This window comes from Trachemys scripta, chromosome 7, assembly GCF_013100865.1.
Source record: "Trachemys scripta elegans isolate TJP31775 chromosome 7, CAS_Tse_1.0, whole genome shotgun sequence".
In the NCBI taxonomy this organism is placed as follows: Eukaryota; Metazoa; Chordata; order Testudines; family Emydidae; genus Trachemys; species Trachemys scripta.
Genome location: NC_048304.1, coordinates 73,447,322 through 74,024,037, shown reverse-complemented (window position 1 = coordinate 74,024,037; position 576,716 = coordinate 73,447,322). Strand labels below are relative to the sequence as shown.

Sequence of the window (576,716 nt, the reverse complement as noted above, 5' to 3'; positions counted from 1 at the left end):
CATAAAATTCAATACACCAGGGACTGCAAGTCCTTATGCAGCTTCCCCTATGGTTTAAATTCTCATTAATAAAGTAGTAGATGCCATAATACTGCAAACCAATGAGGCAGATTCATCAGTTAAGGGAGTCCAAATAATACGTCAAATTTAGTTCCAAGTCCCTTTCATCAGGACCAGTTCTATTCATAAACAGAAGATGTTAACAAAGCCAACGTTCAAATTAATTAAAACACTCGGTAACAAAAACCTTTCCCATTTGTTGCAGTCGGATGTGGGGGGGGAATGCATCATTCCTCAGTAGGTAGGCCTTTCCTGGCTACTATGCAGAGACCCACACTAAGGCTGCTCTAGCCATATGTCTCTACGGTCTCTGCTTAAGAGTCAGGAAGCCTTATATTTTGCTTCTTGTAGGTCACATGCTTGCTCTTAGTTATGTGCCTTGCAACTACAAGTTTCCATTTGTAACGAGCCGGAGGGCCATAACGGGAGCACTAGAATGTGTTCATACACACTCAAAGCCTAATACCCTGTTACAAACACTTTCTACTCATTTACCATTGGGCACGTTACTATCCGGATACTGGTACGGAACCTGGGTTTACTGCAATCTTCAGTGGGGACTCTCCAGAAGGGTAGATCAGTCCCAGATTGTAGAATGTATGGTGCCTCCACCTGGAGAAATGGATCTAGCTCTAAATGGGCAGCCTATCATCCACTATCAAAGTAAACTAGATACAAAATGATTCCACATAAGAATTTTACCTCAGGCAGGTGAATATATATTTTTATTAACATCCTGCAAACAAGCTTACAATATGAATCAGCCATATTTGGCAGCTACTAGTTTCTTACATTGCAGGAGCCAGTTATGTTACCAGCATATAATAATGTAATGTACAGAAGCTCCCACATTTTAAAATGCTGACCATCATATGAAAGTCACAAAATAAATAGGGCGTGGGGGGTGGGGGGGAGAACCTTTAAATCTGTCCTTGACTACTTCAAAGCCAGACAAGCATTTAATATAGTTTATTCCGTTTATATATATTTTATTTTCCCAAGTTTTCTTTCCTTTTAATAATGCAAATTAAATTTAATATAGCACCAGGAAATAAATCATCCAGGCTTGGTAAGAAATTGCCCCTACAGTGGTATAAACTGAAATCTCCCATATTATTCTGAATTTGTATACAGTACTTTACTGTTTCCCAACAAAAGAGACTGAAGCCCACTTCAATTTCAGTGCAGCATATTTCTTTTAAGCTTCAGTAATGGGTAAAGAAAATATTCACATTATAACTGGTGAATAACATTCTCCCCCCACCCCTGCCCCAGACACACACCCTTTGTTGAAGAAGACCACACTTAGAGGAAATGTCAGCTTTTCTGTACCTGCTTTTTTGTACTAGGAATTGCTGGATGCTATGAAAAAGCGGAGAAACCACTCAAGTCTCTGGTAAAACATAACAGGCATCTATTGTAAACAAAAAAAATTTGGGGCCATTTAAATGTTATAAATCTAGGCTAAAGAAAGAATTCTCTGCCTTAAATCTGTATGGGAAAGGGTTCTGACCCAAACAGAGGGAGTGCTGTGCAACTGAGCCACTGTCAGTGTGATCTCTTGAACCTGAAGAGTGAGAGCAGGAAGAAGAGTCTTGCTCTACTCAGGTCCCATTCTGTCGCCACAGGACAAAGGCCACAGGTGGTCAGGGATAGAGGTAGTCTAGGAAAGGCAGGAGAGTTTGGGAAGTGAAGTTGGACTGCTTCAGGGCCTGAGATAGGAACTGGAGTTCCTCTCTCCCATTAACACTGACTGACTGCTAAGAGACTACCCTTGGATAGGCAGATATCAAACTCCCCCACTGAACACTAACAATATAAGTGTGAGACTCGAGACAGATTCTGAAGTCTTGTGTACAAACTGTCACCAGAATAACAACATCCATTTTAATTCACACTTTCAGTTATGCTGGTGCAATATTTGGGCATTATTTGTTGTTATTAATACTGTACCTTAAACTGATTTATTTTAAATTGTTTTTTCCTAATTTAAATAAAAACATGACACTTGTAATCTCAAATAAGAGTGTCCATACTTTCTACCAAAACTAAAAACGTGTGAATTAAAACTGATATTATTTTGGTGACAGTTTGTACATAAATCAGCACCTAGTCTCTGACAAGAATAATCTTAACTTCCTAATGACAAACCAGCATACAAATGTTCCAGTTCCCATCTTCTAATGAGTTTCATTTTGCAATCTCTGTTCCCCATGTCCAGAATCTTCCCGTCCTTGAACACCACAGCATCTCTCATCCCCAACACTTAAACCATTATTAAAGGTTATATTTTCACTAACCACAAGCAAATCTCCTCTTCAGCACCATCTGTTATCAGTGAGAAGTTTCACTTCATAAGAACAAAGCGTCCTACTGACCATCATTCACCCACCCTCCCCCTTTGTAATATTAGGAGTGTCAGATGATCTATGCCACACTTAAGTCTTTCACATTGTGTTGGATAGGGAAATGTCTCTGGAATTGCCTTAAGACTCAGCTCCATGGATGCAGGTGATTTTTGCCACATTTTCAACTTTTTCCCATATTCAATTAAAAAAAATCCTTTCTTTCAACTATACAGTAACTAGAAGCAACAAATGTCATATACTTGTGTATAGCTAAGGGAAAGGATGATAGAAAAAGGGAAGACAAAACATTTCCCAAAGCAGGGGAAAATCCCTATAAAGAATTCTCAAAAGATTAGATACTATGGTAATGGGAGCCATACCATATTTGTATCAATCTCCCAAATAACTAGGGAGGGGGAGAGAGATTACTGCACAACATTAAAATGCAGATAAAGGAACTAATCCAAACTCAACAATGATAACATTTTGCAAGTACTAAGAATCATCATAAACATTATTTCTATAAGATTTCCATTAGCTAAGGCCTTGGCTACACTTACCCGGTAGTTCGACGGCTGGAAATCGAACTTCTGGGTTCGACTTATCGCGTCTAGTCTGGACGTGATAAGTCGAACCCGGAAGTGCTCGCCGTCGACTGCGGTACTCCAGCTCGCCGAGAGGAGTACCGCGGAGTCGACGGGGGAGCCTGCCTGCCGCGTGTGGACCAAGGTAAGTTCGAACTAATTCGAACTAAGGTACTTCGAACTTCAGCTACGTTATTCACGTAGCTGAAGTTGCGTACCTTAGTTCGAATTAGGGGGGTAGTGTAGACCAAGCCTTAATCTTAGCTAAAGGAGATATATCATACTGATGATTTAAGAATAGTGTTTTGTTTTTTTGTTTTTTTTTCCCCAGCACAAATTGTCTTGTGTCCATAGACAAGTTTTTATTTTATTTTAATCTGGCATTTTATCCTGCTCTAATTAATCCACTTTGGAAGCAACAATTCTATTACAGAATGAGTGATATTCATATGAGGTTTATATGTACATATCTCTATGTCAGATTAGCCATACAGCTCCAAGTAGTCTTCCCAGTACTATCCAATTCTGCATTGCTGCACCTGAACCAGCCTGTCTGTTTACCTGTGTGCCCTCTACTGCTCCAGGCTCACTTTGAGCATCTGTCATCTCCCTCTTTAAATGCTGGAACCCAGTCAGGTGCACCACCTTGCATTTCCAGCTCGTGGCAAGCTCACTCCCACAGAGTCCATTGTAGCAGCCAGGCCCCATGATTCCATGTGGTCGCATCCAGAGGTCCTGAACTTCCTTCTCCTCTAGGGAGAGGAACCTGACCAGTTCTACTGTGAAGCTGTATGATCAGCTAGCTGAGCAAATGCAGGTAAATGGGTACTCTCAGCAGCCCAGTACCACACCAAAGCAAAGGGGCTCTGGCAGCATTACAAGAAAACTGAGCCCAAAAACAAGGCCTCCAGTAATGTTCCTAGTACCTTACTATGAGGAGCTGGACTGGAGTTTTGCCAAGAAGGCCACCACCAAACCCCAGTATAGAGGGGATAGTTTGACCACAGGACTGGCAGACCCCAGCCAGGAGAAGATCCTCCCAAACAACCAGGATCTCTTCACCAAGCATAGTCCTGAGCCAGAAACCCAAGCAAAGATGCCACCCGAGATTGGCCTCTGAAACCCAGGCAAACAGCCAACCTGACAGTGCTGTAAAGTATTAAAATACAACTGTATAAGAACATTTCAACAACTTTGTCCAGGATATTGTTTGGGTGCCATGTTGGGTGGATATGTGCAGTGAGCCTCTCTCCAGCTGCTTAGTTTTTATTGCCTCCTTCATACCACCCAAACACCCACATTTCAGCATGCTCAAGGCAGCATCCACACAAACATCAAACTCAAAATGGTTAATTCCCCGAAATATCAAATCCCATAATCAGGACCAAATATTCCTCCCTAGCCATTCCCATGCTGCTTGATGCTCCCTCCTAGTGGACTATGCCTTTCTCGCACACCCATCCTGCTTTGCCCCATTCCTTCCTATGCTGCTTGATGCTCCCTATCCATCCTGGTGGACTGCTCAAGATGGTGGCACTGTGGCTTTACAGTAGGCTTTACACCTGAAAGCTCAGTTTTCAGCTGTTCTAATGTTTTTGGTTTTTTAGCCTGTCCTGATACCACCCTCAGTAAAAGTAAACTTTAAGTTTTGCCCTTGGGAACTATATCTCTGCCTTCTGACTTGGTTCTCTCTCTCTTCTTGCAGCATGCTAATTCGTGACATTTTTCAGTTTCACATGAGAATGGATCTCTCTCAAGAGTGCATTGTTTTCTGAGCCTCTCAGCCCCATGTTGCTAAAAGCCAGTAGCACAAGTTCATTATCAGTGAGAGGTGCAGTGTAAGGCGGTTCAAGCCTGGGATATAAAATTTGGAGTAATACGCTGATAAATTTCCTCCCTAAAGCTTCCTGGGCCAAGAAAGAAGTGAGCATAATGATTAAAGAACAAACCCAGAGGGAAGATGTCCCTCAGGATCCCTAAAACTGTGAATGTGATGATCCTTTCTAGAGGAATAGGCTTAGATAAAAACCCAAACCAGCTTTGTTCAATAAATTACTAGTTGTTTTTCCTGTGTCTAGCATTTTTTTCTTCTGTAAAATATTTCCTTTTTTTTTTTCCAGCCCATACTTTATAGGTGCTGGAAATTAGAAAAACTTGTCTTAATTTTCCATACCTGTAATTTCTATTTATAAGGATTATTAATGGGAGAGGGATTAGATACCCTCAAACAATTCTGCCATCAAAACCCTCTCATCACAAGGCAGTCCTCTTGAGAGTCCTTTCAGGCCTTAATCTCTCTCTCTCGGCTTCTTTCACCATGCCTGTGCTTTTATTATATTCTGTCAGTAGGCCACAGCTTGTAGTATTATAGTAGTAAATTCTATATGCTGCTTCCCCACTTACTGCTGGAGAATGGGACTGTACTAGTAGCAACCAGTCCTGCCTGCCTACCTCTACCTTCCTGTAGGCTCCCTGCTCTCTCCCAGAATGTCCTTCTTGTCTGTTTTTATAATCCCAACTGCTGGGGGTTGCCTCTCCTTCCATTAGCCTCTCCACTGTAGCTCTACTCAGATAATTGATACCCTTTTATCACCTGTCTTCCAGGTAGGTCCCAATGAGTATACATGGGTGAGTATGAGAGTGACAGTGTGCTGAGTTAACTCCTGACTCAGCATGCCCTGTTTACACCCATTTTATCTCTATGAAATGCTCAAGCTTGTCTTTCCAACCCCTGGCTATAAATTACTGTTACACAAATATATACAGGGGTTGAGGAGACAAGCTTGAGCATTTCATAGAGATAAAATGGTAGCAATGACAGTAATTAGGTGTTGGCCTCTAGAAGAGATCACCAATTGCCTTGATTATTATTGTTAGGTCCTGCAGGAGCCAGCCCTGAAATTCTAACTCTCTTTGAAGATATTTGCCTGGGATTTGGGGGAAAAGATAGTGATAAACTTAAGAAGCTCAATCTATTTGGTTTAACAAAGAGATGGTTACAGAATGACTTGTTCACAGTTTATAAGTACCTGCACAGGGATCAAAAATTGGAAAAGGGGCTAATCTAGTAGGCAATGGTAAAACAAGATCCAATGGCTGAAAGTTGAAGCCACGCTGGAAATATAAAGTGCAAATTTTTAACAGTAACGATAACCACTGGACCAACTTTCCAAAGGTTGTAGTGGATTCTCCATTACTGGCCATTTTTAAATCCAGTTTGGACGTTTTTCTAGAAGAGTTGCTCTAGTTCAAACAGGAATTAATTCAGGGAAGTTCTGTGACTTATGTTTATACAATAGATCAGACTAGATTTTTGCAGCAATTCTTTCTGGCCTTGTAATCTATGAATCTACTACCAGTCAGCTCCCAAACAAGGAGACAAGAGCAGGCTTAGGTTTGAATATATCCGTACTTTCATGTTCTCTTATCCTAATAAACTACGAGAATTCAATGAATAATCTGTTTCAGAGGTCAGTATAGGAAGAAAAGCATCCCCTTCTGACTGACATTAGAGGATCTTCTTACTGTGACTCCTTGTGGTAATGCGTTAGATGGCAGGAATTTACTCAACCTCCAGTTTAGGATGGCATGGGATTATGTTTGGATTTGCATGTCCTTAGTGCAGAATGTTCTCCTTGCTCACAACTATTTCCTAGCAGTGCTGGTGTTTAACATCAAGCTTTGAGCATGCTTGTGGACATACCATGTGCTCTGTATGATAGACCCAAGAGGCTTTTCCCACCTTTAGTCTCTGGACCTTTAAGAAGATTTTGTGAAATATCAAACTGCATGTACAGTTTAAGTGCTAAATGTGAAATCTTCTGTGCATTGTAAAATAGAATAATACAAATCTGTGAAGATCAAACAAAATAAGAGTTTGCAGTCTTTTGGGGAATTCTCATTAGTCACAGAAAAGTTGCTATAATAGCTGGCTTCTGGGTCTGAGAGTGTTTGTTCATTTACAACTGTACATTGTAGGAGCACTGCATTTGCACCACTGGCTGTAAACCAGAATGAATTCTTAGGGATAGTTTTTTAAGTGGCTTGTAACTAGGTGCCTCAGTTTTTTGGTACCCAACTTTACACAGAGATACTGAGGCACCCATTGACTTCAACTGAAGATGTGGGTGCGTAGCACCTCTGAAAACCAGGTGCTGGAAGTCTAAAGTTGGGGACCAAAAATTAAGGCCACTCTTAAGTAATGTCTGTGTGTGTCACTTTTTTTCTCTTTTAAACTGTGTATATTGTAATAATTTCATCAAGCTTCTGAATTAGACAAATTATCCAGTCTGGAAAAGCATGGTACAACAACACTACTTCTAATAAAGCAAGTAGACGCATGATTTCTAACACTTCTGATTTATGTTTGGCAGCAGCATGATCAAATGCTAGAGTCAATGTAATCCTTAGACAGCTTGTAGGGTCTCTTGTAGAGACCATAGATGTGGATGCTTCCTTGGTATAGAAGGCCAATTGGAGCAAAGTGGAAATAAAACATTTAGTGCTTTGATTGCAGGGAATGGAGTTACGATGAAATGAAATAAAAAATGGAATTTGTGTAGTGGGGGAAGGAAAGAACAACAGACAAGTTGTCTGCAAGCAGATTAACATGAGATTTGGCATCACTCAAACCTAAAACAAATGAGGGAACTGACAGGATTTGGGCAAAGAAAATTAGAAAATGGAGTCAAAATATTAGGATTTGTGACTGTGTTTGAAGATTTGGTTTATAGGTCTTATCAATTTGATTCTGTACAGAAAGATGAATGTTGTACAATTCCTCTCCCCAATCACTTAGATGTACTGATTTCTACACTGTAATATACAGAACAGTAGTACATAAAACCACATGGTGTAAAAATCAGGCACCATTCAGGGTCCAATATTCACGGGCTTTCTGCAGGATGGAAGCAGCTGAATTATTGAGTTATTCACCAGAAAATGTGATGGTTTTCAGGGAGACAACTGGGAGAGCAGCACAGAGTGGAAAGCAGGTGTCTGTGGGTCTTTCCTCTTGCTTTAGCATTTTCCACGGCAAACAAAAAGCTAGATGGACTTCCCCTGCAGTCAGCACTCACTGAATGTCTAGGTCCTGTATGATGAAAATCTTTAGCTCATTTTCCCCTAACCCTCTGTTTTCCTTTCATGTCACCCCGCCACCTGCACCCACACTTGTTTTCTCCCTATGAGAGTCTCTTTTCACTCAACAAAGGACAAAATGTGTTAGAGATATATGTTGTAATTCCCTTGGGGGACTTGGTGACTCCGAGCCTAGGAGAGCTCTCCTTCAGGTTGGGATGCTGTGACGTTCTCCCCTGGTGTTATCTGGACCGGTGATCTGCTAGGTCACTCCAATCCTTGACTCTGAGAGCCGGCCTTACCCTCTGCTGTGAGAAGCCCAACTCCTGGGCTGTTCACGCACAGCCTCTGGCATGTAAGTTGCTCCAAGCTACTTGCAAGCGAATGACACTAGCCAGTATCTCTGGTCCCAGACACAACCCTAGGAAACTCCGTCTTGTAGTGTCCAGTTATGCCCACTGGATGCTGCATGCTTATGTGAGTTCATCAGTTTAACAAAGAAATTGATATGTATCAGGCTTGTTATCCCAAGGGGAGACTCTGTCACGCTTCAAACCAAACACACTGCTTCAGGTAGAATAAACAGATTTATTAACTATAAAGATAGATTTTAAGTGATTATAAGTCAAAACATAAGTCAGATTTGGTCAAAAGAAATAAAAGCAAAACACATTCTAAGCTGATCTTAACATTTTCAATGCCCTTACAAACTTAGATGCTTCTCACCACAGGCTGGCTGGTTGCTCTTCAGCCAGGCTCTCCCCTTTGATCAGCGCTTCAGTCACTTGGTGTGGTGTCTGTAGATGGAAGAGAGAGAGAGAGCATGGCAAATGTCTCTCCCTTTTATCATGTCCTTTCTTCTCTCTTGGCTTTGCCCCCCCCCCTTCAGAGTCAGGTGAGCATTACCTCATTGCAGTTCTAAACTGACCAAAGGAAGGCAGGTGACTCCCTCGAGAGTCTAACAGATTCTTTTGTTGCTGCCTAGGCCAGCGTCTTTTGTTCCTGTGAGGCTGGGCTGGGTTTGTCCCATATGTGCCCTGATGAGGTGTGAACGGCCTCTCTGCTCTTGGAGAGTTTTTGCCTGGGCTTACTTTAAGCCATGAGGATACATTTTCAGTCTCATAAGTACATATGTGAAATTATAACCTATAACATTACTATAACAGTTATTATAATATCACTATAACAACCATGCTCAGTGCACCATGAGCCTTCTGGAGACACCCAACGTGACAAACTTTGCATTGGATACCACACAATCATTTTATAAAAATGAACATGGGGGTGTAGGGTGTTCCCCTAAGGTACAGACTGTCACAGATGCTGAATAGCATCTTCCATATGTAAGCAGAGTCAGGATGAGCTCTGCCCTGACATCTGGTGGTGAATTGTGGCGAGTTGTGCAAAAGAACTTCAGGGGCTGATCTTGTTTGCATAGGCACACCCACCCCACCTAGCATGAGCCCACAGCAGCTCAAATGGTCACTTTGGCTGTGTGGGATCCCCAGATTCTCTGTTATTGGGGCAGGAAGAATAGTGTTATTATCTTGATTATGTGAATCAAGGCCAGTGGAACTGTTTTATGACAGAGGGACTCACCATCAACTAAGTAGCACTCGCTAGACAGGGGACATGGGTTCCAAAACCCACTGAATTGAGAGAGGCTGGGGACAGGTATTTGTACCTGTGTTGTGGGCCCCTGTTTGGGGGCCCAAAACAGCAATTGCACTGCCTTCTCTTTCCACTGTTGAATATCAGAGCTAATTTTGATTTCATTAGGAGTCTAGTTACAGACTGTTGAGCTGAATTCACTTTGGGCCAATGGTGAACCAGCACTGGGGCACAATTTGCGGGACAGCTGGTGGGGTGGGGCGGAACGGCTGGTAGAGCAGAGCAGTTCGTGGGATGGCTGGAGCGGCTCGCGGTAAAGGCTGCAGCAGAACCCCACAGGGAGGTCAGACCACGTAAGGTGCTCCTTAACACCCTGTGCCCCCGCCCATCTCCACCCAGGTCAGGTGGTGGTGGTAAAACTCTGCAGATAAACTTTTGAACTCTGGGGCTGCACTGACCGGGGACAGAGACTTTTGGGTTGTTGGACTTTTGGGACTTTGGGTGATTCTTGGGTTGCTAGACTCAAGAGATTTTTGTGATGTTGGACTTTGGGTGATTTTTGGGTTCTTGGACTCAAGAACCAAAGGGAAAGGACATGGCCCAATTTGCTGGGGTGGGTCTTTGTTCATGGTTTGGTCTACGAACCCTACTTGTGGTGTTTTCCCAATTTAATGCTGATGTTGTTTACCTTGTGTTATTAAAAATTTTCTGCTACACCGAGATTCTGTGCTTGCGAGAGGGGAAGTATTGCCTCTTTGAGGTTCTCAGGGGTGTATGTAAGTTTTTCTCAGGTCACTGGGTGGGGGCTCAAGCTGGTTTTGCGTTACGTTGTTGGGAGGGGACCCTATGTACTGAACCCGGCCCTTGCTGCTATCAACTCGGCCTGCCAGAAGGGTTACACTTATATGGCCATCAGAAAAAGGTGAATGTGTCGGACTGGTGATATGAGTGCGTGCATTGGGATAGAGAGGTGAGTTGCACAGTGCAGAAAGAGCAGTTGCTGAAACATGCACCTTTGTGCCCTGATTCAGATTAGGTACTGTTGGTAGTAACTCAAGAAAAGCTATGTGAGAACTGGAATCTCAGAGTGGGCCCCTGGGAATGCAATATTCAATGTTACCTTAAAATATCTTCTCATGAAGGCTTTCAGAAACATCCCATGCCATCGATTTTCATTACTAATTGCACTGAAGCTAACAGCTCCCATTAGGGTCACTCAGCAACACTGAGTGGCTGAAAGGCCTAAGGACTATGACACTGATATTTGGCTAGCCAGTATGTACTAAGACAAACCTCCACTACATGGGCCTGATTCTCATTTACACTAAGGCCCCTTTCCATCATTCTGGTAGTGTAAAAGGGGTCTTAAAGTGGAAATACAGTCCAATTACACACTTTTGACACTGCCACCGTGCTGTAAGGGGGCTCTAGTATAAATGAGAATTAAGCCCCACATGTTCTTCCTGCCAAAAACTTCACAGGATAACACACAATTTCTGAAATGTGTGGTTATTTGTCACTTTCTCCATAAACAATTTTAAAACTGAGAGGTAGAAAAGGAAGTAGACGTCAGGGTGACTTTAATTAGTTTTAGCATGTATTTTTCCTGTTTGTTTTTAAACGCAGACTGACCGCTAATCGTAACCTATAGCTATACACAAACAATTTTGCATCTGAGTTAGTTTGATTCCTTACATTTCTGGCATAATTGTATGTTTGCGTGTTCTTTAATTGCAGAGGATGAAAATTAATTCACCAACACAGTGAAGAAATTTACGACAACTATTATTCAAGTCAGCTAGTAAAATCAACCTTCCCCCTACCTTCTCTTTTTCTATTCATATTAGGATAATGTGTTGCTATTATAATGCAGATTTAAATCTGTCAGAAGCAAGACGATAACATTGTTTTTAAGTGGACACCAATTTTATAATGTAATGAAACAGAAGCCTTAATTTGAATGGGGCAAGGGCCTAACTGGGCATGTGCAGACCCTGCAGGCTTTTATATTTAAATGGAAGCTGCTGGTGCCGCTTTTTGCTGAGCTGGAGAGGGAAAAGAAGCAATCTGAGGCTCTACTGAGAAACCTGCATTTTACATAGTTTCAGAATAGAAAAACTGACAACCTGCTCAGTACTTAAAACCAGGGAAACTGGGGTTAGTGTTTAAAATTCAGCGCAGAGCTTTTTTGTGACATCTGTTGCTTTTGGAAATTGCTTTTATTTCATCTGATGAATATTCAATCCATTCGAAGGGGCATCTCTTGTCCCTCTCAGAACCCCAACTGCACCAGTACTTTGGAGTCCCTCAAGGGAGTCTGGAATGACACAGAAGCTAATGCCTACAAACTGGTGGACCTGCCTCCTGTAGCCCCAACAGTAAGTGTGGCACTAAATTGTTTTTCTGTGGCTAAAAGCTATAGCAAATAGTTCTGCTGACAAAAGTTGCCATTAAGGGACATGCACATCTAAGGTGTGTGTTGTCTGCTCACATTTAAAGGTAGCAATGCCCTAACAAACAACATGAAAGGAAACTTAGGAAATGCCATTTTTTAAGATTCTTGTAACAATTTTAGAAGCCGTTATTGTCAGCAGGGTTTCATGAGCAGAAGATGAAGTGGAGTATTTAATGTTAAAGTATGTAAAGTATATTGTAAAAATATCAAACATAGTCCCGTCCTGAATGTGAAATGATTGGCTTAGCAGTTTAAATACAACCACCTCTTCTGTAATAACTGTGGGAGGGAAACTCAGGACAGTTCTATAGTAGGCTGTTGGTACCTGAATTACAAGAGCTGCTATTTTCGGTCGCCTATAATGAAATCTGGTTGGAGTTTTTCCATGTACTTCCATGATAAATTTTATCAAAGCCTTTTTTTTTACATTTGTTAAATTCTAAATAGCAGGAAACTGCTTTTTAAAAAAGTTTGAGGGTGAGGAGGATCTGTTGCACTGAGATTTCATTGACGTTTATTCATTTGAGGAAATTAATAAAATGACAATTTCCTCGGGTGTTCTAAAAATTCTACAACAACCAAAAACAAAATAAAAAAAGTAAAAAGCCCTTCATTAGTGCAGCATTCTGGTAGACATGGGTTCAAGCTGCAAAATTCAGTTACCGATTTTGTGAGTGCTCGTACCTGGTTTGGCCCAGTATAAAACAGAAGCTATTTGCAGAATTTGTATTCAGGTTACAAACACCCAAGGGAAGGAGGGCAGGGTACTGAATTAGGTGTTTTGGTTTAGTCCAATCTTTAATAGAGCAGAAAATATCATCTTATTGATGTACTTGTATAGGAAGAACAAACTTTGATTACTACTTTTTTCTGTAACAAAACTGATGTGCACAATGTTTTAGAGGCCAGTAAATAGGTAACTTCCCTGTGCCAAGGAGCTTACAAGCTAAATTAGATGGATAATGTGAAAGAGGATAGGAGACCACAACAGGGAGGGTGAAGAGAAATGAGAGAATAGAAGGGGAAAAGGAAAACATGCTAGAGCAAGGTCATGATTTCCCAAAAAACTTCAGACTTCCTCTGCTGAAAGACCTTTAGAAATCAAACCACTTTGCTTAGATTAAGTTCCTTTATCGTTAAACTTTCAAACAGTTTTTAACTTATACACAGTTCTGTTTAACAGAATGCTAGAGGGACTGCATATGGTTGTCAGGATTTAGACGGGAATCTGAGATGCAACACTAGTTGCTCAACAGGACAAAAATCAAACAGCAGAGAGCCCCACTGCCCACTAGATATTAGGGCTTAGAAGTTGGCATCACCCTGCTGAAACTATAATTGCAGTAGGATTACTTACTTTGCTTCTGCTCCTAACCACAAAGAAAATGCCTCTGAAAGCAAGCTCTGAAAACAGATCAAGGAGATGTGAGGAATAACACATTTTATCAGACATATGGGGCCTATTGCGATGGCAGAACCTATAGCCGACTTTCAGAATTTCTGCTTTGTTTATTTTTCTGGGATGTATAATTTGCTCCAGTATAAAATCATAACACATAATAAATCTGGATGACTAAACCACCCTAAACCACACAGGGAATTCCCCTATCTCCGTTAGTATCAGCACCCAAATTTGGAGCAAGAAGAAGTGTCAGCTATGTGACTGAAACTTATTTCCAAAATCTGAGCTGTTCTTGGAGCCAGGCTATACTCTGTTAAAAATGGGCACTTCTCTGAACTAGTGAGTTCAGTTTGAAGCTAAATTATATCAGGAGGGCAGTGAGATCTTAGTTCTTGTTTCCTTTTCTTGTTTTATCTTGTTATACGTACTAAATTGAATGCCAAATTTCTGTAGTACCTCTGAGAGGAGTTCTTGCAGAATGCCCTGATTCTGCTCTGTTTACTTCACAAAGCCTTTCCAAATGCTCTGTATAATTCTAAACACTGTGAACCAAACCAGGTCACTTCCATAGAAAACCATGCTGTCATTTAAAAAAAAGATATACTTCTCAAATAAAGCCATGTGCACATAACAAGGCTTAACAAGTGTTATTGCAGAGAGGGATACTGAAATACATTCAAGTCCCAGGACAATGTCCTGAAGATTCAGTTTCACTGTAAGTGAAAATTAGATCTTGCAACATATCACTACTATTACGAAAGTGTGAAAAGTAGAATATCATTTCTTTACACATAGAAAATAAATTTATGAACAAACCCACTTGCATGTTTATGTCTGTTACTGCAGACTTCATTCCCAACTTTATTGGGACTTTTTAATAACTAAAGTCTCCAGGATAAGACTTGTTAAATTTATGAGATTTTGTTTGTTTGTTTGTTTTATTGAGCTGGAAAAATAGAACTCTCTCTTCTGAAAATAGTTTGTAATTTATTCACTACACTTTTCCTTCTGTGTCACAGAGAAGGAAATGCCAGAGGAAAGAGTCAGACTTTAGGAGGGTATGTGTCCTTTCATTCATGCAATGAAATTAATTTATTCAAAGGTGAACTGAATTTTTAAAAGCTAACTTTAAAATAATGGCTTCAGAGACCATCTTGTTAGCAAAATACATGTAAATGCAGTGCAGACTAGTGGTTAGAGCAGGGAACAGGCATCTAGGACTAATACTGTTTCTGCCAAAGACACTCACTGTGACGTGGGGAAACTCACTTAGGGCACAGTTGTGCCTGGTCTTCTGCAGGTGAGGCTTCTTCCATCCTCTTCTCGCACACCTTGTGCCCACGTACAGGAATAGAAAGGATCCCATTGAAGAGTGCAAGTCCTCTCCCTTCCTAGTATCCTCCATGGGTGGTAGCTACCCTGGCTGGCTGAGGTTTGCCCCTCTCCTTCCCCTGCACGAGCCAGCGGAGCTGGCCAGGCATGGAGGGGTGTGCACATTGCCCCCTTTCCAGAGTAGCCGACCAGCTATTGCATTCATTCCTCAAGAGTTCCTAGAGGAATTCTGTCTTAATTATAACCATTTAGGGCCACTGATATTTAATACAGAACAATAAAGTTCTATATCTTGGTGACCTCCAGCGTCAGGTCTAGAGGAGTGAGGATTTGGACAAACTTGTCTGGCTATCAAGCATTTCCTTTTCTCCCAACCCCCAAAAGTATCCCAAGCCTCAGAAAAGCTTACTGCATATTAACTAAAAATATATTTACTTCTGTTTTAGATGTTGTGTTAGAGGAAACTGGCAAGTATCTATTAAGTGCACCCCTCAGAAAAAAAATGCTGTTCTCCCTGTTTCTACTCCTTGTCTTCTGCAGAGTACCATCCAAACACCAGCCTTCACTGCAATTACAAATATATTCACTCTATGTTTTAGGTAGAATGGGTTTGATCCTGTATTCTTTTCACACTCCAAACTTCCATGGAATTCACTAGGAGTTAAGTGTCCAAGGAATATGTGATATGCATTGACATCAGGAAACCCAGACTTGTTCCTTTTTTCTAGTGCTTCCACAATGACACACTTAAAACTGCTGGAAAGAAAGGTATGCTAACATGATGAAACTGTGGAATTCCCTGCCACAAGACTCTATTGAGGCACAGAGCATAATGGGATTTAGAAAAGGATTACACATTTATACGGATAATAAAAATATCTTCCTTTAGGATTATCATGTACAAGAGATAAAACACCCTTCCAGCTTCAGGATATAAACCAAATGTTAACTGCCTAGGATGACAAGAAAATTTCTTCCATAACTTACACCTTTCTCTGAAACTTCTGGTAATGGCCACTGCCAGAGGTAGGACAGTAGTCTTTGGCCTGATACGGTACAGCATTTTCTATATTCCATAGCAAGCAAAAGGTACCTAACAGCCTGCAAACCAAATGTGGTATGACTGCCAGAGCTGAAAATCTTGAACAAATTGCTGTCTTATTGTCCAGGTTTTCATATACTCTTGAGTATTACTGTAAAACTAACCTTCACGTTCACACATATCTTTGAAATGCAGTCTACACCTAGATGATTTGATTCCAGAGCATTGGTATAGCCCCTGTAATGGAGTGGGCTCCCTGCAATCTATTTCCTCGATGATTTTCACTATGTCTATGTTTGTGTTACTGAGAGATGTGTAACATTTAATTGTCTAATACAATAGGAAGGAAGCCTGATTTTCCCAGTGAATTGTTTACCAGTGAATTTAGTACCATGCTAACTCATCCTCAGCACAATGAGCCTGTGTGTATACTGGCACCCAGTGGTACAAAGCCTCAGATGCAAGTGTCTTTATTCCCTTCGTTCTTTGCTGGCTCAAGGAAAGCTGAGGGACATTCTTCACCTGGAGGAAGCCCTTAACCTGTCAGCTCATGGGTTTAGTTCTCCATAAAACACTTGATATTCTGAGCCATGTTATATGAAACAAAAACAACACTGTTTGTTTTAAAGGGTATAATATGTGGCATGCTTTGTTGTTTTTCTTGCCTCCACTATAACCAGGATAGTGAAGGAGTGCTCTGTAGAAGAATACATAAGGAAACAGTGCTATATAGAACTCAATCTAAATGCCCTCACAGAGTTATGCAGAGTGAACTTCCTATTGCAGTCAAAGGGTAAGGTAGCTGTAACCTTGCTTTGATAAGGACCACAACAATAGAAACTGCATTCTTTTTTAAGTACTAATACCTTCAGATGACAATGGGGAACAGAGACTAAACAAGGCCCATGTGTTGTGGAAACAGAATAGAGAAAAGCAATATGAATTGTCTTATTTCTTGATTGTCCCGCTGACCTGATTTCCTTAAGCAGTTTCTCTCCCTCTTCCTTCTCCCCCCCGCCACCCCGCGGCTTCTTTTGACCTATAATTCTATTTAGAAAATCTAGAGCCAGACTCTACTTAGTGATGCTAACATTTAGTTCCCCTACTGATGTCAATGAGAGCTATGTATGTTAACCCAGTGCAGAATTTTGACCTGATCCAATGCCTTTTAAGTCAATTAAAGTCTTTCCACTCTCTTTTGATAAGAGAAAAAAATTTTCAGGAAAAATTACGAAATGAAAAATGTTTTAAAAGTAGGCATTATCCTCCTAAAGAATGGCAAAAATTAGAGTATGGGATCTGAGCCCCAAACATTGGGAAAATTCAGATTGTAATGTAAATCCAAATTTTGTGACTTTGGCCCATCTTAAATTCGTCTCTACCAAAAAAAATTCTTTTGCCATTTAATACATATACTTGTTATTAAGCCTTGACATTTACTTTTGGTCCTGAGTGATTTCCTTCCTAGATGATTTGTTTCAAAACTTGTATTTTCCTTTAAATATTCTTCCTCTCTAATTGGACTTTACTTATTCATTGTATATGATTGTTTTTTTATTTAATCCTGGCTCGTAGTTATTCATTATTTTAATTCAAATCAAAGGCATTATTGAAATTTGTTCTTTTTAACCATGTCAGGTTCCTTCAGTTGTTGCACTTCTATTATTGTGACCAAGGTTTGTGTAAAAAGACAAATACAGGCACACACCACAGAAAAATAGAGAACTGGTTTTTATACAGAAAACCTTTAATCAGGTCTGTGTATTATAACAATTAAAAATGTTCCAATCTCAGTTTTACTGTGTTAGAAAAGCAGATTTATTTTCTCCTGTAAAATAATTTGAACGCAGACCCCTATTATTGATACAGTATTTTGTGTTACTGTACTGTCTGAGGGCCAAGTTATGCAATCCCCACTCGGGCAAAATGCCCCTTTATATTTCTATGTTATGTGGCTGAGTCATACTTGTTGTAGAAACCTAAACTGTGAATTTCTCAACTCTTATTCAATTAAACTGTCAATCTTAATGTAATATTAATATTTTTCCCTACATATAATCTGCCACAACCATGCCCTTCCCATCTTCCTTCTCAGACAACTTGCCATAGGTTTAAATCCCATTAATGTAGAAACACAAAGGAATGTGCCTTACTGACTAGTCTAGCTGCAGACAGGTCCTCTGTAAATGAACAGTGATAATCACATTTGAAATTCCACAGGCCAGGTTTGGCTGTCACTTATACCAGTTTAAATTCAAAGTATCCCCATTAACGCTAGCTGACCCAGCCAACCTCACAGGGCTAATTGAGAATAGAAGGTAGCCCCTATTTGAGAATTTGCATAACTTTCAAAATAATTGGGATGCCACTGACACTAAAGGGTACCACTGTAGCAATGAGTGCCAGGTTGTAGAAGGAAACTAGGGGGAGAGACTGTGATAAAGTCAGGAGGGGCTGGCCTCAGCCCAGCTCCAGGTTGACAGCTGACCAGGGCCAGCTCCAGGCACCAGCCCACCAAGCTTGTGCTTGGGGCGGCACCTGGAGGGGGGCGGTGCGGTGCTCTGGCTCCAGCCTCCGGGGAGAGCGGAGCCGCGGCGGGCTCGCTGCCCTCCTCCCGGCGCTCTGGCTGGTCGGGGAGAGCGGCCTGCGGCCGGGCTCGGTGCCCTCCCCTGCCACGCTGGGGGCGGGGGGGCGGGCAGCGGGAGGCTTTTTTGCCTAGGGCGGCAAAAAAGCCAGAGCCGGCCCTGCAGCTGACCTCTTTTTAACCAGCCTGGCCAGTTTTTCTCCTGAGTTGCTGTACTTGAGTTTTTTCAAATTACTTGTAAGTTTCAAGTGAACCCCTCCTCCCAGCACATTGCAACTGGCAATCATAGCTGCATGCACATGGAGGGATGCCAGCAGCTGCTTCCACTACAGCCCATAGGTCACATAGCATATGTCTACACTGCAATGTAAGATCAGGGTTAAGGGGACTCAGGGCTGGAGCATCTATTCTGTTTGTAAACCCTAGGTTAAGAATTGTCTAGCCCAGTCTTGAACCCAGGACTCTGGCATTCACACTACAGCACATATACCTGAGTCAAATCAATCATATCCCAGATGCCCTAGTGTCCCGAAATGTGGCCACTCTAGCCCTTTGACTGGGGTGCACCGTAGGAAAACTTTACAGTCCTCCCTGCACATTACGGGAGGTTTGACCAGCCTGCCAGCACACCCTGCTGAGGAGTCATTGTGGTCTGCACGCTTTCAGTTAATAGAGCCAACAACCAGGAGTAGGCATCTTTTGAAGAACTTCTGTTGCTTGTGCGTTCATCCTGTGCCAGGAAACAACATTAAACCATTGCCAGGCAGGCGAGCTGCCGTTACCACACAAAAATACCAGTAACAAGAAAACCTTAAAGAAAAAAGTGCATGGACAAGTGCAAACAATGAAGCCATGTACAATACAGAAACCCCCCTACTGTTGACTGTCCCCTGCATTCTCCTTTCCCCATTTGCCATGCACTTGGCAGGAGAGTGGGGGACTCAACTGCATGGGCCACCCAAGCTGTTTCTGGACTGCATCACAGTACCACTGAGGGGCCCGGGCCATGATGTGGGTAATGCAGCAGGAGCTGATGCTCTTGTGGCCAGTAGTGTTATGAGTTACTCAAGCAATCCTTTCTGCTGAGCTCTGTCCTCCTCCCTTAGCCACTGTTCCTGTTCCAGGAACTGTGAAGCAAGTGCCCGCTCCTGTGCTGAAATCCTGTCCTCAAACTGTGCAGCCAACATGCCTTTCCTCTGGCTGTAACTCCCTTTGTCTTTGGGACTGGACCTTTGGTATGTTGGCCCTGTCCAGAACTTCAACCATAAGTTAATCATTGAAACGCTTCCTCTTGGAACGGTCGTGAAGGTACCCTGGGACAAGCTTGCACTGAACTGTGGATGAGCTGTGGAGATGCTACATCCAAGAGGTTGAGGGGCCTGGAACAGGCCAAGACACAGAGGGTTATAGCCTTAAATAGCCCAGAGAAGGAGCACAGACCAAGTCCTTGTGAAACTTCAAGGACATAAAATGTTACTTTTCAAGACTGAACTTTAATAGATTCTGAGATGGATGCTTCAGACCACAGAAGCTCCCTGGACACGGCCTGATTAGTCACAGCAAAATAAGTGCAGAGACAATGGTAAGTTTAAAAATTCAAAGCTGTTTTTTTTTCCCCTAAAAATTGCAGAACTACTTGGGGTTGGGCAGGGGGAAGGAGTAGGTAGCCGTGTCACAAAAGCTTTTTTCTATCATTTTAGGCCTTCCACATTTTGGAGAACTTAACAGTTCTTGTGGTGCCCAGTTGGCAAAGGGAGATGTTATTCCAAGCTGCTGGTGGGAAATCTGCAATGTATGCAACCAAAGTATTCAAACGTAAAGTGACTGAACAGCACATCTATGGGAGGAGTGGGTCAGTCAGCTACTAAGGAGGCCTTGGAAAATAAGTCTTTCCCTGAAATGTGACTAACTATCTGGAGTTCCTGCTTCAGGACAAGTTTGCAGATATCCACACAAAAGGTTGGGTCAGAGGGAATCAACAGGATGCTGCATTAGCATCCACATGGCCTAGCCTGTTATGACTGCATGAAAACATGCAAAACTCCATTCCCAGTAAAAATTCACTTTCATGGTGTGTTTACTGTTTGCATTTCCTGGTCACCATTTTACACTCCTCGGAGTGGCAGGGGGGAAGCCAAGGCACTGATATACAATCCGCCACTAGAGAGAGATGCTGCTGGGGCATCTAATAACTTTGGCCTTGGGTCCTTTGGGGGGCATCAAACAGTTCCTCTGAGTACAGCCCCACGATGTGCTGCTGCTGCTTCTGTATCAAAGCCACCTCTGGATCCAGTTTCAACAACAGAGTCATTTTGCTGGCCTCACTCTGCACCTGTTGCTGGCTCTCATCGGTCCCCATGCTGGATTCTGGGGCCAGCAGAGTACCATCCCACATGGGTAGGTTAGCATGCACCAGCATTGGCTCTATGCAGTACCCAGTCAAACTCCTAAAATGGGCATGCTGTCAGCAAGTTGCCTGAGGTGCAGGTCTTGTCTCTGGTTTTCCTTTACGCAGTCTTCAGCTGCTTAATCTGCTTTTTGCACTGGTCACCATTCCAGAAAATTTTCAATGCTGCCAGCTTCTTTGCTATTTGCTGGTATGCATGATCATTCTTGGTGCTCTTACTAAAGTTCACTGTTTTGCTGGCCTCGTACCAGAGATTTACCAAAATCTGGCTGTGCTCCCACAAACAGGAAGCAATGTGCTTTCCAAAAGACTTCTGTTCCATCTCCACTGCAAACACAGATGGCTCTGAGGTGTTTGCAGCTTGGCAGTCACAAAGGTTAAATGCCGACTCACCAAACTGCTGCACTACACCAAGGGGGGCTGTTTCCATTTCCCTAGAGTCGATGTCCTCTCTATCCCAAGAATCGCCAAAAGAAATTTGCACACGGGACTATGGGATACTTTTGGGGGACACCCAGAGCATGAGTTCAGTGGGACTGCATCTACACTGAAGAGCAATAGGGCTGAAACTCTGGGTCCCAGTTTGATGCAGGCTTGGACCCTCAGCCCCCACAGGATCCTGTGACCCTAGATCCAAGTGCAAGAGATTTGCCTGTAGACAGAAGTATTAGGTCAAGTCTGAGTCTGGGCTTACATTGCAGTGTAGGGTATGTCTACACTGCAGTGTACGCCCAGGGTTCGAAATGAGGCTCAAGTCTAACTCCCCCTTCTAACTATCCCAAATTGCCCTAACCCAGGGCTCAAACCCAGAGTCCCAAGACTTCGCAAGGGTCGAAAGTCGAGTCTGTGTCAAGCTGGGACCCAGGATTCTAGCCCTCTTGCTCTGCAATGTAGACACGGCCCAATGGGATTCATGCTGTGAATACTCCAAAAGTATCCCACAATCCCCTGGGCCTATGTTTTTGTCCTCTGGACAGTCATGTTTGGTGAACAGTCAAGTTTTCCCCCACTTCACCAGGCACAAACTTAAAGTTGCCTGGTTGTGGGTAGGCACTAGGAAGTCTGGGGTATGGGGTGGTTGGACACAGGTATGCATAATGCAGTGTAGTCGGGGTGGTGGGGGGAGAGAGGACAGGCAAGTGTGGGAGTGTGTCCCATGGAGGGGAAGAAGAGAGGGTCAGGTGGGTGCCTGGGAGGGATGTGGGGGAGTTGAAGTTTTCTGCCTCAGAGGTGGCAACCCCATGTCCTAGCTGCCTCATCCACTGGCTGGCCTCCTTTATTAGGATGTCTGCTATCAGTTAGTTCTAGCACAGATAAGGGATGTTAGGATTAGCTGGCAGCTAGTGTTGGCTGGAAGTAGGCCTCTTCCTACCATTCCCTACCCCACCTCCCACTTGCCACGAGATGCATGTTGTGTGTTCTGCATTTCTGGGAAGACTGCTATCCCTGCCCTCACCACACCACACAAAGCTCTAGACAACCCCACTTTCCATCCCTTCTCCCGCATTCTTGGTAGGAGATACTCCAACTGAGCTGAAACCCTCTTCCATATCCCTCTTAGCAACATTAAACATGACAATTTAGAGACATGTTTTCCAGCTGCTTCTACTAGTCTGGGCTGCTCATGTACTGCACAGGAAATGAACACCCCTCTCCTCTCAATTTGTTGGCAATCCTGCAGATGACTGCTGGCCAAGGGAGCTCAAACCTTTCTTCCCTTCTCCTCAGGGATTTGCTTGGATCATCTGTATTTACAGATGGGTCAGCCTACACAGCACCCGCTTCTGTCTCACAGCACCTTCTGGCCCCAGATGGACCATTGATAAGTAAACAATGGTCCCATAAAATAGAAGGGTCTTCCACCCTTCCTGGGCTTAGTTCTTTTATGCTTTCTTACAGAGCACTGATTCTCAAGGTTCCCCACCCCCATCAGTCTGGCTCTTCACAAGGTAGATCCTTATTTCCAGACTATTTCCTGGCCACCTGCCTGGGGTTTAACCTTGCCACATGCCTCTCTCATGCAGTCGTATCCCTACAAGACTAGTCACAGGAGAGAATCCCCCTCCTGCAACACTGTTCCCCCGTGGGGTTCTCCTCGCCTTTTATGACTCCTTCCCACTTGGATCTGATAATTGACCCAAGCCATCTGATCCCCAGCAGATCAAGATCAGCATGAAAAGGTTTAGTAAAGTCATGAGGCGGTCACTGATTGGTCACAGGAGAGGCTGTGATCTGGCTGCTAGGCATCCTGTGCTAGGCTCAGAAGTGGGTGGCTGCATGTCAGCAAGGATCTCAACTGGGCTTTATTCAGGACCAGTGTGATTCTTGCAGTTCAGTAATCGTGGCATGTGATGGCATCAGCTAACTAGGAAGATAGTCTCTGGGTTAGGCTAAAAGGGGTAAAAAACAAGGGTGATGTCATGCTAGGAGTCTACTACAGGCCACCTAACCAGGTGGAAGAGGTGGATGAGGCTTTTTTTAAACAAATAACAAAATCATCCAAAGCCCAAGATTTGGTGGTGATGGGGGACTTCAATATCCAAATATATGTTGGGGAAATAACACAGCGGGGCACAGACTATCCAACAAATTCTTGGACTGCATTGCAGACAACTTTTTATTTCAGAAGGTTGAAAAAGCTACTGGAGGGAAGCTGTTCTAGACTTAATTTTAACAAATAGGGAGGAACTCATTGAGAATTTGAAAGTAGAAGACAGCTTGGGTGAAAGTGATCATGAAATCATAGAGTTTGCAATTCTAAGGAAGGGTAGAAGGGAGTACAGCAAAATAGAGACAATGGATTTCAGGAAGGCGGATTTTGGTAAACTCAGAGAGCTGATAGGTAAGGTCCCATGGAAATCAAGACTGAGGAGAAAAACAGCTGAGGAGAGTTGGCAGTTTTTCAAAGGGACACTATTAAGGGCCCAAAAGCAAGCTATTCCGCTGGTTAGGAAAGATAGAAAATGTGGCAAAAGACCACCTTGGCTTAACCACGAGATCTTGCATGATCTAAAAAATAAAAAGGAGTCATATAAAAAATGGAAACTAGGACAGATTACAAAGGATGAATATAGGCAAACAACACAGGAATGCAGGGGCAAGATTAGAAAGGCAAAGGCACAAAATGAGCTCAAACTAGCTACAGGAATAAAGGGAAACAAGAAGACTTTTTATCAATACATTAGAAGCAAGAAGAAGACCAAAGACAGGGTAGGCCCACTGCTCCGTGAAAAGGGAGAAACATTAACAGGAAACTTGGAAATGGCAGAGATGCTTAATGACTTCTTTGTTTTGGTCTTCACCGAGAAGTCTGAAGGAATGCCTCACATAGTGAATGCTAATGGGAAGGGGGTAGGTTTAGCAGATAAAATAAAAAAAAAAACAAGTTAAAAATCACTTAGAAAAGTTAGATGCCTGCAAGTCACCAGGGCCTGATGAAATGCATCCTAGAATACTCAAGGAGCTAATAGAGGAGGTATCTGAGCCTCTAGCTATTATCTTTGGAAAATCATGGGAGACGGGAGAGATTCCAGAAGACTGGAAAAGGGCAAATATAGTGCCCATCTATAAAAAGGGAAATAAAAACAACCCAGGAAACTATAGACCAGTTAGTTTAACTTCTGTGCCAGGGAAAATAATGAAGCAAGTAATTAAGGAAATCATCTGCAAACACTTGGAAGGTGGTAAGGTGATAGGGAATAGCCAGCATGTAAAGAACAAATCGTGTCAAACCAATCTGATAGCTTTCTTTGATAGGATAACGAGTCTTGTTTATAAGGGAGAAGCTGTGGATGTGGTATAACTAGACTTTAGTAAGGCATTTGATACGGTCTCGCATGATAGTCTTATCGATAAACTAGGCAAATACAATTTAGATGGGGCTACTATAAGATGGGTGCATAACTGGCTGGATAACCGTACTCAGAGAGTAGTTATTAATGGTTCCCAATCCTGCTGGAAAGGCATAACAAGTGGGGTTCCGCAGGGGTCTGTTTTGGGATCGGCTCTGTTCAATGTTATCTTCATTAACGACTTAAATAATGGCATAGAAAGTACACTTATTAAGTTTGCAGATGATACCAAACTGGGAGGGATTGCAACTGCTTTGGAGGACAGGGTCATAATTCAAAATGATCTGGACAAATTGGAGAAATGGTCTGAGGTAAATAGGATGAAGTTTAACAAAGACAAATGCAAAGTGCTCCACTTAGGAAGGAAAAATCAGTTTCACACATACAGAATGGGAAGAGACTGTCTAGGAAAGAGTAAGGCAGAAAGGGATCTAGGGGTTATAGTGGACCACACGCTAAATATGAGTCAACAGTGTGATGCTGTTGCAAAAAAAGCAAACATGATTCTGGGATGTATTAACAGGTGTGTTGTGAGCAAGACATGAGAAGTCATTCTTCTGCTCTACTCTGCTCTGGTTAGGTCTCAGCTGGAATATTGTGTCCAGTTCTGGGCACCGCATTTCAAGAAAGATGTGGAGAAATTGGAGAGGGTCCAGAGAAGAGCAACAAGAACGATTAAAGGTCTTGAGAACATGACCTATGAAGGAAGGCTGAAAAAATTGGGTTTGTTCAGTTTGGAAAAGAGAAGACTGAGAGGGGACATGATAGCAGTTTTCAGGTATCTAAAAGGGTGTCATAAGGAGGAGGGAGAAAACTTGTTCACCTTAGCCTCTAAGGATAGAACAAGAAGCAATGGGCTTAAACTGCAGCAAGGGAGATTTAGGTTGGACATTAGGAAAAAGTTCCTAACTTTCAGGGTGGTTAAACATTGGAATAAATTGCCTAAGGAGGTTGTGGAATCTCCATCTCTGGAGATATTTAAGAGTAGGTTAGATAAATGTCTATCCATGATGGTCTAGACAGTATTTGGTCCTGCCATGAGGGCAGGGGACTGGACTCGATGACCTCTCGAGGTCCCTTCCAGTCCTAGAATCTATGACTCTATAAACTCCATTGAATTATAAGCTGTGATGACAGCACCCTCACCACCCCAAAGTTATTGTTCTGCATCTCAGAGTGGGAAAAGCTTGGTTGTAGACAAGAGAACTGAGCTGTTAATCCAGGTGAAACAGGACTGCTCTTTGCTTTTTCCAGAGATCATATTAGTGTGGTCTGAGCTACTACCAATGCACATGCAGATCAGTGGAATAGGTGCAGAAAGATATTACCTGACTGAGTTTTAGCTCCTTCATCTGGGGGAGCAGGGGTCTGATTCTGAATCACGAGGGCATTACTTATGATTGCTATGGGCTCTTTTGACCAGGTGATGTGCACCTCTTGGACTCGGAAGCCAATATTTTCAATCTGGATATACCATAATGGCCTGAGAACTGGTGGCAAGGCTAGAGGCATCTGTGGTGGCTTGTCCTGGCATCAAGAGTTAAATTCCTTTTGGGGAGGATTAGAATTATTGCAGGGGAATGGATCTCTTGACCTCATGTATGCTGAGATGCAAAATACCCTTTCCTATTATTTAGACATTGACTTGTTTATGTCTGAAAGAGGTTAGGGCCCCATGTAACACAATTTGGGATTTTCCTGCACATTAGCTAGCCTAGGACTGTATCTTGCCTATGTCTCTGAATTGTGCTGATCCATTAGGACCATAGAAAGTTACATGCTCAGGGTATGCATGTCAAAAATGGGCAGGGTGGTGACAGTTTGGGCATCTGTCCCCTTCCATCTTCCACTGCTATCAGGTCACCACGCCTCTTAGCTGTTATCTTATTGTCCAAGTCAGAAAGCTGGGGCCATGATAAAAATGGAACTGGTACCTAATACAAATGTTTAAAAAAATGTTTTTTTCAATCCTCAATTTAATCTGTAAGGAACAGTGTTGTTCAACACTACAAGGTAATTAGGTCTTGAGGGTATTAGTAATTCAGCACTGGTTATTCAATGGGAGAAACCAGATTTCTATTGTATTAAAGGCTTGAATAAACAAGTGTTTATCAACTGGACTTACCATTTTCACTAAAGCAGTGTAATATTTATTTATTTATTTTTATTCGAAAACTATCCAATGATTTAAGGAAATAATAGAAATCAAACTTTACCACAGGCATTGAAATTCTCATAGGATGAAAATTACAAAGAACTCACTTGCTGTTATTTACAGCATTCCTTGAGGTCAAATGCAATAGAGTCCCAGTGTATTTCTGTCAACTAGTATGTATTTTGTTTTGGTTTTGTTTGCTCCTTTAGATTTTCCAATCTTTGAAACACTAAACTGGTAGTAAAAACAAAAAACGGCCCTTGACTCAAGCATTGCTGATACAACCATGCCTGGCATGTTTACTTGCAAGAGAGGAATAAAAATAAATGTAATTCGAAAGGGATTAGTTTACTCCAAAGTGTTCGTTTTTATCCAGCTTTTAACCTCCTTTATCCATCTCATCTCCCAGAGGAATAGCAGCTGCTAGCTCAGTCAGTGAAGTAACACTGTGCATTTATGAATTCCTGCTTACTCTGTAGGAAATGACAGTGCAAGATGTTCCTCATGCCTTCCCTACACTGGATGTTCCAGACCATGCCCACTACACAATTGGAACTGTCATTCTGGTGGTGGGGATCACCGGAACGCTGGGTAACTTCCTGGTCATCTATGCGTTCTGCAGGTACGTATACATCTTGTTTGTTCTGTGTGTCTTAAATATTTCTGTGGATAGACTTTAATACTGGTGGGATTGTGTTAAGGAAATGTGGTACAGGAACACTATCATTATGATTGTACTAATGCAAACTAATGAGCTGTGCATCAAAGTAACCCAGATCCATGACCTTTTATTTCTTATCTTGCGTATGAAATAGGCCTTAATGAAAGGTGTGGTATAATTGGCTGCTGGTGGTTTTGATAGTGCAAGTATCCCAAAACAATTTCCCTGTGATAATTATGCAATATCCTGGATAAGCCTTATTGAATTAAGCTGAATACATTTTTAAAATGCAATTGTTTATGCGTTATTGTGAGATTGTATGTAACTTCTCTAGGTGGAGGGCTTATGCTAATGTAATTCTTCTGGATATCAGCCCTTTGAAGGCCTGTTACCTATTCACAATTTCTTCAAAGGTTCAAACTGGATTCTAGAGACCAGTGGACAAAGAAAGGATGTTGGGATAAATAACCTGGTGGTAAACTGACTCAGGGTTTTTTGTTCAGATCCAGCAAATGGACAGAGGGCCCCAATCCGTAGGGAAGGGTTGGAAGGGTTGGAAGGACTTTGGCCTATTAAAGCCCCATACGACTGTGAGTGATGAAGTAGAAACCACATGAAAACCTTTGGGTGGGACTTTCAAGGACTGCTCCTGCCAGAGGCCCTGTTGAAGGGGTGATCTCTGGTAAACTTTTAGCATTCATGTAGGTTCTTTTATTATTTTCTCTGTAATGCTTTTATCTGAAGAACAAACTGTGCTTGCTCAGAAAGAGCTCTGTGATAACTTATAACAGTGGGCAATTACACCATTAATAGTCTATGAAGACAAAGCATAAGGTTTGCTTAGACAGCCTGTCTTCTGATGGGAATAACACTTCAGCCTGGAAATACCCTGGTCAGATGGGACAGAGACGCAGATCTCCACCCAAGTGAGGTGATGGCTGGGGGGCCTTAAGCCTAGGGGTGCCCTTGATGGACCATAGAAAGGGAATACAGGTGCAGTTGCCCTGAACTACGACCCCCCCACCCCATCCAACATTTTCTGTTATGTTTCATAGACTATAAGGTCAGAAGGGGCCATTTTGTGATCCTCTAGTATGTGTCCTCTGAGGACAAAACTCGGGACCTTCAGATTATAAGACTGATACGCTGCTGACTGAGCTAGTCTGAACAAGAGCATTTATAGCAGATATTGACCCTTCTGTGGTGTTTGGGACTTAGCCTGCCCACCCAGGAAGATGCTACCATACAGCCTAAACAGGGTGGGGGAAGAATACAGCAGCAGCTGGGAGAAGACTAGAACAGTACTGTGGTGTGTCCCACTCCGGAAGCGGCAGATCAGCAGGAAATCTGGCAGCAACAGCTGGGTCTGTGGTAGGGAACAGGGGAGGGGGCTGGCTGTCGTGTCTCTCCCTGGAGCTATCTAAAAATGTTGAGGCGGGTGGGGAGACTACAGTAGAATTGCAGAGCTGGGGGTGCACTGATACTACACATGCCCACCATTGATGCTGTATCAGTAGTTGCATAGCAATAACAAACCACCAACTGCCTAAAGGAGTTAGTTTGGAAACAGTTAATGAGTATTTTGCTGCCCCTAAAACGGCAATTGCAATAGTGCTTTAAAATTGGTGATTGTGGACTGGTGCAGGGAACATCTGCCAGTTTCTCTAGGAAAACAGAACCTCTTGAGAGAGCCTTGTAATGCATAAAGATTGTCAGGGGCTGGAGGGGAGTGACTGAAATGATGTGTGCCCCTGGGACAGCTCTGAGTTACACTGGGGGCAAAAAAGATTATTTACCCTACACACTGATCCTCCTGGAATGCATCTTCTATGCTACAGCTCTCAGGAGGTGCAACATATTATTTGGTCAATTGTGCCTGAGACTGAAAACACAGGAAAGCAGCTGTAGAGACATTAGATAAAGTGTCACAATTTCAGGAAGAATAAAAAATCAGAATCAGAAAGTACTGATATTAAGAACTCTCAATAGCAAATAAGTTTGTACAAAAACACTAGAGGACGCTCTATTATGTTGGCGCGAATAATTTATGGAGGTGGGGGATGTAATAAGTCTGGCAATAGGTCCCTTCAAATTCAGTGCCTGGTGCAGTGAACTGCCTGTCATGGAGAGGAGTTGAGATAAAATAAAATGCTGCATGTGGTATAAAGTCAGCCTCCTTAATCCCCATATTTGGAAGTTGCTGTTAATCTCATCACCAGTGGAAAATGTCCCCTTAGCTCTGCATGACCCAGATCCAGAAAATCCATAGAGTACATCAACTTTAATTTCCTGTTAATCATGGACACAGGGTGCAGTGGGTCAGAGTATTCAGAGAACAATGTCTTCTATTCCTGTTTCTGAGCTGGGTATCAAAACCAAGGAATATCCTCTACTAAGGCACAAAGAAGTGTAAGGAGTGTGCTATTAAAATTTATGGCGGCTCATTTAGCTTCTCTCTTCTGGAAAATCAGAAGCCAGTTTGATGTAGCTTGACATATTCTACACGTTGATATTTGTGAAGCTGCCAATGCTCACAGCAAAGAGTAACAGAGAGCCAAGGTGGGGGAGATAATATATTTTATTGGACCAACTTCTGTTGGTGAGAGAGACAAGCTTTTGAGCTACACACAGCTCTTCTTTGGGTCATGAAGAAGAACTCTATGTAAGCTCAACAGGTTGTCTCTCTAGCCAGCAGAAGTTGGTCCAATAAAAGGTACTGTCTGACCCACCCTGTCTCTCTAATATCCTGGGACCATCATGCCTACAATAACAGTGCATACAGCAAAGAGTAATAGCATAATTACCCACAGATCAGTGCTTAGCAATGTTCCTTCTAATCTCTTCTCTGTAGGAGTAGGAGCCTTCGAACTCCAGCCAACATGTTCATCATCAATCTAGCTATTAGCGACTTCCTAATGTCCATCACACAGGCTCCAATTTTCTTCACTACCAGTCTCCACAAGCACTGGATTTTTGGCAAGAAAGGTTTGTACATATATCTTCTGAAAGATAATTTAGTTTGTTGCCATGGTAATGACTTCAAGTTAATAATTGACAGTATAGGTATCAAAGCTATGCAATACTATAGTTATTAAAGCCGAAAGCACATATAACCTGCCTGGTTTCAAGTTTTGTTGAGCAGTCAGGACTCAGTCCAAGTTTGTCAAAAGGTTTAGAACAAGCTTGGGTCTGCACTTGGAGTTATTTATATGTTAGTGGTATAGATATGATACAGGCTGAAATTTGACAGTTTTCAATTAGTTTGATTTCGAATTTTGGACAGGTGTATGATGAGGAGTTGATACAGATGCATAAATCAGAATTTGATTTTATCTTTGTCCTTTAAAAAACCCAGAGGAAATTACACTAAAAACTACATTAAAAGAAGGGTATTTAGGTTGTAAAGTCAAGCATTAAAAAGTTAAGAAATGCCAGATTTATGATTGCCTGGGTGGCCTTAAGTCAGCCCCTTTGTGCATGTGCATGTTTTTATTACATGATCACATACTTCTTTTTTTTTTCCTCTAGAACATTTGTCTCATTCAGTGCAAATTTGGACCACAAGAGGTGAAATCAAGTTTGCATGGGCAACCTTAAATCTGGTATTTCCTAACTTCTGAGTGCTTGACTTTGCAACCTAAATAACTTTCTTCTAAGGTAGTTTCTGTTTGTTATAAATATATTTACAGCACTAAGTCTATACCATTACTGCCAGAATTGTGAGATAGAAAAAGGTCTTCTCTAATGTTTGATAAACGAACATACTCTCTCACTGCTCACATTCACTTACAATCATCTCACACCTGAATTTAAAAAAGAGAGGTATAAGGCCCAGGAACATCTGCCCCCAGCATACCACACTGCCACTGGCACTAATTAACTTGAATGTGGAATTTTTATCTTGATATTTCTGCTGCTAGAAAGCCTGACAATAAACATATGTTTTTACAATATAAATATAAACCAAATATTCTCAGTGTTCTCAGTGAACATGCTTTGTATTTCACTCATTGGGTCTAAACTACCAAACATCCCTTGTCAAACATTAGTTACTGTTGTTTGTGACAGAAGTGCCCAAAATGTGCAAGGTGAGAGAGAGGCATACAGGAAAACACAGTCCCTGCCTCAAAGAGCTTACATTCTATAAAGACAAAGCCAAACAAAAGGTGGGTGAAGGGGATACAACATCAAGGAAAGAGTTCTGGATAGAAAATGGGATATGGTTTGGTTTATTTAAATATACATATGAACTATCCACCCCTGCTCCTCTCCCCCCCCCCCATTGCTTGTTTTTTAATGTGTGTCAATTACCTTTTTATTTTAAACTGTCTACTTTCATTGTCTAATCCTTACCTATTAAACCTTGTCAAACTATCCTTTCCAATGACCCATCCGTGATTCTCCACAGGCTCAAAGCTATGTGCTGCTTCACTGAGCTCTCTCTTCACCCTACCTACCCACACCAGAGATTCAGATTTAAGGTGAAATCCTGGCTCCTTATAAGTCAATGGCTAATCTCCCAATGAGTTCAGTGGAGCCAGGATTTCACCCTCCGTGTATGAGACAAACATACAGATCAGACAGCCAGTCTGATGGGGCCCATCTGTTATAAGGCCTAAGCAAATCTGTGGAATAAAGACACTTCGGGTGGGATTTACAAAGGTATTTAAGTGCCTAACTCCCATTGAAATCAATGATACCTAAATACGTTGGTGAATCCCACCATTTGACTCTTTCCATGCAGGAGCTACTCTTTCTCTTGCTGCAATTATATCTTGCACGTATGTGGTGGGGGAGGTAAACAAGAGGTATAGTATTGAAATGTTGGTTATTGCTGACTTGTTTATTAAATTAAGTAGATAATAACAAATGCTTGTTTCTGCAGTTCTTCATGTTACAAAACTGAAAAGACTATACCCCGATGTATAAACAAACTGTCTAACCTCTAGAGCTGGCTGAATAATTAAAAAGCAGACTTTTGAATATATTAATGACTATGTGCTCTATGGATGTTGTTGTACTATTTGTATAATTGCAGCTATTAATGGAAAAGTTGGTGAATCTCAAACACTTCATGAATTTGCATGTTTTAATTCCCATTCATCATTAATTATTCTCCTATTTTAAAGATTTATCTTTCTGTCCAACAGCAGGAGACAAACTGTGACCAATCATGTTCCACAAATAGCAAATAATTGAAGTAAACAACTGACAACCAATCCATTGTCTGAATTATTTATTGAAACTATGCTGACTTCATCTTGGGATATGAGTTGCTCCATGGTATCTGAGTGACTATAAAAACACTTTTAACTAAAATAGATCTTTCCATGGGAGTTGGAATAAAATGAAAGCTAAATGAGCTGCCATGGGATCTCTGAAATGCTCCCACTAGAAACTTCAGAAGTTGAAAAGTGAATGTTCTATTAAGTCACTGTCTTGAGTAATAAAGGCAAGTAAATCTTTCACGTTTACATCCATGAATAATATAATTAGCAAGGCCAGCCCACAGCTTGGAAAGTATATTGCTGATGGAAAAGTGAACTTCCCGTTGCCTTAAGAGTTCTGAAAGTAATTAGGTAATGTGTTACTAGCCTAGGCCACGGGATAAATGGTCTCCCAGGAATACTGGTATAACCAGCATGGATGGTTAAATCTGTTGGTTAACCCTATTGTACTCTCCATTGAAAGGTTGTGAGCTGTATGCCTTCTGCGGAGCCCTTTTTGGCATTACATCCATGATCACGTTGATGGCAATCGCACTGGACAGATATTTTGTGATCACACGACCGCTGGCCTCCATTGTGGTGATGTCCAAGAAGAAGGCTTTGATAATCCTGCTTGGAGTCTGGCTGTACTCTTTGGCTTGGAGCCTCCCACCCTTCTTTGGATGGAGTAAGTGAGATAGAATACAAGTCTATTGTCTGATACCAGGAGAAAATGGCGGGATTAAAGAATGGTCTGTTAGACACAAGGATGAATAAACAGAATTTACATATTAGGATGAAGTTTGAAGAAATCAGTGTGAAGGAGATTGCTTATAGCTAATGAGTCTTAAGCAGTTTAATCAGCAGAAAAGATTGCAGTGCACATATCACATTTAATTACACTGACACTTTTGCAGGGAATCTCATTAGCGTGCTGTATAAAAAACATATAAAATAAGGGCAAAAATAATGCAAAACAGGCTTCTAAAATAGTGCATAACCTTCTGCAATTAAGCAGAGTTGAACAATAAAAAGTAAAGGGGACAGATGAGCACAGTTTTTAAGTTTTCAAAATGATTTTCATTGCTCATAAAAAGTGCCATATTGACAACCTGAGGAACCTGAATTCCTCTATTTATACCTTAAAGCAGTACAGTATGTGCAGTAAGACTGCAATTTTCCACACCCCTATGATGTGCCTCAACCCTATTGGGAGGGACCAATTCTAGAGGTAAGAGGGTTGTTTACTCTCTATCCCCATTTAGCCCTTGACATCTTAACGAAGGATGATAGTTAGTAGTAATTAGGTAGCAGATTTGCTTGCACACGTTAATTTTGTGTGTGTAAATTGGTATCTGTTCATATTTCACATCTTGACAAATTGAAAATTTGGCCCTTACTGTTGTCTGAGATAGCAGTAGTGGTTCTGTTTCTCTGGTAGAAACTAGACTAATACCATTAACTTGTTTCACTCAGGCCACCAACTTACAGTCAGCATTAACCTACAGTAGGATGAACTTGAACCTACCAGTTAATCGCCTAAGCTCCAACATTACCCACCCCTGGAGCAGGCCTGCTCCCCATTGGAGGGGCGAGGTAGGGTTAAATTGAGTAGCACGTTCTCACTTGCCTACCAAGCTGTTGCAACGGGGTCAGATATTATTGTGTTATTTTTGTTGTTAATTTCTTTCTTCCCTCAAATGTGTAGCATGCATAGCTGGTAAATTCCAGCTTTTTAACATTATGGCTCCTAGCTTAATGAGAGAATTTCAAGAGAGCAATATGACAAATACTCTTAGATGAAAGAACCTTAATGTGATGAGGCAGAATAATTTATTGAAGGGTATTATAACTGCTGTCTTATAATTAGATTCTAATAGTATCCATCATACTGAATCTCATACAATAATTAGACATATCTGAGCATAGAACCTGGTGTAATATTTTCTAGACCTGGTTCCAGAGAAGCTAGCAATGAAAATGCTGGAAATTAAATTAATGATTAAAAATAGTTTGGTGTTGAGTTGCTTTATTCTTTAACTGTCTGACACAGTTTCTCTAAGGAGAATATTTCTTATTTCAGGTAGGAGTGTGTGTGTGTTTTACATTTATTTCATGGCAAAATTAATTGGAATTGCACTGTAAACTTCTGTTGTCTGCAGAATTTAAAAGAGCAGAGGTTAGAGTAGTCAGTTTCGTTTCACTCCCGAGCAAGAGAGGTGATAATTTAAGAGAAAAATTGAGACATTTTAAAGATATTTGAAACATGGGTGTGACCCAAAGCCCGATGAAGTTAATGGAAAGAGGCCCATTGACTAAAGTAGGCTTTGGATCAGGTCTGAAGGCTGGAATGAAAAAGAATCATTATTTTATTAGTCTAAAGAGTGATTCATTAGATCTATTAAATTGTAAGAGCCTATAAGGCAGTGGAATCAGTAATGGCAAGAAGTGCTTTAAAACAAGAAACAGATACCCTTATTAACCATCTTCTCTCTACCAACAGAGCCAGGTTTGATCCTTTTCAAATCCCAGAGATATGCTGAATTCTTTCTCCACTTGCTCCTCCACCAGAATGTCCAATAAAAATCTTTTCATGGCTTCTGTCTTTTTTTTTTTTTTTTTTCGTTCTCTCTTCCTAGGTGCTTATGTTCCTGAGGGTTTGTTGACTTCCTGTTCCTGGGACTATGTTACCTTTACCCCATCAGTCCGTGCCTATACAATGCTCCTCTTCTGCTTTGTCTTCTTCATTCCTCTGATTGCCATCATATACAGTTATGTCTTTATCTTCAAGGCTATCAAGAATACCAATGAGTGAGTTGTCAATAATCTAGGTTTTCATTCCTTGCTTAGGGGTGAGACTTTGTTTTTATGGGATGTGTGTGTGTGTGTGTGTGTGTGTGTGTGTGTGTATATATATATATATATATATATTATAGACACACACACACACACACACACGTGTATATATATAACATGCAACTCTATTTTAACAAGTTTTTTCCTTTAATGGAAATGGGTAAGAGACAAAACAGAAGAGGAACAGACAGTGAATTTTCAACATGGCAAAAATTTTAAATGTATATGGATGGGAGGTGGTCTCCAAGGTTTGCTACTTAGCCCACATTGTTTAATACATTTACTAATGATTTGGGAAAGGGTATGAATAGAAAGGTGGGAAATCTAGCAGATGATAGAAACTTCAGAGAGGCCTAATAAAGCTAAATGACTGTTCAGCACACAGGCAAATGATATTCAGTGCCAGTTTCTTTGGTTTGCTTCAGCCACTTATGCCATGTATACATGGCACAGAGTGGCTTTGAAACAGACAGATTATCCAGGTGGGAATTTCCCTTGCACATGGGAAGCAAAGCTATTTTAGTCACTGGTCTGCACCGATCTGGCCATTCCTGTGTCAACAGAAGGACTGTGAAAGGATTCCCCTGCAAAATGTCAACTGTCTACAAGTGATCAGGTGGAAGTTGACTATGAACTCTGTGTTAAAGAAGGTGTAGTGATGCAAGGTGCAATGTGTTAAACCAGTGATTCTCAACTGGAGGTCCACAGGGGAATTTCAGGGGATCTGCCAAGCAGGGCTGCTCAGAGCCCTGAGCCCTGGTGCCCAAATCTTGGAGTCCTGCGCCCCAGCACTCTGGGGGGGCAGAAGCCCTGAGCCCAGACACCCCAAAGGGCTGAATCTCTGAGCTCCGGCGCCCTTAGCCCCAGCAGAAGCTGCCCAAAGCCCTGAGCACCAGCAGAAGTAGCTCCTTGGGGCTAAAGCACCAAGCCCTGGTGTCCCCCAGGGCTGAAGCAGTGGGGCTGAAGCCCTGAGACCCAGCGCCCTGTGGGGCTGAAGCCCCAGCACAAGCCACCCCACAAGGCTGAAGCCCCAAGTCACCACCCACCCCAAGGGGCAGAAGCCCCAAGCCCCCTGCCCTTTGAGCCCAAACCCTTGAGCCCTCCATCCCGTGGAGCTCCCAAGCCCCTCCCCAGCAGCCTTGAGCCCCCTTCCCCATCTGAAGCCAGAGTTACCCCCCCCCAAGCTGTGGAGTTTTTATAGCATGTTGGGAGGGCCTCCCAAAGCAAAAGGTTGAGAACCCTTGTGTTAAACAAAGTGCAACAATTTGCATCAGGCATATGTGAAATAAGAACTACTGGAGTAGCAAACCAGGGCCTGATTCTGCCATATTAACTCATGGTGAGCAGTATCTTACTACATGTTCAACCCCATTGATTTCAACGTATCTGCTCATGTAACAGTGTGGGTAAAGATGCCAAAATCTGGCCCTAAGAAGTAAAGAAATAATTTTCTCCTTCCACAGTTAGAGGTATCATGCAGATTAATCTGGGTACCTGAATAATCCGAAACCTTATTTTGGAAACATATTCCTCACATAGGCCTCCATCCTGCTCCTGCTGAAGTCAAGGTGTTTTGCCCCTGATTACTGTGAGCGGGAGAGGGCCTCTACTGTGGAAAAGCAATTACACATAATCTACATACACAATAGTATATTATCTTGGGGGGGGAGGGGAGAGAGTTGGAGAGGGTTGGCATCTGGTTAAAGAGCAGTCCTTTGTTCTATTTTATTAAGTTGTTTGCTCAGTTTCTCACATACATTTTGTATTGTAATTATGGCTTATTTCCCTTAGGGCTGTTCAGAACGTTGGTTCTGATGCTAATAAAGTATCCCAGAGACAGTATCAGAGGATGAAGAATGAATGGAAAATGGCCAAAATTGCCTTGATTGTCATCTTACTTTACGTCATTTCCTGGTCACCATATTCTGTTGTAGCTCTGGTGGCTTTTGCTGGGTAATTATGAATATATTAGCAAGAAAAAAATCAGTGAGCCCAGAAGGTGTGAAATTCTAAAAGAAGCAAATTATGAAAGGCCAAGTAGTTGTCAACTCTAATGTTCAACAATGGGAATGGGAAACCTTCACATATTCAGGAGTAATCGTTTGTTACAGATTTGATAAACGGAGCACATGCTGGTTGTAATTTTTCTCAGTTTGATTTTTCAGCACAAAAAAGCTAATTATTGGCAATACATGAAATCATACTAATTAATTCTAAAATGAAAGTTTCACAATGCTAAAATATTTGAACATGACCATATGGCTATTCCAGGTTTCAGATACATAGCTTGTTTTGATTTATTTTCTCTGGGCCTGATTATCCACTCACTTAACTAGTCTGATGCTGGCATAAATCCATTGGCTGCAGTGGAATTACCACTCATTTACAACAGTGTAAGTGAGCTCGAAATCAGGACCTATATCTGGCATTACTGGCTTTAGTTCTTTTAGTGCTGCACTGAAAAGTAACAATGGATGACCTAACCTTAAATATATTTTAAACAATCCTAGGGTATGTTGCATTTCTTCCACCTATTTAACTGTCAGCATTTTATACTATCTCTTCCAATAAAGCCATAATGTCCATTAAAAAAGAGTACCATTAATATGGACTGGTTAAGAGCAAGGGATTAGAAGTCAGGACTCCTGGGTTCTATTCAGGCTCTGCCCCTGATTTAATGTGTGACACTGAACAAGTCACTTAACCATCCTGTCCTCCATCTACCTCCATCTAAATAGATTGAATAACTTAAAGCACTTTGACGTCCTCAGGTCAAAGACCCTATACAAGTGCAAAATAAAATTAATACTTGCTCTAACCCACCACTGCCTTACTTATAATTTTCCAGTCATCTGATGAGAAATGTGCACCTGAAACTTAACAACCAATACAGGATAAAACTGACTGATAGAGTTTATGAGAACCAAGGCAGGAGTTATTGCAGACTAGGAAGCAGAAAACTGCCTTTGTCCTCTCCTTCAACCTTTTCAGTTTGAGGCTGTGCCTTTTTGTTCCCATTGGGGGCCACTGTGGCTTCTCAGGGATTAATAGACCAAGTCCCAGGGCCTTAGGTTGACTTTACCTTGACAGCATTGTCACATACAGCATAGATTAAGAGACAGACCTAGAAACTGTGGGTACAGTCTTGAAGTCACTGAAGATGGCTGGTCTGATAGACCAACAAAATGTGCAATAGCAAAGAATGAAACCTAATATCTACAGTACATGCTGTGAGAGGGGAAGATTTAGCTGACATGATACATGCTCTGTAGGACTGTTGCACTCCAGCCACCATGACACAGGTGCTGTTTTTCCTATCTCTGGCCAGCAATGACAGAAAGTTTGTGTCACTGTTTACCTCACTGACTGCACTATTGACTAATCTTACCAAAGCATCCATCGCCTGAAAGGTTTCTACGACCTTAAAATGGGAGACAGCATTCCAGGACATCCTGTGTCACCAGCAAGTACTACGTTCTCCAAGGAATTCATCCTCCAGATCAATGCTCTAGGGGTAGGGGTAGGGGCCACACTGTCTCAAGAACTGCAGGACAAAAAACACTCTTTGCTCTGGAAATTATCACCGGAAGTGAGTCTTAGGTTAGTGCTGGTAGGAATGCCTGCAGTCAACTGCCCCATGAAGACACTCCAATATTATCTGCTGGGGACCCATTTCCATTTGGTCACAGAACACACACTTCTCCGTTGGCTGAATGTGATGGAAAACTCCATTCCAAGGATGATGAGCTGCCACCTGACTCTGCAGCCCTGTTCCTTCTTGGTGCAGCAAAGCATTGGGGCACACCATAAAGCCACAGGCAACTTTCCCTGGGAGAGAGGGAAATGATTCTACACAGTGTGCTGCTATTCCCACTGCTGAAGGAAAGACCCACTGAGGGCCTGGTTGATGCAAACTGACCCTGGAATATTACTGCTGTTTAAGTGTAGGTTCCACTACTGACTTTATTTTTATCAAGACAACCTGAACAGGGCCTGACCTGGTCTGTTAAAGGGGTGGTACCAGCTAGCAGCACTTCCACCATCTCATCTAAACATACATGTCACGTGATGAAGACCCTGCAAACGCTCAATAAAACATAAAACTACCCTCCACTATATGAGGATTCTTTGACTTTGGTTCACAGCTTTGGGTAGGTAAAGTCGAAGTGTGGGTGGGAAGCTGATTTATCAGGCACTCTCGTGTTAGCTGCTTTTCATGCAACACCTTCTTCCCTTATTCAGCATACCTGTTAAATGCCTTACAGCTCTTTTCTGACCAACTTACACCACCATTTGGGTCACTAATGAATTTAGCCCATACACTCCAAAGGAACAGCACTTGCTTATTCCAGGCTGAACTTGTCCCTTGGTCTTTACCCTAGTGTAAACAATTTGGGATTAGCTTGTAGCTTGCTTAAGCCACAACCATGAGTAGTATATGGTACACAGCAGCACTTGTAAAGAGGAGCACCAAAGAGATTGTGCCTCTCTGAAGCACAGTCTGGCACAGATTCTTGAATAAAATGACTATGAAATCTGTCCCATACACTAGGTTGAAAAAGAATGTTCCTTGACGGTATGTCGGTCCTGCTCCTTGCCCCTCTTATTTCATCCTACTCTCCTGGGGGAGGAGGAAGGAGGGAGAGCAGCAGCAGTAAAAAGCAGTCCCTGCTCTCTGTAACTAATTTTTGTTTTTTTACTGTGTGCTGACTGTGCAGTAAAAAATAACAACTTTGCATTTCTTTAGGTATTCCCATCTCCTGACACCCTTTATGAACACCGTACCAGCTGTGATTGCCAAAGCTTCTGCCATCCACAACCCCATCATTTATGCCATAACTCATCCCAAATACAGGTAAGGTTGCTCTCTTCAAACACAAATAACATAGCAAAGAAAACCAAATCTATCTCTGATAAAACGTTCACTGATTCATTGAATTCCCTTTATATGCTAGTGCCTGAGCTCTGCTTCATCTGCTTGTTTTACCTTTATGCTGTTTTTTTCTACCTCTGCAAGAGTGCATGAAGCCAAAAAAGAAAACAGAAAAAGCAGTTTTGAATGCCCTATAAATGTCAGTGGAGTTTGTACTCAGAACAAATTACCGTGCAGATGGGAGCTAGAGACATTTATGGAAGGGTGATAGCTGTACTCATTGATCATCTGATAAAGGTTAGGGACCTTCTCTGGCTAAAAAACAAGTTTTATGGTATTTTGCTTTGAAATAGTTCCTTGGGAGATGTACCCATTTGTCAATGTTGCAAATAGCAGTTTGTCAAGTTACCCAAACCAATGAGAGTTGGAGTTTGGTAAATGGCTCCATTTCTTTCATGTGTTGTGGGCTTCCTGTTCCTCCTTCATGCTTCCATTGTTCAGGCATCGAATAATTGTTTTTTAGTTGTAACATCCAGGTCAACCCCAGGTCAAGTTCAGACGAGGAACATGTGATATGAACAAGCACGGCTAAGCCATGCAATATTACTTCTCCCCTTTCAAAAGCATTCTGGGAACTATGGAGTGGGGAAAAGAGCAGTGTAGTAAAAATGATCCCTCCTACCCCATCTAGAAAGAACAGTTTGCTTTAGCGTTTATACCACCACACCGATACTACGTGAGCAGATGCCCAGGAGGAAGTTAAAATAGCTGCTTAAGGAGAGATTAAAATAATTTTCTATGTGGTAATTCTGCATAGTTCACTTTAAAGGGCCAGAAGCTTTATTTTTATCCCAGTTAATCTTTAAGCAGATAAAACATTTTAATAGCTGGTTTCAGTGAAAAAATTACATTTTAATATTCTTCTCCTTGCCCAGCAATGTCAGTAGTAAATTCTGACTCAACAGAATGCTGTAAAGCACTCATGTGTCATTTCTTTAAAATTATCTTGTAGATCAGTTGCACACAAAGCAATATCTGAAATCTGGGAAACTTTAACTACTGTGCCCAGTAACTTTTCAGTCTATGCAGCATGTGTCTGTCTGAATAAATTTAATGTTTATGGTGAGTGGCTTTTTGTGCTGGCAGCTTTATTTAGGCAGAGGGAATTGACTGGTTCTATTTTTTTTATCCACTAGAATGGCCATTGCAAAGTATGTGCCGTGCCTTCGACCCCTGCTAAGAGTTTCTCGTAAAGACTCCAAGTCTTGCAGCAGGTATCTCTCAACCAGACGATCCACTATTACCAGCCAGTCTGAGATAAGTGAACTGCAGAAAGGAAAGAGATGGCAATCCTCTCTCTCAGACAGTGAATCAGTAAGGAAAACCCTTTAGATATGTTTATTTTTAAAAAGCAAGTAAATAATTTTCATATGTCATCCTTCAAAGTGGTAGGTAGATTAGATGAAAAGATGCGTTATGGTGTTAGGTACAGAGGCTCTCTGGTGGGGAGGCGGGTAATTGTTTGGGGATAAAGCAGAATTTTTAAAAGGAAGATAAAGTTTAAAAGCAGGATGCAAATAATGTAGATATTCTTACAGGTTTGTGACTCTCATGGGAGATTGGAAAGATTCACTAATAGGAAGACAAAAAGTGAATGGGACTTAGTGTGTGGTGCTTCACTTACCACAGATCTGGAACTTAGACACTTAAAAGAGAAACTGCAGTTCCCAAGTAGTGCTTGGAGGGAGACAAGGTTGTAAAGAAAGAGCCAATGTGCTTTCTGAACGTGAAATGGGCTGCATTTAGAAACAGATTATTTGGCAGATTTAGACAGATCAACAAAATCCATCACAGAATAATTTTTCCAGAAGACCTCAAACGCTTGCTGCTGCCAAACTAAGTATTGCTAAATGTTGTTTCTGCATGGTAGCCAGAAGCAGGTCAGATTTCTGGAATCCACATCTCTTTCTAGGTTATTAATGGCACATTAGTGTTCTATTTTCAACCATTTTTATATGATTCCTAAAATGGAAAAATGCCATTATGTTCTATGTGAGTGTTCATGTTTTCAAGCTAATATCCTTTCAGTTGATGTAGTTAAGCTTTGAATTCTGACAGTTACTTTTAACTATGATTTTTTTCCAACTTTTTTTTAATGTTGTACTTCTGACTTATCAAGCCAATCAAAATTAAACCCATCAGACTAAAAGACATTGTTCAACTTGAATGTTTTGAAATCCGCTGTTTCTGACAAAACACCCTTTAAATGATGTAACTTGAATTTTTAAAAAAGAAATACTCCTTCAAAACTATTAGTACGCTTTCCCACTCCCCTTCTCTACTACCCTGCTGATATAAGGGTTTTTCAGCAAGGGAGAAATCTAAGGCCTGCATTCTGCAATCAGATTTGCCCAGTCAGACACTTGCAGTCATGTAGATTGAAGCCTGGCTATGCAGGGAAAATAGTGAAACTGACAAACTGCTGTCAAATTCTCAAAGTATATAAATTTTAAAGCACAGTAACCTTAGGTCTGCTTTGGAACTAGTAGATAAAAAATTTTCAAACAGAAATATTATCTCCCCCCCAGGCTGGGTCCTTTAAATTGTTAAATTGAACACATCATACCCCGATTTCATTAGGAATTCTGACTCATCACTAATTTAGTAGGAAATTGAAGCTTGTCACACATACCTTTCTCTAAATACTGACATTGAAGGGGAAAGCAGGGTATGACTTTAAGACAGAATTTGGCTAAATATTGTTTGACAACTTTTTCCTTAATTAATATGTTTGATCATCACATGCAAAGCCATGAAACCAGGAGTTTCCTTTCCCCAGACATGTAGAATGCAAAAAGGCAGAGCAAAAACGTATTTTGTGCCCAGGTTGGTCAATCAAGTTATAATTGGCTCTAATTTAGCACACCCGCAAGCGGTTAAATTCTCTATCTACAACTTACTTGCACTCAAAAGGGCACAATTTTTTTTCATGCCTTTGAAAAATCTCAAGGAAAATAATTTCCAAACAGATCTTTGCAGTAGAAAGTGGCCAACTACAGCAGTACAAGTAGGGACTGGCTTTACAAAACAAAACTAACTCATTTTATAGCCAACTGATCCAATGCAGGTGGTAATCATGAAATCCATTATATATGTAAAATGTGAAGTATAGAATGTGTGATGTTTCACCATTAGGGTAAAAACAGAACAAAACTGGTGACAGAACCAAAAAGACATTGAAGCAAATTCAGCCCCGTCGGAAGCAGATGCAAATTCTGTTAAAGTCAACAGAATCATTTCAGGGCTGACCTTCCTCTAGATGGTCTGTATCCTTTTGATAAAAACGTATATCAAGGTTTTTATACAATTTTGAACAATGGTCCCATGAAAAGGTCTCTTATGTGTCTACTCTTTTTTATTCTAACATGTACCCATTTAAAAGGACATTGTCAAGGTATTTTTAAAACATATCTTCTCACAATTGCTTAAACAAACTTCCTAGAGCTTGGGAGTGAATCTATGTCCTAACTAGTGTTACCCTTTATTAATATTTGGTTTGTTGTTGTAGGGCTACTCGCTGCTTCTGAATGCTTGCTATATACACTTTTCTTTCTTTGTTTTCTTAAAATACACTCTCTCTTGCACTCTCTCACTCTCCCAATATAAGGAACAATTAGAGCGGGTAGAAAACAAGAATTTCTGTCTTGTAGAAAATTCTGATATTATGACATTTTAAAAAAAAATCAAATCTTTTCATGGAATGAAAAACTCCAAAACATTTTCCAGTTGTGAAATGTCAAAACATTTTGATTGACATTAATCTCTGCTTCCACCCGAGCTGCTGTGATGCCTCATGGGAGTTGTAATTCTGGGTCCCTCATGCCCTCATTCTTCCCAGAGGGTGCTGCTTCCTGGCTGGACTACATTTCTCCACATCCACACCATGGAAGTTTCAAAAAAACTGACAAGAAAACTTGATCAAAATTTTTCAACCAGCCCTAGAAAAATATGTAGACCAAGTTTTAAGCTTTCCAACCTTTACAGTGTTGCTTGCACTAGTCTAAAACTTTTTGGGTGTATGATGTTGTGTATAATCAGCTGTTTTCTTTGAAATGTCTTTCTTATGGTCTTTTCCCCTTATGAAACATGTCCATGTAAAATGTAACTTCATGTTATTGGCCAGAGTAACTGGACCCAAAAGCAACCTAAAGTGCTTGTTTCCGATGTATTCATTGCAGGGCTGGACTGATACAGAAGTTGATGTTGTTAGTGTGATCTCCAGACCAGTCAGTAAACAGCTTTCCTATGAAATAGGCAAATACGCTGTTGAAACCAGTGACACAAAAGCCAAATCTAAACTGAAAAGCCATGATTCTGGGATTTTTGAAAAGGTAATAGATGCTGTGCACCATACAAGCCTTCAAACAGCCAATGAGTTAACAAATCTGCATATTTTTTCATAATTAGAATAGAGACATAGAAAGGTAGGGCTGGAAGGAACCTCAAGAAATGATCAAGTCCAGCCCCCTGCACTGAGGCAGGACCAGGTAAACCTAGACCATCCCTCACAAGTATTTGTCTAACCTGTTCTTAAACGTCCAGTGATGGAGATGCCACAACTTCCCTTGGAAGCATAAGTACCGACTCCGTGGGGTGCTCCGGGGGTGCTCCCAGCGCCTTCCATCTGCCACGATCAGCTGTTCAGAGGTGTATAGGAGGTGCTGGGGGAGAGGGGAAGGAGCAGGGGCAGGAAGAGGGGGGAAGGAGCAGAATGGGGCAGGAAGAGGCAGTGCAGAATGGGCTTAGTAAGAGGTGGGGTGTGGGTGGGAACTTGGGGGAAGGTGTAGAGTGGGGGTGGGGCCTGCTGCCGAGTGGGGGTCCAGCACCCCCGGGGAAATCACAAAGTCAACACCTCTGCTTGGAAGCCTATTCCAGATCTTAATTACTCTTATAGTTAGTTTTTCTTAATATCTAACCTAATTCTCCCTTGCTGCAGATTAAGCCCATTACTTCCTGTCCTACCTTTAGTGGACATGAAAAACAATTGATCCCCATCCTCTTTATCACAGACCTTAACATATTTGAAGATTGTTATTTGGTCTCCCCTCACTCTTTTCTCAAGATTAAACATGCCCAGATTTTTTAACCTTTCTTCATGGGGAAGGTTTCTAGACCTTTTATCATTTTTGTTGCTCTTCTCTGGACTCTCCAGTTTGGCTAAATTGTTCCTGCAGTGCGACGCCCAGAACTGGACACAATACTCCAGCTGATGCCTCACCAGTGCCGAGTAGGGCAGGACAATTACTTCCTGTGTCTTGCATATGACACTCCTGTAATATACCCCAGAACGATGATAGCCTTTTTTGCAACTGTATCACATTGTTGACTCATATTCAATTTGTGATTCACTATAACCCCAGTCCTTTTCAGCACTACTGCCACCTAGAACAGTGGTTCTCAAAGCCGGTCTGCCGCTTGTTCAGGGAAAGCCCCTGGCGGGCCAGGCCGGTTTGCTTACCTGCCGTGTCTGCAGGTTCTGCCGATTGCGGCTCCCACTGGCCGCAGTTCGCCGCTCCAGGCCAATGGGGGCTGTGGGAAGCGGCGCAGGCCGAGGGATGTGCTAGCCGCCCTTCCCGCAACCCCCATTGGCCTGGCGCAGCAAAAAGTGGCTTTGAGAACCACTGTTCTAGGTGGCAGTAGAAAGTTATTCCTCAGTTTATAGTTGTGCATTCGATTTTTTCATTCCTAAGTATAGTACTTTGCACTTATCTTTATTGAATATCATCTTGATTTCAATAATGAAGGTTCCTACATAGTGGGGGGAAATAACCCTAAGGGTTAACTTTATGTGGTTAAGACACTTTACAGCTTGAAGTGATATGAATGTGATGAGTAATGACCATGAGGCTGTAAAAGGTCCTCAGCTTTCTATTTTCAGCACTGGTTCATTTTCCAGTTGTCTTTGTTACATTTGCAAGGGGCAGAGGAGGCAGGATGTTTTGTTCTTTGCTTCTGATAGTCTTGTATTTCTGTTTTTAAACTGTCATTTGTTGCTTATTCATCATGTGTTCTGCAGTGTCTAAATTACTTATCAACACACTTTTTTATGCTCCATAGTCATATATTGTAACTAATTAACTGAGATGGACGCTAGAATATAAAATAACACTGTCCTTTGTAGTTCACTATATTTCAATCCTTCAGTTTCCTCTTCTCCCTGACCCCCCTGCTGCTTGTATTTCACATGCCACTTGGTGTTGAATATTGTGACATGCCTGTGTCATGTATGGGCTTTTTGTTCTTGTTTATCTTTTAGACTTCTGAAGATGCCGATGACATTTCCATGGTGGAGCTGAATGTCAGAGAGTGCATTTCCTCTCCTGTTGTAAGTATTATTTTAGTATTTGTCAGGGGTTGAATTGAGGAAAGAAAGCAGTGATTCTTTTCTAATCTCTGAACACAGACTAAGCTCTGCCCCCCACTGTTGACTGTGCAAGATATGATCATAAGTAAGGCAGTGAGTTTGTCACAGAGGTCACAGATTCTGTGACTTCTGCAGTGGCCGGTACGCCTGGCCCGGGGACAGCTCAGGCAGCCCCTGCACCAGTCGCACCGACTGCTGCTGGAGCAGTCTTGGGCCACTGGTCCCCCTTCCCCCAGCAGGAGTTTGGGTGTCGGAGGGGGCAAGGGGTTGGGGCACAGGACGGGGTGAGGCAGGACCTGGGTGGTGCTTACCTCAGGGGGCTCCCTGGAAGCAGCAACATCCCCCCTCGCTCAGCTCCTAGGAGGAGGCATGACCAGGCAGCTTCGCACGCTGCCTCTGCCTGCAGGCACCGCCTCCACAGCTCCCACTGGCTGCAGCTCCCCCGGCCAGTGGGAGCTGTGAAGCTGGCGCTCTGAGCGGAGGCAGCGTGCAGAGCTGCCTAGGAGCTGAGCAAGGGGGATGTCCCCGCAGAGCCAGGTAGGGAGCCTGCCAGCCCTGCCTCCCACAGCACCAGCAAGATCCCGGGCCGTGCGCTGCTTCCCACCCCCCACAGCACCAGTGGGGTTCCCATCTGGGCTGTGTGCTGCTGCCCTCCTCCCCAGCATCCACGAGATGCCCTCCCCCCACCACCCCGATTTAGTCAGGGATAAGAAGTCATGGACCTCACTGGACTCCTCACTAGTGCTTAGAAGCCCTGATCAGGATTGGATCCCCTTTGTGTTAGGTTCTGTATGAACACATATTGTAGCAAGATGAGGTTCCTGCTCCAAAGAACTTAGTCTAAAATACTAAACAACTAAGCTAATTGTAAAATAGTTTATTAATTAAATGTTAAACAGGATCGCTGTTGGACTATCAATTGAAGATAAAGTATACTGTATAAGCCTTAATTATATCTTGAAACAAGTAAGATGAATGAGGAAGAAAAGAGTTCTCCTGATGAACTTAAGTGGAAATCATGACTCTAAAACTTGACTGTGCCCTTACTGCTGTCCAAACCATAAAGTGTCAGCAAGAGTGCAAAGGAAAATGGAAGGAGAATCCTGAACTCATAAAAATCCTAGAAAATGTTATAGAAAATATAGCCTTTTTTGCCTCTTAGATTATTTAAGCAAAACCTGAAAAAAAAATCATATCCTACAACAGTTAATGCTGTATTTGGGGTCATAACTGTAGCATACTATGACAGGTTTTGCAAGGGTAGTTTTGAAACGTCAGGTGCTTATCTTTTTTCCTATCCAAGATGGATCACGCTGGAGAATATTTACTTTTGTGCATTTAAGATAAGGGCATAGTAGTCCTGTTGTGTCTTTTGCTTTAATAACAGACACTTCTTTTCCAACCCCCATTAAGAAAGAAAAAATATTTCCTGACTCTTGTTTTGTAGAGGATTTGCTTTCTCCTACAAAGAAGTCAATATTCCAAGTCACTGAATATTGCTGTAGAAAAGAGAGCTGTTAAACTTTTGTTACTCTTTGTTTGTGTAGGCCCTGCCATCTAGAACCTATAGCCTTGAGGAAATCCAAGTAAGTGGTTTTGGGGGGGTTTTGTGTGTGTGATTTTTTTTATATGCTTTTATAACCTGGGAGAGCACCAACCTTTTGAGCAGTCCCATACTAATGCATTCTCATCTGATGACAATGCTGTGGCATAGTGATAATTTTTTAACAGTCCCATGAGTGGATTAACTCTAATCCATCTGCCCTAAATCCACCTAGGAGGGGGGAAAGGAGGGTAGAAATATTGGCAGAAATCAGGATTTGAGTGTACATCTGTGTTATCTTTAGACTGCATTGTGAATGCTAACACATGTGCCTGAAATAAGTCTTTTCATAGTTAGTAGTAAGTTTTAACATTCTCTCTACAGCTTGATGAAGATGATATTCTAACACAGTCCTTTTCTTGGTCCTTCACTAGTATCATCCAGTATTTTCCATTGCTGAATTAATTCTATTCACCTTTCCATTTTTTCCTCTCTTACTTCATTGTTTACTTCACTATTTGGTGTCTCGTTTCAAGGCTTCCATGCGGGTGGTTCACTTTGGTCTAGCTTTTATCATCTCTTACCCTGATAATGCCTCAATTGCCATCTGATTTGATTAGATTTTTGTAGGGAAGTAACCATCTATTTTCTGGAATTCATGTGTACTTCTAGCTTTACCGGACCCTTATGCTGGCTTCTTTGCGCTATTGTTCACGGAGGCATGTGCTATTATTAACCTGAACCTTCATCAGAGTACTGGAGAATGTGCCTGAAGTATCAAAGTGTTAAGGAATGTAAGCTCTGTGCTTTGATATATTAGTTTGTTTAGTAAGATATTTCTCAGAAGTGACTCCTGGGATACATCAAAAAAGTTTCTAGGTCAAATTCTTTCCCAGTCATATAAGATTTGTTTTGGTTTAACAGTGGCAATTGTCAGAGTGCTTGTCCAAATGTTTGTCACTTTCCTTTTTAGTGGACAGTTGCAATCTGTTCATCTTGCAGACATCTGTGTTTTACATTTCTCTTAAATCCTTGCATGCTTAAGACAGGTGAGGGCCTGAATGGCACTGGACTACGAAAAGGAGACTCTCGCTCTAGACTGTCTGCAGCACAGATACCCAGGATTATAATAACATACAGCAACGTCCAGGGAATAGAACAGCCTTCTGAATACAGCTCTGGCCTCAGGTTCCCTGAGAACAGTAGCCACAACCAGGATAAGGACTACAGTAGCCAACCAGACAGACGGTACCAGGGTGTTGCCTTAGCCAGTATCTCAGGAGAAACCACAGATCAACTGAGCGCATAAGACCTTCCAAAACTGCTCTGGTCCACGGAAAGTTACCATTCCTATAGTGACACAACACAAGATAACCCAAGGGTAAAAAGAAGCCGAACCAGCATCTGAGCTCTCTCCAGTAGTTGGTTTCTTGTTCTAGCTCTTGTGTTAGAACAAGTATATTATTTCTCCACAATCTAGATTATGAAATTACTCTTTTCACTTGGATTTCACTCTGTTCAGGAATTAGCAACTATTGCGTGAACACCACCTTCAGTTACAGTATATGCAGCCTTCATGATAAGAGTTAATTCCGTGGGGCTAAGATTCAGATAATGATCTTTGCTCAGTGCCAGATCTCAGCCGCAGTGACTGTACCAGAAAGGAACACTTTTAGAAGGTAAATTATGGAGTTGAGAGAATTTGGAGAAACTTACAGTACCTGGTGGAGAAGGTTTCTTATTTTTGTTAAAGTTCTCTAAGTAGACCATGTTTAAGTGCAATATCAGTGCTCCACTCCCTTCTTGGTTCCATGATTTTTTTTTCTCAAGCTCTTGTACGGTTTTGTTAAAAAGCAATGTATTTAAACAGCAGTTTGAGGTCTCAGATCATTCTCCTTATCTCAAGAAAGGGAAATCATTTTCAAGTGTGGCCCACACTCCCCTTCCTTCCTGTCTTCCTTCTGTGTCAGTTATTAAGGGACCAGTCCAAAACTGGCTGAGCTCACTTGCCTCAGAACAATATGAAAGATTCTGGAAGCTAATGAGCTTCAGTCACCATGTTTCAAGGGTGAGGCAGCTGTAATTAAATGTCTTATTGGTAAAGAGCTGCTGCTGGCTCAGAAAGGTACTCTATTAAGAAACTCTTTCAAAATTAACTTAGAGCTCAGTGCACTCTGGTTCTGATTTTTCTATTATGAGGGGAAAGAAGGGTTTGACACCCAACCCCAGGCACCCACAAAACATGGAACCCCATTACCTCAGCATTTAACCATGCTTCTGGACAGCAACAGTCAGGGCCTCCTCCAAACTGTAGCTATTCCTGCTACTCAACACGTGTTTGTCTCTCAGCACACAGGAGGAAAATAGCTGTCTGTAGTAATAATAATTCCCCTGTGGATCTTTCTAGGGTGTCACGTAAAGGGGCAGAATCCAGATGAAATCTATGGAGTCAATATTTTGAGAAGACTTAGGACTGGTCTACACTACAGAGTTACATTGACATAACTCTGTTATGTTACTTACCTAACTCTGTAAGCATCAACACTAAAATGTAGCTCTCACCGATGTAAATCACCCACTACACTGAATTAATAACTCCAAAAGGCATAGCACTTAAGTCAATATAGGTAGGGCGACATAGGGTCAATGTAGACACTGCATTACTTGCATTGCCTGTTGGCTGTCAGCCCCACGGTGGGGTGGTGGTGGTGGCTCCAGCTGTTAGCCCTCTGCAGGGCTCACAGTTTGGGCTATCAACCCCCAGCAGCAGGGCTCCAGCTGTGAATGCCCCACAAAGCCAAGAGGGTGAAAGCGCACCACCAACGGGAGGGTGGAAATAGTGTGGACATGAAAAACCTCAGTAATTACTGCAGTGGCTGTACATCAACCTAACTAAGGTCGACTTCATTTTGTAGTGTAGACTTGCCATTAGATAGGTAGGGGGAAGCATTCTTCAGAGATGGTACTTATATTTTGAGCACCACTAAGTCTGGATCTGTGAGGGCTGATTCCCCTCTGAGCACATTGGTGGCAAAAACAAAGTGGGTCTTATTTACTTTAATGCCTATTTTCACCAATCTGGTATCTTAAAGGGCCTTAAAGTGAGTGTGAGTGGTGTAAAGAGGCTTAAGGTAAATGATGTAAATATAATGTAAATCAGCTTCTAGGAATGTTGATTTGAAACAAACCTTTTGAGATTTGCCCATCTCTAATTATAACCTGTGTTGGTAACATGACCATAACTTCTGCAGCAGCCAAGTGTGACATCACAGATAGGACTGTGAATTCAGGCAGGGAACAAACTGCAGGAGGAAATAAACTATTCAGAAACCAAGATGTTTTCATGTAAATGAAATCAAGGAAATTAGAGATGGAAAAGATCTATCATATCTCCTTCACCATTAACCTGCCCGGGCAGGATATTGTCCCCAGATAGAGAACATAACAGATATTAAATCTTGTCCCCAGATAGAACAGATACTGTTAGTTATAAAGAACAGGGAAAGAGGGTGAAAAAAGGATATTGTATCCTAACAAAAGGTGTATGTTGGAAAATTCCCATCAACTATAAACAGTTCTTTAAGACCTATTGTTCACGCTATAAAAATTATTTTAAACACAGGTCTGATTCATCCCTTCCTTCCCACTTGTGTAGCTATTTACTTTTATACAAAATAGGTGTCAAATGCTACCAAATGATTATGCTCTACTCACACTGGTGGGAGTTTTGCACCCACTTCTTATAGGTGTAAATGAGGTGCAAAGCAATGGTGAAATCACGCACAGAGTCTATTAAGAAAACGTTCAAAGCTCATATACATTCTATTGTGTATTAATAATTGGCATGAGAATGCACTATGTGCCGCTAAATCTATCCTCATCACTTGTTATGGTTTTATTCCTCTGTAACATACTTGGAGATAATACTCGGCACTGTACTGCGTTGCCTGCTGCTCTGGTCAAACTTTGCTTATAGAATATATAAAAGAATACATCCATGACTCGGAAAACCTTCTGAATCTGCAGCATGTTGTTCTCCGTTTCCTTCTGCTCAGCATGTACTAGAGATTATTCTGCATCTATAAAAAAAAACTACAGCTGTTAGCACTTGTCTGCTTACAAAGGCATTGAAATGTGTGTATTAATTAGTGAAGAGTGAAGCATTAGTGAAGCATTTCAAGTCTCTCCTGTAAAGTCCTGTGTCCATGAAATCCAGTCCAGCTCCCGCCCCACCCCCTCTCCCAAAACTATGGAAATCATTCATGGCAAAGACTAGTAAATTCACTTAATCTATCTTTCCCCTGTCAAAAATGCTGTAACCCCCACCAGCATTTGGAATAAATAAATAATTAGTTCACATTTCATCTAACTTTAGTGGCTTTATTTGTGTCCCTTATCCCTGGCCTAGCAGCCATTCTTTTTGCTTTACTGTCTCTTTATACTTTCTTAAAGTGGACAACCAAATGGATTAAAATGATTCAGGGTTGAGATTATTTGTGCTTCAGTGAAAGTTGGCTGCCCAGTGTGATTTGCGTTGGAAAGTGGACCTGTTTTACAAGTGTGCATGTGTGTGTTTCAGAGATTGGGATATAAAACAGAACTATAATGAAGCAGAGGCACTTCCCTTTGGACTTTTGTGCTGTAACAGGCATTCTGAGGCCAGTCTATTGTCAAGGGAATCTGTGGGTTGTGCTATGAGTTAGAGTTAATTCTTGCATGAGCTTTGCACCTCCAAAGAGTTGAGTTCAAATTCTGGCTTAGGTCACAAGTGAAAATGTGTGTGATGGTCTCTTCTATTTATGCACATCACAAAATCACTATGCAATCTGTTACAATTCATCATGATTGGCAGTTCCCACTAAGGAGAACCTGAGGACTGGAAAAGCAGGAGGCTGTTGCAGGTCAGGATTGAAGTGCATTTGCACAGCTGCAAAAGATGCAGACAACCAGCACTGTACTCAGTTGTAGCCCAGATTCTTAGTCCCTTGCTCTCATAGACTGCAAACTCACTTTCCTCAAGAAAAATACCTAGCTAGTATTATTATGGAAATATTATGTTTTGCAACCACTACTGTAATGAGAGCTGCAGCAACTGCTATAATTAACAAATTATTACATTATTTTGGTGGCTGGCCACAAATATCTCAGTGGTGGTCTTTTAACCAGCGCAAGGGTTCAATGTAATAGGGATCCTAGTACTAGCAGCCTTCTGTTAGAAATAGGCGTAAATAAAAGAAACTTTAAAATAAGAAATGTATTAATTCCCTTAATTTTTCTATTATTATTTCTATATGAAGCTCTTAGTCGAGGGCTTTATGTCAGCATATCTATATTCTTGTAAATACCGTGGATTAAATATATCACTGGTAATTCCATTCAAGTCAATGAAGTTTCTCTAGAAGTGAATTTGGCCCTGTGATTCCACTGTGCTGTGTTAGAAGTACAGTCAGGCCTTGTTTACACTAGGAAAATCTTTCTTCAGTGGTTCAGATCCAGTAGTTCTGCCAATGGGAAGGGTTCTAGTACAGACACAGTGCAGAATTTCTTAGCGCTATGTCCTTTAAGAAGGAGGTGGCTAACACTCATAACTGCACCTGCACAGAAAGGCTTTTATGTCTTCCAAGGTCTGGTCTACACTGGGAGGGGGAGATCGATCCAAGATACGCAACTTCAGCTACACGAATAGCGTAGCTGAAGTCGAAGTATCTTGGATCGAATTACCTGGGGTCCAGACGGCGCCAGATCGACGGCCGCGGCTCCCCCGTCAACTGCGCTACCGCCGCTCACTCTGGTGGAGTTATGGAGTCGACGGTGAGCGCGTTTGGGGATTGATATATCGCGTCTCAACGAGACATGATATATCGATCCCGGATAAATCGATTGCTATCCGCTGATACGGCGGGTAGTGAAGACGTACCCCAAATGTAGATGCTCCCTGACTGTGTATATACAGGTGAGGCTCCCGTGATACATCTCTACCCTGATATAACGTGACTGATATAACACGAATTCGGATATAATGCGGTAAAGCAGTGCTCCGGGGGGGCGGGGCTGCGCACTCTGGTGGATCAGAGCAAGTTCGATATAATGCAGTTTCACCTATAACGAGGTAAGATTTTTTTGGCTCCCGAGGATAGCGTTATATCGGGGTAGAGGTGTACTTGCTATCTGTGCTGGCATTATTGTTGAGTGGCAGATCCTCACCCACTTATTGGCTATAATTTTGGCACCAGAATTGTGGGTTTTTTTTCTGCCCTTGCACAGCCAGTGCATCAGTGATTGAGACTGAGAGGAGAGAAATTCAGCCCCCAGATGTGGCAAACTTTGTTTCAGTTTTTAAAGCATACAGCACATAGACATTAAATGTTGAACATTTCTGTGCTCACTCTTGGGAGAAGCACAAAGATGGCAGCTGTGAACAGTCCCTAATTAAGAAGGTTGGGATGCGGGGAATGTCTTCTTATGCCCTCCTCTTGCTTGGACACCTGGGCTGTGGCTGGCCACAAGCTAGCTCATCTTTGATCAGACAAACACAGAAACTTACAACAGAAAGGGAAGGGATAAGGTCCAAGGTAATCACTGAATAAAAAGATGCAAAATGAATGCTATCTATGAAGCATATTTGGGCCTGATCCAAAATCTGTCTGAGTTGATGGAAAGACTCCTGTTGACTTCGCTTGGTTATGGATTAGGCCCTAAATGTGTTTGTAAAACCTAAGCAAACAGAGTGGTCTTAGGCTCAGCTTTAATTTTGACAATCTCCTTGCTTTGGTGCAGATCTCGCACAAAATTAACATTGTAAGTAAAAGCTGATATTGTGTCTTATTACCATTGTTTGTTATGGATTGGGATGTGATCTTTTGTTTTGTTACAGTTTATCATAAGGAAAAAACTTGACCACAGAGGAGTTCATGTTGTGAAACAAACCCACGCAGCAGAACACAGGAACTTCACAATTACAAAGGAAATTCCTGTTACTTTACAAAACCAGCTTCCACTGGATAAATTTAAGCCAGGCTCTTCTTTGTACCTACATTCTAGAATTGTCCGGTAGTTGTGGGAATTGTTTCATAATGATGAGGTTCTTTTCATGCAAATTTTATTATGTGAATTTGCCTTTTCTTACATGTACTTTGTGGGCTAATGATCAATATTGTCATGATTTCAGTAAATAACTATATATATGTATATATAATTGCTTAATAAAATGTGTAAACTTGATGCATAGTTATGTAAAAAATCATTAGGAACCCGTGCTGAAAAATTGTATGCATTTAGTATATAGTTCTGGCTGTGGATTCTGTGCGTGCAAAATTAAAGCTGCCTAGTTCTGAGAGAGAGAGAACAGAATATATGTAAACTGTGAATTTTTGTTTGGTAACTGAGGCTGCATCATTGTGTAGCACAAAAACCATCATGCATAACTGCATAAGGGACACTTCATTACAGCAATGATTAGTCATGTGACAGTTCCAAACATTTTGTTCCAATCACTGTATATTTTCAGTGTTTAGAATGAAGAACTGACAATCCAAACCATACATGCAGGAATGTGCCTTAAAAGGTGAAACATGAATTGCCTATGCATCTAATGTGGCAGCAATTGCTGTGAAACAAAGTTAAGATCAGTACTGCGAATGCTTGCAGACTATAAGCCTGGGAGCAGAACAATGGATTTCAATGTGGCTTCTTATGTGCACAAAGCTAACTACATGCATGAATATTTGCAAGATTGGTCCCTACAACTAAACTAGGTTGAGGGGTTATACAGGACTAGGATTCCTGTTCTCTTAGCTCAAGAACAGCAATACAGTGTGGTTTAATTTTTTTAATTTTGTGAAATTTTATTCTTAGCCTAATATTTCTGATGACAAACTGGAGCATAGGGTTATTTACCTCCTAAATTATAAATCCTTCAAAATAGAGGCTCATATTGAAAGCATAAGCACTCTTGCTGCAGCCTGAACTGTAAAAAGGAAAGGCTACCATATTTGTTTTCAATGGCATTCACTTCAATGAAAGCCTGTAACAAACATCTACTGCAAGAAGGAAAGATAATCTTGTAGTAAACATACAGGAGTGGGTGTCAGGATGTCTGGGTTCTATTTGTAGCTGTGCCACACACTTCGTATATAACCATCAGCAAGTCACTTTACCTTGATGCTCTCAGTTTTTCCATCTGTAAAATGGGGATAAACCTACTTCACAAGGATGGTGTGACACTACATTCACTGATCCTTTGATGGAAATGCAAACTTATCTCATTGTTTAGTTATCAATATTTCACATACACACTGCAAAAACCAGTGTATATGAATAAGGGATGTGTAATAATTTTTTCCACAGACTGGGAAATTCACATAATATTGCCAATATTTAATTAAGTTGTCAACTCAAGATGCACTGTATGCATGTGTTGTGTGTACTAGAAAACATTTTAATGCTAAAATGTGGTTTAACATTATGTATCAATTCTGTATATTGTTTGAAGTGGCCTGTGCATAATGTATTTATTGGACAAACTGTATATTAAAAATATCAGACCAAGTTCCACTCCATTATACATAGATAAAAGAGAGCAAAAATTGACTGGGGAAGGAGCCAGAAACAGAGCTTAAAGTGAGTAGAAAATAACCTGAAAGTCATTACAACAGACCAGTGGGGTAAATGTTAGAGAGCAGGCAAATGTGTACTTGATGGCCCACTTAACTATTATTGGCCTTTACACAGTGAAGTTCCTAGATAAACATTGTGGTTGCTCAGACCCAGGCCCTCTATCTATTTAAACAATGACTTTCTGTGATATTACACTATACTGATTGTGAATTTAACTGCAGGTACATGTGAGGGCCATGTCCGTTCTGTATTCATTTCTTTAACACTCAGTGAGCCATAACAATTTGATTTTTTTTTGTCCGAAACACACTGAAAGCAAGGAATATGAGAAGGCGGAGGAGAGAGAATGGAGTAGCAAGGATGGTAAAGCAAGAGAAAGGACAGAAGGACTGATATAAAGCAACAGCTTTTAGGAAGGTGATCACAGTAATTGGGGAGGCTAATGGAAAGCTCAACCTGCTGATTTTTTAATCATTCTATAAGACATATTATAGAAATAAGACAGTTATTGCTTTTGGGATGATGAGGCCAATCCCAAAAACCAGCACTGTCTACTGATGCAAGGACTATAAATGAGAAAAAGAAGAGGAAACACTCAGATTGTTCACTCGTGAAATCATTAGCTTTTGAAGGGCAGCCATAGTATCCAGGGCCTAAGGGAAAGGTGCTACGCTGACTACTATTGCGCACACAAATGTCAAGAAAAGGAGGAAACCTCATAATCCTAATGAGAAAGTGGTTACAAGCCAGAGACTCAGAAGAAAGTCAAGTTTAAATAGACTCTGCTGTGGAAGGGAATCCAGTGACGTACTAGGGACCTGCCTAGGTTTGGGTTTCACTCACAGGACCAAATACTCTTCTCATGTACATGCATGTAAATTGTAACTCCACTGAATTCAGTGGATTTCAACAGGGGTCACGGAAATCAGAATTTAGTCTCTAGATTGACAGGTGTTGGGTGTGCTGTGAAGTCTCAGGCCTTGATAGCAAGAAAAGAAAGGGAAGGACTTGACTCCTTTGGCTGGCTAATGAACACCATGGCTAGGTACCATAAGCATTCCCATCCACAGTGAAAAATGATGGCTTCAGGGCCAAGACTGAAGGGGGATGAATTTTTTTTTTTAAATGCTGCTTTACCACCTGTAGCTGTTGGAACATCACCTCTCCTTCACGAGGCTGTCCCAGTGGAAATGAAGCACATGCACTTTTTTTAATGGAGGTGTCAAGCTATCGCCATATCTGTGAATGGGATCATCTGAAATATAGGTATGGCAGGTAGTTAAATTAGGATAAAACAGTCTGAGAAAAAATCATTGTAGCTGTGCTGCTTAGTTAGTTAGCAGCTGAGCATAAATAGAAGGCAGTCGTTTCTAGTAGTTAGGATGCAGGCCATTAAAGAGTTCTTGATTCTATAAGTGAATCTGTCCACAACTCAGTGTGTGACTTTGAGGAAGTTAAATAGGACTCAGTCCAGCTCCCACTGCAAGCAAGGGGAGTTGGACTGGGCCCTTTAACCTGTGTGCTGCTGTTTCCCATGCTGTTAAATGGACATAACACTAAAGACATTTGCCTTGAACGCTACAGACCTGCTTCCCAGAAGCAGGCTATAGAAGTGCCGAAGTATTAGTATCAAGTATCAGAGGGATAGCCGTGTTAGTCTGAATCTGTAAAAAGCAACAGAGGGTCCTGTGGCACCTTTGAGACTAACAGAAGTATTGGGAGCATAAGCTTTCGTGGGTAAGAACCTCACTTCTTCAGATGCAAGATGTCTTGCATCTGAAGAAGTGAGGTTCTTACCCACGAAAGTTTATGCTCCCAATACTTCTGTTAGTCTCAAAGGTNGATTTCAAACCTGGCTTCCATTTATTTACATGCCAAAAAAGGCATCCAAGTGTGACCAAATGTAGGGGAAATTGCTTGTATTCCTCAAACTGAAAAGCAGTTAAAACAAAAAATTATTTTTAAATGGCTGTAGGTCACTTTTCTTTTTTAAGACAAATCAAGGGGTCTTGATGTAGGTGTAATATACACAAAATATAGGCCAGTTCAGTGGGAAAATATTACCGGTACTTAAAAACAATGAGATGCATCCCCCACCATCTGAAGGGCTATTCTTTATGTATCACACTCTATGTAAGTAATATGGGTTTCATACTAATACTTCAACAGAGGGTCCTGTGGCACCTTTGAGACTAACAGAAGTATTGGGAGCATAAACTTTCGTGGGTAAGAACCTCACTTCTTCAGATGCAAGACATCTTGCATCTGAAGAAGTGAGGTTCTTACCCACGAAAGCTTATGCTCCCAATACTTCTGTTAGTCTCAAAGGTGCCACAGGACCCTCTGTTGAAGTATTAGTATGAAACCCATATTACTTACATAGAGTGTGATACATAAAGAATAGCCCTTCAGATGGTGGGGGATGCATCTCATTGTTTTTAAGTACCGGTAATATTTTCCCACTGAACTGGCCTATATTTTGTGTATATTACACCTACATCAAGACCCCTTGATTTGTCTTAAAAAAGAAAAGTGACCTACAGCCATTTAAAAATAATTTTTTGTTTTAACTGCTTTTCAGTTTGAGGAATACAAGCAATTTCCCCTACATTTGGTCACACTTGGATGCCTTTTTTGGCATGTAAATAAATGGAAGCCAGGTTTGAAATCATCCTTAAAGTGCTTTTATAAAATATTAACTCTTTGCTGTTGTCTGCTGCTGAAGTGTTTGGGCTACAGGAGTATATAGCAGCATTTTTAGAGTCTATAGATATATCCCTTCAAGAGAGCTAATGTTCCTGGAATCACTAGATAAAAACCAAATCTTCCCGTGAGCTGAGAAAGAAGCAGCACCATGTGCTTAAGTTGCTGCCTGTGACACAATGAAGTGCAATGTGATATTCATTGTGTAGATTTCCCCTTCCAAACCCACTCCCCAGAAAAAGCGAGTTACTGGTCTTTTAGGTCTTGGATTATTATGTACAGTCAGATGACAAATAAGTTTTATGAAGTTTTAATTACAAAAATCTTTCCTTAGAGCACTGTAGGGCCCATTCATTTCTATTGGAGGAATTAAAAAACATGGAAAAAGTGATCTCATGTATTGAAGACACTCACATTACAAACTCCATTTCAATAAACTACACCCATTTTAATTCTACTTGCACTTACACCTGTCACTTTGAAGGGTGACTGCAAAGAGATAAAGGAAAGGGGAACATTACAATTTGAGACACTAACACTGCACCATGGCACAATGACTGCAAACCAGAAGGGAGTTCTGAAGAAGCGTATGAAAACAAATAGCAATATGTACAGAAATCTGTCTTTTCCCTTTCCTGTTATAGACTGTTATCAGCAAAGGATCTCAGAGTTACCACTTTTCTTCTTGATTTCTCCCAGACCATAACAGTTTCCACATGTGTAGAAAGCCAGGGCATGTCATTTACACAGAGGCACTTACTGAAGCCAGGACATGAGTTAGAATATGCCACGTGGCATCGTTCCCTTAGCGTGGCCAGTCCACCCCCTGGAGGGGAAAGCATCCCTCCAAAGCTGAAGCTGCTTTATTTCTGCTAGGTGATGGCACAGAAGGAAGTTGTTATATCAGGTCTTACTGTGAGCTACCTCAATTCATCCCACTAAAGAAAAATAATAAGCAGTCTTCCTGAAGAGGCGGCAAAGCCAGTAACATCCCTGCATCTTTGGAGGCCATAGCTTCACCTGCACTCAGCTGGAAAGTTTTCTCCTGCACTCCCTCCCCCAAGTTGTAGCTGAACTCTCCTCCACCCTTTTTCTCTCCCACGTGTTTGGTATCACCAATATTTGGAGCACCTTTTCCCCCTCCTCACATGGGTTTGATCCTGGATTCCAGCTTAGCAGCTAGTTCCACTAAAGTAACTCCTCACTGTACCAAATACACAGGGCCATTGTTCCTTGAGAAAGTCAATGATAATACTACTACTGACAAAGAAGTTAAAGTCAGTACAGCGGACAATAAAGTAAAAACCACTAACAAAGGAATGTCACTCCAAAAAACAATAGTATAACAAGGTTGGGGTGGGGTTGTCTTTATTGGCAACAGGAAAATAGGATTGGAGGAAGGAAGGGGTTAAGGTTAATTTACAATTAATAAATATTTAGAAATAAACTGAATTCCCTACCTCATCACGTTCACAAACTCCTCCAAACTTCAGCTCCCTCCTTAGCATCTTCCCAAAGTAGATGATACAGCTGAATTTGCATTCCTGGGATGGAGGGTTGCAACAGTATGGCCAGTTTAAACAAAAGTCACCTTACTTTTTCTTCTCTCTTTGATGGGACAGAGTCCTCTCCTAAACCCAAGCAGGCTCACTGGTTTCCATGATCTCAAATGTTCCTAGCTCTCCATAGTCAATGCCAGGTCAGCTCGGGATGCAGCGCTGGAGTTGCTGATCCATGCAGTTAGAGACTCAGAGCCATGCAAATGCCCACTTTTGGGGAATTTAGCAGGGACTCCATGAGCTGTGCTGTGTCTCTCAGCTTCCAAATAAGGGCTCTTTTTCTTAGGACGCTAGTCACTGCAGTGATGGAGCTGCCTAATCCATACAGCTGAAGTCACAGAATAGTGCAAAACCTCCCTTTTGGGGGAGAGGGGCATCAGCAGGAACTCCCTGAGCTACACTCTGCCTCTCCTAGGGTTTTTTTTTTTCCTTCAAATTTACTTCTCTTTCAGCCAAGCTTAGCTGTCCCCTCTCCTGTTAACATGCTGGGGCTGTGCAGCCCTGACTTCTCATTAGTGTAGCCAACTGCCTGTCCACTTCAAGCTCCCTAATTGGCCCCAGTGGAGGTTTCTGGTTCCTTCTGTCCCCACCCCTGACTCCAAGCCTGCTGCAGGCTGGGGTAGGGGGTGTCAGAGGCCTCTTTTAGCTATCTTGGTTGTAATCTTTGGGCTAGGACCCCCTGGAGGCTGAGCCCAGAGCTGGGAATCCCCAAGTGAGGGTTACATCCCCTTTTTGGAGCCCTCAGGAGTTCCTGTGTGTGTGAGGCGGAGACTAACCTAGCCTGCTAGAAGCAGACAGAGAAGAGGAGAGAGGGGAAAAACCAAACAGGCTGCTGGCAAACTGTGGGAGACAGCGCCGCTGGCTCTGTGGCAGAAGGTATGTCTCTGCCTTTAAGTTTCTCCCTGAGCTCCAAGGAGGTGAGACCCACACCCCGTTCTTTAGCTTTTGGCATCCACACCTTTAATTTAACAAGAAACTAAGTGGGGAGGGATTTATCTAAAAGTCACCCACTTCTCCGTTTCTCTGCACGTGTCTCCTCAAAGCCTGGCAACACAGGTCATGCTAGTCAGCAGTGGCCGCAGCGCACCAGCGGCAGGGGGGACATGGACTTTGAGAGAACATGTGAGCATTAGAAGTAAAGCTGCCTTTTGATTGGGAGGTTGTGTTCACTAGGGGCTTCATCTTGCAGCATTCAAGTCCATGGTAGATTTTCCATTGACTTGAATGGAAGCAGGACTAAGCCCTTTGTGAGCTATGTTGTTTCCCATCTCCCACTGCCATTTGCTCCTCCATTAATATAGGTTGAAGATTCTGCCCAGGACTCTTATGAGAACCCGTAATCTTACTGAACCTGTCTAATGGATGGCTGTAGAATAGAGGCTCCCAAATTGGGGGAGGAAGGAGGGCACGAGGACCTGACGGGGATGCACTGAAGGGCCGGTGTTAACAGGGGGCTCTGTCCAGCAGAGGACGTGGCCGGTTCTCTGTGCAGGCTCCCTACCTGTCTTGCTCCCCTACTGGCACAGTTACCAACTGGCAGTTACCCTCCTCTGCTGGGGAGGCTGGCAGGGACTCTGCAAGCAGGGAGCAGACTGTGCGTTGTGAGTATTGATGCCCCTGTCAAACAGAGCCCCCTCCTGACTCCAGTCCCTGGCCATTCTGCATGGACCCGAGGCACAGAGCCCCATCTGCTTCCTCTGCCAGACAGAGTCTACATGGGGGAAGTGTATGGGGCTATACTGGGTCAGGGTAGGAGGGGTTTGTGTCTGATAGGGGGCCAGTACTTACGGGTGTAGCCTTATGCTCCCCACCCTTCCCCACGACCCTTCACCACGGCACTGCTCACTTCTCCTACACAAGGAGTGAGACAGGCAAGGAACCAGGTCTTCGCAGTCAAGACCACCCAACCGCTGCAGACTGCAGAAGGTTTCCTCAAGTGCTGCATAGTGAGTACCCACCCGCATGGTTATCAGGCACTCCTCCTGCTACCAGCCACTGTGGGTACTGGGCACCCTCTGCCCTTAGAAAGAGTGAAGCACTCAATTTCTGAAAAGGGGCTCACCAAAAAAGTTTCAGAAGTTGTTCTGTAGAGTATTCAGTGACATTACTTTTAGGGCTGAGTGTGCTGCCACTATGGCACTTCTAAGTCCTTCTAGCCTGAGGATTTTGAGCCCAGGTTTCCTGAGTGGTCATGAAGAGCCCAAAGTCACTTGGCTGGCCCTGCAAAAGCTTGTATTATTGAAGCCTCCAATAAACTTGTGAAATAGATTCATGTAACTTTCTTTTAGCTACTGTGATAGAACTGGGGCAGTTGAGAGACTTTTCCTTACATGGTGTTCCTTTCACTCTGTCCTTCATTCCGCCCGCTGCACAAAAACATTGCGAAGTGCAAATTACACGGGCAATTTGTTAATTCCTGTTTGCTCTTATGTGATTTATACATTTCTCATCCGAGCATCAAGATATTGCTGATCTTCTTTCCTCTGCTGCACAGAAGGAAAAACAATCTTTCTGCACACCTTTTGAATTGAAAAAGTTTACTACTTGGAAGAACAAAGCTAACTGAAGTGTTAAAGCTGTCAGTATCTTAGGTATCAAGGGCTGAAGAAAATTGTATGGTTCCTGTATTTGATGGGCTAGAGGTTTTAGTCACTTAGGTTTGTCTCACCTGATCCATAGGATTTTTTTTACCCTTTCATATAGTGATGGGGCTGAGCTGGGATTTTGCTTTTGTTCCATGGCATAGAAAGGATAAGTGATATGCCCAGAGTTACACAGCATGTTAGCATCTCAGCCAGGATTAACATGCTGACTCAAAAGAGGCACGTTGGCATAATGGATTAGTCACTCAACCCCTGAGCTCAGTTTCCCCGAGAGTTGTCTGATTTAAATAAAAAACAATTTAAATAACTGATTTTAATCTTGATTTAAAGCAGCAAGCATGAAATCTTGATTTAAATAATTTATTTTAATCTTGTTTTACATTTGTACTTTTTAGTTATTTACCTAACGAAAAGTTTATTCCTGTTGGTTGGTAACCATTAAAACATATTGATTTGCAACTTAAGTATAGCTTTTACACTATATTTTAAACATCTTTTTGCTAACTAGGAAGATATTATATATTTATGTATTTATTTAAGCAGTTATGTAGCTTAAATATTCACATTCTTAGTTTTTAGATTTTGTATTATGTTAGAAAATGGTTAATGATACATTTCTTATTTGTTAGATGATTAATTTTTTATTTATGATTTGTGTCAAGCAATATATGGATGAAAACTGGAATTCAATTAAAAAAGCACTAAAACATCACTTAAAATTTTTCATTTGTCAAATAAAACTACCTTAAAACATAAGAAAAAAAATTGATCAAACACATTTTTGCATTTAAAACTAACTGCAAAGCAAAGGAACTATTTTATGTAGTCGCTGAATTGAAGTGATTGTTTCTCATCACTATTTCCTTCAGGGTTTTAGAACTGGTAGATCTTATCCTCTCAGACCTAATTTTTATTCATAGAATTAAAAAGGAAAAGAAGCTTTCCTTCTTTTCCAACTCCCAATTAGTTTCTTAACTTTAAATGAACTAGTCATTGAACTGAACTAGTTGAATAAACAGAAATGAAGAAAATATTCTTTCTGCACTGGCAGAAAAGACTACTGCTATCAAAACTGCTTTAGCACTTAAACAATCTTTGGTTCCAGGTGCTAAGCCAGTGATTGACACTAGTTCAGTGGTTTAACTTTCTTTAAAAGTTTGGTAGCAAACGTACTGCTTAATTATTTTATTTTATTTTATTTTATTTTATTTTGGTATTTAATTTAAATGATTTTATCAGATTATAAATATTTAGGCCTCAACTCAGGTTTTCATTATTTCAAATTTAATTGGTTTATTTTTAATAAGAAAAATGTCTAATTTCAATTTAAATAAAAAAAACAATTTAAATAAATCTGATTTAAATTTTTTTTAAATAATTAATTTTTATCCACCATGTAAAATGTAAAATGGGGCTAATGATAGATATGTAGTAGATGGGAGTTATGTGAGACATAATTGGATAATGTTTGGAAAGTACTGTACAAACATGTGGGAGCAGATTTTAGGACATTAGGTTTCTGGGCTGCACTCATTCTTTACCACATACTTGTATGTTTAGATCAGCTCAGTTGAATAGGTAGTTAAATATCATGTATGTGTGCTTCACAGTACACACTTTTGCTTGAAAGTGAATGCTGTTTCTTACTGTATGTTGCCATGGCACGCTTTCAAAGTTCAATAGATTTCATATTTCAAAACCGTTTTCCCCCCAAAACTTCTGTGAGCATATATAGCTCAAGGACTATGCATGTGTGACATTTTAAGTTTGAAGTTTCTGCTGTTTTTTGACTTGGAAAGAATTAATAATTTAGTTTTTATATTGGTGAAAATTGGTTGCTCGGCATTTTCTTATTATTTTGCTCTTTCTCATAACTGAACACTCTAGTTGAAGCAGTTTACCATGAAATGCAATGGATTTTATGTCACTGAACGTTTAAAATCAAGACTGGGTGTCTTTCTATAGATATACTATAGTTTATGGACAAGTTATTGGGCTAAATGCAGGAATTACTGAGTGAAATTCTATGGCTTGTATTATGCAGGAGGTCAGACTAGCTGATCACAATGGTCCCTTCTAGCCTTTAAATGAATGAAAAATGGAAGATTTTGGCCAAATTATAATAGAAATCAGCAGCAGCCAGAGACATATCATGGAAAATTTCAGTACCAAAGATAAAGGTTTTAGAAAGTTATGAAGCCATGAAAATGGTTAACAATAGAAACTGTTCTGCAACATTAACTAAAGTGGACACAATCAGCCAGTCCTATAATACACTCACATTTCCATTAGCCCTTCTTTGACAAATCAGTGTCATGTCACCTTTATTTCAAACCTCTGTGAACTATTTCAGTTTGATTTGTCATATTGTCCAAAAAATCAGTTTGCAGTTTGTTCATTAGTGCTCATGCTAGATTGTGACAGTCTGCCTTTACACAGTACTGTGACCTTTTAATCTAGCCATAAGCATCCAGGAACTGTTCCAAAAGGATTTATTACAACACATCTCCTCTATCTATAAATTGTTCAGGCAGCTCTATCTCAAACTGTTGGATTGCCCTAGGGTTTAATTCAGTGCCACATTCTGAGGCTTAAATTCCCATAGCTAGAGCTGAGGAGCCTATATGAACTATAAAGATTTGAACCACAGCACTTAAAAATTGTTGCTAGTACTGTATAGTCATATGCCAAAGCTATAGCTGGAAATAATAAAAGAATACAAAGGGGGTAGGGAAGATTGGCTCACAGTGCTTACAAATTAATCCCTGGAGTATAATATAACTCCACTGAAGCGATGGTGAGATTAACCCTTTGTCTAGAACTGGGTGAAGTTTTTAGACTGAAATTTTTTCAACAAAAATGCAGATTTGGTGACTGAAATTAATGTGTGTCAATTTTTACTGAATTGTTTTGGTCGAAAAAAACTTTTTAAAATGAAAAAATGTTTGGTTTAGACAATTTTTAAAAACTAGACGGTCTGATTTTTCAATTAAAAAACTTTTTGTTTCAAAATTTCCTTAATTTTATTAAAACATTAAAAAATTAAAAAACCTCAGAATTTAAATGCAACGTTTTGTTTGCCCTGAAACTATTTTTTTTTCTTTTTTTTTACTTTCACTGAAAACTTTGAAAAATATCATTTTTGGTTTGACCCAAAGTGATTTTTTTCAGAATTACCAGCAAACCAAAAAAGCTGTCATCCACCCAGCTCTATTTCTGTCTATTGCACTGTAGTTAGTTAGTTTGTAGGTTAATTTCTCTCCTTTGCCACAGCACAGTAGGTATAATTAAAAACAGAATGAAAGAATCCCTCCAAGTAATGAGGAGAGTGAGAGAATTAGGTTGAATCATCATTAAGTGGCTCAGTCTTATTCTGAGAGCACCTTACTCACTGAACACCTCTGCTAGAGTCTTCTAATTGATGCTGGGTGCCAAATGTTACCTTGTATATATTCTCTGTCCAATTCCGGTTGATGAGGCACATCACGACCACAGCTGTATTAGATCTAAATTGCCAGGCATAGATTTTGGTCTTACCATGAAAATCTGTCCCCTCCCCTGTTTAATAGTAAAGTTAATCAAAATATAACAGACTTGCAGTTATTGGCCCAGCTGGTGGCATTAAGAGCGGGAGGGACAGGATGCTATCCTACACATATACCATAAGAGATAGCACATGGCAGTGGCCGTTTTCCAGGGTTTGCTAGTATTATTTTTAAATCATTATCTCCATCCCTGACTATCGCATACCAAAAGTGTTACTTTGAAGCCACTGTGAGAAAGGCAGTTTAGCCTGGTTCATGTGTCATACCTACAACGAGATCCAAAATTCTTGGAAAAGTCTAGGTAATTCTTCCCATCCCTGGAAAATGTTTGCTGCAGATTATCGTAGTGAGTGCACTGGTGAAAGAGCAAAATATTTCTCAACTCTGGATTCTTAAAGTAAGGGCCTGTCTATACGGAGATTTAGTGTGTGGCAAATCTACAGCACACTAACTTGCTGTGCACTAAGTGGTGTCATGGATCCTGCTGCCACACAGTTAAAGTTCCATTGTGTGCTTTGATATACTGCTGCTTAAACTAGTGCACCGTAGATTCACACTTGACTTGCCACATGCCGCACTCTGTATAGATGAGCCTTCAATATGCTGAGTGTTATGGTCCTGTAAGGTATTATATAGAGGTCACATCCAGATTGTAATGCATGTTTTAGCAAGCCTTGGGTAATATTTTTAATAATCACATGATTTTAGTGTTCATGAAAAGTGCTCATGTCTGAGGTCCTTTCTCCACAGACGAGGTACAGCATTGGCAGCAATAAAGCAATATTGTCAACATTACGATGTGCTTGGTCCCTCCAGCTCAGGGTCGACCTCTTGGAACTAGAGGATAGTTTATATTTCAGGCCCATGGAGTCATTCACCTCCCTGCTGAGTCTGCCTACAAGAGGGGGAGGGGCAATTAGTGCCAATTGTTGTATGGTTTGTGTGATAAGTGCTCCTGTCTACCGGGAGCCAGGCTGAGTCCAAATCATTGCACAGAGGCCACCAAACTATCCCTTGTTAAAACTACAGATGTCTGTCTATCAATATTTGTGCATATATATGTTTGGTTTCTTTCCTGCACTGAGATGGCATTTGTGAGACAGCAGGACACCAGAGAATTTTCTTATGGCTTTTGGGGTGTAATCTAGTGTCTGAGGGAAGTTGTTAAAGCCAGAAATTTCTTCCTTTCTAGAGCATGTTTCCTATCTGGAATGATCCACAGGGTAGGGTGCTAATCTCAGACATGGGTGCTTAGGTTCAATTCCTTCCTTCACCACAGACTTCCTGTGTGTCCTTGAAAAAGTCACTTAGTCTCTCTGTGCCCCAGTTCCCTGTCTATAAAATGGGAATAATAGTATTTGCCTACCTCGTATGAGGATAGATACATTAAAGATTTGCGGCTCTTGGATACTGTGATAATAGGGTCCATATAAATACCTAAAATAGATAGAAAGTTCTAATTCCAGCTCTGATACTGACTCCCTCTGTGATCTTGGGCAGATCACTTCACCTCTGTCCAAGTTCCCTCATCTATAAACAGGCATACTATTGTTTACCTCGCAGAGGTATTGTAAGGCTTAATTAGTTATGAGAATGCTAAGTATTATTTATATTATTGTGGTTACTGATTTTTGAATAAGGTAAAAAGGTAGATGTTTCTTTCCCCTATCCTGACACACATGAATCAGTCTTTATCTTAATAAAGATAAATGTACAGATTAATAAGCCATGAACTGTGATGTGAGAATTGGAAGGTCTCTAGAGAGAGCTGAAATGGAAGGGATGGACAATGCCTGTCACTGCACAGATGGCAGACATACACCACTGATTATTTACTGCCTCTGTTTATTGGGGAAGCTGGATATCTAATTTAAACTTCAGTGAATTCCTGTTTTCTGTTTACATCTGCAATTGTAGTATCAGAATTTATTTTCTAGACAACACATTGACATTTAGAGACTGGCCTGAACCCAGGGGGAGTTTGGGTTGTAAACTGCACTTCAGTGCTTGGGTTCATTTCTACTAAGAATCCATCTTGACTTTCACTTAAATAATGGTGTCTTGATGTCATACTATGTCTTGGGATGTTATGTGAATGGTGCATCTCTGTGAATTGACAGAGATTTCCAATGAAGATTACAGTATTTGACCTCCTCCTCTTTCATTTGTAAGGAAAACTCTAAGAAGTCAGTAGGTAATAATGTTTTACTTGATTTCTGTATAACAGCTAAGTTGTCATATGGGCAATATTACAAATGCACCTTTTAGAAAAGTTTCAGAGTAACAGCCGTGTTAGTTTGTATCCGCAAAAAGAAGAACAGGAGTACTTGTGGCACCTTAGAGACTAACAAATTTATTTAAATAAATAAATAGAGACCTTAGTCTCTAAGGTGCCACAAGTACTCCTGTTCTTCCTTTTAGAAAAGTGTATGGTGAGCAAAGATTGTTGCTAAAACTGATGCAATCCTATGGTAAAAGGGTATAAAGTAATTAATATAGATGTGCTGGAGTTCTTCATCTCATTTACAGAAAATCTGAATATCCTCTGAGTTTCATTTTGACTTGTTTTGCAAAATAAAATCATTTGTAAAACTCTAAAATATTAGATTCCTTCTTTTATGGGTAAGTTTGGCATTATTCATTAACTATGCCATATCACCATTTGAGTCAGCCTGTGTATTGGACACATCTGTGGTCCTGTTTTTAAAGAAATTCCTTGCATTCTTTAATCAATAGGGAAGTGAAGATTGTGAGTTGGTTTGAGTCAGTTTATTCATCATTCACAAAAGGAAGAGCAGACCATTGAACCTTATACTTTTTGCACTTAGCACTGGGTAGAAGATACTGGGAATCAATGTTGTTATTAAAGTGCTAAGTACTGTACATGATCACATGGTAAAAGCCAAGCTTTTCTGTCCTTTCTAAAAACTGAATGCAATGCTTATTATGAAATGTGACCAACTGATAGCATTGGAGACTGAAACACTTCCTTTATTAGAACTGGTATAGTATGTGCAAATGGCAGTGCAAGTTTCACTTGTGCTTCTCTGCCACTGTACCTGATACCCGATCATCGCTGAGAGTGAGTCTAGATCACTATCAGTGCTACCCATTCAGTCCTTGTTCTCTTAGGGTGCCAGCTGATGGACCAAGTCATTTCACATACTTTAGAATTTTTCAACTTGTCTTTAGTTGAATCAGTGAGCAAGAACCAAAATTCTCCTATGCCATTAAACTAATCCCATGAGCCATCCAAAACATATACACGTGAGCATTTTTTACAGTGTCAGAGATGAGTTATGGGTAAAGAACATTCAGATGGGTAAGACAGTCCAACCAGGTCTGAAACATGTCTACCTCAAAACTGGCTACCAGGGCAAATTTGCAGCCACCTGTCAGAGCCACCAATGACCTCTGCCACAGAATGCATGTTGCTAAAAGTCTGTTGTAGAATTTTACATTAGGGATCCTACATATAATCTTTAATGCACTCATCACCTGTATTCATAATTAAAAAGCAAAATTTAATCTGATAGGGCCATGTTTTCCTATTTATGCTATTTTACGTGGACAGTTCTTGCTATATTTCCAGGAGAGACACTTGTCGTCACTCTGCAGCTTTTGTTATTGATGAAGGAATTGTGTGACATGATGGGGGGAAATAGAACTCTAGGGATGGCAAGGCATGTATTCACCCTGATCTTTACTAGCATAGGATTCCATTGCAAAGGGTATACCAGTGAGAATGCCTGGCCTTTGACAGTTTCATCCTCAGCTTCATCAGCCATTACATTCCCCATGATTACAACTGTTTTGGTGGATCACACAGAGCAAGAGAGAGCTCCATCCACTGACGACTTTAAAGATTGGCACCAGTATACCATTGAAGCTGAAGCCAGTGCAGAGCCCCAGGGTTATGTATAACTTATATGGTTGTCAGGATCAGACCCAAATAAAGGGTCAGATTCTGCCCTCATTATTCCTATGCAATCCTATTGAAGGAAATGTAATTGGAATGGCATGGGTGCAAATGAGGACCTAATCTTGCCCAGATTATTTTCACTTCTTCTCTTGTCCAGTGTTGGGAAGTTTGGTGGCACACAAAGGAAATGGGTTAATATTAACCAAACCTTCTTGAACCCCAAATATAGGTTCATTTGAGAGATTTGCAAAAATTTGGATATATTCTTATTTTATTTGGACTTTTCTTGTCCCTCAAAAAAAAAGAGAAGCAAATCTAAACTAAAGCAGTGGAATTTTCAAAAGCACTCAAAAACGGTTTCCCTCTGCTCCCATTAAAGTTAAAATTTTCTGTTGACTTCAGTGGGGATAGAATCAGGCCAATGCTGAGCTCTTCTGAAAATCTCACTTAACATTTTCCTAATCATTCAAATGGTGATGCCAAAATTGTTATAACTTTCCTCTTACAAAGGTCTCTGAGAATGACACACTCAAAAATCTTAGTGGAAATTGAAGGATGATGTCAATAAGATTAACAATGAAAATTAAAGTTTATTTCATAATTGGATTGTGTACATAGGGTACACGTTTGCTTATAGCTGGCATGCATTTTCCTCAGCCAAAACTATCGGAGTGTCAGTCCTGCTTTATTTCTGCATGTAGCAGAGAATGCCTTCTGCCTGTAACTCCCCTTCTCCCCTGAATCTCAAACTCACAGAGGTTTCATAGAATTGATACATTTCATTTCATCAGCTGGAAACAACCACTGTCGCAGGTATATATCTATTTGGCAATTCTTACTCATGTGAGTAGTTACATTTAAGCCAGTGTGGCTACTCACATGAATAACAGTTGCAGTTTGGGTCTAAGGGTAACATGATCAGCACCTGCTGACTACCCAAGTCAACTGTCCCTACTTATTTTTGGGTGAAATATTTGTTTTGTTCCCAAAAAAGTTCTCCCAATGAAATGGAGTGAAAATATGTGTTCCAGTTCCCTCACCCCAAACTTTAGATTCTGAATGTTGGCCAGTATGTGGCCAAAAGGTAAAAACTAACCAAGTTTAAAGCAAACAGACTCTAAAAACATTTTAAAAGAAATGTGGCACTGTAGCTTTAAGAGATCCACCTTAAGCAAGCTCCCCCCCCCCCGCCCCTTTGGCCTGAGTGGACTACGTCACTGGGGATGCAGGGATCAGATAAATCTGCAGCTGGAGCAACAGGAGAGCCACAAGAGTACCAGAGGACATCTACAGAGCTACTCCCAGGTAGAAGTGACCAGCACGTCTCTATCTAAGCATTGCCAACTGTCTAGCTACACTAATTCTATTCCTAATAACCAAGGGCTTTTCCCTACTACTTTGCACTTACTGCATGTTGTTTCTATCTCTTGCTGATAGTTTTCTTCCTTTTCCTCTCAGAATGGAGCATGCTAATTTTATTTACTGAGGCTGCTGTCATGTTGTTTGCATTTCATGCGTATGCCTGTTGGGGTATTTAATCAGTCTGATGTGCTATCTGGGATTTACTTCAGACCATTTGTTCACTAATCACATAGGATCAGCTGTTAGGTTTGTCCCTCCCTCCTTCCCCCCCTCCAAAGCACACAGGTCACCCAGTATTCAGCAGAGGCTGTTAGCAGCCAGCACATCATTCCTCTCTCCCTCCCTCACTCCCTCCCCCCAACAAACCAAAAACTACTTTTAAGCCTCATTCTACATTTATCATTTAATTTTTCTAATTAGTTGTATGCAAGGGGATGTGTTTGTGATACACTTGGAATAATCCATTTGTATTTGCCAAACTATCTTATTTTTAAAATTTGGAGCCAAAAATTGCTTCTGAACTAGTCTCAAAAAAATGTTTTTAAACCTATATTCTACAGCTAACTAGCAAAATATAGTCTATGGTTTGTTAATATGACCCATCTTGAGATTTTATTCATGAAAGCAATAAACTGATGCACATAAATTTTAATTGTATTAACAAAAATCTGCAATTTTTTTCTCACTTTTTTTGGGGTGCCAATGTTAGTTTAAAAGTCAATTTGTTTTAAAGCATCTCCAGCAGCAGCATACTTTCTATACATCCCTCTGTGAAGACCTGGTGTAACTTCTATATTGCATGATATTCATAGGTTAAATGATATAGCTATAGGTATGTGAATTAAAGCTGGATGTACATACTGCGAACCTATGATCCAAACTGATAGCACTATTTCAAACCTTTTTCTAATGCTAAAGGATGGAAGAAAATAAATATACATGCTGATTATGCTTACGTAATTTCTCTGATACACATCTGCTCTTTTCATGTTATTTGAGGCATTAGATCTAACAAAGCTTGTAGCTCCAATTAATCAAGGATTTATGCTCGCATCAAGTAGAAATGCATTACAATGTCATAACACTAACATGGCTGAATTTAACAATCCCAAACTGCTGACCATTTAAGCAACTGTGGCTGGACTTTATTATGAGGAAAACCTTACAGTTTCTAACTGCTTTCCTTCTTCTGCAAAAAAAAAAAAAAACCTCTGGAATTGGAACAGCATAGAAAAACATAAGGTGAAAACTCCAGTTCTGCCCAGAGATTGGGTATGGTACACCCTAGCCAATGGAAGGACATTGCCATATGCACAAGTAGCATATATAATTTGTAAATTAGCTGTGTGTAAAGTGGGTTACCATGTATTTTTATAAAATATCCGTAGACATTAACAGTTTTCTTTATTGGTAGACATTACCAAAAAACAAACAGGCTTTGTTGTTGGGCATGTAAAAGCTGGTGGGCAAGTTGTTTGCATGTTGGTCTGAATTGATCATTTTGGGATCTGACCATCAAAATAAAATTCATTCAGTTTATCTGCCTCTGAAGGTGAAATAGCTTACAGGCCTCGTATCACCAAATCATAGTGGAATACATTATGAAAGATTGCAAATGAATGTACGGATTATACTCTTCCTAGATATAAGACCAATCTTGTTATGGCTCAGGTGCCCTTGACTCCATTTATTTTGAAAACCATGGGAGTAGACGGTGCTCAAACTCAGGATTTGGTCCCATATTCTCATTTTATTAGAGTGTTTAGAGTAAATCCTAGTAAAACATTTTACAAAAGAGACAATACTTTCTTAGGCCTGGTCTACACTGGGGGTTTGGGAGGGGGATTGATCTAAGTTATGCAACTTCAGCTACATGAATAACGTAGCTGAAGTCAACATACGTAGATCTACTTACAGCAGTGTCTTCACTGCGGTAAGTCGACGGCTGACGCTCCCCCGTCGATTCTGCCTGCATCTCTCGCTCCGGTGGGGTACCGGAGTCGATGGGAGAGTGCTTAGTGGTCAATCTATTGCGTCTACACTAGACTAGATGCGATAAATCGACCCTCCCCGCTGGATCGATCACTGCCCGTCGATCCAGCGGATAATGTAGACAAGCCCTTAGTACTGTAGCATTTGGTAGAGTACTCTTATGTGAAGATTTTACTGCTTCCTGGTTTTGGACAGAAGGCCAGGTAGTTAGCTCTTCATGTAGCATTTCCATTTCCAGAGTCTCCCAAAAGGAGGAAGCATCCAGAGGCATAGAAATTAAAACTAAGAGCCATCCGAGGTATGTTTGAATATGAAGTAAGCTTTGTGTCCTGGGTCTACTAGTAGATTGCAGATCACATCACAGCTGGCTCAAATTGGTAAGCTTGATGGAATTCTCAATACAGAAGTCGAGTGACTTAATTACCCACTCTCACCCATAGTAGTGGGTCATCTGGGTGAGGAACAAGGCATATTGGTGGGGCCATAGGGGTAGACTCACATGACTGCTGCCCATGTGGTACACATTCTCTAGATAAGTAAGGGACCCCAGGACTGTCAGTCTGACACTTCTCATGAAGTGTTTATTTATTTTTAAAACTCCTAGATCTCCAAGGAGGTTCAGAATTTTCTCATTATTCTTTTGACTAAGTTTGAGTCAGTTATTTTATCTGGACCGTTTTCACTTCCCTTAATATTGAGGCCCCAGTTATAAACACGTTAATCTTACACATTTGATTATCTAGCATTATATCGGCAAACCTCAGCTTTATAGAGGTTCAGGGGACTTTAAGGGTGTCTAAACTCCATAGGCCTAATGCTAAGCTCCATTGAGGTTCCTGAGCTCCACTTAGGAGCTTGGCAAGTACTATAGCCTGAAATATCACTCCTACAGGATCTGATCTGCACTAACTGCGGCCGTGGGAAACTTAACTAACCTTTCATTAAACCAAAGATTTGGAATATCTGGGATTACTGTAACAGAACATCATACTTAAAACAGGACTATTAGTATACTGGATTGATTCCCCCAAAAGATGTATGGGTGAGCACAACTAACCTAATCACTTGCTTTAATGATTGGATGTATTAAATATTATTGTCCTCATTTGACAAATAATACTGAGACAAAGAGATATTGAAGGCTTAATTTGAAGACATTCAGTTTACCAAGGGGATTGTTATCAAACTAGAAACAGTAGCTTCTCTGAAGCCCAATTGATACATTATCTTAAGCAGACCACATGAAAGCTCAAGGAGGCCATGATCTTTCAAACTGCTCCATGTACACTATCTTCTGCATATGCACAGAGCTCATTGCAGGATCAGAGCCTAAGTCAAGTGTCAACCAACCTACCTCTGATGTAAATCTCTTGGAGAGTCTTAATCTTATAGATCAGTGGTTTTCAAACTTTTTTCTGGCGACCCACTTGAAGAAAATTGTTGATGCCCGCAACCCAACGGAACTGGGGCTTGGGGTGTGGGAGGGACTCTGGGCTGGGTTGGGGATTGGGGTGCAGGAAGAGGTCAGGGCTCTAGGCTGGGAGTGCAGGCTCTGGGGTGGAGCCAGGGATGAGAGGTTTGGGGTGCAGGATGGGGCTCGGGGTTTGGGGGGGACTCAGGGCTGGGGCAGGGGATTGGGAGGCAGAGTTGGGCCGTGGGCTTACCTTGGGTGGCTCCTGGTCAGTGATGTGGCAGGGCTGCTAAGGCAGGCTTCCTGCCTGTCCTGGCACCGCAGACAGTGCTGCATCCTGGAAGTGGCCAGCAGCAGGTCCGGCTCCTAGTTGGAGGCAAACACGCTGCTCTCGCCCACAGTCACTGCCCCCCCCAGCTCCTATTTGCCAGGAACTGGCCAATGGGAGTGCAGAGCCGGTGCTCAGGGAGGGAGCAGTGCACGGAGCCCTGTGCCCCCCCGCCTAGGAGCCGGACCTGCTGCTGGCTGCTTCCATGGCGCAGCGCGGTGTCGGAAAAGGGGCCTGCCTTAGCCAGGCAGCGTTGCTGACGGGACTTTTAATGGCTTGGTTGGCGGTGCTGACTAGAGCCATTGTGACCCAGTGCCTTACATTCCGTGACTCAGTACTGGGTCGCGACCCGCAGTTTGAAAACCACTGTTATAGATGTTACAATTTTGTTATCAGAGTAATGTTCAGGGAACTAATTCACTACTGCATATAAAATATACAGGATGAGCAATGTGACCAAGTTAATGTAGTCATAGAAACCTTATCATTTGGAATTTCTGTGACTTGATTAGTGCTTATTTCCTCAATCTTAACTCTGCATTGATGCTAGGTTTTTGTCTTTCCATTCAGTTGATAATAATGTACTTCCAAGCATTCAGTCATAACTTTCCTCAAGCTCCTTCTTTATAGTACAACAATGTAGTATCCTGGCATTTACGAATTGTTTCCACTACTCTAATGAATCTGCCATTAGTTGTCAAACCATCACCTGGTTCTATTGTGAGCCATTACTTCGAGGTAGGCATTCTCCCCCTTGCACGCGAGATACATTAGTGTCCATGTTAGAGTATCATTGTTACCTTTACAGCTGCATCTCCTCTGTGACATGAATTTACAGCTGTTTCTATCAATCAACGGCTGGGCAGCACTGGTGGGATTTGCTGAACTCTAGATAGTCCTTCATTTTGATATTGGAAGAGAACATTTCATTCTGTTCCCTGATATTTTTTTTTAAATGTTGTTAGTTAAGTCTGTGACCTTCTCGTCTGCTTAAACGTAGTTACTATCTACATACGTCTCTTGTTTTAAGGGAAGTCTAAGATGAAGAATGTGGGGGAGGAGGTCACTATTAAAGATCGTAAATGCCACCTTCTTAGGCAAAATAAAAGACTTTGAGAGAGATGCTCTTATAGCGATATAAAGGAATATTAAGAAACTAAAACAGGCTGTAATTAAAAGTCATCAGAAGTTTTTGACAAGAACAAGGATGTTATGTAGAATAGTTTATTACATCATCAGGTTTTCTAAAGTGCTTTACTCCACTAAATTCTGAGTTAATGTGATGGGGTATAAAAAATCCACACTAGGATTGAAGGGGTTAAAGGACAGTACTGGGCCCAGCTAGCACCGCCCCTCCAACCCTGCAGAGCATGCTCCAATTGGAGACAGGGTTGAAAAGGGAGCAACCAAGCTCTGAAGGCTGCAGAGGAGTACAGACCTATCCTGAAGGCTGTTGCCAAAAGGGGCTAGAGATGCCCCCCTGAAGTGCCAGGACTGTGCAATGAGCCTGGTTGAGTTGATGGTTTGGTTACCTTTTCATTTGTCTTTTGCCGTATCTGGGACCAGAAGTGGAGGGAAGTAGTGGTAGGAAGTGACTCAGGGAGGGTAACTCAGAGGTTGACCTCCCTCGCCCCCTGGAGGTCAAATGTTGCTGACCTTCTTAGGACCTTGGGTAAGAGCCTGGTGGAGTGGTGGGCCTGGGCTCCCGTATCATTGCGCCATTGAGTGGATGCTAACCACTAGGCCTCACAGCCCACTGAGGACCCTATTACAGTTACATACTAGTGGTAATTACTTGCTGCTGGGATTATACACAATGCAGCAACCTAGTTGTCTCTCTTTGCCCCAGATTCTCCCTATGGGCTTATGGGCCTGATTTTTTTCCCCCTCCTTCCCCCCTGCCCCACTGATGTGTTGAGCACCTGCATTTCCCAATGACTCCAGCAGTCACTGGGTGTTTGAAAATCAGACACCATATGATCAGCACGGAGGGCGGTGGAATTTATTTCATTTGGAGTGACACTCAGGACTGCATATAACTGGCTGTCACACCACCAGTCCTCTGCTCCAGATGCAAGAATATGCACAAAACAAGCACCATCTGTACTGCAGGACTTCACAGCAAACCTGGCGATAGGACTATAGCATGAAGAGCTCTGGCTGCTATAGCAGCTCACTATGTGGCACAAGGCTTAAATGGAGGAGTGGCAAGGAGAAGGGAACAAGAAAGAGGGGTAGGTGAGGCAGAGTTAGTGGGGAGGGAAAGGGACACAGTAAAGGGGGAGCAGGGAAATTAGCATTCTATAATCCCTTTTCTCCAATGCTGCTATTGGTACAGTGATTGTGTGGGCAAACATGGAAACCTAGTTCACGCTGCCTTGGGCATTAAATCCTGTTGTATTGAAAGGGAATGTTGTCCAGGATAGAAGAGGTGTTCCTTATATTCTCCCTGAAAATGCCAAGCTATCTCGAACTTTAACGTGGATATGGAGAACCAGCAAAGAAATAGGCACAAGTGACCTCAGTTTAACAGTGTCTGAATAAGTGGCGTCTTTGAGAAATAAGACAGTAAACTGAACAGAGCTAGCCATTCAGGGATTTTACGCAGATATTTTCCTATTTACTGCTTTTTAAGACATTTTTGTAAACATCATTTGCTTTCCTTTATCTGATTAAATAGTACACACTTTATAGCTGTCCTCAGAGTTCTGTTTCATAAACTGTAACACTGATTTAATTATTTTAATTCCTTTTCCACAGCAGTATCTATTGTAGTGAGTCAGTGACTCTCAGTGGTCAATGCACTTACCAGAATGGCCGAGTGGTTAAGGTGTTGGACTTAAAATCCAATGGACGTGTGTCTGTGTGGGTTCAAACACCACTTCTGGTAGCAATGATCTTTTGATATTGATAAGGAGTAATGGTTTCAAGTTGCAGTGGGGGAGGTTGAGGTTGGACATTGGGGGGGGAGAGGACTTTTTCACTAGGAGGGTGGTGAAGCACTGGAATGGGTTGCTTAGGGAGGTGGTGGAATCTCCTTCCTTAGAGGCTTTTAAGATCAGGCTTGACAAAGCCCTGGCTGGGATGATTTAGTTGGGGATTGGTCCCGCTTTGAGCAGCGGGTTGGACTAGATGACCTCCTGAGGTCCCTTCCAACCCTAATATTCTATGATTCTATGAGAGGATCTCTCTCATATAGTGATCCACAGAAGGAAAATGTTGAAGAACCGTAGTAGTGAGCCATTAAGTTACTGTGTACCTGGCCTAGTGCTACATTGACATTGCTTAGACCTTGTTCACACAAGTAGATTTGTAACATCTAGAGATGGAAGAGACCTAGTATGTTATCTGCTTCATACCTCTCCACGTTACATGAAACACACAGCAACTGATCTTTCTTTGAAGCTCTTCCGCTACATGCTTTGAAACTTGTCACAAATTCATAGGAGGGGAAGGAGGAGAAGACCGTAAAGTCTCACTCTTTTTGTCACTATTCTAATAAATTAGAGGTTTAAAATATTTGACCATTTTTTCCATTATTTGACAATATTTGGTCAACTGACCAGTCAGTTATTTTTGTACCAGGTCTATATATGGTACAAAAATAATATAAAGCCTGGAGCGGAAAACAGGGTTGGATTACTCCATAATTGCCCTATTCTGTACACCTACCTGAAACTCTGGTACAGACCACTGTTGGAGACCAGATACTGGCCAAGATGGACCTTGGTCTGACCCATTATGCAGCTCTTATGATCATATATTACACACAGCAATATATTTTGGGCCCTTTGCAGCATGTTTTGGAGGTATCTACCTTGCATTTGGGTTGGAGTAAATTCTATTATTGTAGTATTATCTTATCAGTGGTAACTCAGGGCAGCATTTGGACCTTTGGTAGGATATATAGAAGTATGATTTAAGCCAACTCCTTACGAGTACATGATTAACCCCTGTTATACAAATTGCTCTTTTGGCAAACTGCCAAAATAAGCCTGAACATGAATACTTTTCTTTATTTCCTTCTGGCTTTAAATCTTTACCCAAGAAATACTAAATAGGACAGTGGTGGTGGTTTGCTTTTTCTAACCTCTCTACTGCATTTAGGATTTATGTTGTAGCAATAATGCCACTTACAGACTGACCTCCCATCAACACTTTTAATTGATTTCCACTTATTATGTGCCTTTGGTTGTCTCTTATTTATCTGAGGACAGCTACGTTCTTGTATTTCACCAACACACAAATAGGGATTACTTCATTCATCAATCTGGGATGACAAGAAGGAACTATGTAGCTTCTTAGGAGGTGCAGCAAATGAACATATTGTGCTCATTTGAAATTAAAGGGGAATATAGATAAGCAGAACGCAATTACTCAAGTTGGAATGCAGACAGAATTTTGGAAATAACAACCTTACTCCTGTAGAAAGTGCTATGGGATCTCTCTTCTTCAATGACCTGGACTAATTAAGTTCTCAATTTTTATGTTTCACTTGAAAGACAGCACCTGTAGCTGCATGGGTTCTGTAGTTTCTCAGCGGGAAGACTGCCCTCATCTAACATCATGGTCCCCTATACAGTATTACACTGAATTGTCAACACTAAGTAATTAGCCCAAGTGAGAGAGTAGGTGTTTAAACTTATGACCTTCCATTCATAACTGATGGTGTTAACAAATGAATTATTTTAGCACGAACAAGTGAGGCCTGCAGTGAGGTGGTGCTTAAATACGCTGGTTTCACATTTTACAGAGACTTTGGGCATGTCTACACTGCACAGTAAGCCCGAGTCTGTGGGACTTGGCTTGGAGACAGTGTCTCCAAGCCTGTGCTGAAGTGTCTGCACTGCATTGTAAACCTGAATTTACAGTTGCTGGACTCAGGTCTCACAGCTGTGCTAATGTGTCCATACTGGATTACGCAAACCTGACTCTGGTCTGCTGCTTGACCTGCATTCCCACTGCAAAATGACAGTGCTTGGACCCAAGTCACAGTGGGATCTACTTCCCCCAGCAGGTCCTAGGACTTGTTCTGGCCGACCCAAGTTAGACTGATTTGTGTGTGAATGGAAGTGGAGTGTGAGCTCAAACCTGAGTCAGAACTTGGGTTTCATGTGCAGTGCAGACATACCCTTGGAGTCTAGCCATAGAAATGAATAGGCAGGAACAAACTGTGAGTCTCTTATAAATCTCATCTTCCCCTTGATGCCATGTCCTTTTTGGTGCTGTGTTGATTTTAATTACATGGGCATTGTGGGTTGGTTGTTCTGGGCAAGTAGAAGAGGTTATCTTCTCCATATGCCCAAGAGGCAATTCCACTAGATAGGATATTTGTTTAAAATCCTAAACATTCTGCCATACAACATGTCCTGTTGTCCATACCAATTTGTGATGCTTGTTTGCAATGTTATTGTGCTGTTAGAAGCCATAGGTAGGAAGAAGTTTGCTAAAGTAGATAGCTTGATGTAAGGAAACGTTTAACTAGTTGTTAGAACTTGGCACAGGGACTCAAATTCTGTGTTCTATTCCCAGCTCTGCCAATAACCCACTCTGTTACCATGGGTAACTCACTTAACTTTCCTAGATGTCAATGTCCCTCAGGTCTGGTCTATACTACCCGCCTGAATCGGCGGGTAGAAATCGACCTCTCGGGGATCGATTTATCGCGTCCCGTTGGGACGCGACAATCGATCCCCAAATCGGCACTCTAACTCCACCAGCGGAGGTGGTAGTAAGCGCTGCCGACAAAAAGCCTCAGAAGTCGATTTTGCCGCCGTCCTCACAACGGGGTAAGTCGGCTGCGATACGCAAATTCAGCTACGTGAATAGCGTAGCTGAATTTGACGTATCTTAAATCGACTTCCCCCTGTAGTGTAGATGTACCCTCAGTGAAAAATAAGGGTAAGAGTTACCTACTCCGTATGGTGGTTGAAAGATTTAATTTAATAATGTTTGCATACTGGCTTAATATTTTCTGACTTGCTAGAGCGCAAAAGATTTTTTTTTCTTTAAAACATTCAATTTACTAAGAAATGGAGACAAATTATCAAACCTTCCAAAAATAAACTAGAAAACTGTGCTGTGTCCAAGTGTATTGTCTTTAGCTACTCTTTTCTTAATTGATAATTCTTATGTCACCTGACAGTAACATGATCAAAATGCTTTAGCTGTAGAGATCTTTTCTAAATCCAAGGTGATTTTATGAAAAACAGTAAAAAGCCACTTCTGTTGCATGATAACAGAATAAACTATATTTTTCTGTAGAAGAAGTAAAGGCTGTAGAAACAAGGGGCAAACATCTTTTCATGAATTGGTGGGTGTATGGGGCAGATATTTTTCCAGTGCTGCAGCAAATTTTCCAGCTTACCAGGTCAATGCAGAGAAAGGAGCAAATGGTTCCCAATTCATATACTTTGGGATATAAGAAAAGGGTCAGTATTTTAAAAAAAACAAAAAACAAACAAACAAAAAACCTTGATTGTAGTGCATGAAATCTCAAAATGAAGTAAATATGAATTTATGTTCTGTGGAGCAACAGTTATAAGTGGCTTTGGAAAGCAAAAGTCTTGCAGTTGTTAGCAGGTTATTAATGTTTGGGCTTCTAGTGAATCCTAAATTAGGTGCTGGGGTTGCTGTTGGTAGTGGTTTTTGTTTTTATTTAATTTATATATAATATAAAATAAAGTAGTTCTGAACATGAAGAGGGACTTGGGGAGCCTAGAAAGATCTGCTAACCTCCCAGGGGGCTATATTAGATCTCTGAGTCATGGAGTCCTTGCATAGTAAGTGTTTGGTTACAAGCCTTTTATGGGCCCCAGCTCAGCTGGGATATCAGTATCTGTATTATAGCTCCTATCTATTCTTAGGTGGCACTTCAGCAGGACTGAGCAGGCAAGGCAACAAAGAAGCAATTATTGTGTTCTCAATATTTGTAAATGTCTTTTTTGTTTATTTTTAAAAACATTTTCTTTTATTTCCCTCCCCATACCCCTTTTCTGTAGAACCTTTTTGGTGACCTGCGTAAAAGAGTTACAAAATGTCTTACAACGTGACTCTAAATGGACCTGGACCATGGGGTTTCCGACTGCAAGGGGGAAAGGACTTCAACATGCCCTTGACCATATCCAGAGTAAGTGCTAATACCCAAAAAGCCTTCTTGCATTTGCTTAGGTTGGAAAGTAGCAGCAAGGAGTTGCTAAATGCACACTCTAACCTGGACAAAATTAAGAGATTGGTCAGTCTACTTAAATAGAGGCAAAAGGGACTGAAAAAACAGAGCATTTTAGTGGAACTAAAAAGAATAGAATGTTTTCTTTTAGCGCATTTAAACTTGCTGATTCAAGGCATAGCTGATAATGCCAAGAAGCGATATCTTAGATGGATTGTATAAGAAAGATGAAGCTGCATCTTTACTCAATAAGAGCAAAAACCTCCTTTTAAATTAATGTTTCTGTCATGCTATAAAACAATTTTATTTTCCATAATATTGCTTCTTTGTTGTGACCAAGGGGCCTTATCTACTTTGTTTGTAATGAGGTTTGGTGATGGAGGGAAGGAAAAGGAAGTGTTCATAATAAATCAAATGAAGTTTCCAGAAAACGAGCATGTAGCTGCCTATAAATGTGTATAGTATGGGTTTTGTCGGACTTTTTTGTTTTGACATCTTCCCCGCCCCCCCCCCCCCACACACACACACGGCTTTTCATCTGTAGTCCATCAAGCTTTAGGACCTGTGACTATTTTTTTTTTTTTTTTTTTTTCTTACTTGGCGCAGAATAGTGTAGCCACATTGGCTAATAAGACGAACATCAAAGATGATTTCAATAACCCCTGTTTTTGAGAAGAACATGGTGGTAGGTTTGGGGCTTTTGTTGCTTTTTTTTTTTTTTTAATCATCTTAGATTTAGAGAAAACTTACTGAGGTTTGTAATGGGCTTAAAATTACACAGAGTGAAGCAGAAGCTCAATGGTGCTGAAAATATTGTCTTAAATTATACAGGGGCCTTCCACTTGCTGATGAAAAGCAGTGAATGATGTAATAATTAATTACTCAGTGCAGTTATTGAGTATAAATCAGTCCATTGGTTGCACTTCTGCCTCCTTTATTTCCTCTAAGAGTAATTTTTAAAGGCAATCCAGGGGCATGCTCTACTTATTACCTGACCTATTTTACTAGTTTCCTAAAAGGAGAGGTGTTACAAAACCTCTCAACACTGAATGCTTTTGAATGTGTAGATGGGAAAGATTTTTCTTTCTAATCAGCAACTAAGCGGTTATTTTCCAGTTCTAATTCAGCAGCTGGAAATTTTGCTCCCGATTTGATTTTTGTGAAGTCAGTCTTAAGTATTATTTCAGACTGTTTTAGATATAGAAGCAGAAATGTATAGTCCAGAAAATTAGCTGCAGCAGGAGTTCCAGTTTTTGTGGTGGACACAAGAGAGGTTAGTTATTTAACAAAATGTTAAAAGAATAACAAACTGATCTGCTCAGATAAACAGGTAGATGGCAAATAAAAGAACTGTTTGGGGTGCCACATACTATCAACACTCATTTGGAAAGCTAAACTTTATCTGATCCTCCAGCATTTGAAGCTTTTAATACAAAATTTATTATGTTGACTTTTGGAAACAAAACTGATTATCTTTGCGCCAGTCATGAGTCAAAGTCTTCAGCAAGCTTTTGAAATCCTGGGAAACTATCTATTTTAACCTTTATGCTATAAAGTTCTGTCTTATTTGCTCTCCCTTGTATATATGCATAGTGTGTGACACTCTGTTCAAGGCTGAGTCTGCATTAATTTCAGGTTGCTAAATTTATATGCTCCTACTCTGATAGGAGGAACCCTTTCTTTATCCTCTCTGCAAAGGTATCATTGTTCAGTACTGTTATTAAAGAAGGCTGCCCTGTTGTCAGCAATACAAAAATATTGTCACAAAAATAAAAATTTACTTTTTCAGTTTTAAACTAATTTTAGTACCCTAGCTACTGCTAGTCTCCCCTTATCCCACACAAGGTAAGGATATAATAGACTGTTTATGCTAGATTTGCTAATATCGTGTAGATGTACTTGTGACATTTTACTGCACTTTATTGTGAGGTCCTAGTTATTATTTGTAGTGCCTAGAGGCTACCAATCAAGGATCAAGGGCCCCATTTTGCTGATTGTGTATACACAGAAATGAAAAGACAGTTGTTGCCCTAAAGAACTTAAAATCTCAGGCCCTGATCACTGAGAGAGTCCCATTGACTTCAGGGGGACTGCTGAATGCATATAATTGAAGCATGAGTGTAAATCTTTGCAGGATCAAAGCCCAAAAAAGTGCTTCAGCTTCTCTGAGCACCCTCAACTGCCAGTGATCTCAACACCTTTGAGCCCTTCATCAGGCTGACTTTTGCTTGCACTGATAATGTCAAATCTGATGTGAGGCTGTTTGAAATCTTGCCCAGTGAAACATTTATTCTTGGGAATATTACTCTGGAATTGTGTTTTGTATCCAATATAAAATAACAGCAGATCATGGTATGTTTCTGTACATGAAAATGTACACAGCCCTTTTTCCCCCCTCTTGTCCCCCCCAGAGAGGGGGATGGGTGGGAATAGGAATGTTTGGAAGCTGCGTTATTTTTAAATTGGAACATTGTATCCCATAGCTTTTGGTGATAATAGCTTAATAAACCCTGTTTTTATATAAATATCCCAAAACAGATCAAGAGACCCCCATTGTCAGCAATTAATTTGCAGTCATAAGTGAGGCAAGCTGTGAACTCAGTCAGATTGCACACACAAAAATGTTATCGCAGGAATAATACTTTACTTTAAAATTATGAGCCAAGTTCTGTTCTCAGGGAACACAGTGCTCCATGAATCTCCAAGTGCTGTCAATGGAGATTACACATGCTTATCTGATACCAGAATTTGACCCATAGTAGCATGTGATAGGACCGGAACCTCCAACTCTTCCCAAAGCAGCATATGCAAGTAGGTAGAGCCCTGGATTGAGACTCAGGAGTCCTGAGTTGTATTCCCAGCTCTGCTGCTGGATGACCTTGGGCAAGTTACTTTACTTGTTCTTTGTGCCACCATCTCCCTTCTGTAAAATGGGAGAAACAAAAACCTCTGTTAAAACCCTTGGAGATCTCACTGACAAAAAATAGTATATAAGAGCTTTTATTATGATTTCCCTTCCTAAGACTGGCATTTACATTTTAAACAGTGGGCAATGAAGGAGATTTGCCAAAAATAAATGGTCTGATGGCTGGTTTGTTTTTTAATGCTCTCTGAGGCACTATCATTTGTTTCCCTTCTGGGAGGTCCAGGTGATCAAATCCCTGCCAAGTCTTCAACAGCTTGAGACACAGGAGTTCCAGTCAATCAGCTGAATGACAGGTGAAGACATGTCTTTGTGTTCCCGTGAAATGGAGCATTGTGCCTAATACCCTGTTCTTTATCTAAAAATAAGTGTCTGTGTGGTGTTAGTACTGGGGTAGGAGGGGAAAGCCAGCATGGAAGATTTAAGGTAACCCTGCAGCTTCATGCTCCTTGAACTATGGAATTAGCAAATAAAAGAAGTCTTTGTAGTTTCATGGGTTTTTTTCATCCCCCACCTCACAGCTCCTCACACCCTGTAGGGGTAACCTTGCCATGCAGCAGGATAGGCAAATGTCTAGGGTAGCGTTTTGCTCTATTCTACATTTCAGTAGATCTGAGTACCTGTCACTCCTGTTTAAATGAATGGGAATTACAGGTGCTCAGCTCCACTGAAAGCTGTTGCCAATGGCCTGATTGTGTGAGCGACTCTGGTCCTTTCTAAATTGATGAGCCCAGCAAAAATCCTAGTGCTGATGTGATCCATTTTCTTCTAAAGCTTGTGTGTGCTCTTTATTGACTGGTGGTGAGGAGGAGCAAGATGCTCTGAGACAACAATTGCATTGACACACTTAATGCTCTATTCTTCCCTGTGTAAGAAAGGGGGCTGTGTAAATTAAACATTTTGCTGCTGGTCTGCCATGTTACCTAATAGGCTATCATCATTCCAGTACTTAGATACCATGGTTGATTAATGTTATATTAAAAATAGGTAGATTCTCTTCATGTTCCAGTGAAATGTAGAATGCCAGCAACAGTCCAGAGAGAAACAAGAGGCACCTGAATTGGCTTATATTGAAACCACAGTTTAAATTTGAGTGGAGAGATGCCCCAAGTGATATATAGTGTCGTTACATATGGTTGATCAATGTACAGTATGGTATTTCTAATTCATCCACCACTGTATTGGCTGGGCACTATTTATATAATATATGAATTTACTGTTGCCTTCAGCGCCAACTCAGAAGCCAGAACTTTGGGGCTGGTAAAAATGGCAAAAAACGTCTGTGGTTTTTGGTTTTGGTTTTTTAAATGAAGAGAATAGAAGGTGTGACAGGATTGTGAGCATTATGGGTGAACAGTGGGAGGAAGGAAACTGAAGAAATGGAACCTCCTCACCAATTCATATACTTATGCTGCTAATAAGAAAAACAGTCTGGGACTGCTTAAGTAAACCATTTTATATGGCATTGGAAGAACATGAACGTTTTTTTTATTATTATTATTTATTTATTTTGACTACCATCCTTCCCTCCTTACTACCTCTTCCACCCTTACCACCACACACACAGAGGTATACACCATCCTTCATGAGGAGATATTAATGTGACAGCACTTCCCCTTTGAGGGACTATAATGTATATGAGAATTCCCCTGGTGCTTTTGTTTAATTTGCTGTACCTGGAGACTCCTCACCTTGCATAGTGTACTAGTGATAATGATGGGAGCCCCCCTTAGTTTTCTTCACTACTGAAGGCAGTGGAGCCTTGGGTCATCTTTTGAAGCATCATCCCTTCCCCACCATCAGAGTGATTTGTCATTTAATCATCCAGACAGCTGAGTGCTACTGCATGTGAACTGCCTTCAAAAGGGCAAAATGTACCTGAGTAAATTGATAACACAGAAACTCTGTAGAGGAGCACAGAACTCACTGGAGGCATTAAAGGGGAAATGATAGCATAAATGATGAATTTGCCATGGTGCCTTAGCATAAAAACAAACCATCTTTTGGACAGCAGATATCTGACTTTCTGTTTAGTACACTGACTTCATTCTCTATCTCTGCCTGGTCTAGTGCAGAGATATAGCCTTTGAAAGGGTAAGGGTACCATGGCCTTTTTTGGTATGGAATATGTTAATCCCATTCCAGCAATTCCTGTACTGTTTCCATGACACACCAAGGCCTATCAATCTGTTCTTTTCTCCCTCTTCAAAGATGAAGCAATCAAAAAATTTCCTCTACTCCTGCTCTTACTTACTCTAGCTAGACCCAAGAAGCTTTTCTTAAATAGTAATAAATAATATTTACAAAGTTTAAGAGCATTAAGTTTTGTATGCTAGGCTCTTCCCATCTCCCTCACAGATCATTCTAGCTACCACTCACTGCATAGATATCAGGATGACTTTTTATTGGCAGGTGTACCTGATTTTCCTGTTTAACTTGGGCAGTAGGCAGGCAGGTTTGCGGAAGTGTGTTTGAGTTGTAGCTGTGCATGTAACCCAAGGTTATGAAGTTATACTGACTAATGACCAAATTCATTTAAAATTATATAATCCTATATGAAGCAGCACATCATATGTAAGTGTGCTGTGTATTCATCCCATATGTGTAGCTGATATTAGTATAACAAACTAATAGAATGCATTTATCATACACCTTTGACCATCTCTGACCACCTCCCCAGGTCTCTACTCATTGATCCATCTCTGCCAAGATTATTTCTAACCTTCTAAGGTGCTGTCATATTTAAAAATCAAACTTTCAGAGGAAAGATTCCTTGCTTCTCCCCCAAATGTGGAATCCTCTGCAATACCTAAACCTACAGCCCAGGAGAGATAATAGCTAGCGCTAGACCACAGAGAAGCTAAAGGTCTGATATCTAGCTATCTACCAATGTTGGAAATGGGACCTTTATACTGCTGGTAAGCAGAGATTTCTCTTTTTTCCCCAATTAGACACAAACAGCCCTTGCTTTAGTTTCTGGAAGGTCCAAGCTATTGGACTTTAATGCTATTTTCATAGCTAGAAAAGCTATTTTAGGTTCTTTTCTATAGAGTTTTAAATTGGTTTCTCTCTCTCCTAGCCCTCCACAGTTGAACTCTCAGTTAACAGCTAGTGGAGGAATAAGGGATATCAAACAGTCCCAGTGCAATTTTTTAAGAACACTCAAAGCATGACTAGTTACATAACAACTGTATGTGTTTCTGATTCATGCTATTGATGGCATGTAATGTGGCGTTTACAGGGTTTATCAGCACCCCTTTGGGATGACCTGCTAAACTCACAGGTGACTTAGTGGGTAACAAAGCCATCCCAAACCACTAAAAACCTTTATGCCACACAATCATGTATTTCTACTCTGTTTATGTATCATTATTGTGGACAGCTGGAAACAAAGGTACCATCTAGGACAGGGTGGGCAAACTACAGCCTACAGGCTGGATCCCGCCCATCAGGGTTTTGGATCCGGCCTGCAGGATTGCCACCTCAATGGTACCATGGGCCCTGCGCCGTTGCTGGAAGCGGCCAGCACCACGTCCCTGGGGGAGGGCGGCAGAAGGCTCCGTGCGCTGCCTTTGCCTCCAGGCAGTGTCCTTCGCAGCTCCCATTGGCTGGGAACGGGGAACCGCAGCCAATAGGAGCTTTGGAGGAGGTACCCACAGGGGAGGGCAGCACGCAGAGCCCTCTGCCTCCCCTCCCTCAGGGGCCACAGGGACATGGTCCCAGCCGCTTCTGGAAGCGGCGCAGGGCCGGGGCCAGGGCAGGCAGGGAGCCTGTCTTAGCCCTGTTGCGTGCCACTGCCACCCCAGAGCCGCTCCAGGTAAGCGGCACCAGGCCGGAGCCCAGACCCCCAAACCCCGCCTGCACCCCAACCCCCTGCCCCTGAGCCCCTTCCTGCACACTGCACCCCCTCCCACACCCCACACTCCCTCCCGCACCCCAACCCCCTGCCTGAGCCCTACATTCATGACCCTGCATGCAATTTTCCCACCCAGATGTGGTACTTGGGTCAAAATGTTTGCCCACCTCGATCTAGGATCTCTCAGTACACAAGGACTCATAACTAGCATCTTTTTCCACCTTAGCCTTCTCTAATAATTATTCATACAATGTTGTATGGTCCTCCTCTTAGATCATTAGATTCCCTACACTCCTCCCTCCTTTTGTCTTTTTAATTGTAAGTGATTTTTCAACTGCATAATGAACCTAGTATTTGACTAACTGATTCTCCTTCCCCACCCCGTTGCCATAAGCTAGCAGTATGTAAAGCTGTAGCACTGTGAATATACAATAGATATCTTGCATGCATCCTTTGTTTGGCTCATAGTTTTGTTTTGTTTTTTAATTGAACACCCAATTTCTTGGGTCTGGCCACGTTGTTAATTTCAGGAGACATATTTAGGATTGTTAAAATATAGGCCAAAGCAAATGGCGCTCTTACCAGTGCCTGTTACAGTACCTGAGGCCCTGGGCTAAATGGTGGCTGTATATAACAAAAACCTCCATAGCATTGCCCATGTTGGCACAATTATACCAGTTATGTGCCAGCAATCTTTCCTTTGTGTTTCAGCTGCATAATGCAGCTATTCTATTTGTGTATTGAACAAGTGGGGCTGTTTCTTCATTGATCCCTATTCTTGCCTTCTATTGGATCATCAATCTGTATGTGACATCTGATATCACAAGAAAAACATTGAAATCACAGATCCAACATTATGACTAGAACTGAGCAGAAAATGGTTTTCCTGTCCAGTGAGAATTTTTCCAAAAACTTTCATTACTAGACGAAAAGCCAAAATTGGAAAACATTTCACAAACCAGCAAAACAAAAATATAATTCAGTTCGGATCCATCAAAATATTTTGTTTTTGCTATTTTCAAAACATTTCATTTCAATTTGTCTTTTTAAAAAACTTGTTTAAATCTAAATTTATTAACTAATCAACAGTTATTTTTACTCGAACTGAAACTTTCTGGTTGTGGGTTTTTCCCCCTCTCCCCCCAAAAAATTGCTGTGTCGGGAGATTAATTGAAACTGACCCTGTTTCACAAACTGTTTCAGCTTCTGATAGGCATTTTGGGGCAGAAAAATGGTTCATTGAAAAATTTCCAGCCAGCTGTAATTATGATCTCAATGTAGGAGATTGTAAGCAGATAAAATAGAGAGGAATAAACACTGGATTAAATCATTATACTCAAATGGAATTTTGTACAGGGATGTTGTACAGCTTCTCACCACAAATACAAACTTATTCTCATGCATTTTCCTATACCAGGCTAGTAATGTCCCCAAGGCTCAGTGTTCAGTTGCAGCCTTTGATTCCCATCAGGGCCAGCTCCAGCTTTTCTGCCACCCCAAGCGTCAAAAAAAAACAAACCAAAAAAAACCCAAGCGGCGGCACTTCGGCAGCAGCTCAATTGCGCCGCTTCTTCTGCAGCAGTTCGGCGGCGGGTCCTCCCTCTCTTCCTCTTCGGTGGCAATTCGGCGGCAGCTCAAAGAGGAAGAGAGGGAATGAGGGACCTGCCGCCGAATTTCCGTCGAAGACCCGAACATGCCGCCCCGATACTGGACGGAGTGCGGCCCCTTTGAATTGGCCGTCCCAAGCACCTGCTTGCTAAGTTGGTGCTTGGAGCCGGCCCTGACTCCCATTAAAAGATGTGGAAAGACGATGAGGAAATTGTGTGGGGGAAAATCTAGCCTAACATGCTGAAAATTGACTCCTGCAAGTCTTGAGGCACTGAAAAGCTTAATTTGTGACAAAATATTTGAGATGCCATCTTTTATATGAATTAAAGGAATATTGCTAACTGAAAATGGATGACTTGTACATAAGGAGAGGACAGCATGTGAAAAGACAATTTCTCCTTTTTGGATTATAATTAAAGTCTGCAAATTAAAAAAGTTACCCTAGGAATTAAGAATTAGATCTAGTACAATCTTTTAAATTCTTCAGTTAGAATTTAATGTGGAAAACCTTGGTAATCTTCAATAAAAAACATTTAGTAAGAAACTGAATTAATGCCTATATACGGATGGTAATACTAGATTGAATGGCATACCATGAACAATCACTACTGTATTTGTACAGACGCTCCCTGACTTATGCAAGCGTTCTGTGCTGGAACGCCTTGCGTAACTTGAATTTTGCATAAGTTGGTAACGTATACCCAACCATTACGCGCCAAAAAAAAAAAAAAGCAACCAAAAACCATTTCTAGCTTACAGAACTTTTTCTGAAAGTGCAGATTTGCATAAGTCGGGTTTGCGTAACCCAGGGGGTGTCTGTATTTAAATACATTGTGTTGACTTGAGCTTTACGTCATTCAAACACAGTGATATATTCTTCAAAATGTGTCAAAACATGGCTAGCAGATGATAAAACAAAAAAAATTTTACTCTTCATTGTCACTGTCACAACGTAATGGTCCAAATCAAATGAGAACTTCTTGCAAAACAATAATAGCAAGGTCATATATCCTCTAAGCATGTCCCCAAACTCAGTCCACTGCTAGAGACAGGTATTCTTTGGGAACAGTGTTCAAACATTATCCAGTTTTAAGGCCGTAGAAGAGATCTTCTTAGCCTTGTCATAGATTCTGAGTCTTGTGGAAAAAGGCAAAACCACTTCTGTGTTCTGTTGGGAGGTTTTTTCAGCAGCATAAATAGTCAGGTCTTCATCTGTGTTAGTTTCTATATCTGAAAAAAAAATCTCCATCCTTGTCTCTGGAATTGAGTACCATGGAAATAAGTATCCACCAGTATATTAACTAACAGCTCTAAATGGCATCTTGAATTGTTTAATATAAAATTATTCCTGTTTACAGTGATGGGGTAGTAGGCAGTCATTTTTTCCAGGGCAGCAATGAGATCTTCTTCTCATTGCCCTTCTTCTCCCTTCAGGAAAACCTGACAGGCCAAATGTGCTGCTGTCATAACTGTGCAAATCCATTGGCAAGGATGGAGTTACCTTCTGCACCTCCCACGCACATAGCCAGGGTTGGTGGCATCTACATCAGAGGATGCCTGTACTTGAATACTGTGAATAAATAGGTTTTGTTCTTTGTTCAAAATCATTCCAAACATATTGATTTGTAGCAATGGCAGCTGATGGATTAGGAAGAGTTCTGCCTTTCATGATACTGGAACTCCGTCATCCTGTCTGCCTTCCTCAGAGTCCAAATGTCAGTTGCTGAGCTATTTTGGCTCCCTCGCTGCTGCTGTTGGTTGGTCATCCTTGCTGTTAATACTGACCTAAACATCTTTTCTTAAAAGATCATCAGCTCAAAGCTATAAATTAATTATGAGCTACCTATAGCGCATTAATGTACAGCCAGTGTTAGTCAGAATTACTATGCAGCATGAAGACACATAATAACTAAGGCACTATATAACTGGTACCTGGACCAGGCCATAAGTACACCCCTCTAAAGTCTCTGAGGACTGACATTCTATATTTAAAGCATCCTGTAACATAGGAAGCTATTTTGAACTGGAGCTAATGCTCCATTTACTTCACACCTCTGGAATGCTTGCTTGGGACAGGGCATCCAGAACTCCCAAAATACATCTTGTAACCCCAGATTCTTGCACATCATGCCAAATCCAGAATGCTTTGGTGTTAGGGTGCATTTGGGCTGCCTTCCCTTCATCCTGGGAGGTCAGTTGGAGCTGTCCTCTAACTGAGAATGTCAGCATTCCCTTCTAGCCTAGTCACAGCTGGTTCCAGAATGATAGAGAGCAGGTGGTTCTGCAGGGGGTGATTTTTTTTTTTTTTTTTTTTTTTTTTTTTTTTAAAGACAGCTAAACCGAGGGAGGATCTTTAATCAGAGCTGGATGAACTTGGTTGGACTAAGAAATAAGCTTAACATGCTTCTTGTTGAACTTCAGTTAGAAGTTGTAAGAGGCAAATACCTTTCTGCTCCCTTGTCCAGTTGCCTTTGCTACAAAAGCCTTTCTGAGTGGTGATTGTTTAGTCAGTGTTTGACTGTAGTGGCCTTCTCTGGAAGTATTAATCTGATTTCTCCAGATCCCTTCTAGCGTAAAGAATTATTTGGGATAAAATCTCTTACCTAACTAAATGTGCTGTTCACAGGGGAGATGAAGGTAGAATATGAGCATGTTTATCCTTTGTGTATTCTGATGACAATGTAGGTCTGGTGTGGCTTCCATAAATTTCACTGTATGTATTCCTTTATCTTTTGTACTGGTGTGATTTAGAAAGTGAGGACTTTATATCAGACTGAAAATAGTGGCATCAAGAAGATATGCTTTCCTAAACATTAAAAAAAGAACAGGAGTACTTGTGCCTTATGCTCAGATAAACTTGTTAGTCTCTAAGGTGCCACAAGTACTCATCATTCTTTTTGGAAAATATAGAAGATACTCTGGGACTGAAGTTCAAATTAGTCCAACCTGGGAAAACCCGCCGGCTTTCTCATGAGCGATCCTTGGCTGTTGTCTTAAGCTGTTCTTTTTGTGGATACAGACTAACATGGCTGCTACTCTGAAAACTAAACATTAAAGAAACAATGTGAATGGTGATCGGTTTTCATTGATTGATTGTTCTAAAGTTAACATTTAATTTTTGCGTACCACTTACATTTTAATTCTGTATGCCTTGTCAGTGTATTGTATTTATGGCCATAGTTAAAGCTGTGTATTGGTAGCTCAGGGTTAGAGTGAAGACATGTAGGTGGTGGGAAGGAAGTCTTAGTTGAGGTTGAGAAGGGGAACTAACGAATGGAGTGAAGAGGGGCATTCCAATGCGTCAGGTGCTTATTTCCTGATGTTTACTTTGTATCTGGTGACATGCACAATCCAACATCCTTAACTCAAATGTAACAGCTTATGTTTGTAAGTCTTGTTTTTCTGGGTGGGAATTTCTCATTTTTTAATTGTGTGTATTGATTATTGACAGCTAGCTACATGGATAGATCTCAACGTTACTGTGTTTATGCTTTTTTTTTTTTTTTTTTTTTTTAAATTAGTGGAGCTCTGGTGTCTCCTATTGGCCTCCTTTCCCACCCCAGCACCCAGCTTCCTCCTCCTGGCCCCATGCATAGCTTTACCCCTCCCTTTCCTACACCCCTCAGCCTTCCACCTATAGAAACCTATTTCTCCATGCTGCCCTCTCTGCCTGCTTCTCCTAGCCCTGATGCTCACCCACATCCCTATTCCCCACCATGTGCGGACAAGGAACCCTCTCCCTCCTCCCCCCCCCCACTGGCACAGTTCTGTTAATTTAGATGGAATGTATGAGCCCCAAGAGTTAAAGGGGTTAATATAATCCAGTCACTGTCCAGTGTTAAACAGTGTTAAAGAAGGTTCAGGGTTTGGTATATAGTGACCTTACCCTGCTTAGTGTACACTATAAAATTCGTGCCAAAAGTTAGAAAATTATTGATTCTAACACACCACACACACAAATCGAAACAACGTAAAGAGCATTGAAATGACAGTTAATTATCCAAAACAAACTTAATCAAAACCTATCAAAGTCCCTTTTTTGGAGTCAATGAATATTGATTAAATTCTCTTCAGCCAAACAGTCTTTCTTGGTGGGTAAGAAAGGGTTTAGTTCTGTAGTTCAGTTCTGTGTTGGGAATGATAGTCACTTTCCTGCTTAAGATAAAACAGACACAGAAGGGAGGGAAAAAAGAGGATTGTAAAGATGAGGGAAATGCAGCTTTTATTAATATTCTCAGGATACAGGGAGGCTCTTCAGTCAAGGACAGATGCTTTGGTCTGGCAGGTCGGCTGTGACAGTTGTTGCTCTAGACCACATCTCACTTCCCAGGTCAGGGAAATCATCTGGTTGGTCTGGTCAGGTTCCTCTCCTTCACTGCTCCTCAGGCTGGGCAGAGCTGGGTGGGCCATCTCATCTCGCTGTACTGGTGCTGTGCAGTACTGTTGATTTCAGGATCAGGTGAAAAGTTTTGAGAGTGAGGACATGAGGAAGACCAGAGGGTGGGGCGTGGTGAGCCACTACACAAACAATGAGTTAGTGAGTGTGTGTGTGTGTGTGTGTATACAATACAATATATATATAAATTGTATTAGAAATATATTAAAAGGGTGATTTTCATATTCACATGTTAATCAATCCAGGCCTGATCCAACCCTCAATGAAGAGACTCCCACTGATTTAAATGAACATTGGATTGGGCCTTAGATGATCATGAATAAATCAAGTGTGTCAAATATATTTTCCTTTATATAGCTTGCACAAAGAAGCATTCCATGTTATGGGAACCACAGTAAAATATAAAAATATCAAGCAAAAGTTAAGCATGCTTTTGAGAACCTTTAAATTTGGTACTGTTCTTACTCTTTCTGATCTGGTTCTCACCCCTGTTTTCATAGCTGAAATGGGAAGGCATTGGGAATCAGTAGTACACTTTCTTGTTCAGTGCATGGGACTACTTTGTGATGACCTCATCAAATTGTGGAAGAACATTATGTTAGGATTTGTTATAATGTTTGTATAGTTTTGGGGAAGCAGTAGTTGTTTGTGCTTGAGTATTCATAGGGCAGAGCAAAAAGTGATCATTGTTCCCACAGTACTGAATACATATTTCCAATTTGATTGACAGACTGAGATGGTGGGATATCTTCCCTCTGCATATCAAGGGGCTGGCAGTGAATGAAACCAAAACTAGAACTGAGATGCTTTATTTAGCCACTGAACAGGTGCAATGCAGGCAACTGCAGTGTGAGCTTTCATCCCCTCCACTCTCAATTCCCTACAGTTAGTGTGTCCTAAAGGCTTACCCTCAAAAGGGGCAGGACACTCCCTTGTACAGTATTACATTTTTATATATGTAACACGCGCGCACACACACACACACACACACAGATCTACAGACATAGATATAGATATAGTGAGGGAAGGCCATATCAGAGTCTCAGGCTATTTTATGAGATTTGTGGGTGTCTTCTCTCTCCACTGACCTGAATGTTTGGTTAAAATACTTAATCTTAGTTTTTAGTAACTTTGCTATATTTGTCTGCTTAATAAAACCCTTACACGTTTGGGCAAATGAGGAATCTGAGGCAGAGAAAACCATTAAAGAAATCATTTAATAAAAAACCCAACATGTTGTGTCTGTCTCTTATTAAACGGACAGTCCAATTCACTTTAATCTGAGGTAATTTAGGCAAGAGGAATTTCAAGAAATAAATTACTTTTGCCAAAATAAGGCCTGATCCAGCTCTCATTGTCCTCAGCAGGAAGTTGAATTGTGGGCCCCAAAATAGGCATTTTTTAACTTAAACATCTACGTCCATGTTTAGGTACCCAAATTTGGAGATTTTGGCCCTAGGTCTAAAACTTGTCGCATGAGAAAGTTATATTAGTGGGCTATAAACCTCCATGCATTAGGATAGAAACCAACTTATAAATTAAGGGGTAGGAAGAAACTTTCTTTGTGGCCAGCCTATTCTAAATCATCTACTCTGTTTGTGAGAGGCGGGGCGGTTCTCTGTTTTTTACCTTTCTCTGAAGCATCTGGTTCTGGCTATTATCAGAAACAGGATACCGGAGTTGATGGACCATGGGTCTGACCAAGGTTGTCTTACCTTTAAATGAGCCAAGAATGATAAAGTTCCTTTCAGCACAATATTTTCCATGTAAACCACTCTGTTTTTTTTGTTTTTTGTTTTGTTATTTTTATGTTAATCGGGGACTGGACTAGAAAGGGCTGATTTTGTAGGAATGCATCTGGGCACTTTTAGACAAAAGGCATAACAGCAGGATATGTATTCTCTTGTGAAATTTTTATTGTACCCTTATCTTGACACACTTGCATACTAAAATGAAATTCAATAGAAGTTAATTTTTTCATGCTTTCATTACTCATTTGTATCTTTCTGACAGCCTGTGGCTTTGAGGGGTTAGAGTGACCACCTTGAAAATGTGAAAGTTGAAATGTATTTATTTAATAAACTGCAACATTGAACCCTCCAAAGCCTCCAGATTTATTATTGTAGAGGAAAGTGAGGAAATAAGAGCTCAAATAAAAGCACATCTATTTGGAAAGACCGCAAACCATGAGAATAAATGGATGATGCAGAGGGTAATGTTGACTTTTGGTATATTTTTGTTTTGGTTTTAGTTTCACATTTTTGGTTGGCACCCAAGAAATGTCTCCCGTCCCCCCCCAAAATGAAATGTAAATCATACAGTAATGCATGCATTTTATCTTGTGATTTAAATGGGTCATAGAAACTTCTCCAGCTTTGCTCTTGTATGTCTAGATGAGTCATAGATCCCCTTGATTTAAAATATACATCCTTCTCTCATTTCTGGCCGCATTGCACATTACTCTTTATTGCTACTTTCTTTTCCTTCAGTACAAGAATAAGCAAAATATTTGGCCTGCTCCAGTGGGAAAGTTTTAGTTAGATAACACTTCATCTATACTGTCAACTGATGGGCTAGTGGATAGGGTGCTTGGCTGGGAGTCTGGAGACCTGGGTGCTGATCTCAGCTCTACTACTGACCTAATCTGATCTTGAGCAAGTTGTTTCATCTCTGTGTCTCTTTCCTCATCTGCTGTTTCTTTCTTGACTGTACGTTCTTCTGGGCAGGTATAGTCTCTCCCTGCATGCTTACAATGCCTAGCACAATGGGGTCTGAATCTCAGATGGGACTTTTAGACACTATTATAATGCAAATAATAAATAACTACTAATTTGACTCTCTTGACTGTTTCATTTGCTTTGTGAGAATTCTTCTGGTACCTTGCATGGCTTTAAGAACAAGAGTACTTGTGGCACCTTAGAGACTAACACATTTATTAGAGCATAAGCTTTCGTGGGCTACAGCCCACTTCTTCGGATGCATGGCTTTATATTCTAACTGGCTTACATCATGACCTTTCTCAATTTGAGACGTTTAAAAAGTGTTCCAGTGCCCCTCTGTTTATGGAGAGCTGTGTTTTTTAAATGGACTTAAAATTGCCTGTATGAGTATTAACCTCCATTTAGCCTTCTATAATCTCTGACTTATTGAAAATTATTCTCTCTTCCTTTCCCCCCCCAATGTCTTCAAACCCCTATGTTCACCCTTTTACAACAAATTTAATTACAGACTGTGACAAAGTCGAAGCAGACGGCTGTAAGAGAGTAGTGGAAGGCAGGTATATCAGCCCTAGAATGAACAGAAAAGAGTTGAACTCAGGTCAACTAGGGACCCCTGAGTCCAATTAATGGCTGCCTTTGACCTTTAACCATCCCCACTCTCCTTCCAGTGAGCAAGAGGGAGGAGAAAAGTGAGACAACCTGCAGCAGGGAGAAAAGACGTCTCCTGGGTGGAAGGCTGCTCTCCTCTCTGTAGAGGAAGCAACCAAACTAACTGCCTGTTTAAGGAAGGACTGGCTCTCAGAAACCAGCATAACAAGGCAACAGCCCAGAAAGGTGGCAGGGAAAGGTATTCCCTTTTTGTATTATGAATTTTTCTTTGGTTTGGCTGAAGAGCACTCCTTGGGCCTACCCTTGGGCCCACCTTGTAAAATACTGAAAAATAAAACCTGAGTGAGGAATAAAAATTCTCCAGATGGGGGGATGGTTTGCTCCAGCTCCCCACCACGGGGGGGGGGAGGTGAAGGAGGTGCCCTGCTGCAAGATTGAATAATCTCTTCCACAAGAAGAGTTCTTCTTCCCTTGGGCTAAAGTACATGTTGCCAAATGTATCAAAGGAGTCCATCATAGATTCATAGGACTGGAAGGGACCTCGAAAGGTCTTCTAGTCCAGTCCCCTGCACTAATGGCAGGACTACATATTATCTAGACCATCCCTGACAGGTGTTTGTCAAACCTGCTCTTAAAAATGTCCAATGATGGAGATTCCACAACCTCCCTAGGCAATTTTTTCCAGTGCTTAACTACCCTGACAGTTAAGAAATTTTTCCTAATGTCCAACCTAAACGGCCCTTGCTGCAATTTAAACCCATTGCTTCTTGTCCTATCCTCAGAGGTTAAGGAGAACAAATTTTCTCCCTCCTCCTTGTAGCAACCTTTTATGTACTTGAAAACTGTTATCATGTCCACTCTTAGTCTTCTCTTTTCCAGACTAAACAAACTCATTTTTTTTCAATCTTCCCTCATAGGTCATGTTTTCTAGACGTTTAATCATTTTTGTTGCTCTTTTCTGGACTTTCTCCATAGTTAAGATTACATTGGAGCTTTCACTGAACCATTCTGCCAACTTCGTTCCATTTTCACAAGCTTTTTGAAATTTCTGAATTCTATCAAGTATTGATATACCTAGGGAGCACGATTAAGACTAGGCAAACACTAACATTTAAAGTGGAATAGGCATTCAGAGAGGAGGTGGTGTTAGCAAGCCAGTTGACTGCTGCTGGAGACTTGATTTCGGATCCTAGCTTAGATTGTAAATGGAAATGACCTTGCTAATTCTTACCCCATATCCTAATGTTCATAAAACCATCAACATTTGGCACAGTCAAAGCATACATTTTCTATTAGGACTGGAATATTTTATGGAGGCTTAGGCTGGGATTGAGGTATATTAATAAACATGTGGGAACTCAGGTCTGAAATAGCAGAGTACTGCAAGTCAGGAGTATGTGGCAGTAATAGAACCATATGGAGGCAGTTTAAATTCTGCTTCATTCTAGCTACTGGTAAACATCCCTTTTTAACACCAAAATCACCTGCTATTTTATTTTAAAGAAGAAGTAGAAAAAGTGAAGGAAAATAGCCTTCTTTTCCTGTTTACTGCTCACTCACAACATCTGCAATGGCAGAGAATGAAGTTGATTTTTAAGCACTGCACCAAATGTCATTTTAAATAGTTACTTTTATGAGTAATAGGGAAAGAACACTTCCATATTTTACTCAGGTAAATTGTATATCAGTTGAGACGGAGATCAAATTAATCTCTTGTCTAAGGGGTTGAAAACAATTGGTTTCAATGAAACTGAATCTGTTTATGGTCCCCTAAGGGCCTGTCCAAAGCACACTGAAGTCAGATGAGTTAAGAACACAATACAAGTGAACACTCCTGTGACGGGTTGAATCACAGAAACCCCCTTGGGAACTATCACCTGATCTGCAAAGACTACCTCTGCTCCTGTTTTCCCTGCCAGCTCAGGACTCCAGCACCATGTCTTGCTGAGCCAGACAATCCTGTCTGCTCCAACACAGACCCAGGGTCTGAATCACTTGTCCCAGAGCTGCAAGTTTACCTGAAAACAGCTCACAGAAGTGTGCTTGTCTTTAGCACTCAGATGCCCAACTCCCAATGGGGTCTAAACCCAAATAAATCCGTTCTACCCTGCATAAAGCTTATGCAGAGTAAACTCATAAATTGTTCGCCCTCTATAACACTGATAGAGAGAGATGCACAGTTGTTTGCTCCCCCAGGTATTAATACATACTCTGAGTAAATTACTAATAAAAAGTGATTTTATTAAATACAGACAGTAGGATTTAAGTGGTTCCAAGTAGTAACAGACAGAACAAAGTAAGTCACCAAGTAAAATGAAATAAAATGCGCAAATCTATGTCTAATCAAACTAATCTCACCCTCAGAGATGCTTCAGTAAGTTTTTTCTCTGGACACCTTCCAGGCCTGGGCACAATTCTTTTCCCTGGTACACCTCTTGTTCCAGCTCAGGTGATAGCTAGGTGATTCTTCATGATGGCTTCTCTCCCACTTTGTTCTGTTCCACCCCTTTATATATCTTTTGCATAAGGCGGGAACCCTTTGTCCCTCTGGGTTTCCACCCCCCCCCCACTGGAAAAGCACCAGGTTAAAGATGGATTCCAGTTCAGGTGACATGATCACATGTCACTGCAAGACTTCATTGCCCACTTGCCAGCACGCACACATACAGGAAGACTAACGGGTAAACATAGCCATCTGCAGACAATGGTCCTTGTTAATGGGAGTCATCAAGATTCCAAACCATCATTAATGGCCCACACTTTACATAATTACAATAGGCCCTCAGAGTTATATTTTATATTTCTAGTTTTAGATACAAGAGTGATACATTTCTACAACTAGGATGATCACACTCAGTAGATTATAAGCTTTGTAATGATACCTTACAAGAGACCTGTTGCATGAAGCATATCCCAGTTGCATTATATTCACTTGTTATCATATTTTTATAAAACCATATAGACCGCACAACATCTCAACTCCCATTGGCTTTATAGGGTTTTGGATTGGGCCCTAAAACTTCCTGACCAGGGCCGGCTCCAGCTTTTTTGCTGCCCCAGGTGGCGAAGCGGGGGAAAAAAAAAAGATAAAGCTGATCGGCGGCAGCTCAATCGCACCATTTCATTCTTCTGCAGCAGTTCGGCAGCAGGTCCTTTGCCCCCTCTCTTCCTCTTCAGTGGCATTTCGGCGTCAGCTCAAAAAAGAGGAAGAGAGGGACTGAGGGACCTGCTGCCGAAGACCCAGACATGCCGCCTCTTTCCGTTGGCCACCCCAAGCACCTGCTTCCTTCACTGATGCCTGGAGCTGGCCCTCTTCCTGACATGCCATGTCAGAAATGTCACAGCCCTTGCACAGAACTTGATATACTCTCTTCTTTTTCTTTTATCAAGGTACAAAAATATTGACTCCAGTAAGTTAGAGGATGCTGCTATTGTTGGCAGGTCTTCGATGGGCACTCCTGGAACTTCATTGCAGGAGCTATGACTTCTGTTTTATTTAACATCTCACTGGCTCTTGATGACAGACAAGATCTGTTTTTAGCATTGCACTGAAGGTCAGGCAAAAGTTTCCCAAATAGAGAGTGGTTGAAGATATAGGGCCAAATTAATTCCTGATACAACTCTACTGGCTCTGTAGAGTTAGCCAAAGAATAAAATTAGTCCATGGAGTTTCATGAAGAGGGAGACATCTTTACTGTTCAGTCACAGAGGGTATTTATCCATCAATGTGGAATAAACACATAGCACACCTCTGGATGTTGAAAAAATAGGCTCAGTTATTCTTTATTTATAGCTCTGTATTTATTTTAGAAAATTTATTTTTACCACAATCTGTTATGTCAATATTTTACTCTCATTCCCACCTGAAGCTCATACTGGGTGAGTTTTTGGCTAACAGGTGACACCGTTTTTCTTAACATATAAAAGTACTCATGGTGAACATAAGTAATAAACAGCTGTTGCTGTGCTGATTCAGGATTTCTTCAGACTCCTTCAGATATGATTCAGTCACACCCATGACTCTCGTCTTCCAGATCATTCAGGACATATGTCCTTTTTAAGCCTGTGCAGAACACCACCAACAGTGGACTTGCTCCATATCCTACATTTTAATGGCAGTGCATAAATTTGCCTTGACATATGGTGCCTCCCAGGATACAGTGTTCAAATACCCTTCAGTAGCACTAAGACACCCCTGTACTTGAGGGCCTTGCAGCGGATCTGTGACAAACCCCACTTTGGAAAAATGTGTAGCTTTCCCCAAAACGAATCAAGAGGCAAAACTTGTCATAATTCATAAGGGAAATTTGGCTGCCATTTGTTGCTTGGCGTGACTTGGACTGATGCCCTTTGAGGGAGAGGGAAGGGTGCATGTGTATGTATTTTTTTTTAACCAGGCAAGTTGCAAATAATCCAATATTTTTTTAAAAAGTGCTTAAGAGAATTAGGCTCCCAAATCCCATGTCACTGTAGTGCCCTGAGGGCCCTTTGAAAATCCCAGCCTATATTTTTAAATTTTGAGTACAAACCATTGTACCATCACAGTTTAGGTTATACTATATGCTTATAGCAAGAAAGTAATCCCAAAATAATGGGAAGATACATGAATACCACCTTGTTTTATCAAGTATTCTTTGTGCTTCAGATTGCTCCTCAAAATATACCTTGCTAACATCAAGTCACTCCAGATTATGTATAGTATGACCTCTACCATCTCATTATTGATATCTTCATACTGTAGACTCTCAAATGCTTTGCCCATAATTCACACCAAACTACATAGGCACTGCATCATATGGTGTGCTATAAGACATTATGCTTGGATCTGAGATCCTGCAGTGCCTTAGTAAATAAGGACTGAAGCTTTTTTCCTCAAACGGAGTTGCTTTTGTATATTACATAAAGCTGAAAAAGGAAACAAAATTTGGTTTTCAGGAAAAAAAATATAAATGTGATTGTTTCTAATACAGTCTCATTTATCTTGGAAGCTTCTGTAATCTTCCTTGCTCTGTTGTAATCTGCTGTTGAATGCGCCCTCCTAATCTGCAATGCAAGTGAAACAGAATCTCTCTTGAATTTCATTGCACACATTTACTATTTTTATGGCTATCAATTACTGCTTAGTTTCAAGCTGATAATACCTGCTTGTTTAAGGGGTTTCTGAACAGAAGTTTAGGGAAGTCTCTTCCCCTGATTCTACGACCGTTCTCCTGACTTGCTGTTAGCAGCACACTTGCTAGCTAATTCATCTGTGTCATTCTGAAAACAAGCTTCTGAATATATTCCTAACTCTTTACTGCCCAGAGTTTGCCACTGTCCTTTTCTACTCCCCATCCCTCCAAGTTCATCATTCTACATTGTTGGCCACTATTTTGTTTTTTGTTTTGTTTACAGCAATCCCTTCCTCTTATTTACCTTTCGTACTGTACAGCAATTGGTACTGGAGGGCAAGGACCGTAGAAAGCCTCTCTGCAGTTCAATTAAGCTACTGTGGGGGATTTACACTTGACATTTGTAATGTCTGTGTAACTGGTTTAATAAAAAACATACTGGACTGCTTATGGCCAAACTGGTTGTCCTTATGCTTGATCCGCTGAATCAGTGCATTATCTCGGACAGTCTAAATCTAGGAAATAAAATGTGAGAATAAAGTTAAATGAATATTCAACTTGAAATTTTTAGCATGAAGAGCTAAATTGAGTTTTGCCCTTAGTATTTCATTTCTTGACATCAGGTTTTGAAGGTGATTAAATCAAAAGAGAAATAAGAGGTAGACTGGTCCAGCCTAGGTGCTCTAATACAGGGCCCCCCAGAGGATTCAGGAGGGCCTGGGGTCTTCAGCGGTGGTGGTCCTTCACTCACTCCGGGATCCGCCACCGAACTGCCACCGAAGACCTAGAGTGGAAGGAGTCCCCTGCCGCCGAAGACCTGGCGCAGAGAAGCTCCGGGTCTTTGGCAGGGGGTCCTTCACTCGCTCCGGGTGTGTTCGGCGGCACTGAAGGACCTGCCGCCGAAGACCCGCCGAAAACTCTCGTGGGGGGGCCCCTGCAGGGCCCAGAGCCCCGGGGCAAATTGCCCCACTTGCCCCCCTCCCCTGGGCAGCCCTGCTCTAACCACAGGAATAAACACAGTATAAGTAACCAGATAGTGTGGCTGATGCAATGAGAACCAGGTCTATATGCTGTGCCGTGTGCTTGTAGCATAGCATATAACCCAGCCAGTTCTTCCAAGAGAAATTAGTTTTTCTGGGGCCTCAGCCTTAGTGTGTTTCTTCATGTTTCAAAACAATGGCAAAATATGGCAGAGCTGCCAGTTGTTAATTTGGGATTAGAATACCTGTGGTGTTGCTATACAGGACTCAGGTGTATGGGAACACTCTGCCATAGCTGCCCACCCTCCTTGGCTTTAGTCAGAGATGAGAGTCCCTCATTTCCACATGTACTAACATTCACCAGACAAGGTCCAACATTTCAAAAGAGGAAACTGGAGCCTTTATAATCCAGGATAACACTAAAATGTAAATCCAAGGCACACTTTCCAAATATTATTTGAGAAGGAACCATTGATATATTGGTGGAGACTGGAGATACAGAAACTGATTCTCCACAGCCTTGCAGCTTGTGCAGTTATTTATATGTGGAATTTTTGCTACAGTAAAGTTTTAATCCTGAAGCTCTGGGCTAGCCTTACCATGAGGCGAACTGAGGTGGCCGCCTCAGGTGTCAGACTGTGGAGGGGCGCCACTAGGACCCAAAGTGTAGAAAATTGTGTCTGTTGCTGGTGCATTTGTATTCTCTCAGCTGTAGATGCCAAGAGATGGTGGAGTGCTGTGCTGGAGGAAGGAGGGCACAAGAGACATAACAGGCAGGCAGGAGAAAAGGTGAGAGGGAATAACAGAAAGCTGCAGGGGGAGAGAGGAGGTGGAGCCTCTTATGTATTTCTCTAGCACCCCCAGGAGCCTGGACTGATTAACACCAGCTTCTCAGGGAGCTTCTTGTTTCCTAATGCTTCCCTGAACCCATTTGAGGAGAACAGTCAATCAACGGAAGTAGTAGGAGCCAGTTAGGCCCTTAAGACGCTGATATCTTCCCTCATTCAGGCCCTGTTACCAGCCTGCTTATTTGTCCCCTTCAATTGGGTGTTGAGAGCCACTATAGCTGGCACAGAACAGCAGTCATGAGTGAAAGAAGAAAATGCCCCTCTGGAGCAGCATTCAGAAAAAGAAAGAAAGCAAAGGAAGCTTTTCTATCTAAGCAGGAAGGAGCTCTCCTGAGATATGTAGATACAAATGTTCACAATAAGCCTTCCGGCCTCAGTGGCAGTGGTGAACTGGAGCTGGTTCACACCGGTTCGCAGGAACCAGTTGTTAAATTTAGAAGCCCTTTTAGAACCGGACAACCAGTTCTAAAAGGGCATTTAAATTTAACAAGCGCTCCCTGCCGTGGCCCCAGCTCGCCTCAGTTCTGCCTCCTCCCATGAATGCTCCGCCCTGCTTCTCCTCCCTCCTGCTTCCCACGAATCAGCTGTTCGCGCGGGAAGCCTGGGAGGGCTGAGAAGCAAGCAGGCTTCCGCTCAGGCCCAGGACGATGGAGCTAAGGTAGGGGGAGGAGGGGAGCGAGGAGGGCCATGGGCTCCGGCCATGGCCCTGCCCGGCCCCGCGTCCCCGCCTGCCCCGCTCTGGGCGTGGCCCTCCCTGGCTCCGGCCAGCCGCCCACCCCGGCTCCGGCCGTGTCCCTGCCCGGCCCCTGGCTGCCTGGCTCCTGCTGTGGCGCGACACGGCCCGGCTCCGGCAGTGCGGGTCCGGGCGCAGCAGTGGCCCGGCCCCGCGGCTCTGGCTGTGGCCCTCCTAAGCCGCCTGGCTCCTGCCGCGGCCCTCCCTGGCTCCGGCCAGAGCTCGGGGATGCGGGGCCGGGGCAGGAGTCGTGTGACTCCTGCCCAGGCTCCGGCCGCCCAACTCCTGCCCCAGCCCTGCGTCCCCGGGCTTCAGCTGCAGTCCCAAATCCCCAGCTGCCCGTCTCCGGCCGCGTCCCCGGCTCCAGCCACACGTCTCCGGCTGCAGCCCCCTCCAGCCGCCCGGCTCCTGCCGCGGCCCTCCCTGGCTCCGGCTGGTTGCCCGGCTCCCGCCGCGTCCCCGGGCCCCGCAGGGGTGTTGGAGAGCGGGCAGAGGAGTTCGGGGGGTGATGGGGAGGTGGATAGGGGTTGGGGCGGTCAGAGGTCAGGGAACAGGGGGATTTAATGGGGCAAGGGTCCTGGGAGCGGGGCAGTCAGGAAGGAGTGGGGGTTGGATGGGGCGGTGGGAGGCAGTCAGGGGCAGGGATTCCAGGGGCAGTCAGGGGACAGAGAGAAGAGATGGTTGGATGGGGCAGGGGTCCTGGAGGGCTATCAGGAATGAGAGGAGGGGTTGGATGGAGCAGCGGGGGGCAGTTAGGGGACAGGGAAGGGGGTCCCTGGGATGGGGGGGGGTGTCAAGGAACGCAGGGGTTTGGATGGGGCAGGAGTCCCGGGGGGTGGGCCATGACCCCCTCGTGGGGTGAGGAGGGAACCGGTTGTTACGATTTTGGCAGCTCATCACTGCTCAGTGGGGATGTGAGTGATGAGGAGATGCCTGATCTTCCAGTTAGTCAGAGTGCAGGTGACCTGGCAGCTACTGCAGCATCCATATCTCCATCTCAAATGGATGTAACCATGCACATTCCTGAAGAAAAGCGTAGATCAGAGAAGAGTGTGGTGGAAGTGCAAGAAACAGCTGCTGCTGAGTTTAGTTCCTTAAGTCTAAATGATCCAGGACTGTGGGCCCACTTGAGCAGTAGCCTGAGGGACTTCCTTGTACTGCATAGGCCACAGCAAGTGAAAAACTTCATGTTCCCCAAAGACAATGAAAATAGACGTTTCCATCCAACACATTACTGGCGTGAAATCCCCAATGGTGACAAAGTGGAGAGGCCATGGCTTATGTACTCAAAAACCCAGAATGCTGCATACTGTTTTTATTGCAAACTCTTCCAGTCTAATGTCCAGCCACATTGGGTTCTACAGGAACAAAGGACTGGAAAAATCTGGCTAGAAATCTGGCATGCCATGACAAGGCAACAAATCACCAGAGAGTATTCCATAGGTGGAAAGAGCTTGAGATGAGACTTAGGTTAAAGGTCACCATAGATGATCATCAACAAGAAAAGATTGCATCAGAGTCTCTTTACTGGCAAATGTTCTGAAAAGGTTCATTGCCATTGTGAGAATGCTTGCTACCCAAAACCTAGTACTGCGTGGCACTTCAGATCAGCTGTATGTGCCAAACAATGGAAACTTCCTTAAAATTGTGGAGCTGATGGTTGAGTTTGATGCTGTACTCCAGAAGCATCTAAGAAGCGTCACCACCCAAGAAATGTACACACACCACTACCTTGGAAAAACAATTCAAAATGAGATCATACAGTTACTGGCAACAAAAGTCAAACAGAAGATTGTGGCAGATCTGAAGTCAGCAAGATATTAATCTGTTATTCTGGACTGCACACCTGACATCAGCCATACAGAACAAATGACTTTAATGGTACGTTTTGTAACAACAACAGAACCTAGTGAAAATGTCCCTGCAATGGCGACTGTCAGAGAGCATTTTCTAGAATTTATTGACATTGATGATACTACAAGAGCTGGTATGACAAATGTACTTCTTAAAAAGCTGGAAGATACGGAAATTGCAATAGCTGACATGAGAGGTCAGGGCTACGATAATGGTGCCAAAATGAGAGGAAAGAACAGAGGAGTGCAGACACGGATCCAAGAGTTAAACCCTCAAGCTTTTTTGTCCTGTGCAGTTCTCATTCATTGAACTTGGTGGTCAGTGATGCAGCATCAGTTTCTAGTGAGGCTGCTGAATTTTTTAATGTAATTCAAACCATCTATGTATTTTTCTCTGCATCAACTCATCGATGGCAAATTTTGAAGCAGCATCTGGGAACATCCTCTCTGACACTGAAACCACTGAGTGCCACACGATGGGAAAGTGGAGTGGAGGTGATAAAGCCTATCAAACACCAAATTGGGAAGATAGATGATGCCATAGTTGCCATTATGGAGGATAATGCTATGACAGGAACTGTTCTTGGGAGAACAGTGGCAGAGGGAAATGGAATCACCAGAAACATACATAATTCAAATTTCTATGTGGCTTAGTGTTGTGGCATGACATACTGTTTGAAATAAATGTTGTAAGGAGGAGACTCCAAGGTGTTGACCTTGATATATCTGGAGCAATGGAACAACTGGACAAAGCAAAGTCATAACTACAGTCTTACCGGTCAGATGAGGGATTTCAAAACATTCTGAAGAGTGCACAGAAGTTGGCAGAGGAACTTCACACTGAAGCTATTTTCCCACCTATTCAAGAATACAAGAGTCACCGAAGAAGAAGACATTTTGATTACGAGGCACAGGATAATCCCATAAGAGACTCCACACAACAATTCAAAGTTGAATTCTTTAACCGGGTGCTAGATTGTGCAATACAGTCAGTTGAAGAATGTTCCATGCAGCTCAAGGAACGCAGCAGCATATTTGGGATGTTGTATGATATTCCAAAACTCCTCACTATACCTGAAGAAGACCTACACCAGCAATGCAGGGCATTCGAGACAGTGTTGACACATGATGACATGCACGATATTGATGCGAGTGATTTGGGGTACAGGGGGAAGTCCCACGAGGAATTTATTTCCTGCACTGGGAGAATTTTTTTGCCTTCTCGAGTGTGTATATTACTGGGAATCTTAACTCAAAACCTACTTGATAATGTATTTGCAACCATGCTGTTTCAAATTCCCCTAAGTTCATAGTTCAGAATTATCCTGGGTTTTGTCTTCTCTGGAAGGATTTAACCATTTTTGACATTTAACTTTTAGTTCTCCATTTTGGTCTTTTGTGATGACTGATTATCAGATACCTGCTAGCATAAGCACAAGACCTAATTACATGCTGATATAGTACAAACAGCGCATTAACTTCTTATCAGCCGTTACATAATACAGGCATGGCTCTCTATCATTTCTGAATGGCAGCCAGGAAAAGCCCAGCTTGACAGCCCAGTGCCTTTTCTCTCTGGACTATCACATTGCACATTCTTATAGGGTCATGCCTGATAAAAAGGGATAAGGAGCCTCCCAAGGGACATGACCGATATCTCATTGTCTGCAAAGCTTTGACCTCTAATTTTCTCTGGTTCCTTCACTGCAAATTCACCTAAACCAACAAGTCTTTACACAGAGGCGAGTGTGAGGAGACGTAATATGGTTATAGCTTATATGACCAGCTAAGGGATCATAGTGGGTTCTGAAACTGATGCCTTAGTCTTTGAGACTGTTGTCTTTGAGATCAACAGTGTCATATTAGCACCTCAAAGTGGACATCAGAGTTAATATCCTGCTCTCCATCATATTAGAATCTTGTCTTAAAACAACTTTTTTCTCTTTGCTTAAGTCTCTTAATTTCTTCTTTCCCTTCTTTCCCTTTATTGTTGGACTATATTCATGTAACTTATACCACTGTTTTCGATTTCTTATCTTGATATGTCACTGTCTTGTATTTCACTCTCTAAAGCAGTGGGATTCCCCATTTATGTTTTTTAATTAATTATTTGTATTACAGAAGTGTCTGGAGGCCCAACATGAGATCAGGTAGCCAGTGGGTTAGGCACTGTACATAGACAATTTCTGCCTTAAATATTCAAGACAAAAAAAAATTATCCCATTTTACACGTTAAAAACTGAAACACAGAGATCACAGAGGTCACAAATGAAATCTGTGGCAGAACAGGGAAATGAATTCAGGGCTCCTCTCAGGTCCCAAATTAATGGTCTAATCTCTAGCATATCCTTCTTCTTTCCTTTTTATTAGCTCATTTCTAATGTACATTGGAAGTTTCTTTCTAGTTCTGATTTTGGATAGCTTTCAAATAACAGCATTGCTATGATATCTGACTTGCTGCTTTCTGGTACAGAGTGATGAGATCGTACATTTGTGTGGGGCAGCAGGGATTTCTGTTGAAGTTATGTTGGGTGGGATTTGACCAGATGTGTTGAGACTACCTGGAATCATGAAGGAGCTCTTTCTTGTGGAGTTCGTGTTTGGGAAGTGGAGAAGTGGCAGTACTACATATGAATTTCATTTAATCATGGGCTACAGTCTCAAGATGGACAGAGGGAAAGGATTTTTTGGAGCGACTGTAATCAGCTAAGAGGACCAGATGGGACACTTCTTTGTATTGTTAGTTAACTAATATTTAGTAAAAGTTGTGGGAGTGTCCTTAGATTTCATTATGCAGTAACATTCAAAGTCCATATGCTGCTCAAATGTGGGACACTATTGTAATTTTACAGTCCTTGGGAGAGCTGTATACTCATAAATAGGAGTCTAATGATAGGGTGTAGGCAGGTTATTCATATTACTCCATTTGTGGAGCACGTGTTTTTCTCCCAGGAATCTCCCTAGCTGCATTCTTGATTTTGGTTTCTTTCCTCCCTTTGGGACATGAAGTTGTTAAATGGGTTCATGTTGATTGGTGAGAAATACTGTTCTCATGCTGCCCCTGGGCTTACCAAATTCTCAGAATGCTGCATATCGAGGCCATTTTGCTGAAGATTATTGAACATTTTCCCTGCAAATACGATTCATCAGACTGAGCAACGTTCCCTCTGTTATGTGTGCCTGAAAAAGAGAGCAATGAAGAGAGAGAGTAGGGAGGATTCTAGCCAGTCATTCATTGGGTAACACCCTGAAATATGGGGACTTGAAAAAATGAGACCTTCACATGGCCAAACTTAACTGATGTTTTTGCAGCCCCAAAACCATCAGTTTTATCCACATGTAGACCTACCGCTGTAGAAAAATATTTCGTAAATATTCCTGTGCCAACAGATGGATAAGTGTAGGAAAAGAACACTGCAGGTATTGTTGCTAAAATATAATGGACTGGCATGTCTGCTGTTTTTGCAATATGATGAGTTAATCACATTAAGGCTTTTGCTGTGTTCTTCATGATGCTTCTGCATTACCTGCATTTTTAATAATAATTTTTAAAATTTTGTGAGTAAATTCAACTGAGGAACTGAGCACCATACAGAGCTCTGCACTGGGTCTCTTGCAAACACAGGCTGCAGTCTGTGGTGAAGTGTACCCAATGAACAGATGTTTTTATGCTGATGAGTGTGGCATATTTTTGACTGACTCCAAGATTTGCATGCGGGTCTCAGAGGCTATATTAATCCACTCCATCACTTACAGCCACTTGTAGTTTTGATTCTTTAAAAACACCTTTACTTAATGCAACCCAAGTCCCAAATATAATTTTAATTTAACAATCCAGTTTCTTGTTTGCAGGAGGTGATGGATGAAACCTATTGTCTTGCAGAAATTTCACAAGGCACTCACTGGAGGATATAGTGGTGGTGGCTAACTGATATATATATATTTTTTTGCTTATCTTTCAAAAGTGTTTTTTTTTAAACAAGTCATGTGAATTCCATTTTGCAAGCATCAGAAACCCCAAATTAAAGTAACTGTCTTGGACTCAGTCATCTGCTCTATTCATTGTTCTTCAATTAATCATTTAATGCCAGATGAGGAAAAAGAGACATTCTATGCAGAGAAAAACAAACTGCTCCTTCCTCATCCTTTCTGAAGTGCTTTGTCAGTGGAACAATGGCTTTCTAGCTGTTACCTTTGAGCCTCATTGCATGTACCAGAATGGCTGATGTTGCCAAGAAGAACAGCTTTTAAAAATATTGAGGCCAAATTCTGTCCTTGACTATATGCATTTCATTGGCTTAATAAGATATTCAGGCAAGTTCATTTAAGGATGACTCTCTTACACCCCCTTATATTTAACTTGATGAGTTGCAAAGTCTTTTGGATCCCAGAGTTATAGACAGTGCAGTACAAAGTCACAGCCTTCTAGAGCATCATTCTGAATCCAAGGAGCATAGGGAAGTGAATAAACACTGCAAGGGGAAAATGAAGTTAGAGAATTAATTAGCAGATGTAGGTTTGTGTGCACACAGAGCAATCCCAAATATATATTGCTTGACATAGATTTCTCCCTTGGAAAATTGTAGTTAATAAAGTTGTTCTTTACTGTAAAACAAATGATCAGTGCTTGGGAGATGCAGTGAAAAGCATATTGACAAATTGCATTGTAAAAGGATATTAAGGTTCTGCTGGAAGTTTCCACTGTATCTGCTGCTTCACTTGTTCTACAGCTACCTAGTATATTAAAATTATAAACTACCTAAGAAATCAGAATGTACTATTAGCTGAGAAGAAAAATGGTCTTGTGGTTAAGCCATTAGACTGAGACTTGGGAGATTAAGGTTCAGTTCTTAGCTCTGCTGTAGACTTCCTTTGTGACCTTAGCCATGCCATTTAATCACCTTGAGCATCAGTTCTGTAAAATGGGTGTAATACTTCCTTTCTTGCACCCTTTACCTCTTTGACAAGACCTCTGTAAGGCCTTCAGAACAGGGACCATTCATCTGTGTGTCTATAATGTCCAGCCCAATGGGGCCTGAATCTCGGTTGCAGCCTGCAGGTGCTATCATAATACAAATAATTAAAAGTAATAATAAGCTGAACAACACCTGTAAGGCTCTGTGCAACACTAATATGGGATAGTGGTTCCGCTGGTTTTGAGGCACATCTTTGATTATTACTTTTTAAATGTAAGGTTTTTAAATTGAAAATTGTAAAACTTCCATGGTTGCCTGAGACTATCAGGTGTAGCTAAGTTAGATCTCTTGTCCCTTTTTGGAGCACTGTTGATTCAGTTTGTATGAGACCAAAGTGCTTTTCTTACTTTGTACTTACTGTATTTTATTCTCTCCCAAACAGCACCGTGAATTGATAAATCTGCACTCTGATGTGGAAAAGAAGACTTTGGGTGCATGTATTAATGTTGTATCTGGAGCTGGCCAGAAAAAAAACCACTTCCATTCCGTGAAACATTTTGGTTTTGATTAAATGGCTTTTTTATTGGAAAAAAGTTTAGGCTAACATTTGTTGACGAGCCCTAGATGTATGTGCTCAAACCTCCAGGGTTTTCTGACTTTTTTCCCCAGATAAAAGAAACAATTAATTTTAATAAATGGTATATTTTCTGTGAGGTGTTTCCGCTGGTAGTAAAAGCCAATTGAGGTGATGTAAGCAATCTAATGGATACATGTAGGAGTGTAAGGTAATTTTCAAAAGTAATGTATGCACTTAAGAAATCTAATGGCGTGCCTAGGTCACTTTTGAAAATGGGATCTGTTCACCTCTCTTATCCTCTCCCATTGATTGCAAAAGCAGGCGGCTCAGTATGTGACAGTTCAGTGAAAACGGGGCAGGCAGACTTCTCTCCTTCCTCAGAGTCTCTTTCTGATCCACCAGTTGTGCAGAGCCTTTGCTACCTGCGTATGGAGAAATTTCCCTTTTTCTTGCTAGAATGTAAAACCTATTGTCAGAGATGACTGTGTAGCATAGCAGGGAGAGAATTGTGCTGTGACTCCTTAGACAAGCAGAGGACAAATGCTGGCTAAGTAGCATTACAGTGGCTTGAAACTTGAGCAGAGCTACAAAAATAACCTAGCTTCTCCACCATCAACAGCATCAGTACAACTCTCCTGTTTTAACTCTTGCACACAGCAATATTTCTTTCCCACCACGAGCTACAGGAATATGCAGCTAACTGAGCAAGCTGGTTAGCTGCACATGCTTTGTAGTTACAGGTGAATCTCCAAACCTTTGGAGATTGAATAAGTATCCTCTCCCACCAAAAAATATCTCTTTATCCAAAGATTACTGAGCCTGGTTGAGCCCCTTGGTTCTGAGCTAGGATGGATATATTGTGCATTCAGGCTCCTCTCTTTGGGATGGAATGCTACCAAAACAACTTCTCTTGTTATATTTTGGAATATCTGAATCTAGGCCCCGTCAAAAACCTGGTTTACTGAGGTGCCTCAAAAGTAATTGGCATGATGACAAAGGTGAACAATGCTTTTTGGAGCCTCACGAAGAGGTCGCTCCATGTGAAGATCAATTAGTGAGGTGGGAGGTTTATTTTATCTCTAGATTAGTTTAAATCTTAGTGTTAAAGTGCTTTCTAAATGTCCTGTTTCAACACCAGGTTATTTCATACTTATCAGAGGTAAGAAACATTCATATTAAAACCTAATTTCAATGGCTCCCTTTCCTTTTTCCTTGACTTTTATCTTGAAGTGACAATATTTTGAGTTGTGCTTGCAGTGTGCTCGCTCTCTCACACACTCTCTCTCTTTCTCTCTTCCCCCTCCCCTGCCCTCATGAGTTATTAGAGGTAGTTTAGTGGATGCTTTGTACATACTAAGCCATGGGGACTCTCAGATGGGAATAGCTTTTTCTTCTCTCCAAAGTTCTAAGAGAGTTTGTATGTTGTGTCCTCCCTGGTGCTTACCAGACAAGAGCCAAGGGTGAGGGATCTAGTTGAATGACAGGATGGAGGAAATCTAGGTTATCTTTCTTTGTACTGACACAGAAAGAAAAAATGTTGAGTGTGTAGCCCTATCTGTTTTGGGGGCAATTCTGTCAGAGCTCACTTGGCTTTTTCCTTTGGCACATCAGAAAGTTGCTAGGTGGGGTATAATGGGGATGCAGAGAGGTTGCATGCAAACAGAATTGCTGCATCTTCTCGGTGCCCTTTAATAATTCTTTTGAGGAAAGATCAAACCAGTATCTTAGATGCCTATATACAAATGCAAGAAGTATGGGTAATAAGCAGGAAGAACTGGAAGTGCTAATAAATAAATACAACTATGACATTGTTGGCATCACTGAAACTTGGTGGGATAATACACATGATTGGAATGTTGGTGTGGATGGATACAGCTTGCTCAGGAAGGATAGACGGGAAAAAGGGAGGCGGTGTTGCCTTATATATTAAAAATGTACACACTTGGACTGAGGTAGAGATGGACATAGGAGATGGAAGTGTTGAGAGTCTCTGGGTTAGGCTAAAAGGGGTAAAAAACAAGGGTGATGTCATGCTAGGAGTCTACTACAGGCCACCTAACCAGGTGGAAGAGGTGGATGAGGCTTTTTTTAAACAAATAACAAAATCATCCAAAGCCCAAGATTTTGGTGGTGATGGGGGACTTCAACTATCCGGATATATGTTGGGAAAATAACACAGCAGGGCACAGACTATCCAACAAATTCTTGGACTGCATTGCAGACAACTTTTTATTTCAGAAGGTTAAAAAAGCTACTAGGGGGGAAGCTGTTCTAGACTTGATATTAACAAATAGAGAGGAACTCATTGAGAATTTGAAAGTAGAAGGCAGCTTGGGTGAAAGTGATCATGAAATCATAGAGTTTGCAATTCTAAGGAAAGGTAGAAGGGAGAACAGCAAAATAGAGACAATGGATTTCAGGAAGGCAGATTTTGGTAAGCTCAGAGAGCTGATAGGTAAGGTCCCATGGGAATCAAGACTGAGGGGAAAAACAGCTGAGGAGAGTTGGCAGTTTTTCAAAGGGACACTATTAAGGGCCCAAAAGCAAGCTATTCCGCTGGTTAGGAAAGATAGAAAATGTGGCAAAAGACCACCTTGGCTTAACCACGAGATCTTGCATGATCTAAAAAATAAAAAGGAGTCATATAAAAAATGGAAACTAGGACAGATTACAAAGGATGAATATAGGCAAACAACACAGGAATGCAGGGGCAAGATTAGAAAGGCAAAGGCACAAAATGAGCTCAAACTAGCTACGGGAATAAAGGGAAACAAGAAGACTTTTTATCAATACATTAGAAGCAAGAGGAAGACCAAAGACAGGGTAGGTCCACTGCTTAGTGAAGAGGGAGAAACAGTAACAGGAAACTTGGAAATGGCAGAGATGCTTAATGACTTCTTTGTTTTGGTCTTCACCGAGAAGTCTGAAGGAATGCCTAACATAGTGAATGCTAATGGGAAGGGGGTAGGTTTAGCAGATAAAATAAAAAAAGAACAAGTTAAAAATCACTTAGAAAAGTTAGATGCCGGCAAGTCACCAGGGCCTGATGAAATGCATCCTAGAATACTCAAGGAGCTAATAGAGGAGGTATCTGAGCCTCTAGCTATTATCTTTGGAAAATCATGGGAGACGGGAGAGATTCCAGAAGACTGGAAAAGGGCAAAAATAGTGCCCATCTATAAAAAGGGAAATAAAAACAACCCAGGAAACTACAGACCAGTTAGTTTAACTTCTGTGCCAGGGAAGATAATGGAGCAAGTAATTAAGGAAATCATCTGCAAACACTTGGAAGGTGGTAAGGTGATAGGGAACAGCCAGCATGGATTTGTAAAGAACAAATCATGTCAAACCAATCTGATAGCTTTCTTTGATAGGATAACGAGTCTTGTGGATAAGGGTGAAGCTGTGGATGTGGTATACCTAGACTTTAGTAAGGCATTTGATATGGTCTCGCATGATATTCTTATCGATAAACTAGGCAAATACAATTTAGATGGGGCTACTATAAGGTGGGTGCATAACTGGCTGGATAACCGTACTCAGAGAGTTGTTATTAATGGTTCCCAATCCTGCTGGAAAGGCATAACGAGTGGGGTTCCGCAGGGGTCTGTTTTGGGACCGGCTTTGTTCAATATCTTCATTAACGACTTAGATATTGGCATAGAAAGTACGCTTATTAAGTTTGCAGATGATACCAAACTGGGAGGGATTGCAACTGCTTTGGAGGACAGGGTCATAATTCAAAATGATCTGGACAAATTGGAGAAATGGGCCGAGGTAAACAGGATGAAGTTTAACAAAGACAAATGCAAAGTGCTCCACCTAGGAAGGAAAAATCAGTTTCACACATACAGAATGGGAAGAGACTGTCTAGGAAGGAGTATGGCAGAAAGGGATCTAGGGGTTATAGTGGACCACAAGCTAAATATGAGTCAACAGTGTGATGCTGTTGCAAAAAAAGCAAACATGATTCTGGGATGTATTAACAGGTGTGTGTGAGCAAGACATGAGAAGTCATTCTTCTGCTCTACTCTGCTCTGGTTAGGTCTCAGCTGGAATATTGTGTCCAGTTCTGGGCACCGCATTTCAAGAAAGATGTGGAGAAATTGGAGAGGGTCCAGAGAAGAGCAACAAGAATAATTAAAGGTCTTGAGAACATGACCTATGAAGGAAGGCTGAAAGAATTGGGTTTGTTTAGTTTGGAAAAGAGAAGACTGAGAGGGGACATAATAGCAGTTTTCAGGTATCTAAAAGGGTGTCATAAGGAGGCGGGAGAAAACTTGTTCACTTTAGCCTCTAAGGATAGAACAAGAAGCAATGGGCTTAAACTGCAGCAAGGGAGGTCTAGGTTGGACATTAGGAAAAAGTTCCTAACTGTCAGGGTGGTTAAACACTGGAATAAATTGCCTAGGGAGGTTGTGAAATCTCCGTCTCTGGAGATATTTAAGAGTAGGTTAGATAAATGTCTATCAGGGATGGTCTAGACAGTATTTGGTCCTGCCATGCAGGCAGGGGACTGGACTCGATGACCTCTCAAGGTCCCTTCCAGTCCTAGAATCTATGAATCTATGAATATTCATGCTCCCCTGGTGCACTGGTAGCTCCAGGAGGTGCAATCCCACATGGAGGTCTCTCTGGGTCAATGTTGCTCATTGCCTTGAACATGAGAATAATGGCCAGGATACTGAGGTTCTCTCTTGGGCTTCCCAAAATGTGCTTTGGAACCTTTAGACTTGCACCTGTACAGTGAAACAATGAAATCATACTTCTGTGGCTCCTTTGGGTAATGTTGATCACTAATTTGGCTCCTGAGCCACTGAGGTCTGAGTATCACTGGTTTAATGTCTCCAGCCACAGATGCCAGCTTCCTCCTTTCCCCGGGGCTGCTCAACCCCCACTCTGCCCTGGGCCCTGGCCCCACTCCATTCCTTCCCCCACTCCTGCCCAGGCCTGCCCCCACTCCACCCCTTCCCGCCACTCCTGTCCCACCACATTCCGCCCCTTCCCCCAAGCATGCCCTATCCCTGCTTCTCCTCCTCCCCTAGCACCTCCTGCATGCTGCAGAACAGCTGATCGCAGCGGACGGGAGGTGCAGGGAGAGAGGGGGAGGAGTTGATTGGTGGGCAGGAGGCGCTGTGGGGGAGGAGGAGGAGCTGTCTAATTTTTTTCCGTAGGTGCTCCAGCCCTAGAGCATCCACGGAGTCAGCACCTATGTCTCCCTCTGCAGGGCAGCACCTCTGAAAGTACCGCTCCTGTCATACATCTCTAACCTCCCTATTACCAGTACACTACAGTACCATGTCAGCTGCTGGCAAGGTGTGGGAGTGAAAGCTACCCACTTATGGTTCAGAAATGAGACAGCAACCTGCTGCATCAGACTGACATTAAGCTGGTTATTGCAGGGAGTTCCACCACTAGTAGATGGTGGTGAAAAGAACCTGCTGAATTAAAAGAAATATAAAGAATAGCTTGAGATGAAAATGATCTTAAAAAAAAAAAAAAACATATAACACCCTACAACGTTGAATATATATAATAAAAATTCTAGTTAATTGAATAATAGGACAAGACCAATCATTTATACAGGAGCAAAATTTGTGCCTAGAACTTCTGGACATATTCAAAGTCAAAGCTATTTTGAGTTGCTGAATATCAAAAGTGGCTTCAGCCCACTGAATCAGTGAGTACCAAATTAAAACTCTACCTATTATCTGGAGTGCCCTTTTAGGACCTGAGTTCAGGCCTTATTTTTGCTGAATAGGTTAAAAAACTGAAGTTAAACTAAAAAATAGAGTCTTAGTTATTTCCTGTGAAATATATTAGAAAGGGTGGTTTAAAAAGAAAGTAATTAAAATTGTCTTAGCACAGTAACCAATAGTAAAAAGACATACAATCCTTAGTTTATTGCTTGTGCTTTTAGTGGGAAGCAAGATAATTTTTTTCTGAGTTAGGAGGTAGGGCAGGGCAAAAAAACTGCACAGAAAAGAATTCAAAAACACACAAAGCTGTGATAATCTATAGGGATTTCTTCAAAATCGATGAGTATACACAGCAACGTCCTACCTCATAAGAAGGAGGGAATTAAAAACTATCTTAAAATGAATCCAAATTAAAAAAGGAAAACTCTGAAGGAATTTGGCAGCCCTAATCCTGCAAGTATATATAAATATGCTTAACTTTATGCATGTGAGTAGTCTGATCGAATTCAAAAGAATTACTCATTGTTTGCCGGATCATTGCCTTGATTAAGGTACCAAATTTCACTTGCCTTAAAATTATTAAAATCCGTGATTGCATCAAGAGCCTATAGATGACAATGTTTAAAGAACAAAGTAATCACAACACAACAGGTGGAGAAAGGTGCATTATTCAGTTCTCCATTTTAACTTAAACAGGACTTCATCTCTGCAAGATATTCTATAGCGCATACCAGTAAAGAAAACAGCTAACCTGTTTCATACCAGAGGAGAGCACATTGAACTAATCTGTCTGCCACTATTATTTATTCTTTGAGAGGGGTAGGGAGAGGAGAGGTTACTAGTAGTTATGCCATGCTAAATTCAAAAGGCCAAATTCTCTTTTCCATTCTCCCACCCCATGAGGATACCTCAACCATGCTCTGGCTATCAATTGCATACTCCACACTGATTAACAGGAGTTCTGTGTACTGAACATGCAGAAGAGAGATCCACAGAGCACCCTGGAGAGAAGAATTTGTACTCGAATCCATACAGTGACAACTGCCCAGAGTACCACCTCTAAGAGATCACTTCAAAGCACCTCTGATACTTTTTAGCTCAACTCTGTTTAAACTTTATTATAGGAAGTAGCTATGTGAGGTCCAATAGAGTATTTTGCTGATCCCTTTAATGTTTGTTGAAGGAAGGTTTTGTTGTCTTCAAAAGCCAGACTTCTGTTTTTTTTTAAAACAAAACTGGCAATAAATTGAAAAATTTTAAACCATTTTCCAGCAAAGGCAGAGCAGTGACTGCACAAAGGAAATCCTTTGGGATTTGTTATTGGTGCATAGGGGAAAGTGATGAATTTCAGCCTGACAGTTTACTCCATAACTTTTCCTCTTTCTCTCCTTCACTGACCCCTGCTGATCCAGAGGTCTCTCTTTTAAACTACTGATTGCCACTTTGGGGATATTAAAGCTACCAGCTTCATTGTGGAGGGGAAAAGTGGTGGGAAGGAGAGGAAATGTAACTTGTTTAGGAGATAAAGCTGCTTCCTCTCCTTCATCTGTGGACCCTTGCCTAAGCTGTAGAAGGAAGAAGTGCTGGCTGCAATCTAGAGCAGAAAACTTGGAGTCACATGGGACTGCTTCTATTCCTGGCTCTTGCACTGACATGCTGTGTGACCTTAGTGTGTCACACTTTCAGCAGCTCAATTTCCCACCTATGAAATGGGGATAATGTTTACCTACCTCTGCCAAGTGTTGTGAGGCTTAGTGTATGGAAAGAATGTCTCTTCTGAAAGCCACTCTAAAAAGGCATAGTCGCACAATTTTCTTCTGTGTTGCCATGCAGAAATTAAATCAAAAGAAACGAAAATGCTCAGTTTTTCATAGAGCAGATGTATTTTATTTTCTAGCTGTCCTCAGTATCTATCCTTCCATTCATTTTCTTATAACAGAAACCATAATGGTTTCTGGCATCAAATTACTTAAATCATATTTCCAAGACCTTTGCTGCAATCCCAGTTTCATAGTATTTCTGACTATAGATAGGATCCTTTTCTTTTTTTTTAATCCCAGGAATTGTATCTATTAGATTTCTTATTCACAGGTACCTCAGCTCATCTATAATGCTAATACTTCTTTGCTTCATAAAGCTTTGTCCAACATAGTGCCAGTTAGTGCTTGGCCTCCACCTCCGCACAGGTGGAGGAGTCTGAAAAAATCCTTTCATCCCATTGGCCCAGCACAGGGCCAGGCACAGCTGTCATCCTGGAGTTAGAACTGCTTTTCTCTACAGGCTACCCCAATAACATCCTAAATCCTGTGTGTAATTTTCTGTCTTTTGGATTGGGAATTCCTTGATGATTCCTTGGGAAGGGTGTATGTATCTGACTAGCTGCTTATATGGGCATTCTCATTAATATTGTAACATTAATCTCCTGTGCAAGATGACTGGTCCCTTTGGAGCAGAGCTGGCTGGGTTTAGATTGGAGCACACGTTGCACTCCCATAGTGTAGCAGCTGTACACTGCCTCCCAGGGCTCCTGCTGGGGTGCAGTCTGTACACACTGCACCCAATGCATCCCTGTGTTTTCAAGGCACAACTGACCCATTGTTTTACTTGCTAATCCAGTATATAATTCTCGTCACTACAGAGTAGCAGCAAAATTCTCTTTAGTGCATTGAAAGCAATATCATGTTCCCTCAGCCTGCCCAATTGCTCTAAGCTGATGATCTTGGAAGTAAAAGTTTTCCTCCAGGGAACTTGTGGGAGCTGGGAACAGGTCACGTTTTTGCAAGGAAAGCTGTTCCTCCACTGATACCAACTTCCCCAGAAAAGGAGATGAGAGGCATAAGGTATTTAAAAACTGTATCTATACTTCAAACTGGGAAGCTAAAGAAACATTATTTTAAGATTAGCTTTTGCTGTGAATGAGTCACACACTGCTTCTATCTGTCCCCTGACTTGGATTTTCTATACCAGACTACAAGAGCTTGTAGTCACAACTTGAATCTCTGGCAAACAGCTCACTGCAGCCCTAAATAAAGACTCTTGCAATAGTTAGCAGCCCAAAGCTGTGCTATAATCCAGGGTCACCTAAAGGCTATGTTGCACGGTATGCACACCCCGTCCTCCTTAAGGGTGGGTCAGTGTAGTGACACCAATGCGGTTACAGTCTATTGGACTGTCCTTAGGCTGAGAGCAGGAGAGGCCGGAGTCAATATGGCAGCCCTCGAGTACAGAAACTGCACGGCCTGGCAGCCAGGGTCTATGTGGCCGCCCTTGGAGTCAGGGTGACGTGGCCTGACGGCCAGAGTCTGTGCAGCTGCCTTTGGAGTCAGGGCAGCGCGGCCTGGTGGCCAGAGTCAGGGAAATGGCCTACCACCTAGGGGTGGGTGGCAACTGCGGTGGGGGACCCAGGCCCTCCCTCTCCACCAGGTCCCAGCCCAGGGCCCTGTTGGCAACAGGAGTAGTTGTCACACAGTCAACGGGGAATCCTACCGCAACACGCTGACCTTGCTTGGTGGTAGATACCACTCCCTCCACCTCCCTGGGCCACTCCCTACCGCATTTCCTGAGGTAGCAGTCCATACAGTGTCGGGGCCTCTGGGGTCCCTGGTGGGGGTAACTCCCTGGGAGTCTGGCTCCCTGCGGTCCGCTGGAGGTAGGAGTTCACCGGTCTGGTCCTTGGGATCTCTGGTTCCTGTAGTTTGTGACTATAGCAGCTCCTGGCCTGGAGCCTCCACCAAGTGTCTTCTCCCCTCAGTGGTCAGCCTAGAACAGGGGTGGGCAAAGTACGGCCTGCGGGCCACGTCCAGCCTGTCAGACGTTTTAATCCAGCTCTCGAGCTTCCGCTGGAGAGCGGGGTCTGGGGCTTGCCTCACTCCGGCATTCCAGCCGAGGAGCAGGGTTGGGGGCTTGCCCTGCTCCGCGAATGTTGTGGCTCTGCGCAGCTCCCAGAAGCAGCGGCATGTCCCCCCTCCAGCTCCTATGTATAGTGCAGCCACGGGGCTTTGCACGCTGCCCCCGCTCCAAATGCTACACCCAGCAGCTGGGGCGGTGTCTGCGCACAGGACAGTGCAGTGCGCAGAGCCACCTGGCCACTCTTCCATGTAGGAGCTGGAGGGGGGATATGCTGCTGCTTTCGCGAGCTGCTTTAGGTAAACGCCGCCCAGAGCCTGCACTTCTCACCCCCCCCCATACCTCAACCCCCTGCTCCAGCCCTGATCCCCCTTCTGCCCTCCAAATCCCTCGGTTCCAGCCCGGAGCACCCTCCTGCACCCCAAACCCCTCATCCCCAGCCCCACCCCAGAGTCCTCCACCCCCATACCCCAACCCCAATTACGTGAGCATTCATGGCCCGTCATACAATTTCCATACCCAGATGTGGCCCTTGGGCCATAAAGTTTGCCCACCCCAGCCTAGAATGAGCTGGGCTGCTCCCTTTTATACTGAGGCAGCAGTTGGCGCATGCCCAGTAGGGTCTAAGGGGCAGGACTTCCACTGCCCATAATGTGGGGTTAACCCTCTCTTGTCCAGTGCGGGGTACGCCCACCCCATCACAGGCTATTGCAAAGATTTTCTGAGGTATCACTCTATGGACCTTGCCCAATAATATTTTGATTAAGGTCAAAATATTCTAGTCATAGATTGCATTAATGTGCCTATGACCTAAGCAAGATTGTATTGGTCCATTCAAAATCTACTTTTATTGACAAATGAGAGGTAGAGATCAGGCCAAACCAGAACACTGAATTTGGGTCTTATTTACCTTTTATAGAGGCGTGGACCTAGATTTGGATCCAAACTTTAAAGTTTGTTTGGGGTTAGTCTCTCATTGGTAGCCTCCAAACTTTAATAGAAATGATAAATTAACACAAATCCATTGTACTGTCCAAAAAAAATTGGAGGGCTTGTAAAGAAGATGAATATTATAATCTTGCAATGGACTCTGCATGGGTGGATCCCCTGTGTCTATGTGGAGCTCCAGTGACTTCAGTGGGGCACTGCATGGATGTAGGGGGTCTACCTGAGCAGAGTCCGTTGCAGGACAAGGGCCTAAATGAGGACATTTATACAAATGACTATACAAACAAAAATTAACTTCCTTCCTGAGGCACTCTCAATTTAAGACAGCCTGGACCAGAATACACTGGAAGAGCCATAGAATTGTGATAATTTAGAACATTTTGACTAATATAGATGGCTGTGGTGATGGTGTTATATTGACAAAGGTTGTCAAGAAAGTTTTAATTGGATGCAGTTGGACTGGCACACTGGGATAAGGGACATTGTTCTAGGCTTAGTGAGAGAGGCAGGGAAGAGGACACAGACTAATGGGAGAAGGAAATTAAGGGAAAGGTGAGATTGGCATTATTTGTGGCTTGAAGAGGCAAAATGAGATAAAATAAGAAACAAGAGCAGAGATTTTGCAGAGTCAAATTTTGCAGAGTCAAATTTTGCAGAGTTTCAAGGGTCAGGACAAGATCCTTAAACTAGATTTGGTTGGTCAGGGGGAACCAGTAGGTGGACTCAAAGCCTGGCACTTTAAGAACCAGAGTTATAATTAAGGCTGCGATTCTTTCACAGAGGTTGTGGAAGTCACGGATTCCGTGACTTTCTGTGACCTCCATGACTTCTGCAGCAGCTGGTACGGCTGACTTCAGGGCCGCTGCTGGAGCGACCCAGGACCAGCTGCTCCGGCGGTCCACAGGGCCAGCCGCAGCCGCCACTGCTTAGCAGGGCTCCAGCAGCTGGCTCCAGGGACAGCCTGAGCAGCGGCTGGTGCAGATGGTCCCATGGACCACTTGAGCAGGTGGCCCCAGGGAATGGCTGAGCAGAGGTCCTGGGGTCCGGAGCAAGCTTTACCAGCCGTTGCTTGGGCAGCCCATGTGGCTGGTCCCGGGGACCACCCAAGCAACAGTCCTGGGGGTGGCCCCAGGGAACGTCTGAGCAGCGGTCTCAGGGGCTGCCACAGGGCTAGCCGCACCGGCCGCTTCTTGGGCGGCCCTGAGCAGCTGGCTCCGGGGACTGCCGGAACAGCGGCTGGTGTGGCTGGCTCCGGGGAGCACCTGAATTGTGGTTCTGGGGGTGCCCTGGGGACTGCCCGAGAGCAGCAGTCCCGGAGTGGCTGCTGCAGTGGCCTCAGGGGCACCCAGAGGCTGTCTGGAGAGTGGTCCCCGGGAGCAGCAGGTGGGGGGAAATCAACCCCCAACACTGGAGCAGGAGGGCTCCAGAAGTAGAGATTTAGTCAGGGGTATTTTTGGTAAAAGTCAGACAGGTCACAGGTTGTGAATTTTAATTGACCTGTTCATAACTTACCAAAAATATCCCTGACTAAATCTTAGCCTTAGTTATAATTAAGCCCCATTGTAAAGAAAGGGTTCATTTGCAGCATTGGGATCTAAGTTCAGATCTGAAACACCAGTGGAGTCTGGAGAAGCTGCGAGTTTTCATTCAGGTCTCTAGTCTAGGTGAACTCATTTTAAAAAAATCAGGAAACTTTTTAAATTTTTTTTTAATCTGGAAAAATAGTACTTAAGACTTCTGGCTTTTTGTCTTCCTGTTTTTTTTTCCCCTTTGTTTTTTAATTTAATGAATTAACAGGAGACAAGAACTGAATTTTCACAACAAGAGAAGACATCAGTAGAGAGAGGCCATGCTTTCCATTTCTTTTTGCTGGATTTTTAAAAATAGGAACAGCATAGTCCCAAATGTACCTTGACACTTCAGTCCTGGCTCCACTTTATCTCCATCAGTATGCTGGAACTTTGCCCCACGGTGATTACTAAATGTTCTCAATGCTGGCCCTAGTTGCAGATTGTTGGTTCACTTGGAAGTCTATCAGGGAAGCCACTTAGCTTCTAATTATAGTGACTAGGTTTTTACTTCAAGATAAGTCTTTTACTTAAGTTAGAAACCCTGACCTTTAGGATCTCATACATTTCAGTTCCACTGAGCTGAACAGTTTTCATAGCAAAGTTGCTAGTCCAGTTGTCTTTTGTTTGTAATCGGTATTTCTTTGAGTGCTTGTTCATGTTGATTCCATTCTAGGTGTGAGCGCGCCCACATTCACGGCCATCTGAGATTTTTGCCTTAGCGGTATCTGTAGAATTGGCTGTGGCGCCCTCTTGAGTGCCACGCTTATGCGTCAGTATATCAGGCGCTGCTGGCCCTATGCCCTCTCAGTTCCTTCTAGCTAGCGGTTTTCATCTCTTCTGACTTCAAGCCTTAGGGCCTTGTAAATAGTTTGTTTATAGTAGTTAGTGTTAGTCAGTTTCTGGGGCTTAAGCCCTGCTCAGACTGCAACAGTCCTATGACTGTTAGTGACCCCCAGAGCATCTGCCTGAAGTGCTTGGGGGAGTCACAAGTGAAGGACAAGTGTCACATTTGCAAAAACTTTCGTCCCAGGACCTAGAAAGAGTGCGACATCCGTCTGAGGGCCCTCCTCATGGAGGCTGCTCTTCGCCCAGCTTCTAAGCCTTCCCAGATGGATTCTACCACTAGTACCTCTGCCTCGGTACGTAGCATGCCCCCAGCACCGTGATCCACCCAGCACTGCTCTCCATCACCAATGCCCAAAAGAAGGCCAAGAAGCATGGCTCCTCAGCACCGGGCAAGAAAGGCCAGGGGGTATTGGGCAAAGGACCCAATTTGGGCCACCCACCCACACCAAAGTCAAATGGATGTGCTTCCTCAACTGGAACCTCTAAGGATCCCCTCCCAAGGGATCTGCCACCGACTCCCAAGAGTGGTAGGGGACCCAGACTTGTGGTGGGGCTGACTCCTTCCCAGGCTCTCCTGGCGCCTAGAGAGCAGAGGCCTCTACCAGCGCTGACAGTACTATGTATGCCTCAGGAAGCGGCAAAGGCTCCCTACGAGGGTAAGCCAGCTGTCAGGACCCGCCTGAGGGCACTTGAGCACCGTCGATCCCCAGAGATGAGGCAGCGCTCTCTGACTCCGTGCTGCAGATCTCCAGCTTCACAGCCCATGTCCTCTGCAGCTCACCCAAGATCACTGGCACTGCGATCGTGGTCTCCACCCTCTTGATGCGGATTACCTAGGGGGAGGCGCCAGTCACCGTATCGCTGGCTCCATTCACCCGCCTGCTGGTCATCTTCTCAGAGCAGATCCCCATCCCCCGCACTGTGGGAATGATCTCTGTCGCGGTACCGGTCCCCCCGGCCCTGGTACCAGTCACGTTCAAAGCGCTGACAAATGCAGGCATTGACGGCCCCACTGTGGTCACTGGAAGGGGATTTCTCTGGCCTGGAGAGGAAGTTCAGCCCCTCACCGAGGCATCACGGCATGATTGGGCACCTGAGGCTGTGTCGACCTTTGCGATGCCGCTTTGGCAACATGGCCAGTGGCCAGCGCAGTGGCCCTATTGGAGTGCATTGGGCACACTTGTGATGCCGATGCCTCCTTCGCACCATTCATCAGCTGCCACCTTGGAGCAACAGTTGCCGGTACCAGGCTTGGTGTGCAACGCTCACTCGGCGGTCGGGGTATAGGAGCAGGTGCCCACCCTGAAACTCCCTTCCCCTATGGGAGATGATGCCCCGGGGCTTCCCCTGGCGGTACAGTTGTCGTCCTCATCCCCGGACAAGGCGGTGACAGGGCCCTCGAGTGCCAGCCCCCTGGACAATTTTAAGGAGTACCAGGGGAGAAAAATTTATTCAACAGTCAGCCTTCAGTTCCGGGTGGCGAACCACCAGGCTCTCTTGGGCAGATACTATTTTAACTTATGGGACTCCCTCTGTAAGTTCAAGGAGTACCTACCCTAGGACTTGGCCCAGGAGTTTGGCACCCTGGTAGAGGAGGGTACTGCAGCAGCAAGGTGCTCTCTTCAAATGGTGTGGAACACGGCCGACTCGGCAGTTAGGGTGGTCGTGTTGGTGGTGTTCCCTGTGCCGGTAAGTCTTCTATGTTACTTTCATCCCTGGATAGTACAGCAACGACTAAAGCTTGGCTTTTTCTCCTCCCACTCACCTGCACAGCCCGGCCTGGCAAAGCATCCCAGGGGCCAGAAGTGCTCATTTTGAAGGTGCGCTCAAGAGCGATGCCCCAGTCAGCTCCCCGGATCCACCTTGTTCTTTAGTCGACTATCATCATCCCTACCATTCAGCCTGGTCACAGGTCACCTCAGACTATTGGGTGCTAGAGATACCCTGCAGCTATATCTCTGGCCGGATCTGCTGTCCCAGAACCACGGCAGTCTTCTACACATGAACTTGGTGGCATTGCACTTGACAACATGGCTACTGCATGGCTGAATGCAGAAGAACGGGAATGCTTGGCCCATGTCCAACAGGTCTTGCTGGGTAGCAGAAAGCCCTCCACCAGAGTGACCTACCTGGCCAAGTGGAAGAGGTTCACATGCTGGATCTTAGACCGGCGTATTTGGGTCAAGCAGGCTTCTCTGCAGGCGATCCTGGACTATCTTCTTCACCTCAAGCTTCAAGGGTTGTTCTTGTCATTGATCAAAGTCCACTTGGCCACTATTTCGGCCTTCCACCCTCTGCTCCAGGGTAGGTCGGTCTTCGCTCATGACAACGGTCCAGTTTTTGAAAGGTCTGGAGTGTCTCTACCCACACATCAGGGATCCCGTCCCTCCCTGGGACCTGAACCTTTTGGTGTCATGGCTCATGGGTCCTCCCTTCAAGCCTCTAGCTTCCTGCTCCTTTCTCCTCCTGTCCTGGAAAGTTTCTTTCCTGGTCACAATAATGGCCACCAATAGAGTCTCTGAGATTTGGGCGCTTACTTCAGAGCTGCCTATACGGTGTTCTGCAAGGGCAAGGTCCAGCTGCAGCCACATCCAGCGTTCCTGCTCAAGGTAGTTTCACAGTTTTATACCGGTCAAGACATATACTTACTGGTCTTCTTTCCAAAGCCTCATAAATCGGAAGAGGAACACATATTGCACTCCCTGGACTTTAGGAGGTCGCTTTCCTTCTACATTGGCAGGATTAAGCCATTTTTCAAGTCAACGAAGTTATTCATTGTGGTGGCGGACAGGATGAAAAGTCGCCGAGTGTCTGCTCAGAAGATTGGATCATGGCCTGCATCCGTTACTGCTATGAGCTGGCAAAGGTGCCTCCAACAGTGAGCATGAATTCCCACTAGACTAGGGCATAGGCGTCATCGGCAGCCTTCCTGGCACAGGTATCGATCCAAGAGATCTGTCAGGCCACTACCTGGTCGTCCGTCCACACGTTTACGTCTCGTTATGATCTTACCCAGGAAGTCCAAGACGATGCTGGCTTTGGTGGAGCAGTGTCGCAAGCCACTTGGCCCTGACCTTTGAGCCTGCCTCCAGGGATACTGCTTGTGAGTCACCTAGAATGGAATCAATATGAGCAAGCACTCCAAGACGAAAAAACAGTTACTTACCTTTTGTAACAGTTGTTCTTCGAGATGTGTTGCTCATGTCCATTCCATTACCCGCACTCCTGCCCCTCTGTTGGAGATGCCGGCAGGAAGGAACTGAGAGGGCGTAGGCTGGTGGCGCCTGATATACTGATGCATGAGCGCAGCACTCAAGAGGGCACCACCGTCGACCCTACGGGTACCGGTAAGGCAAAAATCTCCAACGGCCGTGAATGTGGGCTCATGAACACCTAGAATAGAATGGATATGAGCGACACATTTAGAAGAACAACCGTTATAAAAGGTTTTTTTTTTTTTTTTTTTTTTTTTTTTGTTGGTTATGCTAGTTCTAAGTTACAGATCTAATACATTAGTTTGGATTAAATTTTTATATTTATAGGCTTAGTGGGTGTCTGAAAAATGATTCTGGAAGTGTTGTGCAATCCCTTAAAATGGACTTCCATCCATGTAAAGAACAGTGATTATATATGGATGGGACAAACTGGTTAGAAAAAGTAAAAGTGTCTCTGAACATCATGCTGTTTTACCTCTGCTGCAACAATGCCTCGTGTCTTGGGAGAATGCAACATGATTGGCAGACTCTGCTCAGAAGAGTCAAAGAGCTAGAATAACTGGGATATTGAAGGCCAAGTGAAGAGTGCATTAGCGAAGCTGTGCAGGGCCCCAAGATTGGAACACAAAAGTCTACTGCAGAGCTGTTTGGAGAAATCTTGCACAGAGCATGCCCTCACTAACCTTGGCGCAGGACATGGCTACTAATCCCTTCACTTTTGTAAACAGTTAACTTTCAAATGAAACGGATGCTGTCAAGACTGACAGGCCACAACTTTGACCCCTTCCCCAAAGATCAATCTTACCTTTAAAATATGGTTCTACTATAGCTTGTGGCCTCACAGATGACTGTGATGGTCGTCATTAGAGGTTTATACAGAGCACTATGCAAACCCAAACCCACTCAGGAATCTTTAGTATTACAAATGCATATCATGTGGATGGAGTTGATTTAATTAGTGGGTCAGACATTCTCTGCTTGTGTAAATGAGTGCAAGTCCATTGAAATAAACAGTGTTTAATCCATTTACACTAACAGAGAATTTGTTCCTTTAATTTAAGACAGTTATAGCCCTCTTGTATACCAGGGCTTATTTTAAAAGGTAAGGCCTTTATTTGGGGCTGGGGGAAAGGAAGATGTGGCCCGTCATCCCTGTTTCAGTCCTCTTTATTGAGGTGTTTAGCTCTTTATCCATACTATTTAAGTTCATGTTCCCTAGCTTTATTTAGTTCATAAGGTGGGCAGGAGGGCAGGGTGGAGAGGTTTGTGTGGAGTAGGAATTCCAAAGTTAGGCTAGCTTTTTCAGTAAGAGTCTTAATGTTCAGCAATGAATCTTTATTCTTGATAGGCACAAGCAGGTGCGCAGATCACTAGGAGTCCACTAGCTGAAGTGTAGAGGTGTCAGCAGCACAGCACAGTTAACATTTTTATGACAAGGGCATGCACGTTTTCTGTGGGAAGGGAGAGTGGTATCTTACAGATGGCTAGAGATTTTTTTTAATAGCCTTTATCAGCCAGGCTCATATCTTGGTGTCTGACTGCTTGGAAAGTACTTTCCTTTCAGTGAAGAAAGGAGTTAAAGGGATCACTCAAGCCCTGGTGTTCAATCTGGTATTTAAAAAGGAGTTCTGCTAGATTATTTGTCTCTGATTGAATTGGCTGTTGGGTCTCCTTTCCATTCTAAAAAAAAGAACAGGAGTACGTGTGGCACCTTAGAGAATAACAAATTTATTTGAGCATTAGCTTTCGTGGGCTAAAACCCACTCATCGGATGCATGCAGTGGAAAATACAGTAGGAAGACACACACACACGTGCACACACACACACACACATAGAGAACATGAAACAGTGGGTGTTACTATACGCACTGGAACGAGAGTGATAAGTTAAGGTGAGCTATTACCAGCAGGAGAGGAGAGAGAAAAAACTTTTTGTAGTGGTAATCAAAATGGCCCATTTCCAGCAGTTGACAAGAAGGTGTGAGGAACCGTAGGGGGGGAAAATAACCATGGGGAAATAGTTTTACTTTGTGTAATGACCCATCCACTCCCAGTCTTTATTCAAGCCTAATTTAATGGTGTCAAGTTTGCAAATTAATTCCAATTCAGCAGTCTGTTGTTGGAGTCTGTTTTTGAAGGTTTTTTTGTTGTAATATTGCAACTTGTAGGTCTGTAATCAAGTGACCAGGGAGATTGAAGTGTTCAACTGGTTTTTGAATGTTATAATTCTTGACATCTGATTTGTGTCCATTTATTCTTTTACATAGAGACTGTCCGGTTTGGCCAATGTACATGGCAGAGGGGCATTGCTGGCACATGATGGCACATATCACATTGGTAGATGTGCAGGTGAACGAGCCTCTGATAGTGTGGCTGATGTGATTAGGTTCTATGATGGTGTCCCCTGAATAGATATGTGGACAGAGTTGGCAACGGGCTTTGTTGCAAGGATAGGTTCCTAGTTAGTGTTTGTATTGTATGGTGTGTGGTTGCTGGTGAGTATTTGCTTCAGGTTGGAGGCTGTCTGTAAGCAGGGACTGGCCTGTCTCCCAATATCTGTGAGTGAGAATCGTCCTTCAGGATAGGTTGTAGATCCTTGATGATGCGCTGGAGAGGTTTTAGTTGGGGGCTGAAGGTGATGGGCTAGTGGCGTTCTGTTACTTTCTTTGTTGGGCCTATCATATAGTAGGTGACTTCTGGGTATTCTTCTGGCTCTGTCAATCTGTTTCTTCACTTCAGCAGGTGGGTAGTGTAGTTGTAAGAATGCTTGATAGAGATCTTGTAGGTGTTTCTCTCTGTTTGAGGGGTTGGAGCAAATAACCTGCTGGTAATAGCTCACCTTAACTGATCACTCTTCTTACAGTGTGTATGGTAACACCCATTGTTTCATGGTCTCTGGGTGTGTGTGTATATATATATATATATATATATAATCTATCTTCCTACTGTATTTTCCACTGCATGCATCCGATGAGTGGGTTTTAGCCCACGAAAGCTTATGCTCAAATAAATTTGTTAGTCTCTAAGGTGCCACAAGTACTCCTGTTCTTTTTGCGGATACAGATTAACACTGCTGCTAGTCTGAAACCTTTCTATTTTAAGTTATTCTCCCCACCTTCTATTTTATGTCTTATTGTATGTGATGACATATTTTGGGGATTGAGAGGGGAGAGGGTCTTTCAGTAACTGGATTATTTGGAAAGTGAATCTGATAACTGAAATAATTTATTCTTTAAATTTGTGTGTGTGTGTGTGTGCGCGAGTGCATGTAACACAGGTCAGTGAGATACATAGGAAAGCTGAGAATGAGAACAATTCTCTGGTGCTGTTCAATGAATGACAAATTGTAATATGAAATACACTAGATCCTGTGTTTCTTGTATGTCCCTACTTGAGAGGGAGTGGATGATGCATAAAAATTGCAGCATAAAACTTTTTTCCTAGAGATTGACTTTAACTTTTTCCCCCTATTCTATGAAAACAGAAAAGTACAAGAGAGAATGGATGTATATTAATGAAACCTTTAAATCACATGCAGAGAGCTTTAATACATCTTTGGCTATTATTTTTTCATTCAGAGTACACACAGCTAGCCTTAATGGCATTACAAGAATATCTCTGTTAAGGAGCTAAAAAATGTCCTACTCTGGTGTAAGGTTGTCAACCACAATCTTCATGCTGGAATTCTAGGTGATTTATTTTTTAAAGATATGCTGTGCCCAGATAATTGATTGCCTAGAACACAGGGAGTAAGGGACAGATTTTTAAAGTCATTTAGTTTCTAAAAATGAAGAAGTGTGCCTATTGAGATTTTCAAAAGCACCTGGTGACCTGACATTGAAATCAATGGATTCAGGCGCCTAGGTGCTTTTGAAAATCCCACTGCGTATACTGGTCTGCATCTTTCGGCACTTAATTTCCTTTAAACAGCTGTCTCTAAGACCTTGAACTTGATTCAGTATTCTATGGGAAGCCAGAGTAGAGAGCAGAGGACAGGTTTGATGTGCAGTTGGTAGCCTGTGTTGCTGAGGAATTGTGCTGCCGCATTCTGTAGTAGTTGGAGTTTCCTAAGGGCTGATGGTCTCATGCCTAGCGATATTACATTGCTGTAGTCCAGATGGAAAGTACAAAGGTGTGTGTAACTGAGGCCAGGATATTTTCTGCTATGATGAGATGGCGTCTCCTATACAACTGAAGATGGTAGAAATCCAGGGCCGGCTCTAGGCACCAGCAAAACAAGCTGGTGTTTGGAGCGGCACATTTTTAGGGGCGGCATTCTGGCACGGGCCATGCTGCCCCTAAAAATGTGCCCCGGCTGCCCTAACTCACCTCCGCTGCTGCCGCTCGCGCACCGCTGCTCGCCCTCCCTCCCAGGCTCTCAAACCCGGGAGGGAGGGGGAGATCCCGAGCGGCTGCGGCACGCAAAACAGCTGATTCGCGCGCCGCGGCCGCTCGGCATCTCCCCCTCCCTCCTGGGTTTGAGAGCCTGGGAGGGTGGGGGAGACCCTGAGTGGCCGCGGCACACGTGCTGCTTCTCCCTCTCCCTCTCTCCCTCCTAGGCTTCAGAGCCTGGGGGGAGGAGGCAGGGCTGGGGATTTGGGGAAGGGGCAGAGTTGAGGCAAGAAAAAAATGGGGGGGGGCGGCCAAAACTGTTTTCGCTTGGGGCGGCAAAAATCCTTGAGCCGGCCCTGGTAGAAATCTTTAGTTGTAGATGCTGCTATAGGAGAGCTAAGTGTCTGTGAGGAGTCCAAGAGCGTTCCTAAACTATGGATGGAATTGACCAGTTGTGGGTGTGTACCTTCAACCAAAGGGAACTGCTCCACCGTCCCAGTTCAAACCAATAAAATGGATTTTGGGAAAGTTCAATGGTAAGGGAAAGAGTGACAAAAAGTTAATATGTTCTGCACCAGGCATAGCGGTGCTCGATCCTGATTAGGGTCTGTAGGGACTCCCAACTGCAATATAAATGATAATAAATAACCATAAAATTTAAGGCAACCTCGGATGTGAAAATAAATGCACTTTCGAGCAACATGTAGAAACAAATCCAATTCTGATGGTTATTACACAATATGTGAACTTCCTGCACACTCTCTATGCAAGGGAGATGGTAGAACATGCCTTTCAGTGGTGAGAAATACTTTTGAATCTAACTGTGTATTTCTAATGGACTAGATCTTCAGCTGGTGTAAACCAGTGTAGTTCCATAAAGTTTGCTTGGGCAAAATCCAGGTTGATGTTAAAAATATTTTAATTGCTTTAGACAACTTTTTATAAATAACCTGACAGTTATCTGAACCTGTTGAATAACATCCATCTTGGGTTAAATGGGAATTTTCAATATATACAGAAAATGCTGGAAGATCTACTCTCCGTTAATTGAGGGTGATGTTTAGCCCTGTTTAGAGGGGCCAACACAAGTTATATGGACCACTTAAGTCCAAAATAGTGCTTAAGTGAAAAAGACCTTGGGTTGGACTTCTGAAGAATATGAATTTCACCCTGTGTGTCTAGCTTCCATTAGTATCATTATTTGCAGGGATCAAAGAGAGTGAGGAATTAAACCCCTCCCATAACAACTCTGGACTGGACTTGTTCTCTGAAACCATTTCACACAAAGAATAAAGTCTGTTTTTCTTTTCTTCCTCACAGATCACCCCTGGCAGCAAAGCAGCCCAGTCCCACATGAACCAGGGGGACCTTGTGGTAGCCATTGATGGAGTCAACACAGATGGCATGACCCACTTAGAGGCCCAGAACAAGATCAAATCAGCCAGCTACAACCTGAGCCTTACCCTTCAAAAGTATGTTGAGATAAGTTAATACTTGCATGAGCTGCAGAATTATTATGAGAAAGTGGCAGACCAAGGGAGTGATAAACATCAGAGTTTTGCCTGTTAGGTTTTCTTCAAGAATCTGTGAGGATTTGGACATAAGATTGAGGTAAAATTCTGCTCTGATTTACACCATGTGCAACTTTACTGAAATCAGTGGGGTTGCACAGTGTGCTAGTCTGGGTGGAATTTATCCCATTGAATAGAAAATGGGTATGCTAATGCTTCCTTAGCCCCCTAGGAAATTTTTAAAAGCGTCCTGTTCCAAAGCAATTCTGCTTATAATTGATTTTGTTCTTGCTTATTCCCTGGCTGATGTCAAACTATTTTGTTTTTTGACCTCATGAATGTCTGCTGTGGAAATGATTCCCTTATGATTTCAGATGAAGGGCAAGGTGAAAAATCCCACCAGATATTTGCATCAGATCCCTTCAGTGGTGGCTACTAGTGGCCTGATCCTTCTTTCTGTGAGGATGGAGCCTAGCTTCATCTGAGAAAGGTGTGGTCTGAGCACAGGACTGGGAGCCAGTACAATTGCAGGGAGGAGAATCTCCCTCAGAGATGGGGAAGAAGCTTCCTTCCCCTGGAGAGCTCAGAATCACTCTCCTGATTCTTTCTGGCATTGCTTCCTTGCACTGTATAAGAGAGATTTCATTTTTGAGAGCCTTGTTCTAAAATGCAGTAACCTTCTTTGACATTGTGATTAGATTTAATTAGAAAACTTTCTTAATACCTGTGTTAATATTTAAAGCTGTGTAATGATAGGAGGCAAAGTAACTGCTACTTACATTGTATGGCATTTTAGAGAGAATACTTCGTATAAATCACAGGAAGCAATTGTTGGGAAGGCTACGATGTGTAAATCTTAAATGTGTTATGTGCTGAGAACATAACATAGGCTCTGTTGTGCCGTTGCATAGCTGAGCCAGGTAGCCCTAGGAGCAGACTAACTGCTAAGGGACACAGATCCTGGGTTGAGGTTTTGAAAGCAGTGCAGGGGATTCTAATAGATGTGTGGCTAAATTCCCTGAAACTTCTGTTTTTTAAGCAGATGTTTCTGTTAATGCATAAAATAAGTAAATGAAAAGAAAAGGCACTAAGAGTTCCTAATGTATAGAATATGTTTTCGGTTTTCATGTGATGTCAGTTGCTTTTCACAAGTTACATTATATTAAATGTGGACTGGAAAAGAGAGAGTTAAGTTTAATAATGAAAATAGCCTAAGGAAGTCTGAAAAAGGTTGCAGTCCATCTGTCTTAATTAATTTCTCTTCACCCCAAATCTTAATACATCAGGTAGAGGGGCATATAGAGTTATTTCCATCACTCCATGTAATGTGGAGGGGCGTCTCTACAGTAAGCAGGAAGGGGACTCAGCCAAACTTAATAAAGAGCCAGACCAAAGGTCTGATACAAAGCCCACTGAAATTAATGGATTTCCATTAACATCAGTGGGCTTTGGGTCAGGCCTCAAGCCAATAAATTGACAAGACTAATTTTATTTCATCCACAGCCCCTTGGGCTCCCAAACTAATGCTACGCCCTCATAGAATAGATCCAGGAGGGTTTATGTATCTGTACAAGTGAATTCCCACCTGGTCTTCTCCTATACTATACATGTGCAACTGTACAACTTCTAGCACTGCCCACTAAGGGTTTCATTGTGCTGCTGTAGTCAGGGCCGGCTCTGGCTTTTTTGCCGCCAGATGCAAAAAAGCCTCCCGCCACCTCCCCACCCCCCCGGCGGGAAGCGCAGCAGCGGACGGTGGCGAGCCCGCTGGGGCTCCGCTCTCCCCGGCGGCCAGAGCACCGGGAGGAGGGCGGAGAGCCCGGCCTGGGCCCCACTGTCCCCGAGCGGCTGGAGCGCCAGGGGGAAGGCGGCAAGCCTGCTGTGGCTCCGCTCTCCCCGGCAGCCAGAGCACCGGGGGGAGGGCGGAGAGCCCGGCCGGGGCTCTGCTCTCCTCAGCAGCCAGAGCGCCGGGGGGAGGGCGGCGAGCCCAGTCGCGGCCCCGCTCTCGGGCCAGAGCACCGCGCCGCCCCCCTCCAGGTGCCGCCCCAAGCACATGCTTGGTGGGCTGGTGCCTGGAGCCGGCCCTGGCTGTAGTGGATGTGAATGGATTTCACAGAAATTTGTTTTGTGCTTTTTAGAATAGTCTGGATTATTCTTTGCCTTTTGAGGGAAGGGAGAAATCCTTCCAATAAAAAAAGTCTCTTCTACTGGATTCTCATGTTTCTTGCTGAGGGTTTAAATCTCTTGAATAGTAGTCATCTTATTGGGCCTCAAGTTTATTCAGGACAAGCAATGTTTCCTTTTCTTTTTCTTGACATTATTGTGCACATGTATTTTTCCCCCCCAACCACCTGCAGTACTTTTTACCCTACTTTTTAATAGCAGTGAAAAATACAATAAATATTAACCTTTTTAAAAAAATTATTTCACTAGTGTGGAAATGTAACAATATTTTGGTTTCTGCGAAAGGAGTAGATGGTCTCAGACTGCTTCAACGAGTATCCATATCACAAACCCACCAACACAGCTGGCATCTTTGTTGGCAGTCTTAGCAGAAAAAGGATTGAATAGACATGGAAACAATGCTAATGGCTTACAAAAACGATGTAACCAATTTGTTATAAAGGACACAAATGCATCTTAGTTTCATAAGTAGTAAAATAATTTTACAAAAACCTCAGAAAATGGTTGTGAAACATGAACATTGGCAGTATGTGTCCCAATTTAGTATTCTCCATGTATCTTGGATGTGTTGAATGAAAACTATCAATTTGTTGAACACACATAGTGTTCAAAGAGTCTTGTATTCATATATGTGAGCTTGCTCTGCTGTTATTCATGTGGCCATCTTGTTCCTTGTTTGACAGTTCAAGCAACTGTCACTGTATGTTAAAAATATTTGTAAAATCCTGAAAACTTCACATATTTTAGTATAAAATAGATTTGTTTGAAAACTCTTAATAGAACTGTGATGTTCTCAAACCACTATTACTTTATTACTACTTGTTCTGTTTAAAAAAAACAAAGTATGCATTTACTCACAGCTAAAAAAGACCCACTATCATGTGACTCAAATGACCAGTCTCTCACTGTGACTAGTCAGAGCAAACAGTTTCAGAGTACCATATAGGCTGAAATGTGTTTGCATAGATTAATGTATTCATGTTAATCAGATCAGTTTGTGAACAGGAAAGAGCTAACGTTGCAGTGAGTATTTATTAATAATAAAGTCTAGCAGCTTCTATATTCACAACATTTTACCTTTTACAGATGCCCTTGCTCTGAATGATTTTTTTCACTACATTTCCTTTTGTTCTGTTGCCTCTTGATATTGGCCATCAGCGAGAGATGGTGGCTCCTTCTGCCTTGTTAGACCCTTTTAAAAAAAAAAAAAAAAAAAGATGAACAAAGTGTGAAATCAATGCAGACTTTTTATAGTAGAGTCTGGTACCTAAGCAGATTTACAGACACTTATGGATTTGGTATCACCTGGATGTCTAACATAGTGAATGCCAGTGAAAATGAGGTATGGTCTGAGGATAAAACAGGGAAAGAATAAGTTAAATGTTACTTAGACAAATTAGATTGTCTTCAAGTTGCCAGGGCCTGATGAAATACATCCAAGAATACTCAAGGAGCCGACTGATGAGGTATCTGAGCCATTAGCGATTATCTTTGAAAAATCATGGAAGATGGGAGAGATTCCAGTGGACTGGAAAAGGGCAAATATAATGCCAATATATAAAAGGGGAATAAAAGGACAACTCGGGAAATTACAGACAAGTCAGCTTAACATCCAGAATGATAATGGAGCAAATAATTAAGCAATCAATCAACACCTAGAAGATAATAAAGTGATAAGTAACAATCAGCATGGATTTGTCACGAACAAATAGTGTCAAACCAATCCAATAGCTTTCTTTGACAGGGTAACAAACCTTGTGGATGGAGGAAAATGGTAGATGTGGTATATCTTGACTTTAGTAAGGCTTTTATATTGTCTCACATGACTTCTCAAACAAACTAGGGAAATAGATGGAGCTACTAATATAAGGTGGGTGCATAACTGGTTGGAAAACCATTCCTAGAGAGTAGTTATCAATGGTTCACAGTCAAGGTGGAAGGGCATATTGAGTGGGGTCCCCCAGGGATCATTTTTGGGTCCAGTTCTGTTCAATATGTTCATCAGTGATTTAGATAATGGTGTAGAGAGTATACTTCTAAAGTTTGTGGAGGATACCAAGCTGGAAGGGGGTTGCAAGTGCTTTGGAGGATAGGATTAAAATTCAAAATGAACTGGACAAACTGGAGAAATGGTCTGAAGTAAATAGAATGACATTCAATAAGAACAAGGGCAAAGTACTCCACTTAGGAAGGAACAATCAACTTCACACATACAAAATGGGAACTGGCTGCCCAGGAAGTAGTACTGTGGAAAGGCATCTAGGAGTCATAGTGGATCACAAGCTAAATATGAATCAACAGTGTAATGCTTACAAAAAAAGTGAACTTTATTCTGGGCTGTATTAGCAGGAGTGTTGTAAGCAAGACATAAGAGGTAATTCTTCCACTCTACTCCACACTGATTAGGCCTCAACTGGAGTATTGTATCCTTATTCTGGGTGCTACATTTCAGGAAAGAAGCGCACAAATTGGACAAACTCCAGAGAAGAGCAACAAAAATAATTAAACATGACCTATGAGGGAAGATTGAAAAAATTGGGTTTATTTAGTCTGGAGAAGAGAAGACTGAGGGAGGACATAAGAGTTTAAGTACACCTCTACCTTGTTATAACACTGTCCTCGGGAGCCAAAAAATCTTATCATGTTATTATAGGTGAAACCGCATTATATCGAACTTGCTTTGATCCATCGGAGTGTGCAGCCCCCCCCCCCCCCCCCCCCAGGAGCACTGCTTTACCGCATTATATCCAAATTCGTGTTATATGGGGTCGCGTTATATCAAGGTAGCGGTGCACATAAAAGGTTGTTGCAAGGAGGAGCTCTTGGACAGTGTAATGTTTGGTTTCTACCATCCTTCATTCCACTGATCCTGCAAACAGTATTATCCAAATTCACAAAAAGTATTGTTTGGACTCAGAGTTGCTTTCACAAGCTGTACTCCCACCAACCTAATCAAGCTGTGGCTTTTAATAGCTGGGCTAGAGAGAGAGTAGGGTATAGAAAGAGAGTGGTCAAAATGGCTTTCAGTGAAGTGTGGTGCTGATGCTCAATCACTTTTAACTGGAGGCTATTATATGACTCTACTTTCAATGCAGATGGACTGAACTTGCTTTCCTTTTCTTCAAATCTGTTTAAAGTCCCAAATGTCTTCATTCCACATTCTTTCCTGGAAGTGACTATGGTCTCTTCATGACTATACATTTTTGGGATGGGCACTTCATAAAGGAATCCACACCTTTCCAGCTACACCACATCACTGGCCAGGTACATGGCAGAAGATCTCTGTATTCCTCTGATGCATCAACAATGTCTAGGATACATGACTTGATGTGATATGCTATGGCAAATCCTATATCCTCAAAAGTGATTCTCACAGCCAAAGTAATTGCCAAGTGCCCTTCTTTAAGAGAGAAGGGAAAGAGATACTGACTTAGGGGAGAAAAGTGGGAACTATCTCTGAGCAGTGAGAGAAGGCAAAGAGAGTTTCCAACCAAACCAAGAACCAAAAGGGAAAGGAGAAACCCCCTTGCACCTAGTAGCCAGCAAAGTGAGCAGTGTTAATTGAAACGGCTGGATGTTATACCTCCACATAGCCCTCTTCTAGCCATGGCTTGTTTGGAGTGAGGCTAGCTTAGAAAATCTTAGTACTGAGGATATGAAGTGGAAAGCAGGTTTTTCCTCAAGACTTTAAAGAAAGGTGGGAATGGGGATGCATAAAAAAAAATCTGATAGGTACATTAAAGGTAAGAAATCTTGGGAAATTTATTTTTTAAAAGTATTGCTTAAATAGTTTATTTTTCTGTTGCCCTGTATTACAGTAAATGCAGGGGAATGGAGTATCTGTATATGGAATGAGAATATGGTGGGGCTAGCACCCTTTAGGGCTGTCGATGGAAAGGCCGTATCCTTAGATTGAGATTATTTAGGACAGTAGAGCATGGTAGCAACACTGCTCTATAGAGAATAATCCTTAGAAGTGAAATTCCCAAGCTATGCCAGGAAATTAATAGTTTTGTTTTGCTCTTCAAGCACTGTTGATCAAACGGAGCTAGCTTGCTCACTTCCTCTATCTACAATACCAGAGAAGAGAGGAATCTCATTTTTAAGCAATGAGATATGAAATCTAGACATTTTCACTCCCGGATAATTTTTTTTAAATGGCTCTTGGCTCCAAGAGCAGTGACATTTTCTTTTATAGATCTTGGCCCTGAAGGTTTCATGAGCATTGTTTATAACATGGCACCTCAGATGGAGTGTGCTACCGCTTACTTTTATTACCACACTTACAGGCCTGGTGGTTTTTTAGTGTGGGCAGGTGGTTGTTTTTTATTTGATTGTCTAAGAAAATTGTGCATTCTGGAAACAGTTGTGCAGGACATCAAATCAACTGCAAACATCAAGCCTCACACAAACGCACTCCCCTTCTCTTTTTAGATTGCCTGCCTATACCAAGGTGAATCTGAGTTCCTTCTGTCTAAATACACATAAGTGAAATATTTTCTTCAGGTTAGATTAATCCAAGTTGTTGAGTGTTCAGTTATCATAAATACTTTAATAAGGTACTTGTTGTGCCAACCCTGATCAAAGCTCCATTTTGCATCATTCAAGTGGATACTCATGTGCTTCCACAAATATCCCAATAATCTGTGAAGAATATTGGTATATCCAGTCTTTTTCTGGTCTGCGTTTCTCATGACCAGATACTTACTGTAAGAGGCAATTTCTTCAATGTGGCTAGAGCAATGAGATAAAGAAATTACAGGAACACAAAACTCCAATAAATCTGTGGCATACCTAATTATCATCATATTTCATAGGCATTTGTGATGTTATTGGGAAGAAGTTGGACAATTACTTTCTTGGGGAGACTTCTGTGGATTTTCATCCATAGTTTCCTAGCCCTGTGTTCCTGTATCCTAGCAGGGTTAGATGAGGTTTACTTCATGAATCTTCAAAACAGCTTAGAGTCACCATTGTTCTACATACGCCCTTTCCCCCCGGCCCTCCTATCCAGGGAGATCTGTGGGCATAAATGATATTAACAGTGTTGCAGAATTCTCATGGAGGGAATAGGGGGAAAATCACTTTGCTCAACTTTTCTCTTGATAAATGGAAAAAAATCCTAATGCTATTTGCCCTCTCTTGTCTGTGTCCCACCCGACCACTGAGGGATAGAACTTTGCAAGCTGCAATGTGACCTCTTCCAAGGCCTTGCACCACATGCAGCATGCCCATCCTGCCAGCTCGAGCGCCACCTATCCCTGGCCTTTCTGATTGGTACAGGAACACTCAGTTCCCTAATTTTCCTTCCCCCATTCCCTGCATGGAAAGTTAGGCCTCAGCTTCAATTTCTGGCTTCCCATTCTCTCTAGTCTACCATGGAGTTCACAAACACAAGTGCAAATTATGTTACCAAAGTCTGAGAGGGTTTCAGGGAGGCAGGGCATGCAGAGGTGGAAGGACTCGGTCATAGGTGGGACGAGATATGTGTGGGGACTTTCCAAAATAGAGTCCAACCATACCCCAACTTTCCTCCAGTTCAAGAGACAAAAGAAAGATTTTGCCTAGCACTTGAACTCTGCTTTCTCTTGTGATACAGAGAGTCAGGTGTGTGGGGGGGGTGGGGTGGGGGGAGAAGAGAAATAGCTTTTTACATAGTGTATAATTAACCAGTGGAACTCAGTGCTGCAGGTTATTATTGAGGCAAAGGTGTAGTAAGTTCTTAATTTTTTAAAATAAATATGATTAGCTGAATATATTTCTCACACACCTGCACTGGGCTGAACATACAGAACTGAAGTTCAGTGCAAATTCTAATAGGCAGTGGTATGGAATGCTGTAATGGGACTGTAAAGTCCCTAGAGCACTACTAAAAGGACAATGTTACTGTTTCAGTTTTGGTATCCTTGTGGTTTACTTGTGTTTAATTGTCATTAGTATAGTATTGAAAATGATTATCCTGTTCTAACAAATTAAAAAAAAAAAAAGCCCCACAATTTTACAATCAGGCATTTAAAGTACATGATTGTGCCTGACAGCTGCTTCACTGACATACAGCCACAAGCTTATTGCACTGCTATGTGCAAACTATAGATGAAAAACAAACATAGGCAAAAATCTATTTACATTCCATACAAATTGGTTTCTTTCTCAACTCCCAATAAATGCAGTGCATGAAAGTGCAGTATTATCTAAGCACTTCCTGGGGAATCTATACAAGGACTTGGGTCTTCTGACAAGGAATCAGGTCACCATCTTTGGAAAGGATTCACCAAATGCTCAGGTTTAGTTTTGGAAAGTGCAGTAACATGAGAGCACCTTATTCTACTCTCTAGTTCTCAGAATACTTTGTAAAATGTCTGTTTCCTGACTTCCACCAAGTTTTGCTGGAGTTGAGCGAAGGTGATACAACAGTTTCATTGCAGTATATATACTGACACATGCTCCATTTTCCAGTGCTGTGACTAGCTGTTAAATTGAATCTAGACAAATTCAGACTGGAAATAATGTACACATTTTTGACAGTGAGGGTCTTGACTAATTATGCTGGCATACTATATATAAGTATGCATTAAGCACAAATATTATAGCACTTCTATAGTCTAAACTTGCTTATGATTTTTATATAACCCTGCTCACTTCAGCTAAGTATCCAATAACCTCTTGCATTTACTGAAGTTTTTGCTTGAGCAAATAGGGAAGCTGTCAAGATCAAGACAGATGAATGTTTTACTGTAGCAATAGAAAGGGAGTTATTCTTACAGGCCTTTACTGGAATGTTCCAAAGGAAGAGGACAAGACATAGAACAATCCTATGTCTCAGTACAAGTTGGGAAATACCTCCATGGACCAGTACCTAGAATGCTAGTATCCAAAATAGAGTTAAGGAAGGAACAGAACAAGCTAGGGAACTGGGACAAACTGAGGAGTTGGATTTTAGTGATGTGTAAAGAGATGTGTAACTTGTAAAATCATTATATAAATAATACAAGCTTAAATGTGTAAGTGAACATATAGAAGTGGTCTTGTGCAGCATTTATCATATAGAACCTTTTTTCTGTCCTATGTTATTAGCTTTACACAGTAACCCTGACTGCCATTGATTATTTGGTCTCTTGAATATATTTCATAATGACCCAAAGTATGGCCAAGCAACTGAATATACAATTTATTCACAGAATCTGGTAAATTGCTTTTCTCTACTTGAATGAATTGTTTACAACCACAGGGCTTTTTTCCCCTTGTCTAAGCAATGGAAGTCTCCTCTGCTATCCCAGAGTTTATAGTCCCACACTGGCATCAGTGTATTGTAATGGAATATGAAGACATCTGGAATAAATGTTCATTAGTTTAGTCTTTAAGAGTCTGTGGAGAGAACATGAAAGGCCTATAAGCTCTTCAGAGCAGTGAGCTGATTCTGCTATATACTGCTGATGGAGGTTATACTAGAAAACAAATTTCTGTTAGAGATCCATACATAATTCGAGCAGGTTCACCTCTAGCTAGTCATATGGCAAGGAGCACTCAGGAACCAAGCTTTGGTCCATGTCAGGATTCCATTTTTGTGTCTACCCTGAAGTTGAAGAGCCATTTTGGGATATGAATTTGAATATATTCAATATAATAAAAATATATTCCAATATAATAAAAGTAGTGATAAAAGTTAGCACTTCTCATTTTCCTAGTGCATCATAAACATTAATCCTCATAGCTCTCTCAGAGGTGTGAAGTAAGTAGTATTCTCCCCATTTTATGGAGGGGAGAGCAGAGGCAGATTAGTTCAAGGGCATATTTCTCACGGAGAAGTATTGGCAGGCAGGCCACAGCTCTGCTGTGAGATGTCAGTTTGCTTAAGGCCACAGAGGGAGTCACTATCAAAAATGATGTTAGTACTTGAGAGCTTCTGCCCTCTACTCCCATATTCCTACCAAAAGGCTGTGCTTCTTTAGTAGAAGCAAAGAAATTAATGCTAGGGGTGGATCAACAGTTGGGGCAAAAATATGAATCCACTCAAATCTGACATTAAATCTATTGAACTGAACAATCGAGAAATTTGTTCAGCAGTCAGAATCCATCTCTTGGGAGCCCATCCATGGATTAAAAACAGAAGCCCAGAGTTCTACATGTTCATCAGTGACAGAACTCCGTCCTCATCCCTTCCTGGTTCTCACTACCCTCTGACTACCCACCACAATCACCACACTAAGGAAGCTGGATCCCTGGAATCATTGCACTGTTCTGGAATGTGGATGTGATTCCCAAACCCCAAGCCCTTGGAAATATGGAGAATGCTGCAGTAAATTCAGACATGGCAAGTACCTCATGTCACACCACAGTGCATCCTCTGCCACTGGTTGGGGAGCCTCTTCCAGTAATCCATGGCCAGCATGATGGTGGTTCATAAAAGATAGGGGAACAGAAGGATCTTTAGGTCTCTGGCAAGGATGTAGAGGCGGGGGTGGTGGTGGTATCTGAATCTTTGGACAAAGGAATCTAACTTTAATGTCAGTGGGCATGTATCCTATCAGAACATATTACCAGTTCATAAGATATTCATAAAGCGATGATGCCCATATTTCAGCTTAAATTTGGTAGAATATCACTTGTAATGATACATTGATTGTAATCTTTATGGTCTATTGTAGTTCTTAAGAGTTTTATTTAAATCCTCCTAAGTATTAAATATAATTTTGTTTATATAGAAATATGCCATAGGAGATTTGATACATAAGAAAAATTAAATACAAATATTTAAAAAAAAAGTTGCCTTCTCTAGAGCTGTCCACCACAGAGTTCTGTAGAAACTTGTATTTAAACACAAAAATGATGGCCATCAACAAGTTAATAAAATTAAGGAAACTTTGGCTGACTATTGAGGGGAAAATGAGTGAACTGTTATATGTATTAGATACCCCATGGGATGGTCTCTCAGTGGAATTACTTCACTGAAATAATTAAGAACTGGACTGATCAAAACACTGATGAAAATAGATCAATGGAAAATTCTCACATACAGTCTATGTTATCGAGCCTCTTCTGCAGGTAAAGAGAATATTTTCTTCATTTCTGTTTATTCAGCTAGTTCCGTTCACTGACTAGTTCATTCAAGTTAAGAAACTAATTCAGAGTTGAAAAAGCAGGAAAGCTTGTTTTCCTCTTTCAATCTATGAATAAACACTACATCTGAGCAAATGAGATCTGCTAGTTCTAAAATCTCAAAAAAAGACATGATGACCAGAAACAATCTGTTGAATTCATTAACTACAGATATACTTCCTTAGTTTAATAAATCTGCTGTTCCAGCTGGAGGACACTTACATGTGCAGGAGTAATGTCTTACAGACAAAGTTGCTGGCATGTGAGTTCACTCTGGGGGAACAGTCTCCAAATTGCACAGTATTGTTAAAATGCTGGAACTCTGGTAAAAAAAATTTATGCTAGTAATAAGGAGTTGTGTGGTGGCTAAAGAGGACCACTTCTAGTATGGATCTAGGGAATATTATTTTAAGTCGCTTATGTTTCATTTCACACCTATGTTTCCTGTGGTAACAAATAGTAATTCTCATATTTTGTACCATTTTAATATGGTCATTAAAATAAAAGCAAAGTTAAAATTACTAAAGAATGTTTTATAGGCAGAACAAGCTTATAATGTGAATTACACCCTGATGGGCTATACTAAATAAAGTAAGCTTGCACCACCTGGTTCATACGTTTAGCCTAATATTAATAGCAGTTCAAATAATTACACCTACTGTGGTCTTGGGAATATGTTCCCAAGTAGTTAACTCAAAAAAGAAAGCACAAAACAAAAATATGATGCAAATAAAACAAATGCTAATATAAAAAGCAAGACAAGCAGTGGAATGCAGGCTTGGCTTGACATGAGAAATTAGACATGGCTGAGGCCTCATTTCTTGGAAGACAAGATTAGAGAGGTAAATGTATCAGCAGGCTGAAAACAGAATGTCTGTACAGCTAAGATAAGGGGGAACACCCAGAGAACCTTTGACAATCGACAGGCTAACAATGGATAAGATAAGTAATGAATGTAAAGATGAGGTTAAGAGTAAGTTGTACATGGACTGTGAATGGACAGAGCAAAATGTGTCATGCAATATGTATATAAAGAAAGGTTTGCTGTATAATTTTGGATATGCAGTATGCTAACCCCTTAGTCTTGGAGCTGATCAATTCAGCATTTTGCTGTATACCAGATAAAGGAACCTCAGTGACAAGACTGGAGTTGGACTGAATTCTTGGGGAACCTAGTTTAAGAGATCTCAGGGGACCCCCAACAAGTTGCAGTAAACATGTATTAAATAGTTACCAACTTTTCTTTAGGAAAATAAATAAAAAGTACAAATGCAAGTTACAATCAAAATCAATTTAAATCATTACATTTTATTGAAATTGCTTTAATTTAAAATCAGTCCACTCTGTATACTTTATTCTTCTTAGCAGAGAAGAGACTGACAATTGACTCTAGAGCTTTGGGGAGCTGTTTGCATGTGGCACCACCAAGTTTCTTCTGAGTGTCTGCTGTTGTGCTGTTCTGAAAGCACAAAGAGCACATCCAGCCCCCAGACTCTAACAGATCAAGAATTTTCCTGCACCTTGCCAGTTTCTCACAGGCAGAAAAGACACCTTCCCCACTTGGATTTCCCCTCCCCAGTATTCAGTCCAATTATACATCCAACTGCCTCTGAATTAGGCCAAATTGAGAGGGTAACACATTTCATTGTTACGTGGCAGACTATAGCCAAGGCAGTGTTATGCGTTATCCTGGGATAGCAACATTTATCAGTTAAAATTAATGAGCACTTTTTCCATGGAAAAAAATAATGTTAACACTGATCACTGCAATGAATATTTATTTTCCTTAGTTGTCCAATTTCATTCAGTTATTACTATCGGAATGGGCTGCTATTTACATATACTGCATAGAGCATGTGCTTATTAGTTTCAGAGAAGAGCCAGGAACCATGGATAACTGCCATGGCTTTAAATGGCAATAAAATCTTCATTGCCCAGATCCCACTTAGGTATTAGAACAGGTCTCAGAGTGCACATTACTTTGATTGTTTTGTTTTTTTCTTCAAAAATGTTATCTTAGAAGTAAAATTAAATTGTGAAGAATATTCCCTGGATGGGTTAAAGTTTATCTCCAGGTGAGTTGTTCCACAGCATTACATTGCATTCACCATGAAAAGGTCATGATGGAATTGCTGGTACATCTCATTTGAGTTGATGGGCTGACATGACATACTCAATTAACATGACAGTTATAATTTCAGACAAACAGTTATTGATTACATTCTGCAGCAAGGATGTTAATGTTATCCATAATGCTATTATAGATGAGATGGCCACAATGTTTTAAATATAGAGCCTTTTATCATTGATTGGTACTCTTTAGCTTACAAAATTGACTTAAGTGCAAATTGCACATTTGGTGCTAACTAATAGGAGGAGCCTATTGCAGTCCACTTCAATGATAATGTAGCCACAAGAGGAGTGGATATTTAATAATGGTGAGAAAGTACTTGTCTGTTTTCTTCCAGTTATTCAGCAAAACCTGTGCTTTGTCATTTGACTCAGAGGAGGTTTGTCTTAAAATTCCAGAATGGTGTAAAGTAATTACAGAATGATATATTTGACTTCTGACCCAGTTAAAAAAAAAAGTAATGGAATCAGTATTAAGGATGAAATGGTGCATTATTTAGATGAAGATAGGAGCCTAGGTACTTGCCAGCGTAATCAGCCAGAATAAATGGAATTAAATGCTACTGATTTTAAAAAAAGAAGAATGGCAGAGAGTATTGATCCATGCACAGTTTGACTGTTATTTCAGTAAAACTCTATAAGATTCCTCCCACCCAGCTAGGTGAATAAGATTTAAATATAGAGGCATTGGACATCTATATTATTATAGTCAACCAGCTCTTGATCTTGTAGGACACAGCAAGTGTTAAAGATAATGAGCCAAATCTCATTGTCAGTTACACTCTTGCACCCACATTGAAGTCCATGACAGCTGAGTGTTTGGGAGAATCAGCACAAATTATTAGTATTGCACCTGTGGGAATAGGAGTTAACTAGAGCATGAGTGAAGAGTGGGATGCTGGTTTCAAGTTAGCACAGTCTATGCAAAGAGCAGCTGAGGGTGGGAACAGCAGGGAGCATTGCAAAGTAAGATGAAAGTACATTGTTTACACAATGTCTGTGTTCATGAAGACTACCTCTAGCTGCCACTCTTTCATGAGTACTAAAAATTCACCATGAAAATAGTTAATTATTCTTTTGGTAGAATAATACCAGTCTGTGTTTGGCTTTGTCAGAGGAATACACAATAGTTACCCTTGTTTGAACATTTAGAAGAATTGATGAAGAATGGAATGAATGAAGATCTCATTCTGACATGTTTTCTATTTTGGAAGCAGAGAAAGAATTCAAAGGCCCTGGATTAACTGAAGTGCAGCTATAACATATCCACATTAGTGAGCTTCTTTTGTCCCACCTACGCCAAGGATAAATGCTCTAAAAGCCTCCAGAGTACATTGAAGTGTCCACATTCAAAGTAGAAATTAGAATGAAACCAGCTAAATAAATATTCTGTGTAAAAAGCCACAGGATATTGAAGAATGTAATTTGTTGTTGAGATGCTTGGAGCACCCTAACCACTGCTTCTGCAGTTAATGAGATACAGACAGAGGTATGGGGATAAATGGATTCCATCTTTGTTAGCCAATGATTAGAAATTCCTATGGAACTGCAGCATTACAGGTTGTGAGTGCACGCAATAGACAGCTGTGTCAGTTGGATCTTACGTTTTCTTGTGCCTTGCGTTACCTTTTTGAACTAGGCTAGATGCTTTTAAGGTTTGATTGTAACTCCATGATTCTGGAGGCCAGGCCGCAGCTTACTTTAGATCAGAATGGGGGTTGCTATAATCTCTGATGGCTTTGTCACTCCAAGAGGCTATTTTCCAGCCAGGAATTGCTCACTTGTGCAGGGATTTTCAGGAGAAACTGTGTAGGACCCAGCTGTATGGGTTCTGTGCCTGCTGGGGACTTTCCTATATTAGGAAAGTGGGGAAATCTTTCTGCTTCTCATCCCTATGATTTCTTTGAAATACTTATCCTCACTCCTACTTATTACATCTGTTTCTTCAGACAGTAGGATTATTTATTTGTATTACAGTAGTGCCTGTCAGACTAGGACCCATTATTCTAGGCACTGTACAAACACTGAGCAAAAAAAAACCCCAGACGAAAAGGAATTATGATTAACTTACTCCTCCTATTAGTTGCTGTCAGTGTGGTGGTGGTGGTGGAGGAGTGGGGTGAGATTAATATTTCCTCCTCCTACATGAAACTGACCCTTCCATAGCTCACAATTTGTTCCATTATTCTTGCATACAGCAGTGCCCCAACTGAACATCTTTTCTCTATTTCCATACCCTTTATACTTTAATTGGATTCCTTATTAATATCCATTTATAATCCTAAATAATGAATGTAGAAGTAATTTCTCTAATCTTTAATAATTTGGGACCCAGTTCTGCAAGCCCCCTATATGCTGAGCTACAAAGATTTCAGTGGAGATTGTGTGTTTGGAGGGCATGCAGGATCAGGCTCGGCGACCCTAGACTGCTTATATTATTGTGGTTGTTCTCTGCTGTCCTACCTTAATTTCTAGGATAACCTTCAATAGCAGCATGACCAGAGTTCTGCACAGCATTCAAGTACATCCTAGCTAGTTCATTACCCATTGCAAGAGTAATAGTCTCTATTTTATGTTTATGTCTCCCTAAATTCTTGCAGCATTGTGCTGAAGGCAGCAGAGTTTTATTCATCTTAATGAATCTGCCAGTATTTTAAAGGAGGGATTGATGTAAATGTCATTGCCCTCTGATCAATAATGGTGCAAGAAAATGTCTATTTGTGGGAGGGTGCAAAGGGGAGAAAGATTCCCACTCCTAAAGACACATTTTTAATGAAGTTAAAATGTAATTCACTTCTAAATACCACTCTATTCAAATTAAATTAGCATAGGTAATCAGAAAAGCCATGTAAAACTTCTGTAATAAAACCGGAAGCCTAATGAAACTTTCCTAATTTGGATTCAAGTTAAAAGTTGCACTTCAGATCCGATTCATGATGTCCAATCGGAGGCCAATGCTTCAAATAAACCTGGACTGATGTATGGTTGACATATCCTTTTGGGTTAGAAACTGGATAAAATATGGTGGTTAGATGCAAAGCAAAGTAATGAGAACCAAAGCAGAAGGGGTTTGTATGATAATATAGTGAAGCCACCAGGTTTTGTAACACTGTAGGAAATAAAGGTGTATCAAGTGACAGTCTAGTTGGTGACTGAATGTTAAAGGTAGCTCATCTCAGACCTAATGTGATCTACATAATTCTTTTGGGAAAACTAGATGTAGAACTGGTGTAAGTTCATATAGCTTCAATGAAGTCAGTTAACATTTGCCAATTTACACCAGTTGAGGATCTGTCCCTAAAGTTAAAGAATCATGTTCATTTTTTTCATTTTATAATCCCTGAAAAGACAGCATCATTCCAGTAACATTTCCAACAGTTACTTTCATTTCCAACAGACAGGGAGAGAAAGTGTTTGGAAATAAAGTAGGGCACAGAAAGGAATAAGAGCAAGAAAGAACCATGGAGCTGGAAGATAGGCCTTTCTGGGGCTTCTTGACTAGGGATACCAAGTGTAGTGCATCATGTATGATACCCTTTGTCATTTGTCAGCTTTTGCATGTCTCCCCCCAGCCCTTCTGGGCTGTCATGCAGAGATTCCCCTGCAGTTTCTTCTCTTGGCCATTGGGTGTTGCTGTGGTGGAGGGATTTCAGGTAGCTAAGCTGTCTCTCATCCTCAGCTCCTGCTGCTTGCCCTGCTGATCCAAGCCAGCATACAGGAGCTAGGAGGAGGAAGAGGCAGCAGCTATAGTTGGTTGCACAAGGACCTTCCTGTCAGGAAAGATGAGGAGGCCATATAGAAGAAATAGAGATGGTGGACAAAAGAAGGGGGTGGTAAGATAGAGGCAGAAGAAACAGTGAGTAGGGTTACCATATTTCAGCAAGCAAAAAAGAGGACGGGAGGAGCCCCGCCCCTGCCCCTCCCACTTCCCGCCCCCCCAGATCCCCCAACCCTCCCCCCGTTCCTTGTCCCCTGACTGCCCCCTCCTGGGACCCCTGCCCCTAACTGCCCCCCAGGACTCCACCCCCTATCTAAGTCTCCCTGCCTCTTGTCCCCTGACTGCCCCAACCCTTATCCACACCCCCACCCCCAGACAGACCCCTGGGACTCCACACCCCATCCAACCACTCCCCACCCCCTGACAGCCCCCCCCCCCATAACTCCCAACCCATCTAAACCCCTCTGCTCCCTGTCCCCTGACTGCTCCGATCCCTCTCCCCACTCCTGCCCCCTGACAGCTCCGCCCCAGAACTCCCAACCCCCCACCCCCCTACTCCTTGTCCCCTGACTGCCCCCTCCTGGGACCCCTGCTCCTAACTGCCCTCCAGAACCCCACCCCCTACCTATGCCCCCATGTCCCTTGTCCTTCTCCACCCCCCCCAAAAAGCCCCCCCTGAACTCCCGACCCCCCCCATCTCTTGACTGCCCCCTCCAGAACCTCCCTGCCCCTTCTCCTGCCCCCCTTACCCTGCTGCTCAGAACATGGTGTTGGGCTCTGTGCGAGCCGGACACGTGGCTGCGCTCCCCAGCACAACACACAACCCGGTCCCTGCCCCTGCACAGTGCTGCGGGAGCGGGGCGCTGGGCTGCAGGGGAGGAGGGGCTGCCGGCTCAGAATGCAGGGAGGGAGGGGGGGAGGAGGAGCTCTACAGCTGCTCCGGAGTCCAGCCCGTGACTTTCCTGCAGCCCTCCCAGCCGCTCGCTCTGCTCTGCCTGGGGGGGAATCCCAGACATTTTGAGTGATTTACAAATTCCCCCCCGGACGCTATTTTTAGCACAAAAAGGAGGACATGTCCAGGTAAATCCGGACGAATGGTAACCCTAATAGTGAGGGATGCATAAGTAGCAGAAGAGAGGGAAATAGTTAAAGAGGGACACACAAGACAATGGGCTGATTGGCAAAAGGAATAGAAAGCCTAATGGGAACAAGAGCAGAATGATGGGGAGGCTGCTTCAGTATTTCCTGATCCATGTCCTCACTCAAAAATCTCCCAAGTTTACCCCAGCAGTTCCTCCCCTCTCAGGCTTTCCTAAGCTCCCTACAGCTTCCCATTCACCTTCATTCCCATAACATCTCCTCCCATCATGCGGGATGTTCTTGGCTCCCCCAGCATTCTCTTGTTTCTGAATGAAGGCAGGGAAAAGACATTCCAAAGTGAGTCCATTTTTATATAGTTGTATTTGGCTGGCCTCTTTTGCGGCCACAGTTTATGCATGAAAAAACTGTGCCCATAGATCACGTGGGTGAAAACATTAACACTTGGAAGAATAACAGCCTGATTTGTAATCCAGCCAAATACAGCATGATACAGACACATAATTTACAAATCAGGTAGTTATCCATGCAAATGCCAATATTTGCATTCACAATGAGCTGCAGATGCAAATTGTTATTCCAATGTTGAGTTTTGTATTTTTATTGTAGGCACAGATGATACCCACAAACTAGTCCTCTTGGCCCAACTCAAAATTTACTTCACTTATGTTTGAAATAATATATAATCTATTGTGAAATATTCAAAGAGCTATGGAAGGATTTGCCTTTATGACCCCTCTTAAAGTCAGCAGGGCTTTTATCACAAACTCCATGTGGTGCTTGAGAACTTTGACAATAGTGTCACTAGACTAAAACAAACTTTATGGTAAATCTTTAAAAAAGACAAAGTTTCTATTTTTGGCAAAGTAAGTATATAGCTCTTAGTTAGCTTTAAGGCTCTGCTGACAGATTATTGATTTTAAGATTTATAATCTGGACAGTAGGGATCAGCAGGCCTAAAATTTGACCTGTCCCTCTTCTCTATCTCTCATTTTTTCCCCAAATAAAGCCATTGATATGTTTGTTTCAGAGCAAAGAAGGTCAGAAGTCCAATTCTGCTCGCTCTACTGTTTTGCGACCTGCCAGTGGTTGCATTTCAGTGGTGTGGTATGAGTGATTTATAAAGTGCCTATCCTCTTAATATCTCAAGCACTAAGGAAATGTAAGTTACAATAAATTTCAGCATAAATAGGAGGTAGATTCCCCAACACACTTTATAAGATAGTGCGCTCACACAATTGAGTCAAGGAAAAAACACCTCTGTAAGAAAACCTGTTTCAATTTCAGCCTTACAAAAGGTTAATAAAGAAAAAGCAAGGGAGACATTGATTGTCAAAATTATGAAATATACAAGGACCATTTCCTTTTAAAGGTCAGCAAGGATCATGGTCCATAGTAATGGAAAAGAGCTACTAGCTATTAGATTGTCACCACTCTGCAAATACAGTATCTTTCTTCCTGTGACAGTCTATGCCCCTAGGGTCAGGGCAGCAGGCAGAGTCTATAAAGCAGCCCTTAGGCACAGAGCAGCAGGGCCTAGTGGCCAGAGTCTATGGGGGTGGGGCACCCACCAAGGGGTGTAGCAGCCCCAGTAGGGGAGTCTAGGCCCACCCAACTCCACCAGGCCCTAACCCAGGGCCCTAACAGTGGCATAACAACTTGCCACTGACTCAGCAGGGGGTCCTACCAAAACACACTGAGGTTTCCTGTGTGGGAGGTACCACTCCATCACCCTCCCTGGGTCACTTCCTACCAGTGTCTGCATTGGGGTCTCCCATGAGACATCAGGTTCTCTGTGGTCAGCTGGGCCAGTCACCTCCAGTGGCTTCTCCAGTTGCCAGGGAGGCTCTGATTCCAAGGACAGTCAGGGGCTGTGGCTGGCCCTCTGCAGGCACTTCCCAGACAAGTCCTTCCCCTGCAGGCTCCAGCCCAGAATGAGCTGGACTGCCTCCTTTTATATTGCTAGAGCATTTGGAGCATGCCCAATCCCGCCGGGGAGGCAGGACTTCCACTGTCAATAATATGGGCTTACCCCTGTCTGAGCTAGTGTGGGGTAAGCAGACCCCATCACATACCCCTTACAAAGGACACACATTAAATGGACATATTATAGACCTATCTTGCAATCTGTTCTTATGTGGTTAGCTTTTGCTAATACATTTCGTTCCCCTGGAGTCCTTTATTCATAAAAGTATGGATTTCAGCACTGTCTTGAAGAAGGTGAATATTTAATACTGTTTAGTAGCAGAGCTGCAGCAGCTGACGTCTGGTGCACTAAACTTTACCCCAGCGGTTGGTGGTTCTCAGGTAAAAGGGTGTGACTTTACATTTACACACACAGTTACAGACTTCAGACAAAAGATGAACAAAAAACTGCAAATATTTTTTAAATTACCCTCCTTCATAAGAATATAAGAATGGCCGTACTGGGTCAGACCAAAGGTCCATCCAGCCCAGCATTCCATCTACTGTCAGTGGCCAATGCCAGGTGCCCCAGAGGGAGTGAACCTAACAGGTAATGATCAAGGGATCTCTCTCCTGCCGTCCATCACCACTCTCTGACAAACAAAGGTTAGGGACACCATTCCTTACCCATTTTGGCTGATAGCTATTAATGGACTTAACCTCCATGAATTTATCCAGTTCTCTTGTAAACATTGTTATAGTCCTAGCTTTCACAACCTCCTCAGGCAAGGAGTTCCACAAGATGACTGTGCGCTGTGTGAAGAACTTCCTTTTATTTGTTTTAAACCTGCTGCCCATTAATTTCATTTGGTGACCCGAGTTCTGATATTATGGGAACAAGTAAATAAATTTTCCTTATTCACTTTCTCCACATCACTCATGATTGTATATACCTCTATCATATCTCCCCTTAGTCTCCTCTTTTCCAAGCTGAAGAGTCCTAGCCTCTTTAATCTCTCCTCATATGGGACCCGTTCCAAACCCTTAATCATTTTAGTTGCCCTTTTCTGAACCTTTTCTAGTGCCAGTATATCTTTTTTGAGATGAGGAGACCACATCTGTACGCAGTATTCGAGATGTGGGTGTACCATGGATTTATATAAAGGCAATAAGATATTCTCCGTCTTAATCTCTATCCCCTTTTTAATGAATCCTAATATCCTGTTTGCTTTTTTGACTGCCACTGCACACTGCATGGACGTCTTCAGAGAACAATCCACGATGACTCCAAGATCTTTTTCCTGACTTGTTGTAGCTAAATTAGCCCCCATCATATTGTATGTATAGTTGGGGTTATTTTTCCTAATGTGCATTACTTTACATTTATCAACATTAAATTTCATTTGCCATTTTGTTGCCCAATCACTTAGTTTTGTGAGATCTTTTTGAAGTTCTTCACAGTCTGCTTTGATCTTAACTATCTTGAGCAGTTTAGTATCATCTGGAAACTTTGCCTCCTCACTTTTTGCTCCTTTCTCCAGAACATTTATGAATAAGTTGAATAGGATTGGTCCTAGGACTGACCCTTGGGGAACACCACTAGTTACCCCTCTCCATTCTGAGAATTTACCATTTATTCCTAGCCTTTGTTCCCTGTCTTTTAACCAGTTCTCAATCCATGAAAGGACCTTCCCTTTTATCCCATGACTACTTAATTTACGTAAGAGTACATGTAGGTACCAATGACATAGGGAAGGGTAAGAGAGATGTCCTGGAGGCCAAATTTAGGCTGCTAGGGAAGAGACTGAAATCCAGGACCTTTATGGTGGCATTCTCAGAAATGTTCCCAGTTCCACGCGCAGGGCCAGGTAGGGAGGCAGAGTTTCAGAGTCTCAATATGTGGATGAGACGATGGTGTAGAGAGGAGAGGTTTACAGTCATTAGGAACTGGGGAAACTTTTGGGATGGGGGGAGCCTATACAGGAGAAATGGGCTCCACCTAAACCAAAGTGGAACCAGACTGCTGGCACTAAACATTAAAAAGGTTGTAAAGCAGTTTTTAAACTAGGAGATGGGGGAAAGCCGACTGCTGCAGAAGAGCATGTGGATCGGACAGAGACTTCTCTTAGAGGAGAGTCTATTGATAGATATTCTCTAGGTTTTAGTCAGGAGGAGAGGATGGAAGAGGATAATGTAAGGGCCAGATCAGACAAGAAACATTCACATAAAAAAGAATCTGACACATCAGAAAAGGACAGACAAATAAACAGTGACAAGTTTTTAAAGTGCTTGTACACAAATGCTAAAAGTCTAAATAATAAGATGGGTGAACTAGAGTGCCTTGTGATAAAGGAGGATATTGATATAATAGGCATCACAGAAACCTGGTGGACTGAGAGCAATCAATGGGACACAATCATTCCGGGGTACAAAATATATCGGAAGGACAGAACAGGTCGTGCAGGGAGGGAGTGGCACTATATGTGAAAGAAAATGTAGAATCAAATGAAGTAAAAATCTTAAATGAATCCACATGTTCCATAGAATCTCTATGGATAGAAATTTCATGATCTAATAAGAATATAACAGTAGGGATCTATTATAGACCTCCTGGCCAGGATAGTGATAGTGATGATGAAATGATAAGGGAAATTAGAGAGGCTATCAAAATTAAGAACTCAATAATAGTGGGGGATTTCAATTATCCCCATATTGACTGGGAACATGTCACCTTAGGACGATATGCAGAGACAAAATTTCTCGATACTTTAAATGACTGCTTCTTGGAGCAGGTGGAACGGGAACCCACAAGGGGAGAGGCAATTCTCGATTTAGTCCTGAGTGGAGTGCAGGATCTGGTCCAAGAGGTAACTATAACAGGATCGCTTGGAAGTAGTGACCATAATATAATAACTTAACATTCCTGTGGTGGGAACAACACCTCAACAGCCCAACACTGTGGCATTTAACTTCAGAAAGGGGAACTATGAAAAAATGAGAAGGTTAGTTAAACAGAAATTAAAAGGTACAGTGACTAGAGTGAAATCCCTGCAAGCTGCATGGACACTTTTCAAAGACACCATAATAGAGGCCCAACTTACATGTATACTCCAAATTAAAAAACACAGTAAAAGAACTAAAAGAGAGCCAGTGTGGCTTAACCATGTAAAAGAAGCAGTGGGAGATAAAAAGGCATCTTTTAAAATGTGGAAGTCAAATCCTAGTGAGGTAAATAGAAAGGAGCATAAACACTGCCAAATTAAGTATAAAAATGTAATAAGAAAAGCCAAAAAGGAGTTTGAAGAACAGCTAGCCAAAAACTCAAAAGGTAATAACAACATGTTTTTTAAGTATATCAGAAGCAGGAAGCCTGCTAAACAACCACTGGGGCCCCTGGATGATCGAGATACAAAAGGAGCACTTAAAGACGATAAAGTCATTGCGGAGAAACTAAATGAATTCTTTGCTTCAGTCTTCATGGCTGAGGATGTTAGGGAGATTCCCAAACCTGAGCCGGCTTTTGTAGGTGACAAATCTGAGGAATTGTCACAGATTGAGGTGTCACTAGAGGAGGTTTTGGAATTAATTGACAAACATAACAGTAACAAGTCACTGGGACCAGATGGCATTCACCCAAGAGTTCTGAAAGAACTCAAACGTAAACTTGCGGAACTACTAACTATGGTTTGTAACCTGTCCTTTAAATCGGCTTCTGTACCCAATGACTGGAAGTTAGCTAATGTAATGCCAATATTTAAAAAGGGCTCTAGAGGTGATCTCAGCAATTACAGACCGGTAAGTCTAATGTCTGTACCGGGCAAATTAGTTGAAACAATAGTTAAGAATAAAATTGTCAGGCACATAGAAAAACAAAAACTGTTGAGCAATAGTCAACATGGTTTCTGTAAAGGGAAGTCGTGTCTTACTAATCTATTAGAGTTCTTTGAAGGGGACAACAAATATGTGGACAAGGGGGATCCAGTGGACACAGTGTACTTAGATTTTCAGAAAGCCTTTGACAAGGTCCCTCACCAAAGGCTCTTACGTAAATTAAGCTATCCTGGGATAAAAGGGAAGGTCCTTTCATGGATTGAGAACTGGTTAAAAGATAGGGAACAAAGGGTAGGAATTAATGGTAAATTCTCAGAATGGAGAGGGGTAACTAGTGGTGATCCCCAAGGGTCAGTCCTAGGACCAATCCTATTCAACTTATTCATAAATGATCTGGAGAAAGGGGTAAACAGTGAGGTGGCAAAGTTTCCAGATGATACTAAACTGCTCAAGATAGTTAAGACCAAAGCAGACTGTGACGAACTTCAAAAAGATATTACAAAACTAAGTGATTGGGCAACAAAATGGCAAATGAAATTTAATGTGGATAAACGTAAAGTAATGCACATTGGAAAAAATAGCCACAACTATACATACAATATGATGGGGGCTAATTTAGCTACAACAAGTCAGGAAAAAGATCTTGGCGTCATCGTGGATAGTTCTCTGAAGATGTCCACACAGTGTGCAGAGGCGGTGAAAAAGGCAAACAGGACGTTAGGAATCATTAAAAAGGGGATAGAAATAAGACTGAGAATATCTTATTGCCTTTATATAAATCGATGGTATGCCCACATCTCGAATACTGCATACAGATGTGGTCTCCTCATCTCAAAAAAGATATACTGGCACTAGAAAAGGTTCAGAAAAGGGCAACTAAAATGATTAAGGGTTTGGAACTGGTCCCATATGAGGAGAGATTAAAGATGCTAGGTCTGTTCAGCTTGGAAAAAAGGAGACTAAGGGGGGATATGATAGAGGTATATACAATCATGAGTGATGTGGAGAAAGTGAATAAGGAAAATTTATTTACTTGTTCCCATAATATCAGAACTCGGGTCACCAAATGAAATTAATGGGCAGCAGGTTTAAAACAAATAAAAGGAAGTTCCTCTTCACACAGCGCACAGTCAACTTGTGGAACTCCTTGCCTGAGGAGGTTGTGAAAACTAGGACTATAACAGCATTTAAAAGAGAACTGGATAAATTCATGGAGGTTAAGTCCATTAATGGCTATCAGCCAAAATGGGTGAGGACTGGTGTCCCTAGCCTCTGTTTATCAGAGGGTGGAGATGGACGGCAGGAGAGAGATCCCTTGATCATTACCTGTTAGGTTCACTCCCTCTGGGGCACCTGGCATTGGCCACTGTCAGTAGACAGGATACTGGGCGGGATGGACCTTTGGTCTGACCCAGTACGGCCATTCTTATGTTCTTATGTTCTTAACTGCCAGCCACAGCACACGGTCCTTCAAACAAACAGACAGACAAACACAAGCTCAGCACACAGCAGGTAACCCCCAAACACAAACACAAACTACAGACAGCCACTTACCCCAAGGGTCCCGTATTTACTCCTCCTTCACCTGGAGAACTCCCTTGCGAAACTCCCTGTTAGCAGCCCTGTTCGCAAAAGGGCTTCCTTTACCACATATTAAGCAATAAAAGCTGGCCAGAGAAACTTTGGTGGAACCGTATTCCAGAATATGCCATTCCAGCCAGATCAAAACGTTTTGTGAAATTGAGTTGATTTTGCAGGAATTTGGTTTGGGCAGACAACCGGGATCGGGGAAGGGGGGGGGGTTCAAACAATGTCATGTTTTGAATTTTCATTTTGAAATAACTGTTAATTTAGATTTTGTAAAATTTGTATTATAATTAGAACTAGACAAAAAATGTTTGAATAAAAAGTTAATTTACCAAAAAGGCAGTTTCAGTCAATGGAAAACTATTTGTAAATTTGACACAAATTTTCAGCGTAGTTTAAGCCAAAAAGCCCCACCCTTATTCGGGTTAGATTTACAAGGGGATAAGACACCATTCACAAAATGGCAGCAAGAGCAGGTGGTGGTGTTTCACTTATAACCTTGGCCCACTTGGGAAGTGGTGGCAAGATTTGAATCCAGGTCTCCCCCCTTACAGGTAACCGCCCAAACCATTGGGCTAAAAATTATAAGGAAGGCAATCACCTCTTCCTGCTCCTTCTCTCGCTGTTTCGTGAATCTAGTCTTTAAAAATGCTCAGAAGCAAAAACTCTCATGTTGAATGAAACATTTTGTGACCCAAAATTTATGTTTTTTTTATTTTTTTCAATTCACTGAAAATTCAAAAAAAAATTCAGATTCAGTTCAGCCTAAATCATTTTTTTTTCCACAACTGCCAGCTAATTAAAAATAACTTATTCAACCAGCTTTAATTATAATACAAAACAAAGAAACAAAAATGTTTAAAATGAAACAAAATGATTTTGTCAATATTAATCTTTTCAGTTGACCTGAAACAGTTTATTTGTGGGATTTTCTTTCATGGAGAATTTCAGAATTTTTGGTTTGCGCTCTAATTTTGGCACAAAACCAGATTTCAAAATCTCACAGTCATTTTCAAAACTGGACTTCTGACCCATGCACAGCTGTAATGAACAAATAATATACCTGCAGGATCCCAAATATTTAATGGAACATAAGTATAGACTTTAAAATTACAAATGCATTTATATTTGAAAGCATCTAATGGCACTGTGGTTATTGTTCTATATCACTGCATGCAGGGCCGGTGCAAGGATATATTGCGCCCTAGGCGAAACTTCCATCTTGCGGCCCCCCTCCAGCCCAGGGAACCAGGGCCGTCCCTAGCTATTTTGGTGCCCTACGCAGCACCACCCCCACCCTCCCGCGGGGGGCTGTGTGGGGCCCCAGGCCTCTGTGGGGGGTGGCTGTGTGGGGCTGGTCCCAGGCCTCCATGGGGAACAGGAGGAGGTGGAGTGACCGGCCCCAGCTTGCTCTGCTCCCCTCCCCTGGCTCCCAGCCGCGGCGCCGGTGAGTGCAGGGGGGCAGATCCCCCCTCCCCCAAAGCCTGGGAGCCAGGGGAGCAGAGCAGGCTGGGGCCGGGTTGCTCCACTTACCATGCGGTGAGTGCAGGGTCAGAATGGTCTTTAGGGGAGCGGGGGCGGGGCCAGGTGGAGCAGGGGCTGGAAGAGTCGGGGTTGGGGCAGAGCAGAGGCGGGGGCCATAGGGCAGGGAGCCCCCCCTGCGGCAGCTCCCGCCCCCCCCTTTGCCCGGGGGGCCCCCCCGCGGCAGCTCCCCACCCCAGCTCACCTCCGCTCTGCCTTCTCCCCTGAGCATGCCGGAGCTGCTCCACTTTTCCTGCTGTTTGGCGTGGCAAGCCTGGGACGGGAGGAGAATTAGAGCGAGGGTGGCATGCTCAGGGGAGAAGGCGGAGCGGGGGGGAGCTGGGGCAGGGAGCGATTCCCCTGCACGCCCCCCCAATACTTGCTGCGGGCAACCCTCCCCGTGCCCCCCTGCCCCAGCTAACCTCCACTCTACCGCCTCCCCTGAGTGCACTTTTTGGTGCCCCCAACTAGTTCGCCTAGTGGTTGCACCAGCTCTGACTGCATGAGAGACTTATGTTTGATTATTGAGGCCAGCGTTTCATTCTGTTAGGCAGCAAGGACTAAAAGCACTGTTCACATATGGTCACTGGAGAGAATACCTTATGTCACTCTAGTTACTCCTTAGTCAGTGTAAGGATGGCACTAATAGGCTATTAGGGAAATCCCCATTCACCTGTCTTCTTAAAGAAAGAATTGTTTCTGCAATGCAGGGCCTGGAGGAAGCAAAAGTGGAAAAGTCCAAACAAAGCATAATATGCGGGGGGAGGAGGAAGTGACTCCTGGTGTCCCAAGGGAGCCATAAGACATACAGAAATTGTTTTAAATATTCTCAGTTCAGTTCCTCTCTCACTTTCCAGCTAATCCTTAAGTGCAAGATGTTCACTTTACATTAGTTGAAACAGACTCCAAACTTACCTAAAGCAAAGGAGGTGTCATTTGAGAGTAGAGATGGACAAGACCTGTTAGGTGATGGGAATAAGATTGTTCTTTCACACCAAGTATTTCTTAGTGCATTCATTTTTCCAGCAGTACCTATACTTTTCTGTTAGTTGTTTGCAATGTCATCAATGGCGGTTGCAATGGAAACCTGGGATCCTTATCTCAGGATTTAAAAATGAAAGGGAGGAGGAATTTTGTTGTAAGATGAATTATGCACAGGAGATGTGTAGGCCACCTTGTCCAACTGTGCTGCCCAGTTCCCTTTTGAGGGCCTTGTGCATAGGGTTGCCAACCCTCCATGATTGTCCTGGAGTCTCCAAGAATTAAAGATTAATCTTTAATTAAAGATTATGTTATGTGATGAAGCCTCCAGGAACACGTCCAACCAAAATTGCACCCTAGTTGTGAAGATGACATCACCCTGACTGATCTGGGAATCCTAAAAGACTTTTTTCAAAAATATAACTTCATTCACCTTCTACACTGATCTCTCAATGATCTGTCTGTGGTGCCCACTTGATCCTGATGGCAGAAGTGAAAGCAAAGGATAAATGATCCAGAGCTACTGAACTCATGTTTTCAGTGCATCTCATGGAGAGAAAAACTGCAAACATGTGACTCATTCTTTCTGTGTGCTTCTGTGATAGAACAAGTAAGGAGAAACACTGTGAATAAAATAATGTTGCCCTTGATGGGGTAGACCTTAGACTTCAACACACAAGTGTACAATGGCAATTTCTTCACTTTAAAAAACAGAACAAGTCATGAACATAATTACTAGGACTTGACTATCCAACAAGAGGGGTTTGAGGAAGAAAGTGCCTCTGAATTTAGACATTCCTTGAAGGACAATGGTCCTCTGTGAACACATGAGTTTTCATTTCCATTGAGGGACTTCACCTCTTCTATCTACCCCTCCAACTCCAACTATGCTAAATCCAGCAAGTCTTTGTGTTCTGTGATAAATGTCAGAGCTGTAGTTGTTGAGAGCAGAGTTATCTAGATACGCTTTTTTATTTTAAAGTGGTGCTGGTGCCTTTGAAATCTTGCGCAAAGTTAATTTGAAAAAAAAAGCCTCAGCTGGGCAGTATTATGAATGACAAATGCAGCATATCAATAATGTGTAGAACAGATGATATAGCATGTTAATGACATCCATTATGGTAAGGTGGCAACTAAAAGAGAATAAATAGTGAAAGTGATGGCGCAGTTTAATCAATGAATCCCTTTGCTACAATCAGGGCCGGCTCCAGGGTTTTGGCCGCCCCAAGCAGCCAAAACAAACAAACAAAAAAACAAACAAAAACAAAAAAAGCCGCGATCACGATCTGCGGCGGCAATTCGGCGGGAGGTACTTCACTCCCAGGCAGAGTGAGGGACCGTCCGCCGAATTGCCGCCGAATACCTGGACCTGCCGCCTCTCTCTGGAGCAGCCGCCCCAAGCACCTGCTTGAGAAGCTGGTGCCTGGAGCTGGCCCTGGCTACAATACAAATGTTTTCCAGAGGAGCCTCAGAGGGATGTGTATGTGGTTTATGACTGCTTGCTGTAGATCTGCAATTGACATAAAATATTTGCACTGCTCACTGGGTCTGAAACAAACATTCATAGTCCATACATGTGTACCAGATAAGATACTCAGTGGACAAGGGAGCACATAGTACTCCATGAGAAGACATAACACCGATCTATATAATGGCAGCACAGTATTATCAATATTATTTTTTATTCCATCTTTGGCACACTCCAGTATTTTCTGTTATATTTTTTGACCACCCCCTGTTCATTGAGCAGAAGATTTCATGGAGCTGTTCTATTCTACCCTATCTAGGTTCTTATACCATCCCTTTCTACATAGTATCTGAACACCTTCCAGCAATTCATTAAGTGGCATAATTAATATCTGTTGAGCGTGGTTCATTTTCTCTCCCATGCTCTCTTTAGGGGGAGAATGTGTGTATGCGTGTGCAGTGCAGAGTTTTATTTTAGTAGGGCTTTGTTTTTAAATGTACAAGATGCTCTGTGTTTATGTTAGAGGAGGCAGGTCAAAGAAGAGTGTCTTGCAGATGGAGCAGAAGGTGGTGTGGTTTGTGATGGTCCTTAATTCTTCTGTCCAAAATGAAGCCCACAGTCTCTCTCTGAGGAAGAGAGGAGGATTTGTAATATGGCATAAGAACATAAGAACAGCTATACTGGGTCGGACCAGAGGTCCATCTAGCCCAGTGTCCTGTCTTCTGACAGTGGCCAATGCCAGGTGCTTCAGAGGGAATGAACAGAACAGTAATCATCAAGTGATCCATCCCCTGTCACCCATTCCCAGCTTCTGGCAAACAGAGGCTAGGGACATCATCCCTGCCTATCTTGGCTAATAGTCATTGGTGGATCTATCCTCCATGAACTTATCTAGTTCTTTTTTTATCCTTGTTATAGTCTTGGCCTTCACAACATCCTCAAGCAAAGAGTTACATAGGTTGATTGTGCGTTGTCTGAAGAAGCACTACATTAATTTAAACTGTCAGTAACAAAAATCTGTTCAGGTACATGATGCTCAAGTCAAAATTTACAAAAGTGTCCTATGATTTTGAGATGCCTTAAGTTTAGAATAGGAGTACTTGTGGCACCTTAGAGACTAACAAATTTATTTGAGCGTAAGCTTTCGTGGGCTACATAGTGCATCCGAAGAAGTGGGCTGTAGCCCACGAAAGCTTATGCTCAAATAAATTTGTTAGTCTCTAAGGTGCCACAAGTACTCCTGTTCTTTTTGCAGATACAGACTAACACGGCTGCTACTCTGAAACCTGTCAAGTTTAGAATGTGCATCTTAAGACACAGTGGACCTGATTATCAGAAGTGCTGAGCACTTCCAGTTTAGATTGACTTCAACTAGAGTTGTTGGTGCTCTGCACCTAGACACTCAGGCTCCGTATATCTAGATCTAGGCACCCAAAAATTGAAGCTTCCCAAAATCATCTCTCATGACACTTTTGAATGTTTGGCCTGTCAGCATTGCTAAAAATTAAAAGTTTAATTCAGATTTCAAAGATCTCTCTAAAGTAGGGTTGCCAACCCTTCAGGATTGTCCTGGAGTCTCCCGGAATTAAAAATTAATCTTTTATGAAAGATTATGTCCAGGAATACATCCAACCAAAATTGGCAATTCTACCCTAAAAGCAGAAGGGAAGATCTTGCTTATTGATGGAGACAGAATGTTGGTGGTTGACAAGAGGCTAGGCTGGTTTCTACATATGGCTTTCACTCTGGATAAAGGATAATTTTTCAGTGAAATATAAAAGGTGTTTGAAAGGATCTAAAAAAAAAATAAGAGACGAGGTTGTTCTGATTATTAATCTTTTTTTGGAATGTTTTGATCCCCAGATCTAAACGCCCAGCTCCAGTTCCAACAGCCACACCTAAAGTTGACTCTCCCAGGCCTGTAATTCCCCATCAGAAGGTATGTAACATATTATCTCTTTAGTGCTTCTTGTTATTTGACTCTAACATAAATCACATAAACATAAATCGGTATCCGGTCTAATCCTCTCTGAGCACCTGGAGCATTTCTGACTTTTTTTTATTCTGTTCTCTTCTAGGCTGTAGGTAGCTAAGCCTATCAAAGCTTCTCAAAATATACAGTCATTTCCCAAAGCACTTGAGGAAAAACCCCATTAGCATATGGCTCAGCTCAGCTAAAAATTGACTAAAACTGACAACATGTTGATTGGCTAGACTAGATGACATTAAGGCATTTTACAATCTTTATTGGTAGCTGTGCCTTCTTGTCAGGTCAGTTAATAAATGTGACACCAAAAAATAGAGGTTAATTTAATGTAAAGATGAACAGTGAATGATGGGGAAAGTTGGTGGCTCAGGTTCCATGGACTAAGTCCATCTCCTAGGATATAGATGTCCAAAAGCCATCACCACTGCTAGCATTCACTGTCTAGTTAGCAACTGTGTCTGCAGTCTCTGTAGGGTGGCCAGAGACTATGAATGGCTGCAATTGTGTATCTTCCTATCCCTAGATATGAGAGGTTGTCTGAGATGGGGAGGAGACATGTTAACAGTTTTCAAGTACATAAAAGGTTGTTACAAGGAGGAGAGTGAAATTTTTTTCTCATTAATCTCTGAGGATAGGACAAGAAGCAATGGGCTTAAATTGCACGAAGGGAGGTTTAGGTTGGACATTAGGAAAAACTTCCTATCTGTCAGAGTGGTTAAGCACTGGAACAAATTGCCTAGCAAAGTTATGGAATCTCCCTCATTGGAAGTTTTTAAGAATGGGTTAGACAAACACCTGTCAGGAATGGTCTAGTTATGATTTAGTCCTGCCCTGAGTGCAGGGCACTGAACTAGATGACCTACTGAGGTCCCTTCCAGTCCTACACTTCTATGATTCTATGCAGTGCATTGGCAGCTCAGTGAGGAGGAAATTTGGACTACCAGTGTCCAAGCTGTACTCTTATTGATTGGATAAACAGGGAAGTGCAGTCCCTACTGTCAATCCTACCTACTCTGTGGGAGCTAATTTCACACACACACACCCAATGACATAAAATAAGAAACAAGACAAACCATTTAAGATCCCAAATCAATAACAGAGAGTACACGTCAGCTTCAAACATTTCTTATAAATACTGTGCATTCCAAATTCTGAGCTCAGGAGGTTTGTGTCTTCCCTGCAACAGCTGCTGACATGTTGAAACTAACATACAAGATATCATCTTGGGGCGAAATGTTTGCTTTTATTTATTAATTAATTTTGTGAAAATTTGAAAGGAACCTGCTCAGTCACTTTTGAGTCAAGTCAGAAACAATATTATGTCACTCAAGTGCCTTATGGGTATTTGGACAGGGAAAGAAGAAATATTAAAATTTATCCTGCAGGGAGTTGTTCCCCTTTATATATTTTTTCTGAAGACTACAGAGGGCACTGCGGGAAAGGAAGAGGAGTCAAAGTGTATGTCCATTTGCTTCATCCAGAGAGATGATGGAAATGTGTGCCTCTTCTCATACTAGAATATTATGGGGCTCACCAGTTGAGGCTGTTATTTTGTGGGACAGAAGGTTATTGGAGAGGAAATACGGAATATCACTATGAATTCTCATGGAAAAGAAGAACGTTCCAGTCTTTTGTTTAGAACAGTCTCCCTCTTCACCAGCCCAGTTGGGATTGTTTTGTTCTGTATTTCCCTGAAAGGAAATTGTCAGAGAATTTTTAGCCTCCAAAGCAGCCTGAGTGACCTAGTAAACTGTTCATCTCTTCATGTATTGGAACTTCTCCAGGGCTTCTATGTGACACACTGACTCCCAGGAGCATCTGAATGGATGTGACAGACCTGCACAGCTCCAGAGATTGCTCATTCATGGGCAAGCCATAGTTTCAAGAGATCACATTTTGATAACTCCATAATTAACTATACTCCATGTCTGGCAAATGTCAATTAAAATACCTCCTAAGTGGTCACTTATCTTACCAAAGTTGTTTCTATATGGTAAATATATAAGAAGGGGGAAGGGAGGAGGTTAAATACATATCAATTCTTTAAAATATTGTTGGTTTTAAAAAGTCATAAAGATATCTTTGATATAGTTGCTGGAGTGTCAGCTCAACTTGTATTTTCTGTTTTAGCCCTTCATAGTGTTATGAGAATTAAAGGTCTTAGATTGCCTAAGCACAGACATTTAGTTTCTAGGTGCATGTCACCTTAAAGCTGAACATTCTGTAGGTGAGGGAGTAGGTTGGATGTAGGATTATTTCTGGTGTTTGCTAAGGGTTTTTCAAAGAGCTGGGATGTGGGTCCTATCCCATTTCCAAGTGTGCTAAGAGGTTTCTCACAGCTGTGGGTGAGGTTGGCTAGATCTCTTGTCTGCGAGTATGGTGTGTAGTTAGTAGCAACTAGGAGTGGAAATGATGTTGTTGGGGTAGCAGTTCTGGCAGGGCTGAAGAGGGTTTTACACCTCAGAGGTGAGTCATGGTATTTGTCCAAGGTGATACTGGAAAGAAACTGGCAGTTGTAGGTCAGCTTAGGGTGCTTGTCCAGGGATTCTGGGAGACTTGGACAGTTGGGATGGGAATGACGATGCATGTCTTAGAGCAAGGCAATTGGGGCGTCAGATGTATATCCAGAGGTTGTGAGGAAGTTCAGTCTCTCTCATGTTGGGCTAGGAGGATTGCAGTAGATGCATACCAGGTCACGTGTGGTACATGTAGAGTGAAATTGTCAATGAGTTCAGTAGCTGAAATGAGTCCTCTTTAATGGTGTATTGGGAGGGCATTATAGTGGGAGCATGAATGTCTTGAATCACTAAAGCAGAGATCTCAAATATGGTATAAAAAAGATCTTACTGATGTAAACTAGTATTTCATGTATGTTGAGGTAAGGTATGTTACAGTAAATATATTGTTAAAATAAAGTTTTGTTTAAAATAAAACTTGTTACTTTTTAAAAGCCATCTTAGAATAGCCTTAGCATTGGGGGACTGGCTGCTTTAAGGGACTGTCAATGAGACACAGAGCTAGGTGTCTAGTTCCAGTTGATCTGATGGCTACTGCAGTGGCCCATATGAAATTAGTTTGATTTCATTTCAGCTCCCAGAGAGCAAGTGGCTACATTATAAAATCAACATTGCCAAGCTGTCCCCTCACCTGTAGGAGTAGTCTTTCCGGGTCAGGGATAATGCATGCAGCTAAGGACTCTTGCATGTGCAGACAAGTTCAGTGGCTGATATAAACCATACACGTTATTTCTGCTGACTCAATTGTAATTCCTGCTAATTTGCAAGCATGTATTTCTTTTCAACTGCTGTCAGCAGCTGATTATATAAGAACTCATATTAGGTGCAACTTCAGCCTATTGAAAGGCACAATCAATTTTTTTTCAGCTTGGTAGGAATGCTCCCACATCCCCAGTGGAGCCCATTGTCTCCTCATTTTCTTCAGCTAATCTGTGTTTTGAGCTGAACGTCTGTGATACATGAGATCAACTGGGCTCCGGGGCTGCTGGAGGGAATGAATGTTTGATTGGATCACAGTATACTTTTTGCTTACCAAACAACTCAAAACAAGATTAATCATTTGCGAGTTAAATGAAGCTGTTTGCACAGCTCTAGGCATGAAATATTGAAAGAATAGAAGGATATATCCAAGACTGAGAACAGTTGTGATTAGAAGTCATTCAAAATGGAGGAAAGAGAGATGGGGACTCTTCCAGAGAATTGAACTAAAGGTTCATAAATGCTCTGTGTTCATGCAACATTAGGGTTCATAGTTAAGCATCTACAAGTGAGGAAGTATGAAATTTAAGGGTCAACACACTGCCTTAACTCTGTCCTTTTGCATATAGGCATTATGATATAATGTTTATTTATATCATCATATTCTGTACTATTTATGAAATATGATGCTATAAAATTATTATGGTAATTAATATGTCTATTATGGTAGCTCTCAGAGTCCCAGTCGGAATCTGAGCCTCCTTGTGTTTATGAATAGTATAGTCTACAACACTGTGAACATGTATGTAAAATAACCAGCAATCATAGTTAGAGGAAGGATGGTCTTGTTGAATAAGGCACAGAACAGGAGATCTGTGTTCTATTCCTGACTGAGCCACAGACTGCTTGTATGACCCTGGACAACTCACTTAATTTCTCTGTGCCTCAGCTCACCTGTCTGTGAAGTGGTAATAGTAACAACTAGCTTCTTAATATGGGTGTTGCAAGGCTAAATTAAATAATTAATGTTTCTAAAAACTTGAAATCATTCTTGTAGACATTCAAAGAATTGGTATAATATTCTAATTAAAGACTGTATCCCAATTCATAGTAAGGTCAGAGTTAACATTACCTTTCATACTTCCTGACTTGAGTGCTTAACAGTGCAGTCTCAATAGTGCATTAACACAATGCCCTGCTGTGGGTCCCCATACCCAGAAGCCCCTTGAGTCCCACCTTTGTACTAGAGCAGAATTCACACCATGTAAGGAATCCATACAAGTTAATGTTCATTCAGTCAGCTCTTGTTCACCCTGGTCCATCCCTCCCCACATCCCTAACCCACACAATGCCTGTAAAGAGACTTCTTTGGGGTGAGGATGAAAGTGGAGCATGTTGACAAATTGGCATACTGTTTTGGTACCTCCCACTCTAGAAGCCAGTGATGCCCATGTTGAGGTTCCCCTCCTGTCCCACAGGTGAAGGGGAGTGTTCTGCCCTTAGAGAAGTTAGATGACTATTAGAAAGTAAAAAAAATGGTTTTACTGAGAACAAAGAACAGACTCAGCTAATGCTTCATAATAAACTCTTTTCACCCCCAAATGTTCTGTGTTCTCCTCTACATAATCATTTTTAAGCTCATCCATTGATGTGGTATCTCACCGTTACACTGGAAAATCAGAATCCAGCTGCCTGACTTCTTCATGTAGCAAGGGATCTCAGCAAGGTGACAGCATCTTTCTCTAGGGAGGAAGCCAATGCCCAGTGTTAGAGCCTCCTCTTCTGGTCAGCAGAAAGGTAGCAACAGACTTTTATAGATGAAAATGTTAGCCCATTTTTCCAGCCACAGGGATAATTTGATGGGGTGGAATGGGTGGAGGGGGGAGAAGATGGGGAACAAGGAAATGTTATTCACTGCTGACTACTTATCATTTCATTAGATATAATGGTAAGAGATGTTCATTACTAGAAGCCTGACATTCAGATTTCAGAAGTGCAATAAATTTTTCCTTCATTGGTCTGTTCTTGCCACTAGACTGAAACAAACAGAACAATAATTTAATCTAAAATATACTCTTATGAATGAACCAAATAACAGGTACTTTAATCAGTCATGAGAGGAAACAGCCAAATAAGCTGATCAGTGGAAAATGGTTCTTTTAGAAAATTATACTGATGCTGAAAGTCCATATCCCCATCCTTCCACTTTACCCCACAAATTGCCCCTTGTCTCCAAAAATTGTCACAGTCTTAACTTAAAAACCTCAAACATGGCCCCCAGGTTTCCAGTGTAAACTGTAGGACATAGTTCTGTTTTCCTATGCCAGTAATCAGCTATTACAATAAATCAATACCAACATGCAGTTAAGAAACCTAGCTAGAAAATATTTGAGGAACATAACCAAAATTCCCCCAAAAGCTAAAGGATGGCAACCCCACCAGCCTTCATTTTCTGTCCCCTTATCCACAGTATTTCCTTTCCTATAACCATCCCTTTATTTAATCTACAGTTCTGCCAAATATTATTAGGTTGCTTTTTATTGATTAAAAATGTTTCTCTCTTCTAGAGCTCACGCTAACACCACTTAATAATTTCCCCCCACAGTACCCTTCCCTATATCAGAGGTGAGGGGAAGGAGTCCTGCATTAAATTTTCATTGATTCTGAAATGTTTTTTTTTTCTAGTTAACCTACAGATCTAGCTTCATCAGATGCTGTATGTTCCTTCTGTTGTTGTTGTATGTGTTTCACCTTGATTTTTCCATCCTGCCAGGATGTACAGCTTTCAGAAGGAGAGCATCTATGTAATTGTTGACTCATTATCTGAGAAAGGATTGTGCATTTGTTCCTCTTTAAAAATATATATTTTAGGTGGAAATCCTGTTTTTTATTTGTTTAATGATACTTGGACGCCTGTAATAGGCAACTACCAAGGGTTATTTGCAGACTTTTTTTGAGTTCAGAACATATTGACCGAAGTGTGTGATTAATTATGGACAAAATATGTAAAAAGCAGTAGTTTGAAATATACCATTAAGATAATCATTTTCCATAGCCTCAATGGCCTCACACCAGAAAGCCAACAGCGGATAATTAGACCCAATGCGAGTAACTAATATTCACTGACTATGACATCGTTGACTCTGTAAATTTCAGTTTGAAGGCCAAACTCTGCTCAGGCTTACACCCTCTGCAACCTCATAGAAGCCAGTGGGGTTGCAGATTTGGGATGTCCAAATATGATCCTGCAAACCATTATAGCCCTGTATGAGGCAGAGTGCCCCCAGAGGTCACTGAGGGACTTACGTTGAGTAGCAGCTCCTTCAAAACCTTTGAAAGGTTTAGCCTTCAACTCCAGTCTGGAGCGGTGTTCTTGGCCTTTGCTGCTGCAGGGGCTACATCCCTTTTTAGATACGCTCCCCTGGGATGTGAGTCCTGGCAGCAACACTGACAGGCATTCCAATCTTGTGCTTCCAAGCATGTGGTTATTAATTATGGCTTCTAAGTGTCCACATGCACAGGGGTGGGGAAAAGGTGCCCCCTCTACAGCTCTGAATCAGGGTCAGCGTAAATTAGCTGTAAGACAGGACTCTAAGCTTCTGGGATAGATTGCAAGTTGATATCACATATACACTAAGAAATCCACAAATTCCCCATTCATCCAAATGCTTTATCTAGTGCCTCACTATACACTGGCGTTCAACAGATACAACAATGCCGGAAAATGTCTGCTGCTGTCCTGTTTCGTTCAAATTATATAAACAAACTGAAGGAAAAATAAAGCTTACAATCTAAGTATAGTAGAAGGGTTTTACAAGAGGTACATGCACTTAAGATTGGAATTTCTTTGGGGCAGAGACCCTCTTTTTGTTCTGTGTGCCTAGCACAGTTGGATTCCATGCCTAGGGCTCCTAAGTATTATGATAATATATATAGTAATTATGCTGATTGCTCATGGATACTCCATTATCAAGTGAGCTGCCATAACATAACAGAAAAAAAAGTCTCACAAAGACACCTTCCACGAGGAGAGTTTGAACTATTGAACTGAGGTACCAACCAGGCTAAAAGATGAAAGGGAATGGATTTATTGGAACTAGCTTTGGTTTAATAGCAAAACAGGGGCACAAAAAGTTGGGCATTATGAAGACAAAGACATGCTGAACACTGGTGTGGTGGATTTATGAGTTAGATTTTCCAAACACAAATTGGAAAACCATGTTCTTAAGATCTAGATGGTCTTTTATTTCAAATTAAGGAGAAAACAAAGAGACTACATACATTTAAAATGCCCATGAGAGTTAAAACAGAGCATCTTTCTCTTGCTCTGTAAGATCCTTCATCTTTAATCTTCTTGCAGCCGTTCCCTCTAGCAGACAGACAGACTTCTTAAAGAAAATACAAAAAAACAATATCCTAGTTATGATACACCACAGTGAGCCAATGATGGAAATATAGGCAGTTTAGCTGGATCTAAAGGTTCCGTCCTGCCAGATACTCTGTATGCCCTGAGAAATGCTGGCTGCCCTCAACTCCCACTGACTTATGTGGAGTTACACCTGGGGTGAATTTGTGCTGAAGGGGCACCAGGCAATGCTCTAGATCAAGAGTTCACAAACTTCCTTGCACCGTAATCCCCTTCTGACAAGAAAAATTACTACATGAACCCAGGAGGGAGGACCAAAGCCTGAGCCAAAGCCCAATCCCCACCGCCCTGGGTGGGGTGGCCAAAGCCAAAGCCCGAGTCCCACCGCCCTGGATGGGGAGGCCAAAGCCCAAGGGCTTCAGCCCCAGCAGGGAGCCTGTAACCTGACCCCCTCCACCCAGGGCTGAAGCCCTAGGGCTTCGGCCCCGGGTAGTGGGACTCAGGCTTCAGCTTCGGCCCCAAGGTGGTGGGTCTTGTGCTTTGGCTCTGGTCCCGGGCCCCTGCAAGTCTAAGCCAGCCCTGGCAACCCCAGGGTCATGACCCACTTTGTGGTCCCGACCCACAGTTTGAAAACCGCTGATCTAGATCACAGCAAGCACTAGCTCAAAACTTTTGAATGAGAGGGAGCAGGGAGAGGAGGTGAGTTGTCCTTTTCATAGTTTATGGTCTAATTCTCTTACGATTTGCTGATTATTTTTTGTGTGGAATGTGTTACTGAAAATGTCATTATTTCCTGTTTTCATTATTAACCTTATTTAATCTGTACTTTGCAGCATTGGTAGGAAACCATTTATTGACATTATATTTAACAAAACGCATACTTTTCTACTATTTTCCAGAGTGGATTTTAGAAAGTTAAGATGTGCTTCTAATGTGAGGCACCAGCAGGAGGTCTTGCATATGTCTGATATTGGGAGGACTTCTTGAGATCCTCACAAAGACAATATTCCATAGTGTCCTAGCTTGAAAAAAACATCCAAATCACAGATGTGGAATTATACACTTAAGGTGCAATTTCATGCTCTATGCCTGTTTAACTTCCATTCATTTAAATGGAAATTATGCACACGCATAAAAGAGAAACTATACCTGTTGATTAATACACCTTCTTGAGTTCTTTCAGCCTACTTGCTAACCATGTTGCATGGCCTTATTAGCATGACCTGGAGCCTATGAGAAGAATGCAGTTTAAGGGCTTCATTAATTTTAGGACTGTTCGTGAGAAATTGAATGCTGTGATTTCAGAAATGTTAGATCTTAAATTTCTAGCTAATAGCATAGATTTTTGTACTTGTATATTATTGCCTCAAATGGGACTGACCTCAAACCATTCAGATTTCCTTAATTATCATAGGAATGAATGGAAGATATAGTCTATCAAATGATATCTAATTATATCTTCAGCTAATAACAGAAGCTCTTTTGACATTAAATTTTAACTTGTATATTTCAACTAAAAAAAATGCCTGAGTGTGTAGTCCCACCCTACTGAAAGAAGATCAACTGAATGTTCTGTTTTATCAAAAGGCTGGCTACCTCAGCCACTAATCTATTTGTCTCAAGTGTATGAATATATACAGAAAGCAATAGATATAGATATATTCTTTTTGCATGTGTTCTATGATTGCTCTTTTTTTCTTTTCTTGGCCTGCATGTTTGCTACTACAGGACCCTGCTTTGGAAATCAGTGGCAACAGAACAACCTTCAGTCCTCTAACTAGCACAGCGACTGGGCCTTTGGGTAGTATTTTAGCCACCAATGGAACGTTTTCAGGCTACCTCAGCAAGCAGGAGATCAGCTGTTCAAATAGCTCTTCCTTCTTAAAGACCACTGCAGTTAGAACTTCCATGGCCTCTCTATCTGTGACACCTGACATTTCACCTGCAAAGAGTAACCTAGGTTCAAAACTAAGTCCTGTGTTCACTGATGGCAGTAGTCCTAAACACCAGCTGAGCCCTGCAAGGCAATATAACAACCCCATTGGCCTTTACTCAGCAGAGACTCTAAAGGAAATGGCTGAGATGCATAAATTAAGTCTCAAACGAAGGGCTTCAGAAGGTGGACTTCCTAGAGGGTAGGTAACATGGTGATTAATTCAATGTTTCAGTAAGTAAGTAATTAGCTGAAGAGTGAAGTATAAAATCAGTTACTATACTGTGAATTTGTCTTGTAATTATCATTAATGATGTCCTGAAAAATAGTTATTAAACCTTTCCCCACCTCAAACAGGACACATGGTGCTATTTCATAACAACTCTTGGTCTTTGGTATCCTGAATTGTATTACAGATTGGCTACTGGGTATCCTGGCATGAGGAGGAACACTGTGGTTAAGGTACCTGTGACTAAACCAGCATGTTGGTATTCTTCAGTTTAATTCTCTATACTTAATCTGGTTGACCTGAATATCAACTACAGGCCTGTATGGAAGTTGCTGTAAAAGGGATCTGAAACTACACTTTTCTAAAGAGAAATTGCCTGGAGCAGCTAAGATAACAATCTTAATCTATTGCAGTGAACTTCTGTAACACTTTCCTCAATGTAGTCACTTTCCGGTGCAAATTGAGTTTGAATTATTATTAGTTTGACCCCTTGGTTTGAATGTCATCCAGCTCAAATCTAAGCCCTATTCCACCTGCGTGGAAAGAAATACTCAATAGTTATTATCCACCTGGTAAGATATAGAGGTGATCCCACCTAGTTTTATTTCAGAATATGAAGTTGTTCAGTGCTGTACTGTATTTGTAGAGCAGATATTTTTGCCACAAGCTTGGACTACATTACAGAAATGTTGAAATAAATGACAGACATGGGAAAGAGTTACTTTCCCACCTTTCTACTTTTATTTATGATATTTTAATTTACAAACACACCTATAAGTCAGTTACCCCAGAGCTGTCTTTATCTGAAATGAAGTCATGTTTCCCAATGTGTTTTAGGAAAAACAAGGAATTTTCAGCACCCTTATCTGAATAAATCCCGTGTCCGCCTTTCTGTTTGGATAATTAAGGTCTGATTAAGGAAAAGAGTATTTCAAATAACAATGCAGAAGTATATTGACAGGTAGATAAAGGGAAAACTTCCCTGAGACACAATTTAGTCACCAAAGCTTTCCTTTAGCTCAATATAATATACAAAATGATGGGCTGAGAGCAAGAGAAAAATACAATAGGGGCCTGATTCTCCTTTGCCCAGTACCTTGCAGAGTCACTTACATGAGAGCAAAGTGGATGTAAAATGCTATTATTCTGAGTTGATAGTGTTTTACACCAGTATGCACTCAGTTTGCATTAGTGTAAATGACTACACAAGATGCAAGACAGTGAGCCTAGCGCTCACTAGCACAATCAAGCCCTAGCACTGTAAACTCAAAAGTGCTGTCTACATTTGGTTATAAAAGACTTAAATTCAAAGACATTTTTCAGCAGAAACAGACCAAAAAAAGCTTTTGTTTTTATTTACATTTTTCATGATGAAAAGTATCATTTCTCTACCTGTTTTAGCGCTCACAGCTCCTCAGTAGCACATCTTACCTCCCTTGTCTTGGCCTCCTCACATCCCTTGTTAACCTTTCTCCTTGTATTTTCCTTTAGGTAAATTTTGGGCAGATGAACTGCCTGAGTATTCCTACTATGTACTATTACAAAAAAATACACACTATAGGGTTGCATCTGCCACTCATTGACATCAGTAGGAGCCTTTCCATTGATTTCAATAGGCATTGGATCAGGCCACATAATAGAAGCATTTGTCCTTAAGGAGGCAAACAAAATAGGGACACTGAACCAGCTCCACAGTAATCCCCCTACCTCATAGCACTGCCTTTCTATATGTGCCACTTCTTCCCACATATATGCACAAGCACTCTCACAAAATAATTTAAGCTCCTCTTGGTGCACATCTGTAACCTGCTGGTAATATACTGAGACATAGCATAAGAAGGCTCAGCAGAATTCGATTTTAATTTTTTTATAATTTGGATAGATAATATGGATATTTATTTTTAAACGTAATTTTTTTTCCAATTTATATTTATTTTCACCATTGTGCAAAATTGCAGGAAATTGGGGCAGGGGTGTCAGACAATAGTTATTTAATGACCGTAGGCATTGAGATTCAAAAATGTAAAGCCTTATAATCGTTAAAACACAAATTGTCAATGTGATGTGTCAAAATATACAAAGGAAATATCCTTAAATCAAACTCTAACAGGTTCTCAAGCAGCACTTTTCTTTCTTACATTGCTAAGCTATAAATTTGGATTATTACTAATGGAAATATTTTTTTCATCAGAGTGTGTGTTTACATCAAAACTTACTGACACTTACCAATAAAAATTGTATCTTTCCAAGTTTAAGCGTAAGACTCCCAATAACAAAGCTAAAGCTTTCATCATGGTACCCACACCTGAGATTTCATTCTGAATTTGAATATGGTTTTGGGGTGCTTTTGTGTGAGTATCTGTAACATATTAATAAATTATAGCCAATTCTGCCTCCTTTTTTTACATATAAATAAATGGGGCAATATGAAAAATCATGTACAGTTAATGGACCCCAACCTGGGAAAGAAAGAACTGTTTTGATAGCTGTTAAGCACTCAGCAAAGTACAAACAGCCTGAAATTACTCCTCACAAGTGTCTCTGTAATGGTAGCATGTTGTGAAAATTCAGTGTTCCCGGGCCCCCATTTCCATTTGTATGTTATCCATGAAGTGAGAAGCCCTGTGGACTGCAATCTAAAAAGGAATACTAGCTTTCTTGAGACCTGCTAGAGGTTTAGTGCTTATGTTATCCATGATTCTCTGTGTTTCTGGGTTTGTACATTCATAAAAAGCAGTACATGTGCATAAGCAAAACAGGCTCTGCAAGGTCAGCTCTGACTCTGATTGGTACTAGTCTATAAGTGATACTCTATAAGAACCTACATAGGCAGGTAGATCCCAGGTGTATTTTATATTTAAATGTTTGGGATTTTTTTTTAACTTGTATCCTGTGAAACATCTAAACAGATCCAGTGATGTATTGAAGGGGACTCTGGGGAGCCCCTTGTTAAAATTCTGTCAGCAAGTGCAAAGGAAGATTGGATTGATTTCTCTGTCTCTTACTGAGTTCCCAGGCCCTTACTCCTCTTATGCATTTCTGGAATTAAGGGCTTATCACAGGGCAAGGGTAAACATTTTTTGCAGGAGTGCCTATTACAGTGTCAGTAGCAGATCTTAATGGAGTAAAGGTTCTGCATTGGGGAACATTAACACAGATTGAGAATGAGTCATAGATTCTCATGTATGGATTCTCATTCCAGCCTGTGTTATTCTGCACGTCTTTGGCTAGGGCAGTAAATACCTGTCCCGCATGTGTTTGTGTGTCAGGGGGGTAGGGTTACCAGCTTGTTACTCTGTGGCATCTTTGAGTGAGCAGGTTGCGTATTTCAGTACCTGCCCATATTTAGAAATAAACTAAAATGATGTGTGGGACTGAGCTGGAGAAAATTTTATCATCTCAACCCAGCATATCAAGAGAGGCTAAGCTTTACTGTAGCTTGAGGGAGCTGTGATAATCTGTTTAGGTCTGAAAAATCTTTGCTGAGATTTGAGGATATTGACCACTTCTCAGAAGACTAATGTGTGCACAGTATTTTTTCTGTCTATGAAACATAGTTTACATGTGCATGTTCTTCATACTCCACCATCAAAGAATCGGTTGCTCTCTCTTTTAAGGGGTATTTTACAAACTCCAGTTCTACCTTAAAAATATTGTTTTCTATGCACAGACATGGTTGAGAGGATTAGAATAGCCATCAGAGTTCACTTCAGAAAATGATACTATTACACCATGTTTCACTGTAAGCGGTTGCTCAGCTGTCTTGCACATACCTAAAATGGATATAGAATCACTGATCTGCTTACAGGCTACAACTTGTTCCTAATATATCTCTACTGATTCCTGTAAAAGACAGATATATTTGGCTCATTGCATGGTTTACAAAGCTGGCAGAATATTCTCGAAGCTGAGAATCTGAGGGGCAGACACTGGAAAAAAAGGCATTTTGTGACTGTACGTCCAGACAAATGCAACCGCATAGAGCCCCATGCCACAGCTTTGGCTCGTTGCACTGTTTTTTGTTAATTAAAAATAAACTTGAGTGACAGAGCTGCAGAAAAACCTTATGTAAAGAAGAAGCTACTCCAAAGAGTCACTGAGATGAAAGTAGGGGGAACCAAACCTAACTTGTGGGCCAATCCAGTCGTAATGCTGCTCAGCACTGCTCTGTGGGAGACCCAGATTCACTCCCAAGGCTGGAAATGTTTCAGAAGCAACTGGGAAGATGATGATGCCCAGATCTATCAAAAGTGTCTTATGTAGCCAATTAGAAAATAATGCTGTTGACTATCTCTGCATGGAATCTTGTCCACTTTTTCCTTGGTCACAGACATGATCTGCTATCCATGATCCAGAGGGATGGGGCAAGAAGGAAGGCAAAGATTCATGTTCTCAAAGCTTTGAGAAAGACTATGTGAAAATGAGCATCCAGATCCCATCAGTACCATTCTCTGCATCCATTGGCAGAGGTCACTGGGGAATGATATAAGGAGCTTCCGCTTACCAGAGGTCTGAGCTCCTTGCTTCTGTCATGCTCCCAGCTTCTGCCTGCCTGAGACCTAAATTCTGATTCCTTGTGTTGTGCTGCTTTCCAGTTGCTCGGCAGGCTACAACCAGTTATTGTTAATGCGGTGGAGAACGATGCTACGTAAATATTGTTTTTTCCTGCATTATGTCCTGTTACTGACCTCAAAAAGACACTATATTAATGCTACAAAATTAATGCTCTCAGGCCTTGTAACAGAGTGGCTTGCTCCTAAAAGACTGGAGGGCTTTGGGCTAGCCAACCGTGATTACCAAAAGGGCACACCTCGGTTGGCTCATGTAATTTCTTATGAAGGGCAGCAGAAAAGGGGGAGGCTCAGGAAATAAAAAAGGCTTCTGCAAGGATGACCCTGATGCCAGGGGGTTGGAGCCAAAGCAGAAATCTGTGGCTCTCGACCTGAGCGCAAGGCTTCAGCTAAGCAGGGTCTGGGAGTGGCCTGCAAAGACAGGAAAGGCCTCAGTCAAGAAGGTCTTGGAGTATGGTAAATTGGAGACTGTTGGGAACTGAGCAGGCTCTAGCAAAAAGACCTAGGACGTGAAGTTTCACTACTGCAATTTAAAGTAGGAAAAGCCTGGGAGTGACCTGACAAAAGGTTAAAAATGATGGACTGTATTTTTGGACACTGAGTTTTACTTTGAAGCTTTATTTATGTGATTAAACTTGGACCCTCAAGAAGGGATACTGAATGGACAAGAAAAGCCTGTGTTGAGTTTAAAAAGCCCTTGGAGGGAAAAATTGTTAGCAGGGCACCTCAGAGGCTTCCCTGGCCACAGGGGATTGCATGGGACACAACTGGTGTAAAATCAGGAGTGACCACTGAAATCAATTGATATACACCACTGTAAAACCAATATAAGTGAGATCAGATTCAGGTCAGTAATGTGTTAAGTAGAGGGGCTTTTTCCTTCAAATATCTGTTGATATTTTTTTTGGATATTCTTCAGCAGATCCTGCTCACTGGATTGACTATACGGGGCCAGGCTGATGGGACTGGCATTACATACATGAATATTTAGTGTCTAGGGAGGAGGATATAATCTCTCCCACTTGTGTTATTTCAAGAGGAGTATACAGCCTGCAAATAGTTCTGCTTCCTTGCCTCTGTAACCCTCAATAACAATACTTCCAGTGATGCACAGTAATAAAAATGTTGTCAAGGATCAGCCAGAATGCCTTGGTACCTTAGTAAGTCTCTGTGGATAAACTATAATCCCTACATTTCTCCTCTCTCTTAATTCATTGTGGTTTTTTAGGCATACTGTTGCTTTCTATTCCTATTTGTAGATGGTTTGATAAAGCTTTATAAACCCTTGTTAATACATATTGCCCTTGACACTCTAAAACTATTGTTCCTTTTGTTTGTTTGTTCTTTCTCTCTTCCCTAGGTCATAGCCAACACTGCTGCCAAGTTAGTATCAAATAGTGTGTACGTGTTATGCTGTATGTTTGGGGATTTGTTTTCTGGGGTAGCATGAGCCCATATGTTCTTGCTGTGTCTATTTGCAAGGTAAAAGCATTGAAAAAGACCAGATTGGCGCGGCAAGCATCATACATGGCTACTATATCCAGAAGTGGTTCTAGTCTAACAATATTTCTGAAACTCTCCTGCTTGTTTAGAATTTCATGTTGATACCCTAACTTTGCAAATGTAACTTGGATTGGAACTTGCTCAACTCTTGAAGAGCTTTTCAGATCTTTTTAATTCCCTGAAGTCATACATGCATTTCTTCTTAATTCTTCCAATAGTCTTCATACCCCCAGGATTTTGTGGGCTTTGGCTAAAGGGTTTTTATTATATAATTACCAATGTATTTTTAGCTTCAGGAGATAGATACAAATCTTGAAGTCCAATTCCAGCCAAATTCCCATTGACTTCAACGTTTAGCTCTTGGGTTTTAAATATCTAAGATGTACATTTCTTCAGCGGGAATTCTGCCTGAATAAGGAGTTAGTATGTACTTGAGGATCTGACCCATCAGCTTTTAGGCAGGGAAATTCCCCCAACTCCCCTTCAACTTTGACCTTCAATTTTGAGGAGCGAGCAGAAAGATCCTTTCTGAATTCCTGCTTGACCTCTCTGGATTGAAAGTTGCTCTTGCCCATGCAACATTCTGGAAGTCCAGAAACTGATGGGAACTCAAGATTGGGATAAATTCAGCAGCGAAGTAAATGATGAAGCAAGTTAAATATCAAGTTTAACTGATAAGAGGATGGGTGGAAATGATAGAGTAGTTCAACTTGAATTGGCGTTTAGAGGGTGAGCAACATATGTGTAATTTACACTGATTTGGCAGTGTGTGGTGCCCACATTAAGCCCTTGATGTAGCTAGAAACAAATGGATAAAACTTCCATTGAAGTCAAAAGAGCCTTTTCCCACTTACGCTTAGGACTGAATTTTTCCCTGGAGTTGTGTGGCCGATGTAGCAGAAGTCAAAGTATGGGCTATATTTTATCTTACACTCTTCTGTTACATTTCCTGCATACTTCCAGAGTTCTGCTACCAAGCTGTATAAATTTTGCTCACCTGCTGAATGCCTGTCAGCATTATCTTTTGCAGAGATCCCAGATTTGTAGCTGTTAGTCTCTTGCTCCTGCTAGAATTGGCTCCTCACCTCTGCCAAAGGTCCTGCACTGAGCATCCTGTATTGACATTAACATTTCCTCCCCACCCAACACAACATTGCAGTAGAAACTCTGCAGTTGAAAGAGACCTTTTCTAGTTCTTTCTATGGAAATACCTATTGATTTCAATTGATGTTTTGCCTTGCGAAGGACTGTTAAGAGAGCAGTGAAATTGCTTCAATTCCACATTCCAACACTGAAATCAGTAATTTTTATGCGAGCCTAAGCATCCCTGAGACCTCTTGCCCTTTTTTGGATTGATTTGGATTATATTTTCATACAAATTGCAGCTTCAGTTTAGGTAAACTGATGCCTTCACTGAGTCTTCCTTCTCCTATTAATGGAAAAGAGGGAGAGCACTGAATCAATGATCTCCAGGGTCTATGAATTCCGAACTGCTCTCCAATGGCGTGATACATTGTGGGGATAAGAGAAGTCACCTCAATAACAAAACATGGGGATTTTCAGAAGCTAATAGTAGGCATAATGTGCAGTCTCTCTTTCTTTGTGAGTCATTTTACAAGATGGTATCAATAGACTAATGTTCTCATGGTTATTAAACGTGTTAATTAAGAGACATTTAAAATGGTGAAAATGTTCAAATAAATGCATGTTTTTTATTTGTACCAAATGCATAATGAAGCTTCTTAATTCCTTCAAAATGTCTATGCATGTATTGCAGGGCTCTGTTTGCAATAAGGTATGTGTGCATCTATATGCACCTGTCCCTGCTGCATGCTACTGTCAGTGCTCTTCTCAAATATTGCTGCAGAAATGCACAACTATCTCTCTACTGTTGGCCTCAGTAAAGGCATCTCACCAAACAAAAGGCTGTTACAGGAGTTGGAATCCATTGCATGGGAGAGCAGATCACCTATGATAATCAGCGCAAGTCTCAAGTCAGTTGTCTGCTGGGAGTCTTCACAACTTGTGGGAAGAGTTTTTCACCCCCTTGATTTTCTTCTCTCTCCTTTAATGATTGAGGGGGCATCTTCTATTAACAAACACTCTAAAAGGCCAATACTGTGGCCCAATCCTTCTGACCTGCCATGAATATTGCAGATTCCTTTTCTTCATTGTTGCTCAGTAAACTGGAAGAGTTACTGCTGAGCACTGTGAAGCAATCCCTACCATTCAGGGATGAGCATATAGTGTCTGAAACACCCAAAACACTTTATTTCCTTGGTGGGTTGAGGGAGGAGGTGGGGGTGACAGATGAGAATTTTACCCTGGTGTCCCATGTGGTAGCCAAGAGCAGTTAATTAAATGACTGAAGATCCGATTTTAAAACGTTACTTGGAAAAACTTAAGCTAAACTCTAGGAGTATAACACTGTCTACAAAGATGCTGAGAGTCATGGCCTAATGATCTAAGTTTAGGATTGAAAGTGAGGAACCCTGGCGTTCAAATCCTAGCTCTGACACTGATTTCCCTCCATGATTTTGGGTGTCACCTAAACAGCCTGTGCCTCATTTTCCCTAATAAAAATCCTTACCCACATGGAGGTCACAATAGGCAACTATCTCAGGATAATGAGTGCAATTGGCCTATCGACTGTGATGTAGACAGATTTAGGACTGACCTTGCAATAAATTTATCCTGTAGTGGTTACATATTTTGGTAACCTCCACATTTCCTCACAGAGGTGCTATAAGGATTAAATTGTTAATATCTGCAAAGGGCTATGAAGATGAAAAGCATGAGTACTAAATAGCACCATGATGAATTATCCATATAGAAAAAAAATGTAATTCTGCATAAGAGAGAAGCAGATGTTTATTTCAACTCATTAAACTTTCTAGTACCTTAGAAGATCTTTCTAAAAAGATTGAAGGAATACATGGGGAGCTCTTTGGGTGTAGACATAGATGTACCTACATATGCATATATAACAGCTATATTTGCCATAATTTTTGTTTTGTGGCTGCAACTGACTCAAGTTTACAAAACTATCAGCCAACACAAAAACCGCATCCTTGTTAATGTTATCCATTACGCAGTGTGTTCCTTCTCTCCAGCAGTCTGAACAGATGCTTTTTTGGTGAGATGTCTTAGGCACATGCACGCATTCCTCTGCTGCTGCTTTTTTCTTTTTATAATTATCACCTGTTTGTCCTTATTTTCTTTTCCTTCTCCCTTTGTCTCTTCTCCAAATCTCACTCTCACATAACCCCAGCACTGAGTATGTGGAACGCTTCAACCCTAATGTCCTGAAGGACTCTGCTCTGTCTACACACAAACCCATTGAGGTGAAAGGCCCGGGTGGCAAGGCCACTATAATTCATGCCCAGTATAACACCCCGATCAGCATGTATTCCCAGGATGCTATCATGGATGCCATCGCAGGCCAGGCACAGGCCCAAGGTGGTGAACTTGCTGGGTAAGGTTTTTTCTTGTGTAAAATGGCACCTATCTGCATGATATATGAATCCTTCCTCTCATCCTTTTTCTCTCCTTGTTTGTTTGTTTGGATTTTGTGGGGGAAGGAGGAAGTATCTTCATGCACTGCACTGAAAAATACAGATCGGTGTTTTCTTTAAATATTTTGAGGTGGAATTAACATCCTTTGAAAGATAAAAGGAGGAGGAGTGTTTAGAATAGGAAAATTCCTTTTTCAGTATTCTTCCTAGATTTGGAAACTCTGATGACTTGGAGAAATCCCACATGGTTATACAGAGAGGTTTTTGTCTGTAAAACTAAATAGTTCTCACTTGGTAGCAGAAGACATTCTGAAGTGAGGGATGAGCTGTAGTCATTAAAAAAACCCCCCAAAAATCCTGCTACTAGCTATTTGCAAATATCCGTATTATTTCGGTGGCTTTTTCATGTCAGGCCAGATTCTGCCACAGTTACTCACACTAGGTAAATGAGACTACTCACAGACTAAGACACAGTTCAGTGAGAGTAATGGTGGTGGAATCAGGCCATTTTATATATGGTACTTGAAGCAAAAAAGGAAAGTTATTTTGACTCTCTCAATCTGTTCCATGGTTACCCTTGGTGAGAGATGCTTTGTCAGGTAAGGTAAGCCCCAGATTTGACCTATGAAAAAATTGTTAGAAATTACTGGGGGCGTATCTTGCCCTTAGCCTGTCCATTCATTTCCCTCTGATATGGTTGTGGGTTCCACACATGGAATAGGAACTAAATATACTGTACATTTCAGCATTGAGAAACTGGAAAGTATGCACACTTGATAGGGAAAGAAATTTTTTTAAGCCTCTAAGATGGTATTACAAAAATGGAGAGTAAAAATATTATTAGTAAGGAAATTGGCAGCACTTTTTTTAAGTTGATGTGCAAACTGTTAAATTAATCTCCGTGGTTTGAATATTGCTCCCAGCTACTTGGGTGTAAATCCAGAGTAATTCCACTGACTTCAGCAAAGTTCTCCTGATTTTACATTGGTATAAGTGACAGCAGAGCATCGGTTTTGTTTAATTTTTTTTTATATCCATCATCAAGCTCAGAGAAACAGGTTGCTGCTAAAGCATAAGGGCTAAGGTTACTCAAGTAGAATATTGCTATCAGAATGTTAATAAAGAGCAACTTTGTAGGTTTCACCTGTAGAAAAGATTTGTGGAGTTGGAAATATGGATAGTTATTGTCTTAATAATGCCTATTATAACAACCGTACTTTCAGTCTAATAACTGCATTGATTACATAGCACAACAGGCAAGAAAATGGAGAAGCATTTGTCATTGGTATAAAAAGAATGTAAGATGCATTTTTATTACTGGTTATTGTTTGATATTTTTCAGAGTGAAGCCCAATGTTATGTTATCCTGCTTTGGGATTTATATTTAACGACTGCTGTTTAATTGAAACCTCTAACTTAGGATAAACAGGAGTTTGCATATTTCACAGTTGAGAAGATATTTAAGCTAAAAATGATGTTTCCATAATACTGTATGCATCACTAAAAATTAATAATTTCTCCCAACTGCTGATTTAAACCAGAGGGGGGTGATTATGACCCCTCTCTTTTGTTGTCTTGAGCAGACAGATAGAGGTTTGTGTGTAAAGAAAGTGGTGAAGACAGATAAGATACTCTGTTGATCCAAATACATACTTTTCACTTTTGCAGTGCTGCACAGTATAACTGCTTTTCAGCAACGAGAAGGTTCATGATGGTGTGTAACAACCAGTAAAGGAAATATATAAATAGCCTCTCTAAAAAGACTGAAATTTAATCCAATATGAGGGGCCTAAAATGCATGTATGTTATACAAAAATGTTATACAACTAGATTAAATATGGTGTAATCAAGGACCCTGGGTGCTGTTTCGGAATCCTTAGTTCTGTCAATAGCACTTAATAATTCTGTTTTCGTCTAATTTATGTTTCTATCAGCCTCAGAATTCTATATTATCCTACGAGGGAAATGCAATTTTTTCCTGAAAATTGTTCTTATTTCAGACCAAACTCAAAATAAGTTAAAAGAAAATAACTTCTTAGATTTGTCCTGGAAAAAAATTGAATTCCAGATTGAGCTAGATTTTTTTAATAAACCTCTTATGCCATTGTTAGGGGAAATGTAATATAATAACATTTTCTGGTTTAAGAAATGTTGTTTGTAGCCATGACTCAAAACCGGCTGTAAATTACTAATAGTCAGTTGACAAGCTCTTGGTCTTTAATATAATGGACATGTAATTCACTCTGATATTGTGAAAAAAACTCCTAAAGCATATTCTCCATGGGCCTGATCCTGCAGTCCTCATTCATGCAGTTTCAAGTCATGCCTCAGCAAGGACTGCAAGGTACAGGGCCGGCTCCAGGCACCAGCTTAACAAGCAGGTGCTTGGAGCAGCCCATTCAAAGGGGCCACACTCCGTCTGGTATCGGGGTGGCACGTCTGGGTCTTCGGTGGAAATTCGGCAGCGGGTCCCTCATTCCCTCTCTTCCTCTTTGAGCTGCCGCCGAATTGCCGCCGAAGAGGAAGAGAGGGAGGACCCACCACCAAACTGGCACAGAAGAAGCAGCGCAGTTGAGCTGCCGCCAAAGTGCTGCCACCGGTCTTTTTTTTTTTTGGTTGCTTGGGGCGGCAGAAAAGCTGGAGCCGGCCCTGGTAAGGTACAGCCTAATATACGCTGTAATTACTTTCCTTAAGAACTTGTATTATGCTTGTCATTATGCATTTTCAGATTTATCTAAGCAAATATTTATACAACAACCATCAGAGCCCCAAAAGAAACATGCTGATTTATTGGAAGAAATATACGCCTTTTAAATGGTATACTTATAAACCCTTAATAAACCTTTTTTCATCTGTAACCTTCTCATTTCTCTCTCAAACTGGAGTAAATGAAGAGTAACCCAACTGTAGTTAACCTGACTTCACACTGGTATAAATCCATTAAGTGGGAGGCAAATCAAGGCCTGTTTTTTTTCCAAATACAGCAGGACTTTTGTGACAACTGTTAATATGGAAGAAAGGGGTTAGGGAGAGAGGATGCATAGTGCAAACCAGAACAAATTAAGGGCCTAAACCATATGCCTGTGCGGTTTACCATTAAAGTCAATGTAGATTTGTATGGTGCAGGTGCCTGCCCACGTAGGTTGCAGGATTGGGTCTTTGGTCTTGACGGATTATTTGATTTCCTTGTGGGATTCTTTAAATATTATCAAACAAATTCATCTATGGTATAACTCCACTGCCTTTATTGGAGTTAGACCTGGGATGCACGTGACCCCATATTTCTCTTGTTAGACATTCTATTCTATCTGGAATAGAAAACTTTTAATCTTTTCATGGGTATGGGAAGGAGAAATGTGTGCTGTACCTTTAACATAGTTGATATTGAGGGGATAACCAGTGAGCTTATTCAAAGTGCTAACATTTTTATGTATCTCTTTGTGCTCCCTTTTATTGATCATTTCTTTTCTTTTCTCTTTATTCAATCCTTTTCTTCACTAATTTCTGGTACTAACATTACTTTGTTGTGCACATCCCAATGCTCCATAATGATGGATCCCGCACAATGCCTTTTGTTGGGTTTTGACCATATGACTCACAGTGAATCTCCATTGGCGTAAGTAGATCCATATTTCCAATTAGCTAAACACAATGAAAGAAGTACAGTGTATGTGTGTGTTCTTTTAAAAAGGTTCACTTCTTTCATATATATGGATTTTAGAGACATTTTATTGTATATGCAAAGTCATACAATACAAATCATATCTCTTTAAAACTGCCATTTAGACGGTCTCATAGTTATAAAGTTTCACTGTTGAGCATGTGAAGTCCTGGTAACTTCATAGACGGCTCTTAAATGAGATCTGTCAAATGCAGTTCAGAATAAAGAATTTGCCATATTGGATCAGACCACTGGTCCAATATGCCTCTCCTATATGAGGCCAGTCCCTGATGCTTCACAGAAAGGAGAGACTGACCCTTCCAGAAAATCCCAGATAAGATGAAAGAATTCCACTAAGTGCAGATGGAGATGAGAATTCAATGTATTTTCTAATGGGAGGGAAAAAGTGTGTACTTATTTAAATATTCCTTAGCGTTAGAGAATTCTGACATGGGCAGTCTGAGTAATGATAAAGGGTCCAAATGATGAACACTAGAATAAAGGTAAATATAGCTGGAAAGGAAACAAAAGGAAATAAACATATCTAGATAAAAAGCCAGGAGTCAGCTCTTCTGTTGTTTTACATAAGACATAGCACCAGTGAAGTCAGTGGAGCTATGCCAGTTGACATCAGCAGAAGCTTTGTTCCAATTTTTTTTCCATTTTGTATATTAAATTTTAAATTTTAGAAATTAAATAGTTACTGACATTTATTTTTATGTATCAGGCAGTTTTAGTGAACTGTTACTTTTTGGAAATACGCCCATGAAATAATCCTCTTCTGTTACCTCAAGTAGAAAGCTAATCTGGAAGCTACACTATATGAACTAGCATTGAAGCATTTCCTTCATCTTTGGAGAGTGATTTCTGAGGGCTTGTATACACAGCACGGCAAAGTGCTCTATGGGGGTGTGATTTATAAAGCATCCTAACATGTTGTGCTCTAACTGCACTGTAGAGACCCTGTTGGCGTGCTCTAAAAGGTACATAGTTTGTGTTAACATAGTCCTCTTTCATTCCTATGTTAACACAAACTAGGTACCTTTTAAATTACGTCTGCACTACAAGCTAGACGTGATTATTCCCCTGCTTTCATGCACGTATGGTGTATGCATCGGTTAGTGTAGCCATGGTAGTAGGGGCAGCAGCAGCACAGGCACAGCTTAGCTCTGCTGAATACAAACCCACCTGAAACCAATGGGTACACCCCCCCTGAATTTCCCCAACACCCTCCCCCAGTTTTGTGAACTAGTTACATACAGTGTTGCCAATTTAGTGATTGTTTGGAAATTTGAATTGAAATTGAAACATTAATACACACTTTTAAAGCATATAAAGTGTATGATAAAATACATGTATCTGAAAAAGTATAATTGATTGAAAAGTATGAACATAGACTAGCTTCCTTATACAGATGTTGTTTTTTATGATGATGTCATAGTGCGTTCATTTTGGTGATGTTGGCCAATTTAATAATTTCAAGTTATGATTTGTAAGCAAATTCTAAATGAGCTTTCCCTGACAACTAGTGATGAGCTTGGGGGAAAGGCTGCAGGACCAGATTGTATTTACAGTCACACCTACTATATCTAGGTATCCAGCAAACAGAGCTATGTTGCCCAAGTGATAGACTTTGGCTGGGGTTGGATTAAAAATCACTTGAATGTGTGTGTGTGTGGGGGGAATGAAATGTTGCTATTCTTATTGTATGAGTAAAGGGCAGTAGAACTGTACTTAGCCTATGCAGATTGAGGGCATCAAGAGAGAGGGTGGGGACAGGTGTTTTGCTTGATGGTCTGCCTGAGTCACAAGTACTATTTGACCTGTCCCTCTCCACTGTTTAAAGACAGAGCTGATTAGGCTCCATGGATAGTCTTTTGTTTTGTTAAGTGATCACTACTGCTGAAATCATTGTTAATCAGATCTAAGTGCTTAAACCTGCTGTGGGACAGTGTTTCTGTGGAAGAGACAGCCCAGTCTGCACTAGCAGCGAGGTTCCCCCACTGAGAGCTCAGCTGAAATCACTGAGAGCTGGGTGGAACCTCAAGAGACCAACTCGCAGGGGTCACAGTGGCAGGTGGCAGCAGAAGGTGACGGCAGAGGGCCATGGCAACAGAGCAAAGGAGTGAACGGTGGCATAATGAACAACAGTGGCCAGAGCGAACAGTGAGCAGATGGAGGAATGAGCAAGGTGCCTTCTTGCCCCTCCTCCCCGAGAGGTGAACTCATGTGAAAGCACTTCTGAACTCTGAGTCTCCACTGACCAAGGACAACACCGGTGAGTATTAACAAGGCTGTTAAGAATGCTGGAGACACAACACAGTGCACGCGAACAAACATGGCTGTAGCATCAGACTTTCTATTTAAGCAAGAGATACCACACACTACAAACTAGAGGCAAATGTTAAGTGCATTGTTACTTGTTCATCCTGAAGTTGAACACTGGTTCTGAACAAGACCAGCAAATGCTCACTGTCTTTCTGCAAGAAACTCAACTGACTGGCTAGAAGCATGTGGTGCAACAGTGAAAGACTCAACAGTTGAAAAAGTGAAGAACTGTCTCACCACATTCAAAACATTTGCATATATGGCTGCTGAATGCATCTTAATAGATTAGTATTGTTATAGTTGGTATGGCAACACCCATTTTTTCATGTTCTATGTGTATATATATCTTCCTACTGTATTTTCCACTGCATATATCCGATAAAGTGGGTTTTAGCTCACGAAAGCTTATGCCCAAATACATTTGTTAGTCTCTAAGGTGCCATAAGTACTCCTCTTTCTTTTTGGAAAATATAGAAGATACTCTGGGACTGAAGTTCAAATTAGTCCAACCTGGGAAAACCCGCCGGCTTTTTCATGAGTGATCCTTGACTGTTGTCTTAAGCCGTTGTCTTAACCGTTATCACTGGCTTTGCAAAGTATCTACCAAGATGGGATGGATCTACGTAGTGAGGCTGGTGGATTACTTTTGCTACTATGTTCAGAGAAGACTATTGCCATTCTCTCTCTTGTAAGTCTACTGTTGAAACCACTTGGGTCATTAAACAATGCCATCCAGGCATCTGCTACAACAATAGTAGATCTTTGTCCAGCAAGAGAAGCTACATTTGGATCAATCAGAGAGCTATCCATTGAAAAAGTACTGGAAGAAGCAAAGACTTCAGTCCAGAAGTTGACTAATGAAGGCATTTATACTGAATTCTTAAGTGAAGAGGACAAGAAATGTTTGTTAAGACAACTGAAAAAATACACAGACTTGATTCTTAAAAATCCACAACAGCGACTTCTAGATTCTACTTAACCTCTACATAACTTTTACAGATTCCTGTCCTATAAAACACTTGACAGTTGAGTGGAGTGAGGCATTACCAGCAATGGGGCTGCCATGTACTCAGGACAGAATAGAGAATTTGAACACAGAGTGGAATATCATACGATGAATGAATGAAGATTTGACTTCAACTTCTTTTTTATCATCACTAGTGGCTCGACCCGATCTTTGTGCTATGTTTCCTGGAATGAAAGAAGTAGGTATACATCTCTTGCTACTCCAAGTCACAACAGCTACAGTTGAGCATTCTTTTTCATCATTGAATAGAATTTTGTGTTCTGAAAGAAGTTGCCTTCTGCTGATCATGTGAATGAACTAATGAGCATATCAATTGAAGGAATGGAAGTACCGGACACATGAGAAGCCACCAAAGATGAACACATTGCATTCAAGAAGTTCATTAATAAAGTTGTGCAAAATTATAACAAGAAACCAAGAAGGATGTAGATGTAGTGCTTCATAGAAGGCTTGAGTAGCTAACTTTAATTTGTGTGATGATTTTAAAAACATGAGTTAAATCTAATAAAATGGTCATGAAACATTTTTCAGGTTTTACTATGGTGCCATACAGCCCACCTTCACCCTCATGGACTCAACCTTCATCGGCCTTGACCCCCCCCTAAATTTGAAAACCCCCCCAAATTTCAATTCCTAGGGAAAACACTGAGTGGGTACATACTCTGTGTGGCTAAGCTATGCGTCCACTGCCATTACCTGCACTACCACAGCTACACTGCTGTTTATACTTGTGCTAGCTGTATGATACAGAGTGCGAGTATGTGTACACTATGTATTGTAATGTATTCTAGACATGTCATATTGTAGATGTAGCCTTAGGGTATGTCTGTGTTGCAATTAGACACCTGTGGCTGGCCCATACCAGCTGACTCGGGCTAAGGGGCTGTTTAATTGTAGTGTAGATGTTCGGCTGCAGCCCGAGCTCTGGGACCCTCCCACTGTGGTGGTCCTAGATTTCTGGCTCCAACCTGAGTCTGAACGTCTACACCGCAATTAAACAGCCCTGCGAGCCCAAGTCAGCTGGCACAGGCCAGCTGTGGGTTTTTAATTGCAGTGTAGACATACCGTTAGAGCACTCCATCAAGGTCTACTCGGGGCAGTTAGGTCCTTTACAGATTACACCCCTGTAGAGTGCTTTGCCATGCGGTGTAGACAATCCTTCAGTCTAATATTAATCTGGATCAGAGTAGTGCTTCTATCCTTTGAGTTCTCAGACTCGGCTCTTTAAATATGCTTTGCTCAGGGCTACAGCCTGTTGGCACAGCTTTCTTTTTGTGAACTTCCTAACTTCTTACTTAGTGAATGTTAGATTCTCCCCAGTAGGTTATATGCTATGCTTTAAATTTAGGCATTAAAGGAAACCTTCTACTCTTCTCTCTGATCAGATCATCTCAAAAGTAAAGGCCTGGCCAGTGATTGGATTATATTCATTTGATCATATCATTGGCTTGATCCTTCAGGGTGCTGCTTGTGCCTTCTGCGATATGCTGACTATTCTGAACTCCAGCTTACTACAGTGGAGTTGAGGCTATTCATCGCCTTGCTTGTTCAAGCCTGAAATAAGCATTTTGCTGCTAAATATGAAAATAACTGTATAAGCGGTATTCTAACAGTTAGCCAAATTCTCCTTTAGTCCTCCTTTAGATTCAGTTCTCTGCAGAGAATTTGGCCCCATGTATGTAAACGAGTAAGAAGATGCAGACTTCAGATCTCAAGAGTGTAGGTTCAGCTTGAGAAATAATATAATAGGCGATTTCTGCTATGTGAAGTCTTGAAGCACTGTGTACGCTTGTGTAGAAATGAATAATAATAAAAATATTACCTCAGTGTCTGGGGCCAAGTTCTGATATAATCATTTCAGTCAATGGTGTTAAAGCTGGGGTAAGTAAGATCAGCATCAGGCCCATGTTGTTTGATGTAAGAAAATCATTCAAACATACCGAATCAATTTATTTATACTGGAATTATTCAAACCCTCATGCCAGGACATCAAGGTAGGAGAGTGAGAATGCCCTGTCTGTGGGCCCTTTTCCCATCATTCCTGTTGTTGTATTATAACTCAGAATATACCAAGAACCAAGAGTTGGTGCCCATAAGATCTTGTACTCATGTGTTTCATGTACATTTCAGTCAAACCTCTTCTACAAGTCATTAAAGATTTTTGTCCAAATTCACTCCAGATGTAAGTGTAATTTCAGTGACTTCAGCAGAGTTGCACCCAGCTGAGACCGGCACTTGAAATTAACCCTTTGAGTGTGTGAACTGAATTAAGCAACAATAACAAACTCTAGATTTTCTTTATAATGAACAAAAATGGATGGCTATTTTACAATTCCTTATAAGTCTTTGATAATTTCTGTAATTGCTTTTGTTACTAATTGGAATCGAAATGCCATCCGTTCAATATTTATATGGATCAAATACCCTTCTTCATAGAAATTCAACTGTAGTTTTACATCAAGGCCCAAATCCTGAAGCCCTTACTTAACTTTTACTCAACCTTTTGTTACCTGAGTAAGAACTGACTTCAGGATATGGTCCACTTGTTGAGCCATAGCTTATAATGAATAGAAAGTCACAGACACTTTACTCCTTATTCAAAGAGGTTTGATTGTCTATAGATCTTATTTTGGTGCAAATTAATTTTGCTGTGAATGCATGACCCACCTAATGAGGTGAACAAAGGTATAATTTTCTATTCAATCATAGCAAAATGCCCTAAATTATTTGGGCAGATTTTTTTGTGTGCACACACACGCTAAGAAAACAAACTTTAAAATGAAGAAAGGGCATAGTAGTAACTGATAAGTCTTTTTTTTTATTTCCATTATCAAGTTTTCTGAAAGAGTCAGGTGCCCCATCTAAGCTTTTGGAAAGACCATAACCAACCACAGTGTTGCTCTGTATTATACACTACCATTCCTACTGGCTCATATATCCTAATACTTATTTGTGGTATAATTATGACTCAAAGAAAGACAGAGGCCTGTTGCATTAAAGTCATAATTGGAAATGTTCCGATATGTTTTGCTCAACTAGATAACCTAGTTTGACTTAGTGTGAGGCACTTCATTCAGTGAGGGAAGGTTAATTCACCAGAATCCATTTCCTGTCTTTATTGTCTGCCATAAAGATCTTAATATACCCTGATACATATTGCTATTCTGAAATCTCAGACCCAATCTCTACTGCTGCACAGCCACATCTGAGCTATTGGTCATTTTTATATTTATAGTTTTAATCAAAATTTTTTTTTTTTTTGGTAAATCCATCATAATACTAGAACAAAGCAATGTAAGCAGGGGATTTAGCAAAATGAACCTGGCTATTTGTCCATGACCCAAATGCTAGTACTGCCACAGTAACACATAGCTGATAGTTGAAGTCAGCAGTACCATCCATGAACTGGGTTTTATTATCCAGTATCCATCATTCTGCAGCTGTGAAATTTGCAATCAAACAGAGCATTGTTTTAAGCTCCAGCAGGATCAAAATGTAAGTCGGGATATAAAGTTAATCATCTGTTAGCCAGTAATAGGCAGCCAGTCATCCATTACAGTAAAAAAGCAAAAGATGCTGCTTACTCAGTAGAAAAATGAACATATAAAGTGTAGTTGGAAACATGAAAATGTTACCATCTAATTGGAAACCTTTATTAAATCATTTGCTGTGAGGAATACAATGTTATTTATATTTTTTATTTTCATGCTTCTCTTGGAGAGTAGTTTGAGGGGTGAGACGTGGCGATTGAATGACTATAATGTAGGCTTCATTTCTTTCCTTTCTATTCACATTACAAAATTTCTTCATTAGTCCTTATACTAAGGCTGTTTCTGATATAAGGCTTGATTCACTAGTGCCTCAGTGGAAGGTGTAATTTATACCTCCCTGCATTAGCAAGGCCTACTGCTCCACATGGAAAATTCAGTTAAAGGAGGCTGATGCTGTCCCTCCCCTATTTTCCCTCAGGGTCTCCAAGGGGATGAGGATGAGGGAAGGATGCAGCTTTAGTTTACAGCTGGAGCCACACAGGAGCTCTGCTGGTGGAGACTACAGAGGGGATGCTCAGAATCAGTGCTACCTTTGCAAGATGAACTAGTCCCCCAATGTTCCCACACCTGTCAGCACTTAGGCTAAGTCTACCCTACCCGCCTGAATCGGCGGGTAGAAATTGATCTCTGATCAATTTATCAGGGATCGAATTATCACGTCTCGTCGGGACGCAACAATCCATCCCCGAATCGACGCGCTTACTCCACCAGCGGAGGTAGGAGTAAGCGCTGTCGATGGGGAGCCGCAGAGGTCAATTTTGCCGCCGTCCTCACAGCGAGGTAAGTCGGCGCCGATACGTCGAATTCAGCTACGCTATTCGCTATTCGCGTAGCTGAATTTGCGTATCTTAAATCAAACCCCCCCCCCCCCCGTAATGAAGACCTGCCCTTAGATACCATGGTGATGGAAAGAAGGTAGACACCGAAAGTGAGGTTATAGCTTCTTTCTGTTCTTGCACTCTTCCAACTGGGCAGACGTTCCAGCTCACCTCTGGGCACTGTAGCAGGGTTTATCCTGGTTGAAGCCATTTTATGGGCATAATCTAATTTATGGTCCAACAGTGAAAAATTAGTCCATTATGTTAAGAATGTTCCCCTTTTGTGTAAGAAGTGCAAAAGAATAGGAACTGTAAGCTTAGTGTGCTGCTTCCTAGCATTCTGTCGGATCCTCAGGAAAGATGGAAGGTAGCATATCCTGGGGAGGGGGAGGGAGGAAGGAACAGCTGCAAATACCCCCTTTAGAGGTGGGTCCATAGGGGGGTCATATACATTATAGTGCTCTTTCAAACTGGCTTATATAGGGAATAGGGATCCATGGCATATTTAAATACAGTGTTTCCAAGTCCCTTGTCAGGGTGGTTATGCACTGGAATAAATTGCCTAGGGAGGTTGTGGAATCTCCATCACTGGAGATTTTTAAGAGCAGGTTAGACAAACACCTCTCAGGGATGGTCTAGATAATACTTATTCCTGCCACGAGTGCAGGGGACTGGACTAGATGACCTCTCGAGGTCCCTTCCAGTCCTATGATTCTGTAATTCTATTCTGACATGAAACACACACATCCCCATGCTATTTGCAGATACAAATCCATTGATATGGTTTATATTATGCTATGCTGAGAGCGCCAGTAATTGGCAATACTTTTTCCTGTGGCAAATTATTTTATTGTCTGCACAGTGTCATACCAGTTACTTTGGCTTTTCCCTGACTCCTCTCACATTGTCAAACCACACCCCCATTTTTGCTTTTTGTGGGTCTTCTCTAGAGAATTGTATCTTGCCAAGTAGGAAGTTTGGGCAACTGCCTAGGTTTTAGAGGAAAGTTTTATAACAGGTGGCTGCTGTGATTCCTTGCTCTTTATAGCAGGGAGCTCATTGGACAATATGGCCCTTAATTTTTAAAATAGCTTTTCTCAATTTTCATGACATCGAGCATGCCACTTTCAAAGCTCTGTAAGGCACTGATCATACAGTTACAATGTAAATCATTCACTTCAGAAATAATCTTGTATTTAGAGGAGTCCTGGAGCCAAGGTATGACATGACTGCACACATCACCATCAATGTATGTATCTGCAGCTCTATTAATATTAAATTTAACTGCACACTATGCAAAAGTTATTTTGATGAGAAAAAAAACTATTAAATTACCATGTCTACTTCCAACTTGCATCATAAATCAAATTAGAGGTTAACTCAATTGGTGCTTTAGGGTGTCATATGAACTTTTCTAGTTTGAGCTCTAGGTATGCAAAACTGAATGGTTCTTCCTATATAGTCCATGCAAGGTCATCAGAGAGATCATAAACATTAGGTATAGTTTAATAATGAAGGTTTGAAATATGAAATAACTAGAGAAGTGTCTGAGCCTCAAGTTCGAATCCAGATTTTCTAATGTTCTGAAGTGTTTGGATTCAGCGTTTTGGTACCAGCCTACCTCTGGAAAGAATTAAAAAATCTGCACTAAATTAACTTTTTATAATCAAAATATATTTTCTCCTTTTCAGTGTAACCATAAAATGATCCATTTCCACAACTGCAAGAATATACTCTAGGGTCAGTTAATTAGTTCCACAACATGAGGCACTAACTATGCACAATTATAGGGGTAACAATACTCAATTAGTCCAGTAATCTTGACTTGCTGACCATCCTTTATTGTTTTATATTGATTTATTACTACCACAATCTTGTGGCTGTGTTGGCTTAGGGGTCATGGACAGACTGGCAAACATTTTGGTTTGAATAATAATAATATGGAATGTTAAAGACAAAGTGAACTGAAATGTTCTCAATTCACATGTTTTTGATCTACTGTAATTTGTTTATTTCTTAGGCAAATGGGTATTTTCAAAAACAATATTTTTGGTTTTTGTTGTTGGTTGTTTTGGAGTAGAAACTGCAACATGAGGTGGGATGTGCTGTTTTATAATGAGCCCTTTTCTGCATTTCAGTAGCCTTCCTGTTAAAGATCCTCACATAGATAGTGCCTCTCCGGTGTATCAGGCTGTGCTTAAAACTCAGAACAAGTCTGAGGATGAGCTTGACGACTGGACTCGCCGTTCTGCCAATCTGCAGTCCAAGTCTTTCCGCATCCTTGCCCAGATGACCGGAACGGAGTACAGTAAGTCAAGCAATGAAGCCCCAAATTTGTTTTTAGATTAATTTTATTTTTCTTTCCTCTTTTATACACTAGCTGTTGAGTCTCAAAGATGACTCACTTCCTTCAGTAAACCTCCCCAATGTGGGCTAAACTCACAAAGCTCTGAATCTAGTTAATCAGCCACGAGTACTATTCTTTTATTGTGGTGAGTGCTAATAATAATCATTAACTAAACAAGATCCTGTAAATTCCACTGAAGCCAGAGTTGCTCCTGCTCACTTTATATCTCTGTATGACCTAATGGTGGAAAGCTGCCATGCTTATCCCCTTAGATTGTATTTTCTTTTATGCTTTTCTGGTAACCTGGAGTTGGATTGTGGGCCTCATCTAGTAGGTTTTTTTAATGGAAACATTTTCATTTCTGCAGTGCAAGACCCGGATGAAGAAGCCCTGAGGAGATCAAGGTAGGCAACTAGCAGCAGGCATTATGGCCTTCTCCTTACTGATAACCAATACCTAATGCTCTAAAATGGCATTAATATGAAAATACAAAACTAGATTTTTTTCTTAAATATTCTAACACATTTACTCAACAATCACTAAAATGAAAATGCTGTTGGCTTAGAAATCTGCAAGAAGTGCTTGATTGAAAAGATAACAATGTGACAGTTAGGTGTAATACAGTACAAAATCCTGGAATGAGTACTCAATCTTGCAAGCTCTTTGCACATGGAATTCCCATTGACTTCAGTGGGAGTGCTGTTTGTGCTGGGCTCATAGGATCAGACCCTATGTGACTGCATTCAATTCTGTAACTGGCTGAAAATATATGATGTTGTGGTAGTGTTGAAATTTAATGAGCAATTTATTTGGATGATCCTGTGATTGGCACTTGATTCAGCTGACATGATATAGTAATGTAGTTGTTTCCAATTATAGACATGGAATAATCATCACCTGAATATATTTTATGTGAAACAGAAAAAAAATGATTTTTTTTTTTAGATAATACACAGTATGAGGATACAGGACTGCTTTTGCTACTGGAGAAAAGTACATATCCATTTTCAAATGTTCTGCCAGTAAGGATTTTACACATTCCTAGGCTCATAAACTGTAAGGCTGTTACAAACAGTTATGATCATCTAGTCTGACTTCTGCATAACACAAGCCATAGATTTTACCCAGAGATTTCTACATCTAGTTCAGCAACTTGTGATTGAACTAGAGTGTATGGGGTCCTAGCCTGATGTATTCTATTTACATATTCCACATCCCTATCTTGCCAAAAATATTTTAAACAGCTTGTTTAGTTTGTGATCTGTCTGGTATTTTGCCCACTCAGTGTTTAAATTGTGTTATTATGAAATGGATTATATGCAAGGTTTTGGACTGTTGATCCTTCTGCACCTAGTAAGGTAGGGTTACAAATGATGAGTCGATGAGCAAAACACGTATCTTTTTACTTACAATATGAAAATACAAATCCAAGGGATATATTTTCAACTGGATGTATTTCCCATCCAGGTTCCACAACAGTTCATTGAAAGTTGCGTAGCTAGATGCCTACATATCAGTTTGAGACTGTGCCACCCTTGCACTAAATTCTGTCCTCAAATATGCCAACACAATTCCTGTTGATCTCATTATAAGTCTCGATTCAGCAAGTGTGTACTGAAGTCCTGTTAACTTCAATGGAACTTAATACAAATCCTGCCGTATCCAAACAAACACTATGTACAGGAAGGACCTTTACTAGAACTAAATTCTGTCTGCTAATGCAAGGGCTTGGTTTGTGGGCAGAATGTAGACTGTCATGAGCTTTAGCTGTGGTCCATAAATAGAAGATGCATATAGAAAGGCCTGGGTGTTGAAAAAAAACACTTGGAATTGGATAGATTTTTAAAAGACTAATTGGTTAATAACACATAAGTCTGCACCAGGGATCAGCAACCTTTGGCACGCGCCTCGCCAGGGTAAGCACCCTGGTGGGCCGGGCCGGTTTGTTTACCTGCCGCGTCCGCAGGTTCGGCCGATCGCAGCTCCCACTGTGCGCGGTTCACTGTCCCAGGCCAATGGGGGCGGCGGGAAGCAGTGGCCAGCACATCCCTCAGCCCACACTGCTTCCCACAACCCCCATTGGCCTGGAACGGTGAACCGCATGTTTTGGAAGGCATGGAAGGAGGGAGTGACATATTTACAGCATGCTCCCCTCTTCTTCTGCCCTCTTACCCAATACAGCAGAAAGCCCTCCACAGGGTCCTAGTTACAAAAGGTCAGAGGTATAAACGGGTGTGCATTATGCTAAGCTCCACCCCCAGGCTCCCAGCAGCATAAATTACTGTAGACAGAGCCTGCAGCATTGTACATTGCTACTCTTTCATGGTTTGAAATCCACAGTGGGGGTTTCTGGGGCAGCCAAAGGCGAAGGAATCCCCTGGAAGTACAAATACTGCAGGAGTCTTTGCAGTTCTTTAGCGATCCATTGGTTTGAGCTGTATATCAGACTGTCAGATGCCATCCCTGATGGAAAAGTTTCATGTACACATAAGTTAAAATGTCAGAATTCTCATGTAATGGAGAATTTTGGTCGAAAGTCATGCCTGCCAAGAATGCTCTCTTCTCTCTCGTGCTTTTCCTCTCTTCTCTGTGTATCAGCTTTGTTCGGTGTGAACAATAATAAGGGTTGAGTCAAACTTAGTGGTAGCTCCATGTCTACTTTTTCTTTTAGACATTTTCAAAGAAGGAAAACACAAGTAATTTTCCTATTTTTTTAATGCAAGTGTTCACCCCTAGACTTGGTGCCTATTGTCACAGATACTGGCATGTACTCTGAACAGAGCCCATAATGTGCAGGAATTTTCAGATGGCAAAATGCCTGTTTCTTAATATAATAATGAGTGTGTTTTATGACTCTTTTGTTCAAGTTAAACTGGCAGCCACACTGGCACATGTGGCAATGGATGAAAGGCACTTTGAGGTACTTTTGATGTAAGATTACCATTTGTTATGAAACCTTTCCTTTGCATTGGGATTGTTATGAATCTTTTGTTGAAAAATTGATAAGTAATTTGTCTGTCGCCAGTAAAACAGACATCTCTTGAATTAATACCCTTCCGTATGTGGAGATGGAGGGATATAACTTCAAAAAAATGAGGGATTTCTTAAACTTCATGATTCCTATTAAATCCAGTTGAAGCTGCACAGCTACCACCCTGCACATTGCTTTGAAAAAATACCTCTCAAAGTTGCAGCATCACAGCTAGGGGTATTCTGAATAATTTTATTTTTATAAGCATAAAGTGGCATTTGAGAAATCGTACATCAACAGAGTCCCTTAGAAGTGTTATTTGTATCATATTATGCTGTTAGAAACTGAAGGATTAGAAAAGTTAAAGTACTTGTCACCATTTACTCTGTGGGGTTTTTTTTTGGGGGGGGGGGGGGGGGGGGTGTTTGTTTGTTTGTGCTTTGTAAAGCTTGGAGAGTGAAACTAGCCTGGTCTGTTTATTTTCTTTTTCTCTAATCAGTTTCACTCTCTGGCTCTCCTGCATTAATACAGTGGTTTTGTGTTTGGATATCAGCCTTTCAGGAGAAATGAACATGTCTGCTTTGAAACAAACACATGCACAAATCATGTGAACATTTTAATTTCCAATAGGTTTTGTAAAGTTCTCTTCTCTGCTCCATCGCACCCCTTTGTTTATATTTTTAACTTAAAAAACCTGGGGCCTAAACCAGAGGACAGTATCCAGAAAAGATCCAACCCTGAAAGAAGTAGAACACCACCTGTGAGGTGCTGAGTGCCCTTCTCTCCCATTGAAGTTGATGGGAGTTGAGAATGCTTAGATATTGAAAGGAAGTGATCAGCACTACACAGATTCTGGCTCTGTGTTGTTCTGTTTTTAACTCAAATGTCTGGAGATACTTATTTAAATACCAACATTTGCAGGATTTCAGGTTCTCGTTGCTTAATCTCTAACAAAAGCAAAAAAGCTAAGAGGAAACATTGCTCAAATTTGCAGCCGATGGTCCTTATAAGAAAAGATATAGGCTGACCTAGATATTATAGGATAGGAAATGTTTGCATTGATTTTGTCTTGTACAATGTTGACTTTCACTTCCTGCTCAGCTGGAAAAAATACTGAGAGTCTGCTGGCAGGAAAACAGTAGAATTATGCTGAGAATTTCTAGCAAAAGCAGCCCTGTCAAACAAAACCAAAACCAAGGAATACAAATTTGTTATATTTCAGCTCAAAAATACAAATCTAAAAAGCTTTCCAAAATTTCTCTGGAAAAGGATCACCCAGCCTAGTTTGCCTTTATTTTGGGAGGTAATGTAAATCCAAATAAATTGCCATTGCCCTAGTTATAAAGCAGGGGAGTAGTGGCCACATTCCCTAACCCCTTTCTTTCTCCCTTCTCTCTCTCTCTCTGTCTTTTTCTTTCTCTCTCTCTTTCTCCATGCCACAGGGAAAGGTTTGAAACGGAACGTAACAGCCCACGCTTTGCCAAATTGCGCAACTGGCATCACGGCCTATCGGCGCAAATCCTTAATGTTAAAAGTTAAAAACCCATGTGTAACAAATAAATGTGCAAGATATAAAATTACACTAAATAATTAACTGCTTTCCTGAGTTAGAACCTGTGGGTATCATATATATACATACACAGTAAAGACATAAGATAGGGGGTTTTCTCTGAGTGCCTGCCTTTATTGTTTTCTGTTGCTAGCCTGATATTTCTCCACTCTCACCAAAAAAAAAGAACAAAAAAAAACCCAGACCTACAAATGATCTTCAATGTAAAGTGGAATTCTTTTTGCCTTCTGATAAAATATAATTTTAAAGTAATGATGGGGGAAAGATGTAGCCATTGTACTTTATTTAAATACAAAGAGCAACAAGAGAAATGATTGTCAGATTTTCTTGGGTGTTGAGGGGAGATATACCTTTCCAGAGAGTATGACTGCTGTAAGAAAGTCAAATTGGAGCTAGATAGTTGGGAAGAAAAACTTACTAAGCCTAGCTGAAAGGTTCTAAATACATAGTCCTTTTAATTTCTTTCAATATTTAAAAAATGTTTCAGATAAGACCGTAGATGTGATAAGTTTATTTTTCTTGAATGTGCTATATTGTTAAGAGTCACTGCTGGCAACATTGCTTATAGTTTTCCCTTTGAAAACAGAATTTGTCTTGGGGAGAAAGATAGAGGTGGAATGTGGCAGCTGTGAGACTGTGAAGAAAAGGGGATTAGGTGACACTTCGTTAGAGATGGCTTAGAAGTAAAAAGAATATATGAGACAATCCATGTACTAAGTTTTTAAAAGCATGTTGTAAGTTTCAAGCAAAGTGCTGCTCATTCTGTATTGCTCTTGTTTTGATCCCTCACTTTTTTCTGTATATAGCAGCATGCTTTATCTGAAATAAAAGGATTTCAAAAACTAAAGTAATGATGTGCCTGTTTTAAACAAATACTTTACTCTGGAAAATAAAATAAACCTTGGAAGTATATCAGAAGGAGAGGAAATGTTCTGTCCACAATAGAGAACATTGTCAATAACCTTTTCCCAATTAAACATAATTCTTACAGATCTCAAAATGATCTGAATTAGAAAGCTCGGTGTAGCCTGTATAAAAGGACAAGAATAGAACTGAACACACAAATTCTGAGTAACAAAAGAAAACAGGATATTTTTGTGGATTTTGGAGGGGGAATTATAATAATTGCACAAATTCCTTTGGTAGTCTGCATTCTCTGAGGTGTTGCTAATATTGACTTAGTACATACCTGCTGTGTTGACACGTGGGTCATTGCTGGGGGTTAGAATGAGGTAGCTTTGTTTCAACAAGTATATTGCAAGCATTGCAACAATAATTTTATTTTAAAATATATAATCTATAGTAGTTGTTTTTTAAAATGCCATAACTATTTTTAAATAATCACCATGCCAATCCAATTACAAATTAAGCCATATTATAAATATTTATTAATAATTTTAACTATGGAAATGCCAAGGGCCAGATTCTGATCTCATTCACATCGGTGTAAATCCAGAGTAACTCCACTAAAGTTAACACAATTATTCTGGATTTTCCCAGGGTGTCACTGAGAGGAGAATCTGGTTCAAATAAGTGAAAGTCTATTTCACATAGAAGATTTATATAGCATTTAAAATATCAATATATAATTTAGTGTATTCATTTATTTAAAAATGATAAATATTTCAAAGCTAAAATATTTTGCGTCTAGTTTAAGATTGAAGTAAATCACTTCTGAATTATTAATCCCAGAGTTTAAATGTTAATAGGAATTGAATGCACTTACTATCAAAACACTGTAATGTATTTGGTTTTGTTAGTACTGGCGGGTGCCACTGATAATGACAGGACTAATGCCCAGAATTTAAGTGCTTTATATCTAAACATAATTCTCAGTCTTTGTAGATGTTTGAATAATCCGAAAAATGAGACGTATAATGTATCATAACAGTAACTGAAAGAAGGGATTAGTCTCCTCCAGTTCTTAAATGCACATACGACCTGCTTAATTACCAGAGCCAGATTCAGGGGAGGCAACCAGTTAGTGAGTCAAGGGGGCATTAGAAATAGTTGTCCTTCTGTTCCCTGGAAAACATGCAGAAAACATAAACATAAACTAAATAATCTCTAAATTATCAGCATTTAATTCTTTAATTGTTTGTATAGGGCTCATGTAAAATTTTTTAGAAAAATGTAACTCTTCTAAGGTTTGAAATGTAATTCTAGAAATCAGAGATGATAAAGACCTATTACTGAACATAATCCATCCCCCATTACTCATGCAAAATTATTTCATATAACACATAGTCTAATGTTTTGTTCAGTCCCATTTTAACAGACCCAAATAATGGGTCATATTCATAAAACCATTTGGAAACCAAATAAAATTATTTCTGTATTTTTTCTTTTACCAATTTATTTTAAAAGGAAAATTCCTTACAAAAATAAAAATAAAATTCTGTACTTCAATTAATGTTTAGATTATGTCACAAACCATCAAAAGCCAGAAAAGCCAAGCTAAAGCAGTTTTATGTCATTAACAGATCTTCCGCTTTTTCCTTGTGATTGGGAATTAGGTTTCGACTGTGAAGTGGAGAAGTTAGGCCAGGAGTTGCCTTCTTACTCAGTCCCACTGCTCGAGAAAGTAATGGACAGAGAACTGATGAAAATTTGCAGGGGGCATCATAAAGCGACCAGCCTTGTGATTAAGGCGAGCTCTAGCCTGGATGGGCTCCATCACTAACTTATGCAGATTTTCTTAGTTTATAGTACCTTGCAGGTGTATCTGTCTGTCTTTAGGGTATAGTCTAAAGAGTGATTGTTTTGTTCAGTGGAGGAATGTTGGTGACAGTGCAGCAGGCTAGCTTCAAAGAATTGTTTTGTAAAGAGCCCCCATCCCAAATAAGAAGATAAAATATAGCATGTGGGCAATGATATCCCAACAGTCTTGCCCCAAAAAGCCCAATGTTTTTAAACATTTAATGAAGATACAGCCAAGGAAACTAGGAAATCAAAACCAAAAGGCCTTCCAGGTAAATCTGCTTGTCTGGTTATGGCACAGGGAAATGCTCATTTTCTGCTGTGGTCTAAGCCTGTTTGATCCCAACTAATCTGTTTCCTAAATGCCCTTGTTTTGCCCTCTACTCAAATGCTCTCTCTCTTATCCTCTTCCAGTGACTAGACTTGCAGCAGGAATACTGACTGCATGCAGTGCATGCTGGTACGGCAAGTGTGTGTTTGTAAGAAACCAGGCTTAAGAACCTGACCTCTCATGCTTCCTGCATGAATGGATGACAAGAGAGGAGATGCTCTGGGGCTACTTTCCTTACTTGCCCCTTCTCACACCCTGCCTATGTGGGAAGGATTTTAAGCTTTTGCTATATAGTGAATCAGTGAAGAGGTCACTTTCTCTAAAACATGGTTTCTCAGGCACTGTGTGTGAGACAAGTTGGAATTGTATTTGTTCAGTAAGGAGAGATGGGTATGATGGGACCATTTTAGCACTGCTGGAAATTCAAATACTTCTATATTAGAACTGCGTCTGAATTCTTCATGCAAAGATAGCAGACGTGAGACATTATAGCATACTCAAACTTGGGTTCCTACAAGAGATAGTTTAAATCTCATTCGGTCAAATTCTTCCGTGATGTAGTTCCACTGACTTTACTGAGCTTGCAGTAGGGATGAATTTGACCCATTAAATGCAATAAGTACAGTGGAGTTAAGTCAGTATATCTGTATCACTCATTGACTGGGACCTGTCACTGTAGTTTCAGCAACTACCTGGATGTCTTGCACACAATTTTGCTTGTAAACGTGACAAGCTAGAATTTGATGTGTTAACAACCAGTACTAACTCTGTGAATATATTGAATATCTGGCTGTGGTGCCGTCATTGGTCAGGCACTCAGGACCTCCCCTTCTCAATGTTCTATCACAGTTTCCAGCCCCATTCTTGAAAATGAATATACCCAAATCCCACTCTCAGTTGTAAGAACCTGTGTCCCATTTAAGCTGGTAAGAGCCTTCTGACACACCCAAATCAAGACAAGCACCTTGATCCCCTTTCCTCATTTGCTAAAATCTCCAATTGTTAGCACTCTCTGACCCTGCCCAATTGCCAAATCTTCCCATCCAGGAATATGCTATGTAGACTACTGAAATCCTTCAGTGGACCGATGTCTTATTTCACAGAGGGTCTCACAAAAACAAAGCCAGTTGTGTAACTAATTCCATCATGCAGGGTACCTAAGTAGAATCAGGAAATAATGAGAATTTCATCAGTTTTATCTTGTGCCATCCCCTCTCACATAAGAGTTTCAGTGACCTAAGAATAGTGAATAACCTTGATTGTTTCTGGTTAATGTGGAAACCTGGTTGATGTCAGAGAAGGAAACTAGACCAAAGCTGGTGGCAAAGTGGCACCACAAACTGTTACTCTGGTAGTTTTGTGGGAACAATGAATTTATGGCCACTTGTTTCCATGCCACCCCTTCTGGAAAGATGCCATGATCCAGGACAGTGTTGATGATTATTTGTAATCTGTCCAAGTAATATTCATTTAAAATGAGGAATCCATACAAGGTTAACAAAAAGAGTGAACCCATCCTCAAAACTGTCTGTAGAGGGGAGCACATGTAAGCCAACAAACCTCGTCATAGCTCTAGGTCCACCATTACTGTCTGTGGATTGAACTGCATTGGAAAAGAAAAGACTGTTCTTCACCTGTCTTTGTCTTCTACATTCTCCTGTTTACCACTGACCCTTCCTGCATGGACTGTAGTTTTAGTTTAATTTTCATTGGTCTCTCCAGTGCAAGTTTTTTGTGTGTGGGTGCATGTGTGTGTCCTTCCATTGATGTTGGTAGCTAACCAAGATCTCACTGTAGCAATACTGCATTTCTCTGTGGATTGTCTGAATCCTTGTGTTGCCCTCAGTATGGTAAGGGAGAATTAGTTCTTGAATGTACTAAGTGTTACATCAAGCATGTCTAATCCAGAGCTTTTCAAACTGTGCTCTGTGGAGAATCGGTAGTTCACAGAGCATTGGCTAGTAGTGCATGGAGAGCTGGCTGATCATATAGTACTGGGCTCCTCTTTATTACTCCCAGCTGCTAAATTGCATTAAAGACAGCTAAAAATGTACTAAATAGTTGCCTAATATTTTCCATGTAAGTAATTGCTGTAGTTGCTACAGGAATATCATGCAATTACAAATGGAAGGGAGAAAAAGTAAGAGAATTCACAAGACAATCTCTATATTAAATGTGATCTGTGTTACGAAATAATTTGAAAACCACTGTTCTAATCCACACCATTCAGTGTTTGGCTTAGAAATTGGTGAAATTGAAAATTATCTGAGGCAGAGCATGAAATTTAGGCCAATAGTGAGCAGAGAAAGTATAAAGTACGTTAGAACTTTTTATTCATGCCCATTTATTTTTAAAGAATTATCACTCATCACTAAGACGTATTGGAACTGATTCTTTTCCCTCTTACACTGGTGTAAATCAGGAGTCAATGGAGTCATGGTGGTGAGAGGGGAATTGGGTCCAATTATGCGTTCTCTAGATTTGAACATTGGCTCTCATTTATCTGCAGCTGTCACAGATGTAAAACTAAGCCCTGATGCTGCAATTGGATCCACGGTAGGAGATCTCTATGGCTCACCCAAGGCGGAAGTAGCCCCTCAAGCAGATCCAATTGCAGGATTGGGGCCTTATATTTCTATATGAGATGGGTGGATAAAGAGAAGAGCTATCGGAAGTGAATTTCTTTGCTTCTCTGAAATGCATTCTGGGCACATTTCAAACTCCTTCTCTTATTCATAATTTTGCAAGCAAAACCGCTTACTAAAGTAACCTGATAAGATATACTGATTAGTGCTCAAAACCTGACTGATACCAAATGTTTTCAAATAAAAGTTAGGACACATATACTTGCATGCAGAATTTGTATATATAAATCTTGGAAAGGAATTTAAGGCTGTATCTTACACATATTATGCAATTGCATCTCTTCCAACAATTCTAGACCTGTTACATGGCTATGTCCTAACACTACAGCATATTTATGAATGGCACCAAAAACACACACGACAGTTGCTTTAATTTATTTCAGTACTGGCTGTTGGGCAAATACAGAATTGATTGCTATGTTCTTCACCGAATGTATAGTAATTTTTTCCTCTTCTGTGTTGGCTCAGTCTGCGCTAACCAGGATGCTTTCTAAGAGAGCAATATTTCCCTAAGGTAGACTTGCAAGCAGACTTACTGGCAGGATAAACTGCAATCAGTTTTAGAATAGGTTGCTCTACTCTCTTAACTGCAGTGGCTGAGAAAGAGACACTGGCTTTCCTCTTCCCCCCATTTTCTGATCACTAAAGTCATAAACTAAACCAGCATGTTAATCACTGTAACTTTCAGCCTTTTGTCCTCTCCTGTTGACTGTTTTTTCCTTCATGTTTTGTGCTGTCTTTGTTGTCAAGATTACAGTTACAATAATACAACTTCAAGAAATATAGGGATAAACATTAGCACTTCTTTGTAGTTTTGTGCTCATGGTGTCATGGAACAATCCCTACTCAGACATAGGAACAACCACATTAGATCAGAACACAGGTCCAGTCTAGTCCAGTATCCTATCCCTGATCATGCCCAGTACCAGATACTTTGGAGGAAGGTACAAGAAATCCTCTGGTAGGCAATGATGAAATAACTTGCCCACAGGGAAAGTTTCTTCCTAACCTCCATCAAATATTCACAGACAATTCTCCTTGTATTGTTACTTCTAACAAGGAAATCTAACTTGCAGACAAATATTTTTATGATAAAATAAGAAAACAATAAAGGATAAATAAACTATATAAAGGAAAAACAGGAAATTTATTAAGGATCAGATTTTCAGCAAACATCTAGCATATTCTGTCTTTCCATTTATTGACATGGGATTTATGTATGTAATGCCCATAAGCATCCCGGTTATCAATGGGAACATAGAACCTTTAATTGCTAGAAATGTAGAACCTGGTAATTTATCATTGTACTTTTCAGTTGTTTTATCTTCAAACCAGGCACCTCATCCTGTGCTGTGGCAGGTAGGACAGAAGACTACTTACTGGTCATAGAGCAGAATACTGACAAAGGACTAGCCCTCTCATCTTCTCGCCCCTTTCGCATACTCTGTGTTTAGGGTCCAGTCTCACAAGAGGTGCTGAGTATGCTCAATCCCCACTGACTTCAAAGATGGGGGATATTTTAAGATACTGGATTGGGATTCAGAACAGCTTGATTCAGTTTCTAGCCTTGCCACAGACTTTGTGTGTGACAACAAGCAAATTACTCAGGGTCTAATTTTCAGAGGTGCTGAGCACCAACACCTCCAGTTGGAGTCTATAGGAGATGCAGGTACTCAGCACCTCTGAAAATTGGGTCCTTAATCTCGTTCCACTTCAATTCTTCCTCTGTTATACTGCAATAATACTTCCCTACTGCACAGGAATGCTGTGAGGATAAATTCAGTAATGTTTATGTAGCACTCAGATATTACACTGATAGCACCCTAAAAGTACCTGCAGAGAGAAAACATGAAGGCTCCTAGGAAGCCTTCAGCACCTTGCATAATCAGGCCTTTACTATGTATAAGGTGCCCAATCTCTGAGCTTGTGACAATGAGGGAAAGAGCCCTTCAGCTGAATTTAAAATGCTTGGATATGAAGAAATAGCCACTGAATCACATACCATATTCAATTAAATGGTGCTGAGATATTTAAAAGAACATTTTCAGATTTAAAATAATGTTTTTAAGAAGGAAAGTCTTCACTCAAGTTGCTTGTACTACTTTAGATTATTACAAATGAAAGACTTTTTAAAGAATCCTAATTCACATCTCACCATTTACTGTATTGGGCTTGTGGACCTTTTGCACTTCATTCAATTTAAACAATGTGGACTAGTCAGTTTCACTTTCACTGATAGTGTCTCACACTCCAGCACAGAGTTCCAGTTGTAAACACTCCAGGGGAAAGTTTAAATCCAAACTTTTTTTGTTTTTAAAAGAACTATTCACTGAATTTTTTTTAAAAATCTGTAATAAGCCCACTCTTGCTCCCATTGAAGCCAGTGGAAGCCAAGGGCTTGTCTACACTTACAAGACTGCAGCAGCACTGTTGTAGCACTTCAGTGAAGATGCTACCCACACCAATGGGAGGCTTCTCCTGTCAACACAGGTAATGACCTTCTCTGAGAGGCAGTAGCTATGAAGCCCTTCCATCAACATAGCGCTATCTACACCAGGAGTTAAGTCAGTATATCTGCGTCACTCAGGGGCATAGGTGACGCGCAAGGGGGGAATCTGGGGTGTGTGTGTCAAGTGCCCCCCAGATTTCTGGTTGGCCTGCTGGGGGGGAGGGAGAGGGACTCTGTCCTTCTCCTGCTGTGCCTGCCTCCCGGCATGCTCGGCCCCTGTCCCAGGCAGCTGGGCCTAGGCAGGGAGCGGAAGGGGTGGGACCAGCCACTTCTCATGCCGCCGCTCTGGGTCACTGCTCTGTGCAGCATGGTGGCTGCCTGAGAGAGAGCCCAGCTGAGGAGGTGGCGGAGAGCCACCTCCCAGCCTAAGCCCGGCTGCCAGAGACAAGGGCCGAGCGAGCCAGAGCACCCACTCCCCTGGCATGTTTCTGGCTCGCTCAACCCCTGTCTCCAGCAGCCAGGCCTGAGTCGGGGACAGCCCATCGCTGCCGCCACCTCCCCAGCCAGGCTGTCTCAGGCTGCTGGTGTGCTGCACAGAGCAGTGAGCCGGAGTGGCCAGCTTCTGCTGTGTGACAAGTAGCTCCGTGCCACTCCACACCCGGGCTCAGTTGCCAGGGAGAGCGGCTGAACATTCTGGGCGAGAGGCATAGTGGGAGAAGGATAGAGGCCCCTCACTCCCCGCAGGTAACTCTTGGGGCGGGGAAAGCACGGTGGCCCCCGGCTGGGCACAGGCCAAGGAGGGGTCACACATTTGGGGAGGCATGAGTGGTCTGTGCTAAGGGGTGTGGATTTTCCACGTCCCTGAGTGATGTAGTTATACCAACATAAGTTACTAGTGTAGACCAAGCCTCATCATACAGTTCAAAGTGCAGGAAGGCAAAATTAGAGGAACTCTAATACAGCAGCACAGGTGCGTTCTGAGTTAGGGAGCTGAGCCCAGAAAAAAGATAGCAAAGCAGGAATGAGAACTGCAGAATAGCTCTGACCTACAATTTTTTTCTTTATTCCAAAATTTATTTCTTTTATTTTCTAATTTGTCCTCTCTGTATCTGTGTGATTTTAGAGGAACAGTAAGGAATTAGTTTTGTTAATTCTGGAGAAAGTCTAGCATTCTCTTTTTAAGAGTGAGTGGAAAATGTGCTTAACTTGAGTGCTGGTTTAATAATCTCTTACATTTGGTTTCTAAGTGAAAAACACAACAGTAAAATGTACTGTATGCTGTTCAGATTCTCTAAAATCCTTATTAAAGCTCTCTAAAGTTCAGAGCCTTTTGGCATTCAACGGAAAGTAACAAGTGTGTTTTGTAAATGTGTATGGCAAACGTGTATTGCATTTTCTTATCTAATTTATTAAAATTCTTAAGCTTGATAGTTCAGTGGGTGGGTTTTAAAAGTCTTAATTCAGTTCACTTGGTCTGTCTTCATGATCATTTAATGCATTGTATTATCAAACATCTCCTAATTTCAACTATATACTGCACTGTGTAACTAAGACTAACAGTAGAATGGACAAATATATGTTCTCTGATGCACATATAAAGCTTCTACTGAAATCTGTGGGAGTTGCCACCATTTTGTTAGAGGAGACATTATACAAGGCCCTGCTATCTAAAGCTGGTTCACCTGTGTGGGGGACAACAGGAACTGAAAAAAGCCCAGGTTTGAATCTCTTCCTGATAGCCCAAAACTACTCTCCACTTCTATAATCATATTTGTGTGGTCAGCCTGTATAATCACAATACAAAAATAGTTTAAATCTCATTCGGTCAAATTCTTCCGTGATGTAGTTCTACTGACTTTACTGAGCTTGCAGTAGGGATGAATTTGACCCATTAAATGCAATAAGTACAGTGGTTTTAGAAAGCAAATTAAGTTCAACATTCCCATAGTGGAAAGGGTTAGGGTTTGGTCCGTTTCATCTTCAAAACCCTCTGTCAATACTCTATACCAATAGCTGAGTCCAAATTCCAGTTCAGCTGATTCAACTACTGGAGTTGTTCTCACTCACAGAGAGGAGAATAATCCCTGATGAAAATGTGTTGTGTGCGTTTGAGTTTGTCTTTTCCCTTTTCTCTCTGCTCTGAATCAGTTCCTTTTCCTTTGCTTTGTTCTGTGGAATTGTGTTTATTATAATTGTTCTATACCTCTCTCTCCTTTAACTATCAGAACTCCCCTGCCACCATCATTAAGCCGTGCCCTACACTTGCACAGTCAGTGAAAGAGTTAGGGTGAAGTGCTGACCCCAGTGAAGTCATTGGGAGTTTTGCTATTAGCTTCAATTCAGCCAGGATTTCGCCCACCTCTGCTGTAGCAGGAGAGGATGAATCAGGTTAACCATAACTGCAGTGGTCTAATGCTACTAGAAGCCTTATCCCAATTGCTTGTCTTTTGGTCTGGACTATGCATTTTTTTCATAACCCATTTTGCTATACTGGAAATAAACCACGCTTCAGATTTTTCACACTATGAGTTTGTTTTTTAATATTCTTGCATGACTTTGGTTCTTGGTATATTATTTTAACACTTCTTTTCTTTCCACAGACTAAATCTCTAACATATCCCCCTCCTTTTTTCAGCCTGGCTACTTGATATATTACATTCCAGTGAATTCATGACTTGGTCATCTATAGAGCTAGTGTTTGGTTTGTCATCACTCTAGACAGGTGAACTGATGCAGCTTCACATTTCCTGGGGATTCAGTTTTAAGCCAGTATCTTCCATTCTGAGCACTATGACATCCTTATTAAAGGCAGACAAACTTGTTCTGCTTGATTTCTGACATTGTGGCTTTTGAAAGTTTCCCTTGGACTCATACACTTTTGGGTTTAGGAAATATTGTGAGAAGGAGGAAAAGGAGAGACAACACAAATACAATGAGCCAGACCCACAGCTGTAAATTAGAGTAGTTCATATGACTTCAGTGGCGCTCCACTGAGTTGCACCTGTTAAAACATACATGCACAGCAGTGACTAATACTAGCCCACCTTATGGAGAGAAGGGAATGGCTCTTCTATCCCTACTATGCTACCCACCTTCCCTTTAGCAAAATAAAAAACAGAACCAACAACAACCAACACACACACACACACCACTTCCTAGAGGGGAAACCTCCTTCACTAGCACACTTCCCCCTCAGAAAATGAAAATTCAGCAGCTGCTATCAGGGATTTCTGTTGTCCTAAGGGATGCAGTCAGAGCTGACTCACTGTGGCTATAAGAGGAATCGTACTTTATCTTTCTACCAAGTGCCTTTGAAAGCAAACGGCTTCTTAATTAGTATTGTGTTATTAAATAACATATATCCAGATTAGAAACAGACAAACAGTATATAATCAATGGTAATAAGTATCATATTCAGAAATACTCAGTGAAACTTTTTTAATACCATAAGCAAAGTAGAAAAATGACTTGGCCTAACAAATTAGTAGATTTAAAATTTACATTGCTTTTCTTACTCTCAGGTGCCAGAATAAGCATCCCTATTCAAGATGACATTTAAGCATATACTGTACTTAGTACAGTACTTAGTAGGAATGGATGTAAGCCTATTCTTAAGTGCTTTCCTGAATCAGGTCCTAAAAGATTTTAATAAGTTGAAAAATTATGTTCAAAATTATAAGATGGAGGATTAAAGTCTTAAGGTCCCAGTCCTTCTAACAGTTATGCACATACTTAACTATACTCATATAAATAGTCTCATTGACTGTGCTGAAACTAGTCTGAAGCTTATAGTTAAGTACATGTATAAGTGTTTGCAGGACCAAGGCCTAATTCTGTACCATTGAAATCTGTGGGTGTCTTGCCATTGACTTCAATTGGAATCCTTCATTTGACTTAAATAGATCTTAGACTGGGGCCTTGATGTCTTGTCCTTCAGCTCCTTTGTGACTCACATTAAAGTAAATGGGAGTCTTATATGTATTACAAGTTCAAAGTGGGACCTCATAAAGGCACTTGCCAGCTCACCCCTCCAAGTGGCCCTCCAAGTGACTCTGTGCCTCCAGCTATCTCTTTCCCCAGCACTAGGACCATGGAGTGGAAAGCAGGGCTGGAGTTGAATGCCCCAGATGCCTTCCCTTCCTTCGTTGTCCCCCAACATGAACTTGATACTTTTGGGGGAAGGAGGAGAGTAAAGGCTTGGTAGGGAGGGGAGAAGAGGAATCTGACAAGAGACTCTGTTGCATGTAGCCTCACTGTGTTGCTCAGCTCCAGTTGAGCTCCACACTGTGGAGGCACAATCCTAGGCTTTGTCCCTTAGAGCCTATCTGGGCAGGATGAATTGCCTCTTACGCATTTTTAAGTGAGCCCAGACATGTAATGCAGCTCATCTTGTAGGAGTCCCTGTTAGCCATTGAAAAACAACAGCTTCACATTGAGCATATACTGGTAGTGCACATCTTCTCTAAGACTGGTTACCACTTCAGAACATTGGATACCCAGGGACAAACCAACTCTGACTATGATTGTCTTCACAAACTGGAGTTGGCACACAAGTATGTTCTACTGGGATACTAGAGGGTTATTTTTTAAACAGGGCCATTATTGAAGCCAAAGCTATACATGAGATGATATATTGTTCATACACGGCGCGGTTGATTTGTACTTCGTCGCTAAGCCTCCATTTTACGAAATAGCCTACAATTAACAAAGAGAAAGCTTGTAAAAAAATCACACATCTGGGTTCCAGCACATTTTTTATCTAATTCTTAAAAAGAAAAAAAAATTGATTCTAGGGTATTTCTCACAACAACAATAGTCATAAACATCTAGAACATAACTCTAAAAAGCTTTTGATAACCAAACATCTGTCCTCACACTGCCTTCTTTTGCTGCTATTCTTCCTTCTTCCCTCACCACTGGTACTTGCACTTGCTTTATTCATACTGTATCCCCTCCTTTCACAGTGGCAAGGAAAATGTTGCTGCAGCAGCTGAAAACAGGTAATGTTTGCCTTGTATTCTTTTTCCCTCAGACTTTCCACACAAAGTTTTTACCTAAAAATACATCAGATGTATGCACTCTTTGAACAGATGAATTATAATGGTGTTTCAGCTGAGATGATTTGCTAGAGATGTTCATTTTCATTCAGATATTTGAAAGATTCCTGGCCAGGTGGCAGACTGTATTGGAATTGTGCAAAATATACCACATTACTTTTAATTCTAGAAAACAGAAAAATAAGCAGCATTTAATCAATGTTTTTGAAGTTCAATATTGTCGTTGTTCAGCAGAGGCGAACAGTCCAGAAGTTCAAGAACCATTTCCATTTTTAATCAGATTCCAATGTTGTGGTCTGAGCTGCTCCACAGGTTTTTTAAATCTAAGTTAGTTGAACTTCTTGACATTTTAAAAGCAATTCTAAATCTGATTCTTGAATTGTATTGATCATGGATTAAAAAGATACTAATCCTTCCTATATATAGTATTTCTTTGCATTTATATAGTGCTTTTCCTCCCAAAAGATCCTAATGCACTTACAAAATTCATAAACCATCTACATGTATATCTATATTATATACATTTATGTAGATAAAAATAATTTCAGCACCAAACACTGAAATGCAGCTACTTCTAGGATGAAGCACTGCCATTATTTATCAGAGCATAGCAACTCTTTATAAGTTCAGAGCATAGAAACAAAGATTTAAGACAGTGCCTTCCTCTGATATCTTGATTACTCCACACGCAACAAGGCCTTATGTCTGCTTTTAAAATAACCCGTATTTGAACAAGTATTGCAGAGAATTAAAATCAGAGTAAGTGCGAGGATTGTCTCCACTAACAACATGACCAATCGTGACTGGGATTCCCAGTAAGGGGGGAAAAAAACAGCAGTTTACTGGGTCATACCAATAAGATGGAACAGAGGGGGAGGGAGTTGATATATGAAATAATTAGCAACCACATCTACATTAAATAACAGAAGCAGGGAATGAAGGGTAGTATCTATCACTATTGCTTGTGTAGGACTGACCACAAGATTACATGGTTGCTTCATTGAAACTTAACTGCAAATCTCTCTTTGTTGGACTATCTTGAACAATTTCAGACATCTGTCTAGTTTTGGGGTCACACTATACCTACTGAGTCATTTACGTTTGGTTGTGTTGTAACATGTCTTCACCTCTATTGTCTCCAGTGTCTAATTTCTGCTAGGTCTTATTTTGATACTGTGATGTCAATAATGTTGTCTCCAGTTTTAGCTGAAGGCTAAAGAAGACTGTAATGAACCTCTAGATCTCTATCCTGGTTCTCATAATGACTCCTGGTCATAGTCTTTAATAAGGCATTGAAGATTGGTATGATTTCACATGTGACTCTGCAATGATATCAAAAGAGACTTAGGGGATAAAATAAGAGGACATTAGAGATTTGCTGATGTAAATCTCTTCCCAAATAAGATGTCAGTCACAAAACTGAAGCCTTCTTCATCAAACAAAAAGCTAACCGGGCTTTTTTTAATGTTGAGGTTCAGTAGTTTCTCACTCTTTTTCCTTAAGGCCTTTCCCAGTGCATTGAAATACTAAGTCCTACGTCAGAGGGGTAGACATGAGTGTTCTGAAATGATGTCCTGTTTGTTAGATTACATGGTAAGCATTTGGATCTCAAAAAACTAAGTGGAACAAATAAAACACTTCTCACTTAAAGGCACTGGCTGCCTTTTTGGCTGGTACTCTTCTTCGCTCTGAAAGACCTAATCATTTAAGCAACTGGTAATGTGGTTAAAAATATATCTCATGCACATACACCCTTCTAATCTTTGTTACCCAGCCCTACAGGTTCTCATCATGTGGCACAGTATGTGACCTCAAGTGTTTGGCATCCTCCTAAGTCACGCACCATGGATGCCAACATTGACAAAGCTAAGCCAGTGGCCTCCAAGGGTTCCGTGAGGTTTGGAACGGGTACAAGTCAAAGGGAAGCCAGTTACATCAGGACTGGCCAGAAAGCCCCTCTTACTTCATCCAATAATCAAAGGTACACTGCAACATGTAACTCCATAACTGACCTGGCTTGTGGCTTTGGTATGGTTTTGTAATAACATTCTCTAACTCTTTCATATGAAAAATCCCATTGCCTAAAAGGCAAATATCTAAGTACTATAAATTTCATCAGCTTTTAGTTCATATGCTTCCCATTGTAAGTGACTTTCTTAATGGCTTCCTCTACCACCAGGCAGGTGACAGCCACATAGGAACCATCTCCACAGAAACAGCAGCCCAGTCTATTGAATGGATGCTGTTGCATCTGGAATAGAGCTCTTCTTTCTACTAATGCAAGTCCAAAACACATCCATGTTGTGTTCTGCTCTAACTGCAATCTCCAGCACTTCCATCATTAATATATGCTACGGTAGAAGAGATTAGTTCTTTGACTGCTCATTTTGATTTATCTTCCCTACAATTTCAATCCTTTACCCTACCAGAGATTTCTTTGGAGCACCTGAAACAAAAACAACTTTGTGCACTCTTAAAAGAGACTAATTACTGCTTTAATAACCTGCTCTTTAGTTACTATTGCAAGACTCTTAGACCCGGAATTTCATAGGGCTAGGACTCTTCTCAGGTAAAGGAGTGTAATCTGTACTTATTTTTAAGTGTTTGTGTGTGTTTGTGTATGTGTTTTAAATATGGTTGTTAATCATTATCATCTGCTTAACCTCTGCTGAACTGTGTTCCTTCTCATGAGTGAACATCAAAATGGTAACAGAATATACGTACGTTTGTGTGTATATTCATCCACATAACTTTACCATGCTGAATATTTAATTTTATACTTTATTAAGAAAATATTGAGCTATTTAAGAACTTACATTTCCTTTGATTATCCCCTTAAAATATAAAATACTGTAAAGACTGATGGAATAGGGTGGTTGGTTAAAAGTAAACTGGAGGAAAACCAGTAAGAAAACAACAGTAACCACTTTACTCATAAAATTATTATTCATGCTCTGATATACGGTAGCAGTTTCATTTTATAAACCATGACTTCATCCTTAGTCAATCAGCAGACATCTGAAGAACTGCTAGGAACCTCCTGGCTCTGCCACTGATTCTCATGGTGGTTTTTGGTTACTCTGAATTCTGCCCCAAGTTACACCCATTCAGTGGGATGAATATATTAACTGAGGGCAGAATTCCCTTTAGATTTGTTTCCCCATTTCTAAAAAGAAGAGTTCTAAGAGTTAATGTTCATAAAGAGCTTTCAAACTGCAGACATTGTATATGTCCTAAGTATTATTATTTCTACCCAAAAAAGAGAGAGACACTTGCTAAATCGCCATATATTTCTACATCTTGCTCTTTAGTGTGTATGGAATGTGCCTCCTGCAGATACAAAAGGTGAAATCCTGGCTCTGGTGAAGTCAATGGCAAACCACCCATTGCCTTTAGTAGGGACAGTATTTCCAGTCTAAGGTTTTATAGGGGTTAATACAAAAACTGATTGTTCAACAGAACTAAAAGCATTCATAAAACAGGGAACAACCCATTTCTGCTGTCATTACACTGTGGTAAATCTGGAGTAATTCCAGTAAAGACAGTGAAGTTACTCTGGATTCTACTGGTAAAAGTAAACAAAGTATTAGGTCCAAAGTGCAGAAGTTAAAGGTAGCAAGATCACATTGCTAAGTTAGCTATTTATGTATGTTTTGTGTAACTATTTTCTTATTCTCTGGAATAATGAATGCATATCCTAGTGATCTGCAGTTGCAGGAGAAGGATTCAGGCCTCTGTGACTTTTAGATTTCTAGTGCCTAAGTAAAGAAACCTTAAAAACATGTAACATTATTGTTTGATGTCCTTATAATGTATTCTAATGTGCTTGCGTTCAGTTTTATTATATCTACTATAACATGCCCATCCGCCTCAAACCTGCCCTCACACAGGTACATGTCCACATAAGTTCTTAGTGTTCCTTTGTTTGATTAATTATTGGGGATGTGTTTCAGCTCACATTTAAAAGATCCACTACAAAAATTGAATAACCATACCATAGGCTTATTACCCATGGAGTGAAACCCTGACCCCAGTGAAGCCTGTGGCAAAATTCCCATTGACTGTAGTGGGAACAGGATTTCACCCATGGTTTTTGTCTTGCTCGTTTGTGTTTCCTCTTAAGAAAAAACATACAGTAAATCCCATTTTGTTTGAGGCATGATTTCAGTCCATGCAAATTTGCCAGACCTAAGACATAACAGTAAAATGTAGAGTATCTCCACGTTGGTGTGATATCCATTCCAAAAAGAGGAAATGCAGCTACCACACTGCTTGCAGAGACAGTCAAATACATTGTGTTTTCTTTTATCTGTAAACATGGTATTGCATTCATAGCTCTGAAGCCAGGGCATTGTACAACTACAGTGCTATATGCTTTAAATAATACATAATATATTTGGATAGTGGCTGAGGCAAATGAATCCACAGCATATGACATCAAGATCAATGAGGATTAGATCTGAGTTTTGCATACGTGTATGAAGGTTGGAAAATTTCTGTGGAAGAATTTGAAAGCCTAACTTGTAGATGTGGTGGATATTTTCACTAGTTTATTCATTCTGTAGCTAATAGTAGATACAATATAGAAAGAGATGGGGATTTTTTTTTTGTAAATATAAAATGGTTCCCTTTCCCTGTTTCTTTCTTTTGAATTTTGTTTGTTTCCTTTTCAAATGGGATAGTTCCAAATGACTCAGGTGTGTTTATTTCATTTGCTGACAGCTGGCTAGTAAATTCACTATTTGCCTTCTGTTTTTCACATGTCATTAAAACATTTCAGCACGGGACTTGGAGAGTTCCTCCTGAATGTAGCATGTGCTATTCATGCTGGGTAGGGGCTATGGTCTCATCGATAGGCAATGGCCTAGGACTCAGGAGCTTTAGGTTCAATTCCCCAGATGAGCCACAAACTTCCTGTGTAGCCTTGTGCACATCAGTTAATCTACACTGTACTTCAATTTCCCATCTGTAAAATAGGATAACACTTCCTCACCTCACAGAATTGTTGTGAGGATAAAATCCATTAACAATTGCGAGGTGTTCAGATATCATGGTGCTGAGGGACATAGAAGTACCTAAATAAGGTGTTACAATCAATATTTTGTACTCAAGAAGACTAGATGTAGTTTTGGTTTCAATAAGCCTATTTTGTCATCAGATAAGGGCAGATACGTTGCTCTGGTCTGCTCCTGCTCCACTTGTGTGACAATGGGAGCAGAAACTAACTTCATCTCCCAAGCAGGCTTAGGACTGGTATAGCAAACTCATATGCTGCCCCGTCCCTTCTTTCAGCCCTGATGTTGGGGGTGGTGAGGGGCATGTCAGGGCCATGGCTTGCTACTCAAACTTTTGGTGGGCTGAAGAAAGTGCTGAGCAGAGAATGACTGAGCCATAATTAGCTCCCTAGCACTGCACCACCCCGCACATTGCACTGAGGAGATTACACCCCGATGGTGTCTGCTCAGTAACATCCAGAAGAGCAGTAACTTGTAGCAATTCTGTTTATTCAGGACTATGACGATATCGTACAACTGGTTTCCTTTCATCAATGTAATTTTTTTAATGCTTCCACCTAATGTAATCTCTGATCCAGAAGTTAACATTATGCATAAGTGAGTGAAATTTACCCTAGCACTGACGGGTTCTTGCAGGCCTCTACACAACCACCTAGGTCTCACGTGCTGGGAGTTTTTTTGCCATTAACGTCAGTGGGACCAGGATTGGGCAGTAAGACCTTATGTGCTGTGGGATGAATTTCACCCAAATGAGAACATTATTGAACTCAGCATTAAACCTAATTTTAGTCCTAACTCAGCTACAGAAAAAAGCTTAACAAATGTGCTTTTGACCTTCCATATCTGTGCTTTTCCCCCCAATAATACAGCTTGCCACTCTGCAACTTTTGGGGCCAAACACAGTGGGTTTTGTGCCTTTACACAGTAAATGTACACTTTTTAAGATGCTTCTTGTTTTATTTAATTTAACTCTAATTAGTACCCCTGTTGAGCATGCGCCAGTGTCTACCAGCTCTGCCTCTGCTCCTGTGCCAGTTGCTTCAGCCAATCAGTCTGCTACTGCTACTCAAAACACATCCAGTCAGATGACACCACCATCAGCCACTCCCATCTCTGTAGTACAAGATTCCTTCTCTTCCTCTTTCCAAAGGTAATGCTTTTTTGCATTGTCTTTTTGCAAATGTCTCCCTGTTTGGTGTTTAGAAGTGCTGTGACTGTGTGTGTGTGTGTACATGGGAGTGGGGGGCGGAACTTTATTCAAGTTTAAAGAATATTGGGAAAATATGTTGCCTAGTTTTATGTGTTCTGAAGTTGTTTATTGTTGGAGTGTTGAATTTTTGTTTGCAAGGAAATTGCAAGATGCAAACTGATCTCAGACAAAATTAATCAAATATCTTTGTAAGTGAGGAATATAACTTACATTTTCAAAAAAGAAAATCTGATGTTAAAAATAAAACTGTTTTGTCACCAGTAGCGAGGACACCAAAGTTTCATAATAATTAAAATAGCCAGTGAAAATCCTTTACATTGCATTAAAGCAGTGTTAAAATTATCAAGAAATAAACAGGTTAATAAATTAGGCAAGCTAATATAAAGATCCATCTGGATTTGAATATACCTAAACAAAGACAACGCCCTTTAGAAGTTCAAAGAAGAAAATGCAAAATGCAGTTTGACGCTTTGAGTGATAACACACTGTGTGCAGTAGGATCTTTGATATTTACTGTAGTGTTACAGACCTCAGTATTATAGGATGTGCCATGTACGGGATGTCAGTAGATCCATTCATTTGGGGGTTGACTTCTCTATAAAGGCACTAAGTTGATTTATTTCTATTTAACTGTTTTTTTCTAATAAGATTTAACTATACAATTAATACAGGATTTAAAAAGGAACAAAGATAGTAATTCAGAGTCTATTCTCACTTCACTGAGCATTCATAATTGCTGTATAATACTGAGAATTATACATGTATATCTAGGGTGAACAGACTCCTCAGACTGTGGGGGAAATGGGTGAAGTTTACATAATAGTAATTGTCAAAAGAATAAGAGTGAATTCATGTTGTACCTTTTTTCTTTTCTCTTTTACAGTTTTTGCTCCTAAAAGCTTTGAAAATAATTTACTTTGCACATTTTAGCCCACTTTAAGTGGCCAGGAACAAAAAGTCTCCCCTTCAATAATATGAACTACTCTCAAATAATAGAGGCTCAAAATGTAACCTACAGTATCTTAAAATTGCATAATTTGGTGAGAAATGTTCTTTCTGTTCTAAAGACTTTGTTTTGGTTTTTTTAACTGCTATTCTCTCACCAAGACACTTTAAAAATATTTATGAATACTGACTTTTTTTAGCTGCTAATATCTCAAATTTCTTTCAAAACACTTTTTGTTTGACTCTGTATTTTTGTTCTGATGCCATAGAGTCAGACATCCAGCCAGCAAAGGGATACTAAGAAAAGTATGACATCCTATTTTCATAATGATAATTATATTGATAACATCATTGCTTGAGAAGCTTTCACATACAATAATGGTTTAAATAATTTTAGCCCTCAGTATATCTTTACTTAAACTGCTGCACAAAGAAAATGGAATGTAAAATACATTATTGAAAAAGCAAATCCCTACTCCATATAGGTAAGAATGTAAACAACCTTTTGGGATTGATCACAACAAAAATGACCATAAGATCTTTGTGCTCTTTACTCTGGCATTAGCTGAATATTTAAATGTTTGTCTTGACTTCTGATTCAAATATATTGTTCCTTACAGGGTAAAAATGTATGCCGTTCAAACAAGATACTTGTCTGAACCACCACCTTTCTTAGCTATCCAGAGAGTCCTGTTTTAATATTTTTTCTGTAACTTGTGCGTTTTGTCTTCTGTAGGAATGTGCTTGGTTGTGCTATACTCTAGGTCTGCAGATGTATTCCACAGAAAATACATGTGTTGCTGTAACTATAGAGTGGTCATCTTATACCTGAACTCATACATGGCTCAGTTCTGAGATGTCACTATTGTTCTCCTTGTAACATTCTTTTGTACATGCGTTCATATTTTTACTGTGTTCTCTGCAGACAGCTTGCAGGCCCCAGCTCTCTGTCACAGCCTAAACCTTTCCCTGGGTCCAAGAACATGTCACTAGCAGCTTCCACTGTTTCATCTGCTATTTCTGCTCAGTCTAGTATATTTGCAAACATCTCTTTTTCTTTTTAGTCAGATTGTTTTCACTCTTCATTATTCACTCCAGTTTGAGGTCCGTAACTTCTTAAAAGATTGCCTTGGGAGAAAACATTGAGAAGTGTAAAATTTACTTGATGGAGCAGCCTCTTTGTTTTGATCTTGTCTGAATTAAAACCAAGCTAAAAGAAAACCTTGATCTTTCAAGTAGTAGGTTTAAAGTACATGACTAAAAAATGCTCTCAGAGCTCAGACAGCTAGTTGTATGTCAGATTCAAGTTTGTTTGTTTGTGTGGTGTTTGTCTAATTAAGAGAGGTGGCAACCCCAAACTTTGTTTTACTTGGTGAAAAGTTTGGATCATAATGTGACCAGCTGACCCATTTTTAAAGGTTCATCAGACCTGCTTTTATTGTATTTTAAACAATGATTAACTAATGACAGATCGCTAGTGGGAGAAGGGTTAGAAATAGTTATCACTAGAAACAAAGAATACTACCATAATGCTTTCTGCCAGGCTTTCCTAGTTGCTATGGAGCATTTACATTTAATCAAGCTGAACAGTAGAGAAGGCAATGGATTTTAAGATTTATTATTTGAGCACAATTAGATAATGATGATGATGAGAGAGACTGAGTCAGTCGTAATGTACTTTAGGTAATAATTATCCAAGTGTGCTTTATCTCAGCATAAAACACCTCAGGGCATTGTTTGCAGTGAAAAGAGCACACTGGTTTGAAGGCCAAATCTGGAGAAATTTTATATATAAAAATCTGGGGAACATTATAGAAAATATAAGTGACCACACAAGCATATCTCAAACCTTTCAATATGTTGTCATTTCTCTAGCACAGGGGTGGGCAAACTTTTTTGCCTGAGGGCCACATCTGGGTATGGAAATTGTATGGCGGGCCATGAATGAAATTGGGGGTTGGGGGTGTAGGAGGGCGTGAGGGCTCCAGCTGGGGGTGCGGCCTCTGGGGTGGGGCTGGGGATGAGGGTTGGGGGTGCCGGAGAGTGCTCCGGGCTGGGACTGAGGGGTTTGGAGGGCGGGAGGGGAATCAGGGCTGGGGCATGTGGTTGGGGTGTGGGAGGGAGTCAGGGGTGCAGATCTGGGAGGCGCTTACCTCAAGAAGCTCCTGGAAGCAGCAGCATGTCCTCCCTCCGGCTCCTAAGTGGAAGCGCAGCCAGGCGGCTCTGCCCACTGCCCTGTCCGCAGGCGCCATCCCTGCAGCTCCCATTGGCTGTGAGCCCATTGGCAGGGGTGGCACTTGGGGCACGGGCAGCATGCAGAGCCCCCTGGCTGCCCCTATGCATAGGAGCTGGAGGGGGGACATGCCGCTGCTTCTGGGAGCCACAGCACAAGTGGTGCGGGGCAAGCCCGTGACCCTGCTCCCTGGCAGGAGCTTGAGGGCCAGATCAAAACGTCTGAAGGGCCAGATGTGGCCTCCGGGCCGTAGTTTGCCCACCCCTGCTCTAGCAACAATGCAGAATTGAAAGAGCTATGGGATGGAAAATCGTTATTGGTTCTGGCATGTAAATATGCACACTAAGCACTCCATCTGATTCTATAATTCCCGTATTCAGCAAACTAAAACAAACTAGGCTAAATTCATTCTTGGTGTAATTCCACTGAGTTCAGTGGAAATACACCAGAGATAAATGTATCTCATTGGGCACTACAATTGACTTCTAATTTTCCTCATTAACTTCTGAAAACAGTGTAAGTCCTAGGTCAAATCTGCAACCATGACCATTCCAAATAAATAAATGAAAGCAACCAGAGATGTAAGAACTGAAGGATCATGTGGAGAAGTGAAGAACTGATTGATATGTTAATGTGGTCCATACATTTTCACTTTATGTAAAATTAATGGGGCACTGCATTAATTTAATATGTTATATATATGGTGAAATACAGCAAAATAATTGCTAGGGAAATTCACCGAGAAACCAGATGTTGCCAGGAGTGGAAAATCTTGCCATAATACCTCCAACATTTTGGAAGGGGTCCTCTTATTGACATTGCACCACTTCACTAAATAGTTTTACAAGTATTCAGATAAGTGTGAATTTTTAGCTTTCTGTGTGTATGGCCAAGTTTTTTAAAAGTGACTGGTGATTTTGGATGCCTCCATTACTTTTGGGTGTCCAACTTGAGACATCTTAAAGAGGTCTTATTTTCAAAGGGTGATTTTAACTAGAATTTATTTATTTGAGAATGGGGTCTGGGATCATTGAAATTGATAACAAAAAATTAATTACCAAAGAAGATCTCTTACTTGCTCAGGGGGGAAGAATACTACATATAGTTAGGTGTGATGATTGGCACTCAAAAGTTATTCCTTTTGAGGATGTGGTCCTAGCTGACATGTAAACTCATGGGAAATATTTCTCTCTGTTTGTAATTAAACCTTATCCATAGATAGAACAAAATTTGTAAACAGATGCAAGTCCTGGTGCTTACTCTTGCAAGCCAGGGAATTTGCATCAAAATTTTGTTAGTCTGCATTCCAAGCCTTCCAGATTGCTACCATTTAACATGGCTGCAAAAGGGATTTGCATGGGTGATTCCCCTTAGCTCTAATGGGAGTTACGGATGTAAAATCACTTGAACATGGATAAATGAAGAGACTCTTAAATGTGCAAGTCCATTCAGCTTTCCATAATAAGGCAAAGAAAGCAGAAACAGATTAGAATAGTGATTGTATGGAATAATGCTCAGAAGCTGCTCAGAAGCTGTTTGCAGCAAATAGCAAATAGCAACTTAGCCCTGGTCTACACTAGGGGGTGGGATCGATCTAAGTTATGCAACTTCAGCTACGTAAATAACGTAGCTGAAGTCGATGTACTTAGATCGACTTACCGTGATGTCTTCACCATGGTAAGTCGACTGCTGCTGCTCCCCCGTCGACTCTGCCTGCACCTCTCGCGGCGCTGGAGTACAGGCGTCAACGGGAGAGCGCTTGGGGGTTGATTTATTGCGTCTAGACTAGACGCAATAAATCGATCCCCACTGGATCGATCGCTGCCTGCCAATCCGCTGGGCAGTGTAGACATACCCTAGAAGCAATTGCTCATTGTTGGTCCACTGCAGAGGTAATTGAAGTGGAAACTGCACATTGGCTCCAAAGAATAATTCCAAATATATGTGGTCTGAGCACCTGACCCTGCCAACATTTAGCAGTGTAGTAACTTTCTAAAATTTCATAATGCAAATTTCAGGTTATTCCGAGGAGCATTTATTTTATTAACCAAACTGATTATTAAGATTGTTTGTTCATAAACCGAAGCTGTCTCCTTTATACTCAGCTTCTCCCTGCTGTCTGATTTGTTCAGTGATGCCACAATCCAGTGCTTCTGATATTGACATTTAACTGCCAGAGAAGTCATTATGGTGTCACAGCTGCTGGGCTGTGAGGCATCAGTCAGCAGTGAGAGAGAGGTAGGATATAAAACTTCTGTTTGTGTATACAGTCACTGATAAATCCATCAGAACGAGAGGGAAAGAAATCCAGAAAAAATGTGATGGCTTAAGAAAGACTTTCTCACAACAATTTTTTATAGCAGGTCAGTGATTTCTGAAAACTGCCCACTCAGACTGACACCGCAGTCCTGTCTCAGGCACATTATCTACTAAGTAGGGATAAGACCGGGAAGGATGGATTGATCCAGGTAGGAGTTACAGGAGAACCCAGTTCCCAAGGTTCTCTGTTAATTGTTTCTTCCAACTGAGGGCTTCATTCATTGAAAAGCAATGCAAGTCTGTTGTCTATAAAATCCCAGAGCTGGACTCTGCAATCAGACTTAGTTGGATGAGCCAGTTGCTCTTCATGAATAAAACTAAGGGAGCATCACCTGAATCTAAAATCCTGAGACACAAAAACTATCTGATGTGTGTTTTCTTGACTGTGGTCCAGATTCTTCTCTCATTTACACCTGTGTAACTGCATTAGGCTTAGCCTGGTGTAACTGAGGGCAAAATTGGTGACTGTGTGTACTAGTGAGTAGGAAGTAACTAGTAAGGTTACTTACTTCCTGTTACTTCCATGGTATATTAACTGCTCATGAGGCCAACTACAGGTTCTTCTTGGAGTGATTGCTCATGTATATTCAACAATAAGTGTGCGTGCTCGCCACATGCACCGGTGCTGGAAGTTTTTCCCCTAGCAGTACCCGTGGGGGGGAGTGCCCCCCGCAACTCCTGGAGTGGCACCTGCCTGGTGCGGTATAAGGGGAGCTGTGCGCTCTCCCCACCGTCAGTTCCTTCTTGCCACCAGTGAAGGTGCGTTGGAACTGCTGAGCTCCAGTTTTGCTGCAGCTTGTCCCCAGAACTGTTTGTTCATTCATTAGTACCTGTAGTCAGTTAGCTATTTCAGTTAGTTTAATTAGTTAGTGAGCCAGGGCCAGGGCATGCCCCACCCCCCAGGATTTAAGTCGTGCAGCTCTTGTAAGCATTCTATGCCAAGGAGTGACCTGCACGTGGACTGTCTGCGCTGCTTGGGAGAAACCCATATCAGCGAAAGGTGCAAGATCTGCAAGTCGTTCAGGCCCGGACCAAAAAGGAAAGGGACAGTAGGCTCCGGACAATCCTGATGGAATCGCGCTGGCCCCGACCCCGGCACACCGCTCCGAACTGGTACCCGGCACCGTGGCGTCGGTACGCAGAGACCCTCCAGTACCATCGACCAGTTGGCACCACTCCCCTTTTATGCGGCACGCCAAGAAGACCGGAAAGACTCCCTCTTAGCAATGGCACTGAGGGAAGTCTGGAACAGAGGCTAGGCCCATTCAGGTAGCCCTCGATCCCCACCGGGCCCTAGCCTCCGACTCATGTTGAGCGGAGTAGCCCAGCCCCTTTGGAGCAGGCCTCTCCGGATGTCCGGATGCCATCTATGCCCGAGGCCCTCCAGGCGGCCAGGTACGTCATGTCCATGCTGGTGCCCGAAGCTACGCCAATGTCAGCCCCACATTCCAGGGGCAAGCCGCCGCTGGGATCACCGCAGTCGCCGCCAGCCCGGTACCGGTCTCAGTTGCGGAAACGTTCCCAACACCGCTCACTGCCCAGCAACCGTTCAGGGCTCAGTCCATGTGGATCACCCTCGACACCGGCCAGACTGTCTGGATGGGTGCCGTCCAACCGGGACTCCCAGCACCGCTCGTCTTCGCGGAGCGATCATTGACAGGACCGTGGCCTGGGTGTCAGAAGCACTGTCGGCCTCCATCCCTAGACACCCAAGAAAGAAGTTGGTGGGACCTGTGCCCAGAGTCCGACCGCACTGGTCTCCTCACCCCATCCGGAGGAGCTGATTGTGGCCCCGCCCCCCTCTGTCCCGCAGGAGGACTACCGGGCCCACCAAGACCTCTTAAAAAGGGTGGCAGCAAGCCTCCACCTCCAGGAAGAGGAGATGGAGGAGCCCTCAGACTCCCTGTTCAATGTGCTGTCCCCCTCAGCACCGGGCAGTGTGGCCCTGCTGCTCCATGAAGGGGTGGCAAGAATTTCAAACGCCCTGTGGCAAACACCAGCCTCGTTGGCTCCCATCTCTAAGAAGGCGGAACGCAAGTACTTTGTACCCCCTAAAGGGCACAAGTATTTGTATACCCACCCAGCGCCCAACTCCTTGGTGGTCAAGTCGGTCAACCACAGGGAACGGCAGGGGCAGCGAGCCCCGACCTCAAAAAACAAAGACTCTCAGAGGCTGGATACTTTCAGGAGAAAAGTTTATTCGTCCTCAAGCTTCCAGCTAAGAGTAGCAAACCATCAGGCTCTCCTGGGTCGCCACGAGTTTAATCTCTGGGGATCCCTCCCCAAGTTCGAGGACTCCCTCCGGGAGCACGATAAAAAGAGGTTTAAGAAGCTTGCGGAGGAAGGGGCAGCAGCTGCAAGGGCATCTCTGCAGGCCGCTTCGGATGCAGCGGACACGGACGCATGGTCCATGGCCTCGGCGGTGTCCATGAGATGGGCGTCATGGCTCCTGCTCTCTGGGCTATCCAGCGAAGCGCAGTCATCAATGCAGGATCTCCCTTTCGACGGGAAGGCTCTGTTTGCTGAGGAAACAGACACAAGGCTGCATGGCATGAAAGACTCCCGCATGACCCTCCAGACCTTGCTGGAGCCTCCCTGCTCCAGCAAAACCCAAGTTCAAGGCGCAGCAGGCTCCCGCTCAGGCCGCCCTCCCAAAGTACGAGGCCGCCCATAAGAAGCAGCGGGACTATAGAAAACGCCCGCAAAGGCAGTCTCGGCCTGCCCCCCAGCCTGGGTCCTCTAAGGGCAAGCAGGCGGGTAAAAATCATTTTTGATGGGATGCTCAGGGGTACCCCGCCAGTTCTCAGCAGGGATCCAGCCCCAGTAAAGCTCCCTTTTTCCAACCAGTTGTGTGCTTTCCTCCGGGAATGATCGCAGCTCACCTCAGACCGATGGGTCCTCAACACCATCTCCCGAGGTTACACCCTTCAGTTTATCTCCTCCCTGCCCAACCACCCCCTGCCTCCGTCCCTCTTGGGGGACCCATCGCATGAGGCTCTGCTCGAGCAGGAGGTTGGGCGGCTCCTGGAACTAGGAGCGATAGAGGCGGTGCCCAAGGAGTTCATGGGCAAGGGGTATTACTCCCGGTATTTCCTTATCCCGAAGGCCAAAAGGGGGCTCAGGCCCATCATGGACCTGCGAGGCCTGAACCAGTACATGGTGAAACTCAAGTTCCGCATGGTTTCTCTGGCCTCCATCATCCCCTCCCTGGATCCTGGGGACTGGTACTCTGTCCTCGATCTACAGGACACGTAGTTCCACATCCACATATTCAAAGGGCACGTTCGTGTCCTCTGTTTCGTGGTAGGACAGAATCACTACCAATTCATGGTCTTCTCTTTTGGTCTGTTTACTGCCCCCAGGGTCTTTACAAAGTGCATGTCGGTAGTAGCTGCCTACCTCAGGCGCCGGGGGGTCCAGATATTCCCCTATCTGGATGACTGGCTGGTCAATGGCACCTCCCGATCGCAGGTGAGGGATCATGTGGCACTCCTGTCCACATGCACCGTCCTGGGCCTGTTGGTAAACAACACCTAGTCCACGTTAGTCCCAGTCCAACACATAGAGTTTATCAGGGCGCTCCTGGACGCAACATCGGCCAGGACCTCTCTCCCCCCAGACTGGTTCGAGACCCTGAAAGGGCTCATTGGCTCGGTTGCAAGGTTCCCGGTGATGACAGCCAGGGCTTGCCCGCAGCTGCTAGGTCACATGTCAGTGTGCATGTATGTGATCCGCCATGCCAGACCCCTCCAGCTCTGGCTGGCCTCGAAGTTCTCCCAGGCCATGGACAGAATGGACAAGGTCTTCACCATGCCAAACTCGGTGATCACCTCCCTGTGGTGGTGGTCCGCCCCAAGCAACATGCTCGAAGGGGTCCCGTTCAGGGACAGGGCCCCGTCGTTGGAGCTGGTGTCCGATGCATTGGACCTGGGCTAGGGGGCCCATGTGGGGAATTTTCAGACCCAAGGCCTGTGGTCTCTGCAAGACCTCACCCTTCATATAAACGTCAAGGAACTCAGGACGGTGCGACTGGCATGTATGGCCTTCCACTAGCACCTGAAGGGCAAGGTAGTCAGGGTCCTCATGGACAACACGGCCTCAATGTTCTATATCAACAGGCAAGGTGGGGCCCGATCCTCTGCCCTCTGCCACGAAGCCCTCAGTCTGTGGGACTTCTGTATAGCCCATGACATCCACCTAAAAGCCTTTCACCTGCCGAGTGCCCAGAACGTGAGGGTGGATCGCTTGAGCAGAGATTTTTCCTCTCAGCACGAGTGGTCTCTACACCCAGAAGTGGTCCACCAGCTCTTCCAAAGGTGGGGAACTCCCTAGGTGGACCTATTTGCGACCCGACAGAACCGACGATGCCCCTGGTTCTGCTCCAGGGGCGGCTTAGGGAAGGGCGCTATCTCCGATGCCTCCTATCCTGGTCAGGCCAGCTTCTCTACACCTTTCTCCCATTCCCTCTGATCAGCAGGGTCCTGGAGAAAATAAAGACGGACAAAGCCAGGGTCCTTTTCATTGCCCCGGCGTGGCCCAGGCAGCACTGGTACGGGACCCTCTCGGGCCTGGCGGTGGCTCCGCCGTGGCTGTTGTCGCTCCGCCCGGACCTGCTCTCTCAGGACCAGGGCCGCCTCCTCCACCCCAACCTGGCAGCTCTTCACCTTATGGCGTGGCTGCTCAGTGGCTAGGTGGCGAGGTAAGGACACGCTCAGAACAGGTTCAGCGCATCCTCCTCGAAAGTAGATGGCTCTCTACTCATTGCTCCTACATGGCAAAGTGGTCTCAGTTTTCTAGGTGGGCGGCGGACCAAGGTGTGTCCCCAACGTCTGCCCCAATCCAGCTTATCCTTGATTACCTCCTCCGCCTTACGGACCAGGGCCTGGCGCCCTTGTCAGTCAGAGTGCACCTGGCAGCCATATCGGCCTTCCAGCCCCTGGAGCGAGGACACATTGTGTTCTCCCATGCTATGACCGGCCGGTTCCTTAAGGGTTTGGACTGGCTTTACCCGTATTCTAAGCCCCTGGTCCCACAATGGGACCTGAATCTGGTGCTGGCTTGTCTTACGGAGCCCCCGTTTGCACCATTAGCCATGTGTTCCTGGTCTCACCTCTCGTGGAAGGTGGCCTTCCTGGTTGCTATCACATCGGCCAGGTGGGTCTCGGAGGTCAGGGCCCTGACTTCCAAGCCGCCGTATACAGTCTTTCATAAGGACAAGGTCCAGCTCGGCCCACACCCCGCATTCCTCCCGGAGGTGGTCTCTGCCTACCACATGGGTCAGGACATTTTTCTACCAGTCCTCTGCCCCAAGCCTCACATGACTAGTGAGGAGCACTGTCTCCACACGCTCCATGTGAGGCGGGCTCTGACTTTCTACCTTGAGCGGACCAAGCCATTCAGAAAGCCCTCACAACTGTTTGTCGCCTCAGCTGAGCGCACGAGAGGCCAGCTGATTTCCACTCCGCGGCTTTCCAGCTGGATCACTTCGTGCATCCGCTTCTGTTATGAGCTGGTGGGTGTCCCCCCGCTGCCCATTGTGAGGGCGCACTCGACTCAGGCGCAAGCGTCATCGGCTGCCTTCGTGATCCACATCCCTATAAAGGACATTTGTAGGGCCGCCATGTGGTCTTTGGTTCACACGTTCACCTCGCACTATGCAATAGTCTCCCAAACCAGGGATGACGCCAGGTTCGGCAGGGCGGTACTCCATCCCGAGAACTTGTGAACTCCTACCCACCTCCAGAAGGTATAGCTTGGAATCATCTATTGTGAAATACACATGAGCAATCACTCACAGAAGAAAAGACAGTTATCTTTTCGTAACGGGTGTTCTTCGAGATGTGTTGCTCATGTCTATTCCACATCCCACCCTCCTTCCCCTCTGGTGGAGTTGTCTGGCAAGAAGGAACTGAGGGTGGAGGGAGTACACAGCTTATACCGTGCCAGGCAGGCACCACTCCAGCGGTCGCAGGGAGCGCTCCCCCCCTACGGGTACTGCTGGGGAAAAACTTCCGGCACTGGTGCACGTGGCGAGCACACACACCTATTGTGGAATAGACATGAGCAACACATCTCGAAGAACACCAGTTATGAAAAGGTAACTGTCTTTTCCGTACAAACTGGTACCAGCTCTTTTCCTCCAAGAAAATAATGAGAGGGATCTCATCTAAATGGAAATGAACAACATTGCGGGAAAGGAGAAAAATAAAACCACAAACACTCTTCATGTTTCTTTTTCTGGGTTCAGTTTGTAATGTTGTCACTTTGTTTTTATTGCCTAACCTTAGATAAGAAATGCATGTCTACTGGTTGACGTGGGCTAAAAGACAGATTTGTTGTGCGTTGTTGATTTCTATTTCTAGGTTTCTGATACAGGGAAGGGAAAGAGAGAAAGAAGACACCAAGCTTTAAAACTGTCAGTTCTCCAGTTTAAGGAATTGGTTAAAATCACTTCAGAGTTTGTTTGTATGATTATGAAACTGCCTGCCTTAGTCAATAAGGACCTTTAACTGACTCTGAACAGGATGGGGTGCTGTTAATTGCCTGTGTCCATTCTAAATGTCTGGTCACTGTATGATAGCACTATCCCTTATATAAGATCCTAGGAGTAGTTGCACTGCAGACAATTATCTTTTTTAACTTCAGTTTTTCCTATGAATGTTTTATTATTTTGCCATCTTCCTGATTTATTTTTAAGTAACAATCAGTCGAATAAAGTTATGCTCCTAAACAGTATCATGCTCTGGAGTGAAAGCATAGGATAAATCAGAAAGCTGTAAACTCTTGGGCTCAATTAGCATTACACAATTTGTTGAGAAACTCCCAAATCAAAATGTAATTGTTTCTCTTGAAATGTCATTGACTAACTAGCTTTTTCTTTCTTTTTTACATTTTGTCACATTAATGCTAGACATTTGTACACGAATACAGTGATAGGCTGCTTATTATCATTATGTTGTTCTTTTATTATTTCGCTTTTTAATTTATCCACATTTGCTTGTCCGATAGTGTTTTGGAATCAACTTCACTGTCAGCATTGTGACTCTCAACAAACCAAACCAAAGCACCAGGAGCCTCTCATACTGGTGCAAACCAGCTATAAGTCCATTGATGTCCGTTGATGTCCATTGACATGGTGTATGTGAGAGGAGAATCAGGCCCACTTTGTGTACATAATGTTAATTTGTGTCAGAGATCAAAATGTTAAAAGATGACACACTGTCTTTAACTTGGGTTGCTGAGTTTTGGCAGTGTACCAGCATACATTGTAATGAGAACACACTGATCTAAGACCCCCCCCCCCCCACTATCTCAATGTACGGGTTCAGGGACAATAATGGTAGTTTTTAGATTTTGTTTTTTGTTTTTGTTGGTTTCCGATTTTGGTATCTAAATACAACAGTGTTAGTGTGTTAAATTCCTTGGGTCTGATCCTGCCATCCTTACTTAGACAAAATTCTCATTGACTTGTGTGCAGGAGGATTTTTAAAGTTTAGTGTTTAAAAAAAAGACTAATAAAAGCTAAATGATAAAAGAAAAATATTCTCCTAGAAGACTATGATGGCAGCAGTGTTAGCTCTTCTGCATTACTTCCTATCATGTATATATGCACTAAAGGGGTTTTAAAATAGAGCATTATTTAAATAATAGCTGTTTAAGAACTTTTGAAAAACAGAACTTTAAAATTATAGATTGTCATGTAAAATTCCTGAAATTAGGATTTTCAGGAAGAATGAAGGTGGGGTTTCACATAATGGCTCTTTAGCTGATTATGTGCATATACTTTTTAAAAGGTAGATCATCAAGAAACTGCAACTACTCCTTTGTGTAGATCCCTGAAATCAGACTAACATTTTGTAAATCCCAGCAAAGATGCTTTTCAATTTGAAACATGATAATTGAATTTTTCTGTCATGAATACCTGTGTGACAATTATTCTGACAGATTGGTAACTGTTAGATGTCTTTCACTGTCCATGGTACTTTCCATAATCTTTAGTTGCACAATTAACTTTTTGATTAATATATTCTGGTTCAAAATGAACTGTATCCATTTGTGCCTGGAAAATTATAGGTAACCACTCTCAAAACTACAAATCACATGCTAACTATATAAGATTTTAATATAATATATATAGCAACAACTAATTAGTAATTAAAGATCTAGACACCATTGTGATCACATTAATTGCATAACCAATTCAACCTTTAAATATAAACTGATTAGTGTGTTTTATTTTATCCTTTTTCCATTTCCCTTCTAGCCATATCTCTTTTCATTTAGATTTAGGAAGCACTCTTAAATCCTTGTTCCTCCAAATAGATATGCACATGTGCACATGTTCATGTGCAGCCCCACTGAATTCTACATAGGCAAAAGTGTCTGCCAGTTCATGTAGCAGTTTGAAGGTTGGGAACTTAATCAGTAAATGAGAGCAAGAGAGTTTGCCTTGAGCACGTATAAACTCCCTTACCACTTAACTACCTCTTTCTGTTTCTCAATAGCATCATGGACCATGATACCCTCCTCACGCTATTTAAAAACAATTGAACATTGAAAAAAACAATTATTTAAATTAGCATATACAGAATTGCAGCTTGCCACAATCAATTATCTGAGCCCAAGCCAGGGGATCCAAAGAGGGCTACACCAAGAAGTTGGATATGTTAGTGCCCTGAAATCTTAATTTGCACTCAAAATGGAACAGCAAGAAGTGACAAAGTTCTAAGGCCTCATGTTGTTATCAGCAGGCAAGGGGTACACTCCCAGGTCAGATCTCCCGTAGATGTAGAAGGTGCAGTAATGCAGCAGGTCTGGAGATTGAAGAGCTAACTGGAACTTCAGATGAACTATATAAAATTAGTTTCCTGATAGTCACAGGTGAAGAGGACTCTGAAGGGATAGAGCTCCATACTAGTGGTCAGAGGGCTGAAATGTAGCTGGAGTTGGATTCTTTCTCTTTACATAGAAACCTTCTTGTTTCTTTTGTTATAAACTGTCTATTCAGGAGCATGGTAAAGATTTTTTAAAATGGATGCCTATAATTGGACTCCTAAGTCCATATTTTGGCACCTAGATAAGAAGCCTGGTCTTTTAAAAAACTAAACATACAGCAGCTCCCATTTAAAAACAAGGCAACTTATTTAGGTGCTAAAATATGGACCTAGAAAACCAACTTTGGGCAACCATTTAAAAAAATATTTTCCCTAAACCTTCAGAGAAAAAAGAAGTTGCTGGTAGTAATAACTTTGCTGCTGCCATTGTGGGACGATCTAGTCCATTCTACCAGTTTAATAGAATTTTTCAACCCAGTCTTAAATCTGGGACAGACCTAATTTCTCTTAGAAGAGCCTTCTCCTCAACTTCTTGCACAAAATTACTCAGCCACACTGGGAGTGAGATTTTTCCATGTTGCCTAATCCAGTCCAATGGATTTTCCCTGGATACTTAAAACAAACCTCCCAAGACATATGTGTGGGAGCATGGAACTTCTTAATCAATGTCCCTAACTAATGAAATCTGATCTAAGTGAAGTAAATCACAGAGGGTCCTGTGGCACCTTTGAGACTAACAGAAGTACTGGGAGCATAAGCTTTCGTGGGTAAGAACCTCACTTCTTCAGATGCAAGTCTTGCATCTGAGCCCAGTACTTCTGTTAATCTCAAAGGTGCCACAGGACCCTCTGTTGCTTTTTACAGATTCAGACTAACACGGCTACCCCTCTGATACTTGATGTAAGTCAGTTTGTTGGAGAAGACTAGCTGGGGGAGTGAAGGACGGGAGAGTGAAAGCAGAGTAAGTCAGAAGTAATCAATTAATGCCTGATAGGAACAGAGCCCATAATGTTGGAGGGGAGTAAAAAGCAACAGCCACCATAGGCTACTCTGCGCTGATAACAATAATCATTACTGTTTCTATGCAGGGGCCATCAATTGGAGACACATGCAATAAGGCGGCTGCTCAGGATGGAGCGGGAGATTGTATCAGNTACTTCTGTTAGTCTCAAAGGTGCCACAGGACCCTCTGTTGCTTTTTACAGATTCAGACTAACACGGCTACCCCTCTGATACTGAAGTAAATCAGTTTCTTTAATGGCTTCCCTTTAGTTAAAACACACTGTGTTCCTGAAGAAATATTTTCAGGGGAAGGGATTACAGAATTATTTTGGAACCTGTCATTAATTGTTGCTTGATCATATTTTCCCCTTATTTTAAAGCCTGTAATGTTAACTTGACTTTTTCACAGCCTTTTTCACAGCCTCACAAGGTTTAAACTTTAAAGCATAGTTGACTAAATACCTAGTTCAATAACATTTTAGAGATATAGGGTGAAATCTTGACCCCATTGAAGACAGTTGCAGAACTCCTATTGATTATAACAGACTCAGGATTTCACCCGTAATATATAGCTTGACTTTGACATGAATCCAATGGACAAGTCTGTTGTCATTCATTTTTTTAACATTTTATAAAAATACATCCATCATTTCACAAGATCAAATCTTCCATAGACTTTTAAGTGTTATCTCTGTAGGCTGATCCCTGTATTTTTATCCTTTACAGTTCCACCAACAGAAAAATGCTGTCTGGGTTGAAAATAACCAGGGGAAAGCGCAGGGTTGAAAATAATCAGGGAAAAGTTGGGGGTAGTAGCTTGATGCTGTGGTTTCATTTATGTTGCCACTTCTCTTTATTATGGGACAGCTGTTTGCCTCACCACAATTAAGGTGGAGCTGAGCTCCCAAGTTAAGAAGTGATGTTTCAATTCAAGGTTCACATTACTAAGATTTTGTGCAACTTACTTAGTAGTATCCAGATTTGTGGACACTGAAACAAAGCAAATGTACCTTTTTTCTTTGTGTTAGTATTTAGTGAATGTCAAAGCAAACTGTCTCTTTAATTGCAGAACTAAAATCCTACAACTAAAGAATTAACACCAATTTATGAGCTAGTGATTTATGGGGCATTTTAGTCAATGAATCAAATTGTCCTCACCTTATTAAGGCTGTAGTGTGGTTTGTAGCCCGAGTAAGATGAGCAGGATTTGGCTCAATACCAGTTAAACATTGTTTTTGTAACCCAGATGAAAAGTAGTGCATGTCATGTATTTTAATGTGCCTCAACATACTGCTTATTGAATATAGTATGTACTTCCTTTTCATAAGGAAACTCATTGTAGGATAAGATTCCCTAATTATCCTGATATATTTGGTTCTCAATTTCAAATGACATTTTCTTTTGCATAAAAACACAAACTTTTGTCTTATTTTAGCTTCAACCGGCATTCTTCCACCTCCATCAGCTACCAGTCAAAAAAGAGGTATAAAATATTATCTTTTGCAGCTACTACACATTAAAAGTATTTAACACACCAATTTAATGCTACTAGTAGACTTCTAGTGAACTATTAACCTAAAAGTGATCTTATTAAAAATGTCTCCTCTCTTCTTTTCCTGATGACTAACAGTTTTCAAACGTAGTATTTAATTCATTGCCTCTCACGTTATTGTCTGTTACAGATCCATTCGGTTAAGATTGGGCACTTTCAGTGCCTTTCAGAGATGTTATCATTTTACTGTTCCTTTAAACCATCTTCAGTCCTCAGGATATCTTTTGTCACCTGCTTAACCACTATTTACTTTCTGCGGCAGAAATTACAGCTGGTAAATCTTTCCAAAGCTGATTTAGCTTGACTAAAACCCTTAATGATGTAGCTCAATGCTTTATTTCTCTTACAGGAGTCTTTTCCTCTCCATTGTTAAATCTAATCTGCATCCCCACTTTGGTTGTCTTTTTAAACAGTTCCCTAGTTAGTTATTGAACTCAGTGGTGCTGTTGTTCTTTGTTTGGAGACAATTTTTTTATTTACTACAATTTATTTTCTCTCTAGCAGACACCAGTTTCCTAGAAGTACAAGGAAATCTAGGGCAGTGTTTCAAAGTGCTATAGACATTGAGAAATACATAAGTAACAAACAAGCAGTCCTAATGCATTTTGCAAATTTAGAGTCCTAAAAAGGGTCTTTACCAATGAACCCAGGTGTTTGAGACTAGAACATACTCAGCAATGGCAGGTACACTAGAATTTCAGATATGGTTTTATAATAAATGTAATTTATAATTTCCTACACTACATAGCAAGTGTTGATCAGATTCTTTAAAAGTAAGTATGTTGCACTGATTTCTTGTGTAACTGTTTTCCCTTTGAATAATAAGGCTTAGAGTAATAAAAGATCTTCAGATAGTGTATATTTTAGCCAATCACCTTTTGAAATCATCACATAAGGCCAAATCTGTCACTGAATTGTTTCCAGTAACCTCAGGATGCCACTAAAACAGAGTCCCATAAGCTCTTACATTTCAAAACATTGGTGTCAATATTGGATTAAATGGACACTGTTTATAAGGTATTTAGGTTGGGTTTTTTTAGTCATTCTGTATGGAATACAAAAAAGAGCAATGATTCTGTGTGAGTTCTCACTGTTCTCCAACTGAAGTCCCGTGCAGCTGGCAGCTATTGGCATAAGACACTAAAGAGGGGACAGCAACAAGAAATAACTGTAAATATGAACAGTTTCATGTGTTGTTGAGAGCATCTTTCATCGTTACAAAATTGTGGCACAATACAGCAGAGTCCACAGTAAACACAAACTCATGAGAATAGTTTGTCAAAATCAACGCCTCATATTCTCCATGGCACAATGGAACCAAATTCAGGCCATGTTTACACTTAAGTTACGTTGGCACAGCTAGGACACTTAGGAATGTGTAAACACAGTAATATCAGGGGGGAAAAGTCTTATTTCTTATTTTATTCAGAGAACTGATATAAGCTAGATGGGCAAAAGCTGTCTTTTTCCCCAGTATAAGTTGTGTCTCCAATAGAAGGGTTTGCGAAGTTAGTCTTTAAGGTGCCACCGGACTCCTTGTTGTTTTTGTTGATACAGACTAACACGGCTACCCCCCGATACTATACCCTTTTATGTTTACTGTCAAAACCTTTCTAGTGTAGACAAGGCCTCAATGGTCAGAACCCCTATCCTGCAGCAGATGTGGATAAGAGTCTGAACTAGACCTTGGGGGATCCTCCTTGTGTGAGGCTCAATGAAATAGTAGGATTGAAGGAAAAAATAGGAGTTTATAAAGCAAGCATGGCGTTGAGGAAAGCAAGGGAACTGTTTAGCCCCAGCAAGGGTTTAATTACTCTTCCTGTATGGATTGCTGTGCTTGTTGCAGAGCGTAAACCTCAACATCTGCTGACTTCTGCTTCTTCTCCTCTGCGCTTCTTCTTTTCCTTTGTTTGTTTTCCTTTTTACTCCTTCCCAAGGCAAGTTTTCTGTCTCATTTGATCCCTGACTCTCTGGTAGTGGTAGAATTGGGGCTTGAATAAACTGGAGAATCTGCAGCCTATTCCCTCTTCCACAGTATATAGAGGAACAAGGGCTCTTTACCTGCTTGGAGGCTACTTGCTCAGCAGAGGGGAAGGAGACCTAGAGCTAAGTGATTGGAGTACCATGTACATGGCCAAGTAATCTGATAGAGCATCTGGAAAAATCATGTGAAGAGTGGGATGGGCAGCAGCCCTTGATTGTAAATACTGTTCAGCAAGCATGGTCTGGGGTAGAGCAGGGAAATCATCTCCAGATGACCAGATTGCTTGAGTAGATATAGCTGAACATTTGCAAGTGGACAGCTGTAGATCCTTCTGGTACTACTGTAGCTCTTGGGACTCCTTCTGAGGTATCAGGAACATCCCTGAACTCTTGCACCTGAACCAGAGAAGTCACCCTATGTTAGAGTGAGCTCTAGGGGCTGCAGAATCAAAGAACCATGGAAGTTGTCTGAGAGCCCTTATTCTGTCAAACAATTGAAGACAAGCCACTGAAGCTAGCCACAAGCTCTACCCCTCCCCTGGAGACACTCCTCTGCAAGTGCAGTGGGAGCAGGGAATTAGAATACATGTATCTGGTTTCATCTTTTCCTCTCACTGATTCCCATGGCTCAGACATCTCTCCCCCAGCATCCCATTTTCCTTTAAAAGCACCTAATAAAATAAATCCCCAAAACCTACACTTGTGCAACATTCAAGACCACCAAAAAGTATAGGTGTGTATGTACTTACGTGCATGCACACTAATCCCCATGTTAACAACTGATTTAAATATAAACATTAGAGGTTGGGTGTGTGTACAAAATAAGGTATTGTGTGAATGTATCTGAATTTGTGCACCCACACAGCTGCATCCACACTTTTGATAATCTGGTCTTATAGCACAAGTAGAGTAGGGCAAAATATTTGCCATGTAAAATGTTCTTCAGTGAAATGTATCTACTTTTGAGGTAATCAAATATTTTATATGTTTCTTAAAAACAGCATGGTCAAGGAGATCGATTGAGCATAGGCCTGGGAACCAGAAATTCTTATTCCTACTTATTTTACTGGCTGTCCTAATAAAAATTGATCTTATATCCCAGTATACTGATAGGACGTTGCAATATTTAGTTAATGAATGCCTCACAAGACCTCTCTGAAGTAAGTGGATGTTGCTTCAAGTCCAGTGCTCAGTTCTCCAGACTAAATTGCATTCAACTCATTTAATTAAAGTAAAAAGTTTGCAAGTATGAAGACCAGTAAATCCAAGCTACAAATAATTCTGTTGTTTACTGTTATCAAACTGAGGCCTTGTCTACACTACTGGGGTAAGTTGACCTAAGTTACGCTACTCCAGTTACGTAGCTGGAGTCAACGTAGCTTAGGTTGACTTACTGCAGTGTCTACACCATGCTGTGTCGATGGGAGACGGTCTCCTGTCAACTTATCTTACTCCTCTCGTTACAGTGGAGTACTGGAGTTGACTGGGGAGCACTCTGTGGACGATTAACAGGTCTTCAGTAGACCCGCTAAATCGACCCCCACTGCATCGATCGCAGCAGTGTTGATCCCCAGTAAGTGTAGACATGCCTTCAGGTTTATTACCTGAACCATAAGAAAGTGCTGGAGACACAGGTGCTGGAACAATTTTTATAGAGGTGCTGAGAGCCATTGAACCAAACTGTAAACCCTGTATGTGATGGAAACGACTTCAAGCCAGGGGGTGTGGCAGCACCCCTAGTTCCAGCACCTATGTGTGGAGATAAACTCCTCAGGGGTGATTTTCCTCATTGAAATCCCTCGCTGCTGCTATTTGGAATCTTTCAAAGAAATTTCTACTTACATGATATCTCCCCTATGCTCCTGGATTGAGAATCAGAGGCTTTTGGGACCCTCCAAACTTAAACATTAGAAAAATAAATGAATAGATTAAAACCTCAGCCTAGACCTAGAAAGGGGCTAGTTTCAGAGATGAGATATGTTTTTCTTTCTGCTTTCTAAAGGCCAAGTGCTTGGTCCCACTGAAAAGAGGTGGGTTACCAGTTCTCATAGCACTAGTATAAATCACTGAATTTTGTTTGATTTTGCTCCCATTTAAATCTGTAGCAAAACTCCCACTGATTTCAATGAGACCAGGATAAGCCTCTTTGTAGGCACTAGGCAAATGGACCAAGAATCTCATTTTCAGATGCCTAGCCCTGACGTCTGAAATGATCAACCCCTGCTAAATGGGATCTTCCTGCAGTTGGTCACACCCAAAACTAGAGATTGATTAGGTCTCCTATTTTGCTAGTTTTCCCAACCAAAGGGATTGATTCTGTAAAGGTGCCAGTGTTAAAGATACTGACAGCAGGCTCTTTTTTCGCTCATTAAATTTATTTTTAAAGCAGTCATTAAAATGCCAGTGATGGGGGATGCACTGGCTGCCTTCATCATCTATGATGGCTACAAAGACTAATGAATCTCACATTCTTCTCTCTGTGCCGTTAAGGAAGCATCCATTGGGATGGTATGGAAGCTGACAAATCTCTTGATTTCTTAATCTGTGGCTCTTGATGTCTGGAAAATTGCTCACAGCTTTGCTTTGCTTTTAGAGGTACGGGCCAGTCCTATACATCAACACCGGTTTCCCAGGGTACCGCTTCTTCCTCAGGCTACAGTGAAAGTCCAGTTCCTGCTCCAAAACCAAGAGTTGTCACTACTGCTAGCATAAGGCCCTCTGTCTACCAGCCAGGTAAGGATTTCAAAAAGGTGAAAGGGTCTATACCAATGTCCAGTAGCATTTTATGCAGAAAATGCAAGGCCTTTTTACACACAAAGGACCAAATTCTGTTGGTCATGTTAGAAATGAGTGAGCTTATTCTACCTAATTTCAAATCCACCCTAATATTGTGACTTCTGAATTATGTTGGGTTTGTATTCTGCTTAGAAGACACTGTCCGAAGGAAGGGACTTAGGGGAGGAGAAAGAAGGGGGTTAACAAGAAACCAAAGTGATCTAAATTTCCCAATGCGAGGCATCTGAAATGCATCTGCAAAACACAATCTGTGCACCCAATAAGCAACAAGGGAACTTATGTGCACTTGAATATTGATAACAGGGTTTAAGAATGCTAGACCCTCTGTGCACCTATATGTGTTAGTGAAATAAATGAGAGATGGCTTAAGGTATGACAGTCTATTAAATTGTGTGAGTATATTTGCAAAATAGGTAAGGCCATGAATCAAGCTTCTCAAACTTTCTTCCATGTGTAAGGGATGATGTATTCTTGAAAAGCACTTTGTTTACAATGCTTTGCTCCCCATTCCCTGCAAATCCAATTAGTGAGGGGTATATATTTGATTATAAACTTATTTAGAAAATGTGTTAACTGTTGTTTAAATTTCCTTTGTATTAATGTGTTATAAGTGGAGCAAATCGACCGCAAACCTCCAAAACCAACCGTGACCAAATATGTGTAACCCAGATTGCACAAATTAAACAATAAGGACATAAAAATCTAAACATACTTACCAATAAAAAATTCTATCCCTAGCCATCCTAGTAACACATGCTTAATTCAGTTAACAAATAAACATATTGTAGTCTTAGCAAGTGTGCTTCAAGGATGCTTTATATCTTGCAATCTAAGTAAATAAGAAAAATCTGCCAAATCTGCCTGTAAATCCCAAGAGTCCAGTATCCTCATCCATTCTAAAGTTCTGAGAGAGGAGAGAAGGTATCTTAAATTCAGAGGCTAAGAGAGGCAAAAAGCTCTCATGGGAACAGGGCCGGCTCCAGCTAAAGAAGTAGGTGCTTGGGGCGGCCAATACCAAGGGGCGGCACTCTGGCCGCTATTGGGGCGGCACGTCTGGGTCTTCGGCGGCAATTTGGCAGCGGGTCCCTCAGTCCCTCTCGGAGCGAAGGACCTGCGCCGAATTGCCGCCGAAGAGTGGAGCAGCGCTATCGCGCTGCCGCAGCACTTTTTTTTTTTTGTGTGTGTGTGCCACTTGGGGCGGCAGAAAACCTGGAGCCAGCCCTGCATGGGAAGGTATAGATGTGACATAACCCAGCTAATAGCTGACATATTAAAGGAACTTTCATCATTGGTCTCAACATCATTAACAATAAAGCTTTAAACTTCTACTAATTTTGTTTTTAGTTACATATGCCAGTCCATATTTCCTCACTACTGGATAGGAATAATTCCCATTGAAGCCAATGGGGGTTACTGCTGTCCCACAAAGGAGAACAAGGACCCCCCATAATTTTTTTCAAGGAAAAGTGAATCTATTCCTATAATAGAGATGAGAGCACAGAGAAGAGGATACCTAAAACATCTCTGGGAAATCTGATGATAGACTGGGTGCTCAGTTAGGGTCCTGGGTGACCTAATCCTGCAAAGCCTGAGTACTCAGGACTTCCATTAATGTAAATGAGTTTCATAAGCCATTGCTGGCAGGTTTGGGCCCTAAATTAGGTATTCAGTTGGGCAGAGGGATGCCTTTATTTTCCATTGCCCTGGGCACTTCTTTTGCAATTCTGTCTTTGTGCATCATTGCCCCTAATTGCAGACTTAAAATGCCCACTTTGAAAATCAGGCCTTGCATGTGTCTCTGGACACAATGTACTTATTTTAGATCTTCATATTGTCTATGTATATTATTCCATGGATACTACAGGAGCATAGTGTCCCCTAGAGGGCAGGAGGAATTCAGAACCGACATTCAGAATATTCATGATATGTTAGAGAGGAAAAAAAAGAGGAAAATGCAAATTGTGATAACCCTGGCAGAAAGCACCCTCCACTGGTAGGAGCTTGAGAATAATCACAAGGAGATATTTTAAGATCTTATGAATCAACCCCCAAAAAGGTTTCAGATGCAAGAGAGTTTATATTTAACATGTGTTAGAAAATAATAGAGTTTAGACCAAAGGCAATTTATTGTAGTCACTCTACAACATATTGCTGCTACTTAATGTGGTAGCAACTAGAGACTACATTTCTGGATATAAATTGACACTACAGGCAGGAGACCATCGATCCAGTGAGTAATGTAGACAAGCCCTAATTTACAGAGCCACACTCCCATTATAGCGACTTGGTTCTCTGACTTCATTTTCTACAGTCCACCGCATGCAAGGGTGAGACAGTGGAGACTATTAGCAGGATTTGCAGCACACTGAGGCTTTGGGAGATGCCAGTCCCTTGAAGAAGATTAGGTGTTTGGAGGGAGTTATTTGTTCATCATGCCCATCTGCCACTTGCAGCCTTTTAGCTAGCCCCACAGTATTCCAAATCTCATCCTTGTCATAAGTTTCTTCTGCAGAAAAAAAAAAAAGCAACAAAACATTGTGCAGCAATATTTCCCCTCCTCAGCTGCAGTGGTTGAGACTCTAGAATAAAGAAAACTAGAGATAATTGGCATTGTGAGGGCAGTCAGTAGGATGCCAGGGCATTATGTAATTAGGCAACCCAGGATTGTGACGTTCAGATTGAGACATCTGTCCTCTTTGCTTCTAGTAATTTATATTACTGAAGAGCCAAAAGCCAATACAAATCTTTTTTCCTATGTGGAATGAATTTCTGATCTTAGCCCAGTTCTTAGAATCAAGAAATATATGTTGCCAAAACCATCAGCACAATTGGTTCTAATTAGCAGCTATAAATTGAATAGATATCAAACTATTCTTTGTCCTGTAGAAGTGGTTTCACTAGCTCAAAAAAGGATTACATTGGTGACAATGTGAGAAAGCTTGCACTATCGGCTGCCAGTACTAAGGCTGTACCAAGGATAAATAAGAGTTCATTTCCCTGAGTTGTCAATCTGACACCTTTCCAAAGTGTGAGATTCACTTTTAAAATATCTAACTATTGTGTCTGTACATACCATAAGGCATTTTCTAGTTTTTGTAATTTATTTATTCAGATTCCTAGTACTCTAAACAAAATTGTGCCCATCCCAACCTCTGGGCGCCTTTGGGAGTCTATTTAATTATGTATATGTTAAGGCTCTGATTCATCTAGGTTCCATAAAAACCTGTTTAACTTCAAGCATGTGACTAATGCCTTTGAAGTCAATGGGATTACTCATGTACTTAAAGTTAGGCATGTGCTTATACACTTTGCTGAATTGGGATCTAAGAGACTATTATCAGCAATTACCCTCAGATCAAAATACCCATCAGTGTTACAGTATATGTAATCTCTCCCTAGAAAACCAAACCCAAGAAGGTTTATACAAGCCTGCCATCAGCATGGTTGTGCAAGATGACCAAGTCTGTTTTTCAAAATGAAAGTATGTGACTAGATCCTCATCTGGCATAAATTGATATTGATTTCAATGGAATTACACCAGTTTACATCAGCTGAGGATCTAGCTTATGTGGGCTATTACTAATAAGAGGCTGTATTTCAAACCAGACGGGTGGCCACTAATCCATGCTAATCCCTCAAAGCACTGTTATGATGCTAGCTGATTGCCTTGTTTGATGGCTCTGGGAAAAGCATACTTTGCACATCTCCTGGTGTTGAACAGAAATAATTTTTTCAAATATCATAACCCCTTTTTACAAGAAGTGAGGATTGTTGTTCTCTATGAACGACACTAGGTGGCAGGAAATACCTAGCTCTCTTTCATCTGTGATTTTTTAGACTAGGACAGTGCCTGGATTTTTTAGATTAGTACAGAGCAATCTATAGGCCAATCCTTTATTCCACAAAGCAGTGAGATAATTGAGAACAGTAAAAGATAAAGGAGATCTTTCCTTTTAACTCCTTTGATCAAATAGAATTACTCACATGTATAAAATTAGTCATGTGTAAGTGTTTGCAGGATCGAGGCCTAAAGCTGTAAACTCTCCAGGGCAGGAACTGTATCTTCCTGTGTGTAAGTGTGAGGACAGTGTCAAGTGTGAGGACTGCTTCTTTGGAGCAGCGATTCTCATTTACCAGATGTTTGTACAGTACCTAGAACAATGGGGTCCTGAAGTGTCTGAGGCCTCTAGGTGCTTTCACAATGTAAATGATTACTACTAATAATAAATTGTGTTTGCTATCAGAAAACTGTTATGACAACTAACAATAATGATGCATTGGATCAAAAAACCTCAGGTGGTAATTGCATTTGTTAGTTTCTTTCCAGCGGTATTTTAAATTCAGAACATGCAGAACAAGTGGATAGGTCAGTGCACAGACCAATATAGGGTCTAAGAGAGTAAAGTATCTGAGCCTAAATAAGCGAACCTATGCCCTGATACTTTGGAAGCTAGTCTTTTTTTTTCCCTGAGAAAATTGTTTGTTGAGCTTAACTGCAACCCTGAATGTGAGTAGGAAGGTGAGAATTAGCTAAGGCCTGTGGAAGCAAGGACTCAACTTCTTGTAATAGCAGTTATATGAATAGTTTCCCTATTTCCATATATCAGAGAAAATAAAGCTTATCCTTTCTTTTGCGCTATTGGACAGGCACAGGGTGTTTAAAAGTTGAGTGACTGAATCATTATAAGAGTTGTTTTTTTAACAGGATATGGGTTAGTTGGGTCAGTCTGTTGACACATCTTGTGAATTTTACATTTTATATGTTCAATCTAGTATTTCTTGTAATGGCACTGGGAGTTGGAGATCTGAAGGCTAGTGAAATAAATAAAAATCAAAGGTGAATTTGTATGTGAAGGGCTACAAAGGTCAGACTAACATTCCGGATGAGCTGGGAAGATGTTTGAAAACTATAAGGTCAATAAACTATTCCTTCCTCATCAGAATGGCTGGAATCCCAAGGTCAGTGAAATCATTCCTAGCAGATAGTGATGACAATTATAATAATGCCAACTTGTTTTTATAGGGGAAAATATTTTGCACGGAATCCTGGCTTTCAAGATGAAATGATGAATGACTGAAAAGTTATAATTATCTTGCGAGAACTCAAAGCAAGTTATGGACATTCATGACTGTCATTTTGCACCAGTTCTCCAGCCAGTGTATTTCAGTGATTGTGACATGATTCACCATGTTGCTTTATTTTTTAATGGCAAGTGGATGGGATGGAAAATCCAGAGTGAGAGACCCTTCCTCATTTCAGTTCATTTTACAGAAGAGACCCTGGGAAGAGGTGAACCCAGGTCCTAGAGGTTAAAAGGAGAGCTTTATAACTATTACTGATCACCACCTCTCTACTCCTACACTTAGCCCACTCAGGGTATTTTTAATTGACTATAGGTCTTGTTTGAGGAAGCAGTTATGTCACAGTTATACACATATGCTGTCTACTGAGGGGAAAAAAGCTGCTAACATGCAGGGATCCTACTCCAACTTAAGAGTGATGAAAAAGTGCAAGCAGCATCCTTGTCTGCAAAGAGGCAACTGGCTAAATACTCCCAGGTTAAAACACAATGAGTTAGTATCTCTGAGCCTAGAAGTATACTAATCTTGATAATTTAAGCTAGTGTCAACCTAAGAGTGGTACTTGTACTGCTCACTGGGATTCCCATTTGTTCTCTGACTGAAAAAAGTTTACTAAAGCTATTGGAGCTTAGTGTCTGAATATCATTGAAACTTGAAATGATATTAGCAGGTCTTCTGTGGCATACATTGGTCTGTCATGCTTTATATGAACAAACTGACTTTTGGGGAAAAAAATCATCCATAAAACTGAGTGAGCTAGAAATCACTGTATTTAATTATAGAGCCCCATAGGTGGGAGCCATTTGAACTCATCAATTAGAGATTAAATATTGTCTTCTAATTCTAACTGTCTTAATACCATAATAAGTAAATAGTTACAGCCCCAGGGCTTAAAGAGATTGAATATAAACTCCTTGTTCTGAGATCTTTAAACACGGTTTACAATTCCAAGATGAAAAAAAGAAGCCTAAAGCTAAGGTGGGATGCATGATTATGAAACAGTGAAATGGCTGATGCTGCAGTATAGGAAAGCTTTTTAGAGAAAATGTCTTAGAGTCCTGTTTGAACTCAGTAAAAAGAAAAAACAGATATTGTTAGTGTGATCTTAGTAGAATGATGTACATACAATTCAAGCACCTGTAATTCCCAGTAACTGTCAGTCTCTTACACATGGGAGAGTGTGGGCAGAGGGAGGAGTGTTAAGCACTAAATAATCTTCTCAAAACTTTATTTTCTGTAGCGATCTGTGTTATAGTCCAAACTTCTTCCTGCCTCAATTAAGGTACTGTTTCCCTCCCCCCGCCCTACCCTGGGGTGTTCTGTATTCTTCTCAGTGCCTTGAGCCCCCTCTCCCCAACGTCATCTTATAAACAGTGTGGCCTACAGTATAGAGCACTGGACCGGGTCTCAGCAAGCCTCTGTTCCATTCCCAGCCCTGCACTGGCCTCCTGAGTGACCTTGGGAAAGTCACTTCACTGCTCTGTTCCTCAGCTTCCCCATCTGTAAAATGGGTATAACAATACTGATTTCCCTTGTAAAGCTCTTTGAGATCCATTGATGAAAAGCAGTGTACAAGAGCTAATTATTATTACTATTTTATTTTAGTGCATTCTCAAAGCCCCATGCCATGCCATAGCCAACTTTGGAGCTACTGCAGCTTGGTTACTCTTAAATTTCTCTTCTTCAAAAGTAGAGCTTGCAGCCTCTGCAGAAACCTTGGCCCTGCCGTAGTGAGAGGCTAGGATTTTTGTCACTCTTGCAGGAACTTCTAGAAAATTTTTAGCCAGTCTTATTTAGAACAAACACACACAAACCAGAACTTTGAGGAAATCTGCATAGCCCCTACTTGCACAGCAGCTGATTCCACTTAAGGATACCGATTCCACAGTTACAGCTGTACGTGAGGACAGACTGAGAGGAAGAGAAGGACCTGGGATGTGGGGGCAGGAGGTAGATAGTGGCTGTGACTAGGTCAAGGAGCTGAGGGTGGATGCAGGGGCTGGGAAGATTAGGACTGGGATAGGCTGGAGGGGCCAAGGGCAGAAGGGCTGAGCCTTTAAGGGTGGAGATGGGAAGAATGGATTCTGGTGGCTAGAGTACACTCTCCTCAGAACCAGTCATAGAATCCAGGATTCCTGAGGAATGGCACCATTCCTTTGCAGTCAGCATAGGCATGCGCAGCCCATTTTATTAGGGTGTGCACCCACGGAGCCCTGCCCCATCCACTCCCTCCTACTTCCTGCCCCCTGACTTCCCCCCTCAGAACTCCCAACCCTGCCTGCTCCTTGTCCTCCCCCCCCCCGACTACCCCCTCCTGGGACCCCTGTCCCTAACTGCCCCCCAGGACTCCATCCCCTACCTAAGCCTCCCTGCTCCTTGTCCCCTGACTGCCCCGACCCTTATCCACACCTCCGCCCCCAGACAGACCCCCGGGACTCACACGCCTATTCAATTGCTCCCCACCCCCTGACAGGACCCCCAGAACTCCCAACCCATACAACCCCCCCACTCCCTGCCTTCCCCAACCCTTCTCCACACCCCTGCCTCCTGACAGCCCCCCACAGAAGTCCTGACTCATCCAACGTCTCCCCCCAAGCTCCCTGTCCCCTGACCGCCCTGCCCCCTATCCACCCCCTGCCCCCTGAGAGCCCCCAGGACTCCCATGCCCCATCCAATCCCCTCTGCTCCGTGACTGCCCCCTCCAGAGACCCCCCACCCCTAACCACCCCCCACCCTGGGATCCCACCCCCCATCCAACCCACCCTGTCCCCTGACTGACCCCACCCCTTATTCAACCCCCCTGGCCCCGGACCCCTTACCATGGGGGGGAGGGATAGCTCAGTGGTTTGAGCATTGGCCTACTAAACCCAGGGTTGTGAGTTCAATCCTTGAGGGGGCCACTTAGGGATCTGGGGCAAAATCAGTATTTGGCCCTGCTAGTGAAGGCAGGGGGCTGGACTCGACCTTTCAAGGTCCCTTCCAGTTCTAGGAGATGGGATATCTCCATTAATTTAATTTAACCATGAGATGAGGCTCCTAGCCTCCCCGCGGAGCCAAACACTGCCCTGCGGGAGCGCGCAGCCCCAGCCCCCAGAGCGCTGCGTGCGCGGCAGCATGGCTCCAGGGGACGGAGGAAGGGCCGGCGGCTTGCCGGGCGGTTTGGCCCGGCAGCGTGGACCCCGCAGCTTGCCGTGCTGGGGAGTGGAACCATTTGCCCACCCCTGCATTAGGGTGTGCCTGGGCACACCCAGCACATCCTGTGTGCACACCTATGGCAGTCAGTAAGTAGTTGTAAAATCCTCTAGTAAAATGTTTGTCTTTTCCTGCTCTAGTGGCTGGCCTTCGAACAGGATGACAGCTTACTACAGCTATGAGTTATTCTGTTAACTCAAGAAGCAGAGTTCTGTACTGTGGTTCGAACCCTGCTGATGAATCACATGGCAGTCAGTATAACTGCACATCGTGGAATTTCTGGGGGGGGGGGGGTTAGTTTGCTTTTTTAAAAACCTAAGAAATTACATGCAAAAAACTACATAAGAAAAATAATAAGATTGGAAAAACAAGCATGCAATAGTTAGGAAATGCCAGTACTAAGGCTGCCTGTTCAATAAAATATTTTATTAGGCTGCTGTTTGAAGGATCAGTGTGGCTTGTGTTAGCTATATTCATTGGTTTCTTAGGTTATAACTTAATTTACCAGGGGGTGGTATGGCATTGTTAAAGAAAACTACTTGCACTGATATTGTCAATAAACAATAGAAAGACTGGGAGGAGATGAATCTAGTTTGTTTAAGGTCTTTATTTTTGTGGGGAGAAGGGTCATTACTGATGACTATTTTACTCCCACTGTAGAGGCTATCGAAGCATCAAAGTCTGTCTGAACACGGTATCAAGAATCTGCACAATGGTGACATTCTCCAAAAGCAGTTGAGTTTCAGTGAAGAACATATAGCTGCCCTGTGAATCAGTAAAGAATGGGGAGAGGTCGGGAAGCCAGCATGCAATGCCCACAGCTGGTCTGTCAATGAGTAATAGAGGGTTTAATTGCTGCCAGTGGATCAGACCTAAATAATTCATTAGAAGAATAAGCTGATTTGGAGAAGAACCAGAAAAAAGTCAGAGGAGGGGTCATTTCAGAAAGCTAGGAGGACTCCAAAGCTTTTAATAGTAGGGGATGTAAAATAGGAGCCAGGAAGCAGCATGACTAAGAAGGTGAAATACTTTCCATTCCAGACAGTGAGCCCCCTGCAGCCTCTGCTCTTAAAGGTACATACTGTACTGTATTAGAGCTGCAGGCCTTGCTTGTCAAAGGATGGAGAATTTGCCCTGACAAGTTTTCTTTTGAAAATTCAAGATTTTGTTGAAGAAAAAAAAAAATCTAATCTCTGGCCAAACGACTAAGAAATATTCTAAGGCGTTATAATGAAAGAATAGATATTACATGTTTAGCTGACTATGGTACTGAGCTCCGCAGGGCTAAAACACAAGAGTCTCTTGCATTTTATCTTTGAAGGGGAAATTTACCAAAAAATTGTGCCAGTAATTGCTGGGAGCACCAGCATAGACAGGGCTCTGGCAGCTTCTGGCATTTTTACTGCTGTTTTAGTGAAACCCAACTCACCCTTTGCTAGAGCCCCACTTACTCTTTCATTTCTGTTTTCTACCTCACTCCCAACATCCCTGTTCTATTAATATTCCTAAGTAAGATAGGGTTAATCTGAGAACCCCTGCCCTAGAGGTCATTACTGGGAGGGGCAGCATGGGGGCCAATGAGTAGGGAGCACATGGAGATGTTCTTTTTCTCTGTTTCTCAAGTATGACTTTCCCCTGCTTCCGTCAAACCGGAAATGCTGTATGCGCCGAATAACTACTTACTCCTCTCTAAAGATGGCTGTGAGCTCCACAAACTCCCCTGCTGTTCAGTTTTTCTTCCTTAGCTCATCAGGAGTCTGTGCTGAGCCAGGAAGCATTGAAAACAGGAAATACTGTAGCTCAGTGGTTCTCAACCAGGGGCCCGGGGCTCCCTGTGGGACTGCAAGCAGGTTTCCGGGGGTCCGCCAAGCATGGCTGCCATTAGATTCGCTAGGGCCCAGGGCAGAAAGCCGAAGTCTCGCCAGGCGGGACTGCAGCCTGGGGCCCCGAGCCCTGTCACCTGGGACTGAAGCCAAAGCCTGAGCAACGTAGCTTTATGTTGCTCCTTTTGGTGTGGGGCCCCGGGCAGTTGCCCTCCTTGATACCCCTTAACACCAGCCCTGGCTTTTATATGCAGAAAACAGTTGTTGTGGCACAAGTGGGCCGTGGAATTTTTATAGCATGCTGGAGCTCGGTAAGAAAGGTTGAGAACCCCTGCTGTAGCCGACAGAACCAGAATGTTTTGTTGTATATTCTTCGTTTAGCATTTTGTTATGGTGAAAATGACTTAGGTCTTCTGCAAAATTAATGGAACTTTGTTGACATCTCATCCTACATATGAAGCTATTATCTGTTGTAGCAAGTTTGGTATAAATCTGTGCAGTAGTTCGTCTGTGACAGGGATCCGAAGAAAGGTGAGATTTGTTGGGTCAAATTTCTTGAGTGATTTTTTTTTTTTTTTTAAACATTCAGGAGCACTTGTCAATTCAATCAGTACCTTCCAAAATTCACATACACTTCAGTTAGTATTTTCCACTTTCTGGTGTGGTATTTTTTTAAAACGGCAATCAATTTGACCTACACAAACTTGCTAACAGTGTGCCCATAATACATGTCATGTGAGTTAAGTTGATCCTAGCACTTGCCAAATGTAAAATCAGAACTAACTAATTTTCCCTCAAACTTTGGCTTTAGATTGAGGTTTTTAATGAGATCTACAAAATTTTTGTAGGAAATTGGTTGAGTTGTTTAAAAGTTATGGGTATTTTAAGTCAGCAAAACATTTTTGAAAATTGTGTACGTGATGGGCCGCCCCCATTGGCCTCATGCAGAGTTTGTACATCCCGTCACCCAGTTGTTGGGATTCCCTTTTAGATCAGGTAATTGCAGTATAGTGGGCTCTGGACTCCTGGCAGGGCCGAGAAAACAAACAGTCAGTAGCCCCCTGAGTCTCCGGGCTGGGGCAGACAACAGTAGGAGTTCTGGCCCTCTGGATAGGATAGAGCAATGGTCAGCCTGTAGCCCCCAAACAGGGCTAGGCAAACAAATAGTCAGTGATGAGCTGCCAAAATTTTAACAGCTGGTTCCCTCCTCCTCACCCCACAAGGGGGTCGTGCCCCTCCCCCACCCCTGAGACTCCTGCCCCAACCAACCCCCCCACGTTCCTTGACACCCCACCCCCGGGACTCCTGCCCCATCTACCCCCCTCCCCTGTCCCCTAACTGCCCCCGCCGCCCCATCCAACCTCTCATCTCATTCCTGATGGCCCCCCGGAACCCCTGCCCCATCCAACCACCCCTTCTCTCTGTCCTGACTACCCCTGGAACTCCTGCCCCTGACTGCCCCCCACCGTCCCATCCAACACTCCTGCTCCTTCCTGACTGCCCCCCCAGGACCCTTGCCCCCATTCAATTCCCCTGTTCCCTGCCCTCTGACCGCCCTGAGTCCCGACCCTAATCCACCTCCCCATCCTCTATCCAACAGCCCCCTCCCTGCTCCCCTTACCGCGCTGCCTGGAGATGGGGGCTGCACCGCCCAGAGTCAGAGCCAGGAGCTGTGGGCACCAGGCCGGAGTCGGGGGCTGGGCTGGAGTTGGGGGCTGGGCCGGAGCTGGGGGCCGTCCCTAAGTCGGGGCCCAAGCCACAGGCCGGGCTGGAGTCGGGGCCCGGGCCGGAGCCGGTGGTCGGCCCAGAGCTGGGGTCGGGGGCCAGGCCGGAGCCGGCCCAGAGTCGGGGCCAGGGGCCGGGCCGGAGCCGGCCCAGAGTCGGGGCCAGGCCGGAGCCGCTGGCCGGGCCGAAGTCAGGAACGGGGGCTGGAGCCTGGGGCTGGCCCAGAGCTGCTGGCCGGCCCGAAGTTGGGGCCCGGGGCTGGCCCAAAGTTGAGGCCAGGCCGAAGTTGGGGACCGAGCCGGGGCCGGGGGCTGGCCCGGAGCCGCGCCACCCGGCCAGCTGGAATCGGAGTCAGGGCCGCCCAGAGCTGCGCGGCGCCTGGAGCCCTCCTTGCGCCCCCCGCCCCAGCTCACCTGCAGGAAGCTGCTGCTTCCTTCCCAGGCTTCCCACACTAACAGCTGATTCGCGGGAAGCCGGGAGGGGGAGCCTTCAGGAGAGGAGGCGGCAGAGGCGGAGCCGGAGCCAGATGAGCTGGGGCTGGGGACAGGGCAGGGAGCTGCTGGAGCTTTTGTTTACATTTAAAAGCGCTTTTAGAACCGGGACAACCGGTTTAGGGCTTCTAAATTTAACAACCGGTTCCTGTGAACCGGTGGGAACCGGCTCCAACTCACCAGTGCAAATAGTCTATGGCCCACAAGCCTCCTGGTTGGGGGAAGGCAGTAGCAATTGCAGTTCTGGCCATCTGGGTGGGATAGAACAGCAATTAGTCTATAGCCCCCAGGTGGGAAGGGCAAACACTTAGCCTATAGCCTCTGAGCCTCCTGGGGCAGGCAGTTACAACTGGAGCTCTGGCCCTCTGGGCAGGGCAGACCAGACCAAACAAACAGTCTATAGCCCCTAAGTCTCCTGGCTGGGGCAGACAGTAGCATTTGGGGAATCAGCCCCTTGGGCAGAGCAGAACAGCAATCAGTCTGTAGCCCCTGGATGGTTCTGCCCCATCCAGGGGCTACAGACTGGCTATAGTCCCTGAGCCCCCAGACTGGGCCAGACAGCAAACAGCAGCCACACCTACTGTGGTAAGGGAACCCAGCCCCTCCCGCTTCACCACATTCCAACCCAAGGCCCTATGAAGCTGGGGACTTCCATACTAAGGGTTCAGGCATCAGCTTCTACTACATCCCCTGGGTGACTTCCTACCACAAGTTGCATCCTGGGCACCTCCTCATCTGGTGGTGGCTTGTCTCTGCAGTCCATGAGTCACCTGCAGCGTAGTCCATGTCCTTGGGCTCTACCACCTGGAGCATCGCAGGCACCTCTGCAGTACGCATCCTTCCTTCTCCACAGCCAACCCCAACTGAGCTGGGCTGCCTCCTTTTATCTGGCTCTTCCACTTGGAGCATGCGCAGCAGGGAAAAGGAGGCATTGCTTCCTGGGCCCACAGTGATTGGTCCGTCCTTGTTGGCCCAGTGCAGGATTGGTAGACCTCGTCACAGTGTACCTAACTAATTCACAGATGCATACTATGTCTCCCTTTCAGGGCCTATCCTGGTCCTATTAAATCCTCGTCCTATTAAAGCCATCATGAACTTTTTTACTTACTTTATTGGGAGGAAGGACTGGACCCTCTGCATGCACCTGTAGACTTTTTTTTTTATATGAACATGCTCATACAGTTAAAACTATGATAAAGTAACACTTTAAAAAAAATAAAAGCAAGCAAAGGCACTGTTCCTCAAAGAGGATCCTATGCTGTGTTTCAAACTTCATCCATTTTTTCTGCAGCAGCCAAATAATATGTCTGGAATCCTTACAAAACAGGAAGTGATCTGTTTCACAGTTGCTGATCTCAAACAGATGAGGAATTTTGCTCCCATCAACCCAAAAGAAAAATTCGCCTTTGGGGACATCAAGCATAAGAATGTTCAGTCCAAAATAGGACTATTTGGAAAAAGTTATCAGGATATGTTATCAGGGTGCTAACATGGATCATTTTACTCACAGTTAATAATTTTCCCTCATTAGTTAGCCTCAAGCCATAAGATAATTAATAATTACCTTCTACAGCTCATTCAAAACATCCTTTACACAATTCTGTACAACATGTAGTTCCACAAGTATCAACACAAATACACATCTATGTAAACATCTCAAAGCAGCCATAGTGCAGTCTGTAATTTCTTCGGTGGTAACAATAAATTAAAATGTTACTAATTTAATCCACTTAAAATAAATATTATTTAAAAAAGGCTTGAAAGAGGGTATTTTTTATCAAGGCTCTGGAGGTCTGCACTGTATTCTTGTTCTTGATCGCTGGCTTTCCTTGTTTTCCTACTCTCTTGTTTTATTTTCCTTCAGGCTGTCCCAGAATACATCAATAGATTTTTTTTGCTTCCCTTTTTCCTTTCCAAAGTAAAGAATATATTTGATCTTTCTACACTATGATTGGGAGATGTGGCAGTTTCTCGGGTGAAATCTTCAGTTGTACCTAGATTTCTGAGCCTTAGGTCTATAGTTTTAAAAAAAGAACAAGATAATGGGAGGGCTTTCCAGTGAGTACAGACTCTAGATTCTGATGATTATTTGTATTAAGGTCCCACCCAAGATTAGTGCCCCATTGTGCTAGGCACTATACAAACAAATATAACAGTCAGTCCATACCTTGAAGAATTTACAATCTAAATAGACAAAACAAAGGATGGGAGAAAGGAAGTATCATTTTCCCCATTTTACAGACCAGACCTGAGACACAGATTATGATTTACGCATGGTCACACAGGAAATCCATGACAGAGTCAGGAACTGAATTGAGATCCTGAGTCCTGGTCCAATATCTTAATCATAGGGACATTCTTCCTCTTGTTGCTGTTGATTTTGCCTTGCTGGCTGTGTGATCTGAGTATCATGATAAATGAAAGTGGAGTCAGACTGCCTGTGTTCCCTGGAGGGGCTTTTATTGAGGTTGACCCTAGGTGAACATGGAACAGTTGGAGATAGGCTGGAAGCAACTCAGCCACATGGACAGAGCAGTGCACAAGGTTTAATAAAGTTCCACTTGTTCAATTTAACCTGCATTCAGTTTCACTTTTTGTAAATTAAACAATCTGTATTTGTTTCCCCAGCATTGTTTTTATTGTTCTCTTTCAGCCTCTGTGTTCCGTAAGTGAGGTTATCACTAACCCAGGTATAAAACTTCTACAAATTACAAATAAGAGTGAGAATCTGTGGAAAAATCCACATCTTCGGCAATCTCATGACACCAATACTTAAGCAGAAACTATTAAAATCATGGTGAGTTCTGCCTAAAAGTGGATGGCTTGCTTGATCTGGCCATTTGAATCTAGCTTGCCACTGTATTTCTGAACCTAAGTTACTACAGGTGAGAAGACAGTGATTACAATCATATACATGCACTCCCACTAAATAAAAACTAACACTGCAGTGTCCTTGTAAGTGAGCTTAATAAATTCAGTGAAAACCAGTAGATAATGGTTTCTGTGATTTATTTGGATATAAATCAAGGATTGTGGTGATATCCTGGAACTCACTTCAGCTCTGATCTGTGCTAATGGGACAAACTACAGTTAGAGTCATCTAAGTGTTCTGTTTATGTATGCAGTACATTTTGCTAAATGTTGTTGTTTGCAATCTAAAAAGAAAAGATCTTAAAAGCATTCTTTGATTTTCTTTTGGATGTTTATAACAGCACCAGCACCGGCACAAGCACCAGTGCATTCTTATGCACCAGGCAAGGCTGATCCTTCATGCCGCCCTCCTTGGGTAACAGATGACTCCTTTTCCCAGAAATTTGCACCTGGAAAAACCACCACCTCTGTTACCAAACATACCCTGCCACGGGGTGCTCCAGCACCATCTCCTGCCTCAACTTCAGCCTACTCGTCTCCTTCAATACCAGCCTCTTCCCAGACTCCTGCTGTAGCCCGGGGAACAATTCAAAGGGCTGAGCGTTTCCCAGCCAGCAACCGAACTCCTCTCTGTGGACACTGTAACAGCATCATTCGGTAAGGTCATGAGACTCTTCGGAGAGGGATGGGGACAGGAGAGAAAGTATCACAGAACAACTGATCATTGCATTTTATTATACAATCTCAGAGCATGAGACACAGTTAAATAATCCAGAGGGGATGTCTGCTGTTTGCTTGATTCATTTAACATTTCCAGAGCTCATCTTTGCCATCGTGTGGTTCACTTTTTATCACTGCAAAGTTATACAAGGTCATTGTTTTGGGCACCTTTCCTACCACAAGCACTGCCTTTTTCTTACAAATTTCTGGTCCCCAAGGTATCTCCGGAAATAAATCTGGAAAGACACTATGTAAAACTATATTGGGTCGAGGGAGTGAGATATCAGTTTGGAGACAAATGTAATTGCTGCTTTTGTGTCTGGAGAAAGATAATGCACACACTCTATTACCAGTGATTCACTGCATGCTTCTCTTTTCTCCTCCCCCAGTTCACTCTGCTGGACTGGTGCCCATTGTTACCCTGTTGATTGCTGCCTGATTTCAAGTAATCCGTGCATTTTTAATGACAGTGTCATCCACTAAAAAGGAACTGGTTTAGTGGTATGGGGCTACTGATTATCATTCTCCTATCTTCCCATATAGGAATACAACGGTAATACAAACAATAGTCTAATCACTACATCTAATTACAATTAACAGTAAATCACCAACATGTTTTAATGTGGCTGTAGTATAACTAAAGGATAATCAAACAGCAAGTTGCCATTTTGACAATCTGATGTAACATAGTGAATGCAACTTTCATTCAAATGCACATGAAAACATGAGACTTTCAAAGCTATTGTAAGGTATACGTGAATTACACCTTTCACCAACTCTGGAAAGTCTCCTGCTTTTTCATGTTTTCAAATGGTAATTCTCTACTCTGTGTCATACTCATTAGAATGAGGAAACTTCCCATTTGATTCCTCCACCCCTTGTTTTATATTTAACACTTAAGTACTTTTGGTGATTTGTGGGTTTTTTGTTCATTTTTTAAAGAAAGCATTTTCAGTGCCCTACTCTACACAAGCAATTTACGGTTGCTGATGGGAAGTATCAGCAACATGGGAGTTCTCACAAACACTTTTACAGTTATTGAGATTTGGAAACCATGGCAGTATTTCCAACAGATGTTTTGAAAATTCAGTTATAATCATTTTTATAGGTTAATATATTAACTAATTCCTGAAATTTTCCTTTAAAATATCTTGAAAAGAGACTTCTTGTCAGCAGCTTATAGTGTCTTATTTTAAAATACATCCTCATTAGTATTGTTCATCAGTGCCATTAGATGCTTCTGCAATATAAATATAATAATGATGTTTCACAGGGGTCCTTTCCTGGTAGCCATGGGTCGTTCCTGGCACCCAGAGGAGTTCAACTGTGCTTACTGCAAGACATCTTTAGCAGATGTGTGCTTTGTGGAGGAGCAGAACAGTGTGTACTGTGAGCGCTGTTATGAACAGTTCTTTGCACCAACCTGTGCCAGATGCCATACCAAGATCATGGGGGTAAGTGAGAAGAGCATAGCCTCACGTCTAAATCCTCACTGCATTGAAATTAGAAATGGAATACTTTTGATTATAGGCAACTAATTAAGTATTAAATTCTTCTTCTTTCTTCAACAGTAATTTCCTAGCCTATTAATTATCCCAGAATAAGACACATATAGGCTTACAGAACTATGTTTCTATACTGGCTGGAGATTTGGACATTACTGTACTGTACTTTTCAGCCTATATGGAGGAAGTTTGTAATATGAATAACTTTTTTTAAATTGTATTTAGTTTATTTTTCACTCTTTCCTGCTCTTGCTTTGGTGACCTCCTAAAATGAAAATTTATTGCTCTTGTGCATCTCTTGCTAAAGTTAGGCAAAATGTGGGCTGATGCTATGCAATCTTCTTCAGATAGGGCTTAATCCAGAAAGTCCACTGCTATAAGTGCATCTCTGTGTGAATAACAAGACTCCTGTTCTAGAGAAATCATGACGATTAGATTTTTAAAATAAGATACAGACATCTGAACCCCTCAAAGGCGAGAGAAGAGCCCACTTTTGTTTGTCTTATACATTCCTACTAAGCTTCATGCCTAGATACTGTGGTGACTAGGGTGACCAGACGTCCCGATTTCATCGGGACTGTCCCGATATTTGCTTCTTTGTCCCATGTCCCGACCAATGTTTGGTCGGGACACTGGACAAAAAAGAAATTTGCCCTCCTGGAGGGACTCTCGCCCCAGCTCCGCCCCCTCCTTTCCCCATTGGCTCCCTCCCCAAATCCCCACCCTGGCCTCGCTTCTTCCCCAACCATGCAGCATTCCTCCTCCCTCCCAGGCTTGCAGCATGGCGGCGCAAGCCTGGAGGGAGGGAGGGGGTGGCGGTGCCTGGATCCTGGAGCTGGTGAGTCAGCTCCGGCACCCAGGCACCGGGCGGGCTGGCAAGGGAGGGAGACGGGGGGGGCTCAGCTCTGAGCCCCCTGCCATGCCAGAGGGCTCCTGCCCGGCCCCCGGGCCGCTGCACACGGGGGCCGGGGCCGGGGCCGGGAGCGCAGCCTGGAGGCTGCTGCAGCCCGCGGGGCAGCGCAGTGGATCCGGGCGGGGGCAGCGCGGAGCGGGTAGGGGCCAGGTGGGCGGCGCGGGGGCGTGGGCTGAATCCCTGCTGCTGCTGGGGAACCCCGTGCCTCTCCCTCCCGCTCGCGGCTGCGGCTCCTTCCCGGCGGGATGCACCCCCCCCGGCCTGCCCCGGGCACATGCGGCGTGGGTCCAGCGGCTCCTTCCCGGCAGGAGGGAGACTTGGCGCGGGGGACGCGCGCTGCATGTGGCCGGGGCGGCGGGAGGTGCGTCCCGCCGGGAAGGAGCCGCAGCCATGAGTGGGAGGGAGAGGTGTGGGGATTTGGCCCGCGCCACCCACCCGGCCCCTGCCCACTCCGCGCTGCCCCTGCCCAGACCCACCGCGCGCCTCATATGCCTGTGGCGGGCCGGGAGGCTCCGCGGGGAGGGCAGCGCGCGTGGCCGGGGCCTGCTAATGCCCCCGGCCCCTTTTAAACTCCCTTTTTTTTTTTTTTTGCTTCCCCCTGCCCGTCCTGATATTTTATGCTGCTGATCTGGTCACCCTAGTGGTGACTGACACTCTATAAATACCTTAACAAGCTGATGAGGTGGTTGGAGCAGCAGATAATGATGATAATCTTAGCGATGGATTTATGTACACAATTGAGAAGGAAGATGAGATATGCAGGGATGCCTAGCCGGGAGGTCTAGGTTGGATATTAGGAAAAACTATTTCACTAGGAGGGTGGTGAAGCACTGGAATGGGTTACCTAGGGAGGTGGTGGAATCTCCATCCTTAGAGGTTTTTAAGGCCCGGCTTGACAAAGCCCTAGCTGGGATGATTTAGTTGGGGTTGGTTGGACTAGATGACCTCCTGAGGTCTCTTCCAACCCTAATCTTCTATGATTCTATGCCACAGATGTGACCAAGGATCTCTCACAATTCTTCCATATTTGCAAATGAAGAGTACAATATTAGTTATCACTACTCTGCCTCCACTCCTGACATCTGTCTTAGTGTTGGGGAAGTCAGTGCTTTGCTTCCTGCTAGGAAGTGCCTCATCAGACACTTGAAGTGAAGTCCTGACTCTAATCAAGCCCTGCATACTGGTGCTTTCGGGGGAATGTTAAAACAAAGCCACTGAAATACTTACTTATCTAATCAATGGAAGAACAAGTCAGATCTCCTCTGTGGATTTCTATCAGTAACATAGCAAAGTTGCCAGCTGACTGTGTTTACATTTGTAAGATTTCTCAATCTGTCTTTTACTTCTTAGCACTGAGAGGTTCATAAATGGATCCAAGCCTATTTGTCAGCTATAATTGTTTTGCAAACAGTAACAGAAGTTAATAAATCTCACTGGTGATTCTGTAATAAGATGTATGGCAAATATAAATGAGGCTGTGTTGTCTAGCAAGTTGGAGCAATGGACTGAAACCCTGGCAACTACTTTCATTCCCTTGTGCCTCAGTCAGTAGAGATTAAAAAACAAATAAACTGTAAGAAACTCACTTAGAATCAAATGCTCCATAAAAAGGGAAATAAGATGCATTAAGTCAGTGGCTCTAAACCTTTCCAGATTACTGTATCCCTTTCGGGAGTCTGATTTGTCTTGGGTACCCCCAAAATTCACCTCACTTTAAAACTACTTGCTTACAAAATCAGACATAAAAATACAGAAGGGTCACAGGACACTATTAGGCCTGGTCTACACTAGGCGTTTATGTCGAAGTTAGCGCCGTTACATCGAATTAACCCTGCACCCGTCCACACCGCGAAGGTATTTAGTTCGACATAGAGGTCTCTTTAATTCGACTTCTGTACTCCTCCCCGACGAGGGGAGTAGCGCTAAATTCGACATGGCCATGTCGAATTAGGCTAGGTGTGGATGGAAATCGACGCTAATAGCTCCAGGAGCTATCCCACAGTGCACCACTCTGTTGACGCTCTGGACAGCAGTAAGAGCTCGGATGTTCTGAACTGCCACACAGGAAAAGCCCTGGGAAAATTTGAATTTGAATTCCTTTTCCTGTCTGGCCAGTTTGAATCTCATTTCCTGTCTGGACATCGTGGCGAGCTCAGCAGCACTGGCAACGATGCAGAGCTCTCCAGCACTGATGGCAGTGCAATCTCAGAATAGAAAGAGGGCCCCAGCATGGACTGATCGGGAAGTCTTGGATCTCATCGCTGTGTGGGGCGATGAGTCCGTGCTTTCCGAGCTGCGATCCAAAAGACGGAATGCAAAGATCTATGAGAAGATCTCTAAAGACATGGCAGAGAGAGGATACAGCCGGGATGTAACGCAGTGCCGCGTGAAAATCAAGGAGCTGAGGCAAGGCTACCAGAAGACCAAAGAGGAAAACGGACGCTCCGGATCCCATCCCCAGACATCCCGTTTCTACGAGGCACTGCATTCCATCCTCGGTGCGGCCGCCACCACTACCCCACCACTGACTGTGGACTCTGAGGATGGGATAGTGTCCACGGCCGGATCCTCGGACATGTTAGCGGACGGGGAAGATGAGGAAGGAGATGAGGAGGACGAGGCAGTCGACAGCGCTCACAACGCTGATTTCCCCGACAGCCAGGATCTCTTCATCACCCTTACAGAGATCCCCTACCAACCCTCCCCAGCCGTTACCCCGGACACAGAATCTGGTGAAGGATCATCCAGTAAGTGTTGTAAACATCTAAACATTTATTTGTAACAGAACATGATTATTAACAATTTAAAAAATGGGTTTCTCATGATTAGTTTGATTAACTTAACGGTTCAGTCATGGGCAGTGCAACTATTTGAAAAAAATCTAGCAATGTCCGGTTTTGCATGATTGTCCTGCCCAAGCCGCTCTACTGTTTAGTCCCTGCTACTGCAGCTACAGTAAGATGCGGTCTATATGTCCGGGGATGGAGCAGAAATCCTCCTGGGACATCTCAAGGAAGCTCTCCTGCAGGTAATTTGAAATCCGCTGCATTAGGTTCTTGGGGAGAGCGGCCTTATTGGGTCCTCCGTAGTAGGACACGTTGCCGCGCCACGAGACTAGCAAGTACTCCGGAATCATTGCTTGGCACAGCATGGCGGCATACGGCCCTGGTCTTTGAAGGCTTTCCCGGAGCATTCTCTGTCTGTCGCTCTCAGAGATCCTCATGAGGGTGATGTCGCTCATGATGACCTGCTTTGAATGAGGTAGGGGAATGTTAGTGTTGGGACTGCTTTACCGTTCCTTTACAGAACTGTAACCGCTGGTTTGCAGCCACGCGGTGGAGGCGGGAGAGGGTCAGCCGAAAGGGATCGTTCCCGGGGACAGCCGTGAGGGTGTGGGACAGGAGCAGACTTCCTGCTTGCCGGATTGCTGGCAGCAGGGACCGACATTGATTTCAATGTGAAATGAGGCCATTGCTAATATTAAAGTTTTAAGCTGCCACGAATCTACGGCTTACCATGTCTGCGTGCAAGAGCAATTCCGTTGTCCTGACAGGGTTCTCAAAAGTGCTCTGCAAAACCCCAGACACTGAATGCGAAGGCCGAGAATTCGACCTTGTGCTGAGTGCGCATGTGATAGGTGCTGTGCATGGTCCTGTTCACAGAGAAAGACTATGTTCTTTGTTCACAACTACATTTATCTTTCTGAGGAATTCACTCCCTTTTTCCCATTCCCACAGCCCCATCTGCGACTGTCTCACAACCTAGCCTGTCATCACACTCCCAGAGGCTAGGGAGGATTAGGCATAAGAAGAAGAGGACACGGGAGGACATGTTCTCAGAGCTTATAGCCTGCTCCCGAGCCCAGGCAGCACAGCAGACCCAGTGGCGGGAGAACTTGTCCCAAATGCACCAAGCCAACATGGATCGGGAGGAGAGGTGGCGTCAGGAAGACCAGCAGGCGACTCAAACCCTGCTTGGACTACTGAGGGAGCAAACGGACACGCTCCGGCGCCTTGTGGATGTTCTGCAGGAACGGAGGCAGGAGGACAGAGCCCCGCTGCAGTCCATCTCTAACCGCCCTCCCCCGCCACCAAGTCCCATACTCCCTTCACCCAAAGTGCACAGAAGGAGAGGCGGCAGAGTCCCTGCTAACTCTCACTCCACCCCTGCAGAGAGCTCGAGCAGCAGAAGGCTCTCATTCCCCAAAGTTTGACAAGTTCTTTCCTTCCCGCCTGACACAAGCCCCCGTCCAAGTTTCACTTCCCAGTCCCATGTGTAGTTGATAATAAAAAATATGTTTCTGTTAACTACTGTTTCCATCATGTTCTTTTGGAGGGGGGGGGGGAAAGGGGGTTGGTAATTGGACAGGACAGTCACCTTTGGCAGGGTACATAGTCGGGGGCAGGCACAGCAGCAGGGCACATACATAGTGCAGTGATGCAGTGACTACTTACCCTGGTTAGTCTGGGAGGTTCTTTTCATGTTATGTGGTGGGAGGTGGGTTGCTCTGTGACTTTGTGGCACGGGAGGGCAGTTAGAGATCTGAAGCGGCGGTCCTTAGGCAGGATCACAGAGCCACACAGCAGGGGATCTGTAAGCGTCCCCCCCCGCCACAAAGTCACATAGTACCCCCATACACACAGTCCCTATCAGGAGGGGTGACAGGCTCCGTTGAAAGAACCATCCCACCGCACCGGAGCCTGTCAGTCCTTCAGTTTAGAAGCTGCATTCGCGCGACTACACTACACCCGCTCCGCACCACAGTCTGCGTCCCAGTTTTAAAAAATTCCCGCGAAAACAGTATTAAAGAAAACGGTGTGCTTTAACAAAGTAGAACTATTTTTATTTTGAAACGTGTGTTGGAAGTGGGGTGAAGGCTTCTCTGTACACAAAATTAGAAAGTCACAGGTTACCCTGCTCACTCAGGAACTTTGCTTTCAAAGCCTCCCGGATGCACAGCGCTTCCCGCTGGTCTCTTCTAATCGCCCGGCTGTCTGGCTGTGAGTAATCAGCAGCCAGGCTAATTTCCTCAACCTCCCACCCCGCCATAAAGGTCTCCCCCTTGCTCTCACAGAGATTGTGGAGCACACAGCAAGCTGCTATAACAATGGGGATATTGGTTTCGCTGAGATCACAGCGAGTCAGCAAGCTTCTCCATCTCCCCTTGAGACGTCCAAAAGCACACTCCACCACCATTCTGCACTTGCTCAGCCGGTAGTTGAAGAGTTCTTTTTCAGTGTCCAGGGCACCTGTATAGGGCTTCATGAGCCAGGGCATTAGCGGGTAGGCTGGGTCCCCGAGGATGACTATAGGCATCTCCACATCCCCAACAGTTATTTTGTGGTCTGGGAAGTAAATACCTTGCTGCAGCCGTCTAAACAGACCAGAGTTCCTGAAAACACGAGCGTCATGAACCTTGCCCGGCCATCCGACATTGATGTTGGTAAAACGTCCCCTGTGGTCCACCAGTGCTTGCAGCACCATGGAAAAGTAGCCCTTTCTGTTAATGTACTGGCTGGCCTGGTGGTCCGGTGCCAGGATAGGGATGTGAGTTCCATCTATGGCCCCACCGCAGTTTGGGAATCCCATCGCTGCGAAGCCATCTATGATCGCCTCCAAGTTTCCCAGGGTCACTACCTTTGGCAGCAGTACATCAACGATTGCCTTGGCTACTTGCATCACAACAACCCCCACGGTAGATTTGCCCACCCCAAACTGGCTCGCGACTGACCGGTAGCTGTCAGGCGTTGCAAGCTTCCAGAGGGCTATGGCCACTCGCTTCTGGACAGTCAGGGCTGCTCGCATCCGGGTGTCATTGCGCTTCAGGGCAGGGGACAGCAACTCACAAAGTTCAAGGAAAGTTCCCTTCCGCATGCGGAAGTTTCGCAGTCACTGTGATTCATCCCAGACCTGCAGCACTATGCGGTCCCACCACTCAGTGCTTGTTTCCCGTGCCCAGAATCGCCGTTTCACAGCATCAACATGACCCATTGCCACCGTGATGTCCTCGGCGCTGGGTCCCCTGCTTTCTGAGAGGTCTGTGCTACTCTCAGACTTCAGGCCATCACCGCGTTGACGTAGCCTCCTCGCCTGACTTTTCTGCATCTGCCTCAGGGCAACCTGTATGATAAGCTGCGAGGCGTTGAGAGCGGCCACAACTGCAGCGATGGTTGCAGCGGGCTCCATGCTCACAGTGCTGTGGCGTCCGCGCTGTCAATGACTGGAAAAGTGCGCGAAATGATTTCCCGCCGGCGCTTTCAGGGAGGGAGGGAGGGCGGGAGTGATGGACGGATGACGACAGTTACCCAAAAGCACCCTGGCCCCTTTTTTTTTTACCCAGAAGGCATTTGCGGCTCCACCCAGAATTCCAATGGGCGGCGGGGACTCCGGGAACTGTGGGATAGCTGCCCTCAGTGCACCGCTTCCAATGTCGACGCTTTCCCCGTTAGTGTGGACTCACAAAGTCGAATTACTGTCCTTAGTGTGGACACACACGTTCGACTTTGCAATATCGATTCCAAATATTCGATTTAAGTAAAATCGAACTACTCTCGTAGTGTAGACAAGGCCTTAGTGAAAAATTGCTTACTGTCTCATTTTTACCATATAATTTTGAAATAAATCAATTAGAATATAAATATTGTACTTACATTGCAGTGTATAGTATATAGAGCTGTATAAACATGTCATTGTCTGTATGAAATTTTAGTTTGTACTGACTTTGCTAGTGCTTTTTGTGTAGCCTGTTGTAAAACTAGGCAAATATCTAGATGAGCTGACGTACCCCCTGGAAGACCTCTGCATACCCCCAGGGGTACGCATACCTCTGGTTGAGAACAACTACATTAAATAAGTCACAAATCATGCAATCTGTTGGGTAACTACTTTGGCCCAGATCCTCAGTTGGTGTAAATCAGTGTAGCTTCACTGAAGCTAATAAAGCTAAATCTCAGGAGAGAGATTAAAACTTTCTTTTGTGCAGGGTTTCCCAGTGAGGAGGGAGCCATGGGTAGTGTTGATGCAGTCAACTGGCTGAATTGAGCTCTTGTTTGTTGGATATTTGGTGGTTTTGTTTTGATTATAAATCATATTAGGAGGTTTCCAATGCTCTGAATGGAGGCAGAGCTTTCCCACAGGAGTAAGCATTGCTACTGACGTTTGTTTTTCCTTATTTTAAAAATCCCTTGAGTTGTTGAGTTTATCTTGGGCAAAAGAATTGGCTGATTTTAAAATGAGAAGCCCAGGGTATCCCAGCTTTGTATATTTTCCTGTATGTGGGCTTAGTGTATGTGGTATTTTGCTGTTTTTGTTTTTCAGGAAGTGATGCATGCTCTAAGGCAGACTTGGCACACGACTTGCTTTGTCTGTGCTGCCTGTAAGAAACCGTTTGGGAATAGCCTCTTCCACATGGAGGATGGGGAGCCCTACTGTGAGAAAGGTATAACATACAATAGAGCCACTGTATCTTACTGGATAGTACTGTTCAATACTAGTGTCCTTCATGTTATCTGGCAGAACCACAGAAACAGGGCAATTGCCAAGCAAAATCAGGCCGATAGCCGATCTAGTCTGGTAGTTTGTCTCTGGCATCAAGCTATACGAGTGTTTCCTAGTCTGTGTTTTCCCACAGCTTCCCTTGATTCCTTGTGATTAGACAGGCTGTTTGTTGGGTTTTAAACCGGACAGTCCTGCTTTTTGTAGCGTTTTCCCCCCCTCTGGTACTGAGACAAAACTGGACATGGTTTTGTCCATTATCAGATGAGAAACACTGTAATGGAGAGCGCGCCACTCCACTTCTGTCAGTGTGACCTCATGTGCACTGGGGCAGGGCGGTGTGCTCCTCAAAATGGCATCCTCTTTGTGGCATGACCTTGCACACACAGGCGCTGACCTTTGATTTTACCCCATGCGTGCTCCACCCTGAGGCCCCATTCCCACTTGGTCCCTTTTCCCAAGGCCCCACCCTTGCTCCGTCTCTTCCTGCCCCCGCTCTGTCCCTTCTCCCAAGACTCCCCCGCACTGCTCCCTCCACTCCACTTCACCCTTCCCCAAGCGCCTCCTGCCAGCTGCTTGCTGACCTGCGGCCAGCCCTGAAGTCCTGTCGAACAGCTGATCGGTTACCAGCCCTGGGGCTGGAACCACTGTGGCCAGTGGGTGCTGAGTACCCATTTTTTTTCCATGGGGGTTTGAGTCAGCACCCATGGAGTTGGCACCTATTCTTGCACACACGCCCACACTATTCCCAGAAATGCCGGAATGCCCAGTATTCCAGGAATTTGCAAGTGTCCACCCTACAAGTTGTGATGGGCCGGCAGATAGGTGGATAAATAAATGGAGCTAGCCAGGTGAATGAGCTATGAGGCAGGATCAAGGCTAGACTAAATTGTGAAGTGGTCCTTCCCTCCACATGCCCTGTCTCTGCTCTGTCCTGCATTCCTGGCCTCATCTCTCTCTGGTAGTGAGAAATAGACTCCTGAAGGGTCAAAGAGTACCTCCTAGGTCCTCGATTTAAGGGGGGGATAAATCTAAAATGGCTTAGATTGGGACCCCAATATGTACTCTCTTAAAATGGGAGTTTTCAACCACAACCCCAATAACCTGAATACTTTTTTGACTCTCTTGCACCTTTTCTATTTCTGCTGTATCTTTTTTGAGATACAGTAACTCCAGATTGACTTCAATATTCAAAGTTAGGATACATTAACCAAAGGATACAATGTTGTTATATTTTCTATTTAATACAAAAATTATGGTAGTCCAACATTAAACTGAAAATATAAATACATAGCAGGCAGGGAAATCTAAGTGGTGCTTACACAGTGCTCATCATGTCATCCCCCTGGTCCTCATATAGTATGTTGTATAAATTCATTTTGTGCTTATGATTTTTCTGGTGTGTGTGTGATTATAAATCAATCTATCTATGGCTAATTTCCAAATCCTGTGGGGAACATAACTTTGAATTTCCTGAATTGTGTGTGTTTATATTCACAGCCATAATACTACATTAAGTGGGTTTTTGCATTGAATTTCTGTGTTTAAAGAAGTAAAGGAAGGAGCGGGGGGAGCTGCTCAAAAATTTCACCCTTGGAGAATTTGAGTGGGAGGTAGAAAAGAATTCTAAATAAAAATAATCCCAAGAATCACTACTAGGCACATCTCTGATTCTTTTGGGTGTAATATGCTTGTGTTCAGCGTTTGTTCTAAGTTTGCTTTTGTTTTATTTTAGATTACATTGCTTTGTTCAGCACAAAATGCCATGGCTGTGATTTTCCTGTTGAAGCAGGAGATAAATTCATTGAAGCCCTTGGACACACTTGGCATGATACCTGCTTTATTTGTGCTGTAGGTATCTACATTAAAATCTACATTATTATTCTATAATCTTATTAGAACTTGTGACATTATACTGGAAGAATTCAGTTTAGTGGTGGTGGTGGGAAGCAGTTGATTGGTTTTAATTGCAGATGGGGGTTATTTTCCTTTTCCTAACCCCCACCCCCACCCCCAGTTTTCATCAGAATAGCTAAATTTGATCTACATTGCTAATGCTCAGAAACACTAAGAAAACACTTGTGCTTTTTGGAAGAGTCTACAGAAACTGTGTGGGAGAGCAGTGCTTGGTAGTCTTTTTAACTAAATTTGCACACCAAGTGGTAAATCAGGATTTAAAATAAATCTCAGGCAATGATATTATCACCAAATTGAATAGTGTGAAATATAGTGACCAAATGTTCTGTTTATACAGTTGTGCAATTTGCATTTTCACACAGAAAGGAGTCAGTTCAGAAAAAACAAATAGTAATTAGTACAGATGTTAGTCAGAGGAGTCATTGTGTCTGCTCTTGTGCATGTGTATACGTATTACACACACACACACACACGATGGTAAAATCTATATAATAATCAGCACTTGTCACCCCTGAGTGTCCCACCTGCACTCATCCACTAACCCATTTCCCCTAGAACTATTAGTAATACTCCAAGCCTCTCATCAGCTACAAACAGTACATTGACATGGTCAGAAAGAACAGCGACAGCCTCACTGATTCGTTTGGGGCCGTACACCTCTCTAATGAACTTTAGGAAGTATAGAATTGATTGTTTGTGTCAAATGTTAAATTAACCTACTGGCTGCTGTTTTTACTTCAGTGATATAATATGCTCCTTTTCTGAAATTGGGAATGTCTGAAGTGGATACATGCATTTGCGTTAGTACACAGACTATTGCTTGCACAATCCAGTAGCTATTTTCTCTTGATTCAACATCATTTTGTCATAAAAACATATTTAATCACTTATAAAAGACACCTTCTCTGAATATTTCCTATTCTGGTGCATTTGCACTTTTAAGTAGTTTCTCACCCATTTATTTTAGTTGGCAAGACCCAAATGTTTGTAGAGGTGACACTATCCCTTTGTTCTGTTAATGTAATTTTCACAGCTGTCCCACCCCAGTTTATCCTAATTGTTTTTCTGGCATATAAAGCCAAACAGAAAAATCCATGTCAGTCTGTCTTTGCATTTCTAACATGCTCATCCCAATCTTATTAATGTGCATTGCTTTCTGTCTAGCTGCAGTAGCACATTACTGTAGTTAGCACTTCTAGTCTACACTGGCAATGCTAAGCACTGCCATGGCCGCGCTTTAACATGCCTTGTGTGGTCACAGCGCAGTGCTGGGAGACAGCTCTCCCAGCACTCTAAAAAACACACCTCAACAAGGGGCGTAGCTCCCAGCGCTGGGAGCATGCGCTGGGGCACTGTTTACACTGGTGCTTTCAAACGCTGCAACTTGCTGCGCTCAGGGGGATGTTTTTTCACCCGCTGGAGCGAGAAAGTTGCAGCGCTGTTAACTGCCAGTGTAGCAAGCCCATATCTCCTAATACTGATCACTGCCTAACTCCTTAAGTGGTCCTAGTGAAATTTATCGGACTCTCATGGAGTATGGTGCTACTCATTGTGAGTCAGCGTATCAGAATCTAGTCCTTAAAAACTAAGGAGCAATAAAACTGTTACTAATAGCTACATTTCTCTATGTGATTCCTGATTGTGTTTAATCTTTAATTTTAGGTGTGCCATGTGAATTTGGAAGGTCAGCCATTTTACTCCAAGAAAGATAAGCCACTGTGCAAGAAACATGCTCATGCCATCAATGTCTAAAAGAAGACCTGGAAGCTACTGGCACTGTGAGAAAATTGGCAACTAACTGAGAAATTGCAAAAAGGATAACCCCAACTGACATTTCTCATTGAGGGGAGGGTAGGAAGGCTAGGAAGCTATTGAACACTTCTGAAGTATAACTTTAATCACTTTTATATTTGCAGAGCATTTTTTTGCATGGTCCATACAGAAAGCTGAATGAACACTCATTGGCAAATTAGTCAATCTGAGTCAAATATTACTGCAAAAGTTAGAACAAAAATTAAAGAGATTAAAATTAATTTTAAAAAATGTTTTATGTAAAAATAAGTAATAAAAATACCCAGACCAGCCTTAGAGCTGAGACCATACACTAGTGTTTAAAAACAATTAAAAATAATTCTTGAAATTTGTTACAAGAAAATATTAAGTGCCAAAATATTAATTGTAAAATAATGTATAGAATCATAGCTTTTAAATTAAGATAAGTAGATCAGGATTTCCTCACCAAAAAGGAAGTATTATTCCATTATTTATGTCATGGTGCTATATCCAAGCATCAATTTTTTGAATGAACTAGAACAGGGGTCGGCAACGGTTGGCACACGGCTCGCCAGGGTAAGCACCCTCGCGGGCCGGGCCAGTTTATTTACCTGCTGACGTGGCAGGTTTGGCCGATCGCGGCCCCCACTGGCCGCGGTTCGCCGTCCCGGGCCAATGGGGGCGTCAGGAAGCCCCGGCCAGCACATCCCTCACCTGCGCTGCTTCCTGCGGCCCCCATTGGCCGCGGTTCGCTGTCCCGGGCCAATGGGGGTGGCAGGAAGCGGCGCAGGTGAGGGATGTGCTGGCCGGGGCTTCCTGACGCCCCCATTGGCCCGGGACGGCGAACCGCGGCCAGTGGGGGCCGCGATCGGCCAAACCTGCCACGTCAGCAGGTAAATAAACTGGCCCGGCCCGCGAGGGTGCTTACCCTGGCGAGCCGTGTGCCAACCGTTGCCGACCCCTGTTCTAGTTCATTCAAAAAATTGATGCTTGGATATAGCACCATGACATAAATAATGGAATAANTGCGCTGCTTCCTGCCACCCCCATTGGCCCGGGACAGCGAACCGCGGCCAATGGGGGCCGCGATCGGCCGAACCTGCCGCGTCAGCAGGTAAATAAACTGGCCCGGCCTGCTCGGGTGCTTACCCTGGTGAGCCGCGTGCCAAATGTTGCCGATCCCTGAACTAGAGACATCCCATAGGCCAGGGGTTCTCAACCTTTTCCTTTCTGAGGCCTTCTCCACCCAACATGCTATAAAAACTCCACAACCCATCTGTGCCACAACAGCAGTTTTTCTGTATATAAAAGCCAGGGCCGGCATTAGGGAGTAGCAAGCAGGGCAGTTGCCTGGGGCTGAATGCCAGAGGTGGCCCCATGAAGAAAATATTAAGATTGCTCAAGATTCAGCTTCAGCCCAGAGTGGTGGGGCTTGAAGCAGCGAGGCTTCGGCTTTCTGCCCTGGGCCCCAGTGAGTCTAATGCCAGCCCTTCTTGGAAGACCCCCTGAAACCTGCTCATGGCCCCTCAGCGGGCCTCACCCCCCTGGTTGAGAACTGCTGCCATAGGCTTTCCCAAACAAGAAGTTTGTCTTGAATTCTAATAGAACTACCATGCTAAGAAGGAGACAATGAGTGACTGAAAGTTTGGGAATCAGAATAAAAATTCGATGACGCTAAGTCCCTCCACCCACCCCCAGTTAAACCTTGATCAGTGCATGTGGCCTTGTGTATGCACAATGGGTTATTTCACTTTCTAATCAGAGTGGAAAAGGGGAACTGGCTTTCTCTAAATTTCTCTTATAGGGAATGGGTAGGGGGTGGTTGGAGAGGATCCATGTTGTGTTTCTAGTCAAAGCTGATTCATCTTTCCATTTGTCCTGTGAATGGAAAACATCTAGTTACTATTTGTTTAACACTGCAGACCCAGCCTCCATTTAGCATAGCTAGGAAGGGTAGGAGTGGCAAATAGCCTGGGAAGGTTCTCTACTCAATCCTAAATCCTTGGGAAAGGGGCACCCTTTTTTCTTCCTATTAATGTTAGTGAAGACTGATAAAACATTTCACAGAGCAGCACCAAATCACAGGCACATGCTCTTATTACTGTGATTATTTTCTGTAAATGCAACACATCCCAAGTGTGGTTGTGGTTGCTGCTGTAAGAAGATACACCTCTACCCCGATATAATGCTGTCCTCGGGAGCCAAAAAATCTTACCATGTTATAGGTGAAACCGCGTTATATCGAACTTGCTTTGCTCCACCGGAGTGCGCAACCCCGTCCCCTCTCCCCCCCAGAGCACTGCTTTACCACGTTATATCCGAATTCGTGTTATATCGGGTCGCGTTATATCGGGGTAGAGGTGTACATAGGCTCTCACACATAAGACAGAGTTAATATATCACCTGTTCTAGTATTTTAAAATCATCTGACACGTTCTTGCAAGTATTTATAAAAGCTTATATATTGTTGTGAAAGGCAGCAACTATTTATAGTATTGACATTAGCTTTGGATTTTAAAATTTAAATATCAGCGATAGTTTTGTATGTGAGACAGTAGTTTATTGCTACTCAGCAGCGAAAGATAATCATACTTAAGGACAGAAAGTTCCATCACTCTTCAAGTTTTCAGCTATTTATTTTTGAGTGAGCATTCTGATTGTATAGTGATTGACAGCATACAGTATTGACAATGTTAAGTCAATATTTCTCAGGCTCCAGATACCTAATGATGTAATGTATGGGCCCTATTTTAATGCCACCAGCACCCTAGTGTGTCTTGGATTTTTGCACAGTCTAAATATAAAAGTGGATCATTTGGTGGCTGTCTTTTCCCTCCTAAAATTCTATGCCCATTTTAGGAAACATGCCATATTTTCTTAGAGGATGAAGAGCATATCCAGTTGGTGGTGGGAGGGTCAAAATAAAAGGAACTTTTATCTCTGGTATGCAAGTTTCATATTGTCGATGCTAACTATCCTTATATATCCTGAAAAAAAATAGTGCCTAAGTTAAAACTGTCCTCTGGCCGCCCTGAGTTGTGTGACCTGTATTTATGCCATAGAGAACCTTGTTTTCACAGATCTTAGCATTTTCACAAGGGTCAGATTTTTACATGGATGAAGTGTATTCTTAAACAGTTTTGCCAGCATATTAGGTACAAATATTTTTTTCTATAGTAGGCAATTCTTTTTCCATTTATTGGCCTGATCCTCAGCTGGTTTAAATCAGCATAACACCACTGACTACTCCTGCCAAGGATCTGGCTTATTGCACTCTCCAACAGGATAAGTTACAATTAATTGAAAAAAAACCACACACCTCATTTTCCATTCATATTTGATTTCTGTTCCCTAGACACTGATGCAGTGTTCTTCTATCTACCATTGTTGCTTTTCAAAAATTTCAAGACCTTTCAAGACTCTAGTGCCATTCAACAAATGATAGTGTTTATCATTCTTTATTACTTAGCAGTAGAATTAGTAGCAGGATCTATGATACACCATGGATAGACAACATTGCAGCAGCTCTGTCAGGTGGTTTTTGTGTATTGCCTGCTGGCAGGGGTTAGCATCTAGGATTATGTCTACACTACAAGCGCTACAGCTGCAGTGCGCTGCAGCTATACTGCTGTAGTATAGACACTTACTTTAGCAATGGAAGGGGGTTTTCCATCACTGTAGTAAATCCACCCTTTTGAGAGATGGTAGCTAGGTCAACAGAAGAACCTTCCGTTGACCTAGCTGCAGCTACAGTGAAGGTTTGGTTGACCTAATGTCACACAGGGCGTAACATTTTTCACAGCCCTGAGTGATATAGCAAGGTTAACCTGTTTTAGGTAGAGACCAGCCTAAGTAGTAGCATACAATACATTTCCTATTTTGACCTACATTGCTTCCTAATATGATCCAAAAATAAGGAATCCAGTTACCCACACTTGAAATCTATATTTAGACATCCTTTTTGCACAAACCTCAACCAGAAGCTGTGCATGGCAGTGTACTATTTTGAATCTCTTTTGTGTAAAATACTATGTAATCAACTTAAGTGTTTTGCGATGCAGAACACACTCCTAGGACAAAAAAGATACATATGCATAACTTAGAATAGGACTCTTACATTATATATCACTACAGTAACTGCTGCAGAAAAACATAATTTTCAAGCTGAATAATGTGTATTACTGTTTATGTCTTTTAACAATTATCTGGGATTAAGTCATAAAACTTCCTAAAGTAATCTTTTCATTCTAATTCATATGAGGAACTTTGCCTAGAAAACAAAAATACTGTACCTCTGAATGGCCAAATGATAAGACTATACAAGAGATATATCTTATCAAAAGATTTGCAAAAGACCCCATCTTAAATCTAATTAAAAATAGTCTTTAATCTCTATGCAGCTGAAAGTTCAAAAAATAAGCTTAAGACTTTTTATGTTGTTTTTTCTTTTTATATTTAATTGCAGCACAGAAAGTAAATTAAACACTTCAGAAGAAAACTTCACTGTAACTGTTGAAATTTTCTCTCAACTTCTTAAAGTAACGGTTAGTTTTTTGGTTCATCAGATTCACACAGACAGAAAGAAATTCAACCAAAATAAGAAAAATCATTTAAGTTTGGTCCTTCAGTGGTCAGTAACATGGGTGAAATGTTTTATTTAAGGTTATTTCTTTTTATATTTAATAATGTGAATGTCGACAGCACTAAACACACTTATTAGTGTCTAATGCTGGACAGTATAATGTTTATTTGCAATACTTGTCTCCTGGTAGTAGACATTAATTTGTTTAGTATTTATAAATGGTTACATTTGCAACTGAGTGATTTAATGCCTGCAGTGATCATGCTAGGAGTCTAGCTTTTATAATGTACTGAAATGTTGACTTTACACCACAAGTGCCCTTGGTTTTAGATTTTTTTTAAATCTCTAGTTTTTAGTTCAGAAACAGATTATAGTGTGGTTTTTGAGGTGTGAGTGAGCATATCTTGCATGGATTATCTGTGCCAATATTCTAGCAATAAAAGGGATGTGCAAATACATTTAGAGCTTTATGTTTTGGATATATTTATTGATATGGTTTTTCAGCAGTTGACAACTTTCAGACAAGAAATACTAGTTAGGAGACATAAACAAATGTATATTTTCTACATCAGAGCCTTAAGATTAAAAAAAATTGATTGGTTCAGCCTTACATTGCTGTATAGCAGGGGTTGGCAACCTTTCAGAAGTGGTGTGCCGAGTCTTCATTTATTACTCTAATTTAAGGTTTTGCGTGCCAGTCATACATGTTAACGTTTTTGGAAGGTCTCTTTCTATAAGTCTATAATATATAACTAAACTATTGTTGTATGTAAAGTAAATAAGGTTTTTAAAATGTTTAAGAAGTTTCCTTTAAAATTAAATTAAAATGCAGAGCCTCCCTGACCGGTGGCCAGGACCCGGGCAGTGTGAGTTCCACTGAAAATCAGCTCGTGTGCCGCCTTCGGCACGCGTGCCATAGGTTGCCTACCCCTGCTGTATAGCAACACTGAACATGCTGGTAAGTAAATTGCACTGTGTAAACAAACAAGTGTGAATACATTCAAAAGATGTAGTGCCTAGAAGTTGTAACTGGGAAAGACTTGTAAATTTACAGGCCTTATTATGTCAACAGATATTACTTAAAATAACCTGATAAGCAAAAGGCAAACTTTGTCCTCAGTTACAAAGGTCTGAACTGATTTACATTGGTGTAATTGAGGGCAAAGTTTGGCCCCAACTAGGCAGGTTTTTATTCTTTTGTTTCTAACCAGAAATGGTTTTTAAGAATATTAAAAAAGATCTAACCCATCTGATTTAACTCTACTGCCATGATAGACTAGCAAATAAGAAATAAATCTTCAGATAATATTGTGGTTGACTAAAACAGGCTTTTTTGCACATTATTACCCCGCCCTCAAAATGCACAGTTTTAAAATGACATAGCTATAGCTAATCATTAAACTTGATTAAAACGTATATATAAAACAGTAAAGAGACAGCCTGCTTTAAATGGCATGAATGAGTTCCACACCAGGAAGTGAAGCTCCATACACTTTAATTTTATTTTGCAGCCATAACTGTTTACAACTTATGTGTGGAAAAAAATTAGAGATCGTTTAACTGAGATTAAAATTTACTGGAAAAATGAGTCTACAGAATGAGCAGAAGTTACACAATTTACCTTTATATCTGAATCATTGTTTAATTATTTCTATCTTGATCTTTTCCCCTTTGCATTAATTGATTCTTAATGGAAGAGAAATTGTGCCTTGTCTGCTCTAAAGATGGTCTGTAGTTTCAAGTCTGGGGGTTTTCTTTGTAAATCATAAACCTTTAACTCAACCAGAGTCACTAGTGACTAACTAAGAAAGAAAAAGAGGAGTTGTGAAAAAATTGCTGCCAGCCATCCTTGGATACACAATGAAATGCTTTGTTCTCCTGGCCAAAGCAGAGAGCTATGGCTGAGATTGAGATTAGAGTTAGACAGAAATTCCCTGCTTTAAGCCTATAAGGCATGTCTTTAGACATCTATAAAGGTGAAATCCTCACTTCTCTGAGGAAGGACTGAGAGAGAGCGTTAGATACACTAACAAAGTTGTTGCATTACAGACTAAATTGTGAAGAATTCTAACATTATTTCCCCCAACTTTTTGTAGTAATAAATGTCACATGTACGGCTCAATCCTGAAGACTGCCTTACTATTTTGTTGACAGAGGGACTCCTCATCTTTCTCTTGCATGGGTTTAGCCCCGTAAAAGGAGTATGTGTCCATTGAGCTGCAAGGATCTCAGACCACCTGCACAGGACAGGATTCTGTGTATGGAGCTATACTACATGTAACAGCAGGAGCTGTGTTGTCAGCTCATGCTCTGCAAAATCTTCCTCTGAGGGATTTTCCAGGTGTATTGCTCCAATTGGACATTTGTCTGAACCCAAGGAAAAACATGCCACAAAGATTGGCTGCTCCCCAACTCTTCATTGGATGAACCTCAGGGCCCTGTGAAGTGGTGGGGCCTCCATGGCGTGAGGGACTAGGGAAGCATGTAGGAAAGCCATTGCTATACCCTCATTACCCTTTTGGGATCTTCTCTGGGACATTTTGCTTTCCTCTATATTGTGTTGCAGAGGAAAGAATGTGGCCCTCAGTCCTTCCTCTGACAAAACTCCTCTTAATATCCATAGTAGTTTTGCCCAAGTAATGACTTTCAGATTGGCCTGCAGACTTTTTTAGGTAGTAATGACAACCAGAAATAAAAAATGCCTTCATAAAGAGAAAAGATTCTTTCAAATTTCCACAGATTTTAATTTTCAGGAAGAAATTGATTCATCTGCAGAAAAAAGAATCATTATTAATTTGAAATTAAATATTTGACTTATAATTCTACCTTATTTTTCCCCCACCAGGAAAGGCGTTTTCCAGTTTAATTACTTTAAAAAGCTCACTCACTTTCAAAATTCAGATTCTTTTTGATTAATAGAAACAAAGTATGGAATCATTTTTTCTTTTACTAAGTGCATGCTTTTGTGGAAGCCATTGAGGAAAAAAAACAATTGAATTACTTTAGCTAAACTGATAAATACTTTTTTAAGGAGCTAGGGGTAGAAAGGAGGTGTCAGTTTGAACAAAGGGGATGGTTCATCGAAGAATATATGTGGAATGAATATTGCCTGTTATAAAAAGTCCACGCAATTGGCTATCCTTTTTAAAGTTTTCGGTTGTTGTAGTGTATTAAATAGCTTATTCTGGATTTTTAAGACTCAAGAAAGTTTTTTTTTTTCTTTTTTTAAAGGGTAGAGTGGGGGAAAAGAACACAATGCAATATCTGTTACTTCCAAGGCAGTTGAAAAAAATTACAGTTCAGAAGAGCAAAGAGTCTGTATAAGGGGAAAAGATTATTTAGTGGGCTTCAACAATATTATCGTCTGAACATATGTTAATTGGAAAATAATATTCTTTATGATTAAGAATTAGTTTAGTTTAAAGAAATCTTAAAGGATATTATTTGTTTAACGTAAGTGTGCACATGCATATACAACGGACCCTCATTAGAATGCGGGATTTGGGATCCAGGCGCGGTACCGCATTAACATGGGGACCATGTTAAAATGAATTGCAATTAAAGTAATTAAATTTGGGATCCATGGCCGCGACCACGTTATATGCGAATTTGCACTAGATAGACACGCGTTCTAGCAAGGGTCCGGTGTATATGTAAGGTAGGCATATGTGTACTACAGGAGAAATATTCAGAACTGAGGCATGGACTCCTTTATGGGGGATGCAGTTTATGCATGCAAAATTTGAGCATGCATTTTTGCACTCAGAATTAATTACATGTGGAAATCTGAGTACACAAACCTTTAACTACCTGATTTGTACCTGTGGTCAGGTAGGTAGAGATTTGTGGTTTATGATGTAGTGACTTTTTATATATTTGTGGCTGCAAAATAATTGTAGGAGCAAAAGGAGGGGCATACTTTTAAAGATTTGGCTATATATGTAAAATATTACCTTAGGAATAAAAAACGTTTTCTTATAATAACAAAAGGTAGGAATATTATTTCACCATCATTATTTTCACGAGGCATTTTTTCTATTCTCAGGAAGTATTTTATTGTGTAAACTTCATCAGTGAGCACAAGGCCCTATCTGGCATGCCATACTCAGGGGAAACTTCCATTGTATTCAGTGGAAAATTTTGATGAGTCAGGAGTGCAGGTTCAAGTCCCTTGAAAAAGCAGAGATACCTAGTGGTCTGAGCATGGAACTGGAAGTGAGAGTCTACCTTAGTTATATAGTCTTGGCTCTGCCCTCATTGTGTGGCCTTAGATCACTTAATCTGATGGTGTGTATTTTCCTATCTGTAAAATGGGGATAATACTGCTTACTTTGCGCACTATTAATAAAAAGTATTAGCAAGTGAATGATAGAAAAGAACTCTGAAGTGGAAAAGTGGCTATGCAAGTACTGAATAATAATATTTACTCATATGAGAGTACCCTTGGCATGATTTATCTAAAAAACAAACATTTTTACCTCTTGTATTTCCTACAAATGTAGTTATATTTGTTACATTTTAATACTCATTAAAATATATCTTACCAGAGAAGACCCTTAAAGCAGGCTGTCCAACTTGTTCTGATTAAAAATGTGAGGAATCCCTTAAAAGGAAACTGAAATTATCTTTAATAAACAAATACAAACAACTATGTATGATCCTAAATAGTTTAGAAAATACATGAGCTTATATGAAAATATTTTTAAACAAAATATTTTAAAATAGCTTCCTCATTTATCTGCCAGCACCTGAGTTCAGGTTTTGCTTGCAACAGCTAATACTATCAGATGTACCTACTGCAGACTAACAAATTAAGGTTCCTGCTCTTTAAAAGTGATACCCTATTAGCTCCTTAAGGAGACACACACAAGCCTGAACCAAAGTCTTGGCAGGTTAAAACAAACAAACACCCATGGATTCCATTAAGCTCAATTCAGCTACTCTGATCAGTACTGTTCAGTGTAAGGGCAGAAAATTCACACTATTACTGATTTTGGAATTACAACAGATATTGTATCTCTTAGTTTAATAAACATTTCAGATTATTTTTAGTAGTGTCAGTATTGTCTAATAATATAACATAAGGGGCAAAGAGTATGTACAGTGATTCTCCATTGCCCTGCATGTATCATATGCCTAGTGAAGTGCCAGTGTTCCAAAGAAACACTGCCTCTTCGGCCAGTTCTATACTATGAATTATGCTAAGTTCCAGGAACTTAAAATGGAACACCTGCCATTAGAGAAGGCATCCTGGGGAAATAGTCAAATAGAAATAGAAATATGAGAGACAAAAATGCAAAAGAAAATAGCTTTTTGAGATGATAGTTAGCCATCCATTTTGGCCTTTCCTTTTTCATCACAGGATAATTCACTGTAAATGAATTAATGGTGAAAGGTTCAGTAAAAGCCTTTAGTAAGGAAATAGGAGTAGTGTATCAGGATATCCTTTTTCCGCACCAGAGTACCCAATACTTTCAATTTTATATACAGCGGAAGTAATTAATTGTTACAGAAAGAAGCACAGCTGTGTTTCCTGATGGCCATACATGCAACAGCCACTATTGTTTAAGGTTCTGAGAATGTGTGTTGAAAATTGCTCAACTGCCTTGAGATTTTTGTTGTTCTCTGAATGTAATTTCTAGTATAAGTTTTTGAATTTGTTATGGAATGTTAATACTATTGTTAACATTATTAATACTGTTCTCTTAGGGCCAAATCCTGCATCCTTTAATCAGGCAAAATTTCTTTGAACTTCAGTGGGAGTTTTACCTCAGTAAGAATTGAAGGCCAAATCCTGAGAAGTGCTGAGAACCTGTCAACTCTCGTTGAAGGCAATGGAAATTGCAAATACTCACCATCAGTCAGGATTTACTCCCAAATAAGGATTGCAGGATTTGGATCTTAGTCGTGTGTCTTTTGAACTTGTTCAGATTTCATTTCCAAGTGTGTGCAGGTGCATGTGTTGGATTGAAAGCCTGAGAGAATAAGGTTATATTTTTTTGCCTTAAATAATTTTTTATTATCCATTTCAAATGCACAACATGACTATTGTATTTCTCCTAAAAATTACTTGGCTGAACTGCAAGCATTGTCACTTTTCTTTTTTTTAAATGCAGTTGAGCTGTACCATTTTGTTTGTACTATTTTTGGTAATATTATAGAGTGCATGTTGTAGAATGCATGACAGCAAATGATTTCCCAGCACTAGAGAGAGCAATTTGTGAAGAACTATAAATCTCTTGGAATATGCGAAGGATTTGCATGCACTATGTACTGTACTTCTACATGTATGAAAAAAGAGATGGTCAGATCACTTAGGTGCATATATAACTGTAGTAATACATTTGTGGTTAAGGATATGTTTACATTGATAAAGATCAAATAACATTTAAGGGCTTGATTCATTAAAAATTCTGTGCTTCACCTGGACTCTGATCTGTTTCATTCCAACAAGCATGCAACAAATTGCATGTCTGAAGTTTACATCTTTTCAATCTAGTAAGCCTCTATCTTCTTAAATCTTTCTACACTAGGTAACTCACCTATTGCTCACCATGGTTGTCAGCAACAGGTCACCCAGAACCAGAGTTAAAAACAATTTTACTGCTAGAGCAGTTGAGGATACAGCCATTTTCAGCATATATATCATGACAAGAGACCACACTTTTTGTAACTGGTGCTGAAAAATTCTTCTGGCCCTTGCACAGTACCAATTAAACCATTTTTAACGTTGGTTCAGGGAGACCTGTTACTGACAAACATAGTCAGCAACAAGTGACTTTCTTGGTGTAAAAGAGGCTTACAAGAATGAAGATTTACTATTGTCAGCAACAGTAGATGGGGCTTTAATATGTTTTGCTGATGGACTCAAGGAGTATGCAACCTTCTACAAGAGACTTACGGGTACCGAACAAGAGGTGATGTGAATGTGCAATCAGAAACAGATCTTAGGCAGTTAAAAGTTTACTCATTCTAGGTCAAATTTTGCTCTGGTTTTTACTGATTGTAAACCCAAAACAACTCCCATTGAGTTCAAGCGAGTTACTTTGGATTTAACGTAATGCTGTATGGTTAACTACATGCTCATTATCATTATAATATGTAGTATTTTAAGTATGATCTGTAGAACAGTGGGTGAGGCTATGATTATACAATCACTGTTTCTCTAAATTTGGATTTACTATATGTTAATCTTTGAATTTTATTAGCTCAGTTGATAGACAAACATATTTTCCTTGAAAATTGTGCCTTCGTGTTACATTAATAAAAATATGTAATTTGCAAGACAATATATTCATAAAAGAAACAATTTTGGTTCAACTTATGTAGAAATACTACACATAGCAAAAAACAGTCCCAAGCATAACTGCACTCACTACACACAGCTACAAACCCCTTACCTATTTTTTTCACCAGGAAAAGGAGCTAACTTAATTAAAACAGATTTGTAGAGCATCTCCTTAATAAAGTGGTAATAATTCAGAAGACCACCTACTTTAAAATTAGTGCTGGAGTACAGTTGTAAAGAGTTTATTCTCCCCTCAGTGCATACAAAGAATCTACAATAATGCAAGTGCATTTTATTACTGAAGAAAGAACATACCACTAATTCTGTGAACCTGAAACTAACAACTGTTGGTATCAGAGGAATACTTGAGTGAAGCCTTAGTACCAGCTGAGTTCATAAATGTTTTTCCTTACCTATAAGTCATTTGATGCATGACTTACGTGGTGGTAGAGAACAGAGCCAAACAGGGCTAGATGGTGCCAGTTAGGCATAGCCCATAGCAAAGGACACCATGGAGCTACACTCACTAAGGGATAGTAATGGGAGATTTTCTGCTACAGGGAGGCAAAATGCCTCCCAGAGGCTCTGGGCACACAGGGGCAATGCTCCCACCACTCTACTCTTTTGTGGGGGTACAGCTTACTCCACTACATGGCCAGCAAGCTCTGCTGGTGCATATCTGGGCAAAAGGCCATGCTTTTGTCTCCCTTTCCTCTCCTTCCCTTTGAGGCATCATTTGCCACCCAACAGTAATGGAGAGGGAGTATTCTCTCCATTCCTTATGTCTTCTGCGCATGGGTCAGAAAGGATCTGGCCCACGAAAACTAACATACCAGTGAAGTAACATGTAAACACACCTGCTAACTAAGCAATGCAAGGGTATCTTTCCCTTTCATTCTCCCTATGCTAAGCACACCAGGCTGTTATGACTCATGACATGTTTCTTCCCAACCTAGTGGGTTGTAGCCCATGAAAGCTTATGCTCTAATAAATTTGTTAGTCTCTAAGGTGCCACAAGTACTCCTGTTCTTTTTGAGGATACAGACTAACACGGCTGCTACCCTGAAATACTCCACATGTGTTGCACTTTTAGTTCCACTGCAGACTTGTCTGGAATGAAGCTTGGCTAGTGATGTTTCAGAGCCCTCTTACCATCTGAATATGCTTGCTTTTTTATTAGTCATGCTTCAAGAGTAGTAACCTTTGAAAAGCACCTTTACTCGTGACTTTCAGCCCAGTTTCTTGATTTAATTATACTGTTCTCATAATAATATTTATTCTAATCATTGGTAGTTCTAAGTAGTGGACAGATGCAATGAATTTATAATTGAGATGTTGTGCTTTCAAATAAAATAATTCAGAAAAAGACAAGTTACTAGACAGGGCCAATTTAATGTCATTTTTAAGTAGAAAAACACCTGAGTGTGGGGTAATATTAAGGTGGAAGATGGGGTATTTATTTTGGTAACAATATATGTTTGCAATCATAAAGATCAAATAAAATGGAAGGGCTTGATCAGTTAAAAATTCTGTGCTTCATCTGTACAGCATTCTGATCTGTTTCACTTCAACAAGCATGCAACAAAATTGCCTCCTTAAAGTTTACATCTCTTCAGGCTACTAAGCCTTCATAGATAAGTCACCTGTTTCTCATCATGCTTGTTGGGAACAGATCACCCTGAACCAGTTTCAGAGTGTCTGGAGTATGTACCTCACTGCATATTTTGGAAGTATGACGGGAAGAAGGATATACAAATATACTCTGCTCATACAGTTGACCTTATCTCTCAATATATATTTTTTCATATTTAAGATTTTCAGGGCCCAAAGTGATTCCAAGAACTAACAAAAAATTCCTGGAGAGGAAATGACAGAGAAAACACCTGGAAGTGTATCTAGTCTATACATTTATCGAAAAACCAGAACATTTTCTACACAGCTTCCTTAATCTCTGCAACATGACTGTCCATCTTGAGCTGGTCCTACTGTATTTCACCTGGGGTCCCCACACCCCTCAGGGCCCAGTGTAGGGTGCCCATATGTTCCTGCTCTCGGAGCTTGTCTCAGTGTTTCTGAGTGTGACGGGTTGGATCACAGAAACCCCCTTGGAAGCTGCCACCTGACGTACCAAGACTACCCCTGCTTCTGTTTTCCCTGCCAGCTCAGGACTCCAGCACCCTGTCTTGCTTGCTGAGCCAGACACTCCCGTCTGCTCCAACACAGACCCAGGGTCTGAATCACTTGTCCCAAAGCTGCAAGTTTACCTGAAAACAGCTCATAGAAGTGTGCTTGTCTTTAGCACTCAGATGCCCAACTCCCAATGGGGTCTAAACCCAAATAAATCCGTTTTACCCTGCATAAGGCTTATGCAGGACAAACTCATAAATTGTTTGCCCTCTATAACACTGATAGAGAGATATGCACAGTTGTTTGCTCCCCCAGATATTAATACATACTCTGAGTAAATTACTAAATAAAAAGTGATTTTATTAAATACAGACAGTAGGATTTAAGTGGTTCCAAGTAGTAACAGACAGAACAAAGTAAGTGACCAAGCAAAATAAAATAAAATGCGCAAATCTATGCCTAATCAAACTGAATACAGATAATCTCACCCTCAGAGATGCTTCAGTAAGTTTTTTCTCTGGACACCTTCTAGGCCTGGGCACAAGTCTTTCCCCTGGTACAGCTCTTGTTCCAGCTCAGGTGATAGCTAAGGGATTCTTCATGATGGCTCCTCTCTCCCTCTGTTCTCTTCCACCTCTTTATATATCTTTTGCATAAGGTGGGAATCCTTTGTCCCTCTGGGTTTCCAACCCCCTGCCCCACTGGAAAAGCACCAGGTTAAAGATGGATTCCAGTTCAGGTGACACGATCACATGTCACTGCAAGACTTCATTACTCACTTGCCAGCATACACATATGCAGGAAGACTAACAGGTAAACACAGCAATCTGCAGACAATGGTCCTGGTTAATGGGAGTCATCAAGATTCCAAACCATCATTAATGGCTCACACTTTACATAATTACAATAGGCCCTCAGAGTTATATTTTATATTTCTAGTTTTAGATACAAGAGTGGTACATTTCTACAAATAGGATGATCACACTCAGTAGATTATAAGCTTTGTAATGATACCTTACAAGAGACCTTTTGCATGAAGCATATCCCAGTTACATTATATTCGCTTATTATCATGTTTTTATAAAATCATATAGACTGCACAACGTTACACTGAGATTCTGTTATCAAAATAAATACCCATTTTATTAAAGAGTGGGGTTTCCCAGTTTTTGCGCACTCCTACAGTCTTGAGTCACTGGCCAGGTGAGTTTATGCTATTGATAACTGGTGGGCTGCATGCATATATGCCTCATTGACCAGATACTACTCATGGTGTTCACTACCAAGTGCCTGGTTTAAATAGATCATCCTCAGCCAGATTTATCACATACTAACACTCTGTCCCAAACAGAAATGTGCAAAAATATCCCATTTCAGGCCCGATTCTTCAGTCCTCACTCAGGCAAAGCCTTCAAGACAATCTCCCAAGTTTAGCTTGGTAAGAATTGCAAGATTGGGTCTTTTATGGAGTATATAATGAAAACATTTGCGAATGACAGCTCTGATATTTCTCACCTTATATTTATTACATCCTGCTCCTTTTGAATTGCTATTAACTCTTGTCTACATGCAAACCCTTTTTTTAAACATATTACTTTGGACCTATAAATAATGGGCCAGATTCTCACATCACTTATGTGGGTTTTACACAATTGTACCTCCATTAACTTTGCTGGCATTATTTCTGATTTACACCAGAATCAGTAAATCAGACAAACTCTTTCCAGTTTGAAATCAGAGTCATGGTTATTGGCTCTTTCCAATCCTTTGCTTTCTATCTAATTTTTTTTACTCATGGCCATACAAACCCAGCCATTTGAGTAACTTTCTGTGCAAAGGTGTCTGACACTCATTTAGACACAGATTTACCTCCATCTCATGCAACCCTGCCATTATTCTAATGCTATTTTCTTAGGGTACGTCTACACTTACCAGAGGGTCCGGCGGCAGGCAATCGATGTTCTGGGATCGATTTATCGCGTCTGGTTTAGACACGATAAATCGATCCCGGATTGATCCCGGAAGTGCTCACCGTCGACGCTGGTACTCCAGCTCGGCGAGAGGAGTACGCGGCATCGACGGGGGAGCCTTCCTGCTGCGTCTGGACCCGCGGTAAGTTCAGACTAAGGTACTTCGAATTCAGCTACGTTATTAACGTAACTGAATTTGCGTACCTTAGTCCAAAGTGGGGGGTTAGTGGGGACCAGGCCTTATAGTGTGTTACATTTTATTATTAAATTTAGTATTTATGAAAGATGCCACATTACCTGAGCCCTCTATTTATCCAGAGAATAGATACAATGTGGGCAATGGCAACACAAACTTAATCCACAACACAACACGTGCTTCAGTCCTGATTGGGAGGGAACACTTCAGGCATATTCAGTGCAAGACTATTCCAATGAGCACCCTAAAAGATACCCGTTGCAATTGCAGTTTTTGTGATGTATAAATCTGCCCAACAAGAACTGGATGAAAACCAGTTATACATTTCACATACAGCATCAAACAGATGTTCAATGTTAGCAGCTTTTGGTCATTAGGAACCTATACTGGATTTGAATCAACCTATGCATGAAAGGCTCAGTATCACATTACCTCACAGCTTATTACTTTACAGAGATATTGTTAAGCCCGCTGCCTTAAAGTTAGCTCTAGCAGTTGTGCTTTGGGTTGTGAGAACACATGCCTGTCCCATTCTTCTCTACTGTCTGTTTTGTTGTTATGAGCAGATAGGCAGAGTGGAAGAACTGCATACATGTCAATAATTTCAAAGAAAAAGGGTACCTCGGTTTCTCTGGGTTCTATTCTGCCCAGTGTAGAAGCAGTGATTTTTGTCTGTGCTGTAGGCTGTTCTCATTTTGTGTGCTGACACATTTTTCTGGCACAGGGACAAAAGGCAGGATGTTTCTGAAAATTTAAGAAAAGGTTTGCATTTCTACTGTGCTTATCACCACAGTATTTAGTCACCTAGACACATTTTTAAAAGTGTGCATTTAATTGTGTTCATGTAAAAAAAAAAAAGCTGCAAAGGCATTAGGTTTGAAATGATACCTTCCTCTTTGTTTTCTAGAATAGGTTAACATGATACAAGTACTCACCCCACAGTTCTGATTCAATCAGGGTCTAAAATATACATGAACTGTGCTGTAAACTTGAGCTATTATCTCAGATCCAGAGGTAGTAGTTAGAAGCTGAAGTGCAGAAGGTATATAAATTCTATCTAATACCAACAAATGGAATAGAGCTAGACTGTGAAGTGGATGCTGCCACACCATGCATGCTAGTGTTTACTACAAAGCGTTTGTGTGAGGCCATCTGCCACCCATAAGTGTCTTCACCACACTTTCCAAGCAGCTGCTCACTAGAAAGAGTTTGTCTGGGTAGGCATCCATCCTGCCAGCAGCAAATGCTGTGTCCTAAGCAGTGCTCTGTTCAATTGCAAAGGGAAACTGGGTAGGTCTGAGCAATTTTAGTTTTCCTTTGCAGTAGGCTATGCATATAAAGCTCTTAACATAAACAGAAACTGAATACTTCTAATCACTTTTCTTCTGCAACATTAAGGTGTAAATCCTGTCCCTTCTCTGCAATTGCACAAGGCCCTGCCCACAGTGGAAATGGTGTAGTTCTGGGGTGTGTGGCATAGAATGCTTAGAGTCCAGGTGGGCAGTGTGCCACACTACACGTCACACAGTGCAACACCACCAGGACTCCTTCTGAGTGGCTATACCAATGGTTGGGAAGCACTAATTGAAGACAGACAGCACCATGCTAATGAGGAGCTGAGAAATTCAATGCAAAGCATCGCCTTTAGCAAATTCACCAGTAAGCAATGCATCTCACTAGGGAGGTGAAAGGGGTAAGGTGTCACAGTCTTAGCTGGCTTAGTTATGTGGAGAATTATCTGGGCAACATAAGAACATAAGAATGGCCGTACTGGGTCACCAAAGGTCCATCCAGCCCAGTATCCTGTCTACTGACAGTGGCCAATGCCAGGTGCCCCAAAGGGACTGAACCTAACAGGTAATGTGATCTCTCTCCTGCCATCCATCACCACTCTCAGACAAACAGAGGCTAAGGACACCATTTCTTACCCATCCTGGCTAATAGCCATTAATGGACTTAACCTCCATGAATTTATCCAGTTCTCTTTTAAACCCTGTTATAATCCTAGGCTTCACAACCTCCTCAGGCAAGGAGTTCCACAAGTTGACTGTGCACTGTGTGAAGAACTTCCTTTTATTTGTTTTAAACCTGCTGCCAATTAATTTCATTAGATGGCCCCTAGTTCTTATGTTATGGGAACAAGTAAATAACTTTTCCTTATTCACTTTCGCCACATCACTCATGATTTTATATACCTCTATCATATCCCCCCTTAGTCTCCTCTTTTCCAAGCTGAAAAGTCCTAGCCTCTTTAATCTCTCCAAACCCCTAATCATTTTAGTTGCCCTTCTCTGAACCTTTTCTAAACCTTAAAAGTTGTTCTCCTTCATCCTGTACATAAAGGTTACAACAATATCCTGCCACTTCTCTTGTAACCTTTCCAGAATTCAAACTTTCCTTCTCCCATAGCTAAAACTCTTGTCCAGACTCCCATCTTGCTACTATAACCACCTCCTCTTGGCCACTCTAACATGCATGTTGCTCCCTTTGAATCCATCCAAAGCACAGCTGCTAACATAACCTTCAGAGCTCTTTGAAACCGTGGATTGACTCTGTTTTTCGCTGCATCAGGTCCAAGCTTATTTTCCTCCTTCAAAACCACTGATAATTCTTTCTAATGCTGCTCTCACCTCCCAACATGTCACTACTTCTGCTCTGCTAAGGACGTTAGCCTCACGCAGCCATTTGGCCACTTCCCCTTGCAGGAACACCCTCCTGTACTGATCTGGAAGGCCATCTGCCTCTCTTCTTTAGAGGCACCACAAGAGATAATCCTAATGGGTGCTGGTTTGGGCAGTTGTGGAGAGTTGAAGTGATTTATTTAAAACAGTGCATGTCTTTGCTGGGGGCTGGAGCTCCCAGCAATACCAACAGGCCCTGCTAGTAACCCTCGGAGTGAGTGGGTGGGCAACACAGAGGAAGCACCACGGAAGGGATTTAGGAGGGAGCAGAAAGGCCCAGGCTCCGATCGGTTCATCTCAAGGAACTCCCCGGGGTAACCCTTTGGCAATCTTGCCGATCTCCAAGCACTGGACTTCGGGGGACAGTGAGTTGAGCTCTTCCAAGCGTTTGGAGTTGGTGATTCCCAGAGCTGGAGGGGGTGGGGGGGGGGGGTAATCTCGAGCGCTCGGGTTGCGGGGGAGGGTTTGGCGGTCTCCCAGCGCTCGGGTTCGGGGATCTCCGGGCGGGTGTTTACTGGTCTTCGCGCCGTCGGGGCGGCGGTTGGTGATCTCCGAAAGTTCGGGTCGGGGGGAGGGGGCACTGGCGAGCTCCTCCGAGCGCTCGCGTGTCAGGGGGCGGGCGGGAAGCCTTCGGGAATCTCCGCCGAGCAGCGCTCGGCTCCCCTCGGGAGGCACTGGGAGCAGTTGGAGGTTGGCGGCGCGTGAGGGCGGTGGTGTCCCACTGGGGTGCTAGCCCCGAGTGAGCCAGTCTGGCTGCGGCGGTTGCGCGCTCCGCCTCCTCCTCCCCGGTGCTGGTTGGTGTCGCTGGCTGCAGTGATTGGAGTCCTGCTCCCCCCTCCCGCATTCAGAGGGCTCTGGCCGGGCGTCGGGATTGTGAGCGGTGGCGGCGGAGCCTGCGCCGTGTCCCCTCTCCTCGCGCCCCCGCCTCCACCCCCACCGTCTAGCCGGGCCGTGTGAGGCCAGGAGCCGCTCGCAGGGTGCACGGGGAGCGACCCCCAGCGAAGAGAATGACGGACCCCTGCGACGGGTGAGTGTCGGGAGTCCCGGGGGGGCGAGAGGCCCAGCGCGCCTTCGCGGGGCCGGCTTCTCCCGCAGCCTCTGGCTGTCTGGGAAATGTCCGCCCGGAGTGCACTGATGGGGGGCACGTTGTGCTGCCCCGGGCCGACGGAGGGACATGCAAGCTGGTCGCTAGCTATCGCCGAGGCCCCCGTCCTACGGGGGCGCGCTGCGGGGCTGGGCCCTAGTCGCGCTTTACGCCCGTAGCCACCTCTGCCGCCGGAGCCCTGGGTGCCGCAATCACCCTGCACGTCGTGCCCCCTTCTCCTGCGGGAACAGCCCCCCGGCAGCGCTCGTTCTCGCTGCGTTCACCCTGCGCCGGGCGCTGCCTGAGCGGGCTAACGTGACCCGCGACAGTAACGTTATTTCCAACGCTGCTCGGCTGCCGGGGTGCTGGCGCTGCTCGGCAAAGCAGGCCCCAGTCCCGCAAGTGTGCGCATTGTGGGTGGGCCCGTGCAGTGACGCAGAGGGCCCATGGAAGTCAGTGGGTCTCTGTATGGGCAGAGCGGTTACCCAGTGCGAGGCCACTTGCAAGATTAGAGCTTTACGTGTTTGTCTGCTACAGTGGCTTCTCCCCCCCCCCCCCCCCACATTTTGGTCATGTAATTTCAGGCTGGGTGGTATACAATCTATACCGGTGCAGGACGAGTCTCACTGGCATTACTTAGGTTAGTAAGGGCTTTCATGAAGGACCTTTAATTTCTACCTGTGTGAGGTGTTTTTAAACAAAATTATGTTGCATCGTTTCTATTAAACATGTAATAGTTCAACAGTTAAACATTAAAGTATTTGATAATTTCTGTACTTCAGGTAAATGGTCTGTTAGGTTTTAGGTTGCATATCTGTGTAACTGACTACAAAATCTAGAAGAAGCGGTTTGGCTAAATAATAACACTTCAGAATCCTTTAAATGTTTAGACTAGATTCTGTACCAAGAAACAATATTGCAGAATCTAAATCCAACAGTTTCACCTGTTCTGCAAGTGAGAGGTTGATCACGCTTTATATTAATTTTTTGCAGAAGGTGAAAAATCTGTTTTGAGAATACATATTTAAAGTGATGATAACTTTTCAGTGATCACCCAAGAAAAAAAACTTACAAGATAAGGACTGTCATTGGATATAGCACTGCACAACAGTGCTGCATGTCCAGAGATTTATTAATAGAGTTAATATCAAAGTATGCACTTCCAACTCCGTGATTAAAACTTGGTGGAAATCTGTTCACCTTTTTTAAATCAGGGTAACATTTTTGACATAGTTGTTTAATAGATACATATTTTATATTACAAATATTTAAGATCTACTGATGGGGTTGAGTTTTTGTTTAGCAACTGTGAAGTACTTCACTAAAAGCAAGAACCTGCACCTGTGGGTGTAGATCTTAGTAGGTACTATTTGACATTCATTTAACATAGAAGATTAATGTATTTGGTAAAGCTAGAGTCTTATGACTTTCATAAGGAAAACTTACCTCCCTTACTGTTTCTAAATTGTGACCCCCCAAAAATATTTTTTTAATTTTTAGAGTGATTTTCACTGATTAAAATTTGAGTATTTTAAACTCTAACTACAAGGTATTTCAAATGATTTTGCAATAAAAGCCCCTATATAAAACCAAATTCTAATCTTGACATTGTCTCTGCAGATGTAGCTACATGAACCACAAAAATACTGACTGCAGTAAAACCTTTAAGGGGGACACATGTGCTTGTTCCTTGGTTCCAGTATAATCTGGAATCAAGAGTATAAAAATGTATGTACTCTAATATATTCTCTTGGTTCTTCTTTTTCCTCCAGTTGGTATGGATATGGAACCAACTGTTCTTATACAATTTTCTGTTAGGTTTAGGCTTTGTGACTGTTTGTTTTCATAGGGTTTTTTTGGGTAGTTTCTGCAAAAGTTCAGTCAGATTTGTTCTGAGGCCTTGGCTACACTTGGGACTTCACAGCGCTGCCATGGCAGCGCTGTGAAACGCGCGTGTAGTCGCGCCGTCAGCACAGCGCTGTATGTACTCCACCTCTCCGAGAGTAATAGCTTGCAGTGCTGCGAGCGAGCGTGCAGCGCTGCAAGCACTGATGACACTGGCACTTTACAGCGCTGTACTCGCTGCACTCGGGGGGGGGGGGTGTTTTTCACACTCCTGAGCGCAGCAAGTTGCAGAACTGTACACTGCCATTGTAGTCAAGGCCTCAGTTGTGTTAAGATTTTGTTTTTGGCCATGGCAGATGAGAAGAAGTGTGTATTTGTTTTGTTGTTGTTGTTTTTTAATTACCCCAGTAAAATGTCCACCATAGATGAATGTTGCTACTGCTTAAAAGTGTTTGAGAGTGGATGTGAAGAGGCTTCTGAATGAGAGCAGGAGACTAGAGCCTGCCTACTGGAGTTTTTAAGATGTGTTCTCTGTAGCATGGTATGAAGAATATTATTTTGGGTTTAGATTTAATATAAAAAACCCTTTGCAGTTATATTTCTAATATTTTTTTTGTGAAGCAAGGTAAAGGCTGTGCAGGTGTGTAGTGTTAAAATATGTTCAGTGAAGGATTTGTTAAGCATGCATATTAACTTGTATTTTAAAAAAATAAAATATTGAGAAACTACATGTAGACTACATTAACACTTTTTTTTTAAAGGGGGGGTTTAAAAAAAGTGTAGTAGATTAGTGAACTTCAGTTTTACCCTTTTGATCTCTTAGCTTGATAGCTGAAAATTTCCATGGCTTTTTAAGCTGCAGAAGGCCAGAGATGTTGGCTCCACAGCAAGAGCAGTGGTGCAGTTCTCCTGCACGAAAGGGGGAGAAGGCAGAATCCAAGGGTTTGTGCATACACTGCATGTGCCAATCCTATTTCTGTCAAGAGAAACATACCCTACTTCACCAACCTCCTTGAAAAAAATCCATCCTCAACCCCACTTCTCTTCATGGCTGGCATCTTTGATGAATGAAACAGTCTGTTTTCCCAAAAGCAGATAACCAGCTATGAGTCAGTCCAGCTGTAGGGCTGTATACAGTACCTTTATGGTATGACTCACTGAAAGGGACTGATAGGGCAGGGTTTTTTTTAATATGTAAATCTTCCAGGCATTCTTGTGTGAAGTTGCAAATAGGGAGTTCTCCTAACTGTTGCTTTCTGGGAATGCGCCCCATCATCTCCCAATCCCATGAGGTGCTTTTTTGATAAGGAGGAACGCAGTCTTCAAGCCAGTGGGCATTTCTTTCTTTATCTGACCTCTGAAAATAAGCAATAGTGAGGAAGAACTCAGTAACATCAAGCCAAATCTCTTGACATTTTTTTTTAGTGGTGCAGATGGATAGCCCACTCAATGGTAGAATATTTGGAGATTGAGAGTATGCTCAGAGCCTCACTTCCTCCATTATTATTCCTAAAAAGCAGGATACTGTGTATGGCAAATAGACTGGTTTAATTTGCAGAGCATTGCAAGGCAGAGTAATTGCCCCTTTAGATGCAAATCTTCTGTGGGCTGATAACTTGGAGGTTTTTTTATTTTGTTTTTAAGCCGATTATCCCCATAAAATCTTGATGCTTTGTTTCTTCTTCAGTTACCTTACTAACTAACATCTGCACTCCTTGCTGGTGACATCAGGTTTCTGTTTTTCCTCTACAATGTCGTCGTTCTGCTTCGGAAATGAAAGAAACTATTTTGTAATTTTTTGTTTCATGATCTTTTGCTTAGAAGCTAAGGTAAAGTCTTCACAGCTGTTAATATTCCCCACAAGTGATTAAAATAATTTGAGTTTGGACATGTAAATCATACCATTTCTGGAAAAGATATTTAATTAAAACAAAAATAACATAAAAATTGAGACATACTGAATCTGATCTATATTAGACCTATTTAAAAAATGAAAATATTGGAGTGAGAGATACATAATTCTTGGTGAGGATAAGGAAATGAATTGAAAAACTAAACTGAGTCAGTTAATTTCCAATGGGGGAAAAATCGACCATATTCAGGAATTTAAAACAATAAAACAATAGCGTGGGGTTTCATGGCACTGCTGTCTAGGAACAGTACACTATTTTTTAGTAAATGGATAAATATAAGATATATTCCTATTAAGGACCCAGTACAGCAATAATATTCAATATTTTATGCTTGCTCTTCATCAGCCTTAAGTTAAACAAAAAAATAGTTGGCCTGCCATAGAGGAGGAACAAAACTGAGGAGCTGGTTTCCAGCGTGACAGAATATGGATATCTCATGCAAACAAGCTTTCCAACATCTTATTGGGTTTATCTTTCTTCCTTATTGGGGCCACACAGTTTGAAAGATTAACTCTAATAATGGGGCTGGACCTCTGGTGATGAAAAAAGAGATTGATTTAAAACTGGAAAACCTTTATCTTCATGATTTAAAACTGGAAAACCAACGGTGATCCTTAGACTCCTTTTCTCCTGACTTTTGTTAGAGGCTCTCTCCTTGTTGATACTGAGGTACTAAGAGATTACTTCCGCCGTCTCTTGTCTCTTAAACTACACAGCTTGATAAACTGAAATGCAAAAGACTGGCATATATTGAGGCTCATTGGACTATGGGCATAGTGTTGAGAATTTGTATAGTGTTAATGTGAGAAGATCGGGGATCTTATTAATTGATATTTACATTACTATAGTTGGGCTGGGCAGAATTCAATTTTTATTTTTTTTATAATTCTGACTGATAATATTAATGTTTATTTTTTAGCTTTTTTATTTGTATCAATTTAATGTTTCACAGGCATGGGAAATTATGGCAGGATCAGACAGTAATTATTTCATCACAGTAGATGTTGAGATTCAAAAAGTTGAAGCTTTATAACAGTTAATACAAATTTTCAGCATCACATGGCAAAATACACAAAATAAATATCCTTAAATCAAACTCTAATAATTTCTCAAGCAACATTTTTCTTTCTTTGCCTATCCATACACTGATTATTATTGATGGACATTTTTTTTGGCGGCGTGTGGAAATCAACGTTTATGGACATTTACCAATAAAAATGTAATCTTTCCAAGCCTAACTATAGTTGTTAGATCAGGGGCAGGCAAACTTTTTGGCTTGAGGGCTGCATCGGGTTTCCAAAATTGTATGGAGGGCCGGTTAGGGGAGGCTGTGCCTCCCCAAACAGCCAGGCATGGCCCGGACCCTGCCCCCTATCCAACCCCCCCGCTCTCTGTCCCCTGACTGCCCCTGGACCCCGCGCCCCTAACTGCCTCCCTCCAAGCCCCCTCTCCTTCCTGACTGCCCCCCTGGGAGCCCTGACCCCGTTAAACCACCCATTCTCCCTGTCCCCGACCACCCCCAGAACCCCCACCCCTGACTGCCCCCTGCCGCCCCATCCAACCTCTCCTCTCCTTCCTGACTGCCCCCCCCCCGGGACCCTTGCCCCCATTCAACCCTCCTATTCCCTGCCCTTTGACCGCCCCGACCCCTAACCACACCCCCGGCCCCTGACCCCCCCCCCCCGAACTCCGCTGCCTCCTATCCAACCCCTCCTGCCCCCCTTACCGTGCTGCCTGGAGCACTGGTGGCTGGCGGCACTACAGCTGCGCCGCCCAGAGCACCAGTGGCTGGCAGCCATGCTGCCCGGCTGGAGCCAGCCATGCCACCATGCAGCACAGAGCACCGGGTGCAGCTGCGCTGCCCCAGGAGCTCGCAGCCCCGCCACCCAGAGCATTGCGCCAGTGGCGTGGTGAGCTGAGGCTGCAGGGGAGAGGGAACAGTGGGCGAGGGGCCGGGAGCTCAGGGACCGGGAGCTCAGGGACCGGGCTGGAGGGTCCCGTGGGCCGGATGTGGCCCGCGTACTGTAGTTTGCCCACCTCTGTGTTAGATGCACCAGCCGTGATCAGAGCCCCATTGTGCTAGGGTCTGCCCAAACATTGTGAGGGACACAATTCCAATCTCTAAGATTTGAAATTATATAAACATATGTAGCTGGTCTTAATATGCATGTATTCAGTGGTATTTGTGCGATTTTAAAAAAAATAACAAAATGGATAAATAACAAAATAAATACTTACATGAATATCGTTGAGTGGAAACATTTTGTCAGATGAGAACCACTAAAAACAATTAAATATCCTAGAAAGGAATAATTTATAGAATGCATTTCAACACTACACAACTGCATCCTCGGATACTCTTTCCTGTGTAAGCCTAGCAAAAAGTCTGTTGTGGAGAGGGAAGTAATACCCTTTAAATGCAATTGTAATATGCCACCATCTGATTCAAGCTCTGCTGTAGAAAGAAAAAAAAACCAACTTCCTAATGTTGTTCTTCAGTACTGTAGAGGTGAAGCTTGTCAGTTTGTGCAGTGCAATATGTGCCTAATAACTTCAGGCAACTACCTTAATGTCTCTTTAGCAGTAAATATGGGAAATTATATAGAGGCCATTTTTAAATTTCTCTATACAAACTCAAAATAATTGTTTTAGGTGTAATAATCCCTAGATGTCATTTAAACATTTAATAATCCTTGCCAAAGCTTCATTAGAAAGCACTGGTATAGAAAATAAAGGTAGTTCCAGCTACTATTCATATATCTACTCCCACAGCTCATCACCTTTTTGAAAATGAGATAACTATTATATTGTGACTCATAAAATGCAAGCATTATTTTAGCAAGAGTGTGGTAGAAAAACAAATGACACTATAAAATGTAGCAAAGTACAAACCTAAATAACACATGGCAGTGTTGGCTTTTTTTCCTCTTGATGCGTATTTCATGTCTGTCAGAGCCGAGAGAATTTTATTTCTCATGTTACACCCATAACCTGTGTGGTCCTGAATCATGAACCACAATTTTTCTTGTGGAAAATAACTAGTTCAGGCTCTCTTCAGAGGCTGTGAGTTGTGCTATTTAAGGGTCTGATCCAAAACCTATTGAAGACAGTAAACAGACTTACTGATTTCAGTGGGTTTTGAATTAGACTATAACTACCTCTGAGGAACATGATGCCTTCAGGGGTTAATATTTGTTAGAGTGAGTACTTTATATTTTCCCATGCCCCTTTTCTCTTCCCTATTACACTCCTAAGACTTTAATTTGGGATAATCTCACATTTTGTACTTACATGGCTGCCAATAAGACTTTGCAAACTGACCGCTGTCTTTGTTGTTTTTACTCTTCTGGGAACTCAGAATATGCAGATGCTGCAGAGATGCAGGCACTGTCGTGTGCTGCTGTGCTTATGGGGCAAGAAACCTTTGAGATAGAGAGCACTTCTCATTGCTTCCTAGTGATCCTGCCTGCTGATGGGAAAGAATAGAGGTTCCAAAAGGAGATGTGAAAAACTTTCTTAAAACTTCTGGGTTAGAGAGATGGAAGTAAAAGTGAAAATATTTAACTGAAACAAGGGAGAAGTGGAGAGTGATAGAAATGAATGGTATATGTATAGTTGGGGCTTGAAGATGTACCTTTTTCATGGCTTTTTGTTTATCTCAGTTCACTGAAGGCAGGGTGGATTTGATTTAAATAACTAGTCAGGAAGACTCGATTTAATCATGGATTTCTACATAAAAGTGCATTCTTGTTGGTTGTTACCTGAAGATCCTGCATGTTCAGACATGTTCCTTTCATCATCTTCAATGCAGCTTCCTCCTGAGAAGGAACACTTCTTGTGATGTTGTTTCATTCGGACAACCAGGCCTTGCATTTCTTTGTTGCACTGTTTGCATTTTGCGCTCATGCCTGTCTTATCCACAGGTAGAGGAACTTCATTAAAATATCCCCGAACTGGGTCTCTTTTATGGCCTGCTGCCATTATAGGTTTTCCCTTCTAGTGAGTGAATGATATGGTAGATCTCAAATCTATGAAGGCTACACTCAGAAAGACCTCAAGACTTCTGGAATATGCTGCTCAAACAGTTTCACTTTTGTTTCTACTGCCTATCCCTCCCTTTTCATGTTTATCGCCAGACTTCTTCTCCTTGTCCAGATCTATTCCGCCACCAACAATCTTCTATTCATTGAACTTTTTGAAACTTTGAACTTTTAGAGAGAGGTAAGGGATTGACTCTGTGTACACGAATTTGCAAAGGGACAATAGGGTTGAGGTCTCTTATTTTTCACCTCTGTATATTTATTTAAAAACATTTTTGCTGTTAACAAGCATGTTATCGCTGGAGACACCAATCCACAGTTTGAGAACTGCGAAGCTAAGCAGTTTATCTTCTCTGATGGTATCTTCTGTACTGAGCACTGAGTCCCATTGGGTAGATAGAAAGATTAACCTAAATAGTCTATACAGAAGCCCCTGGAATCCCATAAAATTGGATCACTCATTCATGAACTATTGAAACTCATTTACAAAACTTTTCTTCAACATTATATGAATATACTGTCTCACATTATAGAATTAGTATTTATAATCCCTATTCCATGATGAGATATCTTTGAGCTATTATGTATCTTAATTAAAACTATCTTTAGATAGGTTTTTTTCCTCAGATATTTTTGATAAAATGCTTTTTGATTAAAAAAAAATCCAATTAAAAAAATCATTGATTTTTATCCACCCTGCTCAAAGGTACCCTTTTCTCCCTTTAATGGGAAGTGCAGGTCTTTTGATACTCCTTGGATGGGGACCCAAAAACCTTGTTGCATCCCCACAGAACCAGGCAGTGCCCTGAGGATTAATTCCTAGTCGGTTTGGGAGACTGCTTAGCAAAGTTCTGACAGCTAGTAGCTAGTTAATTAGGGTGTAGTCAGCTTAGTTAGGCTCAACAGACTAAAACAAGGGTTTGTTATGCTCAGACTTCCTCTGTACTGGGGAAATTTAGCAAAAACCGTCTCAAATGGTTTGACTAGGTGCACAGGTAGAAACTGCTTATAGGTAAGGCTCTGTTGGTTACCTGTATTCTTACCATTATGTCAGTTAAACTTTTAAAATCTTGTTTATGAAGTTCTCTTCTGCTGGAGACAAAACAGAAATGTATGTGAATAAATAAGAATGGGAAAAGATTCTTGTTAGTTTTACTTTTATGTGTTTGCATTTGTTGTGAGTTTAGTGATAATGTACTTTATTTTTAAATTGTGTATATATTGGTTCAGTAAAATGTAAATTGTTCAATAAAGCAAAATGTTCCAATAAAAAATGTACAAAAAAATAAGTGGTTTTTTTGTTTGTTTGTTTGTTTGTTTTTTTTACTGTTTTACTCATTTCAAAGGTTACATTTATGTTTTCTCTGAGCAGGTTTAACTGCCGTGTTGCCTTAAAAAAAATTGCTGAAAGCTCCCAAGCCTTGTTTACACTAGGGCGGGGGTCGGCAACCTCTGGCCTGCGGCTCGCCAGGGTAAGCACCCTGGCGGGCCAGGCCAGTTTGTTTACCTGCCGCGTCGGCAGGTTCGGCTGATCGCAGCTCCCACTGGCTGCGGTTCGCCGTCCCAGGCCAATGGGAGCAGCGGGAAGCTGCAGCCAGCACATCCCTCGCCCGCGCCGCTTCCCACCGCCCCCATTGGCCTGGGATGGCGAACCGCGGCCACTGGGAGCCACGATCGGCCGAATCTGCCGACGTGGCAGGTAAACAAACTGGCCCAGCCCGCCAGGGTGCTTACCCTGGCGAGCCGCGTGCCAGAGGTTGCCGACCCCTGCACTAGGGGCTCCTCTGATGGAGTTGAACAAGTGATAGTACTGGTGAGAATTTTTTTCTAAAATCACCTAATCAGGGCTGGGCCTGAGAGTAAATGAGCTTTATTTAGACACAACTGTAACAGTTTAAAAACTCTGTTAGACTGATTCAGAACTGTTGTGTGAACACTATTAAATCTATTTAAATCTGGTTTATATCTGTGTAGCTTGAATAGATTGTTTACTAAATTAAGTTAATCAATTTAAGCCACAGGCTTAAATTCATCTGAAAGTAGCAACACTTGAGTGTGCATCAATCCAACTAAAAACACATCTTTAGTTAAACCAGTGAAAGTTTGTGTGTAGACAAGGCCACAGATTAAGATATAGTGCTACCCAGAAGGTAGGGCAGGGAGTTCTGATGAAATATAGGAACAGTCCCTTATGGTTTGTGTTTTTGAGTTCACTACGCTTAAAACTGCATGGAAGGAATCCAGTTAAGACTTGCTGGTTCAGGTTGAACCACGAACCCTGAAATAAAACCCTACCCAGACAGGACAGTTTTTGCTTAGACCTGAGCCTCTGTTGAACTGTCTGATTTTGTTTTGCCCCTGGAGGTGCTACACCCTCCCACAACTCTTAAAATGTACAACTTTTTCAAATATAAAGATGTTCTTAATTTAGAGAATTATTTGGCATAATGAACTAAAACAAGGGGAGAAACTAACTGAGGAGGTCAAAAAACAGATGAAAATAGAAAATCTGAAAATGTCTAGTAAAAAGAAAATAGAAATAATGGAATCTAAATACTGAAGTTATACATCTGCTCAGCAGCTGTGCATTCCTTATCCAGAAATTCTGCTACAAAAATAGCATTTGAAATTTTGAGAAGATGGTTTACTAATGATATAGAGTATATGTATTTACAATGATATATATTACTTAAAATCTGTGTGGAGGAGGGGAATTAAGGTGAGATCTGAATTTCCCCTCAGTCATTCACAGCTGACTGACCACCTCCTCTGTTATTTTAATAGAATTATATAATTCTGTTACTTAATTCCCCATGGGTTTCTTTTAATTTAATTTTGTTTTTAATTTGGGGGATGATAGTTAAATTATTCCATGTATTTCTGTTTATTTATCATTAGACACATAGGAGGAATTTTGTTATACTGGATCAAACTAGTGTTCCGTCTACTCCAGTATTGTCTCCAGTTGTGGTTAGCAGCAGATACTTCTGGGGAAGGTATGAGAAACCCTGCAGGAGGCAGCTGTGGATAACTTGTCCCCTGGGAAGTTTCGTCCTAACCCCCAATAGTTACAAGTTGGTTGAAGCCTTGACGCATATTGTGTAAAATTTAGAACTGTTGTTTGTGTACACCTACAATATTTAATGAATCATCATACTACGGCTGTATCTCATTCTAACTTGTATAAAATTACCACAGTAATAGAAATGGAATACGATGCAATATTTTAAGTAATTTTTTCTCCATTCCAGAACTGCACTATTTTGCTTTGTGTTCAGTAATAATTTCCAAATTCACTTTACTCTAGTACCATATAATCCTTAAGAATTTTATTTTTAGTTTATTAAAAGTACTTTGAAGACTAGTGAATAAAATCTTGTGAAAATTGAAATTCAAAAATTGGGAGATGTAATTTTCTACTTGCCTTTTCGTTTAGACTTTTTTATCTTTCTGAGGAACTCATTGTTTATCCCAGAGACTTGAAAGATAAGATAGAACATCGTCCTCAAATGTATGACCACAAGACCATTTTTAGTACCATTTTAGTTGATTTGCATTGGTATATAGTGCATCAGTTAATGTTAATAGCCAGTGATGTGCTTAGCTCCATAAAAGACACATGAGCAAAGACAATCCCTGCTTCAAAGAATTTAGACATCATTTTTAAATTTCTGAGGTTACAGATTTTTGGAATGTATTGGAGACAATTTTTTATTTCAGAAGGTGAAGAAAGCTACTGGGGGGAGGCTGTTCTAGATTTGATTTTGACAAATAGGGAGGAACTGGTTGAGAATTTGAAAGTGGAAGGTCATGGGTGAAAGTGATCATGAAATGGTAGAGTTCATGATTCTAAGGAATGGTAGGAGGGAGAACAGCACAATAAAGACAATGGATTTCAAGAACGCAGACTTTAGCAAACTCAGGAAGTTGGTAGGTAGTTTTTCAAAGAGACATGATTAAGGGTACGAGCAAACTATCTCACTGCGTAGGAAAGCTAAGAAGTATGCCATAGTTTGCCCACCCCTGATCTAGGGGCTCCATCTTTTTTAATCAGCTTCCCCCCTCCTCCCCCTGCTCCAAATTAAAAGTCAATATACTGCTGGAAGAGAGCACTATCTCTCTTCTTCCATCCCATCCCCAAGCCACCTTGACTGCAGCCTTTTGTTTGTTTACTACTTAACAGTCTCCCAATTTATTTCCCCCATCCCTGTTTTTTGACTGATGTAAGGGGTGTTTTAATTGCTCTACCCCTCAGCATCCTCTGTTTTAGTCATCCTATATAATAAATAACCCCAATGCCTGCCACAAACAGTGCCAGCAAAGTAGCACTAGAATGAAACTGACACAATTGTCATTTTTGCTGAGGTCTACAAAGCTCTTAATAGCAACTATGAAAACAGTAAAGACTGCAGTCAATTTGCACTCTCCTGCAGTTGGCAAAGCTATGAGCAATAGTGGAGGCTCTGAGAAGTTCTTTTTGGAGACTTAGGAAGAACTTGCGTACCTGTTCATGTTTTTAATGTTATCTTTGAAACCATAAGCCTATAATCATAAAAATTGAAAGCTTCGATTCTACCAAACTTGATGGTACTCATGGTACTACTTGCTGTGAGTGGATTTTTTCAGATCCAGTTGTTTATTGTATCCCTTCACACTGAGATGTGACACTTTTAGAGCAGTTTAAGATGTTAAGTGAAGAATACTGTGTCCTTAGTGAAACACGGGAATTGAAAGATATAGTATAATAATGCTACTCACTTATGCTGCCTTCCATTCAAGGATCTCATAGTGATATGAACATCCATGGAGTTAGCCTTTCATGATCCTTGTGAAGGAGCTGAATAATATTACCCCCATTTTACAGATAAAGAAAAGGCAAAGTAAAATTAAGTAATTTGTCATGGGGTGATTTAAGGAGTCTGTACCAGTGTCATGAATGAACTCAGATGTCTGATCTGTGTTACACCCTTGTCCTCCTTCCTCACAGCTACCAAGGCAGATGAACACCCTTTCTCTTAAAATGTCTGTGGGATCGTTAATTACTGTGCATGAACTTTGATTTTGTTTCTCATCTTAAAGGTTACACTTTGAGCTGCATACTGCTCCTTTACCAAAGGCCCAGAAGGACTGTTGAGTGATGCTGCAGAGGGAACAATGCCATCTACTAAATCAGTAACACGTCCTGCGGAATCCTGGTTTTTCTTGGAGTATTATCATTCAAATATAGACTCAACTTTAATGTGCTTAGCATAGGACCATTTTAGGACTTTTTTTTTTAAAGTTGCGGAATAGCTATTTCAGTGTAACATTTAGTGGTAATCTGAATTAAGTATTCTCTCAAAATGGAGGACATGAGCAGCAACATTTTTTTTTTCTACCATCTTTTTGTTTTGAAGCAGGTTGAAATCTTGTAAAACTTATTCTTCCATTTCTGAATTCCATTGTTTGTTTTCAGTTGAATTATAGCAACTACAATCTAAGGACTTGCAAATACCACCCTGCAGTTCAGACTGCGGGTGTCCAAATAGCAGTGCATATGAATGTGCTGTGCTGTAACTTCTGTGGGTGCGAACTAAAAGGTACTAGTTTGCATTAATGTAATCATGTTTGAAGTGAACTAGTGAGCTTTTATTTCATACCCACCATGTCCTTACAGAGGAGTTAGTGCACAGCACTTTGATATGCACTGCTATTTGTACTTCCATAGTCCAGACTGAGGGTCATAAAAACATAAGAACGGCCATACTGGGTCAGACCAAAGGTCCTTCTAGTCCAGTATCCTGTCTTCCGACAGTGGCCAATGCCAGGTGCCCCGGAGAGAATGAACAGAATAGATAATCATCAAGTGATCCATTCCCTGTCACCCATTCCCAGTTTCTGGCAAACAGAGGCTATGGACACCATCTCTTCCCATCCTGGCTAATAGCCATTGATGGACCTGTCCTCCATGAACTTACATAGTTCTTTTTTGAACCCTGTTATAGTCTTGGCCTTCCTCTGGCAAAGAGTTCTGCAGGTTGACTGTGCATCATGTGAAGAAATACTTGTTTTGTTTTGTTTAACCTGCTGCCTATTAATTTCATTTGGTGACCTCTAGTTCTTGTATTATGGGAAGGAGTAAATAACATTTCCTTATTTACTTTCTCCATACCAGTCATGATTTTATAGACCTTAATCATATCTCCCCTTAGTTGTCTCTTTTCCAAGCTGAAAAGCCCCAGTCTAATTAATCTCTCCTCGTGCGGAAGCCGTTCCATACCCCTAATAATTTTTGTGGCCCTTTTCTGAACCTTTTCCAATTCCAGTATATTGGAATTGTGGGGCGACCACATCTGCATGCAGTATTCAAGATGTGGGCATACCATGGATTTATATAGAGGCAGTATGATATTTTCTATCTTATTATCTATCCCTTAATGATTCCCAACTTTCTGTTTGCTTTTTTGACTGCCGCTGCACATTGAGTGTGAGTGGATGTTTCCACAATCACTCCAAGATCCCTTTCTTGAGTAGTAACAGCTAATTTAGACCCCATCATTTTGAATGTATAGTTGTATGGTCAGTGTAGACGATATGGTATGGTCAGAGTAGACATGACCTATGACATTAGTTGGAGCAAAAAAAAATCGAAGGCTTCAGAGACATGCTGAGTTTACTGGTATCTTTGGGACTCAGCTGTGCAATAAGGTCTGTAGCTGTCTGCTACACAGCTTCAAAAAAAAAAAAAAGTAAGTGGCAGAGAAGATCCTGGGATATAACAATGTCTCAGAGGTGAGGGATGTTATGATCAGAAAGATTCAGTAAGCCTGAAACATGAACAGTTCCTCCTATGATAAGCATAATTCAAGTGAAGACAAGTTTTGACTGGCAGTGTGATTACTTGATCTAAGATGAGTTGGAGAAAACTGAACAGTTGCTGATGAAGAGGTTGATGGAGAGATGGTTCTTTAAGTGTGTGATGAAACTTGTTTGCTCCATAAAGGGAAGATTAAAAATGAGAGAATCAAGTGAGGTTCAAAAACAAAAAATAGGTGATTTTTCAACATTCCTGCTGGGGTATAATGGGCTGATTAAAGTTGTTTTTATTTTAGACCCTGCCGATGACTTCTGCTTACCAGTATTGAGATGTTATGTCAAAAGACAGTATGATTGCACCTCTGTTGTGACTTGTCTTTGGCGACAGAGATTGACAAAATATCTTTAAACTTGTTTGGATTTGGGACAGAAGAGTACCCTGGCCAGATTAAAGGATTTTACAGTTATCCAAAAATCTTCTGCAGTTGAAGATTGGATGCTTACTTCGTGTATTATGCAAAATTGGGGAGGGGGGGAAGAGTTGGTATCTAAAGAAAGTAGGTATTTGGAGAAGATATGTCACTTACCTCTTCTTCTCCCCCCCCCCCCCATCAAAAGAATTGGAACAGTTAAGATGTAGAGGATTCTTTTGTTGCAGCTGGACATATGGAATTAAATGCAAGCTTAGCAATATAATTGTGTGAGGAGTAATCTAAAAATACAGTGCCGAAATGTGTGGCAAGGTCAGAAGAACAATGATGAAGCCACATGTTTGCATGTGTATGTAACCTCTTACAGACCCCTCAAAATAATGGAAAACAGATTCTCTATGAAGTGCTTTTTACAAATGTACTTCCAGTGAATTCCTGAGAATGCTGCTGGATCTGCAGAACACCAGCTTTTTGCATAGAATCATAATTTCAGAGGGATGTTAGTTTGATATTGTCCAGAATCGCCTCTTAGAGAGGAGGAAAACATTTGAGCTTTGTGGTACTGCATTTTCCAGTGCACAGGCACTGTTGGGATTCAGTGTTAACTTTTTTCTCACCTTTATAATATAAGCCAGTTAAAATATCTTTAAAAAGAACATTTTGATTTGATATTTTAATGTATTAAATAAATGTATATATCTAAGTGGATTTTACTGTCCTTTAATGCCCTGATTGTACAAACACTTATACATATGAGTAACTTTAAGCGTGTGAGTACTCCCACTGAAATCACTTATAGGACAGTGGGACTAATTGTGCATATTGTTTACAGCATCATGGCCTAAAATTGTACTCATTTAAACTTTTTACAACTATAAAACTCATGAATCTTTTCCCCTCAAATGTTCAAAGGGACTCTGTTAAGATAAATTCACATCTGTCTGTCAGTTGTTTAGCTGTTAGCATAAGAAAGCACCTAAGATTACTATAACTGAAGAAAATTAAAGAAAATATTGTTTCGATTTTTAAATTAGAGTTTTAGAGCACTCTGTGTATAACAGTGTCACTGTTCCCCTGGTGCAGCTCGTCATTCAGTTTTCCCTGTGTTTTCATACAGCAGCTGGGTAGAAAAACAAAACAACTTTTTTTTTTTTTTTAAAGGAATATACAAAGGTAAAACAACAACAAACTGGCAAGGGTTTTACTGTAAACAAGGGCTTTTGATCGTGTATAGTACCTAGGGTGACCAGATAGCAAGAGTAAAAAATTGGGAAAGGGGTGGGGGGTAATAGGTGCCTATCTAAGAAAAAGCCCCCAAAATCGGGACTGTCCCTATAAAATCAGGACATCTGGTCACCCTAATAGTACCAGACACCAGTTTTAATTCATTTGTTGAAATTAATTTTAAGTTGACGTCACTTTGCAAAATGTGGAAATACCCAAGTCAGCTACCAGATTGAGGCAATTCAACCTAACAAATTGATAGTTCTTCTGGAGTAAAATCTGCAAAAAGCACTCCATAATGAGCCTATTTATTGTGCTTCTCCAGCATCACCACCTTTGTAATGCTGCTTCTGAGAGCTAGAGACCATGCTGTACTCGTATTGCAGTGATTTAATGTAATCGTTGCTGACATTAAATGTGTATTGTCACTGAAGCAGGAAAAGGCATTCTTGAATGTTTCATGAAGCATTACAGCCATATTTGCTTATTGCTGCTCTGAAAAAAGAAGGGCATTAGCAGAGAAGATTCTGTAAATTGTGTATAGATTGTCTTATTTATAGCACAAGGGGTCTCTGACCCAGTTGAAGCCTCTACGTGCTTTTTGTATAGCTCTGCCAATGTTTTGTTATTTTCTTTAATTGTTAAAGTTAATACCTTGTGACAGATGTTCGAGTGAGAGCCGTGGAGATTATTTTGCTTGTCCAAAGAGCAAGTATATCACAAGGAAGTGGCGTGCACTGCTCCACCTAACCCTAGACTCAAGAGACAACATCTAGGAATCAGAGAGTGGAGGTTCTTTGTTAATTTAATCTTTGGCCTTTGCCAAAGCTATAAGAAGGATGCCAATGGTAGTATTGTGATGTGAACACCTCCAAAAAAAAGAGAACTGAGACCACCAACTCATTTTACGGAATCCATTGAACAGGTGTCAGGTAGTCATTACCATCTGTAACTGGATTGCTTGGTGGATTGAGCCTTCGTTTGATATACCTGGTATACCAGTCTTGATCCCTAATAGGTTCTCAATTAATTTATTGAGATACAGAAATGCAATTACTATATTAGGTAAAATTCCTGATTGACTCTGTGTTTTTATTATTGAGATTAAATCTTTTGAAATTGGCAAGTAGTTCATAATAAGGTGTTTGCTTCTGGAATTTTGTTTAAAAATACACAGTAAAATATTTTATATTAGGAGGAAGAAGGTGGTTACTGCAGGATCTGTACCTACTTAATAGACTGGTTGTATGGATTAACATTTATATATTTTTAGAAGGTATGCATTATGGTATGCATGGTAATATGGTGCATTAATGTCAATCAGTCTTCATAAATTTTAATCCACCGAAGTGAATATGCAATTAGTATTTTTTAAAGAAAAAAATAATGGATTTTTAGATACTTATCCGTTTTCCTAGGTTGATATTAATATAGGGACACAGATTACTACAGAAAATATAGTGCCAGTAGATAAATTATGTCCTCGCCTTGAATACTATGTACAGTTTTGGTCACCTAATGTCAAAAAAATAAGCAGAAATAGATTAATTCCAAAAAGGAATATGTAAAAGCCATAAGAAGGATTCCGTAAGAGGAGAGACTTAAAAAGCCTATAGTTATGCAATTTGGAAATATGAAAAGGAGATAGTAGTGTATTCAATAATGAATGATGTGGACAAGGTCAGTCAAATTATTTGGTGTACCTTTTTCCATAATAAAAGAGCAAGGGGTTACTGAAACACTATTAAAAGATAGAAATTCTATGCACATATAACTAGGCTTGGAAAGATTAGGTTTGTAGTGGTAAATGATGATTTCATCGTATACACACAAGTTGACAAAAAGATATTTCCATTGATGATGATAGAAATCTATAGAAAGGCAAAATAAGAAAAATCTGCTCTAGAAATTTTGAGTTTGATTTAAGTAATATGCTTTGTATGTTTTGATGTATGAGGTTGATAGTTTTTTAACAATTGTAAAGGTTTAACTTTTTAAATCTTAGCATCTGCTGTCATTAAATAGTTGTCTGCCCCTCCCATAATTTTCCACAACTGAAAATTTAAATGAAAAACAAGCTTAAAACCTACAATTTTGTGCAACTGAGAAAATTTAAATAGACAAAATTTAAATGCTTAAAAATGAACATGGATATTATCTGTCAAAATTATAAAAAAATAAAAACTGAATTTTGCCAAACCTACATATAAATACGCTGTGAAATTCATTGCTGCAGGTTATTGAGGCACATACAGCATCTTACCAAGAGTCTTTTTAAGAAGTCTGATATTTATTGGAATAATAGTATTTTGCAAAGGTGCGTTGTTGGGTGATTGAGAGGCATATTTTTAATTATCCAGTATTATCTACTAAAACCCTTTTTATTTCTATATGAATCAAAAGAAATAATAACTTATCTATTGTGGGTTCTTAGGTGGGCCCCCATTACTGTAGTATCTGAGGACTTGTGTATTTATCCTCACAAGACTTGTCTTGTCCTATAAAGGATGTTTTTCTCATTAGCTCTTCGGGCAAGGATCATCTTTTTGGTGTGTGTGTGTGTGTGTGTGTGTGTGTGTGTGTGTGTGTGTGTGTACAAACTTGGGTCACTGGCACTGTGGTAATACAAATAAATAACTTCATAGATGGGGGAACTGATGCAGAGAGAGACTAAGGCAGGGGTTCTCAGAACAAAATTTTTGGTGATCTGAGAACGTGGCCACCAACTCTTGTTGATGGCCACTCTCACACTTTTTCCTAAAATACACCTCTACCCTGAAATAACGTGACCTGATATAACACGAATTTGGATATAACGCAGTAAAGCAGCGCTCCGAAGGGGTGGGGCTGCGCACTCTGGTGGATCAAAGCAAGTTCAATATAATGGGGTTTCACCTATAACGTGGTAAGATTTTTTGGCTCCCGAGGACAGCGTTATATCGGGGGTAGAGGTGAACTTAATTAGCTGTAGAAAAACAAAATAAATATACACATATACATGTCCAAATCATTGTAATTTATTTATTGCTAGCTAGTAAGTCTGTTGTGAAAAGTAATATTTACAAACATACTGACTTACTCAGCCCTGGCAAGCCTGGGGACAAATTAAGCCCTGGAAGGGCAGCCAGTGCGGGTCAGGGGAGATGGGGGGTGGAGAACTGGGGGAAGCAGCGAGGGGCTGGAGTCTGAAGCTCTTCTGCCAGAGCCTGAAGCCTCGTGACTGGAGGATAGAGTGACCAGACGTCCCGATTCTATCGGCACTGTCCTGATATTTGCTTGTTTGTCCTGCGTCCCGACCAATGTTAGGTTGGGACACTGGACAAACAAGCAAAGGCTCTGGAGCCCAGAAGGGCTCGCGCCACCCCCCGCCCTGACTCCGTCCCCTCCTTCCCCCATTGGCTCCCTCCCCAAATCCCCGCCTCTTCCCCAAGCACACCATTCCTCCTCCCTCCACAAGTGCTGGAGGGAGGCCCTGGAGATGCAGAGGGAGCACAGGGCCAGAGTGAGTGAGAGTCCTGCCTGGCCCCGAGCGCAGGCAGGACTCAGTCGGGTGGTACCTGGAGGGAGAGTAGGAGGGCGGCCCACGGGGCCAGGTGGTGGCTGTTCTCCCCACCTGGGCAGCGGGACTTGGGAGCAGCTGCTGCTGCAGCTCCTACTGCCGCGATGGAGGAAGCGGCCATGGCGCTCGGCAGCTCTGGCGCTTGGGCCCGAACCCCCCAAACCCGGGTCTGTTGCGGGGACCCAGCAGCGCGCACGCTGTGCCCAGCCCATGGCCACTCGCGTCTGGGCTGGCTGCCCAGCTGGTGCAATCCCACGGCGGTCCCGGGGCGGAGGCATCGGCAGCCCAGCCCCGTTCGTTCCCCTGCTTCCTCCGGCCGCGGCAGTAGGAGCTGCAGCAGCAGCTGCTCCTGAGTCCCGCTGCCCAGTGGGGAGAACAGCCGCTGCCTGGCCCCGCGGTCCGCCCTCCTACTCTCCCTCCAGGTCTTGCCCGACTGAGACCTGCCTGCGCTCGGGGCCAGGCCGGACTCTCACTCACCCCGGCCCCGCGCTCCCCCTGCGTCTCCGGGGCTTCCCTCCAGTGCTTGCGGAGGGAGGAAGAAGGAGGGGAGTTGTTTTTTTGCTCTGACGCAGTTTTTGTTTGTTTGTTTGTTTTGCCCTGCCCCCGGCGCGTCCCGCTATGACCTGGGTGATCTGGTCACCCTATTGGAAGACAGGACCCAGGGACGGGCCATGTGGCTGGAGCCTGGGGCCTGCCGCCATGCAGTCTGAGCCCGGGGCTGGAGCCCGAAGCCCCGTATCCAGAGCCTGCAGACCCACCACCCCAGGGCTGAAGCCTGAGCCCCACTGCCTCATAGAACGTGGGGAAGTCGCAGATCTGCCTGTTCTTACAGCATTGTGCCCCAGATGTCTCCAGAGGGGGGCAAGGCCCAATCCATGCTGGTGGCCCGAGCAACCAACACCAAGGCGGTGCATCCAGGAGCAATAGGAAGGAGAAGGGAGAGCTACTTTGCCCCTATCCCTCCCATCACATCCCAGGAGGCTGTGGCCATAAGAAAAGCCTCTGGTGGCCGCATTTGAGAAATGTTGCACTAAGGGGTTTGTCTGTGCTGCTGAGCCAGGTCAGCTGACTTGGGCTCCAAATGTTCAGATTGTGGAGTTGTAAAATTGCAGAGTAGATGTTTAGGCTGTGAGATGGGGGCGGGGAGGGTCTCAAAGTCTGGGCTACCACTGTAACTCAGGATCTCACAGGAGCAGGGAATTGAAACTGAGGTTCCTGCATCCCAGGCTAGTGTCTTAAGCACTGGATCATTCTTATTCTCTGAACCTAGTTTTTTACATAGTAAATAAATAACATGACAGACATGATACTGGACTAGATAAACCACTGATCTGTACTAGTATGGTAGTGCGTTCATTTTATTTCAGTCAGCCCTATGATACCTAAAAATGCAAAAATTGTTCTAAATGTACTGTAAGAAAAGATTTTTTTTCCAGCAATTATTTTTGAAGTAAGTGTTTTGGGGTTTTTTTAAAATTACCCTTCTTTCTACCATCAGAATGATCACTGGCCGATACTTTTTAAATCTTAGTGTCTCAAAACTACTGTTTGCTTAATTAACTGAAACTTGTTTTCAGTATGGTAAAGGTATTAGCCCTTTTCTATGTGGCTGAATTTCAACCAAATTTATTTTGAATGATGACATTCCAAAAATCTTGTTGCATAAAATCAGTTTCGGGTGACAGCCATCAGTGAAAAAAAGTTATATTGACAAAGCTTCTAATTTGTGCAATTTTTATAAGACTGGTGTAAATCTAAGCTGTCCTTTTAATTTTTATTTTTCGATGGGTATTTTTTTGTGCATGTGTGTAATAAAGGGTTGAAACCCAGAGTACATAAAACACTGGTACAATAAATAAACGATGTACTTATCGCTTGAAAAATTGGTCAGATTTATAACTATATCATGCTCTTAACTTGAGTAAATGACATGGTTTTGATATGGTTAATGGATTTCTAACTTGATTTCATAATCATTGGGGTCTGAAATCCACATTATTGAATGTAAAAGAAACATTCTCCACCTTTATTTATTGCACGTTTCTAAGTAACTTCTATTGTCTTCATTTCTAAGATTAGTAAAAGTTAAATGGGTTACAAATCAGCAAGGAGCTGAATCAAAGTACTGAGACCTCCATAGCTGTAGTAAAACTGTTGGGTTTTTTGTTTTTTTGTTTTTTAACCAGTGGCTTTTATTTTGCAAGCAGACATGTTAATAGTAAATAATTAGATATGCAGCTATAAAGGACATATCCAAATATAATGTAGACTCAATTCCTGTGAATCTTTAAACAAAAAAGGTTTTCGTTCTTATTTCAGAAGAACATATAGATAGATAGCTCCCTGCTATGTAGTGCTGCGATGCCATTTTAAGAGGTTAAATTACTTTCTAAATGTTGCTGTGAAGGAGGAGGCAAGGGAAGAGATCAAGTTACTCATTCTGCATTCCAGAGCCTACCACTACACTTGAGGGCTGGAGACATGCTGGCGAGGCTAGAATACGCAATTGCCAGTCGTCTTTAGCCCTGCCCCCACTTAGAGGAGAGACACCAAAGAGATTTTCTTCAAAAGGGGCCTGAAAAGGGGGAAACAGTGTTTTTCCCCAGATATTTTTACGCACGGTTACTTGACATTATGGCTATTCCAACCTCTGTAGATGTAACAAAGGCACAACTTTTTGTAATTTGTTTGAGACATTTTACCTTATTTGGATTTTAAGTTACATTGGCTGATCGCTTTTTACTCCAATTAACTTAAAAAGGCCTTCTTACTATTTGGGAAGGAACTTGCCCTTGAAATAAATTTTTTTAGATGCCAGAAAATCTCTCTCTTCAGTCGCTGTAGTATTTAATTTTGTGTTTGGTTCTAAAAATACTAGATTTTGTCAGAAACATTGTTTTGCTTAGAATAACATATTTTTGAGGAGAGTTATAAAGTTCATTAACTCAAATGTGTGTGTTTATTTCCCTCTCCTATGTTCCTTTTATAATTCACTATAATACACTTTTTTAATTAGACAAAATTACTTAAATTATTAGAATTTGTTACTCCTTTCAGTAGTTTCTTATTGACATAGAGCATTTGTGTATGTATATGTGAAAGATATTGTGCTACTTTGTGTGTTTTCCTGACTCCTATCACAAATAACAATTAGAAATATAACAGACTTGAAAATACATTATTTTTAAATATTCATCATTATTTGATATTTGCATTACAGTAGTATCTCTAGAGGTTCCCATCAATGATTGGGCCTGCTAGGAACTAAATACACCTCTACCCCGATATAACGCTGTCCTCGGGAGCCAAAAAATCTTACCGTGTTATAGGTGAAACCGCGTTATATTGCTTTGATCCACTAGAGTGCACAGTCCCTCCATCCCCCCGGAGCGCTGCTTTACCGCGTTGTAGCCAAATTCGTGTTCTATCGGGATAGAGGTGTACATGCCCATATGTCAAAAAGACTGTGCTCCAAAAATCTACATGCAAAAATATATCGATACGATTTCTTATATGTGCGCTTAAGAAGTCTCACGTTGAATTGGGAACACTGTGCTGTATGGAAATAGGAAGGACTAACTTAGGCCTCGATTCTGGAACTCTTAAACACCAGCATAAATTTACCATCATAAGTAATCCAGTTGACTTAAATTGGACTATTTACACGAGTAAGAATTTGCAGGGTCATGGTCTTATGGGAAGACATTAATTTGAAACCTACTCAATTTAAAAAAAAAAGTTAAAACTAATTGTGGGTAATACACATGCTTCCAAGTCACCCTGCCAATCACATTTTCCTATCTTTTAAGCTGTCTTTCTCTACCTTGCTGTTGTATGAGAGACCCACAAAACCAAGATATATTATAGCTCCTGCCCTGCATCAGGGTTTGCTGTCATGCACCCCTGTACTTGTATGGTGTCCCATTGAACCTTATAGGACTCTGCACAATAGTCCTTTCTAATGGATCTCATTACTGGGCTGTAGCCTAAATGACAGAATGTACACACAGCACAGTAAAATCCACAACATGAACCAACTGAGAAAATAGAAAATTATTTTTCTCATCATTCAGTTATAGTTCTGTTAATTATTTATATGCTAGGCACAACTTTTAGGCAGTGGGATTTTTTTTAAGTTCATGATGTATGATTTACTTGTAGCAAAAGAGGTGAAATTACTTTATCCCAGTGATGAGTAGCAATTCACTCTACAGTTATTAGTTGAATTAGTCAGAGGGGATTACCTGAGAATACTTTCTCCTGAGAAAACTGCTTTATCCAGGAGTTGCTAGAGCTTAATCCATAAAATGCTCCCGTTCCAAAGGACCAAACTGATTCACTGATACTAATCCACTGAATCAAGTCTTTACTCTTTTGTCTTCCTACTTCATCCTCTCCAACAAAGCATTATTGCACATTGCATCATCCTCAATAACCAAAAAGCTAGTATGGACAAGTGAAAATTTAATTTCTTACTGCGCACTGCATCAGTCGCAAATCAGAACTTAAATTTCCTAGCTATACTGTGATCAGCATGTCTGATCAGAGACTGCCAATGAAAACTGGCTTTCTATTTCAGTTTCTTTGTAAAGACCTCTGAATAGTAGAAGAAATACATGACTTGCTCACCTTGTCTGCAAGTTGACTATATTCCTCCTCTTCTCTCTGCACAGCCAGTTGTGCTCCATACTGCATTTCAAAAAGTGCCCAAGGCTGGTTGTGTATTTTTATTCTGAAATGCAGCCGCTACTCAGTGATATTTAAAAGGAAACTAAGGTTTCTGCTCAACCATATAGGTATCTTGAGGCATCGGGTTTTTTCCAGTGCAGTTCAAATCAGTGACTAGAGCGGGGGTGGGGGGGGGGGGGGGAGGCAAGGGAAACATCTACCAGTGGGAACTAAGAACTAACCTGCCAAGCCAAATTGGACTGATACCAGAACCTTATCCCCTCTTGGCTGCTCTCCTTTTTGTTGGATACCCAGAACCACTTGGACTCTGCCACTGGCTGAACTCTACAATCACATTAATTCCAGCCCACCTACCAAAACACCAAATCAATTAATGCTGCCCTCACAAAATACGCCCAGTCAATAATGCTGACCCCCACAACAGATAATGAAGGGCAGCCTCCCCCATCCCCAAAATTAAAGCTGGACACTTTGTTCCTTAAATAAATCAGTTTAATTTGACAGCAGCAGTAGACTCCCAGGAAAAAAAGGCAACCTTAATAGAGACATAAAACTCTTAAACCCATCAGAGCTTCTGATTCTTATGCAGAGCCTTAAAGGAGATGCCAAAGAATGATTCCAGTAGGAGGAGCAGCTTTGAAGGACCCCAAGGATAGTAAGATCGAAGACTACCAATAAAGATCCTGTGAATCCTCAAAGTTTTTGCTTCAAACTTCAGTTTGTCCAGCCTGTTTCCCAAGGAGCTGTTAGATGGCTTCTGTTGAGCTTTTGTAGCCACAGACAAGTCATCTCACATAACTGACCCCTTTTCTGGGCTCTGATCTATACTTAAAAATTAGATTGACCTAGCTATGGTGCTCAGTGCTGTGAAAAAATTTGCACCATAGTTAGGTTGGCCTGACCCCTTGTATAGATAATTCTTCCATGAACCTAGCTACTGCCTCTCGCAGAGATGGGTTAACTGCATCAGTGGAAAAACTTCTGTCCATGTAGGAAATCTGTACATATGGTGTGACAGTGGCACAGCAGCATCACCATAGCTATGGTGCTGTAGAGTCTGTAGTGTAGACATGCACTGGATTAGGCACTGAGATGAGATTCTCCAACTACAATGATCTGGATCACATCTCTAGCCATGACCTCCCCAGTGCTGTGGCTACAGAAGAGAGTTTTCCAAGCTTCTGAAAGTTGAGCCCCTCCTTCAGGAAAATGAAACTAATCACTTCCCCCAGAAATCCTACCATATTTAAAGACCTACACAATGTATACATCTTTGGCCCACCTCTTCCTTTCCCCCGCTCATTCTCACCCCAGAGAACACTTGCATAGATATTCACATTATGATACTCCCTCCTTTAAGTGCATTGTTGAGCAGTGAAATAGCTAACAATGTTGACATTAAAACAGTGCCCACAGGCCTGGTCTACACTAGGAAATTAGGTCCGTATAACTCCGCTGCTCAGGGGTATGAAAAGGCACATACAGTTTTCGACAGGAGAATTCTTCTGTCATTCTAGCTACACCTCGAGGAGGTGATTAACCAAGCCGATAGGAAAAGCCCTCCTCTTGGCTTAGGTAGTGTCTTCATTGAAGCGCCAAAGTGGCCCTACTGCACTTTTTAATCTCTAGACATGCCCATAGAAATGAATGTGGTAGTTGACACCTCAGAGCTATTATTCGTACTGTCTGCAAAGGCATCTCAACACTGGCTACTCCATATTTTGAAGGTTTTCTTTTTAACCATAACAGATGATTTAAAAATGATAGCGGAGACTCTAGAGAATAACGTTGGCGGTTTACCTCCCAGGTGGAGTGATGTAAATCACAGATTTTTAATCATGATTTCAATGAACACACAGGAATCCTTGATTTTAATTGTGTTTTTGCATTTATACTTTATTTTCCTCAAGAAAGGTTGAGTGCCAGTGGTTGGTAACCATTAAAACATGTTTATTTGCAACTAATTATAACATTTTCACTAAATTTGGTGATTCTTTTTGCTATTCAGGAGAATACACTACATCTATATACATTTACTTAAGCAATTAAATATCTTAACTTAAATGTATGCAGATTCTTAATTTTTACATTTTTTATTATGTTAGAAAATGATGAATGAGATATTTTATTCACAAGTAAAAGAAAGAATCACTTTGTAATTTGTGTCAACTTGTATTTGGACAGAAATTTAAATTAAAATTAAAAAAAGTATTTTAATTTTATTAATTAAAATAGCCTAAAATATGTTGGATACATAAACTTTTTGCTAAGCTTTTGTTCTTATCAGAATATGTTTTGCATTTAAAACTGATGTATTAAACAAAGGAAGGTTATCTCTAGTTAGTGAATTGAACTGATTATTTCTGGTCACTATGCTCTTCAGAATTTTATAGCTAGAAGATCTCATCCGCTCACACACTGTTTTTATTCATAGATTGGAAGAGGAAAAACAAGCTTTCCAGCTTTTTTTCAAATCCCAATTGATTTCTTACCTTTGAATGAACTAGTCATTGAACTGAGCTAGTTGAATAAACTGAAATGAAGAAAATATTCTCTCTGCACTTACAGAAGAGAGACTACTGCTGTCAAAAGCTGATTTAGCACTTAAGCAAATTCCAGGTGCTTAGCCAGTGCCTTCCATCAGTTGAGCATTTTGACTTTCTTTAAAACTTGGCCACAAATATATATTGCTTACTATTGTATTTTTTGTATTTAAAGGAATTTATAGATTATAATACATTTGGGACTTAATATAGGTTGTCAATTGCAAACTTAAATTTTAAAAGCTTTATTTTTTTATAATAAAATCTGCTTTTAATTTTAGTAAAATGATTTTTATCCACTCTGCTACCTGTACACCTCTTCTCCTCCAGTTAGTGTTGGTGCCTCTCCAATGGAGCGTGCCCCAACATTAGGAAATGCTGGTGTAGGAGATCGTGTGGCTGGAACAGAGAGTCGCTATCAGTATTTTGAGGCCAGATTGAGACCATTTTTTCTTTTAAAGGTAGTGGACATATCCATCAGTTTGTATCCAATTCTGAAACATGAATCTCTCCTCAAGACAGGACACTCATAATTAGGGATATGTTGGAGTCTTGATGGACTGTAATGTGGCCTGAGCTCTGGTTTCCTTAAGGTCCACATGAGGGTGTTAGGAGTTGTGAGTTCTTTTCCTGCCACTAACACCACTTTTGCTGCTGCACTGTCACATGTCCTGATTCTTTAAAGCTGTTCTTGCAGAGAACCCCTGTCAGGAGAGCAATAGAACAATTCACTGCTACAGGTCATCCTCAAATCTCCTAATCATTTGGTGTCCAGTGAGAGCGGTTGGGGGTGTTGCTTAGCACCTTTGAAAAATCTGGCCACTTATTTAGATGTCTAAATCTGGATGTATGAACCTACCTCTAGCTAGGGTGGCCAACTTTCTGTTTGCAGAAAACCGAATACCCTTGCCCTGCCGCCTGCCCGAGGCCAAGCCCTACCCCACCCCTTCTCTGAGGCCCCGTCCCCTGCTCACTCCACCCCCCCTTCCTCCGTTGCTCGCTCTCCCCCACCCTTGCTCACTCGCTCATTTTCACCGCCCTGGGGCAGGGGGGCGGGGTATGGGAAAGGGTGAGGGCTCTGTCTCAGGGTGTGGACTCTTGGGTGGGGCCAGAGATGAGGGGTTTGGGGTGAAGGAGAGGGCTCTAGGCTGGGGCAGGAGGTTGGGGTGTGGGAGGGGCTCCGTGCTCTGAGCTGGGGGTGCGGGCTCTGAGTGGGGCCAGAAATGAGGGGTTCAAGGTGTGGGTGGGGGCTCCAGGCTGGGGCAGGAGGTTAAGGTATGGGAGGGGGTACAGGTTCTGGCTGGGGGTGCAAGCTCTGGGGTGGGGCTGGAGATTGGTTTGGGGTGCAGGAGGGAGCTCCAGGCTGGGGCCAAGGGATTTGGAATGCGGGAGGGGGCTCAGAGCTGGGCAGGGGGGTGGTGTACAGGAGGGGGTTTGGGGTGCGGGCTCCGGGCGGCGCTTACCTTGGGCGGCTTTCGGAAGTGGTGACATCTCCCTCTGGCTCCTAGGCGCAGGGGTAGCCAGGTGGCTCTGTGTGCTGTCCCTGCCTAAGGGCGCCGCCCCCACAGGTTTCATTGGCCGCGGTTCCTGGCCAATGGGAGCTCAGGGTTGGGGCAGCGCGCGGCACCCCTGTGGCCACTTTTGCTCCTAATAGCCAGAGGGAGATGCTGGCAACTTCATGGAAGCCGGGTAGGCTCCCTGCCTCCCCCACTGTGGGCAGCCAACCAGACTTTTAACTGCCCAGTCAGCAGTGCTGACTGGAGCCGCCAGGATCCCTTTCTGACTGGGCATTCTGATTGAAAACCATGCGCCTGGCAACCCTCCTTTTAGCCTCCTTTTTTAATTTTAAATCTTTAGTTCTGCATTCACAATGTCACTTTTAACAAACTGATTTTTTTCTCTTACATTTTCTTGTACTATATAATTCTAAGTTACAAAGTAAAAGAAATTTCGGTATTTGAACTGGAAACGAAAACAATATGAAAAATTGTTGAATTTTGTATAGAGTGCAATGGAACAATAGAGAGACTCTTTTTAAAAAAATGTTAAAAGTCCTTAATTCTTCTGTTGGTGCTAGAATTAGCAGTGGTTCACAAACTTGGGAAACAATTTAGCAGGAAAGTAGCAACTCCGAATGTATTTTGTGTAACTCAGAAGTGATATGAATTTTCTGTAAATGTGTAAGTCCTTCAGTGGGACTTAAAATAGCAAAACATGTTTAACTTCTAGCTAAATAAACTGCAAGTGAAAATTTTCCTCCATTTTGGGAGATAAAATTTGAAACAATTATATGTGGAACTAGTTATCAGTGAGCAATTATTTCTAAGTGCATAATTGAAATAATTTAAAACTAATAGGAAGATTTTTTGAAGGTGATAGGTCTATGCATGCTCGGTTTTTTTTAATCTAAGAAAGGAGAGAATTATAGCACTCCCTTAATAATAGTAAATTGTACCAGGTTCTGAATGGGTGTTCTGGATGTCTCCAAGTGCTGTATGAATAATTTATTACAGAAGGGATTATTGATTCAGTTGGAGTTTCTTGGATCTGTTACCCAAGATAAATGTATGGAATATTTTCACTCAACCTCATACCCCAAAAAACCAAAAACAAAAATCTTATTTTAAATGTTGAAATCCAGCAGATTTTACTTTTATACCATTTTAAAAACTAAAGCTGTAACTTGGCAGAGAAACAAAAAACCTCAGAAGCAGAGTTATTGCACTTGGAAAGACTCCAGATATCCTCAATTCAAAACCTAAATCCACTTACATTTAATATTTCACTCGTTGCTTACCCTGTTTTCTAAATATCAAAGCTATTTTTATTTAAACCAGGTCTTCTTTCAGCTCATCTTCTCCTCTTTATATCATCCTGCAATTAAGACAATACTGAAAATGCCATTGTTTCCATACTGCGCAAGTATAAATACATGATTGTAACTTTAAAGGAACTTTATCATACTTTGCCAGGTAAGGTGAATACCGTGGTAACATCTGGGAATAGAGAAAATATTTCTCTATTATTTCAGTTTGTTTACTTCGTGTGTTTTACAGCACTGTGTACATATTTTATTATATTCCATTAGTTTACCCGTTGTTTCCCCTCCACCCCCCCAACAAGAGAGGAGGAAACTTTTTAAAGTATGAAACTTAAGCCACAAAAATTTTTCAGGGTGTACTCTGGAAGTTAAGTACTTAAAACTACTTTTTAGCTTTGTTTAAAAATATAAAAATGTAGTGGACCATACATTGTCATTTTAACTTTACAATCAAGCAGAAATAAAGCTGAGCTGTGAGATAGGAAGTAACATGTAACTATAGCATTATTAAAGAAAAGGACCAGGAAGATAGCAGCCAAGTACATGTACTTGTAGAATTTTTTTCCTGATTTAACTTGGTATGAAAACTAGTTAATAAGCCTTTCCTTCTTGATAAAGGGAGTAGGCCAAATTTAAGTGTAATATAATGTTAACTTATTTGAATTTTGGTTATGTTTTTCTTTTAATACTGTCTGGGAAATAGATGTATTGTTGCAGAGGGTAAAAGGAATAAAAATGTGAGAAGTGCTTTTCCTCCCCCTCTCCTTATTTGTATCCACCATCCTTAAAAATTTGCTGCTGCACGCACTGATATAAAAACTGTGATTAGAATTTGCAGTCAGTAATGATTACACTGTGTCAGATGAAGGAGATGACCTGACTCATTAAGCAGATAACACACTGGCATAGTGATCAAAACCTTTGTTTCCAATAGTGGCTGGATTCTCCATAAACTACCCAAGCTTCACAATTGTTTCCAGTGGCTTGGAAAGCACTTGCATCTGCCTTTTTAAGACAGCTCAGTATGCTGACAGTGCTATATGAATAACTAATAGAGTCTGGCACAAACAGCTGATCCCGAAAATGAAATCTCCGACAATTCTTAAATATTAAGAAAATAGAGATGGGATGGAAGAGAATATCTGAATTGGGAATGGCCAAATCTTTTTTAAACTCTGTGTGGAAATAATCCTTTATAAATCATCAGTTATCTCCAGTTTTTGGATTAGGTTAGAGATCAAATGATTAGAGTAATGTATGTTAATTACTTTCTGTTTCCAACACAGCTGGGTCCCTTAACATTCAAGTAAAAATAAAAACTGTGTCAGCTAGCTAGTAAGTGATTTAAAATTATTTAGTTGGAACAAGTCTTGCATTCTTTCTAGAAATGTGGGCATTTTTGTAAAATAACAGCATGGAGAAATGTGGGGCTACTAGAATATTAGAGGAAAGTTGTTCTTTGCAATTATTTTTCTATGTATTATATAATAGGCCATTTGCTATTCAGGATGCCATTGCTATGTTTGGAGCACTTGCATTCAAAATGTGGAGGCTGGACTGAAGAGTTTTGCTCACCCTATGTAAATTAGAAATTAGGTTCCACTGTCCCAGTTGTGTCTTTTGTGTAGCAGTGAGGAGTTGTTGAAGCCAGTTCTCTCCTGAGTGTCTTTCCTTTTTTTCTTTCTCCAAAATTTTCTGCTCCTTCAGTTGTGAAGAGCCTTTCCTTATACACTGAGAATTTCTCTTTTTCCAGCCTAAGGTCCTCGTGGAAGAAATCTTTGGTCTTCCTCTTGTCCATTGTCTGGGCACAGAGTAGCTCTCCTAACCCACTTCCCCCAACTCATCTGCTCAGAGAATCTGGTCTGACAGGAGAGAGAAAGTCAGATCAACCTTTTAGCACTTTGCACATAGTAGGTTTAATGCTTCTAGCTTTCCAAGAACATCTTCTCAATCAACAGAGAAAACTTGTTCACCTTAGCCTCTAAGGATAGAACAAGAAGCAATGGACTTAAACTGCAGCAAGGGAGGTCTAGGTTGGACATTAGGAAAAAGTTCCTAACTGTCAGGGTGGTTAAACACTGGAATAAATTGCCTAGGGAGGTTGTGGAATCTCCGTCTCTGGAGATATTTTAGAGTAGGTTAGATAAATGTCTGTCAGGGATGGTCTAGACAGTATTTGGTCCTGCCATGCGGGCAGGGGACTGGACTCGATGACCTCTCGAGGTCCCTTCCAGTCCTAGAATCTATGAATCTATAAACCTGTTGTCATATGCTCAGGAGGAAATTTTCAAAGGCACATAATGGGAATTAGCATGCAACTGCCATTGCTTTTTCAGTGTCTGAAAAAAATCTCCCCACCAGTTAACATAGTTAATCTTTGGTGTATTAATAAGTAAGGAGAAATCAGAAGCAAGTTTCTGGCTTGTGAAGAATTTCTGTTGAACTGGGCAGAAAAAGAACTTATTACTGAAATTTTTATTATTGTAAAAGCTACACACTGAGTTCATCCACTCTTCTTCTGACAGAATGATCTCTGACAAGGACCCTTTCCTAAATTAATTTCTCCATCCCCCACATATCTCTCTTGAGTTTTGTGAAAGACCAATATGAATTAAATTTCCCTGGTCCTTGTCACACCAAATGGCTTGGAGGTTGTGGTAATTTGACAGGATGAGAAGCTGCATCATGTCACTTCTAGATCTTTCATCAATGCGAGAAAATCTATTTTAGGGTTTTTAATGGTACTCCTCCAATTTTCACATATAGTCCTGGTTTATGAGAGAAACTGAGATATTACAGAACATAATAGAGTTATTGGGTGCAACCTGAAATCCAGACCTATGCCATCATGTGCCAGCAGTGCCCCTCTGCCATGTACGTTGGCCAAACCAGACAGTCTCTATGGAGTAGAATACAGTGGAGTCGCATCTTACACAGGGGTTAGGTTCTAAAGTCCACGTGTAAGGTGAAAATCGCGTATAGTCAAAATTACCCTTGAAAATCCCTTAAATCGCCCATAAAGTATAGTATACTGTACATGGTTTTGTGTGTACAACCCTGTACAGTAATATATATAATGTATACAGTAGTGTACAGTGTATAATAGAGTACATATGCAAAATATAATTTTACAATACTGTATTTTTAATTACGGGGGTAATTACAGGGGTTCATCAGGGCTTGATGTCCGCCAGAAGACAGAGGTTACTGAGGGCTTGGGTGACGGAGAGCGAGTCGTAGACGAAGTGGTTGGCTCTGGTTCAGCTCGAGAAGTTGATTGCGTAGGCTCATCTGCTGCTGGTTGTTTTTCCTTGAAAAACATGGTGATCAGCAGCTGTCGCTGTTGTCTCTTGAGCTGCTCAAACATTTCTTGATGCAGACTCAAATCGTCCGTAATACTACGTGTGATTTTGAGGCTTCGTTCCATAGAGGGATCGTACTCAGAAATTAAATCATTCAAGTGTTTCGCTGCTTGGAACATTTCAGCAAATTTATGAAGTTTCCAACTTGCAGGCTCTTCCTGTTTGTCGTCATCATCTTCGTCTTCTGTAGACGAGTTTATCAGTTCCTCTAACTCTTCGTTAGTCAAGGTTTCTCTATGGCTCTCAATTAATTCTTCAATTTCTTCCTCAAGGATGTCGACCAAGCCATCACTACCCACTTGCCTGGCCACCTGAACAATGCGTTTCACTTCTTTGTCAATGGACAAATCATTCACACATTCTTTCCATAGGTTTCGCCAACATGCATTGACTGTTTCAGGGTTGATTGCATCCATTGCCTGTTTAATAGAAGTGATGTAATCGGCAATGTTGAGGGACTTCCAACACTCCATCACATTAAGATTGGGATCAGCATCCATAGCGCTTCGTATCCATGAGAACGTAAGCCTCGTGTACGTGGCCTTGAAACAGCGAATCACGCCTTGGTCGAGAGGTTGAAGGATGGAGGTGGTATTTGGGGGGGAGAAAGACGACTTCAATGCTATGTGCAAACCGGAGTGCCTCCGGGTGGCCAGGAGCATTGTCTACGATCAGCAACACTTTAAGGTCAAGTCCTTTCTCTTTGAGGTACCGCTTGACCTCCGGAATGAAACACTTGTGGAATCAATCCAGAAATAATATTACAGTCACCCAAGCCTTTTTATTTGATTGCCAGAACACAGGCAGGAGATTTTTGTTCTTGCCTTTTAGGGCACGGGGATTTGCAGCCCTGTAGAGCAAGCCCGGCTTTATTAAATGCCCAGCTCCATTGCCACAAAACAACACAGTCACATGGTCTTTAGCTGCTTTGAAGCCAGGGGCTTGTTCTGATTTCGAAATGTAAGTGCGGTTGGGCATTTTTTTCCAGAAGAGCCCAGTCTCGTCAGCATTAAAAAATTTGTTCCGGAAGATAGCCCTTTTCTGCTATGATTTTCTTTAATTGTTCGGGGTAGGCTTTTGCTGCCTCTTCATTGGCAGATGCAGCTTCACCAGTAGTCTGCATGTTTTTGAGGTTGAAGCGGTTCCTAAAATTGTTAAGCCAACCTTGGCTGGCATTGAATTCCTTCTCATCAGAAGGCTGAGGTTTGAACAGCGCGTAGAGGCTAAGAGCCTTTTCTCGCAACGTGGTGCCATTGATAGGCACATGTTTACGGTTCATATCTTTCAGCCTATATATCTTAATGCCTTTTCAGTCTTCACTAAAGTTTTATGCACCTGGCTCGTCACCTTAGCAGTTATTGGAGCACTTGATGCCATGGCTTGACGAATTTCTCTCTCTCTCGGATCTTGATGGCACGGATACTAGATTCATTGCGGCCATATTTACGCGCCACATTGGAGACCGACATACTGTCTCTCAATAAGTCCAACACAGCCAGTTTTCCCTTCAGCGTTGGAACAGCTCGCTGTTTCTTCGGTTGAGCACCAGATGAAGTAGTTGGCTTGCATTTAGGGACCATGTTGTACGAAAAATATGTATCTTTAAACACTAGAATCACACTCAGCGTGGTGAGATGCTCACACTATGAGAGACACGCAGGAACTGAGACCGACTGAGGGAACAGCAGATTCACGTCTCCCATCTCACGCTCACTCCGGGGCATACGCTCATTGGATGGAATCGCCCGCACTATTTACAGGTATCTTGTTGTTTTTCTTTTTTTTTTTGCCGAGCGCTTATAGTTGAATTCGCGTAAGTTAAATGCGCGTATGATGCGACTCACCTGTAAATGGACACAAATCAGACACGAAGAATTGTAACATTCAAAAACCAGTAGGAGAACACTTCAGTCTCCCTGGACACTCAATAACAGACTTAAAAGTGGCAATTTTTCAACAAAAAAACTTCAAAAACAGACTCCAACGAGAAACTGCAGAACTGGAATTAATTTGCAAACTGAACACCATCAAATTAGGCCTGAATAAAGCCTGGGAGTGGATGTGTCACTACAAAAAGTAATTTTCCCTCTGCTGATACTCACACCTTCTTGTCAGCTGCTGGAAATGGGCTACCTTGATTGCATTGGCATCGTTAGCACTACAAAAGTAATTTTCCCTCCCTTCGTATTCACCCCTTCTTGTCAACTGTTGAGAATAGGCCATTTCCACCTTAATTGAATTGGTTCGTTGCACTGTCCCCTCCCCCTCCACTTGGTAAGGCAACAAACATCTTTTCATGTGCTATAGTATATATTCTTCTTACTGTATTTTTCACTCCATGCATCTGATGAAGTGGGTTTTAGCCCACGAAAGCTTATGCCCAAATAAATTTGTTCATCTCTAAGGTGCCACAAGGACTCCTCGTTATTTCAGTTTTTTCAGGTTGTTTAAAAACAAAACAAACCCCCAAATATTAGGCATAAACCTGTTCTTATCTGATTCTGCTTAGATTTGCTCCCTTTGAATCTCTCCATTCCGTGTTACTCTTCAGGGTTTTGATTTAAGTGTGGTTCTTCTGTGAAAAGTGACTTCATAAAAAAGACATTGTTTTATTCAGCAGATCTACTGCTTGAGCATATTCAGTCACTTCTTGCTTTAATAACTCTTCAGCCTCTGTAGAGTCAGCATAGCTAAAAGCAGCTAGTCTCTATTCTTCCTTGTACATTAGGAAAAAATGTTTACTATGTTGAAAATACTTTCACTTTTGCAAACCCTCTGAAGGCAGTGGGACTGCATGGGTGTAACTGGAGCCATAAGCCCTCTTGGAGACTTATGTACATCATCACTAGTAATAACAAGGAGTCTGGTGGCACCTTAAAGACTAACAGATTTATTTGGGCATAAGCTTTCGTGAGTAAAAACCTCACTTCTTCAGATGCATAGAGTGAATGCATCCGAAGAAGTGAGGTTTTTACTCACAAAAGCTTATGCCCAAATAAATCTGTTAGTCTTTAAGGTGCCACCAGACTCCTTGTTGTTTTTGTAGATGCAGACTAACACGGCTACCCCCCGATACTTGATCACTAGTAATAGGTAGTAACCCATCCTGACTCTTATCCAGGGTTGAATTTGCAGAGTTGGCAGGTATTTAAAAAAAAGTCTGTTTTTCTGGTAAAAGAGTACACTTCAAGTATTGTAAACCAATAAATATGGAACTCCATTTTTTCAGTTCTTCAGATAGGAGAGAGGGTGTTGGCAGTTTTTTTGGTGCTTTATGATTTATTAGGAAGGGCCTATGAGAATTCAACTTCTGTGGTTTGTTTATTTTATTTATTTTTTTATTTGTTTTAATTTTAAAATATCAAGGTTACTCTTTCTTGGCTTTGTTGGGGGACTTGGGTGTATTGTATATTGAGTAATGCTTGGTGGGAAATGGTTTTCCTGTCCTGCTAATATTTTCAAGAATTTGAGAAAAAAAAAAAAAAATTCCTGTTCCTTTCATAGGCAGGCATGTACATGTGTGAAACTAGATAGAGAGGAATAGCCAGTAGCCCAGTAATTAGGTTTCCCACCTGGAATGTGGGAGATCTGGGTTCAAGTCCTTACTCCAAATTGAGCAGAGCATGAATTTGAACCCACGTCTCCCTCCTCGCACCAGGTGAGTGCCCTAAACACCTAGCTATTACTGTTCTGGAATGTGTCTATCTTGATTGTTTTGACCAGAAATTCCTTCCTGGACCCGAAGAACATTTTTGATTAAACTTTTATCAATCCAAGTATGTTCCTGCTAACAGTTTCAGTTTCAACAAATCCTACACAGACGGAAAAACTCCTGCTGTTAGTGTGAACTGCATGGAAAATTCCCGACCAGCTCTAGTTGTGAGATTTCTCAACCTTTAACTCCCTGCCTTCTCCCAACTGCTGATTCCATGATTTTAAGTTAGAAGTACAAATAAACAAAAGACAGGTATTAGAACAGTCTGAATAAAATCACTTTCCCTTCTCAGTTATGTTTAACTGTGTGGTGTCTTTGGTGTTAGAAATTTACCTGGTGTCCATTGTTTTTCAGAAGAAAAACATGGAGGATGAGACTTTTAATTTGTAATATTTTATAAAATTAAAACTTAATTTTCGCCCTCTTTGCTAGTTAACTTTCGAGACACTTTTTTGTGTCCTTAACCTCTGCTCATAGAATCAGTGAGGGTAGTACCCTGTCATCTGGCTTCTCCTCCATTGTCCACAGGTACAAGTGAATTTGAGCACTGTCCATAACATTAAATTCCTTTCACAGGAATCTGATGATTAGCCATCTACCTTTTGTCCCAAACCGCTCTTCAGCAGGAGAACATGACTCTCCCTGTATGTTATCAAGGCCCTGAAATTCTTGCCTCCACTGGGACCCAAGGAAAGTTGGATGGCTTTCCGTTCTGTGATAGTGAAGTGGATATGATATGCTTCTACATCAAGGTGGCCTACTTGGTGCAGGATCACTCTTAACTTTAGGGTTAAAGCATGGCAGCAATTTGCCCCAAGGAACAGACAGTGAGAAGTGTCAGTCATATGAAAAATGGTACACATGTTTGCTTTCCACTACGAAGTAAATGCAGGTGAGCCCTTAAAAGTTGCATTTTGTCACAGAGTATGCCAGGACTAATAATCTTAGTTTTTTTGCCCCAAAACATTTCTATCTAAATGTTTGAGTACTGATTATATAGAAAATATACAATATGCTATTTCGTGCAGACTAAAAGAAAAAATCGGTTTTGTCTAATCAGTAAGTTTGACTATCTGAAGACTGCAAGCTTTATCTAGGCGGCTATGTGTTGTTTCTTCCTGTGTATATTTAATTGTTTGCTATCAGATCAGTAGTTTATCAGTAGTTTGGGAATAGGTTGTTCTGCAGAAAACAGTGTTAAATCCTAATAGTGGATTAGTCTGTCAGAATCACTTGTGGAGGTGCAGCAGTTATGTAGATTTTTTTTATTTTTTTTCTGATAAGACCAAATTTGTTCAGTGATTGTGCACAGTCAATATATGTGTACCCAATGCCCTCAAGTTGGAGACTTCTGCCAGAAGTACCAGTAGATGGCACGTGCACTCCTGCTGTCCTCATGCGCCAAGCTGGGGGCATTAAAAGGGTGAAGCTGGGTGTATTAAAAGGGTGTTTGCCCTCTCTCTCTCAATTCCTTCTGACTGCCCATGGCAAGAGTTGGAGTTCTCTGTCACTTTTTAGCCTTGGTTTGCCAGATTTTCAAAAAATGTATAGTTGTATATAGTTAGTTTAGTTGTAGTATAAGCTAATATAGTTAGTTTAGTTTCTATAATTTCAAGAAACTGGGTATTTAGGATGAAAAAATCCCCAGGGCTTAAGCACTGTGCCATGTGCAGGACCATTATTATCCTTTTCACAAATAAATTAAGCAGCTTTAATGCCTTATTGAGGGACATGTGAGGAACAAATGCCCTATTTGTACCCTCTTCCCCATCCGAGCTAAGAAACGGAGGGATTTCGGCCTCCAAGTCTATTCTATGGCAGAGGCAATGTGTTCCTCTTCGGAACCGGACCCTGATCGTGAGAGCACTGATTCTGCATCAATGAGGAGTGCCCCTCTAGCTGCTCCAGATTCTAAGTACAAATTTGGAGGAAAAACACTATTCTTCATCATCGCTGGTAGTTTCCTCAAAACACTCATCTGACTCAGAGAGGTGATCAATATCCCACTCTTCGCATCATAGGAAAGCTTTTAGAAAGTCCTCTGGTGCTGAGTCAAGTTCTAGTCCCAGGTATGGATACTCACTTGCGCTGTCTAAGGCGACAGTGATGACTTAGACTCTTCCTGGACCATCAGCACCAGCGTCTTCACTATTACTAGGTTCCTCTTCTCTGGCACCGTTGGCACTGCCAGCGCAGACAATTTAATGCTTACCTCCAATTTCGGTGCCATTGATTCTGTAAGCCTTCCTTGCAGCAAAGGACCTCTTGTGCCCTTCCATGACTGGACTCTCCACCGTTGCACTGTCCAGGGTCTGCATTGTTGGCATCGTTTGTCATTTATCGGCATGGTTCCATTTCTTTCTCTGACTTATTTGTTTCTGCCCCCTTCATTGGATCTGAATTACTCTTTGGTGTTCTGACTGCCTCTTGCACTCAAATTGGTCCCTTTAGGTGCTGCTGCTCTGTTGATGCTATTAGGTCAACACCAGGCATCTCTAATACCAAGACCTCCTTGAAAACCGATGGGGATTGCCCCTCCTTTTATCTAAGACCACTACATCTCTTCTTTGGATTTGGACCACAAAGGATCAATATGTTCATTGAGGTCTTTTGTGTCACCGTATAGATCTCATTCTAGGAATAGTAAACTTAAGGGTCAAGACTGGCATTCTTATAAGGAAGCTCCAGTATGGTGCCCATCACCATGGGCAGTTCAAAGACTGGACTACTGCCCTTGGCCTTATTGGGCATCTTGGACTGCTCTAAAGGAGTCTAGACCTCCATTGAAGCCCCATTCTAGGGGAAAGACCCCTTCTTCCATACTAGAAACCACCAGAGAAGTCCCTTTTATGATCCCTCAGTGTCTTCTCTTGGAACCTATTAAGGAAGGGTAGATAATGGAAAGGAAACCCTAGATGTTCCTCCTTAAACCTCATCAGGGTGTCTGGATGAGGCCATCATCCTGGAATCAATCTCTCCCTCTCCCCTAGGAGTGCAGGCAGCACCTTTAGAAGATAACCTACACAAACTTTTGGATACCCTATACACAGACCCCTGCCTGGGAAGGGTTGCCTTTCCCAATAATGAGGCTTTGCTTGAACTGGCCAGAATCCTCTGGCAGACTCCAGCCTTCATTCCACATACTGCCAAATGGGCAGACAGATGCTACCACGTTCCTTAGCAAAACTTCTATTGTTTCTGTACCCAGCTGATTCTAGACTCCCTGGTGGTTATGGCTGCTACTGAGTGTTGTGGCCACTCCACAGGACAAGGAGTTTGAGAGATTTATATGGCAGGTAGGCTTTATTCCAATGTTAGCCTTCAGATGAGGGTGGCTAATTATCAGGCACTGTTATCTAAAAACACTTTTATTAGTTGGGCACCAGTTTCCAAATTTGCCAACACAATTGCCTTAAGAGTACAAAGAATAGTTCTTATCAATAACTTCGTTAAGAATGCCTTTGTGCTCAAACATCAGTCTGAGTGGTGGTCAATGCCACCGACATCGCCTCACACTCCATAGTTACTGCCATCTCCATGAGAAGCTCTTCTTTGCTATAAGCCTTTGGCTTCCTGTGAGAGCTACAAAATACAACTGAGGATTGACTCTTTAAGGCTTCCAGGTCCTTAGAAAATGTATGTGGCCATGCACACTTTAAAAGGCTCTCATGTGATTCACCGTTCGCTAGCGGTCCACACCCCAGTAACAGAGGAAATGGTTTAAATCCCAATTGTACTACAGAACTTCTCAGCAGAAGACACTTGACACTGCCAAAAGACGGTCTAAGCTTTGTAAACATCACCAGTTGGCATCATCCACAGCAGTCCATTCTCACCAGACCTCTTCAGCTTTGAAGCAGTCATTTTAGACTGTTGGATTTGAGGACAGCACACCAACCACATCTCACCTCCCTCCTTTTGAGAAGTCCCTATCTCTCTTATCATGCTTGGAAAGAGATTTCAATGGTCAAAATGGGTACTCAGCACTGTAAAGGAGGGATACGGCATCTAGTTTGCCTCCCTTCCCTTTCCCTTTTCAGCAACCCCTTTCATGAGACTATTGCTTGAGGAAATGAGTCTGTTGGAATTGGCAGCAATAGAGGCAGTTTCCTGCCAACACACGGAGAGAGAGAGAGAGAGAGAGGTTTCTATTCCCAGTATTTCCTATTACCCTAGAAAACTGGTGGTCTTCATCCTATTCAACACCTCAGAAAACTAAAATGATTGCGTCCATTATCCCTTCCCTAGAGATTGGAGATTGATATGTCACCCTCTATCTGCAGGATTCTTATTTCCACATGGCAAGATATTCTGGGCACAGGAAATACTTTCAATTCATTCACTACCAGTACACATTGGTTCCCTTGGGATGATCATCAGCCCTGTGAGCAGTCACCAAATGCACGTTCATAGTAGCAGCACATTTGTGCTATGATGGCATCCAGATATTTCTTTACCTGGATGATTGGCTAGTTCAGGGAAAATCAAACACCCAAGTCCAAAACAGCATCCTTGTCATTAGACAGCTCTTCTCTTGTCTGGGCCTGAAATTAAATATGAACAAATCAAAGTAAAAACTGACACAACAAATAACCTTCATAGGAGCAGACATCAGTGCCACAATTGCTTATCTCTCTGCAGACTCATCAGTCCATGGTGTGTCTATCCAAAAGCCTCAAATCCAACCCAAGGGCAACAGTTCATTTCTGTCTGCATCTACATGATCACATGGCATTGTGTGCATATGTGACTCCGTATGCCACCTAAATAACCTCTGCTGTTTGCAGGCCTGGCTCCACTCAGTATATTGACTGAGTAGGCATTGATTGGGTGTACTGATTTGTGTACTTGCAAGAATGCTTTGGCCCTTGGGCTGGCGGTCGAACCCTGTGAATGTATGCAAAAAGGTTCCCTTTCTGTTTCAGAACCGGATATGTCTCTTGTAACAGAAACATCCATCAAAGGGTTGGGAGCCAATCTTAGTCAACTTTAGGCACAAGCTCTTTGGTCCCCTCAGGAAGTTTTGCTCCATGTAAATGTGTTGGAGATTTGAGTTATTATTTGCTGGGCCTGCGAGATGGTTCCTCATGGTGGGCATGAACAAGTTGTTCATGTTCTCACAGACAAAATCACTGCTGTGTTTTATCTCAGCATTCAAGTGTAAGATTGTTTCAGCTGTGACAAGAAGTGTCCCACCTGGGAAATCTCTGTATTAGAAACAATGGCTTTCTAAAAGCCTTTCACTTTCCAGGGATAAGGAACACCATTGCAGATTCCCTGAGTGGCCGCTAGCTTGAGCAGGTCAATTAGGAAGGATGGTAGTACTCCACTTATATGCAACCAACCTGAACAACAAATGCAGGAGGTTTTGCTCCAGGGCTGGTCACAGGCCAGGTTTTGCAACAAATGCCTTTCTTTTTCCCTGGTCAAACCATCTGCTCTGTGTGTTCCCTTCAGTCCCTCTAATTCCAAGAGTGCTCAGGAAACTGAAAAGGGAGAAGGTAACCTTAATCCTTATGGTGCCAAGATAGTACTGGTTCATCCAGTCTCCCGTAATTTTACACATAGTTGAGGATCTCTCCTGCCTCAAAACCATGATAAGTCTCTGTATCCCAACCTCCAAGCTTTCCATCTCACCGCATGGATGATCTTTGGTCAAGTACTCACGAGAGATTGAGCTCAAGTGATCATCTTGGTAAACAGCAGGCAGGATTCCACTAGAACCACATATAGAGCAAAATTGAAAAGGTTTCAGCCAGATTAAGAACCTTATCAATTATCACCAAATCACATGGAGTTTAGACACATACTGGACTACTTATTGTATCGGAAATTCTCCCGCCTTTCAGTTACTTCAGTGAGAGTCTACTTGGCTTCCATCTCTGCAGTACATCTACCAGTGGATGGCTTTTCTATCTTTTTTTCCCCCCCACCACTTCATTAGATACATAGTGGTACAGAGGAATGGAGAGGGAGAGGGAGGAGGCAGATTTGCGAATTTTATGCCCTCAGCTCCTGCACAACAATGGCATGGGGGGCATGTACCGCATAGTGGTACTGCTAGCAGAAATCTCCATGTTGAGTGTATTGGGCCTACAGTAGAATATATATGTTCACAACACATCTGGAAGAACAGTTACTGTTCAGGTAAGTAACCGTTTTTTCTTTTCCATTTGTATGTTCTCCTAAATCAGAGGTTCTCCAACTAGGGGGCAAGCCCTCTGGGAGGTGTGTGTGTGGGGGGGTGCAGAATGTATTTTGGGGGGCATGACAAGCTTTGGAGGGGGGAAAAAAAACTTGCTGCACACATTTTACCCCAGCAATGAATAACTGACAAAGATGATTCCTCTAGATGCATCAGGTCCTCAGATGGTGCTGTGCATTTTGATAGATTTCTGTCAAGCTCACACAGCATTATACAAAATCGTTGCAATCTGTCTGTTAATCCATTTGCTACAATGTGGTGTGCACATTCAATTGTAAGTATCAACTGCAGTAGCAGTTTTGCTTTTGCTCTTATTACAGTTGATCGTTGTCTGTTTGAATAATGCCTTACTGTTTTTAATATTTAGAGAGAGTTGCATGTTGATTTTTTTTATCAGTAGATGTACTTGTGTGGCGGGGGGGGGCGTTAAGTGTTTCCGGAACAAAAAAGGGGGGGCATAATCAAATTAGTTTGTGAATCACTGTGCAAAATCAATCCATGCAAACCCATAGGTGCCCAAAGGTTTCTTATTGAATGGCTGTTTGGCACAGTCTGTCTTAGCTATCACATTGTGATATTCTAGGGAAAGAAGGATTTTCTTTTTTTCAATAGAGTATGGTATTGAAGGGAGGAAAGTGATCTGCCTAAATAATTGCAAAGATTATTTTAAAAACAGTGTTCCATACAAACTTCATAGACCATGCTGAAAACTCTTAAAACTGAACAGTGTGGAAAATTGTGCTGATTCCTTTTTCTTGTATTACTTTCCTCTATTCACCATGTTACTTGCTTGACAGTTTTTAATAGAATCCAGATGTTTTTCAGCGTGGAATGGGGGAGAGGGTAGCTGTGTGTTTGAATTCCTCTTGTATTTTTCCCTGGTTACAACATGAGCTTGTTCAGTTACTGATTTAGGGAAAAAACACCCCAATTTTTTTTTTTTTTTAATTTTTGACAAGAAATTGTGTAGAAGGAGGTGATAATTGCATAGTTAAGCTATATCACTATTTAAGACATATTTGTTACTATTTAATCTTCTAATTACTGTATCTGAAGATATAAACCACATGATCTAGTAAGAAAAATGTATACCTCAAAACTGTACTGTTATTTAAAGTTTTTTCCCCATAAGTTTTTTTTTTTTTTTTTTTTTAAAGTAACTTGACGTCGTTATTAATCAGCAAGACATCATGGAAGAAAAAGGACATCTTGTTATGATTACTCAATCTTGGTAGTCTAGAAGGCCTCCATCAATGTACTTCTCTTTGAAAAGTGGATCTCTACTGAAATCAAAGGGGCTTCATGCACACCCAGAGATTCAGCCAGCTCTGGCTCTCCTGGCAAAAATGGGGCCTATTACTTTGTATAGTTTTCTATTCATATGAGTCCCTTCTGGCCTTAAAAATCTATGAACATCTGTTTTCTACAACAGTCCATAATGTTGGTTGAACCACAGTATATCTTTTAGAAAGACATCTATTGAAGACCTGAAGCAATAGAGAGTTCACCGCAACCCTTGGTAAATTGTTCCAACGGCTAATTATCCTGTATTGTTAAGTGTGCACCATATTTCTGATCTGAGTTTATATAGCTTCAGCTTTCAGCACTGGATCTTATTGTACATTTGTCTGCTAGATTGAATAGATTTGTATAAAATCTTCTCTCTGTGTAGGTACTTAAAGACCATAATCAGGTCATCTCTTAACTTTCTCTTTGTTTAGCTAAATAGCTTGAGCTTCTTAAGTCTCTCATGGTAAGGCAATTTTTCAGACAACAAATCGTTCTTGTACCTCTTTTCTGAACTCTCTTCAATTTTTCAACATCCTCTCCTCCTTGTCCCACCAGTGTGGACACCATAACTAGCCACAGTATTCCAGTAGTGGTCTGTTCAATGCTGGTAATAGTGTTTTTACCACTTGATATTTCCCTGTTAATGCATCCAAAAATTGTGTTTATCCCTCTTACCCACAATATTTCAATGGGAGCTTTTTTGGTTATCCACCATGACCTGTTAGGTGTTTTCAGAATTTCTGCTTTCCAGGATTCAGTCCCTGATCCTATAAGAATGTCTACATTCTTTGTTCCTAGATGTATGAATTAAAAACATATCTTGGATGTTTGCTTCCAGTTTACCGAGTGATACAGTTTAGTCTATATAAGTGACCTGTCCCCATCATTTACCACTTTACCAGTTTGTCATCTGCCAATTTTACTGTCCTAGATTTTGTAATCTCTTTCCTGATCATTGATAAAGATAAGTCAAAAATAGATCATTGCAAGATCCCACTAAAAAACCACCCTCATTTGATGATTTTCTGTTAATAAATACATTTTTGAAACCTTTCAGCCAGTTTTTAATCCCTATGATAAACATTACATTGATTTTATATAATTCTGATTTTTAATCAATATATCATGTGGTATGAAGTCAAACTATTAGGGTAAACACACATTTAAACATCTCACCCAGCAGTTAAGCAGCATATGCTGCTCCATGGTGCCCTAATTCAGTCCAGGGAATTTGCCTTGAGGATTTGAAGGCTTAGCCTTTAATCAGTTTAGTTTCACAATGGATCTTTCCAGGGAACCATGGAAGTCACTTTATGCATAGGGATAAGCTAAAGCTCAGTTTCCCTATCCATGAAGATATAGGTGGGAATGACTAGACACAAAATACTCTTTACCTGTGAACATGCATAAATTATACAGATTGACCAAAGAATTTTATATCTCATAGGGTACTCTTAGGGTGACCAAATGTCCTGATTTTATAGGGACACTCCCGATTTTTGGGTCTTTTTCTTACATACGCTCCTATTACCCCCCACTCCCGTCCCGATTTTTCACACTTGCTGTCTGGTCACCCTAGGTACTTAATCCTTGATAATGCTGTGAGTTTTTGATATCCCTTTCCTGAGGTTGTTTATCTCTCAAGAATCTGTTATTGGAAACCAGAAGTGAATCTAAAAGGAATTGTGGTTTGATGACCAAAGGGATTACAATCAATACAGCAGTGGTATATTACATGAAAGCCCTGTGTGTATAACTTTTAGGGGTTTGAATGGCTGAGAGATTTTGAATGGTTCAGTCCCTAGACCTGATTAGTGTTCTCTGTGATTTCCTTTATGATGTGGGATTAACAGTTGGATTTAACAAATTCCTCATTGCCACTCAGGTGAAATGTCTCAGGCACTGTCCTGAGTGTGCCATTTAGGACCTTAAAGAATAGAAAAATGTCTAAGGCAACAGTGTTTCTAAAAGTAGACCTAAGTAGTACAAACTTTCCAAACCGGCCAAAGACTTTGATTTCATTACCTAAAATCTCCTCCTCTTCCACTGGGAAATAGGCTGTTTCTTTTCTGTTTTTCCTGTGATGAAAAATTACAACCAGTTGTTGGATTCTGCCAATCTCTACAAGATATTAAAAATATTTTTTTCTGCAGGAGGAAGACATGTACTTCTTCTCGTTGCTACTTCTTCCAGTGAACAAGTGGGGGGAGTTAGCAGTCACAAATGTCAGAATTCAAATATCAAATCAGTCTGCTCTCACCACACCAAAAATAATCTGGAGTCTACTTATTAATATTTCCATTGCTAAAAAGATTGGTAAAATCCAGTTCATTTTAGATCTGACATAATCATCACTTCAGTATAATCTACCTGATTTTTAATTGTCATGGTACAATCTGGAGACTTTCATCCTCAGATATCTACTGCCTCCATTAAACAAAATGGTGTTTCTATTTACCTTTGAGTCCCCTTCCAACTGCAATACACAACACTACTATTTAGCATTTCTTCCACACCTAGAGGGCTCTCTGAGTCTCAAGCGTTGCAGCTACTCCTCACCCCAGAAAGATTCTTGTCTTTCTGTAACATGACATACTAGTTTGTGCCATCTTCAGCATGGTTTGAACTCAGTACTTCTCAAACTAAATCCAGGAGCCTCAATTGCTTGAGTCAAGAGACTTGCGTCTGTTAGCTCAAAGGGCGTAGCAGAAACCCAGTAAACCTTTTAAAACCTCTGTGATCCATACTTGGACATAGCTTAAATTGATTGGTGTAGAGCAGAGGTTCCCAAACTTATTTGGCCTACTGCCCCCTTTTCAGAAAAAAAATTACTCAGCGCCCCCCTGGAAATCTACCTTCTTTAAGTGAACAAACAGAAAGATGCAGTGACAAATTTGTGTTCTTTTATGTATCTATATTTCTACCTACGTCCTACGTTTCTACCTACCTACGTAAAGAAAGATGTGTTATTAGAATATCGCCCACGACATCAGGTATACAGAGGTTTTTGCGTAAGATGGCAAAAGACAACCAAACTAAAATACTAATGAAACTAATAAACTGGGTTTTGTTCTTTGCTCAGCATTAGATATATGTATTTGATATTAAATTGTCAAATATCAAACTAAATTTATCAAGAAATAATTATCAATATGCAATTAAAAATCAGTTAGTTTTAATTTAGTTTGCCCTTATTTAAATAATTGTTCCTTATTAACACACGCCTTATTTACCAATTAACACAGATGATTCGATAGATATACATAAATGTTAATAGTTAACAGTTTTTTTACGATTTCATTCCCGTTTTTGTTAATATTGTAATAAAAAATATGACAAATATATTGACTGTACACTTCAAATAGTACTGTACCGACACAAGCCTGCTACGATTTTATTATTAGTAAGCACTAGAGACACAGAAACCTACGGTAGATATGTAAAAAAATGTATAAAAATACTCACGTGTAAATTGCTGTTTTATTGAAACAACAATAATACAATTTGCTTTGTATGTGATCCGTAATCCGTAAAGATCGAAGGTACTGAATATGAATAAAAAATTTTAAATACTTATTGCACTATTGTTAACTGCTTTTTACACAATTAAGAAACAATCTAAATTAGATTTCATACATGTCGCCTATTTATAGTATTGTATTGTAAACAAGTCATTACACGCACATATTCCTGCCGATGCATGCTGGACTTCCGGACAATGCGCGACACGCTCGCCTGCCAGCACTTGCTTGTTAAGAGCTGTTGGCGGACTTGACACCTGATCGGTTATAATTTGTGAATTTATTTGGAAAATAAAGTAATCACTACAACTTTAACTCTATGTTACACAATAGATGAAACATGTACGAACGGTTTTTCAAAATTTTCTTATATTCTTTCTTTATGCTTCCACCGCCCCCTTATTTTTATTCAACGCCCCCCAATTGCACCCGAGGCTACTACTGCCCCCCTGGATCGTTCCAGCGCCCCCCAGAGGGCGGTATCGCCCACTTTGGGAACCTCTGCCCTAGCAACATGGATGTTATTTTAAGACCAGGGACCAGTGTAAAGCCTTCCGAATTGCCATCTTGGGAATGCCAGGTCGGGGGGGACGACACAGGAAGATAACCCTTCCTTCCCTTAATGTTACTGGTAATAGACGCCGATCCCTGCCATCCCAAGCAATAGCACATTAAGAAAAGTGTGGCTGAGGGACCCGAAATTAACTGTGGGGGTGGATCACATGCTCTGTTGTTTGTGGTGTGAGCACTTATAATGAAAACTTCCCCCATTTCCTCTAGGTGACCCTATGTGATATCAGTCTCTTGAGGGTAACAGAGATGGCAAGGGAATAGATGCGGCAAGCATCTGGGTACAGACCTGGTCCTTATGCTGCTATGCTAGGTACTGCAATGGTGCCAACAGAGTTAATACTGGAGTGGTGTGGCAAACTCTCCTACAGTGGTGGAAGAAATAAGGCAACTCTCCCAAGAAATCTTCTGCAAGGGATTGCAGAGTACTACCTCCATGAGTTTCCTAGAGATCTCGATGGAGGATTCCCGGGCCATCCCTATGCACATAAACAGACCTTTCTGGGGAGCAGGCTCTGCGTAGCTGGAATGGTCACTAGGAAACAGAACACTTCCTCACTTCACCCTCACCCCACTGCACCTCATTTTTTTGTTCAGATTAAATATAAAATGTAAGAGCATGTAACCCCTACAGTTTGATTGGAATTGTGTACTCAACAGAGATGCCTTCCCCAACATCATGCTTGGCTGCCATTCTCTCCTGCGACTCGCTAGGCTCTGGGGTTAGAAACAGCTCCTGGCTCTTGGGGAGAAGGGATCCACCGCTCTCCTGCCGCCTCCTTCTCCTCCTCCTCTTTCTTGTCCTGAATGTCCTCCTTGTTGTGGCCTGAGGTGGCCCAGGACTCAGACTCCTAGGAGGTGTTCATGCTATGTTTGGGAGTAATGGTGGGTAGAATCGTATGCAGCTCATTGTAAAAGTCGCATGTCTGTGGGGCCGAACCAGAACAGCTATTCATCTCCCTGGTCTTCTAGTACACCTGTTGAAGTTCGTTGATTTTTTCACTCAGCACCCCGTTGCGTGTCTCTGGTGTAACCCTTTTTCCACCATGCCCTGTGTGATCTTTGTGTAGATGTGTACGGCTGGATAGGAGCTGTGACTGCACAGACTCTTCTCCCCACAGACCAAGATTAACCACCTCCTGTGTACTCGAAGCTGGAGCGTGTTTATGGCATTGAGTTTCTATGATTAGCTGGGCTTGCGAGCTCTCCCCATTGATCAAACAGGAAATGGGAATTCAAAATTTCCCAGGGCTGTAACAGGAGAGGGGCTGTTTCCTGTGCACCTGGCTGCTGCGCAGCAGAGTTGAAAACAGTCTCCAGGGTGGTCACAATGGAGCATTGTGGGACACCTCCTGGAGGCCATTTCAGTTGAATTACACAATGCTACATATACACTTTCTCTTTCTCAATTCATCAACGTTGAGTTAAGAGCTATGCCTTTCGCCATAGTGGAGTAATTAGGTTGATGCTACAGGCAAGTTAGGTCTGTGGAAGGGACTTGGTAGTGTAAACACATACATTGTTAGGTCGATTAAAAGTGGCATCCGTCAAGATTGTAGTGTTGTAGACCAGGCCTCAGATGTCGTACATTTTCTAGAGGCTTCTGTTTTGTGCTTCAGAATCCAAGATTTCTTTTGCTGGTACAAAGTCACTTGCTCATAAAATTGTAAAGATAACTTCAAAATATAAGGCAACTAAACCAATACAATAGTGTGTCTGCGTATGCAGACAGCCTAAACAATAGCTGAGGTGTGAAATGCTGCTATTTATCTCAGTCAAGTGTTGACGCTGTAGCTCAGTGATTTTAAAAATTATCTACTGTTCACAACATGCAAGAAATGGGGATGAGCTATTATGAAGATCTGCAGTCAAGTGTCATTTGCATTTGTTTATGGGTAGAATTTAGGAGAAAATCACTGTTCTCAACCCCCCTGCATTTGAGACTTGTCTGGGCATCTAGTTGGCAAAAAAAGCTCTACAAGAAGACTGTTGATGTGGTTCAGGTCATGGTATACGTGCTCTCTCAGCTGAGATTCAGTGAACAAAAATTCCAACTCCTGCTTTTAGTGGCTGATTTACCTCTGGTTACCTTCTTTGGTACCCACCCACCTACCATTCTCCATTCAGAGGAACAGATTGCTGCACTTTCATCACAGTCTTAACAAATGCACTTTCCAGGTGCCACTGGAGAATGTCACTAAGTATGAGTAACAACATATTTACTGGAGCTTAGTTTCCTGCGTCAGAAAGTTCTCACGATCTGCTTCACTCCCTTCTGCAGAACTGACTTCTCAAAAACAGTTATTTCATCAGTTCAATACTTCTCTGAACCTATCAAATAACTTTATTTATGGAAGGTTAATACCATAAACCTCTGAAAAGGAATTCTATTTAAGAATATAATGAAACATCACTAGTCTAAACATTGGTTGGCTCCTAGTATTTTGACCAAAAGACAGGAGAAGCTGCACATCAACCTGCAAGTTCAAGACAGCATTGGTTCCACTTCTGACTTCACATTATGATCTGTCATGAGTCACAATGACAACTGGTGTCCTTTCTATCAGCAAGCAGGGAGAGATAGGATATATTAGCCAGAGAAGCTGTGACTTTAGTGGAATAAATAGATGGAGGGATATCTCATTCACTTTCAGGTATTGTAACTGGCAGGCTCACAGCTAAATTAGAGTGTGAGTGTGAGATGGCATCTTTGCCATTTGGGTTCTCCTTATTAATTTTACAGTAGTATATTTCCCTTGAAACTATCCCTATTTTTAATCTTCATTTTTCTTAGGAATCAGGCCATCTACCTTCTCTCATTCTGCCCTAATCAGTGTATTTAGAGTCCTATCTTTTTTAGGGAAGATTGGGTCCAGATATCTTTAGATACAGGATCTAAGTTTAGGAAATCTGATTTTATTGTTCATCTCGTAAAAGTTCTATGGTTTCTATATCACTAAGGGAGACATACATAGTGGCTAACTAGGATTGGTCATAGAGAGTTGGCATGCATGGAGCCCCGAGGATTGCAGAATGTCAGATGGATTCGAGTCTGTAACAGTAGAGGAGATCTCATGCTGCCACCTGAACTTCTGTCCACTGGTTTGCTAGGCATGTGAATCTTTCAACTTCAGAGACTGCACTTAGGCAACAGACATTCTGACTGAAATTCCTTAGGCTTTTTTTTTTTTTTTTAACTATTTTTTTAAGAACACATTTCTGGGTTTGGGCACTCCCACGCAGTGTGCAATCACTTCAGAATAGAGGAAGCTTGATTAGAAATATGTATTTTGTCTTTAGTTAAAAATCTGTTATTCTCCAAAGGACTCCTGGTATGGAGGGCCACCTTGGGGATGGTCTGTAGTTCTCCAAATCTGTCCTTGCTTTTTCATGTGAAGGATATATTCTATGGGAAATAGGGATGTTGCTGGAGCTAGGAGACAAAATTTTCTTTATCCTGTTGAGTGAAGCTATCTATTGCTGGCAAGGGCACAGGTTATGCCAATTGACTACAAATCGCAAGTATCTTTTGTAGAATAATAAACTTTCTGAAATGTTTCATATCAAAATATCCTTTTCATGCCCAGAATTTTTTGTAAAAGCAATTTTAATAAGTCAGACTCTAACAAAGGTCTTTAAATACTGGAAAGAAATCTTTGCCAAGTGGAAATTCTACAAAAAGTGCAGATTTCTAGAAAAATTATTTTTGTTCAAAGTATCCAATAATTGTCCAATAATCCAAAAAAGACACCATGGCTTAACAACCATGTAAAAGAAGCAGTGAAAGATAAGAAGACTTCCTTTAAAAAGTGGAAGTCAAATCCTAGTGAGGTAAATAGAAGGGAGCATAAACACTGCCAAATTAAGTGTAAAAATGTAATAAGAAAAGCCAAAGAGGAGTTTAAAAAACAGCTAGCCAAAAACTCAAAAGGTAATAACAAAATGTTTTTTAAGTACATCAGAAGCAGGAAGCCTGCTAAACAACCAGTGGGGCCCCTCGATGATCGAGATACAAAAGGAGCGCTTAAAGACGATAAAGTCATTGCGGAGAAACTAAACGAATTCTTTGCTTCAGTCTTCATGGCTGAGGATGTTAGGGAGATTCCCAAACCTGAGCTGGCTTTTGTAGGTGACAAATCTGAGGAACTGTCACGGATTGAAGTATCACAAGAGGAGGTTTTGGAATTAATTGATAAAGTTAACATTAACAAGTCACCGGGACCAGATGGCATTCACCCAAGAGTTCTGAAAGAACTCAAATGTGAAGTTGCAGAACTATAAATTATGGTTTGTAACCTGTCCTTTTAAATCGGCTTCTGTACCCAACGACTGGAAGATAGCTAATGTAACGCCAATATTTAAAAAGGTCTCTAGAGGTGATCCCGGCAATTACAGACTGGTAAGTCTAACATCGGTACTGGGCAAATTAGTCGAAACAATAGTTAAGAATAACTTTGTCAGACACATAGAAGAACATAAATTGTTGGGCAAAAGTCAACATGGTTTCTGTAAAGGGAAATTGTATCTTACTAATCTATTAGAGTTCTTTGAAGGAGTCAACAAACATGTGGACAAGGGGGATCCACTGGACATAGTGTACTTAGATTTCCAGAAAGCCTTTGACAAGGTCCCTCACCAAAGGCTCTTACATAAATTAAGTTGTCATGGGATAAAAGGGAAGGTCCTTTCATGGATTGAGAACTGGTTAAAAGACAGGGAACAAAGGGTAGGAATAAATGGTAAATTCTCAGAATGGAGAGGGGTTACTAGTGGTGTTCCCCAAGGGTAAGTCCTAGGACCAATCCTCTTCAACTTATTCATAAATGATCTGGAGAAAGGGGTAAAAAGTGAGGTGGCAAAATTTGCAGATGATACTAAGCTGCTCAAGATAGTTAAGACCAAAGCAGACTGTGAAGAACTTCAAAAAGATCTCATAAAACTAAGTGACTGCAACAAAATGGCAAATGAAATGTAATGTGGATAAATGTAAAGTAATGCACATTGGAAAAAATAACCCCAACTATACATACAATATGATGGGGGCTAATTTAGCTACAACAAGTCAGGAAAAAGATCTTGGAGTCATCGTGGATAGTTCTTTGAAGACATCCACGCAGTGTGCAGTGGCGGTCAAAAAAGCAAACAGGATGTTAGGAATCATTAAAAAGGGGGTAGAGAATAAGACGGAGAATATATTATTGTCCTTATATAAATTGATGGTACGCCCATATCTTGAATACTGCATACCAATATGGTCTCGTCTTCTCAAAAAAGATATACTGGCACTAGAAAAGGTTCAGAGAAGGGCAACTAAAATGATTAGGGGTTTGGAACGGGTCCCATATGAGGAGAGATTAAAGAGGCTAGGACTTTTCAGCTTGGAAAAGAGGAGACTGAGGGGGGATATGATAGAGGTTTATAAAATCATGAGTGATGTGGAGAAAGTAGATAAGGAAAAGTTATTTACTTATTCCCATAATACAAGAACTAAGGGTCACCAGCTGAACTTAATAGGCAGCAGGTTTAAAACAAATAAAAGGAAGTTCTTCACACAGCGCACATTCAACTTGTGGAACTCCTTATCTGAGGAGGTTGTGAAGGTTAGGACTATAACTATGTTTAAAAGAGAACTGGATAAATTCATGGAGGTTAGGTCCATTAATGGCTATTAGCCAGGACGGATAAGGAATGGTGTCCCTAGCCTCTGTTTGTCAGAGGGTGGAGATGGATGGCAGGAGAGAGATCACTTGATCATTACCTGTTAGGTTCACTCCCTCTGGGGCACCTGGCATTGGCTACTGTCAGTAGAAAGGATACTGAGCTAGATGGACCTTTGGTCTGACCCAGTACGGCCGTTCTTATGTTCTTATGTATACAATTAAGATATGTAAAAACAACTTGTTTACAAAAGGCAATTCTTGTTCAGTAGTTGTCTCTAGATGTTCATGGTACAAGACTCTGTATATCATTGTGAATTAAATCCTCAGGAAACTAGGACTTATGTTGATTAAGTAAATGTAAACACTGTTATTTTTTCTCAGATCATCAGCATATATGAGCCAAATTGCCACAAAATGTATTTTATTTGCTTTTTGGAGGATTTGTCAGTTTTAATAATTTGAAATGATTGGCTGATTCTTAGTTCCACGGTTGGAAAATTGAAACAGCAATTTTAAAAAAACCTAATAATTTAAAGATATTTGGAACCTGTATATAGACAGTACAATTTTCAAGCAGATTTTAATAAACAAGAATATTGTGCTATTGTACCTCTAATGCCATAAGGAGTTTGATTTCAATAAAAATCATTTGTCTACATATTGGTTAAAAAAGAACTTAGATGAATGTAATCTTCTTCCTTGCCAGGACCTAACTTTTGGCTCTCAAGTTTACTCCATTTGTCAATGTCATCACAGAAAGCTAAAGCAGAGCAGGAGTTTCCTTACACTACTTTAGGCATACCAACTCTTAACAGGAGAACCAGGTAGCCCAAGGGTCTAAACTCAAGCCCTGACAGTGAAGTAAAAGAATTGGCATGTATTCTGTTGAAATGGAAAGATTTGTAAAGACCGTAAAACAATATTTTGTATTTTTTTTTAAATAAGGTAAACTAAAATCCAGTCATAAAAGAGCCACATGATGGTTACCACAATCAACTCCTGTGGAAACCAGTTGGAGTTGATGGGACTCAGAATCTTGCTCAATCAGGCCCAAAGTTTCAAGGAAACTAGGTCATTCTCTGAAGTTAGGTTTTGCTAGTATCATATTTGATCAGGCAGAGGAACCAATAGAAAAGCAGAATTTTTGAACTTCCATACAGGTCGTCATGTTAGTTTCTCCAGAATGGCTTAGGTGTCTGTTAAGAGATCAAAGTAGTCTTCTTGGAGTCCAGATAATCTTTCAGTAGGAAATGTTATGCCACTAAATAGAACAAGTTTAAAAGTTTGCTGAAGGTAGAGCTCTTAACCCAGTTTCATATGTGGTTCCGGTTTCCTTAGATCATCTTCTGTATTGAGGGTTTTCAGAGCCATCAGTGGCAGCTGTGAAGGCTTACTTAACTGCTCTTTCAGCCTCTTGTGTCCTGTGAAAGCAACCGTAGTGTCCATCCTCCGAAACAGTTTTAAAAGAACTTGAAAATGTGTATCACACATCACTCTAATTTGGAGTCACCCAAACTCAAGAGAGTCCCTTTTAGCCTTTGGGTGTTGCTCGCTCAGTATTGCCAATGTTCACTATTTTATTGTGAGTGATGGGATTTTGGAGGGATCTGGAACCCATCTTGCAATATTCTGACAGTGTCCAGCCCCATCATACAGTTCAGTCCTACCAGAAACCCAACTGGAAGCCGGCAGAATCTCTTCCTTCCACTTGTAGCATTCTCACAGGAGGGGGTGGGGAAGGAGGGAGCCAAGAGCCCAGCAGCTGAGTGTTGCCTAGTCCCTCTTCCTCACTCCCTTCCTGTGAGAAACAGACAGGATTGAACTTCTGATCCTCCCCTCTCTTGCACCCAGCCTGGGAAGGGGGGGTGCGGGAGGGAGGAGTTCCAGATCAATTTCCCCCTCCAGCCTGGGAATGGGGAGATGAGAGGAGAAGCCACTGCTCACTCCCCCTTCCCTCCCAGCTGTCTGGGAGAGGGGGTGAAGAACCCCAGGAGGAGCAGAGGTGAGGCTGGTTGGACTGAATTGTGGGGGGTTGTACTAATGGTTGAGACCCCTGGGTTCAAGGGAGGGGGAGAAGCCCCAATTGCTTTTAGCTATTTGGACAATTACTTTTAGCTATTTGGACAATTGAGTTTTTAAAATAATAATATTGTAATTACTGGTTAATGTATAATATATGTAATTATCAAAATTATAAAAGATGATGATTTAAAACTTTTGAAATGTTTTGAATGTGATTGAATTCATTATTTTAAAAATATTTAATGATTATAGATATAAGTATTTTACTGAAATATAGAAAACTCAAAAGGGTGATTGAATATCTTTGAACTATAGAATTCTCTTTACATCAAAGATATTCTTACATGTAAAGGTCTTTGCAGCTTGCATAGATCTTCACTGAAAAATAATTGGACAACCTGGTACGTGGAGAGAGTGTTTTGTGTTTCCTGGTTTGTTCATTGCTAATTTTCCAGCTCTATTTTAAAGACCTTGTACAGTATATTTATAAATATGTGTGAATAAGGTTTTCCATCATATTTTAATGTTATCACACAATAGAGCTCTTTGCTGAGTGTTTTATATCAGTGTACAAGAACTTGACATAAGTACTCTCCTTTTTTCTCAACAGCATGGATGCCTTCCCTCCATTCCATCTCTCCATTTTTTGAAGGGATACTTTTGAGGGCACATCCATCAAAGTATTGCACACATTGCCAGGAGAGTAGAGTTGAAAAGTCAAAAGACAGAATAAACACAGCAACCACCACCAAAAATGAGAACTTTGTTGAGAGCTACTACAATGAGCAGTGTTACATCAAGCCATGTTTTTAAAGGGACTCAGAATTGCAGGCCTTGTCAGTCTTAGGCATCAATCTGCATACCTGACCAAAATAGTATCTGACTCATCTGTCAGTTATCATTGCCTGTGATTTTCCCTAAGCCCCATAGCTGTCCTGTGAAGGAGAGGTTATACACCTTGGATGTCTGAAGAGCGAATATCTACTACTTAGGCCAAAACTGTTTAAGAAATCAAAGATATTGTTTGTGGTCTCCAAAAAATAATCTGAATGTCAAATCATCTCTACTCAAAGGTTGTCTACATGGATAAGACAGTGCCTCAGTTATGTTACGAAGTGACTGTGGAACTAAACATCACAGGGCCCATATAGCTAGATGTATGGCAGTCTCAGTAGCCTGTGTCTACAGTATGACTATCTGAAATCTGTAGGGTTGCTACATGGAAAATCAATTTACACATTCAGGAATTACTAGACTCTTGACACTGTTTGAAGAGCTTTTTATCAGAATGCTTTGGTCACTGTAGAACTAGCAGTATTTCTCTGTATTTTAGGTCAGCTAAGAAAATTAGTAGTAGTAATTAGTATGTTGTCCATGTTAGAAAATAAATATTTTAGGAGGGAAAAAAGAATAAACAAAAAAGTTAAATGTTTTTTTCACCTTATTAAACTTCTGCCTTGCTTAAATATTAAGGATAAAGTTAATCTTAACCGTTGAACAAGTTCTGCTTTAAGCAGTTGTCCAATAAAGTCAGTTAGGATCCTCCATCTTTCAAGAGACTGTATTCTTGGATCTTGTAACAGTTGGAATGTAAAGGACTGTAATTTTCAAAAAGATAGTTCATTATTTTTGCAGCACTTCCTAAACTATCTTCCTAGAACTGTGGAAAAGTCAAATAAAAAACATTTGTGTCAGCATGGCTTCTCTGAATTATTGCTAAGTACATGCCATCCATTTCTGTTTGTGAGTCAAAACCATTGACTCTGGTTTAAAGTATTTTCTTTGATATTCTTTGTTCTACGTTAATTCAACTGTAACTTAATGACTGTAGGTACTACTTTATCTGAACCCTGGAATAATGGTTAAGTAGATGACATGATGAACAGAAGTAGCACTACATTCAAATCTTGGAGATGAAAAATGAAAAATAAGTCAGAAATATAAAAAATTCAAATGAAAAGTAAGCTTAATTTCAACAATGAATTAAACAAGACTAAGCAAAGCTCACAGATACCCACATGGGAAAATGTAGGGTTTATTTCCAGAATAAAAGGACATAGTACTTGTACAGCAATTAGTGAATTCAGCTAGATCCAGACTCTGTATGTAACTACTTGGGAAGAAAGTAGAAATCAACAGCATCTTAAGCTGAGACAAGACACCTCCTGACCAGATCTGATAAAAGGTCAAATCATTAAAGATGAGAAGTGTTGGAAGAGCCTGACAGTTCAGCTGAACTTGGTGCAATCTGTTGTTGTATCCTAGTAGTTAATCAAAATAACTTGTGACCATTTATCATAAGCTCATAGTAACAATCATGATAAAAATATGCCTTCTGTGCAAATGAACCCTTTGATTTCAATGAGATACTAGTTCAGCTAAGCCATTCAGCCTTAATTCTGGTTACTAATGACCTTTTTTTAAAGTGGTGGAGTGGGGATCTAGTGTCTTCAATATTGTTCGGAAATTGCATGGCAGACTTAAGATTGGTTGGGTTCCAGAACTGTACATTTCCATACCTTAATGTGTTTCGATTTCTTACGTTTTCCAGCGTAACTCTGAATTTCCTTGGCTAGTAATGCATATCTTTGGGATAACTAACACATTACTGAATTTTTATCCATACGTTACTGATATATACTCCAGTTTAATTCCGATTTTTATCTAGGAATTTACTTATGTAGCTTGTGAGAAGTAATTTGACTAGTTATTTTGGAATGCAATGGTGAACTGATGGTTTATTGTTTGATTTCCAGCTGTTTACCATTTAGTAATGAAGCAGAGTCTAGTTTGCCATCTTCACCCAATCCTGAATCCAATTCTGAGCAAACAAGTAAATTTGGACTTTGTAATGCTGCTGGCAACCTTATCAGATGTTGCCAGTAGCATTAAAATAAAAATAAAATCTTGTTTAGATGAAATTTGAGGTTATTTAAATAGTTTTGCCAAAAAAAGTCACATGGTAATTGTATGGAAAAAGCTGCCAGTTTAATGATATTAGACTTATAGCAGCTTTGTGGTATTTCTTTTGCTTTTCCCATGTAGTGTTTTTAATGTAGCTGCTCAGTTAATGTGAACTTTGACCTTCATTCTGTTCTTAATTTGTTATGCCGGATAATGCACTTTGATTTTATTAGATTTTGTTGAAGGTTCACTGAATTATCCAGTTACTGAATGAAGTCAGCTCTTTCAGTAAATCCTTTTGATTTATAGTCTTGTTAAGATATTTTATTTGATTTCAACTAATTTAGTTTTTAATTACGCACCCTCCTCCTTCACTTTCTTTTGTTTTGGTATTTAAGTTGTTTTTCCAGGTTCTGTACATTGACTTCTTTATACCTTCACTTTGTAATGAATATCTGCCTTGATGGATGAATTTATGGTTACAAAGTGGAGGAGAATGGAAGTATGAAAATAACTTTATTTTTATTTTGATAGTTATTGTTTTGCATTTAAAATGAAGATGCCAAATTCTTGGTATGTCCAAAATTTCACCCAACTTTTCCCTGCCTTTATCAATTTGATATGTGACATTTAAGTTTGGTTCCTTTTGTGTTACAACACCAGTGAGATCTTTAGCTTCTGGGGTTTTCTCCCCCCCCCCCCCCCAGTTTACCACAGTCTCCAGGCAAATGTACAGACAACAGCAGTTAACAAAACACAAAATTGACAATAAACAGAGAAGGTTTCTCTTGCCTGTGAATGACTACCCACATAAAATTCATGCTTATCCATGCTCTATTTGTGTTATCTGAGCGCCATTGGTAGTCTTCCAGCACTTCAAGAAAAAAAACTAATCCATTATTAATTATTAGAATTCTTAGTATTTATACTTAAAATGGAAATAAACTCATATTCATATCAATTCAAATTATTTTTATAACTGAAATTAAATATAGGTCACTCAGTGACACTTCTTAGAAGCTGATTGGGGAAGGAAGGAAATAAAAGCTGGTGTGTAATACAGGCAGCATGCTCACAGTAATAAACAATTAAACTTAAGTGCTGGGTCGTTCTCCAGTGAGCTAGGAGGTTTTGCAGAAGGTTGTCTAAAAAGTGGGATTTTGGAACAGGTCTTGTGGTTTGGTGAGTAATGGGAAGAGGGAGAGTTGTCTAAGGCAGAAGAATAATTTGGTTTTAATTGAGTTGAAGATTCATTTGGGTAAACTGCAAGGTTGCTATATGGTTGTTAGGGGATTGTTGGGCATATGACCCAGGAAATGTGAGTAAAGAATTTTACAAGAATTAATGATGATACCTGCTTAAAGAGGTTGGGAATATTACCAAGAGTACTCAGATACACTACTAACTTTGTTCAAAATCACTGTTATTTTTTCCTCTTTAATGGTGACCTTTTTTAAAGCTATGGCATGAACTAGAGCAGGGGTCGGCAACCTTTCAGAAGTGGTGTGCTGAGTCTTCATTTATTCACTCTAATTTAAGGGTTTGTGTGCCAGTAATACATTTTTAACGTTTTTAGAAGGTCTTTCTATAAGTCTATAATATATAAGTAAACTATTGTTGTATAAAGTAAATAAGGTTTTTAAAATGTTTAAGAAGCTTCATTTAAAATAAAATTAAAATGCAGAGCCCCCCGGACCGGTGGCCAGGACCCGGGCAGTGTGAGTGCCACTGAAAATCAGCTTGTGTGCCGCCTTCGGCACGCGTGCCATAGGTTGCCTATCCCTGAACTAGAGTATTGGATAAATGGGACGTGACAGCTAAGATTTATGGTTGTTGCAGTAGGATAGCAAGGAAATCACAGCGTCTCCTTTCTGTTTACAGTAGCATGCTGTGGAGTACTACAGCAGTATAACTACTATTAAAGATGTTTCAGAAATAGGGAAAGGAGACTTGAGTTTACTTTGTAGGTTTTATAAACTTGTGAAGAAAACCAAGGTTTGCTAAATGCAGAGCAAGGGTTAGTTTTTCTTCCTTTCGAACAAGGAAGATTTAACAGAGTACAGTGTCTGCCCGTCTGCTCAACAGAGACAATTGTTTTTATGAACTCATGCTATCTGATATTCAGGACAGTTTCAGGTTGCCCATTATACACAAATTTATTGTTTATTGCCAAGACTAGTAAACATCACCCTGATTAAAAACAATGCTTATAAATGGATGTGGGGACGGAGTTTTTTGACCTTGTAATGTGAGAGATCATTGTGGTATTAGGGAAGAAAGAGGGAAGAAAACCAGACAATAGAAGCTTTGCCTTTCTAATGAAGCCATGTGCTTTGGTACATCCCTATTGCAAAGTTCAACCATTCAAAAATGAATCAGGCTCCAAAAAATCATGAGATTGGCTTAAGTATCATCTCTTTAAAAATGATAAATATGATGATCTTTTTATTTGCCTTCTGTTATTTGATCCTTTAGAAGACACTCGTGTCATGTTTTCAAGCCTTTCTCCGTAACCATGAGGGCTAGACATTTTAAATGAAAGCTGAGATTCTCATGTTTCCAGAAGTAGGGTCAAGACTTGTAATAAAATTGCCAGAGTTGGCGACACTGCTACTGAGGACAGCATTTGAGCACATGGTTAAAGTTAGCATGTGCTTAAATGCTTCTTAAATAAGGGTTATTTCCTGAATCCCTGCCCAGTTGATGAAACTGAATATTTGGTTATTTGAATCCAATATATTTTTGTGAGTGAACCCTCTTGATACATTTATATAGCTAAGATGATGGGTTTGAGCCTGCTTTTGGTTCCCTTGGTCTCCTCTAACTGGTGGAGCTTGTTTACACAGAAAATTACTGCTCGGCAACCTATTGTGTGAATCTACAGTGGCGCAGTTTGCTATGGAGTAATGTCTCATGTGGACACTGCTACAGCGCAGTGAGAGTTCTGGAGCGCAGCTTAGCACGATACATAGCAGTACGCTAAGCCACACTCCGGGACAATCTCTGCGCTATAGTAGCATCCATGCAAGATTGCTGCGCAAGAACCTGGTGCTGTAGATTCACATCCTGGCTTGCAGCATGGTAATTTGCTATGTAGAGCAGACAGGTGCCAGTAAACTTCTTCCAGCTCTTATGCATAGAGCCCTGCAAATCTGCGGATAGCCGCATCATACCTGCGAATAGCCACAGACCATGTTTATGGCTCAGGGATTGGATGCAGATACAAATTTTGTATCTGCACAGGGCTTTACATATGCACTCTGTCAGCTCCTCTACTTGATTTTCCATCTTGGAAGCAGTCATGTCAGTGATCATCTTCAATAAACCTGTTAGTTGTTTCTCAGAGTCTGGTTTTCTTAAGGAAAATACATTAAAATTAGTGCGTAATTGCACATTGAAAGCTCAGAGAAAAAATAATTGCCCCCAAGTTAAAAAAAGTCTCTCTATCTTTTATATTTATATATGTGTATATATATAAATATAGCCTTAAGACAGTCTGATTCCTTAAAGTGGAGGAAAAAAATGATTCTTTATGAATCAGTTAAGTCATTAATAATTTTCTTTGTAAGTGTGTAATTTGAATAGAATACAAATAAATTCCAAATGCTTTTGGGGTATCCTTAATGTGTTATTTTACTAATATATTAAGGCTTTAAAAGAATATATTAGAAATATGGCAGCTCTAGAGGTTTTTTCTGGAAAGCAATAGACAGCAACAAGTAGTAGACAGCAGTTAAGCTCCATAATTGTAGATATATCTGCAATAATCAGTTCATGTGGTGTATTGTAAACCATTGCAGTAATTTCTCTATTATTGACAAAGTATTGCTCCAGACTCAAAGGCAAATCCTCTTCCTGTCTTACAGATTAATAGAAATATGCATTGCTATAATATCATATTGGAATTGATGAAGTGGAAATACAGATGAAGACAGTCTGAAGAAGATTTTACATAAAATATACTTCCATCCAACTCCCCAACTGAGGTAAGGTGAAACCAAAAAATCTCTAACCCACCTAAGAGTAATAAGGGCATTGTTAAACCTTGATTGATTGATTGATTGATTTAAATAAGGAACATAAACATTTTCACACAAACCATATTCCCCATTAAATGTAATATTGGATATGGAGTACAACAACCACTTTCCTTCTGTGCCTCTGTTCCAACTGTGAAAAAGTAACCAGATTCAAAAATATTATTCCTTCCTTGGAAAACAAGAATTGCATTATCACATCAGACTAAAAGTCCATCTAGTTTGGTATGATATCTCTGAAGGTCCATAGCATCTATAACACTCTAGGGGCAAGTTTCTTCCTATCCCCTGGCAAAATAATTAATTTGCATGAAATTTTATAAGACTTATAAATATTTTTCCTAGCTGGTATTACTGTAGTTATTCTTACTAGCCACATCTAATCTTTTTTTAATCCGACTAAGTTTTTGGCCCTTGAGTCATTGAGTTCCACAGGTTAATTATGCATGCTGCAAAGAGGTGTTTTTTTTTCTTTACTCGGTTTCAGATATGCTGCTTTTTAATTGCATTGGGTTTTTTAAATTGTATTTTGAGGGGGTAAGCGGAAGCACCCAGATAACCACCTCTGTTCTATTACTTTACATACCTCTATCCTTTCACCTCGTATGCATCTCCTCAATAAACTACCTACTTCTAATTTTCTTATTTTCTCACTGTATGGAACTCTTTACAAGCCTGTAGTCATTTCTGTTGCTCTGTATAGCCATTTTTCTGTTTCTATTATGTAATTTGTGAGATGGCATGACCAGTGATGACACAGTTTTGATTCAAAGTAAGGGAGGACTAAGAATTTATTTAGTGGCACTGTAACATTTTAAGTTTCTTTCTTAATACAATCTAACTTTGTTTATTTTTTTGACCACTGCTGGACATTGAGTAGATGTTTTCATTGAACTGATCACAGTGATGAGTTGGCCTTCTTTCTGAATGAGTAGAATTAATTAGAACACTATTTGTATTTATTTTCATGGAACTTCATCTGAAATTATCACCTAAAAATCAAATGGCTGTGATAGATCCATGTGTACCATAATCACTACATTATAAACCAATGTTATGCCTTTTTTTTTTTGTAATTATGAAAGTTTATTAGTATTGGTGCAAAATATTCTTATAAGAACATAAGAAAGGCCGTACCGGGTCAGACCAAAGGTCCATCTAGCTCAGTCTCCTGTCTGCCGACAGTGGCCAATGCCAGGTGCCCCAGAGGGAGTGAACCTAACAGGCAATGATCAAGTGATCTCTCTCCTGCCATCCATCTCCACCCTCTGACAGACAGACAGGCTAGGGACACCATTTCTTACCCGTCCTGGCTAATAGCCATTAATGGACTTAACTACCATGAATTTATCCAGTTCTCTTTTAAACGTAGTTATAGTCCTAGCCTTCACAACCTCCTCAGGTAAGGACTTCCACAAGTTGACTGTGTGCTGCATGAAGAAGAACTTCCTTTTATTTGTTTTAAGCCTGCTGCCTATTAATTTCATTTGATGACCCCTAGTTCTTGTATTAGGGGAATAAGTAAATAACTTTTCCTTATCCACTTTCTCCACATCACTCATGACTTTATATATCCCCTTAGTCTCCTCTTTTTCAAGCTGAAGAGTCCTAGCCTCTTTAATCTCCCCTCATATGAGACCCATTCCAAACCCTTAATCATTTTAGTTGCCCTTTTCTGAACCTTTTCTAGTGCCAGTATATCTTTTTTGAGATGAGACCACCACATCTGTACGCAGTATTCGAGATGAGGGTGTACCATCGATTTATATAAGGGCAATAATATATTCTCCGTCTTATTCTCTACCCCCTTTTTAATGATTCCTAACATCCTGTTTGCTTTTTTGACCGCCTCTGCACACTGCGTGGACATTTTCAGAGAACTATCCACAATGACTCCAAGATCTTTTTCCTGACTTGTTGTAGCTAAATTAGACCCCATCATATTGTATGTATAGTTGGGGTTATTTTTTCCAATGTGCATTACTTTACATTTATCCACATTAAATTTCATTTGCCGTTTTGTTGCCCAGTCACTTAGTTTTGTGAGATCTTTTGGAAGTTCTTCACAGTCTGCTTTGATCTTAACTATCTTTAGCAGTTTAGTATCATCTGCAAACTTTGCCACCTCACTTTTTACCCCTTTCTCCAGATCATTTATGAATAAGTTGAATAGGATCGGTCCGAGGACTTACCCTTGTGGAACACCACTAGTTACCCCTCTCCATTCTGAGAATTTACCATTTATTCCTACCCTTTGTTCCCTGTCTTTTAACCAGTTCTCAATCCATGAAAGGACCTTCCCTTTTATCCCATGGAAGCTTAATTTATGTAAGAGCCTTTGGTGAGGAACCTTGTCAAAGGCTTTCTGGAAATCTAAGTACCCTATGTCCACTGGATCCCCCTTGTCCACTTGTTTGTTGACCCTTTCAAAGAATTCTAATAGATTAGTAAGACACAATTTCCCTTTACAGAAACCATGTTGACTATTGCTCAACAGTTTGTGTTTTTCTATCTGTTGGACAATTTTATTCTTAACTATTGTTTCGACTAATTTGCCTGGTACAGACATTAGACTTACCAGTCTGTAATTGCCGGGATCACCTCTAGAGCTCTTTTTAAATATTGGCATTACATTAGCTAACTTCCAGTCATTGGGAACAGAAGCTGATTTAAAGGACAGGTTACACACCTTAGTTAACAGTTTCGCAACTTCACATTTGAGTTCTCTCAGAGCTCTTGGGTGAATGTCATCTGGTCCCGGTGACTTGTTAATGTTAACTTTATCAATTAATTCCAAAACCTCCCCTTGTGACACTTCAATCCGTGACAGTTCCTCAGATTTGTCACCTACAAAAGCCAGCTCAGGTTTGGGAATCTCCCTAACATCCTCAGCCGTGAAGACTGAAGCAAAGAATCCATTTAGTTTCTCCGCAATGACTTTATCGTCCTTAAGTGCTCCTTTTGTATCTCGATCATCAAGGGGCCCCACTGGTTGTTTAGTCACCTGGCCATCGCTTATTTGTACGGTGGTGTCCAGGAAGTGGACCTCCCGTGTAGATTGGTCCAGGCTGAGGTTGATGGGGGGGTGGAAGCTGTTGAAATCCACCATGTAGGAGAACACTTCAACCTCCCTGGCCACACAATAGCAGATGTAAAGGTAGCCATCTTACAGCAAAAAAACTTCAGGACCAGACTCCAAAGAGAAACTGCTGAGCTCCAGTTCATTTGCAAATTTGACACCATCAGATCAGGATTAAACAAAGACTGTGAATGGCTATCCAACTACAGAAGCAGTTTCTCCTCCCTTGGTGTTCACACCTCAACTGCTAGCAGAGCACCTCACCCTCCCTGATTGAACTAACCTTGTTATCTCCATACTGATTTATACCTGCCTCTGGAAATTTCCATTACTTGCATCTGAAGAAGTGAGGTTCTTACCCACGAAAGTTTATGCTCCCTATACTTCTGTTAGTCTTAAAGGTGCCACAGGACCCTCTGTTACTTTTTACAGATTCAAACTAACACGGCTACCCCTCTGATAATAAATTTCATGCTCATTTACAGACCACCAAAGACTAAAGGGTTCATAAAGGAGATCATGGACACTACTTATGGGTACAGAATGACTCTCGGTACTGAGACCCTGGTCTCTAGATTACCATTGCTTCCCAATACCACAAGATTTTCTGCCTTTTTCTGTGGCCCTCCCCCTGTGGAGGACATTGAGGAGGATGAAGGAGACATTTAATAAGTCTCCTTTTTACCAGTGCACGGTTCCCCGCCACATCTGTACAGGAACCCATACTTTGACAAGGATCCTTGTCCATGAATGGAGATGGTGGGATTAGTCCAGGGTGCCACCCCCTCTCCTGTGTGGGCCCCCCAATCGCCATGCCGGGATCCTTGGTCAGCACATTGGCAGCAGTTTGCCAGACTTCCAGCTCCATTGCAACAAGCAGCCAGGGATACATGGTCTCCTCTGCCAAACCCCCAACACAAGGAGACCTTTGAAAAACAGGAAACTAGGGCAGATAAGGGGGCCACCCCTCAAAAAACTATTTCATTCTTGTCCCAGGACCAGACTGTCATGCTTCCACCATCATTGATAACCAATGATTTTCACCAATTCCAGTACCTTGTGAAAAGGTTGACTGATGCCCTTCAGATACCTTTTGAGGAAGTAAGACTCACAACACAAGCGCCTCTATATTGTGCAGATGGCAACTCCGGGTTGCAAAACACTTTAATGACATGCTTCTCAATCCAGCCAAGATGGTGTGGCAAACTCCTGCCACCATCTTGAAAATGGGTGGATAGGAAATATGTTCCTCCCAGGGACTCAGAATTTTTGTTTCTCCCCAGTTCCCTGGTAGTGGATGCTGTAAATGAGAGGGGTAAGCAGCATTACTCTAGGTCTGCCTCTTATGATAAGGACCAAAAAGAGGCTAGATCTTTTTGGCAACAATGTTACCCGGGGTTATCTAAGGCAAAAACTATGGTCATTAATCTCTGTGTTCCAGGCCATGTCAGGAAATAAATCAGTTGGGAACATAGCACCTCTGTCTGATAAATGATTGGCACACACAAGAGTGCTTCCACCCAAAAATCCTTGTTTTTATTGAGTAAAAAGCACACATCTAAAATAGCAATAGTCTAGAGCACCCCAGAATATAGTTACCCGAAGTCTAAGATGGTGACAGGTGACAGCAGCAGGTTTCCGGTGGCCAGCCTTCCTCCTAGCTGCTGGGAGGGATTGTCAGTGTCGTCTTGCTCATAGAAAATCCAAACTTCTCCAAAGTATACACTCTCACTAAACTCTTTATAGATTTCTCCAAACAAAGCACATAACTCAAAATAACTTCTAATAGGCTAACAATTTCCCTAACAACTGCAAAGAACTCATAATTTCTACTTAGTACTCCAGCAAGAAACTTATAATTACAGACACCCAGACTCAAGGTCAGCTATTCCTGTTAGTAACGCTGCAGCTGTGCAGCTGTTTTTGTCTGCCTAAGCAAGGCCAAATTCTTTCTCGCTACATGGTGTCCTCGCTTCCAGCTCATGGTGGCAAAGTACACAAGATGGCTGCAGGTTATGTCAATTCCGGGTTACATCAATTCAAGTTTATATTAAATTGAGTTTTCTCATAATAGCAAGACTTACTCTCATGCAACTTCTACAGCTTTTGTCAAGAACATTCTAGTGTCTGAGATGTGCAGAGCTGCTACTGTGGCGTCAGTGCATACTTTTTCTAAACACTATGCTTTGGTCTATGCTGTCAAATTTGATGCAGTGTTTGGTACTGCTATACTGTCTTCAGTCTTAAGGCTTATCTACACTACACAATTAAGTCGACCTATGTTACATCAATTTACAGCCACTGCAGTAATTACTGTGGTTTTTCATGTCCACACTACCCTCCTTCTATCGGTGGTGCACATTCTCACCAGAAGTGCTTGCACCAACTTAAGAGGAGCAGTCTTGGGGGCTGAGAGCTATCAGCTCCCTGCTGGGACCAGCAGGCAGGCTCTAATAGGGAACTGAGAGCCTGTGCGGCAGCTGGGCTCTAGCTGGTTAGCTCTGTGGGGAGCTGAGCTTAAAACTGGAGTCCCCCATTTGCCATGAGGTGACAGCCCACGCTATGAGTCCAGTGCGGGGTTGACAGACAGAGCCTACCAGCTTTTCTTGTCAATTTCACAGCTTCCTCAGGCTCAGAGCAGCACCAGGGCTCACAGCTAGAGTTGTCAAATTGACAAGAAAGGCTGGTAGGCTCCATGCTGTGAAATTGAGCCCAGGCTGTCACCCTGGGGTGTGGGACAGGGGCTCGAGCTGTGAGCCTGGTTCTGGGCTCAGTTTCATAGTAGGGAGCCTATCACCCTTTCTTTTCAATTTCACAGCTGCAGCTGTGAACCTGTGCTGCAGAGCAGAGCTGTGAAATTGACAAGCATGACAGCCAACAGCTGATATAAGTATAATGCAGTGTCTGCACAGATACTGCATTGCCCTAACTACACCGATTTAAGTTATTCTGTCAGTGTCATGGGGCACTTACATCGGTGGGAGCAAAGCTGTCGTGTAGACACTGACATAGGTCAATGTAAGATGCCTTACATCGACCTAACTCTGTAGTGTGGACAAACCCCTAGACTCAATTCTGACTCCTTCCTGCTCGGGCATAACCTAATGTGAAACTTCCATATGGACACTACTCGAAGAAGAGGTTACTCACCTTGTGCAGTAACTGTGGTTCTTAGAGATGTCTTCCTATGGGTGCTCCAGTACCCTCTCTCCTTCCCCTCTGCTTTGGACTGTTCATTGTTGGACACAGGGCTGGCTCCAGGCACCAGCTCAACAAGCAGGTGCTTGGGGCGGCCAACGGAGAGGGGCGGCACGTCCGGCTTTTCGGCGGCAATTCAGCAGCGGGTCCCTCACTCCCTCTCGGAGCGAAGGACCTGCCACCGAATTGCTGCCGAAGAATGAAGCGGCGGCAGTAGAGCTGCCTCAGATTGTGATCGCGGCTCCCCCTCCCTCCCCCCGCTTGGAGCCGGCCCTGGTTGGACGATCAGATAGAGAAGGGCCTGAGGGTGGTTTGCCCATGCAGTTCTGTATACCCTTATGGTGAGGCGCGAGATTGTGTAAAGTTTGTGCACAGGCCCAGTGGACACGGCTAATGGAAAATTTCCAATTAAAGTCTCAAGTTGAGAAGCTGCAGAAAAGTGGTATTTGTTCTCTTAAGACTGGAGAGAGATCTATTGAACTGTTGTCACTACTCTTCCTCGAGTGATGGATTTTGGAGAATACTCTGCCCACACTCTATACAATTTGTTTCCTTTCAGAGCGAAAGTGAAGTTATTAGAGTGGAGATTTTTTTATGTCCTTTTGCCTCTACCTTGAAAATGTTCTTACAACTGTATTTTAAAGCTAAGAACGGAGCGTTCTCTGTTTCACTATAACATCCACCTGTCAAATATTGTACCTTTTAAGAACCAAAGGGAAAGTGCTCATAAGTCTCCAGATTTGTGCAGGAGCAATTAACATTACTAATAAATACTTAGTGTCATAACTCGACAGTATGGTTCAAATGTGGCCTTGTGCCAAAGAATTTACAATCTAAATTAGCAAACAGAGAACTTGAAGAAAAAGGAGAGGGCTAGGGAAAGAAAGGCGTAAATATTGTTGTATAATCTGGGAAATTAATTTTAACGTGTCATGAGATTTGTCTGTATGATTCCATTTTCTTGAGACATGTTCATGAACTCAGAATCTTTTAAATAGCAGTGCTTTTGGGGGCTACACCATGCACTCTCATTCATGCTGGAATCGGAGGGTATAAATGGAGATTGTTCCCAAGGATTATTTGTTCTTTATTTTGTTCCCTCAAACTCTTTTTAATGGAAGAAGCCCCTGAGGTCATTTGATCAAATCTGTTGCTTAATGCCTAGTACGGTTGATATCAAAAAGCTCTTTAACTCTTTCACGAAAAATGTGCTCCTCAGGCTCAGCATAATTGTATTGAAGATCTGCATCACTTCCAGGTCAAAGTTAGGTGGTGAAGTCAGTGCTAATAAATACTCTTTGCTGAATCTTGCCTAGTGTTCCTAACTGTGTTAGTGGGAGACAGTATAAACAAAAAGACGAGAATATGACTATGATGTTACCCAGGGTACAGACTGGACTGATGGATAGATATGTCTCCTCAGTTCGCCAACCTGGGTTGCCTTTTACACTGCTTTGCCGTGAGAGCACCCACTCCTGATCTGCTCTCATACAGCCTTCAGCATGTAAGGTACTTGGAATTATATTGTATGAGTGCTATAGCCCCCTAGATATGATTTACATTGCAACTTTCCCCCAGAAATGTTCATTTTGTACTGCCCAGCACTTGTGTTCCCTCTGAGCTGTGCGGTTGGGCGGCCACCCAGGAGTGATTCAAGGGCCGTGCACTTGATTAGCAGAGCCGTGCACATCCAGCAGCATGTGTTCATGTGTCCCCCTGTCCCCCCCACCACTTTGTAGCCATGTTGCTCCTGCAGTTGCTCCTGGGACCTTCCTGCTGGCTGTGTAGAGTGGGGGGCAGGGAGCTGCTGATTTCAGGGTGTCCCCCTTCCTCTGTGCCCCATCTCCACAGAGCAGGGGTGAGGGGACAGGGGGCTCAGGACTCAAGCAGCAGAGCGCTGCTGCGGTCTGAACCAGTCTTCTGTGTGAGTGAGTGTCTTAAAGAGACAGTGCATGGTTTCTAAGACTTCCCCAGCAGCCAGCTCACAAAGTCTCTGTCTATCTCTCTCTCTCCCCCCCTTCCAGCCACCCCCACCCATGTACCCCATCTCTGCAGAGCAAGGGAGGGAGAACATGGTTCAGGAGGAGAGTTTTCAGTGAGTGCCGTAAAGAGACAGCGCACGGACCTCCCAGAAACTTTCCCAGCAGCCAGCACACACACAGTCTCTCTCTCTCCCCCTCCCCCACACCCGCACTCTGTCACACAGAGGCTGTGTCTCTCTTACACACATGCTCTGTCTGTTACACACGCACACACACACTCTTTCAAACTCATGTCCCAACACATACTTGTATTATTGTTGTTGGTACTTCTTGGTACTTCCTGCAATGCACATATATTCTCTGTAATTTTATTCTTTCAAAGTGTGTTGTTTTAGTTTTTTGATTGGTCTAAGCATTTCATAATTTTTATTTCTCTCTTACACTTAAATTTAATTTTTTTGAGTAGTGAGTCCTAAAATGCCTAACCCTGTCCTGGCTGGAGTAATTATCCCTATTCGTAACTTTAAAAAAAAAAATTATATCTAGGCTTTTTGTTTCTACTGGTAGCGCACATCTGCACATTACCTTGGGGCACATAACAAAATTTATTCTGCACATAGGTGGAAAAAATTAGAGGGAACATTGCCCAGCATCCTCCTGAACAATACAAGCTCATATAAGGTCTGTCATTTCATTAATATAAAATGATATGCACAAATCCTGTTATCCCAAATGAAGTTTCCCAAGAACATTGATTCAATCCAAACACATTGGTTAGATAAAACAACAACAAAAATTATTAACTACAGAAAGATTTTTACGTGACTACAAGTAATGAGGCATACAAGTCAGGATTGATTACAAGGAAATAAAAGAGTAAAACAACTAACACCTAACTTAACAAGCTAAGTGAGTACAAAGCAAAGGTGTTTGTTCCAGCAGTCTTACGGCTGAACATCTTTCAGGATCCCCCCCGCCCCCGTCCAATGCTGCTTTCTTTGTTCTTCAGGGTGATGCCTTGGATAGAGAGCAGGGAGAGATGGGGCATCTGCTGTCTCCTCTTCTAGCCATTTTTCTTGAACAAGAATTATCTCCAGCCGATGTTCAGGAGACAGGAAAGTCTGTGTGACCAGGAATCTTAAATTGCTTCTTTGTCAAAATGTAGATCTTTTGCCCACAGCCTCTCTCCTGCCGAAGTGTGGCCACTTAATCAGGTGATGGTCCGTTTGATCTTGTTAACACCTGGCTAAGGCATTGGCTAGCCTTTTGTCTGTGACTGCCCTCCAGAACATGTTGTAACATGTCCCGGGTAATACCGTACAGTGGAATTCTATACCTTTACATATAATGTTGCCACACATATTTTACCAGGACAATAATGATCAGCAAATCCTGAGTTTTCAAATGATACCTTGCACGGTATGTTTTGTGCAAAATTTATCTTAGTCTTGTAGAAGGGGTGAATGTATGAGTACAGACTGTCACAGTGATGTTCTATTGAAAGATTTCCTTAATTTGTCTTTGTACTGACAGGCAGAAAGGCACAGTATCAATCAAGTCAACATGAGCAGTGCATTGGTATGTGGAGGCTTTTGTACTGGAGTTTGTGTATGATTAGGTGCTGATGACATTCAAGCTATCACTACCATGAAGCTGTTAATTTCTTCTTCTTTGGTCCTCTACTGAGGACCCTTCTTCTAGTTTTGGTGCCCCAGACCTTCTGTTGGGAGATTCAGCTTCAGCATCCAGCTCAGAGCCCACGCGGAGTACCATCTACACCATGACACAGTGATCATTGGTTTCTCCACAGTGTACAACCCAAAGATTTTTGAAGGGTGCTGTGGGCCCTTTTTATCGAACAGGGCTGCCCCCATTGGCCCAGTGTGGGGTTGGTAAACCCCATCATCTGGACTCCCTGTGGGATCAAATCGTTACAATAAAATGGCCTCAGGACCCCTGGCAGGGTCGAGCAAATTATCAATCCACAGCCCCTGGGTGGGTTAGGACAAGCAGTCTCCGAGCCTTCTGACTGGGGCAGACAACTGGGGTTTCTGACCCGCTGGGCCTGGCAGAACAGTCAGTCTGTAGCCCCCAGGTGGGGCAGAGTAAACAAGTAGTCTGTGGCTTCTGAGCCCCCAAGCTGAGGCAAGCAACAGCAGTTGGGGGTCCTGACTCTCTGGATAGGGCAGGACAAGCAGTTGGTAGCCTCCTGGCTGGGGCAAGCAACAGTCATTGGGCGTCCTGACTGTGTGGGCAGAGCGTAACAAACAGTCTGTGTCCCCAGAGGCTCCTGGTTAGGGCGGGCAGACAAACAAACAGTAGCCACAACTAGTAGCAAGTGAGGTGGGATAGGGGAACCTCTGTTCCACTGGGTTTCCAACCCAGGTCCGTATGAAGCCGGGAAATTCCCTGTTAAGGGTTTAAGCATTGGCTTCTACTACATTTCCCTGGGTTACTTCCTACCACAAGTTGCATCTTAGGCCTCTCTCCAGCTGGCAGCGGCTCAGTGTCCCAGTCAACCTCTGCGGTCACCTGGTCGTCCGCAGCGTAGTCCGGGACCACAGTTCCCACCACTTGGAGGGTCTCAGGTGTTTCTACGGGAGCTTGCAACACACATCCTTCCTCTTTCTTAGCCAGCCGAGACTGAGCTGGAGTTCCTCCTTTTATCTGTCCCTTCCACCTAGAGCATGCACAGCAGGGGCGAGGGGGTGTGGCCTCTTGGGCCCACAGAGATTGGTCTGTCCCCATTGACCCAGTGTGGGGTTGGTACACCCCATCACAGGTACCATATAGTTGCTGATGTGTGGGATCCTCTTTAACTTACTGATTTTATCATCTGCCATGAAATATTACATTCCTCACAGTTTTATCCTCAGCACAGAGAGTTAGTGAAATCTAAGTCCCTAATGGTTGATTCCCCATAAAAAGTGTTCCATGGAAATAAATGATCTCATGTCCTCTCACAAAATTCCCAACTAAGGCAGTGTCTGGTCTATTGAGGCTTCGGCTACACTAGAGAGCTTACAGCAGCACAGCTGCACCGATGCTCTCTAATTTAACCTGATGGGAGAGAGCTCTTCTGACAGCTTAACTACTCCAGCCCCATGAGCAGTAGTAGCTATGTTGGCAGGAGAAGTTTTCCCACTGACATACCGCTGGCCATACCAGTGCTTATGTTGGTGTAACTTATGTCTCGCAGGGGTGGTTTATTCACCCCCCTGAGTGAAATAATTTATGCTGACATAAGCTGTAGTGTAGACATTGGTCTAAATCTGTGTTCTTCCTTCCATATGTCTCACTCTCAAGGAAATCAGACGACATTTCTTACACAGTAGTAGAATTTTAAAAAGCCCTTAATTGCTACCTGAATATGACTAAATAAATTAGTAAATCTTCTAATTGTTTATTTTATTGGGATAAATCTATAGGTCAGTCCCTAAGCACAAAGGTGTCTAAATTACGCTATGAATATGTATTTATAATTTTGTGGGTGTATAGTCAGCTCTTTACTAATTCCAGTGCAACTTAAACAATATGCTTTTAAATCTTTTTTCCATCTTGGAGGTATACAAGGCTGCTTCTTGAAACAAGACTTTAGCTGCTGTAAGTTGGATATGAAGAAGGGAGAATTGAGAGTTTGGTCCACCTGAGAGGAGGTAGTTGCACGAATTACTGTAAGAGAATCATGGAGTGAACAACCAGGGTTTTGATAGTGGGGACGGACAGGAAGCAGCATGATTTTAGACCTGTTAAGAGCCTTAATATGAAGAGAGGAAAGGAAGGAGTCAGATAATCACGAGGATGCAATCTTGAGTGATTGAGGATATAAAGGAGTTGCTAATGGTGAAGAGGTTTAGAAGGCAGGATAAATTCATTTTTTGCTATGTTTAGTTCAAGGCAGTTGAGGGATATCAGTGAGAGGAGAGCCAAGGCAAGAAGTCTTGTAAGCTCCGATGGATGATGGGGAGGTGTTGTTAGTAGAGAGTTGCATCTGAATTATTGACATAGAAATGACACTTAGCGAGCAGGTGAGGTCACTGAAGGGCAAGTGTGTGAAGACAGAACAGCAGGAAAATGACTGTCATGTAATATTGGACTGTCAACGGTCACAGGCTACAGAGAACTCCATGACAGTATGTGAAATATCCCATCCACCTGTGGCTTGGGTGATAAAGTCTTGGTGATGTGACCATGCTATTGCACATAAATCAGGATGCATTCCATTGGCAACCACTATCAGGTCAAGTGTATGTTAAAGGGATACTGTGAATTTAAAAATCATACTTCCATTTTACTAATACAATTAATACATAAGGTTATTTTTTTCACATCAGCAATGGAGGAAAACAAAACAAAAAAAAAACAAACAAAACAGGAAAATGTGAATGTAAAATCACAAAAAAATGGAGGGAAATATAGGGACAGGTGTAGTAATTGAAAATAATCTAATTATTTTTTAAAAATTTACTGGATTTCTTGTTGATCTGTGCCCCCTTTCTACTTTAGTTCACATGTATTGTTTTAGAAAATACAGTGTTTCTCATTTTATTTCTCATTTTTTATTTAATATTTCTGCTGCGAGTAACCAACTTTAGGCTTGTTTGAACCCGTAATAGAGGAAATACAGTGTATAATTTTTAAAAATGGCCAAACCCTTATGAATATATAATATTTTAATCTCAATTGTGACAGACCCAGACCAGTGGGGTACAGGAGTCTGGTAGAGGGCAAATATACTGGTCACTGGATGAGTAGTTTTCTATTCCCTGAGTGACCAGAGCAGGGGCTGCACTAGAGTAATCAGGAACCTGCTAGAACCAGTTAAGGCAGGCAGGCTAATTAGGACACCTGGAGCCAATTAAGAAGAAGCTTCTAGAATCAATTAAGGCAGGCTAATCAGGGCACCTGGGTTTTAAAAAGGAGCTCACTTCAGTTTGTGGTGGGAGTGTGAGGAGCTGGGAGCAAGAGGTGCAAGGAGCTGAGAGTGAGAGGGTGTGCTGCTGGAGGACTGAAGAGCACAAGCGTTATCAGACACCAGGAGGAAGGTCCTGTGGTGAGAATAAGGAAGGTGTTTGGAGGAGGCCATGGGGAAGTAGCCCAGGGAGTTGTAGCTGTCATGCAGCTGTTACAGGAGGCACTATAGACAGCTGCAGTCCACAGGGCCCTGGGCTGGAACCTGGAATAGAGTGCGGGCCCGGGTTCCCCCCAAACCTCCCAATTGACCTGGACTGTGGGTTCTCCCAGAGGGGAAGGTGTCTGGGCTGTTCCCCAACCCACATGGTGAATCTCTGAGGCAAGAAAATCTGCCATTAAGCGCAGGACCTACCAAGATAGAGGAGGAACTTTGTCACACACTATATTGTTTCTCTCAAGACATTGCTCTTCATTTGTGTCTGTTGGTAGTTTTTGTGTGTGAGTGCTTTAACAATCTTACTTAACACTTTTATACAAGGACGCAAGAGACTGTTACTGTTGAAATGTAAACATTACCTTTGAACTCTGCCTGACAGAAAGATTATTATGTTTAGAAACTGTTTTAAGGCTATATTTGTTGAAACTACATTGTTTGAACCAGGATGGATTTGATTTAAATCATGATTTTGTATGCGATTTTTTTTTTTTCCTTAATTTTTATCCAGCCTGGTGTGAACTAAGGGAAGTATATTATTTTCTATAACATTGTTTCTGCAGTTGTTTAACCAAGCAGATTTACAATACTCTTAAAATGTAGGAGTTCCATATTTAACTTTGTGTGCCTTAAACTGCATTTTGAAGTCGGCAGTGCTGTTGTTAAATAATTTTTGGAGCACTTAGCATATGTGCAGTATGCCTCAGGTGACACGTGACCACCAGGATTCATCACTGAATTTGGTCCGCTGGTTGGATCATTAGCTTTCTCAGCCCAGACCAGGTACTGATGGGGTGGGTGTCTTGAATGCTGATTCATGCCCACCTTTGGAGCACTGACACACTAACTCTGAGCACAGAGCGGCACATCTAAAATCTGAGCCTTGTTCCCATAGTTAGTGTACGCAATTTTTTTACATGCTTTAGCCTTGATACTTTCATTTAGTGCAGAATAAATGTTAAATTCTCCATATTAGTTATTAATTATGGAAGCAGTGTTAATATATTCTGGTTTAGCAGCCAGCTGCTTGTGAAAATAATTCTTCTTCAAGTGCTTGCTCGTGTCAATTCCATTCTAGATGTGTGTGCACCCACGTGCACAGTTGTCGAGTTTTTTGCCTTAGCGGTATCCGTAGGGTTGTCTGTAGCCACCCCCTTGAGCGCCGTGCTCATGTGTCAGTATATTAGGCGGTGCCAACCCTATGCACTCTCTATTCCTTGATACCACCCGTGACGGTTGGTCGGAGTACCTTGTCTTGCATCGCAAGAGCATTAGCGGTTCTTTACAGCCCATTGTCTATCTTCTTTGTACAGTATATAGTTTGTAGGTACTCAGTTAGCCATTAAGTTAAGTGTTAGGTTAGTTTGGTAGTTGAGTCTGCTCTCCCAGCTTCAAACCATGCTCGTCATGCAACAGGCCGGTGCCTATTAGTGACCCCGGTGACAGCTGTTTGAAGTGCTTGGGGGGAGTCCCATAGAAAGGACAAGTGAAGAATCTAAGAACTTTCGCTCTAGAACCCAAAAGGAGTGGGATATCCACCTGAGGCCCCTCTTCTTGGAGGCTGTGCTTCATCCTGGGTCAGAGCCCTCCCCCTCAGACCCTATGCCAAGCACCTCGACATGCGGAGCGCTCCACCCGGTACCATTCCCTCCCGCCAGTGCTGAAGAAGTGGCAGAAGAAGAAGAGCCCCACGGAAGGGAAAGGGGCCTCGGGCAAAGAGCCTATGTCAGGCCATGTGCCCACCCTGGAGCTTCACGTGAGTACCACTGAGGTCGGACCCCCAGCCCGGCCAGGGATCCGCCTCCCACTCCCGGGAGCAGCAGAGGGGACCCGGCTTTTCCTAGGGCCCGAAGCAGCCCCAGCGGCTAACGAACAAGTAGCCCGACTGGCACTGCAAGCACCGTGCCAGGCACCAGACTCAGCTAACGCCCCAACACCTAAGGGCAAGCCGATCATAGCTACTGGCGAGCTTCCCGACAAAGATCGCCACGACGCAGGTCACCTTTGCCCAGATGGTTTCCCAGACGTCAGTCCCCACTGGAGTGGGATCGCTCCCTGTCGTGGATCGGTCTCCATCTCCCCAGTACCACTCGTCAGGCAGGCACTGATCCTCGCCCTGACCTCACCAGTTACCAACTAGAGTCAGTCATCAGACTCGGTCCTTGACAGCTCCACCTTGATCGCTGGAAGGACGGTATTCGGAGTTGGACTGGGAGTTTAGCCCCTCGCCAAGGAGGGGTGATTCGCCGCCAACCCGCAAAGCCGGTGTGGCGCCTGCAGCAATGGCATGGCAGCAGGGATAGTGGCTTACTCAATGGCCATACTAGAACCCATGAGGCGTGCCCATAATGCCAGTCCCATATTCCTACCAGTCGTCTCTGGCCACCTCTGACAAACCACCCCCGGCACCAGAGTTGGAACACAGTACCAAATCCAACGCGGGGGCAACATATCGGACTCCGGTACCTAAGGAGCCATTCCTGGAGAAGGAAGGGGGACCTGCCCCTCCCCAGGCGATGCAGACATCGTCGTCATGTCCGGACGAAGCAATGGCAGGTCCTTCCCAAACGGGCAGTCCCCCCAACAACTTCAAGGAACACCAGGCCCTGCTTAAAATGATGGCTGCCAACTTGAACTTAAAAATTGAGGCGGTCATGGAGGAGTCAGCCCACCTCTTTAATGTTATATCCTCCTCCACCCCGGCCCGGGTTGTTCTACCTGTCCACCCAGGGGACCTTAAGATTGCCAAATCACTGTGGCAGACCCCCTCTTTGATTCCGCCTACTTGTAAAAAGGCGGAAGGGAAGTATTACGTCCCTGCAAAAGGGTTTGAATATCTGTATACACACCCTTCAGCGGCGTCACTGGTCATGTCCAATGTTAATGAAAGGGACAGGGAGGGCCAAGTCAGTTGCACTCGGAAAAACAAAGATGCCAAAAGACTGAACTTATTTGGCAGAAAGATTCATTGGCTGGCAAGCCCGTAGTTCCAGGTGTCTAACTACCAGGCACTGTTAGGCAGGTACATTTTTAACCTGTGGGATTCTCTTAACAAATTCTTGCTCTCCTGCAGGACCGAGCCTAGGAGTTCGCTGCTTTAGTGGACGAAGACACAGCGGTTGCAAGGGGGGCCCTTCAAATGGCCTGGGACGCTACTGACTCAGCGGCCAGGGTTGTTGCCTCCACGGTGGCCATGAGGCGCAGATCCTGGATGTAGTCCTCCAGGTTACCCCGTTTGAGGGGGTGGGGCTCTTCTCCAAGCTCATGGATTCAAGGCTCCATGGCCTTAAAGACTCCTGTGCCACCCTCTGCTCCTTGGGTTTCCATACTCCTCAGCAGGCCAGAAAGCCGTTCTGCCTTCCGGCTCTTCTGCCTCTACAGTCTAGGTCCTGGGGGACTCCCCGGCTGGTCACCTACAGGAGAAAGGATAGAGGCATGGGGTCTAATTGGCGACACCCGTCATCTTCCCGATCGTCTGCTCAGTGTGGCCCTTCCAAGAACCAAAGAGGCCAGAAGTAATCATTTTGAGGGTGCGTTCGAGGACGATGGGCTAGTCACTTCCCACCTCCCACTTTCCTCGACCGCCTCCACCCCTTCCGGTCGGCCTGGTCTTGGCTGACCTCGGACCATTGGGTGCTTGAAGTAATATCCTCAGGTTACACCAGGGGTCGGCAACCTGCAGCACATGTGCCAAAGGCGGCACGCGAGCCAATTTTTAGTGGCACTCTGCTGCCAGCCGGAGTTCTGGCCGCCGGCCCCGTTCAGCCCACTGCCTGCCTAGCTGAATGGAACCCTCGACAGGTAGCGGGCTGAGCGGGGCCGGTGGCCGGGACCCCGGCTGGCGGGAGCCAGCAGCCGGAACCCCAGACTGGCAGCGGGCTGAGCCCTTCTAAAAACATTAGAGAGAGAGAGGCCTTCTAAAAATGTTTAAATGAATTACTGGTACACGAAACCGTAAATTACAGTCAATAAATGAAGACTTGGTTACTCCACTTCTGAAAGGTTGATGACCCCTGGGTTACACCCTGCAATTCGTGGCCGATCCTCCCTCCCATCTCCCTTCCCTGTCCCTCTTCATGGACCCTTCTCATGATCAACTCCTCGTCCAAGAAGTCGAGAACCTCCTGTGCCTGGGGGCAGTAGAGGAGGTTCTTCAGGACATGAAAGGAAAGGGGTTCTACTCCCACTACTTCCTAATCCCGAAAGCAAAAGGGAGCCTCAGACCCATTTTGGATCTGCATTGTCCCAATAAGTCTCCCAAAAAGTTGAAGTTTTGCATGGTATCCATGGCCTCCATTATCCCTTTCCTAGATCCAGGAGACTGGTACGCCGCTCTCGACTTGGGAAATGGAAATATGCATCCTTCAAGGGCACAGGCGCGTCTATTGTTTTAGGCTGGGCCAGCGCCATTTCCAACTCACAGCATTGCCATTCGGTCTCTCATCAGCCCCAAGAGTGTTCATGAAGTGCACAGCACCAGTGGTCGCTTACCTGAGGCGTCAGGGTGTTCAAATTTACCTATACCTTGATGACTAGCTAATAAAGGGTCGGTCCCGGGATTAGGTGCAGCAGCATTTTGATCTTGTTTGTTCCACCTGTCGCAGCCTGGGGCTGTTAATAAACAAGAAAAAGTCCACCTTAATCCTGGTACAATGCATAGGGGTCCTCCATTCTAATCAGGCCAAAGCCTTCCTCACCGAGGCTCAGTTCCAAGCCATAGCGGACCTCATTTTGTGCATGCAAGCCCACCCTCTTACCACCGCTCAGACATGCCTGTGTGTGTTGGGCCACAAGGTGCACGCGCGGCACCACCTCAGGCCCCTGCAGACGTGGCTGGTGTCAGTCTATGTCCCCAACAGACACAGCATAGGCCATGTGGTCAGGGACACATACCATGTACTGTCGTCATTCACCTGGTAGCAGAGTCCTGCATAGGTGTTGGAGGGAGTGGCCCTCGTCTCTGATGCCTCGGACCTGGGGTGGGGAGCCCACCTGGGCAATCTCAGCATGCAAGGTCATCGGTGGAGTCATGATCACTCCCTACACATAAAAGTCAGGGAGTTCAGAACGCTTCTCCTGGCATGCCAAGCCTTCCTATCTCACATAAAAAGCAGGGTGGTCCAGGTCCTGACAGACAATACAGCGGTTATCTTCTATATCAACAAGCAGGGCAGAGCCAGATCATCTGCCCTTTGCCTGGAAGCCTTCAGGCTCTAGGACTTCTGTCTCCAACATGACATCCATCTTGTAGCGGCGCACCTCCACGGGGCCAGGAACACTTTGGCAGATCGCCTCAGCAGGACCTTCTAGTCTCACCATGAGGGGTCCCTCCATCCGGAAGTGGTCCCTTTCATCTTCTAGAGGTGGGGAACTCCCCTGGTGTTTCACACCAGACAGAACAGAAAATGCCACGTTTTCTGCTTGATTCAGGGGATTGATGGGGTCGCCCTGTTGGACACTTTTCTGTCCCTGTGGTCGGGGGCTCCGTTCTACGCCTTGATCCTCAAAGGTGATCCTCATAGTGCTGGATTGACCGCGCTAGCATTGGTTTGGCACACTTCTGAACCTCTTGGTGGCTGCTCCAGTGCAGCTATTGCTCTGGCCGGACCTGCTGTCCCAAAACCACGGCAGGCATCTGCATCTGAACTTGGAGGTGCTGCACCTGACGGCTTGGCTGCTGCATGGTTAAATGTGGAGAAGCAGCAGAGCTTGGCCAGGTTCTGTTGGGCAGCAGAAAGCCCTCCACCAGGGTGACCTAGCTGGCCAAATGGAAGTGGTTCTCCTGTTGGGCCTCGGATAAAGGCATTCGGCCCAAGTGGGCCTCACTGCAATTAATCCTGGACTACCTCCTGCATCTCAAGATCGAGGGCCTGTCTCTTCCATCTGTCAAGGTCCACTTGGACGCTATTTCGGCCTTCTGTCTGCTGTTCTAGGATAGGTTGGTTTTCTCCCAGGACATGACTGCCAGGTTCCTCAAGGGCCTTGAAGCCTCTACCCACACGTCAGGGATCCCGTTCCTCCATGGAACCTGAATCTTGTGCTATCGTGACTCACGGGACCCCTCTTCGAGCCTATGGCTTCCTGCTCTCTCTTTCTCCTGTCCTGGAATGTTGCATTTCTTGGTTGCGATAACGTATGCCTGCTGGATCTCTGAGATTAGGGTGCTCACCTCGGAACCGCCCTATGTGGTCCTTTACAAAGACACAAGGTCCAGCTGCAGCCACAGCCAGCTTTCCTGCCTAAGGCTGTCTCAGTTTCATGTGGGCCAAGATATTTATTTTTTCAGCTTTGGAAAAAAAGACAGGTAAGTCGGATGAGGAGCATAGGTTGCATTCCCTAGACGTCAGGAGGGCGCTAGCCTTCTACATTGAAAGGACCAAGCCATTCCGCAAGTTGGCGCAGTTGTTCGTTGCAGTGGCTGACAGGATGAAAGGTCATCCAGTGTCCGTTCAAAGAATTTCTTCTTGGATCACCGCCTGCATTCACTGTTGTTACGATCTGGCAAAGGTGCCTTCTCCGGTGATTATAACCACCCACTCAACTAGGGTGCAGGCCTCTTTGGCAGCTTTCCTGTCCCAGGTCCCTATCCAGGACATTTGTAGAGACGCCACCTGGTCGGCCGTCCACACATAGACGTCCCACTATGCGATTATCCAGCAGGTCTGGGATGCTGCTGCTTTGTAGAGCAGTACTGCAAGCCTCTAGATTGTGAACTCTGAGCCCACCTCTGAGGATAGTGCTTATGAGGCACCTAGAATGAAATCGACATGAGCAATCACTGGAAGAAGAAAAACGGTTACTTACTTTTTCGTACCTGTTGTTCTTTGAGATGTGTTCCTCATGCCCATTAGCCACCCTCCTATCCCTCTGTTGGAGTTGCCGGCAAGAAGGAACTGAGAGGGCATAGGGTCGGCAGCGCCTAATATACCAATGCATGAGTGCGCAGCACTCAAGGGGGTGCTACAGCAAACCCTGTGGATACAGCTAAGGCAAAAATCTCCGACGACTGTGCACATTGGCACGCACACACCTAGAATGGAATGGACATGAGCAACACATCTCTAAAAACAACAGTTAAAAAAAGGTAGGTAACTGGTTTTTGTACACTTCAGCTTGTTATGTGCTGTAGTGATGATTATCACTTTTTGATATTGAGAATATCAAAATAGTTTACAAGTTATATATCAGACAGTGGACCAGATAATTATAAGGTATTTTTGGTGGCAGCATCGAATTTTATTTTGCCTCTTCATTCTGCCTGTGCTTAGTGAAGCCTAATCAACCTATGTGTATGTACCAAAGGGTACAAAAGAATAGTTGTGCGGCTGTACATAAGGTACCAACATTATCCAATTTCACATGATGAAAATGTATGATTTTTTTTTTTTTCAGGCCAGGGGAGTGATTAGTATTTCTGGGGAAATCAGATTTAACTGTAGTTAAAATTTCATTAATTCAACTTCTGCTTGTATAAAGATAACCTGTTGATTTAAACACCTATTGAGTTTATGTAAAAAATATTTTATCTGTAATTATTTCATTAACACTTAGTGTTCAGGTATAACTTTTTTCTTTGTAGCTTTTATTGACTAAGAGAGGAGCTCCTAGTTTTTCCTTTATTTTTCCTGTTGGCTCTCAAAAGCTACTTTGGGCTACCAGTGCTTCTAGCCAGGAAATGTTGGAGGGAACTCAGTCCAGAGACTATCCAATTCTGTTTTGTCAGCTGGTCATAAAAACTCATTTAAGAGGGACTGTAAGTTAGTTCCTTCCCTGGAAGCTGAGCATGGTGTTTCCACAAGACTGAGTTTATGCTGGCCTCGGGAGCAACAGATCAAGCTCTTACGCCCCTAATTCTGACGGTGCCTGCTTATAGTGAGGTAGAGTGGCCTCCCACTGGACTTGAGAGGGAGGGACCAAACTCAGCCCATTCTCCTAGCAGGAAGTGGCAGGTCAGGAAGTATAAAGGGAGAGTCCTGTAGCTCAGTTGAGGCTGCAACAGAGAAGGATGTGGAAATCTCTTCTAGGGAGCTGAACCTTCTGTGGGGCCCTGGACCAGCAGCCAAGCAGATCAGTGCCCTACTGAGCAAAGAGACAGAGGACCCCGAAGAGTGGCTGAAGTGGCCGCTGCCTGGCTACGAGATGGAAAAACAGAACCCCAGCTCAATTGAGCAATGCTAACTAAGTGGGGTAGAAAGTAGCCCAGTGGAACCAGACATTGGGCAGGTTGTGGTGCTGGGAAGCAATGCAGCGGATTTTGGTTTCTCTGCCAACCCAGTGATGGGACTGCCTGCCACTAACATGGTCCTGGGCTGGGACCCAGTGTACTAGGGTGGGCCCAGATCCCCCTACTGTATTAGCCACTCCCCATATCTGGGGATTGGCAACACACTCACCCGAGGCCTGAATGCCTGTGGCTTGATTGTTAGTTGCCCCAGCCAGGAGGCTATGAGCTTTAGATTGTTGATTGCTGTCTGCCTTAGCCAGGAGACTCTAGGTTAAAGAATGGTTATTGCTCTTTTCCACCCTGGTGCCAGACTCTCGACCATTAACTATTGTTTGCTTCAGCCAAGAGGCTGAGAGCTATGGACTGCTTGTTGGTCTGCCCCAGCCAGCAAGCCCTGAGACCGAACATTATTGCCTGATGCAGTGAGGCGGAGTTGCCTCCCTTCCCACTTGGGATCAAGGGAACACTACACTGCTCCTCTCCCAGCTTGGCAGCATTTCGCACTGTGATCAGATGAATCAACCTAAGATTTTGGTTTTACTTCTGCTAATAGCATTTGCTTGACGCATATGCAGAAAAGTAATTAGATTTCTGTCTGCACTATTGAAAGTGGGAAGTGCTGAATAACAACAAATTAAATGATTGCTAATTTTACTAGGTAAAATCACAGGGTTGAGACCATCTTGTTTACAAATCGTTGGGTTTGATGAACTAACTTGAACCAAATCACACTAGGTTCAGCAATGATCAACAGTATCTATGTTGATTCTGATTGTATTAAACTGTCAATAACAAGTTACTTGCCTGTTGCTCTTTATGAATAAGGCTAAATTTTTGTCACAGATATTTTTAGTGTAAGTCAGGGACGGATCACCGGCAATAATGAAAAATTCACTGAAGCCTGTGACCTGTCCTTGACTTTCACTAAAAATATCCATGACAAAATCGGTAGCCTGGGCAGCTGTGGAGGGGGCGGGCTGGGAACTCCAGGGTTCCCCCGCACTGACGGCTCCAACCTGCAGGGGTCCCTCTTGCTGCCTGCGGCTGCTGGGAGCTCCAGGGGTCCTGCAGTGGATGAGAGCGGCGGGGGGGGGGGTCCCCCTGCCGACCACGGGGCAGGGAGCAGTGGATCCCCCCTGCCAACCGTGGTGGGGGCAGGGAACAGCAGGGATTCCCTCTGATGCCGGGTCCCACCTGATGCCTGCGTGGGTTGGGAGCTGCAGGGCTCCCCTCTGCCGCCCATGGTGGTCCGGAGTAGAGTTGTTTACTGTTTAAAATCAATGTTGCTCAAAGTATTTGAGAGCGGTTTTTTGTTTTTGTTTTTTTGCAGAGGGCAAATGGATTAGGACTCTATAGGTTATCTCCCCCAACCCATCTTCCTCTAGCCATCGTTTCTGATCCTGGGTTGAGTGCGATGCCTTCCGATTTGAAAGTACCTTTCTGTATGAAGGAATATAAATCCACACCATGTAGAGGTCAAGCATAGGAGTTTATTACGTACAGCGCTGACAGTGTCACGTTGCTTATTAGGCTCAGAGACACTGTCAATCAATTGATTACAATAGAATTTATGGATTTTCCATGGGCGCGGGAAAGTGACGGGGTAGGCAGTTCCCCACCCTGGGATAGGCTTTGCAGCAAGACAAGATAGCACATTAGCCAATGGTTAAAAGGTTACATAATGTCTCCGCCCATGGTCTCATGTTAACGTTAGCATTGATTAATGTATTAGTATAAAATATATATATGTTGAATTCTGATTTGGGGTCCATAGGAATGAAGCAACTCCTCTGATTGTCCAACAGATGCATTCCTAGGGGTTAAAGCAAAGAAACAGTGAAAGTATATGGCAATAAAGATTGTCTCCTTTGTGTTTTAAGGCAGGCATTGGTCCCTGGGAAAGGGAGGTGGGAGGATGCCATATCTTATAGTGACATGTGCCAACCTTTCATAAACTCAAGGTTGGATATGTGGGAAGAACTTCTCCCTACAGAAGATACTAATACAATAGGAATGGGGATTCTTTGTTCAATATGCAACTCTGTATAAGACACAATTATTCAGTACTCAGCTCCAACACTTGGCAATTTGCTGGCTAGGCTTATTTTAGCAAAAGCAAGGTTATCTGTTTACCCCAGCTTTCTCTTAGCTGATCACTATTTGCTAGGCCCCTGGTCTCTTGACCAAACTCTGGACTTTGGGTCTGGAAAAGAGCTGGCACAATCCATATACCAGGTTGTTATATAAAATGCACATGGATTTTTAACCCTTCACTGTAACACGACACTAAGTAAAATCATGCTACGTAGGTGACCATGGAGACATAGGCGTGCGCACAGGGTGTGCTAGGTGTGCCTAGGCTCACCCTAACACAGGGGTGAGCAAATGGCCCCACTCTCCCGGTGTGGCAAGCTGCGGGGTCCATGCTCCTGGGACAGAGCACCGGGCTCAGCACAGCAAGTCGCTGGCCCCTCCCCCGCCTTCCCCTGGAGCCATGTCGCCGTGCGCGCAACGCTCTGGGGGCCGGGGCTGCGCGCTTCCGCGGGGCAGTGTTTGGTTCTGCAGGGAGGCTGACACGCTTCCCGCTCATCCGGAGCTGTGCATGTAGTGCTCTGGGGGCCGGGGCTGCGTGCTCCCGCGGGGCAGCATGTCTGGCTCTGCGCAGCGCCAAACATGCTGCTAGGAGCCTCATGGTAAGGGGTCCAGGGCTGGGTGGGTTGGATAAGGGGTGGGGGCAGTCGGGACAGGAAGCAGGGTGGGTTGGACAGGGGGTGGGATCCCAGGGGGTGGTTAGGGGCAGGGGGTCTCTGGAGGGGGCAGTCAGGGAGCAGGGGGGGTTGGATGGGGCATGGGAGTCCCGGGGTGTCTCAGGGGGCGGACAGGGGTCAGGGTAGTCAGGGGACAGGGAGCAAGGAGGGTCCTGGGGGGCCGTTAGGGTGAGGGTCTCTGGAGGGGGTGGTCAGGGAGCGGGGGGGGGTTGGGTTGGATGAGTTGGGAGTTCTGGGGGGTGGCCTGTCAGGAGGCAGGAGTGTAGAGAGGGGTTGGGGCAGGCAGGGAGTGGGGGGGTTGTATGGGTCAGGAGTTCTGGGGGTCCTGTCAGGGGGTGTGGAGCGTTTGGATAAGCGTGGGAGTCCCAGGGGTCTGTCTGGGGGTGGGCGTGTGGATAAGGGTCAGGGCAGTCAGGGGACAGGTGGGTGGGGTCCTGGGGGCAGTTAGGGGCAGGGGTCCCAGGAGGGGGTAGTCAGGGGACAAGGAGCAGGGTGGGTTGGAGGTTCTGAGGGGGGCAGTCAGGGGGTGGGAAGTAGGAGGGAGTGGATGGTGTAGGGGTGGGGCTAGGGCAGGGTGGGGGCGGGGCTAGGGTGGGCTCCCTGGGTGCACACCCTAATGAAATGTACTGCGCACACCTATGCATGGAGAATGAAGGTTCTGTAACAATAATATCAAGTTGACACACTTAACCTTTTGGCAATTACCAATATATGCAAACAAGTTTTTTTTGACCGTGGTCAGATTCAGTTATTTGTTAAGATTTTAATTTTTAATGACCTTGAATAGGAAAAGATTATTTAAGGGGGGGTCGGAGGGAGGGAGGGATTGTGAAAATAAAATCCTTCTTTTGTTTTCTTTTAAGGGGTGTAAGGTGTTCTGGAGGGGGAGATTGCTCGCAGAGGGGGAAGCAGTATTCTTATGCTAATCCAGGCTCTGGATAAGGAGCAGAGCAGCCATGCAAACAATGGAAGTGGAGCCAGAAAGTCTGCTATGTAGTCTAGCACGCCTTGAAAAGCATGTCAGACAGGGCGCCTGGGGCTGCTTAGGGGGAAGGGCCCAAGGAAAGGGGAGAGCTTTACTCCAAGTTATTTTATAGAACTGGCAGCTGGCCAGAAGAGTAGAAAAACCTTACTACATAGAAAACAAGAATTAAGATGGGGGCTGAGATGAGAGAAAGAGTGCCTGTAGTCTTATTTTCCAGCATTTTTATTAAAAGCATTGATTTGGCTGTGTTTTGCTGCTGTTCAATATTTTTTTTCTTCATTCACACTAAACTTGAAATTTGTTTTTTTTAAATAGTAACTATAGTTATTTTAAAAGGTACATCCTCTAGAAATTATGTAGATTTTAACACAATTGCCCTTTCTTAGTCACAAGTTAACTTATACTACCCTCATGTGGGCAAAATGTTAATATAAAAAAAATTGTTTGCAGCTGAAATGCCAGTTTTGATTTAGCTACATGACTTTTGAAAAAAATGCGAGACTACCCATATTTGTTTTCTTAATCAAGCTCAACATTTAAACAGATGAATTTTGTTTTCCTATATTCATCCTGAAGTGACACACATGGACAAATGAGTCATTTTTCTGAAATTCTCCTCTTGAAATATTGGATTTATATCATACTGTCTACTTTGAAAGCAAAAATACTTATCTGAATGTTTTGTTGTATGATTGTGTTTCGTGACTGTTTTATTGCTGTAACAGTAATAGACTGATATCAGTTCATCTAAATACTGGAAACTCTGACCATGTAATTTTTAATTTTTTGCAGTGACTTGCACAAAACCTTTTTCTTTCTGTGATCAAATGCTTTAAGCATGCGAAAGCACTCACTAGGTGTGCTGTATGAAGCTGAAAGCAATGTTGTGTTCACTTCATTCATTTGAATATCTTCTGTATTCTTGCTAAAATAAAATGTACGTTTAAGTTCCCTGTCCTGACTTCAGTGGGACTACTTATGTATATAAAGGTATGTAAGTCTGTGCAGCATCAAGGCCTTAGTTCTCTTCCTCAGTGTATGTTGGCATGCCTGTTGCTCAGATCAAAAATGTGTGGAAAAAATCTAGTAGACAATATATGGCCAAATTATGATGATGCACATTTACCAGAACAGCGATGACATCTGAATGAAATTTTTTTATATTTAAATAGTTTCTCATTTTCTTTTTTATTGTCTGTGAATGCAAACTTAATAAAAGCAGGTGAATGGCATTCTGTTACATTAACTAATATTTGTTCTGGTTTAGTTTGCATAATTTTAATTGCATTTTCAGTTTGGATTTGTATTACATCTGGGGATATGCCTGTATTTTGTTCACATTCACATCTACTGAATTATTTGACATTAGGAAACCAGCAAAAAAACTGGTTGTTAAACTATCATCTCTACAACATGCTTAGGTATTGGCTGGTCATAGTATTCCTTACTAATTTATGCTAGAAGGAATTACTGTCAGTTATGCTAGGAAGGAGCATGGATGTCAGCTCACCTATTATCCCAGCTAGTGAGAGATGCTGCCCTTAATGGCAACCAATAATAGAGTTAAAAGGAGGAAAATCATGGGTCAAGATGAATAAAAGTAGTAAACGAGGGTTATTACTCAAATTAGAAAATGTGGGATGGCTGTAGCACAATAGGATATGCATAAATATCTCATGGCACTGGGAAAACATTTTGCTGAATTTCACTACTGTAATATTTTGGCAGAAATTCTATGGCAATTATTTAATTGGAATCCCTGAATAACAGTCAGATGGGCCTGCAGGAATGAAGGGAGAGTGGAGTTCCCAACTAACAGAATTGTGCAGGACACAGTATAAAGCAGCTACGCTGTAATTTATTCATGAGTAGTAACTTAGGTATGAAACAATCAGCTCTGTCGTAATTAAATTCTTTTTTAAGAAACTGTAGTAAAGGGGGGCGGAAACATAACCTCTTCATTTGTGAAATGTTTTGTTGGGTGGAACAAAGTCCCATTCATTAATTGCTGTTAAAATATGCAAGATACTGTTGGGTACCTCCCTCCAAGTTATTTAAAAATAAGAAATCTTCAGACTTTTCCATTGATTATAAACTCTGCTGCTTCAGGAATCAGAATTGTCAGACACTTATTCTTCTGTATAAGCAGAAATGCTACTACAGTACCTGGAAGTGACTGTGTGTTATTCATGACTCTTAAAAGCGAGCTACACCCGTTTATAAACATCCCACAAATAAGACTTCAGCGTTCTTTCATTTCCTGTCTTGTGGCTGACCATATAATATGAAGAGAGATAATATATTTTATTGAACCAACTTCTGCTGGTGAAAGAGAGAAGCTACACAGAGATCTGAATAAGCTTTTCTTTTTCAGCAATGGAAGTTGGTTCAATAAAAGACATTACTTCATCCATCTTGTTTCTCTAATATCCTGAGACCAGCACTGCTACAACACACTGTAAATGCAATATGTAAACAGATACACACTGAATCTATCATTTTAAATGTTATAGGAGTTTGCATTGACAAATATGTCTGTCAGTCATTTGGCTCTTAAAAACCTAAACCTATACTGATATTAAGAGTATTAATTTGAAGTAGCAAAACCAGTTCTAATAAATCCGAATTATTCACGTTAGGTCATGTTAACAAAAGGAGACTCATTCTGAGCAGGTATAAATTCGCATCATTCCCATTGACTTCATTGGACAAAAGTTTATTTACACCAGGTGAGAATCTGGCCCATAGATTTTAGTTTCTTCAGATTTTTAAATTAGAGTGACAATTTATTGAGGTTCATTTACTGATACCAGAAAGCAGTGGTTTTCAGCCAGGGGTACATGTACCCCGGTAGGTACGAAGAGGTCTTCCATAGGGTACATCAACTCATCTAGATATTTGTTGTACAACAGGATACATAAAAAGCACTAGCAAAGTCAGTACAAACTAAAATGTCATACATACAATGACTTGTTTATACTGCTCTATATACTATACACTGAAATGTAAGTACAATATTTATATTCCAATTGATTGATTTTATAATTGTATGGTAAAAATGAAAAAGTAAGCAATTTTTCTGTAATGTATCCTGTGACACTTATGTATTTTTATGTTTGACTTTGTAAGCAAGTAGTTTTTAGTGAGGTGTAGCTTGAGGGTACACAAGACAAATCAGACTCCTGAAATGGGTACAGTAATCTAGAAAGGTTGAGAGCCACTGCCATAAAGTAACAATCCACTTAAAAATCTCTCTTGCCTGAATATTTTTATCTTATTGTTATTTTGTACATTTGACAGCACTTAAGTGAAGTTAGCTTCACTCTTTTAGTACGGTGTATCTTATCCTGTTTGTCCACATTTTTCGTAGAGACAGTACTCTAGCTGAGGGCTTACTAGTATTGAGTAGAACAGAACAGTTACCTCCCATTTCTTACATATCACACCCAGAAGGATATTAGCCTTTTTCACAACTTCATGACACTTGGCTCATGTTCAATTTATGATGCACTATAACCCCCAGATTCTTTTCTGCAGTACCAGTGCCTAGACAGTCATTCCCCATTTGGTAGCTGTGCATTTGATTTTTCCTTCCTACATGTAGTATTTCGCACTGGATTGAATTTCAGTTTGGATTGACTTCAGAACAATTCTCCAATTTGTCAAGGTCCTTTGAATTGCAGTCCCTCCCAGCTTGGTGTTATCCATAAATTTTATAAGCATGCTCTTCAAGTATGCCATTATCCAGCTCATTAATAAAAATATTGAATCGTACTGGACCTAGGACAAACCTCATCCTTTCAGCTGCATAGCTAACCATTGATAACTGCACTCTGAATACAGTGCAACCAGATTTGCACTCGTCTTGTAGTAATTGAATCTAAACCACTTTTCCCTAGTTAGCTTACGAGAACGTCTTGTGGGACTGTCTAAAGCCATAATAAAATCAAAGTATATCACTTCTGCTGCTTCCCCCCTCACCCCTCATCCAGTAGGCTAGTAACCCTGTCAAAGATGGAAATTAGGTTGATTTGGCACTATTTGTTCTTGACAAATCCATGTTTGCTTTTCATGATAATGCTATAAATTCTCTAGGTGCTTACAAATTGATTGTTTAATAATATATTCCAGTTATCTTTCCAGGTGTCACAGTTAGGCTGACTGGTCTATAATTTCTTGGGTCCTCCTTTTCCCTGTTTTTAAATAGAGATACTATGCTTACCCTTCACCCTTCCACCATGAATTCTCAAAGATAATCCCTGATGGTTCTGAGATTGCTTCAGCTCATTCCTTAAGTACTCTAGGGTAAATTTTGACAGGCCCTGGTAACTTAATTTATGTAAATATTCTTTAACTTGTTCTTTCCCCATTTAGCTTGTCTTTCTTCCCCCTTGTTGTTAATGGTGTTAAATGTCTGGTCATAGTTAACCTTTGGGGTGAAGACTGAAGCAAAATAGGCATTCAATACCTCAGCCTTCTTGTCCTTTATTAGCTCTCCTTACCCACTAAGTCAGGGGTCTCAAACGCAAATGACCACGAGGGCCACATGAGGACTAGTACATTGGCCCAAGGGCCGCATTTACTGACACCTCCCCACCGCCACCCTCGGCCCCGCTCCCACTCCACCCCTTCCATGAGGACCCGCCCCTGCCCTGCCTCTTCCCACCCCTTCCCTGAAATCCCCACCCCAACTGCGCCCCCTCCCTGCCCCCAGGGGGTGTAGGAGGGATGTGGGGTGTGGTGGGGGCTCAGGGAGTTGGGGTGTTGGGTGCAGAGGGGGTGAGGGGTGCAGCAGGGGGTCAGGGTGCAGCGGGGGCTCAGGGCAGGGGTTTGGGTGCAGGGTGCAGCAGGGGGCTCAGGGCAGGGGGTTGGGGTGCAAAAGGGGTGTGGGATGCAGCAGGGGGCTCAGGGAAGGGAGTTGGGGTGCAGGAGGGGTGTGGCGGGGGCTCAGGGCAGGGGGTTCGGCTGCAGGAGGAGTTTGGAGGGCGGGCTCTGGCCCGACGGGCACCGGGGGCAAGGCAGGCTGCCTGCCCTGCCCCCTCACCGGGAAGCCGACGGAACCTGGGGGAGTTGTGCCTTCGATATTGTCTCTTTGAGAAACTACCAACACTCTTGAACTTCTTTTTCCCATAGATTTTCTTCCCATGGGACCTTACTTACCAAGTTTGTCAACTTTTTTGAAATCTGTTGTCCTTGCTCTGTTGCTCTCATTCCTTCCTTTCCTTAAAACTCAAGTTGCCTTCCACCTTTTGGTTTGCAACTAATTCCTCCCGGTTAGTCAAATTAAGTCTATAATGGCTGTCACCTGGGTTATTTGCTGAAGAAAAAAGGAATACTTGAAAACTTTGTGGAATAGTGAACTTCTTGGTTTGTTGAGGCTTTAAGATTTTTTAAAAATCATTACGAGTTGTGGCCAGACCAACATTCATGAATCAATTTGTGTTGTAACAGATTAGAAGAGTGATTGTTCACGTCCATTACACTTAGGTGTGCGCGCGCTGCGTGCACGGACGTCGGAAACTTTTTCCCTTAGCGGCTCCCGTCGTGTCGGCAGGGCCCCCCCTCCCGCCACAGCGGCGCCCCGCTCTAGGGTATATATATCCCTGCAGACCCGACCCCTTCAGTTTCTTCTTACCGTCCGTGGCGGCGTTGAAACAACTCTGTCTCTTGTCTGAGAGTGTCCCTTAGCATAGTCATTAGTGTTATCTGCAACAGTTATCAGTTCTTCAGTTGTTAGTGTTAAGCTTAGTAGTTAACAGCTCATTAGGTACTTGAAGTTCTTGCTGTGGTTGTTTGGTCAACCCCGGCACCGGCTCTGGGCGGCGGGGCATGCCGCACGCCCAAGGCTTCAAGGCTTGTGCCACGTGCCGTAAACCTATGCCATTGAGCGACCCCCACGACTCGTGTCTCCGCTGCCCGGGGGAAGCTCACCAGAAAGAGCGCTGCAAGATCTGTAAGGCCTTTAAGCCCAGAACTAAGAAAGAAAGAGACTTTCGCCTCAAGCAGCTGCTCATGGAGACGGCGTTACAGCCCTCCACTTCGGCGGCACCGTCTGCCTCAGTGCGGAGCGCCCCGGCATCGGTTCGGGAACTGGCGCCGGCGGGTCACCCGAAGCCCACGGCACCGACCCAACGGGGGCATGTACGGCACCGGTCGTCTTCGCCGACAAAATCGAAGGGCCAACCCAAGGCCCGAGGACACTCCCCGCATAAGAGGGCAGCGCCAGCGAAGAGCTCGAGTGCACCTAAGGCCGGCACAGCCCCGGCACGGGCCCCGGTAGTGGCTCCGGCGCCAAAAGGCCCGTCGAGCCCCGGGATAGGCGCGTTGAGTGAGGAAGAAGGGCTGGAGGAGCTCTTGGAACAGCCCTCCACTCCGGACACATTTGAGGCAGCAAAAGACCTCATTGCATTGTCCATTGAGGGCCCTCCACAAACTGAGGACGCTCCGCCGAGACTGCCACCCAGAGGCAAGCCGGCGATGGTGCACCCATCACGGTCGCCATCTCGGCACCGTTCAAGGCACCGGTCCCGGTCGAGTTCCGCCTCGGTGGACTCCCGGTTGCCCTCCGCGCAGAAAGCGCCACAGCCGTCGGGCCTCAGTAAGCGGTCGGCACCGACTCAGCAGCCATACGCGAGTCGGCACCGGGATGCGTCGGCGGCACGTTCCCTGAGACCGACCACCTGTAGTCGTTCCCGGTCCCCTGGTCACCAGTACCGATCCAGGTCCAGGTCGGCGAGACGCTGCTCCAGGTCCTGGTCGCGGAGACACTACTCCCCAAACCCGGACCGGCACCGTTCCACGGCTCCGCCATGGCCTTCCAGATCACCGTCTGTGGTGTCGGAGACTGACTCGGGCCGGTATGGCAGGTATGCCCATAGGGCACAGGCTAGTAGAGACTACGAAGCCTCTGGCCATCCCCAATGGGGCCAACCAAGCCAATGGCCGTTCTGGACACCCTAGGCCTACCACCAGCAAGGGCCCCCATCTAGGGCCTCGAGATCTGGGCCATCAGGGTACCGATCCCGCTCTCCACGGTACCGCCCGCCCTCTCACAAGGAGGCAACGATCTCTAGACCGCAGGAGCGGGAGGGAGTGGACTCGGCACCGAGCACGGTACCGGCCCAGTCCCACACTGTGGGACAGGCCCCAGAGGAACAACCAGTCGATGACGGGTTGCAGGAAGGTGAGGATGGGCAAAAGGCCCCGACCTCTTCCTCCTCGCCGGATGAGGCAGTAGTGGGCACGACAGTGTCTGGCCCTCCCCCGATTGATCATCTGGCACACTAGGACCTGCTTCGCCGGGTAACCCTCAATCTGGGCTTGCAAGCAGAGGAGACTGTAGAGCAGGAGGACCCCATGGTCGACATCCTGAGCCCGGAGGGCCCCTCCAGAGTCGCTCTCCCGATTATACGGACAGTCCAGTCCAACTATAAGACGGTATGGCAAACGCCTGCCTCCAGTGCACCAACTGCAAGAGGCATGGAGAAAAAATACTTCGCCCCATCTAGAGGGTTTGACTTCCTCTTTTTGCACCCGTCTCCTTGTTCGCTGGTAGTCTCTGCGGTCAACGAACGAGAGCGTCATGGCCAGCAAGCCCCTGTGCCCAAGGGCAAAGAGGCAAAACGATTGGACTTATTCGGAAGGAAAGTCTATTCGTCTGGGGGCCTCCAACTGAGGATCGCTAATCAGCAGGCAATTCTAAATAGACACAATTTTAATTCTTGGGCATCAGTCTCTAAGTTCAAAGACTCCCTACCTCTGGACGCACATCCAGAGTTCACGGCTCTGGTGGACGAGGGGATGGCGGTGGCCAAAACTTCATTGCAGGCCTCCCTCGACTCTGCTGATGCAGCGGCTAGGACACTAAGGGGTAGTGATGAGGCGTTCTGCATGGTTACAGGCTTCAGACCTTCCGCCAGAGGTGCAGACCACCCTGCAGGACCTCCCGTTTAAAGGTTCAGGCTTGTTCTCAGACCAAACGGATGCCAGGCTACATAGCCTCAAGGACTCGCAAGCGACCCTAAAGTCATTAGGAATGCATACCCCGGTGACACAGCGCAAGCCCTTTAAGCCTCAACCACCACAGAGGCAGTACCACCCTCGCCCTCGGCACGAACCGTATCGCCGTCATGGCAGGGATAACAGGCGAAGACATAACAATACGCCTAACTAAGGCCAAGGTCACGGCCAGGGCAAGCTGCAGCCAGGGAATAAACCAGGCTTTTGAAGTTACGCTCGAGGACAGCGTACCACATTCCAGGCCGGATCCACCTCTAAGTTTCAAGGACCGCCTGTCCCATTTCTACCGGGCATGGTCGCGCATAACATCGGACCGCTGGGTCCTGCGCACAGTGAAGGCGGGCTATACCCTCCAGTTTTCCTCGCTCCCTCCCTTCCATCCCCCTTCCCCGTCCTTCTTCAGGGACCCCTCTCACGAGCAACTTCTCATGCAGGAGGTACAGACCCTCCTCACAGTGGGAGCAGTGGAAGAGGTCCCACCAGACCTAAGGGGAAAAGGATTCTATTCCAGGTACTTCCTGATTCCCAAGGCAAAAGGGGGCCTCCGTCCTATTTTGGACCTGCGCGGACTAAACAAGTTTCTGGTCAGAACGCGTTTCCGTATGGTCTCCCTTGGAACTATTATCCCATCCCTGGATCCGGGGGATTGGTACGCTGCCCTCGATATGAAAGATGCATATTTTCACATCGCCATCAATCCGGCCCACCGGCGGTTCTTGCGCTTCACCGTCAACCAGCGCCATTTCCAATTTACGGTTCTGCCCTTTGGCCTAGCATCAGCACCGCGAGTGTTCACGAAATGCATGTCCGTGGTAGCAGCCTTCCTTCGGAAAAGAAGGATGCACGTGTTCCCGTACTTAGACGACTGGCTCCTCGCGGGCAGGTCGGAGGCCGAGGTCCGCTCTCACGTGACGCTGGCCTTACAGATGTTCGGCAGGCTCGGCCTACTGGTCAACGTGCCCAAGTCCACGTTAACTCCCACACAGAGATTGGACTTCATAGGTGCAGTCCTGGACTCGGCGACCGCGCGGGCAAGTCTCCCAGAGTCGCGGTTCTTGGCAATTCAAAGAGCCGTAAGCTCCGTCCAGAAATTTCCCACGACAACGGCAAGGTGCTGCATGCAGCTCCTGGGACATATGGCAGCCTGCACACACGTAGTCAGACATGCCCGCCTAAGGGTCAGACCCTTGCAGTTGTGGTTTACCCAAACGTACCGCCCCAACAGAGACCCCTTGGATCTGGTGGTGACGATCCTGGCTCGGGTGTTGGGCTCGCTCCGCTGGTGGCTCGATCAACAGCAGGTCTGCGAAGGGATCCCCTTCGCTGCCTCACAACCCACTCTGACGTTAGTAACAGATGCATCGGACCTGGGTTGGGGGGCGCACCTGGGGGAACTGCGGACCCAAGGCTTGTGGTCCAGGGAAGACAGGTTGCTTCACATCAATCTGAAGGAGCTGAGGGCGGTTCGCCTCGCCTATCAGACCTTCCACGCCACCATAGAAGGTCACAGCGTGGCAGTTCTGACAGACAACACTACCGCCATGTTCTATATAAACAAGCAGGGCGGGTCCCGGTCCTCTCCCCTCTGTCGCGAGGCACTCCAATTATGGGACTTCTGTATAGCCCATGCGGTCCATCTTATTGCAACGTATCTCCCAGGGATCCAAAACAGGTTAGCGGACCGCCTCAGCCAATCCTACCACATGCACGAATGGGCTTTGAGGCAGGACGTCCTGCATTCAATCTTCCGGAGGTGGGGCTTTCCCCGGGTGGATCTTTTCGCCACCAAGGACAACAGACAATGCCCTCAGTTTTGCTCATTTCAGAACCTCAGCCCGGGATCGTTGGCAGATGCCTTCACGATTCCGTGGGGAGGGAGCCTCAGGTATGCCTTCCCTCCATTCCCGTTCATCCACAAGATCCTCCTCAAGACCCGCAGGGACAAGGCGACAATTATACTCATCGCCCCGGCGTGGCCATGACAGCATTGGTTCACGACCCTGCTGGAATTGTCCATAGCCGACCCAATTACCCTCCCGCTCCATCGCGACCTAGTCACATAGGACAGGGGTCGCCTGCTCCACCCGAACCTATCGTCGCTACATCTCACGGCGTGGTATCTCTCTGGCTGAATGATGTGGAACACAGGTACTCTCACCAGGTTCAGCAAATTCTCCTTGGTAGTAGGAAGCCCTCCACAAGAGTGACCTACCTGGCCAAATGGAAGAGGTTCTCCCACTAGTGCGAGCCTCAGCACATACAGCCTCGGCAGGCCTCAGTTCCATTGATCCTGGACTACTTACTGCACCTCAAGCATCAGGGGCTCGCCCCCGCCTCGATTAAAGTGCATTTGGCTGCCATATCGGCGTTCCACCCGGGGGAGTTGGGAGTGTCAGTGTTCTCCAACCCCACAGTAGCCCGATTCCTCAGGGGGCTGGAGAGGGTGTTTCCCTACTCGCGCCCACCGGTCCCTGCGTGGAGTCTGAACCTAGTCCTAACTAAGCTCATGGGGCCTCCCTTTGAACCCCTAGCCACTTGCTCCCTCATGCACCTCTCGTGGAAGGTGGCGTTTCTCGTGGCCATCACATCGGCCAGGAGGGTATCGGAATTGAGGGCCCTCATTTCAGAACCCCCTTATACAGTTTTCCATAAGGATAAGGTGCAACTGAGACCGCACCCCAAATTCCTCCCAAAAGTGGTCTCGCAGTTTCACATGGGGCAGGACATTTGTCTACCGGTGTTTTTCCCTAAACCCCATACGGACCCTTGCCACCGCAGCCTCCATACCCTCGATGTTCGGAGGGCATTGGCGTTCTATCTGGAGCGGACCAGGTCGTTCCGCAGAACACCTCAGCTGTTTATTGCCGTTGCAGAACGTATGAGAGGCCTGCCTATCTCGACACAGCGCTTATCGGCATGGATTGTGCATTGTATACGCACATGTTATGAGCTTGCCAACGTTCCGGCCCCACAGATCCGGGCTCACTCGACTAGGGCCCAAGCGTCCTCAACAGCCTTCTTGGCACAGGTTCCTATCCAGGAAATCTGTAAAGCGGCCACCTGGTCGTCCGTGCATACGTTTACAGCCCACTACGCGATCCACCATCAGACCAGAGAGGACGCGGTGGTTGGACGGGCTGTGCTACAGTCAGTTGTACCTTGACTCCTACCCACCTCCAATGGTAAGCTTGGGAGTCACCTAATGTGTAATGGAAGTGAACAATCACTCGAAGAAGAAAGAACGGTTACTTACCTTCTGTAACTGTTGTTCTTCGAGATGTGTTGTTCATGTCCATTACACTTCCCACCCTCCTTCCCCTCTGTCGGAGTCTCCGGCAAGAAGGAACTGAAGGGGTCGGGTCTGCAGGGATATATATACCCTAGAGCGGGGTGCTGCTCTGGCGGGAGGGGGGGACCCTGCCGACCCGACGGGAGCCGCTAAGGGAAAAAGTTTCCGACGTCCGTGCACGTGGCGCGCGCACACCTAATGTGTAGTGGACGTGAACAACACATCTCGAAGAACAACAGTTACAGAAGGTAAGTAACCGTTCTTTATTGTATGTCATTATCAAAATCAGATATTTTATGGAGAAATTCCATCTTTGACTAACCACATACTGATACTAATTTTGACTGAGGCAATGCACTTTATCAGGGACCTGTAAAAGAAAAGAAAAAACTGGATTATGTTGTTTTTGGCACCATTTTCAGTGATGCCTCCGTCCCTCATTTTCCTTCCAATTTTTACATGCAATTATGAAATGACTAATTCAGGCTTAAATCTTCTAAACACACATTTTATACATACATTTAAAAGTGTGTATGTGCGCGTGTGTATCACTCACCACCACTGGGGTCCGATGAACACAGAAAATAGTACCACGGCCATGGGAGGATGTTCTCTCTCTCTCTCTCTCTCTCCAGTGACACGTGCACAGACTGCACTGAAAGTCTAAAAGAAGGCAAGCCACAGCGATTTTGAATGGGTTGTGGCACTACTGGATTCACTGCCCATGCCACAGGCTGTATGCTGTCTCTAACTGCCCCACATAGACCCTGCTGGACTGTGGTAATGTACTCTAGGTACTTAGAATGCATCAAGAGTCCACACAGCTCAGTTAGAGTGTAATGTACAGCTTGTGGCTTGGGCAGTGAATCTCTGCTGGGGCTTGCCTCCCATCAACCCCTCACTGCAAAGTTTGCAGTGGGAGGAGAAGCTGTGGGGGGGAGAAGGGGCGGGAGGAGGAGAGAGTGAATGTGTCAAAGCAAGGAGAAGAGGCAGAGGATCATCCTGGGAAGAAGATCCAGGCCCGAGGCCACATAGGAGGGCAGCTTTCCTAGGTCTGACTCTCCTCCCTATTTGAGAGTGGGGCACATTGAGGGAGGGAGAGGTCCAGGGATCCCAGGATTCGCCAGCTGGCTATAAACAGGTAGGGGAGAGGACAGCAGGAGAGAGGTTTCAGTTTCTCTGGGGGGAGTGGAGGAGAGCAGAGAGAGGCCCAGGCAACCTCCCTAATTCCTCCCCTTTTTTTCCCCATTAACATCCCTGAAAGTCTTACCGCAAGGTTGGCATCTTTGCCTTTAGATGTAAAATTTTGTTGTTGTTTTTTTAAATAGAGAATATTAAATATTCACCTAATTTTTCTGAGGCTTTTTGTAGGACTCAAACATGGGCAGCTCATGTATTTAAGGTATTGAACTGTGTCTACACTAGACGCAAGGTCATGTTTAAGATTATGTTAACGCTTTCTCAAGCACACCTTATTTTCCTAATCTGGAAAAGTACTTTGTAGACAAGTGGAGAACAGGTAGACTTGACATCTATTTTAAATTAAAGACATGATGTATACTTAAGAAGACAAGCTCAAATGAGGGATAAGAAAACTCTCAAGACTCATTTGTGACCTATCTTGACCTCAGGAAGACCAGATTTAACATTAACATTTCAAAAAAATTGGAATTAACTAGTAACAAATTTAAGATCATATGTATATATCAGAGAGAAACAAAAATAGATCACACACACCCCTTGAATTTTATTAGCAGGTCACTTTTGAGAGAAATCTTTTAAGTGGCAACGTGCATGTCCCAAATCTGAATAGTTTCAGAAGTTATGGAAAATTTAAATATTTTGTTGCATACAGATTTATTTTTAAAAAATTAAGATAGGAATGATCCAGCTACAAAGTATGTTTTTAGTGCTATAATAAGAACAAAAATACATAAATATTTTGGGAAAGGAGGGTAAGAATGGTTTTGAAAATTTCATAAGGATAATATCTCACTTCCATAACGAAAACAGCACCCCAAAATTAGAAATAAACAGTACTAAACTTCCGATGTTATAATTTTCCATGCTGGTCAAGTTCAGAGAGAAAATAAGCCAAATGTAACTTACAGTAATCACACACCCCTGTGAAAACTTCATTGTATTTCCTGTTTGCAAGGGGGATGATATTTTTAAATTATTAGAATATATAAACTGTTTTAGGTGTAGGGATAAAATTAATCATATATTAGATGAAACCACACATTGGAGCTTCTTTTAATTCTACGTTAGAGTTCCATTTTTGAAGTAATGATTTGTGCAAATTATGCAGTAAGTGAACTTGCTCAAAGTGTCACCCACCTGTCTCAGTGGGTGGGGAAACTTGATGGGGCCAGAGGCAAAGAGGGGCAAGCCCAGAAGCGAGGGAGGGACACACTCTATGAAGGGGCACCATTGTAGCTGCTAGTCCCCTCCTCTGGGAGGCTCTTGGAAGGGAGGAGTGCTGACTGGCCAACATCCCCCAGCTCCTGGAGCACGGGCCATGTGGTTGGAACCACTGTTGGGTCCGTTCCAGCAGTGAGAACTACACAGGGTCAGACAGATGAAGCCCCATTGACACCAATGGATCACTAAAATGACTCCATTTTCTCAATTGTGGTTTATTTAAGATACTTCTTTAAGTATCTTAAATAAATACTAGTAGATGTGGTGTGGTATGTTTTTACAAAATACAGTAATTTTTATGACACTTGGCTTCAGCAATCTTCTATGAAATCTTTGCTAAGAAATGGAGTGAGACCACATTTTTGTGTGTGCAAATTACAGCATAGTTGGGTTAGCAGAGTGCGGGATAGTAAGACCCTACTGTGCGTATTATACCTTGCAAACCTCCATAAAGAAATAACGCTTTAAAAAAGAATTAAACAGTACATATCAGATTATCCTGCATACTAGAGCTTGAGAAGAAATCATGGCTTTTTTTACCCTTCTGCATTAAATAGAAACTCAACTGACTCTTTCATTTTTAAGTATTTTATTAAGAGTCGAAATTTCTAGACTTCTCCTTCTTTCTCCTGAAAATTTAACACAGAAAGTGACAACATTCATATTTAATACTGCTATATTGAGGTTTCATAATTACTAAGTTGCTTCCTTACTGATTCCCAGACACTAATATTTAATTTAAAAATGAATTATTTCAAAGAATGAATATTTGTTTTTATGTTGCTTAAAACTTTCACTAAAGATAGTAATTAAAGTGTTTTATAGTTTGTTTTCAGAATATTTGCATCGTGTAGTATATAGAGTACACGCCAACATTAATGTCATTACTTTTTAAATATGGAAATGTGTCCTGTGAAGCCTTATTAATAATAGAAAAAATATCATTGCATAGTATGTTGCAGTTAGGGACTTCCCCAGTGTTTTATGGCTTTGTGGCTCATTAGCCACAAATATAGTCTTCCTCTGCAGCAATTCTGTGTTTCTTGTGATGAAGCCTCTTTGTTACTTCATAAGAAGTCACAGATGTGTGAAAAGTAGGCCACAGGTCGAAGGCTGCATGCCCCCTACCCGTACAAATTGAAAGTGACAGACACCTCCCTGCTCTGCCACTAATTTGCCTCCATGTTAAATGCCTCTGAATCACTAATTAAAATGAAAACTTCTTGGGTCCTACCAACAGACTGATTGAGTTATTTATGGTGGAAGTGGTCACCAACAGTAATTGCAGTACATCTTTGAACAAATACAAATTTTTGCATTCAAGAATAGCGCCAGGCTGACAGGGGTCATAGGGTTCAAGCCCACTGAAACAAGAGGCCAAAGAAAGGCAAAATCAGTGTTCTGTTCATCTTAATACAAAATCTCCTTTGTCTCCGTTAACTGCTTAGGTGTCCGAGTTGCTTTTTAGTCCTTCGAGACCTAATTATGCTTCCTTTAATTAATCACTGTAAAATCTTTATTAGGGAAGAATGTGACTACGACTGCTGAATTTTAATTTAACCATAATACTTGTCTACTGTGGTCCTGAAAAGGTGATTTTTAAGTTTGACTGTCTTGCCTATTTCTTTTCAGTGAATGAACAGATTATAATTTTTTTTTTAACTTTATAGCCAAGTGCGCATCCATGTAGCAGCCATGATTTTTCAGTGGAGGCTTGCTGTCTGCACAAAACTGCTCATGGAAAGCCAGGAAGATACAAATTTTCTAAGATGGGTCTAGAGGGCATATTAATAATTGATTTAACTGGTGTTGCATGCTGGAATGCAGCATCTTTTTCAGAAAGTTTTATAATATATTGGCTCTCAAAAAGAGGGCACAGATACTATACTTTGTTAGATGTTTCTTAGAGCCTGAATGTAAAATTAAAATCACTAAATATATTTTTAAGGTTAACTTTTTAAGTAGTCTTGTACAGTACACCTTACTTGTTATAGTAGTAAAAATAAATGGTTAATTTGACTTCCTTTCCATGTAATTATATTTTTCATTGACATGCTGGCTGCTCTTCAAGCTTTTTCTGAAGTGTGATGGCAGACTGCAATGTGATTTTGTTGCTGTAGAGACCTGGCAAATTATAGATAAAAGTTCTTGCTCACTATTTAGTAGTATAATAGGAATAAATTATAATAGGTTTAGATATAACAATTTTTAAACAGACTTTACACGCTAATGTAGTCAACCGCATGATACCTATATGTGAGCCTGAATTACACAGTCATCTGTTGTGTGCTAATAATCTTGATACACATTTTAGAATGTAATTTTGAACCACGTGTTGTATTCCCAAGTATTTTGTTATATAGTTTGAATAGTAAATCTTAGGATAATTAAAACTAGCATTTATGTTGGGGCTAATCTTAATGTATTCAGTAGGCTAGTTATGTTCTGTCCACTGAAAACATTTTCTGCATTTTTTTCCCTTTTTTTTTTTTTTTAATGTTTCAGAAGGCTTGGAGGAATTTTAAACTTTTGCTAAACACCTTAATTTCACTTTCTTTCAGGAGACAAGTTGGAATATTTATTAAATCATCACTACTGTCAGCCGCCAAATCTCATCAGGCTTCACTGAACAAACCACGTTTAAAATTTGTCAAGCAGCAGGGCCAGTTGCTAAGGGTGACAGTGCACGGGAAGGATTAAAAGTGAACTATGACTCAACTGAAAGTATACGTCAGATTACTGGGAGCCTATCTGTTCATCAGTCTTCATGTTCAAGGTAAATTCATATTTGTTTAAATCTCATTGTTTTTTTAATAATCTTTCATTTGGAGTGGCTATAAATTCCAGTGGTTTTATGATATGGGTCCTTTCAAATATCTGAATGTACAGTACTGTTCTTTTACAAGAGTAAAGTTTGTGTGGCTAATCAGTTGCACATTTGTGTTAGAAAATTGTGAGGGAGTAAATTTAGTGACAAGTGTATAAATTGATTTAAATGTTAGATCTTTTCTATCTTTCTCAGTGTGCATGAGTGGGTCTCACTAATGGTGATTGGTATCATGTCTGCATAAAAGGGAAGATTTTATTTATATTTCCTTACACAAATGTGGATAACTTGTATTTTCTTTATGGGTCTGATATCATAGGCATGTATTGATGTTACTATGGACAAGTGATCAGTCAGCCTCAAATGGTACAAAGAAGTACCCAGAATTGCAGATGACTATCCACGTTCTAAACATATGCAGTAGCTTTTTGCTAAGTTCATTACGTATGTGCATCATTACTTACCCTAAACGTTTCAAATTAGTACTTCCAAGTGTTTTGGGAAACTAGGGTGTGGTGGTAAACGGGATCTTCCTGCTGCTTTCCTTGCGGAAAAAGCTTCCGAGCCTAAGGGAACATGTAAATGACTGGGAACCAGGAGGGCTGCTTCTACTCTAGTCTCAGCACTTCACAACCCTTATTTTGAGTGGTCCGTTACTACAACCTTGATGGTTGAAGTGTGGAAGTTGCAGTTTAGCATAGAAATATTTATTGAGTGGTAGTTTATGGCCTTGTTGTAGCGGGGAAACTGCTTTTCATTTGCGCAAGCTGTGAGATTTTGGAAATCAAGTACTATGCATGTACATCAGTGTTTCTGTTATGTTTAAGAGCATACCTAAGAGAAGATGTGCTATATGTGCATCCACTAAGGGGCAAGGAGAAATCTTCTGTTGAGAGGACGAGACCTATAGCGTCAGTTTGTTCAGTATTTGAGCTTTCATTCAAAAACCTGGAAAATTGTAGTTTTATGGTTGCAGAGGCGTTCACAAGCATACACAGGGCATACCAGAGTACAGTTGTCAAGTATCAGAGGGGTAGCCGTGTTAATCTGGATCTGTAAAAAGCAACAGAGAGTCCTGTGGCACCTTTAAGACTAACAGATGTATTGGAGCATAAGCTTTCGTGGGTGAATACCCACTTCGTCAGATGCATGTCAGACGAAGTAGAGTAGAGTTCTTTCCTAAGTCTGCAGACTGCTCCAGTACCTCTGCATTGATCATAGCTTTGCCAAACAGCTGTGCAGTTAACAGGACTCTAGACAATTTGACTGCTATTATTTAGTGCATATATGTAAACAGGTTTGCAGCTTCTTTCCAGACACACATCAATCACTACTTGATGTCATATGGATGGCTCAGTTTTATTTTTAGATGTCACTTGAGCTGCTTATTCTTCAAGAGTAAGAGCCCTCCAAAGATGGAATTACATGTAAAGGGGAAATTATTTATTTTGTAGTTCTTCAAGTGATGGCTCTTCTCTGTAACTTGAAGTCTTCAAGTCATGATTTGAGGACTTCAGTAACTCAGCCAGGCAGAGGTTAGGGGGTCAATTACAGGAGTGGGTGGGTGAAGTTCTGTGGCCTGCAATGTGCAGAAAGTCAGACAAGATGGCCGGTGCGTGTGCCCTGGATGCCCCTGTGCCGTCCCACCTGAAGGCATCAAGGGCAGAGAGGGCTCTGCTGTCCCTCAGTTTCTTCTTCTTAATTCCTTTGGTGGTGAGACAGATCCCCTGTCTGATTCTCTGCACACATTGTGACTTGGCTACTCTTTTATATAGTTAGGTTAATATAGGTTTCTCAGGGTTTTTTTATTAGTGGTAGGTGTGACACGCACCCCAAGTTCTTCGCAGTTACATTGTTGTGATGTCATTATGACATAATTATGATGTATTTTATGCAAGATAAGTCATGTAAGGTGTCGTCGGAGAGGTTGTGATTTGCTGAATATGCTTGTCCTATTTGTATGCATGTATCATTTTTGTATCTGAGCTTATGAATATTAACTACGTATCTGTATTTCAGGTGTAGTTGCATCTGGGTGGTGCCCGCTGGACAGGATGCTTTCGAGGGTGGGTGGGTGGGAAAGGTAGGGCCTGTTCAGGGCAGTGGGCCATTGGGGAAAAAACAGAGGGCCTTGGGGGGAGGCTTGTCTCCCACCTGGGGAGCCTTCCTGAGAGCGCTTCAGACAGCCGCCGAGCGATGACTGCTGTGACTCTGCAGGGACATGTGGTGAGACCACATGTCTCTGGACTCCATCTTGGGATGTCAGTGTTTTTCCACGGACCAGTTTGGGAACCAAGTTTTGGGAGCAAAGGGTTCCCGCCATATCCAAAGGCTGTATGGGTCAGGAAGTGACATCATCTGACGTTCTTTACTCCTCACCCAGGAAGACTCCTGGAAACACCTGAGCAGCAAAGACGGAACTGGGGGAAGTGCTGAACCCAGGCTAAAGGGATTTTTAGTCTGTGAATAAAACACCTGGCTTTACAGCTTGGAACCCCCAAGTGCAGCTTGCCCCTTAAGAATCTGCAGCCTGCTTGTATAATCTCTTAGGGTGAGAATCATAGAATATTTGGGTTGGAAGGGACCTCAGGAGGTCATCTAATCCAACCCCCTGCTCAAAGCAGGACCAATCCCCAACTAAATCATCCCAGCCAGGGCTTTGTCAAGCCTGACCTTAAAAACCTCTAAGGAAGGAGATTCCACCACCTCCCTAAGTAACCCATTCCAGTGCTTCACCACCCTCCTAGTGAAAATCTTTTTCCTAATATCCAACCTAAACCTCCCCCACTGCAACTTGACACCATTATTCCTTGTTCTGTCATCTGGTACCACTGAGAACAGTCTAGATCCATCCTCTTTGGAACCCCCTTTCAGGTAGTTGAAAGCAGCTATCAAATCCCGCCTCGTTCTTCTCTTCTGCAGACTAAACAATCCCAGTTCCCTCAGCCTCTCCTCATAAGTCATGTGCTCCAGCCCCCTAATCATTTTTGTTGCCCTCTGCTGGACTTTTTCCAATTTTTCCACATCCTCCTTGTAGTGTGGGGCCCAAAACTGGACACAGTACTCCAGATGAGGCCTCACCAATGTCAAATAGAGGGGAATGATCATGTCCCTCAATCTGCTGGCAATGCCCCTACTTATACAGCCCAAAATGCCGTTAGCCTTCTTGGCAACAAGGGCACACTGTTGACTCATATCCAGTTTCTCATCCACTGTAACCCCATGGTCCTTTTCTGAAGAACTGCTGCCTAGCCATTCAGTCCCTAGTCTGTAGCAGTGCATGGGATTCTTCTGTTCTAAGTGCAGGACTCTGCACTTGTCCTTGTTGAAGCTCATCAGATTTTTTTGGCCTAATCCTCTAATTTGTCTAGGTCCCTCTGTATCCTATCCCTACCCTCCAGCGTATCTACCACTCCTCCCAATTTAGTGTCATCTGCAAACTTGCTGAGATTGCAGTCCATGCCATCCTCTAGATCATTAATGAAGATATTGAACAAAACCGGCCCCAGGACCGACCCTTGGGGCACTCTATTTGATACCGGCTGCCAATTAGACATGGAGCCATTGATCACTACCCGTTGAGCCCGACGATCTAGCCAGCTTTTCTATCCACCTCTATCCACAGCTTTCTATCCACCATTCATCCAGCCCATACTTCTTTAACTTGCTGGCAAGAATACTGTGGGAGACCGTATCAAAAGCTTTGCTAATAACACGTCCACTGCTTTCCCCCCATCCACAGAGCCAGTTACCTCATCATAGAAGGCAATTAGGCTAGTCAGGCATGACTTGCCCTTGGTGAATCCATGCTGACTATTACTGATCACTTTCCTCTCCTCGAAGTGCTTCAGAATTGATTCCTTGAGATGTGCTCCATGATTTTTCCAGGGACTGACGTGAGGCTGATTGGCCTGTTGTTCCCCGGATCCTCCTTCTTCCCTTTTTTAAAGATGGGCACTACATTAACCTTTTTCCAGTCATCCGGACCTCCCCTGGTCGCCATGAGTTTTCAAAGATAATGGCCAATGGCTCTGCAGTCACATTCGCCAACTCCTTTAGCATCCTCAGATGCAGCGCATCCAGCCCCATGGACTTGTGCTCATCTAGCTTTTCTAAATAGTCCCGAACCACTTCTTTCTCCACAGAGGGCTGGTCACCTCCTCCCCATGCTGTGCTGCCCAGTGCAGCAGTCTGGGAGCTGACCTTGTTCATGAAGACAGAGGCAAAAAAAGCATTGAGTACCTTTGCTTTTTCCACATCCTCTATCACTAGGTTACCTCCCTCATTCAGTAAGGGGCCCACACTTTCCTGGACTTTCTTCTTGTTGCTAACATACCTGAAGAAACCCTTCTTGTTACTCTTAACATCTCTTGCTAGCTGCAACTCTAAGTGTGATTTGGCCTTCCTGATTTCACTCCTGCATGCCTGAGCAATATTTTTATACTCCTTCCTGGTCATTTGTCCAATCTTCCACTTCTTGTAAGCTTCTTTTTTGTGTTTAAGATCAGCAAGGATTTCACCGTTAAGCCAAGCTGGTCGCCTCCCATATTTACTATTCTTTCTACACACTGGGATGGTTTCTTCCTGCAACTTCAATAAGGTTTCTTTAAAATACAGCCAGCTTCCCTGGACTCCTTTCCCCCTCATGTTGTTCTCCCAGGAGATCCTGCCCATCAGTTCCCTGAGGGAGTCAAAGTCTGCTTTTCTGAAGTCCAGGGTTTGTATTCTGATGCTCTCCTTTCTTCCTTGTGTCAGGATCCTGAACTCGACCGTCTCATGGTCCCTGCCTCCCAGGTTCCCATCCACTTTTGCTTCCCCTACTAATTCTTCCCTGTTTGTGAGCAGCAGGTAAGGAAAAGCTCTGCCCCTAGTTGGTTCCTCCAGCACTTGCACTAGGAAATTGTCCCCTACACTTTCCAAAAACTTCCTGGATTGTCTGTGCACCGCTGTATTGCTCTACCAGCAGATATCAGGGTGATTGGAATCCCCCATGAGAACCAGGACCTGTGATCTAGTAACTTCTGTTAGTTGCTGGAAGAAAGCCTCGTCCACTTCATCCCACTGATCTGGTGGTCTTTAGCAGACTCCCACCATGACATCACCCTTGTTGCTCACACTTCTAAACTTAATCCAGAGACTCTGGTTTTTCAGCAGTTTCATCCTGGAGCTCTGAGCAGTCATACTGCTCTCTTACCTACAATGCAACTCCCCTACCTATTCTGCCCTGCCTGTCTTTCCTGAACAGTTTACAGGTCTGTCGCATCTTACGTGCATTTAACATGCGCGAATTCAACTTTACGCGGTCGGCAAAAACAAAAAAAAAAGAGAAAAATTACAATTTAAATACTGTTCCTATAGTGTGGGCGATTCCACCCGCCATTACATTCAATGTAATTTTGACTATACCTGATTTTCACTTGAACACGCTGACTGTGGAACGTAACCCCAGCGTAAGATGAGACAGACCTGTATATCCATCCATGACGGTACTCCAGTCATGTGAGTTATCCTACCAAGTCTCTGTTATTCTTCTGCTATGAATCTGCTATTCATAGTCAATCTATTTAGTATATTAAGTTTAGTTTGCATTTTTGTTTATTTGCTATGTAATCTGCTTTAATCTGTTCGCTATCCTTTACAATCACTTAAAATCTGTCCTTTGTAGTTAACAGACTTGTTTTTGCTTTATCTAAACAAGTGAGTTGGAGGGAAGTGTGTGGGAATCATAACTCGGGGGCAAAAGGTTGTTGCATATTCCTCTTCACATTGAGGGAGGGGGCAAATTTTATGAGTTTATGCTGTACAGTTTCCTGTTCAAGCTAGCTTTATATTCCAGAGGGGATGGGTGCTGAGGAGCTGGGAGTAACCTTCCCATGCAGGAGCTGGTCAGAGAGCATGCTTGTAACTGCAGCTGGGTGTGCCCCTACTGTATGTATGCTGGTGAAAGTGCAGGCTGGAGGGCTTTGTAGCTTGTCACAGCAGTACTATGTGAGAGGAAGCCCAGGCTGGTGGATTGGGGGCTCAGTGGTAACCCAGTTCCAGGTGGCAGCCCTGAGGGAAACCTGTCACAGTAGGAACTTCCTTGTTACCTAGGTTTAGCTGCTATGACTGAAACCAAGTCCTTGGGGTTCAAAATTTGCTCTTCCTGTGATGCAGCTTTCTGCTTTACAGACATTCATAAGTGCCTTTTTGTGCCTAGGACAGGGACACGTCCCTGAAAGATGCTCAATTTGTTGCTCCTTCTCCAAGAGAACACAGAAGGCAAGAGACCCCTCTTTAACCCTTTATCTTGGAATGCTCAATAGAAGCCTCCTCAGAGCCAGAGAAAAAAGATCCTTCTTGGTCTGAACTGGCTTCCTCAGTTGCTCTACAAGCCTTTGTCAATGTAGGTTTTGGTTCCTTTGAAGAGCCTGGAAGCTCAAAGTTGAGTCTCAGCATGCAGGAGCACTGAGTCCTCCACCTAGTCACCTGAAAGGAGTAGGAAGGAACAACATTCCCATAGTAAGCACAGGTCTAGATCACCTTCCCCAGGACTCCTGGACAGTAAAATGATGTATACATCTCATTTTACTCAGCCAAAAGGCATTTCATGGCCCAAATTTGCCATGCAGACACAGCTCAAAATCTGGTCACCAGATACACACATTACCATCTCAGGCAGAGATGGTCTACATTACACCTGTGACCCAGTTCTGATGACCCTGACCTCTATACCTCCAGTGACTAACCCTACAGTGGAGATACTCCCAGCACCAACTTACTCTGTGCCAAAGTTATTTTTGATACTGAGTGATCTTATGGTATCTTTGCAGCCTGAGTCACGGTTACTCTCCTCAGCTGTTGGAGTGCCCCATACCTCAGTACCAAGGCTGGCCTTACGGAAAATGATGCCCTGGGCGAACTTGTGTTTTGACGCCCCGACCCCCGTGGGCATGGTATTTCCCCTGGCACTATGGGCTCCCCAACCCCTGCACCCCTGTCCTGCGCCCCCTTTGCCACTAACCCCTGCATTGTGCCCCCTTTGCCACTCACCTCTGCACAGTGCCGCCTTTACCCCAATCCCTGCACTTCCCTCCTACCCATGCCCTGAACCCAGGCCTGCTCTGCCAGTGTGCCCTGCCTCACTGCCCCCCCTGCCCAGTGCCCCCCACCCCCTTATGCCCAGCAACACCCATGCCCAGTGGCCCCTCTCCCAGAGAGCTCCACCGCAGATCTCTATGACCAGCGCCCTCCCACTCACAGACCCTCCCCCACTGCCCTGTGCCCTTCTCACAGCTCCCCAGCACCCCATATTCCTGAGGGAATTCCGCACCAAAAAATTAAAAATTCTGTGCACAATATTTTAAAATTCTGCATTTTTTATTTGTCAATAAATAAATGTGGCGGCTCCAGCATGGCAGTGGCAAGTATAGGCCACTGGTTGCATGGAGGTGGGACATGACCCTGCAGCCTTCCCCCTCCTTTCCCCTCCCATCCCCTCCTAGGATAGGGACTTGGGGGTGAGATACCTCTGTGTGCATGTCAGAAGGCCACAGGGGAGCGTTTTACATGATGGCTGGGATGTCAGCCATGACCCAAAATCCATTTGAATGACAAAAAAGAAATAGCTGATACCAGTAGCTGAGTCCAGCCCTCATTCAGGCCCTTACCTGCCACCACTCTGGGCTATCACCTTCCAAAAATGGCCTTTCATTCTCCCTAAAATAGCATGTCACTCTAATCCTGAAAAGTAAAGAGGTGCCACGAGATGTCACTGGAAGGGGGATGTTATTCTAAATTTGTCAATCTTGAGAAAGCAGTGAAGTGATTAAGACACTTTCTTTACACTTCAAGAAGCTGAAGATGTTTTTAAAAGGGGAAGTGCTGACATATATGCACATTACCTATAAGAAAAGGAATCAATTCACCAGTGCTAAACAGCACAAAGAGAAATAAAGCAAGAAATCTCACTGTTTCCATCCTTCCCTTCCATGCCTGTCCCCCCCCACATTCAGACTTCAATGCCCAGCCTGGCTCCCCCGCCTTCCCAGCTTCTCTGGGTATCCTCCTTCCTTCCCCCCACTCTGTTCCCAACCTTGCCGGCTCCCCCCTCACCTCCTGCCCGGCCTCACGGGCTCCCCCCAGCTCACTCACATGTCACATCACAAGGAGAGAAAGTTTCTGTCCTGGCCCTGGCCTGGCCTTGCGGGGCCCTCCCCCTGCCAGAGACCAAGTGGTGCAGGCAGTGAGGGTCGGAGGGACTAAGCTCTGCTCCAGGCAGTGGTTGGGTCGGGCTGCTGCGCTGCCAGTGATGGACTGGGCTCCTGGGAGGGGTGGGGGGTGGAGCCGGAGCCCTCAGCCACCTGGCTGAGGAGTGAGTGGACAGAGGGGAGGTGCCAGTAGGGCGGGATCACGGAGAAGCCTGTGGACCCAGCGCTGGAGAGGAGCCAGAGAGGAGTCCGCGCTGCGGCCAAGTGAAGTCCCGCCACAGCCAGCAAGGGGAAGCCCCGAGCCCCTGTTGGGGGCACCCTAGGCATGGGCCCAGTTTGCCCGGCCCTAAGGCCGGCCCTGCTCAGCACTATCTACCAGTACTGCTGTGGTGACCGGTCATCTCTTCAGCTCCAGTGGTAGAGGAGACTCGGGTTCACTCTAGAATTCTAGATAGGTTAGTCCGACCATTAGAGGAGTACTCATTTTCTTCCTCCCTTTCAGAATTCAGTTACAAAGTGTCCTCTACCTGTGCACCTTGTTCCCATTCATGACTCCTTACTAGTCTGACTAGACAAGGAATCCAGGAGTTGCCACTATAAAAATAAACCCATGGCTTCTTGGGGAGAGAGTGTTTTTTGACCACTGCAGATTTCAGCTTACAGTGCTGTTTAAAGCATGGAAACCCCAAAGAGGAAGTTGTTGATGTGATTGTTAAAGACAGACATCCTTTTTTGCACATAACTATTTCCTATATGGCTTAATTGGAACAGCTTTATTACCAAAGAAATGGAACCCTAGTTCCATAATTTCACAGTGCAGGGACTGAAGATTTTAGAAAAGGTGCTGTATTTTGTCATTCATTCTCCTATGTTTATAAAAATGTGCCCTCTGCTGAAATTTTGCACAGAAGAACATCATTCTCTTTTTATTCGCCTATTAAAAAATTAAGTTTGGCTATTTCAATTTTAAAACATAATTTAAGATATAAGTTTAGTTTAACTTTTATCTGCTGATCCTTGCTCCAAAAGAATAGGGCAGCTATCCATATGAATGTCTTCAGAGATCACATGCTTGGTACACGAGATGTCACTGGAAGGGCGATATTATTCTATATTTGTCAGGCTTGAGAAAGCAGTGAAGTGATTAAGACACTTCCTTTACACTCCAAGAAGCTGAAGATGTTTTTGAAAGGGAAAGTGCTGATATATATGCACGTTACCTAAAATATTCTAAAGCAAAATCCGCATAACGGTGTATGTTAAATCATTGCTGTCCTCAGCCTTGGTATTAGGTAGAAAACTGGTAGATTTCAGTTTTGTTGTAGCAGATGGTTTTCAGAGTCTGTGTCCCAACATACAAAAATAATCTATAAATGAAAGTAACTTCATAAAAAAGTCAGTCTAGCTGTTGTTCGCAGGGAAGGTCCACAGACTCATTACAATGGGTCTTACTACTTCTTGCAGTTCTTTGGAGGCAGAAACCAAACCTGTCAATCAAGGTTGGCAGGGTTTGGCCACATCTCTGAAGGCTGACCCAGCCAGCCAGTAGGAACTGGCCTGTGAAACTGCAGAAAGGTTTTCCCAGAATATTATTCCTGTTCAGAGCAACAGGAGAGGAAAAATTAAAAACAACAAGAAAGGGATCCTTTTTATTCTTAGTAGTTAGATTATTAGATTCTAAGCGTTTGTCTACAATTGACCAGCATGGCTATATCAGAATAATGATTCTACCATAGTTATACTGGTATAACTCCCTATGTGGATACACTGTTCTGAAATAAAGATGATTTGGCCAAACCAGCTGTTTAAACTGTGTAAGCTTGAATCTTTTATAAAACCATAATTTAAGACTGATGTGCTGACACAGTTCCTGCTGCTTCTTCTTTGACTATCAGGAGTAAAGGGTATCCTGAAAGTTTCTTAGGCATTTTGTGTCGAGTTTCCCTCTACACAACATCTTGCCTTGTCAATTTTTTCTGTCTTGTAATTAGATCAGACACAACTATGTAGCAGGTCTTTAGTATGGTGTCATTGATTCCTTTCAAAGACATATTTGATGCTAAAGTTCCTGAGGATCAGAAATAGTTATTTCTGTGCCAGACCACTCTCTTGTAGGTGAATCCTTCTTCCTTGCCAGAAAGTTCACGTTTGCATACTTCCCAAAGCCCTGGTCCCAGAATATATATTATTAAACTGTGATATTTTCTCTCTCAATTAGGATGCGTACAGCCAAGCTTTGAACTTCCCATATCTCTATAGACAGCAAAATAAGTAAATGGCAACTCATGCTGAATTATGAACTTTATGAAATCATAAATATGTAATGAAGTTGTTTTGTATGAACTGTTACACTAAACATGCCTTTTTAAAAAGTCAAATTATTTACCAGCAATACATTGGTAAGCAACTCTTTGCAAACAGATGTACCTTGAAAGGAGTATTTTGGAAGTCTCCTAGACCGTCCATAGTAGCTGTTAAAACTAAAGCTCAGTTTCTTTTCTAAGCCTGATTTACAACTTCACCCCCTAACTTCACCAAAATCAAACTATTCCACTTCTCATTTTGCATGATACATTTTTCCCATAGTAAAATTTCTCTGGAAGGTTTGGGGTGGGGTTACAAATTGCTTTAAAGATAGTCTTCCCAAATTCTCAGTTCTGGGTCTTACCTGACAACATTCCTCACAGCTGTTAAAGAATGTTGTCCCCTAAGGCTGCGATAGCAGGATAGGGCAGAAGCAAGGTTCCCTTCTGGTGTAGTACAGTGGTTCTCAAACTAGGACTGCCGCTTGTTCAGGGAAATCCCCTGGCGGGCCGGGCTGGTTTGTTTACCTGCCGCATCTGCAGGTGTGGCTGATCGCGGCTCCCACTGGCCGCGGTTCGCAGCTCCAGGCCAATGGGGGCTGTAGGAAGCGGCACAGGCTGAGGGACATGCTGGCTGCCCTTCCTGCAGCCCCCATTGGCCTGGAGCGGCGAACTGTGGCCAGTGGGAGCCGTGATTGGCCGAACCTGCGGATGCCGCAGGTAAACAAACCAGCCCAACCCGGCCCATCCGGGGCTTTCCCTGAACAAGCAGTGGCCCTAGTTTGAGAACCACTAGTGTAGTACTCAAAGTGTCCACGGTATAAATGCTGCCATCTGATCATTCCAGTCATTTCCAACTTGGTAGCAGAGAGTGAAAGAACCCCGTTTCACAGAGCTTCTTCATTACTCCAGCACTTCTTGTAGTAATGCCTTTATGGGAGGAAAACTGACTGCGCAACAGCTTCAACCCACTTACATGTGGCAGATTATAGACAGACGCAGGGTGGATTTGATTTAAATCACTAGTCAGAAAGACTCGATTTAATCATGGATTTCTACATAAAAGGGCATTCTTGTTGGTTGTTATAACCTTAATACATATTCTTCACAACTCAGAGATAGATGTAGGTTTCATTTTCAGAAGGTACACAGTATACATTTTTTAAGTGATTTATTTTGAAAACTTTTCAGGTTCGTTTTACTGCTGTATCAGAAAATGAATGATTGGTTATTTCATTTACCAAAGGTAATTGAAGCAGATATTTATGAAGTCATTGGGAGGTGAACTATCTCCAATTCAGCAGGTTAATCATTAATATTTGGAGGATTGTCTTGCCATGCTGTATTAGGAGGAGAGCATCACCGGACAGACATTTAAATTATTTTATTTAACTAAAACAACAGCGTTATGTATTGTGAATTTTTTTCTTCAACAGCAAACATAAAATATTTTAACAAAACAAGCATATGAATTTCTGAATTTAGTTAAACATTCAAGTTTTTTAAAATCTGTTTTTGTTAAAATTGTTTTTAACTAAAATAGTTAAATGAAATATTTTAGATCTATTCCGCCCCCAACAATCTTCTATTCACTGAACTTTTTGAAACTTTGCACTTTTAGAGAGAGGTAAGACATTGACTCTGTGTACACAAATTTGCAGAGGGACAATAGGGATGAGGTCTGTTATTTTTCACCTCTATACAGTATTTATATTATGTTATATATAACAGTTTTGCTGTTAACAAGCATGTTATCTCTGGAGACATAAATCCACAGTTTGAGAACTGAAAAACTAAGCATCTCTTCTAGACTGAGCACTGAGTCCCATCGGTAGATAGAAAGTTTAACCTTAATAATCTATACAGAAGCTCCTGGAACTCCATAAAATTGGGTCCCTAATCCATGAACTATTGGAACTCATTTACAAAACTTTTCTTAAACATTACATGAATATATTGTCTCATACTATAGAATTAGAATTTATAGTCCCTATTCCATGATGAGGTATCTTTGAGCTATAATGTATCTTAATTAAAACTATCGTTAGATAGGTTTTTTCCTCAAAAAGCATTTTATCAAAAAAATCCAATTTAAATTAAAAAAAATCAATGATTTTTTTTTTTTTTAAACTTGGATTTTATCCACCCAGGTTTTCAAATGATACCTCACAAGGCATAACTTGTACAAAATTTATCATATGGTACAGTGTGTGACAACAGGACTTGGTGGTGATGGGGACTTCAACTACCCAGACGTCTGTTGGGAAAATAATACAGCAGGACACAGATTATCCAACAAGTTCTTGGAATGCATTGGTGCATATTTTTTTTTATTTCAGAAGGTGTGGAAAGCAACTGGGGAGAGGCTCTTGTAATTTGATTTTGACAAATAGGGAGGAACTGGTTGAGAATTTGAAAGTGGAAGCAGCTTGGGTGAAAGTGATCATGAAACAATAGATTTTATGATTGTAAGGAATGGTAAGATGGAAAACTGCACAATAAAGGTAATGGATTTCAAGAAGACAGACTTTAGCAAACTCAGGGAGTTGGTAGGTAAGATCCCATGGGGACCAAGTCTAAGATGACAAAAAGGTTCAAGAGAGATGGCAGTTTTTCAAAGAGACATTATTAAGTGCACAAGAGCAAACTATTCCAGTGCATAGGGAAGGTAGGAAGTATGGCAAGAGACCACGCTGGCTTAACCAATAGATCTTCAATGTTCTGAAACTCAAAAAAGAGTCCTACAAAAAGTGGAAACTATATTCATCCTTTGTAATTTGACCTAAACAACCACAAGCATGTAGGGACAAAATTAGAAAGGCCAAGACACAAAACAAGCTTAAACTAGCTAGAGACATAAAAGGCAACAAGAAAACACCTCTACTGAGGTTTCCTCTTTCAGTGAAGACTAAAAGGAGGAGCTACATAGTCTGTTCTCTAAATTGATCAGTTATGTAGTGTCTCTTAAATACTCTGTTTCCACATTCATTATATCAGCAGCAATCTGGTACTGAGATGACATTTCAGACTTGTTAAGAAGGGAACTACAGCAGAGTTAAATAGAAGGGAAAGAGATTGGAGGTGTCAGTGCTGAATAAATTCAGGATACTTGCCACATAAATCATGGTACCTGGTGCACACTAAAGTCTAACATGCTGCATAGCACACTGAGCCTTGAGCATAATGTTCATTTATATTTACAAGCACCTTTCTTAGTCATGTGTTTATTTGAAATATTTCTAACATAAGAACATTGGTGAGACTAGTGGAATATTAATATTATAATGTAAGACATGGGAAGTTTTGCTGTAACTTTTTGCCATTGTTTTCGGGGTTTGTTTTTTATTAGTAAGGTCTGAACTAGACACACTTTCTTTACTTACTGGAAAGTAAATAGTTGCAGCTGGAAAATACACTCAGTATGCTATACTAATCTGGTGGTGAAGTCTGCAAGTCTGTGTGATGAGAGAAATGAGATCAAGTTTCACAAGTATTTCATCTCGCATGCGGCTGTGTAAAGTATAAGGACTAATCTAGCATACCGTTTTAAGAGGATGAAATATAATGTTAGAACGATGTCCTTATTACTGTAAAGTTAGGTCTTGGTGGATTTGACAGGGAATCATATCAATCTGTGAAATAGGCCCTTTTAACGGACTTTTCTGTTCAGGATTGACATTTGAAGACAAAATAAATGTGTACAGTTTAGTAAAAGTCATACTGCTTTTTGAGAAGACATATTTCTGTCCACTGAGTTGTAACTGGATTTTTCTAAAGATGCCATTATGACATTCCAGGGCACAATCCAGACCAGTGAGGGGTGTGTGTCACCCTTTTCTTGCAACCTTGTTTTGCTGCTGTAACTCCTAACCTGGACCCCTCACAAACAGCCAGGCAGCATGCGGGTCACACCGTGAATATCTGTGTATATTGCAGCGTGCCCAGCACACCCCAGTCACATTCTGGTTTCCACCAACCCTGATTACCACTTGCAGGGTGACCCCAACACACTCCAAAAGGTATTAAAATCAGAAATGGTTACAAGAGAAATAAAGATAAAATGTTTCCTAGTACTAAAACTTAAGAAACTAGAATTGGTTCAAGATGAAGTCCTTTAACATGTTCCCAGTAACATTGCTGACCAAATTCTCAGGCCCGGATCTGCCCCCAAAGTCCAAAGGCTGTGGCTTTTGTCATCTTAGGTAAAAGGGAGAGATGGATAGGGAGAGATACCTTGGAGTGTTTTTGCCCCTCACTTTTATAGTTCAGTCCATCTTTGAAATACATTTTCCTGATGGTTACCCCTAGATAAAGTTCATTCCCACTGGGAGGTCAGAGACAAGGAGTCTGGTGGTGAGAGGTTCCATACTGCTGTTTGCTAAAATGCAGCTCAATCTGTTCCTTCCCCGCTTCTTTGCATCAGAATGGCTTCTTGACAGGTGATTGCACATCAGCTTTGATGACACCTGAGCAGAGGCGTCAGCTTGTCCTTTGAGAAACAGGTTTACCTACTCCCCAGACTTGTCTGGTAAACACACTTCAGTCATGATTTACATATAATGTTGCTACCTACATTTCACCATGATATTTTTGACCAGCAATTTATTAGCTTTCAAATGATACCTGACAAAGCACATGCTGTTCAGAGATTATTGTAGTGTTGTGTAGGGTGAGAGTACAGGGGGGTGGATTCAGTCACAGTCATATATGCTGGACTCCCTTTCCAGCATCTTAAGCTTCCAACACAAGACTGTTGCAAACTTCCACTGCAAAAGTGCAAGATTCACTGGATCAGGACGTGATGTCTGCAAACCTCAGTTCACCCTCTGAGGACATGTGAGCCATGGACATTAGTAGAGGGTGAGAAATTCATAGATTATAAAGCCAGACAGAACCACTGTGATCATCTAGTCTTACCTCCTGTAGAACACAGGGTGTAGAACTTTCCTGAATTTAATTCCTGTTTGAACAACAGCATAACTTTGATAAAAACATCTAATTTTGATTTTAAAATTGCCAGTGATGGAGAATCCTCCCCAACCCTTTGGTTAATTACACTTTGGACCTTGTTATATCTTTGTCTGCTAGATTGAAAAGCCTGTTATCAAATTTGTTCCCCAGATAGATAGATATAGACCAGGGGTCTCAAACATGCAGCCCACGGGCCACATGCAGCCCACGGGCCGCATGCGGCCCGCGGGCCTATTTCCTGCGGCCCGTGCACCCCCCGGCCTACCTCCAGGCCAGGGGTGGGCAAACTACACCCGCAGGATTGCCCCCCTTGAGCCCTGCGCCGCTCCCTGAAGCGGCTGGCATCACGTCCCTGCGGACGGGGGGAGAGCAGAGGGCTCTGTGTGATGCCCTGGTTTCCAGGCACCGCCTCCTGCAGCTCCCATTGGCCGGGAATGGGGAACCGTGGCCAATGGGAGCTTCGGGGGAGGTACCTGGAGGAGCGGCAAGCAGTGCACAGAGCCCTGCATCCCCCCTCCTCCAGGGGCCGCACGGACATGGTTCCAGCTGCATCACGGAGCGGTGCAGGGCCAGGGCAGGCAGGCAGCCTGCCCTGGCCCCCGTGTGCGCCACTGCCACCCTGGAGCCGCTTTAGGTAAGTGGCTCCGGGCCAGAGCCCGAAGCCTTCCTGCACCCCGCCCCCCAATCCTCTGCCCTGAGCCCCCTGCTGCATCCCACATCCCTCCTGCACCCAACCCCCTGCCCTGAGCCCCCTGCCTGCACCCCCAACCCCCTGCTGCACCCCAACCCCCTGCCCTGAGCCCCCTGCCTGAACCCCAACCGTCTGTCACACCCCGCACTCCCTCCTGCACCCTGCACCCCAACTCCCTGCCCTGAGCCCCCTGCCGCACCCCTCACCCCTCCTGCACCCCACACCCCAACTCCCTGCCCTGAGCCCTCTTTTGCACCCTGCACATCTCCTGCACTCCCTGCCCTGAGCCCCCGCCACACCCCTCCTGCCTCCTCTGGTATAGACTATGATCCAATTACCCTTTAGCCTTCTCTTTGTTAAACTAAATAGATTGAGCTCCTTGAGTCTTTCGCTTTAAAAAATATTTTTCAATCCTTTAATCATTCTCTTGGCTCTTCAGTGAAGCCTCTCGAATTTTATCAACGTCCTTCTTGATTTGTGGGCACCAGAACGGAGCACAGTATTCCAGTAACAGTCACACCACTACCAAGTAAAGGGGTAATAGATCCTCTTTAGTCCTTCTCAAGAATCCCCTGTTTATGCATTTAAGGATCACATTGGCCCCTTTGTATGAATAGGGATATTTCCTAATGGGGATGTTAATATGGGTAGCATAGGTGTGGGCAGGAAGTGGAAGGGAAGCAGAGAGAGTCTGTCAACCGGTGAAGTACAAGAGGTATGCCTGCTGAGGTAGCTGCTAGGGGAATGAACCTGGTAGCTGCCCTCCTGATGCTCCACGATAGTGGGAGGTCAGCTCGATCTGTTTATGCCACCACCTCCACTCTCAGTGGCACTCCAGTGATCTGAGCCTGGAAAAACTATTGTTCAGTCATTTTTTAGCCCAGAGAAGTTGAGGACACTTGGAGCATTACTTCGGCTCACTGACAATATATTTAAGCATTGTGGATGTGCAAGTTGTATTTCAGTTGATTGAGAACAAAGATTATTTTAGTCCTGCAGAGTTCTCAGTTGGAAAATAAAGACGCAAGTGTGGAAATCCAGTGAAATGACTAAAGAGAAGAAAAACTTACAGGTTAAGTACCTTTAGCTCCCCCACAAAGCAATTGTCTTGGTGTGGTTCTCAAGCCGCCAGTACTTTGGTTCTAAAAACATATGTGAATGTAAAGGGCTTGCTTAGAAAGAGAATTCATATATTTTCACTCTTCCATTGCACATGAGTTTTTACAAGTGAAAGGTATCCTTCTTCTGTTTACATTGATTGTAAATGGCACAAAATATACACACCATAAATAAGAGATCTGCTGGTTGATCAGTATGTTTCAGAATTTCACTAATAACACTGCTCTACAGCCAAAATGCTTCTGAAATAAATGTAGTCAAACTTTACTAATTCTGGGTCACTGAGAACGAAAATGATGCTTAAAATTGTTGATTGGCTCTAGTTTTCAAGATATGCTATTGGGTCAGTATATACGACCCTTGACTTGGGAATGGCGGAGGATAAGTGAGTTATAAAGGGAAGGGATCTCAGTTTAAACCAGAAATGACTAAAATACATCTTTGACTGGATCTGTGAATAAATCTATGACTGGTTTGGACAGTACTTGCTTTTTAGGCAAAACAATGAATGATGCAATCTGAAGCTGGTATTGCGTCATACATGATATGAATTGCATCATGTTATTCCTAGAAGTCATGGATGATGCAATCTAAACGAAGCTTACCCCACTCTGCTGAACAAATTGCCCTATATCAGCTCTAGAAATCATACAGTGTTGTGCTCTCTTATTTGTCAGTGTTTGATTTTGCAAAGAGACACATTTCTGTTTAGCCAAAGTGAGCAGAGATGCCTCGTACTTGTGTGAACAGTGCAGATAACTTCTGCTATGTTTGTGGTGAAGTGACTTTTGCATCACAAAAGCGCAGTATAACCACTATGGTTAAGAGAGCCTATCACCTTTATTTTGGCTGCAAAATTGGAGATCAGGACAAGAGGTGGGCCCCACACATGTGCTGCAACACATGTGCAACAAATCTTCGCAAGTGGTTGAACAGGAAAAGGAAATCTATGCCTTTTGCAGTGCCAATGATTTGGAGAGAGCCAACAGATCATACCAGCAATTGTTACTTCTGCATGGTGCCTCCAGTTGGGAAAGGTGTGTCAAAGAAGAAAAAGTGGACTGTGCATTATCCAAACATTCCATCAGCTAGACGCCCAGTATCCCACAGAGAAGGACTGCCGGTTCCTGATGCACCAGAATCATTCTCACTTGAGTCAGACGAGGAAGAGGATGAAACTTCTGGTCCTGAACCGTCAATGTTACAGGACCCACATTTTCTCCCATCTTCCTCCTCTGAACCACACCTCATAACACAAGGTGAACTGAAAGACCTTGTCAGGGATTTGGAACTACCCAAGAGTAAGGCAGAGCTGTTGGGCTCCAGACTACAGCAGTGGAATCTCCTGCCAGGTGATGTTAGGGTTTCCATGTTCCGTGACCGTCAAAAGGATCTTGTCCCATTCTTCTTCATGGAAGGTGATCTTGTAGCCTGCAACAACATCGATGGTGTGATGGCAGCCCTCAACATCGTTCACGATCCAGATGAGTGGAGACTGTTCATTGAGTCATCAAAGACGACTCTTAAAGCTGTTTTACTGCATAATGCCAATGTTTTGCCATCAATTCCAGTTGGTCATGCAGTCCATAGAAAGGAAACCTATGACAACATGAAACAACTTTTGAGGTGCATAAACTATGACCAACATCAGTGGCAGCTTTGTGGCGATTTGAAGGTTGTTGCTCTCTTGCTTGGTCTGCAGACTGGATACACAAAGTACTGCTGTTTTCTCTGCGAATGGGATAGTCGTGCAAGAGATTCCCACTACATCAAGAAAGATTGGCCATTCTGACAGTCATTGGAGCCTGGGAGGAAAAGTGTTCAGCATCCACCACTTGTTGAATCAAGGAAGATTTTATCACCCTTACACATCAAGCTGGGTCTGATGAAGAACTTTGTCAAGGCCATTGACAAAACAACACAAGCAGCTTTCAAGTACCTCCGTGGAAAATTTCCAAGGTTAAGTGAAGCTAAGATAAAGGAAGGTGTCTTTGTTGATCCTCAGATTCGTGAACTTCTTCGAGATGATGCATTTGACCATCCACTGCGTGGCAAGGAAAAGACGGCATGGAAAGCCTTCCAGTTAGTGGCAATAAATTTTCTCGGAAACAACAAGGCAGACAACTACAGGTTGTTGGTGGAAAATCTCCTCAAGGCATACAAAAGCCTTGGTTGCAACATGTCACTAAAGAGACATTTTTTGCACTCTCATCTAGATTTTTTTCCACCGAACTGCGGAGCAGTGAGCAACGAGCACGGCGAGCGATTTCACCAGGACATTGCAACAATGGAGAAACGCTATCAGGGCAAATGGAGCCCATCAATGCTTGCAGACTATTGCTGGACAGTGACAAGAGATGCTCCATTTAATGAATACAAGAGACAAGCCAAGAAGCGCCGAGTAGACACTGCATAGGACTAAACTATATACATAATAGTTTTTTGCCTTTTGTTTCATAATAAATTTTATTTATATAACCTTTTGCTGATTTTTAAAGTGTTACATAAACAGGACAGGTGAAACATTATCATGTAAAGCAACCATAAACACATGAAAAGACCTAGGTTTACAATTTATGATTAAAACTCTACTATCTACACAATATACATAGACATAAAATGTAAAAACTTAAATATCTTAGAAACAGTAGCCAGTTGTTTTAATTGTCATATTTGAATTCAGCACATCAAAATACATAATAAATAGCACATTTTATCTCTGAAGCAGACGACTTCTCAAAAATTGTAGACCAGTGTAACTAGTTTATCTCAGAAATATGGAGCTAACCCACAATTCCTATTCAAATAAATTTTCTTTCGTCTGTGTACTGTATAATCCTCAAACCAATTTGTATTACCATTTGCTAGTACTTTGCATTTCACTGTAGATGAATATCTTCATCTAGTTGCAAAAGAAGAGCATATATGGAAAAAAATCTTTTTATGTTTTTACACAGGGCAAAATCTAGACAGCGTGCTCCATGGCACAGGAATGAAGACAAATCCTGACCAGAAGAAACAGGCAAATGGAGTAACATTGGCTCCAGAGGACACCTTACCTTTTCTACAGTGCTACTGTTCAGGACATTGTCCGGATGATGCTATTAATAACACATGCATGTAAGTAGTGTGCACAAGATATAGAAGTTTGGAAAAGTTTGGTTCTTTCTCTCTAATGTTATCGTTAGAACTTTGTCAAGCTATTTGATTAGATTTACTTGTTTCTATAGAATCTTTTCCCTAAAAGGATACAAAACTGCTCTCAGGATAGCGTGTGCATTCATGATTTCTCCCATCACAGAAGTGGAACTATTTAGGGAGTGGTAACAACCAGTCCTTTTGTTCCAACAACACTGTCTTTAGGGCAAAATTATAAAAAACTTATCCAGTTGAAGCTACAATAGGTAATACATGGCCAAAATGTAAAACTCTCGGTAATGTTTCATGTAAATTTTCTTGTATATTGATACAACTAGTGCTCAAAATATCATATTGCCCCTTGTTATGTAATCACTAAATTCAAGTTTTTTCGTATTACATATGCATCAGTAGCAGTAATAAGGATAGATTGGAACGAGAAAATCCCAAAGAGAACCGCTGAATCAAAGGTCTAGAAGAGTTTGTGAGGAAGAACAGAGATAGCCTTTTAACTTCAATAGGTTTAAGTTCCATTAAGATAGTTTTTTGCATTAATTACACATCTGGTGAATTGAAGAGAATGTTTTAGTAAACAGAATATAAAGTATAAATATTGAATGTTAATGTTTGGTAATAATGGCTGTGATTCTTGTCGAATAAAGTAATGTTGGCAGATCTCAGGCCGTAGTTCCTTTTTTCAGGTTCACTTGGCCTTTATGCAAGTTAGGCTGAACAGCAACAGCCCTAATTCGCACTACTGGCATGACAGTGAAGGAAGTGGCTGTAACAGAGGTGTTGCTCCCCTCCTTGTCTTACCCATGTCCTACCACCAAACCATGTTCCCTCCATCCACTAATGCTGAGTGGGGAGTCTGGCACAAAGTGACAGCGCTGCCTTCTCCAGCTTTCTGCTAGTGTAGAGCTGTGTAGAGGAAGAATTCTCCACCAGCTATTTCCAGCCAGCCTAAGTTCACTTTGCTCTGTTTATACACACAGTGGCATAATCGCCTGGAGAATCAGCCCAGTGCTCCCCCAGCTATTAAAATATATCTCTAATTGCACTGAAGAAGTCTGGTGGTGATAGGCCACAAGAGCAAAGCTTAAGTAGTTGTTCATGTCACCAGAGCCCCAAGATGGAATTGTAGCTTGAACTTACTTAGGTTTTTGTGGTCGTTTTGAGTAATGATTTAAAAATTGTTTTGCAGTTTCCCATCTTTCTTTTCTTCTCCTTTATTTCAGTCTTCCTTACGCCATCTGTGTTTCTTCTCCTTAACACCCTCTCCCCAACCAACAGAGACATTTGAGGTCCTTCTCTCACTCCCTTTTCCCTTGATAGTCCCCTTCATTTTGATACAGTTGGAATTTTGGAATAATTTTACATTACACTTCAGAGATACATAACAATTTATATTTTTATATTATTACTTTTTTATACAGTTTGCACCTTCATTTTGATAGATATTAAAATGTGCATATACCCATTTTTATAAATGTGTCACAGGCTTCCCATATTTTAGAAAGTCACCATATACTAAGAATCCAGCCAGGAATATGGTGGTCAAGAGAATCTAGGTAATATTTTTTACTCTTCCACAGCCTTTCTTTGTCCCATTGGGCAAGTCATCTAGCTTCTCTGAGACTCACTCTCCTTATTTCTAAAATTGAAAGAATAATCCTCATCTGTATTGTATAAGAATTGTGATGTTAAAATAATTGTTTGTAAAATTCCTTGAGGGCCTTCCACAGAAGCTGCAAAGTATTATTAGTCATCACTGTGTTATTAAATGTATTAAGATATAAATAATAGGGGAAATGTCCTTTTAGCTACAGCCTCTTGTATCTGAAACAGTTTATCTAGATTTATCTGAGGGAATTTCATATCTTTGGAACAAATGATACACAACTTTCAGTTTTATGACTTTTAAATTTAGAAGACACTAAACTAGAGGTAAGGATTATGATTTTGGTTTTAAATTCCTTTATACTATCAGAAATTTTGTTGCTTTTTATCTCCCTCTGGTGTTGGTTTTTAATATAATCCTTGCAGCATTTTTCTTTCACTGGTCTATAACCAGTGCATATGAAACTATTATCATATACTATTGCTACTACTGGAGAATTTAACAGCACTTATGCATTCTATTTGAGCAATATGTTTATGGTAAAATATTCAAAAATATACAGATTCTACCTTCTATCCCCACTGTGCACAAGCATATCTGTAAAATTTAAATGTTAATTGTCTTTTTGTTAAAGCATAAACTATTGAGATCCAAGGCTATTAATTCAGTAGATACACTTACATTGCAAGTACTTTTAAAAAGTTAACAGATTTTTTTTTCTGCCTGTTGAGACCTGTGTTGAGGGAGTTATATTCCCTGTACTGCTTAAAAGTCAGGTGATATAGCAGTGCTATGCATAGAGCTCCCATTTATGCGTTATGTTAGTGATTTTTATCAGCTTCTACATGGACAGATAACCCTGACTTTGGGTCTTTGTAGGTAAATAAATTGGGGAGGCAGATAACATAACTCAAAGTCCACCCTGTACAGTAAGGACCACAAGAGACTCGATTTTTGGTCTGAAATCCTATGCTTCAGCCACACTTCAGCATAATAAACCATCATGCACTCATGGCCCAATACAACCATTTAAATTGCAACAAATTTTATTCCTTAATTGACCACCCATCAGAGGAATATCTTGACCAATTTAAGGCCATTGCACAAGATGGTTAACTCCTGGCAAAGACATTGCTCCGGGCCTCCTTGGACACTTCGGATACTGCAGCATAGTCTCTTTGCACCGCCATAGTCATTAGAACAGCTTCTTTGCTGGAGCTGTTGGGCTTCCCAAGAGAGGTTCAGAGAACCATAGAAGACCTCCACTTTGATGGTTGCAAGCTCTCTGCAGACTTGACTGATACATCTCTCCACGCTTGAACTCAAGAGCCACACTGCAATCCCTGTAAATAAGAGGGGATTTAGTAGATCTCAGATGGCATGAAGCACATACCCAATCCCGTATCAGTGTATCATGGACCGTCTGAACCCTGGTCTAAGAGACCAAGATACAAAAAAAAAAAAAAAAAAAATTCCTCCTTCAGCTACATTTAATCAGCCATCCACATCCTCCAAGCGATAGTTTTTCTGGCTTGGTTAAGAGTATCAACCATCCAGTCAACAAGGTTTTACAGCTACAATATCTTACCATTCTCTCTCCTTTCAGATGCCACTTCTCCCATTTTCAGGCTGAATGGGAGAATATAACATCTGACAAATGGGTTTTGGAAACCATAACATCTGGTTACACTATCCATTTCAAATCTATCCCTCCTACCCTTTTCCCCGTCCCTGTCCCTCTTCAGGGACCCCTCTCACAATCAATAGCTGGTGCAAGAGATGGCCTCACTTCTACATTTACGTGCAATGGATTTAGTTCCTGTAGAGCACAGGGAAAGGGGATTCTATTCAAAATACTTCCTGATTCCCAAAAAGAATGGAGGCTGAAGGTCAATTTTAGACTTCAGGTTTCTAAACAGATACGTAAAATAGCAGAAATTCAGGATGATGACCCTTGCAGCAATAATTATCTCGTTAGAGTTAGGAGACTGGTTTGCAACTCTTGACTTACAAGATGCATATTTTCATGTCACTCTTCAATCTTCACACAAGAGGTTTCTTGACCAATACAGGATGCTCTCTTTTGGCCCATCTCCAGCCCTAAGGATATTCTCAAAGATTCTGGCAGTAGTTGCTACATTGTTTGGTTATAATCATTTTCCCATACCTCAATGAGTGGTTGATCAGGGTACATCATATCAGGAAGTGTAGACATCATTAAAGATAACGTGTTCTGTTTCAGAGTTGGGACCTTCAAATCAACCTCGAAAAGTCTGCTTTGACTCCACTACAGAGTCTAGACTTCATAGGATCTCCTCTATGTGTAGTGACAGGCAGAGCATATCTCCCTTATGACAGATTTCCCATACTAGTGAATTTCATCTCAAAGATTCAGGGCAGTCCCCAAATAACAGTAAGAGATTGTCTTCAATTGCTGGGGTGGATATCAGCTTGAATCTTTGTAGGGCAAGATGCCAGATCACATCTCTAAGGTCAAAGGGATGGCTTTGAACAGTTTACAAACCAAACAAGGATGGGCTAGGCAGATTACTCTCTGTTCCCCAGTGGATCCTAGAGTCATCCAGTTGGTGGAAGGACCTGACCATCCCACCTGCTTGCCTTGAGATGCAACCATTGTTGTTGTCGGTTCCTCCAGGGATACAGGATCTGGCTTTTTCCTTGGCTGAGGCAGACGCTCCACAGGAGTCTCTGCAGCATTGGAAAGAAACGTCTTGGATAGGAATCCCAGAAGATCAGGGTTCCGTCTTCCAACCAAATACCATTTTGCCAAGAGACAGGTGGTGTCCTATGCCATGGGGTCCCCCTCTACCAGTTCATCTGTCCAACAGGCAATATTGGGGACCGGAAGCCCTACCCTAGACAACATTCAGGATCGATGCAGGAATCCTATTTACCATCACTCGGACATTCATAACCGGCCCTGTCAGAATATTCAGAGAGGAAAGGTGAGCTGGATCCACCAGTCCCAACTGTTCCGGAAGTAATCTCGTTGTCTTCGCTGGATGAAGTGGTTACTCTGTCTTCTCCATCTCTTCCACACCACTTTAAGCAATATTAAGAGGTCATGCACAGGGTCGCTGCAGAATTACAGATTCAGCTTGAGGAAGTCTAGGAACCACAGCACAGTTTACTATACGTTCTTCAGCCTTCCAGTCCCAGTTGAGTTGCCCTCCTCATCCATGAGGCCTTCATGAACTCAGCGCACTGCTGCTTCTTGTGCTCCCACTTCTGATGGCTGAGGGCGGGTTGATTTTTTTGTTCTCTCACCCACTGCCTAATTCTTTGCTGATGCAGGTGGCTACAGAAAAGTCCAAGCCATAGCACCCAAAGGCTACTCCCTCTATTAAGGGACACAAGCAGCTTGACCTTCTAGGGGAAAAGGTCTTCTCTTCCACCTCCCTCCAGTTGAGGATCTCAAATTATCAGGATCTCTTAGCCAAATATGATTTTACTAATATACCAAGTTTATGGAGTTTAAGGACAAGTTCTTTGATGATGATAGAGCCTGCTTCCAGGCCTTAGTGGATGAGGGCAGATTGGGGGCTTAAACTTTCCTCCAAACTGCAGAGGATGCAGCAGATATTGCGTCTGTGGCATTGACTATGACCATTGTTATGAGGAGAGACTCATGGTTGCAATTCTCCAGTTTATCTAGAGATTTGCAGAGTACCTTCCAAGATCTGCCCTTTGATGCTATCAATCTATTCCTTGAGAATTTAGATGAGTTTCTCCACTCTTCAAAGCCTTGGGGACTATGCTTTACTCTCTGAGCATTTATATTTCTGCTCCTAAGAGAAAACACCATAGATGGGTTATAGGGCAACACTGCCTTCTGATGGTCCTTGTTTGGGGGTTGGTTGGTAGGGTAGCATTACCTAGTGGTCAGAGCTTAGGCCTGTGACTTTCAGGGGTGTTCGTGGTAGGGGAGTCCAGGTTCTCCACTTCACTGGGCTCCTATTCAAGTCCCTTTGAGATCTGTCAGTGGTATGAGAGCCAGAGGCTGCTCTCCATGGGCCACTTCCTATAACCACCTGAGATTGTCCCAAAGTGGCTGTCTGAGCTAAGGCGGTGTGAAGGGTGTCCTCTCACCACAAGGCACCTTCTGGTGGTTGTGTGTAGTGTGGTAGCTCTCTTCCTCTCCTGGGCAGCAACTGCATCCTCCTGTGGTATGGCCCACCCTCCTGGGCCTGATCAGTCCTAGGGCTTTCCCTTGCTAGGGGGTAGTCCAAGGGGGAATTAACAAAACTCAGAGTCCATATGAGAGGGAGAGGGAAAAACCTTCCCTCTCAGATTCTTTGTAGCAGGTCCTCCCTTCCCTCAGGGAGGAACCTTTTGGAAGGGGAGAGATTCTGCCTTTCCCTCAGCTCTTCTCTGCTGGAGCTGCATGTTGCAGGTCTGCTTTCTTCCCTGGACTGCTGTCTTCCCTGGTCTGCTACCAAATAAGCTGCTCCTCTGCCTTTTAACTCCTTTTCCAGTTGGAGCATTTCTGACAGATGTAGCTGTGCCCAGAGCAGTGGCCGTACCCAGAGCAGTGCCTTAACCCCTTTTGCCCAGTGTGTAGTTGTATACCCCATTACATTCCTCCTCAACATTTTTACCACCAATGTCCTCAGGAGTCAGCAAGCAAGAGACAGAAGGCTTATAGACCCAGGAACCTAGCCTCTGCAACATCTACTGCCACACTGTACTCTTAACTCCAGGCAAAGAGTTTTTCTTTTGACAGGACTGTCGAAACCCATGTTTCTTTACTGATGTCACGTCATTCCTCTCCTCTGATATTTGGAGGCCACCATATCTAATTTGCCAAAAACTGGAGGACCCTAATTACAGATAAATATGTATTAGAGAATATTCATGGCAGTTGGCAGATTGAGTTTCTGGTAACTCCTACCCACAAACCACCTTCTGGTTCCTTTGCAGGTACCACTCTCAAGGAGATTCTGGGGCTTGTCTTAACTACTGTGCTAAATTGGCGCTGCTGCCATTGATGCAGCAGCGCTGATTTAGCGGGTCTGGAAAAGATGCATTAAGTCAATGGGAGAGCGCTCTCCCATCGACTTCAGTACTCCACCTCAATGAGAGGTAGAAGCAGCATATTTACCAAGGCTGCAAAACTCCCTAATGGACTGCCGGAGCAGACATTTTTCTGTGAATCATGAATTGGGAGATTGACAATTCAGTTCTCAACGACATGTTTACCCGATGGGAAATGCTGACCTGGGACCTTTTTGCCTCATGGGTGAAGGTTAGGAGCCTTTTACTAGCTTCTAAACTTGAGGTTTATATAGAAAAAATATGTATCTTGACCAGTGTCTTCATATTGGTACCCTCTGATTTTAGTTCAGACAAAAAAACGACCACTCTGTGTACCTCATTTCCTTTAGTCTCACCCACACTCTGGTGATCAGTTTATATTAGGACAAGAAACATTGTAGGGTACACATACTAATTTTCATAAATAGGTTGATTGCCAGTTAACTTTGCACAGCAATTGGTGAATTGGAATGATGTGTTTTTCCAGAACTAATGGGCATTGCTTTGCCATTGTTGAAGAAGATGAACATGGAGAACCCATCCTTGCTTCAGGTTGCATGAAGTATGAAGGTTCAGATTTTCAGTGCAAGGTACAAACAAGTTCATTTATTTTTAAAATTGTCCATAAAGGGAACATGATGGAGATTATGCAGAGTAGGTGTGAGCAGTTAAATCTATGCAGAGCACAACCATTACAGTAGGGACTTTGCATATTGCCCTTTACTATGGTGGATGATGCTATGCTGTTGACAAATGAAGACCCCAGTCCTGCAGTTGACTGCACACACACATCCTATCTGTTTCAGGATTGGCAGCAAAGTAAGTACATGAAACACACATTCAAAGGGGGCAGAAGAGAAGAGGACTGAGCTGAAAGTTTTCTTTTGACTACGGGGGTGAAAAAGGAAATGGTCTGTGGGCCAATATTTTCAAAGGTGGCTAGTATCTTTGGGAGCCTTTATTTCCAGGGTGGCCAACCTGAGCCTGTGGAGCCAGAATTTACCGATGTATATTGCCAAAGAGCCACAGTAATATGTCAGCAGCCCCCCATCAGCTCTTCTCTCCCCCCGCCCTTACTCCCAGTGGCTCCTGCCCACCGGCAGCCCTGCCAATCAGTGCCTCCCCCTCCCTCCCTGCACCTCCCAATCAGCTGTTTCGTGGCATGGAGGCTCGGCGGGTAGATGGGAGGAGCGAGGGCACGTCAGGCTCAGGAGGGGGCAGGAAGGGGTGGAGTGGGGGCAGGGCCTGTGCAGAACCAGGAGTTGAGCAGTGAGTACCTCCCAGCACATTGGAAATTTGGCATCTGTAGCTCCAGCCCCGGAGTCGGTGCCTATACAAGGAGCCGCATATTAACTTCTGAAGAGTCGCATGTGGCTCCAGCGCCACAGGTTGGTCACCCCGCTCTATTTCTAGGGATCCAATTTGAGACACCATTAAAGGGGCCTGATTTTTCCAAATCTCCTGAGCACCCATGTTCTGAAAATAAGGACTCTTAAAGAGTCTTGGAATGGACACACAAACTCACTAGTCTCTTGAGTTGTGGTGTGTAATATACAATTTAAATATAAATTTTGAAAAGCTGACTTCTGCCATGTTAATGCTCTACTGGGTCTGAAGAAAATTCCTTTGTCACTCAACTGTTATTTTGAAATATGTGATATTTACATTAAATTTCATATTGTGCAGCTAATTACTGGATACAATATATAGTCACATGTGCGTGTGATATGCAGGGCAGAGCATGGGCATGCTCCAGAGCTTAACAGGACTTCCCTGCAGTTTCAGCTCAGGGCTTCTGTTATCCATACCAGGTCTGGGTACTTGAACTGAGAGCTGGGGGACTCTTTCCCCTATGCTGTCAATGACTGCTCCCCCCCAGAGGCCATGTTAGTTTCAGTTAGACTTCAGTTTCAGTTAGACTTTTCAAACTTTCAAATTATTATTCCATTACTAATACCAGTTGGGAAAAAGAAAAAACTGACATAGGTGCTAAATGTATTAAAACCCATTTTAAGATCAATTTTAACTTGTTAATTATCAGAAATTAATTCTGTCGTCAGAGTATACGCCATAAATTTGGGAGAGGATACGTGATATATTTTTCATACATAACCAAGAGGGTTAAATCCCTGTTTTATGTGCAAAACAGAACTCAGTCTTAGCTATGTAATCTCTACAGTACTGTACATCTATACTATCTGTAATATCATTCTTGTTTGGCCATTTCAGAACTTTTGAGTTATTTTCTCTTGTTCTCCATTTATAGGATTCCCCAAAAGCACAGCTACGTCGGACAATTGAATGCTGTCGAACTGATTTCTGCAATCGGGATCTACAGCCCACACTACCGCCACTTGGTAGTACAGGTAAACTGCTGTTTTATCAGTTTATACAGACTAATCTGGAATGGGTTTATTCCTTCTGACCAATTGATATAATATTAGGAGAAAGTGTAGGACTGGAGTATTGCCGTTGCCTCAGTTTCTTTCCTCATTACCTCCTTTGGTCCGAAGGTCTGGGCTAAATCCTACACTTGCCAACTCCATCTCCCCCTTGACCTGACCTTCACACTGCATTTTCCTCTTTCAAACTTCTCCATTTCAGATGTTCCTCTACCCAGCAATCATCATTTTAATTTTAACAACTTCTGCATTACCTATTTTCTATGTCCCATTTTTTTTCATTCATACCTATTCCAGAATTTTCAGAGCATCTGCTGCCTCCTCATACCTGCCTGTCTTACTCTGACTACGTGGTCACTGTCCTTTTGATCCACGCTTTGCTTCCCTGGTGCATCATTTTATCCCGGGGTGGGCAGATTACGGCCCACGGGCCGGATACAGTCCCTCAGGGCTTTGGATACGGCCCGCGGGATTGCCCCCCATGGCGCCACGGGCCCCGCGCCGCTCTCAGAAACAGCCCTCGGGCAGGGGGGTAGAGGGCTCCACATGCGATGCCCTTGCCTCCAGGCACCGCCCCCCGCAGCTCCCATTGGCCGGGAATGAGGAACCTTGGCCAATGGGAGCTTTGGGGGAGATACCTGGAGGCGTGCAAGGGCAGCGCATGCAGAGCCCTCTGCCCCCCCACCCCCAGGGGCCACAGCGCTTCCTGGAGCGGTACGGGGCCGGGGCCAAGGTAGGCAGGCAGGGAGCCTGCCCTGGCCCCAGTGCGCGCTGCTGCCACCCCGGAGCCGCTTTAGGTAAAGAGCGCCAGGCCGGAGCTCAAACCCCTCTTGCACCCCGCCCTCCAACTCCCTGCCCTAAGCTCCCTGCCTGCACCCCGCACTCCTCCTGCACCCCAACTCCCTGCCATGAGCCCCCTCGTACACTCCGCACCCCTCCTGCACCCCAACCCCTGCCCTGAGCCCCCTCATACACCCCACACCCCTCCTCTGCCCCAATACCTTGTCCTGAGCCCCTTCCTGCACACCACATCCCCTCCTGCACCCCACCCCCCTGCCCCGGCCCTCCCTACAGTTTCCCCACCCAGATGTGGCCCTCGGCCCAAAAAGTTTGCCCACCCCTGTTTTATCCTATGATCAGTCTGCAGCCTAGGTTTTTCCATAACTTCTGCTGCTACTTTTGCAGTGCTGACTATGTCTGAAAGAAGTCTCAGGACCTCATCCAACTGTCTCTACTGTAAATTTTCTTCCTCCTGCTCTGCTTCTAACTGAACTATTATATCTTTGTTCATTTCTTCAGTCCAGAAATTCCTTTCCATCTTAGACCCTTTGCTCAAACTCTTTTCAGTCTCTCACTGCCCTAGGTCTTTCTAATTTTTTAAAGCCAAAATTGACAGGATTCATCAAAAGGTCTCTTACTCCATAATCACTTTGTTTTTGGATGATGTCTGCCTTTGCAACTGTGTTTACCTCCAAGTTCTCTCAGCTTTCATCCACCTCTGGAACCCCAACTTTTACTTACATAAATATTTAATAACTATCCTAAGCTTTGTATAATAGTGACTTTATACCAGGAGCCTCATTTGAGGCTCAAACTCATTTCCACTTCACAGATAGCTCTGTACCTTAGCTGGCTGCTATGGTTTTGTTTTGTTTTGTACTTTTAGAATTTGACAAAAAAAACTTCCCTTCCAAAAGTCCTCTCAGCTGCAGTCTTTTCTGCCATATGATCAGCAGTGGCACTGGGATTCAAGTGGTACATAAGGCCCTGCAGTGACTGTGGAGTGTGCCCTAATCTCTTCTGTAGTAAGCATTTCTGACCCATTTTTCCCCTGGAATTTTCACTCTCCTGAGGGAGAAAGGGGAGAACCTACAATATCTAGCTAGTGAAGTAGTGTGTTACTAAATGGAACAGGAATTGTTGTTGGTTTACGTATCAACTTCTATAAAAGCACTTACCCTGTGTCTGTGCTACAGGCACAGAACAAGTCTTATATATGTTAAAAAAGTCAACAAGACTATGATTGTAAATGTACCTCCCAGTCCTTTAAAATATATCACATTCCTATCTTTCCCTGGTCTCTAGCTTTATTTAACTCCCTTACTTTCATTTGAAATAGCTTGGGAAAACAGGTGAGTCTTAGAGTCCTGTGAAAATCATATGATCTGTTAAGTTTCTGATCTCTCGCATATAGCCTTAGATAGTAGATCCTGTTTATATTTTCTATTTTAGTGAATTTAGAGTTGTGAAAGGTGCTAGAATAGACATTTCTGGAAACTGTGTTCTTGTATTTATTCACAGAACAAATAAAGCATGGATAGTAACTGTGGAAGTTTTGGCCACTATGCTTTCAGGGGAAAGGAAACTGAAATATACTGATGTGAACATAGTTCAATTTCAATTAAATATTGACTTCTCTAATAAGACAGCCCTGAAGGATTGTGATGGGTTCCCTCTACCATGGGCATGGTACTACTAGGACTTGTTCTGAGACTACCAAACTGTGATATGTAGACCACCCAACAGCCATCAGGTGGGAACATTTGATAGCTATCGACCTGGACTACATTTAAATAAATAACCTAGAGATGGAAATCTCTATAGCCCATTGTCAATTTTGTGAATCAGCCAGCCTCACAGGAGAGACTGGATATATTTGCATGATTCTGGAACTATCCTTCACTGTTTATAAGAAGTGCCACAAGAACTTCAAATTCTATCTCAACAACCGCTGAAGGTAGATAGAAGTACTTCAGTCTCATGTCTCCTCTGAAATTTGCCTACTCTAACAATACATTAAATCCTTTAAAGAAAATTCAGCAGTGCTAAGGAAGAGTAATTTACCCATTGCATGGGATGTGGGACAGTCAGATGTGCAAAGTTGTTGATAGAAGAATATGTGAGGTTACCAGTAAGGTTTTCCGTTGGTATGAGTGTTTTTTGTTTTTTTTTTTTAAGCTGGAGTATATATTACTTTTGGTATCTGTGGAAGTGAAAGCCTTCAGAAGCATTGGAATGAGTTACCACCGGTATTGTAGGCAATATTAAGATAGCAAGGAATTTTATATAAGTATGTATAAAAAATGTGTGGCATACCCACAGTATTGTCAGTGTTGCTACAGAGAATAAAATCTGATGCTTTGCAATTCTTTACCCGTGCTGCCCCTTTTGGAAGGATCCCTGATATTGCTGAGTGTAGCTGTAGCTACAAATGAAAAATAATATTTCATGGAGAAGATGTTTACAAAATTGGCAATTACAAAATACATAATCTATGAGAAAGTGACTGATAAATAGAATATTTTATTTACACTAGAATCTAACTACTGGCAACTTTTTTAGGAAATAAGTATTGTAACTGTTTTATCTTTTTAAACAGATGGACTTTTTGATGGCAGCGTTCGTTGGATGGCAGTGCTGATTTCTATGGCAGTCTGCATCATTGTTATGATCATCTTATTTAGCTGCCTTTGTTACAAGTAAGGAGAAGTACTTCCTTTCACACTAGTATTTTTTCCTATATGATGATATACACAATGACTTACTCTAGAGATGTGTTTAGTTATAGAGATTTTTTTTTTTTTTAAATAGATCCAAGAGGAAACCAGCTAAATGTAACTTTACATCTTTATGGACAGTAGTTTATAGTGTTAGGTAAAAATGTGGACATTAACATGTTGTACGGAATTGCATAGAATTTGATGTTTTATTCCAGCCATGTGTGAAAACTGTACAGGTTTTCAAAACAAGATATTATTTTGGCATTATAAAATTCCATAAACAAGAATATGTTAGCGCATTTGCCCAGTTGGATATTCAGCCACTGCTGTTTTTATTTTTGTGCTACTTCTGAGTTTTATCTTCTGCATTATTCTGTCCTAGGAACATATTAAAGATTCAAATAAGCCACAAGAATAAAACTTTCTACAGTTTTTCTGCTTTTTTAAAAAATAGCTATATTTGTCCTGCATAGTCTGAATTGAAAACAAAGCATTCTGCATTTTGTCACTTGTTGTCATTCTGTTTTCCCACTGCACAGGGATGCACGGTTGACCCTAATATTCTTTACTCTAAACCATAAATTTAAACCAATAATGTATTTCCCCCAGAACACAAACATTTTGAAGGTGTTGGGGGGGGAGGGGAGGAATGTGTGGGGAGATCTTAACTGAGCATTTTCTGTTTTTTCTGACAGTTATTTTGGGTCTTGAAGCCCTATGTTCTGGGAGCATGTAGGGAGTGGAAAGCCTGGTTGTAGGGCAGTAACCTTAACTCTAACTTTAGAAAGCTGTTTAAAAAATTCATGTACAACTCCTCCTTCTCTAGAGGAGTTGCTCAGGATGTGCTCAGGCACCACAATGGTGCATGTGCTCTTGGAACCTGAATAGAAATTAGAGCTTATAGTGCTTCCTCTGTGCCCTTGAAATTCTCTTGTGGACAAATTAGGGATTTTAATAATACTGTGGTAATAGGACCTAATGGAGTCTGGGTTGCAAGTTGCTTCACTCAGTTTCTCTGTTGTTTTGCCCATTTGGAAGTTAGCGAAATAGACAAAATCTTAAGTACTTAGGACACTTTCCTTTCATTTGAGTTCCAGGAGTGGAAGCAGCAAAGAGCAGAATAGAACAGAACAAAAACAGACTGTAATCCTCATATTCAATGTGGGTGCTTCCAGGAACAATGTTTAGTGTGTGCCAGCTGGGGTTTAGATCGTTAGCCAAGTTGTCATAATTGAAGGCATTGACATAGCAGAGAAGTTTAATATAAAAAATCATGGATTCATTATAATTGCATATAAAATAAATCTCTGCTTTCCTGTTTGCGATTTTTGTTATATTTGTTTTGTTGGAAAGAAAAAAAGAAGAAAAATAGGAGAAAAATTATAGGTATTTTTAAACAGTTACTACAGAACAGTCATTTGCAGCTCTTAGCTCCAGCATCACTGACCAAAAGATATCTCAACTATTACTCAGATGAACTGAGTTCACTTGTATTCTGTAATCCTATTAGCAAAAATACTGCAAATATTGATAGAAAGTCCTAATTTGCTCTAACTGAAGTTAATATAGCCCAGATGGAAATGTTGACTTGAGACTCACGTAGACATACTGATTTACAATTTATCAAGTGGTCATATAACATTTTCAAGTGTCTTTTGTACACAATTTAAATATTCTTCAATCTGTCATCTAAAAATGACATGACCGTGTAATAAATATTGTTTGTTTTTAAAAACATAAATTTAGCTTTTTTCTTTTCATAGGTCAAGATGTTTAATAAACTGTAACGTTATATTTAAAAGTATTAATATGTAGTTTTTTTTCTTTTGCAGACATTACTGTAGATGGGTAGCAAAAAGACGTTGTTATAATCGTGATCTGGAGCAAGATGAAGCATTTATTCCAGCCGGGGAGTCATTAAAGGATCTTATTGACCAGTCACAGAGTTCTGGCAGTGGATCAGGACTACCTCTGTTGGTAAGCCAAAGTCTTAGATTTACTTTACTGCTGTCCTGAATGCCAAAATGGTAAAACTACATTAAAACATATTTTTATTCTTGAAGTATATTAAAAATCCATATTTGCATATTCTTACAATTAAGAAACATATACAAATATACATTTTAACCCCCTGATACAGTTACCTATTAGAATTATAATACATGACGAAGATAAAGAAAATAAATCTGAGTCCATTTCACTTTTTCACTCTTGTGTGGAGTAGTGAAGAATATATAGTTAAGAAACTATTTTTAATGTTTTAAACACGTTGTCTTGCATAGATAAGATTGACATTTGTATTACTAATGCACTCAAAGAAATTCCCACAACTACATTGTACTCTGTTAGTTAAGTTTGTGGTTTATAAATTAATCTTTCAAGACTTACATCTTTGACTAATTCAATATATCAGTCCTCTATCCTCCCATTTTTCTGTGATGCCTGTAACATTTGTTTTATCAGTGACTCTGATGTATCTTTGTTCTGATATGTCTTTGTAAATCCATGTGTCATCACTAGGGCCCTACCAAATTCACGGTCCATTTTGGTCAATTTCACAGTCATAGGAATTTAAAAATTATAAATTTCATGATTTCAGCTACTTAAATCTGAAATTTCATGGTGTTGTAATTGTAGGGGTCCTGACCCAAAAAAGAAGTTGGGGGTGAGGTTGCAAGGTTATTTTCGGGGGTGTTGCAGTAATGCTACCCTTCTATGCTGCTGCTGATGGCGGCACAGCCCTCAGAGCTGGGTAGCTGGAAAGCGATGGCTGCTGGCCAGAAGCCCAGCTCTGAAGGCAGAGCTGCCACCAGCAGCAGCGCAGAAGTAAGGCTGGCATGGTATGGTATTGCCACCCTTACTTCAGCTCTGAAGGCAGTGCAGGTCGCCCAGCCAACAGCCACCACTCTCCGGCTGCCCAGCTCTAAAGGCAGCGCAGAAATAGGGGTGGCAATAAAGTGACACTCCCCCCACCCCTCCACCAAAATAACCTTGCGATCCCCCTGAAACTTCCTTTTGGGTCAGGGCCCCCAATTTGAGAAATGCTGGTCTCACCTGTGAAATCTGTGTAATATAGGGTAAAAGTATACAAAAGACCAGATTTCACCATCCATGGCAAGTTTTTCATGGCCATGAATTTGGTAGGGCCCTAGTCATCACTACAGTGACCATATATGCATTTCACTCAACTTCACCTCTGAAAACCTTGGTCTTTTCTTTTCCTTACTCTATATTGCAGATATCCCAGCTTTCCAGCAGAAAGCTCCTGCCTGCTTTCTCCCATATACAAAGACACATAACATCACCTCATTCACAAATCCCAGTAGCTCCTCATTTGTTTTAGGATCCAACTCCAGAATTACCCTCAGGTTTTTTAAAAGTCTCCATGCACTTCAAGAAGCTAACTTCATAGATCTTCTCTTTCTATGAGTATGTGTCAGTGTGGATCCCACTGTAGGTTTGCACGTGCCCTGTGCGTGTGAAGTTAGATGATTTTTTTTTAATAGCCATGTCCACCCAGGCTGCACATGCACCCTGTGCCGCCTCATGTTCCCTGCGAGGGTATAGAGGGCAGAGTTGCTGCAGCCCTCCATCAGTTCCCTCTTACCACCCGTTGCAGCAAGACAGAACCCGTTTTTTTTTGTGATCTTCAAACTAATCACCTTGACTGGTTATATGAAGAAATCTATCTTCACACTCATCTTCATTTACTTTTTAATTTGAATGTTCCTAAAAACAAAACAAAAAGAACAAACCTACATCCCCTCCTGTACAGTGGGGCAAGACACCTCATGCCAACCACCATGGCAGACTCTAAACCCACAGGGTTTAAACCCTGCCCAACCTGCAATGGACTCATTGCCATGGTTGATGAGCATAACAGCCACCTTTCCTGTCTCAAGGAGAGTCCCATCACTGATTAGTATTTAGCGTGCATGTCCTTCTTCTCAAGAACTCAAAAGTAGAAGGACACACGGCTGAAACTACACCTACTCAGGCAATTAATGAGCATCACCTCAGATCCAGACAAGACATCCTCCTCCAAAGAAGATGTCTTTAGTGGGTGCCATCCGAGGAAGCACCACACCCCGGTGGCCAGCAGCAAAAGAAAAAAAATCCATGAAAATGGATACCTGTTGCCCCAGCATTGAAACCTTGGGCACCAGCTGCTGCTACACCAGAACCAACAACTGTTTTGGCACTAGTAGCAATATGCTTGGCAACAATGCCTCTGGCACAAATAATGTTCACACCAGCTCACCAACACAAGAGCGTGACCAAAAGGCAGGGCCAAGTGGAGATCAAACACTGAGAAGTATTGCTCAGGGAGATGTGATGAGACATCAGTCGTCCACGGACAGTGTCTAAGTCCTCTGCTAAGGGAGTAGCACGGAGTAAACTGGCACCTGCATCAATTTCAGGACTAAGACCTGCCCTTACAGAGCAGTCAGGATCCTCTATGGGGACATCATTAGTGCCAACATAGCACCGGGGCTGAGACATTACCCCTTGGCACCCCCATTTGAAGAGTATTTCTCTTCTTCTCCATTCCCAGATTTCTCCTTCATGTTGAGCAGCAATGCCTCTTCTCTACTTCCTGAGAGTAAACCTAGAGCTGCTACCAGAGTTCCATCTCACAAGGCACAACACCACAAAAGAGACATGGGTGGCATTGGGCTAACCAGCTGTAAATGGGCCCCAGTATCCTTACACCATGCCACCTTAGCCTTACTGGTACTAGAGCCTGACCCAGTACCCAGGAGCTGTACAATACCAGGAATCCTCAATCTCCTCCTAAAGAGTAGTCATTCTCACCTGATGAAGTCATACCAACTCCTGCCTTGACAGTTGATGACTTTAAAGCTTTAGAGTAGCAGCCGTGTTAGTCTGTATCCGCAAAAAGAAGAACAGGAGTACTTGTGGCACCTTAGTCTCTAAGGTGCCACAAGTACTCCTGTTCTTCTTTTTAAAGCTTTACAGCATCTCCGAGCTCCTTTGGTGGAGACCCCAAATATAAAAATGACAGTCATACAAGAGAAATCCTGTCAACTCTTTGACATTTTGACTATATCAGATCTGGCAAGAATTGCTCTCCCCATAAATGAGGGCATGCAATAGCTAGCCAAGGGTCTCTGGTAAACCCTTGCTACCATCCAGTCCATGTTAGAACAGGTGAACTGTGGGACTATCAGGTACCTCTAAAAAATTCAAATACTTTTATTCCCATCCAAACCCAGGATCATTGGTAGTTGCAGTAATTCAGGAAAAATCAAAATCAACAAAAGGCACGCCCAAAAACAAGGATATTCAGGTACAAAGCCTACTCGTCCACTTTAGTGTAACTCCATGTGGCCAACTACCGGACTTTCACCAGATACAATTTCCTGAAGTGGGAAAGGGTTGGTTCCCTTCTTGGTGAAAGTACTGCAGGACTCTGGAGCATATATGGATCTCAAAGAAGGTCAAATGTTTACCAGTACAGCCCTAGAGGCAGCCTGGGATACCTCCAGCACGGCCTTAAGGTTGATGACCATGCCTGTAACCATGAGGCTGTTAGCATCTGCCATGGGGAAGTTGAGGACAGTATACAAGACCTCTTTTTTCAATGGTATGGACCTCTTCAACAAAAGAACTCAGGAAGCACTGTGCTTCTTGAAGGATTCAAGGGCCCCTCTCAACACAGTAGGCTCACCCATATTTTCAGGGCAGACAGCCAGAGTACCTGTCATAGAAACAATTGTGATACTCAAGGAGACTCCAGTCATCTGCCTCCTCTGTCACACACTCTGTCCCACCATCCAAACAGTAGATTTGACGGGAAAGTCAGGAGCCACATAGGAACAGATCAGGAGCCAGTCTTCAGTCTTGGATATAGTAGCCCTTGGCTAGCCTCTTTATTTTCACACCTTCTGCCCACCCACTCTCCTTCCCTGTCCCTCTCCAGAGATCTTTCACACGAGAGTCTTTTACAAAGAGAAATGGCCTCATTCCTTCATTGAAGGGCTGGTTTATACTACCATGGTAAATCGATCTAAGTTACACTACTTCAGTTATGTGAATAATGTAACTGAAGTCGACGTAGCTAGATCCACTCACCACAGTGTTTACACTGCGCTGTGTTGATGGGAGATGCTCTCCTGCCGACTTCCTTTACACTTCTCGGAGAGGTGGAGTACACAAATTGATGGGAGAGTGCTCTCCCATCGATTTAGCTGGTCTTCACCAGACCTGCTAAATCTACACCGCTGCATCGATCGCAGCAGTGCCGATTTAGCTAGTAGTGTAGACATGCCTAAGATCCATAGAGGATTCTCAAGAGTATAGGGAAAGAGGCTTCTAGCCATGATATTTCATTATGCCAAGGAAGAAGGGTCTTCATCCTATTTTAAACCTGAAGAGACTGAACAGCTACACACACTGCCTCAGATTCAGGATGGTATCACTTGCCTCTGTTGTTCCATTTCTTCAGGCTCAAGCATGGTTTGTGGCTTTCAAATTGCAAGGTGTGTACCTCCATATATCTATCCACCTAGCCTGCAGGAAGTACTCAAAATTCAAAGCGGGACTATATCATTACCTGTACAAGATAAAGCTGCTCGGGCCCTCTACAGCACTGACCCACCTGAGAATGCAAGGCTTTCATGTCTCTCCCTGCCTGGATCACCGGCTGATGAGAGGCAGATCACGGCAGGAGTCAGTGAACGTGACACTGTCTGATAGACTTTACCTGTTGCTCCTCCAACTCTGTGTAAGAACCTGCAAGACTAGAACCTGGCACCATGGGGTTCCAGACCACCAACACTTCAACATCGCCACTGGAAGCTCAGACCGGGTTTCTGCTGGGGGATCCTGTGAAGCTAGACACTGCAGGAAGTACTGTACAGTGGGGCCTGAGTGGCTGCCCCAAAAGTCCACTGATTGGCCAGTGCTGGTATATATACCAGAAAGCCATCACAGGGAGCTGTCTGAGTAACAATGCATTGTTTCTTCATTATTTCCACTCAGACCTTGCCTTGCTGTGAACCCCAGACTCTGGCTCCTGACTCTTGCTTAATCCCGACTTTACTACTTGCCTCCTGTCTACAACTCAATGCCTGACTATCGCTTCTGGCATCCCAGCCCTGCTTGGCCCCAGCTCCACTATTCGTCTCCAGACTGCAGCTTGGTAACTGACTTGTGCACACAGGCCGCCCATGGCCCTGACTGTTTTTAGACCCTTTTTGCCCCCCATACACATACAATCCCTTACAAGATGAACGGTGTGGGCCACGCTCTGACCAGAAGTTCTGGGACCTGCAGGACCAAGTCACCTGTATGCAGGTAGAGAATCTTGCGCTACAGACCCAAACTACACAGTTTGTAACCAAGGCACAGACCTTGCATGAGCAGTGGGCACAGTCACTAAGCCCAGGTGAAGCAGCTTGCTGCCAAAGCACAGACCTTATGAAAACAGCTAGCAAGCAGCTATACTCCACTGCTCTTCCTGCTCTACCTCCAAACTTATCCCACAGTCAGCCTTCTCACTGGCACAGTGTTCGATTGGGCTTCCCCCCTGTTGGAGCAGAACAGCCCAGTGCTCTCCAACTGGGATGCCTTCATGCAAGCCTTCTTGACCATTGTTGATGACCCATATCACGTCTGCTCTGCAGATACTGTCCCCCCTTCCCCCGGAAGGTTTGTCAGAGGCAAGAGCTGGCCACCACATACACCACTTACTTCAGATGGCTTTCTGCTGATGTTGAATGGTATGAGGCAGCCCGGTTTACATCAGTTCCAGTGAGGACTCAATGAAGTGGTAAAAGATGATCTAGCCCACGTTGAAAACCCTACCCACCTAGAGGCCCTTATTGACCTTGCCTTGTGCATCTGCTCTCGGCTGCGGAAGTGGAAGGAGGAAAGAAGGGACTGCCTGATGCCCCCACATCTATCTGGTGTGCAAAAATCTGTAGAACTGAGTCCTGAACTCATGCAGGTCAACCTGGGTCACTGATCCTTGACCCCGGAGGAGAAAGAACATCAATGGCAGTTGAATCTCTGTTTTTACTGTGGGATGCCAGGTCACACCCTTGCCTACTGTCCTGCTTGGGAAATGGACCAGTCCAGGCCCGGTAGGGGGATACAGCCTCAGCATCACCAGAGCTCTATGCTCTGGAATCACCCTGAAACCCTTGAGTAGAACCTGACCCAGGAACCATGGCATTTCCCTGCATTTCCAGTTGCCACTGTAACTGGGAGGCTTGGAATTGGTGAGATGGATGCCCCAAACACTCCAGATCCCTTTCCAGCCAAAATCTACGCCAGACCTGGTGGAGATGATTTATGGGCTGCTCCTATCATCAGGACCGGTGATCCAAGAGACGGTCCCCTTACAGGCCATAGTGGAGTGGCACTGGGAAATAATATGTTTAGAGGTGATCCCCAGTCTCCATTCTTTTCAGTAATTCTTGGCATTCTTTTGTTGGGGCAGCATGACCCTTGTATTTCCCGGTGGTGGAGGAACATAAGTTTCTCCTCCAAATATTGCCAGAAAGTTTTCCTCCATCAAATTCACCAAGCCCCAGAATACCCAATCCCTAGGCCCCAGCATCAGATAAGACTCTTGGAAGTGAGACCCTGGACAGCGGGGGGCTGACCAGAAGGGGGCAGATCTAGACCAGACTACAAATACTAGGACTACCTGGATGTGTTTGAAAGGAAAAACACAGATTCACTGCCCCCACAGTGGGGACTATGAGTGTCCAATAGACCTACAACTCGGGGCAGAGGTGTCCTAAAGTTGCATATACACCATTTCTGAACCAGAGCTCAAGGCACTACAAAGATATAGCCAGGAAAATCTTTCAAAGGGCTTCATTCAGCAACCCATCTCTCCAGCAGGAGCACCAGTCCTTCTTATGCGAAAAAAGGATGGGTCACTATCATAGAAATCCGGGATGGCCAAAAGCGGCTTGTGAGTATGACTTGCATAGCCCGCTCCCATTCTCTGCCTACCGGACTGGCGGGGAGGGGGGAAGCTTGGGGCTTTTGCCCTGCAACAGGGTAGTGGGGCTTGGGACTTCTGCTCAGCAGGCAGGGGTGTCTTTGGGCTTCAACCCCATGGGGCATGCCTACCAGGACTTGGGGCTTTAGCAGGAATGGGGCTGAAGCCCCGGCAGGTGCCTCCCGCATGACTGAAGCCCTGAGACCCCTTTCCCTGTGGGGCTGAAACCCCAAGCCCCACCAACCCGCCTCTCATTGGGCTGAAGCCCTGGCAGGCACACCCTGACTCTTGAACTTCTGAAGATTGTCCTGTGTGCTTGGAGGGTCAGTAAGTTTGACCACCCCGATAGAATCATAGGCTAATAAGGGACCACAAGGGTTATCTAGTTTAACCCCTCCAACGTTGCAGGATTTGTTGTATCTAAACCATCCAAGACAGATAGTTCTTCTTCAAGTGATTGCTTATATCCATTCCATTGTTGGTGTGTGTGCTCACCACATGCACTGGTGCCGGAAGATTTTCCCCCAGTGGTATCTGTAGGGGGACTGGCTCTGGCGCCCTCTGGAGCGGCACGCATATGCGCTGGTATAAGGGGCGCTGCCAGCTCCCCCTCCCTCAGTTCCTTCTTATCGCCAATGACAGTGCTGGAACATCTCCTTGTCTCAGGAAACTTTCCTTCTCACCTGTGTCTAGTTGTGAATCTCTTGTATATAGTTCTTAGAAAGTTTGTATAGTTTATTAGTTCCCTTAGTGCATAAGTTAGAAATAGTTAGTCCCCTACTGGATTTAGCCTAGGGATGGGGCATGCCCCGATCCCCAGGCTTCAAGCCTTGTGACTGCTGCAAAAAAATTATGCCAGTCAGTGATCCCCATCAAAGTTGTCTGAAGTGTTTGGGAGAGAGACGCATGAGCGACAAGTACTGCATTTGTAAAAGTTTCAAGCTGCGACCAAAAAGGAGCATGGCATTTGACTTAGAGCGCTCCTTATGGAGTTGGCCCTCATACCTGCCTCGGAGCCAGCTATATCAGACTCTTCTCCAAGCACTGCAGCATTGGTGTGAAGTGCACCGCCAGCACTGGCCTCCGACCAGCACGGATCCCCATCCCAAGTACCAGTTGAAAAGCAAAGAAAGGCCAGGAGAGGGCATTCTCCTACATCCCATAAAGGGAAGGAGAGAGCTGGGGGAGAGCAAAGACCTGCACGGGGCAGCTCCTCCCCCTCAGACAGTGGCCAGTCTCCAGCATCTCTTGGGCTGTTGAGCCCCCTTAGAGACCTGCCCACCACCCCAGGAAGTGGCAGAGGCACTTGGCACCTGGCGGTGCCATCCACCCTGGAGGCCTTTCAGGCCACATTGTCCCTGCCGGTTTCGTTAACGTTGGTTAGTGAGGTTCCCCATTCAAGGGATAAACGCACTCTGGGACTTCTCCAGCAGTCCCCATCGGTGCCACACTGCTCCCCAAGGCAGGGGGTGCCCCGCCAACGCTCACCTGAGCAGTGCCACCAGCCCCTGGGTATGGGTCGGCTTACCTGTCAGCGTTCCCAGCATTGTTCCTTGGACTCTAGGCAGTGTTCCCCAGGATCCTGGCACCAATCACCGGCTGTCTGGCGCAGACCTGTGGAGGTGCATAGCCAGTCCCCAGAGTCCCAGCACCAGTCCCTGGAGCGGCCGAATCGATCTTCAAACTTGCGACACCACTCTGGAGAGTCAAGATACTGGTCCCTGGAATCCTGTCACTGGTCTCTAATTTGCCATTATGGATCCCCATGGGTACTTGAATGATCTCCTGAGCTAAGATCTCGATCCTCTCACTCCCAGTCCACAGAGCTGCATCGCTCTCAAAGCATGAGGCATCGATCACTGTGGTACTGTTACCATTCTGCTGAATGCCGCTGCCAGTCACAGGAGGTGCAGCACAGAGAGCCACCTTCCCTGTACAGGTCACCAGTGGAGAGGTCTGACGGGAACAGGGCAGACAGCTGGCATCAGTATCGTCCTGGTTCCCCTGGCGAGTCTCTCCCTCTTCAGGCTCAGAGAGTGAAGAGAAGGATCTGCCTGCAGGGCAGGACCACCGACCGGGGGCATTGGCATTCCCATTGGGGCCACCAGTGGCCGCATGGCTCCAAGATCAATGGCTGGCTCCCTGGCAACTATGGAACCCTGGAGGTTTCCTCAAACATTGCAGGGGCATCAGAGGAACGGTTGACAACAGTCTCCCGCCTGCTCCCCTGGCGGAGGCTACTGAGTTGGCAGACCTGCCTATACCCGCCTCCTCATCCTCTTCGCCTGATGAGGCAATAGCAGGACCTTCCTACATAGGTTCACCAGGAGCTTATAAAGAGGGTGGCATCTAACCTGGGTTTGGAGGCTGAGGAGTTGGCAGAACCCTCTGACCCTCTGTTTGATGTTTTAAGTGCAGCAGCCCCCTCCAAGGTGGCATTGTCCATCCATGAGGGAGTGATAAAGCTGATCATGGTCTTCTGGCAAACCCCCAAATCACTGCCACCCATGTAGGGTGAGAGAAAGTATTATGTCCCTACTAAGGAATTTGAATACCTGTATACATACCCCGCTCCAAGCTCACTGGTGGTATTGGCAGCCAATGAGTGCGATAGACAGGGCCAACCGGGATCAACCCCTAAGAGTAAGGGGGCAAAGAGAATTGATCTCTATGGCAGAAAAATTTATTCTATGGCCAGCCTCCAGTTGAGAGTTGCCAACCATCAGGCCGTTATTTTAACATTTGGCAGTCCATGCTCAAGTTTGCAGACTCATTGCCAGAGTTCCTGGCTATTCTGGATGAGGGCAAAGCTGTGGCCAGGGCAGCCCTCCAAGCGGCCTCAAATACAGCAGACTCGGCGGCCTGGACCATGGCTTTAGCCATTTCCAGGAGGCGTGCGTCCTGGTTTCAGTTGTCTTGCCTGTTAGTGGGGGTTCAGCACTCCATCCAGGACTTCCCCTTCGACGGCCTGGCACTATTCGCAGAACAGACAGACAGCAATTACACGGCCTGAAAGACTCAAGGGCTACCTTGTGCTCGCTGGGCCTTTACATGCTGGCGCCTGTGAGAAAGTGGTTCAAACCACAGCAGTCTAACAGGTTTGGGGGCCAATCCCAAACAGAGCCTTTCTGCAAAAAGGGTAAGGACTACAAGCACCTGCAAGGCCAACACCCGGCCTCATCAGCGCACTCGAGCTCTACTTGCAACCAACCGGGTGCTAAGCAGGCATTTTGAGTGTGCACTCAAGGGCGACCTTCCAGCCTGCAAGACTCAGGCTACGTCCCCTCCAGATGTGGCCCACATCGGACTACTTACCGGACAGACATCACCTAGACAAGGTCATAATGATCCCTCCGCGGATAGTTACCTCTCGGCAGTGGTGGTCCGACCCAATTCTAGTATTGGAAGGTGTGCCGTTCACAAGCCCATGGCCCACGGTCTCCCTGATTTCAGATGCATCCAACCTCGGTTGGGGAGTGCTTTTCAGTACACTGAGGACTCAAGGGTTATGTTCTTGAAAGGAGCTTGTGTTGCATATAAACGTCAGGGAGCTCAAAGCTGTCCACCTGGCTTGCGGCGACTTCCTTCCCCAACTGTCTGGCCGGGTGGTGAAGGTGTTGACAGTCAACCCAGCCTCCATGTTCTGTGTCAACAGGCAGGGGGAAGCTCGATCGTCAGCGCTGGGCCAGAAGCCCTCCATCCTTGGGACTTCTGCATCCAGCATGCAGTCCACCTGGAAACCTCCCCAGTGTCCAGAACACGCTGGCGGATTGCCTCAGCAGGTCCTCCTTCTCTCACCACAAGTGGTCCCTTCACTCGGAGGTTGTCAGAATGCTCTTCCAGAAGTGGGGAGCTCTCCAAGTGGACCTGTTCACCACCAGACAGAACAGAAAGCGTCATCAGTTTTGTTCTCTCCAAGGCCTTGGCAAAGGCTCACTATCTGATGTCTTTTTCTTGTCTTGGTCAGAGGACCTGATATACGCCTTCCCACCAGTTCCGTTTATAAGCAAAGTCCCTCAAAAATCAAGAGGGACAAGGCACAGGTCATTATGATTGTCCCAGCATTGGTTCGGCATGCTCAGAGACCTGGCCGTTGCAGCCCCTTGGCCACTTCCCAGCTGCTTGGACCTACTCTCGCAGGATCACAGTCGACTTCTGCATCTGGACCTTGCCTCTCGCCACCTCACAGCTTGGATGCTGCATGGCTGAATCTAGGGGAACAAGCTGGTCTAGTCAGGTACAGCAGGTTCTCTTGGAGAAGCAGAGAGCCCTCCACCAGAGCAACTTACTTGGCAAAGTGGAAACATTTCTACTGCTGGGCATCAGAACGGAATATCTCCCCGGCCCAGTCATCTCTGCAGGCCAGACTGGATTACCTGCTTCACTTAAAGCACCAAGGGCTCACCTTCTCTTCTATCAAGGTGCACCTGGTTGCCGTATCAGCCGTATGCATCCAGGGTAGATCGGTGTTCTCGCATGAGATGTCAGTCAAGTTCTTGAAAGGCCTTGAAAGACTCTTTCTGCCGATCCGGGATCCGGTTCCCCAATGGGACCTCAATCTGGTCCTCTCCAGGCTCACAGGTTCATCCTTTGAGCCTATGGCTTTTTGTTCCCTTTCTCACTTGTCATGGAAGATTGCATTCCTTGTAGCTATTACCTCGGCGAGACGTGTCTCCAAAATTAAAGTCCTCACTTTGGAGCCCCTGTACACTGTATTCTCCAAGGACATGGTCCATGTCCAGCTGCAGCCCCATCTGGCCTTCCTGCCAAAGGTGGTGTTGCACTTCCATGTGAACCAGGATTATTTCCTCCTGGTGTTCTGTCCAAAGCCTCACACGACCAATGAGGAAAGGCGGCTGCATGCTCTGGATGTCAAGCATGCCCTGGCTTTCTACCTGGAGCACACCAAGGCCTTTCTGGTGTCCTCTCAGAGGATTTGGATTTGGATCACCACTTTCATCCGTACTCGTTATTAGTTAGCACAGGCTGTGCCTCCGCCGATACTGAAGGCTCACTTGATGAGGGCTCAGGCATCTTTGGCTGCGTTCCTGGCGCATGTCCCTATCCAGGACGTCTGCAAGCCACGATGTGGTCTTTGGTACACACATTCACAACGCATTATGCCATCACCCAGCAAGCCAGAGATGACGCTGGATTTGGCAGAACTGTGTTGCAATTGACATGTCCATGAATTCCTACCTGCCACCAATAGTACTGCTTGGGAGTCACCGACAATGGAAGGGACATGAGCAAGCACTCGAAGAAGAAAGAGTTACCTGTTTTCGTACCGTGTTCTTCGATATGTGTTGCTCATGTCCATTCCAGGACCTGCCCTCCTTCCCCTCTATCAGAGTTTCGGCAAGAAGGAACTGAGGGAGTAGGGAGCCGGTGGTGCCCCCTTATACCGCGGCATATGCACTCCACTCCAGAGGACACCAGAGCCAGTCCCCTATGGATACCACTGAGGGGAAAATTTCCAGCACCAGTGGATGTGGCAAGCACACACACCTACAATGGAATGGACACGAGCGACACATCTCAAAGAACAAGAGTTACGAAAGGTAAACGTCTTTTACTTACCTTACAGTAACTGTGGTTCTTCAAGATGTGGTCAATGTGGATCCCATGATTCCGTCCCTGCTTTTCAGAGTTCTCTGCTTCCATGGACTCAAATTGCAAGGGAATTGAGGGAGCATCACAGCCACTCCCTCTTTATACCCTTGCATGAGAGCACAAGGAGAGGCATAGGCACATGTGCAACCCTGATGGATGCTGTTACTAAAATAAAATATCCAATCTCACATGCAATGGGGTGCATGCACACCTGCAGTGGGATCAGAGGTGATTACGACTTCTTGAAGAACCACCGTTACTTGTAAGGAAGGTTACTGTTCTTTCTCCTTTTATCAATCTAGTATTATTCTCCTCTCTGTTACTGCTACAAAGTCAGGCCATAGGTTGGTACAAGAGCTGTTTTCTTTGTGTTTTTCAACCTCATCAGTTCTCCGTCTCATTTATTATCTCACCTGAAAACACCCATTTCTTCCTTTGCCTGTTTGTATACTTCATTTCTGAACTGTGCTATTTAGCTGTAAATATTTAATTCTATATACTTTTTTGAGCTGCAGTTAGTATGAAAGTAAAAACAAACGCACACAAATGTTAGTCAGTCTTTCTCTTCCACATAATGAACCAGAACTAGAAAGCATGAGAAGAGGGATTCTTTTGTAGAAAACCTGCTGAGGCCAGTAAAATACAAAAGAGTGTTCTGTCCTCCAACAGGCCTTCGGATAAAATACCTTAGACTTGGATAATACTATTCCAGTTGTAAGATTTTCTCTTCAGCTTTATTCATGATATTTAATAAAATAGACTTGCGTACTGCACACTGGCATACTTTACATTGGTTATGAACAACTGTAATAACTGCATAAACAGGCTGATTCAACAGTGAATTTAGGCATGCATTTTAACATAATTATTGTAGTAGCTCAGCAAAAGGCTTATCCAGTGAGACAGGTGGCTATAATCCTATACAAATTAGAAGAATTTTAGCTCAGTCTAATTTAAACAAAAATCAAATGTATTTTCTTCTCTGAGTATTTTAGTTATTGATTTTTATATACATTCACTCTCCCAATCGAGGCAGCAATGATTAGTTAGAAGGAGTAGCTGGAAAGAATCTAGAATAGATCTTTGAAATGGGACCATTGTTAAGGCAAGCAAAGTTTGAAGACTGACAACCATCTTGACAATGTGCCTTCAATCACTTGCTGATTTTTTTTTTCCTTGTTTAGGTTCAGCGCACTATTGCCAAACAGATTCAGATGGTGCGACAAGTTGGGAAAGGGCGATATGGTGAGGTGTGGATGGGTAAATGGCGCGGCGAAAAAGTGGCAGTCAAAGTATTTTTTACCACTGAGGAAGCCAGTTGGTTCAGAGAAACTGAGATTTACCAGACTGTTCTAATGCGTCATGAAAACATACTTGGTAAGTAAGCAGTTTGTAATTTGAATGGGTAGTGGAGGACTTGTATTTCAAAGAATTGTAGTTGTTTCATGAAGAGTGTGGAGAAGTTCCTTTATGAAATCACTGGAGGAATGTAACATACCATATAATAATAAAAATGCTATAATTATATGCAGACTATGGATCTTGCTTATTTTTAATGTTACAAATAACAGATCCTGACTTTTCTTCTTTTTGCTTGAAGACCAGCATTGTGACATCACATGAGGTTGAAACCTAAACTAGCACTCCTGGTCCCCAAATAAGAAGTGATGGGTTTGTAAGGGGCTGTTGAGTCTTACTTTAAAATGAGTCTGCAGTTTTTTCATTTCCTGAAAAGTCTTCCAAGTAATGAATTATGTGGTTTTTATGTAACACTAAATGCTAACTTTGTTTATGCATTTCACAGGTTTTATAGCAGCTGATATTAAAGGCACAGGCTCCTGGACACAACTTTACTTGATTACAGATTACCATGAAAATGGATCCTTGTATGACTTCCTGAAATGTGCCACACTTGACAACAGGGCTTTGCTCAAACTGGCTTATTCTGCTGCATGTGGTCTGTGCCATCTACACACAGAAATTTATGGGACACAAGGCAAGCCTGCTATTGCACACAGGGACCTGAAGAGTAAAAATATCTTGATAAAGAAAAATGGAAGCTGCTGTATTGCCGACCTGGGTCTTGCAGTGAAATTTAACAGGTAGATGATCAAAGCCTATTAATAGTTGGTATCTTTTGCACGTATGTTGAAAGGCATCAAAGATCAAGTTGAAATAAATGAATTGAATAGTAATATATATTACCTACAAAATTACTGTTTTGACTGTGTTTAAAAATATGAAAAATTACTACAAAAACAATTGCTAATGTCTGAAGCAGCCTCAAAATTTCACTTTCCCACACTAGTGCCAAAGAAACTGCAAGCCCTTGTCCAAGAATTGACGTGGTAATTTCTAGTACAGTTTTTAGTGGGTGTCTGGATAGTATGGTGATAGAACATTATAAATGCAGGTAATTTTGTAGAAATAGGTTGTTTTTTGTTGTGTTTTTGTAAAACTCATTGTAACCTGCTCAGTGTGCTCAAAATGTTCCTATTAGAAATAAGAGTATTTTAGGTCTAATATAGGGGTAAAAACTGTACATGTAAAGCTTATAGTGAAATGCACGGGCTACCAATGTCTTGAAGTGGATATCAGATCCTAGAACACAAGAAAACTTCAGCATGAGTATTGATGTGTAGAACTGTGGATATTAGGAATGCATTTTGAGTCTTGAACATTTGGAATTGTCTGCTTCTGTCTGCTTAGTCATGTGTGCAGGTTTGGTTTTTTTTGCAAAGCAGTCACATGAACTTTTATGTTGGGTATTTTATAATCTTTTTTTATTTAATCTGTCTAAAAGAAGCATAATATATTATAAGCTGTAATATTGGAAGGAGGATTTGAGAAAGATCTATAATTTAATTATAGTTCATAATTTTACTTCGTACAATAATAATTGCATCTTTTTGCATGACATCAATTTCTTTGTACTGCTCCACAGTTGGTTTAACCTTTATTATTTACATTTAGTGATACGAATGAAGTTGATGTCCCTTTGAATACTAGAGTGGGAACAAAACGTTACATGGCCCCAGAAGTCCTAGATGAAAGCCTAAATAAAAATCATTTCCAACCATATATCATGGCTGACATCTACAGTTTTGGCTTGATCATTTGGGAAATGGCTCGGCGTTGTGTCACAGGAGGTAAGCCTTTAAATCTTGTGTTTCAAAATTTATTTACAAAACTAAGTTTTCAAAAGAATTTACCCAATACCTCTAATCCAAAGACTAAACCTTCTGAAGAGGATGGAAAATACTTGAGTTCTACCGCTTGCCCTGTGTCTCAAGGACAGGCACCCTGCATTTAAAAGAACAAAACAGCTGTGTGATTCACTTAATTGTAACACTGTCAATCAACTGTCTTCTTAATTCATTTTTTATAACATAACTTACTATTTTTCTCTTGCTTTTTTTATACCTTTATACTGTGCCTGGTTCCACTCTACTCTTCCTCTTTTTTCCTATGATAGATGACTTGTTTATCTTTTTTCTTACATTGTTTTCAATATCTATTTCCCCTTTTTTTGGTCTTATTCCTGTGCCTTCTTACCTGTCTCTTTCCCTACATTGTGTTCTCTATCTTCATCCCATATTTTCTGTCTTCTACTTCTTCCCAAATTTGCACTCTCTCTTTTCAAGAATTTGTAAGTTCTTCTTCAAGTGATGTCCTTGTGGGTGCTCCACTTTAGGTGGTTGAGAGCCCCTGCACTTGTAATTGGAGATTTGTGGTAGCAGTGCCTGGTTGGGTTGCACATGTGCAGTCCCAGTCTCACACTGCCATAAGCAGTTAACTGACGCTGTGTGACCAACCCCCTCAACTCCCCTTCCTTTACCACCTTTGGCTTGAATAGGAGCATTCAGCAGTGCCTCATAGCTTAGTATTTTACCCCTTTTCCATTAGTTCTTTGACTAGCTAATTTGCCTTCCCACTTTCTCCATGTTTCTTTTTTCTTCCCAAAAAAAAAAAAAAAAAAAAGTTTATTTCTTTCCCTCAGTAGAAGCTAGTATTTTGTTTCACTGTTAGAGTAGTGTTAGTTCTCCCCTCATGGAGAAGGGGGAAATTTTCCCCTCAGGGGCATGCCCAGTTCACTGGGCTTTAAACACTGCCTGACCTGCAGGCTTTCAGTACCAATTTCAGATGGACAATCTCAGTGTGGTCACTTTTCTTCCTCCTTCCCGGATGATCTCATCATGCCTCCCCCCCCCCCCCCCCCCATGAATGATGCAATCATGGAACCTGTCAAGCACGTCTGGCAGACCGCTGCAACAGTCGCTCCAACCTGCAAGAGGTCCGACAGGAAATATTATATCCCTGCAAAGGGAAGAGAGTTTCTTCTTCGTGTGATTGCTCATGTGCATTCCAATAGGTGTGCACGTGCATCGCATTCAGTCATCAGAAGGTTTTTCCCCAGCGTACCCGTCGGGTCAGCTGTGGAGACCCCTGCAGTGGCGCCTTTAAGGCGGTGTATATAGGTCCCTGCCAACCCGCCGCCTGCTCAGTTCCTTCTTACCGCCAGTGAGAGTCATTGGAGCAGCTCAGTCTCTTGCATTCACAAGTGCCTACCTAGTGGTGCCCTTTTCTTAGTTGCATATAGTTGTTAGTTCATTTTATATTATTCGTAGATTAGTTGGACTTACTTCGGGGGGCTTCCCCCTCGTCCTAGTTTCCCCAGGCGCCAGGGCATGCCTCGGTTGCAGGCGTTTAAGGTGTGCGAGAGGTGCGCGAAACCTATGCCCACGGGCGATCTGCATGCTGCCTGTCTCAAGTGTTTAGGAAAGGGACATCAGACAGATAAGTGCCCAATTTGCAGGAGCTTCAGACCCAGAACTGAGTGGGACTATCGTTTGAAGCTCCTCCTGATGCAGTTGGCCCTCCACCCGCAGCCGGAAGCGGCACCGGCATCCTTGGCGCGCAGCGCTCTGGCCTAAGTGCGGGATGTTCCGGTTCCGAGGAAGGAGTCCTCCAAGGAGCACCAACACCCCAGCACCTCAGAGAAAGCTTTTAAGCCTCAGCCCCCGTCCCGCTTCTACTCTGGGCCTCCTAGGCGAGACTCTCCAAGGAGACGGGGCAGAAACAATAGGAGGCGCTTGCCACAGTCCTCCTCAGGCCAAGGCCAGGGTTCAGCCCCCGGCCCCGAAGCCAAACCTTTGAAGATGCGCCCGAGGACGGAGCATCAGTTTCAGTCTCGGATCCTTACCCCCCCCTTTGTGAATCGACTCTCCCGCTGCTACCGTTTTTGGTCCCAGATCACGTCAGATCGTTGGGTCCTCAGCACGGTAGGGGTGGGATGTTCTGTCCAATTCTGTTCCCTCCCACCCCCCTTCCCCGTCCCTCTTCAGGGACCCTTCTCATGAGCAACTCCTCTTGCAGGAGGTGCAATCACTCCTCGCTTTAGGGGCAATAGAGGAGGTTCCTCAGGAGTTCAGGGGCAAGGGGTTCTACTCCTGCTATTTCCTCATCCCCAAGGTCAAGGTGGGCTCTGGCCTATCCTGGACCTGTGAGATCTTAACACATTCATAAGGAAGGTTTAGTTCTACATGATCTCTTTGGCCACCATCATTCCTTTCCTGGATCCGGGGGACTGGTACGCCGCCATCGACTTGAAAGATGCATACTTCCATATATCTATTATCCTGGCCCACAGACGATTCCTGAGATTCATAGTCAGTGGCCAGCACTATCAGTTCAGTGTGCTCCCGTACGTGCTCTTGGTGGCCTCCTGGGTATTCACCAAGTGTATGGTGGTCGTGGCAGCCTTCCTCTGCAAACATCAGGTGCAAGTATTCCTGTACCTAGAAGACTGGCTTATCAAGGCCGAGTCCCAAGCACGGGCCGCAGAGCATGTGTCCCTGGCCTGGGCCACATTCCATATGCTGGGCCTCATATTGAACGTGCCCAAATCCACACTGGCCCCGACGCAGAGAATAGAATTCATAGGGGCTCTCTTGGAATCCATGCAGGCCAAGGCGTTCCTGCCGGAGCTGTGCTTCCAATCATTTACCAACATTATCAAGCACCTTCGCTGGTTTCCCACAACCATGGCCAGAAATTGCATTAAACTATTGGGGCATGTGGAAGCCTGCACATATGTGATACAGCACGCCAGGTTACGCCTTCGGCCACTCCAGGCATGGTTGGCGCAGGTGCACAGGCCGGGCAGGGACCCGCTGGACATGATAGTTATCCTCTCCCCTCGCTTCCTCGAGTCTCTCCACTGGTGGCTGCAACCGAAAGTTGTTTGTGCGGGAGTACCCTTTGCCAAACCCCATCCTATGCTGTTGGGGAGTGCACGTGGGCAATATCAGGACCCAAGGCCAATGGTCCCACACAGAACTATCACTGCATATCAATGTAAGGGAGCTGAGGGCAGTTCATCCAGGCCCGCCTGCAGGGCACATGTGTGTCGGTGCTGAGGGACAGCACTGCAGCGATGTTCTATATAAACAAAAAGGGTGGTGCTCACTCCTCTCCCCTGAGCCGGGAATCCCTTGAGCTGTGGGATTTTTGCATCACCCACTCGATACACCTTGAGTCGTCGCACCCTCTGGGGGCACAGAACAAGCTAGACGACTGCCTTAGCCGTTCGTTTCACGGCCATGAATGGTCCCTCCAGCTGGACATTGCACACTCAATTTTCTAGAAGTGGAGCTCTCCCCACATAGATCTGTTCGTGACACGGAGCAACAGGAAGTGCCAGTGGTTTTGCTCCTTCCTGAACCGCAGCCCAGGCTCCATCGCGGATGCCTTTCACGGATGGGTCACCTGCTGTGCGCGTTTCTGCCCTTCCCTCTCATACACAGAGTCCTCAAGACTCGCCAGGACAGGGCTTCCTTGATCCTCATAGCGCCAGAGTGGCTCCGCCAGCACTGGTTCACCATGCTGTTGAACCTCTTAGTGGACAGACCAGTGGCGCTTCCTGTCTGTCCGACCCTAATCACACAAGACAGTCTGCAACACCCCAATCTGGAGTTCCTCCGCCTCATGGCGTGGAAACTCCATGGCTGAACCCTCTTGAGCTTCAGTGTTCGGACCCAGTGAGGGAGGTCCTGCTGGGAAATAGGAAATCCTCCATTCGTACCATGTACATGGCAAAGTGGAAGCGTTTTTCCATTTGGTCTTGGCAAAGGGGAACTGAACAGCAGCTAGCTCCAATTCTCCTGTTATACCTTAAGCAGCAAGGGTTAGCAATATCTCTCTCAGGGTACACCTGGCTGCCATCTCAGCCTTTCACCCAGGGGCAGCGGGTGGGTCAGTGTTCAATAATCCCATGGTAGGCAGGTTTCTCAAGGGCTTAGACAGATTTTATCCCCAGGTACAACTGCCAGTTCCCCAGTGGAACCTCAACCTTGTCCTGTCCGCACTCATGCACCCCCCTTTCGAGCCCATGGCAACCTGCCCTCTGTCATACCTATCATCGAAAGTGGCCTTTCTGCTGGCCATAACCTCGGCCATAGGTGCCAACTTCTCCTGGCGCCAGTGGGTGCTCAACCCCCAGCCCCGCTCCGACTCTTCCCCTGCCCTGTCTCCTTTCCAACCCCTTCCCCAAAGTCCCTGCCCCAACTCTGCCCCCTCCCTGCCCCATTGGACTCCTTCCCCAAATTTCCGCCCCAGCCCCGCCTCTTCCCAGTCTTCTCCCCTGAACGCGCCACGTTCCCGCTCTTCCCCCCTCCCTCCCACAACTTGTTACGCCACAAAACAGCTGTTTCACTGCGGCAAGCACAGGAGGAGAAGCGGGGACGCGGCGTGCTCTGGGGAGGAGGCGGAGGTGAGCTGGGGAGGGCGGGTGGGGTGGGAAGCTTGGCTACCGGTTGGTGTAGAGCACCCACCAATTTTTCCCCATGGGTGCTCCAGCTCCGGAGCACCCACGGAGTCGGCGCCTATGACCTCAGCCAGAAGGGTAACCGAGCTCAGAGCACACTGACTTCTGAACCACCATATATGGTCTTTTATAAAGACAAGGGGCAGCTACGCCCTCATCCTGAATTTCTGCCTAAGGTTGTCTCCCAGTTTCATGTGAACCAAGACATATTTTTACCTGTGTTCTTCCCTAAACCCCATGCCAGTAACAGGGAGCGCATGTTCCATTCCCTGGATGTCAGGCGTACCCTAGCATTCTACATTGAGCACACAAAGCCATTTTGTAAGTCACCACAGCTCTTTATTGCAATCACAGAAAGGTTGAGGGGGCTCCCGATCTCGTCCCAGTGCATTTCATCATGGATCACGTCCTGTATCAGGACTTGCTACGACCTGGCTAAAATTCCAGCCCTTCCGCTTACGGAGCACTCCACCAGAGCGCATGCGTCGTCTGCAGCATTCCTGGCACAGGTTCCTATCCAGGACATTTGCAAGGCAGCAACGTGGTCTTCCATCCACGCCTTCATGTCACACTACGCCATTACCCAGCAGGCAAGGGATGATGTAGCCTTTGGCAGGGCAGTCCTGCAATTCACCAGGTGAATTCCGACCCCTCCTTCCGGGGGAACTGCTTGGAAGTCACCTATTGGAATTCACATGAGAAATCACTCGAAGAAGAAAAAATGGTTACCTACCTCTCGTAACTGTTGTTCTTCAAGATGTGTTGCTCATGTCCATTCCAAATCCCGCCCGGCGCCCCTCTGTCGGAGTATTCCGGCATGAAGGAACTGAGCAGGCAATGGGTCGGCAGGGACCTATATACACCGCCATAAAGGCGCCACTGTAGGGGTATCTACAGCCAAACCGATGGGTACCGCTAGCGGAAAAACCTTCCTACGATCGTGCACACGGCACGCACACACCTATTGGAATGGACATGAGCAACACATGTCGAAGAACAACAGTTACGAGAGGTAGGTAACCACTTTTTCTTTTTTCACATCCCACACCAAGCTCCCTGGTAGTGGATGCTGTTAATGAAAGGGGCAAACAATCATATGTCATTAGCCAAATACAGCCACACAAATTATGGCATACTATCCGATTTTATTGAATTTCTCCCTGAGGGGGGAAAAAAAGCAATTTAGTGCACTCATTTCCGAGGGCCAACTGATCACCAGGATGGCACCGCAAGCTGCCCTAGACTCTGCAGCTAGAGCAGCACGATCCACACCATGATCGTAATGAGGAGGGCGTCCTGGCTGCATCTCTCTAGCTTCCCTAAAGAAGTGCAAGCAACAGTGGAGGACCTGCCATTCAAGGGCGTCTCTGAAGTCCTTGGGTATCTATACTCCTAGGACAAAGAGAAGACAAGGAAGGTATTATAACCCACAGAGCTTCCGGTCCACTCAGTTTGCACAGACACACAGGCAATACGAGCCACAAGCCCAGAAACAATGACCCCCAAGGAGACTATACTTGTCAAATCAGTCTACCATGTCTCATCAACATTGGTCGAGGGCCCGAGACCCCCCAACTTTCAACAGTGGAAACTCCTACCATCTCCCAGCCATTTGGAAACCGTTTAACTCCCCTATTACCCAGTCTGGCAATCTATCACTACAGACAGATGGGTGCTGAAGATCATTGAAGTTGGATACTCCATACCCACCCCTCCCTTCCCTCTTCCGGGACCCCTCTCATGAAGATCTATTGCGACAGGAGGTAACCCACCTCATCCGGCTAGGAGCAGTAGAACTGATACCAACAAAATACAAAGGGACAGGTTTCTGCTCAAATTACTACCTCACACACACAAAATAAACAGGAGGATGAAGACCCATTCTTGATCTCTGATGGCTCAACAAATTCATCAGAAATCAACACTTCAAGATGGTGACGCTGGCCAACATTATCCCAGCGTTAGAAAGAGGGGACTGGCTCTCGGTCCTTGACCTCCAGGAAGCATACTTCCACATAATGATTCACCCATCACGTCGGAGATTTCTCTGATTCATTCTCGGACCAGATCATTTCCAATACAAGGTCCTGTCCTTGGGTCTGTCCATTTCTCCCCGAGTCTTCTCAAAGGTACTCGCGGGAGTCTCTGCAAGAGAGGAATCGTGATATTTCCATATCTGCATGATTGCCTACTATAAGCAGCGAATTGACCAGCAGCAGTGGAGGGTACTCAACAAACAATAGGCCTCTTTCCGCAATTAGGTCTCCCCAAAAAAAAAAAAAAAAAAGGTCAACCCTCAGTGAATGAATCTGATTGCCACATCACTCAACAGCCTCCAGGTAACAGCCAGGACTTGTTTGGAATTACTGAGTCACATGGCCGCATCGATCTTCATCGCTCAACATGCTACATATGCAACATATGCGAACCCTACAAGCTTGGCTCCGTTCAATTTATTGCTCATGAAGACACAGTATAAACAAATGCCTCACAATGCCAAGCAAAGTAAAAGACTCTCTATCTTGGTGGACACAACCACACAACGTATGCTTGAGAGTGCCTTTCACCCAAGCCCCTCCTACATTGACTATTACGACGTATGCGTCCCTCATAGGTTGGGGAGCACATCTGAACTCACATTCTGCTCAAGGTCATTGGTCCCTAACAGAAGCCCACCCTCACATAAATCTGCTAGAACTCAGAGTTGTTCGCAATGCATGCCCCATCTTCCTACCCATGATCAGAAACAAGACCATACAAATACTCATGGACAATTTGGCATGCATGTTCTACATAAATAGACAAGAAGGGTTCACATTCACATTCCCTGTGTGCAGAGGCCATGTGACTTTGGCACTGGTGCATCCAGCACAACATCCATATTATAGCAGCTTATCTGCCCGGATGTCAAAAGACTATGGCAGATGCACTCAGCAGGAACTTTTCTCAGGACCACAAGTGGGAACTTGACACCAGGGTTCTCCACAACATAGTCAAACAATGGGGATTCCCCACAATAGACCTCTTTGCAATGGAGTACAACACCAAATGCCTGTTGTTTTGCTCCAGGGCCGGCATGGGCCATCACTCCTTGGGAGAAGCGTTTCTTATCAAATGGAGGACGCTCTCCACCTATATGCCTCCTCCCCTGCACCTCCATTCCCTTTATGGCGTGAGTGCCTCACAAGATCAAAGCAGACAAGACAACAGTAATACCGATAATCCCTGCATGACCTTGTCAAACATCGTTCCTCTACACTCTCAGAATGTCAGTGTGCAGACCTCAAACTCTTCCTCTCCTGCCTTGTCTCCTGTCCCAGGACACGGGATGAACTCTGCACCCGACCCTGGAGACACTCCATCTCAAAACGTGGTTGCTCCATGGCTCCAAGGACCTGAAATGACATGCTCCAAAGAAGTACAGAACATTTTATTAAATAGTCACTGACCGACTACCTGCTGCACATATCTACACAAATGGAGACACTTTGATTCCTGGTGTCACACGAAGCAGACCACATCGGTATCTGCCCCCTTACCTTTGATTCTGGATTACCTGCATGAACTTAAGAGATCAGACCTATCTATTAGCTCAATCAGGGTACATCTCTCAGCCATAGCAGCTTTCCACCATAAGATACCACCAAACATTTTCTGAAAAGCCTCAACACTTTCACGCCGCCATGGGACCTCAACTTAGTTCTCTGGGGCATCACCAGATACCCAGTTCGAGCCACTAGCCACTTGCTCACTTCTCCATCTGTCAATGAAGGTGGCCTTTTTAGTCGCCATTACATCTGCAAGACGAATGGGGGAACTAGGTGCCCTCATGGCTGATTCACCCTACACAGTATTTTCTGAAGACAAAATCACTCTCAAACCGCATCCCAAGTTCTTACCTAAGGTTGCTGCCTCATTCCACCTCAACCGAACCATCTACTTACCCACGTTCTATCCTAAGCCACATAAGGATAGGCAAGAATGCACACTTCACATCCTCAGTGTTCGCAGGGCCCTGGCTTTTTACACAGATAGAACAAGGTCATTCCGCAAGTCCCAAAATTATTCGTTTCAATCATGGAACAATCAAAAGGAAATGGCATATCCAAACAGGGGCTCTCCAAATGGATTTCAGAATGCATCAAACTGTGTTACCAGCCACAAGACCTGCAACCCCCTATGGGGATTCACATGCGTTTCACCAGGGCAATGTCAACTTCAATAGCTTTTCTGAACAGTGTTCCCATTCCGGCCTATGTAGACCTGTGACATGGGCCTCTACCCATACATTTATGTAGCACTACGCATTAGAGCAGCCTGCAACATCTGATGCATTATTTGGACTCACCGTATTATCCTCTGCCACAATGTCAACTCCAAAGCCCCTCCCTTCCACTGGAGGGCACTGCTCTGAAGTCACCTAAAGTTGAGCACCCACAGGGACATCACTCGAAGAAGAGAGAGTTACTCACCTTGTGCAGTAACTGAGGTTCTTCGAGATGTGTGTCCCCATGGGTACTCCACTACCCTCCCTCTGCCCCTCTACTTCAGAGTTTCACACTCATGCTTTGCAGTAGAGAAGGAACAGAGGGGAGGTTGCTCACACAGTGCCAATTAACTGCTTGAGGCAGCACGAGATGGGGACTGAGCATGTGCGACCCAACCAGGCACTGCTACCACAAATCTCCGATAACAAGCACAAGGGTGCTAAAACTCTTAAAGTAGAGCACTCATAGGGGGACACATCTCGAAGAACCTCAGTTATTGCACAAGGTGAGTAACCCTTTCATCCTAATTTAGATTGCATCATCTTGGGACAGTGATCTGTCTTTATATGTTCAATGAAGTACACTTCTTGGATATGGTGAACTAGGTGAAATAGGAAGATTGCAGGCAGTCTCAGAATAAAGTGGAAGATATGCATGTATGCACTCCTCTGTTGTAGGGAGTAGGTCTATAGTATGTAATAGGACAGATAGCACCAAATATTAAGTGGGACTATAGGTAATTAAGTCAGCATTTAGTCCTAAATGTCCACCATCAACTATAAATTTTCAGCAAGTCATATTATGTACAATTCTGTGTTACCTATAGTTTTCAACCACTGATGAATTTAAGTTGCTAACAAGAGAATTTTGTGTTAATTTATGCTTCTTCAGTTAGTTAGGAGTTTAGATTAGGAGCAGATTTATGGATTTAGTTTGTTCTTGCATATATTACCCTGATCTTTCACACATATTTCAGGTATTGTTGAAGAGTACCAGTTGCCATATTATGACATGGTGCCGAATGATCCATCTTATGAAGATATGAGAGAGGTGGTGTGTGTCAAGCGCCTACGCCCAGTGGTATCAAACAGATGGAATAGCGATGAAGTAAGTACAGCAAAAGGGAGAAATGGGAGGAGTTCAGCGTTAGCCCCTAATGTATAATAAGGGTATTTTAGTCTTTCCCAGAGTTTTCTGAAACTGAAGTAGAGTAGGCAACAAAATTAGACATTCTAATGTTTTGAGATATCTCTGACCACAATAAAAATACTAATGTGTGAGAACAACTGGTAGCGCTTTTACATGCCTGATCTTTTTATATACCCATCTGGATGGGAAGGAGAAATACCTCACCAGCAACCAACTGCATGGTCATATTCTCACCCCAAACCAATCTAGAACTAGGCTTTAGTATTTTCCAGTGTTTTTGAATGGACCTACAATTTAACATGTCATTTTAATGCAATTTATCACACTCAACCTCAGTATATCTTTTTCTTTCATACTGGATATATCAGACATTTTCAACACTGTGGAATATGAGGTGATACTAGTGTGTTTGTAGACCTGAGGAGAGGATGGGGTAGATCATTAATGGCCCCATTGCTTTTTCATGGAGAGATCTCATTGGTAGTGCTGCACAGTTCTTCAGGTGTCCTCTGCATGTTCCCATTAATGGGATGCACAGACCGTTCAGCCTGACCAATAGAACTCTAGATAGAAGTGTTTGTTAGCATGTTCATGTGCCTCCCTCATCTCTCAACGGGGTCAGGGTCGGTGCTGCCAGCCTGCCCCCCACGGCAAGGGTCCGGGGTCGAGGCTGCCGGCCTGCCCCGCAGGGTCGGGGGTCCCGCATATACGGCCCACAATGATAAATAAGTTGAGAACCACTGATGTAGATCCATATGCCGCTCTGATTACTTACATATTCTGTCTTACTTCTTATGAGGGCTGTCAAGCGATTAAAAAAAGTAATCGCAATTAATCACGCAATTTAAAAAAATTAAGTGTGATTAATCATGCTGTTAATAATAGAATACTTTTATTCTTTATACTTTTTACGTTTATTTAAATATTTTTGGATGTTTTCTACATTTTCAAATATATTGATTTCAGTTACAGCACAGAATACGAAGTGTAAAGTGCAAACTTTATATTTATTTTTTATTAGAAATATTTGTACTGTAAAAAACAAAAGAAATAGTATTTTTCAATTCACCTAATACAAGTACTGTAGTGCAATCTCTTTATCATGAAAGTTGAACTTACAAATGTAGAATTATGTAACAAAAACCCCTGCATTCAAAAACAAAACAATGTAAAACTTTAGAGCCTATATGTCCACTCAGTTCTACTTCTTGTTCAGCCAGTCGCTCAGACAAACAAGTTTGTTTACATTTGCAGAAGATAATGCTGCCTGCTTCTTGTTTACCATGTCACCTGAAAGTGAGAACAAGCATTTGCATGGCACTGTTGTAGCTGGCGTCGCAAGATATTTACATGTCAGATACGCTAAAGATTCATATATCCCTCAATGCTTCAACCATTCCAGGGGACATGCATCCATGCTGATGACGGGTTCTGCTTGATAACCATCCAAAGCAGTGCGGACCAACGCAAGTTCATTTTCATCATCTGAGTTAGATGCCACCAGCAGAAGGTTGATTTTCTTTTTTGGTGGTTCGGATTCTGTAGACACTTCAAATTCTTCAACCTTGGCTTGAGTGCTGTAGTTATCTTTAGAAATTTCACAGTGGTATCTTCTTTGCATTTTGTCAAATTTGCTGTGAAAGTGTTCTTAAAACGAACAACATGTGCTGGGTCATCATCTGAAATTGCTGTAACATGAAATGTATGGCAGAATCCGGGTAAAACAGAAGAGGAGACGTACAATTCTCCCCCAAGGAGTTCAGTTACAAATTTAATTAACGCATTATTTTTTTTAACTACCATCGCCAGCATGGAAGCATGTCCTCTGGAACGATGGCTGAAGCATGATGAGACATATGAATCTTTAGCGCATGTGGCATGTGTAAATACCTTGCGACGCCAGCTACAACAGTGTCATGAGAACGCCTGTTCTCACTTTCAGGTGACATAATTAAGAAGTGGACAGCATTATCTTCCATAAATGTAAACAAACTTGATTCTCTTAGCGATTGGCTGAACAAGAAGTAGGACTCAGTGGACTTGTAGGCTCTAAAGTTTTACATTGTTTTTGAGTGTAGTTATGTAATAAAAGTCTACATTTGTAAGTTGCACTATCATGATAGAGATTGCACTACAGCACTTGTATGAGGTGAATTGAAAAATACTATTTCTTTTGTTTATTATTTTTACAGTGCAAATATTTGTAATAAAAAATAATATAAAGTGAGCACTGTACACATTGTATTCTTTGTTGTAATTTAAATTGATATATTTGAAAATGTAGAAAAACATCCAAAATATTTAATAAATTTCATTTGGTATTCTATTCTTAACAGCACGATAAATCACAATTTTTTAATTGCGATTTTTTTTTTAGTTAATTGCATGAATTAACTGCGGTTAATCAACAGCCCTACTTATTATTACTTATTATATCTTAAAAGAGTTGGTCTCTGTTTGTCACCAGTCAAGGTTCATCTTGCAGCAATTTCAGTTTACTGTGTCCCTGTGGATAGTAAATTAGTTTTTATTCGTGATGTAAAGATTCTTGAAATGTCTTAATAATCTATATCCACCGGTTAGATATCTTATACCATCTTCGAATTTAAACATAGTGCTTACACAGTTAATGAAACATTCATTTGAACTGTGGGAATCTGTATGCTGTTCTCTTTATCTATTAAGACAGTCATCTTGATAGCTATCTCTTCTGCAAGGCGCATAAGTGAATTACAAGTGATAATGCTGTACCCACCATTTACTATCTTTCATAAGGATAAAGGAATTCTCTGTACACACCCAAGATTCTTATATTTTACTATAAATCTGTTACCAGCTTTTTTTTCCTGAACCTCACACTCAAGATGAGGAGGCTAGATTTCATGTGCTAGAAGTTAGAAGGGCTTTAGTTTTCATTTAAATAGAACTAAGCATTTTCAACAGTCTCCCAATTTCTTTATTTCTTATGAAAAGAGGAATAACGGGAGAGAGGTCACTGTACAAATTCTTTCAAGATGGGTTAGGCTATGTATTGAAGTTTATAAGCTGATGAATTCCTGTCTTCCTGAAGGAATTAGAGCTCATTCTACTAGATCAGAAGCAGTATCTGTGGCATTTGCTAGACATATTCCTTTAATAGAAACATAAAGAGTAACAATGTGGTATACAATCCACACTTCTACTAGGAACTACTCCTTAGACTTAAAACCTAGATCAGATGCAAAATTTGGCAATGCAATTCTCATTTTACCAGGATTCCATGTTCCCACCAGCCTGGGTCAGAGTTACCGTAGTTAGACTGTCCTGTGAGTGGGAATATGCAGAGGATAGTCAAAGAAGAAATGAAGGTTACTTACTTGTAACTGGAGTTGTTCGACATGGACTCTCTATATTCACACATTCTGCACACCTTTCCTCTCTGCTTTGGAGTCCTACTCTCAGAGGACCTGAGGCCAGGGGAAAAGGACCTGAGGCAGCTGGCCACCATACCCCTTTTATATCCTTGCCATGGAAGGTTTAATGTTCACTGATGGGAGGGCTGAGGGACAGACATGAGCGTTCCAGAGAACATTGCTGGCTAGAGTTCTACCATTCAGGCTGTGCTGGTCGGAGCATCCCATGAGTGGGAATATGCATAGTCCATCTCAAAGAACTCCGGATACAAGTAAGTAACCTTCATTTTCCTTTTTACTCAGAGAGATCTCATACAGAATATCATTAGGTTTTGCATTGTTCCTGTTTTCATTGTGTACCTGAGATCCATTAGGAGAATTAGAGGTATTCTAGGGTCAGTATCCCAGAAGAAGGTGAAATAATAATGGGATTAAAATGCCCATTTATTAAGGGTAACAGTAGCTCATACTGCATAATTTCCAATGTTTAGTTTAAAGGTAGTGCTAGTTCAGATATGCTGCTATATATTGAAGCCCCGAGCACTGGCAGGCAAGTCACACAGGACTGAAGCCCTGAGACCACCCCTCCCCGCTGGGCAGAAGCCAGAGAAGATGTGTGTGTGTGGGGGGGTGGCACATGGGTTTATGTGCTCCTCCCCTCGCCCCCCAATTTTTGCTATGGTTTGCTGGCCCCGCTTGGGCATATGATGTCATCGGGTTCCCTCTTTGCATGGCAGCTGCTGGAGCTGGCAAGCTGGGAGCTGCAGGCATGGGGAGTGGCAGTGGCAAACAGCTGGGAGCTGCAGGGAGAGCCGCTGCTTTTGCTGCTGCCTCTCCCCATGGCGCTAAAGCAGCGGCTCCTTCCTACAGCTCCAAGCTGTTTGCTGTTGCCTCTCCACACAGAGCTAGCACCTGGGATCTGCTGGAAGGGGCCACTGAAGGTAAGAAGGAGGGCATCCCGCTGTTGTGAGGGGGGACACCTTTAAATTGTGACATCCCCCCCCCTACTCTCAGCAGGCACCAGTCGTTTCTGGCAGAAGCCCCTAGCCCCACCACTGTGCTGCAGTGCAGAACACACACACACCCTCCAATTTTGGTGAGCTCCTTCAGCCACACTTTAACTGTAAAAGAGCCGCATGCGTCTCACAAGGTGCAGTTTGGCCATCCCTGTTACATTAATTTGCTGTTTAAGAGGCACAAAAATTTGTGTTCAAAATTTTGCATTTATTTTCAGTGTGCTTGAAATTGAGTAAACCTTTTAAGGTAGGGTTCCAAAGACTGTTGCCAGTGTTCAAATGTTTACTAGTCTCTTCACACATTCTCCCAAATTGGTGTGAATTACCTTACACTGTGATCAAGATTAGAAAATACATATATTTTATTGTCAATTCAGCATTATGTGTAATAAAGATTCTCCCACGAGATGCAGGGTTTTTTATCATTCTATGTAATTATGGGTTAAACAGGAATATTTGGTCTTTAAATGGATATTATTGAAGCTGGTAGATAAATAATATGATCTACCTGTTTCAAATAGAAGCTATATGCATGCTATATTATTTCTTTTCCCACCGTCAGAGATTGTCCATTTCTTTTGGACATGCCCTAATTTCTCCCATTTCACTTGTCACCCAATCAGACCTTTTGTCATGACAACCGTCCCTCTGGTGAGAAACATTGGGTACACAGTATGACACCTCATTACTCTGCTATGGGATGTTAGCCTGACCCACTGAAACTTTATAGTCCTCTTCCATTTTTGAATTCAGGCAGTAAATTGAAATGTAAAAGAATCCCTGAGCTCTTGTAAAACAAAAGAAAGAGCACCAGTTTGTTGTTGTGTTGTAACTAAGGCACACTTTCTAAATCAAATCATTGTTGGAGATACCAATGTTACTTTATTCAGGGGAAATAATTGTCAAAGGATATTGTAAATAAATCAACAAAATACTAAAAAAAAGTAACCTTTTTGGCCTACTAGTTTCACCAGTGTCCTCCTTAAAACTTGTGCCATTTCAACTGTCAATCATTATTGTTTACAATATTATCCTTTTTGTTTTTTAATTTTCAGTGTTTAAGAGCAGTGTTGAAGTTAATGTCTGAATGCTGGGCCCACAATCCTGCCTCTAGACTTACAGCCTTGAGGATCAAGAAGACACTTGCCAAGATGGTGGAATCACAAGATGTAAAGATTTGACAGAATAATATAGTACTGAGGAGCAGAGTTGGACTCCTAGAACTTTTCACCCTGATAAGGGTGAGAACTAAGTGGGAAGAGGAAGCAACTGAGATTCAGTCCACTTCCTCATCTCACTTTTACAGGCTGCTAATATTAAATCTTTCAGTACTTTGTAGAATATAATGCTGAGAGTCTCTGTACACTACATGCTACATATATGGACAGCCTTGTTTTAAATATGCGTATCATTTTTGTTTTAAGCTGCATTGAGACTTCAGTCACACTTAGTGAGTCTCCGGTGAAACTCTGGATACTGAATTGCTTTCTGTGAAAGCCTTAAAAAGCTAAATGGATTCAACAGAGATGGAGAAATATAAGCTTTTTGCCTTCTACCTGATAAAAACCTAGTTGGTTCATACCAAGACTTTTTGAAATAGCCTGTAGGTTAGGAATCTGTTTGAGATACTACTCAGTTTAACAGTTCCTATGCCTTTTATGGGTCTTTTATGTGTGTGCCAGGATTCTTTGGCTGCCATTTGGGATAGATGATAATTTAAATTCATAGAAAGACTTATGGTCAGGGCCCCATATGTTCCCAGATTCCACAGTTTCAGGATTTGCCACAGAATTCATCCCTCGACACAGAATTGTGCTCCAGAATCTCAATTTTCATTTTGAAATAATTACATTTCTGTGCTGTTTTGGTTGCAAAGAGAACCTCAGAAATGTGAACAGTGTAAACCAATGTCCATCTGAGGGCTTGTCTACATGGTTCAGCAATGCGCACACTAGAGGGGTGTGATTTCTAAAGTATACTGACTGATCGATGTAGATCCTGCTGGCACACACTGTAAGTTTCCTAGGGTGCTTAATGTACATGCTGCTTGTTAACATGCACTAGGAAACTTTTTAGTGTATGCCAGCAGGGTTGTTGCAGGCCAGTAAGCGTGCAGCACATGAGTGCATTTTAGAAATCACATTTCTCTAGTGTGCATTCCCTCACTGTGGAGACAGGCCCTGCGTCTGCAGAAAGCCTGAAACAGTGACTGAGAGGTGTGATCTGCCTCAATCATTTCACTTGGGGCCCAGTATGCTCCTTGATTGTGTGGTTGTGGAATTTGGCCTTTTTCAGGGTACCACAGAAGTCATCATATTTGCTGTAGACTTCACCATTTTGCAGCAACCAGACCTTTGGCTTTCTGTTTTGTCTCTCTGTCCTGCTGGGACCTGTCTGCAGCTGCTTCATGCTTTGCATCTTTCCCCATGAGAGGGAATTAAATGGATTGCACTGCATGCTCCTTTCACTATTCTATAGAACCAGGCAGGAGGGGAGGTCTGAGAGCCAGAGCTGGAGTCCAGTTTGCAGCTAGGGTCCACTCCCAGAAGTGCAGGCTGGGCAGCTAGGAGACTGAGAGTGTCATCCAAGGCCTGGGGAACTGAGATAACCGCTGAAGCTGACTGGCATGCATGAGACAGGCAAAGAAGATTCTGAGCTAGATCATCCTGACAGCATCGTTACTGCTGGAGATCTACTGGCCACCTAGAGGACACATTGAAAAAACATAATCAAATACTATCATTCCTGAAAATCATCGACGAATTGTAAATCAGTGAGTATTTTCAACTGAATCGGATGTGTGTTGTTGGGTATGGGAGAAATGGGATTGAAAGGGGTTTTAATGGAGGTACAATAAATTAACATTGCTGCAGGATTTGGTCAAGGGTTGCTGTATAATATGCAGTGCTGTGCATATGATTCTGTACTGCAGCAACTAGCTAGTTACATGAAAGCCATTTGGCTTGCACGGGAAATCAAATTTCTGCTCCATTTTTTGCTGACCAAGACAGGTTGATATAAAAGGCCAAAAAAACTAAAATGATTACTGTAAAGTTGGGTCATTAGTTATATACCATTAATTTTGTCACTGTTCGTTTGAAGTCAGAAAAAGCACCATAACTCAAATTTAAACTCCCAATGCTGTGAATCTTCTGAAGATTAAAAACAAAGTATTGGAACAGTTCAGTTAAACCTAATTTAAGTGCCTCTAACCTTGTACTGTAAACCTTGTTCTAGATAATTTTAAAAGGTAAGGTATTTATACAGTGTGTAATGTGCTCTATTTTAAAACACCTGGTCATAGGTACATGTGTACACACATGCTATAGCCCAGATTTGGAGGGGGAGGGAATTAGAAATAATGTTGAAATTGTTCAGACATAGCGATTTCATATAAAGATTTTTGATAAATTATCTGTCGTCTTAAAATGGGTACATGGAGACTGCTTTGAAATTGTGTTAAAATGTCTTTTGAAAATACAATAGAAAATGTAGCTTAATGAAGTTCCAATATGCATTTGTGAACAACTGCAAATAACTATCTAACATTGGGTTTTTTCACTTCTGTTCCATAGTTTGCAAAAAGTAAGTGGTCAGGCAAAAGACTGCAGTATTTTTTATTTTCTGTTGTGATGTACAGACTTTATTTAACAATGCTACATATTTTATAGAAAACTAGTTATCTCAAGGGACATTTCTTTTTTAAAATAAAGTCATTACTTTTGTTCATTAAAGCCTTTAAGTATTAATATGTATTCTCGTTGAACAATTCATGGGTGTGTCAAGTATAATTTTAACTTATTTGAAGACAGCGGTAGACAATAGTGTGCCACAATTCTTATGAAAAAAGGGCTTTAAATTTTTTTCCCGTCCATTGCCAAGAAAGATATAAGATGAGGCGAAGTTGTTAAGCATGTCTTTATGCATTAGTTTGCATAGTACTCCTGGGGGAATTCTGTGCCAAAAATTAAAAATTCTTCACACAGTATTTTAAAGTTCTGCAAAATTCTGCATATTTTATTTGTTAATATAACACAATATAATCACGCCGGTTTCAATTATTTTGGTAATTTATTTAAACTACAATACAATGGATGGAGAATGGGAGTGGGGAGCATTGGAGGAAATCCCCAAGCCCCCTCTGTCTAGTAGTAATGTAGCTAGTATTGACCCTTTACTTCTAGTTATTAATCAGCAAATATATGCAGCCATATGCTCAGTGTTACATCATAGGCAATTGAAGAGCAAGTGAGGGCTCAGACTCACAATTTATATTGGCTACTGACTATCTCCAGGAAGGTCAGTAGAAAACAGTTCATGGAGCTCATTTTGATAGGAAAATTTTTCAGTCAAAAAATTTAGATTAGTTCTAATCACTAAAGCATCATAAGGATTTATAAGGCTATTACAATAAGGCTTATTTACACCACTTTGGGAATATAAAGGAGCCTTAAATTTTTTACACCTGTTTTATACTCCTGGGGAATTTACTAAGAACAATGGGAACAATTCACTAAGCAGGCAGGCTGCTACATTCTACTCTGCCTGTAGGGACAGAGCCTGCTGCACATCTACCTTCTCAGAAACACCCCAAAGCCTTGCCCCTTCATGCCGAGCATTCCACAATAGCAAGCAAGAGGGACAGAGTGTCTCTTTCTCTCTCACACATGACTGCCCAACCCTCCCGCCCCGGGTGTGATTTACGTCTCTACCAGCAGCTCTGGGCACTCAAACTAACCTGCTTGCACTGCTGGGGAGGGGTGTGTGACCGCTCTTGCGGCTTCCCTTTGCTTCCCCATCAAAAGTCATTTTTCTGATGGGAAGCAAAGAAATCTGCAAGGGCCATGAATTCTGCGCATGCACAGTGACGCAGATTTCCCCCAAGAGTAGCACAGGTAGTTGGAAAATATTTGGCATGAGTAATAAAATCAATAATTTAGAATAAACTGCTTCCACCCACCCATTGCTCTGGGTTTTTAACAATAAAAAGGAAAATGTTAATGCACGTGTCCCATAAGCTTGCTCTTTCAGAACATGGAGTTTTTTTTTAATTTAATCCATTCCTATATTACAGTGGTTCCCAAACTTGTTCCGCCGCCTGTGCAGGGAAAGCCCCTGGCTGGCCAGGCCAGTTTGTTTACCTGCCGTGTCTGCAGGTTCGGCCAGTCACGGCTCCCAGTGGCCGTGGTTCGCTGCTCCAGGCCAATGGGAGCTGCTGGAAGCAGCGCGGGCCAAGGGACGTACTGGCTGCTGCTTCCAGCAGCTCCCATTAGCCTGGAGCAATGAACCATGGCCAGTGGGAGCCGCGATCGGGTGAACCTGCGGACGCAGCAGGTAAACAAACCGGCCAGCGCACCCAGGGGCTTTTCCTAAACAAGTGGCGGAACAAGTTTGGGAACCACTGCTATATTGGAATATTTGTATTCATCTCATAAAGTGCCATTTGAATTATACATCTTTATTAGCTATGATTTATTTGCTGACACTTAATCTTGGTGTGTTTTTCTGAAGTCTTTAAGGAAAACAGTTGGTGTTGTCTAAATAAAGCAACAGAAATGTAAAAGTGAAACACCATTTTTAATTATTCATTGATTTCCCCTCACTCCAAATATTTATTGCTTAAGTTTTTGCAAGGCAAAATGTTGGTGATACTGAAGGTATGTCTACATTGCAGTTAGATATCTGTGGCTGGCCCATACCAGATGACTTGGGCTCCCGCTCAGGCTAAGGGGCTGTTTAATTGCAGTGTAGAAGTTTGTGCTTGGGCTGCAGTCTGAGCTCAGGGACCCTCCCACCTCGTAGGGTCCTAGAGCCCAGGAGCCAGACTGAGCCTGAATGTCTACACTGCAGTTAAACAGCCCCTCAGCCTGAGTCAGCTGGCATGAGCCAGCCATGGGTTTTTAATTGTAGTTTAGACATACTCTGAGTAAATGCCATAACACTTTAAAAGGCTTTTACAAAAAACACCTTTACATAAAGTAAATCCACTGAGCTGGGTTTTCTGTTGGGCGGGTGGAGGAGGGGAGAGGAAGAGTTGGAGGGGGACTTGCGCCTAAATTTTAAAAAGTGGTTGCCTAGTTGGGCTCCAAAATCTATTTTTAAGCACCTCAGTAAATGGCCTGATATTCTCAAATCATGAGTATACAGTAACTTTCATTGGCTCAATTGAGAGCCGGTAGGTGCTCAGTATGTCTGAAAATCAGTAAATTAAGGCCCTAATTCAGTAAAGCACTTAAGGATGTGCTTAAGTCCTATGTGAAGTAACTTGCAAAATCAGGGCCTAAATATGTGCTTACGCTCATAGCTTTAGATATCAATTTCTTAAAATCTTGACATTAATCTTAGCAAATTCATTAATTAAAATATTTTTATACTTAATGTAGACTTTAAGACAAGTTGCATTGCCTTATAAGGATTCCAAAGCCTTTTAAAGGAGTATCAGACTCCTTCATCCTAAATGAGTGATCGTCTCATTTTGTTGGTCAAACTTACTTCAGTAATTATTTGTCAACCAGTATTTAAAAAAAAAGGGGGGGGGGAGGATGCCTAGCAAATATCTTTTAAATGTAATGTGTAGAGTATGCCTTGTGAACATGGTCTGTGCATTGGAACCAATTAAGCATTGCATATGGAGATTTGTATTGTCTAGCAGGTTCTATCTTGTTTTAGTTGGATGGAAAGTAACTTGCATCTTTGAGATAATTGAGGCCATTGTATTCAGTGAGAGTAAGGAAACATTTACGTTCCTGGTTAACTTGTAAATTCCTAAAGGAATATGATGTTTCTAGGAATGAATGCAGACTTGCATTTTGGGTTTTACTGTTTGCTTATCTTAGAATTTTCCTTTAAGAATGAGTATCTTGAAAACCCAAATTAGATAAGTGATGTACAACTTCCGTAGGCCTCTAATCAGCTTTTAAGGTAGATATTTCTGAAAGTACGAGACTTTAAAATCTTGGAAAATTGGTAGCTTCATTTGTATGTACCATATTTTCCTTAATTATTTCATTTACATTTTTAAATTATATTATCTTTAAGTGTTGATATTAAAATGCATAATGAATTTTTAACTGTTACCTCCTCAGTAAGCCTAGAATCAAATTTTAGAACATCATCTAAATGACCACTGAATGTGCTATAAAATTAATTCTTTGGGTACAAATCAGCTATATTGTCTTCACATACTATATTTTAAATTAAATTAACAGACTAAAACCACTTGAAGAGTAAAAATGTCACTTAAGTTTAAAATTAAAAATATTTTTTGGTTACTGTAATAATGTTTAAAGGGAAGTAATTATCTTTTATTTTGGTTAGATAGAAATGGTTTAGCAGTTCTCCATTGTTGTGACAGTGCTTCTGTAAGAAGGCAGAGGACACAAACCTGCTTCCACTGGGTGTACCCCATGTAGGGATGATATAATGGTATATAATACAGAGCTTTATGGAGCTCACAGTATAGTAGCCATGGTTTAATAGTTATCACAAAGGTGGAGTGAACACTATTTTACTTAATTTGTTAAACAAATCTCATGTAATTGTTGCCTTGTTCTATATTATCCTTGAATGCAATTAAGTCCACATACTGTAGTGATGTTTGTGCTCTGACCTACCCATGCCCAACGTGAAATGTATTATATTGTATACAAAAATAACATTGTAGTTAACTTAGAGAAGATGTAAATAAAAATGAGAGAAGGGTAAAACAAGCAGAACGATTACATTCTTGTGTTTGTTATATGCCAAAAGTGTAGAATAATCTTTTAAAATGTAACACACTAATGTACCTTGTACAGCATCTGATTTAAAAGGTGCCTTAAGTTTACCATGAATGCTTTTTTCTGTACACAGATTATGTCCAATGTATCATTTTTAAGTAAATAACCTTATTTTAGTACATATTAGTAATGTGTTTTGTATTTACTATAAGACTTCTTCATGAGTATGTACTACCTTGGAAACCGATAATACATAACCAAGTACTTCTCTGCTTTTAAAATACTGTATTTGGTTCAGTCTTTAAATCATTGGTTAAGTTAACAATGGTTATTAACAGCTTTAATCATCTTACTTAGTGATGCTCAAAGTTGCATGGTGGACTACCGTAAATCATCCAGTGCCTTAAATGTGGGCACAATACTAAAATCAGTATTCTTCTTAACTTTTCTCCTTGGTTCGTATTGGAAGAAAAACAAAGCCCGCTTTTAATAAACTGCTTTGCTTGATCATTTGGTCTTTATTTGTGTTTGGGGATAGACCTTTTAGGCATATGTTGCCTATACAGGTAAAGATCTATTTGTCAATTGAATTTACACAAACTCTTATTGCCAGTACAAATAATTAGGGCTGACGATTAATCGCAGTTAACTCATGGGATTAACTCAAAAAAATTAACCACGATTAATCACACTGTTAAACAATAGAATACCAACTGAAATTTATTAAATATTTGTGGATGTTTTTCTACATTTTCAAATATATTGATTTCTACTACAACTCAGAATACAAAGTGTACAGTGCTCACTTTATATTATTTTTATTACAAATATTTTGCACTGTAAAAATGATAAAAGCAATAGTATTTTTCAATTCACTTCATACAAGTACTGTAGTGAAATCTCTATTGTGAAAGTGTAACTTACAAATGTAGAATTTTTTTTTTTTGTTACATGACTGCACTCAAAAACAAAACAATGTAAAACTTTAGCTACTTACTTCTTGTTCAGCCAATCACTAAGACAAACAAGTTTGTTTACATTTATGGGAGATAATGCTGCCTGCTTATTTACAATGTCACCTGAAAGTGAGAACAGGTGTTCTCATGGCACTGTTGTAGCCGACCGTGCCAGATATGCTAAACATTCGTATGCCCTGTCATGCTTCAGCCACCGTTCCGGAGGACATTCTTCCATCCTGCTGATGTTCATTAAAAAAATAGTGGGTTAATTAAATTTGTGACTGAACTCCTTGGGGGAGAATTGTATGTCTCCTGCTCTGTTTTACCCGCATTCTGCCATATATTTCATGTTATAGTAGTCTCAGATGATGACCCAGCACATGTTTGATTTAAGAACACTGTCACTGCAGATTTGACAAAATGCAAAAGTACCAATGTGAGATTTCTAAAAATAGCTACCGCACTTGACCGAAGGTTTAAGCCTCTGTAGTGCCTTCCAAAATCTGAGAGGGACGAGATGTTGAGCATACTTTTAGAAGTTTTAAAAGAGCAACATTCCGATGCGGAAACTACAGAATCTGAACCACCGAAACAGAAAATAGACCTTCTGCTGGTGGCATCTGACTCAGATGATGAAAATGAACATGCATCAGTCCTCTCTGCTTTGGATCATCGAGCAGAACCCGTCATCAGCGTGGATGCATCTCTTCTGGAATGGTGGTTGAAGCATGAAGTGACATATGAATCTTTAGCGCATCTGGTATGTAAATATCTTGCGACACCTGCTACAACAGTGCCATGCAAACGCCTGTTCTCACTTTCAGGCGACATTATCTCCTACATATGTAACCAAACTTGTTTGTCTGAGCGATTGGCTGAAGCAGGACTGAGTGGACTTGTAGGCTCTAAATTTTACATTGTTTTATTTTTGAATGCAGTTATTTTTTTGTACATAATTCTACATTTGTAAGTCCAACTTCCATGATAAAAAGAACGCACTACAGTACTTATATTAGGTGAATTGAAAATACAATTTCTTTTGTTTTTTACAGTGCAAATATTCATAATCAAAAATAAATATAAAGTGAGCACTGTACACTTTGTATTCTGTGTTGTAATTTCAATCAATATATTTGAAAATGTAGAAAACATCCAAAAATATTTAAATAAATGGTATTCTATTATTGTTTAACCGCATGATTAATCGCAATTAATTTTTTTAATTGCTTGACAGCCCTACAAATAATATTAATTAGAAAACCAATTATAATTTTGTATTTTTACTTGAGTGAAGTTATAGTAGTAAACTCTTGTCCAAAAGTGGCCAGTGGGATATAATACTTAAAGCTGAGTCTTTTTGGACATTTTCATCAATCCAAGGAGCAACAGTTTATATCTCAAATAGAATTGTCCTTTTTAACTGCTAATATTTATGGTACCTTGAAATATAGAATCATAGAAATGTAGGCCTGGAAAGGGCCTAGATATGTTGTCAATATCTTTGATTTTTAATGAACTGCAGCTACTGTACTGTAGTTGATACTAAAGCTGTTCTGTTTTACCACATGGCATTAATGTTGGCTAGGGTGAGATTGTGTTTTGTTTGTGAATAGTATTGAAAGGCACGATGAAGAGGCTGTGTTTTAGTGAAATTTTTGATGAATTATTTTAATTTTGTTTTGATTAATCAATTATAACTTTTTTCCCCCATGGTATTTGGCTTTTTGGCCACAAAGTGGTATTATATTTTAAAGTTTTGAGACTCCTTTTGGCAAAATGTTTGTTTTCTCCATAACTGATATAATCTAATGAATGTTTATTTCTCCCCTTACTAATATTATCCCTTGCCAATAATAGATACAGAATTCTTACATTTTTGGTATAATTTTTTTGGCCACCCTTAGAACTTTAATATAATTAAACTTTTTACTGTCAGCAAAAATTTGCTTTAATACTTAAGAATTTTGAAAAAGCATGTGAGGCACTGTGAAGCTTGTAAATGTCTGTGGAGAAATACACTTTGAATAACTCATGTGAAATTGTGTCTCAACTGAAGTCATTGGCGAAGCTCCCATTGACTTCAATCAGGCCGGGATTTTACCTGGTTTCTCTAAGCCAGGGGTCGGCAACCTATGGCACGTGTGCCAAACACGGCACGCGAGCTGATTTTTAATCGCACACTGCTGCCTGCCGGGGTCCCAGCCACCAGCCCCGTTCAGCCTGCTGCCGAACCCAAGCTGGCAGTGGGCTGGGCGGGGCCGGCGGCCGGGACCCAGGCAGGCAACAGCATGCCATTAAAAATCCTGCCCGGCCCAGCCTGCTCTTCTCCGCCCGCCACTCTCTCCTGCGGGGGCAGGGGGCAGAAGCTTGGTCCTGCTGGCTGCTGCTGCAGGGTAGCCTCCACTGGCAGCCAAGCTCCTTCCTCCCCTGCCTCTTCCCCCAGTGTGCTGGGTTCCTGCCCCTCCTCCTCTCCCTCCCTGCGGCTGAACAGCTGATGGCCCTGGAGAGGGAGAATCGGAGCTGGAACCGCAGCTGCAGCGTGCTCGCTGCTCGGGAGAAGGGGCAGGGACGGGGCCTTGGGGAAGGACGGTGGAATCACGGCATATCCCCTCAAGCCCCCTGCCATGAGCCGCTCAGGGCAGGGGTCTGGGAGCCATCCCCATGACTCCAGCCCACACCCCAGCCCCCTGCCCTCACTCCTGAACCCCCCCCCCCCCCCCCCCCCGAGCCCCCCCCCCCCCCCCGACCCCCGCCTTGCCTCTGGCACCCCCCGCACATACCCAGCTCCCCCACCCTCCATGCCGTCACTCCTGCACCCCCCCTCACACGCCCCCAGGCCTCTGCCCCGACTCCTGCACCCTCCTCACACACACCCATCCCCCTGCCCTGACTCCTGCACCCCACACACATACCCAGTCCCCCCATGCCCTGACTCTTGCACCCCCCACACCCCCACCCTGAGCACCAAATGGAAGCTCCTGCACACACACACCCACATTCCCACCTACACCCCTCACACCAAATGGGAGCTGCCCAGGTAAGTGCTACACACCCAAATCTCCTGCCCCAACCCTGAGCCCCCTCCCTCATTCTAGCTCCTGGCCAGACCCTACACCCCAACCTCCAACCTGCTCTTTCACCCCCAGCCCTGTGCTCAGTGCACTCCCACCCTCAGCTCAGTGCAGAGAGGAAAAGAATGTGCTAAACCAGGGAGAAGGTAGGTACCCACTCTATGTGGGCAGGGCTGGAACCCCAGACGGGCAGCAGGCTGAGCGGGGCCAGCAGCCGGGACCCTGGCTGGCAGGAGCCAGCGGATGGAACCCAGACCGGCAGCGGGCTGAGCAGGCTGGCAGCGTAAGATCAGCATTTTAATTTAATTTTAAATGAAGCTTCTTAAACATTTTGAAAACCTTGTTTACTTTACATACAACAATAGTTTAATTATATAATATAGACCTATAGAGAGAGACCTTCTAAAAAACGTTAAAATGTATTACCGGCACGCAAAACCTTAAATTAGAGTGAATAAATGAAGACTCAGCACACCACTTCTGAAAGGTTACCTACCCCTGCTCTAAGCCATATCACTGCTGATGATGATGAGTGGGGTAGAAAGGAAACTTGAATCTACTTCATTAAAAGTGTCTGGGTCACCTGATTTTAATGGCCTAAATGAAAGATACCTGGCATTGATGCTTTTGTCTCCCTTTGCACTTTCTCACCCCGTCTTGCTTTTCTTGTACTCTTTCCTCCCCCCAGTTCAAAATATTCAAGCAGTATTGTGCATAAAAATGAGATTACTTTACTTGTCAAAGGCACAGAATAAATGGTGTATTTTCAGTCTTCAGTGTATTGGAGACAGCAGTACAGAGAGATGCTTACAATCCCACCAGTGAGTTAATTTATAAACAGTTAAAACTGCTAACTTTCTGGCTTGCCTTATTCCAAGAGACATGCAGAGGCAATGGTGCAAAGGCGTGTTTCATGTGATTATTATACATGTTACGAACTGGCACATCCAATCTTCACTGCAAAGGGGCACAGTCAGCTATAAAATTAAGGTTTGAAGAGCAATACATGGACCTGTTTTTAATAATTCTGTAGTTTAATGCTTACAATTAGAGCTGGTCAAAATTTTTCCGATGGAACAGTTTACCATCAGAAAATGTTGATTTGACTAAATCTGTGTTTTATCAGAATTTTTGAAACTTTTTTTTATAAGTTTGAAATGTTGCACTTTGATTTCATCATTTTGATTTATATATTATATTTATAATTTATAATGTAAAAGCCAAAACATTTTGACCTTATCAAAATGAACTACACCTCTACCTCGATATAATGTTGTCCTCAGGAGCCAAAAAATCTTACCGTGTTATAGGTGAAACCGTGGTATATCGAACTTGCTTTGATCCACCGGAGTGCGCAGCCCTGCCCCCACGGAGCACTGCTTTACTGCGTTATATCCGAATTCGTGTTCTATCGGGTCACGTTATATCGGGGTAGAGGTGTATTATATGTAAAAATCAAAGATTTGACTTTTCATCCCAATTCAGAATGAAACTACATTTTGAAATCTTGGAATTTCCCTCAACTCTAACTTACCTTGGGCTGAGATACTGCATTGAACGCATTAACTCATCACACACAAGAAACTTAATAAAATCCCATTTCTCTAAATTCTATGTGATGCTTTAAGTAATCAAAAAACAAATATGTCTAGAAAGGAATATGGAGGTAAATCAGTGCTATGTTAAAAACACACAACAGTATTTATATGCAAACAAATCACAGATCAGGCAGTAATTGATGGTCCACTGTATCTGTGGGAAAATGTTGACTAATGAGCAATGGCACACTTCAAGTTTTAAATATTAGAAATCCACCCATGGTTGTTCCAGGTGGGCTACTTTTCACTATAGAGCCCTGAAGCAGTTCAAACCACACTCTCTCCCCCTTCTTCAGCTCTGCCATAGCAAAAGTGGTCTCAGAGCTTCCAGTTGTCTCCTTCTTCTGACTACTTGACAGAGTCATTCTGTTCCCATGGCTGAAAACCAGCTGCCCTAGTGCAGGTCCTGCACTAAACTTCACATTGATAAGAAACATGTAGACACCATTTTGAGGTGCTTTGAAGTAGCCCTGTTCAGGGAAATAGCTGTTACCATAATTAAGGTATGTTTCATTAAACCTCAGTGCTTTTACTTCATCCCATTCTTCGCAGAATCCAACGTAGAATGCCACTGATGAATCTAGAACAACACGGGGAGAGGAACAGTTTTAACAACACAGCAACTCTTTCTGCGCTTGCTCCCCACAGGTAGGTAGTGGAATAAAGCTTGTAATTATGATTGCCACATATTTATTTGTGTTAACTTATCTTATTAAATGTAAATATTTGAAATAAGATTGTGCTCACAATGGGAATCAAAATGGCTCAACAGTAATATATCCATATCTGCTTCCTTTGGGTCTTACGAATCATCTCTGTTTGATTTAATGAGGCGCCATGTTCTAGTGGGTAGGTCACTGGACTAGTGGGTCACAAGATCTAGGTTATATTCTTGGCTCTGCTGTGTGACTTTGGGCAAGTCACTTTACCTCTCTGCACCTCTGCTTCCCCTCCTACTCTTTGTGTGCTCATTGTGTGTCTATGCAGTGCCTAGCACAGTGGGGCCCCAATCTTGGTTGAGGCTTCTAGGTGTTACTATAATACAAATAACTCGTTTTTTGCTGCCATCAGCATTGCTGAGCTGATCTAGCTATAAGAGCAAGCTACAGTCCATTCTGCCTCATTAATCAATAACACTGCTAGCAAAATTTTCATTCCATAATCTGTGTTAGTCATTAATATATGAAGCAGACAGAAAACTTGCTTCTTTTATTTCCTGGGTTGAATGCAAAGTGCTGACAGAAAAATTGTCTTGACTTGTAAAACAATCTAATCAGATCTGAAAGTAATTGACAGAGAATAAATAGGAACATCATGATCTCTCTGGAGTAGATCATATCATATCCATTTTAAAAAATGAATTGCAAATGCAGATATATCACTACTTGGACAAAGTCTAGTAGGTTGTTTGGCCAAGTAGCTGGTGGGATAGTTGCACTGAATATTTGGGCTATTTTTTTTATAGTACACCAGATTCACCCAAATAACATATGTATATTTGAAATTGTTCCATACTAATTAGAGAAATATTTTTACAACTAAATGCCTCTTGTTCTTTATGGAATGTTACTAGACTGCTCAAATTTTCATTCTTTGTTGTAAAGAAGAATCAGATGTCATATAAAACACAAACTTATAAAACCTGTTTGTAAAGGATGAATTGGTTCATTATAGGTCGAGCCCTACAAATTTACAGTCCATTTTGTCAATTTCAGTCATAGAATTTTAAAGATCATAAATTTCATGATTTCAGATATTTAAATCTGAAATTTCATGGGATTGTAACTAAAGGGGTCCTGGCCCAAAATAAGGTAATGGGGGGTCTCAAGGTCATTGTAGGGGGGTCGTGGTATTGCCACCCTTCTGCTCTGCTGCTGGCAGCAACGCTGCCCTCCAAACTGGGCAGCTAAAGAGCAGCAGCTGCTAGGCAGGAGTCCAGCTCTGAAGGCAGTGCCACCAGCAGCAGCCCAGAAGTAAGGATGACATGATATGGGTATTGCTACCCTTACTTGTGCACTGCTGCCTGCAGAGCTGGGCCCTCAGTCAGCAGCTACCACTCTCCGGCCACCCAGCTCTGAAGTCAGTAGCGCAGAAGTAAGAGAGGCATGGTATGGTATTACCACCCTACTTCTTCACAGCTGCTGCTCTCCGGCCACCTAATTCTGAAGGCAGCGCCAAAGTAAGGGTGTCAATACCATGATCCCCCTACAATAACCTTGCAACTCCCCTTCGATCCTCTTTTGGGTTGTGAACCCAAGTTTGAGAAATGCTGGTCTCCCCCACGAAATCTGTTAATCTGTATGGTATAGAGTAAAAGTATACAAAAGACCAGATTTCATGGGGAGACCAGAAACAGTCAACATGGATTCACCAAGGGCAAGTCATGTCTGACCAACCTAATTGCTTTCTATGATGAGCTAACTGGCTCTGTGTATATGGGGAATGTGGTGGACGTAATATATCTTGAGTTTAGCAAAGCTTTTGATACAGTCTCCCACAGTATTCTTGCCAGCAAGTTAAAAAAAGTATGGATTGGATGAATGGACTATAAGGTGGATAGAAAGCTGGCTAAATCGTCGGGTTCAACGGGTAGTGATCAATGGCTTGATGTCTAGTTGGAAGCCAGTATCAAGCAGAGTGCCCCAGGGGTCGGTCCTTGGGCTGGCTTTGTTCAAATTTTCATTAATGATCTAGATGATGGGATGGATGTCATCCGTGAACTTGCTGAGGGTGCAACTAAGCTTGGGTGAGAGGTAGATACACTGGAGATAGGGATAGGGTCCAGAGTGACCTAGAGAAATTGGAGGATTGGGCTAAAAGAAATGTGATGAGGTTCAATGAGGACAAGTGCAGAATCCTGCACTTAGGATGGAAGAATCCCATGCACTGCTGCAGGCTGGGGACCAACTGGCTAAGTGGCATTTCTGAGGAAAAGGACCTGGGATTACAGTGGACGAGAAGCTGGATATGAGTCAACAATGTGCCCTTGTTCCCAAGAAGGCTGTCAGCATATTGGGCTGCATTAGTAGGAGCATTGCCAACAGATCGAGGGAAGTGATTATTCCCTTCTATTCGGCACTGGTGAGGCCACATCTGGAGTATTGCATCCAGTTTTGCCCCCCTTCTGCCCCACACACACACTACAGAAAGGATGTGGACAAATTGGAGAGTCCAGCAGAGGGCAATGAAAATGATTAGGGGGCTAGGGCACATGACTTTTGAGGCGAGGCTGAGGGAACTGGGCTTATTTAGTCTGCAGAAAAGGACAGTGAGGGGGGATTTGATAGCAGCCTTCAACTACCTGAAGGGGGGTTCCAAAGAGGATGGAGCTAAGCTGTTCAGTGGTGGCAGATGACAGAACAAGAAGCAGTGGTCTCAAGTTGCAGTGGGGGAGGCCTAGGTTGGATATTGGGAAAAGCTATTTCACTAAGAGGGTGGTGAAGCACTGGAATGGGTTAGCTAGGGAGGTGGTGGAATCTCCATCCTTAGAGGTTTTTAAGGCCTGGCTTGATAAAGACCTGGCTGGGATGATTTAGTTCGGATTGGTCCTGCTTTGAGCAGGGGGTTGGACTACATGACCTCCTGAGGTCTTTTCCAACCCTAATCTTCTATGAGTCTATGTACATGCAACAGGCGTTTCCATAATTCTAGATAAAATAATGCCAAACCACATATCTTAAAGCAGTGCCTTATTTTTAAGTCTTTTACTGTAAAAGATTATCAAATTAAAGCAGGGAGTTCATATTACCTTTTGTATATGGCAGTGGCGAGACTATTTCTGGAATACATTCTCCAGTTCTGGAGTCCACACTTTAAAAAGGATGTTTTTAAAAATTGAAAAATATTCAGAAAAGACACAAGAATGATTTGAGGTCTGGAAAACGTGCTTTACGGTAAAAGACTTCAGAAGCACAATCTATGTAGTTTATCAAAAAGAAGTTTAAGAAATGACTTGAAGGTGGTCTGAGTTACATAAACAGGGAAAAGGTTTTTGATAGAGATCTTTAGTTTAGCAGATAAAGGAATAACCAGATTAAATGGATGGAAGCTCAATTCAGACTGGAAATAAGGTACACGTTTTTAACAGTGAGGGTAATTAAACATTAGAATACTTTACCTAGGGATGTGACGGACTCTCCATCCAGATTTGGATGTCTTTTTAAAGGATTTACTCTAGCTCAATAAAAAGTTACTGGGCTCAATTCATGAACTACTGGGTGAAATTCTATGGCCTATGCTATGCAAAAGGTTAGACTAAATTATTAGAAATGGTCCCTTCTGGGCTCAGTCTGTGAATCTATAAAGAAATACTTCTTACCAGCAGAGGGCACTGCAGTGAAGCATGATAGAAAGGAACCTACAGAATCAGTGCCAAAAGCAGTCAGTAAACAACACATTTTAAGTGATGAGAATCTTCAGTCCCATTCAGAGCTTGTCTACATGGGAAAAAACAGGGAAGTTTTGGTGAATCAACTAAAGGTATGAAGTTGAAACACATAAAGTACAGCATATTAAACCCCTGTATGGATGCTCTCAAAAGATTAAGTTATAGCAAACTAAAGCCACTTTACTTTAGTTGATTCACCTTAACTTTCCTGAGTGTCTGAAGTTCTTACTCAGGAAAGCAAGAGATCTTTTCAGTGAGATGACGTTACAGAACAGGCTTTTAATTCCTTATTGAGTTGGTCCCATTCTTGACATTAAAAAAAAAAAAATCGTACTTGATGAGTCAGTTGAAGTTCTCAGTGGAAAAATAAACAGGCTTCTATTAAATGATTCTTCCTGCTGCATGTCAAAACCTGTTCTCAGTTACATATCTTATTCTGAGGAACACATTGCAGGAGTGTGGAGCAAGGTAAATAAAGCAGCTAAAATGTAAGAACAGAAGTGTAACGGGTCAAAAATGGAACAGTGCAGATAAAAGACAGCTATCATTTGTTGTATGCACTGTAGTTGTAGCCATGTCAGTCCCAGGATATTAGAGAGACAAGGTGGGTGAGGTAATATCTTTTATTTTTTTTAATATCTTTTATCTTATCTATCATTTGTAATGACTATCAGTTTTATTTTAATTTAGATCTTAATGCCAATTTGCAGTTGGGATGTAACAGAGCATTCAATTTGCTGAAGTCCTGGCATTTGAAAAAGAAATGTGCATTTATGTACTTGCACAGATAGCTGCACATATTTTATTTAAACAAGAGTATAATAAACAGTGTCACCTGCATTTTGCTCTCATTAGGAAAGTGATTAAATCAATAACCTTGGAAATTATGAGGCTGACTGCACCGAGGTACAGCACCAGTGTGAGTTATTCTGCAAATAAGAAAAGTGCTATGTCTCCTGTTCTGTCCTGCTGGTGAACATTAAGTTCACCTGAAATTATTGATCCATGTAACCTCTTTGTTTATTCAATCTAACTGCATTTTTACAACATTCTTAACTGGGCTGGCCTGAAAGTCTGGCTGGTGCTGTGACCGAGGCAATTTCATATTTTGAGCTGGGATCATCACACAAGCAACACTCTACAACTCTGGCAGGTAGGATTAGTATGTGCCGTTTTTGCAGTGCCCCAGATGAGTAGGCTGTGGGGATACATGGTTAACAATCATGAAGAAGCAGGTTTGTAGTAAAGAGGAATTGGTAATCAATGAAGAAGTGCTAGGTAGAAACCTGTGTATGAATCTCTAACGTGGACAAGTAATATGCTTCCTTTGGACCCAAGCTTTCCCACTTTGTTCACTCAAGTAACCCAATTAAGTTAACATGCCTGTTCCTGTTAGCAAGGTGAATAGGATTTGGCCCTTTTTGTTCCTCCCAGACTCAAATAACGATGGAGACTGAACCAATGCTTGGAGACCCAGCAGCCTCATCCTGACTCAGAACAAAAAACCATTTAAGTCATCACCAGCAATTGCAAGCAAAACATGGAGCTTTTAATGTTAAGGGCCAGTTACTCAGCTGTTGTAAATCTGTAACTCCACTGACCGCAATAGAGCTGCGCCACTTTATACCAGTCAAGGAGCCAAATGCAATATCAAATCTTTGATTGCACTGAAACACCGACCAGCTCTCACATTATATATACCATACACCTGAAGCATGCTGTGAGGCTCAGAAACAAGCTACGGCATGGGGAGGGGGAGAACCTACCTTTTTCCAAAAGCTCAGCCTCTATTTTATTTCTTCCATTTATAGTTTGCATGTGTTCTCTGTTCTCATCAGTCTGTTTCTTGTCTCTCCTTTTTTGCTTCTCATGACCTTTTTGCTGCCGCCTCATCTTTTTGGTCATCATTGACTGAATCTTTGTAATGTCCAGACTTATGTTTGAGGCAACTAATTCTTCAGTACTTCCAAACAGTTTTTGAAAAATCTGTAGATGGTCCTCAAAACTCTGTTTGGTGGTTACTAAATCTGCCTTCAGAATCTCCATTGAAATGCTGAGTGGTTCCACTAGATTTACTACAGTATGATTGCAGCAATTATTGTTATCGTCCCTCCATGATTGATGCCTCTTGATGTCCATACTTAGATGTTTGATCTCTTTTTTTAGAGTCATGATATCATTATATGCTGGATTATCCACGATGTCATCCCTGGAAGCCTCATGGTTAGGCTCCATATGTTCTACATTGCTGTGTGGGCTCCTGACTTCCTCCAGAGTGTTTTTTGTTTGCTTTTTATGTTCTGGATGTTTAGGGACATTCTGAGCACCATGGTTACTCTCACGACCAATCTCCAGGAAATTAAATCTCTTTGTAAGGGATTCTAAAGTCACATTTTGCTCTTTGAGTTTATCTGAGGTGTGTCTGAGAGCTTCTTGCAGTTGAGCTACTGGCGATATTAAGGTGTTAGGGTTTTCTTCAGACAATACCTCCATAATTTCTGCTCCCAACAAGGCCTCTAGTGCTGTTTCATGCCGCATTGCATCTTCCAAAAGAGAATTGAAAGAGCTATTGAGATACTTGATGTGGCCATGAATTTCCTCATCTTTCTTCTTCAGGAAGCCAATATCTTCTGACAAAATCTTAATTTGTGATTTAAGATGAGACATGCTGTCCATCAGTTGTCTGCTTTGCTCTTGTTGATAACCAAGAGACTGGTGGATAGAATTAAAAGCCGTGGACAGCTCTTCAATTTCACTCCTCAAGAGATCCTTTGAAGACATCTCTAGGTGTTGCACTTCCTTTAAGTTTAGCTGGGTATTCTCTAGGGAACGGGTGATATTCTTTTGATGATCTTCCAGTATGTCAATGTCAGAAGATATTTTCGCACAATTGCACTCTCTCATGTACTTTAAGAGATCCCAGTGGCTTTCTTGAAGATTTGAGAGGGTATAGTTGAGCTCCAATATCTGCCTTTCCAGAGCTTCTTTGTTCTCTTCTATAATAAGTGATTTCTCCATTAAGGCTACTCTAAACTCCTCTGATTCATGCTTTGACTTGGCTTTTAAATCCTTAACCCATTTATCTAAAACAGTAATATCCTCAAAGGCCGCATCTGACTCCATGAACAGTTCTTTAAGCTGCTTTTCATGCCCTATCAAGGTCTCATTGAGTTGCCTGATGGATAGCCAGGTAGCTTCATCTTTGTTGCCACAGTATAAAGAGAGTTCTGTTAAGTTTCTGTTCAAAGTCTCAAGTTCATCTTCAAGGTTTTCTTGCTCTTGTTTTATGTCTGTCATGCTACTGTTCAAAGCTAATAAATGGGACTGCTGTATCTTATGATACCTCTTGAGCTTCATATCAGTATCTGCCTTGATCATGGTGAGATTGTTGTGAATGGTAGTCTGCTGCATGTGTAGATGATTGCCTATTTCCCTTTTCAGCTGGTCCACTCTCATTACATTTTCTTGAACTTTCGATTCAAACTTAGTTCCTAGCTCCTGGAATTCCTTCTTGGGCACGGTGCTTTCTTGGAATTTCTCTATGCTTTTTTTGTTGGCCTCCACATCCTTGGACAAGTTTCTTACCATGCTGGAGAGGCTCTGTAAGCTTTTATTGAAGTTTGCCCACATTGGGTTAAAATGTTCCTTCAGGAAACTCTCCATATGAGGAAACAGCATTTGCTGAAGGAGCCTTTCAGGCAGTTCTGTAACACAAAATTAAATTGTACAACACAAAATCTAAGAAAAATGTTCCTATAAAACTAAAAGAAAAAATTTAAATGATGTTTTGGGAAAATAAACCTTTCCAGGCTTGGACTGTAGTGACTATCACAATATCCCCAAAAAATCTAGACTTTCCTTTAAAAGAGAATTAAGCTTCTAATACTTATGGTTAAGGCTGTGAGTCTGTCACAGAGGTCTTTGATTCTGGGACTTTGTGGGACCTCCGTGACTTCTGCAGTGGCTGGGGGCCGCCTGAGCAGCTCAGGCAGCCTCTGGGCCAGGTGCACTGACTGCTGCAGGGGCAATCTCGGGCCACCATGCTCCCCCAGCAGCAGCCGGAGTTTGGATGTGGGAGGGGGCTCAGGGCTGGGGCAAGAGGTTGGGGTGCGGGATGGGGTGAGGGCTCTGGGTGGCGCTTATATCAGGAGGGCTCCTTGGAAGTGGCGACATGTCCCACCTGGGGCGGGAGCAGTGCGTGGAGCCCCCTGGCAATGCCTCCACCTAGGAGCCGAGGGACATGTCAACGCTTCCAGGGAACCACATGGAGCTGGGTTGGGAACCTGCTAGCCCTACCAATCCCGCCCCCCAGTACCAGCGGGGGTCCCTGACCACCCTCCCCCCCAGAGGACCCACGGCACCCCTGGGCCGCCCCCTGCCCCAGAGCACCCTAGTTTTAGGAGTATGTAGTACAAGTCATGGACAGGTCACAGGCCATGAATTTTTGTTTACTGCCCATGACCTGTCCATGACATTTACTAAAAATACCCGTGACTAAAACATAGCCTTACTTATGGTCAGAAAAATAATCTTCCAATTTAAACCGAGCATAAGTAAATACAGTCTTGTCTTTCCGATCTTACAGCCACTTTGAAACAATAACTCTGAGAGGTGTGAAATTCCCCTGTTCATCTAAGAAGCATGTTAACTCCGAATTTATGAGGATAATTTCTCAACTGGCCATTTTAGCAACACCCCGCACAAGTTAATATGTGTATCCCACAATCCCATAATGCCTTCCCCTCTGATACCTACTGTGCAACTGTGTCAAATACAAAATTATTCAACACACTGAAATCTGAAAATTTAGGGACAGCATAAACTAAAATGACTTTAATAACAAACACAAGGAATATTACACTGGGCCTGGGCAGCATCTGCAAAGTCACCTATAACGGTATGTGATATCTTCTCTGTACTTGATGGTAACCGACTCAAACACTGATCCTTTCTTATTAAGGAATCAGATTCTAAGAACCCATGGCTCACTAGTAGGCCAAATTCAGCAGTGAAGGTATGTATGGAGTACAGGCTGATTTGGAGAATTCAGACACTCACTCTTATGTAACTTCCACCAATCTGGAATTCAGTATAATGTGTACACAATGTCTCTGCAAAAATTTACACAGTAAAGGGAGGAAGGTGAAGGGCGCAACAGGAAAAGAAATGAACTAGTAAATGTAAGGAGCCTGCTTTCTCTTACGCATTGAATTGCTTTTCCTGATACCCATTTTTCAGCCTTTGTGGCATGTAAATTACACTAAGTTATGTCTTAGTGACCTTTGATCTAGCTAGCACAAGTACCAATAGCAATGAAACTGTGGCAGCCCAGACAAACCTGCCCGCGATATTGGGTCTGTACTCAAACATCTAGCCTGTGCCACCAAAGCTTCACTGCTATAGTTTGAGATAGTTCAATCAAAGCTAACACAAGTAGGTTTCCACATGCTGCAATCGTATCTCCGCATTGTAGATATACCCTAAAAATTGAAGTAAAAACCCACAGAATAGGTTTTAGTTTCTAGATTTTCGTTCTGGTATATATGAATCTACAATGCCAGCTTCAACACTGATGTGTCTGTGCCAATCCTCTCACCAGATTTACTCTGGTTCAGTTTTGACGTCATGTTGGTAATGTTGTTTTCAAGCAGTTTCTGTAAATCTCCGGCTGACTGATGAATATCGTTCTGAAGATCTTCCAGAAGTGCCTTATGATTCTGAATGGTTTTCGTAATTTCTTCTGCCTGCAGTGATGTTGACACTAATTGCAAAATGAAAGAAAGTGATCAGCCACACAATATCCAGCAATCAACAGTGTGAAAGGTGCACCCCAATCTGGTGCAGGCTCTGTACCAAATCCTGTATTCCTTACTCACTGAGTAAAAATTTAATTCATCCTTGAGTCTTCCAGTGACTCTATAAACAAAAGGCTTTGGGGGACATGACATTATAAGCTCACTTAAACGTGTAGTCCCAGTTATTTCAATGGGAGTATTATAATGACAGCCTTCCGCCACACCATGAGCATCTCTTGCAGAATGAGAGCTTTCAAGTCAGTTGGCTAAGGTTACAGCTACACTGCAACTGGAAGGTGTGATTCCCAGCTCAGGCAGATGGACGTGGTCAAGCTAGCACACTAAAATAACATTATGGCCACAGCTTCACAGGCAGCAGCTCAATCTAGTTGCCCATGCTGCTACAGCCATGCTGCTATTTTAACATACTAGTTCAGGCAGGGCTAACGTATGTATGTCTATCCAAGCTGGGAATCACACCACCTAACTGCAGTGCCAGATGTACTCTAAGCAAAATTGGTCTACATACAATCACACACCATTGGCTTGTAGAGCTGGTTAGGAATTTTTTGACAGAACAGTTTTTCATCGGGAATGTTTCTCAGGTCCGAGATAGATTTTCTGGTCAAAACTGGAGGCGGGGAGGGTAAGAGAGCAGAAGAGCCACTAGGCCAGGGATTTGAACCTGGGTCTTCCACATCCCAGCTGAGAACCCTAACCATCAGGCTACTGGCTATTCAAGGGTGTGGTTGCGGAGGTTTTATTTATTTATTTATTTATTTATTTATTTTCAAAAATATCAAAAGGTCTTTGTTTCATCCCAATGCAGAACAGGAACTTCTTTAAAATCTTGAAAATTTTCATGGGATGGGAGAAAATATTTCCAATCCAGCTCTGTTTCCTTCACCTTCATTAAAAATCTTTTATACTCTCAACTCTCCTTGCAGCAGCTATTTATGCAAGCTGAGCTCAGTGTCTGACAGAGGACAGTGTCTGCCAAGGCTGTAACATTGCCCTAAAGCCAGCTGTTAGGAGATATTTAATAGCACTTAAAAACTGGACCATTTCCTAGAGGCACAAGGACCCAGTACATTTTGTCAGACTGATAGGACAGAGTGCTGAGGTATGGATCTAACGCGCTAAGTCCATAGTAATGCCATCAGAGCCTTGGGCAGGTGTATTTTATTAATGACTCTAAAATACCATTTTGTTTTTCTGATAAATATTCTGAGCAATAGGTTTCCACTTCTTGACAATGGTAGAATTCACCTTGGAGGAAGAGCAATTTCATGTTGAAATCTCCAAAACAGTGAAAGAATTAATACTTTGTATTAGTTCGTATTCTCACCTTGTTAAGTGCCCGTTTGATATAAAGTTATAGAGTGGTTACTTTAATTTCCCTGGGTATTCTTGTACTACAAGTCAGTCTAGGGCAGTGAGAGACCAAAAAGACAGTTAGTACTTCAGGACAGGTATGTATTTGTACAGCGTCAAAGTCCATGGGAGCTGCCAGGTGTTCAGTACATTTTAAAAAATCAGGATACTTATTTAGGTGCCTACCTATTGGCAAAGGAGTCCAACGAGGCACCCAATTTTGAAAATCTGGGTCACTTTGTCTCAAGCTTGGCAGGATCCTGTGTCAAACTTACAGGCTTACAAAAAGGGATTCCCTTACACGGAAGGGTTGGGGAGCATCTTATACAGTAACTCCTCATTTAAAGTCGTCCCAGTTAACGTTGTTTTGTTATGTTGTTGATCAGTTAGGGAACATGCTTGTGTAAAGTTGTGCAATGCTCCCTTATAACGTCATTTGGCAACCGCCTGCTTTGTCCACTGCTTGCGGAAAGACCAGCCCGTTGGAGCTAGTGATGGGGGCTTGGAACCAGGGTGGATCGGCAGCTCACCCTTCCCCTAAGTTCCCTGTGCAGCAGCAGCCCAGCAGGCTATCAATTGCCAGCAGTTCAGCTGTCCCTCCCCGCACTGCCATGTGCTTCTGCCCTCTGCCTTGGAGCTGCTCCCGGGAGCCTCCTGCTTGCTGTGCGGGGGGTGGGGGGAGAAGGGTGCTAATGTGAGGGTGTCCCCCTCCCCCCTGCTCCTGCCCCCCACTTACCCCATCTCCATAGAGCGGGGGGGGGGACACGACAGTGCTCAAGATGGAGGGAGCATGCTGGCAGCAGCTCCTGTCTCAACTTGCTGATCTATCTAAAAGGGCAGTGTACTTAGAGTGGGGTCAGCATACTTAAAGGGGCTATGCGCATCTCTCACTCACACGCATGGTGTGTGTCTCTGTTTCTCTCTGCCATGCTGTCTCCCCTCCTTCCATTCGTGCAGCCTTGTAAAGTGTGAGACTACACTAACAACAATGTGTTAACCCTTGAGGGCTCAGCCGAGTGCTAGTTCATCGTTTAGCAGTAAGGCTTTCCCTGGGAAATATTCCACCCTCTGACTCCACCACCTCAACCAAGCTTCACAATAATCATTGCTGTGTACAGTATTAAATGGTTTAAAACTTATACTGTATGTGAGTGTGTGTGTGTGTATATAGATAGTGTATGTGTGTGTCTTTTGTCTGGTGAAAAAAATTTCCCTGGAACCTAACCCCCCCCATTTACATTAATTCTTATGTGGAAATTGGATTCGCTTAACATCGTTTCGCTTAAAGTAGCATTTTTCAGGAACATAACGACAATGTTAAGCAAGGAGTTACTGTACTGAACAAATGATCTCTTCTTCCATGATCATTTGTAGAAATGTTATACAGGGTTAACACAAACAAGATATATACACTTAAAGACTTCTCACCAACTGAAGGGGAAAGGTCTTCCCAAAGCAATCAAATTCACTATATAGACAGCTATTGTCCACATAGAGCATGTATACAGCAGCTGAAAAGTCCTTCCTCTCATTGTATACATCTGTTTTTATGAGGTTAAAGAGATGCAGTGAGTTAAGTTCAAGAACATACTTTTGCTTGAGAACTCTTCTCCATCTTCCAGTCCTTCTGTATGATTAGCAGGCACTGGAACAAAATTGGGATCTGCAATTGAGATTTGATAAATTGCATATTAATGGCACAGCCTGCTTTCCCCTCTCCTGTGAATTGTTTCACACAAGTCAACTACTCAAAACAGAAGGGATCTCTTTTCATTTTATACATATAGAGGTTGATCTTCAGCTGGTGTAAATTATGACAGCACTGTTAAAGGCAATGAAGCTATGTCAATTTACATGTTAAGGACCTGCCCCTTGTTTTCTGTGTTAATTAAATTCCACCTCTACCATGAAGCATTCCAGATATTAAATCATTCTGTCTACCCACTTGCCCAGTTACTGCACTCATCATTGCAATATCACACATCAGTCTGTATTGCTTTTTAACTGCTTGTACATTTAAGACCAGTCCTACCACACCCATATGAGTAAGGACTCCAAGGTCAGACCTTTGGATTACAAGTTCCTCAGGGCAGTGAACCTTTTTCTGGACTGGAACAGTTACCTATTTTACAGTGCCACAAGCTTATAGCATTGCTTAAATAATAATAAAGCCTCAGTGGATCTTCTATTCATGCTGATTTATCGACCTTTAAGAAATGAGCTAGGAAGGACTGTACACTGTTAACATATAGAAATAGAAAATTAAAGGGAGGGTACCTGCATTTAATTTCTTCTCTGTAACACTCATTTACCAAACAAAATGCACTACATTTGATGGTATTTCTTCTAACAGCATAAATGAAAGAATATGTTTCAAAATATGCAGTGCTTTACAGAGGGCTAGATCTGCCCTCCAAAATAAATAAATAAAAAATAAGCCAACTCCACAAAGGGAAAAAGAGAAACTCTCTTTTAAACTACGGAATACATGGACGAGTGAGATAAGGATTCACCTTCCTTGACTTGTTCTCACTGTGGCCTCCTTAATTACAAAGAGAAATTGTCTAATACTAATGTAGTTTGGGTTTCTTGCTCCTCTTCTGAGCATGATCAATAAGCATTTTTGTATGAGGTGTTGTTGTAGCTATGTTGGTCCCAGGATATTAGAGAGACAAGGTGGGTGAGGTAATATTACCTAACCCACCATGCATTAGTGTGTCAGCTGCCAGTTTCCCCTATTCTGTGGAGGGCAGTGAGTATAGGATCCACTAACCTTGTTTGGAATTGAATACATCATGATCTCTCTAGTAACTGATCTGCTGCTGTAAACTGTCCTAGTCACCACCCTTCACTTGGAATTTGAAGTCTACTGGCAGGGTAGACTTCTATCTCAGTTGAGCCCACAGCAATGTGGCAAACAGACCTTTCATCATGTGTGTTGAGCATGACAGCAGGCTTCTACATGACTGCAGCCATTACAGCTACTAATAATGTCAAACTAGCAGCAGATTCGGGGAATAGAAGTCCCGAGAAGATGCGCCATGTTGGTGGCCTCACATCATAGTCCTGGTCTACACTGGTGGGGGGGAGGGGGGAAGAGTTGATCTAAGTTACGCAATTTCAGCTACATGAATAACGTAGCTGAAGTCGACGTACTTAGATCGACTTACAGTGGTGTCTTCACCGTGGTGAGTCGACTGCTGCCACTCCCCTGTCGACTCTGCCTGCGCCTCTCGCGGCGCTGGAGTACAGGAGTCCACGGGAGAGCACTCGGTGGTTGATTTATCGCATCTAGACTAGACGCGATAAATCGATCCCTCCTGGATTGATTGCTGCCCGCCAATCCGGCGGGTAGTGTAAACATACCCTTAGACACAAGAACAGATGAGTAACAGTCTTTTTAAAAAAAATACAGACATCTAAAATGGAATGAAAGCCTTTAGAGAAGGTCTAATGCAGAAAATTAAGTCCTGTTGCTCAACTTAGATCTCTTGTTCCTAATTATTTAAAAAAGAGAAGTTCTCCCTGCCCCTCCCAAACTACCATGATTGGTGTCTAGTCTTAATTCTCACATTCACTTTCTAACTTTCCTTACCACGTTGTTCACAGTTCTCGCCAATATAACCAGGGCAGCATTTCCAGTGCAAAGAGTTTAAAACCTTCTGCTTCACACGATACACTGGCTTCAAAGTTGCCCTATACCTGGAAAATGAAAAACATGAGACTAAGGACCTGATTCTCAATTGGTATAAATCTCCACCAGCTGAGAATCTGGTCCTAATACTGTACTAGATGGCTAGTACAAAAAATTAAGAAATCAAATAACATGCATCTATGCTGCTCAGCAGAGCATTCTGACTGTCTGTGTAGTGAAAGCGCTCTTTTCCACCTCAGTACACTGTGATTTGATTTTCATACTTTTTTTAGTAGACCCCTCGCTACATTCCTCTTTCAGAAAAGAAGTATCATTGTGATAGTTATAAAGGAGTCCAGGGTTAGCAACTGAATGTTAGTTTCCATAGTGTCTTACAAATGTAAAACCAGTCACACTCAGAGGTAGAGGTTACCATTCTTTAATTAGAAGAGCTCCAACAACTTGTTCCACTCTGTACAATAGAACCTCAGAATTAGGAACACCTCAGGAATGAAGGTTGTTTGTAACTCTCAAAATGTTTGTAACTGCCAAAACATTATGGCTGTTCTTTCAAAAGTTTACAGCTGAACATTAACTTAATACAGCTTTGAAACTTTACTATGCAGAACAATGCTGCTTTCCCTGATTTTTTTTTTTTTTTTTTTTTTTTTTTTTTTTGTAATTTATGTTCAACACAGTACTATACAGTATTTGCCCCCCCCCCTTTTTTTTTTTTTTTTGGTCCCTGCTACTGCTTGATTGTGTACTTCCGGTTACAAATGAGGTGTGTGGTTGACTGGTCAGTTTGTAACTCTGGTGTTTGTAACTCTGCGGTTCTACTGTAATTGCTTCCACAAGTGTTGGAGTTAGATTAAATTCCAGAAGTGTTGTGGTCTTCTGTTACTGTNATTGTGTACTTCCGGTTACAAATGAGGTGTGTGGTTGACTGGTCAGTTTGTAACTCTGGTGTTTGTAACTCTGCGGTTCTACTGTAATTGCTTCCACAAGTGTTGGAGTTAGATTAAATTCCAGAAGTGTTGTGGTCTTCTGTTACTGTGTGGTGGCCTTAAAGGGACATACAATTGCAGTTTTGTTATTGGTGTATCTATGAGAAACACCACAGATGGATTATACGTTCAGGTCCAAATTTCACTCAAAATCCAAATGCCAACTGGAATATCTTTTCTGACTTTTGAAAACAAATTATAATGGAAACTAGTTTATTTTTAAACAGACATTCTACTGCCGTTTGCAGCATACTGCTAGTACCAGAGACATTTAAAACTGACTTGAAACAGGCTATAAACAAAAACCAAATTGGACAGTCTAATTTCATTGTTCAGAGCAATGGACAAATTAATGCATGAATAGGTTACAAATAAGATTTAAAAATTTTTTTTAATAAATTAATAACGGGTAAGAATGTGTTATATATTAAATATATTATTTTTTATTATTTTTAACCAAAAAGTCTCTCTTTCAGCCAGTGTTTCCCAACCACTATCAAATGTACCAGTATTGGTACCTCAAGCTCTTGCCACTGTTCCTTGCACAGACATCATCTTCTCGGGGAATAGTACCCAATGCAATCTTAGGTGCTAAACCTGCAGACACTTACACTGTGCTTAATTTTATGCATTGTGAGTAGTCCCATTGAAGTTAATGGAGACACATTGCATAGAAATACGCATGTGTAAGAGTCTGCCATTAAGGATCAGGGTCTTAATGATCTCTGACTTCAGCCTTTCTTTTAATGTGTTTAAGCACAGATCAGTTAGTGACTCCCTTAGTAAAGATATCACAGTCAGGGCCGGCTCTAGGCACCAGCCGAGCAAGCTCGTGCTTGGGGCAGCAGATTCCAAGGCGGCATTCCGGCTGCCCTTCTTTTTTCCTTTTCTTTTTGGTTTGCCGCTCCAGCCGCCCTGTAGGGGGCGGCGGCGCAGAGGAGGGGAGCGCCCTGCAACAAACTCGGCAGGGCAGCCCGCGTCCTTCCCTCCCAGCTGACCGGAGTGGCGCAGAGCCCTCCCGGCAGGTGGCGCAGCAGGAGAGGCCATGTGGTGCGCGCCCCGCTGAAGCCCTGGCCGCCCCCCTTTTCTCTCTCCCCCCCGCTAGCCCGGGCGCGCACTCCGGCTCCGGCCGCCTTGCAGGGTTTTTTTTTTTTTTTTTCTGCTTTGCCACTCCGGCTGCCCCGCAGGTGTTTTGTGTGTGTGTGTGTGTGTGTGTGTGTGTGTTTGTGTGCCTTGCCGCTCCAGCCGCCCCACGGGTGTTTGTGTTTTTTGTTGGTTTTTTTGCTTCGCTGCTCCAAACGCCGCTCCCCCCCCTCCCCCCCGCAGTTTGCTTGGGGCGGCAAAAAACCAAGAGCCAGCCCTGATGACAGTTAAGGACTCTTCCCTCAGTTAAAGATGCCTAAGCTAAGTTTAGATTACACACAAGCACATATGACTTAGGAGTACAAGTCTCAGTTGGGTTTGAATGGGACTTGTGCTTCTACGGGTATGTCTTCTCTGCAAAACAAAGTACATTCTTAACCTGTGTTAGCTAACACAGGTTGAAATAGCAGTGAACACAAGGCAACTTGGCTTTTAATTTCAGTTAACAGCTTGTGTGAAAGCCTACAGAGGAGCCTGCCGTTGAATTTGAGCTGCTAGCCTGAGTAGATGCTGAGTTGCCAAGTCTTCACTGCTACTTTAACACACGTTGGCAACCACAAGTTAAGAACACACTTTCTTTTGCAGTGAATACATATGCTAAGTCGCTTACGAACTTTTGAAAATCTCACCCTGAATATGTACAAGAAAAAGGTTTAGCTGCCTCCATTGGTTTTACTGAAGCCAATAAAGAAGCAGATAATGGGAAAATTAAACAAATATTCCTTGGGTTCTCTAATTTTATGAGGTATATAAAAAAGCAGGATGTTTGGGCTGCTTGTTTTATTTTACTGTAACACATTTTCCTAACCCATCACATTGACCACGTCACCCTTCTCTTTGATTCCTCCACTGGCTTCCCCCTTTTCTATCACATCAAACATAAACTGCTTTTTTCACATTCAAGGCCCTTCACAGTCAAACCCCACCCTACCTATGAACTGTTGATGCTCACCGCCAATTGGCCTATGATGCCAGCCCCCACTACCCAGTTTTTCAATTTTCAAACAAACACCTTCATGCTTTCTCCTGTGCCAGCCCCTCATGCTTGGGAGGCACTCCCCGTAAACACTGACAAAGCAACCCCATTGCCCTCTTTCAGACCCCTCAAAACTCTCATTTCTGTGACTTGTACAAAAAACCTGACAGTGACGAGGCTTCTGGTGTGTAGAGACTGGCCAATATTGCCTCACTGTTTACTTGAACTCTCTCATCTATCTATACCCACCTGTTGCCTCTTGGCTGATACTTGTAAGCTCCTTGGGACAGGCCCATCTCTTTGTTTTGTGTTTGTACAGTGCCTAACACAACATGGTCCTGGGCCACTACTATAATACAAATAATAATACCACTAAGGATACTTACATGATTTTCTGGCAGTCTGGGGCTCCATTTGAACAAGGCTGCTGTGATTTAATCACATATTTCTCTTTCTTGCAGGCAGCTGTGTATGTGACCAGCTGGGACTTCATGAAGGAACACCAATTCCTGGGAGGGGAAAGCACAGGGAAGGAATTTAAAATGAAAGATTTCAAAAATCCTTAGTAATAGCAATGCAAGGGAAGTGTGCCATTCAGAGGGGCCTCCTTTTCAAGCTGAAGGATGACACGGGAAAATGGAAATTTCCACCAAAGCTTTTTCTTTATAGTTAATTTGCTTTGGTCTGGGATGGTAATGTTTATTAGTGTTCAATACAGAAGAATATTCTCTGAATTTTGGGACATTATCATGACCTTGAGCCATGTTTGCAACCTTCTCAATTTTGGTTTCAGTTTGCAGGCTCAGAGCTTCACCTGCAAGTATCTTATTGGCTGACTGATGTCATTTAGACATCAAATAACTTGACTAGCATGTTCAATTACCATTTAGATGCCTAGCTGCCTATCAATTTTGGATATACAATGGGAAACTGCTTCTGAAAATCTAAGGCCCTATATAACTATAAACTCCACTAATAGAAAGACTGTTCCTAGACCATTTTTTTGTTTAATGTTAGGTCCTTTAATATATTAATTACAGCTAGGGTGACCAGATCAGAGGAAGAAAATATTGGGACACGGGGAGGAAGCAGAGTGCTGCCGGCAGAGCAAACAGCTAAAAATCGGGACGATCCCGATTTTATCGGGACATCTGGTCACCGTAATTACAGCAGCCTTGAAAAAATTATCTCACCAAGGGAAAATCATCTTAGAAAATTGAGTACAGTATCATTTGTTTTTTCATTCTCATGGTCATGCTAAGGGCGGCCAAGTAGATTTTGTTTCTGGACTGGTAAATTCTCATGATAATTTTACAAGACTGAATTATATTGGTATCCACTAGTCGCAGCATGTCTCTATTTCCAAGGCTTTATAACCCACTCAGGACAGTTGCTCTGAACTGAAAATTTCATAGGTGAGGCCCAAAATTAAATGTAACAACAAAAATGGAGAGGGCGGGGTAAAGGTCGAAGGGGGAAGGAAGAGGAATCGGTTTACACATGAACTTGAATAAGAAATTGAACTAACAAAAACATCCTGGAAAAATCAGCTTGTAATTAGTGTTAAAATGGAAGCATGTTCAACATCCTAGTTCAGATAGTGTTTATGCAAGAAGGCTCAGCAATTATTCAAACAGTAAGGGAACCAAGCAACAACAACACCAATTCAGTAATTAACAGAAATGGCACTGTGTCAGTTTGGTGCTTGCAAAAAGGATCAAGAGAGATAAGTGGGTCCCCGATGGCAAGGAAACTGGGCTCCCTGCCTAGCATTCTAGCTGTAATCATTTCCAGAGGAAGAGTCTATTGAACCAGATGTAACATTTTACAGATCACATATCTACAGACAGCCTAGTGCCTTTTGTTTAATTAACACAGGTCTCCATCGGAGTGGCTATTTCACATGTCCAATGACAATTTTTCACCAAAAATAACATAAGAATTTTACATGGAATTTAACTCCACAAGAACTGACCCACAAAGGCTAGGCTCTCTAAGAGTCCATTAACGAAACAGGCTGAAAAGCTGAGGAACTAAGAGGCTACTGTTTCAATAACCTAATGAACAGTGTATCCCTAGGGAGGTATTTAAATCTGACTTTTCAATCTAAGATACAGTGTTTTGCAAATGCATTGTGGTACGCTGTCTCATGAAACTCAGCATCTATGACACAGGAATCACTTGGTGAAATTCTATGGACCTGTGTTACCCAGGAGTTCTACATGATCCCAATGGTCCCATCTGGTCTTAAGATCTAAGAAGTAACCTGTCTCCCAGTGGGCAGATTACTTGAACCCGGCCTCTTGAACCATAAGAGCTGCAAATGAAACTTTATATGTTCAGGGGCAGAACTGTAACAATTCCTTTGAAACAGAGCCCCACACATTGTTATTCACAGCATCACCTTCTGGAGATTAAGGTTGTTAGAAGATCAGTTGCAAACAGATTTGTGGTTTTCATCATTTCCTAGTGGACGAGTATTCCCATCAGAAAAAAACACCTCTACAAGTGACATTAATTAGCAGGCTTGGGCCAAGGACCAGATGAGCAATGGAGCCTGAATTATCCTGTTCTTTTAGAGGTGACCACTGTCATGCTGTCTGCAGTGACTCATGAGCAAGAATACCAACCTCAGGGCAGACTGTTAAGAAGCAGGGCACAAACTCTAAACAGATCATGAGTTGTAGACTTAGATTTCATCAGTCAAGTAACAAGTGTAAATTCCTAAGCCACTATATAGCCTCAATGTGGATTCACAGTCTCCTCGGCATTCCAATCTTCCTTGCCACCCAGGCAAGATTGACTCTGTGAAAGTTGGTCACTTCTGGGCATTCACCCGTGAAAGCTTATGCTCCAATACTTCTGTTAGTCTTAAAGGTGCCACAGGACCCTCTGTTGCTTTTTCCAGATTTAGACTAAGAGGGCTACCCTTCTGATACTTGACAAAATATTCAGGTTACTCTCAGTCCCAAACGACCAGTAACTTACCCAGGTCAATTTGCATCCTAGAACTCACACCAAAGACAATGCTTGTAGCTAATCCTATAGTAAACTAACTAAGGATTAACTAGGAAAAAGAAATGAGAGTTATTTACAAGGTTAAAGCAGGTAACATGCACACAAATGAGTTACAGTATTCGGTTCCAAAAGATAACAGAAACTTCTATAATAAGCAAACATTGTGTCCTTTAAGGCTAACCCAAGGTAATCTGTTGGAGATTCCTTGCTTATGCTTAGAAATCCTCGCCCCTCAGAGTCCAGGCAGCAAAGGAATCATAATTTCTCTTTAAGAGGCCTTTTTATTCTCTTCCCCCAGAATTTAAACCGATGGGCTAAGTGTTTCTGCATTTAATCGCTTCATGGGTGGATTGAGGGAAGCAATCAACAATGGCCCATTTGGATTCAATAGTCTTTCCTGATAAGCAGGAGATAACACCTTCCGTAGGATCCCACATTTTGCATTAGGTGAAGTTCCCCCTCCCCGCCCCCCCAGTTTGGTGAGTTACATAGGCCATGTCTGCACTACAGAGTTTGTCAACAAAAGTTATGCCACTTTAATTAAAGCACTTTAATTAAACCACTGTTGCATATCCACACTATGCTCCTTGTGTTGGCAGAGCGCATCCACACTAGCAGCTCTTGCAATGACAAAGAGAGCAGTGCACTGTGGGTACATACCCCACTGTGCAACTGGCCACAGGGTGCTTCGGGAAGGGTTTGCAATGCCTCATAGGGCAGGTACAGCATCACATGATGCAGGTTTCTCAATCCCATTTTTCCCTGGGCATCCTACTAGATTGCCAGCTGCTTTTCTATTGAAGTATGTGGGGGGAGGGGAGAGCAGGAGAGGAGGAGTGTGTGTGTGTGTGTGTGCAGAGTCAGAAACAAAGTGTGTGTTGGGAAGTGTGTGAGAGACTGTGTGTGGGGAGAGTGTATAGGCGAGAGAGACCATGTGTGTGTTGGAAGCGTGTGGTGTGTGTTGGGGGAGAGTGTGTCGGCATGTTGTCTCTCTAAGTTCAGACAGCAGCCTGAGCAACCAATCCTGGGGGAGGGGAACAACCCCCCCACCAGCCCCTGGCTCTGCAAGGCAGAGCAGTCTCTCCCCTCCCCGCCCCCGCAGCAGCAGCCCGCTCTGCCAGCCTGCTAATTCCATATTAATGGCTCTATGATTCTGAGTTCTCCCATAGCTGCTCAGCTGCCAGGAGCAGCATCCTCAGCAGCTCTGTGAGCTCTCCAGGCTGAGGAATGTCAAATCTTCCTGGAGCTTTGAAAGGGGAGGGGTGCATGGCTGCAGGGCAGTCGAATTCAAAACAGTAAGCAGAGTGGTCAAGGTGTGGGCACTGTGGAATATTGAAGGAGGCCAGTTATGGCGACATAACAAACAGCAATGTCTACACTGACACGTTGTCGCTTTAACTTTGCCGCAAAAAGCTTTATGACTCTCATCGAGGTGGTTTTATTTTTTTCGGCAAAACACCAGAGTTTTGCCACCAAAAGTACCTTTGTAGTGTGTGCACCTCCACTGTTTTGTTGGCAAAAGCTTCCCTTTTGCCAACAAAAAATGTGTAGGTAGACAAGACCATAGTGTGACGGGTTGGATCACAGAAACCCCCTTGGGGGCTGCCAACTGATGTGCCAAGACTACTTCTGCCCCTGCTTTCCCTGCCAGCTTGGGACTCCAGCACCCCCATCTTATTGAGCCAGACACACCAGTATTCTCCACCACCGACCCAGGGTCTGAACCACGTGCCCCAAAGCTGCAGACTTAACTGAAAGCAGCTTACAGAAGTGTTCCTGCCTTTAACACTCAGATGCCCAACTCCCAATGGGGTCTAAACCCCAAATAAATCATTTTACTCTGTATAAAGCTTATACAGGAAAAAAAACATAAATTGTTCACCCTCTATAACACTGATAGAAAGATATGCACAGCTGTTTACCCCCCCTCCCCAGTATTAATACATACTCTGGGTTAATTAATAAAAAGTGATTTTATTAAAAACAGAAAGTAGAATTTAAGTGGTTCCAAGTAATAGCAGACAGAACAAAGTGAATTACCAAGTAAAATAAAATAAAACATGCCACTCTAAGCCTAATACAGTAATAAAACTGAATGCAGATAAAATCTCACCCTCAGATGTTTCAATAAGTTTCTTTCACAGACTGGATGTCTTCCTAGTCTGGGCACAATCCTTTCCCCTGATACAGCCCTTGTTCCAGCTCAGGTGGTAGCTAGGAGATTTTTCATGATGGCTCCCCCTTTGTTCTGTTCCACCCACTTATATATCTTTTGCATAAGGCAGGAATCCTTTGTCCCTCTGGGTTTCCACCCCTCCTTCTCAATGGAAAAACACCAGGTTAAAGATGGATTCCAGTTCAGGTGACATGGTCATGTGTCACTGTAAGACTTCATTACCCACTTGCCAGCACACACGTATAAAGGAAGACTTACAAGTAAAACAGCCATCTACAGTCAATCGTCCTGGTTAATGGGAGCCATTAAGATTCCAAACCATCATTAATGGCCCATACTTTGCATAACTACAATAGCACCTCAGAGTTATATTTCATATTTCTAGTTTCAGATACAAGAGAGATACGTTTATACAAATAGGATGACCACACTCAGTAAATTCTAAGCTTTGTAATGATACCTTACAAGAGACTTTTGCATGAAGCATATTTTAGTTACATTATATTCACACTCATCAGCATACTTTCATAGAATCATATAGAGTGCAATGTCACATACAGTTTCAGAACAAACATTTTACAGCTTTAGAGCAATTTTTAAAAAGGCTCCAGAGGTGATCCCAGCAATTACAGGCCAGTAAGCCTGACTTCAGTACCAGGCAAACTGGTTGAAACTATAGTAAAATTGTCGAGACACATAGATGAACATAATTTGTTGGGGAAGAGTCAACATGGTCTTTGTAAAGGGAAATCATGCCTCACCAATCTATTAGAATTCTTTGAGGAGGTCAACAAGCATATGGATAAGAGGGATCCAGTGGATATAGTGTACTTAGATTTTCAGAAAGCCTTTGACAAAGTCCCTCACCAAAGGCTCTTAAGCAAAGTAAGCTATCATGGGATAAGAGGGAAGGTCCTCTCATGGATTGGTAAGTGGTTAAAAGACAAGAAACAAAGGTTAGGAATAAATGGTCAGTTTTCATAATGGAGGTAAATAATGGTGTCCAGCAGGAGTCTGTACTGGGACCAGTCCTATTCAACATATTCATAAATGATCTAGAAAAAGGGGTAAACAGCGAGGTGGCAAAATTTGCAGATGATACTAAACTTCTCAAGATAGTTAAGTCTCAAGCAGACTGCAAAGAGGTACAAAAGGATCTCACCAAAGTGGGTGACTGGGAAACAAAATGGCAGATGAAATTCAATGCTGATAAATGCAAAGGTAATGCACATTGGAAAACATAATCCCAACTATACATATAAAATGATGGGATCTAAATTAGCTGTTACCACTTAAGAAGGAGATCTTGGAGTCATCGTGGATAGTTCTCTGAAAACAGCCATTCAATGTGCAGCGGCAGTCGAAAAAGCAAACAGAATGTAGGGAATCATTAAGAAAGGGATAGATAAGACAAAAAATATCATATTGCCTCTATATAAATCCACAGTACACCCACATCTTGAATACTATGTGCAGATGTGGTTGCCCCACCTAAAAAAGATATATTGGAATTGGAAAAGGTTCAGAAAAGGGCAACAAAAATTATTAGGGGTGTGGAATGGCTTCCATATGAGTATCGATTAATAAGATTGGGACTTTTCAGCTTGGAAAAGAGACGACTAGGGGAGTAGGATGAGGTCTAGAAAATCCTTATTTACTTTCTTCACATCAGTCATGAAGTGTTATGTACTCCTCATAACACAAGAACTAGGGGTCACCAAATGAAATTAGAGGCAGCAGGTTTAAAACAAACAAAAGGAAGTGAACCTGTGGAACTCCTTGCCAGAGGATGTTGTGAAGGCCAAGACTATAACGGGGTTCAAAAAAGAACTAGATAAGTTCATGGAGGATAGATCTATCAATGGCTATTAGCCAGGATGGACAGGGATGATATCCCTAGCTTCTGTTTGCCAGAAGCTGGGACTGGGCGACAGGGGATAGATCACTTGATGATTACCTGTTCTGTTCATTCCCTCTGGGGCACCTGGCATTGGCCAGTGTTGGAAGACAGGATACTGGGCTAGATGAACCTTTGGTCTGACTAAGTATGGCCAAACAGACAAAGGGAGCAGGTCTGCTGAGTAAGAAGGTACCCTTTTTATAGGGTCAAATTTTTTATCTTAATCTGCACTTTAACCCTGTTTTACAATCTTCTGGGATTTGGTGTTTAATTTATTATCTTGCGGCATCTGATATGCCACAAAGTAGCACTGTTCACTGCCATATTATATGCCTGATCCTGCAAACACTTTTAATAGATTAATAGAATCCAAGGCCTGAAGGGGCCATTGGGATCATCTCATCTGACCTCCAGTATAACGCAGGTCATAGAACTTCCCCAAAATAATTCCTAGAGCAGATATTTAAGAAGAATATCCAACCTTGATTTAAAAATTGTCCATGATGGAGAATCCACCATGACCCTAGTAAATTGGTCCAATGGTTAATTACTCTCTCAGTTAAAAATATATGCCTTATTTCAAGTCTGAATTTGTCTAGCTTCAACTTCCAGCCATTGGATCATGTTATACCTTTGTCTGAAGAACCCATTACAAATATTTGTTCTCCATATAGGTACTTAGGCAGTAATCAAGTCATTCCTTACCATTCTCTCCATTACACTCAAAGAGCTCAATCTATTTAGCGTATCACTATAAGGCATGTTTTCCAATCTTTTAATCAATGTTGTGGCTCTTTTCTGAGCCCTCTTCAATTTATCAACATTCTTCTTGAACTGTGGACACCAGAAATGGACAGTGTATTCCAGCAGTGGTCGCAACAGTACCAAATACAGAGAACGGAGGTAATACAGCCTCTCTACTCCACTTCAGATTCCACCGTTTATGCATCCAAAGATCACATTAGCCCTTTTGGCCACAGCATTGCAGTGGGAGCTCATGTTCTGCTGACTATCCACCAGGACCCCCAAATCTTTTTCAGAGTCATTGCTTTCCAGGAGAGAGTCCCCCATTTTTGTTCCTAGATATATACATTTACATTTAGCCATATTAAAACATATTGTTTGCTTGCACCCAGCTAACCAAGCTATCCAGATCACTCTGTAGCAGTGATTTGTCCCCTTCATTATTTAACACTCCCCCTATTTTTTGTACCATACGCAAACGTTATCGGTGATGATTCTGTTTTCTTCAGATCATTGTTAATTTTTTTTTAAATTAATAAAAACTAGCATAGAGCCAGAAACTGATCCCTTCGGGACCCCTCTAAAAACATACCTGCTTGATAATGATTCCCCATTTACAATTACTTTTTGAGACCAGCGTTTAATCCATTTAATGTGTGCCATGTTAATTTTATATAGTTCTAGTTTTTTAATCAAAATGTCATGCAGTACCAAGTCAAATGCCTTACAGAAGTCTAACTATATTACATCAACACTATTACTTTTATCAACCAAACTTGTAATGTAATAAAAAAAATAGAATTATTTTGAGGGGATCTATTTTCCATAAACCCATGTTGATTAGCTTTAATTACATTACCCGCCTTTAATTCTTTATTAATTGAGTCCCATATTAGTTGCTCCATTATCTTGCCCATGATCGATGTCAGACTGACAGGTCTATAATTACTCACATCAGTCCATTGACCTTTTTCAAACATTGGCACAACATTAGCTTTCTTTCCATGTTCTGGAACTTACCTGGTGTTCCAATACTTATTGAAAGTCAACATTAATGGTCCAGCAAGCTCCTCACCCAGCTCTTTTAAAACTTTTGGATGCAAGTTATCCAGACCTGCTGATTTAAAAATGTCTGACTTTAGTAGCTGCAATTTAACATCCTCCTGAGATACTAGTGGAATGAAAGAGTGTCATACGATATGACTACATTATCTGTCTTTTTCCCATATACAGAGCAGGAAAATTGATTGACTATTTGTGCATTAGTACTGATAATTCTATTATTAACAATGCCATTGTTAGGATTCTTTTTGTTCCTAATATACTTTTTAAAAGTTGTTCTTGTCCTTAACTCTGCTGGCTAGAGTGTTCTCCTTGTGTCCCTTTGCTTCCCTTATCAATTTTCTATAATTACTAGCTTCTGATTTATATTTATTACTATCAACTTCCCCTTTCGTCTATTTGTTATATATTATTTTTTTATTTTTTATAGCTGCCTTTACTTCCCCTCTAAACTTGGTCATTTTTTTAACCAATATGGCCTTCTTCCTTTATGATGGGATTGCAGCATTTGAGGCATCTAGTAAATTGTTCTTAAACAATTCTCAATTATCACTCACATTTTTCAGATTAAATTCTTCCTCCTTGCTGATCTTGCTCATAATTGTTTTCAGCTTTGTGAAACTGGCCTTTTTAATGCACCGAGTATATATATCACTGGTCTGGACTTTATTCTGTTTGAACTTTATAAATGTGATCAAGTCATGATCACTTGTATCTAAGTTACTATTAATTTTTAGTTCTGTGATGAGTTCTTCTTTATATGTCAAGACAAGGTCTAATAGAGAATTCCTGTGTTGGATGCAACATTTTGCTCATGTGAGTATGAGTGTATAGGATAGAACCATCTAATTGTGGCACTATAGCTTATCCTAAGCCCAGAAAGGTGCTACTGTTCCCTTCATACAATGCGGTGTTTTGATATAAAACTACATTCCCATAAGAAACCAACTAGTTACTAAAAATAAAAATAAAGCCCCGTACAATGTGGTAAATGTCAGATGGGTTGTTTGGAAAGGTCAGGAGACTCTTATACTCCATTATTTCAATGGGGCTTGCATTAAAAGAGTACATTGTTTGTCTAGGGGATAAGGCTGTGTCTGATAAAGAACAGCAGAGCTTTATAGAGTATATTTTTAAATGGGAACACAGGAACTAAAGCTCTGATTAGTGTCATATATGGGAAAAGTTTGCCTCAGAGACTCAACTGCTGAAACAATGGGAAACCATGTCAAGCACTAAAGCAAAGACTGACATCACCAGCCAGGAGAGCAGCTTAGCAATTAGTGGGAGGGAAGGAAGCCAGCATAGAAGTGGAAATGGTATGGGGAACACAGCTGAATGAAAAAGGTTTAGACTGCACTGTTAGGAAAGTTCACCAAACCACAGCCTTTGGGTTTGTCAGGGTATGCAGAGCATTTTCTGTTCCCTGAGTCTGACACTCTTAGAAAGAAATGTGATTGCTTTTGAGACTTCTGCTATCCCTGTTGCTAAACAAAATTTTTTGTTTCTTGGAAATCAACATATTGCAGTGGCCCCTGGAATTTGAGGAATCCTGCAGTGCTCTGAAAGCTGGAGTGAAAGTGGAAATTCAGGGTATGTATACATAGCAAAGAAAAACCCACAGCTGGCCCATGCCAGCTGACTTGGGCAAGCGGGGATTGGGCTGAGGGGCTGTTTCACAGTATTGCCAACCCAAACAGCTCAAAAACCATGAGACTCAAAAAAATCATGAGATTGGCCTAAAAATCACAAGATTCTTATAAAAGCTTAAATCATGATTTTTTTATTCGACCTTCTGATTTTTGATCTTCCCCTGCCTACTCCCGATGTATGTGTGATTAGCACAGTACTGCCGGCTCTTGCATATTTATGGAAAGGAAGAGGATTTTTGCTTCTCCTGCAGGAGCTCTCGCAATAATGCAAAGAGCTCTTATCCTTATGCAATTATGGAGCAGGGCCTGCAGGTATCGCAAATATCTCCTTCCCTCCCAGGCCATGGCAGTCACCTGTTCCCATAGCTGCCAAAGTTTGTGCAGCTCCATGCAGGACATTTTGCACCAATATGAAAAAGTCACTAGCCTCCCCTAAATGGTCCCCTGCCACTGTCGGGGTGGGGGTGGGGGGGAACAACCACATGAGGAACATCACGCATGGAGCTGCACAAAACTTTACTTCCCCCCAAAAGTCAATGAATGCCCCATACCTTATGGCCCAACTATTGCCTCATATCCTGCTGCTCTCCTACAGGAAGCCCTCAATCAGGATTGGGGGATGCACAGGAAGATGATGGAATCTTAACTCTACCTTGCTCCTGGTCAGAAGCAGCAGCCGTGCCCAGAGCAGGAAGGAAAATCCTGGGGAAATGAAAAGGAGATGCTGGTGGAAGCTGAGCAATCTGGGCAGCACTGCTCTAAGCAGCTGATGAGAGAGGCAATACACAGTCATGGCAGAGGAGGTGTATTGAAGTGACTCCCCACAACAATGTGCACCCCAGGGCAGTGGGAAGAGGAGGGTCCCGGGGCTGACAGATTTTTAACTAAAATTAAGCCTCACTCATCTTGATAAAAAATCCTGACAAGTGAGTGTTCTATCACAGATCATGAGGAGGCTTAATTTTAGTTAAAAATTGCATCTCTCATGATCAATTCATGAGAGTTGGCATGTCTGGTTTCATTGCTGTGTAGGCTTCGGCTGGAGCCCGTGCTATAGAACCCTGTGTGGTGGGAGGGAGAGTTAGAGGACCAGGATTTGTGTACATTTAAAATGCTGCAGTGGCACAGCTTCACCTCTGTAGCACTTCAGTGAAGATATTACCTATGCCAACAAGAGGGCTTCTCCAAGAGCATTGGTTCTCCACCTCCCTGAGAGACAGTAGCTAGGTCAATGGGAGAATTCTCCTGTCAACCTAGCGCTCTCCACGCTGGGGGTTAGGACAGTTTAACTGCATCACTCAGGGTGTGGATTTTTCAGACCCCTAAGTGACACAAGTTACACCGACAATTTGAAAGTGTAGACCATGCTGTAAAAACGTCTGCTTTTCACCATGGGCCAAATCCTGATGTCTTTATCCTGTCCTTACTCACTGAAGGCTAGATTCTCAGCTGGTGTCAATCAGGGTAGTTCAGCTGAAGTCAACAGAGCGATGCCAATTTACTCCAGCTGAGGATCATCATCTATCTCTAATAGTTTTGACAAATAAAGGACAACATAAAAACTGAGAGAGGCTTGAAATCAATGGGAACTGGGCACCTAAATACTGTTGAGGATTTGGGCCTTACTGCTGAAATCAGAGCTGAAAGCCTGGGATGGGTCCTGTGTGCTTTGCAAGTCAGAACTGGGAGAGGCTTTCCCTCTCAGAGCCTCACTACATTCTTCTGAGCTAACAATGCAACTTTGCTTGACTGCCAACTCTAACTAGTATTGGAACCATTCTGTGTGAAGTCTGCCAGGTTCAGGCAGGGGTGTGCAATCATGTGGAAACCTGCATTTAAAATAGGACTCTTTTGCTCTAGTGCTTTTGTTCTTTCCCAGTGAAAACAATCCACACCTCATGAGTCATCATCTGTGCTGATTTGTTTACCCCTCCCAGATACTGCTCCAAAACAAGAAGTTCCTTATGAGTTGTTAATCTAAAACAATTCATGCATGGGGAGGCACAAGGGCTCCTATATGACTGCACATATATTTATTCAGTAGGTATTCCAGTTATCAGTCTGAAACCCTAATAAACAGATCACAGAACGGACCTGATGAGCAGACAGTTCCAAATCACCTGCGCTGCAGACTCTGCAGTGGTCCTCTATGAGCTATTAGACCAGCACAGAAGAGCCAGATCTCAGTGCACTACTGCCTTGACTCCTGCTGGTTGCTCCCCTCCTTCAGCCTGGTCAAAACCACCCCCTTTACCAGGGGCTGGGAGAAGGCCTATATTGGTAGATATGTAGCAGCAGTGAACACCCCACTATACCAGAGGTATGTTTAAACCCACTTTAAACTGTTCAAGTGAAGTAAAGGAGAATTGGGGTCAGTAATAGGTAAGGCCTGCTGCTTATTTTGGACAGTTATCAGCATTAAAGCTGGATGAATAGGGATTAAAATACTTGCAAATAGTTTGGCAGCTTCTAAATAGAATTTCTCTTTGACTGCATTCACGCCCTTCTGTTCACTTCTCCATTCTTTGCAGTTAACCTTAATTTAGGCATTTCCTGACTTTCGAGTGCTTACTAGTGGAACCTGAAGGTTGCATATGTGTCATGTTTTGTATTTAATCACCATATCTTTTCTTGTTGTCCTGTTCCATAAAGTTTACAACTCATCTTTCACCAGAGGGCCATTTTTCAAGTTGGTATTGAAGTGCAGTATAGACAGATGAGCAAGCAGTTTTGCCTTTTATTGCAATTATTTAGCCTATCTCTTTTCAACAGTCTTCTTTCAGAGTATGGTATGTGTTCAGAAAAATTCCCAGGTTTCATTAGGATCAAGAATAAAAGTTTATTTCTGATATTAAAGGAGCAACTTAGAGGTCTATAAGGACCTGAGCCAAAACTCACAGAAGACAATGGGAGTCTTTCCATTGACTTCACTGGCTATGGATTAAGCCCTAAACATTCCCAGAAAGCTCTCAACGTGAGCCAAATTGTTTCCTTATTCAGCTTGTTTATGGGATCACAAAAACCTTGTGTTCTACATCTACATTTTTTTCCTCTGGGCATCCTGTGAAACTGTGTCTAGGTTTATTCATTGGATAGACTAATTTTATGGTTGGTCTAATGCCCACTGCTTTTCATTCCCTCTTGAACAATTTCACTTTGATTCAAGTGACTGCCTGGCAAATGGGCAGGAATAAGACAGACTTTTTGTTGATGGAATAAGTGGAAAAGGCTTCTCTCCAGCCTGGTGGAAAGCAATGTTTGGTTCACGTCTGCAGGCTAAGGCACTGTCTTCTGAACTCACCAGTAACCCAGTGCCACAAATAGTTGGATATTTTTGTTGTTTCTCATGTTTTACAGTCTCTGCTGAATCCAAGCACTGGGCCAAATTAATCCCTGGTGTAACTCCACTGACAGAGTTACACCAGGAATAAATGTGACCCATTATCTGTTATTACTCCATTAGATACAGCTTCTCAGCTACTCTCTCAATTCTGCTTGTTGAATGGATTCTCAAAACATATGTGCCTATCTTTTAGTTTACTTTAATCCAAGTGTCCTGCTTTTTCCACATAACCATTAGTCTCTTCCTTCAGTAGCAAATCAAGGTGTCTCTCGGGCTCCCCATCCTGCGAACATTTAGGTTTGTCTTTACTAGGAAAAAAAGTATTCTTTGCCCATGTGAACTCACTTGAGGTAAAACCCTAGTGAAGACCAGGTGGTTTGTAATTTTAACACAAGTTAACAGATCAAGGTAAACACTTAGTTCCCCTGTAGTCTTTAATTTGACCTGCTAACACGTGAAAAATGGAGGTTACTTACCTGTAACTGGAATGTCTTTGAGATGCGGTCTCTATCTGTATTCCATCCGTGGGAATGCATGTGAGCCATGCACCCAAGACCAGAAATTCTAACAAGCTGTGTCTGTTGGCCTTCACATGCTCAGTAGTTCTTCTTGTTCTAGACTGAAGGCTTAAGAAGCACCATGGGCTGACACTTCTCCAGTTCCTCTTCTTACCGTGAATCCAGTAAGATGCGAACTGAGGAGAAGGACGGCAGGTAGTGGATTGCAGGTAGGGACCACACATCTCGAAAGACTTCCAGTTATAGGTAAGTAACCTCCATTTCTTCTTCACACGCTGATTCCTATGTGTATTCCACATATGGGTGACTGACAAGCAGTATTCAGAGTGGAGGGGGTGTGAAGATGCTGGCAGCAAAGATGCATCGGCAGCACAGGCCTGAATGGACGGATATGCGCTAATTGGCAGCATGTGATGATGCACCCAGAAATCCATTTAGAGATTCTCTCACAGGATAATGCTCATCTTTGCGACTCTTCTGCTATAGTGAGAAATAACCTTGGTGATGTTCTGATAGGTGTGGTCCTTTACAGGTAGAACAAGGTGTGACCCAGGGTTCCCGGAGTAGCCCTCACTGGACATGCCAAGGTCTGGCTGCAAAAGGGAAAGCAGATATTCCCAAGACTGGTGGATAACACTGAAGTTAAACTCTCCAACCAGTCACAAACTGTGCTTCTGATTCCCCCCACACTGGTTATCAAGAAACAAAAAAAAATCATACAGCCCCCTTTATTGCATTCCAGTTCTCTGGCTCTCAATCAGCACATAGGTCCAGTACAGTGAGAAGTTATTTTAAAACTCTGCTCACGTATGCAAAATGTTCTTCTGATCCCAAAGGTCAATATAAGTTTGGATCTTACCCAAAATACGACGTTGCCAGCCAATCCTTTAGTATCTAAAACTAAAGGTTTATTATAAAGAATGAAGAAAGAACAAGAAGAGAGTTGTTAAATGATAAAGCAGTCCCATACATACAAAGATTCAAAGTCCATGTATCAGGTTCTTAGCAGTAGTGGTGAGTTTGTTAGCTTGAAAGTCCCTCTAGAATACATCCACAGTTTGGATGGGTCATTCAGTCCTTTGTTCAGAGCTTCAGTTTGTAGCAAAGTTCCCCCAGAGGTAAGAAGCAGGACTGAAGACAAAATGAAGATGATGCAGTTGCCCTTTATATTCCTTTTGCCATGTGGCTTGTACTTCCTTTGTTCCAAACATAAGCTGTCCAGCACATGGCATGGAAAAATTTTACAGTTTTGTCCATAGGCATGCCCCTACATGGTTTGCTGGCTCAAAAGGTGTAGTCCTTGTTTCTTTCAATGAGTTCATTGTATAGTTGATGTCCCTTGATGGGCCATCAAGCAGGCCTAGTGCTGATGCCAATCTGTCTGGGAGTGTCACCCAGAAACACAGCATAAATTTGGAAATACAGCTATACCCTATATATATATATATATATATATATATATTATCATACTTGGCAAATTATAACATTTTTGCAGCTATCTTACATGGCATATTTGGCACAACTCATTTCAATTTTACAATATTCATAATATCCTAAAGTGTCCCTCAGATTTCATACAGTGTCACACAAGGCACATCTGACATTGAGGGAATGAATGCTTTTCCTTTTGGCAGAAGCATGGGGTTTTGTGAAGAAAGCATATGTGGATAGATGGTTGATATGTAATTAATTCAGAAATAACCTTGGGGAGGGACTGAGGACGGAATCAAAGGGAGACCTTTTCCTTGTGAAAAATAGTATATGGTGGGTCTACTATAAGGGTGGCCATCTTGCTTACTCTTGTGGAGGCAGTAATGGCAACTAAAAATACAACTTTCATGGATTAAGTGGAACATGGAACATGTTGCTAATGATTCAAATGGTGGTCTGGTGAGTACTGATAGGACAAGATTGAGATCCCTTTGAGGTGTAGATTTGTCCACTGGCAGAAAAGTCCTGACTAAGTGTTTCACGAATCTCACTGTTGTTGGGTGAGTGAAAATGGAATGTCTGTCTACCTGGAGGAAGGAAGGCATTGATGGCGGCGAGATGGACCTGCAGTGAGCTAATGGAATGACCTGAGTTTTTTAATGACACGAAATAATCTAAAACACTGGGATATCTGGAGAAGGCTGATTATGCTGCGCCCAAGAACAGAAACATCTCCATTAAGCTAGGTAGCAGGTCCTACTTGAGTCTTTCCGACTTTAAGTAACAATAGTTTGGATGGGTGCCAAACAAGAGCATTCTGGTTCGGATGCCCATCCAAACACCAGGCCATGAGGTGGAGTGAGTGTGGGTTGGGATATCTGATTTTGCCCCCTTACTACATTAAGAGATCTGGGAATGGGGAGATCCTGACAGGAAGATGGACTGACATTCTTAGAAGCTCCAGGAACCAAAACTTTCTGGGCCAGTTAGGTGCTAAGAGAATGACTTAGATCCACCACGACAGGGCCATTCTCAAGACTTGTGGTACTAGAGGAATGGGAGGAAAGGCATAACTGAATTGGTTTGTCCATGACAATAGGAGAGCATCATCCCAAGAGACGTGACCCATAGCTCCTCTGGAACAATACAGAGGAAGTTTTCTGTTGTGTGGAACACAAAGAGATCCCATTGAGGAGTTCCCCACTGAGCAAATATATTGCTCAGGATAGAGCTTCTCACCTCCCACTAGTAGTCTGTAGACTGGTGTCTGATGAGGTTGTGTGCTAAAGAGTTTTGAGCAGCTGAAAGGTATTCAGCTTGGATAGTGATGCGATTTCTGATGCACCAGTTCCAAAGCCTGACTGCTTCCAGACAAGGGAGAAGAGATCTTGCTCCACCCTGTTTGTTTATGTAAATCAATATGTATGGTGATACTGTCTGACTTTACTTGCATATGGAGTGAATGTATAAGCGGAAGAAAAGCCCTGAATGCCATCAGGACAGCACTCAGTTCCAATAGATTGATGTGCAGTCTGGCTTCCTATGGGTACCTTATATGGCATGGTAGTTCAGGTCAGCACCACAACCCAAAAAGAGTCTATTATGATGGTGGCACTGGGGGTGGGAATGTTGAAGGGGATGCCCATTCTCACTTGTTCTGGATTCCACCAACAGATTAGAGAGGTAATCACTCTGGTGGGAACGGTCATTCTTGTGTTGATATGATCCTTGTCTGCTGAGTAGAACAACCGGAGCCAGACCTGTAGGCATCATAGATCAAGACTGGCGAATGTTGTCACATAAATGCACGTGGCCTAGAAGAGAGAGGCACATCTTCATTGTAGTCTTTGGTCTGTGAGTAATCTGCAATATCAGATTGCTCATTACCTGAATTCTTTACTTGGGGAGGAAAGCTCTTGCTGAAAGAGTCCAGTGTCACTCCGATAAAGGTTATAGTCTGTGTGGGTGTTAACACAGACACCCAGCACTGCTAGAAGATGGAACAGGAACAAAGTCAGTGATCTGACTTCTTGGCTGGAGCAACTTACTAGGAGCCAGTCACCGAAAGACAGGGAAACTGTATAACCCTGACATCTCATTTGGGCTGCCACCACACAGGAAACGTTTGTGAATACTCTGAGAGCTGCTGCTACTCCACAGGAAAGGATTCTGAACTGGAAGTGTTCTTGACCCACTAGAAACAGTCTTCTATTCCACAGAAAGTTCCTTGTATCAACATGAAAATAGGCATCCTTCATATCAAGAACCATGAACCACATCCCCTCCTGTGGGAAGGGGATTGTCTGTGCTAATGTAACCACCCTGAATTTTGACTTTCAAATAAAGTTGTCAAAAGTCCAGAACAGGTCTCCACCCTCTGTTTTTTGGGAGGAGTAAGAAATAAGGGGAATAGAACCCTCTCCCTTGATACTGAGGTGACACTTGTTCTATTGCCCCTCACTGGAGGAGGGAGCCTGCCTTCTGTTAAGAATCACCTCTTCCGAGTATCCCTGAAGGGGCACTGGGAAGGGGATTTGTTGGACAGAGGGAGAGAAACTCTATGGAGTATCCTTGATGGATAATTTCTAAGACCCAACTGTCTGTCATGACAGAGTCTCAATTGTGGGTGAAAAATGAGAGACTGGCCACAAAGATAAGGGGAGTTGAGATGGGTGGCATCAATAGCAGCGGATGGATCTTGATCAAGACATCAAAAGTGGCTCTTGGGGTTAGAAGTTTTGGTAGCAGAAAGTGCTGAAAATTGAAGCCTCTGAACCATCTGATGTTTACATGGAGGCTTGACTGGATAGTTGTGGTACAACATCTGTGGAGGGGGTGGCTTTGGCTTATACTCCTGCCTCTAGTGCTTCCTCCTCAGGGTCAGAGTATACATTGCCCAGGGTGTGTACAGTCAACCTCAGGTCTTTCAAAGAGTGTAGGGATTCATCTGTTTTCTTGTTACATAAATTCAACTTGTTGAACGGCAGGTCCTGTTTGGTGTTCTGGACCAACTTGGAGAGTCTCGAAGAGTGAAGTCCAGACATGCCTCATAACTATGTCAGTGGCCAAGACTTGGGATGCTGTGTCTGCAGCTGGAAGGGATGTCTTTGCCATTAACTTGCGCTCTTCTATGAAAGACTGAAATTGGTCTCTGTCCTCAGGGGGAAGCTTGTCTTTAAAGTCAGCCAGCCTGAAATAATTGTTAAAATCATATTTTGCTAACAAGGCATGATAGTTAGCAATAAAGAATTGCAGGCTTGTAAAGGAAAAGACCTTTCTTCCCAAGAGGTCCAATCTCTTTGAGCCCCTGTCAGCCAGGGTGGTCTTGGGATGTTGTGATCTTGCTCTCTCCATGGCTGCCTGTACCACCAGCAAATCAGGCAGTGCATGGGAGAAAAGAAATTCAGCCTTTTTGGTGGGGATGAAATAGCATCTCTCAGCCCTCTTAGGTGTGGGGGCGCATAAGGCTGGGGTGTGTCAGACCACTCTGACTGGCTCCATGATGACCTGATTAAACAGGAGTGCCACCTTGCTTGGATCTGTAAGCTGCAGAATATCTAAGTGCCAACATTGCGAGTCCTGGACCTTCTCCATTGGTATCTGGAGATCATTGGCCATTCTCTGCAATAGCTTCTGATACTGCCTATGGTCATCCAGCAGAGGTGGTGAGGATGGAGTGACGTCTTTTTCCGGAGATGAGGACGAGATTCCCATTGGTATCTATGGATCCAGAACAATATCCTCTTCATACTCTGATGGATCCAGTGGGTGCAAAGTAAGAGAGTGTGGTATGACTCAGGGATGGATCTGGGGTGTCTACATGGGGCTCCCTCAGGCTCCTTTAAGGCCATAAGGAGGGATCAACCAGTTGGGAGCGGGAAATCTACTGGTTGGGGGAGGCAGGGCATTTGGTATCAGCAGTCTCCGGGGAAGTCATATCTGGGTGGATGGCATCCAGATCTCCTCTGTCTGTCAGGGCTCAGCTCCCTACCAGGAGATGACAGAACGGCTGGTGTGCCTAACTCCTTCAAGCCCGAGAACTGCTCTGTCTCCATTGGGGGGCCAACAGTACTGGAGGGTGCAGAGGACATGGTTCGTGTGTCACCTAAGCACTGCCATACTCCAGCGTGGCAATGTCCCTTAGGAGGATCGGCTTGGAGAGGAAAAGAGACTGAGGGTAAGGGAAGAAGATATTCTCAAGTGTAGTGTGTGTGACTGTGTGTCTCAGTATTCGGGGCATTTTGATGGTTGGAACCATTGGTTCCCATGTGTCCTGAGAGGCTGTAGTTAGGTGGTCCTCTGAAAGATGGGCCAGCCCCAGCAAAGAATCAGGTCCAGCACTCCTGGATATAGTCGGTGGATGTCAACCCTTGTGCTTCAGAGCCGGTACCACTGACTGAAGCAACGTATCCTATTTTTTTGCATGCTTCACCCTCCAGCTCGGAGGTTTTCAGCAATCCTGATCTCTTAGGATCTGTACGTGAAGCCTCACTTGACATGGACAAGCTTGGGGAGCAATTTCATCTTTTATGGACAGATCTGGACAGGGATCTGTCCTTGTGACCATGAGAGAGAACCCTACTCTAATAGAAGCCCCGAAAGAAGAGTCCTTGAGCTTAGCAGCTGTAAACTTTGTAAGTTCGTACTTGCAGGGGTGCTGCTTGTCTGTTGGGGCCAATGTACAGGGAGGTCTCCCTGGCACACATAAGCCTGCAGAACTGAATTGCCTTTTCCATGCATTTTATTACCCCTTTGTGTGCACAGGATTTAGTTGAGTTGCCCACTCACACCTGTTTCTTCATGATTATATTCTCACCAGAGTCCATTTCTTTAATTATTTTGCAAACTCCAGTGTTCTCTACCTGAGCAGAATAGGGAATTTGTCAGACTCTTAACATTTTTCTTTTCCCACAAGAGCACAAAAGAAGGCAGCTACATAATCGTTGCCACTGTCCGTGTTCATGTGAAAAATAGGGGGCTTTGCTTCCTGCCTGATTTACACCAGTGGATCTCCACTGACTTAAATGGAGTTACTCCTGGTTTACACTAGTGTGAAAGGAAATCAGACCTGATACAAAAAAAATTCACGTAGTATTCGGTCTTTGGTCTCTGTGCAAAACCCCCATTGACATGAATGAGATATCTGTGAGCAGAATATTGCATTAAATTCATCCAAGCAAGGAGAAATCATGTCAGTTTATGTAACTCACATTTTTTTCATCTCCCAGCATTGCAGAAAGTAAAGTGCTGTGAACTTTTTAAGAAGCTGCAGTGTCTTAACGGGAACAGGGCTTGCCGTGATAAACACTGATTTTTCTTATGAGCAGTAATTAGCATGCAAATACCGTGTGCTCTTTTACCACATGAATTAATCTTCCTGCCCTTTGGGCATGTAGCTGAAAGGTTAGTAGAAGGACAGAATGCTCATTGAAGGAGGTAAGTAATGATGTATGAATCATGATGTTAGTGACTATGTCCTATGGAATGTCTGAGCCACTAATCTGTGGTTAAAGCTGTTTGTGAACCAGCCCCATTTGAAAGGTTTGGCCAATTCAATACTTAATTTTGAAGCTTTACTGTAAACAGGGTTCAGGAGAGAAGGCAAATTAGGCTACATTTTATTTTGAGAAAAACCCAAGCCTTTCCTTGCAACAGTGTTCTACATGAGATTTTGATCTTTTCACAAAGTGTCCACGATCGTTATTTCCCAATTCACACTGCAAAGCAAGTGGTCCAGCCACGTCAAAGGCTAAATAATTTGGATTTTATCTTTAGAAATCATGGGACAAATTCATCTCTGGAGTAACGCCACTGCTTGCGTCTTGGGCTTGTTTGCATTTCACAATAGCAATTGGTGGCTGGCAATAAGTGGAGCTGCACTGGTGCTGAAGTGCAGATGAGGGCAAGCTGGGGTTTGCATTGATTGAGCTAATCAAGGTTCCCCCTAGCACAGCGCATGCACACTGAGGCTTGCCTGTGTCTGCATTTTGGGGTGAGCACCAGTGCAGCTACACTGATTGTTCGAGTCCTACCAAATTCATGGTTCATATTGGTCAATTTCACAGTCATGGGATTTTAAAAATTGTAAATTTCATGATTTCAGCTACTTAAATCTGAAATTTCACAGCGTTGTAATTGTAGGAGTCCTGACCTGAAAAGGAGTTGGGAGGGGGTTGCAAGGTTATTGGAAGAGGGGTTGTGGTATTGCTACCCTTACTTCTGTGCTGCTGCTGGCGGCGGCTATGCCTTCAGAGCTGGATAGTTGGAGAGTGGCAGCTGCTGGCCAGGATCCCAGCTCTGAAGGCATAGCTGCCACCAGCAGCAGCGCAGAAGTAAAGATGGCATGGCATGGTATTGCCACCCCTACTTCTGCACTGCTGCTTGCAGAGCTGGGCCCTCAGTCAGCAGCCACCACTCTCCGACCATGCAGCTCTGAAGGCAGCAGTGTAGAAGTAAGGGTGGTATGATATGGTATTACCACCCTTACTTCTGTGCTGCTGCTGGCGGGGCACTGCCTTCAGAGCTGGGCGCCTGGCCAACAGCCACCACTCTGGCCACTTTGAAAGCAGCATCAAAGTAAGGTGGGCAATACCATTACCCCTCCGCCTCTAAAATAACCTTGTGATGCCCCCTGCCACTCCCTTTTGGGTCAGGACCCCCAATTTGAGAAAAGCTGGTCATCCCTATAAAATCTGTATAGTATAGGGTAAAAGCACACAAAAGACCAGATTTCATGGTCCATGACGCACTTTTCATGGCCTTGAATTTGGTAGGTCCCTACTGATTATTAGCCACCGAATGCTAAATAAGTGCTGTTTCTGAGTGCAGAAAGCGCCTCAGATTATTTTTAATAATGGTGCTTACAATGGTTTGACCTGTCAGCACTTGCAGTTAAACCATTCTCAGCACCAACTGAAGGGAGCCCTTGTTGTCCTCTGATTTCAGCAAGGGGCTAATTTCCTGTGTTTGATAGGAATTCTCTGCCTCAGTTTACCCATCTGCAAAATTGGTATAATACATGTGATAGATTGACAATATCTTGGACAAACCTTATGGAATTAATAAACCAGGGGCCTCCTCTCATGTTTGAGCTTCGCCAACATTTGACAGCTGTAACTGGCTAGCCACCTCCAGGGTAGAAAAGAGCTCCTGGCTGATGACCTCCAAGTCATCCTCTGCCTTTGGGTCCCCCTCCTCCTCCTCGTCCAAGATTTCCTCCTTCTGGGTCGGTCCACGTTTGACTGGCACATGAACCATCAAAATATCCACAGGGGTCTTCGCAGTGGAGGTGGGGTTGCTGCTGAGTATCGTGTCCAGCTCTTTATAGAACTGGCAGCTTGTGGGCGCAGCACCGGAGCGGTGGTTTGCCTCCCGTGCCTTGAGGTAGGCATTCCACAGTTCCTTCACTTTGACCCTGCACTGCAGTGTGTCCCGGTCATGGCCCCTTTCTGTCATGCATTGTGAAATCTGTCCGTAGGTATCCTACAGCGGGAGCGCAGCTGGGACTGGACAGCCTCCTCTCCCCAAATGCTGATGAGGTCCAGCAGCTCTAAGCGGGGGATTGCCTGGTGTGTGGAGCAGGCATGGCCACCTGGAAAGATGTGCTGAGACCACTGGGGTAGGGCAGTAGAGTTCAAACCGACGACCAGAGAGGCGAGAACAGGCATTGTGGGACACCTCCTGGAGGCCAATCGCAGTGCTGTAATCGATCACTGTCTACATTGGCACTGCGGTGCTGTAGCCCCAGTGCAGAAAGCTGTAGGCCTCTCATTGGGGTGGGTTTTATTACAGCTCTACAACTGCGCAGTTTCTGTGCACTAAGTGGCCTGGCATTGTGTATATCTCGGGAGTTACAACACAGAAAGCTGCTTTACTGTACAGGAACTTGCCAGTGTAGACAGGGTTTAAGCTATTCCTAACAGACAGTGGCTGCTCCATTTGTTTGCACAGTCACCACCCTACCAGCATCTGAGCACTTGAGCATCATATAATACCTAATTGTATTTCATCCAAGCTAATTTTATTTCAAGCAGATGTTGTCTATATTCAATGTGAACTCTCCACATATGAGAAGCTGGGAGTTTTCAATGGTCAGCCAATTCCTAAGAAAGTCCCTGTTTTACTTTTATAGCAATAAACTAGTCAACATGAAACAGGGCTTGATTCAATTGACGGGTGTTTTCCTGTAAAAGCAGACAAGTCAAATAAACTATCGAGCTAGAGCATTGTTCTGACTTCCCCTTGAAAAAGAGCGATGGGGATTTTGTTTTGTTTTTATCTGCTTCCAACACTTTGAAGAGTCACTGCAACCTTATTTTGTCACCCAAACAGAATAATCCAAATGTGGAGCTGCTGGCTTTTGACCTTCCCCACAGCAGACTTAGGCCTTGGCTACACTTGCAGATGTACAGCGCTGTGAGTTAAACCTGACTTCATGCAGCTGAGTAGGGAAAGCGCTGCAGTCTGTCCACACTGACAGCAAGCCAACGCACTGTCGTGGCCACATTTGCGGCAATTGCAGCGCTATTGGGAGCGGTGCATTAAGGGCAGCTATCCCACAGAGCACCTTTTCCCATTCTGGCGCCGTGGGTTGTGGGAAGGGGGCGTGGGTGCGGGGGATTCTGGGTCCTGTCCCATTGCCTCATGATGCATCGCTTCGCATCCCAGAAATCCCTTTGTTTCTGTCCTCCTTTGGTGCCATCTTTCAACGGTTTCTGTGCAGTGCAATCTGTCTGCGGGAAATGGAGTCCGAACTGCTGAGGTATATGCTGACGAGTCTCCCCAGCATGTCACGTTTGGCTGTCGAACTATTCCTTAAGATCCAAAGTGACAGTGAGAGTGAGGGTGAGGAGTCTGGCGATGCTATCGAGCCGCATAACACGTACGACACAAAATTGCTTGTGGCATTCACGGACATGCTCAGCATCATGGAACGCCGCTTTTGGGCATGGGAAACAAGCACTGAGTGGTGGGATCACATCGTCATGGAAGTCTGGGATGACGAGCAGTGGCTGCAGAACTTTTGGATGAGAAAAGCCACTTTCATGGGACTGTGTGAGGAGCTCGCCCCCACCCTGCAGCGCAAGGACACAAGATTGAGAGCTGCCCTGCCAGTGGAGAAGTGGGTGGCTATTGCAATCTGGAAGCTGGCAACTCCAGACAGTTACCTGTCGGTCGCAAACCAGTTTGGAGTGGGAATGTTGACCGTTGGAATCGTGTTGATGCAAGTTTGAAAGGCCATTAATCGCATCCTACTCAGAAGAACCGTGACTCTGGGTAACATGCAGGAAATAGTGAATGGCTTTGCACAAATGGGGTTCCCTAACTGTGGAGGGGCGATAGATGGGACGCACATTCCTATTCTGGCACCACCCCACCTAAGATCGGAGTACGTTAATCAGAAGGGGTATTTCTCTATGGTTCTCCAGGCGCTTGTGGATCACCGTGGGCGTTTCATTGACATTAACACAGGCTGGCCCGGAAAGGTGCGTGACGCACGCATCTTTTGGAACACTTGGCTGTTCAGGAAGATGCAGGCCGGGACTTTTTTCCCAGAGCAGAAGATCACGGTAGGGGAAGTTGAAATGCCCGTTGTGATCCTTGGAGATCCTGCTTACCCATTAATGCCGTGGCTCATGAAACCCTACACAGGGAGCCTTGACAGCAGCAAGGAACAGTTCAACTACAGGCTGAGCCGGTGCTGAATGACTGTGGAGTGTGCCTTTGGCCGTTTAAAGGCCCGCTGGCGATCTCTGTATGGGAAGCTGGACTTGGCCGAAAGCAGCATCCCCGCGGTTATATCCGCGTGCTGTGCCCTCCATAATATTTGTGAAGGGAGGGGTGAAAGCTTCACTCAGGCATGGACCTCTGAGGTTCAAGACCTGGAGGCTGAATTTGCACAGCCAGAGAGCAGGGCTATTACAGGGGCCCAGCGCGGGGCTGCAAGGATTAGGGATGCCTTGAGGGAGCAATTTGAGGCTGAAAACCAGCAGTGATATCTGGTGCCCTGCACGGGAGTGAAGTGCAGTAGTTCCAATCTTTAGGAATCAGTGTCTGCTTAGCAGACTTGCAGTGCCTGTTTATTTCCTGGGCTAAGGAGTCTTTTACTTTATGCAATAATAAAGAATGTTTTCAAAGCCAAAGAATCCATTTATTGAAAAGAAAAAATATTTATTTATTGAAAAGAAACAAGGGGGTGGAGTGGGGAACAGTACAATCACAGATTTGTGTATGTCCTGTCTGGTGTGCTGTGCAGTGAGTGCTGCACTTCAGGGCAGCTATACTGCACGGTGATGGGGGTTGAGTGCAGAGGGTAAGGGTCATGGTTTTCAGGGTTGGGTGGTGAAGATACTGGTGTTGGAGGCAGCAGGTGGCGTGAAGAACATGAAAGTTGGGGAAAGTGGGTTGGAGGTGACAGTGGGGCACAACGGAAAGAGTTTTGGGACAAGGGCTGTAGGGGGGTGTGGCGTTTGCGTTTTCAGTACTGCTCCTCTTTCTGCATGGCTACCAGCTCCTGGATAGCATCTGCTTGGCACTCCAGGATGCTTATGAGCCTATCAGTGCTTTGCTGCCGGTGCACGGTGCATGGTGCTTTGCCGCCGGTGCGCTGCGTTTTCCTGGCGGATCCTGCTTTCTCTCTCCCTCCAGTTCTGTGCTTTCTCATTCTCTTTAATAGATTGCCATATCACTTCTTGCAGCATGTTTTCTTTGCTTTTTCACGGTCTCTTCCTGAGTCTTTGCAGTCTCTGAGCAGGCGATAAGAGGGACGGCTGAGGTCTCAAGGTTGATGCAGCTGTATAGGCAAAATGCAACATTTAACAGAGGCAGCATTGTTTATACCAGACAAAGTAATGATTCTCCCCGCACTTAAGGAGTAGAAAACACACAGGGTCTACACAATAGCATAATTTTCCCGTCCGAAACAGAGCACACATATCCCATGGGAGCCTCAAAATGGTGAGTAATGGGGACTGATTGTTTCAGGGCTGCACTGTCGTCTGGGTTTCTGCACCTTGGGGAGAGCCAACAGCTTCAGGGGGCACCTACACTGAACACTATCCCAACGTTTTCCACAGGAGTTCGTCCTGGACGATATCTCGCTGCTGAGGGTGACCTGGGAAGCAAGGGAGGGTCTCCTACTGCAATGCGGCTTCCGCCCTGGCCCATATGCAGCTTGCCTGTGTGCAGCAATGGTCCCCCCGCCCCTTGCAGCACAGTGGCGCGGACACGTTAGCCTGGCTGGGACAAGGACCACCGTGGCTCTCCCTATAAACCTGAGCAAGCGCATTGCACACGTTGTGGATGAGACATTCGAGGAGATTACCGAGGCTGATTACCGCGATGTGATAAACCACATCAATGCACTATTCCGCATCTAGGCATGCACGTCTAACCCTCCTCTCCCAAAGAGCCCACATCAAAAAAATTCCTTCCTGGGAAAAAAAAAACCGCTTACCGGCAAACTGCTCTTCTGTTTGCCCTCCACCAAGTACCAGCCGCTGCGACTGGCTACCTTCTTCCTGGCTCGAGAAGAGCTCCTGGCTGCATGGCTCCAGGGATTCCGGGGTGTCTCCATCCGGCCCACCACCATCACTCCCGTTTTCCTCCTCCTCCCCCCACCACACACCGGCTCTGAAGTGTCCATGGTGGTGCTCGGAGTGGAGGTGGCGTTAACCATCCAGCTCCTTGTAGAATCTGCAGGTCGCAGGGGGAGCACCCGAGCGGCCGTTTGCGTCACGGGCTTTGCAGTAGGCACTCCGCAGCTCCTCGACTTTAATCCTGCACTGCAGGGTGTCCCAGTCATGGCCCCTTTCCATCATGTCCTTTGATACCTTCCCGAAGGTATCGTAATTCCCACGGCTGGAGCGCAGCAGGACTGGACAGCTTCCTCCCCCCAAACACTGATGAGGTCCAGCAACTCGTCATTGCTCCATGCTGGGGCTTGCTTGGTGAGTGGAGGCATGGTCACCTGGAAAGATTCGCTGATAGCACTCCACACCATGCCGGGCTGAGCAAACAGGAAGGGGATTTTTAAAATTCCCGGGGAATGTAAAGGGTCGGTCACATGGTTGGTTACCTGAGGCCAGGGCAGTAGAGTTTGAACTGATGACCAGAGTGGCTAGAACCGGCATTGTGGGATACTGCCAAATAATTCTGGAGGCCATTCACAGCGCATTGGGCGGCCACACTGGCGCTGCAGCGCTGCACGGCAGCGCAATACTCGTTATTCCTCTCGGAGAGGTGGAGTACATGCAGCGCTGCAACCATGGAGATACAGCGCTGCAAATGCCTTGCCAGTGTGGACGGGGAGTGAGTTACAGCGCTGAGGGCGGCTTTACAGCACTGCAACTCGCAAGTGTAGCCAAGGCCTTAGGAGCAGTGTTAAAGGAAGTGTATGTGTGTGCTATTGTGAGATAATGACACACCTGGGGTGATTCTGGGAAGCCTTCATATAATCAAGAAAAAGTGATATCTAAAATGATGTGCCTAGGCCCTGATGTGTGTTACTGCAATTATCAAATAATTGGGGGGAAGAGGGTTTTTTCCAAGTTTTTGCTTTTGCTATATTTTAAAAATTGCTGTTTTTATTTTAGTGAACCCATTTTCACAATGTAGAAAACTGCAACAGATTAAGATTCTCTGTGTGTGAGCTATATGGCCAAACCATTCTCCTGTGCCTGGCTGAAGATTCGATAATTCCAGCACAGCAGCCAGATCTTATCTCTAATCGCACCAATTATAGCTTCTAAAACTGGCCCATAGAACATTAACTTAAATGCTTGGTTTGTTTTTGAATCAAAATGAGAACAGATCACTCACTGCGACTAAATGGAATCGGAGTGGGCAGGTTTACTTCTCTTAGTTTTAGCCCCAATGGGACTTTAGCTATAATCCTGCTCAATCATTTGAACATTCAGGGGAGTGGATGTATAGGCTAGGGATTTTAAACCATGATTGATTTGAGGAATAATCTCTTAGTAAGCATTGTGTGGTAGCTCTACCCAATGAAAATGTGCTGAAGCTATATGCTATGTCGATAATACAGAACAGAGTCCATTATAAAGGCACAGCATTTGCTCTTCAGCTGGATCTTTGAAAGTAAGAGAAGTCTTTGGCAAGGATCTAGAAATCCTACTGGGGCAAAGAAATCTGCTTTTCTTTTCATTGCTGCAACACAGTGTCCCTGGCCTTGTGCAGATGTGGGGTGAAGAGCACACAAATAATGGTTTCCCTGCCTGTTTGGAGGGTCCAGCCTAAAGGACAGTGAAAACACCATATGGCTCCTGCACTCCGCTGCTCACCACACAGCACAATCCTTTCATGAGCTCTCCATGGAATGATGCGACTCAGCACCAGGCCCTGTATAGGGCTGTGGCCATATGCTGCAATCTAGCTCTTTATTGGAAACTGCTCCAAATTAGGCAAAGACTCTTCTAAAGTGGCTTGTTTGTTTAAGCTGAGCTTTAAGAGTCCATAGAATGTGTCAGCCCAGTAGTGGTTAATAGTGTGGCACCACTGCTATCCTATTTGCTAGATGTGCTGCCTTTTCATTAGGCACTAATTTGAGACAGCCAGTTGGCTGTAAACAAGAGTAGCTAACACCTGGGTGCTGACATCCCGCAATCTTAAAAGCCCCTCTTTGACTTTGGCTCCAATGCTGGGCTACTTTTGGAGCTTCCTTGTATCCAGTCACATCCTCAGGCTACCCTCTAAGAGACCATCTCCAGAAGCAAGAAGGCTGATTAAAATAGCAGATTCTTCCTCACCATTAGGCCATCTGCTGTACAGTTAGAGTGAGTAGTACAAACATTCCTATGATCTATTATGGAAAAATAATCAATGATGGGTTTTTTTTTTTGTTAGATATATGTGCAATCTAGAATGTGTTTTTTCTATCCTCCTCTCAAGCTCACATCTAACTTGATGAAGGCTGGTGAGCAGAGACTCAAGGGACTGCTCAATTTAACTCTTATGTCCCTGTCCTCTCCATTTATCCTGCTGGGGAAATGGGCAAGTATGATCCACTGAGGTCAGCTATCTGGGAGATATTTGGGTCTCACGACCAAGAAGGGCTCTCTGTGATTGGCCAGCCATAGAGAGCAGAGCTACTCAAAATATTTCAATATAAATTATTTTCTTGTTCAAATTTTTGTGGAAACACTGCTCACAAGGATATTTTTATTTTATACAATATTTTTCATGTTTTCCTTTTCTTTTTTTCTGACCTCTTTTTTTCATCATATTGTCCTTGTTTTACTCTTCCCCTTTCCAGTAATTTTGGAAAACTGATTTCCCTTTTCAAAATGACTGGGAGGAGAGAAGTAAAGAAGACAATAAAAAAACAAAATATAAATATATAATTTTTAAAATTAAAAAAAAAGCAAAACATTTAAAAGATGTTAAAATTGGTTCAAAATGAAAATAATTTTAGAATATTGACATTTTTCATAAAATTGTTGACAATCTCATAGAGCGAGCATTTCTGGCAATAGGCAACACCTACAGCAGGGAGTTCTCAAACTGGAGGTTGACACCTTTCAGGGGTCACAAGGTTATTACTTGGGGGTCGCGAGCTGTCAGCCTCCACCCCAAATCCTGCTTCACCTCCAGCATTTATAACAGGGTTAAATATTAAAAAAATGTGTGTTTAATTTATAAGGGGGGAATGTCTCACTCAGAAGCTTGCTGTGTGGAAGGGGTCATCCATACAAAAGTTTGAGAATATCTAACCTACAGAATTCTTCCATCAGTTTTCTGTGTTCATGCAGCCACTAATCCTACATCACAGGTTACTTGCACATAGAAAATGACTTATAGGCCAAGAGGATAAAAGTGCTTTGATAAATTATATGTTCACCCATTGACATGATAACCGGTTACTACCCACTTCTTACTCTCTTCTGCAGCTTTGTTTACCCATCGGTTATCCACAAAAGAGTCTGGTCACAAGCACCTGATCCAAAGGCTGAGCACTAACTTTTAGGAGTTCTATTCTTCTTGAACTCTTTCTGTTAGAACAGTCTTGTTGTTTTGAGGGTGACACATCCATGCAGCTGATGAGCTGCAATGAAACACCTCATCTTAGGTGTGGAGCCATCACCAGGCATCTGTTCTCTCTGGTTATTTTAGGCTTTTTTAATGTATCAGTCACTGTGGTATCTAGTTAAATTCAAACAGATGCTGTGAACAAAATAATGCTCTGTTTGTTTTAAGGGGACTTCTGGCTTATTTTGCAAAGCCTGTTGCCTGTTACCCTGCTATTTTCCATGCATGTTTATGGGAAATGATCATCATTTTTGTAGGGTTGCGAGGCTATAATAGGTAGAGATACTACAGAGTTATCGTCTGTTTCTTTAGCAGGATTCTGAAATGACGGTGTGCTCTCATTTCAAGGGTAAACCTAAGTCTGATGGACAAGAACTTGGTAGTGAGCCATGTTTTACCTCACTCTCTGTAGCTAATTGTGCGGTGTTTTATCTCCATCTTACCACTTACTCACCCCGAATGCTTCATTCTATTCATACTCTGGTGGACGTAGAAGCCCAACTTTTCAAAGTCAAATATGGTCAACAGGTCACAGACATTTACAAATGCTTAACTTGTTGCCTACAATTTGTGTGCGTGCTTAACTGGATACCTGCGCATGTGAATACAAGATTTCTATGTGCATTTTGGGTATCTGCATGTGTATGGTACATGTATTCCTGTGCAGAGTCCTTACTTTGATCTGGAACAGAATCTACAACTTGGATTATGAACCTCATGAATGGAGAACAGCATAAACTGTCTCCCTCCACTGCCAGCTTTGGAAATGGTCTTCTCCAAGCAAAGCATAAATCTCTGCATATATCTGAGGTGTCTCTTTCCCTGGAGAGATGCCATTGGCCTATAAACATCACTGCTGTAACCTGTATTATGTTGGAGATCAGGACTGGCACTATGACTCAACTCACCATAAACCCTCATTCTTAAAGGTCCCCTGAGAAGGAAGTGTTGTACTTCCCAAAATGACCCTGGAAATGAGGAATGTATGGTGCTACACATGTGGTTACACAGGCAGAAATGGAAGAATCCCATTATGCCAATAATTTTATAGTGGCAGATCTTTCTGGCTGTAAAGAACTCATCAAGAAGCCTGAAGTGTTTTTGAAATATGATTTCACCACTGTCCAGCCTTATGGTCCAGTGAGTAATGCCTTGCATTATCACATGGGGGGGAAAAAGTGTCCTTTTTGGCTTGCTTCCCTATGCTAGAATGGGTCTGTGAGTATTTTAAAAGCATTATCCTAAATATTTAGGATAGGTTAGACTGACTGTGTGTCTTATTATTCAACAGTACCTCTTCTGGACAATAAAGGACTGACACCAACCGGCTCAAAAGAAAGACTGAAAAATAATGCCTGTGACAGACAGTGGAGAGGACTTAACTATGCATCTAGGTAAGGCTTTGAAACAAGTCAATTTCTGATTTTGTTCGTTTGTGTCAGAGGGAAGCATGGCATTAACAAGGTTTTATTTTTGTTTGCTTGCTGTGTAGATTGATTTTTGCTTTTTCCTTTCCACGAAGGCATTCAAAGAAATTAATAAAAAAAGTGTCAGTACATCCTAAAGCATGGAGCTGTGAATAGCACTCACTGTGCTGCTGACCCAGATTGGAATCTGCAGTCCCAGTCAGTGATTCAAAAACAGAAGTCTAGGTAGGAGATTGAATGAATCTTTTATAGCAGAGACCTACTTGCATGTCCTGGAAAAATTTGAAAAATATTCTGCTTGAACAGAGCTCTGCCAAAACACACACTTCTCACACACTGATGGGCTTTCTTTCTCCTGTTTATTGTCACAAACAATATTTAGCTGTGGATCATTGTTGGTTTAGGTTCATCTCCTCTTGATACTTACTTATTTATTATCCAATGTCCTAATTCTCTCTTTCGGGTGACATCCCAATCATTCTGCTCCACTCTGTCCATTCTCAAGGCCATAAATTATATCCACTCATTGATAACTTGGGACGGGATCCCTTTAGAGCAGGAGCGAGCAAACTTTTTGGCCTGAGGGCCGCATCGGGTTTTGGAAATTGTATGGAGGGCTGGTTAGGGGAGGCTGTGCCTCCTCAAACAGCCAGGCATGCCCAGCCCCTGTCCCCTATTTCCCCCCTGCACTTCTTGTCCCCTGATGGGGGGCCCCCCCAGGACCCCTGCCCCATCCACCCCCCCTGCTCCCTGTCCCCTGACCACCCCCAGAACCTCCACCCCTGACTGCCCCCCGCTGCCCCATCCAACCCCCCTCCTTCCTCACTAACCCCCGGGACCCCTGCACCCATTCAACCCCCCTGTTTCCTGCCCTCTGACCGCCCCAACCCCTATCCACACCCCCACCCCCTGACCACCACNCCTGCCCTCTGACCGCCCCAACCCCTATCCACACCCCCACCCCCTGACCACCCCCCCGAACTCCCCTGCCCTCTATCCAACCCCCCCTGCTCCCTGTCCCCTGACCGCACCTGGGACCTCTGCCCACATTCAACCCCCCTGTTCCCTGCCCTCTGACCGCCCCGACCCCTATCCACATCCCAAACTCCCCTGCCCTCTATCCAATCCCCCCTGCTCCCTGCCCCTTTACCACGCTGCCTGGAGCCTAGAGCTGCGCCTCCCAGCTGGAGCCACAGCACAGCACAGAGCATTGCGCCAGCAGCACGGCGCGCTGAGGCTGCGGGGAGGGGGAACAGCGGGGGAGGGGCTGGGGGCTAGCCTCCCAGGCCAGGAGCTCAGGGGCCGGGCAGGACGGTCCCGCAGGCCGGATGTGGCCCGCGGACCATAGTTTGCCCACCTCTGCTTTAGAGGACACCTGATCATATGCTGCAGAACCACTCATTCAGATTCTGAAACACTGCTTGGTTTCATCACATTCACACCCCTTATTATTCAGTATGGCCCTGATTCAGCAAGGTATTTACGTACATTTTTAAAGTTGAGGCATGTGCTTATGTACCGTATTAAATGGGGGCCTGCAAACATTTACATGGACATATTTTTGTTCACACCAATGCCTGGAGAATGGCTGTTTGTACCAATACCTGTATCCACATGTGAACAAGAACATTTTCTGCGTGACTAGAATTAGACATTGTTCATTATTCTCTATTCATTCATTACTATTTCCTGTCCTCTTCTTAAAATGTGTTACCCAATGAGGGAGCAGAAATAATACCATGTGATTTAGGTGACCAATCACACACCACAAACAATGAATAGTGCATAGTCAAAATGAACATTTTTCATCAACACCCTAGGCTGAAATCTGTCTGTACACACTGTTCAGTCAGTACTTCCATACAACAAATAAATGCACATGCATAACTCAGGATTGGATTGGGAAGAGAAAAAATGGATAAATTAATGAGTTTAATTCAACCAGCTTTACCTCACAACTATTACTTGTCTGTATTACAGTAGCAGCTTGAGGCCCAAACCAATATCAGGACAGCATTGTGCTAAGTGCTGTGTATGCACATGGGAAGCACATTCAGCCTTCCTATTTTGGGATGAGGAACAGAGCCTAAGTCTTCCATGGTTTCATCCTCTACAGACTATTTATTTTGCTTTTCATTTGGCAGTTGTAACATCTAACACCACCACCACCCCCATACAGACATGATATAAACCTGAGAATCTGATCTATTCTTTATAGGAGACTCTTTCTTCCAAGCAGGAGCCCAGTGCCATTATATGCAGGAGTAAATATCTTACTTACCCATTTCTGGACTGTGGGGTTCCAGCTTCTGAATCATCTCTCTCTCCTTGATGTGAAGTTATGGTGCTTGAAAGATGCTCTGGGGTCTCCTCCCTGAGCTTCTCCATCGCCCAATCCTCCTGTGATCCAGGGGACCATTGAGGATATGTAGATATCCCATAAATTGATGTCTTTGAGTTGTGGAAAGAGCCATCTTCATATCCAGGATTTCTTGAATGTGTGACCAGCTCCACCAGTCCTACTGAAACACAGAGGAGCAAAAGCTTCACTATCATTATGGCTTTTCCTAACCAGCCACACCTGCCTCTCATTCTCTTCCCTGAAGCTCAGACTGAATTACTTCTGGAATGCCCTCATAATATTTTTTAAGTTAAAACTTGGAAGAGGGAAAAAAAAAAGCCTTGTAACAAAGAGCGGAAAAAGCTTTCAACCCTCCCAGTGATGTGAAAATGTCAGAGGCCATCAAACAATGTGAGGCTGGGTTCCTGTGGGGAGCTCAAAAGACTGAGAGAGGGGAGAAAAGAAGTGGGGGAAGGGTCATAGTTTGTTCAAGTAACTTCTGATTTTGGCTGCCTTCTAAACTTGTCGGTGAACAGGAATTTAGTCTTTATCAGCTGCCTTCTCCCTGGGGCACAGGAAAAGGATGTTAGCTTTAAAGGAAAGGAAAAGAAAGAAAAGAAAATATTGAGCGATGTAGCAGATTTCCACTGTGGTGTTGCCAAGCCGGAGAATATGTCACAAACCAACCTGCTATAGCATCTGCTCATACGTTCCTGCTATGATTTAAAGGATGGAAGGCACCGGTTATAATTTTTAGCATAGTTATAGTATTCATTATGCTTGTGTATCAGCTGAATTCCTTCACTGACAAAAAACTGAACCAAACATGAAGAGTCTTAAAAACAAAGCTGCTATAGTAACATGGGTTCTAAAGGAGGACTTTTGGGCTACAGATAATAATGACTGTTCCAATCAGTACCTACTTCCAAACCCCATTAGGCTTATCTTTCATCACCTATCTTTCCATTCAATCTTGTGTCGTCTATTCAGCCCTTATCCTCAGTCAGATTAGACATATCACACATAGAGTATATGGCAGTATTTCTGTGTCCTGTGACTGTTTTGGAGTGTCTAGTCCTCACCTCTCTTTTGGGTATTAGAATTTATCTTATGCAGCTTTTAAGATCTGCTGCTTAGAAATGAAGCAGCCAAAATATACAGATTACACAGCCATTTGCACATTAATAATGAAACACATTTTTTTAATACTAATGAAAAGTGCTAAAATATTGATTATCCTGGAGACTGCAATCGTCTATCTATGGGCCTAGTACAGCAAGGACAGCTGCAATGTAGAAAGGGATGTATAAATTATTAAAAGGTGCACCCTTACTAAACAAAACTTAATATTAACCCCGTCTTAGTACTAACTGTCCTGATTTTGGGCCTCTAAATAACATACTCACCTGCTACTCCCTATTTCCAGCAACTAACCCATTGGTTAACTGGGCTGTCAATTTTATTCTCTCCCTACTCCAGAGGAGCAGATAAGAGCCCCCATTTTGGATCATTATACTTGCAAACTTTGCCTACACTGACCTGATGTTTCAGAAGCAGCCCAGTGGAACCATGTATAGGAGCTGAAGAGTAGTTCAGTCTCCATACCTATTCATTCCTTGGGTTTGCTGATTGGTCTGCCACCAAGGACAGCCATTGGGAAGGGGGGTTTTATGAAAAGGACACCTGTCCACCAAGAGCTGGACTGATACCAACTAATTTCACAAAGGTCACCTAACATCCATTGAATGGCTCTTGATCACTACCCAACTGAGCCAGACTGAACTGTCATCCTACCTGAAGTGTTAGCTTTAACCACGTTTATAGAATGTGTGTTTCACTGATGGGGAGAGAGAGAAAGTGTATGTGAGGAAAAATCTGATTTAAAATGCACTTTGCAAAATTATTTGGAAATAGGTTTTACTCCACAAATGTATTTCAGGGCAATGTTCTGAAGCACATCAGCAAGCAACTTGATAACTAGAAGAATATGGAATATTTTGGTGAGCTGCAGGACTATTTTTCAGGGGTTCCTGGTACCTCTCATATGAGCCTCTCCACCAAGGTTTCACTGCAATGGCATCTCCATTTCAGGAATTGATCACCAACTGAAAGTCAATGTTTGCTTTTCCCTGTTTGGTCCTGATCATTAAAAACATTTCTTGTGCTCTTACCACCTAAAATGCCTCAATCAGTACAGAATTTCCGGTTAGGAGCAACTATCACATACAGCTACACCAGACTTAACTATACAACCATTCATTCTGCACATAGCTTTCATAATTACTCTTACTATGGTTGCTAATTACTACATCTATTTGTGTTTATTCAAGATCTTCCTCCCTCCCAGACTATGTCCTCACTACAGGTACAAGGTAATGTTCCATAATCATATCAGAAGTACTTGACTAGTTCTTTGGCATTAGGTGTAACCCAGAACATTGATTCGGAATCCCCTTGGAACTGGGTAAGATCTATGATGAAACATCTCACTTTGGCCACTTTTTTACTCCTCAGACTGGGAAACGATCACTATAGGCCAATATGAGGTGAGTGTCTCACCACCAACAGAGGCAAAAAGGACCTCTGCCTAAGAGCTTGTCTACATGGGAAAATTGATCAAAGTAGCTATTGTGGAATAAGCTGTTCCATATTACCTCCCTCAATTCTCTAGGTAAAAAGTCACTTTATTCCAGAATGAGTGTGCTTATGAAGTGCACTTATTATTCCACAATAAAGTGACATTTATTCCAGAATAAAGCATTTTAATTTTAATACTGGCTGTATTTTAAAGAATCCTTATTGAGGTTGCAGGAACAAACCATCCCGATGTGTAGAAAGAATAGTAAATATGGCAGGCGACCAGCTTGGCTAAACAGTGAAATCCTTGCTGATCTTAAACGCAAAAAAGAGGCTTATAAGAAGTGGAAGATTGGACAAATGACCAGGGAGGAGTATAAAAATATTGCTCAGGCGTGCAGGAGTGAAATCAGGAAGGCCAAATCACACTTGGAGTTGCAGTTAGCAAGAGATGTTAAGAGTAACAAGAAGGGTTTCTTCAGGTATGTTAGCAACAAGAAGAAAATCAAGGAAAGTGTGGGCCCCTTACTGAATGAGGGAGGCAACCTAGTGACCGAGGATGTGGAAAAAGCTAATGTACTCAATGATTTTTTTTGCCTCTGTCTTCACGCACAAGGTCAGCTCCCAGATTGCTGCACTGGGCAGTACAGCATGGGGAGAAGGTGACCAGCCCTCTGTGGAGAAAGAAGTGGTTCGGGACTATTTAGAAAAACTGGACGTGCACAAGTCCATGGGGCCGGATGCGCTGCATCCGAGGGTGCTAAAGGAGTTGGCGGGTGAGATTGCAGAGCCATTAGCCATTATTTTTGAAAACTCATGGCGATCGGGGGAGGTCCCAGATGACTGGAAAAAGGCTAATGTAGTGCCCATCTTTAAAAAAGGGAAGAAGGAGGATCCGGGGAACTACAGGCCAGTCAGCCTCACCTCAGTCCCTGGAAAAATTATGGAGCAGGTCCTCAAGGTATCAATTATGAAACATTTAGAGGAAAGGAAAGTGATCAGGAACAGTCAGCATGGATTCACGAAGGGGAAGTCGTGCCTGACTAACCTAATTGCCTTCTATGATGAGATAACTGGCTCTGTGGATGAGGGGAAAGCAGTGGATGTGTTATTTCTTGACTTTAGCAAAGCTTTTGATACTGTCTCCCACAGTATTCTTGCCACCAAGTTAAAGAAGTACGGGCTGGATGAATGGACTGTAAGGTGGATAGAAAGCTGGCTAGATCATCAGGCTCAACGGGTAGTGATCAATGGCTCCATGTCTAGTTGGCAGACGGTTTCAAGTGGAGTGCCCCAAGGGTCGGTCCTGGGGCCGGTTTTGTTTAATATCTTTATTAATGATCTGGAGGATGGTGTGGACTGCACTCTCAGCAAGTTTTCAGATGACACTAAACTAGGAGGCGTGGTAGATACACTAGAGGGTAGGGATCGGATACAGAGGGACCTAGACAAATTAGAGGATTGGGCAGAAAAAAACCTGATGAGGTTCAACAAGGACAAGTGCAGAGTCCTGCACTTAGGACGGAAGAATCCCATGCACTGCTACAGACTAGGGACCGAATGGCTAGGTAGCAGTTCTGTTGAAAAGGACCTAGGGGTCACAGTGGACGAGAAGCTGGATATGAGTCAACAGTGTGCTCTTGTTGCCAAGAAGGCTAACGGCATTTTGGGCTGTATAAGTAGGGGCATTGCCAGCAGATCGAGGAACGTGATCGTTCCCCTTTATTCGACATTGGTGAGGCCTCATCTGGAATACTGTGTCCAGTTTTGGGCCCCACACTACAAGAAGGATGTGGAAAAATTGGAAAGAGTCTAGCGGAGGGCAACAAAAATGATTAGGGGTCTGGAGCACATGACTTATGAGGAGAGGCTGAGAGAACTGGGATTGTTTAGTCTCCAGAAGAGAAGAATGAGGGGGGATTTGATAGCAGCCTTCAACTACCTGAAGGGGGGTTCCAAAGAGGATGGAGCTTGGCTGTTCTCAGTGGTGGCAGATGACAGAACAAGGAGCAATGGTCTCAAGTTGCAGTGGGGGAGGTCCAGGTTGGATATCAGGAAAAACTATTTCACTAGGAGGGTGGTGAAACACTGGAATGCGTTACCTAGGGAGGTGGTGGAGTCTCCTTCCTTGGAGGTTTTTAAGGCCCGGCTTGACAAAGCCCTGGCTGGGATGATTTAGCTGGGAATTGGTCCTGCTTTGAGCAGGGGGTTGGACTAGATGACCTCTTGAGGTCCCTTCCAACTCTGATATTCTATGATTCTATGATTCTATGATCCACATGGGGCACTATTCTGGGCTTTGTAACTATTCTGGGCTTTTCCCTGTGTAGAAAAGTTCTTAAAAATAATTTTTCATACTACAGTTTCCCATTCTTTGCCTTGTGCAAGGAAACAAGAAAACGGATTTTCAAAATACTTATGTGTTAATTGACCCATTTAAGACCCAAATTCAGTATATTCTGCTCGATAAATTGTGGTTATAAACATGAATGGTTTAAACATTTTTAAAAAAAGGGATAGCCTTTTAAAAAACTCAGAAACCAGGAATGGTTGTAAAGAGCATTTGTTGCACAGAAACGCATGTTCTGGCTTTAGATGTCTGCACATAGCCTGAATAATTGAAGAGAATTTTATGTTCATTGGGAGGGATGGGGCATTAACAGAATAAATATTCATTAGACATTGATTTCTATGCCTGGAAAACACGGCCTTGTTCTCTTTCTGTCTTATGATCACGCACGCATGCGTGCACACCGTGCACTCTTGATGCAATGACTGCCAGAAATGAGTAAACTGTTAACCTGTGCAGGTGGGCACCTGCACAGAAAAACTGAGGAGTGCAACTTCTTTGCGGCTCAGAATGGGGACATATTCTTCCAGCAAGTCTTGCAGCACAGGAAACCAAGACATTGCAAATTCTTGAAGCTGCATTCTCACTTTGGTTGTATTGCTGAATTTCTCTTACAAATTTTGGAGGAAAGGTAGCATGAAGATCAATGAATGTTGCACTAACAACATTTCACTACTTGCATGTATGCCCTATATACTGCATAGTAGCTGGACCATATATTATTCATTGCATGGGAAGGAAGAACTGATTTATTAATTAGCTATGCAAAAAACACATAAAATTTTAAACTGATTGTTAAGAGGTCAAATAGGATTCTTTCCCATGTATATATGACCATTATGCAGCTCTTTCCCACTTTTTTTCTAAGGTATCTAGAATTGGCTGCATCAGAGACAGGATCTCAGCTTATGCAGATCAATGGTGTGATCCAGTATGACAAAACCTATATTCTGTTTACAAAAAGCTGCCTGGCCAAATGGCATTTGTCAGTCACAAATGCATGTGATTCTCTTTCCATGCCCATCCTCCAAACAAAATGTCACATGCCATTGAACTATTTAGACACATTGTGACAAAAGAGATTTCACACTAAAATCCCACCCCTCTCACTCAATCAGGGCCGGCTCCAGCGTTTTTGCCACCCCAAGCGGTGGAAAAAAAAAAAAAAGCCACAATCAGCAGCAGCTCTACTGCTGCCGCTTCATTCTTCGGTAGCAATTCAGCAGCAGGTCCTTCTCTCCAAGAGGGACTGAGGGACCCGTCGCCAAATTGCTGACGAAAAGACGGACATGCCGCTCCTTTCTGTTGGCCGCCCCAAGCACCTGCTTGCTGCACTGGTGCCTGGAGCCGGCCCTGCACTCAATGCATCTTTGAACTGCAGAAGAGCCAGACAGCAATGAAGGTTATTTACTGTAAGTGGAGGTTCTTTGAGATGTGTGCGCCCCATGTTACCTGAGTCTGGAAATTCTTCCAAGTGGTGTCCGTTGACCAATACATGAACAGCGTCTTCCCGCATGCTTCCATCCAAGGGGCAGAGTGAGTCGATGCCTCTCCAGTTCCTCATCTTACCGCAATGCAATAGGGTCCAAAGCAGAAGGGAAGGTGGACAGGTAGTGGAATACAGAGCGGGACCTCCAAGAGCTTCCAGTTACAGTAAGTAATCGTCATTTCTTCTTTAAGTGCTGGTCCCCATGTGTATTCCACATGTGGGTGACTCTCAAGCAGTGTTCAGTCTGGAGAAGAGTGTGAGGAAGTTGGCAGCAGTGATGCTTTTTATTGCTTTTCCCACTGATGCATCTGCAGCTTCTGCTTCAGTCAGGGTGTAGTATGCCCTGACCTATCCAACCCCCACTGCTCCCTGTCCCCTGACTGCCCCCTCCCGGGATCCCCGCCCCTAACCGCCCCCCGGGGACCCCATCCCCTATGCAGCCCCCCCAACCCCCTGTCCCCTGACCACCCACTCCCGGGACCCCTTCCCCAGCCCCTGTGGCCCTGCAGGGGCAGCCGCGCAGCTGGAGAGAAGTAGCGGTTTCCCCTTCAAAGCACCGCTTCTCTCCAGCCTGCTGCGTGGCCGCCCAGTGCTCATCCTGAGTCCTCCGCCCGCGTTCTTTGCGCGCCTGCCTGTTCTCCTGCCCCCACAGTGCAGCCCCTCCCCCCCCCACAGGGGGTGCACCGGCGCTGAGCTGCCCGAGTGCCCGGCCATGGGGCCCCTTGTTGTTGGGGGGGCCCCATACCAGGGCACCCTGTGTTCCCTTGTAAATCTGCCCCTGAGCCGTGCCACCCAGCCGGAGCCAGCCACTCTGCCACACTGCTGGTACGGCGAGCTGAGGCTGCGGAGGAGGGGGGACAGCAGGGGAGGGGCCGGGGCCGGCCAGGAGCTCGGAGCCCAAGCAGGATGGCCGCGCGGGCTGTAGTTTGCCCACCTCTGATCTAGCCCAACATCCTGTCTTCCAACAGTGGCCAATCCCAGGTGCCCCAGAGGGAATGAAGAGAAAAGCTAATCATCATGTGATCCATCCCCTGTTGCCCATTCCCAGCTTCTGGCAAATGGAGGCTAGGAACATCATCCCTGCCCATCCTGGCAAATAGCCACTGATGGAGCCTATCCTCCATGAACTTATCTAGTTCTTTTTTTGAATCCTATTATTGTCTTGGCCTTCACAACATCCTCTGGCAAAGAGTTCCACAGGTTGACTGTGCGCTGTGTGAAAAAATATTTCCTTTTGTTTATTTTAAACCTGCTGCCTATTAATTTCATTTGGTGATCCCTAGTTCTTGTGTTATGAGAAGGAGTAAATAACACTTCCTTATTTACTTTCTCCATACCAGTCATGATTTTATGGACTTCATCATATCCCCCTCTTAGTCATCTCTTTTCCAAGCTGAAAAGTCCCAGTCTTATCAATCTCTCCTCATGTGGAAGCTGTTCCATACCCCTAATAATTTTTGTAGCCCTTTTCTGAACCTTTTCCAATTCCAATATATCTTTTTTGAGATGGGGCGACCACATCTGCATGCAGTATTCAAGATGTAGGTGAACCATGGATTTATACAGAAGCAATATGATATTTTTTGTCCTTATTATCTATCCCTTTTTTAATGATTCCCTACATTCTGTTCACTTTTTTGACTGCCACTGCACATTGAGTGGATGTTTTCAGAGAACTCTCCACAATGACTCCAAGATCTCTTGCTTGAATGATAACATTTAATTTAGACCCCATCGTTTTATATGTATAGTTGGGATTATGTTTTCCAATGTGCATTACCTTTGCATTTGTCAGCATTGAATTTCATCTGCCATTCTGTTGCCCAGTCACTCAGTTTTGTGAGATCCTTTTGTAGCTCTTCATAGTCTGCCAGGGACTTAACTATCTTGAGTAGTTTTGTATCATCTGCAAATTTTGCCACCTCACTGTTTACCCCTTTTTCTAGATCATTTATGAATATGTTGAATAGGACTGGTCCCAGTACAGACCCCTAGGGGATACCACTATTTACCTCTTTCCATTCTGAAAACTGACCATTTATTTCTACCCTTTGTTTCCTATCTTTTAACCAGTTACCAATCCATGAGAGGACCTTCCCTCTTATCCCATGACAGCTTACTTTGCTTAAGAGCCTTTGGTGAGGGACCTTGTCAAAGGCTTTCTGAAAATCTAAGTACACTATATCCACTGGATCCCCCTTGTCCGCATGCTTGTTGCCCTCTCAATGAATTCTAGTAGATTGGTGAGGCATGATTTCTCTTTATAAAAACCATTCTTCCCCAACAAATTATGTTCATCTATGTGTCTGACAATTTTGTTCTTTACTATAGTTTCAACCAGTTTGCCCAGTACTGAAGTCCGTCTTACCAGCCTGTAATTGCCTGGATCACCTTTTAAACCCCTTTTAAAAATTAGTGTCACATTATTCTCCAGTCATTTGAAACAGAAGCTGATTTAAATTATAGGCTACAAACCACAGTTAGTTGTTCTGCAATTTCAGATTTGAATTCCTTCAGAACTCTTGGGTGAATACCATCTGGTCCTGGGGTCTTATTACCGTTTAGTTTATCACTTTGTTCCAAAACCTTCTCTAATGACACCTTTATCTGGGACAGTTCCTCAGATTTGTCACCTAAAAAGAATGGCTCAGCTTTGGGAATCTCTCACATCCTCAGTCATGAAGGCCGATGCAAATAATTCATTTAGTTTCTCCACAATGGCCTCATCATCCTGGAGGGCTCCTTTAGCATCGCGATCGTCCAGTGGCCCCACTGGTTGTTTAGCAGATTTCCTGCTTCTGATGCACTTTAAAAAAAAATTGCTATTACTTTTTGAGTCTTTGGCTACCTGTTCTTCAAATTCTTTTTTGGCCTTCCTGATTATATTTTTACACTTCACTTGCTAGAGTTTATGCTCCTTTCTGTTTTCCTCAATAGGATTTAACTTCCACTTTTTAAAGGATGCCTTTCTGTCTCTCTCTGCTTCTTTGGCTTTGTTTTGCCACGGTGGCACTTTTTTGGTTCTCTTACTATGTTTTTTAATTTGGAATATACATTTAAGTTGAGCCTCTACTATGGTGTCTTTAAAAAGTTTCCAAGAAGCTTGCAGGGATTTCACTTTTGGCACTTTACCTTTTAATTTCTGTTTAACTAACTTCCTCATTTTTGTGTAGTCCCCCTTTCTGAAATTAGATACTAGTGTTAGGCTGCTATGGTGTTTTCCCCACCACAGGGATGTTAAATTTAATTATATTATGGTCACTATTACCAAGCGGTCCAGTTATATTCACCTCTTGGACCAGATCCTGTGCTCCACTTAGGACTAAATCAAGAATTTCCTCTCCTGTGTGGAATTCAGGACTAGTTGCTCGAAGAAGCAGTCATTTAAGGTGTTAAGAAACTTTATCTCTGAATCCCGTCCTGAGATGACATATACCCAGTTAATATGGGGATAGTTGAAATCCCCCAATATTATTGTGTTTTTGACTTTTATAGCCTCTCTAATTTCCCTGAGTATTTCACAGTCACTATCACCATCCTGGTCAGGTGGTTGGTAATATATCCCTACTGCTATATTCTTATTATTAGAGCATGGAATTACTATCTGTAGAGATTCTATGGTACAGTTTGGTTCATTGAAGATTTTTACTTCATTTGAGTCTACACTTTTTCACATATATTGCCACTCCCACACCAGCACAACCTGTTCTGTCTTTCCGATATATTTTGTACCCTGGTATTACTGTGTCCCATTGATTATCCTCATTCCACCAAGTTTCTGTGATGCCTGTTACATCAATATCCTCATTCAATATGAGGCACTCTTGTTCACCCATTTTATTATTCAGATTTCTAGCATTTGTGTATAAGCACTTAAAAAATTGTCACTTTTTAGCTGTCTGCCATTACATGATGTTGCCATCATATCTAACCTAAATCTCCCTTGTTGCAGATTAAGCCAATTACTTGTTATCCTACCTTCAGTGGGCATGAAGAATCACTGATCATCATCCTCTTTATAACAGCCCTTAACATATTTGAAGGTTTACCAGGCCTGTCCTCAGCAGGGCCGGCTCCAGGCACCAGCCGAGCAAGCTCGTGCTTGGGGCGGCAGATTTCAAAGGGCGACATTCCATCTAATCCTTTTTGTTTTGTTTTGCGCTTCACCGCTTTGGCCACCCCTGCAGGTTTTTTTCTTTTTGGTTTACTGCTCCCGCCTCCCTGTAGGGGGCGGAGGAGTGGAGGGCCCTGCATCAAGCCCGGTAGGGCAGCCCGCGTCCTTCCCTGCCTGCCGAACGGAGCGGCGTGGAACCCTCCCAGCAGGCGGCGCAGCGGGAGGGGCCGCGTGGCAAGCGCCCCGCTTAAGGAAGCTCTGGACGACCCCCTTCTCTCCCCCCCCTTCCCCCGTTAGCCGGGGTGCGCACTCCGCTGCCCGGGGTCTGCAGGGCCGGGAGTCCCCCTGCACCCACGCTCCCGCCGCCCCGCAGGTATTTTTTGTTTGTTTTTATTTTTTCTTTCCTTCACCGCTCCAGCAGGCGGGCCAGTTTGTGGTCCCCCCCGCCCTTTGCTGCTCCGGCCGGCCGGTTTGTTCTCCCACTCCCCCTGTGCTGCTCCGGCCGGGGGCAGGTTTGTTTCCCGGACCTCCCCACCTCCCCTTTTGCCGCTCCGGCGGGTTTGTTGTCTCTCTCCCCTCCCCTCTGTCTGGGGGCAGGTTTGTTTCTCCCCCCCCACCTTTTGCTGCTCCAGCTGGCTAGTTTGTTCTCCCCCCACTCTTTGCCGCTCCGGCCAGGGGCAGGTTTGTTTTCCTCCTCCCTTCCCCCCTCTTGCTCCGGCCGGCCGGGCATTTTTTGCTTTGGGCAGCAAAAAAGCCAGAGCCAGCCCTGGTCTTCAGTGTTCTTTTCTCAAGACTAAACATGCCCAGTTTTTTTAAACCCTTCCTCATCGGTCAGGGTTTTCTAAACCTTTTATTATTTTTGGTACTCTCCTCTGAACTCTGGTTTGTCCACATCTTTCTTAAAGTGTGGTGCCCAGAACTGGCTGCAGTACTCTGTTCAGCACTGGTGATGCCTCGGTAGAGTCTCTCCAATGTCTTACATACAACGCTCATGTTAATACACCCCAGAACAAACTAATCCTTTTTTTTAAACCGCATCATATTGTTGCTCAGTTTGTGATCCACTATAACCCCAGATCATTTTCTGCAGTATTTCTGCCAAGCCAGTTATTTCCCATTTGTAGTTGTGCATTTGATTTTTTTTCTTTCTAAGTGAAGTACTTTGCACTTGTCTATTGAATTCAATCTTTTTGAATTCTGCAGCGGGTCCTTCACTCACTCTGGGACCCGCCACCGAAGTGCCCCAAAGACCGGGAGTGTGGAAGGACACCTCCTCCCCCCCCCCACCCCCCACCGCAGAATTGCCAACAACGACCGGGAGCGCGGAAGGACCCCCGCCTAGGACGCCAAAACCCTGGCGCCGCTCCTGGCTGTAGAGTCCCTCTACAGTCATTCTATATCTAAATCTTCCACATTGAGACTATGGTATGAGTGACTTATAGACCATTACAACTCATAAGATTGCACAGTATTCTTTCCTTAACATAGTTAGACCTCTCAATTTAGCATTCACTCTGTCTGATTTTAAAAAGCAGATATAGCCAGCAGCACTGAATATTCAGGGAATAGTATTTTATAACATTTTATTTCCTGTGTAACATAATAGTAGAATAATAAATATGATTTGGTGCTCAGCTTCCATGAGACCAGCTACTCAACACTTTCAATTGTGCTAGAAAATGGTATAACGGTTGCTGTCAAATCTAGTTTCTTTGAATTATGATTTGTCAGCAAGACAATAGCTAACTTGGGTCACTCAGCACTTAGAATCCGATTCAGCAAAGCACTTAAACATGTACCTAGCTTTAAGCACATGCGTAGCCCCATTTCAACTCAATGAGATTACTCACACACTTAAAATTAAGCACATGCTTTAGGGTTTTGCTGAACTAAGCCTTAATTTTGGAGGGGCTTTCTATGTAGCTAAAAGATTTTCCACAATCCAATGTCAGATCAAAGGGTTGATTTCCCCAACAGTCCTCACTATGCACACATTTGATATGAGTGATGATGCCCGTGTAAAAATGTTGCATCATTCTGCAGCAGCTGAACGAAGCGGTGTCTCCAGCAACACAAAAAGGTGAGTAGAAAATGGGATTCCACCCGCCACCCAACAAGGGTGTCTGTGAGTTTTCAGAAGTGAATAATTGTAAGATGATGTGCAGCCAAACGTAAATCACATAGCATGCCTTGTGGGGCTAATGTCAAACTCCACAAATACAGCCAGTGGCTATTCATCTGTTTTTTAACTATGAATTAAGCTTTTGTAAATGGATTTTGTTCCCTCTTTCCGCTAGTGTTGGCTACATAGGGATGTTAGTGATACCCCTTTATTAGGGATGAGTTCTGGTAACTGCTAGCAAAAGACACCTGACCCTGTTTGTTTTGTTAGGAATACCAGCTATATCTATTTTTCAGCTTTGAGGAGCCTGCAGTAGTTCCCATTTGCTCTCTCCACCATATCCTCAGAGATTTATGCTTTTAAAACACCAATTCCCTAGAGCTTGGTTGCTTAAAACCTCCCTCTCCAAATGAGAGCATCTGCAGAGTGTCTTTGAGTGAGAGCACTGCAGCAGATCTTAAAAGCTTTAATCATCTGGACATATTCCAAAAAGTCCCTCAACCTACCTCCTTCTTTTCCCTCCCACCTTTCTTCCTATCCAAAACCTTGCCATGCAGATCTATATCATTAATATTTCAGCATCAGCTATTCACAGGCATTGGGTACATTGCAGTGCATGTCATCAATAAGAGCTGGCAAAGGCTGTGTAGTTCACCACACTGCCTTCATCCAGCAGAGGAATAAGAGCAAAAGATAGCAAGAGACTAAGACGCAGAGAGACACCGAACAGCCACAGAAGGGTAAGATTGCATAGTGCAGTCAGTGTGCATTGAGGTGCTTTTCACCATCAGCCTTGAATCAGATCCTGCAGCTAGTACCAAAGCAAGCAAGCAAGAATGGATGTCTTTAAGAAAGGTTTCTCCATGGCTAAAGAAGGTGTGGTGGCTGCAGCAGAAAAGACCAAACAGGGAGTGACTGAGGCTGCAGAGAAGACCAAAGAGGGTGTGATGTATGTAGGTAAGAGACAACTATTTTTAATACACAATTGAGCATGAAATGTGACACAAATTAGCTTCCAGAAAGCATGAAGTAGTGGATAGTGGTTAAAACATGGGACTGAAAGCCAGGAGATCTGCACCCCATCCCCACCTCTGCCACAGTCTCACTTGTAATCTTGGGGTGTCAAAACCTTCCATGCCTCAGTTTCCCCATCTGTAAAACAGAGATATTGATACTTACCTACTTCCCAGGGTTGGGGAGAGAGGCAGGATTGCTACATATGAATTAATGCAATGTTTAGAAAGCACTTTGAGATCTTCTGATGGAAGGTACATATTACAATTATTATTCCCTCTTTGCTTTCAGGGTAGGCACTCACTCTCCAAACATTTGACTACTAGCAATCTCTCTTTCGCCTCCAAAGGTGCAGTGACTGAGGTTATTAAGGGCATACACAGTGATTCTGCTTATTAAGTTAGGCTGGTAGGAATCACCTATTTTTCCCACCATCATGTCATTTTATTCTGAGATCCTCCTCCTTATACTCTATAACCCTTTACATTCTCCATGCAAAAATCCTTTACTTGCCTTGCAAAGAGACAGTTATCGGTATTGTCCAATGGCTAGGTGCTGGATCATGACACAAGTTGTGCCCTTCCTGGAAACATCTATTATATAATGAATGCTCTCCATTTCCATAAACCCTACAGTAATAATTTCAAAACTGCCCTTGAAACCGGGTATCTGCACTGTATGACGGAGGTGCATGTATGATACTGGTGGACAAAACCACTGTGTTGTTATACACTGTGTTTGTAGTCTTACATTCTTATCCCCTGTTATTCTCAGAAGGGAGGATTGCTATTGTATGTGCTGGCTGTGGGTAAGCTGTGATTTTTAAATAGAAAAGGCTCTTGATTCCATTAACACTGCCTTATACACAGAGTATCACCACTTTAAAAACCTTACTGTAGTTACAGATCTGCACTTTCAAAATTCAGTGGAATCAGAAACCCCATTCATAGCAAATCTTCATCCCCAGATTTAGACAATTACTGATGTAGTACAGCTAATCCTGCCATTATCTAGCAATATATAACCAATTCACATTTTAATCTGAAGCTGAACCACAATCAAAAGTTTGATTACAGCATCTCTAAAAATAAGTAAATAAAAATGATAAATACAACATGACAACCAGCTGTCAAATGTGGGAATTGCTATTGTATCCAGTTCCTTCTTCCTAGGTGATCAGAGCAAGATCAGACCAGAATATTTAGCATTTTTATAAATATTTTCCCAAATATCTTCCCAGGCCTTTGATTTGCTTTTCATTTTTGCACAGTCATGAGACAAAATGCAGAATATTCTGCCATGATCTTATGTATTTAACCATTTCAAAAACTTTTTGAAAGCCTTCTTTTAAATCTAAATAGCTGAATGAAGAGTCCATTAGACACTGACTTTGAGGCTCATGGATACTTTTTTAACTACATCAGGCATTTAAACATTTTAGTCAGCAGAGCATCACACAATGCATTATAAAATACTCTCCATCTTTTTTATAATGCATTGTGTGATGCTTTGCTCATTAAGGGCCTGATCCTCCATGGTGGTGAGTGCATACTGCATGCTAGAGCATGCTTAGTCCTTAGTCCAGGATTTCACAGAATGGAGATGCTAAAATCCAGATAATTAAGCTCTCTCAGAATTTGGTTTAAATGAGCAAAAGAGATTAGATGCCAGTTATGTGTGTGTGTACCATCCATTATCATTGCAGTGGCCAGAACCTGTTTGCTGCGCTATGCTCCCTAGCTATATGCCCAAGAAAGGCTAATCAAAATGCCCAATTAAATTAAACTGCTCTTTCAGTACTCTTTCCCTCTTTACATAACCTACTACAGTTAGGTTGCTGTTAAGACACTGCATGAAGGAATTTGAAATCTGAATCTGCTGTGTAGTTGGAACCACTCAAAGCTGTGAAAGTCTTTTCTGGATGTCAGAAAAAGGATAGTAGTGGGTGGGGTGGATGTCTTGTTTTGAGTCAACTTCTTACATAACTCTGCTAATGAATCGGAAGCCAGCATTTCACTGCACTGATGGGATCTCTGAGTCCTCCTGAGGATTCCAGTTGACCAGACATCAGTACCAATATTGATGAGTCACTGCAGCTTGAGATAAAATGGCTAGTTCTGTGACATCTACTGCAGGATACAGCTTCCTGAAGCCTATAGGGTGCTCATAGTTCTGCTGGTATCTTCACTCTGATCTCTGGGCCAGAAAGTTTTAATTCACATCCCATGTCAATGCCTGGGGGTGGGAGTTCCACTATCTTGTGCTAACACTGCAATGCAGTTTTGAGGCTGTGGGGGCTGCATTGGTAAGAGATGCTGCCATGACAGTCAGGCATTCAAATAGGGTCCTCTCTGCCTATGGATGTGGTTATCCAGGTGGGAAAGAAAGATCTCATGGTACTTTGGTTATGGCACTGGGCTTCTTTTCAAATTCCCTCACTCAATCAAAACAAGTTCTCCTGTCCATGCTACTGCTGTCATTGAGAACATAATGGCTGCTGTGGATTCCTGTAGTTACTGCATGACCAGCAGCAACACTGGGCCAAATTCTTAGTTGGTGTAAATAGGTATAAACTCCAGTGAAGTCAATGGAACTATATCAATTTACACTAGGAGAGAATCGGATGCAATATTGAGTTGTACGCACACAGGAGTACAAGCAACATAGAAAGATCACAATCATAATCACGAAGTTATATTCACTATCAAATACATACTAGAAATACTAGATAATCCAATCCAGTAGCTCTCAATAAAGAATGCAGTTCTGGCCTGCCCAAAACATCTGGCCTCATCCATCTGTCACAAAACACCCAAGGCATTGACCTTTACAGATGAAAAGACCAGATCTAATACCTGGTACAGGAGCTGTACACACCCCGTGTTATTCCTATTTGAATGCATGCCTGTTCTTAGTGCACAATGCTTCACTATCACTATAGTGTACCTATTTAAAATACAAAACTTCTTATTGGTGTGTCATTTCCCAATGGTAAATTTTCTATATCATATACGTTTCTTCTTCCTTTTTGTAGCAGGGGCAGGGAAGGTATGAACCTGTAACTATGCACACAAGCTACAAGCAAAGGTTAAAAAGTAACAGTGCAACTTGACAGCTTCAACTGAATGCTTATCAGTTCAACAGATGTCGCTTGCTGGCAAGGGTATGGGCCGGAAGATTAGATTTCATAGAGTGCATTACGAGAGCTGAAGTCTGAGTCATTGGGTGTGGTCCTGAGTGCATTTAAAAAGAAAAGAACCTGACAAGCTGCAGCGCCAGGGGCTATTTGCTGCTGTTGCTTCTGCTTCAGTCTTTAATTGCATTCAGATATTTTTGTTTTGTCAGGTTCCCTCTTCTTACGAGTTATTTTCCATTAGAAAAAAGAAAAAAAATCATAGCTATTTGTGAGTAGAGTCCTGGCAAAAAACAAATGTAATGATTGAGATAAGAGTAACTCATTACAATTCTTGTTTTGGTTTGTGTGTTCACTGAAGTAATGCAAAGATAACGAATATATGAATTCAGCTAATTAAAACAGCTGATTTGCTTGATTTTTTGGATATTTAAGAAGTTACATTTTTATAAGCGTTAAAGCAGAGCTATGTTTGAATGGCTGTGACTGGTGAATTGTAGAATAAATAAGCATTAAGCGGTGCTCTTTTGGAATGGTACAGCCTGATGCATTGGGTACCTGTAGGAATAATGAACATTAAAGCAAGATTATATTAGAATAGAAGTTGGTGCACTGGGCACATACTAGGACCTCATTTATTATTGTGGGCATTTATGCAATGCAGACCTGTTCTGCTCACTGCTGTTTGCTGTTACATGATTATAGAGAGTATTACAACCACAGTGCAGTATTCTCTGGTTTTCAAATACTGATATATCATGCATAGTATGGTTAATCCATTCTGCTATACTAATCAAAAAGGTATTCTCCTCTACATGACTGTACAGTCATTTGAAGGTGAAGTAGAATGTTAGGTTGTGAAGTAGTAGGGCACCTTCCTTATATTCGAGTCTAGATGACTTTAACAAACATTAAAAAAATGACCTGTTATGTTTGTATGTAGTGCTTTAACCGTGTCAGTCCCAGGATATTAGAGAGACAAGGTGGGTGAGGTAATATCTTATATTAGACCAACTTCTATTGGTGAGACAAGCTTTTGAGCTACACAGAGCTGTGTTAGGTTTAACAGTATATTACAAATGTCAATTAGACAGGACAGAACTGGGCTGGGTTAGTTGTTATCACAGTAGTACACTTGTTCTGCCTTCCTTCTAGGCTTGTAATGAGTGCTGGGCATGGTCCGCAATTAATTTTTCCTCACCCCATCCACACATAATTATTGAATCAGTGCTGCTGTAGCTAACAGCCTGGGTGCTTCTGCATCACTATTTACAGTGTTTTGTAACTGGACCATAAAAACTGTCCATTTTTATGACATGAGTATGAAAAAGTAAAGAGAATTGTGGATTTAAATGATTTTTAATAAGATGGAAACAATGAAAAACAATGGGAAAAATCATTATTAAACTCAATGGAGTTACAATAGGGATGGTTTTTAACGTGAAACTGAATCTAGTTATTGCAGAGGCTTCCAACCACCAGGGCAGTGGTTTTCAACCTGTGGTCCGTAGACCCCTGAGGGTCCGCAGGCTATGTCTAAGATTTCCAAAGGGGTCTGCACCTTCAGTTGAAATTTTTTAGGGGTCTGCAAATGAAAAAAGGTTGAAAACCTCAGCACTAGGGGATGTCTACACTGCAGCTGGGAGCGTGCTTCCCAGCCCAGGCAGGCAGACACATGCCAGCTCTGCTCAAGCTAGTGCACTAAAAATAGCAGTCTGGACATTGCTGCATAGACAGCAGACTGGGCTTGCACCTCAAACTCATAACCAGGGGGCTGGGCAGGCTTCTACACAGATGGCTAGCTAGTGCCACTGCCCATGCTGCAACGGCCTAGGGTGACCAGACAGCAAATGTGAAAAATCAGGATGGGGGTGGGGGTTAATAGGATAGGAGCCTATATAAGAAAAAGACACAAAAATCAGGACTGTCCCAATAAAATCGGGACATTTGGTCACCCTACAACGGCCATGCTACTATTTTTAATGCACTAGCTTGTGCAGCGGTGACGCGTTTGCATACCCGGGCTAAGAGGCACGCTCCAAGCTGCAGTTTAAACATACTGTAAGTGATCTGACATACTGTGCATGCTGCAGTACGCAGATACAATGAGGTCTGTTGAGCAAGTAGATTCAGGCTTAAAGGAAAACCGCAATGATTTGTTGTTGTTCCTTAGGGGCCAGTCCCCTCAACTCCCATTGACTTCAATACCTCACAGCATTGGGGTGCTAAATACATTATATATTCTTTACTATGAAAATAAATAACTATATTTTTTAGAAATATCTGCGCTGTCCTGATCACCATGACAGTGACTGGCAGCCTGTCTCTCTCTGAGCCCAATCCTGTACTCCTTACGTATTAAAAACTTCCACTGACTGTATGAAATCAGAGACTTAACAAGTGCTGAGCCTGGACCCTCTGCTGGGAAGTAGGGGAAGAGACAGGAAATGTAGCTCAGTGTTTGAAAGCGTGAAAAAAGCAGACTTTTGGTGTTTCTTTATGGTAAGTTCTCTTTTGGTTTCTTTTACATAATTGGTTAATCTAACATGGGTTTAACTGCACTGTTAAATCAACCAGTTTTTCATTTTAAAGATATTACTTAAGGGTATAAAAGATGAAGGTTAATTGTCTAGGCACCTCCAAATAATACACACGCCAGTAAAACTAACTGGAGCTATCCAACTCCCAACAGAAAAGCTCCCGTGGACTTCAGCGAGAGTAGGATTTGGCCTTATTGAGAACTACTCAAGGACCCAATGCACTGTAAAATTAGGACCACACCCTATCAGAACTGATGTGGTCTGCATGCAGAAACCAGAGAGGTCTTCCCAGAGGGGATGATGTTGATGGAGCCTATGTTTCCTTTCACAGGTACCAAAACCAAGGAAGGGGTTGTGCACAGCGTGAGTTCAGGTAAGAGCACAGTCCCTACAGATTTGTGTAAATTGATAGCGCACTGTTGTAAATATGGATAAGAATATAATTTCTACTGATATAAAGCAAGAGGAGTTTTCTTTTACACTTTAGAAGCCAAAGTACCATGGTTCCCAGAATGATTCTTTGGTTATAGAAATGCACTGCATGCTGGGACTCCTAAACAAAGTAACACAGGAAAGGCATCACGGAGGCTTCGATATTCGGCTCAGCATGTCAGAGAGTATGAGTGTTCTACTGCTGGATGGGTCAAGGATGCTTGTCACTGGGCAATGTTGTAGGTTGTGGCACTTTTCAGTGCTGGAAGCAGGCCAAAAGGGTTTAATCAGTAGATCTAGTCAGAAAAATTCTGACAAAACATTTTTTCAACAGACTTTGCAGAATCATTGAAATCAAAACATTCTGTGAAGATTTGATTTTTGACCACGTTAATTTGGAAACCTGCTTGTTTTTCTCCCAGCTCACCCACCCAACTCCTTGGCAGCTTGCCTGGCAGGCTGTCTTAGAGTTTATGACCCCACTGCATCCAAGGCCCCTGGTTCCATAGCTGCTGACCAGATGGACTGCACTCTTGCTTTCACTGCAAATTTTGAAATTTTTGGTTTTCATTCTAATTTGGAACAAAACCAAATTCTGAAATATTGAAATCTTCTGTGAAACAGAATTTCCTTTCTCCAGCCAGCTCTATTAATCATCTAGGGAGGGTTTAGCTAGATGGAAAGGGGTTACAGAAGGGCAGTCCAGTTTGGCAGTCTACAATGGGCAAGATGACTTTTTTTTTTTTTTTTCCCTTTTTTTGTGCTACTGCTTCTTGGTATAGGTTTGTTTTGCGATCTGCCCTTTCCCTAAAGGTTGCCAGGTTGCAATACCCACCTATTCTTGAGGTAAGCGGCATGTGTGAGAATTAGTCACAATGCACTGTAAAATTAAACTGTTAGCATGTAGTCTGCATACAGAAAGTCCAAATAACAGATAACACGGGGCAAAATATTGCTGTCTTACCCTGCTGCAACCGTTGGCCCCATCCATTTCACTGATCCAAGCTAGCTCTGTAGACTGTCAATTATGATGTTATCCAGTTAAACAAAGACTGATTTTGAACTTCATTCACTGACTCTCCTTTTTCTTGAACCTTTAGTGGCTGAGAAAACCAAAGAGCAGGCCAATGTGGTGGGTGAAGCTGTTGTGGCCAGCGTGAACACAGTGGCAAAACAGACTGTCGAAGGAGCAGAAAACATTGTAACCACTACTGGGATTGTAAAAAAGGTATGTTTGTTTTTTCAGAGACCTACTGGAAATAAGAGGCTTGTTTTGCATTATACTTCCTCTAACACCTGTTTAATGTGGTGATTTTAAAAGAGGTATAATGAGTTAATACCTCCTCATATTTTGCTATGTAATACAGGTTAGTACAGGCACGTTGTTCATCTGCGCATTGCTCAGAGCCTTTATATTCTAGGCAGCCAAAGTCATTAGTCACTTCTGAAATCTCTTCATCTATAGGCCTAGAGACTCAGGTTATCAATACTTAGCCATATCACCCTCCAGCGTAAAGTATCTATTTTCCCATAAAACTATCTATATTTCTTTAGAGAGAAAGCTGAGGACTAAAGTTCTGATCACAGGATTGGGAGCCAGGAATTCCCGAGTTTTAACCCAAGTTGTGATATCTGTTCCCGTTATGGCTTAATGCAAACCAGACAAGCTCTCTGCATTAATTTCCCCCTTTTTTAAAGTAGACCTAATAATAATATTTTCCAGTGTCACAAGGGTGTTTTGAGAATGAGTCAGTTCATGTTTGTAAAAAGTACAGGCCTTGGAACAAAATGTTCACGATACTCCGAACTACTACAGGTTTTAGAATCATCCAAGGCCCTAAAGTTTGTTGTATATTGATTAAAGATTGCATAAAGGCACCGAGTTCAGATTAAAATCTGAACCAGCCCAAGGGTTGTGGGTGTTCAGATCTAGAGTTATGGCTTAGCCAGCTATAGAGATAAGAATTAGCTACAATATTTATACCCAGATCTGGACCCATATCTCAAGCTTCTACAGAATTTGGAGGAGGCATCCTTGGACCTAAGGCTTTGGTTCAGACCTTTCCTGGTATTGAAGTTTATTTTTTAAAACTTTATTTTCATTGTTTTATATAAAATATAAAGACATAATGAAATGAAACAAAACATATGTAAATACATGCACAAGATAGAAATACCACATAAATAACAAAATTCAACATTCATTATTTGTAAAACTTGGGGAAAAAAACAAAAACAAAGAAAGAAAAATCCTGAACCTGTAGAGGTCATGCAGGGCATCAGTTATTAAAGTGACTAAATAAGGGAGAACATAACTTACGAGGATCGGGGACTAATATATACTAAGCTGCAAAAATGTATGCAGTAGTTTCATGTATGAACAGACATCCTCATATTTTTTCCAAGCATTTCTATTAGACAGAGATGTTTTTTCCATGAATGCAGTAGTACAGAGCTCACTAAGCCAGACTGTGTATGAGGAAGGAACTGCAGATTTCCATTTTCTCAAAATAACTCTTTTGGCCACTAAAAGTTATTGCAATCCATGTCTCAATGTTAACTGTTAATAGCAACTCACCCCTAAAATACACAAGCTTGGAGAAGGAAAAATAGCAACACTTACAAGTTTTTGAGAGCATTGAATTGTCAGCAATCCCTCGAGATCGAGGATGATGTTTCACAGGTTTTATTTTTCATGGGTCCTTTGGTGACTGAGGAATCCAATTCTTGAGCCACAGGCTCATTGGCAGACATTGCAGGTGGTGTTGGAAGACAGGATTGGGCTGCAATTGCTGCGTGACAGTCATCTATCCTTTCTTTTCTGGCGTTTTCTGCAACCAGGGCAAGGTGATTTTCTTAAAATTAGACGTTCCCTGTCTGACAAGTCTTTGCCAGTTATCCCTATCCTGTGCTGCTGTCTCCCAGAGTGCAGTGTTGATGCCACATCTCTTGATTTTATCTTGAGGGTGTCTTTAAAGCATTTCTTTTGGCCTCCCAATTTCCTTTCTCCTTTGGTGAGCTGGGCATACAGCTGTTGTTTTGGAAAGCGTACATCAGGCATGTGCACACAGTGCCCGCTCCACCTCTGCTGGTGCTGGATAATCAGGGCCTCAACACTGAAGATGTTGGCCTCTGTGAGGACACTGACATTAGTTCGATGATCCTCCCACTTTAGGTTGAGGATCTTCTGAAGAAAGTGCTGGTGCTGGTGTTCCAAGTTTTTCAGGTGTTTTCTGTAGTCTCTCAGCCATAGAGGAGAGTTGGAGTTACCACCACTTTATAAACTAAAATTCTAGTATGTGTTCTGATGTTGTGGTTGTTGAACACCCAGTGAGATGGTCTGCCAAAGGCCAGGCTGGCACAGTGCATTCTATGCTGAATCTAGGCATCTGTGTCTGCCCTCTGTGAGAGATGGCTGCCAAGATAGGCAAAGTATTCTACATTTTCCAGTTCTTCTTCTTTATCAATATAGATCTTCCTTGCTGGGTCTGATGATTGACCGGGGACTGGTTGGTGGAGAACTTTTGTTTTGCCGATGTTCAGTGCTAGCCATAGGCTTTTAAAAGCATCAGAGAAGCAATTAAGGGCTGTTTGAAGATCCTCCTTTGAGTGTTCAACTACAGCAAAATCATCTGCGTACTGGAGTTCGGTTATTGTTGTCGATATTACTTTAGTTCTGGCATGGAGACGAGAAAGGTTGAAGAGGTTGCCGTCAATCCGATATTGGATGCCAATGCCTTGTAGTAGACAGTCTTGGGTTAATGTTTTCGTAGCTACTAAGAAAATAGAGAAAAGGGGGAGGGATGCCAGTACACAACCTTGTTTTATGCCAGTTTGGATGACAAAGGGTTCAGGGATAGAGCCACTGCACAAGATGGAGGCAGTCATCTGGTCATGGAAGAGTCTTAAAATGGTGACAAATTTGCTTGGGCAGCCAAATTTTGACATGATTTTCCACAGAGTCTCATAATTGACTGAGTCGAAGGCTTTGGTCAGATTGATAAAGGCCATATACAGCTCCTGGTGTTGTTGTTGACATTTTTCCTGGATCTGCCTGGCTGTGAAAATCTTGTCTGTTGTGCCTCATGATGGTCTGAGGGACTCTGGAAGTACTTCCTCTGCAAGAGAGAGCAGGTGATCCAGTAAGATTCTAGCAAGAATCTTCCCAGCATTGGAGAGGAGGGTAATGCCTCGATAGTTGCCACAGATGGCCCTGTCTCCCTTTTTGAAAATGGTGATGATGTTAGCGTTAGATAAGTCAGCAGGGATTTCTTCGGTGCACCAGATTTTGAAGAGCAGCAGGTGAAGCTTGTTAGTCAGTGTTTCTCCCCCCACTTTCAGTACTTCAGCTGGTATGCCATCAGGACCTGGTGCTTTATTGTTCTACATTTGTTTCATTGCTTTGCAGACCTCCTCAGGTGATGAGTTGGCAAGAGTTTCCTAGATTGGGTGTCGAGGGATGGAGTGGATGGTACTGACAGTCACAGTTGATTCTCGATTTAGAAGCTTTTGGTAGTGTTCCTTCCAGCGCTCTTTGATGGATTCAGTATCTTTAAGAAGGGTACTACCATCTTTGGATCTCAGAGGTGTATGGCCACATGAGCTTGGTCCTTACAGGGTCTTTGTCTCACAAAAAAAACTTTGCATATCATGTCTGTCAGCGAATGTTTGGATTTCTTTTGCTTTGTCCTTCCACCATTGTTTTTGATTTCTCGGATCCTCCTTTGAACTTCAGCTTTGAGCTGATGGAAAGAGCTCTGCTTCTGACTGGATAGTGGTTAGTTTTGCCAGTTGCAGAAAGCTTTTCTCTTCTGGTACAAAAGGACTGTAATCTCCATGTTGTTGCTGTCAAACCAGTCCTGATGGTGGTGGGTAGCAAGGCCAATGGATTCCTTGCAAATCTCATGGATGGTCTGTTTTAGGACTTCCCAGTCTTCTTCGACACGTGTGCTGTCATTTTCAGGTGTGCAGATAGCCAGTTTTTCACTGAGGAGATTGGAAGTTCTCTTGGTGCACTGAGGATTGAAGTCTTTGGATGTTGAATTGCCATCTGTGTGATTTGGATTGCTTTCTATGTTTTGGTGCAATCCTGATGGACATGACTGACCTCACCAGCTGGTGGTCAGTCCAGAAATCATTGGTTCCTCTCATGACATGGGTGATTTGGACATCTCTTAGATCCTGTGTTCTTACAATGACATAGTCTAGGAGGTGCCACTGTTTTGAGTGGGGGTGTTGCCAAGTTGTTTTGTATTTGTTGCTTTGTCTGAAGACTGTGTTTATGATCACAAGGTCGTGCTCTGCACATTTTTGAGTAGAAGGATGCCACTGGAACTGGTCTTGCCTACTCCTTCCTTCCCAATGGTGCTACTCCATATGTTAGAATCTCAGCCAACTCTTACATTAAAATCCCTAAAAAGGATTATCTTATCTGTTTTTGGAATGGATGACACACATTTTATCAAGGCACATGATGACCATCTTGCGGTCACCGCCTGCGTGTTGGTCTGTGACTAGGGACTCCTGGTGATCACTTCTCCTATCCTCATCACCACTCGTCCATCACTGCAGGACTTTTATGGGAAGGGATGGGGGAAAAGTTCTTCCTGTGAAAGAAGCCTGAGTGTGAGTAGTTCAATGTGGGGGAGCTGATGTGCACTGGCAGACACACAAATCTTGGCAGAAGAGGCACCTGTGTCCGGTTGCAATGAGGTGCAAGATGACCAGGGGTTTCTCCTCCGTTATGGCCTTCGTCCGCCTTCACAGGTGTTGAGAGGTGATCCTGCTTCATCCGCCTGTTTGGCCATTGAGGTCTTATACTGGGTTGGGTTGTGCTGGGCTGCCTGGTACCTCGCCTTCAACCTTACTGCCATGGGACTGACCCTACCAGGAGTACAGGACTCCAGATGGCATCACTCTTAGGGTCTTAAGTATATGCAAGCTTCTCCACCACGTCAAGGTAGCAGCCCAAGATCACATCCATTTTTTGCCAGGTATAAAGGCTGCATGAAAGGTGCCTGTTTAATATCTTGTTCTGGAAGAATCACAAGGATAAAGAACATGAAGTATCTTTCACATTAAGCCAGATATCCTCCCAGGTTTCTACTGGGACAGTAAGGCTTTTTCCCATTTTTCTTTGAGACTGAAATTGAAAGGGTAATGCAAAGCATTAAGCCACATATAAGTAATTCCTACAAAGTGACTTTTGTTTCCATATTTCTTAATGTGTTCTTCTAGAGGTGAAAGAGTTGAAACAGACCAACTGTCCTCTATCCTTACATGAATCCTTGAGCATAGCCACTGAAAGAAGGAACTGTGAGACAGTGGTAGCTGATATTTGTTACATATATAATGGAAGGAGGCCAGTCTGCCATCTTGTATTATATCTTCAATTTTATTAATCTTTTTTCTATCCAAATTATCTTAAGCATGGGGTTGGCCTTGATCCTGAGGCATAGGTTATCCTGCAGTAGTACAAGAAGAGAATTAATATGATTGGATGTTGTAATCATCTTATCACATTGCAGGATTCCCTGGTAGACTGGATTTTTCCTTAAGGGTGTGTGTAGCCTCTCAAGGTATATAAAAGAAGAGAGTGCATTGTTACGCTTTTTTCAATCTCAAACTAGGCCAGTGTGTATACAGAGCTACTGGAGGGGAACCACCTTGCAATAGGGCACATTTGGAATGCTAGATAATATAGATACAGTAGAACCTCAGAATTACGAACACCTCAACAATGGAAGTTGCTCGTAACTCTGAATAAAACATTATAGTTGTTCTTTCAAAAGTTTACAACTGAACATAGACTTAGTCAGCTTTGAAACTTTATTATGCAGAGGAAAAAGCTGCTTTCCCTTTATTTTTTAGTAGTTTACAGTAGTACTGTACTGTATTTGCTTCCAGTTCCAAATGAGGTGTGTGGCTGACTGGTCAGCTTGTAACTCCGGAGTTCTGAGGTTCTACTGAACACATCTGACAACCCCATGTCTTGATTTTTTTTAAGGGTTTTGTGTGACAAGCGAGGCTTTTTTTAAATGTAATATAAATTAAATGATGATTATATATATCTATATATAGATATAAATCATCATTTAAATAGCCTATTTGTATGGAATAAAAAACAGCCTTGCTTGTTATGATAAGCCTATTTATTTGAGCAAAAAGCAAGTGAGACACTTTGAAAGGCAACAGGCTAGTGATATAAGTCAAGCTTGGGCAGATACTCATTTTGGCTATTTCTGTTCTCCCCAGAAAGGCTAGAGGGAAGAGATGCCACCTCTCTACAGTCTTGGAAATTTCTTTTAATATATAGTCCATGTTTATAGAAACAATTTTGGGAAGATTAGGACAGATTTTAACACCTACATAAGTTATTTCCTGACACATTTGAAATGGAAAATGATGAAACTGAGAAGAATCTGGTCTTTTGGATAGATCTATTGCTTGTGATTTATTCCAGTTAGTGCAAAAACCAGCAATATTTCCAAAAATATCAATGACATTCAGTAATGATGAGATTGATGAGGATAGATTCTTCAATAGTACAAAAATGTCATTAGCATATAAATTGATTTTTAATTTCCTGTTTATAGTCACACCTTCAATGGCTGAGTGTTGACATATGTACATTGACAGTGATTTGAGACATTAAAAAGGAGGGGCCAGCCCTGTTGTCTCCCTCTTTCTAGTTGAAATGTGGGAGAAATAATTCTATTAGTTGATAGTGAAGAGAGGATTGCTGTTTATTTTAAGATTAAATGTAGTATGATAATATATCAAAACACCTTTAAGATTTGCTTCCCTACTTTTTGGATCTATCCTTTTTGACTCAAACAACTTTCCAAGATGGAGGAATATTTCTTATAAAAACCAGAGCTTTGGAGCTGTGCTCCGGCTCTGCTCCAGCTCCAGGTCAAAACCTGCAGCTCCACTGTTCTGGAGCTGCTCCGCGCTCCAGGCTCCGCTCCAAAGCCCTGTTTTATTAAAAACACCTCGCTTGCGCCTACTCCCACTAAGTCCAAATGTAAATTCCCATGGGCTCTAGTGGAAGCAAATTGGGCCACATTCTGGTGTCTAGGTGGTGGTGGAAGGCACTTTGGTCTAAACAAATGTAAGAATGTTACTGTTATACAACTATTTACACCTCATTATGGCTTTCAGCCTCTTTGAAAGCCAGATCTCTGTTGTAGAACTAGGAAAACAGTTATAAACAATTCTTGCAGATCATCTTCTACTTCATGTGTCTCTTAAACATATAATTAAGCCAACCCAAGAAAGAGACAGTATGTGCACATCTTAACTGGGACAGTATTTATTTGTCAACACTAGAGGGCAGGGTTAATTCAGACCCATTCTGAGTCCACGCTCAAAAGATATTTGACCCATAAAAGAGACAAGAAAATCTTCCCCTTGTTTTCCAATTTATGCCAGTTTTGACAACAACTAAGCATCTGTTAATGAGGGCCGTGTGACCCAAATTATGCATTGATTTAAGACAGGTTTAAACAAGAAAGCTTCTGTTCTCAGATACAGTGTGGAAGCTTTAGTTGGTTCCAGTCTTTGAATCATGTGGAAGAACAGAAAAACTCCCTGCAGGAAGGAAAAATTGTTCATTAGGCAAAATGCTTTCACAATGCGAAAGCAAAGAGCAACCATACTGCTATACTCTAGCCCTATGGAACCTAATATTTGGGAGTTCTTTGATAACTTGGTAGCTTTCTTTGTTCCCACTCCTTAGCGAGCTGCAGTCAACTGAGTCAATAGTTACTCAAACTAGACTCAGACGAATTAACGAGTAACAATCAAATGGAATTAAAACCTAGTAAGACTGGACAAAATTGTTCTAATCTTGTCAGACATTTAGGGCTAGATCCACAAAGGGACTTAGATGCCTAAGTCCAATATTTATGTGCCCCTAAAATCCTCAAAACCCACACTCATCAGCTACCAACTAACCCTATAGGTGCCTGAAGTCCCTTACATACTTAAATTTCTGCGGGCTAAATCCTGATGCCACCAAGCAGCGAGGCACCCAGCTCACACCTAAGCCCCAGCAGGATTCTCAAACTAGGCATTCCCTGACTGGCCATGTCTGGTGGGTGTGCTCAGAGCACAGCTAACCCCCATAAAAGACAGCTGAGGAAGAGGAGGAGGTGGTGGTGCTGCCTCCCCCTTCTATGTAACAGACAAGCAATTAGAGCACTCTTGGGATGTGAGAGACCTGGTTCAAATCCCCACTGCCTGATTTGGAGGAAGGACTTAAAACTATGTCTCCCACCTCCCCTCACCAGCTCTAATCACTAGTTTATAGGATACTCTGGGGTGGGTCTCTCCCAGTTTCTGTTGAAACTATTCCACTTTGTATACAATATGAAAAAAAATATTCACTGAGCAGGGAGAGTGGGATCCAGGATTCTCAGGTGAGTGTGCTAACCATTAGGCTATAGACAGGGCAGGCTCCAGGCACCAGCTTAACAAGCAGGTGCTTGGGGCGGCCAAGGGAGAGGGGCGGCACCTACGGCAATTCGGGGGCGGAAGGTCCCTCATTCCCTCTAGGAGCGAAGCACCTGCCGCTGAACTGCCACTGCTGATCGCGGCTTTTTTTTTTTTTTTCCCCCCAAATGCCGCCAATTTTGCTTGGGGCAGCAGAAATGCTGGAGCCGGCCCTGGCTATAGTGTCATTCTCCCCCTCGCTCTGGACTTATAGCCTAAGCCCTGCCACCCTTATCGGCATTTCCTCCTACTAGCTAGCTTAGACAGCTCCACAGGCAGGGAATGTGTATACAGAAGCTGGGAGGTGTGATTTCCAGCTTGGGGAGACAAACACACTAGCTGTGATCAAGCTAATGTGCTAAAAATAGCAGTGTGGTGGTAGTAGTACAGACAGCAGCTCAGACTACCTGCCCAAGTACAATCCCATCTGAGGTCCTAGGTACATACTCCGGCAACTAGTCCAAGCCACTGCTCGTGCCACTGCAGCCACACTGCTATTTTTAGAGCACTGGCTTGATCATAGCTAGCGCATGTATGTCTACCTGAGCCAGGAATCAAACCTCCCAGCTGCTGTGTAGACACATACTCTCTGTTTGCCAGCTTTTGTAAACCTGATTCTTAGGTGCATAACTGTAACCATGCATTGTATAGACAACCCGGGCAACTAACGCAGTGCTGTGGATTCCTCTAGGCAGCAGGACACTTAAGAGTTAGGCATTACAACACATACATCTCTTTGTGGATCTAGCCCATAGTTTCTGGCTTTCCTGGCTTAACAGCCAATACAACATTATGTGAATCTAAGCTTTTGTGTAACACACAAACTTGATATTCCACATCCTGAGGGAGATGGTCAACAAAGGGGAAGAATAACAGCCACTAGCTGTGTGTGCAGAGATCTTGGAACACAGGTACAAAGGAAAGAACTAGGAAATCATTTGAGCATGTGGGATCAGATTCATGCCAGCCTGGGGAAGGGCAGCTGGATTGGGGAGAGATGAATTGCATTTCCCTTTGTCAATAGGGATGAACCTGCCCCTTTGTGCATCAACTATCCCCTCACCATAGTGGTGGTCTCTCTAGGTCAAAGTGGAGGCACACTGGCAAGGTACTGTGAGGAAGCACCAAGTTCTCTGGTTATTAGAGGACTAAGGCTAGCTCTACACTACGGGGGCAGGGGGAGAGGAGGTTGATCTAAGATACGCAACTTAAGCTACATGAATAGCATAGCTGAAGTTGCGTATTTTAGGTAGACTTACCTGGCTGTGAGGATGGCAGCGAGTTGACCACTGCCGCTCCGCCCTCGACTCCGCTTCCGCCTCTTGCCACGGTGGATTTCCGGAGTCGACGGCAGAGTGATCAGGGATCGATTTTATCGCATCTTCACTAGACGCAATAAGTCGATCCCCAATAGATCGATTGCTACCTGCCGATCCGGTGGGTAGTGAAGACGTGCCCTAAGTCTCCAGGGCTGTCTTTCTGGCATCTTCCATCAATGTCAGTTCATTTTAAATGAAAGAAAACAGACAGTTGATCAAGAGAGGACATGACTGGGGTGTAAAAACTCTATCAAGACACAGTGAATGAAGGAGCCAGTAAACTATTCAGGAGAGTAGCTTGCTTCAAATAATGTGGGTGATAGGTGCCACAGAAATACTGTAGGTAGAAAGACAGAAAACAGGGAGGCATAAGTGAAACAAAAAGGAGCCAGCAGTAGAGAAGTTCAGAAGAAATCTCTTTATCAGCAGAGTAATTAATGTGTGAAATAGATGTTACCAACAGCAACAATATGAGCTGCAATGTATTGAAAAATATGCTGGAGAGATACTAAGAAGAATAAACATATAGCATATCAGTGTTGGACTGCTTGATGCTCCTTCAATCCTGAAAGTGTCAATGAGCACCTAAACCCCTGAAGTTTGAGGGACTTGGTCTGGGCAGTCTTGCTCCATTCCTTCCCTCCCCCTTTTAATTCTTACAGTCAATGCTAAAATCCTGATTCTGTTGTCCATTACATCCGCATAACCCTCCTGACTTCAGTGGGATTGGCACAAGTAAATGAGACACGTATTTAGCTCTGACATGCCTTGCATTATTAAATAGCGCTTGTCTGACAGCATATTAAAGGAAAGACCAAGACCATCCAAATACCAATATATAGAACACGTAGTTCTGTAATCTGTGTGCTGTTTAAAAAAGGAGAAAGCGATTAATGTTATGAATAAACTCTGCTCATCTACCTTTAGCATGCTGGAGTCTATGCAAGGCTCCTATTCAGTGATGTTCTGGGCAAGAAATTGTGTAATTCCAGGGTTTGGCTTGGTTTTATACTGTGCTCGTCACTGTAGTAGTGTCCAAGCACATTCTGGTAGCTCATTAAGCAACATGACTAACATCTGTCACATATTGTTTCTTCTCATGTGATGAATGTTCCTCAGCACTATTGAATTTGGGAAGTATTTCTCTCTGTCAGTTCAGATCTCTCTCTGTGGGACATATTGTTCCTGAGTAAGGTCTATTAGCATTATTATCAACCCCAGGGAGTGTGTGTTGGCATTTAAACTATGTGCTGCCAACTAGCTTCAATGGGAGATACACAACTAACATCTAGTAGAGAACTTTGAATACGTAAGGCTAAATTCTGCTCCTGGCTACACCCATGCAGTCAATGGGATTCAGTGGATGCAGCTAAGCATAGCATTTGACCTTTAGCAGTTTGTAGCACCTGCTCCTCTGAGCTGTCTCATTAACTTGATAGGTACTAACAAACAAAGGGCCACATCCCATAAGGTGATGAGCTGCTTATATTTCCAGTGTCCTCAATGGGTGCTGAGAACACTCCTTACCCCACAGAAGAAAATGTGACTGAAATAGCTTTGGACCCAAGTAGAGTTACTGAGCACCTCCTGGGTGTTGCTGAATATCCTCAGTTATCATTGATATCGCCGTGTCGGTCTTTTTCATTTCTCTGCTCTCCTTTACTTAGTCTCCACTAACTAAGGGTCAATACATCTCTTTCTTTTCTGTATTATTCAGGAGCTTTTCTAAATACAAAGTAAAAAAAAAAAAAAAAGGCATTATTTTTGGTGTGCGGGTCATGTTTAATGCAAAGGTTTTGTGAATGAGGCCTATCAATATTGTACATTCCTCATCGCTTCCTTGGGTGGATTTCAGTGGTTTTTTTTAGAAAGTTGACCTCCACTAAGTATCCTTGTCTGACAGCAGGGATGAACTTTCCATCTGCATGACTCTGCACAAAGCTTGCTGCATTGCAGACACTCACATGTGATCAAAAGCAAGCAAGCATTCACACACACATACGTTCTTGTTAAATGTCCCTCAGGGGTTGGAAGAATTTCCCAGTAGCTAATATTTCACTACTGTTGTTCTCCCCTCCCCCTTTCATCCATTTTTCTTGTCAGGTGTAATATGGTCTAGTTGTCAGTTCGTGGCTCTGTGATTTTAAAATGGTCTTGTTCCTCTTTTATGTCATTTCACAAATTATTCTGGTAATTTTCAATTATTTGCAACCACTCTGTGCATTTAACTTAATGTTGGATCCCATAATTATTTTATCTGTTTGATCTAACACATCTGTAATCTACTGATACATTAGGCATTTCCTTTCTTAAAGATTACACATTTTGAAAATGAATAGGGAGGAGAATCAGAAATACTTCACAAAAATGGGCCATAATCTGCTCTCCAAAACAACTCTCATTGTCATTAATAAGGTTGCACTGGGAGAATTAAGAGCAGAATTTGACCAAGTATCTGTTCGTTAAGTGTATTCAGTTAGGGTGAAATTCAACCATCATAAAAGGATATAAGAATCTATAAAAGGCCTCTGATGTGGTGGAACTGCTGTCTGCATCAAGGGCGTATTATGGGGGCAGGATATGGAATTTAAGTACATCACAATTAGACTGAATACACCACTAGAATGCTTCGCCTTTGTATATATGCTTCATGATAGTCTAAGGACTTATCTCATGCTATTTCTCATTATAGCCTGGAGAATTAAGATCGTACTAAAAGTAAAATAAGCTTTAACTGTGAGAGATTGCACATATGTAGTATTTTCTCTATCTCTTTCTTGTTAATTTATTAAATCAAACATTTAATGTCTGTCATATCATAAACAGCATAAGATGTACAGGATGTGCAATGTGGCTGAGAGAGTGTTTCTGGTGAAACTTTAATTCTGCATGTTAAATGGTAATACGCTGAAAAATCACATGAGAAAAGATTGCATCATAGGAACCCATTTGGCAGTCCTTATTCATAAGAGCAGTCCCATTGAAGCCAATGGGAGTTTGTCTGGCTGTGGAGTGAGTGAAAACTGAGTAAGCACATCAAGAATTGGCCCTATAAAAGTAAATTTCATATTAAAAGCTAGAAAAGCCATGCACTGTAATCTGTGCGCTCTATGCAGGTGTTTTCTGCCCCTTTCTGGTGCTGATTGCTCTTTTAGTCAGAAATGTCTGCATCATTTAGGATGCATTGAGCCTGAACCATTCCAACTGAATAAGTCTGCAGAATTTATCAACATATCTAACCTCTAAAATCATGAGAGGAGCCATTCTCTTCCAGGAGAGTGGTTTGGAGTTATCTCCAAGAAGTATCACCTATGCTTGAGAAGAAGACATTAACTCCATAGTGGGCTGAGTCTCTCCATACCTCCTGCAAGTTGGTGTACCCTTATTATTTATTAAACTTGCAGCAGACCAGGTCACCAATGTACCTCTTCAGGTTCACAGCTTTAAACAAAAACAAAACAAAACAAACCTGCTTTCCACTGAATTTGCTGCCTCTCCAGCTACAGAAAGCAATGTATCATCAATTATTATTAAGGCTCAGGAAGGTGTCTGGTATTATGGAGGGGGATAGTGTCACCATTTAAAATTTTTTAACTAGTTTTGCATTAACAACCCAAATTTTCTCCAATTACAACAAATTCCATTTTGTATGAGTGATCTCTAGCCAGAGGAGAATTTAGGGCAAATTTTGATGTCAGAAAAGAGGTGTTTAAATGGTAATTTAAAATAAAGGTATCAATTTTAAGACTTAGTCACTTTCTCAGGCAGAGTTCCATTTCAGAGGGATTTCAAATGCTCAGCACCTCTCAGGATTGGGCCCATAGTGAAATGAACCATAAAGACAGCAGGAAATTCTTATTGTATCTGAATCATACAATAGAGACTTTAGCCCCTTTGCTGTCCAAAGGACATTTGACATACCCATGTCATTTTGATATTCGTATGCCCCTAATGCTTGAATGTAAACTCTGAGATTTTAAGAATATTCAGTAGGTACTATCTGAAAATCCATGTCCCCTGAATTACACCAGCTATAGCATCCAGGGAGTTAAAAAAACTCCCTAGCTGAAATTAATTGACTAAAGAGATTTGATTCAAAAGCCAGCAAGCGTTCCATCTACCAATCAAAGCCATTATAAGGTAGCATAAACCTTTTGTGTCTTTATTACTTTACTTATAACCTGTAGTCCAGCACAGATCCCACCACTCTATGGCACAAGCACTACTACAAAGAACTCTGATACATAAAATTCTAAACGCAAAATAAACAACATTAAACTCACCTGTAAAATAAATGCCACCTATAAAAATGTCAAATTTTAAAATGGAAGAGACAACCTCCATTAAAAATGAATGTAAGCATTTTTTAACTTCTCTTGAAAAACAGGGAAACATAAAGAGAAAATCTTTGGACTTTATTATTTGCCAGTTGAGCCAAATTGATGATTCAATTAATGGAAAAACCTCCTGGTAATGCATGAGAAAATCTGTCACTTTACCAGTCACAATGAAATGTAAATGACATTGACAACAGGAAATTAATCATTTCAACCTTTTTGGTATGCCCCTAGGCCAGGTCTGCAAGAGGCAAGAGATGTACATTCTCCCTTTAAACATCCCATGGGGAATATGCCTAAAAGACACAGAGGTTTCATTAACTTTTCTGTGGTGTCTCCTCCATGGTGTGGAATCCCTCTTTTTGAGAGGCCCCAGAGCCAGCAGGGAAAATCTCTGTATCTTGACTCCATTGGAGCTGCATTGTCAGGGAGCCAGAGATGTAGAGGTGAAAGGCCTATTGAGGGTATTGGAACCAATCTAGAGCTGTAAAGCCTTCATTCAGTTAGCCCTGTTCTCTGGGAGATCCTCTCTCTCACTCTCTTGAGAGAGAATATAACAGTAAAACATATATATAAAGCCCATATTGTATGAGGGAAAGAACAGTCTTATGGTCAAAAAGCTGAGGACTAAGCATTGGGAGAACTTGGTTCTTTTCCCAGGTCAGCCACAGACTTGCTCTCTGACCTCGCACAAGTCTGTGTGCCTCAATTTCCCCATTTCTTATGTCACAGGAATGAGATTTATTTTGTTAATATTTTTAAAGGGCTTTGAAATCCTTAGATGAAAGTTGGGGGGGGAGGGATAGCTCAGTGGTTTGAGCATTGGCCGCCTGCTAAACCCAGGGTTGTGAATTCAATCCTTGAGGGGGCCACTTAGGGATCTGGGGCAAAATCAGTACTTGGTCCTGCTAGTGAAGGCAGGGGGCTGGACTCAATGACCTTTCAAGGTCCCTTCTAGTTCTAGGAGATAGGATATCTCCATTAATTTTTATTTAAAGTACATTAAAACCCCCCTCTGCTTTGCATTTAAGATGTAATGTGCTGTACAAACATTAATTAACTAATCATTGTAACACTTTTGTGCAGCAGGGGTATATGATTATCCCCATTGAATACAGGTGGAATCCTGGCTGCATTGAAATCAATGGCAAAATTCTCATTGACTTTAATAGAGGCAGGATTTTACCCTACACATCTTGCCCAGTATCACACAGCAAGAGTGAGGTACAACTGGGATTGGTACCCACCAGATGCTAGCTCTTTGCTCTGTATGCAGACATCTGTAGATCACATTGCCGACTTTAAAAAGAGCCTTACATTAGGTTTATCAGCTAGCAGCCTTAACTCCCAGCCAACAAATGCAGACTGCAGCCCTGTCTCCTCCAATAGTCTCTATCCTGGACAGGCAAACTGGAGGGAAGTAAGTGGGAAAACGATGGTGAGGTGAAAACCTTAACACAACCTGACACTTCTTCATCCTGTAATTGTGTTGGTTCCTGCCACGTTGTTTTAGAAAAATTCTCAAGACACTTGTTTCCTGTCCCTTCTAAAAACAGATTGATGAGGTAGTTACATTCTTCTTTAATGGAATCTTAGCTAAAAGAACATTTTAGAGGACCATTAACCAGTAAAATAGATGAAGATGGATTCTTACATCCACTTTTTACACTCAGACACTGTTTCCTGCGAATGACCCCAAGGCAGGAAGTCCTTTTTTTTTTTTTTAAACATTATTTGTAGACAGAGTCAAAAAAGCTACAATCCTCTTTGTGAGAAGAGCAGACAGCCTGAGCCCCCTACAAGAGAGGTTTCTGACTGCAGTAATTTGCCCTTTCTGCATGTTCACACACTCACACAAATGGCCTATGTTTGTTTCTCTGATACGAGGCACTAGGTTTAACTCCCAGGCAGTCTCCAGAGCCATTATTTCACCTCCACAAATCAGCATGGATTCTATTAACCCATTAAGGCCACACATGGGGAGACCGGACTACTGCTGAACCTATTGCAACTGATTTTGTGTAACAAAAAGAAAGTAACAATCTGTATGAATTAAGCAAGGCACATGATACAACTAAAAAATAGGCAAGAAAGAAAAGAAAATACTGGTCCTAAACAGTTTTAAAATAGCAGGAAACACTTTGAAAATACAGTTTCAGGCTATTTATACTTTTTGTACATTGTTCAGTTATAAAATGTACTGCTGTTTATTTTTTATATGGTGCCAAACACATGCCAATTGCTTTACAAACACAGATCCCAGTCCTGCAATCAGATCTGCCTGTGTGCATCCAATTGCAGGGTTGGGATCATAAGTTTGGCCTCTGTCTGACACTTTACAAATACTGAGGGTCAGATCTGTGATGGGTTAGATCACAGAACCCCCCCCCTTGGGAGCTGCCACTTGATGTGCCAAGACTACCTATGCTCCTGCTTTCCCTGCCAGCTCGGGACCCCAGCACCCTGTCTTGCTGAGCCAGACAAGCCAGTCTGCTCCAACACAGACCCAGGGTCTGAATTACTTGCCCCAAAGCTGCAGACTTAACTGAAAGCAGCTTACAGAAGTGTTCTTATCTATAACACTCAGACGCCCAACTCCCAGTGGGTCTAAACCTAAATAAATCCATTTTACCCTGTATAAAGCTTATATAGGGTAAACTCATAAATTGTTCACCCTCTACAACACTGATAGAGAGATATGCACAGCTGTTTGCCCCCCTGCCCCAGGTATTAATACAGTTGATTAATAAGTAAAATGTGATTTTATTAAATACAGAAAGTAGCATTTAAGAGGTTCCAAGTAGTAACAGACGGAACAAAGTGAATTACTAAGTAAAATAAAATAGAACACGAAGTCTATGTCTAAGAAACTTAAAACAAATAACACCTCACCAGTTCCAGTAAACTTCCTTTTACAGACTAGTCTCCTGCTACTCTGGGTCCAGCAATCACTCACACCCCCTGTAGGTATTGTCCTTCGTTCCAGTTTCTTTCAGGTCTCTTTGGGGGTGGAGAGGTTCTCTCTTTAGCCAGCCGAAGGCAAAATGGATGGGTTTCCCAGGGGCTTAAATAGACTTTCTCTTGTGGGTGGAGACCCCCTCCTCTCTCCTATGCAAAGTCCAGCTCCAAGATGGAGTTCTGGAGTCACCTGGGCAAGTCACATGTTCATGCATGACACTCAGTTTTTACATGCAGAAGCCATTGCCCACATGGTATCTTGAATGTCTCCAGGAAGACTTCTTATGTGGATTGGAGCATTCCAGGATGCATTGTTCCTTAAGTGCTTCCTGATTGGGCACTTAACTTTGCGAATTCCTTTCTCCAGGAACTGACCAAATGCTCTACTAAGGTTATTTAGAAATCAATCCAGTACACGGCCAATATTCATAACTTTGAGTACAAAAATGATACGTGCATACAAATAAGATTAATAGATTCAGTCATAACCTTTACAGAGATATGTTACATGGCATATGTAGCACAGAACATATTCCAGTTATGTCATATATATTCCTAAGCATATTTCCATAAAGCCTCATGGGGGGCACCGTCACAAGATCCTCAGCTGATGTAAACTGCTGTAGTTCCATAAACGTCAGTTGAACTGAGCCATTTTACAGCGCTAAAGATCCAGCACATAAATGTATAGGGTTTTGTTAATTGTCCTCTTTTGATTGGGAGAGACGCGTAACAGTGCCAATTCCTTGATCATAAGGAAATCTATTAGCAATGTGACTCCTCAACTGTCACAGGTTGTTTGTTCCTTATCCTCTCCTCAGAGGGAGAAGTGTGTGAAGTGGAGTGTCTTGTTTTGGAGGTGTGTGTCTTTTTTTTTTTTAAATAACATACCTGTTGCTAAGTCCCTCTCTCTCTCTCTCTGGTGTGTGTACGAGTGAGAGACAGAGAGGAAAAGAGAGATCACATAAGCATTAGAATGACGCTGTAGCCTGGTGGTTAGAGCACTCACCTGGGACATAGGAGACCTGGGATCCAATCCTCCTGCTCCAGTGACTTTAATGATTTATCCAGAGTGCAAGTACAAGCTTCAGCAGGAGAGACTGAGGGGAGCCCCACATCAGACTATCCTATAGCCCAATGATTAGAGCACTCACTTGAGAGGTGGGAGAACCCTGTTCAAACCCCTCCTCCTGCTCAGGAAGAGGGGGGACTTGAACTGGGAGTCTCCCACATCCCAGGTGAGTACTAGACACTGAGCTAAAAGTTACAAGGGCCATTTTATGTGAACTTGCTTGAGGGGCTTGATCCAATCACGCCTACTGAATTGAGTCCCGCATGTAACTTAGGCAGAGGAATGCTAATCTTCCCCTGGTTTGTGAACTGCTCTGGGTGTCGTGTCCAGCAGCCTAGAGTGAAGGAGACGTGTGTGTGCTCAGAGGCAGAAACATAGGTGCCAAGTGAGTTGAGGAACCTGCAGGGTTCAGTGTTTGACATATTCCTTTACTTCCCACCTCCATAAATAGGTGCTACTCATACACTGCAGGGAGAATGCTACCCACTAAAAGGATGAGCATAAAGGAGGAGTGAGCCTCATAACAAATATATAGCTTGATTTTCCATTTCCTCAATGGAGCCTTGCACCAACTTTGAAATGGATTCTGGCAGCAAAATAAAAATGGATAATATTTAATTCTTTGTCAAATAGATACAGAGATGTGAATTTCTTCGTATGAAGCCACTTGAGCATTTTGGGAGCTATCAGATGAACATTATCCTCTCTATGGAATGAGTGGCTAGTGTGAGGTAGATAATCTGGGGGAAATCAATGTAGAATCTCCTTTCCTGCAAGTGAAAATGAAATTCATCTGTACCTGCTATGTTTCCCAGGTTCAAAGAGCCAATGTTCCATTTTAGATTAAAGAAAACTACTTAACAAAAAAGGACAATGTCTCCAAGAAGGAGAAAGTAGGGTGCGTCTGATTCTGTAAGAACTTCCAGTTCAAATCCTTTCACAGCCCTGCTCCCCAGCAGGCACAGACTTTATACACTTCGAGGTGCAAATACAGAAAACTGAATCAAAGCTGTATATGCCATAGGGAAAACCTGTTATTTTCTCCACATATGAAATATTTGACTCCATTTTGCAAAGTCTGTTTGAGTAGCCTCTTTAAAATTAAGTGGCTGATACACCATGCTGCAACAAGGGTAAATGTATTGTGTATATCCTGCAGGATGAGTTATCTCACCCAGAGCACCCTACAGAACCAGCTGCTGCAGAAGAAGAGACCCCAGCAGAAGCCATAAAAGCCACTGGAGAGGTAAAGTCCAGACTCAAACTAGCTAACCCTAGAATCCTTAGCTGGTCCAGGGTTTTTCTCATGATCTATCATATGTACATTTTATGTACCTTTTTGTTCTCATGAAAATGAAAGACTAACGTAGTCTTTAGCTAAGCATAGGTAAGCATCAGAGGGTCCTGTGGCACCTTGCATAGGTAAGCATGTGATGTGCAAGCCTCCTTAAAAAGGTCTCCTAATGTACCTTTAACCTTACCTGCACCACTGTAAGAGTTCTATTTATGGATCTTCCCCACACCCACCATTCTATCAGTGCACCTCAATGCTGCTGCACAAAGGACCTATGCTCTAGTCCTGGCTCTCTCTGACTCAATGCTGCAGGATTCAGTGGTTTTATGACAAACTTAAATGGAGATTAGGCTAAGAATCACCAAACTAAATTTTACTAGGAACTTGAGCTAGAATAGGAATGTGTATGATTCTCAAAGGGGAAAGGATAACTCACTAACCTTCTGTATCACCTATAGTCCCTATCTTCTTATGGCCTATTTTTAATGTGAGGATCAACCTTGGTAATCTATGTTTTCCAGTTATATACATTCTGTTTAAAATATTACTCCATTTTCTTGTCTTGCTTCTCTTGCAGCGTGAAATTGAAGCCATTTAATCAATTTCAGGACTACTAGTGTGAACGTGAGAATTCCAGGAGTACACACTGAAATGTTAGTAGACACCATAGTAGGGAAATCATCCTTCCCATAGGCTAACTACTTTCAGCGCTATAGCCTTTTACATGCCTCGCTAACGTATCATACAATATATGTATGTCAGACTCTTGATTCTATGTATATGGAAACTGTTCACTACCGTCTGTCTCTCTCTAAGCATCTCTATCTCCTTTGTGGCTTTTTACCTTCCCATCTTTGAGTGTTCTGACTGTCTGGTTTGTTAGCAAATAACATATTGTGGTTAAAATCACTGGTCAATGTCTTCTCTCTATTTGCATCAGCACTTGGAATCCATAGGTATGATGAAAATGATTTTTTTTTAAACTACAAAATAAAAGTGTTTGAACTACTTTTTCTTTGTCTTGTCAGTCCCTTTTATATGTAAAAGTTCTTTTAAGCATTAATGGTCTTGAGCTGAGTTTCAAAGCTGAAAACATTTCCAGAAATGTGCACTTGGTGCTCTAAGAATTAACTGTCAAAAGGAGAAATAATCTAGTACTCTGCTCCACATGTACTGAGGGGGAGGGTCTGAAATCCTTAGAGGTACCCCTGACGTGGGCTAGGGTGACCAGACAGCAAGTGTGAAAAATCGGGACAGGAGGTGGGGGGTAAGAGGAGCCTCTATAAGAAAAAGCCCCAAATATTGGGACTGCCCCTATAAAATCGGAACATCTGGTCACCCTGACGTGGGCAAGGGTGTGAGGACTGAAATCATTAAGGGGAAAATCCCTTCAAATGGGAAAGGAGAAGAGCACTTGAAATCCTCAGCAGGAATCACATCTTGAAATGTGGATCAGTGTGGTCTGAAATGTTCAGGGAGAAATTCTTCCGGGAATGGAGGATGAGGAGTGTTGAAAATTTCAGAGGTGTTTCCTTCCAGAATAATACATAAATAATTAATAATAATACCTGTCTTTTAGCTACAGCTTTTCATCTGTAGATCTCAAAGCACTTTACAAAGGTGGTCAGTAACATAGGGTCTGAAATCCTCAGAGAGGGTAAATGTTTCTGAAGCTCACTCTGATAACCACAAAATATAACATTAAAGTAACTACAGATAAGCACAGCACATGGATGCAGTAGGCATTCTTTTATAGGTATAATACCTCCATGCAGCCAGTCAGATAATATTTGGATACTTGCTTTCTACTGGAATGATGCTGGAATAGATGCTAACTCTGGAAATGTGAGCTATTTACTCCACATAGTCTACAGGCTCTTTTTGAGCTGTTACTAATTAACAGTACAGCTCTGCATTTGTCCTATTTTTTGAACCAATAACGGAGTCTTTGGAGTGATTCTGGTCTAGCCCTTCTTTGTGGCTGAACTATGGTTGCCATCTATCACCACCCTCACTAGTCACAAAGACTGTAATGGCCTAATATTACACCGGAGCAGTTGCTACATTAATGAAGAATGGCTCAACCTCTTCCTTATGGGTAATGATGCAGATAGGTGGGGATTTTCCCTTGTGAATATACCCTTGCTACAGCTCAATATAAGACGAACTGGAGGAGAGAGGGTTCAGACAGAAATAGCAAAAAGCATGTTGGGCCTATTTCTGTATTCAAGCCCTTTGTTATTTATTCCACCACCAACATAACCTGAAAATTTTAGCTTGATCTAATAGGTTTGTCTGTATATAATGGACAGATAGAATAAAATTAAGTAACTGATATCCACCAACCCACTGGATTAAAAACTGCTCTGCTGTTGTCATAAACAGGCAGAATTATTGTAAACTGAGTCATCCTGATGTCAGAGGCGCATCATAACCACGTTAAGGAGAACTACTAGCGTAACGAGAACACATAGGCAAGTATGTGTTACAACAGAAAGTCAGTCATTGGATAGCAAATTCTCTCAAAGGTGCTGAAGACACAATGGAAGAGGAAATCCTTTGGATCCTTTGGCCTGGATTTAAATTATTCCAACTGAAAGTGAATGAGAGAAAATTGGTCCAGAGTTATCTTCCTAACAGCAGAAAATGTATAGATTGATAGATGTTAAGGTCAGAAAGGACCATTATGTGCATCTAATCGCACCTCCTGTATAACTCAGGCCCTAGAATGTCACCAAGTTGTTGCCGGCCCAGAGGGCCCGAGGGGGCAACAGGGGGTTTGTTGCCCGGTGTGCGTCGCACCAATAGACACACCAGGGTGGAGAAGCAAACCAAGTTTATTCAAGATCTCGAAAAGGTACTCAGGAGACCAGCATGTCTCAAATCAGAAGTGCAACAAATACAAGCAAGTTTCCCATTTTATATTCCAAGCTGTTTGTGTAAGCTTTTGTTCTGTTTCCCCTCCACCCCTCCCTTCCCAACAGCAGTTACAGTAGGCACTACATTGTGGCTTGTTAGAAAAGTTCCCGTCCGCATGTTTATCTTTGCCCTTGTAGGCCTATATGTAGTAGACTTCCCCTTCCCCCTCTCCCCCTACCTTATCACTACTGCTTTTGCTAGCTTGAGCGAAACTGCAACTGTCTGCTAAAAAAGCTGACTGTTACATATTCTGCTTTTAGGCTGTTAGCATTGAGGCTGGTTAAAGTTCACAAGATGGAGTTACTTTGGCTCACTTAGAACCAGCGCAAGGGGGTTTCATCGGCACTTATGGCCTTCCATCCCCCCGAGTTACCTGGTAGCTATGCCTAGAGACACCAACAAAGTGGTTCCTTCAGCCAGCCATACCATGTGACTGAGCCAGAGCACGTCTTTTGGAACAACATCCATATGTATTAGAGCCAGCTGGCTAACAGAAAATCTTTCTTCTGCAGTGATGTGGGGCTAAGGGACATG

At 42.6% G+C, this 576,716-nt stretch overlaps 5 protein-coding genes and 1 non-coding gene across 31 annotated transcripts; 5 read left to right on the top strand and 1 right to left on the bottom strand.

The window, feature by feature from the left end:
- The first annotated feature begins 27,392 nt into the window (after nt 1–27,392).
- On the top strand, nt 27,393–51,069 carry OPN4 (opsin 4). Its single transcript, XM_034777466.1, has 11 exons — nt 27,393–27,532; nt 30,423–30,556; nt 33,263–33,466; nt 35,418–35,589; nt 37,426–37,587; nt 40,382–40,489; nt 41,704–41,881; nt 44,746–44,898; nt 46,824–46,892; nt 48,479–48,517; nt 49,520–51,069. Exons 1-11 carry the CDS (start codon nt 27,393–27,395, stop codon nt 49,781–49,783), a joined length of 1,623 nt encoding a protein of 540 aa, XP_034633357.1. The 3' UTR covers nt 49,784–51,069.
- A 21,581-nt stretch (nt 51,070–72,650) lies between these two features.
- On the top strand, nt 72,651–287,474 carry LDB3 (LIM domain binding 3). Of its 25 annotated transcripts, none has more exons than XM_034777357.1 (20): nt 72,651–72,727; nt 83,517–83,644; nt 136,591–136,742; nt 168,164–168,239; nt 177,597–178,003; nt 187,376–187,579; nt 191,221–191,235; nt 201,143–201,312; nt 201,719–201,755; nt 218,982–219,017; nt 220,849–221,055; nt 225,069–225,239; nt 242,068–242,115; nt 246,761–246,900; nt 262,489–262,804; nt 264,141–264,321; nt 272,603–272,723; nt 274,515–274,630; nt 276,359–276,474; nt 281,884–287,474. In XM_034777357.1, exons 2-19 carry the CDS (start codon nt 83,552–83,554, stop codon nt 276,446–276,448), a joined length of 2,580 nt encoding a protein of 859 aa, XP_034633248.1. In that variant the 5' UTR covers nt 72,651–72,727; nt 83,517–83,551; the 3' UTR covers nt 276,449–276,474; nt 281,884–287,474. The 25 variants fall into 25 exon arrangements, with proteins under 25 accessions (XP_034633248.1, XP_034633260.1, XP_034633262.1 ...); XM_034777369.1 differs by lacking the exons at nt 177,597–178,003; nt 281,884–287,474 and adding exons at nt 183,962–183,984; nt 185,882–185,899 and having other exon boundaries at nt 276,359–277,055; XM_034777371.1 differs by lacking the exons at nt 177,597–178,003; nt 281,884–287,474 and adding an exon at nt 183,962–183,984 and having other exon boundaries at nt 276,359–277,054.
- Nucleotides 79,323–79,405, top strand: TRNAL-UAA. Its single transcript has one exon. It is a non-coding gene; the product is annotated as a tRNA-Leu (tRNA).
- Nucleotides 287,475–295,925: 8,451 nt separating the features above from the next.
- On the top strand, nt 295,926–470,453 carry BMPR1A (bone morphogenetic protein receptor type 1A). Its single transcript, XM_034777384.1, has 13 exons — nt 295,926–296,340; nt 359,373–359,492; nt 401,201–401,415; nt 421,697–421,859; nt 429,041–429,143; nt 430,820–430,919; nt 434,335–434,434; nt 436,288–436,432; nt 450,233–450,425; nt 450,853–451,150; nt 452,022–452,197; nt 462,118–462,248; nt 467,754–470,453. Exons 3-13 carry the CDS (start codon nt 401,349–401,351, stop codon nt 467,877–467,879), a joined length of 1,602 nt encoding a protein of 533 aa, XP_034633275.1. The 5' UTR covers nt 295,926–296,340; nt 359,373–359,492; nt 401,201–401,348; the 3' UTR covers nt 467,880–470,453.
- Nucleotides 470,454–479,829: 9,376 nt separating this feature from the next.
- On the bottom strand, nt 479,830–533,475 carry MMRN2 (multimerin 2). The gene is made up of 7 exons (XM_034776197.1): nt 532,958–533,475; nt 498,747–498,869; nt 495,196–495,302; nt 493,192–493,263; nt 490,028–490,192; nt 486,198–488,135; nt 479,830–480,624 (listed from the first exon to the last, which is right to left on the bottom strand). Exons 1-7 carry the CDS (start codon nt 533,266–533,268, stop codon nt 480,236–480,238), a joined length of 3,105 nt encoding a protein of 1,034 aa, XP_034632088.1. The 5' UTR covers nt 533,269–533,475; the 3' UTR covers nt 479,830–480,235.
- On the top strand, nt 530,539–574,274 carry SNCG (synuclein gamma). 2 transcript variants are annotated; one of them, XM_034776199.1, is made up of 5 exons: nt 530,539–530,643; nt 552,688–552,729; nt 553,889–554,016; nt 573,129–573,215; nt 573,841–574,274. In XM_034776199.1, exons 1-5 carry the CDS (start codon nt 530,601–530,603, stop codon nt 573,859–573,861), a joined length of 321 nt encoding a protein of 106 aa, XP_034632090.1. In that variant the 5' UTR covers nt 530,539–530,600; the 3' UTR covers nt 573,862–574,274. The 2 variants fall into 2 exon arrangements, with proteins under 2 accessions (XP_034632090.1, XP_034632089.1); XM_034776198.1 differs by lacking the exon at nt 530,539–530,643 and adding an exon at nt 546,114–546,626.
- Nucleotides 574,275–576,716: the final 2,442 nt, after the last annotated feature.

Bases quoted from the DNA above. Each gene is read 5' to 3' on its own strand.
- LDB3 (XM_034777357.1), top strand. From the start codon at position 83,552: ATGTCTTACAACGTGACTCTAAATGGACCTGGACCATGGGGTTTCCGA. The intron at 168,240-177,596 runs GTATGTAACATA...TTGCTACTACAG, and splicing joins CTGTAATTCCCCATCAGAAG to GACCCTGCTTTGGAAATCAG. The intron at 221,056-225,068 runs GTACACTGCAAC...AACTCTAATTAG, and splicing joins ACTTCATCCAATAATCAAAG to TACCCCTGTTGAGCATGCGC.
- MMRN2 (XM_034776197.1), bottom strand. From the start codon at position 533,268: ATGAGAGGCAGGTGTGGCTGGTTAGGAAAAGCCATAATGATAGTGAAG. The intron at 493,264-495,195 runs GTAAGGAAAGTT...TCTCAATTGCAG, and splicing joins CGAGAACTGTGAACAACGTG to ATCCCAATTTTGTTCCAGTG. The intron at 488,136-490,027 runs GTGAGAGGATTG...TTTGTGTTACAG, and splicing joins ACTGAACCAGAGTAAATCTG to AACTGCCTGAAAGGCTCCTT.
- SNCG (XM_034776198.1), top strand. From the start codon at position 546,506: ATGGATGTCTTTAAGAAAGGTTTCTCCATGGCTAAAGAAGGTGTGGTG. The intron at 546,627-552,687 runs GTAAGAGACAAC...TTCCTTTCACAG, and splicing joins AGAGGGTGTGATGTATGTAG to GTACCAAAACCAAGGAAGGG. The intron at 552,730-553,888 runs GTAAGAGCACAG...TTGAACCTTTAG, and splicing joins TGTGCACAGCGTGAGTTCAG to TGGCTGAGAAAACCAAAGAG.
- BMPR1A (XM_034777384.1), top strand. From the start codon at position 401,349: ATGACTCAACTGAAAGTATACGTCAGATTACTGGGAGCCTATCTGTTC. The intron at 429,144-430,819 runs GTACAAACAAGT...CTCCATTTATAG, and splicing joins GTTCAGATTTTCAGTGCAAG to GATTCCCCAAAAGCACAGCT. The intron at 434,435-436,287 runs GTAAGGAGAAGT...TTTCTTTTGCAG, and splicing joins TTTAGCTGCCTTTGTTACAA to ACATTACTGTAGATGGGTAG.
- OPN4 (XM_034777466.1), top strand. From the start codon at position 27,393: ATGACAGTGCAAGATGTTCCTCATGCCTTCCCTACACTGGATGTTCCA. The intron at 41,882-44,745 runs GTAAGGAAAACC...TATTCATTGCAG, and splicing joins CTCTCTCAGACAGTGAATCA to GGCTGGACTGATACAGAAGT. The intron at 44,899-46,823 runs GTAATAGATGCT...TTTATCTTTTAG, and splicing joins ATTCTGGGATTTTTGAAAAG to ACTTCTGAAGATGCCGATGA.